Source organism: Diceros bicornis, chromosome 2 (genome assembly GCF_020826845.1).
Source record: "Diceros bicornis minor isolate mBicDic1 chromosome 2, mDicBic1.mat.cur, whole genome shotgun sequence".
Lineage (NCBI taxonomy): Eukaryota > Metazoa > Chordata > Mammalia > Perissodactyla > Rhinocerotidae > Diceros > Diceros bicornis.
In genome coordinates this window covers 91424992-92001707 of record NC_080741.1, presented here as the reverse complement: position 1 = coordinate 92001707, position 576716 = coordinate 91424992, and the positions used below count along the sequence as shown (strand labels likewise).

The window sequence follows — 576716 nt, the reverse complement described above, 5'->3', positions numbered from 1 at the left end:
ACATATATATAAATAAAATAACATACATATTTAGTTATATGTAGACGTAATGACAGTTTTATCTCTTCTCTTTACACTTCTTACCCCTCTTATGTCTGCTTCTTTCCTCACAGTGTTGGCCCAGCCCTCGAGTTCCAAGTTAAAACTAGTGATGACTGGGGCATCCCTGCCTTGTTCCCAGTCTTGAAGAGAACGCACCTCAAGTTTCTGCAAAGTAGTGTTTTGGTGTATAGCCTTTACCAAGGTAAGGAAGTTCCCTTCTATTCCTAGCTTGTCAGGAAGTCTTATTATTATTTTTGTTGTGGTAATTATTATCATTATAAAAAGGTGATGAATTTTATCAATGATTTCTCTATATCTATTGAGATAATAATATGATTTTTCTCCTTTAATAAATCATAAATAACATTAATATATTTTCTAATGTTGAGCCCTCCTTGAATTCCTGAGATAAACCCTACCTGGATATAACGTATATTTTTAAATATATTTACATTATATTAACTAACATTCTTGTGATATTGTGATTTATAATAAATATATATTTGGTCTTCATCCTTTACTGGTACACAGCTCCTCAAACCCTTGGAATTTCCTAAGTGATGAGGGCCTTCAAGGTAACTTTTGTTATGTTAATGAAGTGACTTTTGGAAAGTCCCTAGGTCACCTAAGGATGGGGGCTGGTTGCCAGGAGAACTAGCCATGTGATAGAGCTGCCAAGAGATTTTCACATACTGAGGTATATGGGGTAACTATTCAGGTTCAAAACTGATTCAGCTTGAACTAAAAAGTGTGACTTATGGCCTATCAAACATACATTGTACATCTGCTTAACTATTACAGTAAAGAATGCACGAAGATAAGAATGCATACTTCTCCTACGCCCAACCCTATTGGTGACGCCCATATTAGTCCCTTTCTCAATATCAGGGTCAAGTCGACCTGCTAATTTGTAACCGAATACCTCTTTGAAACTTTGATGAATATATACCCTGGGCATGTTTAATGTATGATTCTTTGTTCTAAAAAGGTATAATACTGTACTGAAAACCATGCTTCTCTGGAACTCTTTCTTCCTTTCTAGAAAAGGCCTTCCCGAGTTATAATCCTCAGTTTGGCTCAAGTAAAACTCACCTCATCTCTCTTATCTATAGAACGGTTATTGGTTATTTTGTCTCTACAGAGGGTTGGAACTTTCAGTCTCACCCCCCACCTCCCAGGAAGGGAGAGGGGCTAAATATTGAGCTCAATCACCAATGGCCAATGGTTTAATCAATCATGCCTATGTAATGAAGTCTCCATACAGACTCAAAATGACGAGGTTCAAAGAGCTTCCGGGTTGATGAACACGTGCAAATGTGGGGAGAGTGGCTGCTCTTAGAGAGCACGGAAGTTCAGCGCTCCTTCCAACATACCTTGTCCCGTGCATCTCTTCCATTTGGCTGTTCCTGAGTTGTATTCTTTATAATAAACCGGTAATAGTGCATAAAGCACTTTCCTGAGTTCTGTGAGTCATTCCAGGGAATTATCAAACCTGAGGGGGTAAGGCTGTGGGAACCCCCAAATTCAGCTAGTCAGAAGTGTGGGTGGCCTGGGCACCCCATTTCTGGCTGGTGTCTGAAGTGGGGCAGTCTCGTGGGGCTGACCTTTAAACCTGTGGAGTCTGACACATTCTCGGGTAGTTAGTGTCAGAATTGAGTTGTTGGACACCCAGCTGGTGCCAGAGAATCAGAGAGTTGGTGTTGGAAAAAAACCCTTCAAGGATGTATAAGGGCTTCTATTTTCTCTGCAACATATGAGACAAAGTGATTTACTGAGAGAAAATGTGGTTCAATAATCCAAGCAAAAAAGATATAAATATTAAAAGTAAGAAGCAAAGCGCTAATTTTGGAGAGACAGTGGTGTGGTGGCTGACTAGTAAGTTGGAGGCTGACTGCCATCATCACCATTTACTAAGTGGTGACCTTGGAAAGTGACTCGCCTGCACTCTTCCTCCATTTCTCCTCTGTAAAATGGGAGAGAGCAGTAGGACTAGCCTTGGAGCTCTTGTGAGGACTAGATCAAAGATTCCCGGCATGTCCCCAGTTCTCATTAATTATTAGCTGCTATTAGAATTATTTGCAGTGATATTGTTTTCTATCTAAAAACCCAAGAGAATAGATTGAAAGCTTTAAAAATATTTTAATAAGATGACCAGTTACAAAGTCAATAAGGCAGAAATCCAAAGCTTTTCTAAATGCCCGCAGTAATCAAAAAGGAAATACAACAGATAAGCCTCCAGCCACAAAAACAAAAGTGCTGGACAGACTATAACAAAGCAAACCTTAAGGTTCATATGGAAGCATAAAGGTCCATGAGAGGGAATAAGGTAGGAGAAAACCAAACCTTTACTCTACCAAACATATAGACTTATTAGGAAACTAGAGTAATTAAAGACAGTTTGGTATCAGAGTAGGAGTTTTAAAACGATCAGTGAAACAGAATAGACAGCACAAAAATGGCCCTCAACCCATATGGGAAAACTGGTATACCACAGAGATGCCATAATAAACTGCTGGTGAAACAATAGACTATTACACAAATGGTGCTGAGAAATTGGTTAGTTACATGGAAATTTTAAAATGAATTCCCTATGTCATAGCATGTGCAAGAATAAATTCCACATGGATTAAGTGCCTAAATTTGAAAAGTAGCATGATTAACATTAGGGGAAAATAGTGAGAAAATATCTTTAATGATGTTGGGTAGGGAAGGACTTCTTGAACAGGCATAAAGGATAAGATTAATTAATTTAACTGCATTAAAATTAAAGCTTTTAGATGATAAAAGAAACCATCAACAAAGCAAACAGACAGAAGGGAGAACATACGTGCGATATGCATAACTAATAGAGAATTCATATCTAGCTTATAAAAAGAACTCCTACAAATCAGTAATAAAAAGACAAAAATCTGAATAGAAACATGAGCAAAGGATATGAACAGGAAATACAGAGGAGAATAAATCTGAGAAATAAACATGAAAACGTAATAAAGCACATTAAAAATCAGGGAATGCATACTAAAACAATAATAAGATGCTATTCCATACCCATGGAATATACTTTTTTGCTTTAGCAAAAAGTATAAAGTATGACAATAAACAGATGTTGGTGGGAATGTGGAATAACGAGAACTCTTGTGTGTTGTTGGAGGGAGTAGAAGCTGGTACAGCCACTTTGGAGGACAATTTGGCATTTAGTGCAGTCGAAGATGCACCCACACCGTGACCTAGAAATTCCACTACTAGGTATCCAGCCTAGAGAACCTCTCACATATGTGTAGAAGGAGAAATATACAAAGATGTTCACTATTTGTAATGGTAAAGGATAATAGCAATAAGATGGAAACCACCTATATGTCCATCAACAGAACTGGATACATGAATCACACATTGTGGCATTTTCATAGAACAGGGAAAAAGAATGAAGTATGTCAACATCCATGTGTCTCAAAAACTTAACGCTGGTAGAAACGAGCAAGTTATAAAACAAGATTTACAGTATGATAATATGAAGTTGTAATGCATGCAAGACAATTCTACATGTTGTTTACAGAACATACATATTTAGTAAAAGTATAAAACTGAATGGCCCACAGAATGGGAGAAAATATTTGCGAATCACACAACGATTAATACCAAGAATATTTAGAGAACTCCTGAAACCGAACAACAAAAAAATAAACAACCCAATTCAAAAGTGGGCAAGAACTTAAACAGACAGTTCTCCAAAGAAGATATACAACTGGCCAATGAGCACATGAAAAGACGCTCAACATCACTAATCATCAGAGAAATGCAAATCGAAACCACAGAGAGATACCACTCCATACCCCTTAGGATGACTACTATCAAAAAAACCAGAAAACAAGTGTTGGCAAGGATATGGAGAAATTGGAAACCTTGGGTACTGATGATGGGAATGTAAAATGGAACAGCCACTGTAGAAAACAGTATGGAAGCTCCTCAAAAGATTAAAAATAGAATTATCATATGACCCAGCAATTCCACCCAAAAGAATTAAAAGCAGGGTCTTAAAGAGATATTTGTCCACTCATGTTCATAGCAGCATTATTCACAATAGTTTAAATGTGGAAGCAACCCAAGGGTCCGAGGATGGATGAATGGATAAAGAAAATGTGGTCTACACATACAATGAAATACGATTCAGCCTTAAAAAGGAAGGAAATTCTGACACATGCTACAACATGGATGAACCTTGAGGACATTATGCCAAGTGAAACAAGCCAGTCACAAAAAGACAAATATTCTATGATTCCACTGATATGAGGTCCCTAGAGTAGTCAAATTCTTAGAGACAGAAAGTAGAATGGTGGTTGCCAGGGGCTGGGGGAGGGGAGAATGAGGAATTATTGTTTAATGGGTATAGAGTTCCAGTTTGGGAAGATGAAAAAGTCCTGGAAACAGATGGTGCTGATGGTTGCACGACAATGTGAATGTACTTAATGCCACTGAACGGGACACTTAAAACTGGTTAAAATGGAGACAGTCCAAGATGGCAACATAGGAAAACCGTCAACTCATGGAACAATTTCCACATGGAACAATTTCCTCTGAAAAACACCTGAAAAGCAGCTGACCAGCTCCTTCACACTGGCAAATGGGAAAAGGGCCACATCGAGGCAGGTAGGAGAGGCTGAGAGACAGCTCGCCATAAACTGCACCCCCGGGAGGGCGACCCACAGTCAAGAGGGACCTCACAAACCTGGAGCTTCTCCCTGAGGAGCAAAGAGTTGGTACCCCACATCAAGCACTCCAACTTTTCAGACCTGAGCCTGAAAGACGAGCCCCTAAAACATCTGGCTTGGAAAACCAGCGGGGCTGGCACCCACAAAACCCAAAGGGCTGTGGCGAACTGAAAAACCGCTGTCAGCGGGCTTGCACATGGCTGCACCCACCCCAGGGCCCGGTGCAGAATGAGCTGTTTGAAAAGTACCCAGACTTTACACGAAAGTGATTTGTTTGCTAGTCTGAAAGCCTAGGCTGGAGGGGCAGGGGCCTGTGGGGAGAATCTCCAGTGACAGAAGTGCTCGTGGGAGCCATCTTCATGCCCTCCCTCTGCCTTGCTAAAGCTCACAGATGCCACCTTTTTTTCTTTCTCTCGTTGGGTGCCATCTTTACCCGCCAACTGGTGGGTGCCGTCTTCATGCTCTCCCTCTGCCATGCCACACAACACCAGTATCTCCCGGAGGGGAGCTTTCACACATCTGGTGCCCCAGTTTTTGCAGCTGCCACCCAGGGGACACCCCTTGATGGCCTGGCTCTGGAGGCCAGGGGGCTTGCATTCCTGGGTTCCACAGGAGTATTGGCGGAGAGACAGTTCTTGGCAGACCAGCACCCCCAGGCACTGAGCAGACAGCAGACTGAGGCGCATGCCCAGTCTTTCTGAGAAACAGGCCATCTGCTTGCCCAGGAGCTTTGGCCTGAGGGGCAGGCTTCTGGTGTGGCTCACTTATAGGGGCTTACGGAGGGGCCCTCAGGGTACCAAGTTTGGTGGGTGCCATCTTTGCGCTCTCCCTCTGCCTTGCTCCAGCTCACCAGTATCTCCCAGAAAGGAGCTTATACCCTTGGCTGGTGCCCTGGTGTTTGCAGCAGCTGCCACCCAGGGGACACCTCTTGATTGCCTGGCTCTGGAGGCTGGGGGCTTGCATTCCTGGGTCTCATGGGACTGCAGCAATCAGAGAGACAGTTCTTGGCAGGCTACCACCCCCAGGGCACTGCACAGAGAGCAGACTGCAGCACACCCCAGCCGTTCTGTGCAAGAGCCCATTTGCTTGTCCTGGACCTTCAGCTTTAGGGACAGGCTTCAGGTCTGGCAGACTTATAGGGGCCTATGGAGGGGGTCTCAGGGGATGGAGGCCAAGGGATGCCATCTTTGCGCTCTCCCTCTGCCTCACTGTAGCTCGTGGTATTTCCCAGAAAGGAGCTTATACACTCATCTGGAGCCCCCAGTTTTGTGACTGTTGCCCAAGGGACACCTCCAGATTGCCTGGTCTGGTGGCCAGTAGGGCTTACACTTGCAGTCTTGCAGCTGTATGTATGTGCATACTTTAAGAGCTACGGCCTGAGGGTCTGGCTTCCAATCAGCTGGAATCTAGGTGCTGACTGAGATCCCCCGCTTTGGGACATTAACTGGTCTTGGCACACCCTCAAATACTGGGAGCTATTAAAAATAAAACAGGCTTCTTGGACAATCACAAAGGTTTAAGAGAAAACTAAGAGCTAGGGCAGGGCTGAACAATAAGGTTTATCTCCTACATGAAGCCAACCCTTCAAGACTGGGAGGTGGCTGTTGCATCTAATGCACAGAAACCAACACAGAGAGTCAAGTAAAAATGAGTAATCAGAGGAATGCATTCCAAACAAAAGAACAAAATAAAACTTCAGGAAAAAACATCAATGAAATGGAGTTAAAGAATCTACCTGATAAAGAGTTCAAAGTAAAATTCATAAATATGCTCACTGAACTTGGGAGAAGAATGGATGAACACAGTGAGAACTTCAACAAAGAGACAGAAAATATAAAAAAGTACCAAACAGAAGTCATAGAGCTGAAGAATATAATAACTGAACTGAAAAATACACTAGAGGAATTCAACAGCAGACTAGATGAAGCAGAAGAAAGGATCAGTGAACTCAGAGACAAGGCAGTGGAACTCACCCAATCAGAGCAGCAAAAAGAAAAAAGAATGAGAAAAAGTGAAGATAGCTTAAGGGACTTACGGGACATCAAGCAGATAATGAGGAGAAAAGAGAGAGAAAGGAGCAGACTTCTTACTTGAAGAAATAATGGCTGAAAACTCCCCTAACCTGGGAAGACATCCAGATCCAGGAAGCCCAGATAGTTGAAAATAAGATTAACCCAAAGAAATCCACACCAAGACTCATTAAAACTAAATGTTAAAAGTTAAAAACAAAGAGAGAATCTTAAAAGCAGCAGAAGAAAAACAACTGTTATGTACAAGGGAACTCCTTGAAGTTCAGCAGATTTTTCAGCAGAAACTTTTTCAGGCCAGAAGGGACTGGCATGATACATTCAAAGTGCTGAAAGAAAAAAACTCCCAACCAAAAATGCTTTACCCAGCAAAGTTATCCTTCAGAATTGAAAGACAGATAAAGAGCTTTCCAGACAAGCAAAAGCTAAAGGAGTTCAGCACCACTAAACCAGCCTTACAAGAAATATTAAAGGGACTTCTTTAAGCTGAAAAGAAAGGGTGTTAAACAGAAACAAGAAAACATATGAAAGTATAAATCTCACTGGTAAAGGTAAATATATAGTAAAGATAGTGGATTAGTCACTTATAAAGCTAGTATAAAAATTAAAAGACAGAAGTAGCAAAAATAACTATGACTACAATAATTAGTTAAGGGATACACAAGATAAAAAATGTAAAATGTGACATCAAAAACATAAAACATGGGGGAGGGGGATTAAAAATGTAGAGCTTTAGGATGTGTTCAAACTTAAGTTGTTATCAACTTTAAATAGACTGTTATAAATATAGGTTGTTACATACGAGCCTCATGGTAACTACAAAGCAAAAACCTATAGTAGATACACAAAAGATAATCAGAAAGGAATCTAAGCATAACACTATAGAAAGTCATACAAACCACAAAGAAAGAGAGCAAGAGAAGAAAGGAACAAAGAGGAACTACAAAACAGCCAGAAAACAATGAACAAAATGGCAATAAGTACATACCTATCAATAATGACTTTCAACGTAAATGAACTAATCCCTCTAATCAAACGACATAGAGTGGCTGAATGGATTAAAAAACAAGACCCATCCATATGCTGCCTACAAGAGACTCACTTCAGATATAAGGACACACACAGACTGAAAGTGAAGGGATGGAAAATGATGTTCCATGCAAATGAAAACCAAAAGAAAGCTTCAGTAGCTACTTATATCAGACAAAATGGACTTTAAAACAAAGACTGCAATAAGAGACAAAGAAGGGCACTACATGATAAAGGGGTCTATCCAACAAGAGGATGTAACAATTGTAAATATTTATGCACTCAATATACGAGCACCTAAATACATAACGCAAATATTAGCAGACTGAAAGGGAGAAACAGACAGCAATACAATAATGGTAGGGGACTTTAATACCCCACTGACATCAATGGATAGATCATTCAGACAGAAAATCAATAAGGAAACATTGACCTTAAATGTAAGAGCAGATGGGCTTAACAGATATATACAGAACATTCCATCTAAAAGAAGCACCATACACATTCTTCTGAAGTGCACATGGAACATTCTCCAGGATAGATCATATGTTAGGTCACAAAACAAGTCTTAATAAATTGAAGAAGATTGAAATCATATCAATTATCTTTTCTGACCACAATGGTATGAAACTAGATATCAATTACAAGAAAAAAATTGGAAAATTCACAAATATGTGAAGGGTAAACAACAGGCTACTGAACAACCAATGAGTCAAAGAAGAAATCAAAAGAGAAATAAAAAGATACCTTGAGACAAATGAAAATGGAAATACAATATACTTATGGGATGCAGCAGAAGCAGCTCTAACAGGGAAGTTTATAGGGATAAACTCCTACCTCAAGAAACAAGAAAAATCTCAAACAAAGAACCTAACTTTACACCTAAAGAAACTAGGAAAAGAAAAACAAATGAAGCCCAAAGTTAGTAAAAGGAAGGAAATAAAGATCAGAGTGGAAATAAATGAAATAGAGACTAAAAAGACAATAGAAAAGATCAATGAAACCAAAAGCTGGTTCTTTGAAAAGACAAACAAAATCGATAAACCTTTAGCTAGACTTACCAAGAAAAAAAGAGAGAGGGCCAAATAAACAAAATCAGAAATGAAAGAGGAGACGTTACAATTGACACCACAGAAATACAAAGGATCATAAGAGACTAGTACGAACAATTATACGCCAACAAATTGGAAAACCTAGAAGAAATGAATAAATTCCTAGAAACATACAAAAGAGAGATTACGTGTAATATCTTTTAAAAATCTCAAATAAACTGTGGCATAATATTAAATTTGTTAAATTTGTCAAATTATAGTGGTAAGTACATGGGTATTCGTTATCTTGCTCTCATCACTTGTCAGTGTTTTAAGATATTTCATAAAATAAAAAAGAAAATAGATTAAGTCATGAACCTCAAATTCTAGAAAAGGAACAACAACAAACAGCAAAAAAAGGAAGGAAAAAATTTAATAAACTTAAAAGCAGAAATTATTTTTGTATTTTTTTATTTCATTAGTGTTTATCAATAAAACCCAAAGCTTATTCTTTCAGAAGACTCACAAAATTGGCCATTGGCCAATCTTTGTAAGAGACAGAGAATGTGGAGGGGGACACAAATTCATATCAGGAAAAAATGGAGCTTAACTTCTGGTAAAGAGGAGATTTTTAAAAATTGCAAGAACACACCATTCACAACTACTGTCATTACATTTTAAATGCCTAATGGAATAGACAACTTTCTAGGAAAATATACAGAATCAAAATCAGCCCAAGAATAAGTAGACAATTAAAAGAGCTCAATAAGCTTAAAATAAACCAAAAGTGTAACCAAAGATCTATGTTAAAATATTACCAGGAGGAGATGGTTTTGTGGGTGAAGTCTACCAAAACATCTCATGCAACTTGTTTTGGAACACGGAAACATGGGGCACCACCCCAGGCTGGCTAGAACCAGTTCTGCTGGCTGACTAACCGGATCCTTGTCCCCAGCCCCCTCCACTCTCGTCTAACTCTACCAAGAGGGCCTGGAGAAATGAAATCCTCACTTTCCCAGTCTTCCTTGCAGTTAGAGGTTCCCATAGGACAGTTTTGGCCAATGAAACACAGACAGAAATTTCTGGGAGCCTCAGGGAAAGTTTTCATTCTCTTGGCCAAAGGGAGAGGGCCGCCTGGTGCCTCCTCCCCCTGCTCCTTGCCATGGACGTGATGCCTGGAGCTGAGACAGCCGTCTCGAGACCGCAGACGAAAGGCCAAGAGAGCTGCAGAGATGAAGGCCCGGGTCTGAGTGAATAACTGGAGGAACGTCAGCTGCCACCTACCTCCACGCTTCTCGTCACGGACGCTGTTGAAAGGTTTGATGTTTGTTCATTTGTTACTTACAGCTGAGTCATTTCTAAAATAAGCACAAATCTGATCTAAAGCCCAGTCAAGGACACCATAAGAAAGTTAAGTTACAGCCAATCTCATATACAAACAGATGGAAAAATCCCAAATAACATATTAGCAAGTCAAAGCCAGCAGTGCATTAGTAGAAAACGCCAAGTAAGGCTTAGTCCAGGAATTTTAGCCCAGGAATTTAAGGGTAATTTAACTTAGGAAAGTCATCCATGTTATTCACTTCATTAGCAGACTAAAGGAGAAAAACCATCTGTTCATCTCAATAGATGCTAAAAAAGCATTTGATGAAATTCAAAACTAATTCATAGTAAACATTCTTGTGAACCAGGTGTAGATGTCATCTTTAATTGAATAGAACTTTTATCAGAAATCTGCAGCAAACATCCTACTAGGAGAAACAGGTGAAGAATTCCCCTTTAAGTGAGAAAGCAGACAAGGAGTGCGGTGTTGCTGGGACCGCTCAACGTCCGCGTCAGCCAGACAGCTAACCAGGAAAGAAGGAGCAGCGTATGTTTTGGGAAGAGAGAGAAATAGTGGTCGTTATTTATAGGCAACAAAGTCAATCATCTGGAAAATTTAAGAAATTCTACAAAGAAACAACCTTTCTGTGACCTCCTTTTCACAGCTATAAATTAGAGATACTATTAGTATGTACCTCATAGGGCTGTTAAGACTATTAAGTTCATGCATGTAGAGAAGTCAGAATGGTGTCTGCAAACAGACCAGTAATAAGCAATTAGAAATTGAAAAGAAAAATTTCTTCAATCTCATTCACAATGGCAACCAAACCTTTGAAATACCTAGAAATAAACCTAACCAAAGACACGATTTATGCAGCAGATGACAAAATTCCATGAAGGGACAATACAGAAGACGTGAACAAATGGAGAAAGGAAGCCTCCCTGAGGGATGCCAGGAAATACGCCACCGCCCTCCAGAGGAAGGCAGGAGTTCAGTGCAATTCAATCCACATCGCATAGGGAGTTTTCCTAGAACTCAGCCAGCTGGTTCTCAGATGTACACGGGAAGAGTGAAAATCCATGGATACCCTAAAACAGGCTGCAAGCACAGAACGGGGATCCTCAGAATCACCTGCATAATTAATATGCTTTTCCGCCTCTGGGTGTGTCTTGGTCTTAGATCCCATGCCAGTCTCTGCTCCCCAGTGTCCAACGTCCTCCAGGAAGGATGTACCAATTCATGACGACTCTAACAGAGGATGACCGCTCCTGCCCTAACACAGTGGATTATCCAGAGTTGAGTATTTGACAATCTGATCATTGAAAATATTTGACTCTTTTTAAAATTACTAGTGCAACTGCCTGCTCCCTCAGGGCAACTAACAGGATTAGATCATCTGCTTTCCTACTGACCACAGTCCCCACTGGGCCCGGTGGCTGTAAGGCACAAAAGTAGAAGGTACATAACTAGGAGTGGAATTGCTGGATCATTGGGTCTCATAGCTTCTACTTTACTACTAATACCAAACAGTCTTCCAAAATGATTGTCCCTAGCTGCACTCCTATCCACGGACGAGCCTTCCACATGCTCTGCATCCTCGTCAACTCATGGCATTGTCAAACTCTTTAATTTTAGTCATGCTAGTGGGTGTGTAGTGGCTTTTCGTTGTCTTTTTGTGTGTGTGAGGAAGATGAGCCTGGAGCTAACACTTGTTGCCAGTCCTCCTCTTTTTGCTGAGGAAGACTGACCCTGGGCTAACACCCATGTCCATCTTCCTCCACTTTATATGGGACGCCTGCCCCAGTGTGGCTTGATGAGCGGTGCGTAGGTCCACGCCTGGGATCCAAACCTGCGAACCTGGGGCCACCAAAAGTGGAGTGCGAGAACTTAACCACTATGCCACTGGGCCAGCCCATTTTCATCGTGATTTTAATCTACATTTCCACAGTTACTAAGTTATTGCCATTTGGATATCCTCTTTTGTGAAGTGTCTGTTCAAACCTCTTACCCACTATTCTTTGGGTTATTTGTGTGTTTTATTTGATGTGTAGGGTTCTCACTCTATCCTAGACTGCACATATCTCCTCAAGTCTGCGGCTGCTTGTCATCCTCTCCCCGTCGCTTTACACCTGCCCTTTGTGGGTAGGTGTAGGTGTAGGAACTCGCTTTTGTGACGTGTGCATTACACCCGCTCCCATGAGCATGCAAACACCTGTGATACCTTCCTCTAACTCAGCCTGAATCTCTCTGCTGGGCTCCAGACCCCGTGCCTGAGGGCCTTCTACAGTCTTGCTGTTCAAACTGAGCCCACAGAAGAGCAGCGCCAGCATTCCCTGAGGGCTGGTTGGAAACACAGTCTCTTGGCACCACCAGACCTCCTGAGTCAGAATCTGCATTTTCAACAAGATCCTCAGGAGTTCAGGTGTGCATTCAGGCTTGAGGAAAACTGCCCGGGCCTCCTCTGCAAGGCTCCTCAGGAGCACCAGCACTCGGCACGTCCCTCACAGCACGCGGGTGGGAGGCTCTCCCTCTGCGTCTCCTCCCGCAGCCCTGCTCCTGTGAAGTCTCCACTCTCCACCCGGAGCTCAGGGGAACCAGGGCCGTCCACAGGTGGGGAGATCCCAGCCACTTCCATTTGGATGTTTCACGTGTGCCCACAAAATGAACACACGCCAAAACAGGGAAACCCAAATCGGATGCATTTACATAGTCAAACCTAGCAAATTAACACTTGATTCACACATTCCACGTGTAACGGCAGTACTTGAAACTCCACTGGAGATAACCAAAGTCTAGATTTGAGGCACTCTGAAAATGAAAACCCCAGGCCAAATGGCGTCGTTGGCCCTTTTGTGACAATCCTTGCAGAAACCTAGGCACCCCCAATGCTCCGTCAGTCAGTCATCTCCTCTCCACCTCCTAAAGAGCTGTGAAATCCACCTGCTTCTCTCCATCCCCGCTATTCACATCAGCTCTCTACTAGACTCCCGCCTCCTCTCCCAATGGGCTGCCGGGTCCACTCTTGACCTCCTAAAACCTATTATCCGCCCTTCGGCCAGAGCGCTCTTTCTAGAATACAAATCTGATTGTGCGACTCCTGGCTTAAACCAACTCAATCGCTCCCTGTTGCTGTCAGGATACAGAGAAGCTCCTGACGTAGCTGAGGAGCGCTCAACTAACTCCAACCCGGCCCGTCATCCCTCCCACCATCCCACCAGCCACAGTGAGCTTCTCTCAGGTCCCCCGAACACTCGCTCTCACGAAGGGCTGGCACTAAGGGCTCTACCTGCCTCCATCTCTGCCCAGAGCTCTCCTTCCCAACCACCTTCTCTAATGTCCGGGCCTGGATCAGGGGCCTCAGGGCCTCTGCTTCCCCGTCAGAGCACAGGCCATGCTCTCCTGCCACGGCCCGCTCAGCGGTCTCTCTCCTGCATGGAACACTGAGACCACAGACTCCAGGGCCCACACCAGGCCTGCTCACCGTGAGCCCAGCGCCCCGCATGGCGGCTGACTCCGAGTCGGCCCTCACCAGGTCATGGTGCTCGGGTTTTCTCCTTTTGGGATCATTACGACTAAAGAAAGCTGCAGTGAACGTGGCACACAGGGCTCTGTGTGGGCAGACACGGTTATTTCTCTTGGGTAAAGACCCCGGAGAGGAGTGGCTGGCTCACCTTCCCATTCGATTACGAACGAGAGTGGGGTCCTTTGGTTATCAACGCCTGGCTCCCCCCACCAGGGGTCTAGTGTCTGTCCTCAGCAACACGAGCAGGAGGCTCTGAGGGACGAGGAAGGAAGAGCGTGTGGCTCCAGCTCCTGCTGCAGTAACCCTTCAGGTCTTCCCCCTGGCCACGGTGAGCTCCCAGTTGCTGGCTTCCCCCGATCCTCTCTCTGCTCTACTGGGCTTTCCGCTCCTTCACCTCCCACTCCCCTTCCCCACACTCCCCGCACTGCTCTCCCCTCTTAGGTTCTGAGGGGCTCTGTTTTGGAGCCATTGGATGCAACTGGGTCCTCATACAGACTCTGGCCACCATTAGGACCAGGCCGCACATGGGGCCATGCTCTGCTGTGATGGAGGCAGTCCCCGTCCAGAGGGACGGAGTCGCCTGTCACCCCAGGCCCGGAGGACTCTCCATGTGCCTCCAACTGGCTAAGCGAATATCTTAGTGGGCTGCCCTCTCTGCATCTCTCTCTCTCTCTCTCTCACACTCTCTCTTACATACCCCCTCTCTCCCCCTCCCTCTCCCTTACTGCCCCTTCCTCTCTCTCCTCCTAAGAGGTGTGAATCCTGCTGGAGCTTTAAAAAAAGATGGGCTGGGGAGGATGAACATCACGGTTTACCCGGGGCCAAGAAGCTCTGTGAGTGCCCCTGAGCGGAAGGTGAAGTCACTAGAACGTACACAGGCGGCTTCTCTGCACTCCTGGCTGGGGACATGCCTCGCCCTGAGTTGCTGAGCTGTTCCTTTTTCTTCTCCTCTTGGCCACTCCTTGGGCCGCCCTCTCTCATTCATTCCACACTGGCTTTACAAAAATAATCAGTTTTGAGATGTAATTTACATACAATAAAACTCATCTATGTCAAGTGTAAAGTGCAGTTTTGGCACATACACACAGTCACGTAACCACACCAGAACTGAAGTGTACAGTATTCCCAGCGCATCAGAAAGTCTCCTTGTGCCCTTGTGGCAGATCCCCTCCCCACCCCAGCCCAGGCAACCACGGACCTGCTTTCTGTCACTAGAGCCCAACTGGCTTTGATACCTTCTCTGTGTTTTCCACGGTCCTAAACTACAGAATGGGCTAACGGTGTTTACTTCCTGGGGTAGCAGGAAACTTCGAGTGAGATTTATAGAAACAAATGAAGTTTTATCTGTCTGTTATTGCATCATGTGAAAGGAGGTACAGGATTTTCCTTCAAATTCTAAATATTTGAAATATTTATCATGCTTTGCCTTAAAACAGGGTCCACTTTGCAGAGCCTGAGGGGCACCTGGTTAAGAGAGACAGCCTTCCTTCCAGCGGCTCCAACCGCAGCCCAACCAGGCCTGCAAGGAGTCGCAGAGGGAGAGAAGCACATGCACTTCATCAGCAGCAAAGAAAGCGTGGTTTTAGTCAGGAGCCATACCCCACAAGGGTGGTGCTGGGGCCGCAGGGCCAGGGAGGGTGCTCGGAAATACAGCACAAAGGATTTTCATTGCTGGGGGTCTGGAGTCTGGCAGCCCTCCATCTATTGATGCTCAGGCCTTCTCGGCCCCAGGTGGGGAGGACAGAACCCAGCAGAAAATAAAGACGTTGTCTGGGTTCATAAAGGATGAGCACAGACACAGTCCTGAGAACCCAAGAAAGATCTAGGCACTAAAGAGACAGAATGGCTTTCTTAGAACTTCCAAAGCCGAGTTTAATAAGTAGGGAGATGAAAAATTTTAGAGAGGGAGAACAAATTAGTGGTTTCCCAGGGGGAAGGGATGGTAGGGGGAGGGTGTGTAGGGGTAGCACAAGGTGGGGACAGGGAGGAGACAGTTCTATATCTTGATCACAGCGACGGTTACATGAATCTAAACATGTGATAAAGGACACAGAACTAGATATGCTATCACATCGTGTCAGTGTCCTGGTTTCGATATTGTACTATTGTTCCATAAGAGGTAAGCATTGGGGGAAGCTGGGAGAAGGGTACGTGCGGACTCTCTGCACCATCTTTGCAACTTCCTGTGAATCTATAATCATTTCAAATTAAAAAGTTAAAAAACAGTAGTAGGTTAGGTTTGGAGTGCTGAACAGAGATCTCTTTATAAGAAACGACAGCATGGGGAGAAAGTAGGACGAGATTGACGAGTGAGTTTCTGCTACACAGGACAGCAATAAGGACCTTCCCCCACTGGGAAAAGGAGCTGGAGAAGGTGGCAAGAGGGAGGAAGGCTGAGACTGCCTGGGTCCCAGAAAGCGGACTGGCCTCCCACCTCCTTCCAGTTTCCCCAAGGCAGGGAGCAGACAAGCTGGCGGAAACCCCAGGTAGGGGGAGAAGATTGCATACCTCTCTGAGAGACCCTGTGTTCCGCCAGGTACCAGAACCCTGTGTCTCTAGACTAGGGCGGTGTCGGAGCAATGGGCGTGAGGGCGGCTCACAGAGCCCCACACACCTTTGGGGGTAACAGCCAAGGCCATCTGAGCTCCAGCAGGAGTATGTGGAAGGGTCGGGTGGCCCAGTGGACGAGGAGTGGCTGGAATCAGGCTGAGAAGCCCTCTCGACCATGAACCACAGCAGTGACAAGGACATGAGCAGTGGAGATCAGCTCCCCAGTGCCAGACAGACCAGAGGCCCAGTACTCAACAGCAGGTCAGCCTGTAGTGCCCAGTGCCAGGCAATGAAGCCCCCACCAGAAGAGGATGCAGGCAGCCCAGGGCAACCCACACCTCTCCTAACGCAGGAGGACAAGGAGAAAGGGAGGAGGATTTGACAGAACATTCACCCAAAGGAGATGAAGTTTAAAAAGTAACTGTCATATTAAAAGTGTGGAGATTAAATGCTTTCTGCTGAAAACTGCGTCGTCCTAGGGTACGGGAGGAGAATGGGACAGGTGGGGGCTACAGCTGGGGTATCAGTCACAGCAAGAGCCTCCACAACGGGCCTTCCTGTGATGTTGGGGTGCAGCCGGCTGGCCAGCCCTCCCCTCAGAGCTTTTGACTCCACATGCAACAGACCACTCAATGGCTCTCAGGATTTCAAGGGCACTTCAGACACGTCCAAAGCCAACGTTGAGGTGGTTCCCTCACACCTGGTTCTACTCCAGTGTTCCTGACATCAGAGAAGGGCCCCAGCATCCCCGATCTGTGCTAGCCAGAAATCAGGGACCACCCTTGATATCTCCACTGCTCACCCTTTACCCCCAATCCATCAGATCTCAGACACACTCCTGAGAGCCACTTCTCTCTGCATGCACTGCCCCCCGTCCCTGTCCATCTCCTGCCTGGATCAAGAGCCCCCTAATTTGCATCCGCATAACACAATGCTGTTATCCCACTTGACACAAGTTACAATCTTTCCTTGGTAAAGTCTAACAATCCATAATGAAATCTCCCCTATTATCTCAAAACTGTCTTATTAATAATTAGGTGTTTGAATCTGGATCTCAACAAGGGCCATACATTACATGTGGTTGTTATGTCTCTTGTCTGGGAAAGTCCTTACTCACTTTTTCTTTTATGCCAATGAAACGTTACAGAAACCAACTCAGTTGTTCTGTAGACTGTCTCACATTCTGGATTTGTCTGTTTGCTTCTTTATGGTGTCTTTTCACAAACGGTGCTGGGAAAACTGATATCTACATGCAAAAGAATGAAGTTGGACCCTTATCTCACACCATATATAAAAATTAACTCTAAATGGATCAAAGACCTAAACATAAGACCTAAAATTATAAGATTCTTAGAAGAAAACTTCATAACATTAGATCTGGCGATGATTTCTTGGAATGACACCAAAAGCATAGGCAACAAAAGTAAAAACAGATAAAGTGAACTACATCAAAATTGAAACTTCTTTGCATCAAAGGACACAATCAAAAGAGTGAAAAGGCAACCTACAAAATGGGAGAAAATATTTTCAAATGATATACCTGATAAGAGTCCAGTACCCAGAATATATAGAGAATTCCATAACTCAACAACAAAAGAGATTTAAAAAATGGGCAAAGGACTTGAAAAGACATTTCTCAAAAGAAGATATACAAATGGCCAACAAGCACATGAAAAGATGCTCAACATCACTAACCAGTAGGGAAATGCAAATCAAAACCACAGTGAAATACTGCTTCACACCCATTAGGATGGCTACTATAAAATAAAACAACAACAAAAAATAAAATAACAAGTGTTGATGATGATGTAGAGAAACTGGAACCTTGTGCACTGTTGGTGGGAATGTAAAATGGTGCAGTCACTGTGGAAAATAGTATGGAGATCCCTCAAAAAACTAAACGTAGATTACCATATGATCCAGCAATTCTGGATATACACCCAAAAGAACTGAAAGCAGGGTCTCGAAGAGATATTTGTACACCGTGTTCGTAGCAGCATTATTCACAACAGCTAAAATGTGGAAGCAACTCAAGTGCCCATCAATGGATGAACTGATAAACAAAATGTGGTCTATCCATACAAGGGAACATTATTCAGCCTTAAAAAGGAAGAAAATTCTGACATGCTACAACATGGATGAACCTTGAGGACATTATGCTAAGTGAAATAAGCCAGTCACGAAAGACAAATACTGTATGATTCCACTTACACGAGGTACCTAGAATAATTAAATTCATAGAGCCAGAAAGTAGAATGGGGCTTGCCCAGGGCTGAGGGGAGGGGATGGGGAGTTAGTATTTCATGGGGACAGAGTTTCAGTTTGGGAGGGGGGAAAAGTTCTGGAGATGGATGGTGGTGATGGCTGCACATTATGAATGTACTTAATGCCACTGAACTAACTGTACACTTAAAATGATTAAGATGATAAACTTTACGTTATGTGTATTTTACCACAATAAAAAAATTTTGGAAAAAATAAAGAACAATCTACTGGATTTTTCCAAAAAGATTCTGTGGTTCTTTGCTCGTAACTCACTAGGTTCATGTTGAGGGCCTTGTAGCACACGTGTAGACCTAAAAACATGCAGAAGTGTTCAATTCTAGGAAATAAATCTTTCAACTAAAGAAGTAGCCAGGGCAGAATCCTACATCCTGAGTCTTCCAGACAGGGATTTCCCAGGATAAATGTCCAGACTGGTCAGAGGCTGAACGTGCCTCTGCTTTGGGTCACAGGACACGCAAGCAAGTCCCCCCATATAGTAGACTGAGAGTCACCTCTGGGCATGGTCATTGTCCTCCAAGAAGGTGCCCTGCCCTAGAAGGGCTGTTGGTCACAGATGTCCTGGGATGGAACAGGCAGCTAGTACTGAGGAATGGGACAGCTAGGAACCCAGACTCACGGGGCAGTAGGAAATGTAAATATATCTATGAATGCACTTTGTGCAATTCAAGGCTAACAGATTTCCAAATCTCCGAGAAACAGAAGATTGTAAAGGAAAATGTAATTAATCAAAATTGACTCAAGAAGCAAAAGCCTTCAAGTAGACCATAACATGAGAAAACCGAAATCAAGTCTAAATAACGTTCCTCAAAAAACTCTGGGTGAATCATTATGTTGTACAACCTGAAACTAATATACTGTTATATTTCAATTATATCTTTAAAAAGTAAATCAATAAATTAGAAGCTCTGGGCCTAAATGGTTTTCTGAGCCAAGCTCTTTGTAACTTTTTTTTTTTTTTTTTTTTTTTTTTTGTGAGGAGATCAGCCCTGAGCTAACATCCGCCAATCCTCCTCCTTTTTTGCTGAGGAAGACGGCCCTGGGCTAACATCGGTGCCTATCTTCCTCCACTTTATATGGGACGCCGCCACAGCATGGCTTACCAAGCAGTGCGTCGGTGCGCGCCCGGGATCCGAACCAGCGAACCCCGGGCCGCCGCAGCGGAGCGCGCGCACTTAACCGCTTGCGCCACCAGGCCGGCCCCATCTTTGTAACTTTTGAATAATAGGTTGTAGTAGCCACACCATGTGGACAGACACATTAACTTCCAGGTGTGGCTGGTTCTCAAATGCCAGGGTGGCATTACCAGGGCACTTGTTAGAAAGACAGACTCTCCACCCCAGTCCAGACCAACAGAACCAGAAAACCGGCCGTCAGTGCTGTAACTGAACTCCTGGGGCTCAGGGAACATCTCTTCTCCAGTGGCTGGATTTCTCATCTCTCCTTTCCCAGGAATCACTGATTCTAAGTCTGCCTCATACAGCTGTACATCCTTTGTATCTTTAGATTGGGTACCTTATTCTTAAAGAGAATTTTCAGTTCATTTATCTGCAATTCCTCAAGTTCATATTTTGAATAACAGGACTCTTATCAAATGATTTATTTTTTAATTACCAAACTAATAGATCCTCATTACCAAAAACAGAAAATGCATGTAACCAGAAACCAGAAAATTAGGATTATACATAATTCCATCTCCCAGAGATAATCTACATCATCATTCTGGTATGCACATTTCCAGACCTTTTTCTTACGCATAGACACATTTTTTTCACTCACCCAAAAAGGGATCAAGTTATATAAACCGCGTTGTGACTTGCCTTTTTCATTTCATAATAGATTATGAACAATTTTCCTTGTTAATCAATAAACTTTTATTGTGGTTTTCTCAAAGCCCTTACTGTATAATTTTCTGAACTAATCTATTGTTGGGATTGATGAAATGAGTTCATATTCGGAAAGTATTTAGGACAGTGCCTGGCACCTGGTAAGCGCTATATAAATAACTGGCCTCAAAACGTGTTAATCAAAAAGCAACCAAAGTACAGAAGAAACTGGCAGATCCGCCATCATAAAGGAAGATTTTTGACACACACTTCTTGGAAAACAAGTACACACATAATGGGGACAGCGACGAGGATGGAATACCCTCCGTGGATGCCTCAACAGCCCCTGCGAAGCTTAGTGCTCACGCAGGCCGCCTCCCCTGACCACCGTGCATTTCTCCCCGCCCCTGTTCCCGCCTTAATCCAAGGGACCCTGCACACCCCCTCGCTGCTCTGCCGACACCCGCCGGACGTCCGCCTGGCCCTCCAGGCTGCGTCAAGGCGCAGCTGCTCTGAACTCAAAACTCCTGCTTCCAACCCGACCCCGCCATGGCGCCGTTATTCCGGCCCACAGGTGCCTGGAAGGTGGGCCCACCCCGACTGGCCGCCTCCTCCCAGCTCCCCGGCTTCCAGCTCCAGCCACGCCGGCCTGTGGGCTCCTGGAAGGGTCTGCGCCGCCCCCGGGGCATTGGTAGCTGGGCTTCCCTGTCCCGCAAGGCCCCACTCCCCGACCCCTTCTCCCAGCCGGCTGACCCTCACTGCACCGTCAGACCCAGCTCCGAGCCCCCTCCTCCACCATCTTCCCCTGACCTCTCATAACCAGGTCAGTGACACACCCTGGCCCCCCTCCTTGCCAGCTCTCTACACGATTCTGTCTGTACCTTTGTTTCAGGCATAAACAGATAACTAGGTCAATCCACCGGCTTCTCGCCTACGGTTGAGTCGCGGGGAGGTGCACCGCTCGACGGTGAAGGCTGGTCCTACACTCCCCTACAGGGTCAGACCCGGAGGCCTGGCCCCGCCCCTCACGTGACAGGCCTTGGCCCCACGCCCTCGTAGGAGAGGGCAGGCCTGGGGCCCCCGCACAGGCGCCTGGGACACTAGGCGCCGCAGGCAGGTGTGGCCGCTTGCTGCCTCCAGGAAGCTGCCAGGAGGTTGCTGCATCCGGGCCAGAAAGCAGCGCCTCTGGGGACACCCAAGACCGCGGGCCCCCCCTCGGAGAGCATTTCCGCACTGAAGAGGAAAGTTCTAGGAGGGTCAGGTGTGTGTGGGTTCCCGGGCCTTTGCAGGACAGAGAGCAGCTTTTGTCTGGCGGAGGTGGGTCTATGTCTTGTCTCCTGGCCAAAGCTAGTCTTGTTCATCCTGCCTCCTTCCTCAGCGTCTGGGGTGCTCTCATCAGTCCCACCGGTTCCAACACCCTCTTGCTCTCTCCCCTCCTACTGGCTCTTTATCATTTAAACAACCCTCCCTCTTCATTCCTTAAAAAACAAACTCTTCCCACCCCACCAGGTCTCCTGGCCGAAAGCCTACCTACCCCCTGCTCCATGTGCCGAATCACTCCCCGACAGTGAGAATCCGCGGCTCCTCCCCCGCAGCGGTTTCCCCATCAGGGAGGAGACTGGAAGCCCGTGGGTGCCTGGTTTGGAGCTTGGACTCTTCTATCCTAAAAGGCTACTGCCTTTCGGTCAGTCTGCCTGCAGACCCCAGCCCCCAAATCTTTGTCCCACCCGCACCCCAGAAGTGCCTTTAAGGGGTCCCCTTCCACCCGCAGCTTCCTCTTTCCAGTTCATGATGCACAGTTAGGGGAGAGACCAACTTGCAGGGGGCGATGGGGGCTTGTCACACGTTAAGTTTTGATCACTCACTGCTACATTGTCCTCTAGAGAGGTTATGTCCATTTTGCTCCCACCAGGAAAGAATTCGACCAGTCTTCCAGCCTCCTCCCCAACACTCCGTACTCTTTTAAAGATAGTGCTTTTAAATCAGTCTTTTAAATCTTGGCCAATCTGACGATGAAAAATGAGAGCCGCCTCTTTGGTTTGGCTCTTACTGATATCGATTTCATACATTTAACTCAGAATCAAATAGCATTACAGAGTCCGTGTGAAAAGGAGCCCTCGCCATCACTCCCTCTCTCCCAGGGACAATTCCTTGCAACTCTTTTAGCTAATTATTTTGGCATTTACTTCCATATCTCCACATAATATGCCAGTAGATGGTTTTTCAAGTACTTTTCAAAACTATGGTTTTTCACACCATATGCTAGTGCCTGGGCACCAGGCATTATAGAATTTAGCTCTTTCACACGCTGCCCTCCTCCCACATCTCCTCAATATGTTCAGACGCATCGGAGATTCTCTCAATTATGTCCTCCTAATGCATTCTCTCCAGGAATCTTCTAGACCAGCCTGGCTCACAGCTGTCATCCAGGGACCTCCCTGACCTCTCCTGTACTGCATTCCTTGTCTTCCTCTTTTTTGGCTTACTCCCTCACTTTGTTGTAGCATATCCTCTAGTGGTTTTCTGAGAAAGGATACGTAGGAGGTAAGCTTTGACATCTTGCATGTCTTAAAGTATATTTATTCCATTCTCACAATTTATATTTTGCCTAGGCTTAAAATTCTAAGTTGGAAAATCCCTTTCCTTTAGAATTTTGAAGGCATTGCCCCATTCTTCCAGCTTTCAGGACAGGTATTGAAGTCTGCAGCCAGTCCAACTCTGAACGCTTGTGTTTGTTTTATCTGGGGAGTGTAGAATTTTCTTTGTCCCTAGTGTCCTGGAGTTTCAGAGTAATCTACTTTGTGCAGGTCTGTTTTCATTTACCTGCAGGACCCTTGGGGCTCCACTCACTCCAGAAACACATCTTTCAGGTTCTGGGAAATTTTCTTGAATCATGTCTTTAACTAACTCTCCTCCATTTTCTATTCTATTTCTAGAATTCCTATTATTCAGATGTTAGACATCTAGTGATCTTTTAATTTTTTATTTCCTCTCCCATTTTTCACCTTTATAATTTTGTTCTGTTTCTGGGGGGACTTCTTCAACTTTATCTGCCAACCTCTGTGTTTCTCATTTTAGCCATTCTATTTAATTTGCAAGCTCTTTGCTCTGAGTGCTCTTTTTTTAAAAAAAAAAACAAAAAAACAGTATCCTGTTTATATTTCAAGGATGCAATCTTAGGTCTTTGAGGATGCTAATTAGTTTTCTGAAGTTTTCTCTTTATATTGTCTTTGTCCTCCAAGTTTCATTTTTTCAGCTTTATTTTGTTCTTTATCTTTAAGTTGTGTGACATAATAATATCTCTACATTTGGTTTTGTTTTGGCCTCCATCTTGGATGCTACAGGCTTTCCTCAGAAGCCTCGTGAAGCTTGGCTGTGGGCTCATAGTTAAGAGTGGGCACTAAGGAGCTCTTGGAAGTCCTGAGCCTGCCACTCTGGCTTCGAGATATGGCAGGGCCTTGTCTTTGAGGAGCCACCAAAGTTACTGCCTTTTGGTCTTTCCTTTCAGCTGGTCCTGGTTTCCAGAGGATGCTCTTCTGTTTTCCCACCTGAAGGGAGTAGGGCTGGCGTGCTGGGAGCTGAGAGGAGGGAGAGCTGAGGTCTCAGCAGAATGTAAACATCTGTTCACTCCCTGACTCCTGCCTCCATTTTCAGTGCAGAGAAGAAAAGTCGAGTCTCCTTTGCCAGGGGGAGAGAAGAAGAGGAAGTCACTAGATTGTTTGGGGGAGGCATCTCTGTTCTTGTCAGAGAGTCCTTGAAAGTTTAACCAGCATTCTGCTTTTAGCCTCGTCTTTATCCCACTTCCATGTCACCTCCAAACCCACTACCTGATGCCAGAAATTTGAGAAGTTCTTGAGGTTCTGCCATGTGGATTAAGGGGCTTGTCAGCTTTCCTGCTGCTGGTTAGGGTTCAGTTCCTGGGCTTCCTTTCTCTGCTAGGTCAGTTGCTATGTGGCCACCTGCTTTCTTGTTTCCCAGATTTTGTTCTGTTTCCTCTCACATAATAGTTGTTCTTGTAGGCTGATGCCTTTTAAAAAATCCCTTTAGTGTTACCTTAGTGAGGTGTGGGGAGAGGGCACTGGTGGATCCATGCGTTCAACCTGCCATCCAGCCATTCCTTTCATGTGAATTTATTTATTTATAAGTTTAAACATCTTTTCAGGCACTTATTGGTCTCTTATCTGCCCCCCCCCCACTTCTGTGGCTTTTTAAAAAGTCCTTCCCCCATTTCTCAGTGGAGTTGTTCATTGTCTTGTTATTCAGTATTAAGAACTTTTGTTTTTACCCCCGTCACTGAACATCATTTCTATCTGTGCCCAGTTTGCTTGTTGGGGAAAATTTTTCTTAGTTGACCTGAGCATATTCAAAGGTCCGCCATCCTGCATGCAGTGAAGGTTCCCCCTCAGCCTGGGCACAGAAGGCTGCATCCAGGTCAAGGTGGGTGGTGAGGCTTACACGTGCAAAGCATTACGTGGGTCCCTCTGGTCCCTCAGCTGCTGGGACCCACTTCCTCTGGTCTCCGTCACCAGCCTCTGTTGCCTCTGGCATCCATGGAAGCATCTCTTTTAACATCTACATTCCCACCTGGATCCTGTTCACAATCTAAACTCCCCTCTGCGTCCCGACCTCTCATCTTCATGTGTGTGTGCCCAGTCACAGCACATCTGGGCCACAGCTGAGTGCTCCCTCCACTGGGCCCCTCTGCCTGCTCCTCTCCCAGGGCTGTCTTCCTGCAGTGACTGCTTTACCCAGCCAGGGGGGCAGGGCCGAGCACAGCTCCCTCTTCCCTCAAGTCTGTCCTTTGCCCTGTCCCTCAGAATGTATGCAGGATGGAGCACCCAGTTTCTTTATTTGCTCTGCCTTTTTCTTGCTTTAGCCCTTGGAATCTGTCTACTCTTAGGAAGGGGGGAGTGTAGGAAAGTGTATCCATCATCTATTGCAAAATAATGCTGTGTAACAAAACAACAAATCCTCAGTAGCATGCAGCAGATGTCTCTTAGCTCACAAACCTGCAGGGTGCTGCTGATCTGGACCAGGCTCAGCTCTCACTTCTTCTATCCCGGCTGGGGTCCAGCAGGCAGCAGCTGCAGCTGCAGGTCATCCAGGCTGGTGCTCCTCTGTGGTTAGTGTGCGTTAGAATCACCCAGTGAGGGTGCTTAGCCCCAGACCCTGGGCCTCACCTCCCGAGCGTCAGGGGAACTGAATCCACCTCTCCTGGGCTCATTTGCTTCTGCAGGTCAGCTGGCTCTGGGCTGACCCACAAATAGCGGGGTGCCTCAGCTCTGTGCTTATTTTTCTCACACTCCAGCGGGCTGGCTTGGGCGTGTTCTCATGGCAGTTGCAGAGGCACTGGTCACACTGGAAGAGCCCCTCTGAGACCTCTGTTCTACTGCGCTTGCCCACAGCCTCTGAGCCCAGAGCCTGAGTGGTCAGATGACCCGGGGCGTGGCTATGGGAGAGGGAGGATGCAGTCAGCCTGCCCTGGGAGGTGTCGAAGAACACTGGCTCACACGCGGCTGCCCTCACACGGAACTTCCCGTCCTCGTGTCTTCATGCGTCTGTGTGTCTGTCCCTACCCAGCCTGCCTTCTGGACTGCTTCTTCGACGCCTGCTCCCCGCTACGCTGTTGCTACAGACCCTGACTTTTCTTCCTTCCTCTGAGGCGAAGCTCTTCCAGTCTGACCTCCACCCGTCAGCCGACGTGCATTTCTGAAACACGGCCCTGAACGTGGCGCGCTTCTGCTCGCCACTCGCCGACCTCCTGAGGAGGGGCCTGGTGGGGCCACCTGCCTGGGCAGGCACGTTGAGAAGTGGAGGGGTTCCTTCTCACCTCCAAGGAGAGCCCCTCTTTCTGCCCATTTCCACTGTTTCTGACTCTGGCAAGGGGGATCAATTCTTTTTGGAATTTGCTTCATCTTTTTCTTCCTGATGCCGCCCCAGGTCTCTGTGGAGCCCAGCCGTTAATCCTCTCAGGTTCTTGTTTTCCACGTTGGGGTGGGGGCTGGGGGTTCATAAGGATGGGAAAGAACAACTTGGTGAGATGTTGCCTCAGAGAAAGACTACATACCCCCCAGCCCCTCCACCACCGAGAGCTACCGCTTGTGCTGTCGGCCCTCTCCTGATGCTCCGGGCCCTCCCTTCCCGGGCCTCTTCCTTCTCCTCCGGCCTCTGTCCACTCCACAGGGGGAGCCGGGACGGCAAGCTGACCATGGGTAAGCAGGCTCGGGGAAGAGCAGAGCTGGTCCACATCCACATCCACTATGGGGATCCAGGAACAGGCTGTGCAGAAACACGTGCGCCCTGCCTCCCAGCCCTCGGGGGAAATCCAAGTACGTGCAGCTGCCTCCGGGGCGGGCCTGAGGTCTGCCTGAGCCTTCTGTGCCTGTGTGGGAAACGGACCTCTAACTGACCTCACCTGTCATGAGGACCCCCTGTGTTGTCCACTCCTGGACGGGGTGCCCAGTCCCTTGGACTCACACTTGGGCCGCCCTTTGGTGGTCATCTCTGGATGGGGCATCCCCCTCCAGCTGCCTCAGCACCTTCAGTCTGGCCTTCGGGTGTCTCCAGCTTTGATCCCCACGTGGGAAGCGAGCACGTGGCCACCTTGGCCTCCAGTGTATTTCCTTACTCCATGGGACCCCAGCCCCGTACTCCTCAGGCCCTCCAGCTCTGAGCAGGGACACCCCCGGCCACTGTATCCAGGTGGGATGGCGGACTCCAGCCAGCTCAGCCCTCCCGGCTGCAGTGGGGTGCCGTCCAGAGGAGCTTCTCACTTGAAGAGGCCTCAGGCCCCTCCATCAGAGTGGGCTCCCTGGTTCAGCATTTGGGCACCTGCGCCGTCCTCCAGCCCAGAGCTCCGCCCTCTGCCCCCTCCCCCCAGTGTGGACCCCCAGCCTAGTCCCCGATGCCCCCGCTACCCCCGGCCACCCTGCAGGGCCTGCCGCCGCCTCTTCGAGTGATAATTGATCCCCGGTCATCCCCCCCACACCCGTGGGAGACATATCACATGGTGCCTGGTGAGCTGGGGGCCTGCCCCGACTCTCAGGTTTGACCTTTAATTTTTAAAGGATCTCAGATGTGAGTTGTTCACTGTTCTTCAGTGCATAGCACACTCTCGTGGGCCCATGCAAAGCTCTCTGTTGGTTATTTCTTTTCACTTTCATTTTTCCCCCTTTGCCCTTCAACCCTCTGCCTGCACCCTTTCCCCTCTCCAGCCCTTGTCAGGGGCCAGCACTTGAGTATGTTTGGTATAGGTCCTCAAATACGCATGCATGCAACCTTGTGAAATCAGTTTTGTATGCTTGTGTTTTTAAATTACATAAATGGCATGCTGTGATAACTCTGCCTCTTTGCTCTTTATCTTGACACAATGTTTAAGATCCACCCACTGTGCTGTTTGTGTATTTAGTTTGTGGCTCAAAACTGCTCTGCAGAAGGTCCTAGTACAGCCCACCGCCCCTGGCTGCACAGTGAGCTGGGAAGATAGGAGTTACGGGTTGGAAAAGGAAGTGCTCTGCATTTATTTAGGAACGGGAATAGTTATGGCAGTGATCAGATTTGGGTTTGGCCCCGGGGGTGGGTGGTTGGGGTAAGAGAACAAGATGATTGGCAGTGAGAGGTAAAGGAACAGATGCAGCCTGCTGGGAGAGGCATCCATGTGGCTGTGGAAATTCCAGAGAGTAGGGCAGGAGAAGGCGTGAAGAGGCTGCGAGGCCGGCTGCAGAATTGTGAGAAATGAGAGAGAGGCCTGTGGCCAGGGGAGTAGCAACAGCATAGTCTGATGTGACCTTCGAAGGACAGTGGCCTGGAAGTGGCAATGGGGAGCAGGAAGGACCAGTGCCCATGGGAGAGAACAGCCCTTGCTGGAGAGGATTGCAGGGAGCGGTGTCCCCAGGGGAGCCAGGTGTCCTTTTTGGTGGGGATGCCCCATGGAGCTGACACTCCTCCCTGGGGACATCTCAGAAACATTCCGGGGCTTGTCTGAGTGACATGACGTTTGAAATGTCGCTGCCTTCTGATGGGCAGGGCCTGCAGAAGTGGAAGGACTTGCAGTGTGCTGGGGTCCCTCCCGTGGAGAACTGCCTTTGATTCACCGTCCTTCCTGCGTCCCGGTGGGGCTGGCAGAGGTGGAAATCGGTTGACAGCTGTTGAAGCCTAGAAGCTAACGCATTTGACATAGAAACACCAAGTATGTGCGCAGTTTTAATGTACACTGAATGCTAGTGAGTGTGACCTCTAGTCTTTCGTTTTCCTGTATTTTTTAAATGGAAATGGCTCTGATCTTATTTCTCAGACCCAAACTTATTCATAATAGTGCGACATTTGATGACATCATGTCTTCTAGGAAGTCATAACCAAGTGTCCACATGAGTGAAATACACGTTATTTCTCCTTGATATACAAGCGTGTTGACCTTTTATTTTTTTTATTTATTTATTTTTCTGTGAGGAAGATCAGCCCTGAGCTAACATCTGCCAATCCTCCCCTTTTTTTTGCTGAGGAAGACTGGCCCTGGGCTAACATCCGTGCCCATCCTCCTCCACTTTATATGGGATGCCACAGCATGGCTTGCCAAGTGGTGCGTCGGTGCGCCTGGGATTCGAACCGGCAAACCCCGGGCCGCCGCAGCGGAGCGCGCGCACTTAAGCGCTTGCACCACCGGGCTGGTCCCCATATCGACCTTTTAAAAAATGTGTTTGTAAGTTATAATCTGTGATTTTTGAAAAAGTTTTTAAATTATACCCACTCAGTCTTTTCCTGTATCCCCAGAGGGTGCCTTCTTACTGCTAGGCCAGGGCGGAGGTCCGGGTTCCCCCGTTGGCCTTTGCTAATGGGGTGGGGCTGTGGTTTTTTCCCATGATGTTTGGCTAGGACAGGGCAATTCTTGCCTTTTAACTTTTCTGTCTGCCTAGGCTGCCCCTTTCCTGGTCCTTTGGCTAGAGACAAGAGGCTCTTCTTGTTTGTTTTTTTGTTTGTTTTGTCCACTCCCATTGGCAGTTCTGGGTGGTTGGCTTCTCTAGCACCCAGTCTGGGATATACGAGGCAAAAAGGAAACCTAAGGAAGCTCACTGCTGTGTGGCTCCTCCAGCCCCAAGGTCCCTGGCTGATCTGCCTTCTTCTCTCCACCTTTCAGAATCTTCGCATGTTTGTTTCATATAGGATGTCCAGAGCTTTGAGCGTGCTTAGTGGGATGTATAGGAAGAAGTGCGTCCATTCCATCTTCGTTTGGACCTGGAGGTCTCACAATCTATAAATTTTATTTCAGAATAATAAAGACAGTGCTATTGAATATTTGGTACAAAAACAGTAGTGTCAGACCGGATAATGTTTGGACCAATCATTTTAAAGCGAGAAAGTGAATGCAGCATTGAAAGAAGAGATTGAGGATGTAGGGACTTGATGAGGTCACACTGTGCCATCCACACACCAGAGGAAGCTGAGAAGGCTGTGCGAGGTCAGAGCAGATTAAGGATGCACAGGCCTGGACTGGCGGAGAGCGTCCGGCCTCTGGTCATGCTAGACAGGGAAGTTGGGATCAGTTGAGGATCTTTCAGGCAGGTTGTGGTGTTAGGCTGTGAGTTGGTATGGGAGGGAAAGAGAGAGTGGGTCCTTCTCAGTTACCGGCATCGGGGTGTAGAGGCTGGCTGGGGCACTGACGCAGGAGCACTCAGGCCCCATAGGGGCCCCTCCTGTGGATCTCTTATCCTTAGCTTACGACATTGGTCAGGGCTCCAGCACTGTGTGAACTAATGGTGGTGACAGCAGCCTGCCTGCTCTTGTTCACAGTGAATAGGAATATGTCTTCCCTCTGCTTTTTCCATCATCTTTCTTATCAGAAGTTTTCTAAACTATCTTCCCAATGAACCAGCTTTTAATTTTGTTAAGGTGAAGAAGAAAACAAATGTTTATCATATCGATTTCTGTTTTTATCTTTATTTATCCTTGCTTCTTTCGGTTTATATTCTATTTCCCTAATTTCTTGAGTTGAACACTTAGCTCTCTTTCCTCCCACTACTTCTTGTTTCTGATAAATGTGTCACCTTCTGGGTACACTTTTGCTGTATCCTATAAACTTAGGCCTGTGGAGTGTTATTTCATTCTAAGTATTTCATGATTTGCCTCATATCAAAGGATTATTTAGAAGTATGTCATTTCATTTCCAGGAGTTTTAAAGTAACCTTTTATTTTGGAGGTGAAATTTTAATGAAAGATGGTCAGGACAGAGTTTGTATGATGTTTCTTTGGCATTTGTTGAGGCTTCCTTTGTGACTCAGGACACGACCAGTCACAGCGAAAGCTCTTGAATGCTCCAAAAGAATACGTATGCCTTTCTTGTTGGATGTAAGACTTTTGAAAACTACTCCTCTATTAGTTTGAACTTATTAGTGGAGTCGTAATACTATGATCTTGCTTATTTTTGTGTGCTTGATCTGTCAGTAGCAGAGAGGTGTATGGCTGTGTTCATACTTGTCGCAGGTCTGATGTTACATGTTTTTGAGGCACTGTTTGTAGGCACATCTATGTTCATTGTCTTTGTCTATTCTTGCTCTACTGTTCCTTTTACCTGAATATAATCCCGTCTCTTTTTCCCCTTTGATGATTCTCCTTGAGTAAATTCTATTTTTTTAGGTGTTGTCACCTCAGCTTTTGTTCATTTCATATTTGCCTAGTACACATTTTTGCCCTTGTACTCTCTTCCTTCCTGAGTCCTTGTGTTTTAGGTATTCCTCCTTTAGGCAGCATTGCTGAGTCAGGTTTTTTAACAACCTGGAGTCAGTTTACATTCATTATAATTACTGTTAGGACTCGATTGCGTCTTTGCTCTTCGTGGTCTCTATTTAGCGTATCTTGCTTCTGCCTTGTTCTCCTGTCCACTTTCCCCTGGGTAGATCTAGTTTTCTTCTGCTAGTTTCTATACTATTTTCAACGGATAACCAGTAACTTTCAAGACCTATACCCTGCCAATTTCTTAAGCTTCTCAGTAGCTACATCCCCTGCCAACAAGACAGTTGCTTGGGCATGCCTTCACCTCCGCTGGTTTCACAGCCAGCCCAGCCCAGCCCACAGTTGTCCAGACTTCCACTTCTGGTCTTTGCTGTCTCACACTCTTGCTCACTCCCCTCCCTCTCCTTTTACTCTTTTAGATAAAATAAGTTTTGCTGAGTTATTTACTCACCCACACTCCCCATCTTAGCACCCTCCCGCTTTATTTTTTATCTCGCTGTATCTCCCCCAGGTGTTTTCCAGGTGGTCCTCGTGGGACCGGCCTTCTGCCGCCTTGGATGGCCCTCACGTAAACGACCACTGAGCTGAGAATTTGGGTTTGAATTCGTCTTCTTTCAGCACTTTGGAAATATCTTCGTTTTGTCTTCTTGCCCACTGTGACTGTGCTCATGTCCCTGAAACGCTCCCTGGTGGGCGCTGGAGTGCTCCTCCTGGTGTCTGTCGAGGTTTCTTCCCATCTGAGGATGTTAAGTCTCATGATGTGTCAGAGGGCAGTGTGTTCCTTTTCTATTCTTTCTGCTATTTTTCAGTCTTGAGGGTTTAATTCTGGAAAATTTTGGTCGTTGTTTCTTCAAATGTTTCTCCCCGTCCATTCGTTTTGCGTCTTCTCCTGAGATTCTGACGTGCAGCTGATGAAGCTTTTCCCCTCCGTGCCGCTTGACTTTTCTTCTGCGTTTGCCATCACTGCATGTTTTCTCCATGCCTTCTGAGCGCGTTCCTCAGCCTCGTCTTCCGGCTCCCCGGGTCTGCTTTGCTGGCCTGTTGAGGTCGTCCTTGTTTCCGCTCACTGCGTCTCTGTCCCCAGCATGCTCCTTTGACCGCTCGTTCCTGTTTCGTGACCTCAGCGCCTTTCTGGCCCCTGAGCATGTTTGTCACGGTGCCTTCACATCCTGACACGACTGCTGCCCGGATCCTGCTCCGTCTACCTTGGGTTTTCTGCGTTGCGTTTCTTTCATGGGCTGCACCTGGGATGTTGGCTCTTTTCCTTTTGAGCTCTTTACTCCTGGGGACAGCAGCCACCTTCGTGGTGGCCCAGGGACTAGCTTGTGCCATTTCTGTGTCACCTTCTCCAATTCAGTGCTCGGGGTTCACCACACCCTGCCCCTTAGAACACCCCTCTGTGTGTGATCCCCAGTCTCGGGGGGTGGGCAGGTCTGGAAGGAAGTCACTCTGCACCTGGAGTCACTTATGTCCCACCCCAGTGGCTCTGGCCTTGGGAGGGGACCAGCTCTGCTGTTTTACTGTTGATCACAGCAGGGGCCCCTCCTGGAGTTTCGAGGGCACTGATCGGTGGCCACGGCTCTGCCTGGAGCTGAGAAGCGCGCTGTGCGGCATCCTCAGCAGGAGGTGAGATCATCAAGAGGAGCCGGCGAGAGGAGACGTCAGCCCCATACAGCGCTGTCGTCTGCCTTGTGTCGTGGGAGGGTGGTGGGGTTGACTGCGCGCGTGAGGAGACGTCAGCCCCATACAGCGCTGTCGTCTGCCTTGTGTCGTGGGAGGGTGGTGGGGTTGACTGCGCGCGTGAGGAGACGTCAGCCCCATACAGCGCTGTTGTCTGCCTTGTGTCGTGGGAGGGTGGTGGGGTTGACTGCGCGCGTGAGGAGCCGTCAGCCCCATACAGCGCTGTCGTCTGCCTTGTGTCGTGGGAGGGTGGTGGGGTTGACTGCGCGCGTGAGGAGACGTCAGCCCCATACAGCGCTGTCGTCTGCCTTGTGTCGTGGGAGGGTGGTGGGGTTGACTGCGCGCGTGAGGAGACGTCAGCCCCATACAGCGCTGTCGTCTGCCTTGTGTCGTGGGAGGGTGGTGGGGTTGACTGCGCGCGTGAGGAGACGTCAGCCCCATACAGCGCTGTCGTCTGCCTTGTGTCGTGGGAGGGTGGTGGGGTTGACTGCGCGCGTGAGGAGCCGTCAGCCCCATACAGCGCTGTCGTCTGCCTTGTGTCGTGGGAGGGTGGTGGGGTTGACTGCGCGCGTGAGGAGCCGTCAGCCCCATACAGCGCTGTCGTCTGCCTTGTGTCGTGGGAGGGTGGTGGGGTTGACTGCGCGCGTGAGGAGCCGTCAGCCCCATACAGCGCTGTCGTCTGCCTTGTGTCGTGGGAGGGTGGTGGGGTTGACTGCGCGCGTGAGGAGCCGTCAGCCCCATACAGCGCTGTCGTCTGCCTTGTGTCGTGGGAGGGTGGTGGGGTTGACTGCGCGCGTGAGGAGCCGTCAGCCCCATACAGCGCTGTCGTCTGCCTTGTGTCGTGGGAGGGTGGTGGGGTTGACTGCGCGCGTGAGGAGACGTCAGCCCCATACAGCGCTGTCGTCTGCCTTGTGTCGTGGGAGGGTGGTGGGGTTGACTGCGCGCGTGAGGAGCCGTCAGCCCCATACAGCGCTGTCGTCTGCCTTGTGTCGTGGGAGGGTGGTGGGGTTGACTGCGCGCGTGAGGAGCCGTCAGCCCCATACAGCGCTGTCGTCTGCCTTGTGTCGTGGGAGGGTGGTGGGGTTGACTGCGCGCGTGAGGAGCCGTCAGCCCCATACAGCGCTGTCGTCTGCCTTGTGTCGTGGGAGGGTGGTGGGGTTGACTGCGCGCGTGAGGAGCCGTCAGCCCCATACAGCGCTGTCGTCTGCCTTGTGTCGTGGGAGGGTGGTGGGGTTGACTGCGCGCGTGAGGAGACGTCAGCCCCATACAGCGCTGTCGTCTGCCTTGTGTCGTGGGAGGGTGGTGGGGTTGACTGCGCGCGTGAGGAGCCGTCAGCCCCATACAGCGCTGTCGTCTGCCTTGTGTCGTGGGAGGGTGGTGGGGTTGACTGCGCGCGTGAGGAGACGTCAGCCCCATACAGCGCTGTCGTCTGCCTTGTGTCGTGGGAGGGTGGTGGGGTTGACTGCGCGCGTGAGGAGACGTCAGCCCCATACAGCGCTGTCGTCTGCCTTGTGTCGTGGGAGGGTGGTGGGGTTGACTGCGCGCGTGAGGAGACGTCAGCCCCATACAGCGCTGTCGTCTGCCTTGTGTCGTGGGAGGGTGGTGGGGTTGACTGCGCGCGTGAGGAGACGTCAGCCCCATACAGCGCTGTCGTCTGCCTTGTGTCGTGGGAGGGTGGTGGGGTTGACTGCGCGCGTGAGGAGCCGTCAGCCCCATACAGCGCTGTCGTCTGCCTTGTGTCGTGGGAGGGTGGTGGGGTTGACTGCGCGCGTGAGGAGCCGTCAGCCCCATACAGCGCTGTCGTCTGCCTTGTGTCGTGGGAGGGTGGTGGGGTTGACTGCGCGCGTGAGGAGCCGTCAGCCCCATACAGCGCTGTCGTCTGCCTTGTGTCGTGGGAGGGTGGTGGGGTTGACTGCGCGCGTGAGGAGCCGTCAGCCCCATACAGCGCTGTCGTCTGCCTTGTGTCGTGGGAGGGTGGTGGGGTTGACTGCGCGCGTGAGGAGACGTCAGCCCCATACAGCGCTGTCGTCTGCCTTGTGTCGTGGGAGGGTGGTGGGGTTGACTGCGCGCGTGAGGAGCCGTCAGCCCCATACAGCGCTGTCGTCTGCCTTGTGTCGTGGGAGGGTGGTGGGGTTGACTGCGCGCGTGAGGAGCCGTCAGCCCCATACAGCGCTGTCGTCTGCCTTGTGTCGTGGGAGGGTGGTGGGGTTGACTGCGCGCGTGAGGAGCCGTCAGCCCCATACAGCGCTGTCGTCTGCCTTGTGTCGTGGGAGGGTGGTGGGGTTGACTGCGCGCGTGAGGAGCCGTCAGCCCCATACAGCGCTGTCGTCTGCCTTGTGTCGTGGGAGGGTGGTGGGGTTGACTGCGCGCGTGAGGAGCCGTCAGCCCCATACAGCGCTGTCGTCTGCCTTGTGTCGTGGGAGGGTGGTGGGGTTGACTGCGCGCGTGAGGAGCCGTCAGCCCCATACAGCGCTGTCGTCTGCCTTGTGTCGTGGGAGGGTGGTGGGGTTGACTGCGCGCGTGAGGAGCCGTCAGCCCCATACAGCGCTGTCGTCTGCCTTGTGTCGTGGGAGGGTGGTGGGGTTGACTGCGCGCGTGAGGAGCCGTCAGCCCCATACAGCGCTGTCGTCTGCCTTGTGTCGTGGGAGGGTGGTGGGGTTGACTGCGCGCGTGAGGAGCCGTCAGCCCCATACAGCGCTGTCGTCTGCCTTGTGTCGTGGGAGGGTGGTGGGGTTGACTGCGCGCGTGAGGAGCCGTCAGCCCCATACAGCGCTGTCGTCTGCCTTGTGTCGTGGGAGGGTGGTGGGGTTGACTGCGCGCGTGAGGAGACGTCAGCCCCATACAGCGCTGTCGTCTGCCTTGTGTCGTGGGAGGGTGGTGGGGTTGACTGCGCGCGTGAGGAGCCGTCAGCCCCATACAGCGCTGTCGTCTGCCTTGTGTCGTGGGAGGGTGGTGGGGTTGACTGCGCGCGTGAGGAGCCGTCAGCCCCATACAGCGCTGTCGTCTGCCTTGTGTCGTGGGAGGGTGGTGGGGTTGACTGCGCGCGTGAGGAGCCGTCAGCCCCATACAGCGCTGTCGTCTGCCTTGTGTCGTGGGAGGGTGGTGGGGTTGACTGCGCGCGTGAGGAGACGTCAGCCCCATACAGCGCTGTCGTCTGCCTTGTGTCGTGGGAGGGTGGTGGGGTTGACTGCGCGCGTGAGGAGCCGTCAGCCCCATACAGCGCTGTCGTCTGCCTTGTGTCGTGGGAGGGTGGTGGGGTTGACTGCGCGCGTGAGGAGCCGTCAGCCCCATACAGCGCTGTCGTCTGCCTTGTGTCGTGGGAGGGTGGTGGGGTTGACTGCGCGCGTGAGGAGCCGTCAGCCCCATACAGCGCTGTCGTCTGCCTTGTGTCGTGGGAGGGTGGTGGGGTTGACTGCGCGCGTGAGGAGCCGTCAGCCCCATACAGCGCTGTCGTCTGCCTTGTGTCGTGGGAGGGTGGTGGGGTTGACTGCGCGCGTGAGGAGCCGTCAGCCCCATACAGCGCTGTCGTCTGCCTTGTGTCGTGGGAGGGTGGTGGGGTTGACTGCGCGCGTGAGGAGCCGTCAGCCCCATACAGCGCTGTCGTCTGCCTTGTGTCGTGGGAGGGTGGTGGGGTTGACTGCGCGCGTGAGGAGACGTCAGCCCCATACAGCGCTGTCGTCTGCCTTGTGTCGTGGGAGGGTGGTGGGGTTGACTGCGCGCGTGAGGAGACGTCAGCCCCATACAGCGCTGTCGTCTGCCTTGTGTCGTGGGAGGGTGGTGGGGTTGACTGCGCGCGTGAGGAGCCGTCAGCCCCATACAGCGCTGTCGTCTGCCTTGTGTCGTGGGAGGGTGGTGGGGTTGACTGCGCGCGTGAGGAGCCGTCAGCCCCATACAGCGCTGTCGTCTGCCTTGTGTCGTGGGAGGGTGGTGGGGTTGACTGCGCGCGTGAGGAGCCGTCAGCCCCATACAGCGCTGTCGTCTGCCTTGTGTCGTGGGAGGGTGGTGGGGTTGACTGCGCGCGTGAGGAGCCGTCAGCCCCATACAGCGCTGTCGTCTGCCTTGTGTCGTGGGAGGGTGGTGGGGTTGACTGCGCGCGTGAGGAGCCGTCAGCCCCATACAGCGCTGTCGTCTGCCTTGTGTCGTGGGAGGGTGGTGGGGTTGACTGCGCGCGTGAGGAGCCGTCAGCCCCATACAGCGCTGTCGTCTGCCTTGTGTCGTGGGAGGGTGGTGGGGTTGACTGCGCGCGTGAGGAGACGTCAGCCCCATACAGCGCTGTCGTCTGCCTTGTGTCGTGGGAGGGTGGTGGGGTTGACTGCGCGCGTGAGGAGCCGTCAGCCCCATACAGCGCTGTCGTCTGCCTTGTGTCGTGGGAGGGTGGTGGGGTTGACTGCGCGCGTGAGGAGACGTCAGCCCCATACAGCGCTGTCGTCTGCCTTGTGTCGTGGGAGGGTGGTGGGGTTGACTGCGCGCGTGAGGAGACGTCAGCCCCATACAGCGCTGTCGTCTGCCTTGTGTCGTGGGAGGGTGGTGGGGTTGACTGCGCGCGTGAGGAGACGTCAGCCCCATACAGCGCTGTCGTCTGCCTTGTGTCGTGGGAGGGTGGTGGGGTTGACTGCGCGCGTGAGGGCATGTTCACAACTGTCTGTCTGGGATGTTGGCTTGGGGCGTACACACAATTCACACCCTGCCTTGTGGGGCGCCTTGGAGAAGGCAGTGTTCTCCAGACCAGCCCCACCACTGGCACAACAGTCATTGCAAACCCTGTACTGAAAGTCAGGAGACGCACCTGGGCGTCGAGGAGGCAGGCCCCGAGCCCGGGCATCCTCCCTGCCTCCTCTCCCCGCCGCCTCTCCCTGCCTCATCCTGATTCTCCAAGGGTCACAGACATCTCGTGACTAGGTGAGCTCGGTGTATCTTGTATATCCGTGTGTCACCTCTGTTCTACTTTACTCCACTTCCTTGTATTCACATTTTTTTACTTAATGTGTTTTTTAAAGAGAGAGCTTATGTCCTTTGGAGAAACGGAGACCCCGCATGGCTCCTCCTCAGTAGGAGGCGGCTGTAAAAGAGAATGTAGCGGGAACGCTGCTGCTGAGTCCAGATAAAGGCTCCCCGGGAGCCCAGCGCAGGCTGGAGAGGCGGAAGAGCCACCCTGTCCCTCGCGGAGCTTGCTGCTCGAGCAGGATGAGAGGAAGGAAATGAGGAGGGACTGCGTCTCACCGTGTGAGCCAGTGATTGTGAGTGCACGTCTGTGTGCCAGGAGCCTCGCGCCCTGACCTCCCTCCCCACACCCCACCCCGGCAAAGACTCAGTCCTGCCCTCCACCGTGAAAATGTCCCGTTTTAGGCTAACCAGAGCCTGGGCTGGGATGATGGCAAGTGGGGTTGAAGCGCAGTCCTGGCACTTGCTGGCTACGAGACTTCAGCAGCTGACATACCCTTTCTTGGCCTCAGTTTCCTCCTCTGTAGAATGGCAGGGCTGGTGCCGCTCTTATGAGGACCTACTTACAGGGTTGGAATGACCGTGCAACACTTACATCACGAGTGCCTGGTCAGAGTTAGTGTGATCTTCATTTTCCCAGCCCCTGCCTGCTGGCCCCGGCCGGCACCAGTAACCTCGGCAAAGTCACACTCCCCACCCTTATGAAAGCGTCAGCCCCCTTAGCCGTAGTCCTTGAGCCGTCTGACTCCTTGTGGTGTCCTCTGTTGCCTGAGTTAGCCAAGGCCACAGCGACCACCACACGAAGAGCTCACAGCACTCAGCGTCACTGTGTGCCCCGCTCTGAGCTGCATCAACCCGTTTAATCCCCCTGAGAGGCCTGTCACGTGCATACTGGAGTGACCCCACTCACAGAGGAGGACACAGCACCGAGGCGGTAGGTGACTTGCCCAGAGTCACGCAGCAGTGCAGAACCTGGAGTCAGGTCCCCATCTTTCCCACCAACTTCCCCTGCGAGAGCAGCCACCTGGATTCCCTAGAGCAGGTGAGAAAAGAAAAGCACAAGTGGAAACTGGACTGCGCGAGCCATTGGGTGCACTGCCGGGTCCTGGCAGATTCTGGTCCAAGGTCATGTCTGCTTGTAAGTGGAGGGCTCTGCCAGGAGGCCTGCGGGGGCCTTAGCATTCTGTGGAGGCGGTGGGCCAGGGGCTGGTGTGCAGCCCACCTGGGAGGCACATCCAGATTGGCTGCTCAGGGGATGGTCGTGGGGAGCCCGAGGCTGTGGCTAAGGTGGTGCTGGCAGGACGATGTGGGCCCAGGCTCTCGGCTCTCAGCTCTGGCCTGCCTTGCACCAGGTCAGAGCAGGCTTTTGACAATTCCCATCCACAGGGGCTGAGACCTGCGAAGTTTGTGTCTGACATCGGAGCTCTCAGAATCCCCACCCACTGGCCCCCCGGCCCTGAAGCGTTTGAGTAATAAGAATCTTCTTTGGGACTGGGAGTCAAGCCCCGTGGGCAGTGCAGCCTTCTGTCTGCCTGGCCCCTCACGCAGGCACCGGGTCCCCCGCCGCCCGAGCATTGCTGCCCGCGGGAGGGGCAGGCACAGGCTGTTCTCAGCTCCTGGTAGGGCTCCGCTCAGCGCCTCTGGGGCCCAGAGGTCTGGACATGCTCCGCCGTTAGCTGCCTCATGCCCGTCCAGGCCAGTGGGCTCCAGGAGGACCTCCCTGGCTGGTTAGTGGCAGGCGGACCTTGCGACGTCAGGCCGGTGTTCCAGCCGTGTGGGTGATGGACAGGCTGAGCTCCGGCTGACTGCTTCCCAGCAGGGGCCCCCAGCTTATCAACTCTCTGATAGACTCCTGCTCTTGATAAGCCCCAGGTGTCCTCGTGCTGGCCGGAGTGAGGGACTCCGTGGCGGTGTGCGCCTGTCTGCCGCCCCACGTCCCCCTCAGCCCAGTGCGCCCTTCCTGCACAGCCAGTGCAGCCCTGCCAGCCATCGGGTTCTTGCTGGAGAATGAGGTCAGCTGTCAGAGGTTTGCATCAGGGCCGGCCGACGCAGACTCCTAGCCTCATCACCTGGGTATCCTGAGAGCAAGGAGTCTGGTCTGTACCAGACTCCTCCTGGCTACCCAAAGCTTAGCACGCAGATATCCTCAGGCAAGACAGTCACACGCTGTCTGTGAGCTCAAGCCCCTGGGGCTCTGGCCTCCCCCTTGCAGGAAGGTTGCCTCGGGCAGACGGTGATGCGCCAGCACGGTCGTGGCCAGCATCCTCCCAGCCAAGGGCCAGACAGAGGGTGGCTCAGGGGTCAAAGGAGAGAATGTCTCCACAGTGTTCTGGCCAGTCCGTGGATCTTGACCTCCGATGATTTCTCCATCTGTGTGCACATTAACAAGCCACCTGTTCCAGCAACAAAAACGCACCTCTAACCCTCGCGAGGCCAATCAGCCAGGCCTCTGGTGTTGATGGGGATGTGAATGCATGAGGTGTGAGTGGCAGCCGCTTTGCAGTGCGGCTTTTCTTAAAAACGATGGCTGTAGGCCAGACTGTGAATTCTTAAATCAGCCAACAAGTGCCCCAGAGGTCACATAAGGCAACCCACAGGTGCGCAGTGTCAGACCGCGCGTTGCAGCCATCCCTGACCTGGCTCTCACGGGGGGCGGTGGGGTTGGGGTCACTCTGCCTGCTGCTCCTGACCCTCGGGCCCAAGCTGGTGCCTGTGAGTGAGACCCGGATTCTCCTTCTGGCTGTCCCGCTAAGACTGGCCACCAGAGTCAGAGAGGTTGCCATCCTCGAGCCCCCACGCCTGCTCACAGCCTCCCACCTCTCACCCCTGTCTGAGTCTGTGGCCTCCATGAGACGGGCTCATGGGACAGGTGGGCCCTTTCCCTACTTGCATGGGCCCCACTCGTCACCTCCTGTCATCTGCACTCTGCTCACACGTGCCTGGGGCACCAGGTCAGTCGGGCACTGCCTACCCCCAAAACTCCCGGAGCAGTGAGGAAGATGGGCCAGAAACAGACAGCAGCAGGATATACAGCAAACAGGGCGGGGGGCTGTGCTGGAGCGAGTGGGTGGGAGTGAGGGCTTGCCAGGGCAACAGTGAGGCCTATCCTGCAGGGTGAGTGGACTTCAGGCTGCTCGGCTGAGGGGTCCTAAAGCATCTCACCACCCTGTGATTCGGTGTCCCCATCTGTAAAGTGACGATGTGGCAGCCACCGCATAAAGCTGTGGTGCAGGCTGCAGGGCTGATGCACGCCGAGTCCTAGCCCTCGGCACACGGCACGCGCTCAGTTAATGGCAGCAGCTGTGTCGATTAGCAGCGTCAGTATTACCACTGTAAAGCTGAGGTGGGGAAAGGCATACTGGGCAGTGGACACTGTGTGCAGAAGCACAGAGCCAGGGAAGACTGGGGGTCTTACAGGGAAAGGAGAGCCTGGGCACTGGGGGAGGGGGTTGCAGAGCCGAGATCGAGGGGTGGGAATCTGGAGCCAGATGGCCTGTCAGAGGCCCAGCTCTGCCCCTTTCTAGAGGATGGCCTTAGCTAAGGTGTTCACCTCTCTGTGCCTCGGTTTCTGCATCTGGAAAATGGGGGTAATGATACCATCCCCCCTACAGGGCTGCAGTGAGGATTGAATTAGCTGATACAGGTCCACACCTGCTCCTGCAGGGTGCCAGCGCAGCACTGTCACCGTGAGTTTCACTGTGAGCCTGGTGAGGGGCGCTTAATCTAGGCTGGCCATGCAGGCCTGACTGGGGCTCGAGCAGAGGGAGCCGTCATCTGCACTGTCTTATACAGCGCCTCTTGAGAGAGAGGAAAGAGCAGCCTGCCATCCGGAAGCAGGTCTGGTGCTCCCAGCTGGGCGGTGCTGTTCTCCGTGGGCCATAGAGCATCTCACAGAGCACCAGCCTCAGACCAGATCTCTCCGCCGCCACGACGAGTGAGAGGACAAGGCCACTTCACAGTTGTATCTCAGCACAGACAAGACAAGATACCAGCACCCTGTCTCTTGCCACTGATTCTCTGCCGCTTATTTACCCATTACAGCTCGTCTTCATGCTAGTTTCCCCTCCCTAAAAATAAGATTTATCCAGAAACTCAGTCATGGAATTGTCTCTGCTTTCTGGAAATAACCACCCAGAGCAAACCCCCGCTTCCGTAGATGTTCCCTCAAACCACCCAACCAAAGCCCAAATCCAGTAACAGGCTCTTTCTGACACCCTCCCCTGAGATGCCCCACCTTCTCTGTCGCTGGAGATGAGCAATAAGCCCAACCTGTCAGCGGCAGGTGTGCCCCTGGTGGCCTCTGGCTGGAGGTGGCCACACTCTCCAGAGACTGGTTGTGCAGCTGAACCCAGTCGCCCTGACTTCCCTCTTGCAGAACCTTTTTCCACCCGACAGCCCACATCACAATAAGGGGTGACTAGCCAAGTAGCAAAGGGGAGAGCAGGAAGATTCTGGAATTCTCCCAACTTGGAGCCCTGTGTTGCAGTGGGCCTGCTCCATCCCTCCTAAGTCAGCATCGTCTGGGGGTGCAGGTCCTCAGGGACCCCCTCCTGCTTCCCTCCATTGCATTTGCATGTGGCATGGCCGGTCCTTCAGGAGACAAGCCCCTGGAGGTCTTATAAACCAAGGAGTTTATTTCAGAGAATTGGTTATTCAGGTGATGGGAGAGCTGAGAAGCCTGGGGACAGTGAGGCAACAGCAGGAAAGCACCACCACCCTCAGGGCTGAATGACAATGGGAGGATAGGATGCTACCAGAACTGGGATTCAGGGCATCCAGAGGGACCTCAGCTGGGCAGCCCAGGGGAGCTAGAGCCCAGGAGACACACAGAGTGGGAACCATCCTGGCTTCTCCCCTTCCTCCCACCCTCTGATCTCTCCCCAGTGCCTCCCATCAGCTGCCTGCCAGGGAGCCAGGGGAGGAGAGCCGGGAGATGTGGTCTTTGGTGCAGAGCAGAGCAGGAGAAGGACCGGCACACAGGCCCAGGGTGAGGTTCCACCCTACCCCCTGCCTCTGTGCACGTCACCTCTGGGCCCCTGGGAGGTGTGAGCCTCTCCTGGTGGAGGCAGGGTCAGCCCAGGTCAGCTGTGGGAGCGAGAAGGCAGCTTCCCCAGGGCCAGGCAGCCGACGAGTCCGAGACAGGGAGGGCATCTTGTTGGCAGGACAGTGGTGGAGGCAAGCTGGCTTCAAGGCTGGCAGGAGATGGCACGGGAGTGGGGAAACTGAGTCAGAGGCCTCCGAGGGAGGGAGACGGGGCAGGGTGCCCGTGGCTCTTTTGCAGGGCTGCGTCGCTCCCACTGGGGATGCAGCAGACTTCATTCCCAGTCTGCTCTGTGCGCCTGTGGACCTGAAGCTGCAGGTGGGGAGCGCAGGACCAGAGGCGGAGGCTGCTGAGTCCAGACGCCCGAAGTCCGGCCTCCAGCTCGGGCTCGGCCACAGTCGGGGGTCAGGGACTCATGTGTGTCCTCCTGACATGGAAGAGAGCCAGGGTTGTTGGCCCGAACTCCTACACCTGCCAGTCTCTCTCATTAACAGAGCAAGGCCAGGCTGGAGACTGAGCCTTTCAGCAGACAATGACATCCAGCAGACAATGACATCATCGCATTGTTCTGTTTTCATTACATCTGGTTTTATATTCTATGTATGGCAAGTGGCGCTGAATTCCCATTTACTCTAATGGTTATATTTAATATGTAATGCATCCTTTGAAAATATAGTGATTGAAGTAACAAAAGCTAATTTAAAATAAAATGCGAAGCACAGGAAGGTGGGAAACTGTAAGGTTGGCACAGGAACGACCCGAGTTGAGAAGTGAGTTAAGTATCTAAATGTCTGGATGTGGCCCCACAGGAGGGTGAGTCCCGTGGCCTCGCAGAGCGCGAGGAGCAGGGGGAGGTGGAGGGAAGCGCCCACTGGAGAGGGGGACAGACCCGGGTGCTCGCCCGGCCCGCCACGTCCGCTTTTCCTTGTTGGGCTCAGGTGTGCAGGCTGCCTGCTTTCCTCCCCTCCCCGCCCCACCCCTCCCCTCCCCTGCCCTGCTTCTGACCCACAGAACCGGGCCTCTGGTGTTTCTTAGGGCAGGGGCTCTGGACAGTGGCTGCCGACCTCCGAACACCCGACTGGGCTCCGACGTGAGCTTTGAGTTTCAAAGTCCGAGCCCTACGGGCAGTCTCCGGATGTGGTGGCCGGACGTTTGCAGTATCGCCGCTGCAACAAAACGGTTAGGCAGAATCGCATTTTGTCTACAAGGATAGCTCATTGTAATCCGGAGTGTCCTGACTTCCTGCTGAGAGTGGTGCCCACAGGTATTTTGGACTCTCTCAGGACGTGGCTGGAGCCCCAGTTCAGCAAGGAGTGCACTCAGGACCCCAGGCAGGGTCCACGGGGGGGCCACATGTGCAGTAGATTCCTGTCTGTCCACAGGGTGACCCCATAGTGTGGCCAGAGCACTGTGGGGGGCTTTGCATCTGGGAGGGGCGGTGGCGATGGGGCTAAGGATTTGAGCAACGATGAAGAAGAGGAAGAGGGGGCCAGATATGAGGCTTGGCTAAGTGCGCTGGACCCTGGACCCTGACCCTCATCCAGGCAGGGCTGACGCTGCAGGACTCGCAGGCTGGTGCCCTAAGGCTGAGCTGGGGAACCTGACCCCCTGGCCAGGCACTGGGCGCTAGGAGATCCTCAGCCCTGCAGAATAGGAAGTAACGAATAGACCACCTGCCAATACTTGCACTTCGCAGATATTGTGTTTTTTACAAGACCCGCCAACAAAAAGATCATGACTCGCAGAAGGCTCAAGTGATGGTCAACATTTTTTAGCAATGAAGTATTTTTTAATTAAGGTATGTACATTGTTTTTTAGACATAATGCTATTGCACACTTAATAGACCACAGTATAGTGTAAACAAAATTTTTATGTGCCCTGGGAAATGAAAAAGTTCATATGACTTGCTTTATTGTGATATTCACTTTATTTCAGTGGTGTGGAACAGACTATGTCTCCGAGGTATGCCTGTGTGGGATATTATGTCCAACAACTGAAGAATATTTCTTAAAAGTACACAAAAATATTTACTAAAATACACTATATCCAGTGCCAAAAGCCAACAGTCAACACATTTCAAAAATTATTTTGAGATGGATCATAGACCTAAACATGAAAGATAACACAATAAACCTCCAAGACAAAAGCATATGAGAATATGCTTATGACCTTGGAGTAGACAAAGAATTATTAAACAGGTTTCCAAAGCAGTAATCAAAAGAGAAAATACTGATAAATTGGACTTCCATAAAATTAAGAACGTCTGTTAAACAACAGATACCTTTTAAAAACTAAAAAAGAAAGCCACAAAGAAGATATAAGCAATTCTTGTATCTGACAAAAGACTTACCTATAGAATACATAAAGAACTTTTTTAAAACACACACACATACACACAACACAGCCCTAACCAAAGGGAAAAAGTGGGGAAGTCTGGAATAGTCACTTCACAAAATAGGATATGCAAAAGACCATATGATCTATCCTAGAACCCCCTAAAAAAACAGCTATAAAATATATTGTTAGGGCAACTGGGAATATTTAAATATGTTCTGAATATTGGACATTAGGAGATTGTTCATTTGTGAGGTATGATAATGATAAATGGTAATGTAGGAGAATGCCTTTATTTTTTAGAGATGCACAAGGAAATGTCAGACATCTGTAATTTACTTTGAAATGGTTTAACAGGTTGATAGGGAGATGATACACAGACAGATGAATAGATTAGAGATACAGGTTATACCATTTGTAAGTATATTTCTGTGTTTGAATAGAAACAGAAATGAAACAAATGTTGCAAAATAGTAGCAATTGTATCCAGATCGAGGGTATATGGGGATCCATTCTTCCTGTTACTCCTTACCATTGAAAATTCTTCAAACACAAATGTGAAAACAGAGAGAGAAGGAGCCAGAGCACTGCACAGCAGTGGGAGGATCAAGTGCTGTGCCATCCCCATCCTCCCTGCCAAGCGGCTCTGCTGCAGGTCCCGTCCCAGCTGACAGGTGACGTTTGTGGTTCTCTGTGCTTTGTTGTGCCTGGTGGAGCCAGGCCTATGGTGGACTTTAGCAACACAGAGGGGCTCCCCAACTTGGTCCGGGCTAGTCCTTGGGACCCTGTGGGAGGCGATGGACAAGGAGCCCAGCCACCTGAGGCCACCCCCACCCTCTACGACCTCCTGGGGGCCAGGCACCTGTGCACTTGTCATCCGCAGTCTCTCAGATTTGTCCAGACCTTTGCAATCAGTGTCAAAAGACAAAGGCACCTTCACAGTCCAGGAGAGGCCTTGGTCTGAGTGAAAGGCACACACATGCCCTGCTGAGAGAAAGCGCCATCCGGAACACAGCGCCTAGAGGGAAGCTATGAAGAGCAGGAGGGGATGATTTCCATTCTTGAGGAAGAAACTGCTTCCCAGGCCGAGGACCGAACAGAGTGCACAAAGGCCCAGTGCACGTGGCTCCCCATCTGAAGGGCTCACCTCCCTCTCAGGCCACGCTCACCGGCCCCTCCAGCTGAGGATCGCCTCACTGGGGGTCCTCCCCTCCACACACCCCCAGAAGCCTGCACTGACACCCCACCATAGGCTGGATTTTCCAGACACCCTCAGATCCCGGGAACTGAGGTGGGTTCTTCAAGGTTACTTCAACCTTCTACCAGATCAATTATTTCAAATTCCAAAACTATACCAAGAAACTTGCGAATTTTTTCTTTTTACTCCTTTTTTTATTTTTATTTTTTTTGTGAGGAAGGTCAGCCCTGAGCTAACATCCATGCTAATGCTCGTCTTTTTGCTGAGGAAGACTGGCTCTGAGCTAACATCTATTGCCAAACCTCCTCCTGTTTTTCTCCCCAAAGCCCCAGTAGATAGTTGTATGTCATAGCTGCACATCCTTCTAGTTGCTGTATGTGGGACGCGCGTGGCCTCAGCATGGCCGGAGAAGCGGTGCGTCGGTGCGCACCCGGGGTCCGAACCCCGGGCCGCCAGTAGCGGAGCGCGCGCACTTAACCACTAAGCCACGGGGCCGGCCCTTTTTTACTCCTTTTAAAATGTGCTTTTAATGATTTCTCTTTCAGGATCAGTATAAGAAATGCTGCTACTTAAGAGATTCAAGTTTTGTTCAAAGTGCTGCTTGAGGAAACTAGTTTTCAGGGTAGTGCACATACTATTAACATATGGATATTATTACTGAATAACTTGCATGTTAATGTTCTAGCTGTATTATAGAAGCAGTGTTCTCACTTTAATTAGTAGTCTATTACAACAGCAATAGTGAATGGAACAGTAATTGCAATACTATAAGGAGATGCACATGAGACATTTAAAACCACAAAGATGATTCTGGTTTGTCTGCAGCAATAAGAAGACAAACAGAAAATGTACTTAATTTCTCTCTTAATGGCGATGGTTTAAAAAGATACAAAAATAGGGCCCGGCCCAGTGGTGCAAGCAGTTAAGTGTGTGCGCTCCGCTGCGGCAGCCCGGGGTTCGCCGGTTCGGATCTCAGGCGCGCACCGACTCACTGCTTGTCAAGCCATGCTGTGGTGGCGTCCCATATAAAGTAGAGGAAGATGGGCACGGATGTTCGCCCAGGGCCAGTCTTCCTCAGCAAAAAAAAAAAAAAAAAAAGAGGAGGATTGGAGATGTTAGCACAGGGCTGATCTTCCTCACACACAAAAAAAGATACAAAAATAAAAATTCACCTGTAGGATGCATTTAAAGTGTTATATTTAGAGGGAAATTTATAGTATTAAAAATTTATATTAGAAAAGAATAAAGGCTGGGGCCAGCCCGGTGGCATAGTGGTTAAGTTTGTTTGATCCACTTCCACAGCCCAAGGTTCACCAGTTTGGATCCTGGGCGCAGACTTACGCACCGCTCCTCAAGCCATGCTGGAGTGGCATCCCACATAGAGCAACTAGAAGGATGTGCAACTATGACATACAACTATCTACTGGGGCTTTGGGGAGAGAAAAGGAAAAAAGGAGGAAGATTGACAACAGATGTTAGCTCAGAGCCAATGTTCCTCAAAAAAAAAAAATCCTTTAAAAAAAAGAATAAAGGCTAAAAATGAATTGACTAAGTGTCATCTTTAAGAAATTACAAAACGAACAACAAGCTCACAATAAATAAAGACATGAGGAGACACTTGAGAAGATGCAAGAGAGAATCAGTGAGTCGACAGTAGGTTCTGATAAAACAGACAAATCTGTGGTAAGATTTCCTTTTCTTCCTTTCTTCCATTAATACATACAATATTAGGAAAGAAAAGTGGGATACAGCAGATAATAAAAATGGTAGGAAATAGTATGAAAAACTTTATGCTGATAAATTTGAAGACAAATGAACTGTACTGTATGCATATACAGGTAAGGCAAGGTCTTGAAATATACTAATGAACAAAAAATAAGAAAAAATACAATTGATAGCACAATATCATTTATTTACATTTAAAAACACACAATGCATGCATTACCTCTATGCGTTAAAGGAGGGCCGGTGACTAGGGTGAAGAGCGGAAAGAGCACACGTGCGAGGACCCAGGGTGCGTGTGCTGTGAACCGAGGAGGTAGCATCACGTAACTCAGCACACGTTAAAATCATGATGTAACCTCTGGGCAGAGGGCACAGTAGCGCCCACTGGATCCCACAGGTCCCTAAGTGCTAGAGTGGATGGCGCCCAAGGACACATCAGAGCTCTAAGAGGCAGTGGCAGGCCCTGCAGGGTGGCTGGGGTTAGCGGGAGCATCGGGGACCAGGCTGGGGGTCCACATTGGGGGGAGGGGGCAGAGGGCGGAGCTCTGGGCTGGAGGATGGCGCAGGTGCCCAAATGCTGAACCAGGGAGCCCACTCTGATGGAGGGGCCTGGCGCCTCTTCAAGTGAGAAGCTCCTCTGGACGGCACCCCCACTGCAGCCGGGAGGGCTGAGCTGGCTGGAGTCCGCCATCCCACCTGGGTACAGTGGCCAGGGGCGTCCCTGCTCGGAGCTGGAGGGCCTGAGGAGTACGGGGCTGGGGTCCCATGGAGTAAGGAAATACACTGGAGGCCAAGGTGGCCAGGTGCTCGCTTCCCACGTGGGGATCAAAGCTGGAGACACCCGAAGGCCAGACTGAAGGTGCTGAGGCAGCTGGAGGGGGATGCCCCATCCAGAGATGACCACCAAAGGGTGGCCCAAGTGTGAGTCCAAGGGACCGGGCACCCCGTCCAGGAGTGGACGAAACAGGGGGTCCTCATGCCAGGCCGGCAGGCAGGGTCGGTTACAGGCTGGGCTCCCACACAGGCACAGGAGCCACAGGCAGAGCCCGCAGGTGCCCAGGGCTGTGGGGCAGCTGGAGTCACAGTGGGCTTCCTCTGAGATCTGGGATGCGCGGAGGGTGTTCTGCGCTGCTTGTTCCTTAGATGCAGTTGCATCTTAGAAGCATCTTAGATGAGGACTGCTCCCCAAAGCCGAGACACCTCCTGCAAGCGCAGTCCCCTCTGGGCTGATTCCACACGGCGCCCACAGGTGGCTCTTTGGTATCCGTGGAGTGAGCAGACAGAGGGTTAGAGATGGGGCCGGGAGAAGGGGTTTGGAGGGGACTGGAGGAGAGGAAAAGTTAGGGATGAGGAGATAGAAGAGCCAAGTTCAAAGCACCTTGGGGAGGATGAGGAGAGAGGGAGTGTCATCACAGGAACAGGAAGTGACTCTGTGCAGGAGGAGGGGTGTGTGGCATCCAGAGGAGGCCTTATCTTGGACATCAGACCGGAAGTTCCAAATTCTGTCTCATGACCCCACTCTATGCAGGTCACAGAGAACAAAGACGGGAGAATACCAGTGGCCAAGCACATTGGATACCTGGCGTGGAGTAAGAATTAAAAGATTAAGCAAAGTCCCCAAATTGATTGGTAAAGAGAATAGCAACGTCAGAAATACACAGAAAACCACCAGGAAGTGGGGTCTGCTGAGAGAGTTCCGGAAGAATTCCATCCTTGTCCCCCATCCCTCCATCACCACCTCCCCACAAGGCAGGATCTTCCCCGAACAACTTCCTCTGCAGTGTTCGGTGTCTGTGAACATGAGGCCTGATTCCTGGTTTTCTACAGGAATGTTCTGAATAGCATAATCAGCAGCAGCCACATCCAGCACTGCGAGGAAGTGGTGTAAAAGAAATAAAGAGATGGTTGAGGGGCCCAGCGGCCAGGAGGACACACCAGCAGTACCAGGTATTTCTTCACAAAAGGGTCCCTCAGAGGAACTTCCCTGCAACTTGGAGATGTTTCTGAAATCAGAATCGGTGCCCAGTAGTGGCTTTGGCTGTCTGGAGCGGCATAACCTACTTGACGAGGATTTGGCATAAAGTAGAGAGATGTTCAAGGGACCGTGGTAGGAGGAGACACACCCGGCCCCCAGCATCTCAAGGAACAGAGGCTGGTGTGCTCGGGCTCCTGGAGTTCTGAGGGGCCCGAGCAGCAGCAAAAGGAAGGTTGAAGCACAGCTGACTGGCAACGCCCCGCAAGCACCAGCCAGCTGAACAAGAGGATCTTGTAGGAGAAAGAAACCTGTCAGGCCTCCTGGCGTCCTGTCAGCAGAGCCCTGGGAGCAAGCAGCTGAGCAGTGCCCAGAGCAGATGAGGACTCTGGAAAAGAGGATCGTCGCAGTGCGAGGCTGGGGCAGGGAGGGGTTCATGGGGGGTCGGGGGCAGAGACAGATCACAAAGGTCCCTGTAAATGCCTGCCAGGACATCATGTACTGAGGACAGTGGGAAACGTTTGAGACTTTGAAACAGAAAAGTGGTACGACCAGCTTCATACTCCAGAAGCGTCTCTAAATCAGCGAGAGGACCACAGATGGGAGCGGCAGGCCCAGAGAAGGCAGATAAGCTGGAAGATGTGACAGCAATTGAGGGGCGGCGGTGCTGGAGCGAGCCAGACGAGAGAAGTGGGCCCTGCCAAGGCCCATTCGTCCAAGACCCTCTCGGGAGGCGGGGTGACAGAGCTGGCGGCTGGATGGATGCTAGGGGGAGGGGAGGAGGGGTCCAGGCTGATGCTGCAGTTCCAGCTCCAGCAACCCGGTGGCCCCAGGAGCCCTTCGCAGGGACAGGACACTGGAGAGGGTCGGGAGGGAGGCCGAGTTGGTCTGGGTGGTACTGTGTGATCCAGTTTATCCCTTCTGTCCTCCACCCAGGCAGGAGGAAGAGTCACTGAGGAGACCTGAGGTCAGAGAGCTGCCTTCCTCCTCCCCGGCGCCTAGGCTGCAGGACAGATTCGAGAGGGGAAGACCAGTGCTCTCTCCTGGTGGGGCCCTGATGTTGAGGGCTGGGAGAGCTGGGAGGGGCTCGGGGCAGAGCCTGCTGGCTTTACCCTGTCCCCAGAACATGTGCCTGAGGAAGCAACTCTCTCCTCCTGACCAAGAATGGAGTGGGGGGCCCGGCGTGGGGGAGAGGGCAGCAGCCCCAGAGAGGATCTTCTTTAGGGACATAAAGGATGCAGAGTGACAGTCAGAGACAAGAGGAGAGGTTGGAGTGTCATCCATGCAAGCTGGAATCAGTAGGAGGAGGGCCCAGCTAAAATGCCAGATGGGGACCAGCCCACCCACCCTCCTAGGGCCTTGGTGCAAAGTCAACTCCACTCCCTGCCCCACTGCAGGAGTGACTTCTGGAAAGGGGGCCTGAGGAGGCTGGGGACGTGCTGTGAAGGGCAAAGTGACTGTGGCTCCCCGGCACGGAGGAGGAAACGCTTTTTCACAACAGCCCAAGTGGCTCTAGATGGAAAATAAGTTCAGCTCCAGGTAAGTATACATTTCTATACATGGACTGGGGGGTTGTGACACGTGTGCCCCTCTCAGGGTCACCGCATCTTCTATAGAAATTAACGTTCAAAAGTTCCTACAGGTTTCTCAGAAACTTATATGATGGAGGAGGTCATTTGTGCGTGACACCAGGGCCAGAAAATAAAGAGATAAAGTTGGCTTTTTAAAAACTACACATCTGGTTAAAAACTAAAAATACAAAAATAACATGTTCAAAATCAAAAGACAAACCACAAGATGGGGAAGATGTTTCCAACATATGGCAGAAAGAGCTAATAATATGTCTAATATGGAAAGTGGCTACCAGTCCACAGCAGGAAAATGAGGAACTCATCAGTAAAATGGGAGAGGGCCGCCGCCAGTCCGTCACGGAGTCAGTCCATGCGGGTCATTTATCTCGTGAACAAGTCCCGCCTCACTCATACCTTTAAAAGGTCAAATTTCGAAAGGAATAGAACTTTGATTTTTACCACTAATTTGATCAAGAATAAAGCCCGACACTAGTACTTCAAAGGCTATGGAGAAAAAGCACGGGCGGGGTCCGGGTTGGAGGAGCCAGCATTGTGTCCTGTGTGGGAGTTCCACTGGCCGTAACTAACGAAACGGAAAATCCGATCCCCCACCCACGAATTCCCCTTCTAGGACCCAGACACCTTGGCTGTGTCTCGGGGGGCACTTCAGATTGACTTGATCCAGAACCCCTGGGGTAGGCGTGGGGGCTCCGGGGCAGACCTGCCGGACACGCCTTGGTCTTGGCCTCTACGAGCCCCCGAGGCCCAGCCCCCAGCTCCGGCGAGGCTGCCGCGAGGCTGCGTGGTGGAGGCGCAGGGCCGCGGGCGGGCGGGCGGGCTCTGCTCCAGCGAGGGGGGCAGGTGGAGGGAGCTGCCTCGTAAGGGTGCGGGTGTGGGGAGGACGCTTCTAGTCCTGCTTAGCTGCTGGGTAAGAGGGGAAGGGGTGGGGATGGAGGAGAGGGAGATGACCGGGGTGGCGGTGGCGTGAGGCCTGCGGACTCTTCACCAGCGAAGACGACCGTCCCGCACCCCACGCCGCTCGGCTCAATTTGTTCTTTATCCAACATACTCACTTGGTTTTCCTACAACGTCTCCTTCCAGCGAAGTCCCTGGAACGCTTGAGGCTTTGGCGGTGGCCGCTGAAATGGTCTGTGAAGAGGTCTCGGGCCCCCGAGGGGAGGCTGCAGCCACACGTCAGGCCCCCTGCGCCCGACGATGCGCGAACGTCCTGGACGAGGACCAGGGGGGCGGCCCCTCCCGGGGCTGCGGCTCCCACAGGCCCTTTCATAGAATATACAGTTTCGGGGTGGGCCTGGGCTCCGAGGAGATCCTGTCAGGTGGGCAGCGTCCCTATGATGCAATCATAGAAGAGTAAGCTCAATCAAGCGTGGCTTGATTGGGTTGTCTGCTTACCCGAGAAATGAAGGCATAACTAAATTGAACTAAAGGCCAGCCCGAGAGGGGGCGGGGGTGTCACCAGGGTGTGAAAATGACCTCCTCATAGGGTGGAGGGATCAGGGAGAATCCCAGGCGGAGGTGGCTTTTAGCGGAGTCCCATGGGCCTCAGCTGCGTTGGGGGAGGGGGAGGTGCAGGGAGAGGGAACAGAAGATGCAAAGGCACAGAGTCCCCCAGAGAGGTCTGAGCACGGCCACGTTTGGAGGAAGATGGAGCCACATGGTTGGTGGCTGCCCCTCCCAGGGCCTTGTGCATGGGGCTCGAGGTATGTGTCCCCATCCAGGAGCAGTGGGACCCTTGCAGACCTCTTTTAAAAAATTATTTTGTCGAAATCACATTGGTTTATAACATTGTGTAAATTTCAGGTGTACGTTATTATATTTCAGCTTCTGTAGAGACTGCATCATGTTCACCACCAAAAGTCTAGTTTCCGTCCCTCACGACACATAGGTGCTTCTTCTCCCCTTTCACACTCCCCCAGCCCCCTTCCCCTCTGATAACCACCAATCTGTTCTCCTTATCTCTGTGTTTATCTTCCACATATGAGTGAAATCATACGGTATGTGTCTTTCTCTGTCTGACTTATTTTACTTAGCATAATCCCCTAATTCAAAAGGATATAAAAGATATAAACACTCCTATATTCATCGCAGCATTTTACACAATAGCCAAGACTTGGAAGCAACCCTAGTGCCTATCAGTGGATGAATGGTTGAAGAAGATGTGGTATATACATACAATGGGATACTACTCAGCTATAAAAAGGACAAAATTGTGCCATTTGCAACAACAAGGACGGACCTTGGGGGTATTATGCAGACTTTTAATCAGAAGCAGTGATGTGCTTAGCAGGGACTGATCCAGATTTTGACCTGAAGCTGGATCAGGGCCGTCCCTTAACAAGAATTCAAACATTCTGAATGTGCATCCTCTGTTGGGTATGATCATTTAGGCATATGCATAATAATCCCCATTATTTCTGGTGTTTAATGAGAGCTTACTGTGTGCCAGGCTCTGTTCTGAACACTTCACCTGTACTGACTGTTTTAATCCTCATGTCACCCTGTGAGACCCGCCATAGTACAACCAGCAGGATCCAGAAAATCCAATTGCTTGAAATGTGGGGCTGCATTTTTTTTTTATGAGGTTAATATGAATTCTGTAAGGTCATGAGAAGTGCTACAGTAAACATAGCGAAATGTAGACAGGTCAACACTGATCCTCCCAAAGGGTCGGGAGCAGCCACTCTTAGGACTCTATTAGGATTGGTGCCGACATGGGCTCTGGCTCTGTTACTTCCCCCATTTTACAGATGAGGCTATGTCACAGTAAGGAGTGTAGAATTTGCACCAAGGCTAGTTGCTCCAATTTCCATACTTCTAGTCACAACACCATACGGCTTGTGTACATACAAAAACTTGTACAAAGGCAAGATTTTACATGCCTTATTCAAATCCTTTGTATCCCATACAAAATGCCACCGCTCTTGTGAGCCAGCCCTCTCCCAGAGCCTGGGCTCCCTGCGGGTACTGATGTCACTGTACCGTCCCTGCCCTTTCAGGCCAGAAATGGCGAGGACTCCCATGGTCCATAGTCCTGGGTGCTTTACCACTCCTTGGTTTCCTTACCTCCTCCCAGGCCTCTGAAAAGAGTTCATTCATTAAACAGTAAACATTCTTCAATGAACCACTTGAATGTTTCACACATGAGCCTTGACTGATACGCTTTCGTTATATTCTTCAGAATACAATTCTGAGCTGTGAGTTATATCTTGTCTGATACCACCATTACCATACCTGCTTTTGTTGAGTCATCAGTGTTACCGGTCAGTATTTATCTCTTGATAAATATAAATAGTTTTATCCATTCATGTTTAATTACCTTAAATTAGTAAATCAATAGCTATATTGTCTCTCCAAGGAAACAAGATTCCTAGCACCAATTTTGTACTACCCTCTCATATATCCCTAACATCCTATATTGATGTTTGGAATCTTAGCTTGATCTTGATGACTGTTCACTGCTGCTTTATGACTCAGAAATTTCTTTCTGGATTCACTTCCTTTAACATTTTTATTCTATAATTTCTGTAATATAACATATAATTCACATAATTCTATAATTTCTATTCTGTAATTTGTTATATAAGGACCTGTACATGGTAAAATTTGGAGAGTTTTTATATATGAAAGCTGGTCTCATTCTCAGTTTTGGTGGAGAGTTTGGTTGGGTATGGAATTCTAGGTACAGAGTTACTTGGTCTTAGCAAGTAACTCTTTGAAATATTGTTTAATTAACCTCTTGCGTCCACTTTTGCTGCTGAGAACTGTGATTTTTATCAGAATCTCTTTCCTTATGAATAGTGCTTTTCCTCCTGGTAACTAATACTAGAGTCTCTTCATCCCTTCATATTTTGACATGTCATTGGAATGTAATTATGATTCATTTTTGTTCCAGGGTGGTTTGCTCTGCTACACACTTGGTGTGATCTATCTATTTGAAGATTAATTTCTTTTTTCAGTTTTAAACATCATTAACATTCATTCTGTTGATTAGTAAACCACCAGTATCACCAAAGAAAATCAATTTCTGATGCTTTCTGTGGAATTAAGTCAGAAATAGCCAAGACAACCTTAGAGAAGAATAAAGGTGGAGAACTTACACTATCGGATTTTAAGACCTTCTATGAAGCTATAGCAAATAAGTCAGCGTGATATATATATAGGAATAGACAAATAGGTTAATAAAACAAAATATTGAATCCATAAACAGAGCCATTCATGATTTTCAACAAAGGTGCTAATGGTTCGATGTATAAATGAAATACTTTTCAATAAATGGTGCTGGAACACATGGATATCCATATTAAAAATAAATAGATAAGCCATGCATCACACTATACACAAAATTAATTTGAAATGGTTCATAGACTTAATTTCAAAGATAAAATAATAAAACTTCTACAAGAAAAAATAAGAATGTTTATTTCTTAGTTTTGAGAAAGGGACTTTGGCTATATAAGATATTTAAAATTAGAGGAAGCTAGATAAAGAGTTCATGTGAATTCTGTACTATTTTTTGCAACTTTTCTGTAAAACTATAATTATTTTAAAATAAAACGTTAAAAAATCAGGCATAACTTTACAACTTTGGGATAGGCAAAGATTACCTAAATAATAAACAAAAATTACTATCCAAAAAAGAAAATATTGATATATTTGACTCCATTAAAATAAAGAACTGTTCATCAGAAGACACCATAAAGAACTAGCTACAGACTGGAGGAAGATGTTTGTAATACATGTATCCAACCAAAAATATACAGTAAGAATTCATAAAGAACTCTTACAAATCAATAAGAGAAATATAGCCTCATTTAGAAATGAGTTTGACTTGACAAAGAGAATATCCAACCAGCCACTAGGCATATGAAAATGTGCTCAACATCATTAGTCATAAGGGAAATGCAATTTAAACCAAAATAAGATATCGCTACACATCCAGTGGAATGGCTAACATCAAAAAGACTGACATTATTCAGTGCTGATAATCATGTGGAGGAACTGGAACCCTCAAAGTTTGATGGTGGGACTTTAAATTGGAATAATGCTTTGGAAAACTGTTTTCCAGTACCTTATAATGCATAAACTACACTCTTAGGTATATATCAGAAAAAAAAAAAATGCGTGAGTCCACAAAAGATATGTACAGGAATGTTTATAGCAACTTTATTCACAAAAGATAAAATTGGAAACAACTCAAATATCCATCAACAGTAAAATGTTATAAATAGTGACACGTTAATACAACAGAATGATATACAGCAATAAAAACAAATGTACTGTAACAAGAGGGATGAATCTCATAGACACTGTGTTGAGCTAAAGAAGCCAGACATAAAGGAGTTCCTCCTGTATGATTTCAGTTATAGAAAATTCAAGAACAGACAAAAAATAATTCATAGTGATAGAAGTTACCCTCAGAATGGGGATGGGGTGAATTGAAAGGAAGGGACACATGGGAACCTTCTGGGGACTGGGGATAATTTATATCTTGATCTGAGCTATGGTTACATGTGTGTCTACATATATAAAAATTCCTTGACATAATGAGAGTTCCAGAGGGAGAGGTGAGCAAAAATGGAGAGCAGAAAGAATATCTGAATAAATAATGGCTGAAAACTTATCAAATTTTATGAAAAACAAACTTCACATCCAAGAAGCTCAGTGAAGTCCAAGTAGAATAAACTCAGAGATCCACACATAGACAGATTATGATCAAACCACTGAAAGCCAAAACCAAAGAGACAATCTTGAAAGTAGCAAAAAAGAAGCAACTTATCATGTACAAGAGATCCTCAGTCAGAGCAACAGAAATCATGGAGACAATGGGATGACGGATGAGATCATCAAAGCTCTGAAGAAAAAGAGCTATCAATCAAGAATTCTATATCCAACAAAAATATGTTCAAAAATGAAGACTGGGGCTGGCCCAGTGGCGTAGTGATTAAGTTTGCGTGCTCTGCTTCAGCAGCCTGGGGTTCACAGGTTTGAATCCTGGGTGTGGACCTATGCACCACTAATTAAGCCATGCTGTGGTAGGCATCCCACATATAGAGCAGAGGAAGATGGGCACGGATGTTAACCCAGGGCCAATCTTCCCCAGTGGAAAGAGAAGGAATGGCAACAGCTGTCAGTTCAGGGCTAATCTTCCTCACACACACAAAAAAATGAAGACTAAATTAACACATACTCAGATAGACAAAGACAAAGAATTCATTGCTAGAAGACCTGCCTTACAAGAAATACTAAGAGGAGTCCTTCAGCTGAATGAAAGGACACTAGACAGTAACTCAAATACACATCAAGAAATAAAGCACACCAGGAAATGTAACTACATAGGTAAATATGAAAGACGGTATAAATATACCTTTTTGTTTATAGCTCTATTTTTCTCTATCCAATTTAAAAGACAACTACAAAAATCTCTGTTGTTGGGCACACAGGGTATGGATATATAATTTGTAGGACAATAAGCACAAATGTGGGAGGGGACAGAGCTTTATAGAAGCAAAGTTTTGTACATTATTTAAATCAAGTTTGCATTGATCCAAACTAGATTATTATAATTAAAAGTGTTAATTGTAATCCCCAGGGCAACCACTAAGAAAATAACTCCAAAAAATACAGTAAAAGAAATGACAAGGAAATTAAAATTATACATTGGAAAATATATATTTAATACAAAAGAAAGCAGTAATGGAGGAATAGAGGAACAAAAAAAAAAAACCCATAAGACATACAAAAAACAAATAGCAAAATAGCAGGCATAAATCCTACCTTAACACTTTTAATTTAATTACATTTTATTACATTAAATGTAAATAGATTAATCATTCCAACTAAAAGGAAAAGGATTTGAAAAAAACATGATCCAACTATACTCTGTGTACAAAAGATACACTTTAGATTCAAAGATACAAATAGCTTGAAACTAAAAGAGTGCAAAAATATATACCATACAAACAGTAACCAAAAGAGAGCTGGAATGGCTATACCAACATCAGACAAAAGAGATTGTAAGACAAAAGTTGTGACCAGAGACAAAGAATGAACATTTTATAATGATAAAAGAGTCAATCCATCAAGAAGATATAACAATTATAAACATATATGGACCTAACAACAGAGCCCAAAAATATATGAAACAAAAACTGACAGAACTGAAGGGAGAAATAAAGAATTCAACAATAACAGCAGGCTTCAATGCCCCACTTTTAATAATGGCTAGAAGAACTAGACAGAAGATCAATAAGAAAACAGAAGACGTGAACAAAACTATAAATCAACTAGACCTAACAGAAATCTGTAGAACACTCCACACAACAATAGCAGAATACACGTTATTCTCAAGTGCACGTGGAACATTCTCCAGGATAGACCAGTTGCTACACCATAAAACAAATCTCAATAAATTTAAAAGGATTGAAGTCATACAAAGCATGTTTTCCAACCACATTGGACAAAATTGGAAATAAATAACATAAGAAAATTTGGAAAATTCACAAATATGTGGAAATTAAACAACACACTCTTCAATAACCAATGGATCAAAGAAGAAATCGCAAGGGAAATTAGAAAACACTTTGAGATGAATGAAAAAACAAAAACATGACATACAAAACTTACAGGTTGCAGTAAAAGCAGTGCTCAGAGGAAAATTTATACCTATATGTAAGAGCTAAAACTATTATTTTATTTATTTACTTTTTTTTTGTGAGGAAGATCAGCCCTGAGCTAACATCCATGCTAATCCTCCTCTTTTTGCTGAGGAAGACCAGCTCTGAGCTAACATCTATTGCCAATCCTCCTACTTTTTTTTTCCCCAAAGCCCCAGTGGATAGTTGTATGTCATAGTTGCACATCCTTCTAGTTGCTGTATGCGGGACACGGCCTCAGCATGGCCGGAGAAGCGGCGTGTTGGTGCACACCCGGATCCAAACCCAGGCCACCAGCAGCAGAGCGCACGCACTTAACCGCTAAGCCACGAGTCCGGCCCGAGCTAAAACTATTAGAAGAAAATGTAGGTGTAAATCTTTATGACTTTGGAATTAGAGAATGATTTCTTAGATATGACACCTAATACACAAGCAACTAATGAAAAATAGATAAATTGGACTTCATCAAAATTTTAAAATTTTGTGCTTTAAAGAACACTATTAAGAAAATGGAAAGATTCACAGAACAGGAGAACATATTTACATTTGGTAAGGGACATGTATCTGAAATAGATTTAAAAAACTGATACAACTCAACAAAAAAAGGCAAATAATTTAATAATGGGCCAAAGATTTGAATAGGCATTTCTCCAAAGAAGATATAAAAATGGCCAATAAGCTTATGAAAAGATGCTCAACTTCATTAGTCTTTAGGGAAATGCAAATCAACCACCATGAGATACCACTTCATACCCGCTTTCAATGGCTATAATAAAAAAGACAATAACTAGTGCTGCTAAGGATGTGGAGAAAGTGGGACCCTCATACATTGCTGGTGGGAATGTAAAATGGTGCAGATGCTGTGGATCTGCTGTGGTGCAGATGCAGTTTGGCATTTCCTCAAAGAATTAATTACAGAGTTATCATATGACCCAGCATTTCCATTCCTAGGTTTGTACCCAAGAGAAATGAAAACATATGTCCACACAAAAACTTGTATATGAATGTTCATAGAAGCATTATTCATAGTAGCCAAAAAAGTGAAAACAACCCACGTCTGTCAACTCATGACTGGAGAAACAAAATATGGCATATCCATACAATAGAATATTGTGCTACCATTAAAAGAAATGAAACCTAATACATGCTACAACATGGACAAACCTTGAAAATATTATGCTAATTAAATGAAGGAAGCCGTGAATTTACATGAAATGTCCAGAATAGGTAAATCCATAGAGACAGAAATTAGATTAGCAGTTGCCAGAGGCTGGAGGGAGGTGGGAATAGAGAGTGACTGCTCATGGGTATGGGGTTTCTTTTTGGGATGATGAAAATGTTCTGGAATTAGATAGTGGTGATTCACAAGCACAAGCTTCTAAGTATACTAAAAACCACTAAATTGTATAAGAGGATGAATTGTATGGTATATGAATTACATCTCAATAAATAATTCGCTAAGCTGTACACTTAAGGTTAATGCACTTTGCTGTATATATGCCATTCTGCAGTAGACAGTAAAAAGGGAGATACATTTAGATTAATCTAAATAAAAAGAGAATCAGAATTGTACATCTTAGTCAATAGATATAACAATCAGCTGTAATGAATCATTATTTATTGATCCTAGTTTTTTTTAAAAAAGCTATAAAGTATATTCTGAGGACATTTATGCAGACTTGAATATGGAGTCAAGTACGTGTTGGATGACATCATGGAACTGATCACTTTTGCAAGTAAGATAATAGTATATGTGGATATGAAAGAATATCCTAATTTTTTGGAGCTGCCTCCTGGAGTATCACAATATTTCTAATTTATTTTCCAGTGGTTTAGCAGCGTGTATGTGGAGAGAGGGAGCAAGAGAAAGGGAGAGAGAGGGAGGGCAAATATGGCAAAACGCCAGTACTTGTTGGATTCAGACAATGATGGCATGGGTATTCTGTCTACTTTTTCTCAGGTTTAAAGTTTTTTCATAGTAACAATGTTAAAAGGGGAGAGAATAGAAAGCATGGCTATGAATGTTTAATTGAATTCTCCTCCTCCATGACCAGCCCCACTGAAGGTCCCACCCCAGGTGCCAAGTGTGGGTTGGGTTCCAGGCAGAGCGCTGGGGCTTCTCTGTTTTGGTTGTGGTGGGGCATGGCTACCAGAGGAGCCTGTGGAGGACCTCACAGCTGCGGGCCCCGTGGAGCTCAGCTCCAGGCTTCTCCCTGGGCAGCAGCGGAAAGCAGAGGTCAAGCCGCTCCCAACCTGCGGCCCTGGGCCAGTGGCATGTGCCCCTGTCGACAGCTCTTGAGTGGGTCTTTGCTTTCACTTGGATGAGGGTGGTTGGAAGGTGACTCTATGAAAGGACATGCAGTTTTCCTAAAATCTTGTGACTCTTCTTCAAAAGTGAAAAATCCTTAACAAGCTTGGGCTCTGTTCAAAAATAATATGCCAAACTGGAGTCATCTTTAGCGCACACCACCCTGGGGAAAGAATCACCGGGAGAATGAAGCTGGGAGTAAAATCATGAGGAGCTGAAGAGGACACACTTGACCCGATGCAGGAATTACCTCCCCAAGAATGAGAAGTGAGTAAAGAGACCCAAAAACTCAGCACACAGGGGGAGAATGGGCGAAACCTCGAGGATGATCCAGCCGCCAAAGGCGACTCAGGGTCCATACATCACAAGCATCTTCTCCCGGGGAGCATCAGGCCCAGGGCCATCTCCAGCACGAGCCCTGACCAACTGCTCCGTTTCCATCTGAAGCAAGAGCCATCCTCTCCCTTCCATCCCCTCTTCCTGTGGATTTGAGGGGACAGTTCATAAGAAGACCTCCCACCCTCTGAATCCTCCTTAAGAAGGGCCAAAGGACCCTGCCTTGCCACCTCTTTTTGGGCTAATTGTCCATCCTCCTTTACACCCTGGAAATGGAGGTGAGTTCCTTCAACTTAATTCAGAGTTCAGAACCCAGAAGCACACTCAGAAACTTTGGGTTCTATCTTTGTTTTATGCTTTCTTTAGAAGCAATCTTGAGCTGTCTGTCTCTCATTATTAGTTTAAGAAGCAGCCTGGGTGTAGTGGCTCAGAGCTGGGGAGACTGAGGAGCACAGGGGTGGGGGTTCCCTGGCGATAGGAAATACACTGGAGGCCAAGGTGGCCAAGTGCTGGCTTCCCTCACGGGGATCCAAGCTGGTGACACCCCAAGGCCAGACTGAAGACACTGAGGCAGCTGGATGAGGCAGGGGGAGGCCTGCCTCACATGTGAGTCCAAGGGGCTGGGCAGGTGTGCACGGGCACCCCATCTGGGGTCAGTGACATGGGAAGAACCCTCATGATGAGGCCAGTTACATGGTGATGAGGTTGGATTCCCAAGCAGACCCTCAGGTCCACCATGGCACTGGGCTACTGCATGCCTGTGGGGTTTCTTTGAGGGTTGAGAGGCCAGCTAACGTGTGAAAAGATGTTCAGTTCACTAACAAAGAAAACAAAAGTTTAAGAAGGAATGAAAGATTGGCTTTAATCAATTAATTTGGTAAAGCATAAAAAGTTTGGTCCCAGTAAACCTTTTACAAGCAATGGAGATAAACACATTCTGATGCATTTTGGGGGCACAAAGGTACTTAGAGATCAACTTGCTAAAACACTCTGACCCCGAGATTCATAGACCAAGATGGGAAGTCAGAGGCAAGCAGACAGGATCCTGGACACACCCACACAAGGGCCTCTGGGGCACCATTTGTAGAATGGGGTCTCCAGGGAGGAGTCTTGGTGGTCCTGCTGAGAGCCTGGAGGGCAAGTGCGGGGGGACTGGCTGGGCAGGTGGGCAGCCAAAAGGGCAAGGGAGAAGGCGGCAGTCTTGTAAGGCGTATATGGGGAGGGAACAGCTAGGGCGGCTTAACTGCTGAGCCAAAGGGGAGATGGCAGGGAATCAGGGCCATGGGAGGGAAGGGCCCCCCTCCCCAACCAAACAGGATCTCCCACCTGACACCATCAGGCAAAATCTGCTCTTAATCATCAAACACCTAATGTCCTGGGATGTCCCTCTTTGGCTCTGTGCCTGGAAGGATTGGCCTCCGATGTTCCAGGACAGCGAGGCAGCCACCGCTCTGGTGCTGTGGCCTCCAAGCAGTGATGGCCTCCACCCCACACTGTTGCTTTCACCTAGGGATGGAGAGGCCCCAATAAACCAGGTCCAGGCAGGTGGGGGAGTGGGAGGGAGGGGCTTTGACCAGATGTGGCTCGGAAGGAGAGTATAGGGTCAAAATTCACCGACAAGTGGTGCACCTCCCCATGACTCAACCGTAGGCAAGAAGCCAGTGGATTGGCCTAGTTATCTGTTTATGCCTGAAACAAAGGTACAGACAGAATCGTGTAGAGAGCTGGCAAGGAGGGGGGCCAGGGTGTGTCACTGACCTGGTTATGAGAGGTCAGGGGAAGATAGTGGAGGAGGGGGCTCGGAGCTGAGTCTGACGGTGCAGTGAGGGTCAGCCGGCTGGGAGAAGGGGTCGGGGAGTGGGGCCTTGCGGGAGAGGGAAGCCCAGCTACCAATGCCCCGAGGGCGGCGCAGACCCTTCCAGGAGCCCACAGGCCAGCGTGGCTGGATCTGGAAGCCAGGAGGTTTGGGGGAGATGGAGCTGGACCAGCGGGCCAGGCCCTCTGGCTGGTTTCTGCCCCCCACCTCCACCCCCAGCAAGGAGCAGCCTCTACAGAGTTTTAAGAAGGACATGATGTGCTCAGCAGAAATCTGTCGGGCCTGAAGTCTATACAATTTGGGGGCAACTCCTTTAAAAACCATTCAAATTTAGGAATGTCAAATTGCAAGAGTCCCGCCACCTGGGCTGGGGAAGGGGCTCTGTGCTGACCTATGATCCCATCTCGTGCCCACTCCCCCTGGGAGGCAGGTGCTGCTGTGAGACTCCCACCCATCCCCCACCCCCTGCCCCCACAGTGGGATCCAGGAAATAACATCGTGGAACACGTGGGCTGTCACTATTGTGAGGCTAATTCTTAAAATATGTATTTTCAGAGCTCTCTCATGTCCCAAAACCCCCCAAATAAAGCTGATTGCTCTGTGAGCTGAGAAAGGCACAACCCGCATACGCAGCCACCCCCCCACCCCCGGATATTGGGGAGCCAGTCTCACCAGCCCTGCTGGTGCTGGGGTTCTCTCGCATGGGGTTACTGTCCCCATTCAGAGAGGGGCTTACAGCCTCTGGCTCTGAGGTCCCTGATTGGCACCTCTAGTCCACGGGGCGCGTGCGCGTGCTAAGACCCGGTAATGTCCAGACTCACTGTCACGTACATGAACCTTCATCTCTTCTCTCCTGTTTCTCTACTCCATCTGTCCCTTTCTGAGAAGGGCGTGTTGTTAAATCCCCCATATTTATGGCAGGCTTTTATTTACATATTTTGAAGCTGCTTTTTAGGCCAATAGAGATGATTTATTCTTGGTAGGATGTGTCTTTTATCAAAATTCAGTATGTTTCTTTGTCCTTTTTAACACTTTTGCCCTCAATTATATTTTCGCATGTAATTTTGATACACCTCTCCTTTTGTCATTGTCTTCTGTGTCTTTCATGTTATTGTCTTTTTCCCATTTCTCTTTTATTGCATTTTAGGTGCATCTCTTGTGAATAAAGTATAGCTGGATTTTGTGTTTTAACCCAATTTGAGAGTCTCTGACTTTTTAATATATGAATATAATCCATTCACATTTATTCTTTCCAGTTAATTTTGGTTTTCTATTTTCTACGCTTTTTACTATTTTTCCCATCCTGACGTTCATTGGGTCATTTAATTCCTTGTGTTCCATTTTTCCTCTCCACTTCTTTGGAAGTTATACCTTTTGTTTCTGTTCTTCTGGTCATTATATTAAATTGTTAACACATATTATTTAAATTCTAGTGTTAACTAACATCTGTATTCTTTCTCCCAAAATATACAAATTTCTCAGAATCCTTTCATTTGCTGAGTGACTCCAGTCCTGCCACCTCCCCCCACTCCTACTGACCAGCTCCAATATTATCATTGGAAACTTCCATCTAATTAATGATATCTTGCTTTATTGTTTTAATTGATACTATTTGATCATATCATGAAGATTTCCGATCTTCTCACCATTTCAATGTGATCTGTTTGTGAAAGAGCTATGTAGATTGTCCCATTTCTCCTTATAGTTCTATCATTCTTTTGCTTTATATATTTTCAAGTTTGTTATTGCATATACTGAGGGCTATGCTCATTATATTCTCTTGGTGGTTGTTCCTGTTATCAGTATGAAATACACATCTCAGCAGTGGTTTTCTACTTGCATGCTTCTGCTCCCCCTGCTCTGACCTTGGTGCCCCAGAGGCTGGCCTCAATGGACTGCATCCCCCGGACCCCTGCCCTCTCAGGCTTCCAGGAGACCAGAGAGTGGGGGTTGGGGGAGCTCAGGTTCTGTGTCCCCCCACCCTCCTCCTCCCTATGCGGCTATGGGATGGCCACAGCTGCATTCCTTATTGAAGACGGCACAACTGCCCCTCTCCTGCAGCCACAGCTGCCCCTGGGTCCTGGGACATCACCCTCTCCCCCTCCTCCACAGACCTGGGCTAGTCCCTGGGTGCCTCATCATCTCTTATTGGTTCCTTCAACCCCACCAGTACCTCTGTAATTAAACTTTTATTTCATTAGTCACTCTTCTGTTAACCCTTCAAGTCTTTCCTTCCAGAACATGACTGACCCATTATCTTTGACTCTTTCAAATGGTTTTGCCCTGTATTCTATTTTGTCCTACACTACCACTACTACACCCTCTTTCTTGTGTTAATATTCATCTGTCAGTCTTTGTCTTTTAATAGACATGTTTGATCCATTCACATTTGCTGCCCTTAATTCAGTGAATCAATACCATTACTCTTCCTCAACAGAGACCATTCTCTTGGCATCATTTTCCCACTCTCTGCTCTTCTCAAATATCCCAAGTCTATTTTCAATCAGTACTTCTGTAAACTGAATACCCTTACGTATGTCTCCACTCACCATTGCTTCTTGTCTTCCACAACTTCCTTCTGGATTTGTTATCATTGCTAAAGTACCTTCTGTATGAATTTTTTCAGTGAGGACTGTGAGGGGGGTAAACATTTTCGAATACTTTTATACCCAAAAACATCTTAATCTCATTGTCAGTCTTTGTAGACAGTGTGGCTCGGTATAGAAGGCTAGGTGCGACATTCCTGTGTCTCAGCGCAGGACATTGTTTCTTTTGTCTTGCCTTCACTTTTGCTGATTTCATCTGAATCTCATTCTTTGGAGATAGTCCATGTATTTTGCTGGTCACTATTAGGGTTGAGTCTTTATCCTTGGTGTCAGGAAAGTTTTTCACAATGTGTCTAGTTCTTTCTTTTATGGTGGTTTGCTCTTCTCTACACTCTGTGTGTTCTAACAATTTCAAGCTTAATTTATCTCTTCAGTTCAACAGATTCTTAGTTTTATTTTTTGAAAATATTTCTTCTTCCTATCCAGTCTTTTTTTTCTTCCATTCTGGAACCCCACTAGATAGATATCGAAACTCCCAGATTCAGTGTCCCCTGTTTTTCATACTTTCCATCTATTTAATCCTTTGTGCTGCATTGTTCTGCAACGTGCCTCATCTATTAGTCTTTTACATGAAATATTATATATTTCATTTCCACAATCTCTATTTGGTTCTTTTTCTTAATCCTCTGTCTTTGTTTCATAGGTGAAGTTGTAGTCCTTATCTCTCTGATGGTGTCAGTGATAGTGTTTGGTTGTCTTTTTTTTTTTTAAAACAATAGCTTTTGGAAGTTCCTGAAGATTAGTCTGTTAACTCCTCCTTGGGTGTGGGTTCTTCCCTCTGTTGAGGATGGCATTGGCATCCCTCGAACATCTGCTGACCCCTGCTTGCACTCCTCTGCTTCGCAAAAACCCCTCACCCCGTCGGAGCAGCAGTTTTCTCTTCCATACAATGCCACTACTCTGTGCATTTGAGAGATTCCTCACAGTTTTGGGTCCACCACAAAGTCCCCACCTTGTTTGCAAGGGGGATGATGCTTTTTCTTTCAAATTGTTGAAGATTGTCGTTGTTGGCATGGATTCAGCACGGGAAGGCATGACTTCAGCCTTTGGTAGTCCACTGTCCTGAACCAGGACTCTCTCTCCTGCTTTTAGTTTTCTTTATGAAAGTCGTTTAAGGTTTTATTCTTCGCTGTTTTATGTTTTCTGTTGCTATTGTGGATAGGACATTTTTCCATAGCATCACTGCTACGTGTTGGGCCCTCCAGGAAGCCAACTCGTGCGACCAACGGCGTGGAAGAGACTAGGCAGAGAGAGGGCAAGCTGTGATACTGGCCCCATGGGGAGCCCGTCAGAGCCAGCCCAGTGGCTTTGACCCTGCCCCCCTTGGTCATTGGATGTGTGTAGCCTTGAGAAAGGTAAGTCCTTGGGCAGGGTGGCTCTATGCCTCTGAGGCCATTCCTGAGGGGCCGTCATCTGAAGACTACCTGCTGACATCCCTCCCAGCAGAGGGGGCAATTGTCTTTCTGTAAAGGGGCTCTGGGTGGCACATCTCTGTGTCAATCACAGTTTTTTAACTTAATATTTATATTTATAGGGAAGCTATTTACTTGTGTATATTTATCTTTCGTTCAGCTACCTTACAGAAGCCACTCAAACTTAATGAATTTTCCATTTATTCGGGGAGATATAATTGTACACACATTAATTAATAATTTTGTCTGCTTGTTTACAACAGTTATATCTTCAATTTCAGTTTCTTGTGTTATTGCATTAGCCAGAATTTACCCCAAAATAAACGTTTATAAAAATGGTCATACAGAGGCAGGAGTGTGGGGTGAGAGAAATGAGTGAAGGGGGGTCAAAGGTAGAAAATTCCGGTTATAAAATAAATAAGTCCTAAGGAAGTAATGTACAGCATGGTGACCATAGTTAGTAATACTGTATTGTATATTTGAAAGTTGCTAAGAGAGTAGATCTTAAAAGTTCTCATCACAAGAAAAAAAATTTTTTTATAACTATCTATAGTGATGGATATTAACCAGACTTATTGTGGTTATCATTTCACAATGTATACAAATATCAAATTGTTATGTTGCACACCTGAAACTAATATAATGTTGTATGTCAATTATATCTCAATTGAAAAATAAGCAGTTGTAAATGAGAGCCTATTTACTCCTGATTGCCTATGAGAATCTTGAGTAATATTAGCTGTTGCCTTGAAATGTCTCTTCTCTCCATATTAGAGAAAACTCCTTTGAAACCATCTAAGAGTGCGGTACTGGAGATACCAGATAGCAACCAGAGATGCAGAGAGCAACTAGAGCTGATATCTAGGGAGGGCCATTGTTCTCGTCTCCTTGCATTTATTGGATGCATACACTCCGCTTGTGGCAAATGATACTGGTTTGCCATTGAAATGTTCTTAGGGAACCCCATGAACTCCTGGTGATTGGCGCTTTGGCTTCTAAATGTTCTCAAACTGTACATGTAATGGTCCATTCTAGAATTTTTCCCGGGGCTGATAGCCTCCAGCCCTTCCAATCTACCCTTTGAAAGATGAAAGCATGTTTTGTCCATCTCCATCCTGGTAGCCCCCCTTTGTCCTTGCTATTGGGAAGGTTGGAAGAATTTTGGTTCAGGGAGAGGTCATTCCTGAGGACACGATCTGGGATCGGAAGTTCTGAGATCAGTCCGGTGCCCTCTCCGCATCTCAGTCTCCATTTCCATGACCTTTGTGTGGGCCCCTCCTTCCCATCTGAGGATAATTCTCGCCCAGGGAGAAGGAGAATCAAAGCAGGAACAGACCCTCGCACCCAGCGAGGCCGACCCTCAGAAGGCAGAAGGAGACAGAGACACTGCTTGGGAAATCCCCCCTCGGCCCATCTCCTGCTCTCCCGCAGGAGCCTCTCCCCTTTCAGGAGGATCTGGTATCTCCATTTGCCCTCCGTGAGTCCAATCATGTCTCCCCCAGCAAGGCACTCACTGATCGTATTTCCTTCTTGCTCAGAGCCCTACAGTGGCCTCACAGTCTTCAGAGGCCCTGTCGTTGGTCGTGCATCCATCCAGCCGGCATTAAGCAGGCACCATGTCAAGGGGATGCCAGGGCTCGTTTAATTCTCTCCAGTCCTACCTGTGGCATCCCTCGGAAAGTCTCAGTTTGCTTCCAGACAGTCTTTAACGTCTCTCTAACATGCATTAATCTCCTTTCGACAGAGAGAGAGCACAGGCCTCAGGTCCAGGGCGTCGGCAGGCTGGAAGAGCTGGCTAGAGCTGACTGTTGTAGGCGCTCATGGTGTTCACACTTACCTCCCAGCGACAGCAGGTGGTACCGGCTCTCTGGTTTCTTGTGGTGATCCACAGACACATATGTTTAGATTTTTTAAAGTGAACAGAATTGAAGAGAACGAATAGTAAATAAAGGATAAGTGGTCTGACGCCATGACCAAATTCACCATGACGGAGGTTTGGGGGACAGCGGTTTACGGAATGAAGCCTGCATCAAGGTTGCTCCCACTCCAGCCTGATTCTCCCATGTGACCTGCCACATGCCTTCCACACCCCCGCACACCAGGTCAGAGGAGTCTCTACCTAGGGCTTCTAAACCTGTGCCCCCCCCAGCTGACTGCCCGTCCCTCTCCCTTCCTCCTGGCAAAGCCACGCCATCTGCCTGGGCAGCTCGAAGGCCAAGGCTTCTACAAAACTTCCCCAAGCTGAGCTGCAAGGGACTCCTGCTGGGCCCACAGCCCGCTTGGCTCTCCTCTCCCAGGGCATTTCCCATGCCACCTCGCACTGACGGGTTCTGGACTGGTCCTGGAGGTTGGGCTGTGGCTGGGGCACATTGTGTGGCCAGTTCTGAAAGAGGGGAGCCTCACCACGCAGACCATCAGGATGGCAAGTCCGGCTGGATGTGAGCGACGCGGGTGTGTACTGAGCACTTGCTCTGCGCAGGGCATGGCCGTGGGTGCTGTGTGCCCCTGGTGTGGTGACCTCACCGCATCCGTTAGGAATGCACTCGGCTCTAAGAAGCAGAAGACACCGATTCCCAGAGGCTTAAGCCAGCAGGGTTTTGTGTCGTGCAGCGAGGAGTGCAGAGCAGCAGGCGCCAGCTCGGGTTCACTGCTCAGCAGCACAGTCGGGGGCCCCACTCTTCCCGTCTCTCTGCCCTGCTGTCCTTAGCAGCCTGGCTTTGGTCCCCACGCCTTGCAGCCTCAGACACCACATTCCAGTTCAAGGCAGGAAGTGGGGCAAGAGGGTCCAGTGCCAGGCTTGACCTCCCAGAGCCACCAGAGGACCCTGCGGACGTTTCATTGGTGGGTTGGGATCCCGTGGCCGCCCCCAGCTGCAAAGGAGCCTGGAAGAGGGATGCTTTTTCACCAACATGGAGACAGTATCTACTCCTCCCCCAAAATGAGGGAGAAGAAGGAGAGAGGAACAGAGACCGACAGGTGACTGAGGGTGCCTGTGTGGCTCCCAGTTTGCAGACGAGAACGTTGAGGCTCAGGGATGGAAAGGACCTCACGAGAGAACTGGAATCCTACCTGGATCTGCCTAATGCCAGGGCTGGAAATTTTCTAGCACATCATCCTCCTTTATTTTACTCTCCAGGACTCAGAAAAGTCCAAGAAGGAAGGACTCATATCATTCATTCATTGGTTCGTCCATCCATCCAGAAGCCTGCTGTCCCTGCACCTATGTGAGGGCTTGTGCTGGTGCTGGAGACACGGGGGTGAGTCGGGCCAGGCTCTGTCCTCAGACCTCCAGTCCAGAGGGTAAGCCGGGCCAGCCTCTTTCGTGTGGCCGGGAGGTCACTGAGACCCAGTCATGGGACCCACAGGCTGCGGGCCAGCTGGAGCAGGCTGTCAAAGGAGGGGCAGCAGACACAGGGCGGGGAGGCAGGAGAGCATTCCAGCTACGAGGACAGAGGGGGGTCTATGTTCTGGGCTTTGGCCCCAGCGTCTCCTGAGCATGAACTCACTTAATCCTCAAAATAACCCTACACCACAGATACTATTCCTATCTTTCCACCTACAGATGGAGAAACTGAGGCACAGGCAGGCTAGGAATTGGCCAAGGTTATACAGCCAAGTAGTCTGACCCCAGACAACCAGCCCCAGAGGCCACGCCCTGACCATTGTGCCACCCTGCCTGGTCTCCCTAGGTTGGCAGAGGGACAAAGGTAGTGAGCTGCATGTAGCTGGCCGCATGCAGGCAGGTGGCTTCCAGCAGGGATGCTGTGTCCTGGACGAGAAAACGACAGTGTCCCAGTTACCTTGTGGCCTGGCGGATGCTTGACAAGGGGTGGCGGGGGGCAGCTGCAGCGGCTGCCACATCCCTGGTTGTCCGGCCCCCTCACAGACACGCAGGGTGATGTTTTATGTCTTAATTAAACGGAGAGGAGTTTAATTGATGAGCAGCCGGCTGGCTGCGCCAGCTTCCTGGCTCCCTACCCCAGTGACTCATGCACGAGGCGGCCCCAGATGCCGAGAGCAGCTAATAGATTTGCAACGCTGATCACTACTCCAGACCCACTTAGCGAGGCTCCAGGAAGCCTCTTGCCACCCGGGGATTGGATTGAATTGCTTTTCATTTCCAACGTCGTCCCATAAATCCCTCACACATCAGCCCACCCTGCCAAGCCAGGGGCACGTGCTCTGGCCTCCTCCCCCGCCAGCCCAGAGACCTGGGTTCCCCGTCACAGGGTGCTCTTGAATGGGGGATGGGGACAACTGTGGCCTGGACACGGCATCAGGAAGGGACAGAAGGAGCTCCCGGGGGCCTGGCCCTCAGCAGGGCGTTTTTGCGGGGGTTATCTCCCACGGGAGGTGGGATTCTTTCCTCTGTCTCATCAATGAGCAAGTTGGGGCCCCGGGGGGGCAGCTGACCTGGGCAAGGCTGCTCTGCTAGGAAGTGTCTACGAGGGGGCTTCCACCACACTGTCCTGTTGACATGCAAGCCCTTCCCCACCTTGTCATGGGGTGGTGACTCTGCTTCCTCACGGAGATGAAGTGGGGCAGTCCCCCACCTCCTCAGCGTGGGGCTGTCAAGAGGGTGAGTTCTCTCCCTCCACAAATGTCCATGGAGCACCTGCTATGCGCCAGGCCTGGCTGAGGAGTGGGGCCTGCAGTCGGGAACCAGACAGACAAAGTCCCTACCCTCTGGGCCCTGACAAACCTGTGTGGAGAGGCAGAGGAGAAACAAGCACACCGAAGAAACGATCAGGGTCGTGAGAGGTTGTGGTGAGCAGGTGACGCACTAGTGCAGAGTGACTCTTGGGTGGGGTTCCTTAGAAGGCGTGATCAGAGGGGAGGGGACTTTTGGGCTAAAACCTGAAGGATGAGCAGGGGCTCAAATGGGAAAAGTGTTCTGGGCAGAGGGAACAGCAAGTGCAAAGGCTCTGAGCACTCCAGAAGAGACAGGCCCGTGTGGCTGGAGCAAAGTGGAGCAGGGCCAGTCCAAGATGAGTCAGAGCCAGCGAAGGCAGGTCACACTGGTGAGGAATCTTGTTTTCATTCCACGTGCCAGGCCACAGTAGGCTGACTGTAAATGCTCATTCACGCTCACCCAAATTCCTCTGGAACAATTCTCCTGAGCACCTTCTCACCTCATTCTCTGGCTCTGCCCTTCCTTCTCAGCCCCTCCTACCACACACCATGCACAGACACTTCCTTTCTCCAGTGTCCTGCTTCCTGTCTCTCTGCTTCCCCTTCACCAAACTCTCCCCACCACCCACAGCCCAGCTCTCAGCCAGGGCTCCGGGAAACCTCCCTCCACTCCCACCTCCCACAAAACCCCTCCAAGTGGGTACACAGCACGTTTTCTGCCCAAGTGCTCATGCCTCCTTTCTCCCCGCTGGCAGACACGGGGAGGGCAGAGCCTCTCCTCCCAGGGTCTTGTGCTCCAACCTCCTAGCACAGCCCCAGGGCCCTCTGTCACGCCAGTGTCCTGGGAGCCATCAATGTGGCCACTGGTGTCTCCCTGAATAGGACTGGGGCCTGGGGCGTGGCACTGGGAGGTGGCGGCATCAGGAGGGGTGACAGCCCTCCCTGGGCTTCACATGATGCTACTTCTCTGCCTGGAGGGGATGACACTCTGATGCCACCCCCCACATCAGCACCCGAGGGGAGGGGCAGGGACTTTCGAAGGCCACGTCGTGAGTGAGGCGAGGGGCAGCTTGTGCTCCCCCCGGAGAGAGCCTGCTGGGAGGAACATCACTGGCCAACAGCCTGCAGCTCTTGTGCCTTCAGGATCCAGCGCCGCTGCACGGGGAGGTCCAGAATGCAGCGCGGCGGGGGGCTCCCCACGGGCGGTCTGGGCTCAGGGGCTCTCCACCAAGCACCGTGGCCAAGTCGTCCCTGAGCTGCACTGCAGACTGAGGCTCTTCCCACCCAGTCCTCCCTCCGTCCCCCCTCCTTTCCCAGGTGTCAGCCCTGCCCCCCTGTAAGGCTCCTCCCTCCTGCTCCTGCTTCCTTCCCCTCTCCTCCGCGGGCGTTTCCCCATCTCATTCCATCTTGGTGTCTGCTTCTTGGAGACCAGAACTGACACACTCCATGATGCTGGCTAATAAAGATGGTCCTTTGGCTCAGCTCAGTGACACCCCTCAACAATGCCCTGTGGCCCTCCCCTGCTGTCCAGGAGGGACCTACAGCCCAGTGGGCCCCGCCCGTGGCTGGTCGCCCTGATGGTTGTGTAGTGGGAGGACCTCCTCAGCACGGTGCACGGGTGCTCCCAAGCCTGGAAGCCAGAAGGTGACCGCACCCTGAGGCAGGGCGACCATGGAAACAGAGCAGTGAGCAGTTATGGCTCACTTGGCTATGAGGTGCCTCGGTGCCCCGCACCTGAGCCACTACCAGCCCCTGGCTCTGCAGGCTGGCAGGAACCCCCTTATTGGGGAGTTTCCAGCATTGCCAAGGGGGAGAGAGGAGATGCCCTCGAGTCCCCCCAAGCTCACCCAAGTTGTGGGCTCAGTTACCCCCAGGATCAGTTTTAAAACCCCAAAGTGCAGGCCTGTGCCAAGCACCTTTAAGTGCAGGCATTTCACATGGTGACAAGTCACACGTCGCCACTTCTTACAGGTGGGGCTCAGAGAGGCTACACGACTGGTTCAAACGCTGCAGCTGGGGGCACAACTGGGATTCAGCCCGTCTCCTAATTACAGTGCAGGGCATTGGGGACCATGGGGAGACAAAAGAGCAACACTGCAGTTTGATGGGTCTGTGTACAAAACCAGGCTTGCCAGAGATCAGAACGCTCTGATGTCACAGTGACTGAAACAGAGGGCAGTGCCCCCAAACTGAGATGAGGCTGGAGAACAGAATTCAGAGCCTTGAAATAGACCCCCATCAGATACAGGAGGAGTTCATCATTCACAAGATAATCAAGACTAAATAACAGTGACGGAAAATAGTTTACAAAATGATGCTGAGATATCTGGAGAGCACACTTAGGGAAAAAAAAGGAATCTATACACCACAGACGCAATTAAACGAGATAAATGAAAGATCTGCCTATAGGCAATCCAATCATAGAAAACCTGGTGGAAACATCACTGAAGCTTTGGGAGATATTTGGAAGTATTAACTCGTCTTAGAATCAAAGAAATTGAAGAAGGAAATAAGAGAATTAATAAGGTGAACATTAAAACTTTTGGCTCATCAGAAACTAAAAAAATTAGGAGACATTTGTGTCAGAAGAGTAGAGGGTCAATATCATCTGTAGGTCACAAGTATTTGTCCAAACAAAAGATCCTCTAGGTAAACATGCATAGGGGTGGGGGGCCAGGAGAAAATGCTAACCAGGAGCAAAGGTTTCCCTTCCCTCGTAATCAAAGAGCTGGAAGTGAAACAATGAAAATAATCATAATTTTACACCTACTGTATTAGTGAAAGTTGGAAATTGAAATAAGCGCCCGCAAGGCTGCCCAGCAAGGGTGCACACCCGCCCCGTGCTCACCGCCGCGAAACCGCAGCACGCTGCTGAAGAGGGACTTGACAGCGCATGTCCAGAGCCGGACAACGTGTCAAGCCCTGGATCCGGTAATCCCCCCCGGGGACTCACCCTCAGGAAACAAGGCAAAAGGAGTGAGGAAGGCCAGGAACAAGAATATATGGGTTGAAGCACTTTTTAGCATTTTATTATGGAAAATGTCAAACCTACACAAAAGTGGAGAGAATAGGATAATGAGCCCATGTGTCATCCCAGCTTCCACAGTTATCAGCTCACAGCCACTGTTGTATCATCTCCCCCAAAACACAGACGTGCACACACGCACCCACAGGCACACTTTTTTTTAGTGTTGTAAAGCAAATCCCAGACATCATTTCATTTTGTCCATAACTTTGTGTCTCTAGCAGACAAGAACTTCTAAAAAGTCTAATCACGATATCATCAGACTCAATAAAATTAATAATTCCTCACTATGTCTTAATTTGCAGCCCACAGTCAAATTGTCCCAGATGTCTTCAGATAGCCTTGTAGAGTTGGTGTGTTGGAGTTAGGCTGCAAACGAGTGCAGTGCATTGACTTTTGTCACTGCGCTTCCTTCAAGAGTCTTTTATTCTATAACAGCTCCCCCATCCCCCTTTTTTCTTCTTTGAGGCATTTGTAAATAACGCTCCCAAATGGGAGACCACTGACATGCCCCACGCCAGGATGACTCAGGCAGCATACGGTGCATCTGCCCAGGACGCCCCAGTGCCCCCGCTGCCCCAGGCAGCAGCAGCTAAATATAACCAGGAGCAGCTGGCCATCGGCTCCTGCCCAGCCCCACCATCGCACACCCGGCTCTGCCACCTGCAGTGACTTGGCTCCTGGACTTGGCTGTGCCCTCAGCCGCCCTCCCTCGGATCTGGCAGCCCAGCCCCGGCATGTTCACTCATGGCATGCTTGGACCTGGCCCTGTTTCTGGCCGTCCCTCTTTGGCTGCGGCTGCCCCACTGTACTCAACAGCTGTAGGTAAGAGACACCCACCCTGCTCCCCTCCATGACAGCACTCAGCCATCAAAAACTCCCAGCCGGGAGATCACGGAGCACCACAGGAAAGGTCTCAATGGGGTGCTAAGTGAAAGGCCACCACCCCCCCCACCCTGCCCCCAGCCAGCACTCACAACCGTGTACATTGCAGGTATAGCGGACAAAATGGAAATAAATATCCATTGAACAAATAAATAAAAGCACTGGTTCTGCAGAAAAGAAATAGTCATTGTGTTAGACACAAGAGAGTGAGGGGAGCTACAATTTCTCCTGGAATGTTTTTTAATGTAGATGGAGCTATAGCTATATATTTTCTTTTTAATTAAGAGAAACAACCCATTCAACTCTTCTCCATCCTTCGATTCCCAGTCAAGTCTACCTGTTGGAGAAGGGGATTGGCCATTGTCGCTTGGTTGCCATGGGAACAGTTTCCCACCAGAGAAATGGATGGGTGCGGGTGGGAGGCGATGGGCGGGCTCCAGCCCACCAGCATGGGCTTTCTCTGCCCTTTCTCTCTCAAGCCGGAAAGCCACGGCAGGCAGCCGGTGGGTGAAGAGAGAAGGCCACCCTTCCTCAGCGCACACACTCAGGGTGTCTTCGTCTCAGTGGTTGTTGTAAAATGTAGGTTTTATTATTATTCAGGTATGGTGAGGCCAACAGATCAGAAGACAACCCCACTGAAAAGACAGCTTGTTATATTCACAGTTCCCAAGGGAAGGGGGCAGGCCACACCACGTGGGGCCACACAGGGAAGCCCCAGGGTGGTCGGGAGGCTGGGACGCAGGGGAGCGTGGGCAGGAGCCTTTACTGTGGGTTCCTCAAGAGGAAATGGGCAAGTTAGGGTAAGCAGGCTCAGGACTGGCTGGTTTGAATAATTTCGGGGCTCTGGAGCACAGAGCTGTCCCGAATTGTTCGGCACCTGGCCTGAGTGGTTAGGGGAGGGGCTGGCGGCCCCGAGTGACAGACCTTGATAGAGGATGCGGAGGTATGTGGGCTCTGGATTGGTTGTGCTGTATTGGAAGAAGCTTGTTCAAAGATGAGTTCTTTACTGTCTCTAGGAATTGGCTAGCCCTGGGAGGGGCAGTCCGCCTATGGTCAGCATAGCCCAAGATGTCCACGTATCAGAAAGTGAAAGGCAAAGTTAATACAGTGACTTGGGCCGAAACCTTGGGAGTCTTTCTTAACCCCTTTCTCTCCCTCACCCCATCTACTCAACCACCAAATTCTGTGGATGCTGCCTCCCACATCTCTCTAATTCATCCACTTCTCCTCTTCCTGGCCACCAGCCTGCGCCCAGCATCTTCAGCTCTCCCCCGACTAACAGCCGCCGGGGTCCCTCATTCTCACCTACCGCCCGTTCACTGCCGGGGGCTGCCGCAGTGTGGCCTGTCTCAGTGTTCCTCACAGTGTGGTTTGCCACTCTGCCCCCACGAAGAGCGCACTCTGTTTCTCTACCCCCTCGATTCCAGGTGGGCCCTGTGACTGCTCTGGCTGATAGAATATGACAGAAGCGATGCTGTGCCCATTCTGGACAGGGCTCTGACTTGGCCTAACCGCTTCCACTTCTGTCCCGCAGGAAGTGCGACCGCCCAGAGCCCACCACATGCTAAAAGCTCCAGCCACGTGGGGAAGGCCTGCAGGATGAGACGCCACCTGGAGGAAAGAGAGAAGCCAAGGAGCACCGAGGCGCAGAGGCAGGGGAGGAAGCCGGCTCCCGCCAGGACCACATGGAGCCGAGATGAACCCTACAGCTGAGCCCTCCTGGGTTCCTGACCCACAGAGCTGTCAGCAAGAGAAAGTGGCAGTCTTAAAGCCCTCAGTGTTGGGGCACTTTGTTGTACAAAACTAGATAACTGGAACGTGACCTGACAGCCAGCAAGTTGTTTTAAAAATGGATACCAGGGGCCGGCCTGGTGGCGCAAGCAGTTAAGTGTGTGTGCTCCGCTGCAGTGGCTCGGGGTTCACTGGTTTGGATCCCGGGCGCACACCAATGCACTGCTTGGCAAGCCATGCTGTGGCAGCGTCCCATATAAAATGGAGGAAGATGGGCACGGATGTTAGCCCAGGGCCAGTCTTCCTCAAGAAAAAAGGGGAACATTGGCATCGGATGTTAGCTCAAGGCTCTGAAGAGCCAGGCCCCTGTCCATATCTCCAGCCACAACTCCCACTACTCTCTCCCTCTCTCTGGGCTCTGGCCACACGGGCCCCCTTCAGTGCCAGGTCACAGCACACTCTTGCTCACCCCCTGCCCATGACACTATGCCCCTCCCCCAACTGCGCAGATGTCACTTCCTCCACCTCACACCCACTAGGATGGCTGCTGTCAGAAAAACAGAAAACAACAAGTGCTGGTGAAGATGTAGAGACATTAGAAGCCTTGTGCACGGCTGGTGGGAATGTAAAATGGTGCAGCCACTACAGAAAACAGTATAGAGCTTCCTCAAATTGAAGCATAGAATTACCATATGATCCAGCGACTCCACTTCTGGGTACATACCTAAAAGAATTGAAAGCAGGAACTCAAAGAGATATTTGTACACCCATGCTCATAGCAGCATTATTCACATTAGCTAAGAGGTGGAAACAACCCAAGTGTCCATCAACCAATGAGTGGATAAGCAGAAGGTGGTCTATCTATGCAATGGAATATTATTCAGCCTTAAAAAGGAAGGAAATTCTCGTTAGCCCAGGGCCCATCTTCCTCAGCAAAAAAAGAGGAGGATTGGCAGCAGAGGTTAGCTCAAGGCTAATCTTCCTCACCGAAAAAAAAAAAAAGGAAGGAAATTCTGACACATGCTACAACATGGATGAACCTTGAGGACATTATGCCAAGTGAAATAAGCCAGCCACAAAAGGACAAATGCTGTGTGATTCCACTTATATGAAATATCTAGAGTAGTCAAAATCACAAGACAGAAAGTAGAATGGGGATTACCAGGGACTGGGGGGAGGAGAATGGGGAGTTAGTGTTTAATGGGACAGAGTTTCAGTTTGGGGAGACGAGAAAGTTCTGGAGATGAATGGTGGTGACGGTTGCACAGCAATGTAAATGTACATAATTCCACTGAAATGGACACTTAAAAATGGCTAAAATGGTAAACTTTATGTTATGTACATTTTATCACAATAAAAAATGCAAAAACAATAATGTCATTTTCTCAGAGAGGCCTTCCGTGGCCACCCTGTCTAGATTCTGCCCTTCTCTCCAGACCTTCATAACTGTTCATCGAGCACATTCTGTGCGAGGCCCCATGCCGAGTGAGGGAGAGAAAATGCACAATGACCTGCTCTCGGTGCTGACATTCTCCTGGAGGAAGACAGGTGTTAGGCGAGTAACTGAAATCAGTATTGGCTCTGACAGGTGCTGTCAGTAAAAAGAGGGATGTGCTGGTGAATTCCATGCCCAGGGGTGCCCCTTGCTCTACCTTTCACAGCCTGTGTGCCTGCGGGCAAGTTGCTGAATCTCCCTGTTCCTCAGTCTCCCCACCTGTACGATGAGATCTGGCATTGAAGGGAGCGTTGAATGAGACAGTACCTATTCCCGCCTTCTTGGCTGAATGAATAATTCTGACAAATATGCTGCATTTAACTTGCTGGCTAGATGCGCAGTGAATTGGCCTCCTCATCTCTCTCCCACAGGGTCAAGCCCACCGTCTCTCCAGCCTTGTTGCCCAAACTACAGGGAGAGGGGGCCCACTGGAAGGTCGCAGGATGGCTGAGGCCACCACACTGGGTGGGTGGGTGGGGCAGGGGGCAGCAGGGAACCCGGCACCGGTGACTGCTGGCGTGGGGTCTCTGGGCGGGCAGGAAGGAACCAGGCAGGGCCCTGTCCCAGCACTTGGGGCTTTGGGGGCAGAACTGAGCCCCAGGGGAACAGGCAGTTCATGCTTCTGCAGCTGAGAAACAAAGCAGAAGCTACACAGATTTGTATCCATTGGTGCTATTTGTAGTTGATGAAACGAAAAACAAAAGCATGAAGGTACTCCTCAGGATTAGAAAGAAAAGCAAGAGAGGAGCCCACAAAAGCAGCCCCCTCAGGTGGGTGAGGGGGTTGGTGCAGGGCAGAGAGCAGAATCCTCCTCCTTGGGGCACGGGACCCAGCCAGGGATACAGTGGAGTGAGCCCGCCTACGACGTTTCCGCAGCACCAAGAGTCAAGAGGATCCCTTCGTGAGGGGAGGAAGGTGGGCCAGAGTGAGGCCAATTGTTATAAGTCCTGCAACAATTTGCGTTTCTAATTGTTTTACTTTGATAAAAATATCGGAGGCTATTTTAAAATATTTTTGCAAATCATGACAAACAAAGGTTAGAAGGATTTCGTTTGGAGTTCTATGTCTGTGGAGGCCTGCCCTGCACCTGGCGCGTCACCTTCTTTCTTGGTTGATGCTCAGAAGCCCCAGGGTTTGGAGGAGACCTCGTCACAGGTGAGGGAACAGGCACGGAGTGCTGAGATGACTCGCTGGGCTGGGAAGGAACAGAGCTGGGATTAGACTCAGGCAAGAGGGGAGGTGGTTCTTACCCTGAAACGGGACCAGGGGTTTCCCACGATGTCTGCCCCAAGGGGCCAGGCCTCATGTGTCTTGTCCCCATGGTCCCCCAGCACGGGGAGAGGTGCGTGGGTGTGGAACAAAACAAGCTGAGTGCAGAGGGTCACCCATCTGAATGCTGCTGTGTGTGAGGCCTGTCCAGTCCCCCAGAGAGACAAGCGCACAGACCCTGCCAGCCTGCCAGGAGTTCCCTGCTCACCGCCTCTCCCAGGCCTGCCATCAGGGCCGCATGATTTACTGCTCTGAGTACAGGCTGTCTTCCCAATGTTTCCTTCGGGACAGCCTCGCCTCCCCCAGGGTGAGGAGCCTGTCTTCAGGAGACGATGCCTCCTCTTTCCTGCTCACGTGCCTGGCACAAAGCACAAGGCTAGGACTTGGAGTGGACTTGTTGACAAAAGAAGGGCATCCTCAAGGGCCCCGGGGCCACTCAACAAGTCGGCGTGGCTGCAGAGTCGGCACACGGCCCACAGGGTGGCTGCCTGACTGCAGGATTGGGCCCTTTCAGCACCGTGGAGTGGACAGATCCAGCCCCCCCCCCCCCCCAGGTCCAGGGCAGGGGTCAGATCCTCAGAGAGAGGGAGCAGGCCCCCAGCAAAGGAAACATAGACAAATAAATCCAAGCTGTGTTACATTCCACTCGGAAACACTTGTGACCAATGTAAATATAATTTTCTAGCAGCCACATTAAAAAAAAGGAACATGGAACAAGTGAGATTGATTTTGTTATTTATTTATTTATTTAATTTACTTTTTTTGCTGAGGAAGATTTGCCCTGAGCTAACATCCACTGCCAGTCTTCCTCTTTTTATTTTTCTTGTATGTGGGTCGCCACCACAGTGTGGCCACTGACAGATGAGTGATGTGGGTCCGCGCCTGGGAACTGAACCTGGGCCACCAAAGTGGAGTGCACTGAATTTAACCACTAGGCCACTGGGGCTGGCCCATGAGATTAATTTTAATTATATACATACATCCAAAATATTATCATCTTAACAGAGAGTTAGTACAAAAATTACTAATCAGCTATTCTACTTTTATTTTTTTTTTTTACTAAGTCTTCAAAATCTGGTGTATTTTTATACTGACAGCACACCTCAATTCAGATGAGCCACATATCAAGTGTACTTGATGATAAATCAGAAAACAAACTAGATAATGTCTCATGGAGTGTATATTCTAGTGGGAGAAAGACTCTCTGTATGAACATAGATGTGGATATGGATATGGATATGGATATAGATATGGATATAAATGTAAATATAGGTGTGGATCAGCTGATGATTCCTGCCATGAAGGAAAATTGACTAGAGTACCTAAATAGTGAGTGAGGGGATGTGAGAGGTAGCATTTGAGCAGAATCTGAGGGGAACAAATGTGTGAGGCCATCTGGAGAGGGCATTCCAGGCAGAGGGAAGAGCATGTGCAAAGGCCCGGAGACAGAAAAGTGCATGATGTGTTGGCCAGTGTGGTGGGAGCAGGGCAGGCAGTGGCGCAGGTAGGAGATGAAGTTGTGGAGGTTGGCAGGGCCAGGTCACCTAGGGTCTTGTAGGCCAGGGGAGGACTGTTGGCTCCATTTTGAATGAGATTGGAAAGCACTGGAGGGTTTTGAGCAGAGGTATGACGTGATCTGGCTTAAGTTTTGCAGCAGGCACTACGGCTGCTGAGTAGACAGTAGACTGAAGGGGACAAGGATGAAGCAGACGAGCAAAGAGGAAGTGACTGCAACAGTTAGGCAGGAGACTCGGACAGGATGATGAGGGGCTGAGAAGTGGCCGGTGCTTTGAAGATGGGGCCACAGAATCTTCTGATGGACTGGACGCAGCATGTGTGAGAAAGAGCAAAGCAAAGGACGACTCCAAGGTTCACTTCGCCGCGGCGGGAAGAGTGCGAGGGAGCAGGTTTGGAGGAGGGAGAACGTGCAGCACCAGGAGCTTAGCTGGGGCCATGTTGAGTCTGCAGTGCCCGCTGGGCTCCCAGGTGGAGGCGTCAGGGAGCTGACGTAACTCTGGAGGTCCGGGAGCACCTAGAGCTGGACAAACACACCTGTGAGACCCAGGAGGGAGGCAGCACCGAGACCTGAGGTTTTCTCTGGGTAGGTTCTACACGATTGTTGTAGGAACTCTCAATGGAATAGAAGTTCCACGAGAGCGCAAAGGCCCAGCAAACCTCAGCTTACCTGCCAGGAGCTCTGGAGCGAGGGTGGCTGGCCAGATAGTTCCTCGTTGGGCTGAAATGGCTCAGCCTCTGCCCCTCCTCACTCAGCCACCGGATGCGGGCTGCTCTGGGAAGGGCAAGGCTTTGGGCTAGGTGGCTCTCTGCAACTGAGGCCAACCTTAAAGGAGGTGACAGCCAAACGTCGTGTGCTGACCACACTCCCTGCAGCTGAACAGAAAGGCCCTTGTCCTTGGGCAGAGCAGTGCCCTAGATACGACAAGTCCATTCTGCAGGTAGGGACACAGACACAGAGAGGCCAAGGGACGTGTGCAAAGTCACCCAGGGGAGTGCCCTTCTCTGCTCCAGTGCCGGGCGCCGTGGGCTGGGAAGTCCACTGGCATCCACGCCAGGAAGCGCTCAGCCCTGGACTTGGCACTGGACACTCATGGCCCCCACGGGAAGGGGATTTTGTCTGTGTTTTTTGGATAAATGGATGCCTTTTCATAGCTAATATGCACACTGGGTAAGAATTCAAATCACAATAATAGCAATTATGATTACAGCGAGTATTTGAGGAAGCAGCTAAGGGCTTCACCAACATCATTTCAGGCAATGCTCACAACAGCCCTAGGAGCAGGGCACTGCTCATCTCCATTGTCAGACGAGGACAGTGAGGTGAGGGTGGGGAAGACCCTTGCCCAGGCTCCTTGGCTAAGAAGTGCTGAGCCCTGGTCCACTCCCAGGCAGCCTAGCACAGGTCCGCTCGCTACAGAGGGTGCAGCATGCACAGCAGGTCTTCCCCGCGAGTCTCTCCCACAGAGACCCCGGGGCTGCCCGCCTCCCGACCTCTATGCACATTGCAGCCCCCCTGCATGCCTTTGTCCTTGGGGTTCGTCCAGCACAAAGAGAGCCCTGAGTTCACACCAGCCTGCCCCTTGTTTCTCTTACCAGAACGCACCCCACTTTGTGAGACAACCGAGGTTCAGACAGCAAAGCTACCACTCAGGTCACAGAGCAGGGTCTGGGGCTGGGCTCCTGGAGGAGGCTCTCTGCCTCCCCCGCCTCCGGAGGCAGTGTCCAGAGCGACCAGCCCCCTCACCCTTCCCCCATCAGCCAGCTGCAGCCTCCCCGTCCCCTCCCCTCCCCCGTCCCCAGTTCATTTTTCCCTTTTAGGGCATTAAGCACAGAAGTATTAAAAGGGATTGTTCAGGCCGGTTAATTAGCTCGGAAGAGGCCTCCACGGCAGCCCAGGTCACGGCCGTCCACCTCTCTTTATTAGCCGAATTGATGGAGACAGCAGGGCCCAGATGGGAATAAATTGAATCCGACGGCAAAGAGGCTCTTGTGCGAGCTATTAACAGGAGAGAGCACGCCTCACACTTTACTCGCCGGCTGTTTTATAAAGACTTTCTCCTGCTAATGCCAGACGCTCCCAGACGCACCCTCAGTGAGGCCCCCATGAGGGGAGCAGCCGGTCCCAGCAGAGCTCCACCTGCACCCTCAAGTCCAGCCCTGAGTTCCAGGGCCCCAGTGAGTGAGGGGCAGGCTAACCACAAGAGGAAGGAGGCCCCGCCACAAAGCAGGGTTCCTGGCCCCCACCCCGACTGAGGCTTCAAAGGCCCTGGAGCCCAGGGAGCCAGCACTCCTGCCCTTGGGGGAGGGGGCACCCACACCCTCACCTGTCCTCCCAGCACCACGCCCAGGAGGCATTGCTGTCCCCACCTCTGTGAAGGGTAACTGAGCTGGGGCTCAGAGAGGGCAAGAGACTCGTCCAGGTGGCACAGCCGGGAAGGGCAGAGCAGGGCACTAAACATAGCTGCTGACGTGTGATGTGGGCCTGCTGTGGGCCAGGGCTGCTTCTTCCCTAACGGACCTGGGAGGTGTGTGCTATCACCCCCGTGCTGCGAGGGGAGAGCTGCTCACAGAGGAGCTTGGGGACCTGCCCGACGTTGCTCAGCAGTAGGAAGTGGAGCCATCCAGCGGCCGTGCTCTGGGCCACAGCCCTGCACTGGCCTTTCAGGACCCTGGACAGGGCTTGGCTCTGCCTCATGGCTGAGACCCTACCAAGCCCAGGTGGAACTGGCATTTCAGGATGACAGACACACACACACACACACACACACACACACACGCTCTGCTCCTCGCTTTCCTGAAACGTGCCAGCATGTTCCTGCCTCAGGGCCTTCATTCTGCGGGTCCCTCTTCCCAAGTGTTTTGCCCCACATCTTTGCCCTGCTGGCTCCTCCTTGTCACTCAGGTCCCAGCCCTTTGTCACCTCCTCAGAGAAGCCCTCCGTGACTGCCGGACAGAAGATGCACAGACACACTGTCCTGCTGACTTTCTCCGCACGCTCTCTGGAACGGTGTCACTCGAGTGTGGCAGCCCCAGGAGGGGGCCTCACTGGCCCTGATCTTGGCTCTGTGCCTCAGGCCCAACGCACAGTAGGGGTTTAGCAACCGTAGCTGGAATGTCGAGCGTATGAATCTGAGCACCTTCCACATGCCAAACCCTGCAGGGATTTACCCTGCTGAATCCACACACAGCCTTAGGAGAGAGGTTCTGTCATCCACTCTATAGACTGGGGAACGAGGGCTCAGCAAGCGCCATGGTGTCCCCAAGGTCACACAGCCAGTTAGACCCCACCTGTCACCTCCCAGAATCTGCACCTCAGCCCCTCCACTCTACTCCCCTATCTCAGACCTTCACGGGCCTGGGGGATGGCTGGAGGCTATTGGATGGGAGTGATGGTCCCTCAGCCTGTGCCGTCCTCCCCTTTTGTGTACTGGTGAGCTCCTACTCAATCTTCAAGCCCCAACTCTGCCTACCCACAGCCATTCCCTTCTGCCCTGAAGGCAAAGTCTGCTTTCCACTGTAGAGGATGGAAAATGCTGGATATTTATGTTCCCAGCCTCCTTGACAACTGATAGGGACACAGGCCAATCCTGGAGGGTGGAAGGGTATCTGGCAAGGGTTTTCCTCCCTTATAAAAAATATCCTCATGAGAGGAGTGCCCCCGTGATTCTTTGTGGGGCACAGACGTGTCTGACTGCTATGCTGAAGATGGCGGTGATTGTCATCCTTGGAACCCACAGACATCAGTGTGAGTTGCCTGTCACCGCCCCATTCATCCCCACAGAGGCCTACGTCAGTGGGGGCTGCCCCGTGATGGGGACCTCAGAGGATGCCCACGACCTCAAATACCACCAGGAATCCACAGCCATGAGAGGCTGGATGTGCCATCAGCAGCAGGGAGAAGGGCTTTCCCCCTGCAGCCTCAGCTGCCTGTACCCCCCAGTCCCCAGCCACCCCCGCCTGACACCCCCCAGGAGAGAGAGAGCAGAGGAGGGGGCCACATCCAGGGATCCTGGACTTTCTCCCAGGGAAGCAGCTGGGGGCGCTCTCTCGGGCATCGGGCCAGTGGGGTTAATTACTCATACAATTTCAGCTTGCACAGGGACCTCGTTCATTACTGAGAAGCACTTCTTTGGGAGCGTTTACAAACCACCTGGAAAACCAGCGACAAAGGGCCAACTCCCCACATTGTCCAACCAGCTTCCCCCAGAAGTCAGAACCAAGGATTGAAGGCAGGGGGAGCCCAGAGCTAATGCAGGGCTGGGGGAAGCTTTCTGCTCCGAAGAGCCCTGATGCCCCAGAGGGATGGGGGGCTGCCCTGAGCACAAGAGCATCTTGATTTCCTCAAGCAGGGGCTGCATTTTGGACAACGGTTTGGTTGAGACAGAAAAATGGAGCTCGCCCAGTTCAGCTGTGATGGGGGATGGGCAGAGCCATAGCGAGGGGCAGAGGTGGGCCCCAGAGAGCGACCTGTCTAGACAGCAGGGGCCATTGAGGTGGGCGCGGGACACTGCCTTCCCACCAGACCTCGTCATGGCCACTTTCTACAGGACATCACCCGTCCTCAGCGCTAGACTGCTCTGACCAAGCTCAGCGATACGTCAGCACATGCCTGAATTCCACCTTCTCAGTGGAGAGGAAAGGGGGTAGGAGAGGGGAGGAGGGGGGCGTATGGGAAAGAGTGGGGGAGGGTCTCAGTCCCAGCTGGTGGAGGGAGCCCTGGGGACCCACTCTGAACCATGGACCTTGCTCGTCCCTGTGGCCCTGAAACTCACTCTCACAGCCCAGAAAATGATGTGCCCCAGGAAATGTGTCTAAGAATGCTCACAGCAGCATTGTTCTTAAACAGGAAAAAAATCCTGGAAGCATATGTCCACCCACAATAGAATGCACAAGGAAGTAGTGGTATATTCAGACAATGGAATTTCATACAACACTGAAAATGATTGATCTGTAGGACTCACATCAACACAAAGGTATCTCAGAAATAATGTCACCAGAGAGAATCGAGTCACAGAAGAATACACAACTCTGATTCCATTTATATAATGTTAAAAAAAAAACCCAGAAAGCCAAAACTATAGATTGTTGAGGGTGTACTCATAGGTGGTGAGGTATATAATGCGCAGGGCTGATTAACACAAACTTGACAACAGTCGTTTCCGGTTGGGGACCGAAGGCATGATCGGGGAGGGCATACAGAGGCTGCTAAAATCTGGGAATGTTCTATTCATTATACACTCATTTTATTATTTTTCAAACCACACATATACATCTTACACACTTTTGAATGTGTGACATATTCCACGATAAAATTTTTTTTAATTTTTAATGAAAAAACTGTAAAACCTGGGGGCGGTTTGAAGAAGAGAGTCAATAGCAGAAGGGAGAGGAGCAGAGGAGAGGGAAGGAGAGAGAGAGAGCCCACAAGCCATAAGGCAGATACACACACACAGACCACACACAGACACAGGCAGCCAGAGTGCCGAGCCACAGCCCGGCCACCCGCCCGGGATCCGTGTCTCAAGAACCACCACCTCTGCCCACCATCTCCCAAGCCAGTCCCCAGTGTGCAGTGGCCAGGCATTCCCACCTTCCTCCCACCCCAGCCCCACAATAACCATCCCCCTCCCCCACTTGCTTCCCCAGCCCACCTCCCCATAGGGGCCCTGTCTGAGGACTCCTGAGCCTGGGCCGGCATAGTCTGGATCACAGCCACGTGGTGACGTGTGACACCACGGCCCTGCCCAGCCAGCCCAGGCCTGCCTCTGCCCTGCGCCAGCGTGTGGCCCACACCAGGATCCCAGGGCACAAGCCAGAAGAGCACAATGGCTGGTGCACATCCTCAGGGAGCAGGAGCAGCCCTCAGCCTGTGGCATCCCCACTCCACTCAGCTGCGAGCTGCTCCCCACGTGGCCTGTGGCCCAAAGCTCCTGCCGAGGGGCCCATGCAGGCAGTTCAGCCACCAATCTCAGGGTGCTGGCACCGTCCAGCCTCTGGGCCCTGGCCAGGCACCACTGTCGATTGGCCCAGGACAACCTTCACCTGGTGTTCAGGTCACGAGCTTGTCAGGCTGGACTTGCCTGTGTGTGACAGAGCCCCTCACTTCTCAGGGGCAGCCAGCGGCTCTCCTGGCTGGGTGCACCCCCACCCTGCACCTCACCACACCGCATACCACCCTCCCCCACTGCCTGAGGCAGATAGCTGCGGCTGCAGAGGGAAGTCTAGGGCCTTTTCCCCACTGGCATGCTTCTGCAAGGAACTGCCCAGCACGCCAGTGACCCTGACACTTGAAAAATTGTTGATGTCCAACATCCATAAGTCCAGAGATCGTAAGGCTTTGCTGAAATTGAAACTTACACCCAGGTACACTTGCATAACTGCCACCCAGATAAATATTTAGAACGCTTCTGTGCCCTAGAGTGCGGCCAGGCATCCCTCCCCGTCACGACCTTACCTGTCCCTGAACATGACGTGAGCGGACTTGCGCGCGTGCTCTTGTTCTTGGGGTATAGCTGCCCGGCGTCGTGTCTGAGATTCCTCCGTGCCGCATGCAGCAGCAGTTCGTTCTTTGTCATTGCCGTGTGGCATACCACCGCGTCATTCAGTGACAACCGATTTCCCCTTTTGCTGTTGATGAGCATTTGGGCTGCTTCCCTCTGGGGGCTCTTATGAATAACGCTGCTAAGAATATTTTTGTACATGTTATTTTGGTGAAAAAAATGCGCTCATGCCTTTGGGCATATTTCTCTGGGTAGGATCAGTAGGTCATATGATAACCACATATTTAATTTTAGAAAGAACTGCCAAATAGCTTTCCAAAGTGGCTGTGCCAGTTTACACTTTCACTAACAATGAAAGAGTTCCAGTTGCCTCACATTCCTGTCAACATTTGGTATTTTCATTCCTTTTTTTAAAAACTGAGATATAACTCACATACCACACAATTCACCCTTTTGAAGTATACAATTCAGTGTTTTTTAGAATATCCACAAAGTTGTGAAATCATCACCACCATCTAATTGGAGAACATTTCCATCATCCCAAAAAGAAACTCTGTCCCCATGAGCAGTCACACCCCATTGCCCCCTTCCCTAGCCCTTACTAACCACTAACTTCCTTTATCTCTCAAATCTGATATTTTCTATAAATGGAATAACATAATATGTGGTCTTTTTTGATTGACTTCTTTCACTTAATGTTTTTGAGGTTCATCCATGTTGTAGCATGTTTCAGTACTTCATTCCTTTTTTATGGCTACATAATATTCCACTGTATAGATGTACCACATTTTGTTTATCCATTCATAAGGTGATTGACATTTGAGTTGTTTCCACTTTTTGTCTATAGTGAATAAAGCTGCTGTGAACATTCATGTACAAGTCTTTGTATGGACATATGTTTTCAGTTCTCTCAAGTATATACCTAGGAATGGAAATGCTGGGTTGCAAAGTAACTCTATGTTTACTTTTTTGAAGAACTGCCAAACTGTTTTGCATAGCAGCTACACTATTTTATTCCCACCAGCACTGTAAGAGGGTTCCAATTTCTCCACATCTTCACCAACACTTGTCTGTCTTTTGAACTATAGTCATCATAGTGGGTATGAAGAGGTATTTCATTGTGGTTTTGATTTGCATTTCCCTGATGGCTAACGATGTTGAGCATCTTTTCATATGCTTATTGGCCATTTGTACATTGTATATGGAGAAATATCTATTCAAGTCCTTTGCCCATTTTTAAATTGAGTTATTTGACTTTTTTCTTGTTGAGTTATAAGTTGTTTTTTTTTTTGCTGAGGAAGATTCACCGTGAGCTGACATCTGTTGCCAATCTTCCTCTTTTTTTATGTGAGCCACTGCCACAACATGGCCACTGACAGACAAGTGGTGTAGGTCCATGCCCGGAAACTGAACCTGGGCTGCTAAAGCAGTGAGAGCACCAAACTTTAACCACTAGACCATCAGGGCTGGCCCGAGTTATAAGTTTTTAAAAATATGTTCTAGATACATTGCCCTTATTAAAATTATGATTTGCAAATATTTTTCCCATTATGTGGGTTGTATTTCCACTGTCTCCATAATGTCCTTTAAATTTTGATGAAGTCCATGTTATCCCTTTTTTCATTGGTTGCTTTGCTTTAGGTGTCATATGTAAGAAAACACTGTCAAATCTAATCTTTGCAAATCACAAAGATTTACATTTATGTTTTCTTCTACTAGTTTTCTAGTTTTGGTTCTTACATTTAGATCTTTGATCCACTTTGAGATAATTTTTATATATGCTGTGAGGTAGGGGTCCAACTTCATTGTTTTGCATGTGGATATCCAGTTGTCACAGGATGGTTTGTTGAAAAGATGGACTTGGAACCTTTGTTGAACATTAGTTGGTCATAGATGTAAGGATTCATTTCTGGACTCTAGATTCTATGCCATTGGTCTGTATGTCTGTTCTTGCTCCAGAACCACACTGTTTTGATTACTGAAGCTTTGTAGCGAGTCTTGAAATTAGAAAGTGTGGGCCTTCCAACTTTGTACTTCTTTCCCAAGATTGTTTTGGCTATTATAGGTTCCTTGCATTTCCATATGAATTTGTGGTGATTAATTTTATGTGTCAACTTGACTAGGCTATGATACCCATGGTATCTAGTTTTTGTCAAACACCAAACTAGATGTTGCTGTGGAGGTATTTTTTAGGTGTGATCGACATTCAGATCAACAGACTTTGAGTAAAGCAGGTTATCCTCCATAATGTGGGTGGGTCTCGTCCAATAAATTGAAGGCCTTAAGAAAAGGAGACTGAGGTCCCCCAAGGAAGAAGGAATTCTGCTTCCAGACTGCCTTCAGACTCCAGGTACAACATCAACTCTTCCCTGGGTCTCCAGCCTGAGGGCCTGCCCTGAAGAATTCAGACTTGCCAGCCCCCACAATTGCATGAGCCAATTCCTTAAAATAAGTCTCTATCTCTTGATAGATAGATAGATAGATAGATAGATAGATAGATAGATAGATAGATAGATAGATAAATGTGCATCCTGCTCTGGAGAACCCTGATTGACAAGACTTTTAGGATCTTTGTTAACTTCTTCAAAAAAGGCAGCTAGGATTTTCATAGGGATTGTGTTAAATCTATAGAACAATTTGGGGAGTATTGCTATCCTAACAATATTAAGTCTTCTAATCCATGAACATGGGATATCTTTGGATTTATTTTGGTCTTCTTTAATTTCTTTCAATGATGTCTTGTAGTTTTCAGTTTTGTTAAATTTATTTCTTTTGTTAAATTTATTTCTAAGTATTTTATTCTTTTTGACACTATTGTAAACAGAATTGTTTTCCTGATTTCATTTTGGATTGTTCACTGATAGTGTATAAATATACACTTGAGCTTTGCATGTTGATCTTATGTCCTGTCACCTTCCTGAACTTGTTTATTAGCTCTCATAGTCATCTTGTGGATCCCTTAGGGTCTTCTATGTGCAAGATCATGTTGTCTATGAGTGAGAGTAGTTTTACTTCTTCCTTTACAAACTAGACGCCTTTTACTTCTTTTTCTTGCCTAGTCTCCCTGACGGTAACCTCCAACACCATGCTGAATGGAAGTGGTGAGTGCGGATACATCCTTTAGTTCCAGCCGCTCTTCTGGGCTGTGGCAGTATCTCATTCTAGTTTTAATTTGCAGTTCCATGATGTTTATTGCATTTTGTCTCACGTCCCCTCAGATAAAAAATTTGAGCGTCTCATCAATATATGTGCACCAATGTATGCACACCAACGTATGTTCTAATGTTTATATAAAATTTTATTGATGTCATTGCTATGAGAAAATTCTAATATCATCTTTCTGCACCCTCGTGGATTGTCAGGGCACTTCCAGGGTAGGCACACTCCTCTTTGGGGCCTCTGGGTGATACGGAGCCAAAGGCATGATCCACTGGGGCTATCCCGAGGGAAGCTGAGTGAAGAGGGACTGAGGAGCCATCCCAACTCTCTCACCTGAGCTTCCCCTGGTGAGGTGGGTGGCTGTATGGACTTGAGTTGCTCAGACCGGGGTCCAGCCCCAGCCACTCACCAGGCGTGCCCCTCATCAAACCTCAACCTCCTTATCTGGATGAAAGGACTGAGAAAGCTGCTGGCCTCCAGGGGTAGCAGTGAGGATTGGAAGTTTGGGTTGGAGGTTTTGCAGCTCAGCTCCCTAGCAAACTGGCACTTAGCTGTTAGCTGTCTGTCACCAGACAGACGACAGTTGTCATCTGTCATCTGTTAGCTGATGGTATCCGATAGGACAGCCACAACAGGGTCTCTGATCCCACGTTCTCTCGCATGGGATATTGACACTCCTCCCTTGGGGGGTGGGGCCTATCTCCCCTCACCTTGATCCGGGAGGACTGTGACTACAGCAGAGGCGGCACTGTGTGGTGTCTCAGACGACTTCACAAGAGGCAGTCCAGCGCCCACCTGGTCCTCTTGAGATGTTTGCTCTGGAAACCCAGCCACCTCCCAGGAGGAGGCAGGAGCCACATGGAGCCTCACCAAGGTCCCAGCTGACAGCCAGTGTCAGCCACCAGACCTGGGAGGGGCAAGCATCAAGGTGACTCCGGCCCCAGCCCCCATCTGACCACAACCTCCTGAGAGCCTCTGAGCGGGAAGCACCCAGCTCAGGCCGTCCGCTCACGCTGGGAACCAGGAGAGATAAGGATAAAATGACTTTGTTGTTTTAAACTGTCAGGGACTGAATGTTCATGCCCACCCAAAATTTACATGTTGAAGCCCTAACCCCTAATATGGGGTATTTGGAGGTGGGGCCTTTGGGAGGTGGTTAGGTTTAGATGAGGTTACGAGGCTGGGGCCTCATGCTGGGATAAGTGTCCTTATAAGAGGAGGAAGAGACCAGAGCTCTACTCCACCCTCACCACGTGAAGACACAGTGAGAAGGTGGTTGCCTACAAGCCAGAAAGAGAGCCCTCACCAGGAACCGAATCTGCCTGCACTCAATCTTGGGTCTTAGATCTCTAAAGCTGGGAGAAGTGAACTTCCATTGTTTATGCCATCTAGTCCATGGCATGTATCATAACAGCCTGAGCTGACTAAGACACAAGCCATTAAATACTGGGGTGGTTCACAGATAACCAGAACACCGTGGTCTAGATATTGGAGTATTGGAGTGCGGTGAATGGCCTGGGTTTATAATCCCAGCTGTGGGCCGGCCCTGTGGCTTAGCAGTTAAGTGCGCGTGCTCCGCTGCTGGCAGCCCGGGTTTGGATCCCGGGTGCGCACCGACGCACCGCTTCTCCGGCCATGCTGAGGCCGCGTCCCACATACAGCAACTAGAAGGATGTGCAGCTATGACGTACAACTATCTACTGGGGCTTTGGGGGAAAAATAAATAAATAAATAAAATTATAATCCCAGCTGTACCACTTACAAACACCAATTGGGCAAGAGACTGAGCCTCAGTTTTCTCATCTGTAAAAGGGGATAACAATAGTTCCTACCACATAGCTTGGTGGGGAGCATAAAATGAGCGAATATGGTCAAGAGATCAGAACAGCCCCAGGCACATGGTAACTGCTCAATAAACGTTAGATAGTGACAGCAGGTGACAGAGGGGGTGGTAGGAGCAGCAGCTACTTCACAGGGATTGAAAGATACGTGAGAGCTCTTTGAGAGGTGAGTGTGCCATGCTGTGGGCACTGAGCATGAATAAAGGGGCGAGTGTGCTGGGTGGACAGCTCACCACAGAGAAGGGAAGGGGAAGGGGACAGGCTGTATGGCAGGAGCCTCAGCTCAGGGAGGAGGCTGGATGGCCTAGCCTGGCCTGGGGAGTGGGGGAGGCCTGTCGGGACAGCCTGCACCCCGGAGGGTCAGCCCCATCGTCCTGGCTGCCTCCTAGCCTTCCTACTGGCACTGGGAAGGGGGCACGCCTACCCCAAACTGAGGCATTGAAACAGGGCCAGGGCCCACAGCTGGCCCCACCCTCAGCCCGCGTCCTCCGGACTGGAGGCCTGGGCTGCTCTCAGGATCACTGCAAGCAGGCGCTTGGGCAGAACACCCTATCTGGGACTTCCTGTCAAAACTTCGGGGACAGGTGGTCGCGGGAGGGGCAGGGAGGAGCAGAGAATATTTCTAAACCTACAAGTAATTTACTATGTTTATTAAGTGGTTATTGTAGGTTAAGTAACCAACACCGCCTTATTAAAAATACTGGAAGATGATAATCACCCACGTCTTTCGTTGGCTCCCGGCTGCAAGAAGCGAGCCATGCCGCTGAGAGCGTCTATAACCGTGACCCGGTGCAAGCACATCCAGGAAGCGGGCTCAGGAGTCCGTCTCCGCTCTCCCTGACAGCTTTATGCTCCATAAATACCCAGAGATTATTAAAAACATATTTATTTAAGATGAACAGCTCTCCTGCAGATACAAATCTAAGCCAATAGGGCTCATAAGCCCACTTACGATAATCAATGATGGTATTTAAACACCCAAACAGCTTTGCTTAAACTCAAGGCCCCGGGATCCCAAGAGAGGAAGTGGGCTGGAGTCCCACCTGCAGGGTGCTGTGGGGCTAGGGGAAGACAGGCCAAGAGGCCAGAAGACCTGGGGAGCCCATGCACAACTCCATAAGACCCTCTTCCCTGCCCCCTCCACAACCATCTCATCTCTCTGGGCCTCGGTTTCCTCATCTGGAACACGGGCCCTTCAGCTCTAAAACTCTGAGTTTATTATGGTTCTGAGAGGCAGCTGTGGGAAATAAAGGCTACCCCGCAGAATAGTGATAGCAGTTAAATGAGGACACAGAAGCTTAAGGCCTTCAAGGGCTCTCCAGACTCCTCTCCAAGGTAGGGTCTCACCCCAACTCCCCAAATTCATCCCTCCCTCCTGCCTCCAGGCAAGACCCTGGACACACTTCTCCTCCCTAGAAGAACTCCCACCCCACTACCACACGTTTCCCCTAATATACACAGACTCATCTCTCAGATCACAAGCAAATGCCACTCTTCCGGGAAGCCTTCCTGGACCGCCTCACCCCACCACCCCTTGCTGTACTCCCAGCCCCTCTACTTTCTCATCACGGCTCATTACCATGGTTCGAAAGTGACTGCAAGACTATTTCTGGCCCTCTCTCCTGCACTGGGAGCTCCATGGGCACAGATCGGGTCTGTGTGCTCACCACTGCACACCAGCACCAGGCCCGGGGTTGTGCAGAGCCCGAGCTCGGTCCCTGCGCACCACACCAGGCTCTGAGCACGAGGAAGAGCTGCCTCCTTTGGCAGACACATCCCGGCGCTGTCAGGTGCGGCCGGGAGCATCTCTAGAGCCACATCTGTTCCTGTGCCGGCCTCTCTCATGAGGCTCATAGGGCCCGTGGCTTTGCAGCGTGTTGGGATCTGTTAGGGCAAGCTAGGCCTCTTTGCCGGCTTTTTCAAAACAGCCTTCACTATTTAAACAATTTCATTCTTACATATAAATTTTAGAATAAGTTTATTATGTTCATTTGAAAAATCCTGCTGCAATTTTGATTGTGTTTTTTTGGGAGTTGGACCTCAGGTGTGAGGGCTGCATTAACCACACTCCTCAATGTATATCTGGTTAGCACCATTGGGCCCTAAAAGATGCCTCTCTGTTTGGTTATTCCTCATTATTCTCTTTGCCCCTTCCCCGCTCCACTCCCCCAGGTGAGCAGCGTGCGTTCAGGGGCGTGTTTGGACAGGGGCTTTTAAATGACCATTGCTCTTTCCTGTGTATTGTGTTTAAACCTCATGCTGTCTTTTTGCCCACCCAGCACTATTTTTAAGATTGTTCCATGTTGTCAGGGGGCTTGTCTCGTGACTTTACCCAACACCCCCACCCACTGCCTCCAACTCCCCGCCCCACGAGGACCCCGCAGCCCCTGGCAGCACGGGCCCCTGTGCATGGTGAGTAGGCTCTCCGCGACGCTCACCAGCACGGCTTGCCGGCTCAAGTCGTGTGCACGTGTGCAGCTCACTAGGCACCAAGGTCTCCCTCCCACGGGGCTGTGCCGCTTGCCTTCCCGCCTGAGGTCCCTGTGGCCCCGCAGCCCCACCACGCTCGGCCTCACCTCGTGTCCCCGTTTTTGCCAGGTTAGCAGAAAAAGTGACCTTGTGTTAATCTGTGTTTCTCTGAGAGGTGGTGAGCTGGAGCCTGTTCGCGTCCCGGTTTCCTGTGTTCCCTCCCGCGGCCTGGCCTGTGTTCCTCTGTGGCTCGTGATTTGAGGCGTTCTGCTGTAAACACTGTACGGTCCATATACGTGCAGACCAGCACAGAGTCTCGTCTCTCGTCGGTTTTGGACCCTACAAACCTCTTCTCCCAGTCAGCCGCCTGTCTACAGACTTCCTTCCGTGAACAATGCCTTAACGCTGATATCAGCAGAGGTACCCGTTTTCTTTTTATCTTACAGTCTGTGCGTTTGGAATCGTGTTTAAGAAGACCTCTCCCCGCCCTCAGCCACAAAGATGTGCGCCTAGAAGGGTTTGAATTTACAGATTTGCAGAAAACTGACATTTTTTGTTTGTTTGTTTTGGATAATTGACATTTTTTCAATGTTAAGTGATCCCATCCATGTTTATCCATTTCCAGACAAAGGAAAACAATGTTTTTGGTTGAAGTTATTGAAGGAATAGATGATCCTGCAGCTGCCTCATCTGAGACCACAGACTCTGTCCACCCCCTGCCGTGGACAGCCCAGCTGAGGCCAGGAGACTGTGGCCCTGTCCCCAAGGCAGCTCTTCACACCTTCACTCAAAGAGGACTGACTAAGTGCCCATCTTGGAGGCAGCCAGGCACCTCCAAGGAGATGAGGACATCGTGGGGACAGAGAGCTAGCTTGGCCATTAACGAGGAGACAATGTTTAAAAATAAGAAACACAAAAAGTCTAATTGCAAGTTGTTCTCCACCTTGACCTAGGCATATACAGGCGTCTACATGTGGAAACATTCTCTGAGCTGTCCACTAAAATGTGTACTTGACTACGTCCATAAGACCTCAATAAAAAAGTTTAAGATAAAAAGTGAAGCAAGCTCTCTCTCTGCCCCCAACCTCCCAAAGGGGTCAGCAACAGGGAAGACAAGTCAACAGAGGCTTCCAGGAGAAGATAGAACAAGAGTCTCGGAAACCAGAGTCAGAGACGGTCTGGGGTTACAGAAGGTCTAAGGCACCTGGTATGGATGGGGAAGGTGGGCTGGGTGGTCAGTCCGACCTGGAGCCCAGTCCCAGCTCTGCCACTGACAGAAAGAAGCCGTGTAACCTCTGGATCCTCAACATTCCCATTCATGAAGCAGGCTGGTGCCCTCTCCATCCCGGGTGACGGGGCTGAGACTCTTCTGAGGGAGCAGGATGTGCTCGGGATTCCTTCTTAAACGGCAACAAGTCTGCCACAGTGGTAACACCACCTCGTTGTTCCTTTGACCTCCTGTGTTACCAGCATTCCTGCCTGACCACAGAGAACTAGCTCATGGAGAGGCAAAAGGCATTCTTTATGTGCTTTAATGAACATAAAACATCGGCTTCATCTACAGAGGAAGTGCTCAATGAGTGTCTGAACTTTCCCTTTCCAAAAATGGCCTCCTCACATGCACAGACTCTGGAGCAGGGTCTTGCTCGCCTACTCAGGCCAGGCATGACCAAGGAGAGCTGGCAGGGGCTGTGGGGAGCTGGGGTGCAAGCCCCACTGGCAGAGGCAGCCCCCTCGTTCTAGCCAGGTATTGCCATCAGTGGCAGAAAGCAGCAAGAGAACGATCTTCTTTCATAAGTAGCCGGAATCTGGATCTTTATGTGAAATCTCCCTATTTTTAATTTTTGGCAAGTCATTTAAATCGTTTAAAACACTGTGTGGGCCAAATAAAACTTGCGTCTCGGCTGCCACGTTGCCATGTTAAAGCATGTCTCCACCGCCCCCATATTACAAGGGATACACAGAGAGGTTGGCCAACTGGGCTGGAGATACACAGTAAGCAAATTAGGCAGTGAACAATTGGGACCTGGAAGCCATCCATCATCCATCATCCATCATCCACCCATCCATCATCCATCACGCAACCGTCCATCCATTTATTCACCATCTATTATCCATCCTCTATTCATCTATCCCTCATTCATCTATACATCTTTCATCATCCATCCATCCATCCATTGATCCATTATCTATCCATCCATCCATCCGTCATCCCTCCATCCATCCTTCATGTATTCATCCATCATCCATCCATCCATCCATAAGCCATCATTCATCCACCTATTGATCATCCATCATCCATCCATCCATCCATCCATCCACTTATCATCCATCCATCATCTATTCATCTATCTATCCATCATCTATCCATTCATCATCCATCCATCCATCATCCATCTATCCATCCATCATCCATCCACTCATTCATTCATTCATTCATTCAGTAGATATTTGTTGAGTACCTACTGCATGGCAGTCCCCCTGTGATAGGGGCAGAGGACACAAGAATGAGCAATCAGACATAAGTCCTTCTACCTATTGATATCATATTCTGTGGGAAGCTGACAAACAAAACATTAAGTTATAGAGAACATCAGGAGATGATTGTATTGTGGAGAAAAATAAAGCAAGAAAGGTGGGGAGTGATGGGGTGGGGTTGCAATTGTAAATAGGGTGGCCAAGGAAGGCCTTGTTGAGAAGGTGGCATTGGAGGAAATGAAAGAGAGGGCAGTGCAGACGCCTGGCAGAGGAAGCAGCAGGTGTGAGTCCTGAGGCTGCACTGTGGGAGGAATGGATCACCGCAGGTGTTATGAAGCCATGGCTTTCAGTAGAGGCGGGACCTGCTCTGACTTAGCTGTGACCAGGACTTCTCTGCATGGAGAGCCCAGATGGAAGGAGCAGAGGGGAGGAGCCCAGGGAGGAAGGAGGCTGTTGCAAGACAGCCAGGGAGAGAGAGCGGTGGCTGGGGAGATGGCAGAACAGCGGAGGTGGGGGAGTGGTCAGAGTCTAGGTACACCTGGAAGGTGAGGCTGGCCAGGTGTGGGGCCAAGGGGGGGAGGGAGGGGTTAGGATTGCCCCGAGCCTCCCGGCCTGAGTGCCTGAAAGAAAAGAGGAGGAGAAGAGGAGACACCAGGGTTCAGCCTCACCTTCACATAAAGGTGGAGACGCCAACCTGGTGTCCCAGACGGGGCTGTGCAGGCAGCAGGTGGCACTAAGGGAGGAGCCGCCTCAGGGCCCCCAGGCCTCCCCCGGGCCAGCAACGCAGAAGTGCTGAGTTGGCTGTCTCCCCTGCAGGCCAAAGCCCGTACTCAGCTCACCCTTCTCCCCTGCCAGCCAGCAGCAACTCTCTCCTCCCCCGGGCCCAGGTCAGCCTCCCTCAGCCCCGCTCCCTCAGCCCAGTGAGCTTCTTGCTGGAGGCCACGCAGCAAAGCAGCTGTCACGAGGCAGAGGTTGCCAAGCAGCTCTTGGGAACCCAGGACAGGGGGGAGCTCTCACCCCCGGCCCCAGGGCGGCCAGATTCAGCAAATAAAAACACAAGACCCCCAGTTACCTTCGAATTTCACATAAACAATGAATAATTGGATGGGACATATTTTTCCTAAAAAAAGTTACTCATTGTTGATCCGAAATTCAAATTTAGCTCAGAGTCCTTTATCTGGTGACACTACCCACAACCCCCAAGGCAGGGAAGAGGGAAGGTTCCATGGACCCAGGGGACCGAGGGACCCCAGTGAGATGGGCGGAGGGGCTGCTGGACGCGCACCAGCAAAGGGAGAGCAGGGGAAGAACTGAGGCAGGGTTTACCGTCAGCCGGCTGGCTGTGCTCGCACAAACGACGGAGGGTGCAGGCTCCAAGGCCCAGTCTCTCCCTGGGAGCCACGTGTGCACCATCCGGTCTTCACAAGGACCCGGTGGGGCAGCATCATCTTCTCCTTTGAAGATAATGGACTCGAGCCTCTGAGGGGGGAGGAATTTGTGAGGGGTCCACAGCGAGTGAGGGGCAGGACAGGGATCTGCATGCAGGGCACCCGGCTCCAAAGCCCGCGTCTTTACAGCTCGTCCAGGGCTCAGGGGACCCGCTCTCCACACAGGCCTCTCACCCTGGTATCAGAGATGAATGGACATCCGATCCAGCAGGCAGAGCACAGGCTCAGAGGTCATGGCAAGTGGGAAGGGGCTGCCCAGGGGTCAGCCAGCACCAGGAAGGGTCAGACGGTGAGCAGGCATTTGGGGACTGTGCGTGCCACCTCTGGACAAGTGACACTGAGAGCACCAATCTGGATCCCAGATCTCCAGAGCTGCGTTTGTTACTTCCTCTCGTAGGTCCCATCAACACGTCCAGTGAGTTTACGTCCTAAACTGAGCTTAGCAATGACCCTCTTCCCTTCCCCCTGGACTTTCATAACTGTCGTGATCTACACGGTCCCCAATCTTCACCTTCTCTTTCTATCCCTGCCCTTCGCAATATGATTTTGCAACTCCTCTCATCAAAAAGTGGGGTGTATTTCCCCACCCCTTTAGCCAATAGAATATACTAGAAACAACATTGTGCTAGTTCCAAGCCAAGGCCTCAAGAAGCTTTGCATGTTTCCAACCTCGCTCTTGGAACCCTGAGACCAGTGTGACGGGGCCCAGGACCACCTGCTGGAAGGTGAGCACCCCCACGAGAAAGGCCCACCGCCCCCGCTGAGGCCCCACACGTGAGTGAGTCCAGCAAGAACCCATGGAGTCATGAGCTAATAAACGGTGAGTGTTTTAAGCCACAAGGTTTTGGGTTGGCTTGTTATGTGGTAAGAGCTGGCTGATATAGCCTCCACCCTCCCTCCATTTCTCTGGTTCAAAACCTCAGACGCCTCTTTGATGCCACGTCCCCCTCTCCATCTCTCTGCTCCCAGGCCTCTCCTCTCCACTGCAGACTGAGGGCACCGTCCCCGGGGCCCGCCGGGGTCGGCCCGCTGGCCCTGAGCTGACTGGGGCTCAGTACCCCGCTGTCTTTAGAGCCACCCTCCCGACTGTCCTCTCAACAGCCACCACACAGCACGCTCTCAGGTTGACTTGCCCTTGGTTGCCACACCAGACCTTGAGTCCTCCAGGCTGAAGGCTTGGTCTCGGTCATCTCTGCTGCCCCAGGAGTGGGGTCAGGACCGGCTGGGTGTGGAGAGGGTCAAAGAAGCAAATGCACTCAGACAGAGCCGTGGTTAAGGGCAGTGGCTCTGCAACCAGCTGCTGACATTCAGATCCCAGCTCGGGGCTTCAAAATCATGTGGCATGGGCAGGGAACTAAACCCAGAGCTTTGCTTTCCTTGTCTATAAAATGGGGAGACTAGTCCCTTCGTCATAGAGTTGTTTGTAAGGATTAAATAAGTAAACACCCAAAACAGTGCTTGGCGTACAGTAAGTCAGCGCTAACTGTTGGTGTTTAATAAATAACCCTGTGGCGGGTAGGCCTGGCCACTCTGCAGTGGCAGGAGGCACACGGCTTTCACAGTCCTGCCTCATCTTCGCCTGACATTCGGGTCCCACTTTCCCATCCAAGCAGGTGGATCCTGGGTCAGGTCTCCAAGGCAGGTCCCTCCCCCCTCCCCGGGGAGCCCTGGCCCAGCTCCATCCTCGCCCACCGCCGGATCTGGGGCCTCCGCCCCTGCTCACTCAGCCCATCAGCTCCCCTCTGGCACCCTTCCCTCCCCTCCCTTCTCCCCTCCTCCCAGGAAATGCCACTGCAACAACATCGATAAATATTTATAAAGGCAGCCGAGGAGATAGGGCACAAACAAGCCAAATAAATAAGCACATTTTAAAACACTGTGCTTGACAGTTGACTTGCCCCGATTGAGGCTGTGTGTGTCTGTGTTTGTGTGTGTGTGTGTGTGTGTGTGTGTGTGCTCGCATTCACACACACGCTACACGTCCTCACACATCAACTCACAGAATGCCAGCCCCTTCTATGTCATCCAATGGGGACTGCTCCCTTTACAGATGGGAAAACTGAGGCCCAGAGAGAGAGGGATTCACCCAGAACGGCTCAGCTGGACGGTGACTTCATGAACGCTGAAGTCCCTGCTTGGCCTGGTGTCTGCAAGCAGAGAGCAGCTGTCAGCAAATGCACTGAAGAATGTCGTGTTTACTCTGCTCTTACCTGTGGTAGAACTGTGCGTTTAGGGGAGGTGGCCGAGGTCTATTCCGGGCCAGCCCGTCAGCGGGGAGTCGGCCCCGGCGCCGTGCATGGCTGTGTCGCCAGCAGCAGGGCTTTCTCAAGGAAGGGCAGCTCCCAGCGTGGCTCAAGGCCGGATTATCCTTCTCACGGGAACTGCAAACAGGTTGCCCTGTGTTTGGGGAGGAGGCCTGGGGCCTTGGAGAAGTCCTTCCACCTGGGCCTCAGTTTCTCCATTAGTCCAATGAGGTTCCTAAGGGCCCCCAAAGCTAACACCCCCTGTGTCTATTCCCTAATTATGCTCTACCCCACAGGAAGAGGAAGGCCACACCCAATCTACAGTTAATTCGCAGAAGATACTGTTCTGTAGAATCCCCCCGGCCGTGGCTGCCCTGACCACCCCTAGAGGCACACAGAGAGGCTGGGCAGGGAAAGCGAGGTCACCTATGGTGATTCGATGGGTACTGCATGCCAAGCTCTTCACAGGAAACTCATTTACCCAAAAGCCCTACGACCTGGGCCCTGTTATCACCACCACCCCAATTTAAAGGGAGAAACCAGGGTCTCAGAGAGGTACCCCAGAAACCCAAAGCCCTGCCGGCAGCGCCAGGGAGTCCCACAGGGATGGCAGGTGCCACCGCCTGGCATGCAGGGGTGCCTCTGAGCACCAGGCTCATGCCACTTGCCGGCTTTCGGCCCTGACCCGACAAGGCAGAGCAGCACTGTTGTCATAAGTCACATTTTGCAGAAGAGAGACTGAGCCTCAAGGAGTCTGGGTCCCTGGCCCAGGGTCACATGGAGAGCCAGATGGGGTGGGTGGGACCCCAGAGCTCAGGGTTACTGGGCAGGAGCGGCCTCCCTCGGCCCTCGGGTAGGGCCGGGAAGAGCCTGAGAATGGGGCTGTGTGGGTCTCTGCAATGCCCTGAGGGTCCTGAGGCACCAGCACAGGAGGGCGGTGGGAGGCAGGACCACAGTCCAGCACTCCCAGGCCTCCTCCAACCTCTGCCCGGACACCCTGGCTCCTTCTCGCTGGATCTCCCCTAGGCGGACTCTCTCCCATCACCTCTCCCCAAACTCAGCTTCTGTGGCACCTCACTGCCCACCCAGGTCAGTCCCACCTCCAGGGCTCCCACTCCCACTGCCACCACCCACACAGGCTCTGGCATGATGAGAGGGGGGCCATTTGCCACTCCAGAGTCTCCTTGGCACCCACAGTGCCCACCTGCTTGCTCACCCTCATGCCTGCTCCCACCCACCCCTGCTGCTAGAAGCTGCCATCCTCTGCCCACCCCCATCCCTCCACCTCCACGGGACCCAGACCTGATGTTATCTTTAATCTTCGCAGCCACCCTTCTACCTGGACATTATTATTCCCATTGTACAGATGTAGAAACCAAGTCTCCGGGAAGTTAAGTGACGTGTTCTCAGCCCGTGGCCTGAGTCAGGGCTTGCCTGGAGCCCAGAGCGCCTGCTGATCCTGTGGGTGGAGAACAGGGCTGGCCAGGCACGGACCAGGTGCTGCGGATCCCTCCAAGCAAGGACACTTCTGAGGTGGGTGGGCCTGCAGGGGCACCTAGCTAGCAGTGGGCACAGCATTGCATCTCATTTCGATCGTTTCATTAGGATGTCCCCAAATAGCTGCCCTCGCAGAGGCAGCCAAACCTGGGTGTGGAGGAGAAAGAGAAGAGGACAGGGAAGGTGAGAGAGAGGGCCAGATGGGAGCGGGACAAGGAGGAGGAGAGGGAGAGAGGGGTGTATTCCTTAGGCTGTGCTCACAGGGGCCATATTTCAGCCCTGACTTTGCTGGCCCGTGCCATCTTGCATGCCCCCTCTTGCCTCTCTCTCCCCCAGGCCCCCTCTTCTCAGACCCCCTGCTGAGCCCTGAAGTCTCTCCCCCGGGGGTGGCCCCTCCCTGTGCCAGGATGGGCTCCAAACAAGCCACCTTCTCTCACAAGGACCCACCTCCTCCAGGCCCCTGGGTCTGGCTGGCTGCGGAGGAAAGCAAGACAGCTCCCTCATGGCCCCGCCCTCCCACCCGTCCATTGACAGCTCCGTCCTCCCATCCGTCCATTGACTGCGCTGAGGCCTACCCTGGGCAGAGCCTGAAGGACACAGACGCAGAGGAGACAGGTGGCACCAGAGTTCTGCTCCCCCTCTCAGGACTGGGAGGGTGGATCCTGGATGCAGAACCACCACCGGGAGTTTCTCCCAATCCCCCATATCCTGCCCCCTTGGGGGGCATCTCTGCCTCTGAGGACTCTAGTCCCTGGAGGTCCTGCCCTGCAGCTCTGAGGGGACCCGAGAGCCCACAGCAGTGTCCCCAAGCCCAGGGTTCTCAGTGCCACAGCCTCTCAGCTCTGGAGCACCGGCGAACTCGTCATTCACTGGGGGCACCTTGTCCTGGGTGGGGATAGGATTTTCCTTTTCTTCTTCTGTTTTAATCCCTGATCTGGGAAATGATGGTTTATTTTTTAATAAGGAGGTCATTTTAAGAGGACAAACAGCAGTGCTAAGACAGGCTCTCACCTCGCTGAGACCCCTGGGCGCCCCCCCTTCCTTCTGTGAAGAGGGGCACTGCCACCAACGGCCCCTCCAGCTCTGCTTCCGGAGCCTGTGTGGCCTCAGGCAGGCCTGTTCCTCCATGTGCATTCTCTATTTCATCTGTGCAACGAGAAGTGCTGGGCCCGGCTGGGCAGCCTTCCTAGGAGCGATCCCAAGGAGGTCTTGTGTTTGTGCCTTGCTGGGGGAGGCTTTCTGGAAGAGGGGTGAGGGAAGGGAGAGGGCAGGGAAAGAAGCTGGGAGAGATGGGGCTTCAGCTATATCTGCCTCTGCCGGACCCCGTGGGAGCGGCGGAGCCTGAGCAGTACCTGAGCAGTCCCACCCCGAGGCAAGGAGACTGGAGGGTGACCCTGAATCCCACGTCAGTCCATCATTGGCTGCAGGCCACCCACCCCCAGAGAGGAGGGGACGCACAACCCCCAGAGGCTTCTTAGCAAGGGGGACCCATCAGCCCAGGGCAGAGGGAGAAGGGGCAGCTAGGAGCTCCTGGCAGCCACGGTTCACAGCACCACTGGCGTCGGCTGCAGAGCCCTCCCTGTGCCTGGTGGTGTCCGACCCCAGGCCCAAGTTTCCTACCTAACAAATGAGGGGTCAGGTCCAAACAGCTGGGAGGCCCTCAGCCCCAATGGACCAATTGTCCCAAGGACTCAGGCTGCAATGGGCCATGAGGAGGACCCCAGCTGTGACATTTAGCACTCAGTCTGGCCAGCTCTGTGGAGAAGGCCTGGCCTGGTCCGGTGGGTTCCTCCTGGCATGGTCCTAACCGACCCCCAGCCTCCTCCCTTCTGTGGAGCTGAGAGCCCAGCACAGAGTGCGGGACGGAATGCCCATCTCGCCGCCCCCAGGGCCTGCGCCTGGGCTCTCCCTGAGGGAGCAAGAACTCCCTCTCCCTCACCCATGATGCCTTTGGCAAGAGGGAGACACAAAAGACGCCTGGAGGGGACCCTATATAGCTTGACTCTCACTGACAGTGTGGCCAGGACTCGTGGGCCCAGCTCAGCCCAACCTCACTCGCAGCCCAGGGCCCGGCCCCGGCAGCTGGTGGCCAGGCAAGTCTGACCCCTCGGGGCTCCTCTCTGACCCTCTGGACAAGAGCCATCTCCTATCCATCCCCAAACCCAGGCCCAGGGATGCTCCAAACAGCCAATGTGTGGCTGGGTCCAGCGCTCTCCCCTGGCCCTGCTGGCCATCCCGCCCCGACCCAACCCACCCTCGCCTCCCTCCAGCCCAGTACCGGTCCTGCCGCGTCTCCTCGCCTCGGCCTCTGCTCTTGCCCTTCTTGGCCTCCCCACCTCCCAACACAGCTGGAGGAGAAGAGGACCCAGCGAAGCACCGCTCAGCCCTTCAGATCCCCATCCCCTCCCCACTCCCAAAGCCCGCCCTCCTGCCCAGCCTCGCTGGCCCTCGCCGGGCACAGGGCCTGTGCATGTAGGTGTCCAGGACCCAGCACATGCTGCCCGCCCTCCTCTCGGCTTCAGTGCCCTTCTGGAAGCCTTCTTGGCACCTGTGGCACTGTATTCCCTTGATGGTACTCCCCACAGCTGGGACTTGGCGTTGGTCTGCGTTGCTATTCGTTTTGTGTCTGCCTCCTGCTCCTCCACCTCCTAGAACCTGAGCTCTGGGAGGACGGGGCCTGGGGTGAGTGTGTCCCGCGGCTGCCCCGGGCCCAGCAGTGCCCCTGGTGCAGAGCAGCTGCTCCAACAGCGAGTGTGCTGGGAAGGAGTGGATGCGCCCTCCCTGGGCAGGCTCCCCTCCCCCATGCCCCTCTGGCCCGGGAGGGCAGAGCCCCACGCAGATGAGGAAACGGGCTCCAAGACAGGCAGGGCTTGGACAGAGCCGCATAGCTGCCTCAGTGCAGCCCGAGGTGGCGCCTGCGGGGCGGGACAGAGGCCTGCGTGGCACAGCGGAGCAGGCAGCCCTCGCCCCATTGGCCTGGGACAGTCCCGATTGGTGTCTGTTGCTCCACATGACCATCAACCCCCTTTCATTCACAGAAGTGGCCATGTCATATGACGTGATCACCCTAGCGAAGCCAGGGTCCTCTTGGCCCCTTGAGGGGCATGAGGACTAAAGTGAGGGGCTGCCCAGACGGTCTCGAGAGGAAGTCTGGTGTGTCACCAGGGTCCCAGTAGGGACCCTCACCATCCAGTCTGATGGTATCTGAGAAGCTTCGAGTGTGCCCAGAATGTGCTAGGGGGCCGGTCTAGGTGGGCCAGGATGAAGCAGGAAGTCCAGAGGAGGGGCTGGACGATACGGAGGCCATGACCTTTGTGGGGCTGTCCTTCCTCAGAGGAGCCACGGTGGAGGTGAGCTGATGGAGTTGGAGAGGTGCCGGCTGTCGCTGGACCCCCAGCTGACAAGGACAGCTCTCCATCCCCACGTGGAAATGAGGAGCTCTGCCCCGGGGCAAAGCCACAGTGCTACACGCACACGCGCGCACAAACACCAATTCAATCACTGCTCACTAAGTGCCCTCCTCTCTCTCACACATACACACACACACACACACACACTGGTTCACCACTGGTACGAGTGAGCCTCCTGTGCCTTTGGTCTGAGCCCGGAGTAGAGCAGCCCCCAGCTCCAGCTTCCCCTCCCCTTCCTCAATTACCCAGGAATCAGGGGCTGCTGGACCAGCCAATTCAGCCGGGGCCCAGGGCGCGCCTGCAGCTAAGAAGCACCTGTCACTTTGAGGATCCCTCTCAGCTGGCTGACACCTCCCGCCCCTGGCGCAGCCCAGCGATGATGATTGGGGCCAGAGCAGCCTCGGAAAGAGAGGCGCTGGGGATTGCTCACGGCGGGAGTCCTTCCCAGCTCTCCCCCAGCTCAGAAGCCCTCCGTGCAACTGTCCATCCATCTAGAACATATTTACTGGGCTCCTACTGTGTGACGGGCGCTCACCAGGCTCTGGGGACGTGATGGTGAGCCAAGGCGGACAGTCCAGCCCTCACGGAGCTGATGCTCTGGTGTAAGACAAACACACTCATCACACCATCATGAAAGTAACCGTCAGGTGGCCACCCTGCCAAGCGCAACCCTGGCGCGGGACAGTCCTCTGAGAGCTCAGGAGGGGCGTCTGACCTCTGGGAGGCCAGGGGAGCTCTCCCGGCTCGGAGGCATCTTGATCTGAGGCACCGTCTGAGTGAGGCGGGGTGAAGAGGGTTCCAGACAGGGGTTGGGGGTGTGCAAAGGCCTCGGCCTGGTCTGGAATGAGCGGGGCCGCCTCTCTCTCTCCTTGGCCCCTCTCAGAGCGTCAGGCAGGGCAAGCACTGTCCATTATTGCACCCGCTCTTGCAGACCCTCGCCTCTCAGGCACGCAGCTCTGGGCCTTTGCAGTCCAGGATGCTCCACACCAGCTCCATGGACTGAGACGGAGACTGTGAGCTGGGAGACCCATGGCAGAGACGCGGAAACCGAGGCCCAGAAACCAGCAGCACCACAGCCCTCGGTCTCGGCAAGGGAAGGAAGTGCCAGAGACAACGCAGCTGGTCAGCCAGACTCCGTATAGAGCAGCTGGTCCAATCTCCTCACTGTCCGGGTGGGGAGACAAAAGCCAGTCCACTCTCTCCACCTGGAGGACAGGTGGGCAGCAGGGGTGGGAGTGAGACTGGCTGGTCTGTGCCCCCTGGAACTGAAGGGGTCCCCGCGGGGCATGTGCGTGGCTGCACGTGTGCGTCTATGTGCACATGTGTGCGTGTGTGCTGGGAGGTGGCGCAGAGGAGCACAGGACACGAGCAGGCTGGAAGTGGGCACGCTCTGGGCAGACCAGTCAGAACAGACACTGTGCTCATACCACACACGTGCTCAATATTTAGCAAAGTGCCTCTGGTCCGGAGTCAGACAGCGGGCCCAGATGAGGGTCTGGGAGGCCACCCCCCAGGGCATCTGGCAGCAGGGCCAGCTGGGACAGGGAGCGGTGGGCCCGCAGCAGGCCGAGTGGCACGGGGCATGGGTGGGCTGCCATGTTTAAGGAGTAGACAAGTCCAAGAGGACTCACGTGTGGGAAGAGTGGGTGGGCTTCCTTGGAAGAGCCCTTGGTGGGCTTCTGAGCACCAAGAGGGCTTATGAGAGGAGTGGCAGAGAGATCCCAATGATGCGTTTCCCAGGTAACCCCTGAGTGTCCAGTGCTGGTCAGCAAGGCCCACCCTGCAGAACCAGAGGGCCCAGGTCTCCTGCAACAGGCTGGACTTCAGCCAGGCATGTGGGCAGGGCTGCTGGACAGTCCCATAGGGGCAGTGCTGTGAAGGGGGGACCACGCAGCTTGTCAGGAGGAGCAGAGACTTCTCCAGGGCCCTCTAGAGGCACTGCCTGCTCCCTGGGCACAAATACAATGTATCAGCTAGTTTTACTGCATAACAAACCATCCAAAACTCAATGGCTTAAAACAATAGCCATTTCTCATTGAGCATCCCATTCTGTGGGTCAGCTGAGTGCTGGTCTGACCCAAATCTGCCAGGCTCTCCCAAGCAACTGTGGTTAGCATAAAGTTCTAAAGCGGCCCACTGCCATGTCTGGAGGTTGGCCATGGCACGTCGGCTCTCCACTTGGCTTCTTGCCCTCCAGCTGCAGGTTAGCCCAGGCTCGTCCCCACGACAGTCTCAGGTTCAAGTGTCTCGAGAGAGAGCAAGCCCAGCACACAGGTGATTTCCCAGCTCTGCCAGCATCACGTTTGCTAACGTCCCACTGGCCAAACAAGTCACATGACCGAGCCTCCATTCCAGAGGTGGAGAAGTAGACCCCGGCTGGGTGGGAAGAACCGCAGAGTCCTATTGCGAAGGGGTATGTGTACAGGGAAGGGAAGGATTTCTGGCCATTTTTGCAATCAATAAATCAACCAATGGACCCCACCGGAGGAGACGGATGTGGAGATGAGATGGCCCCTTCCATACCTCCCAGAGGTCACAGCCCAGAGGCCCAGAAGGGCCAGGCTGGCGATACACTTGGGGAAGACATCCCAGGTGTGGCCCGCAGTAGGGAGTGGGGGGGACTGTGGCTCAGTTGGGTGGCAGCCCTACTAAGCGCCACCATGCGCCATCACTCAGGGAACACGGGCTCGGTGCTGCCTGAGCTCCCAGTGTTTCAAGAGAAGTCAGATATCTGTATTTTTATGTGAAATCTGCTGAATTGTTGTCAACTAATTAAAAATTTTCAAAACACCACAGAGCGTATTCATACATTGAAATATTGTATAAACCATATAACAACCACACAGAGCAGAGGGTTGCTCCACCAGCCCTGTAAGGAGGGCTCTCAAACATGGCGTCCAGTGGAAGCAGCCAGAACCCAACCCCAGAGCCCTCTGGTCAGGGAGGTCAGGGAGGGGCTGGCTCCAGGGGGCAGGCCTTTCCCTGGGACCCTTCCAGGGTGCAGGCCATGTCCCCTCTCATGACCTGGGTGGGCTTCCCCAAGTGGAGCTGTATGTGGAGGGTCAGTGCACTTCCCACATGGAACCTGAATAAAAGGGAAACCAACACCCACTGCACCCAGGAGGCCAAGTGGATCCGCAGACCAGTCGGGACCCGGGAGCAGCTCGCCCTTCTGCTCTAAGCTTAGGGCAGGAACGAGGGGCCGCTGGAGGCCACGGAGGTGAGTTGCACGTGGTGGTCCCTGGTGAGGACCAGGCGCGGGATGGGGGCTATGATGGAAGGTTCCCCGTGCACCCGCACGCTTCCCACAAGCGGCTTATGTTTATTAACTCATTTACTCTGGATTCACAACAACCTGGTGTGGTAGAAACTAGTATTATTACCATCCCATTTTACAGATGAGGAAACTGAGGAGCAGGGAAGTGAAGGTAGTGCCAAGGTGAGCCAGCTGGTAATTTGACCCAGGCTGTCATGCAGAAGCATGATGACCCTCGGCCTCTCTAATTCGGGCCTGACATATGCCATCTTAGTAGGCTGATGTGGCCCAAAGGGGGCTGCTCCCAAATGAAGCCCACTGTGGGGGTGCAGGGCGTGTGAAGGCACAGATGTTCTGGGTGTGGGGCAGGGGGGTGCTGTGGGGCTAGCAGAGTCACAGGACGCCCTGCAGGCTGGCTCAGGAATTTGGGGGGCTGCAGTGGCGTCAGAGTGGCCTGGCGGTGGGGACAGAGGGTGAGAAGTACTCTGCCCACTCCAGCTGGTCTCCTCTGGGGCCTCAGGGACTGCTCTACACCAGCGCCGTGCTGATGCCAGGGGCAGGCTGCAGGCCTGGGAAGGGGTCCTCGCACGCCTGGCTGCTGGTTACCTGGCGGGCGTCTGGGCTGGAGAGACCTGTGGGATGCAGACATCCCTGCTCTGAGAAAGTTGGACCTGGCTGGGCGCAGGCTGGCCCCCACACCAGCCCAGGCTGCCCTGGGTCCTGGAGCACAGGAAGGCGCTCTCGGGCCTGGCAGGAGCAGAAGGCCCAGACTCTACCCCCGCCCAGAATGACCAAGTGGAGGGGCACCAGATGAACATGGGTGGTAGTGGACATGGCCAGATCTGGCCCCCTGGCAGTCGCTGCCCCCCCGGGGGGTTGGGAGCATTGTTCTGACAGTGTAGGGGGCACAGGGATGGGAAGAGGCAGGGGGCGGAGGTCTGCAGGGCAGGCGGAGGGTCAGGGACCAGGGGGACAGGTAGAAGCTGAGTTAAATACCAGGAAAGCCACGAGGTGCTGGCAACTTGCACCCTGAGGTCTCGCCCACCAGGGCCTACTGGGGGGCCGGCAGCAGGGTGTGGCCTGAGCTCTGTCCAGCTCTTCCCAGCAAGGCAGCTTGCACCAGGAAGCGGGGCACCTGAGGGCGTCCCTGTGGCTCTCCAGTGACGGGGTCGTGCACACTGGGGCTCCATCTGTTTTCCGAGTCCACAGCACTGAGCGGGTGCCGCCCCTCTCATGGCCCCCGCTGGTCCTCCAGTCCTCCCCAGAACCCAGCCCCGTCCAGGACAAGGCCTGGCTCACGCTTCTCACAAGGAGGCGAGCGGAGGCTGGCTGGGGCGTTGCCCACGCTGCAGGGCATGGTGGGTCCTAGGGGGAGAGAGTCCCTCACGGGAAGCAAGAGGCTCAGGGGCTGATGTAGGGGTGCAGCAGGGTGCTGGGGAGACCAACGTGCCACCTTCAGGCCCCTGGCAGGAAGAGAAAGCCTCTGGCCAGGCTATCCTCCAAGGGCCGATGAATGCTCATCCTCCGGCAGGGGCCGGCAGTGGGGAGAAAGGCAAAGTGCTTGTGTTTGCGATCATGCTCATTGGAGCCGGTCAGCCCTGGGTTCACCTGGACAAAGCAGAGAGGAGGGCCAGGAGCCCCACGGGGGCCACCTCGGACGGCACTGTGCCGGGAGCTCTCTGTGTGTCACCTGGTACGAACCTCACGACTGCCTGTCGAGCCCAGGCAGGGACACAGGGGCTCGAAGCTGCACGGCCCCCAGGTAGGCGGCCAAGAAGGGCCCTGTGGGTCCCCGGTCCTCCCCGGAGACAGCTGGTTGCAGGCCTCGACCCCACTCCAGAAGGGGGAGCAGCCCTTCCTGCGGCCACCTCTCCAAATGGTTTGGTGGGAGCCCAGGCTCAGAACAAGCCGGCTCCGAGTTTGGGAGAAAATGATGAAGAGTGGAAATTAGGTCAGCTTCTTAAGGAGGAGGAAAAGAAACCAGCGGCCGCGCGACGGCAAAGGGGCGAGAGGCGGGGGCGTGCGGGGCCAGCGCCATCGCAGAGACAGCAGGTAATGGGAAAACTTTCTTCAATTATGTGAAGAAGAGCGAGTGCGCGTCGGCCGGCGACAGACGGGCAGGTCGGAACCGATAACAGATGACTGGGAGAGTCAGGCGCTTAATGGGTTTTCACTGCAATCAGTTAACGCGGTGAGCGGCCCTGGTGACAGCGAGGGGCCAGGCACTGGGGGAGGCGGGCAGGGCGGGAGAGGGCGCTGGCTCAAGGGCCCCTCTGTGCTCGCTGCTCTCCAGTCCTGCGCCTGGTGACAAGATTTCGGTGACAGCGACAGGGCGCAGGGCTCTCAGCAGACCCGCCCGGGGAGGGGGACACAGGGCTTGGCAGGACAGGGCTGCTGGGGCACACGGACCCCCTACCTGAGGGCACACCTGGACGGGGCCACACACAGACGTGACCACTCCATACTAGTCACACGTGCACCAACTCACACACACAGACACCTAGACCCAGAGACACACACGGACACACATGACACGCAGACCTGCATTCACTCACACACTGTCTCGTGGACACACACACTTACTCCCAGATGCTCACTCAACACACCCAGACACCAAGCACACACGTACTCACAAAACCCTCCTAGACACACTCACATAGAGATACACATATGTCCATGGAGACACACTCATGCACATGAACACACACTGACACACAGGTGGACACTTGGACCTGCATTTGCTCACACACTCTCTCATGGACACACACACCTATACATGTGTGTACCGGTTCACAGACAACCACGGACACCCAGACCCAAACATACACGGTTACACGCTCACTCCCAGATACTCACTCCACATACCCAGACACAAAAACACTCACATTGTTCACAAAACACATCCTGACAGCACACCTAGACGAACACTCAAATGCAGGAACCCACAAAGACACAAATCACACACACGCACACAGACATACTCTCAAACACAGGTATAAACACACTTACGCACTCACCTATGCTCACACAGACACACACTCAACACTCGTAAATACACACACAAATCACACCCCAGACACACACTCCCAAAAGTTCCCACACACGTGGACGCAGTGACCAGACCCTCCTACTCGCAGGCAGGTCCACGCAGCCACACGCGGCGCACCCCCTGCTCACACGCCCTGTTGGCAAGCACGGCCCCCCGCACAGAACCCCACACTGGAGCTGCCAGGGAAGCCCCTGCCCCGCACCCCCCAGTATCGTAGCCCTGTAACATGCTTCTCCCTCCTCTCGCTGTGCAGCCCTCTTGTCTGGGGTAGCCTCCCTCCCCCACCTCATCTCACCCCCCTAGACCAGACCCCAGCGGCTAAAGCAGAGAACTTCCCCAGCACAGCTCTGACCCCACTCACTAAAGGCCCAGGCAGCCTTCAGCTCAGGGTGTCCCATGGGCCCCGAGCCACCCTGACTTCCTTTCCTCATTCACTAGCACAACAAATGTGTCCTGAGTCCCTGTCATGTCCCAGGACTGTCCTGCACTCAGGACCCACCATTAACAATGCGGACCGAGGACCCCCTCGTGAGGCTTGCATTCTAACGGGGAAGGCACGCGGCCCAAGGTAGGTGAGCAGAGCACACAGTGTGTGGTGTGGGAGAGGAGCTGCAGGAGATGGAAAAGCAAAACAGAGCAGGGTGGGGGCCACCAGCAGGCAGGGGAGGGCTAATGGGTGGTCAAGAAAGGCCCCCTGAGAAGGAGGCAGGGGCTCCAGGCAGGGGTACGCCTGTACAAAGACAGCGTGGGGGCCAGTGTGCCTGGGTGCAGGGGTAGGGCCAGAAACAAGGCCAGAGAGGAGCAGACAGCACACTCTGCGAGGCTGGCCAGGCCACTCTGAGGGTCTGACAGCAGGGGACCAGCCGGAGGCTGCTGCATTAACCCCGGGGAAGCTTCCCATGGCTCCAACCAGTGCGAGTGAGAGAAGTGGCCGGGTTCTGGGTATATTTTGGAGGGAGAGCCAAGAAATTCTGCTGAGGGATTGGCGTGGGAGCATGAGGAAGGAGAGGAGGCAGGGTTGACTGCACCATGGTCTGAGATGAGGAAGACTGCACCAGAGCCAGCTGGGACAAAGGTCAGTGGACACTGACACTTTGGACACTGTGGTGGGTGGGATAACGCCCGCCTCAAAGCTATCCATGTCCTAATCCCCAGAATATATCACCTCACATGGCAAAAGGGACTTTGCGGGTGTGATCAAGCTAAGGAACTTGAGATGGGAAGATTATTCTGGATGATCTGGGTGGGCCCAAACTAATCACACAGGTCTTTATAAGGATGCAAGAGGGTCAGAGTCAGAGAAGGAAGCAGAGAGAGAGAGATTGGAAGATGCTACGCCCCTAGCTTTGAAGAAGAAGAGGAGGGCACGAGCAAGGAAGGCAGGCAGCCTCTAGAAGATGGAAAAGGCAAGGAAACAGATTCTCTCCAGAAGGAATGTGGCCCCGCTGACACCTCGATTCTAGGACTCCGACCTCCCGAACTGTAAGAGAATGAATTTATGCTGCTTAAGCCACTGAGTTTGTGGTTGTGACAGCAGCAAGAGGAAACCAACACAGACCTGCTCAGCGGGAGAGGCAGGGAGGCAGCTCTATGCACAAGGATGGGGCTCCGAGGAGGCCGGTGGAAGAAGTGGACCTGGGAGCTGCTGGGCTCTAGGAGGTGCTGGAAGCCCTGACACTGGTGGAGGCCACTGTGGGAATCTGTGAAGTGATACAAGAAGAGGACCGAGCCTGAGCCTGGGGCCCCAAGGCTGAGAGGTCAGAGAGACAAAAGAAACCAGACAAGGAGGCTGAGAAGGAGGGTTTCTCCTGTAAGCCAAGTGAAGCAAATGCTTCAAAAAGGACAGAGTGGGTCAACGGAGCCTGATGTGTCCATACAGTGAAAACCACTCAGCAATAAAAAGGAACTAGCTACTGATACAAGCCACAACATGGGTGACTCTCCAGACCTCAGGCTGAGCAGAAGAAGCCTTACGCAAAAGCACGCATACCAGGGCCGGCTGGTGGCATAGCGGTTCAGATCCCGGGCATGGACCTACACACTGCTCATCAAGCCATGCTGCGGCAGCGTCTCACATACAAAATAGAGGAAGATGGGCATAGACATTAGCTCAGGGACAATCTTCCTCAGCAAATAAAATAAAATAGAATAAAAACGTGCATACTTAGGATTCCACTTACATACAATTCTAGGAGACCCAAAATGTCCTGTAGTGACAGACAGCAGACCGGCAGTTGCCTGGGGCTGTGGTGGGGAGGAGAGGGTGGGGGTAAGAGGACTTTGGGGGCTGATGCAAGTGTTCTGTAGCTTGACTGTGGTGATGGTCACGTGAGTGAAGACCTGTGTAAAAACTCACTGAATTGCACACTTCAGTGGGTATAATTTATTATATGTAAATCACACCTCAGTAAAGTTGATTTTAAAAAATCAGCAGAGGCTGAGACCGTCTTCAATTTCTGCTGGGTGATGGAGTAGGATGAGGCCTGGGAACCACTGACTCTGTGATGCCCTTGGTGGATCCCAGTCAGCGGAGGATGGACTGTGATTGTCCAAGGCCATCAGGGCAATCTGTCGCTTGGACCTGCAGTGGGCCGAGGGACAGGCATGCAACCCACCGATGGCCAATGCTGTGTGCAAAGTCGGCTGGGAGTTTCAGGGGGAGTGTGTTCCCCGGTAGAAGACACGGTGACACAGGAAGGTCTTCTGCCCCCACCGTCTCCCGCCCCGGTGGGGATGCTGTCATGTGAGTGTGGGTGCTTGTGGCTCAGCAGGCATCCTCCAACCTCGATGAGAAGGCAAGAGGATTTCAGAGACTCTGACATGCACCCTGGTTTTGTACGGTGTCTGAAACAATGCCGGACTGGTAACCACTCTCCATCCCCTACCCCATCCCACCCACTCTGCCCGGGAGGCGGACCCCACACACCCCAGTCAGTTCAGCTTCCTCCTAGTGACATGGCCAGTGGGAGGGGTAGAAAGAGATCAGAGAGAGGTCAAGAGGTTGGGATGCTTCTTTCCCTCCCTCCCTTCTCTGCGCTCCCTTATCTGGAGTGGCTGCAGCCCTTCCTCCCAGACCACATCTCCTGTTGTGGACCTCCACCCCCAGCTCCTCCCCCTCGGCAACACCATTTCCTCGCCTCACCCTCCAGGTCTGAAGGCGGCAACAGCTCCCAGCCATCACTAATTTCTCAAGGACCCTGTGAGTTCCTTTGACCCTGTCCACGCCTGTGTAAACAGTCCCTGCGTTCAAGTCCACACACCGGCTATCTCCCAACTTACTGTTATATAAAGTCATCAAATCTACATATGCCTCAAAGCCCTGCGAGCCAGCCAGAAGCACTCCTGGCAGCCTCACCCAGTTAGCTCACCAGCCGGTGAGGAGACAGACCTTCAAGCAGGCAATTACAAAATACCATCTGCACAGGGCCAAGGTGTCCATCCAAGAGCCCCACACCTGGCCTCATTAGAAGCTGCTATACCCCTGCACTGGCCATTAAAGGATCCACCGCTCTCCACTTAGAATTAAGGCAGTTTGCGGGCCGGCCCAGTGGCGTAGCGGTTTAGTTCGCACGCTCCGCTTTGGCGGCCTGGGGTTTGCAGGTTCGGATCTCAGGTGTGGACTTACACACTGCTTATCAAGCCATGTTGTGACAGGCGTCCCACATATAAAGTAGAGGAAGATGGGCATGGATGTTAGCCCAGGGCCAGTCTTCCTCAGCAAAAAGAGGATTGGCAATGGATGTTAGCTCAGGGCTAATCTTCCTCACCAAAAAAAAAAAAAAAAAAAGAATTAAGGCAGTTTGATTTGGATTTCTGTCTCTTGCAACCAAAAAAATCCTAATAATTGTTTTAAATAGGGGGACCCAAAATATGCTGTGTTTGACTCTCACACTGAGAAACAGAAAGATAAAGGCTAAAGAATGTGTCTGAAGAGCTGAAATTAGTTAAGCTAAAAACAGAATACGTGAACTTCCAAAAACCTCGAAATATATAAAAAGCAAATAAAATGGCAATAGAATCTTAAGGGGAAAAAAAGCAGAAACCAGAAAAGAAGGTGACAGAAGTAAGCCTGAAATTATTAATTACAACAATACATGTTTAACTCACTGTTTTACAATACATACAAAGCAAACCCGATTAAAGAGTTCACCTTTTCATACTGAGAAAACAAAATCAAACTAAATGCTGCTCGTGAGAGACATGTCCAAAGCAAGAAGATGAAGCTATACGAAGACATAAGATCAGGAGGGAAGCAGGGGTCAGACAGGGATCCCCAATGCGGGAGCAGACCAGCCGAAGGAGTGACGACCATCAGGACAACTGATGCACCAAATTACACTGCATTTCAGTATAGAAGGTAAAAACTCTCAGAAATATGAGGGAGTTTGGTGGAAATATTCTGCTAACTGAGGACTATAATTCATTTCTCACAATCTTGATAGACCAAGCAGGCAAAAGAAAAGGAGGCAAAAAAGATTCCGAATAATGTTATTAGTAATGTGTGTGTGCGTGTGTGTGTGTGTGTGGTGTGTGTGTTTGCAACACCCCTGGAATAAACTGGTCAGATATTCGACCATCAAAATACCTAAAAAAATTCTGCCAACAAAAAATCAAAAACAGAGAAAGGAACTGTACAGACCACATTCTCTGACCTCAATGCAATACAACTAAAAATTTCATTTTTAACTACAAAAGTTTCCAGAAAGATCTTTTAGTAAAGTATAAGGAAGACTTGAGTAAATAGAGACATATGCCCTATCCTTAGCAAGACTTGTTCTTAATGTGGCATTTCTATAAATTCAACCCAAACTGACCTCTTAATATAATACAATTCGAAATCCAAATGAGAATTTCATCTTCTCAACTTTGAAAAAATCATTACAAAATGGACCAGGAAGATCTAGTTCGTGAATGGACAGGGAAATGAGGAGATGCTTGCTCTCCCAGATGTTAAAACTCGTTATAAAGCCAAAATATACAAAAGCACGCCGCTGATGCTGAGCTGGAGGACCTGGTGAGCAGAATAGAACTGGGGCCTCACGCGGTACTCCTGGGTGACAAAAAGTGGTTCTGTTCAATAACGTCATCTAATCAAAATAAATTCCAGGAATAAAAATAAAAATTGATTTAAAAATAAATCATAGAGCCAGCCTCACCCAGCTGCAATCCTGAGAGAGCTGACAAGAGCCTTGTAGGTCAGAGGTCTACAGCAATTGTAAGCCCCTGAGCCCAACAACCAGCCACACTGGAGGCCTACTCACTTAACAGAAAAACTGCAACAGGGATGTGCTATTAGACCTTGCAGCCAACTGTGCTGGGGCCCCCCATGCCCAATAGAGGGACTGAAGGGTCCAAGCAGCCAAACACAGCTGAGCATTACAACCAGCCGGGCAGAGAGACAGCCCAGCCTCCCTGGGCACCTGCAGCAAGAGCAACCCTGCACCACAGAAGGACACACGTAGCCCACAGGGGTCACTCCTGGAACATCTGGAACTGGTGATGAGAGGGAGGCACACTGCTGGGCCTCATAAGGCATCTCTTACATAAGGCCACCTCTCCAAGGTCAGGAGACAGAGCTGACCTACCTAATACATAGACACAAGCACAGAGAAAGAGGCAAATGAGGAGACAAAGGAATGTATTCCAAGTAAGGGAACAGGACAAAACTCCAGAAAAGAAGTAAATGAAACAGAAATGAGCAATCTACTTGAAAAAGAGTTCAAACAAAGAGTGTTAAGGATGCTCACTGATCTTGGGAGAAGAATGGATGAACTCAGTGAGAACGTCAACAAAAAATTGGAAAATATGAAAAAGAACCAATCAGAAATGAAGAATATAATATGGGAAATGAAAAATTCACTAGAGGGACTCAAAACCAGAGTAGATGACAGAGAAGAACGGATCAGCAAGCTGGATGAAAGACTAGAGGAAATCACCCAAGCTGAACAGGTAAAAGAGAAAAGAATTAAAAAGAACGAGGACAGGCTAAGGGACCTCTGGGACAGCATCAAGCGCACTAACATCCGTGTCATAGGTGTCCCAGAAGTCGAAGAGAAAGACAAAGGGGCAGAGAATATATTTGAAAAAATAATAGCTGAAAACTTTCCTAACTTAAGAAAGGAAACAGACATCCAGGTACAGGAAGCACAGAGAGCACAAAAAAGATAAACCCAAAGAGGCCCACATCAAGACACACCATAATTAAAATGGCCAGAATTAAAGATAAAGAGAGAATCCTAAAAGCTTCAAGAGAAAGGCAACAAGTTACATACAAAGGAAACCCCATAAGGCTATCAGCTGACTTCTCGGCAGAAACCCCAAAGACTAGAAGAGAGTGGCATGATATATTTAAAGTGCTAAAAGGAAAAAACCTATAGCCAAGAATACTCTACCCGGCAAGGTTATCATTCAGAGGGGAAGGAGAGATAAAAAGTTTCCCAGACAAGCAAAAATTAAAGGAGTTTATCACCAAGAAACCAATCCTACAAGAAATGCTAAAGGGACTTATTTAAGGGGGAAAAAGACAATCACAAATAGGAAAAAATTATGTTTCCATGATAAGAGGGTAACAGATACAAACACACAAACAAGAGGTTAGATATGATATCAAAAACATAAAATGTGGGAGGAGGGGAATAAAAGAGTAGAGCTTTTAGAAAGAGGTCAAACTAAAGAGACCAGCAACTTAATATAGATTGCTATATACGTGGGTTATTATATATGAACCTCATAGTAATCACAAGCCAGAAACCTATAATAAATACACAAAAAACTAAGAGAAAGGAACCCAAACACAATACTAAAGAAAGCCATCAAACCACAAGGGAAGAGAGGAAGAAAAGAACAGAGAAGAACAACTAAAACATCAGAAAGAAGGTAACAAAATGGCAATAAGTACATTCTTATCAATAGCTACTTTAAATGTCAATGGACTAAATGTTCCAATCAAAAGACATAGGGTGGCCAATTGGATAAGAAAACACGACCCATATATATGCTGCATACAAGAGACACACTTCAGACTTAAAAAGACTCACAAACTGAAAGTGAAGGGATGGAAAAAGATACTCCACACAAATGGCAATGAAAAGAAAGTTGGGGTAGCAATAATTATATCAGACAAAATACACTTTAAAATAAAAACTGTAACAAGAGACAAAGAAGGGCACTACATAATGATCAAGGGAACAATCCAACAAGAGGATATACACTTGTAAATATCTCTGCACCCAACATAGGAGCACCTAAGTATATAAAGCAATTATTAACAGACATAAAAGAAGAAATAGACAGTAATATAATAATAGTAGGGGACTTTAGCACTCCACTTACACCAATGGATAGATCATCCAAACAGAAGATCAATAAGGAAACATTGGCCTTAAACGACATATTAGACCAGATAGACTTAGTTGATATATACAGAACATTCCATCCAAAAACCAAATAATACACATTCTTTTCAAATTCACATGGAACATTCTCCAGGATAGATCACGTATTCAGCCACAAAATAAGTCACAACAAATTTAAGAAGATTGAAATAATACCAAGCATCTTTTCTGACCACAATGGTATTAAACTAGAAATTAACTACAGGAAGAAAATCAGAAAAGCCACAAATATGTGGAGAGTAAACAAAATGCTACTGAATAATGATTGGGTCAATGAAGAAATCAAAGGGGAAATCAAAAAATACCTGGAAAAAAATGAAAATGAAAATATGACATGCCAGAATTTACAGGATACAGCAAAAGCAGTTCTAAGAGGGAAGTTTATAGCAATACAGGCCTACCCCAACAAATGAGAAAAATCTCAAATAAACAATCTAACAGTGCACCTAAAGTAACTGGAAAAAGAAGAACAAATAAAAGCCAAAATCAGTAGAAGGAAGGAAATAATAAAAATCAGAGTAGAAATAAATAGAGACTAAAAGAACAATAGAAAAAAATCAATGAAACCAAGAGCTGGTTCTTTGAAAAGATAAACAAAATTGACAAACCTTTAGCTAGACTCAGCAAGAAAAAAAGAGAGAAGACTCGAATAAATAAAATCAGAAATGAAAGAGAAGAAATTACAATGGACACCCCAGAAAAGATTATAAGAGAATACTATGAAAAGCTATACACTAACAAATTGGATAATCTAGAAGAAATGGATAAATTCTTAGAATCATACAACCTTCCAAAACTGGATCAAGAAGAAATAGAGAACTTGAATAGACCAATCACCAGTAAGGAGATCGAAACAGTAATCAAAAATCTCCCAAAACAAAAGTCCAGGACCAGACAAGCCCTGGAGAATTCTACCAAACATTCAAAAAAAACTTCATACCTATCCTTCTTAAACTCCTACAAAAAATTGAAGAGGAGGGGAAGCTTCCTAACTCATTCTACAAAGCCAACATTACCCTGATACCAAAACCAGACAAGGACAACGTAAAGAGAGAAAATTACAGGCCAATATTGCTGATGAACATCAATGCAAAAATCCTCAACAAAACACTAGCAAACCGAATACAACAATGCATTAAAAAGATCGTACACCATGATCAAGTGGGATTTATTCCAGGTATGCAGGGATGGTTCAACCCCTCCAAATCAATCAACATGACACACCACATTAACAAAATGAAGAATAAAAATAACATGATCATCTCAATAGATGCAGAGAAAGCATTTGACAAGATACAGCATCCATTTATGATAAAATCCTTGAATAAAATGGGTATAGAAGGAAAGTACCTCAACATAATAAAGGCCATATATGACAAACCCACAGCTAATATCATCCTCAATGGTGAAAAACTGAAAGCTATCCCTCTAAGAACAGGAACCAGACAAGGATGCCCACTGTCACCACTCCTATTTAGCATAGTATTGGAAGTGCTAGCCAGAGCAATCAGGCAAGAAAAAGAAATAAAAGGGATCCAAATTGGAAAGGAAGAAGTGAAACTGTCACTATTTGCAGAGGACATGATTTTATATATAGAAAACCCTAAAGAATCCATCAAAAAACTTTTAGAAATAATAAATGAATATGGTAAGTTGCAGGATACAAAATCAACATACAAAAATCAGTTGCATTTCTATACACTAACAATGAAGTAGCAGAAAGAGAAATTAAGAATACAATCCCATTTACAATTGCAACAAAAAGAACAAAATACCTAGGAATAAACTTAACCAAAGAGGTGAAAGATTTGTACACTGAAAACTAAAAAACATTGTTGAAAGAAATTGAACAAGACACAAAGAAATGGAAAGATATTCTGTGCTCTTGGATTGGAAGAATTAACATAGTTAAAATGTCCATACTTCCTAAAGCAATCTATAGATTCCGTGCAATCCCTATCAAAGTTTCAACAACATTTTTCACAGAAATAGAAGAAATAACCCTAAAATTTATATGGAACAAAAAAGACCCTGAATAGGCAAAGGAATCCTGAGAAAAAAGAACAAAGCTGGAGGTATCACAGTCCTTGATTTCAAAATATACTACAAAGCTATAGTAACCAAAACAGAATGGTACTGGCACAAAAACAGACACACAGATCAATGGAATGGAATTGAGAGCCCAGAAATAAACCCACACATCTATGGACAGCTAATTTTCAACAAAGGAGCCAAGAACATACAATGGAGAAAGGAAAGTCTCTTCAACAAATGGTGCTGGGAAAACTGGACAGCCACATGCAAAAGAATGAAAGGAGACCATTATATTACACCATACACAAAAATTAACTCAAAATGGATTAAAGACTTGAATGCAAGACCTGAAACCATGAAATTTCTAGAAGAAAACATAGGCAATACGCTCTTCAACATCAGTGTTAGAAACATATTTTCGTAATTCTTTTTTTTTGTGAGGAAGATCAGCCCTGAGCTAACATCCATTGCCAATCCTCCTCCTTTTTCTCCCCAAAGCCCCAGTAGATAGTTGTACATCATAGTTGCATATCCTTCTAGTTGCTGCACATGGGACGCCGCCTCTGCACGGCCAGACAAGCAGTGTGTCGGTGCGCGCCTGGGATCCAAACTTGGGCCACCAGTAGCAGAGTGTGCACACTCAACCGCTAAGCCACGGGGCCAGCACCAGCACCATATTTTCAAGTACCATGTCTGACCTGGCAAGGGAAACAATCGAAAAAATAAACAAATGGGACTACAGGAAACTAAAAAGCTTCTGCACAGCAAAGGAAACCATCAAGAAAATGAAAAGACACCCTAACAATTGGGAGAAGATATTTGCAAACCATACATCTGATAAGGGCTTAATCTCCAAAATAGATAAGGAACTCATACATCTGAACAACAAAAAAACTAACAACCCAATTAAAAAATGGGCAAAAGACCTGAACAGACATTTCTTCAAAGAAGATATAGAGATGGCCAACACACACATGAAAAGATGTTCAACATTATTAACTATCAGGGAAATGCAAATCAAAACTACAATGAGATATCACCTCACGCCCATCAGAATGGCTGTAATTAACAAGACAGGAAACAACATGTGTTGGAGAGGATGTGGCGAGAAGGGAACTCTCATACACTGCTGGTGGGGGTGCAGACTGGTGCAGCCACTATGGAAAACAGTAAGGAGGTTCCTCAAAAAATCAAGGATAGAACTACCATATGATCCAGCTATTCCACTGCTGGGTATTTATCCAAAGAACTTGAAAACACCAATGCGTAAAGATACGCGCACCCCTGTGTTCACTGCAGCATTATTCACAATAGCCAAGACTTGGAAGCAACCTAAGTGCCCACCAAGGGACAAATGGATAAGGAAGATGTGGTATTTATACACAATGGAATACTACTCAGCCATAAGAAACGATGAAATCCAGCCATTTGTGACAACATGGATGGACCTTGAGGGTATTATGCTAATCGAAATTAGTCAGAGGGAGAAGATCAAATACCGTATGATCTCACCCATAAATAGAAGATAAAAACAACAACAAACAAACACATAGAGACAGAGATTGGATTGGTGGTTACCAGAGGGGAAGGGGGAAGGGAGGGGGCGAAAGGGGTGACTAGGCACATGTGTGTGGTGATGGATTGTAATTAGTCTTTGGGTGGTGAACATGATGTAATCTATCGAAATTGAAATATAATGATGTACACCTGAAATTTATATAATGGCATAAAGCAATCTTACCGCAATTAAAAAATAGTAAATAAATAAATAAATGGTTATGATATTAAAAATAAATAAATAAACCATAAAATATAGATGAGTGTATATAAATCTTGAGGTGGAGAATGCTTCCTAAGTATGACACCAAAAGAAAAAGTCACAAAAGAAAAGAGTAAGAGGTTCGACAACATAAACATGTGAAACTTCTGGATGTTTTAAACAGATGAAATAAACAAAATGAAAAATAAAACAAAATGAAAGGAGATGATGAATTTGGGAAAATAATGGCAATATGTATCCAGGTAAAGGGTTAATATCCTTAACATATAAATAAGCAAGGAAATATTAACATACAAATAGAAAAATGAGCAAAGAATATTAACGATTTTCAATAGAAGAAATACAAATACCAAAAGGTGTTTGAAAAAATGTTAGCCTCATTAGTATTCAAGTACATGCAAATTAAAACAACAAGCTATCATTTTTCACCTATCAAATTGGCACTCTATGATCACTATTATTATGTTCAGTGTTAGCAGAAGGACAGGAATGTGGGCATTTACGCTTTCTTGGTGAAAACATCAAGAGCGACCATTTTGAGAGGGCGACTGCATTTTCCATATCCATATCCATTTTACGTACCTTTGATCCACTTCTTCTTCTTGTAGAAAATCGTCCTAAAAAAAAAAATAAGCTACAAGGCTGTTGATTGCAGCAGCATTTTTTGAATGACAAAATAAGGAGCCTAATGTCAGCTAACAGGCAGTCACTGGCTACATAAAATCACGCATTTCCATACAATGGAATTCTATGCAGCCATCAATAATGGTGTTTTACAAGTCTATACATTAGCCTTGTATTGTTAAGTGAAAAGAGCGAGTGATAGAACATACCAAAGAAATCCATTTTGGGAAGAAAAGTAAGAAAGGCTGTCCACTAAAATCTGAACACTGATTATCTGTGGTGGGTGAGGTTGGGGCTGATATGTACTTCCTCTTTGTAGTTATTTTAATTTTAAAGTTTTCCTACAATAAACATACATTAATTGTGTAATAAAAATAAATGTTTTAAGGAGTGATAGGAGATTGAGTAAATTATAATACAATCATACCATCACAATCAACAGCCAGTAATATTTGTGTTGTAGAATTATACTCAATGATATGAAAAGATGGTCACCGTACATCACTCAATGAAAATAGTACATTACAAAACAGTGTGTGCACTATAATCTCTTTTTGTTTAAAAATAGAAAATATGTCTATTTATATGCATAGAAGAATGACAGATTATAAAATGAAATATTAGGAATGGTTGTCTCTGGAGGGTGCAATAGAGTGAACCTTGTTTTTTCTTTGCACTTCTGCATTTTCCAAGTTTTCTGCAGCTATAATATATTAATTTTATAATTAGAAATTACATTTATTTCTAAGAAAATGTTTATACCCTTGCATCCCATAATTTTACTTCTAAAATATTGGTCCTGAGGAAATGACCCACACTGATGCTTGTTTCTCAAATCAGCAGTTCTCACTCAGGCCAGGGGTGTGCCCGGGGAGTCGGCAATGTCTGGGGCACTCTGGTTGTCACCGTGGGGGATGGGAGTGCTACCGGCATTTAGTGGATAAAGTCCAGGGATGCTGCTGCCCATCCTACAGTGCACAGCACGGTCCCCATAGCAGAATGATCTGGCCCCAAATGTCAATAGTGCTAAGGCGGGGAGACCTGCCTTAAACCATCATTTCTTCTTTTACTACTTAAAGGACAAAACATTCCCCCCACGCTGCCCTGCGTCTTTGCAGAAGGACACATTCAGAAAAGCCCAGAAGCTGAAGGCACCTAAAAAGGACATCCAAACCTGACCTCCATCCACCAAGAAGCTTCGAGGGGCTCTGGTTCATAACCCAGGACACTTCTCAGAACCACCATCGCCCCAGCCTGCACAGCCAGCTCCCCCACACCCCCAGGGGTTCTCCAGGTCTCTTTCCTCCTCTCCCCAGCTCTCCGCCTGAGTGCCCCCCTTTCTCCAGCATCTCTGACTCTACCCAGCTCTGTTCATGCTCTGGATTCTGCACCACACAGACATGGAACGGGGAACAAAAGACAATACTTCTTTTACCTTAGAACAGGAGGTACCAACTGTATATGCCAAACAAAATATCTGGAGTTGTATAATCTAATGAATATGAAAGAAACTAAGCTTAGCTAATATTTACTATACGAATTGACTTTAGTATACGCATATAATATGTACATAAATGTACATGTGTTGAGGGCACTGTGCTCAACAATAGCTCCTGGTGAGTTGTACATCACAAGTTGTTTGAAGGCGACTGGCATGGAGGAGAAGAGGAAGGAGAGTCTCTGCTCTTTGCGGGTAGACTGGGAGAGGAGGCCAGAATACAGAACAATGATAACTCTTGTCCCCATCACAACCTGATCCTGAGAGCAATGCTGAAACCTCCACCCACCTGGCCACAGCTGGGTGCACAAACTCTCACTCCATTTGTCATTCAGAAATTCCTTCCTCTTACCCCAAAGCCATTCTGGAATGGAGACCATGGCATTGGGATTTTCACCTTTGACTTCTCCCTGCCCTAGGCTGTGTGTGATGGGGAAAGTGCCTTCTGAATGTAGGGATGGCCAAATCTAGTTTTTGCTCATCATTTTATCCCTAGTGCCTAAAACTGCACCTGGCACTTAGCATTCAATATACGCTTGTTGACTGGATGGATGGACAGATGGACATACAGATGGATGAGTGAGTGGATAGGTGGATGGGTAGATGGAAGAACGGAGGGATGAACGAAGGGACAAATAGATGGATGGGTGGAGGGATGGAGGAATGAATGAATAGATGGACAGATGGATGGATGGATGGACAGATGGGCAAACAGACAGATGGACAGATGGATGGGTGGGTGATTGAGTAGATGGACAAAAGGATGGATAGAAGCCAGTTACTATCCTGAGCTCTGATTCAAATTGCAGTTCGATCAGCCTCTCTGGAATCGTCTACTACTGAGTGTACCACTGGACTGGAGAAAGAGTCAGTGGTTCCTGTCAGAAGCAGGCCCAGCCCTAGTCTCTAGTAGCTAGTGTAGCCAACAACAGCTGCTACAAAGAACCACAGTATGAGGTTGAAGAGATTAGCAATTAAATCATCTGACTTTGAGCCTCAGTTTCCTTGCCTATAAAATGGGAATAATACCACTAGTTCTAAGATTTCATGAGCATTCAGTGATATAAATACAGCCCCTAACACAGTACTTGACACATAGTAGGTCCACAATAAATGGTACCTATAAGGACAATGGGCTGTGAGAATATAGAGGAGGCCTCTAACTCAGCTATAAGGGTGGGTAAAGCAAACCTAGAGGAAGTGATGCCTGAAGGATGAGTATGGTTTTCCAGGAGCCTGGGGGATGTGGGGGAGGCTGCCCAGGCAGGGGGAGAGCCTGAGTGAGAGAGAGAGGGGGCACAGTAGGGGATGTAGTCAGAGAGATCTGTGGGGGTCCTTGAATGCCAGGTGTCGAGGTTAGGTGGTTAACGCTACATCTGTTCCACCCCCACCCAATTAATCTAATCCAATCGTGATGTCCCCTTCCCTTGCCAGTGACTGGGTTAGGGTGGGACATGTGACCCAAATCTGACCAACGAGACTTGGAAAATCCGTGGGAGGATGGAGGTATTGCTGGAAAAGGTTTCCCCTCTCCTAAGGGGCACATACATAAGAAATGATATCTCCTTCCTTGGGTCACTTTTGGGTCTGGACATGACCCTGGAACAGAGTAGCCAACTTGGGACCATAGAGGATCCACCCAAAGGGAAGGCAGATCAGAGACAGGGAAAGGACTCTGGTCTTTTCCAGAGTTCTGGTCTGGCCGGAGTCCTCAATATCTTCACTGGGCTTCTGAATTAACCAACCCAACACCAGCTCAACCCCTAGATTTCTTTTTACCTAAGACAATAAATTCCCATGTTGTTTAAGCCACAGGGAGCTGGATGTCCTGTTACTTGCAGCCCAAGACATACCATTTGACATGCCAGCCTCAGGAGTTAGGACTTGAGCCTGAAGGTGGTGGGAAACCCCAGGAAGTTTTGCGGTACAAATGAAACAGCAACTGCGAAGGCGGTCTAGCACCCCATAGCAAGCCCAGGAGCAGGGCAAGGGCTGTCGCTCTGGCCGTGACGGATTGCCCGACATTCCTCAGATGTCTCTGCCTTTGCCTGGGACTGGTGGTTTTCAAACCAGGCTCTGCATCAGGGCCCCCTTCCCTCTGTTTCAAACATTCTTCCCTCTCTGCCTATTGGAGTCCTAGTCATCCTTTAAGACCCAACTCAGACGCCCCTTCATCCGGGAAGCCTGCCTGATTCTTTGCTCTGGGCTATCTCCCTTTATGTGGGAGAGGAGGAGAGTGCCTTCATCTGTGTAGGGAGAGTTGCAGCAGATGAGGTTGGAAACACGGCACTGTTTTTACCTGGGAGTGTCAATTTGGGCCACAGGGTGAGAAGGTGAGAGTGAACACTGAGGAGTCAGAGGTGGACGGGGCTGGTAAAGCCTGCGCTCTGAGCCCCACACCGGCCCTCCGTGCTGTCCTCTGTGTTGCAGGGGAGCTGGAAGCTACAAACTGAGTTTCCAGGGGCCTCTGGCCAGCTGGCTCCTTGTGAGGAATGAGAAAGGAGAAAGCGGCAGCAGCAGCAGGGGCCGTCCTAGGCCTCTCTCACCCAAAGATAAGCAGGGAGCTCCCGGGAGATGAGGCATATCTCTTTCATGTCTCTGTGCTCTCCTCCTCATCTCCTCCCTGGTTACCCACCCACCCACCCCTGCACACACACACACGCTCACACACACACCATGGTCCAAGCACAGCTTTTGGCATGTACAAGACTTCCTGAAATAGATACGTAAGTGATTGATTTGGAAGAGTGCATGCTTTGTTTACGGGACTGAAAATTGACATGCCACTCTAAAGAGCGTTTTGACAGCATCCACTAACACGTGAAGCGCACATTCCTTTTGACCCAGCAGTTCCACTTCTAGGACTCTTTCCGACAGACCCACTTGCACATGCACACGGGATCTACAGGAAGGGCTCTCCCGGAGGCCAGACCTGAGCATGGTTGCCTCCTTCTTGTCAGTCCTACGTCACCTCTTCAGGGGCCCTGACCACTCTGCTAAAGGACCCCACACCCTGTTGCACTGTAGCAGCCTGTGCCCAGTGAGAACATTTGAAATACCCTAGGAATGACAAACCAGGAACAGGGGGACTTACAGAGCAAATCGGTTATGAGAGTGTCAGAAGAGTTGGGTTACAAGAACAGGAAAGTTAGTTTACCCAAAGATTGGTAACTGAGGAAGCTTTTCCACTCTAGGGCTGGAGGGAAAGGGCAAAACGGGCTGAGCCAGGGCCCATGGTGGTGGGCCTCTGAGGCCGCTGTAGGACGGCCGTTGCGACTGCGGTAATCGCCGGCCACAGCTGCTTGGGAAGCAGGAGCCGCACGGCCACGACGCCGAGGAGCTAGGAGCTGCTGCCGTGTCAGCACTGAGGGCTTAGCTGGAGGCCACCATCCCACCTCCATGCCACCAGTGCTGCTGCCACCACTTCCTTCATCCTTCTAACAAGCAGCCAGCTCGCAAGAGGCCCGGGAGACGTAGTCTGCAGGCTTCCAGGCCCCTGCAACATGGAGGAGGGCCAGAGGGGCTAACTGCCTACAGTTAAGGAACCAGCCCCGTGCACACATCGGCACCCACTCCCACCTTTTACCCTTATTCCCACTCCCATGCAAGCACAGCAAAAACAACAGCATGTTTATGACTACCCCTTGCACAAACGAAGACATTCTCACTCTCTCTCCAAAATAGGGTCATACGCATCTTTAGGCAGCATGGATGCCCCTTCTAGCTCAGTCACGACCCAACGTGGATATTCTCTGATGTGAGGCTAGATTTTACAGTTAAACACCATGAAAGAGCAAGGGACAAAGAAGTAACTCACAAATAGATGCGAATAAATGCGTAACAAGCAAAGGGAAATAGCATGACTATCCTTGATTGTGTAACTGATCACAAAGCCTGAGTTCTTATCACTTTCTTCTTCAATAGCCACTTCAAGTTCCCTTTTCTTTCTTACTGATAGGGCAACCCAACCTTCCTACTTGAAGGGTCTGAGTTCCTAGTGGCCCTGACTTGATTGGGTTTTGCAGTCTTTCATTAACTGTTATTACAAGACATAGAAATACTAAGTCCCCCAGGGAATCTCCTGGATTCCAAACATAATCTTCCCTCTCCTTACTATGTAGAAGCAAACCTATTTCCCCTCGAAAAACAAGATCTATCACCTCAGCCTACAGAAATCCCTTCTTTGCCTGTGGACTCAGAGGCATGAAGAGCCCCTAATGGCCAGGTGGCAGTCTCAACTTCCCATCCAATGGAACCATCATCGCGGCCCCTGTTGGAAGCACTTCCCCCTCAGGGAATATGGCGTCTGAACTGGCAGTGCCTGACGCTGTAGGGATGGGAAGTGAAAATTTTACAGACGTGTTCACAGGCCTCAAGGAGCCACTCCCACTTCCTCCTTGATTCCTGGACCCGTGATTCTGCCTATGGAAAAAGCAGGACCATTTATTTGTCACTGGTTCAAAGCATATACCAGAACCTGTAGGACAACAGGTCTCCCAGCTGGCTCCATAACTGAGTCCTCAATAGGCAATTCCAGTAGTCTATATTAGGGGTTGACAAACCATGGCCCATGGGCCAAATATGGCCTGTTGCCTGCTTTTGTAAATAAAGTTTTATTGACACACAGCCAGGCCCATTCATTTCCATGTTGTCACTGGCTGCTTTCATGCTACACAAGCAGAGTTGTGTAGTTGTGACAGAGACTGTGCGGTCCATAAAGCCTAAAACATTTACCATCTGGCCCTTTACGGAAGAGGTTTGCTGACCCTTAGTCTACAATAGCGGCTGATTCTGGGTGATAATGTAGGTGGTAAACCAGGAAAAACCCATGGGTGTGAGCCCACTGCTGCACGCATCTTGCATAAAAATAAGTCCCTTGGCCAGAAGAAATGTGGTCTAGGACACCACAATGATGAATAAAGCATTTTTTCATAAGTCCACAGAGAGTATTGTTGGCAGAAGCCTTGCAGACAGGGAAGGCAAATCCGTATCCAGAAGAAGCATCTATTTCACATGGGATGGTGATGGAGAGGATCCAATATAATCAATCTGCAGAGAAGGGTGCCACATCTGGGTCTCAGTGTTGGTCTTTGTTGTTGACAAGCTGAGCATTTAGTAGTGGCAGTAGCCACACTGGCCTCAGTGAGGGACAGTGCATGCCGTTGGGCCCATGTATAGCTTCCTTGTATATGATCTCAATGACAAAAAAACTGGAGTCTGCAGAAAGAGGTTGGCTGACATTCCCAGAACATGTCATGGTGACCACCTGATGCTCAGGGACCCCTTCTGTGAGCAGTCACATGGGACATAAACCTTCCCACACACTCTGCCCACATACCTCTTCCTCCAACCTCTTTGTCACCAGTCCTACGATCATATTCTTCCCAAGCCCCAAAGCACTAGCCACTGCCCATGAGTAAGTATAGATTCACACCTCTGGCCACCTCTCTATCGACTCAGAAGGGACGCACAGGTTCTGTGTAGTGCTGCAGCCTCCCAGCTCTGGGAGTGCCACCAGACCATGCAGACGTATCTGTAAATCGTGGCCAAGTTTTCTCTTCCTCTATCAACTGGTCACAGGAGAATCCCTGTGAAGCCACAAATTATCTTCTCCTGAGTCCAATTTCAACCTCGTTTCCTGGAGCATACTGGGATCTGAAAGCAACCAGAGGCATAGGGGTAATTCTGAGAAGAATTGTCACTTTCTTGCAAGGAAACTGGCTCATGTGAGGTCATTACAGAGTTTTCAAGAAAGGAAAGATTTGTCTCTTCAGACAGAGAAAAGAAGCTGTTTTCAGACTCATCCAAGTTCAATAAGATGCCCCCATTCCAATTCTCAATGTTCCTCCTCTTTTCAATCAGTGCCCCCTGGCATTTATACAACAAATCTGTCATGGCTGTTAATTCAATTTATGTTGAAATTCTGCAACCCCATGATCAAATTTGGAGTCTTATTTTCAGCTGTATCAGCCCTGTAGCTGCAAAGGAAAAGAAATTGTTTTAGGGAAGTCATAGAAGCTGTCTAACTCTTTGACTGTGTCTTAAGTTGTAAGCTTGTCGCTTTTTTTTTTTTTTTTTTTGTGCGGAAGATCAGCCCTGAGCTAACATCCATGCTAATCCTCCTCTTTTTGCTGAGGAAGACTGGCTCTGAGCTAACATCTATTGCCAATCCTCCTCCTTTTTTTTTCCCCAAAGCCCCAGTAGATAGATGTGTGTCATAGTTGCACATCCTTCTAGTTGCTGTATGTGGGACGTGGCCTCAGCATGGCCGGAGAAGCGGTGCGTTGGTGCGCGCCCAGGATCTGAACCCTGGGCTGCCAGTAGCGGAGCGCACATCCTTAACCGCTAAGCCATGGGGCCGGCCCTGTCGCTTTTTTTCTATAAACGTCACTGAGCAGTCAGAAGCAGCCAGTCAATTGCAGAATTCTTGTAGCCTTCACTCCCCGTAAGGCCAGTCACAACAGCTATTTAGTCTCCTAAACATCACCTTCAGTCGGGACCTTATCCCAGGAAACCACATCCATTATCTGAAGGTGACTCAGTGACCCATTTGTTGACTATGGATTGCTTTTTCCACCTCCGACAGAATGTAAGTGCCAAGAGAACAGAGACTCTGCCTTCCCTTTCTACTCTAAAATAGCACCAGGCACGTAGCAGGCACTAAATAAGTGCAGAAACCACTCCCCCAAGATGACCTATGGGGGAAAGGGAATGTGTGGGCTCACATAACCGGGAGGGCATCAAGGAGCTGGTCTCGAGCACAACCAGATCCAGAGACCGAGAAGCACAGGGTGCTCTCTGGCTACCCTCGCTGGTCCCTGCTGCTGACACTGGGAGGCAGGCTTGCTGGAGCTCCGGGGTCCTCCTCACAGACACTGAACTCGATTCTGCACGTAAAGTTTCAGAGGGACCCTGATTGGCCCAGCTGAGCCCAAGACCCTCCCAGAGTCCACACTGAAGTGGCACATGGTGTCATGTCCAAGTCACAGCCCACTACCTCGGAGGCCAGAGTCAGGCAGCTCCCAGGGAAGGCCTGCTGTTTTATTACAAGAAGTGAAAAGGAGGTAGCGAGCACGCACGTGCACGCACACACACTAACATGCATGTACTCACATGCATGCATACGCACATGCACTCACACATGCACGCATGCGCACACATGCACATGTGCACACTCACACAAAGAAACACATATTTTTTACTCAAAAGAAACAATTGGAAATAATTTAACTATTCATCGATTAGGGAATTGTCAGAAAATTACAGCATATTCTTAAAAAGAATGTGATAAAGATACATTGAGATTTAGAAAGATCTCAGAAGCATATTGTCAATTGAGAAAAAAACAAATTATAGGATAATAATATAATGTTATCCCATTTATTTTTTAAACTACATTATATATGTATATGTATGTGCATTTAAAAAAAGGTCAGGACAGAAACAGATCTTTAAAAATAACGATTAACTCAGGGAGAGGAGTACAAAATGGCAGAGAGTGCGTTCAGAGGACTTTTTAATTTTTTATTGTAAACCTTCTCCACTGCTTGATTTGGCACAATGAGCAGTACTCAGGTGTTGTTTTTAAACATAACATGGTTTTTGAGGCACGCAGGGGGTATCTGAGCATCTCCTCTGTGAGCGGGGCCTCCCAGCCTCTCTCTGCCTTCACGCCATCTCTCCTCCCTCCTGCCTCTCTCTGCCTCCCCTCTCCTCGCCCCGTCTCCTCCCATAACCCACATCTTTCAGCCAACATTGGCCGTAACAAGGGAACAGAGTATATTTCTTCTGTCACTATGCTGACTGCAGAGAGGTCTGGGTTTGCTATTCTTCCTACTGAAAACAGACAGTTGGGCCTCTTCCTAGCTCTTAGAATCAATAAGAAGACAGGATTGCAGCTTTTGCTTGGTGTGGCCCCGGAGGTATATGCCTGGCACCTAGGATGCTCCACTGTTATGACTCGGTCTGTGAGGGCTCAGCCAGGTAAGTGATGGGAGCTGGCTGAGTTTGACTGCAAGGTCCTTGCTCTTCTCCAGGTGGGGAGACAGCAAGGACCCGGCATGGGGATGTGCAGGGCTGGGGGAAACCTCTCAGGGAGGGAGTTAATAAGCAAGGACGCCCAAGGCGGGATCCAGACCAGGTCACCCACTGGGGGCTTGACTTTTACCCTGGAGGCAGGTGGTGATGGGTGGCCACCAGTGGGGTTTAAGCAGGAGGTCCAGTGCGTGTTTTCCAGAGACTCCCCAAGGGGGCGAATTTGAGGGGACATACTGGAGGCATGGGGTGTAGTCAATACAGTCTGGTTCCCCAGCTCCTGTGGAGCCCTCTCTCCCACCCAGGAAGCCCTCTCCCACATCCCAGAGTGGAGCTCCTCTTGACTTGTCTACATATCTACACACGGTGCCCTATCCTTCCTCCTTTCCCATCTGAGCCAGGATGGACCAAAGCACAAAGACTTCGAGGCATCTAAAGGCCCCAGGAGAGGACATCTGTCATTGCCACCTGCCCAGTATCCCTCCTCCTTCATCAGCACCAGTGCCCATTTCCCTTGGAGAACCCCCTTCCCCACCCACAGCCAGTGATTCAGGTGCAGCTGATCCTCAGCTCCTTCCGTCCTCTTGGTCAGTGACTGGTCCGAGGATGGGTAAGAGGCCCAAACTCAGCCCCAAGAATGCCCCTCAGTCAGTTGTGTAGGAGAGCTCTCCTCCTGCTCTGTTGTGAGCCTAGAGTGGCTGATAGCCAACTCGGCCGTGACCTGGGAGAGGAGGAGCAGAGCCGAGCTGGGGTAGGAGACAAATGACCAACATCTTTTGAGCACCAGAGCATCTTTGCAGCCTGAAGCCTGACAAGATCTACCCGTGGAATTTAAGTAACTCAGACCAATATAAAATAACCCTCTTTCTTCTTAAGTAGTTTTGAGTTGAGTTTCTGTTGATGGCCACCAAATGTGTCTGACTGATAACATTCCAAAGTAGTTGCCCTGGACCAACCTCCTGAAACTTGACATTTCAGAATGTCCAAATCAGTCTATGTGGTCCTGATGATGCTCCAGTCTTCCCAGATCACTTATAAAAGGAGGAGAGATGCCTGGGCCCCCAACAGCTGAAGGTTTGGGTGGGGATATCTAGGCATCCCAGGGACTCCAGGCAGGAATTGGCTGTCAGCCACCTGGGAGCAAGTTTCCAGGGACCAGGTCACAGTGGACAAGGAAGGAGGACAGCAGAGAGGAAGGAAAGGAGGAAGAGCACGCCTGGGTTCTTGACCCAACAGAAGACTGCACAGCCCTGAGCTGGGCAGAACCTTAGCACGGGGGACACCCAGCTCAGCAGACGCTCCTCTCACCACTGTGCTTTCTGGGCCTCCTCGGGGCCTAGAGACCAGCATTTCATCCCAACCCCCTTCCTTGTGAGATGAGAAAAGTTGGGCTTAAAGAAGAGATAGGACTTCCCGAGTCACACAGCAAGTTAGCATCAGAGCTGGTGCTAGAATCTGGGTCCCAACCTAACGCCTTTCCCTGACCCCACACTCTCAGCCAGTCCTCCACCCACTGCCCCTCCCAGGTGAGCTGAGGCTCTTCCTTCCTTTCTCTGCAAACACTCGCACTCCCATTCCCTGATCCCTGGAGTTGAAGGACTCACTTTTCCCATCGTGACGTTGCAGACCCAAGTGCCCACAGCAATGCCTCCATGCCGCTCAGGACCAACCTGGGGTTCAGGTGGCCAGTGTCATGCTTGACGTGGGTGCTTCCTCTCACTCACCCCAGGCTGGGCACTCAGGACCCAGCACAAGGTCTGGGGTACAAGAGGCTACAGATTGCAAATTCAGACAGAGCAGGCAGGCAAGGACCCTGTGTCAGCTAGCTTTTGCTGCACAATAAGCCACCCCAAACTGAGTGGCTTAAAACAATAACCATTTATTCAGCGTGTGATTTTGTAGGTCAGCAGTCTGGGCTGGCCTGAGCCGAGTGGCCCTTTGGTCTGGGCCGGGCTCGGCTGGCCCTTGCTGGGCTCGCTCGTTCATCTGCAGCAGCAGCACATTGACCGAGAGCCATCCGACCGAGAAGACGTCCCCAGCACAGTGTTTCTCTGCTCCGCATGCCTCTCCGCCTCCAGCAGGCTAGCCCAGGCCTGCTCACACAGCAGCGGGGCAGCCCCAGGAGCCACAGCGGAAACGTGCAAGCGTCTCGAGACCCAGGCTGGGAAGCAGAACACTGTCACTGCCGCCACCTTCTACTGACCAAAGCAGGTCCCAGGCCAGCCCAGAGTCAGGGAGATGGCCTCCACCCTGGTTGGGGGGCAGCTGTATCCCATGGCAAAGGTGCAAGGGTATGGGGATGGGAATAACTGTGGATATTTTTGCAAGTAATATACCACAAATTCTAAATATTTGGTGAACGTTAAAGACATGCTCTCCACAAAGCATTTACATCAGGACTTTAACAAACTGTTTTTGGTTTCATTTTGAACAGAAACATGACTGAGGGCCAGATTCTGCTCAGGGCTGCCAACTTGAGCCCTCTGCAAGACCCAGTTAATGAATGTTTTTGAGCGAAAATGAATGAAAATGCTTCCCAGTTCACAAGATGCTTGGAGACTTCTGGTACCAGCAACTTGGCAGACTGTAAACCTGAAAACCTCCCTGCTGCAAACACACAGCAATAGTAGATAAAATATAACAAATACTCCTTTAAAGACAAGGGGAACTGGTAGAAAATGGGGGCTGGGGAGAGTGCCAAGATCTAGAAACCAAAAGAATACTGAAGTGCAGCACAGCAGACAAGGGAGGAGAGGAGCAGACCCAGAAACTGTGTTGGTGGGGAGGCAGGGGTGTGAGGGGCCATTTGGTCTTGGAGCAGCAGGGGCTCGGATTCTGATGGTCTGGCAGAGGCAGGAGTAACAGCCTTGGCCTTGGGTAGATATGGGGTTGAAGCTGAGACCCCCTCAGAGGGAAGAGACTGAATACACAAACAGATGGTGGTCAGACTATATGTAAAGATAGAACTCAGAACCACAGTCTGCACCAACAGCCCAGGAAACCAGCCTGCTACCTACAAGTCAGACTTGTGGGAAGTCAGACCACTGTCTCTAGCAACCAGTCCAGGAAGCCAAGCATTAACCCTTTTATAATAACCAGCCCCAGATAGCCTGGACTTGACTAATCACTGACAGAGTCCCTAATTTTGTCCCCACTTCCAACTGTGGACCATCCAGAGAAAGCTAATGTGCACCCCCAGCCAATCACGAGGCTCCCCCATCCAGTTAGCTGCCTCCAGTTCCCCAGGCCAGCAGCCTCCATCGGGGCACATCTGAGCCTTCCATTTGTTCCAGAGGAAGCTTTCCTGCTCCTCTCCCTGCCTTGGAGTCTCTGCCCAAACATGAGTGACGGCAGCTGACTGCCCTGCTATCCAGAGCTCTGAATAAATAGCCTTTGCTTCTTCTCATTCAGTTGGTCTTCATTTATTTCCACAGAGGAAAAAATCTCCATAAAGGCTGGACCACTTCTAGATATTTATCTCCAAATATGTGACCAAAATAACTCTATTCCAGCAATGTAAGGGTTTAGAAATAACTATTAACATATTTATTCTGAATAGGCTAAAGGAAAAACCACAGGATCACCTGAATACGTGTAGAATAAGCACTTTCACATGACTGTGTACCCAATCACAACGACTCTTAACAAAATAGAAATAAAATGGAACCCCTTAGTGTGATACAAAGTACATGTGGAAAACCCACTACAAAGTCACAATTAATAATGAAATGATGAAACTAGAAGCTCCGTAGGAGTCAGGGACATGACAAGGACATCCACTGTCACCACGTCTATCCAACGTTGTGCTAAAGTCTTAGCTTGTGCAGTAAGATAAGAAAAAGAAATTAAGTGAATAAGGATTGGAAAAGAAGGAACAAAAGTTTTCATTACTCACAAATTATAAGATCATCTACACTGAAAGTCCTAGAGGACCTGCGAACAACCTAAGGCAACAAAAAAGGAGTTGAGCGAAGTGGCTGGATACTAGGTCAAATACAAAGACTAACTGTGCCTCTAGACTACGGCAACCAACAATCAGAAATTTCAATTTTAAAAAGACACCAACAACAATAACAATACATTTATAGGATTTGGAAGAAATCTAACAAAAGACGTGCATAATCTTTGTGGAGAAAATTACACGACTTTATCAAAAAACATAAAAGAAGACCAAAGTAAATTAGACAGATATGCGACGCACTTGGATGAGAAGACTCAATGTCATAAAAATGACAACTCTCCCAAATTGATCTATAAATTTAACTTAATCCCAATTAAATCCCAACAGGGAATTTTATAGGACCTGACAAACTAATCCTAAAATTTATGTGGATGAACAAAAGACTAAGAATAGCTATGACACTTCTGAACAGGAAGGTGGGGGGGACCCACCAAGATGGTTATTAAGATCACCCACAAAGCTCTAGTGACTACAACAGTGAGATGTTGGCACAGTAAAAAAAAACACCTAGAGGGACAGACTACAGAGCGCAGACACAGAAGGAAAGAGCTAGCTCTGCCAATCAGCAGGGAGAGGTGACAGAAAACAAAAATGGTTATCCCTGCAGAAAAAATAAAATAAAATCCTTAATTCAAATTATACAATATACAAAAAAAAAGATACATTACAGAGTTAAATGGTGAAGAAAAACTAAAGGCTTATAGGAAAAAATAGGAAAATATCTTTATGACTTCTGGTGGGGAAAGATTTATTGAATAAGAAACAAAATCACAGACTACAAAGGAAAAGATTGAGAACTCCGTGTACATTAAAATTTAAAGCTTCTGTAAGACAAAAGACACAATAAACGAAATCAAAAAACCAAGCTACAAACTGGGAAAGATATTTGTTATGCATGTAACTGACAAGAGATTATTATTCAGAATATGTAAAGAACTGCTACAAATCAGAAAGAAAATGCCACACAACCCAACAAAGGAATGGGCAAAAGATATAAACAAGTAATTCACAGAAGAGGGAAGTGGGGTGGCTGATTAACACAGGGAAAGAGGCTCAATGTCGGCAGTAACCAAGGAGATGGATGCTAAACATCATTTCCTTTCATTCAGTACATACTTATTGAGCACCTACTGTGGACCAGGCATTTTGCTGCCATTTAAAAGTCTGCAAACATCAAGTGTTGGTGGTAACATAAGGAAATTGGAACTCTCTTACACTGCAAATAAGAGTATAAATGTTTGCCGCCCTTTTGGCAATATCTAAGCAAAGTTCCTGATACTCCTACCCTGTGACCCAGCAATTCCACCCCTAAATCTCACACATGTAACAAGAAGACATGCACGAACATTGTCATTGCGGTTGTGCTTATTGGAGACAAAATCAGGAGCAACCGAAACATCCACCATGTGAATAATGGGGCATGAATTGTGGTCTATTCATTCAACGGAATACTATACAGCACTTAAAGTTAAGGAGCCATAGTTAAATCTAAAACACATGTTTAGCAAAAGAAAGCAAGCTGTGGAATTTTATGTATAGTATATTAGCATTTACGAAATTTTAAAGCATGCATAACAGTACTACATATTATTTAGAGATGCAAGAACATATGCAGCAAAAGAATAAAGACATGCATGATGGTGAAAAGCACCCAATGAAGGAGAGTGGTTTCTGCTAAGAAGGAGGGAGAGAGAGCAGGGTAGGGGAGAGACACTCAGGGCTCTTTAACTATATTGACGAAGTTTTACTTCTTTAAATCACACACACACACACACACACACACAACTCTGAAACACACGGAGAGGCAGGATGATGACAAACTGTGTTGTTTAATGAGTGTTTCCTATTTTATTCTCGACATTCTTCTGTGTGCTTGCAATATTTATAGTTCAAGACATTCTAAGTCACTTGTGAATGTATATGAGACCCAGTGGATGCAGTGCCAGGATGCTGGGGTGACATATCTGAGAGTGGATGCCCATCCCTCATGTGCTGGTGACACTGTAGTCCAGGGCTGTGCTCATCAAACCGCCTCCGTGAGAGATCTACAGTCACTGCTAGGACAGACGGGGGTGGAGGCTGTATGGCCAAAGTTCATCAGACGCTGGATTTTCCTTACTGTGGGACTTCTCAGGGCCTTTAACAAGCTAATATAGATTGTGATTCTCCAAGAAGGGGGAGCATTTTCCAAACCTTTTGACACCAGATGCATTTCTTCCAGAACCCAGTGTGGAAAACGCCAGTCCAAGGACAAGCACATTCTCACATTTTCCAAACACCCAGCCCTTAGGCCTCCTTTGTGCTAGGATCCAGAACACTGCAATTCATAAAGCTGTCGGGTTTCCATCCTGTCCCTTCACAGTCCTGTATATTTGTATATTCCCAGCAAATCCAAAATCCATCAACAGGTAAATGACGAACCAAACTGTGGTCCATTCAGACAATGGAATACCGCTCAGCAACCAAAAGGCATGAACTGCCGATACAAACAACACACAGATGAATCTCAAAATAATGATGCCAAGTGAAATAACCAGACAAAAGGGAGTATATTGCCTTCTTCCATTTAGATGAAACTTTAGAAAATTCAAGCTAATCTATAGTAGCCAAAAACAGATCAATGGTTGCCTGTGGATGGGGGAAAGAGCAGGAGGGAAAGATGACAAAATGACAGAGGGGCTTAGGGAAACTTCACAAGTGATGGACATGCTTATTATCTTGATGGGAGTAATAGCTCACAGGTATATATTATGTCAAAACTTATCAAATTGTACACTTTAATTATGCACAGTTCATTGTATGGCAATTATACTTCCATAAAACTATGTTTAAATAGATTACTTAATTTTGGGCCTGGCCAGGGGAAGGGAGTCCCCGTGATTTGGGGCCATGGGAGACCAATTTATCTAAACTTCTCCATTCCCTAGGATGGTGCCTTACTCATCTTAGTTACTCGGTGAAGAGTTGTTGAATGAACGAATGGGTAGACAAAGGAATACAGAAATGAATAGATTAATGGATCAGCCAAGACCTGAACAGGAAACAGCAGATGGAATCCCAGCTGAGGACCTGCTTTGGGCCCAGACGGGACAAGGTTGAGGGTGGGCTGCAGGCATTCTGGGGCTGAGAGCTGCCCAGGGTGGAGTGAGGTCTGGCTGGGAGAAAGTGATCAGGAGGAGGAAAAGCACAGACCTCCTCCCCGCCCCAGCAAAGCCAAGCACCAGGCCTAGAGATAAGAAGGCTGCAAAGCTGAGACTGGACATAGCCTGGGTGGGGGGGCCTGGTTATGGCCACCGAGTGGGCACCTGTTATGGACTAAATGTTTGTGTCCCCCCAAAATTCATATGTTGAAGCCCTAACCACCAATATGATGGTATCAGGAGATGGTGCCTTTGAGAGGTGATTATGGTTAAATGAGGCATGAGGGTGGGGCCCCCATGATGGAATTAGTGTCCTTATAAAAGAAGACACCAGAGAGCTTACTCACTCTTTCTCCCTGTGAGGACACAGCAAGAAGGTGGCTTCCTGCAAGCCAGGAAGAGAATTCTCATCAGAAACTGAATTTTCCAGCACCTTGATCTTGGACTTCCAGCCTTCAGAACTGTGAGGAATAAATGTCTGTCATTTGAGCCACACAGTCTAGCGCATTTTGTTATGGCAGCCAAGTAGGCTAATACAGCACCTGATGGTTTTGCCTGCCCAGCATCCTTCTGGTAACAGCTCCCTGACCTCTTGGGGGGAAAACATCCCCCCACTTTCATTTCACGTAGTATAAAAGAAGCTGAGATCCTTCACCAGCCCTGTCCCCACTCCCTCTCCAAGGAGAGGCACATAGTCTAGGCCTGAACTTTCAGAGTCAGACAACTGGTTCAATGATAGACACAGGACCCTGTGTCAACCAGTGAGAGTCAGGCTGGGACTTGGGGGGCCCACTTCCCTCCGGGTCTGGTGAGCTGGTAGAATGGAGGCTGTAGCCATTGGGACCCAAAGTGAGGTGAGCCTGCCTGAGGGCAAAGCCACTGCAGAGGGAAGGAGAAAGGAGGAGATTGGAGGGACTCATTTCTGATGGCACTACGCACCAGCTGGACCAAACATGCCCCATCAGAACTCTCAAGACTTTTCAGCTACATGCGCCGATCAAGTCTGCTCTTTGCTTAAGTTAAGTCCGATTTCTTTCCCTTATAGCCAGAGGAGTCCTAGCTGACACAGGAGCCTTGAGCCAGAACAAGACAATAAGGTATCATCCAGTGGCCATGGAGCAGCAAGGCTGCCCCCTATACAGCTTCTCACTGCATTTGCTCCCTGTGTGGAAAGTCCAATCCCAATTCTTAATAAGGGCCAGGTTCTCTCTGACCTTGGACTTCATAAAGGTGAAGAATCACTATCTCCATTTCAGAGATGAGAAGGTTAAGGCCTAGAGAAACAACATATCTTCAGGTTTAGAGATGTAAACAGCCTTACTTCCATCCAAGGTGGCAGGTGCCCTCTAGGAAGCTTCTTCCATGACCTTCTCTGCTGAGATGTTTCCTGCAGGCTATGCCTCCTGCACCCCTTTCAGAACCTCCTCCCTCCTTGACTCTGTGAACTCGCCCTCTGCCCTTCCTGACAGCACTCAGGAGTGTGCTCAGACCCCCACAGCTCCTATATGGAAGCCTTGGAGGGACATGAGCCTTTACCCTACACCCTTCCCAGGCATCTGGATGCTGACTGATGCCAAGATCCCAGACCCCACCTGTCTCAGAAGTGGGTCTCAGCCCACACAGGTAGGAAGAATCCACATGGCTCATTCACTGTATGTGTTGGATGGTGGCCTCCCTCCAGGGTCAGCCCCAAGACCCACAGAATCGGTTAGGCCAGTGTGTATCTTTCCTGGACCCTCATCCAGGTCTGTGCAGATGAGACTAAACCAGCTGTGAGGCAGCTGGTGGCAGATTTAGTCTTTCCAAATGGACTGACATCCTTGGGGAATTAAGCGCAGGATGCGATTAATAAAGGCATTATTCTGCCACCCAGCTGTGTAGGATGGAAGATGACAGGGAGAAGCGGGGGGCTTATGCTGGGAGGTCTCCAGACCAGGGACAGAAAACTGAGCCAGCTAATTGCCAGAGCCACAAACTCTTCCAATGTCCAATTGGAACAAGGCCCAGGCCTGTGGAAGGGGATTTCAGAGCACAGGACTCATTAAATGGAGCAGGTACAGAAAATGAGGAGCTGGGAAGCAGGTCTTTCCTGACTTTCACTGCTCAACACAGCTAGATTCCTATTCTGATACCCAAAACGGTTTCTCTAGCTTGAAAAGAAATGGGGAGATGGAACAGTCACTGTGATAAAGAATGCATACTTACAGTACTCCCTTTCCTCCCAAGCTGCTGCCCTTAGCCACTGTGGTTGGGGAACCAAACTGATTACACAATTGTATGTAAAGTAAGAGTCAGAACTCACTCAGACAGGTGGCAGCAGGGAAATGGCTTAGTAAGGACCTCCAACATTTCTGTCTTTCAAAAAAATAATGAGAACCCTGGAAAAAATGGTCAGAATCAACATTTCAGAATTCAAAATTGACCAAAGGCATGAAGCAATCTGAAGAGAGTTTAATCAGGAAAAGAGGCTGACTCTCAGTAACAACAATGAGCTTTCTGGCATTTTGACTCATCCTCATCCATCCCTTCCTCCCCAGAGCCCCAGGATACCTTGAAAGCCAACAACCCACAATCATGGTGAAAACCAGCAGCCTAGCAGCCATGGAGGGGGCAGAATGGGGTGGGTGCTCCTCTAAAGACCCATTCCCAGAGAATCGTCATTATTTGCCCTATCTGATGGTTCTCTGGAAGACCCCACTTGCAAACTGTCTCTATTTGAACTGACTTGGAGCTCACCCAGTACAAACAACCTGTCTCCTAGAGTTACTTGTCAAAAACTGCCAAAGGCAATTGTTGAACATTGTGGATGCCTGAGCAGTGATTAACAGTTGGGGCAAACAATAGGTTGACTAAAAAAGCTTAAAAGGGAAACCTGGGGAATGAGATGTCCATAGAGACACTGAACCAATAGAGTACTGGGAATCTAGAAGGCTCTGCAGGTGTGTAAGATAGTGTGCATGTTCAGGGCTGTGCACTTGCTCAGAAAAGACCTGAGGAGGCCCTAAGGTCTCACCTTTGGCTAACTTAGAGGATCTTCACAAGCAGGAAGTGAAGGCTAAGATGGAGTTGTAAACTGCCCAGTCGAGTGTTGAAGGCAATCCACAACACACACATAAAGCCCCTCAGCAGAGAGTGAGAGACATATTGGTTCCAGGAATTTAGGAAATCTCTGGCCAAACATTAGTTGACCATTAAGCTAACAAAACAGAGAATTCAGTGACCACACATGACAAAGAATACAAACATTATAGAATTCATTCAGAAAAGTCACAAACAAATGAACAACAATAATTTTTTAAAAGCCACGAAAACAAACTGTGGTGGGAGGAAAATATAATTTCCAGAGATACCATATTAGATTATTTTAAATGTCTAGTTTTCAACAAAAAAAATGGTGATACATGCAAAGAAAGAAAACAAAAGAAAAAAGTAGTCAATAGAAATATCTCTGAGGAAGCCCAACATTGGGCTTATTTGACAAAGACTTTAAATAAGCTATTTTAAATGTGTTCAAAGAAATAAAGGAAACTATATCTAAAGAACTAAATGAGAGTATGAGGATAAAGTCCCACTAAATAGAGAATATCAATAAAAAGACAGAAAAAAAGAATCAAATGGAAATTCAAATGACAATAACAGAAATGAAAAATTCACTAAAGGAGCTCAAGAGCAGATTGAACAGTCAGAATAAAGAATCTGCAAAACTGAAGATAGGTCAGTTGAGATTAGTCTGAGGAACAGAAGGAAAAAAGAATGAAGGAAAAGCCTCAGAGACCTTTGGGACATTATCAAGCATGTCAGCATACACATAATGGAAAAAGCAGAAGGAGGAGAGAGAGAAAAAAGCAGAAAGAATATTTGAAGAAAAAATGACTGAACCTTTCCCAAATCTGATTTAGAAACATTAACCTACATATCCAAGAAGCTCAAGAAACTCTAAGTAGGATAAACTCAAAAAGATCTACACCTAGATACATCATAACCAAACTGTGAAAAGTCAAAGACAGGGACAATCTTTAGAGCAACAAGAAAGAAACAACTCACCATGTACGAAGGATCCTTAATAATATTAACAGCTCATTAAAAACCACGGAGACAAGAAGGCAGTGGGATGACATATTCAAAGTGTGAAAAGAAAAAGACTTCAACCAAGAATTCTATATCCAACACAATTGTCCTTCAAAAATGAAGGAGACATTAAGATATTCCCAGTTAAACAGAAACAGAGAATTCATTGCCTTACAAGAATATTAAAGGAACTCTTTCAGATTGAAATGAAAGGACAGTAACTTGAATCTACATGAAGAAATAAAGAGTGCCAATAAAGGTAACTGCATAGTTAAATATACATGACAGTCAGATGCATTTTTCTTGTTTGTAATTCTTTTTTCTCTTACCCAATTTAAAAGACAACTGCATAAAGCAGTAATTATAAAAATATGTGTTGATGGGGAAAAAGTGTATATAGATATCATTTGTAGAGCAGAAACAGCACAAAGGAGGGAGAGGGAATGGAGCTATATTGAAGCAAAGTTTTTGTATACTATTGAAATGAAGTTGGTATTAATCCAAACCAGATTGTTGTAAATTAATATATTGTGTTCTCTAAACCAATCACTAAGAAAATAATTCAAAAAATATATAGTAAAAGAAACAGCAAAGGAATTAAAATGACATACTAAAAAATATCTACTTAACACAAATGAAGGCATTAATGGAGGAATAGAGGAATTTTTTTTATTGACTCTTTGACAAAGAGTCAAATGGCAGAAATAAATCCTACCTTATCAGTAATTACATTAAATGTAAATGGATTAAACACTCCAATTAAGAGATTGGCAGAATTGATTCTTTAAAAAACATGCTTCAACTATATTATAAGAGACACACTTTAGATTCAAAGACAAAAATAGGTTGAAAGTAAAACAATCAAGACCCCTACCTCACATCATATACAAAAATTAATTCAAAATGGATAAGACCTAAATGTAAGAGCTAAAACTATAAAACCATTCAAAGAAAACAGGGATAAATCTTTGTGACCTTGGATTAGGCAACGGTTTCTTAGATATGACACCTAAGGCACAAGCAACCAAAGAAAAATAGATGAACTGGACTTCATCAAAATTAAGAAGTTTTTGTTTTGAAAGAAGAAAGTGAAAAGACAACCCACAAAACTGGAAAAAATATTTGCAAATCATATATCTGATAACAGTTTAGTATACAGAATATATAAAGAACTATTATAATTCAACGATAAAAAGCAAATAGCCCAATTAAAAATGGGCAAAGTATTTGAATAGACATTTCCTCGAAAAAGATATACACCCAGCAGGTTTCTCCTCGGGTCTCATGGCACTCAGGTGTGTGGGCCATAGGCTGCCCAGGTGCAAAAGAGGCTGGGAAATAAATGCTCCTCTTCTTAGCTCCTACTGTAGACGACTAAGAAGGTAACGGAGAATGGGTGTTGAGTGGGCCAATTTACAAGGAAAAACCTACCCAGTTTTCCACCTGTATGTCTCTTTTACTACTCACAGAGAACACTTCACTTCTGGTGACCAAATGTGTGAGGTTTTTTCCCCACACCAAGCAATTCTCTACAACACTAGCTGGGTGTCCTACAATTTAACTCAATTCTGACACTGTCTACCTGGAGATAGCATCAGACCCCACAGGTTAAGGGCTCAGTCCCACAAGATTGTCCTGGCTCCTTCAATGCCAGTCGCAAGTCCAGGTTGTCATCTGTGCTTCTGCCACCTGGCTTGTCTTTGTACCAACCAGCTACAGATGGGCGGTTCCAACAACCCCCTCCTTGGGTTCAATTAACGTGCTAGGGCGGCTCACAGAACTCAGAGAAACACTTACTTACATTTATCAGTGTAATAAAGGATATGATAAAAGATACAGATAAACAGCCAGATGAAGAGATATATAGGGTGAGGTCTAGGAGGGTCCTGAGCATAGGAGCTTGTCCCTGCGGAGATGGGGTGTGCCACCCTCCAAGTGTGGATGCATCCACCCACCTGGAAGCTCCCAAAATTCCACACTATTGGGGTTTTATGGAGGCTTCCTCACATAGGCATGATCAATTATTAACTCCATTTCCAGCGCCCCTCCCCTCTCTGGGGGATGGGAGGTGGGGCTGAAAATCCCAAGCTTCTAACCATGGCTTGGTCTTTCTGGTGACCAGCCCCCATCCAGGAGCCCATCCAGAGTCCCCTCAATAGAACAAAATATGCTGTTAGTGCTCTTATCACCTAGGAATTTACAAGGGATTTAGGAGTCCTGTGTCAGGAACCGGGGGCAGACACCAATATATATATTTTCTATTATCTCATAGCCAGCGTAGAGTGTCTATCTGCAAACATAACTAAAAGCCTAAAAGAATAGCCAACAAAACGTCCACAGGGCTTATTTCTAACCATTGAATTTTACCTTTTTGTGCTCTCTGTCTTTTCTAAAAGTAACCTGGATGCCATATGGTATCTGCTGGCTTCTTATATATAGACAAGTGACTTGAACACTTATTCTATGTTCTATGGAAATCCACAGAACATGGAAATCTACTACCAAGATGTTTGTAATTACTGAGGGGCTACGTTCCTGTGATCACCTCTGGACCCAACTTACTGTTTGAATTAGTTCCATTTTTTAATTGCCTCTCTATCCATGCATATTGTCCCTATTCTGTGCTTCATGGAGCAGGGGAGGGCCCTAGCGGTATACACAAACATACAAATACACATACTGCACACTAAGGCATGTTTGTATTGTGCATTTTATTGAATTCTAGGGAGATAGAGGGTGATCATCTCTATCACAGCAACACAATCAACATCAATAAATATTGACATCCCTCTTCTGAAACAGAGACATGAAGGCTGGACAACGCTCACTGTCTCCATCTTGGTCAACTCTGACCACATACATCCTGGTATCTGTCACAGGCTTTGACCACCTACATGTGAGAGACCCTTTGGGTGGTGAAACCAATGTCCCCAACCCCACTGTCAACAAGTTTTGGAAACAGTCATTGATGCCATTTGCCCAAAGGCTAAAGCCACCAAAAAGTCAACCACAGAAGGCAACCGCAAAATGCCCACGTGCAGTGCAATGCTTGCCTTCTGCCCGGATTTCTTCATCCTTCTCAGGACACCGATGCTCACAAGTTCTGTCCTGATAGCCAGAGATGCCCGAGACCCTCACTTTCGGAAATGTGGACCCTGATTTTGTTCTTCCAGTGATGGCAAATCTAGTAGAATTTTGGTCAAAATCCAAGTTTGACCCAAGAATTCAGGGATAGTTCAATATTAATAGCATCACATCAATAGTTCAAAGAATATAAAATCCATGTAATCATTTAGACCAGGGGCTGGCAAACTTGTTCTGTAAAGGCCCAGGTAATAAATACTTTAGGCTTTAAAAGCCACATAAAACCTTTACTGAATGTCATGTTTTTATTTTGCTCTGTCTTGTTTTTTCAACTACTCTTTCAAAGTGTAAGGATCATTTTTAGCTCACAAGTGGCCACATAAAAACCGGCCACCCAGATTTGGCCCTTGGGCCACAGTTTGCCGACCTCTGATCTAGACAGATGTTCGAAAGGCATTTATAAAATCCAACATCCATTCCTAATAAAACTGTTGACAAACTAGAGACAAACAAAAATCCTCTGTAACATGAGAAAACGTATCTATCTTAAAGTAAAAGCAAAAGTCATTTTTAATGTTGAAACACTGTTAGAGGCACTTCTACTGTATTCAGAAATAAGACAAGGATGTCTGTTATTAATAATATTATTTTAAATTACTCTGGAAGTTCTAGTCAGTGCAATAAGACAAAAAGAATAAATTCTAACAATTAGAAAAGAAGTGACTAAATTATTTTTTGATAGAATCACTGAATAAGTACTAGAAGTATGATATTTCAATAAGATAGTCATACAAAATAAACATAATAAAGTTATAAAATATAACAGAAAAAATTCCCAAAACAATAAAATATCTAGGAATAATCTTTTCATAAAATGTACATGAGCTATATGAATAAAATTACAAACTATAATGGGCATACAAAAGAAGTCATACAATATTCCAACATGAGAGGGATAAATATTCGACAGTTGTCAGTTCTCCCACAAATTAATTTCTAGATTAAATTCCATTTCTAGCAAAATCAGTTTTTTTTAAACAAAATGATCCTCAAGTTTATTTGTCAGAATAAGTAAATTAGAATAGCCAAAATATTTGGAGTCAAAAACTGTAATGAGGGGATACTTGTTATAAAATGACAACAGTTGAGAGCATGACACGTAGAAAGAATATGAGGAAGAAAAAAGAACACAGAGGAACAAAATAGTCCAAAAAATGACCTTGTTAAATATAAGAATTTACTATACGCTAAAGGTGACACTTGAACTCAGCAGGGAAAGAACAAGTTATTGATAAATGGCACTGGAACAATTGGTTAACAATTTGAAGAAAACATAAATTACCTGTTTACCTCCTATTATGCACTAACGTAAATTCTGGACAGATAAAAGAGATCATCGTATTCCACACGGTGGACTGATGCAACTCACCCTCCCTCTCCCCTCACCGATTTCCACAGATACGATCAGAGGAATACGATCAGGGAAGTCAGCGTGAGCCCTGGAATCTACCCAGGCGCCAGGAACAGCCGCTGCTTACAATCGCACCTTGCTAGCCCCTCCGCCCCTTCTTAAGACGGCCTGTGGCTTTCCTCAGAGAAGCACAGCTCCAGCCAGCCTTGCAGACGGCCGCGCCACCTCCCTCGCTAGAGACCACCTCCCAACACGTCGCGTACACCCCACCCCACCCCGCGCTCTGTTCCACCAATCTCGCGCACTTCACTGACCGCCGCTCTCTCACGCGGACCCGGCAAGTGCTCTACGCTGATCCGAAACAGCCTTCCCTGTTACCAAACGTGCCCCGTTTCTCCTGCCTCCAAGCCTCGGCTCGTGCTCTCTTCCACTTGGAACACCCTCCTCCCTTCCACCAGCTACCAAAACGTTACCTGTCTGCCTGCTCCAGCACCACCTTTCCGTGTGATCCTTTCTGATCCTCACACCTGAGGAAACTACTCCCAACTTCAGCCCCATGGTGTTTGTTTTGGACAAGAGTCTCTAGCGTGTTAAGTGACAGAATCTCAGCTCAAACAGGCTTCCACAAAACAAGGAATTTATTGGATCAAGAAACTGAGAACTTCAGGCACAGCTTGATCTAGGTGTTTGAACAACATCATAGGAATATCACAATCTCTTTTCTGAGTTGGCTGCATTCTCAGGCAAGCCCTATACCAAGAGGTGGCAAATGTGGCTCGCCCTAACCCTACATTCCTACCAATGAAAAGAGAGCTTCTCTTTCCTGACATTTCGAGCAAATGTCCCAGAATTTCATCTCATCAGCCTAGCTGAAGTCATGTCTCCATCCTCGAACCCATTACCATGGGAATGGAATGGAACGAAATGTTCTTGTCGGCTGAGCCCGTGTGATGTGCTTCCCTCTGAATTTGGAGGGTGGAGACAACTCACCTGTACCAAACACTGAGAGGTGGGAGCCAGTGATTTTCTACAGGAAAATGACCGAGAATAAAGGAGACTCAATCCCAGACAGGAAAACACAAGAGAACACAACCCCACATCCAGGCCGTTCCTCTCTGATGACGTGGTGTATGTGGTTTAACCCCCTAGATCTTAACTGCATCCCTCCCACTGCCTGCCAGACTGGAGACTCATTTGGGGAGAGAATGCCTGACTCTTCTGTGTTACCCTTTGCCCAACACAGTTTCTTCTCAGAGGAAATAATCAGTGGCTGATGCTTAGACTAGACCAGTCCAGATCAGACCAGACCAGACCAGACCACCCTAGACCAGACCAGATCAGACCAGACCGGACTACATTAGACCAGACCAGGCCAGACCAGACCACCCTAGACCAGACTGGATCAGACCACACCACACCAGAGTAGACCAGATAGATCAGACAAGATAAGACCACACTAACCTAGACTAGGTTTGACCAGACCAGAACAGACCAGACCAGACCAGTACAGATCACATAAGACCAGACTGGAGCTCTATCCACTCAGCCCTTAGGGCCTGTGCTGGGGTGCAAGGGCCCAGGGGCCAGCTCAGACCCTGAAAACCGCTTACTCAAGAGGTCAGCACCTGTAGTCCAAAGGTCACCGAGGAATTCAACCCCCAGTTTTGTTTCATGCGGCCACATAACACTGTCATCATCAGCATCAGCATCAACATTATTGAACTATTGCTAATATCCAGAAAAATGAGATTTTACCCCAAAATCTAGACTTCCAGCTTCTCAATCAACAGGAAGCCCTGGTAAAAGTGAGCGCCCGTCTCCCCATGACAAGCATCGGCCTCAGCTGGGTGGCAGCTGCCCCGGGATGGGCCACGCTCTCCATCTCAGCACAGTCCCGCTGCTCCCGGCTGTCGTGGCCGGGACCTCCGACTTCACATTACTCCAGACCCCTGGGAGATGGTGCTTCCTGCTGAAGTCAAAAGATGGATGAGGCTCCTGGTCACCCAGCTTTTGTCTGCTTGTCAAGCCTCTCTGGGAGACACTGCTTTTCTCACTTCGATGTGTAGAAAGTACAGGTGGAACGTATGGAGACAAGTGCGGAAGCACACGTCCTCTGGGGGCAGTGTGAGCAGAATCCAGGACCAAAGGCACCCAGGAAAGGCACAGGGGACAGGGCAGGCCCAGGGCCCTACATTCCACGTGCCGCTGCCGGCTGGGCCTTGGGAGTGCCTTCACCCACGTCAAAGACAAGAGACCACGGTCACCCGCACCGCAGGGCTGCGCCCCATGTCCAGTCCCTTCACTGCTCAGCACTGCTGATTCTCTGCGTCTCACAGGGCAAGGCCAGGAGCTGGAGAGTGGGTCGGATGCAATGGGACTTTCACCGGCCAGCGCGCTTCTCGCAGAAAGACCGTGTCCGGCCAGCTGTCCCTTCATCGAATGCCTCTTGCCAATCCTCCCACAGAGCCAGGCCTGTTTCCTCCAGCAACGGCCCTGCCTGCTCACCCAAGACCGGGAGCCGGTGGGGACGGAGGACCCCTCCCTCCCTGGCCGTGGACTGTTGGGTTGCTATGTGTGCATCAGGGGCTTTTCTGCCGGAACAGGTACCAGGCCCAGCCTGGCTCCAGCCCAAGCCTCCGACCCCCTGCACCCCTCTCAACCAAAGCCCCCCACTGGACCGCCCTGGTTCCCTACGTCTGCGGATTGACACCTCACCCCACCACCGTCAGTGTCACAGTCACCAGTTATGCAGCCACACGGACAGCCTCCCTGCTGTCTGTCTCATTACCTCTCAACCTCACTGATGACAGAATCTCATTTAATCCTCATGACGACCTTCAAGGACAGGTGCTACCCTTATCCCGTTAGCGGAAGTGAAAACAGCCTGAGAGAGAAGGTCTGAGAGAGGAGGTGAGTCTCCAGGGCACTCAGCCAAGGGCACAGCTGGGGACGTTTTCTTGACTCTAGGCAACGTCGCCCACAGGGCCCCGAGACAGCACGCAGGTCCTGGGGCCCTGCCTTGTTCTCAAGATTGATCCATGCCCTCCTCCCAGGGTTCACGCCCTCAAGCAGTCACCCACACCGGCCCCGACCAGCGGAGGTAGGAGGGCCACGGGCATGACAAATTTTCTGGTGGTCACATGGTTAAAAAGTAAAAAGACACAAGTGAAATTACTTTTCACAATATATTTGATTTTACTGAATATATTTAAAATATGATGGCTTCAACGTGTAATTCATACAAGAATCATTACTGAGATACTTGACATTTCTTGCGGCCCCAGGTCTCTGAATCCCGGCGTGGACTGGACACTCACAGCTCATCTCAGTGCCCGCTGGCTGCATCCAGGTGTATATCTCCGTGCCACACGGCCGGCGGCCCACCCGGAGCCCACGTGTGAGGCAGCGCTGGAGGGCCGGCGGGGCGCTGCGGAGGGGCCTGGTCCCCTCTGGACACAGCGGGCGCTCGGTGGCTGTGGTTTCTCGCTCTTTCCCTCTCTGCTGCTTCTCCAAGGCTTCCTGACTATAAGAACCAATTATTCTCAGGCTGTAGGACTCCCGGTTCCGAGAGGCTGGACCAAGCGCAACTTCAATCTGCTGCTCTCAGCTGGGTCTGCCCCTCCCCACAGGTACAGACATCTGCATACAACTCAGCTGCAGAGCTACCTGGGTTTAAGCTTCTACCACCTGCTTTCGGCTGACAGGAGCCATTCCTTTTTCTTAAAGGAGCAGTACAGATTTCTTCCTTCTGAACGCTTGAAACGATGTGGGCGCTGTTCAGTTTTTTGTTTTCGTTTTGTTTTTGTTTTTGATTTTGTCTTTTACCTTGTTTATTTGATGACTTCCAAGAATCCAAAGTTAAAATAACTTTGAACAAAGTCTAAGTCATCGTTTTCTTTTTTTTTTTGATTTTTTTTTTTGTTTATTGCAGTAACATTGGTTTATAACATTGTATTAATTTCAGGTGTACATCACTATACCTCTATTTCTGCATAGATTACATCATGTTCACCACCCAAATACTAACTACAACCCATCACCACACACATGTGCCCAATTATCCCTTTCGACCTCCTCCCTCCCCACTTCCCCTCTGGTAACCATCAATCCAATCTCTGTCTCTGTTTGTTTATTGTTGTTATTATCTACTACTTAATGAAGGAAATCATACAGTATTTGACCTTCTCCCTCTGACTTATTTCACTTTGCATAATACCCTCAATGTCCATCCATGTTGTCACAAATGGCTGGATTTCATCGTTTCTTATGGCTGAGTAGTATTCCATTGTGTATATATACCACATCTTCTTTATCCATTCGTCCCTTGATGGGCACTTAGGTTGCTTCCAAGTCTTGGCTATTGTGAATAACGCTGCAGTGAACACAGGGGTGCATGTATCTTTATGCATTGGTGTTTTCAAGTTCTTTGGATAAATACCCAACAGTGGAATAGCTGGATCATATGGTAGTTCTATCCTTGATTTTTTGAGGAATCTCCATACTGTCCTCCATAGTGGCTGCACCAGTTTGCACTCCCACCAGCAGTGTATGTGAGTTCCCTTCTCTCCACGTCCTCTCCAACACATGTTGTTTCCTGTCTTGTTAATTATAGCCATTCTGACGGGCGTGAGGTGATATCTCATTGTAGTTTTGATTTGCATTTCACTGATAGTTAATGATTTTGAACATCTTTTCATGTGTCTGTTGGCCATCTGTATATCTTCTTTGGAGAAATGTCTATTCAGGTCTTTTGCCCATTTTTTAATTGGTTTGTTAGTTTTTTTGTTGTTGAGATGCATGAGTTCTTTATATATTTTGGAGATTAAGCCCTTATCAGATGTATGGTTTGCAAATATCTTCTCCCAATTGTTAGGTTGTCTTTTTCTCTTGTTGATGGTTTCCTTTGCTGTACAGAAGCTTTTTAGTTTGATGTAGTCCCATTTGTTTATTTTTTTCTATTGTTTCTCTTGCCTGGTCAGACATGGTGCTTGAAAATATGTTGCTAAGACCCATGTCGAAGAGTGTATTGCCTATGTTTTCTTCTAGAAGTTTCATAGTTTCAGGTCTTACATTCAAGTCTTTAACCCATTTTGAGTTAATTTTTGTGTATGGTGTAAGGTAAGGGTCTACTTTCATTTTTTTGCATGTGGCTTTCCAGTTTTCCCAACACCATTTGTTGAAGAGACTTTCTTTTCTCCATTGTATGTTCTTGGCTCCTTTGTCAAAGATTAGCTGTCCATAGATGTGTGGGTTTATTTCTGGGCTTTCTATTCTATTCCATTGATCTGTGTGTCTGTTTTTGTGCCAGTACCATGCTGTTTTGGTTACTATAGCTTTGTAGTATATTTTGAAATGAGAAAGTGTGATACCTCCAGCTTTGTTCTTTTTTCTCAGGATTCCTTTAGCTATTCGGGGTATTTTGTTGTTCCATATAAATTTTAGGATTCTTTGTTCTATTTCTGTGAAAAATGTTGTTGGAACTTTGATAGGGATTGCATTGAATCTATGGATTGCTTTAGGAAGTATGGACATCTTAACTCTGTTAATTCTTCCAATCCAAGAGCACGGAATATCTTTCCATTTCTTTGTGTCTTCTTCAATTTCTTTCAGCAATGTTTTATAGTTTTCGGTGTACAGATCTTTCACCTCTTTGGTTAAGTTTATTCCTAGGTATTTTATTCTTTTTGTTGCAATTGTAAATGGGATTGTATTCTTAATTTCTTTTCTGCTACTTCGTTGTTAGTGTATAGAAATGCAACTGATTTTTGTATGTTGATTTTGTATCCTGCAACTTTACCGTATTCGTTTATTACTTCTAAAAGTTTTCTGGTGGATTCTTTAGGGTTTTCTATATATAAAATCATGTCATCTGCAAATAGTGACAGTTTCACTTCTTCCTTTCCAATTTGGATCCCTTTTATTTCTTTTTCTTGCCTGATTGCTCTGGCTAGGACTTCCAGTACTATGTTAAATAGGAGTGGTGACAGTGGGCATCCTTGTCTGGTTCCTGTTCTTAGAGGGATAGCTTTCAGTTTTTCACCATTGAGGATGATATTAGCTGTGGGTTTGTCACATATGGTCTTTATTATGTTGAAGTACTTTCCTTCTATACCCATTTTATTCAGAGTTTTTATCATAAATGGATGCTGTATCTTGTCAAATGCTTTCTCTGCATCTATTGAGATGATCATGTGATTTTTATTCTTCATTTTATTAATGTGGTGTATCACGTTGATTGATTTGCTAATGTTGAACCATCCCTGCATACCTGGAATAAATCCCACTTGATCATGGTGTATAATCTTTTTAATGTATTGTTGTATGCAATTTGCTCGTATTTTGTTGAGGATTTTTGCATCGATGTTCATCAGTGATATTGGCCTGTAATTTTCTTTTTTTGTGTCGTCCTTGTCTGGTTTTGGTATCAGGGTAATGTCGGCTTCGTAGAATGAGTTAGGGAGCTTCCCCCCTCCTCAATTTTTTGGAAGAGTTTGAGAAGGACAGGTATTAAGTCTTCTCTGAATGTTTGGTAGAATTCACCAGGGAAGCCATCGGGTCCTGGACTTTTATTTTTGGGGAGGTTTTTGATTACTGTTTCGATCTCCTTACTGGTGATTGGTCTATTCAAATTCTCTACTTCTTCTTGATCCAGTTTTGGAAGGTTGTATGATTCTAAGAATTTATCCATTTCTTCCAGATTGTCAAACTGGTTGGCATATAGCCTTTCATAGTATTCTCTTATAATCTTTTGTATTTCTGAGGTGTCTGTTGTAATTTCTCCTCTTTCATTTCTGGTTTTACTTATTTGTGCCTTGTCTGTTTTTTTCTTGGTGAGTCTAGCTAAAGGTTTGTAAATTTTGTTTATCTTTTCAAAGAACCACCTCTTGGTTTTATTAATTTTTTCTATTTTTTTTTTAGTCTCTACTTCATTTATTTCTGCTCTGATTTTTATTATTTCCCTTCTTCTACTGATTTTGGGCTTTGTTTGTTCTTCTTTTTACAGTTCCTTTAGGTGCATTCTTAGATTGTTTATTTGAGATTTTTCTTGTTTGTTGAGATAGGCCTGTATTGCTATAAACTTCCCTCTTAGAACCGCTTTTGCTGTATCCCACAAATTCTGGCATGTCGTATTTTCATTTTCATTTGTCTCCAGGTATTTTTTGGTTTCTTCTTTGATTTCTTCGTTGACCCAATTGTTGTGCAGTAACATTTTGTTTACTCTACAGGTATTTGTGGCTTTTCTGATTTTCTTCCTATAGTTGATTTCTAGTTTCATACCGTTGTGGTCAGAAAAGATGCTTGGTATTACTTCAATCTTCTTAAATTTAAGGAGACTTGTTTTGTGGCCTAATATGTGATCAATCCTGGAGAATGTTCCATGTGCATTTGAAAAGAATGTGTATTCTTCAGTTTTTGGATGGAATGCTCTGTATATATCTACTAGGTCCATCTGTTCTAGTGTGTCATTTAAGGCCAATGTTTCCTTATTGATCTTCTGTTTGGATGATCTATCCGTTGGTGTAAGTGGAGTGTTAAAGTCTCCTACTATTATTGTGTTACTGTCTATTTCTCTTTTTATGTCTGTTAATAATTGCTTTATGTATTTAGGTGCTCCTACATGGGGTGCACAGATATTTACAAGTGTTATATCCTCTTGTTGGATTGTTCCCTTGATCATTATGTAATGCCCTTCTTTGTCTCTTTTTCCAGTTTTTGTTTTAAAGTCTATGTTGTCTGATCTGAGTACTGCTACCCCAGCTTACTTTTCTTTGCAATTTGCATGGAGTATCTTTTTCTACCCCTTCACTTTCAGTTTGTGAGTGTCTTTAGGTCTGAAATGTGTCCCTTGTATGCAGCATATATATGGGTCTTGTTGTTTTATCCAATCAGCCACCCTATGCCTTTTAATTGAAGCATTTAGTCCATTGATGTTTAAAGTAGCTATTGATAAGTATGTACTTACTGCCATTTTATAACTTTTTTTTTCTCAGTATTTTAGTAGTCCTTCTTGGTTCCTTTCTCCTTCTATATAGAATTGATGGTCTCTTTAGTTTGACCTCTGTCTGAAAGCTCTACTCTTTAACTCCCCTCCTCCCTCATTTTATGTTTTTGATATCATATCTAACCTCTTTTTTGTGCATTTGTATCCATTACCTCTTATCATGGAAATAGATAATTTCTCCTATTTGCAGTCTTCTTTTTTCCCCTTAAATCAGTCTCTTTAACATTTCTTGTAGCACTGGTTTCTTGTTGACTAACTCCTTTAATTTTTGCTTGTCTGGTAAATTTTTCATCTCTCCTTCCATTTTGAATGATAACCTTGCTGGGTAGAGTATTCTTGGCTGTAAGTTTTTTCCTTTTAGCACTTTAAATATATCGTGCCACTCTCTTCTAGCCTGTAAGGTTTCCACTGAGAAGTCAGCTGATAGCCTTATGGGTTTCCTTTGTATGTAACTTGTCTTTCTCTGGCAGCTTTTAGGATTCTCTATCTTTGATTCTGGACATTTTGATTATGATGTGTCCTGGTGTGGGCCTCTTTGGGTTTATCTTGTTTGGGGCTCTCTGTGCTTCCTGTACCTGGATGTCTGTTTCTTTCCTTAGGTTAGGGAAGTTTTCATCTATTATTTCTTGAAATAGATTCTCTGCCCCTTTGTCTCGCTCTTCTCCTCCTGGGACACCTATAACACGGATGTTTGTGTGCTTGATGCTGTCCCAGAGGTCCCTTAGACTGTCCTCACTCTTTTTAATTCTTTTCTCCTTTACCTGTTCAGGTTGGGTAATTTCTTCTAGTCTTTCGTCCATATCACAGATCCGTTCTTCTGTATCCTCTACTCTGCTTTTGAGTCCCTCTAGTGAATTTTTCATTTCCAGTATTGTATTCTTCATTTCTGATGGGTTCTTTTTTATATCTTCCATTTCTTTGTTGACATTCTCACTGAGTTCATCTATTCTTCTCCCCAGATCAGTGAGCATCCTTAACACTCTTTGTTTGAACTCTCTGTTGGGTAGGTTGCTCATTTCTGCTTCACTTAGTTCCTTTTCTGGGGTTTTATCCTGTTCCCTTATTTGGAATGTATTCCTTTGCCTCCTCATTTTGCCTCTTTCCCTGTGCTTGTGTCTACATATTAAGTAGGTCAGTTATGTCTCTTGCTCTTGGATAGGTGACCTTATATAAGTGATGCCTTAGGAGGCCTGCAGTGTGCTTCCCTCAGTTCTCAATGTTCCAGGGGTGACCCCAATGTGGGCTACATGTGCCCTTCTGCTGTGGCCTGTTTGCTCTCTCTGTAGGCACTCAGGTAGGCCAAGTTATGCTCCTGGCCAGTTGTTGTAATGCTCAGCTGCTTGTATTTGTTGTGGGCCCTTCAGTCTCTTTATCAGGTGTGGGGAGCCCCAGCACAGTTGGCTGCGAGTTCTAATACCACATTTGTGTTTCAGTATTTCTTTTAAGTGAGTAGGCCCCCAGTGTGGCAGGTTGTTAGGCTCAGGGGCTTACAATTGCTATAAGCCTCCAGCCTTTAGGTCTCTTGTCAGCTCTCTGAGGATTGCAGCTGGGTGGGGCTGGCCTCAGGCACGGGAGCACCCAATTGTTTCAGGCTTTGGAAGGTGGGGCAAGCCCCCTATGTGAGTCTTTGAGAAGCACAAGTCTTCTGCAGCTGACAAGCCCTGCCACCCACAGGTCCACACACACAGTCAACACAGTCCTGCCCCGTGTGTGCGCCCCGACCTCCTGACGTGGACCCACTCTCTCCACGGCGGGAACCCCACACACTCCACCACCGCCCCACACTCTCCACCCACTCCTTGTGCACGCCCTGCCCCACTGAAGTGGGCTCAGTTGCCAGGCTGCAGAGAATCCAGTCACCAATCTATGCAGGCCCACAAGTTGCCTGAGGGTTTGTTGTTGGGTGGGGCCAGTCTCTAGGGTGGGCTGCCTGCCCTGGCTGAGCTGGATTAAATCAGTGCTCTAGTGGGTGGGGCAGCCCTGGGCTAGCAGGCCCCAGGGAGAACTCCAATGGCCTCTGTGTCAGCATGCCCACACCAGGCCACAACAATGGCCGCCGCCATTGTCCCAGTCCCTGGAGAGGTCTCACCTCTCACTGCAATGCACTCAGAGCCTATCAGGTCAGTCTCTTTTCACCCAAGCACTGTGCACCTTTCTTTCTGGTGATTTTAGGTTGCTTTCTGAAACGGGTGAGTTTGCGCATGGGCTCTTTAAGAGCCGGTTTTAATTTATTTGTGAACCAGCTTTTCTGGGGGTGCTCCCCAATGTTTTAGTAGCAGGCAAGTCAGATATTATGCCACTCCTCTCAATTGTGCTGGGTCCACAAAATGCCCACAGTGGGGACGCTCCCTGGCTCGGGGCCCCGCTCCTCCAGGGAGGGCCGTGTACCTGTGGGCTGTTCCCGGGCGGCCGTGAGGCGCTGCGGCTTGTGAAGCCGGCGTTTTTTTCTCTCCAGAAGGGAGTTTCTGCCTCTTCCACCTCAATTAGGATTGTCCTTTGTTGCAGGAGTTCCTCTTATCCAGCTTTCAGTTCTGTCTCCGGGGTAATTTTTCCATGAGTAGTTGTGAATTGGCTGTGTCCGCGGGAGGAGGTGAGTTCAGAGTCTGCTTACGCCGCCATCTTGACTTCTCCTCTCGGATTTTTGGTTTTTGGTTTTTGGTTTTGCAAAAGGATAGGGGTGATTTCCTCTGGTGGGAGGAGGCATGGAGCGACTGTGGAAGTACCAAGAAGCCAGGCCTCTGCTGGTCTTTGGTTTCCACACTGCCCTACGAGAAAATGAGGTAGCCAGGGCAGACCCTGGGGGCTGGGCCTGGGATGGGAGCCATAGCTGGGCAGGCAGGGGCTGGGGCTGGCTTTGAGGCAGAGGGAACTCCCCCCAACAATACCCACCCCAGTGTGGCTGCCTTGAGCCCAGGACGAGGAATTCAGTATTAGGGACCAAAGCCTGGGAGCAGCAAGGCCTGGGACTTGGGCTCAGGCAGCCCTTTCTCCACCGGGCAGAGAGGAGGCAAGCTCACCTACTCCACACAGGGATGCCACTGACCGCTCCAACAGGGTGCATGCCGTGGCCGCAGGCCACCATCAGAGTTGTTCATCCTTATTATGTTCACTGACAAGACTCTGCTTGACCAAACTGAATCAGGCTCCTGAAACCTTCTCCTAGGCCCCTCCGTGCCTTTCCTTGGAAACTCCAGTTTTAGCAAGAACCCTCCTGAGTCGGTTTCACCAGCACCCCCACCCTCTGTCTGCTCACCTGGACATCTGAGTGGGCTCCTGTCCCCAACCCCCAGGTGGTCTCTGATCACCTGGCCTGCCTTCAGCAAGAGTCCTGTGAGGTCAGTGTAGCCAGGACCTCCCTGACCCTGATGTGTGGTCCCCACTCCCATCACAAGGGACTGGCTGCAGTCTGCCTGACCATCTTTAACAAGTGTCATTGAATACTTCTGTAAAGCTCCCTCAGTACTGCCTCAGTAACAAGGGCCCTGAGATCCTAGCTCGGCACGGTGGTCATCATGCGCTGACCTCTGTGAATGTGAAGGCATCACTACTGAGGTAGAAGATGTTCATCCACATCCACCTAAACCATCCTGGGTACCCGAGAAGTACACACGGCCAGGATGCTCCAAACCACCACACGTGTCAAGAGCAGGAGCCCAGGAGCCAAGAGGAGGGGCTCGGGGGCTGTCGGGCATGGAGCCCCGGCCCCCTCCTCTCTGAGGACAAGGCCTCACCAGCCCTCCCTCCCCAGCTCCAGCCTTGCCCCCACCCCAACTCCTTCCTAGACTTAGCCCCTCACAGATTCGGAACTCCTAACGCGGCTTCTTGTTTGCTGTCTTCTCCCTCCCCAGCCCAACCCCATTCCAGGGTTTCCTAGAAGCAGAGGCTGAGGAGGGATTCAGGTGAACATAACTCTCGAGGGAGGGCCAGTAGAAGAAAGTGGTACCGAACCTCTTAATCTCAAATTCGTGTGCCTGATGCACAGTAAACCAATCACTGAGCCATTGGTACTTGGAGATGGAGAAAGGTTTATTCGAATTGGCCAAAACGAGAAGGTGGGAGGGTGGGATCTCTCATATCCTCCTTAACAAGAAGAGAAAGCAGGGGGGTTTAGAGAGCTAAGGGGCTCAGCAGGAGGAGTTCTGGAGAAACAAAGGGGTAATCCTGTTTCTCTCACTCCTGATAAACCCCTGGGCAATCTGACTCCTGGGCGTCAATAGCAGCTGGGGGCTGGTGGTCTGGTGATCACAACCTCCCGGAAGGCGTTCTCTTTCTTCTGCAAAACAAGCTCACAAATCCTCTCTACCCCTGAGTCATCCCTCAGGTTAAACAGGAAAACTTAGTGACTATCTACAGTGACCCTCAGGTACCCAGCTCAAAAGGAAGTGAGGGGTGCAGGACAGGGCAGGGAAAAAGTGAGAGGGGATGCACCCCAGTGGAGCTCCGGAGCGGAACACAGCTCAGAGCTGTTCCTGCCCTGAGGGCCGGCCTTCTGCACCCCCACAATCGGTCTTGGCTGTGGGACTGTGCAGGGGCAGGGAAAGTGACATAACCCGCTGGCAAGCAGCTGCCATTAGGCTGAGGGCCATTCTCCCAAAAGGGGGACTGCTCTGATTTATCAGCCACCTCACAGCAGCTGTCCCCCAGACTGCCTCGTCACCCACCCCTACTGATCCCCTGCACCAGCTGACCCCACCGAGCTCCTGCTTTGATTCCCCCCACCCTCACAGAATCCAAACATGACCTGGGCCCTGGGAGTCCTCTGAGCACCTGCTGAACTCCAGGCCTGATGTCCCATCCACTGAACACTAGCTTCTATTTCCTCCTGAGGAAGGGCAGGCCAGAGACAAGGCCCAGACAGACAGGAGGACAGGAGGACTCAGGACAAGCAAATGCAGGGCGCAGCCTCCAGCCAGGCCCAGACAGCCCAGCCTGCCCCAGCCTGGGCGGCAGCTGCCATGATCACTGACCGGCTAAGCGGTTAAGTATTTGACCCACTGGCACTGGAAACCATCAAGTCAGCAGACAGCCAGGTGGTGAAAACCACGAAGGTGACAGATCTAGCAGAGTTCTTTGGCACTGAGGATTGCCAAGGGCAGAGAGGAAAAGCTGAAACCCACCTGAGAATGGTCCCAGCATTGTCTGACCTGCACCTGGACGAACAAGCTACAACCCCCTGTTGAGCTCGAGGCCGCATGGTGGACGTGCACCCGGGGGAGAGCCCTCAACACATCTGGCCACGTCTGTGGCCAGAAAACGCAGTGCACGGTCCTGCGGGCTGTGAGACCAGGTACAAGATGCCTCTGACACCTAAGAAAGAAAGAAATGAAAGAGAAGTCCACCCTCCAACAGGCAGTGACTGAACCAGTTGAGTTTCATGAAAAAAAGGTACCTTATGCATAGGTGTTTGTATTTCTTTCCGCGTTCTCCTATATTACAGTTTAAATTAAGTTGCTAAAAAAAGTCATATGACTAAATTAGTGTCATTTTGGTTGCAAGTGACAAAACCCCCACTTGAATTTGCTCAGGCAAAAGGAAAGTTATTAGATTGAGGACATTGTACTCAGTGAAATGAGCCAGATACAAAGGACAAATCTGAATGATTCCAGATATATGAGGTTCCTAGAGTCATCCAACCCACAGAGACAGATAGGAGAGTGGGGGCTGCCAGGGGCTGGGGAGGGGCTTGAGGAGCTGGTGTTTCATGGGGACGGAGTTTCAGTTTAGGAAGACGGACAAGTCCTGGAGATGGATGGTGGTGAGTGTTGCACACAATGTAAATGTACTTAATGCCACTGAACTGAACACTTAAAAATGGTTAAGATGGTCAATTTTATGTCATGTGTGTTTTCCCACAATTTTTAAAAATTAAAAAATAAATTTTTTAAAAAATAAACAAAAAAGGATAATTATTAGAAAGATTCAGGTGTCTCATAAAAAGAGGGGCGGGAAACATCAGGAACCAGGGGCACCTGTTCCATCCGTGCTCCTCTCTGAGGGGTGGTCCCCTTCTCTCTCGCTGCAGGCCAGCTTCTTCCACACTCGGAGAGGCACAGCTGCTGACAGCTCTGCCATTCCTGCTGCGTTGCGGCTCAGAAACTTTCCAGGAAGCTCTCTGAGGGGCTGGGCTCAGGCCAACAAGCCCTCACTGCACCATGGCCAGCTGGTGGGGTCAGATAATAACATGGCTGCCCCCTTCATAGCCACAGAGCAAGGGAAGTGATGGGCAGACAGTGCTAAAGGTGACAGTGACAAAATCACGTTGCATGGAAACAGGCAAACGACTAGGACACAGGTTTGCATTTCTTTCAGTCTTGCTCCACAGTGTAAGTCGACTTGCGTGTGCAGAGTGAAGGACGTAGGAGTGCCTGTCCCAGGAAGCTACTGCTGCAGGGCCTGCTGATCCTCACCCAGCGCCGAGCTCTGTGGAAATCAGAAGTCCACCGAGGTCTGCGCGTGGAGTGCTGGTGCCACAGGGGGGATGGGTGACATGGGAGCATCCACACTCTCCCATCCAGTTCTCTCATCTCCAGAGTCACCAAGAAAGTCTATCAGCAGGTGTGTGTCGCCTCACCTTCCCCAATGGGGACAGCAGGGCCACGGCAAGCGTTCAGGAAACTGGGGCATGATGTCACCCAGCACTGTGCCTGGCTCCGTGAAAGGTTGCACCTGCACCATTGTTAAATAATGATCGGCATGCCTATTTGTGCCATGGCAATCTCCCTACCAGAATATAAGCCCTGGATTTGTCTAGTTTGTATCCCGGTGCCTCTATGAGCTTAACAGATAACTGACAGGTGCTAAGATGTTTATTCCCTCCATCCTCCTCCACTCAGGAGAAGTGGACTATGACAGATCCCTTTCTCAGATGAAGGGAGCCCACAGGACAAATCCAGCCTACAGACTTATTTTTGCATGACCCACTTAGTGTTTTATAAAAATCTGAATAAGTTGCCAACATTTAAGTCTTTGTTTAAAAATCAAAATTACCAATTTCTTTTGAAAAAGCTAAAGATTTATCCTCCCTGGAATAGCATTCCTGCTTGGCAACAGTTGCCTGGAAATGAGCACGGGGTCCCTCATTTAGTCGGGCGGTGATCTCCAGTTTGCCACAGTCTCCACCATTCCCTATAATATCACCCCCTGCCGACTTCCCTCATCAGTGTTACCAACAGGTCTCTGTAGGCATTTGAGTTTGTAAGTCTTGAATTAAACACTGTGTGTGTGTGGGTGTGTGTCGGTGGGTGGGTGAAGCCCTCACACATCAAGCTGTTATCCCTACTGAGCCCCAGTGTAACTGAATTTATGATTTCATTTTGCAACTTAGCACTCACCGGAGAGCGGAGATCTGAGGAGGCAGGGTGTGTCCTGAGTGAGAAGAGGACAAGCCTGGGGGCAGGAGGGGCTGGCAGGGGTCAGGGCCTTGCTTTGGTGACCTTGAAGGAGGGCATGGCATCCTCACCCTTGCTGCTCCCCAAGCCTCCACCTCCAGGAGGGCCTCGCGCTCTCCTCGGCAAAGGCCCCCAATTTCATGTCCTGCGGGGCCAGCCTTTGTTCTGCAGCTACCATATTCGTTTCTTCCGTTCTGCCGTCCAGCTCTGAGCACGCCCTCCCCCTCTCTGCCCTCAGTTTCCCCACCTGTAGAGCAATGGGGGTAGCCTGGCTGGTTCCTGGGGTGAGCCATCCATCTCAAAAACACCCTAGGAATGAGCTGGCTTTGGGCAGAAACAATGAAACAAGCGCATTTAGAATCTGCTGTGTGGAGGCCCTGAGCAGACGCAGACGGCTTCCTCTCGGCAGCTCTCTGCCCCGCCCCCAGATCCCAGCCCCGGTCTGACACACCAGGGCCTCCAATTACCTCGAGAGAGCTGGTGAAATGGGAAGAGGGGAATTCCTGACGCAACGTTATTTCCAATTTGCTCTGGGTATCAAAAAAACTTCTGCCCTTCCTCAGCGCTTGTGACCCAGGTGGAGCTGACCCAGCCCCAGTCCCTGACCCACGCCTGCTCTGTCAGACTGCTCCACACCCCTGACCACAGTGACCAGGTTAGCACGTAGCCCACTGGGGAGCCTCTTTAGGACCCTCACAGGAGCTACTGGGAATGAAACACATTCTTTCCAGTGGAAGGCTATCGGCCTGAAGTTATCAGTGGCCCTCTTGGCTACCACATGGGGAAAGCCTGCCTGAGAATAAATTCAACACAGAGGAAACCAAGCCAAGAGGTGGAGAGACATCATTTGAGCACCTGGATCCAGCCATGCCTGAAGCCAAAATCATCCTGAACTTATATGAGCCAATAAGTTTCCATTTTTATTAGGACTATTTTGAGAGTTCTGTCACTAACAGTCCAAACAGTGCTGAGAAAATACAGGTTCTATTCCAGAAAATGATCCTGACCCCCCCACAGCCAGCTGTGCCCTGCCCTCAATGACCCAATGGGACCATCGAGCCACAGCGAGAAAACACTGGAAAAGGGGAATGAGGACACAGAGAGGGGAGGATCCTGACAGCTGCTCTCCCTCCTGGGTGATTTGCATGGTCCTAAAGGACTCTGGGGGATGAAATACTTTCAGGATCTGAAGGAATGTAGTTTTAATGGTGGTGTTCTAGGCATAGGGACAGCTGGTCGTTGGTATAGACCAGGGGTTGGCAAACTTTTTCTGCAAAGGACCAAACAGTAAATATTTTTGGCTTTGCAGGGAGGTCACACGGCCTCTGTCACAACCACTCAGCAATGCTGTTGTCACATGAAAGTAGCCATAAAACCACCCGAGTGAGGGGTGTGGCTATGTGCCAGCAAAACTTTGTTGACCAAAAGAGGCAGCAGGTCAGATCTGGCTGGTGCTCCGAGGTCCTCTGGCGCTGTACAGGAGGCCTGGGCCTCCTGCTGGCTGAAGCCAGGAGGTCAGTGAGTGGACACCCCTCCTTCCTCACAGCCCCAGGCCGAGTGCAGGGTCGAGGGGCTGAGGGCACGACATGCTTGCAGCTCCTCCCCGCGTTCCCCCTGTCCTTTGGTGCTCAGACTATATCCCTGGGCTTCTGCCTCCATCATATTCCCAAGCTCCCACCAGGGCACAGAGTGTGTGGGTGGACAGACCTGACTTTGAACCTCCAGTCCTCCTCTCAGTAGCTGTGTGACCATGGGCGAGTGACTGCCCGTCTCTGTGCTCACTAGTCAGACAGGAGTCAGAACCTCTTCCTTGCTGACTTCTACACATCACTGGCAATGAATAATGGCATTGCCGTAGGTGGTGGACACTTGTCACTCGTGGCGGCCCCAAACCTTCTGAACACTCTGTCCACATTCCCGGTCACTATTCATTCACTATCATTCATTCATTCATCCACCCACCATCAGCTTCCCGGAGTATGAATCCAGCTTCCCAAACGAGAATTCCAAACTTTCCAGCCCCCTGGCCGCGATGGTACCGCCTGGGGTGAGGCTGTCCCACTGGCCCCACAGGATGCTTCAGGCCGCAGGCATGGCCTGGTTCCAACACCAAGAAGGGAGGGCGTTATGAAAAGCACCGAGGAAGGAAGGTCCCAACACGAAGAAGGGAGGGCGTTATGAAAAGCACCGAGGAAGGAAGGTCCCAACACGAAGAAGGGAGGGCGTTATGAAAAGCACCGAGGAAGGAAGGTCCCAACACGGGGAACCAGCGGATGTACGTGCACAGGGAACAGCCCAGGGAGACAGAGACCACGGGCGGGGGCGGCATGCCTAAACCCAGCCGGGTAGGGCAAGACCAGAGGAGAACAAAGCGTGTCCAGGTCAGACACGAGGAGGAGGGTGTGATGGAAGAAGCAAGTCAGACTGATGCCAAGGCTCGTCTAGGAATGTCTACCACGGAGAGAAAAGGGGAGCAGAGACTCACGTATAAAGATGTTCACCGCAGCATTAGCTACATTACCAAAAAAGAGAAAACCCCAGACGTCTAGCTAGTGGGGGATGGTTACATATAGTACCAAACAAAAATCAAAAATAGTATGTACGAAGTTTTCATGACCTAGAAAAATGCTCTAAATAGAAGGGTAAGTTAAAAAAGCAGAATATGTAATCACAATATGGTTTTTAAAAAAACCCTTGAAGAAAATACGCTGAAATCTTAAATACGGAAGGTCTAATGACCTGTGGGGGATTCTGTTGTGGGAGGTTTCAAATGGCCACGGTCTTTGTCCTCCGGTGTTGGATGTGGAGAGTGATGTCCGGCCCTGGCTCCCGGGCTGGCTCTGGGACAGGCTGGCCAGCAGAGGCAGGCAGCTCGGAGTCCAGCCTCGGCCAGCACTAGGGCCCTGCCTCGCCCTCCAGGGGCCCTGAGCACCATGGAAGGAGTCGGCCACCCTGAGGCGGCCGTGCTGCCAGGATCCCACGGCACAAGTGACACGGGCAGGCCCCACGCGACTCCGCCGTCTGCAGGTGCAGGCAGGCCAGCTTTCCAGCCAATCCTGCCAGGGCACCGCCAACAAGGAAATCCTCTCTGACCATCCAGACCAGCCCCTCATCAACTCCCACCAGAGAGCGCCCTCTGTCCCCGCCACGAGGAACAGTGGCGCCGCCCTGCCCCACCTCCCGACCCGCGAACGCCTGAGACGCAGTAAACCACTCCTTGCGTAAGACACTAGGCGTGGAGGTGGTGTGTTACATAGTTCTAGACAGCCGGGTCCCTTCTCTCCCTCCTTTATACGCATGTGACAAGCAAAACGCAGAGAAAGGAGTGAATCCGGGAGTGGCCCTGAGTCGGGGGAGAGTACTGGGTGAAGGTATAGTGGCTTCAAGGGACAGTCCAGATAGGCGTCCCATGTCCCCTAAGGTGAGTGTTCCCTGGCTAATCACCACCCGTGGTGTTAAGGTACAGCCCTCCTCACTAAGACACGGTCCTCTGAGCAGCCAGGACATCTAACACGGCCTTCACCTGGGCAGGCTGCCCTGGGTGCGGGGGCACTAGAGCCACAGAGAGGCCGAGCCGACCTGTCCCGCACCTCGTGCCCCACTGTGAGGGGACGGCTCTGCCCCGGCACCGGATTACCTTGCCTGTCTCCACACAAGCCCCTCCACCTGACCCTAGTCTGGGCAGAACTCCCTGCCGTCCCAGGACGTGGGAAGGCAGGCGGCACTGTGAGGAGCTGTCACAAGCCATTTCTCACAGCCTCCCCAGCTCTGCAGAGGCACAGGATGCCCCCCTCGGCCCCTCCCCCAGGTGCAGGGGTGGACGATAAGACCACTTGGCTGTGGTGTAGAGTCGGCTCCTCCATGACAGACACCCATCTCTGTGGCGTCTGTCATCTGGCCGGTCAGCCCAGTGGCATGCTGGAGAACAGGGAACTCAGGGGGCCGACAGCAGGCTGGCCTCACCTTTGCAGCTGGGGTGAGTGACAAACCCCATCCACCTGGGCTCGCTGCATCCTTGCGGGCCAAACCCATGGCAGGAGCCCGGGCCAGGGAGGCAGGGCCCACAGAGGTGTGTGCTACATCCCTACAGGGCCCTCGGGGTCCAAACCCCCACATTCCAGGCCATTAGAACCCTGAGCCCGGGCTGGAGGCGAGCAAAGGAGGGGTGGGAACAGGGGGAGACAGAGAGGCAGGAATGGCAGTGTGTCAGGGCAGGTTACCGCTTCCGCAGCTGCTGGTCCCAGCAGGGAGCGCGCATGCCCAGACCCGCTCACCTGCGGAGTGGGCTCCTGGAGTCCTGGACCCGGCTGGCCCTGCAGCGTCCCCAGCTCAGAAAGACAGGAACCCTCGGGCAGATGCAGAAGAGCCCTGAGGGCAGGGACACTGGCCCCTTCATGATGTGCCCAAAGCCCAGCACAGGGCCTGGCTCTGAGCAGCCCCCGTGAGGGCCTCCTGGTCACGGGACAAGGTAGGGACAAGGCCCAGAGTTGGCCTTAGGCCGTCCAGGGCTCAGTCCCAGTTCAGCCTCGTACAGCGGTAACCATCTGTGACCCCCGTCTCCTTTTTCATCAGGCAAGGTTTATAACACAGCCCCTTCAGGTTGCTGTGGTGACTAAAGGATGTGACGTGTACAGCGGCTCATTTCAGGCTTTAGAGATTCCAGCTCTCAAAGAACAGCAGTGCTGCACTGCTACAGAGAGAGTGATGGTCCAGCAAACTTCTCCTGAGCACTTCCACATGCCAGGTGTCTGAGGTGGGTCCCCCAAAAGCAGACCTAGGACTTAGGACTTAGGAGCAGGCAGTTTTTTGGGAAATGACCCAGAAAACACAGTGGGGGAGAGGAGATGAGACCAGGAAGGGGGAACAAGCCATATAGGGTGTGACAATGGGCAGGCTACACTGTGGGCAGCCAGGGACCCGCCGAAAGCCTGTGGAGAACATGCCACAGAATCGCCCTCCATGGGGATGACCCCTCGAGTACACGGTCAAATGGTCTTTGACAAAGGTACTAAGGCCATTTTGTGGGGAAGGACAGTCTTTTCAACAAATGGAACTGGGAGAACCGGATATCCACACACAAAAGAATGAAGTTGGATCCTTACCTCACACCATATACACCAAATAACTCAGAATGCATCAAAGACCTAAACATAAGAGCTAAAACTATAAAACTCTTAGAGGAAAACATAGGAGGAAAGCTTCATGACATTGGATTTGGCAATGATTTCTTAGAGATGATACCAAAAGCACAGGCAACAAAAGTAAAAATAGATAAATTGTACTAGATCAGAATTAGAAACTTCTGTGCATCAAAGGACACAACTGAGTGAAAGGGCAACATGTAGAATGGGAGAAAATATTTGCAAGTCATATATCTGATAATATCCAGAATATATAAACAACTTCTATGTCTCAACAACAACAAAAAACAACCTGATTAAAAAACTGGCAAAGGACTTGAATAGGCGTTTCTCCAAAGAAGATATACAAATTGCCAACAAGCAAATGAAAAGATGCTCAACATCTCTAATCATTAGGGAAATGCAAATCAAAACCATAATAAGATATGTCTTCACACCCATTAGGATGGCCACTGTCATCCCTCCATAGGGAGGGAGGGAGGGAGGAAGGAAGGAAGGAAGGAGGAGAGGGATAGAGAGAAAGAGAAAGAAAGAGAGAGAGAGAAAGAAAAGGAGAAAGAAAGAAAGAGAAACAGAGAGAAAGAAAACAAGTGTTGGTGAGAAACTAGAACCCTTGTGCACTGTTCATGGGAATATAAAATGGTGCAGCTGCTGTGGAAAAACAGTACAGAGGCTCCTCAAAACACTGACCATAGAATTCCCATATGATCCAGCAATTCTACTCCTGACTATATACCCAAAAGAATTGAAAGCTGGGACTCAGACAGTTATACACCCATGATCGTAGCAACCTTATTCACTATAACCAAAAGCAGCATCATTCACAAAAGCCAAGTGTCCATGGAGGGATGAATGGACAAACAATGTGATCTAGCCATACAATAAAACATTATTCAGCCTTAAAAAGGAAGGAAATTCTGACACATGCTACAACATGGATGAACCTTGAGGACATTATGCCAAGTGAAATAAGCCAGTCACAAAAGGACAAATACTGTGATTCCACTTATATGAGGTCCCTAGAGGAGTCAAATCTCTAGAGACAGAAAGTAGAATGGGGATGGCCAGGGGCTGGGGGAGGGGAATGAGAAGTTAGTGTTTAATGAGGACAGAGTTTCAGTTTGGGAAGATGAAAACATTCTGCAGATGGATGGTGGTGAGGGTTGCACAACAATTCAAATGTACTTAACTCTATTGAACTGTACACTTAAAAATGGTTAAGATGGGGAGCCGGCCCGGTGGCATAGTGGTCAAGTTTGGCTCACTCTGCTTTGGTGGCCCAGGTTTGAGGGTTCAGATCCTGGGCGTGGATGGACCTGCACCACTCATCAAGCCACGCTGTGGCAGCAACCCACGTACAAAGTAGAGGAAGGTAGGCATAGATGTCAGCTCAGAGCCAATCTTCCTCAAGCAACAAGTGTTAGCACAAGGCCAATCTTCCTTACCAAAAAAAAAAAGAAAGAAAAGGTTAAGATGGTAAATTTTATGTTATGTATATTTTACCAAAATTAAAAATTTGGGGAAAAAGCAGCAATTAGAAAATATACCCTTAATGAGATAAAACCTAAGGACAAAAAAAAAACTATACAAAATAAAATAGTATAAACAAATTTACAAAAAAGAGTTACCCACCATGGGGCCACAGGCCCCGGCAGCTGGAATATTCCTCTGTCAGCTCCTGTCCTACGTTGATTGAGGGCTGTTCCTGGGGACGCTGAATGGATGAACGTCCAGGCTGCCCTGTCCCCAGGCTGCCACAGCCCTCTGGCACAGGCGAGGGAGCCGAGGCAGAGCAGCAGAGGGCTGCAGGCGCCTGAAGGGTGGGCTGTCCGGAGCTCGCGTGCACGCGTGCGGGCCTGGGCCCCAGCCGGGTCCACGCAGGCGGGGTGAGGCGTGGCCAGCGCTTACGGCCGGGCACTGCGCTCTCGCAGCCAGTCCTCCAAGGGCGCGACGGTGGTACGCGGGTGCCCGCTCTGCTCGGGTGAGAAGCCCGGCCCAGCGAGGCGGGGCCCGCCCAGCCCGCACGGTCGGAAGCCGCAGGCCGCGGCCGGATGGCGGGCTCACGCCGGGCTGCGCGGCGGACCGAGAGCAGGCGGCCCGCCAGCGGGGCTTCCGCCATCGTTTCGCCACAGCCTCGCGGCAGGGCGCAGGGCTGCCCCAGCGCCGACCGGCGAGGCGCACGGCGGGCCAGGACGGAAAGGGGGTGCGCTGTCCACAAGGAGGGGCGCTTCCAAGAGGGGCGGCTGCCGGCTCACATTCTGCCGTCTGTGCCGTCGACGGGTCCGGGAGCAACAGCCGGCAGCCGTGGCCCAAACCAGCCCCGCGAGCTGCCCACCGCCCTGTGCCCACGCGCGGAGGCGCAGACCCCGCGCCCGCCCCCCGCCCAGGGTCCGCGGACCGCCCCCCGGCAGCGTGCCCGCCAGCCTGCTCGCCAGCGGGGCCGCCAGGCCGAGCGGGGCTCCTCCGCCAGCCCTTTGTTCTCCGTTAAAGCGTGCCAAGCCTGGGGTGTGCCCGGGAGGGGGGCACCGTCGCGGAGGCTCCCGCCGGGTGGGCTGCGATTACGTCTCTCTGCTGGCTCTCCAGGCTCTTCGCACAAGGACGGTCACGCGGCCGCGCTAGGAGGCAGCCTTCCCTTGCCCTGAAGGCCACCACCCTCATGGGGCCGTGGCACGAGGGACGGGGCCCGGTAGCTCAGCGTCACCCACGCCCACCCTTGGCGGGGCTGACCGGTTGGTTGTGCCCCAAATTCCAGGGGAGCGGAAGGGCCATCCTGGGCCAGAGAACTCGGCTGACCATTTCTAGGGCGGGGGGTGGGGATGCAAAGCCCCGGGGTCTGGCAGGAGGACAGGGCTCAGCCATTGGAAATGGGGGTCTTCCCACTCACTGGCTTAACCCAGAGCTGGGGCTAAGAGCTCACCCTCGGATTTGGGGTGGGAGTGGCTGTCCCAGAGGGAGGGCTCTGGCCTGCTAGGTTGTGAGGGAGGGAACCCACACTCAGCCTTGGCCTTGGGTGTTGCCGCGGTGGTCACTGAAGTGCTGGGCAGGCACCTTGGGTCAGAGGCTGTGCTTGGCAAGCCTGGTCCTCCACCCATCGTCTCCTTAGCCCAGCAGGAATGGGTCCACTGTGATTTCCCTCACTGCTCCCCACACCGGGCAGCCTGGCCTGCTTCAGGCCCCACCTTCAAATGAAACAAGACTTTGTTTCTTCGTTTACTCCTGAGAAAACCAGCCCTTGAGCAGAGATTTCTTTTCAGTTCATCCTACACACGTACACTCTCACACTCACAAACACACACCAGCCTCAGGGCCTTTGCACATGCCATTGCCTCTGCCTGGAACTCTTTCCCCTGACATTTTGCCTCAAATCTCTACTGAAATATCCCTTCCTTAAGAAAGTCTTCCTTGACCATCCCTCCCCAAGACAAGGTAAGGTTGCCCTTAATCAGCTCTAACAGTACCAGGTATCAATTCCTCCAGCATTCTCTAATAATAATAATAATAATACAACGAACACTTGTTAGGCACTTAGTGTGTATCAGGCACTGGTTTGAATTCTTTACAAGGATCATATAATTAATTAACCCCTCACAATGACCCTATGAGGAAGGGAACATTATTGTAGCAGATTGTGTCTTCTAAAGATGGCCACAGCAATAGAGCCCATCTGACAATATGACCTTGACGTGCAACGGCCCCGGCAGTGGGACAAGGGGATGCAACAGGAGTGACTCTGTGTCTTCCAAAGCTAGGTCCTAAAAGGCAGCACAGCTTATACGGCTTCCACCTGGTGCTTTCACTCTCTCTCTCTCCCTGTCTCCTGGACACTCACCCTTGGATCCCAGCCACCCTGCCCCAAGGAGGCCCAGGCCACATGGAGAAGCGGCATGTAGACATTCCAGCCGAGAGCCCAGCCAGGCCAGCACCAATCCCCGGACTCCCGAGTGAACGAGACTACAGATGGCTTCAGCCCCCCCACCCCGCAGGCCTCAAGTCTCTGCAGAGGCCCCAGAGGTCAGGAGCAGAGACAAGCCATCCTCTCTTTGGCCCGCCTGAATTCCCAGCACCGGAGACCGTGAGAGACAAGAGAGCTGTGGTTGTAAGCACTAAGCTCAGGGTAAACGCAGCGGCAGGTAACTGCCAGTTCACCCCCATCTTCTGCAGAAGAAAACTGAGACACAGCCACGTTCCCACGGCTCCCCACCTCCATGAGCGGAGGATGCACCCACCCCAGTGAGGTCGCGCTTGCCTGCGTGACCTGCATCAGCCAGTGGAACGTGGACAGAGGGGACAGTGCGCAAGGTCCACGCCTCGGCCTTGAGAGACACAGGAGGCTCCTGCTTGCCCCTCGGGGAACGTCCAGAGTCAGCCATGAGGAGGGCCCAGGGGCTGCTGGTCTAAGGAGAAGGAGAGCTTGGCAGAGCCGCTCTGAGCTCAGCGCAGAGAGCCTCCCGCCAGCGCCCGGCTGAGAGTGAGCGCTCGACGTGGGTGCTGAGTTCGGGCGCCTCGTCACGTAGCGCTGCGGCGGCCATCGCTGACGGCTGCACTGCTAGTGGGGCGGCTGGACTGTGAACCAGGGGCGACTGGCCTCAGCCCACCTCTGAACCACAAAACCACGCTCGAGGGTTTGCTGATTTCCACGCTGTCCCTCAGACGTGAACATGAGCCCCCGAGGGCAGGGCCTTGTTGGCCGTGTCACTGTGCAGCTCTGTGCCTGGCACGGCACCGAGCCCTAGCAGGTGCTTACAAAGTGTTCTGTCTCAGATGCCAGCACTGCCCCCCAGCGCACCCTCTTTGGGGCCAGTGGTTGACAAGGACCAAGACAGAGGAATGAGCAAAAGGCAGAGGGGTGCCTGGAGGGGGAGCGGCTGGGTCTGCTGTGGGGCACTGGGTCTCAGGAGAGGTTTCCCAGGCAGAGAAAGGGACAGGGTCATCAGAAGGAGGACCAGTGAGGGCACCGGCCTGGGCAGTGGAGAGGGCACAGTGCGAGGAGGGACGAGGACCAGGAAGGTGCAGGAGAGGCGAACGGGTGTGAATCCCAGGCTGAGAGCTGGTTTCTGTCCTGAGGATGGTGGGCGCTGCCAGGGATCTATGTGAGAGCCATCACAGGGAGGGTCTGAGGCCGTCGTGACGAAGAAGGCTGAAAATGAGACTTTTATTAGGATAATACTTTTTTCACAGGGATCAAACTCTGAAGCAAAAGAAATGAAGCACTAATGGTGGAATGTCAGACATCCAGTGGAGGAGCGGCTGGGCAGGGAGTTCTGCCAAGAATCCTAGAAAGCACAGAGAGTCTGGTTTACACAAAGTGCCACGCAAAGACGTCTGCAGTTCCTTAGCACTGTTCGCAACAAGAGGAGGGCGCTCGGCCCCTGCTCCGGGCGGGCTTGAGACTGACCCAATCAACAAGAGTGCCGGGAGGGCGGTGCACGCCTTCTGTGTCCAGGTCGGGAAAGGCGTGGAGCACTTGCTTTCGGAGCCTCGGGGCGCCGCATCAGAATCCGGCCATCGTGCTGTGAGGGACTCCAGGCCCCACGCAGCAGCCGGGCGGGCAGCCTGGACTTCAAGTTCCCCCGCCTGACGGGCTAATGAGTTAGCCTCTAGATGAGTCACCTCGGGTCCAGACTCTCCGGCTGAGGTCAGACTTCACGGAGCCCGGATGAGCCGTCCTCAGGCGCCCTTCCTGAGCTCCAAGTCACAGACTGGGGATCTAGATCCTGTACGCCACAAGGTTTGAGGGTTGTGATGCGGTAATAGGAACCCATACGGGGACGGTACTGTCCTCAATCGGACACTGAAGCTGCGGGGAGGAGAGGGCCCGAGCCCCAGGCCCGCCGCCCCTGTGACGGTGTTCCCGCAGTGGTGACCCTCCCCGGGAGGGGGCAGAGGAGAGGGAAGCTATCTGCGTCTCCCTTCTTGCTCCGGGGGGACCATGGTGGACAGACCTGCCGGGGATCTCTGGGGGAAGTCGCTCCCCAAGAGGACACTGGGCCACCCGCCCCCCGGGTTGGGGCCAAACTCAGCCTGCTCAGCCCTTAACAAGTCTCTGGGAGCTCCTGTGGCCGGCCTTGCAGGGACGGTCCCCACCCCACGCTCTCTCCCGCCCCATTTCACAGACGAGCAAGGTGAGGCTCAGAGAGGGATGTGACACATCCAAGGTCACTTGGCTGGACTTGGTGGGGCTGAGATGGTAGCCCTGGTCCCCTCCCACTGGCCTCAGCCTCTGGTGACACCTTCAGTGCACTTGAAAGAGGAGCTGCCTCTGCTCCTCATTCCCTCCAGCCTTCCTCCTGCCCCTGCTCCCCCACCGGCTGGAGCTCCCCCTACACAGCCTGGGTGTCTCCTCCTCCAGGTAGACTTTTTGGCCTGCAGGCTGGGTCGGGTCATGGCGGGGGCCTCCTCCCACTCCAGTTCTAGTGGTTGGTGCACGCTTGTGTCTCCTCACCCCACCAGCCCTAGGGCAAGAATGGAACCTTGTGTCACTTGTGTGTCCCTAGCCCAGCCTGGAGCTTGGCACAGAGCAGGCAACAGGGAGAATGAGTCACAGGCCCCACTGGACCACCGGCCAGTCACTGGGGCCAGACACCGCCTGCAGGCCTTGGCAGAAGCTGGGCCCCATCACAGACGTAGACTGCAGGACCTCCAGAGGCCTAACGAAGATTTCAGAGTAAGACAGAAACTCAGGGGCTTCTCGGGTGTCATTAGTCAACGTAAATGATGCCACTAACATGCAAAGGGTGGTGACAATATGTGGACGTGTGGAGGGACTGTGTAGAAACAACAAGGCAGGATGTCGGCTGCAAGAGGCCAGGGGAGCTGTGCACAGAGGGTGCTGGCAGGCAGAGGGCAGGGGACAGGGTCTCGGGGGGTGGAGGGCTTTGCTGGTCACCTCTGGGCCAGGTGTAGGGCCGGCAGGAAGGGGCAGCGGCTGCGGGCCTCAGTAGGACACATGGAGGTCCAGCTTCTAGCCAGCTGCCCACCAGCCTGACGGGTCCCAAGTGAGGGTCATGTCCCCCGGGCCTCCATGACCTGCACTTTCACCTGGAGGTCAGTGGCGCTGAGCGGCACGGGGGCTCACAGCAGCTCCTGCTCGGCACGCCGGTCCACACCCGGGGCCCAGGGAGTAGGCAACAGGGAGGGAGTTTAGAGGCCGCCCCTTCCCCAGCACCTTGCTGCCCTCAGGGAGGGCGGGAGGAAAGGATCCCTCCGTTTCCTGAGCCCACCTGGCTGGGCACTGGGTGTAGGGCAGGACGGCGTCCCCAAGGCCTGGGAGTCAGGGACAGTGGGAACCGTGTGAGGTGTGTGGGCCCCTCCTCGGTGCTGGGCTCCGCAGCTCACAGAGGCCTCCGGAGGCCCCATTCTCGGATGTCCAGGCAGAGTGAAGGACAGCAGGTCCCACGCCACAGGGCCAGCTGGCCTCAACCCCAGCCAGCATCCCAAGGGCCAAGCCCGGCCCGGGGGGCTCCCGTGGTTCAAGGGAAGCCAGAAATCAGGATTTTTATGTGAAATACACAGATGTCGAAATGTTAGCCCCAAATTAGAGGCAAACAAAAAGTCATCATTGAGGAGGAGGACAACAGTGTCCAGTCACCAGTTCACAGCTCTGGGCTCAGGAAGGATGGCTGTCCAGGGGAGGGAGGGCTCAGACAGTGAAGCGAGGACAGTGTTCAATGCAGGGAGGGCCCCGGGCTGTGCGGATGGCTCTGCTGCAGTGGGGCCGGCCCGGCTCTGAGCTCAGTGCCTGGATTGCCTTACCTAATGCGGTAAGTGCTGTCAATAGCCCATTCCGCAGATGAGGAGACTGAGGCACCGGGAGTTAAGTCATTCACTCAGAGGCTCGCAGTGACTGATGGAGCCAGGTTTGAGCTCCAGCTCCCGGGACTTGGTGCCTGGAACTTTTCCTGAATATCGAACAGGCAGCTCTCAGGGGCCATAATGAGTGGCTCGGGCACAGCGGGAAGACAGCCCTGTGTGTGTCGTGCAAACGTGCACTCGCAAGGGAATTACTGCCTTCTGAGTCCCCGTCAGAGAGGCCCCTCTGAAGGAGTCCACAGCCTGGGCTCGGAGAAGCAGCAGAGAGCCCCCTGTAGACGTTGGGCTACTGGAAAGCCCCTCCCGGCTTCTCTCAGGTCCCCCACGCAGGGAGGGAGCCCCCAGAATGACTAAAATAGGATTTCCCTTCCACCCAAGACAGATTCGATTTGACTTTTTACAACGTAACATTTGTCTCCCGAGTCTCATGGCCGGGCACACACATCTCTGTGTTTATGGTCACAGCAACCTCACGAGGGGAGGCAGGTCTGCCATCACCCTCACTCCGAGCTCCAGGCCCCGTGGCGCAGCAGTGGGCTGAGGGGCTGGAGAAGCAGCCCGCGCCTCAGATGCAAGCTGGGAGGGCCAGCGAGGGGCATAGCGGTCGGAAGGATGCAGAAACCACAGACCTGACGCCAGCAGGGCTGGGGAAGGCCCCAGCCCAGCGCCGAGGGGTATGTGACTGACCCAGATTCTGGGGCATCGAATTGGCCTGGCTTGAGCTCCTCTAATAAAATAAAAACTTGGGGTGGGGGGATTACAAAAGGAATTTATAATCAACACAGCAAATTTGAAAAGCATAGGAAAAAAATAAAGAAGAAAATTTCAATTGCCCAAGCAGAAACGCACTGTCCACGGCTTGGCGTATTTCCCACCTGCTTTCTTCTGCGTGTATTGTGCAGGCACGGTAACCTGGGTAGGTAATTGTGTCATCTGCTTTCTTTCTCAGGTGACTCTCAGCAGCAGCCTCCCCGTCACAGTCAGTAGCGTGCACGCCTCCATTTGGAAGGACCCAGCACCGGTCTCTGTGCTCCACCTCGACAGTCCCCTTCAACTGAACAGGTCTGTTGTTTCTTATTTTCACACTTATGAGCAGCGCTGAGAGGAACATAATTTTTAAAAGATTTTACTTTTCTTATTGTCTTTTAAATTAAAAAAAAAGACTAGAGCAGAGTATACAGAAGACAGTAAGTATCTCTCCCGTCTTGATCCCCACTTCCTCAGCGTCCACGACAGCCCCTGGATCCTGGAGTCTGTGTCCCTGCCAATACCCTGCTCACAAGAAAAACACGTCACACGCTCCCGCCGCTGTCCCCACACACACGCGGTCGGCTTTGTTCACTTCTCTCCGTGCCCTGGAGATGGTTTCCTCCTGGCACTCAAGACGAGCCCCGGCCGTCCATCGCAGGGCTGCGGAACCCTGCCTCCAACCAGCCGGCAGCGGCGGCCCAGCGGCTCTCCAGAGAAGGCGAGAGGCTCGGACGCACAGCATCTGCCAGTTTCTCTGCTGTAAATTCTCCACCACGTCCATGTCAAGCTGCCAACAATCTCGCGGCTGGCTGGCAAATTTTCCTGAACATCTAACAATCATCTCTCTAGAGCCAGAATGAGCCAGCTCTGACACAGTGGACAGACCGTCTGTTTTTGGTATCGGGAAATTATTGCCTTCTGATTGACCCCAGATGCGGAATTTCTGGGTCCAAAGATACAAACATCTTTAAGGTGTTGATCCATTGACCCAGAAAGGCCAGCCAGTTTGCGTGCCTACCAGCCACGGCTGCCTGTGTCCATTTGTGCCTCCTCGCACTCAGGTAGTTTCCGGGTTTTAATCTTTGCTAATTAGATGTGAAGTATCAGTGTCTTCTTATGGCTTTAATTTGCCAGTGGTGGCCAAGAAGACCTGGCTGCAGGGGTGGATGACACCCTCAGCCCTGCACCTCCCTGCTGGACAGGGCAGTAGGGCGGTCTGTGCAGAGGCTGGGGGCGAGGGTCAAAATGACTTTGACAGTCAGCCCTGCCCGCGAACCGCAAACAGGGAAGTCAGGGCCCTCACAGGTCTCTGATGACCATTCCCAATGCCTGGCCTGCTGGCCCTGGACGCTGCAAGCTTGTGTCCCTGCCCACACTCGGAAGGAAGCCCATGTGCGTATGTATATGTGTGTACACGTGTGTGGTGTGTGTGCATGTGCGTGTGTTTGGAGTGGGGACGGGGAGGCATTTTCAAATGCTCCTGGTTTATAAGCTTCCGTCCCCTGCACAGTATCTAAGCACTTGTGAGCTCCAAGGGGAGGCCATTCTGGCAACAGCTGTGCTAGAGGAGACCAGCTCTGACGCCGGACACAGACCTGCCAGAGCCCGCTCTGTGCCGAGCACTGTTCAGAGCCCAGTGAGGTGCTGTTTTCATCCATGTTACAGAGGAGGAAACTGAGGGTCAGAGAGGCTAAATAACTGCCTGAGGTCACATAGCAGGGCAGGACAGAGCCAGGATTCAAAGTCCAGACCAACTCCAGGACCTGTGCCCCTAAACGCCATGCCTCATGAGTCTGATGCCCCAGGCTCTGGATCGGACATAGTGGGATTCCAGCCCCAGCTGCCTCATCTTCTTGTGATGCGGCTTCATGCACATGCAGTGGAAGGGCATCGGGAGGGGGGCACGCAGATGGAGCTGCCTCACCAGGGGGGACCAGCGGAGGCCAAGAGGGGCCCAGTAGCATGAGTAGTTCCTGCACTGCCCTTAGAACAAGTAGAGATGGGGAGGCAGCGGGGCCTTGGGAATGTCTCTTCATCTGTGCCTCAGTTGGACTTCTTGTTTGCAAGAGACAATCCCAGCTCAAGACTGCTTAGGCCACCCAGAGAACAGGTCAGCTCATACGACCCCGAGTTGAGGCACGGCTGAACCAGGAGTGCCTCACCGGGCACTCACCTGGGAAGGGACCAGGGCCCCCTGAGCCCCGGGCACTCGCGTGGGAAGGGACGGGGGCCCCACCTGAGCCCCCTGCACTCGCCTGGGAAGAGACGGGGGACCCCCTGAGCCCCCAGCACTGGCCTGGGAAGGGACGGGGGACCCCTGAGCCCCGGGCACTGGCCTGGGAAGGGACGGGGCCCCCCTGAGTCCCGGGCACTCACCTGGGAAAGGACAGGGGCCCCCCGAGCCCCAGGCACTCGCCTGGGAAGGGACAGGGGCCCCCCGAGCCCCAGGCACTCGCCTGGGAAGGGACGGGGCCCCCCTGAGCCCCGGGCACTGGTGTGGGATGTTGGCTTTTCAAAGCAACGTCAGCGGCTGTTCCAGAAAAGGGAGTGGAAGCTGAGAAGGCCAGGTCACCAGGTGCCCCCTCCAGCCAGACGGTGCGAGCCAGTGTGTGGAAGACTGCAGGGCTTGGCATAGTGCCCACTGGGACCCCCACGCCAGCCTCTTGCATGCTCCTGGGGGAGCAACACCACCAGCAGATGCCAGGATAGCGCAGGCCTGAGGCCAAAACCAAGCTGCTACCCTGAGGCGCAGGACCCTGAGGAGGCCAGCTTCTAGCCGCTGGCCGCAGCCTCCAGCCAGCCACGATGCCAGCCTGGGACTCAGTCAATATGAATAGAGGAGGGTTGGGTGGAGCCACCTCCCAAGCTCCGCTCGCAGAGCTGCTGCAGTGGTCCTCGGCGCTGGGGCTTGGGTGTGGAGCAGGACCTGCAGGCCCGCACCGGCTGGGTTCCCACGGCTCTGCACACAGTGGCCGGATGACCGTGGGTGCGTACCATACCACCCCCTCCCAGCTTCCCGATTGTTGTGCAAGAAGGAAAACACTGAACGTTTACAAAGGAAAAAAGAGGCTGTAGCAACTTCTGCCTTCCAGGGGTGGGAGGAGAGGGGTGAGGGGGGATCGTTCCCGCCAGCCCAGCTGGGGTCTGCGTGCATCAGGTGGCACTGAGCAGCTGGCGGCTGAGGCCTATGAGGACGGCTCTCTGTCTAGACCAGCAGGTCAGGGGGTCTGGGCCCCCAAATGCTGGGTCCAGCCAGGGCTGAGCCGCTGGGGTCTCCATTCAGTACTTCTGGCTGCAGGCACTGACACCTGCCTCAGACAGGTTTGAGCATTTCCCCAACTGCAAGGCGTCCAAGGGAAGGCTAGGCCCCAACGGGGGCCTCAGGGACTGTCCCCTTTTGCGTTCTGGGGGCCTGCCCACCCCACTTGGGCTAGGGTCAGTTGAGGGCTGCAGGCTCCCCACCAGGCAGGGAGAGGAGCTGCATCAGTGGGGGCTCTGTCTTCCCAGAGACCTTTCCCAAAGCCCCCAGCAAACTCCCCTCAGCCTCAGAACTGGGCCCACGCCTGTCCCGGCCACTCACCAGCGAGGAGATGGAAACCAGAGCAACCAGCCAGGAGGGAATTCTCTGCCACTGAAGCAGAGCCAGAGGGGCCCCAAGAGATCGGGGAGGCCCACGGAGGGCCCGCCTGGGCTCTGGGGGAGCAGGCGAGTGCATCTGGGGTTCCAGGGTGTCCCCTGCCCACCCGCGTGTTCCCCAGGTCCCAGGGCTGGCGTGAGAGGAGTGATCCAGTGCAGAAGAGAGTTGGCAGCGGCGGGAACATGCAGATTGAGAATTCAGGAACCGCAAGGGGTAAGGAGAGCACGCTGGAGGGTCCTCAGGAGGGCCCCGGCCCAGGCCTGTGCCTGGAGGGGAGGAAGCAAGAGCAGGCAGAGGGGGCCGCTGACTGGCTTGGGGCCTGCAACAGGACTGCCCCCAGAGCTGTCCTGAGTCAGGGTGGTGGCCGGGCCTTGGCATGCCTGCGTGGGTCAGTGACAGGACTCAGGGAGGGCTGGCGGGGGGCGGCATCTGCAGCCGAGGCTGACGGTTCAGGGTCCCTGCTGGCAGCCTCCAGCAGCTGGGGCAGCACGTCCCTCAAAGGGGTTCTGGGGGCACATTCCTGCAGCTACCTGGGGCTGCCAACCTGCAGCCTCCCCACCCCACGAGGGTCAGGGTGCCTGGGTGGCCTCCGAGACATAGAAGTGCTGCTCCGGGGCTCCTAGCAGTTTTTCAGCTCCCCGGGTCACCGGTGGTCACATATTGAGGCCATCCCCCTGCCCTGGCCCACAACAGATGGTCAACTCAGGTCAGCATCCAACCGAACCCCAGCCTTTGGGCCCAGACTCCCTCCACAGGTCCACCCACCATCCTGGGCTCCACGGGAGGCCGAGTCAGCATTGCCCACCTGAACGGAGGCTGGTGACAGAGCCCACAGCCCTCAGCCCCACATAGGAGGTGCGGGCAGGGCCTTCGAGGAGCTGGGTTTCTGATCAGGCTGACCGAGGGCTGCTGCCTGTGGGCCGGTTGCTAAGGAGACCATGGAAGGAGAATTTCCAGCCACTTGATCAGCTGAGAGGGAAGGACCCAAGAGAGAGCTTCCCCGAAGTGAACAGTGTGGGGAGGGCCACAAGGAGGGCTGCTCCACAGGTAGTGGTGGTCCCCTCGCCCAGCGTCAGGGCAGAGCAGTTCAGGGGTGCCTCCTCGCCCGGCCTCTTCCCGGGTGAAGCTGGGCGAGTGGCTGCACCACTGTGAGCCCGGTGTCCTCCCCGGGAACATTCACCGCACCGGCCCCCGGGGCTGCGGTGAGGACAACGTGAGCCAGTGGAGGGAGCGTGCTTGGAGGGTGGCCGTACAGGGGCACTGGTCAAGGTCGTCGCTAAGCCAGGCTCGGCGCTGAGCGTGCTCTAAGACTGTGCCGTCAACTTCCCATGTGAGGGAGGCGTCGAATCAAAATGAACAGCGCAATGCACACACAGCACAGCCCTGAGCACGGGGACTTCTTCCCTGCTCTACAGGAGGGAGCTAGTGGGATATGGGGCTGAGGAAAGGGGGACAGGCCCTGTTCGAAGCTGCCTGCCGAAGGAGGGGGTAGGGAATTCACACTGTGGCCCAAGATGCCGAGGCACTGGTCCAGGCTTTCCCCAGTTAGCCACCCAGGAGCCAGATGGCACCCAGGCCCCTCTGCTGCTGGGAGCTCCGGGGGCAGAACTTCGGCGCAGTGTCCTCAGCACAACCTCTGCCCATCTCGACCTCCCTCCTCGGGGGCCAGCTTCTCCTCATGGCCAACGAGATGGCCACTGACAGCCCCCAGGCCCAGGGTCTCCAAAATCGTGCATGGAAAGAGGGAGTCTTTCCCATCTGACTGCCCACCTCAGAGCCAATCACTGTAGCGGGAGGACCACGTGTTCTGACTGACCCAAATCTGGAGCAGGCAGGGCGGGCGCCTGGCAGACAAGGAGGGCCCCAGGGCGCCCGCCACCTTCCCCCTGGGGGCGCCCTGACTGCAGGTTGCAGGAGGACTCAGCTTGCGGAGTGCTTTCCTACCGTGGCCCACAGGGCCTCACCGCGCCTGCACCTGCCGCCTGCCCCAGGGCACCCGCCTTTGCCCCCTCTGCTCCCTCTGCCTGAAAAGTCCCCGCCCCCTCCTCCTCCTCCTGGGCATCTCTGCTCCTTGCCCATGGCTCTGGCCAGCTCCCAGGGTCTTTGCCTGCCTGGCACGTACAGTAACTGCCCCCATTGTTCGTGGGGACCCCAGCTATCAGACAACGCCATTGTCTCGGAGCCGCCTTCATTCCCAGCTCCAAGGGGTGATGGCCTGGCCGGTTGGGGCACTGCATCTCCTTGACTTGAGTCACTCAGTGGTGGCATGCGACCCCGTCAGAGGCAAATGAGGCACGGCCCTGGGACTTCTGTGGCAGCCTTTGGAAGGAGAAAATTTCTCTCTCTCTCTTTTCACCAGAGTGACTGGAGAGAGGCCACAGCCTGGCATCGTCGTGGTGTCAGGGAGCTGCCCGCCAGTAGAGCTAGCCTGGAGGAAAGCAGCGCCGAGGCATGAGAGCGGCCCGGAGACCCCCTGAAGCTCTCAGCCCCAGCCACACCCCTCTCCTGCCACGGGGGCCCACACATCTTTTTCTTGGGCCGATTTGAGTTCGTTTACTGTCCCTACTGTGGCTGGAACCAAAAGAGTTTCTGCCCAGTGCGGCAGGTCAGGACGGCTGTCACGTCTGACAACACGTCTTCCACGAAGCCTCCCCTGATACTCAGATGGAGTTCATCTCTCAGTGCTCTCCTCACACCCGCCACAGCCTGCTCCCCCGCCTGCTCACCTCTGACCCTGATAGGTCATAAGCTCCCAGGCAGGGCCATGCTTCTTCATCTGTGAAGCCACACGAGCTGGGTTCTGTGTCAGACACACCCCACGCAGCTCCACCCCGGCACCTTCCAGCTGTGTGACCTTGGGGAAGTGGCTCTGCCTCTCTGAGCTTCCTCCTCTGTCAGAGTCATAGAGCTGTGCTGAGGGTTAATTGAGAACACGTAGCCTGGGGCCTGGATTTAGTTTTCACTCATTCATTGGACAAGTTGTTCGTTTTATGTTGTGTGCGCCAGGTTCTCTGGGCAGGAACAAGACCTCGTAGGTCCTGTCCTGAAGGAGCTTACAGTTCAGAGGGAGGGAGAGAAGATGAGCAAGTGCACAAGCAAAGGAAGGTCAGTGCAGACAGTGGGACTGCCACGTGGACAAGAGCACAGGGAATGTTCTAGAACAGCACAGTCCAGCAGAACCTTCTGCAATGTTAGAAGTGTTCTATATCTGCTAAATGTGACTACTGAGCTCGTGTGATGTGGACAGAGACAGGACCCGGGCTTTTCATTTTTTCGGATTTTAAGTAATTTAAATTTAAAAAGTGATGCTCAAATCAGTTAGAATATTTTTGAACAACTTGAGTATGTAAATCTACTCTTTCAACAGTACATTTTATCAAATCTAAATGCAGATCAAGTATTTCCAACGAAAATTAGGCTTCTGAATTGACATATACAATAAGCATAAAATATACACCAGATTTCTAAGACTTGGTACAATAAAAAGAACGTAAGAATATCTCATTAACATTTCTATATTGAATCATAATATTGTGGACATATTGGGTTAAATAAAATATATTCAAGGTAAATATAAATAAATAATGCATATGTAAATATATAAATAAATTTAATTTATTTTTAAATGTGGCTACTGTAAAATGTTAAATTACATATGTGGCTTGCATGGTCTTTCTATTGGATGGTGCTTTTCTACAGCATTCTTGGAGAGGGGTAGTGATTAGACTGATGGTCATAGAGAACCTATCTAAGGAGGTAACATTTGAGCTGAGAACTACAGGAGAGGAAGGAGCCAGCCATGTGGAGACAGCAAAACAGCAAGTGCAAAGGCCCTGAGGCAGAGTGCATTCAGCATGTTTGAAGAATAGAAAGAAAGTAGTTGCCTGGAAACGAGTGCAGGAGAGAGACAGTGAGTGCAGGCTCCCTCCCTCAGACATATGGATCAGGGCCAGACTGTGAGGACCAGACAGCCTCATACTTTCCAAAGATGGCCACACCAATATCTCCCTTCTCCTATGCTCTTCTGCAGCGTGACTCTGCAGCTCCTCCATCTATGTCTCCTCCCCTCGGCGCTGGGTGCACCTGTGCCTTCTTCAACCCATAGACTACAGCGAAAGTGCTCCACGACTTCCCAGACCAGGTCCCAAACGGCCTTGGAGCTTCCACCTAGTCCCGCGTCTCACTCTCCAGAAACTCCCTCTTGGCACCCGCCGCCACGCTGTGAGGAAGCCTGAGCTCATGGAGAAGCCACACTCAGGTCCGCCGTTGTCAGTCCCAGCTGAGCCCAGGCCTGGCGGAGCAGAAGCGAGCCAGCGCTGTCCTGCCCAGAATCCTGACTCGCAGAGCCTGCGGTGGCAACAGACCGCTGTCGCACCCTCACGAAGCTGGGCGCTTTGCTGCCCATCCATATTGGCCAGAACACAGGACACGGCCAGGCGTTTGAGCTGCGTTCTAAGCTTCTTCAGAAGCTCTTACGTGTGAAGGTGGCATGATTTGACTAACGATGTGTAAAGTACTACTGTGGCTGCTGCGCTGAGAACTCACTGTGGGGGCAAGAGCAGAAGCAGAGAGGCCAGTCAGGAGGTGGACAGGGAGGGGCGCAGCCAGGAGGACGGCCACCCCCTGCAGCTCTGTGCTTCACCTGCACGACCTTGTTTAACCCTCCCCAACCCGCCAGGCAGCTGAAGGACGTGTGGCACAGGGAGTTAAATGCCTAGTCAAGGTCACGTGCTCGGAGACGCCAGCCACCGTGCTGTGCCGGGCGAGTGCTACCAGGAACCAGGGGGCCTGGCGAGTGGCATCGTGGGGCGTGCTGCCTCCCTGCTCTCCCCCACGGGGTCTTATCTCGTCCTCCCTCCAGCCACTCTCCGCTGCTGGTGACGATCCCAGCTAAGTTCCACCCCCATGCTGGCCTGGCCAGACCCCACAGGAAGGTGGGGAGGGCTTTCTCCCAGGAAGGCAGCCATTAGGTGACCAGAGAACGCCATTGACATTCTCACCAACCTTAGGCCAGTCACCTTTTGTAGTTTCCCCGTGTATAAAATGGGAAGGAATAGAAGAAAAGACCCTCTAAATTCCTGCCCCGATCCAACGATCTGGAAGGCAGGAGACCTGAGATCTGGGCTGATTCATCAGGACCCTTTTGGTTGCAAGTGGCAGAGACCTAGTTCTAACTGGCTTAAGCAGAAAAGGAGGACTGGCGCATGTAACTGAAAAGTCCAAGGAGAAGCTTCAGGTAGGGCTAGATCGAGATGTGCACCTGTTGACACTAGAAGCCCACCTTTCTCTCTGTCTCCATCCTCCTCAGCATTGGCTTGCCGTCCAGGCTTGTCGTTTTCACCCTGGGCTGTATCAGACCCTCCACATGGCTTTAACTGGCTCTTCATGGCTCGCGTGTCCACTCAGAGACCAATTAAAGCCCCCAGAGGGATTAGACTGCTCTTGTTGCCAGCTTGGTCACATGGCCTAGTTGACAAGGAGATGGAGCCTTGTGACCCCACCAGTTAGGGTAGAGGGGCATTTTTGAAAGGCAAAGGAGCCAACAGATGTCCTCTATACAGGCCCCTCCACCTAGGCTATCGTGAGACTGGAGGAAGAGGTCAGGGGTGGAGTGCTGGGCCATGTGATCCAAAGTGCTCTCCTGGCCAGCCAGCCCAGGCCACCCCTTGAGTCTGGGCTGGCCTGCACCCCAGAGCCTTCCCACTCTCCACCCACGGGCTCCCAGGTCTGCGCAGCACAGGATCAAAGACACCCAGCATGGTGCTTCCTGCTCCGCAGAAGCCCCCAGATCTCTGTCTCCTGGGCCCCCTCTAAAGAGATTACGGGCCCGACTTTTCGCAGAAACCCCGCGCCTCTGGGCTGGCTCCGCTAATCCCGGCAAAGGATAACAGGCCGCTAATTAATTCTCCGAATCTGATGGCAGCACGAACGCCAGCCAGTCCACCCGCCTTAATGAGTTTAATCGACTGGACTTGATGATTTTATTCGAAACCTAGGGCTGCAAATTAAGCTCTTAAAAATGCACTTGAACTTGATTGGCAGTGGTAATCCCAACAAAGTCTGTTTAATCCTTGAGCTGTCTGGGCAGGGGCAGCCCCTGCAGGACCCTGGGCTCCAGAGAGCCCGCAGCATGAGCACCAGCTCCCCTCCTGCCTTAGCTCTGGGCTGCGTTTCCTCCGCTTCTGCCTCCAGGCCCGGGAGGGGGTGCCGGGAGTCAGGAGGCCTCTGCCCCACCCCTACCGCCCGCAAGTAAACTCCTGCACACCTCAAACCCCAGCCTGACCCTCTCCCCAGGAATCCTTCTCTCACATTTTCCATCAGAGCCCACTGCACTCTCTCCGCGTGGTCTGCATCAGTGTCCCCCCCACGCCCAGACCATACGCTCCGGGGGCAGCGGCCATGTCGTGCTCATCACCGTGGCCAGCCCCCAGCTGTGTGCCGTGTGCAGAGTGTTGGTGGTCAGCTTTGCACAGATGGCCATGCAGCTCTGTCCCTGTGGAGATGCACTGCAAAGCTGGCCACAAGGGCTCTTTGTGTCCACACCCTGGGCGATGAGATCGGGCAGCACCTCTGCCAAGGGGTGGAATCCACCACCCCCTACTCCCCATGAATCTGGCCTGAACTGTGACCTGCTTTGGTCAGTAGGATGCAGTGGGTGTGACATGGTGCCAGTGCTACCCCTCACGTCTCTCTCAGAGCCTGCCTCTGCCTGAGAACAAACCCCAGCCAGCCCGCTGGAGGAGGGGAGGCCCTGTGGAGCAGAGCCCAGTTGCCCAGCAGAAGCCATCCTCCATGAGCCAGCACCAGCTGACCCAAAACTGACCACTGGTGCTTGAGCAAGCCCAGCCCAGCTCAGCCCAGCACAGCCCAGCTCAGCCCAGACCAGACCAGAGCAGCTCAGCCCAGCCCAGACCAGCCCAGCCCAGAGCAGAGCAGCTCAGACCAGTCCAGCTCAGCCCAGACCATACCAGCCCAGCTCAGCCCAGCTCAGCCCAGCTCAGCCCAGACCAGACCAGAGCAGCTCAGCTCAGTCCAGCTCAGCCCAGCTCAGCTCAGCCCAGACCAGACCAGACCAGACCAGCTCAGCCCAGCCCAGCTCAGCTCAGCCCAGCTCAGCCCAGACCAGAGCAGCTCGGACCAGACCAGTCCAGCTTAGCCCAGACCAGTCCAGCCCAGCTCAGCTCAGCCCAGCCCAGCTCAGCCCAGACCAGTCCAGCCCAGCTCAGCCCAGCTCAGCCAGCTCAGCTCAGCCCAGACCAGAGCAGCTCAGCCCAGCTCAGCCAGCTCAGCTCAGCCAGCTCAGCTCAGCCCAGCTGACTCAGCTTGCTGATCTTCACTCTGTAGAAATTATAAATGCTGTTGTTGAAACCACTATGTGTAGAGGTGGTTTACACACAGCAACAGTGCACTGGCACACTGCCCAGGCTCTCTGCCCAGCTGCAGTGGGCTGCCTTTGGCCTCCAAGACCACAGGGCATGTTAGCACCCTGCCTCAGCATGCTCTCTGCCAGAGCCGAGCCAGCCCCACGCGGTCCCAGCCTTAGCTGTGCCCATCTCCTCGTCTAGCTCTCAACTTGCGGTCAGTCATCGTTTTCCTCCCTGTCTGCCCTGGAGCTGGCCCCTGGTCATGCAGACCCTCCAGCCAGGTCTCCTGAACTTAGATGCCTGCTTGTACAGGGGCTACTCTGCACAGGTGGGAGCGGAAGGCCTCAGCCTCGCCGGCTGAGCAGGAGCAGGGCTGAGGGCATTCGTTCCCTCCCCCAGAAGGCACTGGGTCCACCTTCAGATTAAGCCGTCTTCTCCCAGTAACCAGCCCTGTAGATCCAGAGGTGGGGACGCTTCGAGTAAGACACACATGCACGTGCACACACATACACCAACACGCACACACTCACGTGCACACACCCCCCCCAACGTGTATGCACACACACAGTTCAAATAAGCTTGCTATACTCTGGTCACAGGACAGCTCATCCTGCCACTGTTTTCTAAGAGAGCCACTCAGGAGGACAAGGAAAACCAGCTTCTTTGTGTTTTTCCAAATGTGTTTTCCCCATCAGATTGGCAAAATTCCAAGTGTTTGCAACGCGCTCTGTTGGCAAGAACAGAGGGACAACTTCCAGTCCTGCTGGGAGGGCCTCACGGAGCCACCTCTGTGGGGAGTGTGGCAGTCCTGTCAAAATTATCCATGCTTCCGCCCTTTGATTTGCCAGAAAACCCACTTCCAGAATTTTACCTGCCGATGTACCTACCCACGTGCAGATGATGCCTGCGCAAGGTTATCCACGCGGTCTCGCTTGTGACAGCAAAGGAACAGGCACAGCCCCACGTGTCCACCCTTATTTTTAAACCATATAAATGTATTATCTGTTGTTTTTTAATCACACAATAATAAAAGCAGCAGAGAATGAGTGAGTGAACGTCTGCTGGTCAAATGACAAGAGAGTGGCAGTCACTGGGACGTGAGGAACAGCCCCTGCTCGCCACACCCCTGTTCCTGCCTGGCCCCACACTGCCCCTCCTATGGGTGTCAGCGCCTCCCCCGCCCCCCCATGCATGCACACCAGGGGCACCCCTAGGCCCGCCCCCGCCCTGGCAGCTCCTCGCCCTGAGTCCTGTGAACCCAGAGCAGCATCCAGTGCTGAGCAAGCAGCACAACGGCCTGAGGCCCCCGGGGCTCCCGGTGCTGCCCTTCTGCCTGTGAGCCCGGGAAGCAAGCAGCTTTGATGAAATTTTCAAACTCCATGCATCTTTCAGGAGGAGGCCGGGAAGGAAGAGGAGTCGGGTGGGGAGAGGGGAGCTCCCTGGATGCTTCCTTGCAAGGTCTGGGCCTGGCGCGGGGAGTGGCGGTGGGAGCCACATCAGCCAAGGCAGACCAGCAAGCCCCAGACCCCCACGCCCTCAGTGCGCCACCTCCACCCCGCAGTGGTCACGGGCAAGTCCTCTCTCCACTGCCCTGCAGGGGCTACAACGTGGACAGCAGGCAGGCAGAGGGCCAAGCCTGGTTACCTGTGTCCTGAGAGGCCGACAGTCAGGTCTGACCCTTCCCGACAGTGCGGGCCTGGCTGAGCCCCCATCTCTCCTGTGGGAGGGAGCGATACACCCGCTCCTGAGGCTGGCCACGGGGGCGAAGCTCAGGGAGTGTCAGCAGCTGAGTGGCCACCCTCTGTCCATCTGTCTCTCTTTTCGCTCCAGCCCCTCCTCGCCCTCCCTCTTTGCTTGGAGAAAGGCCCTGTGCTGGACGCTCCAGGGCCCCTCTGCCCCGGAACCCCCAGGGCCCCAGGCGCAGGTATGTGCTCCGACAGACGACGCTTCCCCCGCTGCGTGTGGGCTGCTCTGCACAGGTGCTCTAGCCAGCCGCACGGGCAGAGTGGGTTCAGAGCCAGCCACCTCCTCACGCTTGCCCAGACCTGCTGTCTCAGGGTGGGCTCCCTCAGTTAGACAAGGATTCAGTGTGAGTTGTTTGCATGGGGGCCAAGCCAGGAGGCCTTGGAAGGGAATGGAGAAATGAGACGGGGGAGTGAGGCTGTAAGGGTGCATTACCAAGGAGTGAGTGCTGCGGGCAGCGGGGCTCCATCCTGCTGGGCCCCTGGGGTGCACAGGTATGACAGGCTCCGGCACCCTCACAAAGCAGGGGCCGAGGCGGCGGGCCGGGCACCGGCCGGGCACCGTCTGTGGCACCCTCTTCCTAAAGCGTTAAGTCAAGACGCCCTTGTGGACCGAGGGACCCCAGGCAGGTCCTGCTCTTCCAGGGGAAGGTGCCATTCAGCAGACGGAGGGCATGTCCTCCCCTGCCCCGCAAGCTGAGAGCACTCCCCGTTCGCCAACTGCCCCTGGCTGGGCCTCCTCCTCCACCCTCCTGCTGGGGGCCTGCTGAGCCCAAGCTGGCCAGCGAGACCATCCAGCCCCGCTGAGAAAGAGCTCATCACCCACCCAGCGAGGCTTTCTGAGCACCGGCATGGAGGGTGAGGATCTAATCGTCAACACCTGCAAGTTCACACCCTACCGCCTGCTACAGGTGAGAAAACCGCGGCCGAGAACCGAGTGACCCGCCAAGATCTCTCAGCTTGTGAAAAACGGAGCCGGGGTTGACAGCCGGCCCGTCTATACCAGACACCTGGATTGAAGACCACTCAGAGGACAGGCGTGGACTGGGCTCCGTGGGGCTGCTCAGGGACCCGGGGAGTCTGGCTGTCTGGAGAACAGACCCCCCTCTGGCCCAGACCCACATTAGCTGGTCCAAGGCACCACCCCCACCCCAGTGCTCTGCCCACAGTGGCACCAAGGCCTCAGCTCTCACTGGCACTCCAGCCACCCAGTCACCCCCGGGCGTCGCTGTGGCCACGCCCCGCCTGCACCGCAGGCCCACTGCAGCCTGAGTCCTGTTGGTTGGGCTCCTCTCTCTTGAATCTGCACACTCCTCTCCCTCCACTCAGCCACCACCCTCCGGTCCCTGCCACTATCTTCTCTGCTCTGGTCAACCACAAGGGCCTCAAAACGGGTCTCCTTGCAGCCAGTGTTTTAAAAAAATGTTTTTTGGTTTAGATCATGTCACTTCTATGCTTGGAGCCTCTGAGGCTGCCCCTTGCCCTCCACAGAGTGGCCTGGCCCCTGCTGACCCTGCCACCACACTCACCCCTCAGCTTGCTACATCTCCTCCTAAAGCCCTGGCCCCCAGTCCCAGCCCAGATAACCCCTTCGTGTCCCCCAAGTCCTGATTCAAATGCCCTTTCCGAGGGAGGAAGCCTGTTGCTCCCGCAATGGTTCAGACGCCCCTGAGATGCTCCTCTGGGAACCGCGCGGATTGAATTTTCCGGAGGTCATAGCAACAATACTGTCCACCAAACGCTCTCCCGCACACGGTGACCTCCTGGTCCTCCCATTCTGCCCCTTGGATTCTAGTGGGATGGTGCCTCGCTAGCACCCTACAGAATGTGCCAGAAGGGGTGCTGTGTGGCTGCTGCGATGAGATCCGATGGCCATGCAGCCCTCACCTCGTGCTCTGGAGCATTGGCACTGAGGGTCACGGAGGGCCACTGGCCCGATCCGCCGTGCTGGAGGAAGCCCAAGTTGCAGGGAGGCCACACTGCAGTTGGCAGTCCTGGCCTTCAGTCCTCCCAGCCCCGCACCAGACATGCAAGTGAATGACCTCCCCCCCTCTGCCCCCCAGCCTCCCATCTCCCCAGCTGGGGCCTGAAGCACAATCAAGCCATTCCTGCCGGGCCCTCTCCAAACGCTAACCCGCAGAATCTGTGAGAGTAATACAGTGGTGAAGGTGTGCAGCCACGACCAGGCCTGGCCGCTCGTCCCCGCCAACAGAGGCCTGCCCAGCTCTGCCCCGGGACCGGAGCCTCTGCAGGGCAGGCCCTTCCTCTACAGGAGCAGAAGGGGACAGTTCTTTGGGAAAGGGCGCTCTTGTGTTTGAGGAAACAGTTTGTTGGGTCTTTTGAGTCAGCAAATGTCAATCCAGGGCCCCGACTGGAGGGCAGGAGCCGAGCTACATGCCAGGGTGGGCGCCTGGTTTCAATGTGGGGCAGTTACCGTCCACCGTGACCAGCCCCCTCGGGATGCTGGGGAGGGGAGAGCTAGAGGCAGTCCTGGGCTGGGCTGAGGGGACTCTGCGGTGCGGATGCGGGGCCCACAGCGTGGTATGGTCAGGGAGAGAGTTGGGGGCAGACTCAGCTGGAAGCCAGCTTTAAGGTTTCCTTTCTTGAGAAGGAATCTCCTAATAGAGTCATGTCCCTTAACGATGGGGACAGGTTCTGAGAAATGCATCATTAGGTAATTTCGTCATTGTGCGAACATCATGGCATGTACTTACACAAACCTAAATGGTACAGCCTACTACACACTTAGGCTACGTGGTACTAATGCTATAGGACCACTGTGGTATATGCGGTCCGTCATTGACCAAAACGTCGTGAGGTGGTCCCAGCCAGCAGTGTCCGTGTCGCCTGAGGACTTATTAGAGCTGTGTCCTCCAGCCTACCCAGGACCTGCAGGTGATTCTGCTGCAGGCTCGCATCTGAGAGCCTCTGCCTCCTGCACCATCTTCCCATCCGTTTGTCTGTCCATCTATCCATCCAGTAAGCGGGAGAGCTGGGCGGCTGCGGTTCACGGAGGTCCACAGGGTCCACACTTGAAGGGAGGCCGACTCGGGGCTGCAGGGATGACGAGGTGGCCGGAGTGGCCTGCAGGGCAGGAGAGCAGAGCCGGGCCCGGGGCCCGTCTGGGAGCCGGGGCGCAGGTTGCACTCACCCGGCTCCAGTGGACAGAAGGGACACCTGTCAGAGGGTCCACTCCACAGACGAGTAAGGAGAGGAGGGCTTTGATTGTTTCTGGAAATTTCCCCCTTTTGGGGGCGTGGGCTTTTGAAGGAAGAAATTGGGGTTTTACTCCCGTCTGTTGAGCTCGTCCGCATCACGTCCCCTTATTACGCATGCTGCTGGAATGGCCCTTTCCTGCGTTCTGACCCTGGTTTACCGTCTTCCGTCTTCCCTGCCTGGTGTTACTTACTTTGAAGATGGTTGGGTTGTTTTGTGCTATTTGGAGGGGAGGGAAGAATTTAAAGCACTGTTCTTTCGTGATATTTTCCCTTCAGTTTTTATATTCGTTTTCACTTGTAACTTCTTAGCCCTTAATTCTCATTTTCAATCCATATTTTCACCTACTTAAAAAATTATTTCATGGATATTAACTTCACCCTTGTCCTCAGTCTCTGCTCCTTTGTATTCCAGCCTTTCGCTCAGCATCTCATTGATTTCCTGCCTCTCACCTCTTTATCCTAAATCTCATTTTCATGCCTTTTATTTGATTATTTTTTACTTTCTAAGTTCTCACCTTTGTTAGGTTACTTTAAATCTCTTGTTTCAAAAGTCTTATGTCATACTTTATAACAATATTCATTTTGTACTGTTTTGCTTAATTCTTTATTTTAATCTCCTCTAGCCTCCCTGTCTGATTTTTACATAATTTTTGCATAATCCACCCTAAATTGCATCTCCCTTTTTCTTACACGCTATTACCTCACGCTGCCTTTTCACAAGGGCACAGGAAGTGCTGGCAGCCAGGTTGGTGGCTGTGGGCAGAGCCAACACAGGTGCGGGAGGGGCCTCTTTCCCTCCACTTGCTTCACCTGCAGGATCCTCTCTGAGAGCACAGGACCCTCAAGCCCTCTCTCTAGGAAGGGGTCCCCACGGTTTTCTAGGACTGAGAGGCCTCCTCAATCACACCCAGAGTGCACACGGGAGCAGCTGTCCTCAACCCCACGCTCCTCAGCCCGTCGTTCAGACATGGCTGTAGGGCCTGGAGGCAGGGGAACTGTGCAAAGGGTCCTGAGCCCCCGGGGGACCCTGGCCCAGCCTCTGCCCATGCCCTGAGCTCCAGGTGCATCTTCCTTCAAAGGGTCAGGGCAACATTTTTCTCAAAAGGAAACATCCCAAGCTTCATTTTCGAACTATTTGGGACGATAAAATAGAAAAATGAGAACCTAAATTCCATCACTAGGAATATGCTTCCAGAGGGGGACACCGCAGCCATTAAGAGAATGAGTTCAGCCCATCTGCTCCAATGCGGGGAAATGTTCAAGACATATTGTTACAGAAAGTTGCACAATGGTATTTGCATGGTATGACCCATCACATAAAAAAAAAAAATGTGTGTATGTGTCTGTGTGTGTGTAAAAAAAGACAGGAGAGAGTCACAGCAAACTGTGAACACTGGTTATTTGTAGCAAGGCTGAGAGAGGTGTATTTCCACGTTTGATTCTGTGTATTTCTTTATTGTTTGCATATTCTAAGAACATGTATATATTTATTATTTTCTAATTAAAATTTTGTTTTTTAGTAGTGTCGGGGGAAGAGGGAGAATCCCCCTCTGTCCTTTTCCTTAAGGTTCTTATGGCTGGCCAAATAATTAACAAGACAGGTTAGCAGGAGAAAATAATACCAAGTTTAATAACATGTATACATGGGAGAAAGCAGGGACACTGCGTTTCTCAACACAATAGCAGAAATTCTCGTCTTAAATACCATGTTCAGCCAATGACAAAGGAGGATTTTGGGGGTGGGGGGAGTCAGTTACAGGAGATTACCACTAAAGCACAGTAAACAAGAGTAAGGTTTATTATGCAGTTTTAAGGACTCACCTTCCACATTGATAAGTTTCTAGAAATGAGGCCATCCTCCCTCTTCCCAAAAGAGAGAGGGAGATTCCTTTACAAATGGAGATTTCCCTTATAAATGTAAATGTTTGTCTGGCAACTCCTTGCAGGGCCGCCTAGAGAATGTGGCCAGAGAGACAGAACTTCTGATAAGATGGGCTTGTTGGTGCCTTTCCTATTGTAACATTTATCCTACATTATCTTTACAGCCATCATGATAGATCTGTTCCAGGAAGGAGCCACCACGTCAAATTCTTTAGGCAGTTAGTGGGGGAGGTCAAATGTCCCTAGAGAAAACAACCAAGGTAAAGAGATAGATTTCAGGGTGGCCAAATCTTGATCTCCCACAGTAGCATATCAAAGAAAATGGCTAGAATCAAGGCCAGCCAAAACAGTTTTCAAGGAGACCCTGTTGGAAAGCTCAGAATTATCAAGGCCCTTCCTGGGCAGCCCCAGCCCCCTTGAAGCGTGAGGCCAAAGAGGAAGCCCCACCCCCCCCCATTTCCCCCACCCCAGCCTTTGAATTGATGGGAATTTTTTTTTTTTTTTTTTTTTTTTTTTTTTTTTTTTTTTTTTTTTTTTTGTGAGGAGATCAGCCCTGAGCTAACATCCGCCAATCCTCCTCTTTTTTTGCTGAGGAAGACGGCCCTGGGCTAACATCTGTGCCTATCTTCCTCCACTTTATATGGGACGCCGCCACAGCATGGCTTACCAAGCAGTGCGTCGGTGCGCGCCCGGGATCCGAACCAGCGAACCCCGGGCCGCCGCAGCGGAGCGCGCGCACTTAACCGCTTGCGCCACCGGGCCGGCCCCGAATTGATGGGAATTTTTAAGCAGAGATGACTGAAACTCAACCCCCGTCTTGATTAGACCGCAACAACATCAAAGGGCCTGACAGACAGATGAGAGTAAAACCACTCAGAAAGGCAAGGAGAAAACGTGGTCACTGTGGCCCCCACCCCTCCCTGGGGGCTCAGGACCCCCAGGCTTCAGCCAGGAACCCCCCAGCCCAGCCCCAGAAATGGTGCCTATACCCACTCAAGCCAGCCACCCCTGAAGGGGCGCAGACAGCCAGGACTGGCTTCCGCCACCTGCCACTCTGCCCTCAAACTAGGCACACGTCCACCCAAACGACACTGAGGTTCTTCCTTTGGCAAGAGAAGAAGGGGACAGCTGGTGGGGGGACAGTCACCAGTGGCTGCATTAACTCAATACAACTATTTACATTTTATAAGACACTTCACAGTTTACAAAGCACTCTGTGGTTTGGGAATAAAAACACTTTGCCCCCTAGGAAGCATTGGGAAGTTCAAAAAGCAAGCTCATTTTCTCAATCGATTCTCATTATCATGCCCAAGGAGGGCATAGGGAGGTGTCCTGGAGGCTGGAGAGTCTACGACACCTACAGCTCTTTTCTGAGCAGAACAGCCACGTTCCTTCCTAATCCCTAATGTTGGGGCCTTGTCCCTGGTGGTTGCCTTCCCTGGTCACTCACCTGCTGCCTGGGCCACAGTGTTTGGGCCAAAGACAGGCACCTAGGCAGCCTCTGAGGGGAGCTCCACATTGGACGCGCCTGCACAAATCAGAGCCCGTCTCTTGCAGAGCCTGAGCATGAAATGCACGCCCAAGAGGGCTACAGGGCAAGGCCCTGGGTGGAGAGGCAGGGGACAGTACGTGGGGCCACAAGTGGGGGCAGGGGCCTGGTGTGGTGCACAGGGCCAAGTCTAGGCAGCCAGGCCGCTGGTCTGGATCCTGGTTGCACCCTTCCCTGTGCATCCTTAACTCCTCTGCACCTCAGCTTCTTCTCTGTCAACAGGCGGGTGACAGACCTAACTCAGAGCAGGGCACACAGTAAGTGCCATTCAAGTGTTTGTCATCAGACTTGTGATTTCTCTAAGGGACCAATGAGTAGGCAGGGACCCAGAGCTGGCACAGGGGTCCAGAGGACCTGTGAGACACTCTTGCAACCAGACATCCTCACAGCAGCTGCAGTCTGGTCACTGCAGAAACCGAGGACGATCCTCTGATGTGGCACGTCATCTATCCCCGAGGACGGGACGCATCCAAGGTCACATTCGAGGCAGCAGTAGAGCAGGAGGGAACTCGAGGGTCCTGGATCCCAATCCTCCTCCATCAGCAGAGTCCCGAGGGGGAGGACAGCCATCTTCCTCAACACTGTGCTGCAGCAGTGAAGACACGGCCTGGACTGGCCGGGTTCTCTGGCTGCAAATTCAGAGGAAATGACAATTTATGGGAGGATTCATGCGCTGTTCACAGAATCAAAGAAAAACAGAAAGTGCAGCTCTTAGACCAGACCCAGGTCAGCTCTGGGGGTCTGCTAGCTGGACAGTTAAGGGCGTGGCTGTCAGGAGGAATCAGCTTCAAACTCCTCTGGGCCATCCTGGGCCTGAGGGTGACATTCCTCCCCACCTGAGGGGAGGGCTGTGGGATGGAGCCCAGAATGGCAGCTTGAGATAGATGAACACGGTGGAGAACACGGTTTTTTAACATTCTTTGTCTCAAATCCTCCGTCCCAGTCCAGACCTTGCGGAGGCCACCTGGGGAATAACGGGGTCTGCAAAGCAGACCTATCCACTCAGAAAGGACACCTCTCCCCACTCTGGGTCAACGGGGGAAAGAAAAGGTAGGTGCCCACCAGGGCAGCCTGGAGCAAGTTAGCACCACCCTTCCAAGAACCACCAACCATTGGCTGACACCCACCAATCAGAGGCCTCTGCCTCCTGCAGGGAGTGGGAGAGGAACAGGTGGGGCAGGAAGTCCCCAGTGAGAAGGGCTTCCCTGTGGAAACCACAAGAGTGGAGCTTATATGTTCCCAGCTAATACTCATGACCTTTTCAGCAAAAGTCCTATTTCAGAGAATCTGATTAGCCTAGCTTGGTCACAAATTTGCCCTGGCGGGATATTGACTGAGGGCCCTACTCAGCTGTATGCAAATGAGGAAGATAAGTCCTGAAATGAAAATCTTCCGAGGAAGGAATGGATGTGGGGTAAACACATCAGATGGCCCCCACACTGCCCAGCCCAGGGCTTACCCAGCCCAGGAAGTTTATGCCTAAGAACCCTAGGGCCCAGTTGGATGCCCTAAATGCCAGAGAGACTAACAGAAGAGCCGGAAATCCTTTTCCCTAATGAGGAGTACACCTGACATGGGAATCGGGAAGATGCAACACCCACTTCAGGAAGGCCCACTGAGGAAGACTGGGCAGGAACGGGCTGGAGGCGTCATTTCTGCCAGCCTGCCACCCAGTAGGCCCCTATGTGCCTGTTCCATCATCTTGCCCACACACCGTGAACACTTCATCTGCAGACGCACCCCTAAATAGGCAGTTGGCAGTTGGGATCCCTCTGGTTCAGATCCCAGCCTCACTCTTTCTGGCTGTGTGACCTTGGGCAAGTCACAAATGAGGCCTCTCTGAGCCTCATTTCCCTACCTGTGAGTGCAGATCAGAATCACTACCTGGCAGGGACTTTCTGAAAGCTTGTTTTTAACACACTGAGCACAGGACCATTGCACAGCCCTTTTGGTTTCCTCCCTTCTTCTTCTTCTTGGTCCTAGCAGCCAATTTCAGAGCCAAGGCTGTTGCTAAAAGCTGATCCCCAGCCCCTCGCCCCAAGGCCTGTATATTCATTTTCTATGCAGCATGACGAAATGTCACAAATTTAGTGACTTAAAGCCAACCCATTTACTGTCTTACAGTGCCTGTGGGTCAGGTGTCTGGGCACAGGTCAGCTGGTCCTCTGCTCGGGGTCCCCACAGGCTGAAATCAAGGTGTCTGCCGGGGCTGCTGTCTCATCTGAGGTCGGGTCCTCCTCTGAGTTCACAGGTTGTTGGCAGGATTCTGTTCCCTGCAGTTGTAGGATTGAGGTCCCCGTTTTCCTGCTGGCTGTCAGTGTGCACCCTCTCAGATTCTAGAAGTCGCCCTCAGGTCCTAACCATGTGGCCCTCTAGCAGCACGGCAGCTCACTTCTGCACAGGGGTGGGCGGAATCTAATAGAACACACTGTGATCACAGGAGTGACTGTGCCATATGTCCCCTTGCCATGTAACCTAACCTAATCAAGGGAGTGGCTATCCCATCATATTCCCAGGCCCTGCCCATTCTCAAGGAAGGAGATTATCCAGGGTGTGTGTCCCTGGGGACAGGAATCTTGGGGCCATCTCAGAATTCTGCCCACCACAGCCTGCAGATGCTTCAGCATTCCTGAGGGCTTCTAATCCAGAGCCCTGAACTCATCATTAATTATGAATTTTGCCTAGCAACCATTGCCAAGAAACAACTCTTCAGAAAGAGGTGTTCAAAGAATTTGGTGGTTGCTTCAGCGGGAGGGATGAGGGAACGTGGGTCAGTGGGTGCTGGGCCCAGTGGCGCATGGGCATCCTCTGGCCAGGCCAGGTAGGGTGTCAAGGAGTCGAGCTGATCCACTGACCAGCTTGAGAAAGTCACACTACTCCTCCGGATGTCAGGTTCTTGTGTGTCAAACTGCGGTTACATCTGAGCTGTCTTCCTTGAAAGGATGCAGGGAAGCCAGATTGGGTTCAAGGGCATGTGATGCTTTTGGAACCCTAAAAGGCTATGGCTGCACGCGGGAGGGGCTCTGAGGGGGTTTCCCCAACTGTGTCAAGGGAGCATGTTGGTCCTGGCATGAATGTTCTTGCGTTTCACAATTGCTCATCACCTGCTTGGTGCCTGTCCCTCTGCTGGGCCCTGCGGCCCCAGTGATCCTTCACTCTCTGTCACTTATTTATTCACTCATTCTGTGAAATGCTATGGAGCACATACTGTGTGCCAGGCACTGGGGCACAGTCACATTCAGGGGAGGAGGGAACAATGAACAGAATAAATGACTAATTTTGTAGTATGTCAGATGGTGAAAGTCCAGTGAAAATAATTAAAGCTGGAAACGGGGAGAGGGAGTTATCAGGAGGACTAGGGACTGCAATTTTAAATAGAGTAGTCAGGGAAGGTCTCACTGAAAAGAGAGAGCTTTGAGTAAAGACCACAAGGAGGTGAGGGAGCAAAACCTGCAGGCATCTGGGGAAATCGTGATGCAAGCAGAGGGAACAAGTGCAAAGGCCCTGAGGCACAACGTGTGCTGGAACTGAAGGAGCCAGAGGCAAGCTAGGGAGGCAGACACGCCCATAAGATGACGTGATAAGGGCATCTGTAGAAGGAGCTACAGGAAAGCCCGCAGGGAGAGAGAAGACCACGTGGGGAGGAGTTGGCACAGTGGCCCAGGCCACATCTCTGCTTGTGAGGCTGATCCTCTCTGGTCCACTCTGACTTGTCCCTGCTGCCACTCCAGCCCTCTCCAAACTAGATACCACAAAACAGCTGGAGTGGCCTCTGTAAGGTGCATACTATATCCACCCTGCTACATACCCCAACTAAAACGCATCTATCCTTTCGCATACCCCCCAGTTAAAGTCTGGGACCCTCACCATGGCCTTCAAGTCCTACTCCACAGCGCTGGCTGCACTGGGGCCAGAGAAGCCTGGACAGTCCTATTTGCCTTCGGCAGCAAGAGAGGAGGCACCCCGCCCACCAAGACTACCCCATGGAGGATCTGCCAAACAGACACCGGCGGGTGGAAGGACAGTTGTTCACTGAGAAGAGAAGGAGCCCAGAAACAGATCCACACGTCTGTCGAAACTTGACTTATGATCCAGGTGACATGGTGGGTCTGCCAGAAAGGGAGGACTAGTCAAAAACAGTCTGTGGTCGTTGGCAATCCATATGACAGTCACGAATAGAGCTAGATCCCTGCCTCACACCCACACAAAACCAGCTCCAGGTGAATCAAAGGCTGAAGTGGGAATCTTCCAGGAGACCACTTGGCAGAATATCTTCATGGCTTTGGGGTTAAGAGCAATCCCTTCCACGAACAGAAAAAAAGGAAATGACAAAGTCAATTACACCAAAATGAAGAATTTCTGTTCACCAAAACCCCATAAAAAAGTGAAATCACCAGGCACAAACTATGAGAAGATCTTTGTAACATAGTTGCAAATGATGAATAGCCAACATATATAAAGGACTCCAGCAGTCAATAAAGAATCAGGTGGTAGAAAACCAGGCGGAACACAGGAACATGCATCTCACACAAAGGAAATCCAACTGGCTAATAAACCTCATTGGTAACCTTGGAAATTCAAATGGAGACTACAGGATCCATTTCAGACCCACCAAATGAGTCAAAAATAGAAACTGGACAAAGCCAAGTGCTGGTAGGGATGTGGAGGAATGGGGGTGCTCTCGCGCTGCTGGTGGGAGAGTAAACCGCCTCTGTCCCTTGGGAAGACAGTCTGCTGTTATCTGGAAACATCAAACAGCGACACTGACCACAAGCGATTGCTCTACTGAAAATAACCACACCAGCACCCGGGCTGTTCAGGAGCTCCCAGAAGCCCTTTGAACAGCCCCCAAGAGGAAACAGCCCCCAGGTCCGTGGCTCTGCAGGTCCGTGGCTCAGCGGGTCCATGGCTCTGCTGGTCATGGCTGCATTCATACAGGGGAGCACTCTGCAGCCGTGAACACAAGTGAGGCCTCTCAGGATGGGCTCCTGGTGAACAGTCGATCACCCTAAAGGAGCTCCAACTACACACCAACACCAATTAACCCCAAAATGCAGCATTGAGCAAGAGGGGCAAATCACAGAAAATGCACAAAGTATGATTCCATTTGTATCAATTCAAAAATGGACCAACTAAACAATAGATTGTTCATGGTTGAAACTGTCAATAAACGCCAATAAACATCGAGCACAAATGACAGAACAGGGAGTTATTTTGGGGGAGTTGGGCTCACAGGGGCATCTTAGGGACTATCCATGTCCCGTTTGTTACTCTGAGAGCCGGTACACAAGTATTTGTTTTGTTATAAACGTGTATGTACACACATTTTATACACACTCTGGTGTGTGTGATACATTACATAATTTTATAAAACAATTCAGAAGAAAGAAGGTCACTGCACTGTGCATTTGCTATACTGTTTGAGAACGTTCCCCTCCACTAAAGAAAGAGAGGAAACAATGGGGTGGGAAAATTCAAGAGTGAAGCATTGATAAGTGAGTTAGCAACCCACGAGACACGTCAGAGCATGTAGGAGGGCACATGTGTGCTGGACACAGATACAAGGGACAGGAGGACCAGGTAGGCACAAAGTATTCGTGACACACTAAATACGCAACACTGAGTATTCATGGTGCATTAGATGCACGAGTCACTTCATTTTCATAGGGTTTAAATTGGCCGATCACTGGCGACACCCATTTGGGACCCTCTAGCACTCTGCCAGATGAGATCCACAGCTGTCTGCTGGCGAGCTGCTAATTGGCTAGTTGGTGTGCGACAGCTCTTGGCCAGGAAGTGCTCTCGTGCAGCCAGCAGAGCAAGTGTGTGCCCTCGGCCCAGGCACCTTCTCTCTGTCGAACCCCTGACTCATCCTCAGCTCTGGTCCTTGTAATGCACAGTCAGCTGAAAGGGAGCCTGGACCCAGGGACACCGCTCACCAAGATGCAGGGAGCGCAGGCCTCCACCCCTTCACTGCCCTGAGTGTGTCACCTGCCCATCTCTAGCCCCTTGCTTCTTGCTGTGTGATTTTAATCTCTTTAACAAGCTGTGTGCTTTGAGCGTCTGACGTGGTCCGCAAGCCTCTGGTGGTAACTCTGGGGATGCATGCCCATCCTGTGGACACGGTGGGCACCACTGCATCAAGGTGACTTTCCACATGACACCCACTAAACTGAAAGTGGGGAGGGGGTGGGCAAGGTGCCAGATTGCTTAAAAAAGTGTCCAGTGTCCCCTCATGAGCATGCTGGGGAGGAAGGAGGGAGTCCGTGAAAGTGTCCCAGGGGACAAACCCCAGCTGGAAGGGGTGGATGGAAAAAGAGGGGCCCCCACAGGACGTTGAGAAGAGTCAGAGCCGTGGAGGGGAGGTCAGAGTGCGGGGTCATGGGAGGCAAGGAAGGAGAGGCCAGTGACCAATTTGACTGTGGCGCGACAAGCAGGGGAAAGGGAAAATATTTTTAAGAATCAAAATGTGAGAAAGACTCGTCAACATCCTACGGCAATATTTGAGGAGAATAAAACTCATATTGTTTTAATTCTCTGGTTCATGTAGAAATTCAAACAGAGCTAAAAGAGCCGTGTCAGCAGAGGCTTCCCTGGGGGCCGGCCGTAATGAATGGGCAGGAGCAGCGTGTCATTATCTTGCCGTTGGCTTGTGTGTAAACAGCCTTCCAGAGTGAGGTGGGCGCTCGAGTACCTTCAACACTTCACCACCATCCCCACTCCTTCCCTCCTCTCTGAGGAAAAGGGCTGCTCTGTTGAAGAAATGTTTTGGGATCTACTGTGCACACGGTCCTCAGTGAGAGGCGGTGAGAGAAAATCAACAAGTGCATACATTGCTTTGGAACTAATCTGTTGTGTTGAAATATGCATATTTAAAATACCACAAGATTTTTCCTAAAAATTAGAGAACTTTAAAGGTCCATCCATAAGAGAATGGTTAAATAATTATGCTACATCCTTGCTATAAAATACTATGCAACTATTAAAAAGGGTGGGCAGATCTCTGAGCACCGAGACATAGAAAGGTGACATAGAAAGGTGACAAATGCCAGCCGAACAACGGGTTCAGAATGAGACTGTGTCGGTTGGATCCTGCAGGTAGCAGGTGCCGCGACAGTCCAGACGGTGTGGAAGGTCTCTTGGGAGGACCACCTGGGAAAGGAAGAGGGAAGCAGGACCGGGGGGGGGACCCTCAGTCTCCATGCAGACCCGACAGTCTTACGGCCCAACGGGAGCTCCAGAGCCCAGATGGCCGTTGGAGGAACTGGCATCAGGTGAGGTGGGCAGGTCCCATGCCGCTATCTTGCTGGCTGCTGGCTACTGCCTGGGGCCATCCCAAGAAGGCCATGATCTTCCTTAGATCCTGAGGCAAACCCCTAACAGAACTCAGAGCCCACGCTGTCAGCCACCCACACTCCCCGCAGTGTGGCAGTGAGCCCTTTCTAGAAGGCAAGCTGAGTGGCACTTCTCCATGTCTGCCCAGGCAGTGCGATCCCATTTCACGTGGGGGAATGTGTTCACACAGGCACGTGTTCTCAGGTTGTAATTACCCAAGTGTGTAGATCAGTATCTGAAAAGTTACATTCCCAACAGTTAATAGTGATGACATCTGGCAAATGGAAAAGTGGCAGAAGATGGTGGGAAAACATCACACTTTTTTTCTTTCACTTTACATGCTTCTGTAATGTTTAAATATTTCTCTATTTACTCATCTTATATCTATAAAATAATTGAGGGATTTTGGTTAAAGGTGATGGATTGACCATATATGGGTTTCTTCCTGCTTTCACTCAAGATCGTATGTTTTGAAAACTTAGACCCACAAAGGCATAGGAAACATAAGAGGGAACGTCAGTGGATAGAGATTTCCTCATTTTTTGGAAGATGAGAAAGGACACCCAACTTAACAGGTCAGAGAAGTCTCAACCTCAGGGGCAAGCCAAGATAGACACTGATGAGACGTGAGCCCATTTTCTCTGCAGAAAGCTTGAGAGGCTGGAGACAGGGTAGCACCAACAAGGAAAGGGATGAAGAGCCAAGAAGAAAACAGAGGAATGGGTTGAAAGTCTTCATGCCTGACAGCCGCTCCCTTACCCTGCCCACACCCCGACACTTGGGCAGATGCCACCCCCAAGTGCAAGGTCGCAGACTTCTTCAGTGGATGTACTGAATGGGAGAGATGGGAGAGACGTGAGGACACAAGACGAGCCCCAGGCCGGAATACAAAGGGAATACTTGAAAGTCTGGATACTCGATGGTTAACACTCCCCCCAGCCCTCCTCCTCTACCCTGCACATGACACCAGCAGGAAGAAGGCACTCGCCCTCCTCCACCAGTGGAAGATCAGAGAGACTGCCCTAGACTTCTGGCAGGCCTCCAGTAACGCAGCTGCTCTCTCTTGCAATTAACCAAATAAGCCCACCAATCAAAAAGCCCAGCCTGTGAGCACAGAGCACCAGTTAGCTCTTGATTATGAGTGGACACCAAGGATAGCCAGACGTGCGCAGAAAGCCCCGACATGAGAGACAGAGGACAAAGGCCACGTAGAAAAGGGATTGAGGAAACCAAACATAAGGAAGGAAATAGAAGGAAACTTCCCCCTACATTCTTATAGAGACAAGAGAGCCAGCCCTGGTGGTCTAGTGGTTGAGACTTGATGCTCTCACCACCACAGCCTGGTTCATTTCCTGGTCAGGGAACCCCACCACCCATCTGCCGGTTATACTGTGGCAGCTGCGTGTTGCTGTGATGCTGAAAGCTGTGCCACCGGGATTTCAAATACCAGCAGGGTGACCCATGGTGGACAGGTTTCAGTGGAGCTTCCAGACTAGACAGTCCAGGAAGAAGGACCTGGCCCCCCACTTCCGAAGAAATGGGCCACGAAAACCCTATGAACAGCAGTGGAGCGTTGTCTAATACAGCACTGGGAGGTGAGAGGAGGGCGCAGAGAGACCTGGCAGGTTCCGCTCTGCTGTACACGGGGTCACTAGGAGTCAGAATTGACGGGATGACACTAACAACAAAAGAGACAAGAGAAGTACTACATCCATAAAACAAGAACAGGATGCTCACTTTTGAAACAATACCAGAAGCTGGTGAGGATATGGAGCAACAGGAATTCTCATTGATTGCTGGTGGGAATGTAAAATTGTAGAGCTTTATGGAAGATGGGCAGTTTCTTACAAAGCTATACACAGTCTTACCATATGTTCCAGCAATCGTGCTCCTGGATATTCACCCAACTGAGCTGAAAATGCATGTCCACACAAAAACTACTGCTGGGTTTATAGCAGCTTTATTCATAATTGCCAAAAACTGGAAGCATCCATGATGTCTGTCAATAGGTGTGTGAATAAACTGACGTGGGGCACCCACACAACAGGGTGTCACTCCGTGATACAAAAGGAATGAGCTGTCTAGTCACAAAAGCAAATGGAGGAAACTTAAATGCATATTGCTAAGTGAAAGATGCCAGTATGAAAAGGCTGCATACCGTATGATCCCAACACTATGACATTCTGGAAAAGACAAAACTATAGAGACAGTAAAAGGATCCATGTTTGCTAAAGCACAGGGCATCCGTAGGGCAGTGAATCCATTCTGTACGCCACTGTAACGGGGGATACAGGACATTACGCATTTTCAAAACTCAAAGAACTATACACTAAGTGTGAACTATGAACTTTAATTAATAATAATGTGTTAATATTGATTCATTCACTGTAACCACACTAATGCAAAAGGTTTAGAATAGGAGAAAGTATGTGCGAGAGAGGAGGATTATATGGGAACTCTCTATACAAGCTACTCAGTTTTTCTGTAAATCTAAAAGTGTTCTAAAAAATAAAATCTAAAAATTATTTTTTAATGATAGCTGTGAAAAAATGAATCTCAACTTCACATGTTTTATAAAAATTAACTCAAAACAGATCAAAGATTTAAATGTAAAACTCTAAGAGTTTTAGGAGAAAATCTTCTGGATCTAGGACTATGCAAAGAGTTATTAGACTTATTGGTGTTATTATATGACACCAAAAGCATGATTCATAAAAGGAAAAATTGATAAATTGGAATTCATCCAAATTAAAAGCTTTTGCTTGCAAAAGACCATATTAACAGGATGAACAGACAAGATACAGTCTGGGAGAAGCGTTTGTAGACCACATACCCGATAAGTGATTAGTGTCTAGAATATATGAAGAATTCTCAAAACTTAGCAGTATAAAAACAATCCAGTTAGAAAATGGGCAAAATACATGAACAGATATTTCACCAAGGAAGATATACAGATGGCAAATGAGAACATAAAAAGCTGTTTGACATCATTAGCCATTAGGGAAATGCAAGTTAAAACCACAACGAGATATACTACACACCTATCAGAATGGGCTAAAATTTAAAATGATGATAACACCAAATTCTGGTGAGGATGCAGAGAAATTGTATTGCTCATACATTGCTGGTTGGAATGTAAAATGGTATAGCTGCTCTGGAAAACAGCTTGTCAGGTCCTTATAAAAGTAAACATGCAACAACCATACAACCCAACAATTGCACTCGTGTGTGTTTATCACAGAGTGAAAACTGATGTTCCTGCCACAATCTGTACATGAACAATCATAGCAGCTTTACTCGTAATAGCCAAAAACTGAGACAACCCAGATGTCCTTCAACGGGTGATGGTTAAACAAACGTGGTCCATCCGTACCGTGGATCCTACTCAGCAATAAAGATACAAACTGTTGACACACGCAGTTGTGTGCGTGTACAAACTGTTGACTCGGATGACTCTCCAGGGAATGATGCTGAGTGAAAGAACCAATCCCAAAAGGTCATATACTGTATGACCACTCACATCCATTCTTGAAGTGACAAAATTGCAGACCCGGAGGACAGAGTAGTGACGGCCAGGGATCGGGGCTGGGCGTGCGGGGGTGGGGGTGGGGGCGTCGGGGGGTACTGCAGAAGTGGGGTTCAAGGATCCTCGTGGTGACAGCACATTCTGCGTCTTGACTGTATTAGTGTCAGGATCCTGGTTATTTCCCAATCAGGATGTAGTTTTGCAAGATGTCACCATTGGGGGAAATTGGGTAAATTGTACACAGGATCTCTCTATATTACTTATAACTGTATGTGAATATAATTATCTCAAAATTAAAAGTTTAATTAAAAATATAAAAATATGATAGCTGGGGTTTTTTTTAATCTACATAAGGATTGGAACATAAAGTTGAGGACATCTACTAGAAAGTAGAACAAAAGGAAAGGAAGATGGAAAATATGAGGGAAAAAGAAGTCTTAGATTATTAGTCCAGATGGCCCCTCATGTACTAATAGGAGGCCCAGAAAAACAAAACAGAGAATGCAGGGAAATAAAACTTGTTCGGATGCCAGGACTAGGGAAGCCAGGCAGAGTCACACCAACTCCTGCGCAGACCCCAGGAAGGCTGCAGAACTGGGGATGCCCCACCTTGGAGCGGGGGTCTGGCCCCTGGATCCGCTCGCTCCCCGCCCCACCTGTGCGTCTAGGGGAACCTCTCTCCCCCAGCCGAAAGAAGAAGAGATTTACTTTCTGCGGAAGGTGAGTCAGAGGCTCTCTGGGGTGGGGGAGATCAGCCCCCTGGGGCAGAAGTGAGGCTCCTTACGGAAAGAGTGGGAACACGAGGAAGTCTGTGCACATGGTCACGAGATCCCTTTCCCCCACACACTCACAGAACGGCTCTCCAGGAGGTGAGTGGAAGCTTCCTCTCCAGAGGAAGAGCTTGTCCCCCTGGGGTCACTCCTGGGAGGACCACCCATGCACAAGCCCCGCCTCTGACACACACAGTTTCATGTTTGTGTTTTTAACTGTATTAAAGTATAATCGACGCACAGTGACATGCATTCATCATAAGCGTCAAGCTGGATACATTTTCACCAACTGAACACATCTGTGTCACCAGGTTCCTGAAGAAATAGAACACATCAGCATCCCAGAAGCCCCTTCATCCCCTCCCAGCCCCAACTCCTTTTCAAAGATAACGGCTGTCCCGACTTCTGGCGGCACATTCGTTTTGCCCGTGTCTATGCTTTATGCAAATGGGTCATGCTTGTGCGCTGCTTCCCGTCGGACTGCCTTTTCGTGCTTCTGTTTGTGAGGGTTGCCTGCACAAATGTGTGTGTGGATCGCTCACTCTCACTGCTGCCCAGGATCCCGTTGTGGGAATACACTGTTTTATCCATTCTACCATTGATGGGCATTTGAGTAGCTTCCCATTCTGATTCTTACAAATACTCATTACGTGTTTAATCAACTTTTAACGTCTCCCTTTTAAATATGAATAGACAGGCAAGGATGACCTGGAGAAAGCCTCTAACACGGAAAATGGAGAGTAAAACAGAGGGTCTCAGAGGGCCTCTGATGCAAGCAGCAGAGCAAAACTTCAGAGAAAAACTAAAATGAGTATCTTCTGAGAGATAAGGGAAGATCCATAAAGGAATCATGAGACACTCTAACAAAGGAAATTCAGAGAGCAATTTCGTTTTTTTTTTTTTTTTTTTTGTGAGGGAGATCAGCCCTGAGCTAACATCCATGCCAATTCTCCTCTTTTTTTGCTGAGGAAGACTGGCCCTGGGCTAACATCTGTGCCATCTTCCTCCAGTTTTTTATATGGGATGCCGCCACAGCATGGCCGTACAAGCAGTGCGTCGGTGCGGAGCTTGAGTGCTTAACCACTACGCCACAGGGCCGGCCCCCAGAGAGCAATTTCTAAGGAGCTCTTAGAAATTAAATATGTGGGAGCACAAATTTAAAAATTCAACAGGAGGATTGGAAAACAAAGTTGAGGAAATCTTCCAGAGAGTAAGATAAAATGACAAAAGGGAAGAAAATGTAGGAAAATCAGAGAGTCAATCCAGGACGTCCAATGTCCGAATAATGGGAATTTGGGGAGAACAGAGAAAACTAAGGGGAGAAAATTATCCAAAAATAATCAAACAGCACATGACAGAACTGAACAACGTTAGTTTCCACACTGAGAAGCCTCACTCACTAGGGCCCAATGAATGGAGTAGAGGCACCTTGAGGCTGCCCAGCGTCAGAATGCGGAGGGCAGAGACGCCACAGATGCCTCCCAAGTCGAACAGGCCACAGACAAAGCTGCAGGAGTCCAGGGGCGTCGCCTTGTCCGCAGCGACTCTGGAAGCCGGAAGACAATGATGCGATGGCTCTGAATGCTGAAGAAAAACGTGCTACCCAGCCACGTTATTACCACGTATAAGTGTAAAATAAATATGTTAAAGTGTAAATGTAAAACACAATATTTTTGGACACACAGGGTCTCAAAAATTTTGCCTCCCCCCTCCACACTTACAAAAGTACCTACCAGGGAATGCGCTCAGTCCACATGCCGGCATAAACCAGGGAAGAAGGCGGCATCACGACCCCCACCCTGAGGACGGAACCCAGGACTGAGGCGAAGGGATTTCCCAGTGATGAGGACCAGGGGGACCCGAGAGCACAGCTACAGCCAGTTTAAACACCCAGGGGTCCAGCGGGGGTGTCATCAAGAAAAAATTTAATTAGTGGATTACCTAATGTGTTTGAAGAATAATAACAACTAAGCAAAAAAAAAAGTAAGGGGAATTCCAGGGGGAAAATTGCATAAGAAAAAAATGTGATCATGGTATCCTGCGTGACTCAGCTATGAACAACATTCACAGCAGAGCAATACAGACGCTGGACAGCGATGTAACTGAAAATCGTGATAGGACCACGAGGTAGGACGTGGAGAGAGGAAGTGTGTGTGAAGGAGCGGGATATAAAAAACTACATCCTGATCCTACAGAGATGAAACTCAGCAGATAATGCCTAACATTTAAATGCCCAGAATTAGTAGTCCAGCTCTGTTACTGAGACAGATGATGATACATAACAAAAAAGGCATCTAAAAGGGCTGGAGATAGTGGCCCCAGGGGAGTGGACTTGGTAGGACCAGGGGCAAGATTTCCGTTTTAAATGTGATGATGCGACTGTCTGAATTTTAAAGGTATACACGTTTTATTGTGTTAAAATAAGACAGAAAAATTCTCTATTCACAATTCACTAAGAACTAGATATATCCAATATGAAGGCCCTTTGCCTGGAAATTTTAAAGCTCTCTCTTAAGCTACATTTGGATCAAAGAAGAAATCAAAACCCAAATTTGGAATATCCAGAAAAAATAAAAACACTACATTGGAGCTAATGTTCCTCAGAGGAAAATGCATAGCCTTTAAATATTTATATTAATAAACAAGAAGCAATGAAAATAAGTGAATTAAATATCCCTCCAATTCTGATACCAATTTCAATACGTGTGTTTTTTTTTAATACACCACCAAGAAATTCTGCAACACCAGCTGGGGGTCCTACAATTCAGCTCAATTCTGACACTGTCTACTGGAGATGGCCTCAGATCCCACAGGCTAAGGCCTGGGTCCTAAGAGACTGGACCCCCACTTTCAATTCCAAGTCCAGGCTGTCATCTGTACTTCTGACTGACTAGCTAGAGACTGGAGGTTCCCACAGCCCCTCTTTGGATTCAATTAGTTTGCTAGAGTGGCTCACAGAACTCAGAGAAGCGTTTTACTCCCTAGATTGTACGTTTATTACAGAAGGACATAACTCAGGAGCAGCCAGACGGAAGAGATGCACAGGGCACGGTGTGGGGTGTTAAAAACAAGGCAAGAGGCCCAAAATGGAGTTGCTTGTGCTAAGCCATGTCACCAAACCAAAACTTAACTTAATTACAGTTTTGGTCTTTTCCAGAAATGGAGTCTTAAAGCAGTCAATCAGAAATCGCTGGATCAGCACTAGTTGCACAGTCTGCCTGATAGACCCCTGCCATCCCGACTGGAAAGCGACCTTGCCATAATCAACCTGCTTTTTGTCTAGTACAGTAGTCCCCCCTTATCCTCGAGGGATACGTTCCAAGACCCTGAAACCACGGATAGTACCAAACCCTATATACACGATGTTTTTTCCAATACATACATACCTATGATAAAGTTTAATTTATAAATTAGTCACAGTATAAAATAGAACAATTATAATAATATATTGTAATAAAAGTTACTGTGGATTTTGTCAACCTCAGCATTAATTTGTTTTCTTTCCTCATGGAGTCAAGAACTTTCACCTTCTCACCTAGAGGAAGAACTTGACAGCTTCTCTCTGGCATATCCGAATGGCCAGCATCAATGCTCTTGCCCTGTGGGCCATTCTTAAATAAAATAAGGATTACTTGAACACTAGCACTGTGATACCATTACAGTCGATCTGAAAATCCAGAGGGCTGACTAGTGACTAATGGCCAGGTGGTGTATAGAGTGTGGATCTGCTGGACAGAGGGACGATTCACATCCTGGGCAGGACAGAGCAGGATGGCTCGAGATTTCGTCATGCTACTCAGAATGGTGCGCAATTTAAAACTTATCAATTGTTTATTTCAGGAATTTTCCATTGAATATTTTTGGACCGTGATTGACTGCAGGTAACTGAAATCACAGAAGGTGAAACCACAGATAAGGGGGACTACCGTGTAGCTTCCCTGTTGCTGTTCCCTTCTGCCTGTAAAAGTCTTTCATTTTGTACAGCTCCGAGGAGTTCCCTTCTGTCTGCTAGGTGGGATGCTGCCCGATTCATGAACCATTGAATAAAGCCAATGAGATGTTTTAAATTTACTCAGTTGAATTTTGTTGTTTAACAGGGAAAAGAGCACAGGGATTCCACGCTCTCCCAGCGCACCCCTCTCCCTGAATCTCCACGTGTTCACCTACCCAGAAGCTCTCCGAACTCCTCTTCTTTGGGGTTTTTATGGAGGCTTCATTACCTAGGCATGACAGATTAATCATTGGCCACTGGTAATTGAACTCGATCTCCAGCCCTCCCCACTCCTGTCCCTGGAGGTGGGGGGTGCATGGGGGCCTGACACTTCCAATCCTCTAATCACCTCTGATCAGCCCCCAACCTTAGGTGACCAAGGCGCTTTCCAAAAGTCATCTCACTAACATAACAAATACCTCCTTATCATTCTCGTCACGTAGGAGATTCCAAAGGTTTTAGGACCTCTGTGCCAGGCATGGGGATGAAAACCAGATATATATTTATTATTATGAACCACAATATCACAATCCCATTCAAGAAGTTAGAAAAAGAACAAAATAATCCTGACTGTTCTTTTTGGCCGTCCTGCATGTGAGTGCTCTTTCTGTGGGCAGAGCCCCAAAGGCCAGTGCTCACCTTCCCAGGCCCGCGTGCATCAGGGCTGTGGCTCACGGAGAAGCCGTGCTTCTCCAGCCGTAATGGGTGTGGTCAGCGGCCTCCAAGTTGGCCCAGTGATCCCTGCCCCTTGGCAGTCCCCGTGTAGTCCCTCCTAGTCTGAGTGGGGTCAACCTGTGTAATGACACTCGTGGCTTTGACGACTGGGGCTTCCTCCTGGCTTTCTCTTGGCCCACTTGCTCTAGAGCAGTCAGCCGCCTGTTTTAAGGACACTCAAGCATCATGGAATGGAGAAGCCTCCTGATGAGGAACTGCCACCTCCTGCCACACCGGCATTAACTTGCCAGGTAGTGAGCTGCCGCCTTGAAAGTGGATCCTCCAGCCCCAGTCAAGCCTTCAGATGACTGCAGCCTTGGCCAACATCTTGACTGCAGGCTTATGAAGGACTGAGCCAGAACCATCCAGCTAAGCAGCTCCCTGACCCTCAGAAACAGTGTGAGATCATAAATGGTTATAGTTTTAAGCCACTAAATGTTGGAGCAATTTGTTACGTAGCAATAGATCACTAATACAATGGGCATACAAGCCATCTGAAAATGTTGTCAAATGCAGATTCTCTCCCAATCCTCTGTCTAAGGCCTAAGATTTGGCCCTTTCACAAGATTCCAGTGACACTGACGGGCTGGCACACAGACCGCACTTGAAGAGTGAGGATTTGGCTCCACCCCCAAGTTGAATGGGAAGCTGTGACACGATAAGCAGAGACCATGGCGAGGGCAGCAGCGGCCTCAGTGGCCACAGGAGGGTCCAGAGTGCCGTGACAGTGGTGAGGACGGTGTGAGTCACAGTCCAGTGTAGCAGCAGTGACCACAGCGACATGTTCTGCAGCCCAGCCTCGAGGAACAACTTGGCTGTGCAGTCCTGTGGGGTCCCCCACAGCCTTTCAGTGAGCTCTGGTTCTGTTTAAATCAGAGTTTGTTTCTGTTTGCCTGCAACTGGGAACTCTGGCTGGTGCAGCTGGGCAGTGCTGGGGAACAGCTCTGGCCAGAGGTGCGATGTGATGTCACCACACAGGCGAGGAGAAGGCCTCCGACAGCCTCACAGGGCACACCTGCCACCGACAGCGCCAGGACCAGGCGTGGACGACTTCGGCCCCTGTGAAGCCCAGCACCTCAGGAGCAGAAGAGGAAGTTACAGGCCAAGCCTCCTGGGATATGGGCCCCGTGACAGGGGAGCGGGCCGGGGGAGCTATGGGGCCTTAGGCCTCTTAGAGGGGTGCTTAGGAGGACCGACCCACCATCAGTCTGTCACTGAATGCACCCAAGTCAGAAATACTTCTGGAACGACGTCACGTCCAGCCCCCGTCGGCGTGTGCAGCCCCGGCTCTGAGGGAGCACGAGGGGTGGACTCCCGGCCATGGGAGATGAGGCCTCTCAGGGCCGCGGGGGAGGAAGGGGAGGGACCGGCCTCTTGCCCAGTAGGCCATGTTTTGTTGCTGGAATGGTTCAGGACGTCTCTGGAGTCCCGGGCAGGTGTGGAGAGAGTGGGTGGGAGGGGAAGGGAACGGCAAGGGCAGCGTGTGGATGATGTGCTCGTCGTCGTCGTCGGGGGCCTTGGGAGGGCGGGAAAAGCCCGTCCCAGGTGCCGTCACCTCGAGTGGAAAGCAGGGTAAGTCAGCACACAGGGCCAGGTATGCTGCCCGTGGCGCAGTATGCGGGGGCATCATTTTTCCATCTGGGTGTGTGTAAAGATCCTCCCCCACTCCCTGACCCTGTCTCCTCCAACCTCAGGGAACGGATGTCCTGAGTGACCTAGGGGGACGTCCTGACAGCTGGCCGAGCAGCTCGTTCGTTTGACTCCAGGGCTCCCACAGATACAAGGACCTTGAAACCATCTGGGGTCTTAATTGCAAGCAACAGAAACTCCATGTATAGAGGGTCAGGGCTGGCTGGCCGGCTCTCCAGGAAGCCTGGAGAAAAAGAGAAAACGGGAACCAGGCAGGAAAGCCACATCAGGACCACAGCCAAAATCAAAGCCAAAGCCGGGGTGGCGAGGGGTCCACAAGCCAGGCACACAGCGGCAAGCATCAATCTTGCGCAGCCCCCGGCCCCGGCGGGAGAGGGGGTAGGGAGTGGGACCCCGGGCTTTCAGCTCTGAAATGGAAGACCCGCGAGCCTCAGGAGGCGAGCCGCCCAACAGTGGCCGGGAGGCCACACCCAGGGGGCCCAGAAAGGAGAGTGACGTGCACCGCAGGCCTGCCGCCAGCCACAGTGCAGGCCCGGGAGGAGCGCCAGGCCTGCAGCCCTTGGACGTCCTCTGGGGCAGGCAGGGCATTCGAAACACAAGGACGCTTCCAGACTCCAGCCGTCTCCCACAGCACAGTGACCCAGCTCGGAATGTCAGGGCCATGCCGTCCCTGCAGAGTCCTGGGGAGTCACTCATCTGCTCCCCCTGACGAAGGCCCCATGCTCTCCTTGAAAAGCAAGCTTTTAACACAAAGATAGATTCATTTTAGGGTCATGTTCCAAACCTGAGCAGAAAACGGCCTCCTCATTTTACCAGCACGGACTTGGCGATTAGCTCTGTTTGCTAGTAAAGATTGAGAATTGACACTGCCAACGCCTCGGCTCTGCAGGCCCCAGCCCAGCTCATACTCCTCGCCGGTAGAACAGGGGCTGCTAGCTCCCAATGGGGAGGCGTGGCTGAGCATCCCCTGCCCCCAGAGACAGCAGCCCACCGCAGCTGGGTCAGTTACTGTTTATGAGCCTGCTCGGGCTGCTGGAACAAGTACCACACGCTGGGCGGCTTAAACAACAGACACTTATTATCTCCCACTTCCAGAGGCTGGAAGTCTGAGATGAAGGTGTCATCAGGGCTGGATCCTTCTGAGGCCTCTCTCCTTGTCTTGCAGATGACCCTCTTCTCACTGTGTCCTCACATGGTCTTCCCTCTGCGTGTGTCCATCTAATCTCCTCTTCTTAGAAGGACAGCAGTCATATTGGATTAGGGCCCACCCTAATGACCTCATTTTAACTTAGTCACCTCTTTAAAGGCCTTATCTCCAAATACAGTCACATCTGAGGTACTAGGGGTTACGCTTGAACATATGAATTTGAGGGGACACAATTCAGCTCATAACACTGCTGCTTAACTAGGGTTGCCAGATTTAGCAAATAAAAACATAGGACACCCAGTTCCATTTGAATTTCAGAGAAGCAACAAATAACTTTCCGTGGTTTATCTGAAATTCAAATTGAACTAGGTGTCCTGTGTTTTATCTGACAAACCTATGCTCAACAAACTACTCTAAGACTCTGTGGCTTGAAATCACAAGCATTAATTCTTGTTCGCAGGCCTACAGGTCAACCATTTGGGGTTGGCTGGCTATACGCTGGTCTCGGATGGCCCTGGCCGGACAGCTGGCCTCTCCTCCACATGGTCTCTCATCCTCCAGCAGGTGGGCTCAGGTTGGTTCCTGTGATCCAAGAGAAAGTGAGCCCCACAAGGCCTCTTGTGGCACACCAAAACTTCAGCCACATTTTCTGTGTCAAATCAAGTCAAGGGCCAGCCCAGACTCCAGGTTGGGGAAGTGCAGCCTGCATCTTCATGACAGGGGCAGCACGGGGCGGGGCGTAACAGGCAGAAGTAAGGAACAGGACACTTATACAATCAATCTACCCCAGCAGCCCTGGAACCACCCAGCCTGAGCCCACGGTGACTTCTCCATGGGGTTGATGGGGTTTGGACCCAGAGCTCTGTGGTCATGTCAGAGCTGGGAGCTGGAGTCCTGGGGGAGAAATGGCCCTCGGGGTAGGAAGGCACATGATTTCTCTGGGATGGGAGAAGTCATTGATCACAGCTAATTACAGGGTCCTGCAGAGCCCTAGGAACAGGCTGTGGCAACAGATACTCCAGCCTTGGAACAGCGACAGCTCTGCACACTTGCAGGAGAAACGGATGCCAAAGCACCTGGCTGAAGAGCGGTGAGGATGTCCCCATGGAAGTGTGGGCCCTGCGCGTGCAAAGCCCAAGCCTCATCTCCACTCGCTTACCCATCAACAGAAGTGTATTGAGGGCCTCCTGTGTGCCAGGCCCTGTTTTAGGGGCAAAAAATAGAGCAGGGACCACGACAGACAAAACCGCTGCCCTGAGGGCAGTAAACAAGATGAATAAAGGGCTAGTGGTCCGTGCTTGGGAGAAAGATAAAGTAGAACGGAGGGACAGAGCAGCTCTGGGGAAAGAGCCGTTGTGAGCAGAGCGGTCAGAAGTCTCACCGAGAGGTGCCACCTGAGGAAACGGATGGAGAGTTCAGACGAAGAAACCTTAGAATTACTCCACGTTGATGTTTGTTTAGTTTCTAGATCCAGTGGTCATAACCCGGGGACCCCATGCCCGGGCAACAGACCTCCGCTCCTCGCGCCAGGCCGTCCCAATGGACCCGCGAGCCCCACCTGCACAGAGCTGTGGGAAAATTTCCTCTCCTGTCTCCAATCCAGCCTCACGGTGGGAGGCGTGGTGAGAGTCAGTTGCTGTGGGAAGTATTTCAACTGGCAGGAATCCAAAGTCAGGAGCGACTGCCTGTCGGCCTTCAAGGGCCCCCACCCGAGAGATTTAATGGGGCTTTCTCAGGCCTGCAGGGAACTCGGCCCTGGAGTGGAGTGGCTCTGCAGCTGCGCCGCTGTGTCCGCATCCAAGGTTACCCGCCACGACAGATGGGCCAGGGCTTCGTGCCCTCTTCATCGATGTTCGAGCAGGTCCCCAGCTGTCCATCGCCCCCGGTGGGTGGAGGCAGAGGGGACAGAGTCAACTAGCGGGTAGCTAGGCTGAGGAACACCCCAACTTCTCACCTGCTGGTGGCCACAGCAGCTCTGGGCAGATGCCTCTGATCTCAGCTATGAGGTCTGGGGCTGCAGAAAGAGATGGCGACCTCTACGGGTTAACAGGAGCCAGGGGACTGCTGGAAAAGACCCCAGATTTTAAGAAAGGCCAGCAAGGAGCCCTGATGGTTTGTAAGGAACTCTGAGAGGCTGGGGCTGGGGCTGCGACAGGAATACTTCTCGACAACATTCTACACCCTGGTTCAGCTCACCCACAGAAATAACCATGATCCTGGGGATGGCCAGGCCCCATGGGGGAACAACAGGGAGCCTCACAATGCTCCATGAGTGGGTGGGAGGTTAGGAGGCGGAGAGACCTAGAAACACCTGGGTGGGATGCAGGCCCCCCCCATGGAAAGCATGAGCCCCACCCCCAAGACCTTCATCAGAGGCTTTGGGGTGAGAGCTTGTGGGACCCAGACAAGCGGCGAAAATGCAGCTGACAACAGCGTGCTCAGAGGTGAGGACTTGCTGCACAAAATGGAAACCACTCCAGCGATGTCAGGAGAAAGGTGTTGACAGTGGGAAGGAAGTCTGTGCACCATCACTGGAAAGGCCTCTGGGTGGCCCCCACGGGAAGTGTCGTATCCAGAACATTCTGCTGCAGCTGCGATGCAAGGATCAGGAAGACATTGGATGGAAACTGCATAACACCAAAGATGAAAAGCAGATCCTAAAACTAGCCAGTAAAAAAGAAAACCACCTTCAAGGAAAGGCAATTAGACTGATGGCCGACTTGCTAAGAGTGACAACAGAGGCCATAAAGCACTGTGGTAATATCTTCCCAGTGCTGAGAAAAAACAACAGAATCGTGTACCTGATAAAACTGTCTTTCAAGAAAGAGGGTGAAATGAAATAAAGATAATTTTGGAAGAAAAAAACAGACTTTGTTGCACAGGCTACAAAAGAAAAAATAGACATTGGGCCTCATGAAAATTAAAAACTTTTGTACATCAAAAGACCCTATCAACAGAGGAAATAGGCAACTCACAAATGGGAGAAAATATTTGCAAATCACATATCTAATAAGGGATTAATATCCAGAATATATAGAGAACTCCTAAAACTCAACAGCAAAAAACAAACAACCGAATTTAAAAATGGACAAAGGACTTGAATAGACATTTCTCCAAAGAAGATATACAAACGGCCAATAAGCAAGTGAAAAGATGCTCAACATCACTAATCATTAGGGAAATGCAAATCAAAACCACAGTGAGATACCGCCTCATTAGGATGGCTACTATCAGAAGAAAAAAAAATAGCAAGTGTTGGCAAGGATGTGGAGAAAGTGTGCACTGCTGGTGGGAATACAAAATGGTGCAGCCACTGGAGAAAATAGTATGGCAGTTCCTCAAAAAATTGAAAATAGAAATACTGTATGATTCAGGAATTCCACTTCTGGAGTTGAAAACAGAGTCGAAGGGATATTTGCACACTTATGTTCACAGCAGCATTATTCACAATCAAGAGGAGGAAGCAACCCAGTGTCCATGGAGGGATGAATGGATAAGCAAAATACGGTCTATACACACAATAGAATACTATTCAGCCTTAAAAAGGAAGGGAATTCTGGCACCCGCTACAACATAGACGAAGCTTGAGGACCTATGCTAAGTGAAATAAGCCAGTCACTAACGGACAAATACTGTATGCTTCCACTTACTTGAGATACTTACAGTAGTCAGAAGCGTAGAGACAGATGATAGAAGAGGGGTCACAGAGGCTGGGGGAGGGGAACGGGGAGCTGGTGTCTAATGGGGACCGAGTTCCAGTTTGGGAAGATGAAAAAGTTCTGGAGACGGATGGTGGTGATGGTTGCACAACAATGTGAATGCACTTAATGCACAGAACTAGACACTGAAAAATGGTTAAAATGGTAAATTTTATGTGTATTTTACCACAATTTAAAAAGTTAAAAAAGAAACATGGCGAGTTTATCACCAAGTGACAGGCTTCAAAGGAGCTTGTACTCCAAGCTTCTGCTGTTTCAGGGTTCATTCTCCTCTGCTTTCCCAGGCACCGCGCTGCCTGCCAGCCCCAGTCTCTGTTTCCTGGACCCCCAACCCCTGAACCTAGTGTCAGATCTTGAAACGACAACATCAAGGAAGGGAAAAGACAACCCACAGGGTGAGAGGAAAGTTTTGGCAAATCATGTATCTGATAATGGACTTGTACCTAGAATACATAGAGAACTCTTAGAATGTAATAAGAAAAAGACAAATAACCCAATTTAAAAATGGGCAAGGATCTGAATAGATGTTTCTCCAAAGAAGATATATAGCCAACGAGCACATGAAAAGATGTTCAACACTGCTAGCCATCAGGGAAACGCAAATCAAAACTGCAATGAGATACTGCTTCACACCTACTAGGATGACTATAATCAAAAAGAAGACAACAACAAGTGCTGGGGAGGATGTGGAGAACATGGAACCCTCCTACACATCTGGTGGGAATGTGAGGTGATGCAGCTGCTATGGACAAGCGTCTGGCTGTTCCTCCAACTGTCAAACATAGAGGGACCACGTGACCCAGCAATTCCACTCCTAGGTGTCTAGGTATCTACTCAAGAAATGGCAACATACATCCACCCAGAAGCTTGTACCCAAATATTCACGGCAACATTCTTCATAACAGCCAGAGAATGGAAACAACTCAAACGTCCTGCAACTGATGAACAGATAAATAGTATGTGGTCCACCCATACGATGGAATATTATTCAGCCATGAAAAGGCGTGACGTACTGATGCATGCTACAATGTGGGTGAACCTTGAGAACATTATGCTAAGGGAAAGTAGCCAGGCACAAAAGGCCACAGACTGTGTGATTCCATTTATATGAAATGTCCAGAATAGGCAAATCTATGGAGTCAGAGAGTAGTAGATTAGTGGTGCCACGGCAGCGGGGAGTGGAGGAACGGGGAGGTAGAAGCTAAGGGGTATGGGGTTTCTTTTGGGGTGATGAAAATACTCAAAAATTGATGGCAGTGATGATTGTAAACTGTGCGAATATACGATAAAGCACAGAATTGTACACTCTAAATGGGCAAATTGTCTGGTATGCAAATTACAGTTCAATAAAGCTGTTTAAAAAACAAAAGGCAGAGTATTTCCTCTCTTCCCCAGTTCTCTCCCCAAACTTGCACGCTGAGATCCATCACACACTCGGAAAACCCAGAACACCTCTGGTTCGCAGAAATCATTCTCCTTAGAGGCTGGTGGTGTTAAGGCAGACACCTACACACACGCACGCAGACACGCTGAAAAAGCGTATTTGTTTATCCCCAGAAAATTGGTCCAGTCCCACTCTGTCAAACTAAAATATAACATGAGCCAGAAATGTAATTTTAAATTTTCTAGTGGCTGTATTTTAAAAAGTTAAAAGGAACAAATTAAATTTAATAACATATTTTATTTAACCCTGTCTATCCAATATATTATCATTTCAACATATAATCAGTAGAAACCATTTTAATAAGCTATTTTACATCAAGTGTATGTTTTACACTCATGGCACGGCTCAATTCAGACCAGCCACCTTTACGGTTCTCAGTAGCCACGTGTGACTGGCAGCCACCACACTCAACAGTGCAGGTCTGCACTCTGTGAGTTGCACGTGACAGACTGATTCGAGCAAAGCCAGAAGAACAAAGGACTTGTTGGCTAATGTAACCGATGTCCAGAGCAGAGCCTGTCTCTAGGCACAGCTGGATCCAGGAGGTTAACCTCTCTCCCCCTCTCCCCTTTGCCCTCTCCCCGCCTCCCCCTCTGCTCTCCGCCTCTCCCTCTGTCTGTCCCTCCCTCTGTCTCTCCTCTCCCATCTCTCCCTCCTTCTCTTGGCTCTACGTCCCTTCGAGCTGGCTCCACTCTTGGTCAGGCTCATGAAGTGGCCCCAGTTGCTGTTGGGTTACAAATTCACCCCACACAAAGGAGCATTCTCTCTTTTCAACAGTTTCGGGAGAAAAAAATGTCCCTGATTGGATGACATGCTAAACCTGACAGGAAGAAGGAAGGCTCTGACTGGCCAATCGGGGGTCATGTGTCAATCAGGGGGTGTGGCCAGCCCCACCAGAAGCATCTGCACTAAGGGGTGGGGGGCAGTTGCCCTCCCACCCCCACCGAGGATGGAGGTGGCAAAGCCTACACATCCCCTCTGCCTCGGAGCTGGGAGTGGTCTCTAGGGTTGAAAACACATGCGGCTCTGCTCTGGTATCTTTGTGAATGTAGCTTCTTCATTGTCTGTGGTTTATCTAATCTTGCTCCCAAGCTTGTCCTACTGGGAAGTATGAATAAAACCTTAAACTGTAAAAATATCTCAATCTAGTGCTGTTTAAACAATCACTTTTGTTTTAATACAGTCTCTTTTAGAAAAGCATTAAGTCTAGGTCACGACTTTCTAACAGGGCTCCTCCTCCCTTTTCTTTCTTCTTCCCAAGATGGCACTGGGGTCTAAAGCAAAGCTTATGGGCCTTCCTGACACTGGGGAAGGGTAGCTCTGTTCCTCTGTTGGTCTCCAGTAGAAGTGCCTCACCACTCAGGACCACCTTGTACAGCTGTGCAGGTTGTGCACTGCACAACTCCATGGGGGTGCCATTCGCATAGCTTCAGTGTACATGGTTCTCCCTGGAGTCGTGTGAGCAGCGCCCTGATCCCACCCACCTCTGCTCCTCAGCCTCAGTCCTCACTGAGGCCCCAGCTTTTGGACATGCACTGCTCCTCTGTTGCCACTCTGGATGCTGCTCTCCTCCGCCTCCCCAGCAGCCTCCTCTCCCTGACCCCTGACGTCCCAGTCCCCAGCCCTGCCCATTGTGACAGGGGGCACTGAGTCCTTGCTGCGTCAGAACTTTGCTTGTGGCACATGAGTCAGCTTAAGGGCTGTAGAAGTCCCCCTCTCCTCCTGCCCACTGCCTGCCAGTGGCCTCACGCGGAGGGTGGGCGGATGTCGCAACTGAGGGACTGACGGAGAATTCCTTTGTTCCGGGTGGCTCCTCCCTCCAGGACACAGAGCACAGGGTGTGAGAACGCGCCTGCCTAGCTCAACCACAGACCCCGGGACACTTTTACATAAACGTTGCCATAAAATTGGAGCATCTCACCCAGCAGAGGCCTGCTGGGCTGTCCTCTTTCACAGATGAGGAAACCAAGGCTGAGAAAGAGACAGACCCTCACCCTGCATCACATGACACAAAGAACGAGACCCAGGACTCCAAGCCAGGAATGCCGTCCCCTCTTGCCGACTGCTCACTTAAGGAGGAATTTGTGTCTTGAAAACTATTTTTAAGTAGTTCATTCCAGCAAGAGAAAAGAGGCCTTTCTGGCTTTCTCTCTTGGACTAAAAACTGTTTCTGTTCCCTCCCCTCTGTCCTTTCAGGCCCCACAGATAGGCAGAGAATGACAGGAATGTCACACACCTGCACGTGTGATGTCGCCAGAGAGAGCAGGCCCACAGGGTGACGCCGCCCAGCCAGACACGGAAGCCACGCCGCGGGCCTAGCTAGTGTCCCGGGAAGAGCCCTGGCGGGGCTTCCCCAGCGAGGTGGCCTGGAAGCCAGCGGATGAGGGAGGAAAGCACTCGGGGCCCCTGAGCAGGGCTGAGGCCGGAGCAGGGACACACACGGGGCAGGGCTGGGCCTGCAGGGCCACTAATGCCAGGCACTGGAAATACGTGGGCAGACCCCCTGGGTGGCACAGGAGAGACTCATGCAGGACAGACCTGACACTAGATGAGGCTAGGCCTCCTCTGGGCAGTGTCCAGTCGGGACAATGAGCAGTGCCACAGAGGGAACTTCAGACAAGGGGGGAGCAGAGGGGCAGGGAGCCTGCTCACCTGGCTGGAGGGCAGCAGGCGGAGGCAGCCACGGGCTCAGGGCTGGGCTGCCAGGTGGTGTCAGGACCAGGGGACCCCTGCCCTGGGGAGAGCAGGGCCTTTGCCTCCTCCCACACCAGCCTCCTGCCAGGGCAGCCTGCGAGGGACTGGGAAGCATCCTTGCAGCTCAGCTGGGAGCAGCGCGAGCAGGGCAGGTGGAAGAGGGCCCGGGAGCCGTATCCATGCCCCTCTGCCCGCGCCAGCACTCGGTGACCGTGTCAGACAGGAGGCTTCGGGCGCACAGCCACTTGTTGCCGGAATTGAGTGTTATTTTTACTTTCAGTGTATTATGTTTATAGTCCCTTTCTATTTATGGCAAGCCACACAGGTCATCCACTTAGGATCGCATCATAAAGTTTCGCTTTTAAATAATTTCTTCAAGTTACAAAGGGAAGGGTGTACTTAGAGAGAACTTCGAGGTAGATGGAAGGACCCAGGCACACAGCGCGAGAGCGGGGAGCCCCCTGGGGCCATGACAAGGGACAGGCGGGCTCTGATCGACCGCAGACGCCCACCGTGCGCTCCGGCAGGTGCTTGGGGGAGCACAGGGCCCTGTGCACTGGAAAACTGACCCGGAGTCCGGGCAGGTTCTACACCAAGTCCAGGGGCATGGCCGCATGGGGCAAAGGAGCGGGTCACACGGCGCCCACATCACACCACCTCCAAGTCTGCCCACAGAGGACCTGCTTCCCCCACAGGGAACGCCATGACACACACGTCTCGTGGAGCGGGACGTGGGAGACGCCGTAAGCGTGGCGGCGGCTGCTCGGGCCCCACACAGGCCAGCCGCTGGGAAAGGCAGGTCTGAGACAATTGAGGAAGGTGAATGTGCAAATATTAATTTTGTTAGCGTGATCATGACACGGTGGTTATACAATGAAAAAATGTCTTTAGCCATTAAAAAAAATAGAAACAGTCTCACACAAAGAAGAGAGGGGTTTTTGGAAAGCTGGGCTTGAGGAAGCTCTCCGGGAGTGGGGAGGCGCAGCGCCCGCCGGGCAGGGCTGGGGGACAGGGCGCCCGAGGGTGGGTCCACCCCGGGGGGGGCGGGGGCGGCGCACAGCCCACAGGACGCAGTCTGGGCTCTTCGAGGAGAGCCTCCTGAGTCCCACCTTGTGTCCGGGCCTGGCCCGGCTGGAGGCCTCGGAGCTGGAGCCCCAGCTTGGGGGACAGAGTCGCCCGGACAGCGGTGCCCCAAATAACGGAAGGCGGACAGCCCGCACAGCAGGAGCTCAAGGGGAGCCCAGCCTCCCGCGGGAGCTGTGGGGTTCAGTCTGTGGGAAGTGGGACCGGCGACGGGGCCTCAGCGAGGCGGGAGGTTCCGCCTCGGGCGCCGTGGGCAGCCCTGGAGGGCGGCGTCCAGAGCCCAGTCAGACAAGCACGGAGGCCAGGGCCGCGGCCAGAAGAGCGGGACCACCATCGTCGCAGTCAGGGTGTGGATGAGACCAGCGGGCCCAAAGAAAAGGATGAAGCTCCCCTGCCCCAGAACGTTCCGTGGTCCTCCCATCCACACAGTAAATAAAGCTGAGACTCATTAAAAAAGTTTTTTTTAATTTTTACATGTAATAACATACACACAACATAAAATTGACCATCTTAACCAGTTTTAAGTGTCCAGTTCGGTGGCATTGAGTACATTCACATTGTGTGCAACCCACACCACCCTCCGTCTCCAGGACTTCCCCATCTTCCCAAACTGAAACTCTGTCCCCACGAAACACTGACTCCCCAGCCCCCTCCCCCAACCCCTCGCAACCCCTCCTTCTACTTGCTGTCTTTTTGAATCTGACTACTGTGGGGATCTGGCATAAGTGGAACCATACAGTACTTGTCCTTTTGTGTCTGCCTCATTTCACTGAGCATGATGTCCTCAGGGTTCACCCACGTTGCAGCGTGTGTCAGGACTTCCTTCTTTTTAAGGCTGAATAACACTTCCTTGTGCGTATAGACCACACTTTGTTGATTGGCTCACCCACTGATGGACTCAGGTTCTTCCGCCTGCCGCCTATTGTGAACAGCGCTGCCGTGAACGTGATGTGCAAATCTCTCTTCGAGACTCTGCTTTCCATTCTTTTGGATTTATACCCAGAAGTGGAATGCTGGGTCACGTGGTAATTCTATGCTTAACTTTTTAAGGAACCTCCTTACTGTTTTCCACAGCAGCTGCACCATTTCACTTGCCAACCAACAGTGGACAAGGGTTCAATGTCTTCACATCCTTGCGGCACTTGTATGCTCAAACTCTTTATGACCCTGCCTCCACCTAACCTGGACGGATCTGGAGTGGATGATTGGGAGGCTGGAGGGAAATGAGGAGGAGTGAAGTGCTGGTGGAAGTGGGTGGATGGTGATGGGTGGTGTCCACGGGGTGAGTTGGCGGGCGGGGAGGATGGGGGGACAGCAGTTGGGTGGGTGGGCGAGCTGATGGAGGGTTAGTGGGTGGAGTTGAGGAGGTGGAGGCGGAGAGGCAATATCACTTAGGCGGGAGTAGCCCAGGAAGCCAGGTGACCCCATACGCAGCCCCAGCCCCGGAGGGCCCCACTCCAGTCCTCTTACGAAAAATGCTTCCAGGTTGGGGATCAGAATGCACCATCATCCGATCTGTGCTCAGTGTCAATCACCCCTCACAGCCAGAGAAGCGGAACTGCCTCCTGTCACTCCCGGCCTGACCCCACTCGTCACCTGGCGGGGCTCCCTGGTACCATGATCGGCCTTGGGCCGATCTCCCGCTCAGCCCAGGTCACACAGGCAGAGAAAGCTGGGTGGTAGACTGGACTCAGGCATCGTCAGTACGTTTAAAGTGGGCAGTCAGCAATTAATTATGGGCTCCCAGGAAGAGATGGGTAATCACAGAGACACCGCAGGCACCTCTGACAATCCCTCCATCCCCTCGGGATCCTGCGCACAGACACAGGCAGAGCTTACAAACTGCGTGGACTCCCTCAGCCACGCATGCACACTTCTGCACAATCTGCAAAACCCTGAGGTGCAAACGGACTGACTCTGCCTCTCACTGGGCATGTGACCCAGTCCAGCCAATCAGAGCACCTCATCCTTTGGGCCAGGATGATTGGTTCAAATAGAGACATGTGCCCCAAAGTTGGTCAATGAAATCCCTACCTGGACATGTGCTGACCAAAGGCACTCTCTTTCGCTGGTTGTTGACAAGCTGGTAAGCCTAGAGCTGCTGGCAGCCATCGGTGCCCCTGACTTGGGAAGAGCCCACCTCAGAATGAAGCTCACATGAATGAAGGAGAAAGACAGATTCCTCATGACCTCATGGAGCCCCTGGATCCAGCCACGCCTGAAGCCAGCCACACTCTTGGGCTTTTCTATTCCATGAGCCAACCAGTTCTCTTTTCATTGCTCAAGCCAGTTTAGGTTACGTTTCTGTCATTTATAGTGGAGGGGCACCCAGCAAGGAACATATGCTCAGGTATCACTCAGGTGCTCTTCAGCTGGACATAGCAATGATGGCTGGAAAGTCAATTTCTCAAACAGACCCCAAGTGAGTTGGTAGACAGTCTGCGTTTGAATCCCAGCTCCACCACTGACAGCTCTGTGTCCGTAGGCGAGTGACCGACCTCACCTCTCTTTGTGCCAGGTCCGTCTCCGTGCGCAGGGGCTGACCGTGCTCCTAGCTGCCGTCAGTCAGTGTAGTCTGGTTGTGACGCAGAAACCACACTTCCTCAGACGTCCGTGTCCTGCACAACCAGGCTGTGTTCTGCGCTCATCCCTGGGCCCGGGCAGGCTGGCGGGGGCCCTGCATCCCAGAGTCCTCCCTGCAGGAGCACTTGATGCCGAGCCCTGTTGTGACCCGGCCACTCCCACCCGGGGATGGGAAGGAGTCCTGGGGCTCCACCAGGCCAGTGCTCAGAAAGGCCACCTGTCCCACCCAGCAATGCCGTCTGATGGGGGCTGGGTCTCCAGGAAGGCCCCCGAGGGCAAGGCCTTTCAGGGATGGCTGCAGGAGCCTCCCTAGTGGTCTCTGGCCTCCTCTGGCCTCTGGTCCTCTAATCCCACGGCCCCCAAATGCAAATCGGAGTCCACCCTCTTGCTTCCCAAGCTCCGAACAACGCCCAGCTCCTCTCCAGGCCTGAGGCCCTCATGCCACAAATGGTCCTTGGCCTCGGCCCCTGCTGCTCTCCTCCCCTGCCATCCACCCCGCCGCCTTGCCCCGTGCCTCGAACTCACCCCGTCATTCTGCCTCAGGCAACACCTCCCCCGACACTCCACGGCGGCAAACCCCTGCCCCTCAGGTCTCCACTCCACTGCCCCTCCCCGGACGACGGCCCTGGCCCCGTCTGCCGTCACGTGCCGCCGTGCTTTCCTCACAGCACCTGCCCCACCTGCAGTTACCTGGGTGTTTGTGTGGCCCGGCCAGCTCCTTTCTCCCTGCTCAGGGAGGCCGCTCCGTCCGCTGCCCCGGCATCAGGGCTCCACACAGCGCTCGGCACACGTCCGGGCTGTCGCACGCTGGAACACCGGCCGGCCTCACCCCTGCCACCCACAGACACCCATCCCCATGCCCTGCTTGGAGCCTCCGGCAAGCCCTGGTGTGAACAGCCGATGGATTTAATACCCTCGACAAGCCCCTGTACACGGCAATCAGCAGGCGCCTGCTTGCTCGCGGTATAATTACCCTTGATCGCCGCAGCGAGGCTGATTGCAGCTCAGACATTGCTCGCTTTCAGGCTGGTGGGGCTGGAGCCCTCGGCGGCCTAACGAGGGTAACTGAGGCAGGGCTGACTGTGCCAGAAAGCTGGAGGGGACTGAGCCATGGAACAGGCCACGTCACACTCCAAACAGGACCACATTTGCTAAATTTGTTTCCGATGCACTTTCACGGTGATCACACTGATTTCTTTTTAGTCACTGAGCCTGGTGCTGAGCTGGGCGCCTGCAGCCCAGGCTGTCAGGACATGCCGTGTTGGAGCAGGTGGTGTTGACTACGACCCATGGACACTGTCAGAGCCCTCGGGACGGAGCGAGTGTGGGAAGGCAGGCGAGCACTACGCAGTCCTCTGGGAATCTTCCTCCTGATACGCTGGGGCTTCAGTCCAGCTCTGCCACCTACCCCTGCGCAGCCTCAGGCAACACCTGTGCGCCTCTCAGCTCCTGTTTGTAGGTTGAGGATAACAACTTGACCTCATAGAGGCCCAGGCCCGTCCATTCACCAGTCAGGGTTGGACAGTGGCTGAACCACGAGTGGTCAACCAGCCTGTCAGTCACTGCCTGGGGTCGGCCTGGGGGTCAGCTACCGAGCAGGCGCAACCTTTGGGGATGCGTGACACCTGTCTCATCCAGACACAGGCCTGCCTCATCCAAAATTATCACATCTGATCCCCACGCCCCACCCACCGGGGCAGGAATGGCCACCCCTGGTGGGCCAGGGAGGAAACGGGCCCAGAGACTGGGTTTTCCCAGAGCCACACGCTGGCGGGGGGCTACACCAACACCTTTTCCATCAGAAAAATTGTTGTCAAAATTTTCATGAGATGGAACAGTGTCTGTGCTGGAAAGGTCAACATTTCCCAGACTGGGTTCCTCAGCTGCAAGGCTCCCAATCAAGAGAGAGGTCCTGGCTGAGAAAGTCTGGGAAACACAGCTCCAGCTCCTTGCTGTTCAAAGTGAGGTCCCAGGACTACTGCCTTGGGTCACCAGAGCACCCAGACCACCCCAGGCCCTCTGGATCAGAATCTGTATTTTCACAATGCCCCCAGAGAACCACTCCTCTGAGCCAGAGGGTCACAACCCTGCTGTGCATGAGAACCACCTGGGGAACCCCTAAAAAGTACAGTTCGTGGGCTCAGGCCCTGGTGTTTTTCGGCCTCAGGCGATGGTCTCCGAGGCCAAGAGCACAGGTAAGTTCCCAGCACACGTCAGGACGGCGATCCCGACCCCAGGGCATCCAATGGCCAGGGCCTGCTGAAACCCAAATGGCTGAGAATGTGCACGGCGGGCGGCTCTGGGTGCCGCTGTGGCTGTACTGTGGGGACCACGCTGACAGGCAGCAGCACCCAAGCCAGCAGGCAGCTCTGAGCACGGGCTATGCCTGCAGTTCTACGGACCACCCCCTCCCGGCCACTTGGCCCCCAGCCCAGACCCCTCCCAGCAAGGAAAACGCAGAGCCGAGCGCTTTAGCAAAAATGTTTAATCTCTCCTTAATGTGTGTGTATTTACAAGTACTAAATCTGAAGAACAGTAAAATAGGAGATAGCCGTCTATTTACAGAAACTGTGGGCGAGCGCCCAGCCAGCCACGCTGCTCCTGCGAGGGGCGACGGCCCAGGGGGCGCTCAGGCCGGCCGAGCGATCACTCTTCTTTTGGGGAGGGGGGCTCTGCGGCGTTCAAGGACAGCTAATTGTGGGCTTCATCGTAAAAATAGCTCTCTCTCTCTAAATATATCTATTCTAGCTTGTGTAGCACCAACGATGTGAGCCGTCAGATCCAGGACAGGGAGAAGAACCAGGGGGATGCTCTCGGCGAGGTGAAACCGGGGAGGGCGGGGAAGACGTTCAGGGTGCTCCGGCTCGGGCACCCGGGCCAGGGAGGGGCAGGTGGGGGCCGCTGGCCCCGGGCAGGGAGGGCAGGGCAAGCTCGAGGTATATGGGGAGACCAGGCTCCGAGACGGAGGCGTGAGCTGTGCCTGGCGCTCCTGAGACGTGTGCGGGGAAGGGAAGGTGGCCTGCGCAGGGCAGGCGATAGCAGCAGGCCTGGGCTGGGCAGTGGCCGACTCCCCGAGCCCTGGGACTGCTGGGGGGCCTTCAGGACAATCGCACCCACCCTTGTTGTGCAGAGTGGGGCTCCAGTCCCAGGCTCCCGCCGGGCCCCCACACCCCCCGGGCCAGTGCCAGAGCTTGGGGTCAGAGACCCTGGAAGGAGGACGCCCAGAGGTGCCGGGGTGCCTGGGCCAGCACCTAGAGTGCTACAGGGCTGGGAGGAGCTCGGGAACAGCGAGAGGACTCGGAGCCTCTGTCCCCGACCTGGCAGGGAAGAAGGTGCGGGACCTGCTGCGGGGTAGGGCAGGCTTGGGATCAGCTCCATCAGCTCGTGTGTAAACAGTACTGCTAAAGTGCTTGCGCCTGGCACGCGTGCGCTCTGCGGTGGGCCACACGCCCTGCAGGGCCGGGTGGGCTTCCCTTCTCTGTCACCACCTCCCGGCCTGCCAACTGCCCACGTGACAAGGGCGTGGGGAAGGTCCCTGCCCGGAATGTGCAGCCTCGAGGGGCAAGCACAGGGGGCCCAGGGAGGCCTAAGGAAGTGGGGTTGGAACTGGATCCTGAAAAGGGTGGCCGAGGGGCTGAGGAGCCCAACCTGACCGGCGTGGGACAGGAAGAACAGGGGCTTCAATGAGAAGCCAGCATCCAGGGAAGGCTTCAGGGCAAACCGACACTCCCACCCCGGCAGGGCCAGGTGGCATCAGAGGGAAGGCAGGGGTACACTGAGGATGGAATCCAGGTCAAAGCAAGCGGCCACCCAAGACTGCCCAACCTCTAGATGGACTGGCCTGACCTGTGGCCACCCAGGGACAAGCCGTGAGGGCCACACTGGGGGCGGGGCCGGTCTGAGCTCCAGCTGGGCACCCACGGCAGCCGCAGGCCGAGCCATGCTCAGTGCCCAGGGGGCCAGGGGGGCCCCCCCCGCTTCCCCGGGTTCAGGAGCTTCCCAAGTCAGGAGCTCTGACTTCACACTGCCTCCCTGGAGGGAGCAGCCATAACCTGACCTCCCGGGTGCAGCCCAGCACATGCTCAGGAGGGGCCTGGGGTGGGCAGCCCGTGGGCGTGGGGCCGGCCACAGTTAGCTGTCCCTTAAAGGCCGTGGGAATCTTTAGTACCATCAAAAACGTGAACTTGAAGAGGGAACGGGCCACTTATTTGCTTTCACAAGTGACTGATTAATTAAAAAACATAAAAAAGGGTCTAACAGCCTCTAGTATTCAACACTTGCAGCTTTAAAAGGATCAAGTCAGACTAAACGCTAGCACAGTCATGCAGGAACCCAGGCCCGCGCCCGGAAGCTCTTGGGCCGCGAGACGTTCTCTCCTTTTCACATCAAAACGAAGAAAACAGGATGATGACCCGAAGGTCAAAGGTCGGGGGCAGAGGCCTCGGGTGTGCTCCACGTGGGAACTGCGGCCGCTTTTTCCACCACTGCTTGGAGTTGCTTTCCCACCGCCTTAATATTCTTATTCTAAACCATTTGTGAAATCTCTCCTCCTCTGGGTAACTATACAGGACCCCACTGGGGCTGGAGACTGAGGCTAGAGCCACATATATATATATGTACAGGTTTTTTTAATTAAAAATTTGTTCTCTCTTGATCACTGAGGGCAGGGTGGACGGAGGCCGCCTCCAGGCCCTCTGGTCACTGCGTCCTGCTCCCAGCCAGGCCGGCAGGTGTGGCCCAGCACAGTGCAGCATGATTTCTTTATTTACTCTAAAAACTCAGTCCCCAGCTGTCCCACCGCTCCTGCGGGGCCAGCACGCTGCTGAGATGCCAGACTGGGAGCCTGGAAGGTGGACGTGGAGAGCAGGGGAGATGGGAGGGAGGGAGGAGGGTGACGGGGCCACTCCCAAGACCTCCACGCTGGCAAGCCCAGCCCAGGAGCAGGAGCGGTGGGGGAATAAATAAGGGGAACGTGCGCTTACGACCTGGAGCCCCAGGCCCCAGTGGCCCCAGAGGCACAGCCCTGAGGACAGAAACGGAGTCGTCGAGTCCTTCTGGAAGTCACCTGGGAGCTTGGAGCAGAGCCTCCTGCAGCCCCTCCACAGGAGGGAGCCGGGGCCTCTCTCTGGGCGAGGTCGACATGGCGCTCCGGCCTCCGCGGAGAGCACGCGGTGAATCGGAGGACGGTGGCGGTGGTGCAGCAGCAAGCGCAGGGGTGCCGGACGTGGCGGGTGGGCAGCAATGGCCCAGGCCGACTTCAGCTCACCTTGGCCAGGCCCTGGGCATTCAGTCTCCCAGGGCTGCTAGCCAGACCCCGGCCCTCAGACTCTGCCTGGGACACTGGAAACAGACCCCCAGCCTGTCACCCTGGCCCTTCTGGCCTCTGCAGCCTGGCCTCAAGGAGGCGGACCAGACTGGCTTCCCCCTTCCCGAAGGACTCCAGTCACCCCCCAAATCCTTAGCGCTCATCCTATTCTCCCGAGAAGGCCCCGGCCACGCCGGGGCCCCTACAGCCCTGTGGCAAGCAGCTCTGGGCACAGAGGGTGCTGCAGACACTGCCGTACCCACACAATGAGAACCGGGACCCCGCCAGGCAGGACGGGGGAGGGAGGACGCTGGACTGCACAACTGGGGCGAGGCTGCCCCCACGGATCTCCCAGCTCCGGCTGCTGGACGGAGGCCGCCCCTGCGGGCCCTGCCACTCAACTCCCGCTGGGCAGTGGCGGCCAGGTGGCTCAGCTGCTCAGGGCCATTGTGTCCACCACCTGCTCCAACTTGCTCCGCAGCCGCTGCCGCCGTGCCTGCTCGTCCTTCTCCAGGGCCGTCAGGATCTGTGGAGGCGGGCGGGGGCGTGAGCAGGCCTGGCCAGGTCTGCCAGCTCGCGTGGGACGGGGACATGGAAACTTGGAGGGTCGCACACAGAGGGCGTATATGTGGTAGGGGCGCCAGAGCAGATACCAGGTTCCATCCCGTCTGTTCTCAGCTGAGGAACCTGGGTTTTGAGACCGGACCCCCAGGTCACCATTCCTACCCTCATCCCCCAAAACGCCCCAAACGGGATTCTGGTCACAGCCAGGCCTCACGTCCCCTTGGTGCAGTGTTCTAGTCCGTCAATTAGAGCAGGGCCTGCTTACCGGGGGCGCGGACACGCCGTCACCCTCACGGCCCCCTCCGCACCCCTCAGCCTGCTGCTTCCAGCCCCCAGGAAGCAGGAGCACCCCCGCCCCTGCCCCAGCTCCGCGGTCTTGCTGTGCCCTCCACTCGCCCACATGCCCGTTTCCTGCCAGCGCATCAGCTCGCAGCTCGCAGCTCACAGGCACGCGGCCTCACTGCCCTCGCCCTTGGCCCCACCCCCCTCCAACAGCCCGTTTCCCGGGCCCTCACGGCAGAGCTCCTCAGGGGGACCCCGGAGCCCGAGGGCGCAGGCTCTAGGCCCCACCCCCGTCACTCATAACCTGCTGCTGCTGTCGGCGCCGGCACCCTGCCCCTGCCGCCTCCTGCCGCCTCTGCGCTGTGCTTGGTCCCAGGGCTCACCCGTCCCCTCCTCTCCCCTGCTCTGGACTTGCCTCGGGCCGCCTCCCCAGGCTCAGTGGAGGTCCTCCTGCCGGCTGCTACCCCACGCTCTGGCCCGGAGCCCAAGTCTCTCTGAGCTCACAGCTCCACTCCCCTCACACGTCAACAAAAGCCCAGGCCGGACTCCCAACGCCTGCCCACCTCGCCATCACTCAGCCACAAGTCTGGAGTCGGACCCTTCAGCCAATCAGATGGGCAAGTCCTGCCCCTCCCCCTCCCCTGGCACGGGCAGGCAGACCACCTCTGGTCTCTAAACCCCGTTGGCCGTCTCACCCAGGGAGAAGCCCAAGTCCCCAAGGCCTGCACACCCAGCGATGAGCCCCTCCCCATCCTCGCCTCCCCTCCTCCGGGACGGCTTTGGTTCAGCCTCACGGCCCCCAGGGCCTACAGCCGGGCCTACTGCAGCCTCGGGGCACTGGAACTGGCCAAGCCCGTCCTGACTCTCGCGCCCTGTCCGCCATCCAGTTCAGCCTGAGTCAGGCCTGCTTCCCCAGACGTCTCAGGGAACCGCAGCTCTGTGCGCTGCAGGCGGACGCCAGAGACCGTGGAACAGCATGGGGCCCTGCCCTGGAGGATGCTGCCCAGGCCACTAGACCCCTAACAGGCCCTCGGGACCACTCGCTCACCAACCCACCTCCACCTGGAGAGGACAATGCCGGCCGCTCCCCACGGCCCTGGCCCGGGGAGGGGCTGGCGGGGTGGTGTGGAGCGGGTTGCTTTGGGCGAGGGCCGGCACGCATGCTCACCTCGTCCTTGTACTTGGTGATGTAGGAGTAGATCTCGTGCAAGGCGCTCATGCTGTTGAACTGGCTCAGGTGCAGCCGCGACTGCTCGGCCAGGTACGCGCTCATGTCCTGGTCGCTGATGGCAGGCATCCTGGCGATGTCGGCATAGTACCTGCAGACGGGCGGTGGGGCGGCGCGTGAGCCGGGCCCGGCGCCTCTGCTTGCCTGCCCGCCCCTCACGCCTGCCTCACCTCTCCACCCAGCTCTTGTAGTTGGGGATGTCCTTGGCGTAGAGCAGCTTGTTGGAGGGCGAGTCCTTGCCCAGCTTGTGCTCGGACGTGGAGCAGGAGTCCATGAATGTCTGGGCCACCACCGACAGGCAGGCGTCTGTGATGCTGCTCTTGTGGATGTCGAACACGAACTGCGGGTTCTTGATCACGTTCACCCAGAAGCGCAGGGGCAGGCTGCGGGCGGGCGGGCCCAGGCACACGGTCAGAGTCAGACAGGGCCTCAGTGCCCCTTCCAGGTGGCACGGGGAGGGGCCGGCCAGCGGCCCTGCAGCTCTCCCGACTCTGACCTTCATAGTGGCCAGGGATTCCCAGGCAGATGGGGAAACTGAGGCCCAGAGGAGTGAGGACTCTCAGAAAGTGAAGGCTATCTCCTGATGCCCAGCCAGGGCTCTGCTGGCCCCAGCACCCAGCCCCTCCGGGGAGAAGACCCTCCAATGGTCACACGCTCAGGTGCACACACGACTATGACCACACACAGGCAAGACGTACAGACCAGGGGCGTTCCTTCCCTCTCAGGCACCCACCGCACACGGCCCCAGTCCTCCTGGGCCTGCGTGCTTGCTCACACCCAGGCTGGCTCACCCCTGCTCCAGCCCAGATGGGCCTCAGCAGCAAGCCCAGGAAGGGCTCCGGGGACACAGCCCCACCCCCAGCTGACCTCTGTGCCCTCTCGTAAGACAACCATCAGCTGGGCTATCCAGTAGTCACTAGCCACATGTGGCTGTTTAAATTTAAATTAAGTAAAATTAAATGAAATTAAAACTCAGATTCTCAGGTGCACTAGTCACATGGCAAATGCTCAGTACCCACACGTAGCTGCCAGCCACCTCTCTGGACAACACAGATCTAGAACATTCTGTCATTGCACAGAGTTCTCCTGCATAGTGGTGACCTAGATGATACTGCCTCCCACGGGGCCCCACGGAACACCCCCGGCATAACCCAGGAGAGGCCTCTTAGGCACTTATTCCCACCAAGGTCTGGGGGCAGCACAAACAGAGCTGGATGTCCAGGGTGGCCCCAGTGATGGCCAGGGCTGCATCCCAGGGGTGGTAACGGGCAACGTGTGGAAGCCAACCAGAATGCGGGGGTCTGGGACTACAAGGGGACAGGGAGGAAGGAGCCAGAGGCGCAGAAGGGTGGGGCGAATGCGGCTGAGGGCACGCCGTTGGGCTTGTGTTGGCAGAGGGAGAGCAGGTGCAGGCTGCTGGGGGAGGGGAGGAGCTGACCTCCTGGGGAAGCCACTAGCATGAGCGCCTCGGGAGTGTGTGCCTCACTGTCACCCTCACCACTGCACCAGCCTGGCCCACCAAGCCTGTTTGTCACACGAAGTCTGTACTCACACACCTGTGCATAGCCATGTGCACCTACAGACATACGCGCACACCCCGCTCCCACACCACAGGCAGGTCCTGCAAGCTGGGGCAGGGGCTGTGCCCAGGCCCTGGGCAGGGGAGGCAGCAGCTGCCCCTGAGACGGGCAATTTGGGACGGCCTACGTGAAGAAGACTGGCCACAGCACAGAGAGAGCGAGCCCGGGGCGAGCCTCTCTTCTTACCCGCTGGAACAGGGCCGGGTCCACCAGGGCCCCTGGAGGCCCGGCCTCCCGCAACACAGCAGCCTCAGGCCTCGCCGCGCTGTGCCCCAGTGCCCATGCTCCCTGCTCAGTGCAGGGCCCGTGCCCGCCTCAGGGGCGGCCTCTGCCCCCGTGGCCCACCCTGCAGGTACCAGTTGCTTTTCCAGGTGTGGCGCACGTCCGAGTCGTGGATCTGGTGCTGGTCGGCCTGCTCGTCCAGGAAGTCGAACATGTACTTGATGGCCAGCGGCAGGGCCGAGCCCCGGTGCGCCGTGCTGAAGATGGTCTCGAACAGGTCGTCCACAAACTTCTGCAGCGTGCCCTGTGGGTGGGCAAGAAGACCGAGGTCCAGGGGGGCCACCGGGCCACCCCTTGCCTCCTGGGTGACCTGAGCAGCCGGCTGCACCCCCTAGGCCCACATAACCTCAAGGACGAGGGTGAGGACGAGAGGCTTTTCCCGAGCTTAGCTTTCTAAGGCCTGGGTCTGGCTGTCCCCATGTCCCTGCCACCGGCCTGCCCGGGCCTACCTTGGTAGCCAGCAGCCGTGTCAGGTAGATCTCCGAGACCATCTTGCTGCCACGGTCACCCTCCCGCTGGTCCAGATGGTCGTGGTTCTTCACCAGGTGCCACAGCTTGGTGCCGCTCTCCAGGTCGGGTGTGATCATGGGCGTGCGTGAGCGCAGGCTGTCAGGGCTGCTGGCCGTGCGCAGCATGCTCTCTGTGGGCACCACGCCTGTCAGCAGGCACACCCTCTGCGGCCAGCACCCACACCCGCCCTGGCCCTGCCTTAGTGGCCTCAGGCCACGCAGCCCCCTGTATGAGCCTCAGTTGTCTCATCTGAGCACTGGGGTCATCAGCCCCACCTCCTCAGTGGTTGGGGACAGAGAGTGGCAGCAGGGAGATGGCATAAAGGACAGCTGTGTGCGGCTATGTGCTGTGGGGACAGGTGCAGCCTCCAGATTTGAGGGAAAGGCCAGGTGTCCCAGTGACGGGCTGTGTACAAAATCCTTCCTGGCCTGCTGCAGCGGAGCCCTGGGGGGCGTCCTGTCCAGGCCAGTGGGCCCTCCAACTGACCCCACCCGTCCTGCCCAGCCCCTCACCGTATCTGCTGAGGGACTTGGTGAAGGTGGACGAGTTGGAGATGTTGTAGGCAGATGTCTGCTTGGGCACCAGGGCCACCGAGGACCCATCTGTCACCTGCAGACAGAGGACCAGGTGACACAGGACCCACCATCAGGGACCCAGGTGACACCTTGCCCTTCCCGGTTCTGTGCCTAGAGGCAGGTCAACTCGTCACTCTAAGCGTCAGTTTCCCCACCAGTGACCTCCCAGGCCGTGGGGAGGACCCGATGTGCCAGGATGAGGCCTGGACAGTCACACATGTGACCCCTGTCCCCTTTTCTCCCTGACATTTGCTGACCACCCTGAGCTGGGGGCTGGACGCTGGCTCCCGCACTGCCCCGGAGCCCTGAGGGAAGAGAGGCCCCGAGCTGGGGTCACCTGGTAGTGAGCCAGTGTGTTCAGCCTCTTCCAGTCGTTGTCGATCTTGGTAGTGACGTCCTCGTCCTGCAGGATGATGCGTGCCATGCGGCCCTGGCGCCACTCTGCAGGGGAGGGGAGCGCTGGAGGGGTAGGGCCATACTGCGGCTCCCTCCTTCCTCTACCTGCGCCTCTAGCAGTAGGAGGGGAAGGACAGGCCCTGAGGGGCCCGGGCGTCCCGGGGGCATGGGGACATTCAGCTAAGGGCCTTGCACACCAGAATAACAAAGGGACAAGGCTCTTCCCGCTGGCCCCCCCCCCCGCCCACTCCTGCCGCCCGGGCAGCTCCCGTCGTCCTGGCTCAGCACAGGAAGCTCGTGGCCTTGCAGTTAAGCCCTGCGCCCCTGCTGCTGCCCATCTCCCCTGGCAGCCCTCCACCTGCTGCAGTTCCCCCCGTCCCGGGCAGCATGGCCCCACATGGTTGGCTCTGCCTTCCAGAGCTCCAGGCCCAACTCCTCTTAGCCTGACATTCAAGGCCTCCACAGTGGCCCCGCTCAGCCACTCCAGCCACATCTACCATCGGACTCCTTGGCCCCTGATCTGCCCCTCCTCCTCGGGCCCTCCCGAGCCCGGCGGGGTAGCCCCAGCTGTCCAGCTCATGGGCCAGAGCCCCGCCACCAGCTCCGGCAGCCCACTCTCCTCTAGGTACACGGAACCTACCACCTGCCTCCCCCCCGAAGGATAGGGCAGCGTCCTCTGGGCACACTCCCCACTTCCACCCTCCACCCCACCTGCCTCCACCCCAGCAGAGCCTTGCCCGGATCACACCCCTTCCCTCAAAAGCCCCTGTGTCCTCCAGCACCCTCCAGACCCGTGCCCAGTGCCTGGCCTGGAGTGGGAGGCCCTGCCGGGACATCCCCAGCCAAGCCTGTCGCCTGTGGCCCCCAGACACGCCCCCTGGCACTGCCCGTCTGCCTCAGGCCTTGGCACACACAGACCCGACGCCCAGAACCACGTACGGCCACAATGCCGACAGCATGAGCCTCCCCCTAAGGCTCACCCAGGTCCATGTCCCCAGCCTTGGGCCGCTGGGAGTAGGGCACCCCCTTGTACACGGCGTCCAGCAGCTTCTCCTTGACCTGCGTCACTGTGTCACAGTTGAGCCCCTTCACTGGCACCTCGGGGGCATTCTCATTCTCAGGGTTCACACAGTTCAGGGTCTGCGGGCAGGGAAGGCACAGCGTTGGCCCACTTCTTCTGGGGCAGGCGCACCGAGGAGCGTGGAGGGGCCGGGGCAGGGAAGGATGCTGGGCCCGTTGGCACCCACCAGCGTCTTGTAGTCAATCTGCTGCCGGATGAGCTTGTCCTCGCTCAGGGAGTAGCGCGCCTCGCCCGTGATAGCGTCGATGGGGCCCTTCTCCATCTGCTGCTTGATGGCGCAGTAGAGCATGAAGAGTGGCTCCCCCGCGCACTCCTGCAGCAGGCAGGGGCATCAGGCTGCAGCCAGGACACCAGGGGCTTCTGCCCCCGCCCACCCACCCCTACCCTTCCGTGGCATCTGCACCCTTCCCATAAAGAGAAATGAGCGACATTTCCAAATTCTTTTTAGGAGGCAAGCAGAACCTTGCCTTCAGAGCCCAAGAAAGACTGTGCAAGACAATAAATAAGTTAAAGAACAGACCAGCTGCCCTTACGAATATCGATTTGAAAATCCGAATGCAACCTTAGCAAGGAGGGCTGGTAGTATATCAGAGAACGCGACGTAGCCAAGGGGGTTTACGCCAAAGAACAAGGCCAGTCGACTCTGGCCTGAAGTCTCCCTGAGTTCAGGCCCCAGCAGGAAAACTGCCCCAGCCCCCAGACCCCTGCCCAGGCCCCAGGAGCCCACTCAGCAGGGCCTGATGGACACAGCCAACACCATGCTGGGGATGAAGCCTAGGATCCCGGTCCCACCCCCACGGCCCACAGCATGGGTGGACCCTACACTACACAGCACTAGGTGTGACAGTCACCTGTTGGAGGTCGGGAGGCCCATCCACTGGGACGCCCCTTGCAGGCAGAGGGCCGCCTCTCCCTCCATTACTCAAGAGCACACACTGGATGCAATCATGGGTGCAGAAGCACCAACCCAGTGCAGCTCACCAGCACCAAGGGGCACAGAAGTCCACAGTCAAGGGCCAGTGGGGCGGCCACTGGGCACTCAGTGAGGGTCTGCTCTACTCCTGTCTCCCACCACACGCCCTCCAATTCCCCATACTACAGCCGTGAAGGCCGCCTCCTACTCCTCCAACTACCCGCGTGTCCCCACCTCAGGGCCTTTGCACCTGCTGTCCCTACAACCAGAAAACTCTCCCTCAGGTCTTAACTGGCTCTTCTAGACTCCACCCAACGTCCCCTTCTTAGAAAGGCTCTCCCGGACCCCTGGCCCAAAGCTGCTGGCCTCCACTGCTGGCACAGCACCCTGCTGCGTTTCCAGATCTTGTTGCTCCCTTAAACTATCTTGTTCACTGTGCTGCTGTCTTCCATCTGGAGTGGAAGGCCATGTCTGGCTTGCTCACATTATATCCCCAGTGCCCAGCACGGGGCCTGTGCATGTGAGGGATCCACAGACTCTGCTAGACAACAAATGCCATGGATGAGAAAAGCTGTGGAAGGAAAAGGCTCACGTGGTTATGCCAAATGAAGAGAGCTGACATCAGAGTGCGCCCGGTCCTGTCTGCCCCAGGGCTGCCCCACTGCAGGTGCTGCGCCTCGAGAGGGCTGGCCTTGCTGCACCCCCTGCACAGGTGAGTCCCCCCCTGAGCCTGGGCACAGGCTCCTCTGTGGTCTCGGCCACTGATGGAGTTTAGGAGTGAGTGTGCCCTAAACAGGAGGCATGCTGGCCGCCCTGCCTCCTCCCGGGCCCCTGGCTACAACAGGAGCTCTGCCGCGGAACCAGGTGCTCCAGGCACCTCATTAGCATCTGCAGTAACTAAAGAGACAGCTGCTAAGGAACAGCCACCAGCATAGATCATCCCGAGACCCTCCAACAACATGCCTGTCTTTGAAATTATGTTTCATTTGCAAACTTGGCTTCATTAAGTCAGCCGGGATGGAGGCGAGAAGCGAGTGTGGATCAGGATGCAGAGCCATTAATGGCTGTCTCTCTTCCCGCAAATGCCATCTGAAGAGAGCACCGGGGACAAGACCAGACACCTGCCTGAGGGTTCCTGGGCTTGCACCTTGCAGAGGAGAAAGGAGCATCTTTGAAGGTCAGAGGGGTGAGGTTATTGGCCCAAGGTTGCCCAGCAAATACCGAGAAGCCAGGATTCAAACCCAGAGATACCTCCCTCTAGAGCACCCGGCCTTTAAAAGCCAACAGTCCTCACAGAAGGCACAGGAGGAGCGGGCCGTCCACTCCCGGCCCCCGGCAAGCTCCCGAGTGCCGTCTCCGAGCACTCTGGTAAGGCTGCCCAGATGGCGTGAAGCGGGAAAGCCCAGAACCCGGGGCCCTCAGCTCACCTTTCCTTCCTGCACCGTGAGGGGAAAAGGGTCACCTCCGACGCCCCCAGCCCCAGCTGTGATCGTGCAGAAACTGCCCAATGAAAAAGTCTGTCTTTCCGGTACAGAGAGAACACGAGAGTGGTTCGATAGCGTTTGACAACGACGTGAGGAAAAATGCTCCTCCATTTCGGGAAAAAAATCCACACACCCCACACAAAAACCATTTCTTAGCCTAACACAGGAGCGATGAACAATGGAAAGCTTGTATTTTTAAAAAATTCTATAATCTATTAAAAGAACCCTAAAAAAAGGGCAAAGGATAAAAATAGACAAAAAAGTGCCCGACCAAACAAATGCAAAGAGGCCCATTTGTTAAAGAAACAGCAGCTAAAGCAACAGGTACCAGTGAGCATTCACCAAGCAAGGATGAGGAGGAGGGACAAGCCCGGGCACTGGGGCCCGCAGAGGCGGGGATCCTCAACACCAAATCGGGGCAACCTGTTGCACAGGACAACCTGGCAGCACACACTCCAATGAAAAGGGAGCGGGCCTGACCACCTGCAGTCCCTTTTCTGGAAATCCACTCAACCACGAGCACGGCCCCAGACCCCGGATCACAGTGCCGGCTGCAGGCCTGGTCAGGGAGGGGAAGAAGTCGAGCTCTCCAGGCCCTGTCGCAGCGCAGCAGTCAATCTAACGCGCGGCACCAGACAGGTGACTTCTTGCGGCTGCTAGAGAGATGACGAACGCCTGCATCCTGAGCCACAGAGACGGCCACGACGCTGCTGACGCGGGGGACGCACGGCGCAGGGTGAAATGTATGGGGCCAAAAAGGGAAAAAACCCTACAATGAAGAAAAGGTACAATACTAGGATTTCTTAATCTCAAAAGCATATTCTCTGTACAGGTATTTGCTTCAGTTCAGACACCAGCTCAGACGACACACACCAATATCCTGATGGTCGTTATGTCCAGCGCTGGGGTGGGGGCTCACCCCTTACACCCACGTCTGTGTTGTTCAGGTGCGCTAAAATGAGCACAGATTACTTCTCTAGTTAAATCTTTTGTTTCTAAAAACAGCAAAGAATGAAAAGGACCTGTGTTGTTTAAAAACAGTTTGTGGCATGCTAAAGAGAAATGAGCCACCAAGTCACGAAAAGCCCTGGGGGAACCTGAGATGCATGTCACCAGGTGAGAGGAGCCAATCTGAAAGGCTACAGACTGGACGGCTCCAGCCACAGGACATTCAGGAAAAGGCCAAACCACGGAGACTGCACGAACTTCAGTGTTGCCAGGGGTAGGGATTGGGGAAAGGAGGGATGAATAGGGGAGCACGGCGGATTTTTAGGGCAGTGAAGATGCTCTGCATGACTTTACAATGGATCCCTGTCATTACGCATTCGCCCAAACCCAGAGAACTTACAATGCCAGTATGAACCGGAACGTAAACCCTGGACTCCGGGTGATCCTGACGTGCCAGTGCAGCTTCATCGACTGTAACAAGGCACCACTCTGGTGCGGGATGTTGATAATGGGACAGGCTGTGCACGTGTGGGGCAGAGGCACAAGAGAAATCTCTGTACGTTCTGCTCGACTTCGCTGTGAACCTAAAACTGCTCTACAAAAGCAAGTCTATCTTAAATAGTTTGTGGCACAAAGCAGCCAGTGGCGAATTATGTGGACGGGAGCAGGCGGGGCCAGTCTCAGGTCCCTCCTGCAGTGGGTGTGGGCAGACAGTCCCGGCGCGGCCGCCTCCGCCGCATGGCTCTGGGCCGTCCTGTCCTGCCCAGCAGGTGCCCTCACCCGTGCAGTGAGGGGCAACAAGAACAGGGAGCAGGGAGCGTTCAGAGTAGACCTAAGTGCACCTTGGCCCCACTCAGCCTCTCTGATGAAACCTCACTGGGGACACGATGACAGTGGGCCAGGGGTCAGCTTGGCTCTGGGGCTCTCAACACTCTGTCTTCCCCGTCCCCACTTCCCTCCTTCCTGCTCCCTTGGCCGAGCCTGGCCTCCCTCTCCCTCTGTCCACTACCCCACCGTACCCGACCATCCCATCGGAAACGCTGCCACCCCTTCACAAAGCGGCCCCGCCCACAAGCCCAAAGCATGTCTCCCCAACGGCACCACACCCCCTCAGCCTCCCTGTCCCCGACGTCCTGCCTCCCCTCGTGTCCTGCGGCCTGACCCACTGCCCAGCGTTACACAGAACACACTGCCCAGCGTTACACAGAACACATGGCCTCAGACTGGCTGTGTTGAACTGAGTCCCCTTTCTCTGGGGGTGGGGATCGGGAGCAGGCAGCTAAGACAGAGCTGGAACCCAGCTGTCTGTGCACTCGCAACCTTGCTTCTCACCGTTTATGGAGCACACTTTACTCAGCACGTAAATACGATACAGTCTTCACAGAATTGCATTTTTACAGGAAATGCACAACTTTGGGCTACTTGTTACCACTCCTGCATAACAATAATGTTATCGTTACAGGGCACTCACCACATTTTGGATTCCGGGACTGCCTTCTCCACATGACACGTCACCTCCACAGTACACCCCACTGGACGAGCCCTGCCCCCAGCCCATCTCCCCTGCCATCTCCTCCCTGGCACTCAGGCCACCTCAGGGCCTCTGCTCCCTCTGCCGGGCTAACTTCTTCCCTCCCTCACGCCTCTGCTTTCCTCTCCCCCACCCCCTCGACCCCTGCCCCTCTGTCTCCTGCCCCGTTTCCCATCTTTGCGTCTCCCCCAGCCAGGGCAGGACTCTGCTCTCGGCACCTCTGGCCTGCAGCAGCCTGGGCTCAGCAGCGGCCTGCAGATGGAGAACTGAAAGCCTGCTGCTGCCCCGATTCACACCGGAAGCTGAGGGTCCACGGCAAAGAAGCAACCAGGGTGAAAATCAGACCTAGGCCGCCTGCGCCAGTCCCCACCCTCGGCCACTAGGCTCTACTGCCCATCACCCCGTCCGTCCACAGAGCGTCAACTGGGGGCCACGAAGACCAGGCGGGAGCACGCATGAACCACACACACAGGGCTCAGACACACGGCCCTGCCACCCCCAACCTCACAAGACTGCGCCCACCTGCCAAGCCTTCAGGTTTTTCAAGGGAAGCGAAACATCCGGGCCTGAATGATCTCCTAGTTTCTAAAGCACAGGTGACCAATCCAATTACTTACACCCCAAACAAACTCTCCCTGGACCCACCTCCTGGGGCTCAGGGCTCTCCCCAGCCTGAGCAGGGGCTTCTCTGAGCAACCACAGACGAAGCCCAGGTGGTCACCCCCTCTCCACAAGGGGGGCCAACAGGAGCCCCTGACACCTCCCAGGCTGGCCCAGCACTGGGTGCTGGACAAGACATATGGAGGCCCCTGCCCAGACACCCCCCTCCATCCTTAGCTCCCAGCCATTAGCACAGTGCAGAGACCCGGGCCTGTACCCAAATTCCAGCTCGGCCGCACGCGGCTGCGGGGCCCGAGACGGTGTGCTGCAGAGCTGGAGCATCCACTCCCGTCTCAGCAGCTGGGAGGTCTGGATAGCCCCAAGGAGGGAGGAGGAAAGGGGCCAAGGTGCATGGGTCCTGGGGGAGCTCATGCTGAGACCCGGCCCCAGGGGAGCCACTGTGGGCTGAGGCCCCACCTGCCCGGCCCGCTCTGGTCTCCCGTTTCCCTTGAACCCACTCACCTGCCTCCGACAACCCCCCTCAGACATTCTCTCCTCCTGGGCGCCCGCCTACCTTGAGGAATTTGTACAAAAGGAAGGTGAACCAGTTGGTCAGCATCTTCTCTGCCACCGACTCAGTCCTGGGGACAGAACACAAGCAAGGGTGGCATAAGTCTCGCCACCAGGCCCGTCCACCCTGCTCTCCTGCACTGCTAAAGGTCAGGCCTCGAAAGGCACCCACGGGTGTCAGGCAGCTGCCGTGAAGACCCCAGCTCTCCGCCCCAGAGCCAGCCTCTGAGCGTGACGACTCAGACCTGGCACTGACAGACCCGAGGAGGTGTCCCTAGAGTGGGGCCCCTGTGCCCAACACGTCTGGGTCCCTGCTCCTAATACTGGGTCAGAGGAAGCTAAGCCTCCCCACAGAACCACAACAGCAGCGCCTCAGGGCCGGGCACCCAGTAGGGCTCCAGCGCCCGCAGGCCGGAGGCACAGACCCGCTGGCCCGCCCAGCCGCCCGCAGGCTCACCGCCGCAGCAACAGCTTCGGGTGGTTCTTGCTCTCCAAGTTCTTCTCGATGAGGTCCGACAGCAGCTGCTTGAGCACGCCCGTGGCGTACTCCATCTCGCCCTGCAGGGCCGTCATGATGAGCGAGGCCACGTTGCCACGGTCACGCATGGAGAAGCTGCGCTGGGCCTCTAGCGTGCGGATGAAGGTCAGCAGGAAGTGCTTCTTGGTCAGCAGCTGCCCGAACAGCGTCAGCGACTTCTCCACGTTGGCCTGCACCTGGGGGGCACAGGCCTGCTCAGACACACATGGGGGAACCCAGCCCTGACATGAGAGGCAGGAGAGGAAGGCCTCTGGTCCAGGGGCTGTCCAGGCCTGAGCAGGCCAGACAGCAGGCCTTGGAGGTGGGTCACACATCGCCCTGACGGGTCCCTGGGCCTCAACTGTCCTCTGCAGAATGGACGTGGCCTGGCAGCTGCCTGTGAGGCCCATCGCAGGCAGAGAACGGGGGAATACCAGTGTTGGTGGGGGTTGCAGAACAAGGACCTGCTCCTACCACTCTCTCTGTGGCCAAATCCTGGGACCGGCAACTCCTGCAGCCCGACTCTAGCAGCTCAGAGGAAGGCTGACTCAATGCCCCATCTGCTGGGCACCCCAAGTGCACGTCCTTTGTCTAGCTCCACCGTCACAACAACCATTCACACAGAAACCACCCTCCCCACTTCACAGACAAGGACACCGAAGTCCAGAGAAAGGAAGAGGCTTGTCCAGGGCCACACAGCATGGAGGTGGGAAAAGGGGGTGGAATGCAGGCGTGGCTGGCTCTAGGGTGCCTGCTCCCTCCTTTATCTGCACCAAGGCTTGTCAGGGTAGGAGGTTCCTGACCAGGTTGTGCCACAGGCTGCCAGTGACACCTGGCAAATGCCCCATGCAGACAGGTGACAGGTCCCAGATGGAACACACAGTCACAGCTAAGAGAGCAGTCAGATCAACACGGCAGATGGCAACATCAGGAGACAGACCAGACAGAAGGAGGATGCGGAACCCCTGACATGGCAGCAATGCCAGGGAATGCACTGGGTCTAAGCCAGAGTGACAAGAAGACCCGTTCAGGTTCAGCTCAAGAAGGAACGTCCCATCAATGGAGCCACGTGGGAGAGAGGCCCCCAACACCCGAAGTGTGCAGAGATAGGATGCCCTCGGCCAGAGAGCATGACAGAGCCAATCTGCCGAGCCCCTGCCTGTCCGTAGCAGTGGACTGGGCTCCTGGCCTGCCACTGGAAGGTCCCCAGAGGACTTGGGGGCCAGCCCTCTCCCCCTCGGCAGGCTCATGCCAACAGACTGAGTGCTGCCAACATCTACAAAGCAAAGCCCAGCTCTCTGGAAGCCTCTGTGCTGCGTCAGCCACCTGCTCTCCCCCAGAAAGCCACACAAACTCCAGCCAGGTGCCCACACCTCCCAGCACACAGGGCAGCTGCCCCTGCCCAGTGAAGGTCAGCATCCAGAACCACCCAGCAGACAGCCCGAGTGAGCTGCAGGTGGTACGTGATGGACTAGAGGGCCCAACACGACAGAGGTGGGCCCCAAGGAGCCCACCTAAAGGTGTTTCACTGGGATGATGCCCGGTGCCCGCCCCAGGCCCCCACTAGGTCCTCCTCCCTCTGCCCCTGTGGCACTGTAGGGAGTTGAGGGCCCTGCCTGCCAGTGCCCCTTCCAGCAAGCTCGGGCCATCCCCCAAGACCCTCCGGCTGCCCATCAGCACCAAAGGAGCCCCCGCAAGCCAGCAGCCCACCTCCATCTCCTTGAGCACCGGGTGGTCCTCGATCCCAGGGAAGAGCACCCGCATAGCGTACGTCCGATAGTCGAGGAACGGGATGCCGGCACCATCCAGGTCATTGGTCAGCTCGTGGATATCTGTCTGCAGCTCTGCAAAGGCTGCAGCCAGACGACGTGTCAAGGCAGGTGCCCTTTGGCCCCCGGCCGCCGCTCCCGATGCCCCAGCCCTTGCACACTCGGGGCTAGACTCAAACTCTGGCTCGGCCACTTGCTGGTCAGGTGACCTTCAGGAAAGTACTGTGCCCATCTGCGCCTCAGCTTCCCCAGCCCTCACATAGGGAGGAAAACCCTGAGTCGTCACAGGACTGACTAAGACAAGAGCAGAAGACGCGCTGGGGCCAGGAGGCTAAGAAGGGCCTCCTGTACTTCACACTGGCACATGGGGGCAGAGTAACGATGGGTGCTGGCTCCTTCTGCCACTCTGGGCACAGGCCACCTGCCCTGGTTCCCCTGGCCTCTGCTGCTTGGGAAAACAAAGGACGTGGCCAGGTGTGGAAGGCAGCAGGCAGCAGAGCCCAGGGCCAGGGGGCTGCAGGCTCTCCCCAAGCCCCCGAGCCCTCCATGCTGACAACCACCACACACACAGCTCAGGCCAGCAGGCCCTACGCCACGGGCCCCTCTCCAGGCGGCCCTGTTTCTTTCAGAAAAAAAGGCAGGCAGGGCAGGGGCAGGCCCCGTCGGAACATTCCAGAGCTGTGAAGTGTCAGCCCTGCAGTAGCCCGAGGGATGCACTATCTGATCAGGAGCCAGAGGAGTGCTGGGCGGGCTGTGGGGGACGGCTGGCAGGTTAAATGAAGAGCTGGGGCCTTCATCTCCTGGGCACGACTGCCAGCCATCTGGTTATCTCCGCCTGGCCGGCCCTGGAGCACCCTGGCAGACAAAAGCTTCACGCACATCAGCCTTAGCGGACAGTCATCCTTGCCCCAAGGGAGGCCCCCACCTGCTCCCACCCAGCCCCCACACACCTGCCTCCGTCCCACCAGGACGGCCCACCAAGCGGGGGGGTTTGTCCAGGACCAAGAGAGCTCGAGACTTTGAGCTTTAAAACAGGCAGGGTCCTGGGCACGCAGACACTCTAGTCCTAGGGCCGTTAATAACAACCCAATGCTGTGCCTGTTACGGACACGAGGCTGTCACACAGCGTTCAAACCCTTCCCCCACTTAGCTCCCTTTCCTCATCTGAAAACGGAAATACTCCAGTGTCAGCCTCCCAGAGCTGCAAGCGTTCGTTACTTCACAGCTGTAGAACGCTCAAGGTCACGCCCAGCACTTAACGAACGTTCCACAGCCTTCGGTCATCCCCAGTGCTGCTCCGCTCACCCTGTAACAGCCCCAGACTTCTCAGGTGGGGCTCCGAGAGGCACACGGTGAGCCAAGGGCCACGAGCAGGTGGGGGTCACCCCAGGCTGGTCCAGCCCCTGGAGGACACCCAGACATGATACGCCATCTCACACCCAGCCAGCGAAGCTGGCAGGCTTGATGTCAGCCATCACAGGCCAAGGCTGCTGTCTGCCAACCCTCAAGTGGCCACTGTGCAGCCCAAGATCTCTGTCCTAGGGAGCAGGGGCCCCCACAGTCCCTGGCCTCAGCGCCCACCTCTGCTGCCAGCACTCAATCCCCACCCACCCAGTCAGCAGCAGCGCCCTTAGCACACCAGCAGGTCCGGGAGCATCTGCTCTGCCAGGGACAAGCTGGGGCCTCAGGCACACTGGCCTCCCTGTGACACGTGGGACAGAGACAGGCAGCCCCTGGGGACACCCTCTGCTCCACCTTGGAGCCTACTACCCTCACTCTTTCCACTGATTCCCAGCCCACCGATGGCCGATTTCCCACGTCTGCGGCCCCTGCCTTCCACATCATCCCACTCTCCCGGAACCGACCCCAGCCCACTCTCAGTCAGGGGCTTCAGGGGTGCAGACTGGGGGCACCAGGGATTGGCCAGAGCTGGGCCCAGTGGGGAAGTAGAGCTCACCCACCGTGGCCATCTTGTCAGCAGACATAAAAAGGAGTCACAGACAAAAGGATTCCTGAAGACAGAGCTCATGGAGCTTCCATCCCAGAAGCCAGCCGCGCCCTGCGCCTTCCCCACACACAACCCTGCAGGACGTGCCCCGCTAAGACTGGCCTGAGCTGATTTCTGCCACTTACACTCCAGGGTCCTGACAGACACAGGCCCCAGCTTGGGAGGACGGGCTGCAGCCTGACTCCCTGAGACAAGAGCTCCTCAAGGAAAAGACCAGCCTATGCCGAGGCGTGCGTGCTGAGGGTCTGAAGCAAGGGCCCTGCTCCTCGGCACCCGCCCGGCGGCACATCAGCACAGGCGGCACTCGCCACGTCCCGCGGGCTCTGCACAGCCCACCTGGGTCAGCACTCACGACACCCAGTGAAGTGGGCAACCCAGTGCCCACTTGACACATGAGGACACTGAAGAGGCGACATGCCTGTCCAAGGTCCCCAAGCTGGGACACAAATGCAGGCTCCCTGGGTCCAGAGTCTGTGTCGTAAGCAGCACCCCACAGAAGCTGGACCCACCCCAGGGCTCCAGGGCTGCAGGTGCCAGTCAGGCGCCTGCCCGCCTCCCTGAGACTGAGCCCAGCCAAGTGAGGCCATCGAGTACACCGTAGACCAAGCAAAGTCAGCAGACGCGACAGGGCCAGGCTCAGAGGTGGCAGCAGCCTCAGCAAACCCTGCACCCCTGCGCCCCACGCCCGCAGCCCCAACAGACCTTCCTTGCACTCCAGGGCCACACGGGACTCCAGGTTGTCCATCTGGAGCTGCAGCCGCTTGAGGGTGCGGTCGGCATCTCGCGACTTGCGTTTGTAGGCGATGAGCACGGCCACGATGACCAGCAGCAGCAGGCCCCCGCCCCCGCCGATGCCCACGATGGCGGGCAGGGTCAGCAGGCTGTCCGAGTACACCTGCAGCGTGCCCGGCGAGAACTCGAAGCCCCCGGCCCGCACCTGGGGGTGGGGGTGCAGGCCACTCAGGAGGCGCCGCGCCCACTCGGAGCTCCGAGCCCCTGACCCATGGCTCTCAAGACCCCCACAGCACTGCCCCTGGCCTGGAGTGGTCAGTCAGCAGGGGTGGGGACGCTGGGACCCAGGGCAAGCACCAGGCCTGCCAGGGGACAACAGGGCTGGGCGAGGGCCTAGTTGCAGGTCCTTCTCAGCCGGAGGCAAATCTGGGGCTTGGTCACAGAGTTAAGGTTGCCCTGGGTGGGGAAGGGTCAGCAGGTCAAAGGTGGGAGGGGTGTAGGAGATCAGAGCCAGGGCATAGACCACCGGGCCGCGGACGCACCGTGACCTTGTGCTGCCCTGTGAGGTTGGGCGACTCGCAGAGCAGCTGCGTCTCCGACACAGTGAGGGCGCAGGGCGTGGAGCCGATGAGCACCGTGTAGTTGAGCCTTGAGTTGCCCGGTGCGGGTGGCAGGAGGTTCCGGCCCTGTGTGGGACGGGGGTGAGCCAGAGAGGCCCCCACAAGGGAGCCGGCCCCCACGAGGGCCCTGCCCTGCTGACTAGGCCCACCTTGAGGATGAGAGGGGAGCTCGGCTTCAGCTCCAGAAGGCCCGTGGGGCTGAGCGGCTCCAGCACGGGGTCAGGGTAGTAGACGAAGGAGGAGGCATTGAGCACAAGTAAGGAGCGCACGTCGTCCATGACGAAGCCTAGCTCGTCAGGCCGCTCCCCTAGCTCAGGCGGGCTGCGGGCAGGGTTATCCACCGACGGGGCCCGACACACCATGATGGTGTCGTTGTACACCAGGCAGCTCTGAGGACACAGACGCCAGGACACTGGGCCGGCTGCTCACCACATGAAGCCTGGCACCGAGGCGCAGGAACCAGCAGGGCAGGGCTGCTGCCGTGCCTGCACACAGAGGCCCCCACCCAGCCCAGCAGAGCCAGCTTCCTTCACTGGGGCTCCAAGCTCGGCCACGGAGGCACCAGCTGCCCAGGCGGGCCAGACTCAGGCAAGGACTCACGTTCTCTCTCTCGACGCCTCCGTACTTGGCCCGGATGCGGGGTTCTCGGACAGTGGCCAGGTTGGTGCCTGTGACCGTTAGGAGGGTCCCTCCGCTATAAGATAAGGGGGTGGGGGTCATGGGAGATGCTCTAAGCCCTTCTGCCCAGGCCCAGCATATACTGGGCAGCAGCTCAGCCACACCACCCGGCCCCCAGGAAAGATGACAAACAGCACAAGGTCTCTCGGCACTGGAGGCCTGGGGGTAGGACCACACAAACGAAGCAGAAAGAGGAGGGCCTGGCGCAGGAGCCTGGTGCGTAGCACTGGTCCTCAGCGGCATGGCATGGGACAGGGCGTCACTGGGGCTCAGGGCAGGCTGGGGGAAGCCCCCACCTGTTGATGCTCCACTCGGGGTCAATCTTCAGGATGGTGGGGTCTTCAGTATAATTGTACTTCACCTCGGGGTTAGTGAGCTGAGCACGGTTGATGTTGATGACGATGGGGGCACTGCCAGGGCTCTGCCCTGGGGGCGTCAGGCACCGGATTTCCCGGGAATTCCTCCTGGAGGGGCCGGTGGGACAGTGAGGACACGGGTGCTGGACTCACCTTTGAGGATCCATCACAAACAGGCGTGTGGGCAAGTCACTGGACCTCCCTGGACTCACCTGCCTACCCACAAAATGGGGGACCTTCCTCCAGGTGGCTGATGGTCGTTATGGCCGCCTTACCTATCAGCCCCTCCGATGGGCCAGGCATGTCTATGCCCACCCTCGGCCCCAGCCTGGCTCCCTCTACCTCCACACGGCCCTGCTTGGCATTCAAGGCTCTGCCTGACCGACCTGCCCAGGCCACCTCCCTGGCTGAGGGGCAGGTCTTGCCTCCTGAACTCACTCCCCAGGTGACCCGCCAGCCTCTGCCTCCTCCGCAGCATCAGCCGCCAAGACTGCCCGTGCCCAGACTTGTGTGGTGGGCCCAGCCCAGGCAGGCACCGAGAGCAGGCCTACTTGGCAGGAAAGGGGCCTACAGGGGTCTCAACACAAGCCCCGCAGCAGCCCATCAGTGGCCAAGGGTGGCCAGTGGGACAGAGCTCGTGGGCCTGACCTTCCCACCTGTTGCAGTGCTGCTTCCACTAAGCCTGTGGCTTCAGCGTCCTGGGAGAGCCGGAGCGCCAGGCTCGCACCAACTCTGGCTCCACGGAGTGCTGCACTCACTTCCCTCCCTGCACTGACCCCTGATCTGAATGGGCTAAGACAGGGCCTGGGCTGTGAACATGCAAAATGAGGTGGCCAGCGGGGCAGGGGCACCAGGTCTCCCCCACCGAGTGGCTAGCCAGCCACTGCCTGCACCTGGGTCCCTGTCCCCTCAGCTCCTTTACCACAGCCAGAGCCGCCAGGCGCGCTCAAGCGGCAAGGCTGCAAACACCAATAATTAGCCTGATAACGGGTAATTACTGCAGGAAAATATTTAAAGGGCTGCTCCGTTATCATCCCTAATCTAAAATTATCCACTTGGAGCCTCAGGGATTTTGTTAAGATTCCTTTTTCTCTCTTAAAAAATTTTTAAAAATACTTCTATGTGGGCAAGAGATCCCTACCCCAGGATAGGCAGTTGTGCCTGCCCCTCAGCTGAGCCCACCCACTGGCCCCGCCCCCTGCCCTGCCCACTCTGGAGGTAGCCTGTCTCCATGGCAACCATCTCTGCCCTGGGGGTTTCCACAGTGATCACCCCAGCCGGGCTCTCCACATCCTCCCTGTTTCCCAGGCAACGGAGGGGGCACGCAGCCATCTGAACCAACCACCACAAGGGGAAGGCAGCTGTGCCTCAGGCCCCCACTCCCTGTCCACGCCCCGTACCAGGAGAAGGAGCAGGGCCGGCCGCCGACAGACACAGCCACATCACTGCCTGCGTTCAGGTGGCTGCCCTCGATGCCAATCCAGGTGCCACCCGAGAGAGGCCCTCGGGCAGGGCTCACACGGTAGAAGGTTGGAGTCTACGGGAAGAAGGAACCTGCTGGAGCTCCAGGGAAGGCCTGCCCCTCGGGCCAGAGGCCTGCTTGCATCTCCATCCGCACCCCAGGCCCTGCGCTCACGGTCTCTCAGACAGCCCACAGGCAGGGGCCGAGGCGCGCAGAGGACCTGGAGTTGGGCCCTGGAGATGAAGAGGGGAGGGCGAGACCGGAAACAGGTGATGCTGGGTGAGGGGCCCACAGGACAACGACGAGCCCATCACTTGAGGTAGCCTTTCGGCTGAGCCAGCCCCTGCATAGACCAGATCTCACAGCCCCCCGGCCCCCCGGGGAAGAGAGGGCGCCGGGCCAGATGGGGCTTACCACAAAGGTGAAGCGTTTGGGCGACAGGGCCCGGTAGGGGGGGGAGCAGTTCTGCACGCACACCTCCACCAGGGCGTCGTGGGCCCGCACCATGCTGGCATCCCCGATCTCGCAGACGATCCTGTGGGGCACCAGGCGGGCTTCAGTGGGCTGTGGGGTCCAGCGGCGTCGGGGCCTCCCCGCCGGCCCGCCTGCCCCGGGGCAGCACTCACTGCTCTGCGCTGATGTACTCGCTCTCCACGGGGCTGCACAGCACCTTGCCCACACGCACACCCAGCCGCACATCCTCGAAGCGCAGGCCCAGGTTCTCGCCCGTGATGGTGAGCCGTGTGCCGCCCTGCCGAGGGCCCGTCTCGGGGGACAGCTGTGGGAAGCAGAGGCTGGGATGCAGGCGAGGGCCCTCTCATGCCGCGAGGGCCATGCAGAGCAGGCAGCCGGCTGGGTCGGAGCCCCCACCTGGTGGCCCAGGAGGCCTGCCTACCTTGAGGATCTTGGGGTCGGTACAGCGGCTGCTGCCGTGGCGGGCGTGCATCCAGGCGGTGGGTGAGTCGGCGGGGCAGTGGGGGCGCAGGGAGCAGCGGCGCTCAGCCACGCACCAGCCACACTCGAAGCGCGGATCGGCCTTCAGGCAGAGGCCACAGCTCTCCCGCAGGGCCGGGCACTTGTAGAGGTGGGCTGCAGGGGCAGCACGGTCAGCTCAGCTCGCCCACAGCCCCTCCCCCCAGGGCCGCCCCAGCCGGCTCACCCTGGATGTTCTGAGGGTTGTCTATGACGAAGTTGCCATTCCACACCACTGACAGGTTCACTGGCAAGTCGCTGATGTCATTGCCCTCGTAGAAGTACTGCGGGCAGCAGGCGGGGCAGTCAGGCCATGCGGCACAACCCAGGCTCCAGGGTCGCAGGCCACTCTCCCAGGCAGCAGGTCAGAGCCTGCAGGGCCCTCCTGGCCACCTCCGGGACAGGGCCCTGGGATTAGGCTTGGCAGGGTGGGGTCTCAGGACTCTGCCTGTCCAGACCGGCATTTCCAACGTGGAGCCGGACACCCCACAGAGCCGTCTGCCCACCAGAACTAAGCCTCTGCTACACACCCAGCTCTCCCTCAACCCTCCTCACCCCACACAGACACGGCTTCCTTCCCGGTGACCACGGCCCCCACTCTCCAGCCAAGCCTCTATCCCTAGCAGCCACATGAGGCACATAGTCCAGGGTGACCTTCCCACTTCCCCCTGCAGTCATCTCCACCAGGAAACCAGGACTTCCCAGCTGCACCCCTTGGACGTGCACCAGGGATGCTCTGTGAACCTCGGTTTCTTTGCCTGCTGAACAGACAGCAGTCGTTACACTGGGACTGCCCTGAGGTCCGAGACGTGCGTCCCCCGTGCCTTGGGCACAGGCGGCAGGAAGCACCGTCAGGTGAGGCTCTGCCTGCTCCGCCAAGGCTGCGCTCAGGGACACAGCCTCTCCCCCGGGGAGCCCAGGCCCAGCATTCCCAGCTGCATCCCACTTTCTGTAGTTCAGGACCTCCACACCATCCCAGAGCAATTCATTGTTATTTTATCTGCAGGAATTCAATGGGATCCTATCAAATTCCCTGATACTCTCTTTTCCCTTTAAACACGGCTGCAAGAAAGATAAATGTGGGTCTGGTGAGAGGGGAGAGTAGGAGTAGGCGAGGAGTGCAAGGACAGAGGCAACAGAGGCTCAGGGACAGGGATGGGGGGATGGCGATGTAGGGAGACAGACAGATGGCCTTGGAGAGCAGAGAGAGCAAGGAGAGGGTGGAAGCAGCCAGGCCAGAAGAGCCAAAGAGATGCAGGTGGAAAGTGGGGCCAATAGCCATCAGTGACACAGCAAGGAGAAAAAGGACAGGACAGACAGGAAGGCGCAGAGAACAAGGGCCCAGCTGAGGGGGCAGCCTGCCCGGGGAGCCTGCTGTGACCCCCAGACCTCCACCCACCCTACTATGACACACAGGGGCCACCACCACCAGCAGGGGGCAGACCTCTGACCTCAAGGATTCTAGGGGATGGGGATTCTAGGGGGTGGGGGCCACAGCCAGGCCTTGCACACAGCCCAGAGGCACTCACCCGCCCATCAGGGCCTTGACCTGGCCCAGGGAATCCACTGCTCTCCCAAAGACGACAACACTGTTTCTGAACCGATGGGGAAACCAAGGCCTGCCAGCAATCCCAGAGCAAGCCAGGGGAGGAAGCAGGACCTGAGTCTGGCCTCAGGACTGCCAACTCGGCACCACTTTCCTGCCGCACAGGGAAGGCTGTGGCTCTGCAGTGATCACCATCACTAAACTCACTGGACTTGATAAAAGGCTTTTAAAACTGTCCTATGAGATTCCAGGCTTCAGACGTGGCCGCTTCTTGGCACGTAGGCCACACCCACCTGCTGGTGTGCAAATGCACCAGCCGTGTGAGCAGTGTCTACGTCTGCCCACAGGACTTCACGTAAAAGCAGCTGAGTGCCCGGCGCTCGCCTGACCTTGGCCTCCTGGATGCACAAAGTGATGACGACACGGGTGCTTCCACACACCCTCAACCCGGCCTCCTCGCCCGTGTCCTAAAGACCCTACACAAAGGCACATCTGCCTATCCCGCCACTTCTGTGCATGGTGCCCACTCCCACTGTCACATCCGAGACGTGCTCCCTCCAAACGTCTGGGTGGTTCTCGGCGTGGCAGCACCTGTGGCCTGCTCACCTGCACACCCAGGCACACCTGAGGGGCAAGGCACTGGCCTGGAGAGCCCCAAGTGCCTTCTGAACTATCCAGGGCAGACCTGCCTATGCCCTATCTTTTTGCTAAGAACAGAAACCAGATCCTAAGGCTGATAGGGTAACTGGCTCAGTCTGGCACACGGGGTCCTGAGCAGCCCCCCAAGCTCCACCCCGCCTCACCGAGGAGTTCTGGCACTGCAGGCTGGAGCTGTTGAAGCGCAGGGCGGTGATGCGGGCCGGGCTCCCCGGGATGTGGAAGAGGCACTCATACCCTCGCTGGCCCGACTGCGGCTGCGGCAAGTTCCGGGCAGCCAGGCTGATGGGCTTCACCACGCCCACTGGCACGTAGATCTGCGTGGAGGGCAGGATCTGCGGGCAGTCCTGGAGTGGCAAGACTTTGGCTGAGCCCGGGAGTGGTGCTACGAGTGGGATGCACCCCACTGCAACCCAGACCACTGTCTGCCTGGAGCCTGCACCTCCCTGGGCAAGCACCACTGTGCCCATTGTACACACTGGCAGACTGAGGACCTCAGAACAGAGGCCTGGGTTCTGCGCTCCGCCAGGCTGTGGCCGCACACTGTGACCCGGGCAGGGCCTCGCCCTGTCTAGCATTCTGGGACCCATCGGGCCCGCAGGTGAAAAGGCCCTAGAGGCAGAGGCCGCCAAGAGCAGGCACTAGGGCCGCAAGCTCTCAGCTGCAGCCCGGGGAGCATAAAAATAGCTAGAGCTGGGCAGAAAAACAGCCTGGCCCCTGGGGCCAGGGCTTCGGCAACAATACCTGATGCAATGGGCTGGCTTCCTTGCGGCACGCACACGGGTGGCAGCCTCTGCAGGGAGACAGCCTCCCGGGGTGCCGCTGAGGTGGCTTTAAATAGAGATGCTGAAAACAGGCCGTAATCCCCAAGCCCCGGTACAGCCCCCAAGGCGGCCTGGCCCCGGCCCTGCAGAGGTTTTCAGGATCTGAGGAAGGGGTCTGAACTCCGGGCTGCCTCTCGGGCGTACTGGGGGAGCAGAGCAGGCAGGGCCCGGCAAGAAAGTCTGACCACTCACCACGAGTTGGCAGAAATGCCCTGTGTCCACCAGAGCAAGGCAGGGGATGGAGACGCGTATGGAGGACCACTGGCCATGCACTCAGGGGCCCACAGCAACGCCAGGACTCCCCTGGCCATTTGAAGGAGTGCGCAGACTAGCCCCCAAGCGAGGGACCCTCCTGCTGCCTCCCAGCACAGCTCCCCTCCTGGGCCCTCAGCAGCTGGGCTCCTTCTGGCCATCAGGGCGTTGCTCTCACCACCCCCTGACCTCATACCTCCCCTCTGCAAAGACACTCTCCCCTCTGCCCAGGAGGGCAGCGTGCTGTCTCAGGGAGGAGGCTCTGTGTCCCCATCAGGCTAGAGTCTCGCTGTGGCTGGGCCTTGGCACCTGGGGACCCCAGCCGTGAAGAGGGGTCAGCTCGAGGCTCTGATGTTCCTTCCAGGCCCTAGTGGCCTGGGAGCAGGCTGAGCTGGGAGAAAGACGAGCGGTACGGGTGTTCAGCAGCACACCAGGGCTCTTCCTGAGGGGACCAGCCTCCCTCGTTGAAGGGACTCTGGGTCTGTCAACTGGCGCAAGTCTGTAAGGCACTGAGGGGCCACAACTCTGTTTTTATGATTCAATTAGATTCCCATTCGCTTGACCTAGAACTCCTCAGCTTATCCAGATCAAGTCAGAATTGAGAAGACTGCCCTCTGTTCTACCTCCAGGGACCCAGTGACCACTAGCCCAGGGCCAGGCCCTGCTGGTGATGAGTCTGCCAACACAACCCTTGTGTGGAAATGCTGGCCAGTTCCCCACTCCTGAAGAGGCAGACCAGGCACTGCCAGCAGAAAATCCCGGCTTCAGGGGGCGCCCACCTCAGAGAGAGTGCGGGCTCTGCTTCTGGGGGCGCCCACCTCACAGAGAGTGCGGGCTCTGCTTCTGGGGGCGCCCACCTCACAGAGAGTGCGGGCTCTGCTTCTGGGGGCGCCCACCTCACAGAGAGTGCGGGCTCTGCTTCTGGGGGCGCCCACCTCACAGAGAGTGCGGGCTCTGCTTCTGGGGGCGCCCACCTCAGAGAGAGTGCGGGCTCTGCTTCTGCGGGTGCCCACCTCAGAGAGAGTGCGGGCTCTGCTTCTGGGGGTGTCCACGTGGGATCTTTGCTAGGCCGTCCAGTCGGCACCTGCCGCCTCCTCAACACCCTAACACACTCTGGTGGCTCCTGCCTTGAACCAAATCGAGCAAATGTGAGAGCACAGGGACAGAGCGAAGAGTGGCGTTCTCGGGGACCCCTCCGCATCACAGGGCAGGAAGCTGGAGAAAACAGCTGGGACTGGAAACCCAGACGCCGTCGTGTCAGCGTGCTCCTGAGCAAGGGGCACCCTGTGGAGCCAAACCAGACCACCGGAGAGGGGCGAGGGCCTGAGGGCGAGGCCAGGTCCTTCCAAACAACAGAGCTAGCTAACTCTGTGGATGTGTTCCAGTCCTTAGAACTGTCCCCATAAGGCCTAGGACTACAGCCAAAGAGGGAGCACCTGTGGAATCACTTCATCCCCAAACGACCCTCCCTCGACCCCATAATCATGCCCAGCCAGCCCTGCAGGGGCAAACCCCTCAGGAGGGGCCTACACTCGCTGCTCCACTTCCACAGGCTGACAAGGCCCACGGAAGCCCTGCCTGAGGCCCTGCACCCCGGGGTCACTAACCCCACAGGGATCAGTCCCACCACCTTCCTGCTGCCCACGGCCCCCGCCCGCCCTAGGATACGTCATGCAGGCTGCCCTCCCAGGGAAGCCCACTGCCCGCCCCCACATCTGGCCCTCACACTGCCGGCATCACAGGTGCTATCGCCCCCAAATGCCCATGGTCCCACCGGCTCTCAGCCCACCCCCCACTGCTGCCTCTTCCCACCATGTGCCACATCATGCCAGGGACTGGAGAAAAGGTCCATGGGGCAACAGTGGGGGGTGGCCAGTGAAGGCTCTGTGAGGAGGGGCCCACAGCACGGTGGTGGCCCCACGCATGCTGGGTCTCCTCTGCCCCAGGCCTGTCCAGGGAAGCCCAGCCCAGCTGCAGCCCCCAGCTCCCCACGGCCGGTGAGACCCATACCCTCCCACCTTGTCCAGCCCACGGGCATGGGCTGGCATGGTGTCCACCGCCAAGGCAAGGGCCCTGGCTGCAGGTCCTGGCTCTGCACCCGCAGGCTGGACACAGAGAGCCCTGGTCGGCCCATCCTGGTTCTGAAAGCCTCGGTTCTAAGAGCCCGCTTGGTTGACTCCCTCCTGGCAGGTCCCGGGTCGGCCCACCCTGGTTCTGAGAGCCTCGGGCTCCAGGAGGAAAGCACTTGCTGCTCATAAATAAAGTCAGTGCCTTGCCCAAGCTCCAAAATGATTACTACCTAACCCCATCAATCACCACACAGCACCTCAAATCACTGCAGAAACCGACAGCAGCCCACAAGGCAGCCTGACGAGCCCCCTCGTCCACATGGACTCAGGGTGCTGGGTCCACACGCTCGCCCTGCCTGACACCTCATGCTCCAGGCTCCCACCGCAACGGGTGGACAGTCCCCTCCCCACACCATCCCCTTTGTCCCTCTGGTCTGCCGCCCCCAAGAAGAGTCCCAGGGGCAGGGGCTGGGTCTGAGGCCTCCCCTGAGGGTCACAAAGGAGATCCGGTGACTACCAACAAACGCAACTGGCTGACCGCAGGCAAAGACAGCCCTGGAGGATGTTCTCAACCCCACAAACCTTCTGGCTAGCATCTCAGCCACTCATGGGAGCTCTCTCAGACCCACTTGCGGGTGACAACCGGTTCTGTCACACCTCCGAAACCCTGAGCCCCGAGGAAGGCCTTACCTCGGACACGTTGACTCGGCCTTCCAGGAAGGCGCAGTCAGCGGCATTGTGCGTGCACACATGGCGGTATTTGCACCAGTGGCAGGGGAAGGAGCCGTTGACACAGGACAGGCAGCTGCAAAGAGAGGGCAGGGCAGTGAGGCTGGGCAGCCTGGGCCCCAACCCGGGGGCCGCACTGCCTCCCTGCTGGTCCTCCAGCTATTGTTCACAGTACCACCTCACGGCCTTTGCGCAGGCTGCTGCTCACCTAGTCAGAGAGGCCTTCCCTGTTGGCTGGTCTCACCCCCTGACCCGCCCAGCATGCCCCTCCCTCTCCACTACTTTTCCTCCAGACACTCGATCACAAGACAGTCCGCCCCAGCGCAGGCCGACAGAACCTTCCCGATGATGGACACGCCCAAATCCTGCACCGTCCACTGTTGGTGACCACTGGCCCACCAGGCCACACATTGACAGCACTGGAAACGTGTTAGTGCCACTAAGGAACCACACTTTCAATTTCAGAGCCGTGGCAGACATGGCCTCCCTGACAGAGAGCAGGCTCTGCCTGGCAGGAGCTCGTCCATTCGTTCCAGCACGTGCCCAGGGCCTGGACAGGGCCTTGCAGTGCCCCGGCCCACACAGCCTCACATACGCTCGCACCTCGTCATCCCTATGGCCTCCGTGGCATCCACAGCCCCAAGAGGATGCCGCCTCTGGCTTCTCTCCAGGGCCTCCCAGCCCACTGGCCACACTGCTTCTCCAGAGGCTCCTGACCCCCTCCAGCTCTGGAGTGCAGCCCTGCCCCCAAGATCCCACCTGCCCAGGATGGAGAGGTCGTACCTGGTAATAACACCCAGGCCCACAGTGGGTGCCCCAGGAAGAGCTGGGAGGGAGTCAGCCTGTGAGTCAGCCAACAAATGAAGGCATAACTGAAAAACCAGGCGCCTCTGGCTCTGAGGCTGAATCCCACTGCCCCCAGGCCTCACGCTGGCCCTCCCAGCTGGGCACCCTTCAGGTCAGGGATGAGGCTGAGGGCGCCCCTCTAGCACAGTAGGTCCTCACCCTCCCCCATTCTTCCTCTGAGACTGGTGTGTTCCCAGCTCAGACAAGCGCAGAGCAGCACACCCAGGGCCAGCAGCAGGGAGAGCCCCCACCCCTGGCTCCGCACGCCCCAGCTTCCCCCAGCCCAGGGCTGACGTGAACCAAAGAGGACCTCGACGCCTCTCGTGCCAGAGTGGCAGGCACGCAGTGGACCGTCGCATGGCACAGCCATTTCCCGCCTGGACGAGGCAGCAGCCTCCCTGGGAGCTCCTGACCTCACTCTGACGCCCATAGGCCGTTGCCCACACCATGGCAGCCGGTGAGACTGACCACATGTGAGCCAGTGCACGTCACTCCCGCACCAGGCCGGCTCGGACGGCTGCCCCGGCCTCAGGCCCATCGGCTGCCTTACAGCCCTGCCCTTGCTGGCCCCTTGCCAAGCGGGCGGCTCTCACGGTGGGCCTCTCCTCCCGCACTGACCACCAGGCCACACTGTGCCATGCCCCACCCCGCTGGATGTTGGTGCAGGAGGGCCAGGGACACTCACGACTGGTGGACGCTGCAGTTGTAGAAGACAAAGTCCACAGATGCGAACTTCTTGCCCGTCTCCTTGGATTTCAGGTAGAGCTTCACCACCCGCTGGTCTCCTGCAGCAGCAGTGCAGGCCCGAGTCACCAGGGCCACCTGGGGCCTCCAAACCCAGGACCCCTGCACAGGGCACGCCGTGAACAGGAAAGACCTCCCAACCACCAAGTGCATGGCCCCTTGCCGCACTGCAGCCCCTCCGGCCCTGCGGACGGACCCTGAGCACAGCAGGCGGGCCCCCTGCGTCTCTGCACCTGCAGTCCCTTCCTCCATCTACACGACCCCCAGGAGGCAGCTGCTCCGTCCCCTGCCATCCTCCTCGGCGACCACGTGACACCCGCTCACTGGCCCCAGTGACTGTCCGCCTCCCCACAGGAGGGCTCCTCCAGGTGTCGCCAGACCTAGCCCGCGGCGGCACTCACCCTGGCCCCGCGTGATGGGCGCCACCTCTCGAGCGGAGGGCGAGCGGCAGTGGATCCGGCCGTCCTCCAGGATGCTCTCAGACTCAGTGAAGTCCTCGAAGGAGCAGTTGACTCCGGCAGAGAGGTCGGGCACGTTCCAGGCCTGCAGCACGAGCTGGGGGCCCCAAGGTAGAATGTGTAGGAAGTGAGCAGGGTCCCATCACCCGCTCTCGGCCCCCCACCCCTTGCCTGGACAGCCGCGCTTACCGGGACCTGGGACATAGTGACGGAGACATTGCGAGGCTGCACGGTCAGCTGCACGCACTGCAGCAGGTCTGAGGCGAAGCGCTGGGGCTCGTCCGCCCGCTCGCAGGCGTCCTGACGCGAGCAGCTGCAGGCAGAGGGCACCGAGGTTGGGCGCGGCACGGAGGCCAGAGGAGCGCCCACAGCCCACGGCCCGCTCAGCAGGGCCATCGCCTGTACTTAGGGTAGCCCGCCAGCGACACCTCATACCCCATCCTCACTGGGGTGCAGCTGGGCTCACCATCTCAGGCACAGGAAACCACCAAACCCGAGCATCCTGCACACATGAGAGCCAGAGGAGCTCGGAGGGGAGCCATGCCCGCCCAGGCACAGGGAGGCCACCTGGGCCCTCTCGGTCAGAGACCACCTGGCTGGGGCGTCACGGCCCTCCTGCCCGTCCCAGCACCCCATTCAGACTCACATGCTGTGCAGAACACACCAGCCACAGTGGGGGTCCCGTGACCCCAGGCACAGCTCACACGACGTGTACTGCACACAACTCTCCACGGGCACTCGTGTCACCTGGTGGGAGGAGGGGACTTCAGCATCAGGCCTCCACCAGGCCCTTCCCAGGGACCCCGCCAGCCTCACCTCCTTGCCACCACGGTGTGCCCCCTGACCCAACCCTGTTCTCCCCACACACCAGGGAGCTTGCCTCCTGGCTGGTCTATTCAAAGGGCAGTCCTGGGTGACCTCGACTCTGCCGAGTCAGGCCAAGCAGGCCAGGCCTCTCTCCTGGGAGCCTAGGGTGGCAGCAGCCAGCGAGCAAGCCAGTCAGCACAGGTAAGCCGCTCAGGGAAGAACCGACAGCCCCCACCACTTCCTCTCTCACCTGTCTGGACTCTGAGCTTCCTGAGGGAGCCATGGGCTCGCTGGCCCCAATCCTAAGCATGAAGGGAGACTGGGCCCTGCATACCCCGACCTTGCCTGCTCGGCCCTGAGGTCCCCAGAGAGACAGAACCACCCAACAGCTGGGAGAGAGGCAGAGGAGAAAAGCAGCCAAGAAAGAAGGGAGGCCTGGCCTCACCAGATGTGTGCCCCGGCCTGCCCCACAACGTGCCCACCCTCCCAACTGCCATGGGGTCACCAGGTTGAGCAGAAGGGCAAAAGCTGGCTCTAAGCAGGCCAGGCCAAGAACACAAGTGCATGGCCTTGACGAGCTGGGCCAGGCCAGCCACAGGCCCCACAGAGGCCACTGCCCAAAGCCCCCACCAGGCAGACGAGGCCAGTGCTGGGCCAGGCCACAGCCTGAGAACTTGGGGACCCAGAGGCACACCCCAAATCCTGCAATGACACTGATACCCAGATAACGCTCTCATTCAAATATTTGTTCCTGTAGACACAAAGGCATTCAGGAAGGAGTGGGAATTCCAAACCTGGCCCAGGAGAACCTAGAAGCAGTGTGGACACTGTGGGCCCACGGCAGCCACCCCAGCTCCCCGGGGCAGGCCCACCCCACAAGTGTCTGGCAGCACAGCACCTACCTGCTTTTCCGTCATGGCGTAGAGGTACTGGCGGTCAGGGCTGAGGACCAGGTCACGTAGGATGGGGCTGCCCTCTTGGGCCACCACACTCTCATAGGCCAGGGCTGGCCGGCCACCAGGGTTCGCCAGGTCCACCAGGATCTGTGGCAGCGAGGGCCTGAGTACGGCTGTGCCCATGCCCTCCTGCCCCAGCCCTACACCCTCTTAAGGCTGGCGGTCCAGAGCCCCTCCCCAGCTGCTCCCCCAAACCCTGCAAGAACAAGGCACAGGCCCCCCATCTTCAGCAGCCCAGGCAGGACAGACTGCAGCCCAGGCCCAGTCTGTGTGGGCCCTGGCCTAGTCCCTTCATCAGTCAACAGAGGCCACGGTCCAGGGTGGGGGTCTCTGGGGGCTGAAGACAACCACAGTGGGCCCCCCCCCTCCCGCCCGGAGCTGCACAGCGACACCAGGGCAAAGGCGGTAGGCGCCCCCCTCCCCGGGGCCCAGCTGGGCGTCCCAGGGGAGGGAACATTCGTGCAGGGTCGTAGGGGAGAGGCCCTAGGGCCTGTGGGCAGCATGGGATGGCCAGTGCAGCCAACCAGTGAGACCAAGAGCCTCCAGGTAGGGGAGGCGGCGTGAGACGCCAGCGAGTCCCAGGGCAGCCAGGAGTTGGGGTACCTCACCCCCCGCAAGAAGGCAGCAGAGAAGGTAGGGCGTCATCAGCATGGAAATATATTCCAGATCCCAAACAAACCGGGCGTTAATTAGCCAGCTCTTCTCCTCCGCAGCTTGCGAGGCTGCAAGTATTTTTAGTTGCTTTTACCAAACAAATGTATTTAATTAACAGAGAGACCCAGGGGGCTTTCCAGAGATGGGACTCCTGGGGCGTCCGCCCAGCTCAGCCGGTCCGGGCAGGCTCCCAGGGCAGGGGTGGCCGGCCCTGCTCAGGCCCTCCCCTCTCTGGTAGAACCACGCGGCCAGCCCACCCTCCACCTCCACCTCGGGGGCCGGGGCCGGGGCTCAGCTCCTACCCCTCCTTTGCACCCCACCCTGACGGGCCGGGGCAGGTCTGACTGGCTGGGGTGGGTTGCAGGCCGCTCCAACAGGGGCTGGGCGAGGGCGGCCAGCCAGGGTGGGGCGCTGTGTCTCTGGGCCAGAGGCTGCCGGCTGCAGGAGAGGGGGAGGGCCGCATTCCTGAGAGCCCGCGGCACCCCCCACATCCGCTCAGCTGCCTCCCCGCCAGGCAGGCAGGCTTAAGTCAAACCAGACCCGGAAGAGCTGAGCCGAACCCAGCGCTGGGCAGGGGGAGGCGGCCCTGGGCTGGGCCCGTAGCTGCCCAAACAGCTCCAGCCCCCGGCTCTGGGAGGAGTGGTGCCAGGCAAGGGGCCACGGCAGCCCCACCTCAGCGCCCCCGCGGGTGGAGCCTGGACAGGACCCCAACCTGCGCCTAGTCAACTCCACACACCTCCTGCCCTGCTTGGGGGCAGCCTGTGGGCAGTGCTGCTCACAGGGAGCCCAGGGTCACCTCCTCGAGGCGGCAGGCCCAGGCAGGACATCAGCCACGGCAGAGGGCTAGCGCGGCCAGGACCCACGTGGCCGGCGCCCAAGCCCTGGCTCAGACACCCCCCACCTGCACAACCCTAGTGGGGTGCTGGACCTCTCTTTGCCTCGGTCTCCCTACTTGTCAAATGCGGATGACAGACAGCACTCCCCACACCAGAGCTGTTCTGAGGATTAAATAAGGACCAAGACAGTGTGCCAAGCAGGAGCCACGAGGTAGCCAGGCCCCACAGCCATCACCAAACCCCAGCAGCCAGTCACACAGACCCAGCAAGGCCAGCCTGGACAGCAACCAGGAAGCTGGGGACAGGGGGACAGGGCCCGGGTGGCAGGCTAGGACACAAAGCTCCAGACCCAATCTGAACCCAAATAACCCAAATCAGGACTCAGGATTTCTCCCCAAACCCTGGCCCTCACTGCCCCCGTCCCTGCAGACGCCCCCTGCAGCGCCCAGAAGCCCAGGCCAGACCCCATCCCGCCCCGCACCAGGTCTACAGCCCCTCCTCCCCTGCCCCCAGCCTGGTCGCTCTTACCAGGGATGCCTGCCCCCAGGGCTTCGACAGGGGGCATTTGTCTGCTGAACAGGGACACACGAGGAGCCACAGCCTCTCCCACCCTGACCACCAGGGGCTATGCAGTGCCGGTCCTGACTCCCTGGCCAGGCCTACCATGCACCTCCCCACTCAGAGATGAAGGTATGGGCTGAGATGTGGATGTCACATCAAGAAACTCCCCCACCCAAACAGGGGACGAAGGAACTGTTATAGGGAAGGTCCATCCAGGAGGTACAGCAGCTCTGAGGCATGGCAGGGGGTGGGCCGAAAGCAAGCCTCCCGGGGTCCTGGGGAAGGCGAGATGGGGAGGCAGGCCACCCCAGGCTCTGGAACGCCCCTGCCCTGGGGCTGCCAGCATGCCGACTCCAACAGGTGGCACCCAACAGCTGCGGCAGGGAGCATGCACGTCCAGCTGTCCATCCTCCACGCACCCATCTGTCCACCCACCTGCCCAACACTGGGCAGCCCACAGCTCTTAAACGCACACAGGCAGACCCCAGGGAGACGGGGCATTCCTGGAGGGCACAGAGTGAGCAGGGGCTTTGGGGAGGCACAGCCCGCAGGCCAAGGTGGACGCGACATGAGTGAGAGGCTCATGACATGTGCTGAGTAGCCATGGTCCAGGCTCAGCAGGGCTTCTGCACGCACACACGTAACAGTCAGGGAGCAACCAGCCGGGAATGACCAGTTCTGGGGACATGCCTGCTGCATCCTGGCCAGTTTCAGGCTGCAGAGCCCATGCAGCACAGACAGGTAAACTGAGGCTCACAAGGGCCTGCCAGAGGAACCCAGGGCCCTGGACTGCCAGCTGCACCTGGGGACACAGCCTGCCCCAAAAGTGGGGGAGGGACACAGCACGCTGCCAGGAGAGCATTCCAAGGAGAAGGGGTGGACAGGGCGGGCGCAGGGCTAGGCGGCTGGCAGGACAGAGAGACACGCTGTGGCATTGTGCATGCTGACGCCACACGCCCGCCACAGTTGTCCATTCAAGGGCCACCCACCCGGGAGCAGCCCACCCTGGGGCAGCCGCACGTGCAGAGCACACAGGAGATTCTGATGGCTCCGTACGTTCCCACCTCCAGCATCACCTCTGCGCTCCGCAAACCTCTCCCCAAAGACCACCATGACCCTCCACAACCGCCCTCCCTCCCACCCCCACCTCAGAAAACTTCAAGGCCCAAATCCAGCCCTGACCACAGAGGTCCCTCTGCTATGGTGCCCTTCCCCACACTGGCTGAGAAAGGGCCCCCTCCACCCAGATGGCTTGAATGGAGCCGTCCAGCCTCCCCGGGCACGCCTCCCAGGCTGCGCCAGGCCTGGGCACCCAACTACCCGTGGCTCTGGCCCAGAGGGACACAGCCATCCCCACCCAGCCTCTGCCCAGGCCCTCCAGCTCTGCCCACTTCTCCGCCCCAGGGTCTTCCCTGTTACTCTGTACACTGGGCAGTCCCCAGGATTCTGAGCTGAGGCACAAGGGCTGTTAGCACCCCCAGGGAAGGGCTGGGCCCCAACGGCCTGTCAGTGCCAGGGCCAGGCAAAGTGCTGACCATGGGCTAGGCACCTACCACCACCATGGGGCACCACCTGCCCCTCCCCACAGACAGGCCAGGGAGCAGGTTTACACCTTCACCTCCAGGCTAGCAGGCCCCAGGGCCCAGGACACACCAGGTGGGGTCCCCCACAGAGGGAGCCCTGCCTGGAGCCAAGGGGAGGTGGCAAACAGCGGGTGGGCAGCCCCTGGCCCTGGAGGCCCGAGTCCCAGGCTAGCCCAGCTGGCTGCCCCTGCACCCATCACCGCGCGGCCCTGGCCAACTGCTGCGGGCAGGCAGCTGACGGCCCAGCCAGGTCAGCTGTCCGTCCAGAGGCAACAAAGGGACCATTCTCCGGGCAGAGGGCGGGTAGGGTTGCTGGGGAGGATGTCTGGGCCATCCAGGCTGCTTGCCAAGGCCGGCACGCGCCCTAGCCACCCGGAGGCAGGGAGCTGCCCAGCTTGGCCCTGACTGGTAAGAGGACAGAGTTCCCTGCTCTGCCCACCCCAAGACAGCAGCCCTCGTGTGCCTATCTGTAAAGTAAGGATGCACTGTCTGAGCTGATTCTTGGTCTCGAGCTGGGGGTGGGCGTGGGGAGTAGGAGGACAGGACCGAGGGTGTGGGATAGGCGGAGGACAGGGGGTAACAGCCAGCAAGCTGGCCATGGTGCTGGCGCCTCACGGCCTCCCTTCCTTCAACAGATGCAGCTGCCAAGCCTGGTCCCAGTGCCCCAGGAGGCAGGGTGGTCCTGGAAGAGGCTGCGTGAGGGGCAGGAGGCTCTGCCACCCTCTCCCTGCAGGACCCTCAAGGGGCACGGAGCCCGCCCTCCCCTCTCCTTCCTGGTCAAGGCTCCAAGGCTGAGGCCCTGATGGACCCAGCTCCCAGACCCCTCCTCACCCCACCACGAGCCACCACAGGATTTGCCCCTTCTCTGGCTGGGGGCAGGTTCCAGGCCCCTTCCCCGGTCTGTTCTCAGAAAGGCCAAGGGGAAGTTGATACTGGAAAAGTAATTAGCAACTTCCTCTTGCCAGTAATTGGATAATTAAAACATGATTTGCAGGAGGCCCAATGGCTGTAATTGGGCCAGACACACCTGATGAGGTAGAAAGGAGGGTCCCAGAAATCTCATTTTTCCCACCCCCAACCCTCAACACACAGACAATGGAAAGCAGAGACCAACCAATGCAAGCAGTGGTCCCCTCTGACCCTTGGTCTCCTCATCCGCCAACGGACAGCCACCTCACAGAGCTCCACGAGAATTCAGAAGCTCACTGTTCCAAAAGTGAGCAGCCTGCTTGGAAGGTGTCTGGAGTCTGGGGCCCCAAGGCCAGAGCCTACCATGGGACAGAGGTGCCCAGCTGCCCCAGGGAATCTGCCCTACTGCTGTGGAGGCTGCACAACGCTGGGCCATGAGGAGGCATCGGTCACATGGCCTTCTATCACATGTCACTGACTGGGACTGTCCTCAGCAGGAACTGGCCAGGGTGCCCACTGCAGCCTGAGATTTCACCAGCACCAGATCCAGCCGAGGATGCTGTGGCAGGCAGCAGCCACCACCCGGCTGGACGTCCTTGTCTCAAACCCAAGAGGCGTCTGCTGCCCGCCCTCCCGTCCATGACTGCAGCACCCCCGCACTCACTTCACAGACCCACGCCACCCACGCTACCCCCACCTGCTGGGTGTCCAAGCACCAGCGGGCAGATGCCGGCTCCTTCCACTTTCTCAACCCACCCTGGTCCTCTAGCTGCCCAGGCCAGACCTCCAAAACCTCTCCCAGAATCCTGCGGGACAGCTCCCTCCCCCCAACACTGACCACTGCAGGGTCGCCAGAGAGTTGTTTGCCACATGCAGAATAAGGGGTGCCTGAGGCAGCATGTGGGGCCTCCCCCACCGTGCGCCCCCACCCCCCAGCACTGCTCAGTTCCCAGCATGCACTAGGGCACCTCTGTGCTTTGGCCCTGCTGTTCCCTCTCTCCAAAACACCCTTATCAGTGGGTCCCCAGCCCCCTGGGCTGTTTGGGCCTCTGTACCCACCTCACTGTGCTGCCAGGGGCTCCTACACCCTGACCCCTGAGAGGATGGGACCTGCAGGGCAGGGCCCTGTCTGCCGTGGAGGAGGGGCACTGTGCACGGTGGGTGGCAACATTAGGCACTCATGAGGCCAGCCCTGACTGGGCAGAGGGGGCCACCACTGGCCTGCACCTGACAGCATCCTTCTTATCAAAGGTGCTCAGGTGCCCATAGGGAGCTAAGGCCTGATCAGCCAGACCCCACAGGGAGATGGGCCTGGAGTGCAGAGCTGGGGCAGGACACTCCGTGCACCCCACGGGTGAATCCGTGGGCCATCGTCTACTGGGAAGCAGAAGCAGCGCTCACGCACCCTCATGCAGCCCTGGCTCCGGCATGAGGGGCCGGATGGCACTAGAGAGACCCACAGAGAAGAAGTCCCTGTGCCCTTCTGGCTCAGCCCACTGTGGCCAGCTGTGCCCAAAAGAACCAGAAAGAGTGCACACACCCTCCCCAGGACACAGACCTCCACAGGGCACCATGCAATGCCACCCAAAGGCTTCGGGGAACATTGCCATTGGCAGAAAGGGGCAGCGCACCCACGGGGCCCCACAGGCATAGTAGCTAAGACACACGGGAAGCAGAGAGCTGGAACCTCTCCACTCCCCACCAACAACCCCAGGGAGATGGAGCGTGGCCGGGACCCAGCAAACCGCCATGAGCACCCGGCTGCGAACCGACCAGTGACCAACCACCCTGCCAGGCACTGCCACACGTCCACCACCTGGTCCCGGAAAGAGCAACACAGACAGTCCTCGAGATTCAGGACAAAAAAATAACGGAGAGCTGGCAGCCTTACCCCCAGATAGAAACCCAACAGGAACGCGGCCCTGCGTTCACGGAACTCGTGCACAAAACTGCACACAGCAGCAATGCCCACCACAGACCCGCACGGAACAACGCATCCACCAAGAGAGGAAGTACACCCGCATGTGTATTGGGAACACACAACACCGTCTCGGCAGACCAGCCCTGCTGCTCACGACAGCAGAGGTGAGGCTCGCAAACGGCACTAAGAAAAGGAAGATGAGAGCAGGCATGTTGTATGACTCCACCCATGAAATGTCCAAACACCAGCAAAGCCACCCTGGGGACAAAGGTCAGCCAGTAAGGTGACCCTTGGGGAGGGGAGTGACTGAGGGGGTGGCTTCAGGAGGACGGGGTGCCCAGTGTGCTCCTGTGTGACACGTCCCAGGCTGCACACCCAGGGCTGCGCGTGTTCCTACAGGGACGTCACACTTCAGAGCGGACGTCGGTCAAAGAGCAGCCACACGCAGGACGCCAGGGACCTCCCTGCCCCCACCTCTGCCATGCTGCAGGCAGCCGCATGCATGTGCTCAGGGCCCACATGTCAGCACGACAGGATCACCTCCAGGCATGTAGACGCCAGTGGTGCAGGCTGCCCCTCGGCACACCTAAAGGCCTCTGGAAGGCAAGTTGCCGGAAATCAACGCCATCACGACACGAGACGCGACTCCACAGGGCCACAGGCAGCGGGCTGGGGGAGGGTGGTGCTCCCCCGCAGCTGAGGGGCGGGACCCAGGGCCCAGTCTTGCCCAGCATCTCTCGAGGTGCCACCATGCCTGTCCATGCCCCCAGCCCCGCAGGGGCTCCCCCACAGGACAGTCCCCCACCCACCTCCCGCACAGACCTGGGCTTTGGGGAGCAGGGGCCCCTGCTGGAAACAACAAGCAGGCTTTCAGCCGGGGGCAGGGAGGCCCTGGCGTGGGGACCCTGAGAAGAAGCCTGTGCTGGCGGCCCCAGCTGTGAGGACTTGCTGACAACTGCTCTACAGAGGTCCCAGAAGCACCACTCGACTTGCAGGATCTTTGAATTTCAGAAACCCATCTTGCGGGGAGGTAATGCCAGGGGAGTGGGAAGATGCATCCAAAGGGAAGCTTCTGGACATGTGAGGGGCCCTGCAGGGTAAGAGTGTCCCTGTCCCCAGCAGCCCAGGCCCAGAGCAGCACATGGCAGGCCCTCAGCAACCAAGGGCGAAGCACTGGTGCCCAAGGGCGAAGCAACAGCAGGCATGCCGGGAAGGTCTGCATGCACAGGATGGAGGCCCGCCAGACCCAGCGCCAGGGGTCTGTGGTCGCAGCCCTCGGTCTCTCCTCTGCATGAATATCAAAGGAAGGAACGCCAACCCACCTGTGGGCCTCCCAGGAGCCCCCAGGTGACACGGCCCATCCAGCGTTGAGGGAAGAAAACCAAGGCCCAGGGAGGAGGGGCTTTGCCAGGGCAGGCCTCCCTGTCAGCCGGGCTCTGGACAGGCCCAGCCAGCCCAAGCCCGGCCTGAGGCCTGGCACCCCGGTGCATCTGCCCAGATCCCCAGCCACAACCTGGTGGCTCACCGCACCTTAGGTTGGCCCATAACACTTTCTAAACACGTGGATTATCTGCCAACGTTTAACAATCAAGAGATCTCACACAAAATACGGATTTCTGGGTTCTCTTGAAAAACTGGAAGCTTGGGCCAACGGGCCCACGTTCCCAACCTGGCATGGCCACCAGAGCAGGCAGCGCCCCGTACCCAGCCCGGCCCCGGGGCCCTGCAGCAGGGATGGAACCAGCACAGGGCTGGCTTGGGGGCACACCTCATGAGCACCAAGGGGTGGGGCCTGCCCCCTCTTGGCTTTGAGAAAGGGGGGGTCAGGGAAGGCCACAGGGCTGGGGAGGGCAAGGCAGGCCCCGCCGGCAGCAGTCCAGGGCCTGTTCTCTCCCTGCCCACCACAGGCACCAGGGCTGAGTCGAGAGGTCTCAAACCAGGAGCCGCCCTTGAGAACTCCTGCCAGGGCCCAGAGGTCCCCAGAGGCCATGAGGGTGTGCATGTGGGGCTTGGGCCCTGAGGGGCAAGGGCCTAGGAGGACAGGCTGCCTCTGTGTGAGGGGGTGCAGGTGGTGGGCAGGGCCTCTAGGGAAGGGCCGGGGAGTCAGGAGGCACCCCCAGCCAGCCCTGAGCAGCTGAAGTTGGCAGGTCTTAAATTAATTGGCTACAATCTTACACAACAACGTTTGGCGGGGCTTGGCCTGGGGCCAGGCATGTCCCTGGATCTCCCCAGTCGCTTTTTAAATCCCAGGAAGGGCCAGGCCTGGGGAAGACCAGGAGTGTCGGCACAGCAGGCCTGCCCCTGAGTAAGGCGGTGGGTGGGGGTCCCCTGGGGCCCAGGCTCCTGCATGCGGTGAGGACAGAGGGCAGGAGACGGCACTCAGTTTGCCCGAATGGCGGGACCTGGCCTGGGCCAGCCTCAAGGGCAGGAAGCACCTAGATTTAAACCTGAGAAGGGAGCCTGAGGGTCCAGCCCTCCCTAAGGCTCGAGGAAAGGTAGGTGGGCAGGCCTGCAGGGAGCGGCACAGCGCTGGGCTGGGCCGACCAGAGGGCACCCCGTGGCCCTCGCTGCCCTGGATCCAGCCCCTGGACCACAACCACCCCCCTCCTAGGCTGGGTCAGGACCACACGGTGGAGGCGGTGGAACCAGGTGGGAGAGGGAACTCTGCTGCCGCAGGCCGGGCCCAGCCAAGGAGAGGCAGGCATCCTTCACAGCGGGTCAAGGCTGGAGGCCTAGCGTGGGGATCTGCAGGAGGTTACGGGCTGGGGCGGGCCGCGCCGTCCCCCAGCCCTGGTGCAGACATGCCTTGTGGTGGGACTAGGGGCTAAAAGGCACCACAGGTCCTAGGAAACGGGGAGCAGCGAGGGCAGGAGGAGCGGGCACTGATGGAGCTGGAGCCTGGTCTGCTGCTGGGCAGCCGCTGGCTGATGCCCTGGGCTGTGGACAAAAGACTCCTGCAGGCTGGCAGCTCAGGGCAGAAGCAGGGGCCTCCCTGGACCCCGGGCTTCCTCAGAGAGGCAGGTGGTCACTGAAGTAGGGCCCCGCACGTCCTTTTCTCCAGGGACCCACAGAAAAGCGAGGGAGGCTGCAGTTGTGAGCGAAGACCCTGCAGCCAGTAACCCCGGGCACATGCCACTGCCGCTGTGTGCCTCAGTTTCCCCATCTGTCAAATGAACGACAGGGTTGTTGTGAGGACTTGTGAGACAGACGCCACCACACGTGAGCGCTCACTGCCTGTCCTGATGGAAGGTGCACCAGGCCCTGGGGCATCCTCTCGTCCTTCCCCACACTGGGCTCAGGGAAACCGGGCCTCGGAGAGGGTGGACAGCCGGCTACAGATCACATAGCTGGCAAGGCAGAGCGCTGAGATTCTGCCGAGGCTCGGCCATTTGTAGAAGACTGGGGCAGGAAAAATCAGCCACGGGATGTGAACAACCACCCAGCACCTTCCCGAGATCCCCTAGTCAGCAAGCAGATGCAGGGGAAGGGGTGCAGGTGGCAGGTCTAGGGGCACGGTGGGGGCACACCTCCACGGAAGAGCCTCAAAACAAATGTGGATCTAATTCCCCAACTCTCGGGCTCTGCCGCCACCAGGCCAGCAGCCCCGGGACACTGCTGAGTCCACACAGCCCACACAGGGCGCTGTCCACTCATGCACAGTGGACAGCACCCAGCCCAGCTGTATCCAGGAGTGGAAGGAGCCAGTGCCCAGGACAGGCTCTGGGAGGCGGGTGTTGGGGCAAAAGGGGAGGGAGAGGAGGAGGGAGACAAGGTGGACCTCCCACTCCAGCTTCCCCAGGCCAAGGCCAAGGCCGCTTCCTGTCATGGATGGGCCCAAGCCCAATTCCACATCTGCACTGGGCCTCAGTTTCCCTCTGTGGGACTGGGGCAGGGAGGCAGCAGAGCAGGACCCACTAGACTCACAAAGCCCCACCCAGACAGTGGCCCTGGGGCAGGGTCGGGGCGGGGAGTGAGGCTGGGAAGCAGCGAGGCAGCAGGGGAGACAGAGCTGGGCTACCCCATTCTCCCAGCTTCACAGGGTGGCCTGTGGGCACAGACGGCACCTTGGCAAGCTGCCTGCCAGCCCCCCAACCATCAAGAGGGCCACTCCCAGCTCTAGGAGCCCAGCCTCCTGCCGAGTGACAGGCTCTGAGGCCCTCCCATGGCCTCTGAACAGGGGGGAGGTTCTTGCTGCAGCAAAGCAGGCCCCACAGACATGGGTGAGCTCCAAGGGCCCCTACCCCTGCTCCCCAGCCACATGAGCCTTCCCTGAAAGGAAGGAAAAGGAAGTGCATGCTGGGTGGGGGTCCGATACCAGGGCCACAGGCCATAACCCCAATACCAGGGCCACAGAGGGTGGGTCACTCCAGGGACTGGGGCTCTGAGGGCACAGGGGCTTGTCCGTAGAGTGTGGTGAGGGTCTGAGCTCGCCTGCCACCTGCCCCCACTGGCCAGGGGGACATCTGAGCTTGGCAGGCACTCAGCCTCACAGCCGCTGAGAGCAGAACCCCACAGCATCTCAGGGCACCCCACCCCAGGGTGACCTTCAGTCAGCAGCTGGGCCCCCACTGCCGCACAGCCACCCCAGCTGAGCCCACAAGCCCAAGCTCATTTCACAGACAGGAAAGCTGAGGCTCGGGGGGTCACCACCCCCCAGAGGTCACAGAGCCAGCGAGCAGTGGGACACTATTCCCAGGACACCCACCATGGCAGAGACGGGGAGACTGCCTCCCGCACACCCCGGCCTGGGGGCTGAGAGCAAGCAAGGCCCTGACTGGCCCCAGGCTCAGCCCCAGCCCCAGCCTCAGCCCCAGCCCCAGCCTCCACCCTCGGGCGCACGCCGGCAGGGAGCTGTGTCAGCACCCGGCCTCGGGACAGCTGTTATTTCATCCACCAGACCCCGCCCCTGCACTGACCCTCTGGGGCTCCCAGGCACCCCCACCCTACAGTCACCCCGGGAACCTTCTCCACAGCAGCCAGCCCTCTCCTGGTTGGGTCCCCACCCACAAGTCAGGCCTGACCCAGGAGGCAGCTGCCCTCCACCCACCCCTCTAGGAAGCTCTCCCACGTCCAGTTCCACACCAGCTCCACTCAGCCCAACACTTGCTGGCAAGAGACGGGCCGTGCCCCACAGCACCCCCACTCCTAACCTTGAGGAGCCCACAGAAGGGCCCAGAAACTGGTCTCTCATCACTCTGCAGTCACCACACTCCTCTCACACCAGCCAGTAGCAAGTGGGGATGGGGGGCACTACCCTTGGCCCGCCCTTGGCCTTGCTGTCTCCATGCAGGGCGGGGGCCTCCTGCCACAGCAAAGCGCTGCCTCAGCAGACACTGGACCCCAGGAGGGAGGGGCCACATGGGCGTGCCCTGCCCCCAACACCCACACACAGCCTTCCCTGGAGGTCACTGCGCCCTCGGAGAGTGGGGCCAGTATCTCTAAACCCCGGGCGGATGGCAGGGTAGCGAGGCCCCTCGCAAGCCCTGACTTGCCCTCAGACCCCCGGACACCCAGCCGAGGCCTTTACACGTCAGATGCGGAAGCGGCCTTACGGGAGGGGCACGCAAAGGGAGGCAGTGGGGAGCTGGGGCGCACGAGGCACCGCGGACGGCTCGAGCCCCTTGTGGTCACTGGGCCTGGCACTGGGGCAGCCCCACCTCCTTATACACCAGATCTGGGCCCCCCAGTCACAGAGCAACACCGACTCATGCCCCCCGAGCTCCAACCCCCATCACCCCCCAGGGCGCCTGACCTTGCGGACGCGGCCACTGCGCGTGCCGGCAAACACCACGGTGCGGCCCCGGTAGTCATAGGCGGCCACAGCAGTCAGGCCGTCATCCTTGTCCACGAACAGAGGTCTGCCCTCGATGGTGACCGTGCCCCCTAGAGGCTGGTTAAAGTCCTGCCCGCAGAAGTCGTCATCAATCTGCAAGGGCTGTGGGAAGAGAAAAGGTGAGACCCTGGGCCCGCCCAGCCTGCCCGCAGCACCTTCCCCTGAGGGCAAGGGGCCCGCAGCCAGGACTGGCTGGCCCCACTAATTGGGCAATTGGGCGGTGGGGCTGAAGGTGGCAGCAGCCCACGGAGGGGCCTCGGAGGCAAGCACACAGCCACAGAGGAGCCAGCCATGGCCCAGGCTGCAGCCCATACAGATCTGGGGGATCAGGGCCTCCCAGACCCATCTGACAAACCAACAAACCAAGGCTCCTCAAGGGAGCCGAGGCCCAGGCAGGCCTGAGGCAGGACCCATTTCTCATCCACGCACTGTACCCAACCCCAGCGGGGGCGAGGCGGGGGTCAGAAAGGAGGCCGCCTGGGGGAAGAGAAGCAGAGCCACCAACTCGGGGGGCAGGGGGAGTACAGCCCACTGCACCAGTAATGGCCACACTGAGAAGGAGGAACAGCCTGGAAGAGGGGTACAGCTGCTAGAGGGGCTAAGGGGCACAGGGAGGGTTTACTCAGGAGACAGGGGTCACACCTAAAAGGCACAGGGAGGGGCCTGGCTGCGAGAAGGTGACTGATCAATAGTGTGAGGTTCCAGAGAAGCTGGGGGCGGGTGGGCTGGGGGGAGCTGCTCCACTGCAAGGGCTGAGGGAGAGCAGAGGTGGACGAAAGGGGACACCCTGCAGCAGGCTGGGGGTCTGAGGTTTGCAGGGGGAAAGACTGCTGATGTGGAAGGAACAGGGAAGGGAGGGCCACCAGGGCTGGGAGCCAGGATGGGGCAGACCGGTGAGGGAAGCCCGGTCAGAGCTAGGCCAGAGTGTCGTGGCGGGGCCCCAGGGATGGGGACCTGACCCCGGGGACTGTGAGGAGGAGGGAGCAGGGGATGAGAGGAAGCAGTGGGAACAACGCCCTGGAGGGACGGACCCAGCCACGGCACAGCGCAGGTGCTGCCCCAGGCCTCAGTTTCTCCCTCACACAACGGAGATAAAACGCCTTCCTTGAAATGCCAAGCGGAGGATGGACAATGCGTCGGCCTAGCGCACCCGGGGCCTCAATGTGGAGGATGGCCCTGTCACGATGGGCCCCAGCCACACAAAAGCGGCAGACATGACAGAGGGCCAAAAGGATCCCTGCTGTCCCACTCTGCCCTGAAGATAAACCAGTGTCCCTCCCAGTACAGAGGTGGGGAAAATTGAGGCCGGAGAGGGGATGGGCTTTCCCTGGTCACCCAGCGAGTCCCAGCAGCAGGAGCACAGCAGCTGAGGCCTGGCTCTGGAGGTCCCCGACCTGGGTGACACTGTTGTCCCTTACCCCTCTGAGCCTTGCGTCTTCCTCGAAAAAACAAGGGCTCCTACCACATGGGGAGCATGAGATGCTCCCCGACAAGAAGCTGGGCCCAGGCTGGCCCCATCAGGGCCTAGAGATGATGCTGCAGCTGCCGGCTACTGAGCACACAGCACCCGTGCACTCAGGCCACTCCAATGTCAGGGCTGGTGTCATCAGCTCCCACTGCCGGGCAAGGGCAGAGAGGTCCAGAGGACAGGCACACAGCCAGATGCCCAGGGGAAGGGTGAGCAGAGCCTCTCGCCAGGGGTATGTTGGGGGACAGTGTCTAGGGCCCACCTGACCCCCGTCGGGCCCCAGCTCTGCCTCTTACTGGCTGTGTGACCCTGGGCAAGTCATCTTGCCTCTCTGGGCCTTGTCTGTCAAATGAGGACAAGGCGGGGGCAGCAAGCATCCAGAACAGTGCCAGGCTTGTGGTCAGTGCTCCAATGTCCACAGGGCCTTGTGGACTAGTGGACATGGTCCTGTCACCCCATCTTCTAAAGAAGCAGGACAGCCCAGGCCTGGGAGCAGGCTCAATGGCTGACGCCCCGGTGCAGCTCTGACTCTCTGGGACACGGGGCCAATGGCGGCACCTGACACAGGGCAAGCGCTACAGGGGCACGCGCTTGACACTGTTGTTACTATTTCAGATACGAACAGGGATGCGCGGGACAGGGACGCCCCCAGGGTGCACCTGCTCACCGAGTTGATGCAGCCCAGCTCCTTGTTGAGCAGCCAGGGCAGCGAGAGCTTGCCCTCGCCGCGGTAGCAGGACTGGATACGCTCCTTGATCTTCTCCTTGATGGCCCTGAGCGTGAAGAGGCACAGCACAGACTCCTTGGGGGGCTTCACACGGTTCTTCTGGCCCTGTGCAAACACGGTGAACAGCACATCCTCGTCCTCCGCCAGGCCCAGCTGGCGGGCCAGGGCGCGGCCGGGCCGGCTCAGGTAGGCGTCCTGCACCAGGCGGTACTCCACCCCTGCCTGCTCGCAGCCGATGGGGAACTCCACGTAGGAGTAAAACTTGGGGTCATCCACGCACAGCCGCACGATCTTGGAGGTGAAGAAATGCTCGCCGGCGGCATCTGGCGAGGTCAGCTGCGTGTCCAGCTGCAGCGTGAGGTAGTAGACAAACTGCTCGCTGCGGAAGCTGTAAACATAGTAGATGTCGAAGGCTGGGAACTTGGACAGCGTGTCCGAGGGGATCTTGAGCTGCGATGACACGAACTCGTCCTGGTACACGAAGCCAAACATGTCAGCGTCCTCCTCGTTGGCCATGAGCCGGCGGCTGGACAGCGTGGGGAAGTACTCCGACTTGCCGTCGATGGGCGTGCCCACGAAGAGCTTGGCCTGGCCCTGGCCCGGCGGCCCGGCGATCAGCACGCCCGCCATGCTGCCCGCCTCGCGCACACTCGACAGGTAGTGCTCCTTGCGGTGGTGCGGCTCGCCCAGCTTGAAGAGGTCGTCGAGCCGCAGGAACTGGCAGATGCCCTGGGAGGCGCTGCCGCAGGCCAGCAGGCGGTTGGCAGCGTAGTCCAGAAGCAGCAGCTTGTTGACGTTGTCGGTGCTGCCCAGGCCGTGCGGGCACGACTGCACGCTGGGGGGCGGGTAGCACTTCTCATTGTCCTCCACGGGGCCCGTCACGTGGGCCCGCAGCAGCGTCAGGTTCCCCGACAGCTTGTAGATGCGGTTCACCGCACCCACGTACACCTCGCCCGTCTGCTCATGGACCACCAGGTGCGTGAGGCCCCAATCACTGGCAGCAAAGGTGCTGAAGGTGGGCTGCAGACCCCCGCCCGCCCTGGGCACACCTGCCGCCGCCTGCGCACCCCCAAGCAGCAGCAGCAACAGCAGTGGCAACACCCGTGGGCTCAGACGTGGCAGCGGCATGGCGGGCCGGGGCCTCGGGCCAAGGCGCTCAGGTCCTGCAGGGACGTGCATCACGGGGCTGGGAGCCTCAGCCCTGAGAGGAGAAGGGAACGGAGAGAGCACGTAAGTGCGGGCAGGGCCCTGACCCACAGGAGGGCACAGATGCACTGCACACAGACGGGCCATCCTAAGAGCTCTCTGTGTGCCTAACCTGTGCTGGACGTCCCACTTCCAGGGCTGTGACCTAACCCTCGAGGAGAAGCCAGAGGTTCAGAGAGGGTACCTCTCGGCCTGGAAGCCTAAAGGCAGCAAGGGGTACACCAGGGGTCACAAGACAAGCCCATAACCACAAGTAGCACAGGACACCTGCCTGGCCACCAGATGCGCTCCATCAGTAAGTGGGCCTGCCACCACTGGGTAGAAGAGAGAAACGGACCCAGGACCAAGGAGGAAGGTGACAAGGGTTCGGGGTCTAGACTTGGAGTTCAGCTGACACCCCAACCTGGAGGCCATCACTTCCTGACCCAGAGCCTCCCTATGCCCTAGGGAGCAAGATCCCACAACTCCGAGCCCCCAGGGTGGGTGACCACCTCTCTGCCTGAGCCTCTGTGGACACATGCTCCCTCACAGGGCTGGACAGGCCTACTCACAGGAACCGCCCCCACCCCCAACGGCAGCAAGGACACTCAGGCCCACAGCCACACAAGCACCAATTCTCAGCGCGGGCAGAAGGCAGCCTGGGTCACCTTGGCCCTGGGACCACTCGCTGGCTGACCCTGGCCCAGCCCCTTGCTGGACCTCAAGCTCTGCAAGCTGTGTGCACCTCCCACCCACCATCCCTCCCAGCCAACACATGCCCCACCCCCACTCCGACCACAGCGCTGCCCCCTCCCAGGCTCCCTGGTCAACTGCCTCTCAGCTCAACTCCAAGGAAAGAGGAATTCCTCCAAAGGGGAGGGAGGCCGGGGGCTCCCTGAGCCCCTCCCCTCAGCAACGCAGCAATGGCCTCTCTCCCCAGCCTCTGGCACCTCCATCCCCACCCAGACCCCAGTGTGACTGGCCCAGAGGCTCACCTCCACCTGCAGGCCGGCTCCTGCCCCAGTGAGCTCCCAGCACCATCCACCCTCATACCAGGCCCCAGGCATCTCCCACCGGTCACACTCACTGCCAAGGCCCATCGGTCTTACCCCTAAGTCTCCCCTAAACTGCCCGCCCCTTCCACCAAGACCACTGCAGCACTCGGCCCCCTCCACTCAAGTCCCCCTACAGCCCAGTCTCCACGCAGTAGCCTGGGTCACTTTCCTGACCTGCACATGAGGTCATCGGCCCCCAAACCCGGCCGTGGCACCCTTCCTCTGGAGAAGTCTCATCTCCCCAGCCCAGAAGCTGGCAGTCAGGCATTGGGTTAAATCTGTCGGGCTCTAGCCCTGCAGCCTGACCCACACCTCTTTCCCAGCCTCAGCTTCTCCATCTATAAACAGGGATGACAACAGCTCCTCTCACAGATGGAAGGGGGAAGGTGCCGTCAGCAGTAGGACCCTCTCAGGGCAGCAGGGCCCTGCCCTGGCTCTGCCAGATGTGCTGGGGCCTCTCACCCCACTCCTGGCTAGACTGACCACAGAAACGCTGAGCCCCGACTGCAGGCAGGGGCTGCACCCACCTTTCCTGGGCTATACAACGCCCCACGTGTAGCCCAGCAGCCCCATTTCACATGTGGGGAAGCTGACGCCCAAAGAACAGGTGCCTTCTGCCAAGCCCAGGCTGGGAGCTGGCCACAAGGCAGCCGGCTGCCAGACAAGGCCAGCCAGCCCCTGGACCTCCCCGTCTGCCCCTACGGCACCATGGATCTGCTGTCCCCTCTACTGGGATGCTCTCCCCTCCCCGCCCCACACCCCTGCCCCGGTCTCAGCTGTATCCCCCACCCCACTGGCTGAAGGCAGCAGCCACCCCTCTCAATCAGTCACCCCGTTTTAATCTGCAGCGCAGGACTTGCTAATGGTTTTGCTACTTACTGCTCCCAGGCACTCTTCCATGAGAGTAGGGCCTGGCTCAGTGGTGTGTCGCTGTATCCCCAAGGCCGATCCCAGGACCTAACACTTGTGAATGAACGACTGGGTCCTAAGCAGAGCAAGGCCTGCTCCCTCACCTTGTCCTCACTCCCTACACTTTCTGCCCAGTGAATGCCTATACCCACTGCTCAGGTGGGGAAACTGAGGCTGGGGAAGTGAGGGGCTTTAGCCAGAATATACAGCAAGAGAACCAGGTCGTGGTGCCTTGAAGGACCCTCCCCACAGACTATCAGCTGCCTTTCCTTGAGAAGCTCCACCCAGATATGGCCCCAGGCACTGCAGCTGACAAGGACCTCTGCTGTCCCCAGCCCACCAGCCCCGCCTCCTGCCTCCAGCTCAGGAGCCCCAGGCAGACCAGGAGCTGGAGAGCAGGGTCCTCACAGCGGCAGCAGGGCCTGGGCTGCAAGCTGAGTGCGTGTGAACTCCAAAGAAAGCATGAATCACTCACGGGTTATCAGTTCAAAGCAGGCCCACAATTACCAGGGGCTGGGCTCTCCCTCCTCCGGGATAATTATACACGTCTTAATGCAATTACGGGTCCCACTTTTTACATTAGACAGGAGGGACCCAGCTGAAGGAGCCACCATCCAAACCCCAGCCTGGCCCTGGGCCCACTCCTCCTCCCCCAACAGAGGTTGCCGGGAAAGGACTGGCCGGGGGGCACGGGGCTGCCAGCCAGGAAAGGGGGATCCCAAGCCCAGGCTGGGTCCCTTGTGCCCACCATGTCACAAGAGTTGGCGAAGATGTCTTGGTCACTTCCCTTATCTTGGAGATATGGGGCCCAGGGCTCAGACAGACCCAAGGTCACCCAGCTAGTCCCAGCAGGGACGGAATCCCACGCTCCTACACAGACCTGGACGGCCAGCCGACCTGCTGGGCTGGACTCCCACAGGCCTCTGGTGTGCCTAGGAAGAATGCATTTACTCCAGAATCAGGCCTGGGGGCCGGGGGGACCATGCTGGGCTGGGGAGGGGCACCAACAGATGCTGTGCTCTGCGGCTGGCAGGGGAGCAGAATGGGTCACTGTGGTCTGCGGAGGCTCCCCCAGGGGGCCTTTCCACCTGTTCTAGAAGGGCCAGGCACAGTGGGAGCTGGTGGGGGAGGGCGCATCCTGGGTGGCAGAGCAGCAAGACCAAAGGCTTGGGGGTGGAACCCACTGGACCATGTAGACGGGGCTCTGAGAGTGACTGCAGGTTCCCGGCACGGGCAGTGGGCTGTGCCGGGGGACTGTCACAGCCAGACTGGGGAGAGAGAAGCTGAACTGGCATCAGGTGTGCCAACTGGGGTTAGCCAAGGAGACAGAGGTCAGGACAGAGGCAGACGGGGCCACTCGGCACAGCGGTCTCCACTCTTGGACAGGATGGGCTCAGCTGTCCAGCAGTGTGTGGAGACAGCAACGTCCCCTTCCCTCTCCAGGGCCCCAGCCACCAGCACCACTCCTCCTCAGCCAGAGAAACAAAGGCCCTCAGAGCCCTCTTCACAGAAGGAGAGCCCAGTCACCATGCCCTCCCGCCCTGGATCCTTCTGAGACTCAGACAGGTTGGGGCAGGGGAGATACAGAGGACACTGCCATCCTGCTCAGCGGTACCTCATTAGCAACCAGGGCAGAGAGCTGCCCTTGTCACCCCTCTTCCCCCCAACAGAGGCCGCTGGAGGTGGTCCTGAGCAAGCTGGCCTGCTCTCCCACCAAACGAGTCCTGTGGGACCAGGATCTGGGGGCATTGGAGTCCTGCTTCTCAAAACAAGTGCCACTACTTGGGCCTTCCCTCAAGGTGCCCTCTCCTCCCAGCCAGCTGTTCTAGACACGGCTACCTTTCTGGGACGATCAAAACACGCAGGCAACGACTCGGGGCCGCAGCAGCCCAGCCAAGGGCTGCTGCTTTGTCCACCTGCATGCCTCATTTGTCCCCCCACCAAGCACACACCTCAGCCACACAGGGGCTTGCGAGACCTCCGCCTGTGCTGTCCCCTCTGCCTGAACCACCCTTCCTGGGCCTCTCCAGGCCACTGTCCCTAGCTGGCTGGCAGCCTGGCCCTGAAGCAGAATCACTGGTTTTCACCTCTGCCTCTACCTCGGGCACAGGACTGGGTACTCCTCAAGGGCTGGGCAGTCTTGGCTGCCTGGCGCAGCACCTGGTCTCTCCTGCACACCCCAAAGCAGCAGGGAGCCGCGGGGACGTGGGGCTTGCTCCCCGAGGGCCAGAACAGCACAGGCTGAGCCCCACCCCCGCACAGACCCAGAAAACCGGCCTCAGCATGGAAGGAGGTGGAGCAGCCATAAGCCGCGGGAGCCCGTGCGCAGAAGGCAGAGGCGCGGTCCACAGAACCCCCAACACACACACCCCTTTCTTTCAAGGGGCGTGGCCCCGGCACCCCACAGATGAGCCAGGGGCAGCTCCAGGCTCTCGGCAGCCACTGGAGCCCCTCTCTCCCCCGTTTCCCGGCTGCATCTGGGATTTCGCAGCGAGCAGGGCCTCCCTGGAGCCCCGCTCCCCCTTCCCTGAGGCAGCCCCGAGTCAGCCCCGCCGCCTCCAGCTATGCCACACATCAGGCCCGGGACTGTCCAGGAAGCAATCGGAAGCCTCCAAGGGAAGCGGGCTGACCCTGGAGAGGCCCCACGAGAGGGAGGCCGAGGAGGCCCAGGCGAGCGGGGCGGCCTCCCGGCGGCACCCGCACCGCCCCCTCCCAGCCTGGGAGCGCGGCCCTGCGGGCCTGGGGCAGACACGGCGCCCATCTCCCCGCGCCGCGGGCCAGAGGGGCGGGGGCGGGCGCGGGTCCCGAGGAAGCGGCTCCAACTTCCAGCCGGCGCCCTGAGGGCCGGCGAGGGCACAGCCCCGCACGACCTGCTCCGGCCCCAGCGGCCCTGCCCAGGCCGCCGTGCAGCCGGCCCCGGCCTGCCCGGCCCGGCCCTGCCGGAGGTCTGCGCTCCAGCCCCGGGCTCGGCCTGGGAACCCGCAGGGCCCTCCCGGCCGGGCCGCCGCAAACTTTCTCTCCCGCCTCGGAGGAGGGGGCAGCGCCGGCCCCCGTCCCCCGCGCCGCCTGGAGCGCTGCCCCGGAGTTGGCGGGCGGGCCGGCTGCGCGGGGCCTGGGCCGGTCCGACCCGGCCGGGCGTGGACACGGCGAGCTCGGCGCCGGCGCCGCGGCCGCGCCCGGACACACGCGGGCGCCGGGCCGGAACCGCAGGGACACGCGGACCCGCGGACACGCGCGCCGCAGTCCCCGCGCACACCCCTGCCCGCACGCCCGCCGCACGCCCCGCGCCCCGCCGAGGCCGCCCGCGCCGCCCAGGGCGCCTCCGCCGGCGCGCCCCCCGCCCGCCCGGCCCCGACCCCCGCCCGGCCCGCCGCGGGGAAAGTTGCGCCCCTACTCACGGGCTGCCCCGGGGCGCGCGCCGCCACCGGCCATCGCCGCGCCCCGCCGCCCGCGCCGCCGCCGCCCGCCCCGCCGCGGGGCCGCCGAAGCCGCGCAAGCCGCCCAGGCCGAGGCCGCCGCGCCCCGGCTCCGCTTCGTGGCCGCGCCGCCGCTGCCCAGCATGAATGGGGCGCCGAGCGTCGCGCGGATGCGGACCAGCCTCGCTCTCGCCGCCCGGGGAGCGCCGCGCCGCGCGCATGCGCCGCCCGGGGCCGGGGGCGGGGCCGGGGGCAGGGCCGGACGGGACGGGGCCGCCGGCGGCCTCCAGAGGGCGCTCTGCCCCGCGCCGCGCGCCTCCCGGGTCCACCGCCCGCCTTCAAAGGGCGACGCAGCGCCCGCCTTACTGGGTGGTGCGGGGGCCGGGCGGGGCGTCCCCGGAGTCCCCACCCTGGGTCGTCTTGTGCCGGCGTCCCAGAGGCAGGGCCCGGCCTCTGTGTGCCCGGGCTAGGAGCGCCAACTCCATTCAGGCAGGGTAAACTGAGGCCCGAGGAGGGAGAGCGCTATGCCCGGGGTCATGCAGGGCCGTGGGTCCCTGGCCCGTGGCCTCGGACCGCATCTATTGGTGGGTGGCCCCCCTCGCGGTGAGCCCCATGGCGCCCCCTGTCAGCTGGCCCGCACGACACCCCTGCGGCGCGTTAAATGATGGGGACGCTGCCTAAGGGGGAAGGTTCCCCCCAGAGTCCCCAGGTGGGGGAGTGGCGGGACGCGGACCCGGGGTCCCCCGAGCGAGGCCGGGTGGGCAGAGGAGTGCAGGGACGGGGACGGGGGGCCCCGGGGGCGGGGGACGCCCCACCGAGCGCGCCTGGCCCCACGGCCCAGCGGAGGGCGAGGGCAGTCCCCCTGTGACTGTGCCCATACAGCGGGCCTGCGCGTTGAGAGCCACCCCGAAGGTGGGGCATGGGAAGGGCTCCCCGCGCACGGCACAAGGCCACGGTGAGGCGAGGCGGCAGGAGCGCACAGTAACGGACTCCAAAGGACCAGAAAACCTCGTGGTGGGAGGGTGAGGGGTGGGGGAGAGCAGCAAGAGCCACGGGAGGGGGTTTTGCTGTGAGAACGTGGCTGTCATCCCTACGGAAGAGGAAACCCCCACAGTCCAGGATAAGGGACTTAGACCCAGCCAAGGAGTCCCTCCCATCTTGTCCCCCTCCCTCTCCTCACGCAGCCCCCATCCCAGTTTCTGAGGTAATCTTGGCCGCTTTTCTTTTGGGTTCTCCTGGCTTTTCTTTTGGGTTCGCCTGTGTGTATGTGTATCCGGGAGTGGCTCGCGCTCTGTTGTGCTTGTCTCGGGACATTGTGGCCATGCAATCTTCCCGCCCCGGCAGCCTGGCCGGTGCCCATAGGCAGTTTGTTCGCTCTGCTTTGTAGAGACCCCACATGTGGTGCCGATCGTCCCTTCCGCTGCTGCCGGGCGCCGTGTCCCCGTCCGGGCCACTGTGCCTCGAGCTGTGATGGACACCTCGTGCTGGCTCTCGGCTGCCTTAGACCCGTAGTGGATTGCAGGATCACTGGGCAGGTGCACGCTGAGCTTTGGTGGACACTGAAAAATAGTTTTCTCAAGAAACGGCCCCAGTTTGCACTCCCAGCAGCCCCTCCCTCATCAACACGTGGCACTGTCACTCATGAGTTCCTGACAACCTGGTGGTACACACTGGCTTTTCATTGTGGCTTTAATTTGCATGTCCCTGAATGAGAGTGAGCATCTTTTTCAAAAGTCCTATTTACTATTTTATTGAATAAGCGCTAATCTGGTGCTGACTCTACACAGGGCTCTGCTACATTTTACAGTTGGGTAAACTGAGGTGGGAGAGGGGAAGTGACTTCCCCAGCTGGTAGGTGGCAGAGCTGGGAGGCTAACCCTGGCAGTGTGTAGTCTGTGGTTCCAACTCAGCCACTCTGCTACAGTGCACACACACACCAGGCCAACAAGACCCGAGGTCCGTCCTACCTTCCTCGTGGACTTCTGAGCCACACACATCTGGGTGTGGAGCCTGGCTGGTTAAAGTACAGCGAGCCCCGTCTGCTCTCTCAGAGCCTCACTTTCCTCATCCGTGCGATGGACCTTGTGGCCCCCGGCAGAGCTCTGGTGAGGAGGCGTGAGGGGGAACGCCACCACGGGGCTGAGAAGATGCCCTCCCTGCCCACTCTGTGTGGGCTCCAGGGCTGTCCCCACCTCTGCCTGCTCCTCTGCCCACCTGTCCTCCCTGGGGCCACTGAGGGAGGCACCGCTCAAGGCCCTTCTCATTCTGTGCTCCACAGTCCCCAAGAGATGGGGCTTCTCCTTTGGGGTCCAGCCCCCTATCTCCAGCTGTCTCTGGGGCAAGCTCAGGAGGGCCGCTGGGATCTGGGTGGTGGCCAAGGTCGCAGTTAACCTGGCACCCTTACGTCCCACAGCTGCCCAACCAGGCACCCCACTGTCCTCCTGGACACCCTTCCCTCCCCCAGAGCTCGTACATGCCCCCGTTGACACCGCTTCCCTCCATCCCCGCTGCGCCCCCTCCTCCTGCTCACGTCACCTTTCTGGCGGCAGCAAGGTCTTTGTCTTTTCCAGATGGAAGTCTGATAACGTAACGCTCGCATCCTGCACGACCATCAGCTCCAGGAGGGCCTAGACCTGAGCGTGATGAAGAAAACGGCAAGATTTTCAGAAGACAATAAAGCAGATTATCTTTATGAGTGTGGGCTAGGAAAGGATTTGTTCAAAAAGATGTCAAAATAAATACATAAAGGAAAATATGGATGGCTTTGACTACCTTAAAATTGGTTATTTTTGTTCATTAAAAGTATGGAAGAGGGAATAGCAAGACAAGCCAGGATTTAGGGAAATATATTAGCAACACATATGTATACTTGAGGAAAGATGCATAGCCAGGACACAGAAGGAACTTCCCAGAATCAATAAGGAAAAGGCAACAATCCGTAGGAACATGGGGAGCAGCCCCCGACCGGCAGTTTGCTGGAGAGAAAATGGCAAATGACTATTGCTACGCCGAGCCCAGTGCTCTGGAGTTCCTTGGGTTCCAGGCTCTGGAGCTCTGTCCGTCCAGAGGCAGCCTCCTAAGTTTAGCTCGGAGCTGGTGTGTGTGTGTGCGCGCGCGCGCATGTGTCCTCACTGACTCTGTCCCACATCACAGGGGGGAAGTGAGTCAGCGGGCTGCTTGGGCTCTTCCCCTCTGGGTCTCCTCTGCGGTTTTTGCTTCTCTTCGCAGATGCAGTTCCAGAGGGCGTGGGGGATGTCGGCAGGTGTGGAGCCATTCCTAGGAACAGGCTCCAGTTGGGGGCGTTTGGGAGGAGGGTCTTCCAGTACCTGCCAACATTTCCACCACTAGCAGCTCCAGGGGCCGCGTCTGCATTTTGGTGACTCAGAGCTTTGTGTAAAAGTAAACTCAAGGGTGCATTCTTCCCTCCCCAAGGCCAGCCCCCACTGTTGCAGGGAGAGAGAGGCTTGGGGGAAGCACAGAGGGTCCCAGGCACCCCAGCTTCCTGGGGGCTGGCTGCTGAGCTCAAAGCCAGGGTCGCCCTGACTCCTATCTGTCCCTCACCCGCACGTCAGAACCAAATATTTCCAACTCCTTTTCTCACCTCCCCACTCCTGTCACCTCCTTCCCTGAGGATGTGGGGACCCTCCCTGGTCACCAGCTCCCACCCTGACCCTCACCACTCAGCTCTCCACCCTGTGGCCCAGAGGGATCTGAGAGAGGAAGGACCGTCCCCTGCTCAAACCCTCCAGGGGCTTCCTTCAACACATGGAACACCTCCACCCCACGGTCTGTGCACGCATGCACACACACATGCACACACACGTGAACACACGTGCGTATGGACACATGCATACACGATGGGATCAGGCACAGAGCAGGTGCTCCCTGGGGCTTCCTTGACCATAGGTGGGCACTTGCCCTGGGCTGGCCCTGAGCATGCAGTACCGTGGGGCGTCTTGGCTCATCCTCACCCTCCCCGTGGAAGCAGTGTGTCAGCTCAGCCCACTGGCAGCCACTGTGGATGTGGGAGTGAGCCACAGTCTCTGTTGCATTCTAGGAAGCCCACTCTGGCCACTGTGTGGAGAGGGGGTTGGGGGGCCAGCATGGATGTGGGGAGGCCTGTCCAGGGGCCAGAGACAAGGTGAGGCCAATGGAGGGGTGCGCACAGAGCCATCCCCACACCCCATGGCTTTGACCTGGTCCTCCCAAGCAGGAGGAGGGGGGCTCAGCCCATGCACAGACATTCTGAGGAGAAGACTGCTGGGACCCATCCTCGGCCTCCTCCCACCCCGTGTCCACTCTCCTCTCTCCCCCTGCCCCTACCAGTCAGGTGCTGTTGGTTGCAGGCGAGAGAAATCAACTGGGCTTAAGCTCCAAGGGGCATGTATTGGCTCACGTGAGCAGCAGGTGAGCATGTCTGGGTCTTGGGCAGAACGTGGCCATCCAGCCCTGGCACTCTCTTCCCATCTGTGGGCTCTGCTGGTCACTGGCTTCGTTCACACCCACTTGGGCCTCCTGTGCTTGGCGGCCTCAGCAGCTCCAGGCACTTCTTTCCCCTTAGCATTTCCCCTGGGAGAATTCCCAGAATGGAGCCTCAGTGAAGCAGGCTGGACGGTGTACCTCCCTTGAACCGGCCACCGTGGCCAGGGGGTAGAACGTGACTCCAGAGCCGGGGGTGGCATTGGGGAGTGGTTCCCCCAAAGGAAATCCAGGTGCTGTTATCAAAACAAGCAGGTCTGGATGCAGGACAGGCAAAGCATTCAGGGCCCGGGTGTCAGCAGGCCATCACCTGCCTGGTTGCTTCTCTCCCAGTGTGCCCAGCGTCCTTGCCGTGCTGAGAGTTTTTTGCTCCAAAGACACCTTCAAGCCTCAGTTCATTCCCCAGGCTGTGCCCTTGACCAGGAGTGCCCCACCTCCACCTTTCACCCTTCAAGGCCCAAGCTCCCACCCCCCCCACCCCCTCCAGGAAGGCCCCTCTCCACCTGTGAGCCCTCCTCAGGCTTCTCATCATTCTCTGTGCCAGGTGTGACCAGTTTGGGCTCAAGTCCATCGCCAGCCCTCCCCTGGCCTTGGGATGCAACCAGGTCACTGCTAATACTGCATTGCACAGACAGCACAGTAGCAGAGCACCGCCACCCTCCCACCACCACCACCACCACTCCACAGATACTCTCCAAGAGCACTGGAGGGGCTCAGCATCACCTCGTCCTGGGGCTGCAAACTCAGATGACTTCAGGGGCCAAGTAGGTGGATGTAAATAGTGACACAGGCTGAATCTAGGAGCTGGTGAGGGCTGGAGCCAGCCATGACCTGGAGGGCACCTGTTGTGTGTGGAAAGCATGGACAGACTCTCAGGCCAATGTTGAGTGGACAAGACCCAACAGTGAGAAGAGCCCAGCCAGCAGGCCTCCCGTTTGCAATCTATCTCTGGCTCAGTCTAGCTCTCACAGCACAGACCACACCCAAGAGGCACAGAGTGGGTGCTTGTCACCTTGGGGCTCACAGCCAGGTCGCAGATGATATCCCAAGGATGAGAGTCCTCTTCAGGGCGGTGGCCTCTGGAAAATCCATCCCTGCTACACTCTCTGTAGGGCCTAGTAGCCCTTGCACCCTACAGCCCCAAGAATCAGACCCCCAGGGATCAGGGAAGTAGCCTAGGTTTTCTTGTTTTGTTAAAAACCCCTGGGCTGAAGCGGGGAAGTGAGACCTGCCTCCCACCCAATGGTAATGGGACAGCGCCCTCTTTGCCCACCTGTGCAGGGTCAAAGGAGGCCAGCTATGAAACTGAAGGTTGCGATGCAACCCAGGGTGTCAGCACACAGTATCCCAAATGTGCAGGACCCAATCAAAAGTCACTCGTCATAGCAAGCACCAGGGGACTCTCAGCTTGCTTGAGAATCCACAGTCAACAGATGCCAACACTGAGGTGACGGGGGTGTTGGAATTATCTGACAAAGATTTTAAAGCAGCAATCATAAAAGGTGCTTCAGTGAGCAAGTATGAACATGCTTGAAGCACATGAAAATATACAAAGTATCAGCAAGGAAATCAAAGTTACAGAGAAGAACCAAATGGATATCTTAGATTTTATAAATACAATAATCAGAACAAAAAGCACAATGGATGGCTCCACAACAGAATAGAGGAGAAAGAGGAAAGAATCTGTGAACTTGAAGATAGAACAATAGAAATTACCCAGTCCAAAAAGTAGAGAGAGAATACACTGGAAGAAAAGAGTAAAGCCTCAGGAAGCTGTGTGGTATAAAAGATCTAATATTGTGTCATCCAAGTCGCAGCAGGAGAGGAGCAAAGCGGTTGAGACTGAAAGGTTGTCAAAGAAATAATGGTTGAAAAGTTCCCAAATTTGGCAAAAGACGTAAACCTACAGATTCAAGGAGCTGAATGAACCCGAAATGGTATAAACCCAAAGAAATCTGTGCCAAGACATATCATCATCAAACTTCAAAAACTGAAGACAAAAATCCTTGAAAGCAGTGACAGATAAACACACCTTCCCTATGAGGGAAAACAGTTTGAATATCAGAGATTTCTCATCAGACACCATGGACGCCGAGAGGAAGTGGAACGACATTTTAAGTGCTGCAAAGAAAAGAACTGTCAGCCATGAATTCTGTAACTCGTGCAAATGCCTTTTAGGAAGCAAGGGAAGACAAGACATCCTCACATAAGGAGAAAACAAGAGAATTTGTCACCAGCAGACCTACCCTGAAGAATGGCTAAAGGCAGTTCTCTAAACAGAAAGAAAATGATCAAAGAAGGGATCTTGGGACATCAGGGAGGGATAAAGAACCACGGGCCGAGTGTCCTCGAAAGCTTTCTCAACTACATGGGATGGTTGAAGCAAAAATTGTACCACTGTCTGATGTCTCGGAGCAGTGAGAGGGGACAGCTTAGATAGTTACATTATAAATGGGGAAGGGTAAAGGGATGTAAACAGAGCATGGATTTCCACATGTCATCCAAACTGGGAAAAGCCAGTAGACTGAGGCAAGCACATATGTAGAATGTAATCCTTAGAGCAACCATTGCGAATCTGTGCAAACAGATGTGCTCAAAAACACTACAGATAAACCAAAATGGAATTCTAAAATGTGTTCAAGCAACCCGCAGGAAGGCAGGAAAATGAAAACAGAAAGAAAAAACAAAATAAAACCAAAAGTCAAATGGCAGACTTAGGCTCTAACATAGCAATAATTACAGAAAATGCAAATCGTATGATTCCATTTATATAACATCTTCGAAATGACAAAATTATAGCAATGGAGAACAGATTTGTGGTTGCCAGAGGTGAGGGTTGGTGGGTGGAGGGGAATGTGGCTGTAATGGGCAGCACAAGGGAGGGACGGTCCTGTATCTTGATCACAGGGAAGGCTACATGAATCTACACGTGTGATAAAGGACACAGAACTGGACACACACATTGCATCCATGTCAGTGTCCTGGTTTTGAAAGACAGATATTGTTCTATAGTTACGTAAGATGTGCCCACTGGGGAGGCTAGGAGAAGGTGTGGGGAACCTCTCTGTACTGTCTTTCCAACTTCCTGTGAAGCTATCATTACTACAGATTATAATTATTTCAAAATAAGAACTTAAAAAAATACCTCGGCTGTTGCTTTTACCCCAGGCCCAGCTCTGCTGCCAGCACTGCCCCTCCAAGCCAAGCCTGTCCCGTGGCCCCTGTGGCTGGGGCAGGTTGGACAGCAGATGGTTCTGCCTGGGCCCCCCAGAGAGCTCACAGGCCAGCAGGGCATCCCATGCAGCAGAGGTTACCCGGGAGTCCTGGGGATGCCCCGTCCGCGGTCTCCCGACCTCGTCTGCTTGTTCTCCAGGCCTCACAGCTCATGTCTCTCTTCAGAGAAACTTCCGATTCCCTGACATAAGATGCACCGCAGGCACATTCCCCCCTTCGGTTCATTATAGCACTAATTCCCGCGATATTCTCTAAGTCATTTATTACCGGGGCCCCTGGAATGGAAGTCACCAAGGCCAGGGACCTCATCCTTCTTGTAACAAGTGCAGGTGGACAGGCTGTAAGGGTTTGGGGGATGTATTCACTATCTGTTGCTTCATAACAAGTCACCCTAAAATTGAATGGCTTAAAACAGCAACCATTTATTATCTCTCATGGTTCTGTGGGGAGTTCGGAGGGCACAGCTGGGGATGCTGGTCTCTGCCCCACCGTGTCTGAGGCCCCAGCTGGGAGATGCCCTCTCCCGGCCGTGCCCTCCCAGACCCGTCTCCAGAGAGCTCTCTCCAAAGGTCCTCTCGGTGGCTGTGCACCCCTTCCCTGCGGATGTGGTTGGGTTCAAGGGTAGGCGTGGAGATGAAAAGGGAAGTTGGAATTTCTGGGGAGTCTTTTTGAACTACCAATGTCCCCGTCTGTGTCAGCCCTCCTGGGAAAACCCTGCTGTGGGCGGATGGCCCCATCACAGCTGGGGGTCCGCTCAAAAGAGCACAGGCTTTGAAGGCAGAGACACGGGGCCCAGCCCTTCCTGGGCTCTGCTCCAGCTACGTCCCCGCCCCTCAGTGTCTTTTCTGGATCATGGGGCAAGTGGTGCCGCCTCCCCAGGGCGCTGTGAGGACCAGAGAAAACTTGTGGACGCCGCCCGGGCAGAGAGCTCTCCCCCAGGCTCCTCATTCAACCTCAACACCACCGGGCAGGGAGGGGCTGCAACTATCCCCTTTCCACAGACGAGGAAACTGAGGCACGGAGAAGTACAGTAACGTACCCCAGCCCCTGTGTTGACTGCCCCAGGCCAGCCCTCTGCAGCAGCCTAGGCCATGCCCGTTGCCCCTCCACCCCCTCTCCCTGCCTCCCGCACGCTTCGTCATAGGGAATCTGTGATTTCCCTAATTTACCAGGAACTTTGCACAGGAGGCTTGTTCCCTCTGTCCCCATGAGATCACCTTGCTGACCTTACCCAGTCAGCCCCAGGACAGGCTCCTCCTCTTCTGGGAAGGCCATGCTGAAGCACCCGCCCACCTGCCTGGTCAGAGCAGCCCTGCGCTCATGGGTCCTGGACCTCAGCATCCATGTCACCACGTTCTGGGCCTGTGTCTCTACCAGGTCAGAAGCAGAGGTGTCACAGGGTGCCTGGCAGGGAACGTGTGAAAAGTGGATGAGACCAGCCCACCTCCCCTGTGTCCTCAGTGAGTAAGGCCGTGGCCAGGACAGCAATGCAGTCCACCATCCTGGGTACCAGCAAAGCGGGGTGAGTGAGGGGCTGGGACCTGAACACACCACCTGACTCAAGCTCTACTCACGGTAAACCCCCTCCAGGGCAGGCAAGGCTTTTGTGGTGCAAGGGACAAACACCAGGGGTGACATTCAAAATATTTAACAGCCAATCAGAGTGGACACCAGACATAAACAATGGATAGGACCAGCCTTGACAAAAACCTAGCTTGCTTCATCCAAAGGGACATTCACTGACTTGCTTCTCTGAAAGGTCCAAGGATGTCTGACTTCAGGCATGGCTGAATCCAGGGGCTCAATAATGTCATCAGGTATCTATTTCTTGGCTCTGCCTTCCTCTGTGTGCGTTCTCAGGTGTGCTCTTCCTACCTGTTGGCCAAAACTGCCCCAGCAGCTCACTGGACCTACTGGAGTCATGGGATTGACCTCTCACCTCTCGACTGCACACTGTAAGCTGCTGCCACCTCCAGAACCCTTTACCTCCAAGAGGTCTGGCCTTGTTTTTTCCACAATTAAAACAGGCCTTTTAATTATTAAAATATGATCATGGTGAAAAAAACCCGAAGCAGTGCACAAAAGGATACACAATGGACCGTTGTCTTTCTCCGGCTGGGCCCCAGCTCACCACCTGGGAGCAAACTTGTCACCAGTTTCCCTGTGTCCTGGCAGAGCCATCGGGCACTGTCACAGGCAAATGCAGACACCCATGGATTTTCTCGCCTCTCTGTTTTCTCAAAAGATACAAACTGTACACCCTGCTCTGAGCCTCCGTTGCTTTTTTCTCTTCTCTTACCAACAGATTTTTGGAGATCATTCCACAAGAGCTACCTCAAGATACCTCCCTCTCCCTCTTGAACATCACGTAAACGGAATCATCCAGCACTGTGGCAGACACACCCGGGGTGCCCCCAGTGAGTCACACTTTTGTACAAGCCCTCCCCTTAAGTGTGTGACTTGCTTCTACCCCATAGGATGGGGTGAAGGTGAAGGGCCATCTCTCTGGGGTTTCCATGAGTCATATAAGAGATTCCCTTACTGGCTTTGAGGAAGTGAGCACCTGGTTGAAGGAGGGCCTGTGAGAGTCACGTGGCAGGGGGTGGCCGGTGGCCTCCCTCCCACAGCCACAAGGGAAGGAATGTAGCCAACAGGCAGCCGGGTGAGCTTGGGAGAGGAGCCCAGCCCCGCCACACCTTGGCTGCAGCCTTGAGACCCTGAGTGGGGGCCCAGCTTGGCTGTGCCGGGGCTCCAGACCCGGGCACATGTGGGAGATGGTGTGTGGTCGCAGGCTGCGAGGCTTGTGGTAAGCTGTTAGAAAGCTAATACAAGCGTGGACTCCTCCCCACCTGGCTTCTCTCACTCCTCGAGACGTGAGATTCATCCATGTCATGTGGCGAGTTCTAGTTTGTTCTTTTCCATTGCTGGCTGGTATTTTATTGCATGAATAAACTACAATTTACCGGTTCCGGTGTCCACGGACGTTTGGGTTGTTTCAACTCCTTGGCTGTTATGAATAAAGCCGTATGAACATTCCTCTACATACCATTTAGGCAACATACGTTTTCATTCTCTTGGGTATCCACCCAGGAGTAAACTTGCTGTGTCAGAGTGGCTGTTGAACTCTACAAGAAACGGCCCAACCATTTTCCAAAGTGGTCTAATCACGCTGTACTCCCCGCAGCGGTGGAGGAGGGTCCCTGTGGACGCTCATGCTCACCAGCACCTGGTGTTGTCTGTCTTGTAATGTTGCCATGGGATGGTGTGCAGAGGTATTTCTCTGTGGTTTGCTTTGCCTTTCCCTGATGAGTCATAAGGATGTGCAGCATTTTTTTCATGTTTGTTGGCCTCCCCTGAGAGGTTCCTGATATTACTTTGTCGGCTCTAGAGCAATGTCTTATCTGCCCGTAAACCCCAAGCTGGAGCTGGAGATGGAGCTGGAGCTGGAGGGAAAGAGAAACTGTTGATAAGGGGAGAATTGCCGGGGCACTTCCCAGAGCCCAAGAAGGAAGGCAACAGAGAACAGAGCCAAGAGACAGAAGGATGGAGGCCAGGTCCCAACCACTGTGTTTAAGCTCTCAGACGCAGCTATGCCTGAAGCTTCCTCTGGACTTTTCAGTCGCGTGAGCCAACACACTCTTTTTGCTCACGTCGGTTTGAGCTAGGGTTCTATCACCGGTGCTCACGGGGCCTGTCTGACTACCGTCTGCCCAGACTCCAGCTCTCCAGGACACTGACATTCATGAGACCCACTGAGCTTTGGAAGGGAAGGGGGGGCTCTCTGAATTCCAGGTGCTCTCCAGCCCTCCCTGCTGTGGTCTGTACCCCACTTCATTACTGCATGTGTTTTGAGGCTGAATAACCATGTAATTGGTTTATCTGTTCCATAGTCAAACTTCGGGAAATAAGTTCTTCATAATTAGTTGATGTTTAGTTAACGAGAATAACCAGCCCATTAAATTTAATGAGGCAGGTTATCAGGTATGAAGTGGAAGTGTTTTTCCTTAAGAGCAATCTGGATTTGGCCGTGCTGGTACCAGGCCAGGGAGATGCTGGCAGCTGCCTTGTCGGGGTGTGGGAACCCCCAGCGAGTGGGGGCACAGGTGCGTCCTGTCCTCACAGGAAGCAGTAACCCCCACTCCTGGAGCTCCCGGCCCCTCTCCTGTTTCTCCATTTCACAACACCTGAGATCACTGGTTTTATCTTCTCGGTCTCCCTCACGGGTCTCCAAGCTCCTAGGGGGCAGGCTTTCCCTCTGTTCTGCTCAATGCTGTATCTCCAGCACCTAGAACGACAGTTGCACGTAGCACACATTTGGTGCCAATGTCTGTTGTGTGGAAGATGAATAGCTGGGACGCCTCCTGCCACTGTGCTCCCCCAGACTCTGGGGTCTCCATGCTGCACGCTTTGGCCCTGTCTTGTCCCTCTCCCAACGCCACCTTTTCAGGAGGCTTCATCTCCCTCACCGCCCCAGTGGAGCAGGCGGGAAAGGCCCTCTATTCAAGGAGATCCAGACTCTGCCAAGGGCTCAACCACGGGGCCGGACAGCCCCCGGGAAGGGAGGGCCCAGGCTGTGGAGGGCTGCACCCGCCACGTGTATTCAGGAGGAATCAAGCTTGGGGGCTACTGAAAAATGTTCAGGTCAGTTTAGAACAACAGAAAATAGAGTTAATTATAAAAAAAGAAAAGAAAACACACCCATAATCCTATCCCCTGGAGAAAAGCACTGTAACATTTTGGCATATAACCCTTCTGGTCTTTTTCTTTGTGTGTGTGTGTATTTTTCTTGCGTGTAGGTGGTATTTTTTCATCCAGAGAATGGGTTCACATGGTATATACTCCTTTCTTTCTTAGAGTGCTGGAGCTCCATGTTGTAGACATGCCCGGTGTCACCGTCGTTAGTGGCTGTGGCGCTATCTCAGGGGCGTATCTCGTTTTGTTGGCTGTCTCTCCTCATGGTGGATGTGGAGCTTGGCCCCAGTGTGCTGCCATTGTTATAAACACGATGACAGACGAGCAGCCGCTTCCCCTGGCCCACTCTGGCTCAGCCTTGACTCCTCAGAGAAGCCCTCCCTGACCCCAGGCCTGGCACCCTGGGCCCCGAGCTCCCAGGGCCTCTCCCTGGGGGCCTCGTCCCAACTGCCCTCCACTATCAGCTTTCCTGTGGACGAGGAGCCCAGGGGCACGGACCAGTGGCTGCGATTGTTTCCCAGTACCTATGATCTGAGAACAAAGCAATGTCAGCTCATTGGGCTCCCGAGAAGCCAGCTCTGAGGCCGAGATGAGGCTGCAGGACGTACAGTAGGGAGTGCCCTGGGCGTCAACACTTACTGGTTAGGGGAGGGAGCAGAGGGCAGAGCAAGCTGGGCTGCCAAGCAGTTTCATGAGGCCATGCCCAGCTCTCCGGTCGGGACTCTTCCAGGTCGCTCCAGGTTGGGGTGCAGGAGCCTGGTCTTTATACCCCATCCCATCAAGCAGTAATTGGATGCACGCCCTGGTCCGCCAGGGCGCGACTTTGCTGAGGTGGCTCCTCGGCCAAGGCACTTCACAGAGAGGACTCATAGAGGGCTGTCTGCCAGCAGCTGGCCCTGCAGGGGATCGGGTGGCAGGTCCCCTGCACTCACGCTTACTAAGCACTAACTGTGGGGACACCTGTCTTCACAACCCCCTCAGAGATGGCCTATGACTGTCTCCCTTTCACAGATGAGGAGACAGAGACTCAGAGGCTCAGGAACTGCTGCCGGGGGGCTCAGAGTCGGTGCTGAGTCTGTCTGGCTGCGAGGCTGCACTCTGAATCTCTGCATCCTGCTGCCGAACAGGCACGCCAGAGACTGAGCGAGGGCCAGGACCCACACCCCAGGACACGGCACCTTCACACACTCTGAGTTCCTTAGGACAGATCCTTAGAGCCACTGAGCTGCCGTCACCGGGCAGAGGGTGCACACGTCCCCAATCGCTGACGACGGCTGTGGATCTGGCCATCTCAGCTCACGCATTTTGCTGTGTCAGGCGCACACGTACTGAGGATTTCTAGGTCTTCCTGCAAGTCGCCCTGCTATTATCTGAAATGTCCCCTTTGCTGCCCACAGCACTCCTTGTCTTGAGGTCCACCTTGTCTGATACTAACACAACTAGCAGCTCTCTCAGTGTTCTTTAGTTGTCAACCAACCTATGCCCTCATAATTAAAGTGACGTCTCCTGTAAACAACACATGGATGGAGTATGTGTGTGTGTGGTTGTTTGCTTGTTTTTTTTTTCATTTTTTTGTGAGTTTGCATACTTTAAAAGGCTTTTTTTTTTTGGTGAGGAAGATCAGCCCTCAGCCAACATCTGTTGCCAATCCTCCTCTTTTTCCTGAAGAAGATCGGCCCTGAGCTAACAGCTGTGCCCATCTCCCTCTATTTTTTTATATGTGGGATGCTGCCACAGCAGGACTTGATGAGCGGTGAGTAGGTCTGTGCCCAGGATCCAAACCCGCGAACCCTGGGGCCGCCGAAGTGGAGCGCGTGAACTTACCCACTATGCCACCAGGCCGGCCCCTAAAAGGCTTTTGATGCATTTCACCAAACGTGTGCTCCTGAGTGGCTTGGTGAGTCACCTTCTCCAGCAGTGGCCGCAGCGCAGGGCCCTCCCCACATCTGCAGTGACATCCTGCCCCCTCCTGTGTCCACTGCCTCCAAGCCCTGCTCTCGCCCCCACCCCAGCCACCGGCGATGACTTGGATGTCAGCACCGTATTCACACCGGCAGGGGTGGCAGGGTCGTGGGGGCATGAGGTGGTGGTGTGTGGCTGAGACAGGGCCGGCCTCTCCCAGTGTGAGGAATCAGCACCTCACAGGAGGTCCTGCCCCAGGGCTCATGGCCACGTTGGTGTTGATGGCCGGTTCAGACCCTGCCTTGGCATCACTGGGGCCTCTCCAGGTCGGTAATGATGATGGGAGGAATGAACTCTAGCCATTTCTTCTGCTAAGGGCCACACTCCCCATCCAGGAAGCCAGACGAGGGGAAACGGTGCAGGACTGGCCCTCTCAGCTGGGCCCCTAGAGCAGGGCGCAGTCAAGCCCTTGGCCATCCCTGGGCCTGGCCCAGCACACAGCCAGGACCTGGCCTCCAACAGGAGGTGCAGTGTCAGCACTGAGCGCTGTGTGATCTTGAGCAGGTTACTCACATTCTCTGTACCACGGTCTCCTCATGTGTAAAGGGGGGCAATAATGGCAGTAACTACCCTAGAGGGTGGTGGGACTTGACACAAGTCAGTGTTTATAAAGGGTGTGGGAGAGTACCTGGCACACGGTAACTGCCGGCTAGGGTTGAGGATTGGTTCCATTCTCTGCAAGCTGTTCATCACGTGCCAATACAAGCTGTGAATGCACACAGGTACGTGTGCACACCCGCCATCTGCGCCCACTACTCACACCCACCCACGCACAGCACACGTGTGCACACACCCACTCAGCACACCTTAGAGGGTCCGCGTAAGTGCTTCCTGGGACCTGGTTGTGGTTCTGGGTCTCAGATCCACTCCTCCACAGCAGGCGGCAGCTCCAGGCTGCCCGGCCCTCCGACTCCCACTGGGTTCAGCTGTGGAAGCAGGAATGGAGGTGGGAGAGTGGGAGGAGGGGAGAGGCCAGAGTACGTCTGCCTTCTCAGCCACAAGCAGCCACCTTTTGCAGCAGCTGTGTCCTCTCAGTGGCTCCAGCTCCCTGAGCAGGGCCCCTGTGGTGCCAAATTCCAATGGGTGACCCCACCTCTTCCCTTTGTCCCTCCAGCTCTGGGGGGATGGGAGCGTCCTACTCTGAGGAAACTGCTAATTCCTGGGTTATTACACCATCCCATTTAGGTTTTCAGCTCCTCCACCTCCTTTGTGATAAACTCCCTGCATTCAATTCCCTCTGTTCAAATAATCACAGTGCTTTCTGGTTTCCTGGTTGGAATGGATGTCACAGCCAACATCATCATATTTAATCCCCCAGCGAGTGGGTGGGATGGGTATTAACACTCCCTTTCAACAGTCATGCAGTGGGAGCTGAGCCCAGGAACGTCTGCTTCCAGGTCCACACCCCACTGGATACCCCCTCACCCATGTGATGCTCTCTCAGGCCTGCTCTCATTCCTACCATGTATGGCCACGTGGAGGGACTGGAGACACAGGTCCACACTTAAGCATGCCATGCACAAATGCACACACATATGCGCATGCACGGCCCCCCTACACTCACACTCCAATACAATGACACGGATGGCTCTGGACACACACCTCCTAAGTTCCCAGTAGGGGAGGGATGGAGATCAGGCAAGGGAAGCTTGGTTCTGACACCAGGGGATTCAGGGAAATGGGCTGAGATCCAGCTGGAGAGAGCCTGGGAGCATTAGCAGGTGGTGAGCATGGCTGGCTGCCTGCGCACAAACACAAGTACAAATGCACATCTGTGCACACACACAGATGGACAAGTCACAGAGACCTGTGCACATACAGATGGACAAGTACATACAGACCTGTGCACACACACACAGCTGCCCCCAACTGACTCCTGGGTAGGAGGATAGAGTCTGAGAGTTATTCCTGTGAGATCTGGAAGTTGGACAAAGCCCTGGCCACAGGCTTCTGAGGGAGTCTCAGAAGGGTCTCAGCAGTTTCCAGCTCTGATGTCACCTAAGGTCAGTCAGCCAGGTGAACTGCCATCCCACTGGGCTGACCCCACAGGGGGCCAGCCCCTCCCTGGGCTGCCAGGCGAGGTGAGGGGAGGCTCAGGCCAGGGCGCCCTGACCCCTACCCTGGCCACTCACCTCCGCATGTTGGCTGACCGTCTCCTTGCGGGTTTGGTAAACTGACCCACACCTTCTAGAGAGGGCATCTCTCAAAGCTCTTTTCCTCGCAGCCAGCATGCAGTGTGGCTGAATAAAACTGCCTTGTGCTACCTGCCCAGACAACTGGACACTGCTAAGCCTCAACTCCCACTTGAGCTTTGCATGTGACAATCTGGGATGTGCAGAGATGTTTGGGCTGCAAAGCCTGAGTCCAGATCGCAGGCTCTTAGCTCCAGATGGCTTGGGACTCTCCAAAGGAACCCTAGCAGGACATCCAAGGTCACCAGCGGAGCAGTCAGTGGATCAGAAGCTCCACCCCAAACTCCTCCTGCTGCCTCACACAGTACCAGGCCAGGCCGGAGTGCAGCCTGGGTGTGGTCAAGGCACCCTAGCTGGGGATCCTGCCAAGGTCACGGACTGGCGGGCCAGTGTTTGGACACCAAGTGAGCAGCAGACCACATCCCAACCCAGGTGTCATCTGCCTTTCTCAACTCCCGGTCTCCTTTGTTGAAGTCCGTAGAATCACCAGCACTCAATGCAGAAATTTGGAAATCATCCTTGATCTACCACACACCCACTCAAATCCAGAGTCCTGCCAGTTTCAGCTCCTAAGCCTTGCCCTGGTCTGTCCCCTGACCCGTCCACCGTCCTCCCATGGTTACCCTGCCCTCAGGTGTCCTGTGCCCCTCAAACCCTCCCTCCCCCAAGAGCCAGGGAGGTGTCATTCAGAGGCACTGGACAGTGCTGCTCCCTGCTGGAGAGCCCCTGCCCTGCCCAGCCCCCATTTTGCTCTCTGCAAATGCCCACCTGGGCGTGGCCTGTTCTCCCCCAGCCTGCGTTGGGGATCCCAGTCATCCATGCAGATTTCACGCTGGAGCTCAGAGAGCCTCTGTCAGGAAGCTGGCCTGTTCTCCCTGCTCCCTCCCTGGAAAGAATTGCTTTTCCCTCATTTCATCTCACACCCGCTTCTGGGTGGCCTTTTGCTGCTGCAGCATAATTATGGATTTCCATGCCTGTCTTCCCTGCTGGGCCCAGTCCTCCCCGAGGGGAGCAGCCTATCTCACTCTGCCTGCATTTCCAGGGTCTGGCACAGGGCTGGACACAGAGGCGGCAGTGGTGACTGTCTGCTGCAGAGAGAATGACTGAGGACCAAGACACGAGCTTTATTTGTTTTCGGACAGTTGCACATACTCTATTTCTTAAGCACATGGCACAGAGGCATCCTCAGGCGCCAAACGGGGGATGGCCGGGCATGATGGCTGTGGCCCAGGGGTCTGTGGACTGTGGTTCCATCACCAGACCCTTCTTCAGGGCTCCAAGTCACTGCCAGGGCCAGGAGTGATGGCTGCTCCTCAACCCTACAAAGGAGAACAAGTCAGAGTTCAGTCACAGCCCACTTCTGCCAGGACCTGCACATCCCCCCGGCCTCGGCTCCAAGAGGGCCCCAAGTTCTCGAGTGCCCCATGAGTGCAACCCTTTAGTGGAAGCTGTCCTCCCCAGCTGGTCCCCGAGACCTCGGACTGGGCCTCTTCACCTCTACGCCCAGTGCCCACTCAGCACATGCCCACAGCGACCAGCTAACATGGGCCCTCTGCTCGTCTGACCTCCCCACCCCACCCCATGTAGAGACAGCTCTCAGCCCAATTCTCCTTTGCCCCACTGAGGTCTCCCCTCTGTTCTCTTACTTAACCACTCAGAATATCCTAAGTGAAACCACTTGGAGAGTGTGCTCTGGAATGTACGAGTCCTCCCGATCAGGCTGTTGCTTGCTGGAACCTGCTTCGAGGCACTATCCACATCCACACACATGCACACATCCCTGGGCTTGGAAGGCACCCCACAGGTGCTGGGGCTTGTCCCAGGAGCTCTGGGGAGGTGCCCCCTGCCCCAGCTCCTGACCAGGTGGGCCTCTGTCCTATACCCACTCCCTCGCTGCCAGACACAAGGGTTCCTGCCCCCCGGCCACTTCCAGAAGCAAATCACTATTAGGGATCCTTTAACTCGCCATCTCTGGCGGAGTCTGGCTGAGGGCAGCGGGAGTTTCTCAGGCACTTGCTGCACTGCACGCACAAGGTGCAACCTGAGTGTCTGCGCACCGAGGCCCTGCGGGAGGCGGGCCGAACACGCTTTCCCCGAAGGAAGGCTGCAGACGCAGCACGGTGGGAGCAGGCCGGCCTCTGCGGCTGCCAGTTGCTCAGTCTCCAATTTAGGCTTTAATAATGCCAGGGGGTGGGGGCCAGGAAGGAGGGAGCCAGGCCTGGCAGTGCCCCAGAGCCTCTCTCAAGCGTGCTGGAGCTACAGAGAACACACTGGAGTTAAATGCAATCTGTCTTCCTTTGTAATCACATTTTTGCCTCGGTGCAATGAAGATATATTGGTGAGATGTGTTTGTTAAAGATATACCCTGCTGTGGGGAGGGGGCTGAAAACTGCCATGGCCCTGGGGCCCGGATGGAGCGAGGGAGGACAGAGTTGGGGCTGGGCTGGACAAGGGCTCCGCCAGGGAGCCAAGGGGGCCACAGCACAACCCCAAGTCTTTCCCTTGGGAAAAGTTAGGTGCATGGTGAGCAGGGGCTTGGAACGGCCCTTTGATCCCGGAAGGAGAAAGGATTGGTGTACTGGCCTCCACAAAGACCTTGGTAGATGTGGAGGGGCACGAGGAGAGCCACCCGTTCCCATAGCCCACACGGCGTGGTCCAGCGCAGCTGGCCCAGCTCCCGGCTCCTTCTGTCGACAATACCACAGGGACGGATGGCAGTGTCTTTCCTGCTCAATCTGAAATCGAGCAAACGGCTTTCCATGCTCCACAACGGGGCTACTGGGCTCTGTTCTGTTCTCCTCGCTGTGTCCCTGAGCCCAGAGCCGATGCAGGGCAGCAGGTACTGGTCTGGGTTGTACCCAGCCCGGGGCGAGTGTGAGCAGGGCAGAGCTGCGGCCCGAGCTGGCAGAAAAGTGAGGAGGGCTCTGGAGAGGCTGGGCTATTGAGCAGAAGATTCCACCAGACCAGGCCCGATGGCCACTTGACCTCAGACTTCAGCCTTTCCACCACCAAAACCTACAGCAGCTTGTCTCCTACTCACGCAAAAGAGGCTTTTCCAGGGGAAGAATGTCCCGTCCTACCGTCCCACCGTCCTACTGTTCTTTCAACAAACACACCAGCCCTCTGGCGAGCTCCAAGCCAAGTGCTCCAGGAGTGAAGGCCATGCCCCTAGGTGGGGGTTGCTGTGTCAGGGTGGGGAGGAACCAGGCCCAGCCTGGAGCAGTTAAGGGAGGGACTGAGAAGGGAGACAGAATTGTCAAGAAGAGGAACAGGAACTAGGGGAGGTAGGAGGAGGGCAATGGGAGCTGGCTGGGAGGGTTAGGGAAGGAGGGCAAGGCCTTGGGACCATGTCTCAGGGGAGGGCCGCTGCCAGCCTCAGCCCTCTAAGACAGGCCGCAGTCCCCCTGAAGCAGGACTGGGGAGTGCAGGAGACCTGGGCCCACCGTGCCTCCTCCACTCACTAGAGGCTGGGCCCTGGCATGCCACTTTGGACAGCACAGGACTGTGGGGACAGAGAAGGACCCTCAGCCTCTCACCCTCTCAGGCTGGCAGCACCGCTCCCCCACTTCCCCAAACCCGACGGCTCTTCCCCCTTCCACAGGGCTGTCCTTGCCCTTCCACGACCCCTACCCTGCACCGAGGCCCTCTTCCGTGCTCCCACCCCCAAGTGCCCAAAGGTAAGAAGTGGGTGGCCCATGCATGCCCTTAACTAGGTGGCCGGCCCCTTGAAAGTGGCACCTGACTTTACCCAGTGCTGCTCCCATGCTCAGCCTAGTGGGGCCCAACAACCACATGGCCCCCTTTTCGTAGTCGAGATGGCCAAGAGCCCTCGTGGGAATGGCCGGGCAGAACACCCGAACCAGGAGGTGACTGAGGACGTCTAAGGCCTAAGAGTCCCTCCCTGTGCAAAGGCAGAGACCTGGAGGTTAGCAAGTCTGACTTGGCAGACAGACGCAGACAGAGGCCAGCACTCGGGGTGCCCGTCCCACGCCCCCACAGCGGGCCAGGAGGGCACGGCCCGGCCTTACCTTGTGGGCGGCGCTCACGCAGTGCTGGTAGGCCTTGACCAGCTCGGAGCACAGCAGCACCTCCTGCAGGTGGTCGTGGTAGCAGCGGAGGATCTGGGCCTGCAGCCCTGAGCACACGGGCTCCAGCCTGCGGGGCCTGCGGGGACAGAGAGCAGGGGCCTGGGGCTCGGTCCCAGTGGACAGGGGAGGGAATCGGCTTACTCACTCAACACCACACGTCAGACCTCAGGCTAGGCACCTGCTGGCCATCAGCGTCCAGTTACCCCTCAGAGAGAAGCAGGGGGAGGCAGGGAGTCAAGCACCGCGGGGGCTGGGGCTCATGCAGCAGCAGACGCTGAGAGGATGGGGCCGGGGGTGGGGGCTCTACCCGGCTCTTGCCCTAACGGGAGAGGGGCCAAGGAGGCCAGCCAGAGGACCCCGAAGCTGTGCTCGCCGCCTTCCAGGGCCCCTCCCACCTGAGGTGTCCACCGACTGCGACCCAGCGATTATACACACTGCAGCCATTTTCTCATACCAAGTCGTTTTTCTGATTTCAAAGCTAATACATGCACAATGAGGAAAACTACAGAAATATCTAAAAAAGAAATAAAAATTTTCAAAATCTCACTCTTAGAGATAACCACTGCAGTATTTTGGGGGTACTTTACTATTTTTTCTTTCTTCGTTTATCAAAGTAGGTTTAGAACCTACAAAAATGAATATGTCCTCTTTTTAAAAATACGAAACAGAAACAAAAAAAGTGAAATAAAGATTATGCTGAAGTTGGTCGGCAGCGTCCTTGGTTTACTCTCTGACCGTTTGTCTCCTCCCTGACTTCTGTCCTGCTGCCCTTCCTCTCCCCTCCTCTCCCTTCTTCTTTCTGCCTCTCTCACACGTGTGCACGCACACACTCTCTCACATGCTCTCACACACACTCTCTCTCTCTCACACACACACCCCCACCCCCACAACGCTCACTTTGCGCCAGGCACCACCTTACTCATTGACTCCTCCTAACAGCTCTATGCAGTACATGCTAGTGCTATGTTTATCATCCCCTTTTAAAAATCAGGAAATTGAGGTACAGAGAAGTTAAGTCACTTGCCCAAGGTCACACAGCTAGAAGTGAGGGAGCCAGGATATATTTATTTACATGGTTTTGATCACACTGTGTCCTCAGATTGGTTTTCCGACTTGGTTTTCAGGCCAGGTCCACACAGGAACCTTTGCAGCTGTAGACGTAATCACAGCACCTGATGTGGCCTTTCAGATTAAACACCACCATGGTCCAGGGCATTCAAAGGGAGTCGTAAAAATGCAGAAAACCACCCCTCACGGTTCTTAGCAATGAAAGGATCACTACTCTGCTTTATGCAGCTCTGCTCCTGCCACATGGGGGGAGACTTGTAGGTTAATAATTCTTCTGGCCCACTATCTCCATATTTTAAAAATCTAGCCATGTAGTAGGTGCTGGAACGGAGCCGCACCATTACTACTTTAAGATACTCAAACAAACTGAGTTCATCAGTCAAGAACAGCAAGCAGCGCAATCCCGGGTGACTTAGGAGGTGAGACACCCAGTACTTGACTGGCCCACTTCACAGGTCTACAAGCGGCACTTCTGGTGTCAAGGAGGCCATGCTGGGCCCGGGGCCCCCTTCTTCCCCTGCACCATCCCCTGTACTGGCTGTCATCCTCAGGCCTGCTCTCTCACACACACCAGCTCTCTCCTTTCCCCACTGGCCGGAACTGGGTCATGCGCCCACTCAGAAAACAGTCATTAACGAGGGAAGTGAAAAGACCGTGTTTAGCTAAGACCAATAAGACTCACGCCCAGGGCTGGAACAAAATGGAGGTTTATAAACTGAAGAAGCAGGAGGATGAGTGGGGGAAGCAGCTGCCAACGGCTCCCGTGCTAGGCCAACACTGAGGTTTGAGACTCGTAAGGCAAAGGGTGTGCTGGGAGAAGCCGCAGTCCCCCTTCTGGGAGGGAAGGGAGCAGCAGGGACGGGGCCCCGCTCTGACGACGTGCGGCTCCATTAGGTTCTGAGGATGCAACCCCAGAGAGCAGGCCAGCCCTTGACCTCCACGCCACTCCAGTCCTTGAGTCCACAGTTCCAGTTCACGTCCACGGCATGGACAGAGTCTTAGAGATTTCTTACTTAAGAAATGAGGTGTCTCTTCTCAGCACTAACCTCTCTTCTTCACACACATGAAAGACAAGTGGGCTCCCAGGATTCAGCCCTGTCCTCTCAGACCCTGGGATCCCCTTCGCTGGGTTCTGTCTGCCACAGCAGAGTCATCTGGGGCAGGCTATAACTGGGGCCATCCCCTGATGCCCCCCAATGCCTGTAGAATGCTTCTCCATTCTTGTATTTAAAACTTTTTGACATGGATGCATCTAACTATGGGCCTTTTCAAATGGACTTCTTCTCGGAGGACACCAGCCTTTTGATGGGCATTTCATCTCAGGTAAGTTCTCTCTGTGACTATGCTTATTGCCTTGGTTCCAACGGCTCTGATGTTCTTCCGTAGGAACATTGTGAACTTGTAGCTCTTTGCTTTTCGCCCTCCAACCCAACTATCCTCCTCTCCTTGTTGTAATCTCTGGTCTCCGTTCTGGGGAGGCACACACGTTCCTTTCCTGTTTCAGAACTGCCCTTGGCAGGGAGACGCCTGTGAGGCCTTATCTGCTTGTGGGCTCTCTCCCAGCCCCTCAGCTGTCCTTTCTCACCAGCCCTGTTCTGCTCTGGCTTACCCACTGTCCCCTATACCAGCAGCTTTCCGAGGGCACAGGTTTGATTGCACTGTCTTTCGGACTCCCTTGAAGTTGCACCCTTGCCATCAAGTGACCCCTATGAGCGCCTGCTCCTGACTGCAGCTCAGGGGCTGGCAGGTACACAGCAGGCTTCTATAGTTGGGGGAAGCACCAAGCCAAGCAGAGGCAGAGCTGTTCTGAGCTGCAAGTCTGTGCAAGGCTTACAGGTCTGTGTGGAAAGAGGTGTCCTGGAGAGGACAGGTAGGTCAGAGTGGCCTGGGCTGAGTGGTGTGGCCTGCAGAGCCTCCCCTCCCAGACCTACAACAGAGACCCTCATTCTCACTTTGCAGCTTGTAAATGGGCAGAGCAGTCGCTTCATAATTTGTCCCTCTCCCTCTGTCCCCTCCTCCTGTGGCTTCAGGTCCCTGGACAACGGCCCCTGTGTGTTATGAGGGCAAACCTCACAGAACACCCAGTGGGCTCCCAGTTCAGGAAAAAGTGGGCCGTGGTGAAACCCATCCCTTCAACACCAGGATCACCTCTGGGATTGCAGAGGCCTCTCTCCTCTGGGACAGGAACAATATGAGGAGACAGAATGTCAGGCAAATGTCAACTGGAAGAAATTTCACCCATTTGCCTGCAAAACGGCTCTGAATGGCACAGGACAGGGAGAGCACAGCTCTCCAAATGAAAGGCTTTCTCTGAAGCAAGGCAGGGCTAGGCCTGGGTCAGACCAGCCAATAAAGCAGATACATTCCATCCAAGCACAGGCCCACTGGCCCTGGTCCATGGCAACCCGTTTACACTACATACTGTGGGAGATCAAAATTGGCCCCCCTGAAATACATCTCTTTACCTTGATTATTTTCTCCGATGGACATTTGACCTCCCCCAAACTGCATAAAGAATTTAACACAGAAGACCTGTTCCAGGAAGGAGCCACTACCATATGATGGCTGTAATATAATGTAAAATAAGATGCTGCAATAGGAAAGGCACCAAGAAGCTCATTTTATGAAAAATTCTGTCTTTCCTCGGCCACATTCTCTAGGTGGCCCTGTAAAGGGTTGTCAGACAAACATTTACATTTGTAAGAGAAATCTCCATTTGTAAAGGTATCTCCCTCTCTGTACAGGGAAGAGGGGGGACGATCTTATCTCTGGAAACTCTTTTCAGTATGGAAGGAGAGGACTTAAATTTACATACTCTTGATTACTGTGATTTCTTTCTCCCTCCTGTCTTCCTCCCCACCCCAAACGTCCTCCTTTGCCTTTATCTAAATCTATTTAAAGTGAAAATCACTGCCATGTGTTGAGAAACTCAGTTTCCCTGATTTCTCCCAATGTATACATATTATTAAACCTGGTATTATTTTCTCCTGCTAACCTGTCTTTTATTTGGCCAGCCATAGAACCTTAAGGGAAAGGGCAGAAGGAGGATTCTCCCTCTTCCCCAACAATACAAAACAGCTCCGAGTTTTAGAAACATTCAGTCTTGTGAACAGCTGCTCTTCAAATACACAAAAAATGTATCCAAAGCGTGCTGTGAACTTTCTAGGCATTGGGTAAGTCCCAGTCCCCTATCTGAGGGTCGTTCACTGCCATGAGCATGCCCTTTGTGTGTTGAGATCTAATGGTCTGTGCGGCTTTGAGGGGGTTCATGCCACCCAAGTCAGAAAGGCTCATGGCCAATGCTAAGGAAGTCAGCTCCTCTCACCAGCCCTTACTTTCCTCATCTGCACCATGGGAACACCGCCTGCCCTGGCGATGAGGAAGACCAGACAGGAGCATGTAGGACAGTCTCTGTTGTGAAGTGCTGCTCTCATTAGCAACCTGGTTGTCAGTGTGGGAAACCCTGGTGGGGCAGGGGTCGGGGTAGGGTGGGAAGAAGAGCTGAGGAAGGGAGGCCGGTGTTACTGGTGGCATTTGGTGGAGAAGAGCTAAGACAAGGAGGCCTTGGGGGTTAGGACTCCAGATGTAGACTTGACAGTGGGACATGTCTGGGCATGTCCCTTTCCCTCTAACCTCAGCTTTGATATCATTCCAGACACAGTTCAGATCTCACCCAAGCCTCATTGGTGCCTCTTGCCCCAGGAATCTTAAGACACCAATCATGGCATCCTTTCTTCAAGGAGCCAGCAGACCCCTGAGCCTGGAGCCCTGTGGGCCAGCAGGCAGAACACAGGTTTTGAGGTGAGACAAAACTGAGGCAAGGCTCTGGCTTTGCCACTTTCCACTGTGTGGTCAGGAGTCAGATGGGGAGGGCCCCACCATGCAGAGCTGTCTGGGCCTCGGCACATGGGGGCTGGTCCTCTACACCAGCACAGCCCCAGTCCTACGGTGTCAGGGGCACTCTGAAAACAGGCTGAAGGCTGCTCTACCTGCACAAAGACTTCCACATCTCGCCTCCCCGACAGCCCCGAGGGCAGGCGTGATGGCCACAGGCGGGGCACACGGTGAGCAGGTGGCAGAAACCACTGGACTCTAAGTGCTGCACTGTCTACTCAGACAACAGGCCCCATGGCTGACCAGTCACCAGGGGCACAACACAGACGCTGGGGAGTGAGGGCCTCAGAAAGGCTAACAGGCTGTGCCGACACCATGATGCCTCTGGGCATTCAGCATCATGCACTCACCCCCCAGTGCTGCCCATGAACCAGAGTTCTACCTCTTTGGTGGTAATAACATGCTTCCATGATAAGAGTAGTGATAAAGAACATTAGACAAAGGCAAAGCATTAGCCAAGAATAAAAACACACTCCTCCCTCCCCATCCCACTGTACCACACACTGTCAGGCCCACGAGGAGAGTGGTGAAGAGTTGCCCTTGAACACTCCGGACTACTGCCCCGCTCCCTGTCTGAGAAGTGGGCACTACTCTCACCACAGGCACCGCACACCGGGATCCCTTCCTCCTTCAGGCCACCCGCACCCCTCCCCACCCACTCTGGTCACAAAGGGCCCTCACTCCTTTTCCTTTGCTGTGCAGACCCCTGGGCTCTCTCATCAATCACTCCTGCCAGCCCTGACTTCTCTTTACCCAACTGGTAAGCCCCAGGTCCATTCCAGCAATTTCCCCTCCAGAGCTCAAGACCCCTGTATAGCGAAGGCCCCTGGAGCCTTCCCTCTTAGCATCCCTTGCTAGCCCTGATTTGCCATTTCCTCAACAGAATTCGCCATTTAGCACCAAGAAACCTGTGTCCCTTCTCTAGTTTCCTGTCTTGGTGAGTGGTATTGCTATCCCTCCCGTTGCCCACCCCAGTTGGACCTGGAGTCATTCCAGATGTCTCCCTCTGCCTTTGTTCTAGATGTCTCCCCCCACCTTCATTCTAAATGTCTTCTCCTGCCTTCATTCTAGACGTCTCCCCCTGCCTTCATTCTAGACGTCTCCCTCTGCCTTCATTCTGGATGTCTCCCTCTTGTTTTCACTCTAGATGTCTCCCTCTGCCTTCATTCTAGATGTCTCCTTCTGTCTTCATCGTAGACGTCTCCCCCAGTCTTCATTCTAGACATCTCCTCCTGCCTTCTTTCTAGATGTCTCCCCCTGCCTTAATTCTACATGTACCCGTCTTCATTCTAGATGTCCCCCTCTGCCTTCACTCTAGATGTCCCCCTTTGCCTTCATTCTAGATGTCTCCCCCTGCCTTCATTCTAGATGTCCCTCCCAGCCTTCATTCTAGTTGTCTCCCCCGGCCTTCATTCCAGATGTACCCCCGCGTCCATTCTAGATGTGTCCCTCTGTCTTCATTCTAGACACCTCTCTCTCTTCATTCTAGATGTGTCCCTCTGCCTTCATTCTAGACACCTCTCTCTCTTCATTCTAGATGTTTCCCTCTGCCTTCATTCTAGACGTCTCCTTCTGTCTTCATTCTAGACGTCTCCCCATGCCTTCATTCTAGACGTCTCCCTCTGCCTTCATTCTAGATGTCTCCCTCTGTCTTTATTCTAGATGTCTCCCCCGTCTTCATTCTAGATTTCTCCCTCTGCCTTCACTCTAGGTGTCTCCCCCGCCTTCATTCTAGATGTCTCCCTCTTGTTTTCATTCTAGATGTCTCCCTCTGCCTTCATTCTAGATGTTTCCCTCTGCCTTCATTCTAGGTGTCTCCCTCTTGTCTTCATTCTAGATGTCTCCCCCTCTTTCATTCTAGACGTCTCCCCTGCCTTCACTCTAGATGCCTCCCTCTCATCCTTGTTCTACATGTCTCCCTCTTGTCTTCATTCTAGATGTGTCCCTCTTGTCTGCATTCTAGATTTCTCTCCCCATCTTCATTCTAGATATCTTTCTCGTATCTTCTAACCATACTAGCCCTACCTCTCCAATCAAACTGAAAACTGAAGATGCATCCATTCCCCCTCCCAAACTCATTCTCTCCATCCCTGGTGACCTAAATCACCCTTATCTGGGTGGCTCTAGATGCTACTCACTGCTCTCCCTGCCTCCAACTATCCTCCATCCTCCATCCCCAGAGGCCTCTATCCCCATCAGATGCTCCACCGGGCCTCTGGCTCAGGTTTGTAGAGGCCAAACCTGCCTGTGTCTTGCCTCCTCTGCCCCTCCTCCCTCCAATTCTACGAGCTTCCCAGAGCAGACTCCCCCAGGCCTTCTCATTGGCCATAAGAATCCTCGTGGAAGGTCCTCCTCTCCCGTCTACTGCCTAGGCCTTTGGAGGCCCAGATCCCCCTGAGCTCTCCCTTGCCCTACCAGCTTCCCTCCCCCATGCCACTCTCTACAGTCTCGAGGTCTGCTTCCTTGTGCCCCCACCGTGGCCCGTCAGTGCCCAAAGGGCACAGAGCACATCTTCACCTTGGCATCCCCAGCTATACCTTTCCTTAGCTTATCTTCAATGAAGAAACAGTGCTCAGAGAGACCCAGCAGCTTGCCTCACGCTCACAATCTGACAAGCAGGGCCAGCTGTCAGGTCTGAGCCTTACTGCAGACCTACTGCCCCCCTGCATTCCCATGGCCCTGGAGCGGCCCACACACACCCTGGTACTGCCATCTGTCACCTGTGTTTAGCTGTGTGATTGACATCACTGTGCCACTAGCCTGAGTGCCCTAAGAGGGCAGGCTGTGTCCCCAGCACCTCACGAGCTGGGTGAGAACATCGGTCTCAGGCCATTGGTAGCCCGCCCGCCTCTTGGCCTCACCCTCACTTTTCCCCAGGCACAGCCGCCGCACGGGGAAGCACCCAGAACATGGCCTGGGGACCTAGGGGCTCCTCCTGTTCGCATCTGTTCCTTCTCTCATGGATAGAGTCTCACTCCCACCATCCATGGGACAAAGCTTTGAGCAGCCTTCCCTGCCTGCAGGAACCTCTTCGGTATGCCCTCATTGGCACGCACATCACTGGATTCTGACATGTCCACCTGTCTGTCTCCACACAAGGTTTGGAGAGCCCAGGGCAGGCTCGGAGCTGCATGGTGAAAGCATGTGACTGGGTGTGCCCTGAAGGGAGTGCCCAGGTGACAGTTCCCCAGACTCCGCCATGCAGGGACATTAGGAAGGAAGGGAACTGAGCTTTATGAAGCAGCAACTGTGCCACACACTCATCATTGCTGCACCTGACTCACACAGCACGACCACCACACGAAGTGGATGTACCCTTTCCAGCTTCCAGCATCTCCCCTCCACCCCACGTAGCTCTACCCTCGCTGGCCAGGGGACAGGGTTTTGGTCTACACGATCGAGCCTGGGCTAGTACGGTCTCACAGCCTCATTGGCCCAATGAAAGGTACAGGGCTGAAACCACACACCCGAAGGGAAGATATAAAACTGGGCCTCCAACAGCCATGGCCACAACCCAGTAGGAAACAGACCCTCACACCATTTGGGCTTCTCGATTCACAGTTAGGAACTGTTTTTAGCTTTCCTGTAGCGCAGGATAATACACTCAGTCTTTGGCTTATGTTAGCTTGGGTTGGGTGTCTGTCATTTGTAACCAAAAATGTTGTCTAGAGAAGACAACTTAATATGGTTGTGAGGTCAGGGCTCCTGAGAACTATCCGCACACATGTGAAGGTCATTGGCTTGGACAGTCTCCCCCCAAAATTCAGGTCCTTCTCAAACCCTCAGAATGTGACCTTAACTGGAAACAGGGTCACTGCAGATACAGTTAGGTAGGATGAGGTCATTCTAGGATAGAGAGGGCCCTAATCCAATATGACTGGTATTCTTATAAGAAGAGGAGAGACACAGAGACACAGGGAGAAGGTCATGAGACTAGAGTGATACGCCTACAAGCCAAGGAATGCCAAGGCCTGCTGGCAACACCAGAAGCCTGGAGAAGGGCACGGGACAGGATCCTCTCCAGCCTTCAGAGAGAGCCAGGCCTGTCGCTTAAAGGTGCCTATTGTTGGCTCCTTCTCACAGCAGTCCTAGGAAATGTAGTCAGCTATGAGGGAAGAGGTCTGACCTGGTCTCTGGAGGCAGAGCTGGGAGTGCCCAATGGATGGACGTTAGTGGGAGGCAGACGAATCACTCGTCACCTTCTAACAGAGTAACACGTACTCTTCTGTGACAGAGGACTCCTGGGCCACAGCAGCTACCTTCAATGAGCATCCACGAAGGGCCAGGCTCATGGTCTGCACAGGGTCTGGTCTCTGCCACCCGGTGAGGTATCATCTCCACTTAGAGAAGAACGGGGTTCCTCTGACTCACCGTACTTCACCTAATCGACAAGTGAAGGAGCTGTAGTTCACGACCAGGTCTGTAGAGCTCTTCCCCGTGCTCCCAGGAAGCCTTCCCTGGAGGGAGAGATCTAAGCTGAGGATCAGGCTATGACAGGGGAGATGATGAGGGGTATGCTTCTATCTCGGTAAACAGCATAGGCGGAAAATCTGGCCTCATCTGAGATTATATCTGGGCAGGCCTGTGGTCCTGGTCATCCTGAGAACCAATATCTACCAGGGCCTACTGCATGCTAGGTCCTAAGCACGTCCACAACATTCCTGTGAGCTGGGCATTACTGCCCCATTCTGTAGATGGGGACACTAGTCTCAGAGAGGTTAAGTGACTTGCCCAAGGTCACACAGCAGTGAGATGGAGCCAGGATAAGAGCCTGGTGTGTTAGGCTCCACAGCCCTTGCTCTCCACACTGTGTCCATCTTAGCTCTACTCTTGCTTTCGGAAAATTCCAAAAAATTTCCAAAGAAGAAACAGCCAAGGGTACAAAAAAGAAACAAAAGACGCTTTCCCCAAAGCACATGGCACACAGGGCTCCTGAATGGAGCCAGAAGTCTGCCGACTCAGAGTGGGGAGTGTGCAGGGCTGGCGAGGTGGAGGGCTGGCAAGCATGATCCACAGGAAGAGAGCGAGGATGATGATGGATGTGCAGCTATACAAAGCTGATGACAAAGAGCAGAGTCAACTGGAGAGGTGGAAGGAAAAGGGAATGGAAAGGACATCCCACCAGCGAGGCCGGCCTGGGGAGAGCAGGGACAGCATCTCCCGTCATGGCGCTGGTGCCGGCAGGTGGGCCACGAGTGAGCGGCTGTCCCTCCCGCCTCTGTGCTGGCAGGGAGAAGGTCTCATGAACAAACCCAGTCGGCTCTTATGCCCGAGCACACGCGGTGTCCTCACATGCGCAGTCCCAAACCCTCTGTGTGCTCTCTTATTTAATAAATGAAATCTCATCAACTTATCCTGCTTCTATTATCACTGCTGACATCAATCTGATAATATTGGTCTGGTGTGGAATTGGGCTATTATATGTCCTCTTGATATTTAATTCCAGAGAAACATCAGCAGGGGGTGAATATATGGAGCAGGCTTTTTATTACAGGCAGCAGTAAGGAGATGCCAAGTGAATTAGACATTCATCTTCGTCACGTCCAATCTAGTTGTTCAGGAGAGGTTTCTGCTTTAACCTGTGGCTGAGGGTTGAGGTGCTGATGAGACCAGCTGGTTAAGGACTTGGTTAACTGGCTGCTATTGATGATGTGCCAGTCAGCCTGGTAAGTGGAGCCCAAAGACCCTGCCATCGATCAACATGCCACATGGGATCACCATCAGCTGCTCAACGCCGGCCTCCAGCTGCCCCATCCCTCAGGCGGAGGCAGCGATTCTGAGAGCCAAGGCCTGGCGAGACGGCCCTGCCCCTGAGAGCTGCGGGAGAGCTCTGCTCCCAAGGGGAAACAAAACACCAATTGGCCCCCGGCTGCTGCTGACTCTGTGAAGAAGAGGCTGCTTGTGACAGGATTCTTCCCTGGGACTGTCACTTCACACACACACGCACACACACCCACATGGAATGGGGCAGGGCCATTCCTGGCACTGTTCCTTTGTTGAAAAAACAACAGAGGATGCACTTTCCCCTAAGGACCCCTCCCAGTCCACTGGGCGTGTGGGATGGACACAGGCCAGCGCCTTCTGGGCACCCGAGATGAGGAGGGAGGCAGCAGGGTCACAGTGGTCTTTGGTGTCCGAGGAGGGCCACACGAGACCGCCTGGGGGGGAAGAGCTTTCTGGCACTGTTTCTGCCAAGAGGCCCACATCCAGGTCCCTCAGTGGTGTAGTGCAGGTGTGGGGGGTGCGAGGGCCCCCGCGTGCTCTGCTTGGGGCAGAAGGCACAGCCGGCCACTCAGGGCTCCTGGGGCTTTCAGGACACAGCCTCCCCAGCACTGCCCCTCACCAGAGGGGACCGGCGTCAGTGCTCGCTGAACTTCCTCCAGGGCCCCTGGCTGCAGGTGGCGGCTCCTTTCCCCACCCCTTCCCCTTCGAGTCCTCACCGCCATCTTCACCTGGACAACTTCTGTCACCTGCTGGCTGGTTTACCTCCCTCCTTCTAGTCTGCCCCCCCACTCACCTCCTTGCCGATACCAGCTGGAGGGAGACCTCTCTAAGCATGACGACACAGGTGCCGGGCCCAGGAACTCCTGCAAAAGGATGGCCAACTCTCTGGGCCTGCCCTTCCAGCTCTGTGCTTCACCCCGGCCAGACTCAAGAGATCGAGGCTCCCAGAACCAGAGGTCTGGCCGGCTCCGCCCAAACTAACTTCATGATAATGCTTCATTGTAAACCAAGATTCTCCTCACACAAACCAGCAGCCTTCACAGCCTCACACAAGCCACAGCCTTCACTGGACACCTGCTCTGTCCTGCTCCCCTCTCCCTGCCCCACCCTGCCCCACCCTGTCCCTCCTCCTCTCACAAGACTTCCCATGGAGAAACACTATTGTGCAGGCCTAGCCACCCCACTGTGCTGCCTCCAGGTACACGAACAGCACTGCCTTCTCGCAAGTAATGACTATTTACTGAGGGCCGACAGTGCGCCAGACCCTCAAAGGATGAAGCCTCGGCCCCGCCCTCAGGGACCCCCCACTTGCCCACATCCAGGAGACCCAGAGACAGGGCCAGCTCCTCACTGTTGCACACAGGCCACCAGGGCCCTTTTAATGCCACTGCCTCGAGAGGAGGTCAGACTCCTCCTGCCTGAAGACCCTGGCGCAGTCACCTTCTGGGAGCGCTGTGTGTGGAGACCCCCCACACTGGTTGCTTCCAGACCCACAAGTGCACTCTCCCCAGGAGATGAGAACACACCTGACACAGGAGGGGACACATGCACACAAAGGAACTTCAGGGGCTGATGTGAGGCGGAGCGAGGAAGGGAGGAATGGGACACTCTGAGCAGCAGTTCCGCCTTCGAGCATTGCCAGGCAGCGGTGGAGGCTGCCACACTGCGTCTGTGCAGGGTGTGCCACAGAAGAAAGGATCCAAGTGCTGGCACTCGTGAGGCGTGGCCTGCTCACCCGTCCCTGGGAGTCTGTCCCCGAGGCACTGAGGGACAAAGTGGGGAAGAGGCACTGGTGCCCTTGGAAAGTCTGTGGTGGCCGTTCTTTGCAGGCCAGGACTGAGGCGGGAGATGCTGCGATGCAGATGGGCTTCCGAGCCCACAGGAGGAGTCCAGGCAGTGCCCTTGACCGCCAGAGGAGTCAGCCACTGAAAGAGGAGGCCGAGAGCTAGCGGTGGCCACCTGGCCCAGGTGTCCCCAGGACTGAGACACTGGGCGGCCTGCTTCAGTCACAGTTGATCTGTATAAGGAAAAAGACCCTCAGTCTAACGAAGGGAGACTCGCCTGGAGTCACTAGCAGACCTCAGGCTGTGGTCACCACCCTGCCCCAATTCCAGCAGAGTTCCAGGTCAGAGCCTGCTGAGAAGAGGAACCACGTGAGGTCTGGAAGAGACGAGAGAGGGAGGCGCCATTTCTCTGAAGTAGAGGGTGCGGCCAGGCAGGAGACCTGCAGCAGCTCTTGAGCTGGCCAGCTCTTGAGAACCACTTGCTTTGCTTGTGGAGGTGGAGACGGCTGGGTGGAGCTTCGCAGAGATTCTGGAGAATCCCAGCAGCTTCCCCATGAGCTCTTGAGAACCACTAGCTTTCGTGCTTGAGGCTGAGATCTTCCAGGCCTGCCCCCTGACCCTCAGAGGCAGCTCTCCGACCTCCTGCGACTCTCAACGGTGGTGTAAGCCCCTGGATCCTCTATTAGACCCTTTATGCCCAGAATGCATGGAGTGCTTCTGTTTCCTGACTCAATCAGAACGGTGCAAACCCCTTCTTCTGTAGGCCTAAGCTGTCGAACACCCTTCTCCACCCGTTCCTATCATCCATCAACATGCTGGCCCCTCTCAGGTGCCCATCTGGCTTCACTCCAGTCCTGACTCTATCTTTGTCACAGTTGTGGCCATCATGAGTTTGCTTGGCCCTCTGCTCACCTGCCCATCCATGCGTGCACCAGCATGTGAATAGTTTCTATGAACCAAACACTGTGAGGGGCAGTGGAGGGCCCACAGGGAACAAAAGCAGCTCCCATCCCCACCCTCATGCAGCCCCTGACGAAGCGGAGCAGAAACACCTGGATCAAGCAACCACACTAATAAATGTGGAGCTCTATGCTGGAGGGCAGGCATGCAGTGCGGACTGGATGTGGCCCAGGGGTCGCCCCAGTCAGGGGGACCGGAGGAGAGGGAGGCTGCCTGGAGGAGGCAAGGATCACACTGTGGTCCACAAAAGTGGAGGGCAGAGTCCTGCTTACTCGGGCTCACAAATCTTTTAGGAACCTATTCTCACTTCCCTGTGTCCTCTGTCCTAATTCAGACTCCCCATCCCTGTCCTGGACTCTACACTGGCTTCCTACCATCGCCTATACCCTCCGAGCACCCTCCACTCTGGCCCCAGCGTGACTAACAAGTAACTGGACTGTGAGCCAGTCGTCCCCTGCTCGGCTCCTACTGCCGCAATCCGGTGCCCTTTCTATGGTGCTCAAAGCCCTTCACCATCTGCCCTACTTCCCTGCTTGGGCTCTTGCTACGCCCCAGCCTCTGTCTCTGCTCTAACACGGGGGACCTGCCGCTGTCTCCCGAACACACTGGTTCTCTCGGGCCTCTGCGTCCAAGCACGTGCAACTCCTCCTGCCTCCATACCCCTGGCTGTCAATGTCAGGCCCTTGGCCACCAGATGGCCTAGCAGATTGACCTGCCTTCACTCTGCTCCATCTCCCTCTGCTGCCAAGTCCCCTGGCCCCTGAGGAGGACCAAAGTGCTTTTGTGCTGGGAATGGTAGTGCTACAGATGCCGGCTGAGAGCCTACTATGTGTCTGTGCTGTGCCTGCTGGAGCCTGCCCACGGGGTCCATAGTATGCAGGGCTGTCACAAGCCACACTTTCACTTCTCTGGCCTGCAAACTCCTCTCGTTGCTCGTTTATTCCCAGCCCTGGCCCGTGCTGCACATAGCAGGTGCTAAATAAATAGGTGGTGAGAGAATACGCTGCGGCCATCCTCTCGACATGCCCAGAGTTTCCCCAGGCTGTACCTGGACTCCACCCTTCCTTCTCTGCAACAACCACCCTCCCCCCCACCCCCCACACTACACAAGCACCTCTTCTGCAGGGATGCTGGCCAAGGCCTCCTCCCCCAGCAGGCCCACCGTGCACTTCCTGCTATCTCATGGGCACCGCTGTGAGCATGCTGCCAGCCTCCTTCCTCTCTTGTCCCCTCTGACTGTAGGAAAGTGTGACTGATCCAGTGTGGTCTCTGCTCCGCAGCCCTGCTTACCCATGAGGGTGCTGGCACTTACCACCACCCATGAGGGCACCAAGCAGCTGCAGCCAAACCTGTGCAGAGCCACCTCCCCGTTGGCCTGGGAGTGCCCGGGGGCAGGAACCACAGTTTATTACCTCTGTTTGCACCGGTCCTCACCTAATACCCAGCGTGAAGCAGACAGTCCCTAAATCAGCTGCGGTAGTCAGGGCATCAGTAGTGAAGAGTCTCTGGGGCTCCATCTTACAGCTTCTCAGGGCAGAGACCACATCCTCCTGACCCACTAGACGTCTACCAGGCCCGGCGTGGTGCCTTCGTAACCTGGCAGGCGTGCCCCGGGCCACCCACCCGAGCCTCTTTAAAAAGGTGCATCTGTCCTGGGCCACACTGAGCCCTGCTTTCCAGCCTTTTCCTCATCTTTCCTGCTCCCAATCACAATGCACTTTCCTGCTGCTAGTCTCCCTCACGTCCAGCCTGGGCCATGGCACCCCACCCAGCTGTCCCCGGAGACTCCTGCGTACCAGCCTTCCCCAGCAGCCTTGGGGAAAGTCTCTTGGAAAAAGCTCCAGTCTCTTGGAAAAAGGTCATCAAGGCAGAAGAACTTGCTCTGCTAGATATTTAATATTTTAAATAACTGTAGCTGCATAATATGTTTTAAACATACTTACAACGTGCAGGATTGGCTCTGGAAAAGAGTCTAGAAATAGACTCGAGGAATTTAGCATATGATTGGGTGGAATTTACAAAGGACTCCTCATTTGGGAAAAAAACAAATGTTTTTTGTACTTCACATCCTACACCTAAATCAATCACAGCAGGATGACCTGGAACAATGATTTAATGACAGAGAATAAAATCATAGAGGTACAAGTCCTAAAATTGTGGATACTAGGAGAGGGAAGGCCCTTGAATATAACATAAGTCACAAACAGAAAGATGAACAACAACAAAAATACTTTTGATCCCTATTCCCAAATCAACTTCCAAAGGGCAAAAGTTAAACAAAAGATTAACTAGAAAAACAGTCACAACAAAAATGATATAATACTAATAACACCATTATACAAAGACCTTTTAAAAAGGAATAATAAGGAAAAATGGGCAAAGGCCATAAGTACGCAATTCACAAAAGAAGAAATACACACGGCCACCAACACAGGAGATGGTTTAACCTCACTAACGCCTAAGGAGACGAGGAGTTTTAAAAGGGAGAAGTTTTGTTTGTTGTTGTTTTTGAGATTGGCAAAGAGGTTTTTTAGAAATATTATTACAATCTTGTGTTGGGAAGTCCTGGGAAAATGGACACCCTCTAGCATCCTTGTTCGGAGTGAAAATTGGTACAGAACCTCTACTGTTCTGGAGGGCCAGTTGGTAAAATGTCAATATATAAATATATATGTATAAATATATAGTTTTTGTGCATATGTATCCTTTGACCCAGTAATTCCCTCTAGAAGGATTTAAACAAATAAATGCACAGAGACAGGTAAGGCTGTTTGTCACAGTGTTCACTACATTGGCAAAAAAATTGGAAAACACCCAAGAATCCAACGATAGGGGATTGGTTACATAAATTCTGGTATGATCATAGAGAAGAATAACATGGTGATTAAAAATGAATAGATAAATCTACATTTACTGATACAGAAATAGGTTCCCGGCATATGGATGAGAGGAAAGAAGAGATGGAACCGTGTGTTTCTCACGAGCTCATGATCCCACTTATGTGCAATTGTATATCTGTGCCCTTGTGAGCAGTGATGTCATCAAAACCTAAGCATGGAGAGATTTTGAATTTTTTTTAACTTTCTCTATATTTTTCTGCATTTTTTCATTTTTTACAATATTCATGTATCATTTTTCTAATCAGAAGACAGAACTATTTTTCATTTTGAAAAACTGTAAAGATATATACTCATTTGAATATTTTTTATCACTGATCATTTTAAGATGCTACAGTAAACAGCAAATCAAACAATGTATAGACACTAAATCTACCACTGTAGATCTAAAGGACTAAGCACACAACCTGGATGGATTTGAAAAGTTCCTTTCTTACAGTGTTATTACATATGCATACAAACACATAGATAACAATTATACAGGATGAAGGCAGAGGGCATGAAACACAGAGTAAAGGAGCACTAAATAACAGGCACTAAATATTTGTTGAATTGGAGGAGCAAATAAAGGATGTTCTTATCTTTGAAATTCTGAAATAGAAGTTCCAAATCAATTTGCTCACAGACAGAGTCAACGGAATAAGTGTATATTCTGCATGTTTGTTAAAAGATCAGTCATGTTATTTTGGCATCCCAACTTGTTCCATCACTGCCCAGGTATGTGAGAGAGAAAGTTCCTGCATTTGACACTCTCACAAGTCACAGCTGTCACAAGCTCACGGCTGCACGGCAGGAAGCCATCTCAAGGCATTCTCCTTCCTTTCTCCTGGGGTATGCACTGCTCCCCGCCCCCCACGCCCCATGCACACGTGCACGCGCGCACACACACACACGCACACAGACTGACAGACAGGCTGGAACAATAGGCTGAAATGAGCACGAAATCAGGTAGAGACAAAAGTAATTTCCTACACTCCAGTTTAACAATAATCAACTGCACAAGGATAGGATGAAGAGTTGTGGCTTAACAGGCTTAATACACTACTTCTAGAGTTATCTTCCCAAAACACACATCCGATCATGACATTTCAAAGCTCAGACACTTCTGACGGCTTCCCAAGGCATCAAAATGAAGCCCAAAGCCCTGGCACTCAAGATTCCACTGTTTGGTCCCAGCACTGTTCCCTAGCCACAGCTCCCTCTGAGTGGTAGATCTGGAGGCAGCTGGTGTGGGCTGCACTCTGACTCTGCTGCTCATTACTCTATCACCTTGGGCAAGCCCACCGACTTTGAAGACTCTCAACCTTATTGTTTATGGAATAGGGATAATAAACGAGATCATATATTCAAAGTGCCTCACAGTCTGCCCAGACCACAGGAAGAGTCTGACAAATACAAGTGCCCTCCCACCTGTCTTCCTCTTCTGTCCAGAGGCGTTTACAGGAGGACCAAAGAGCAGAAGGAGCAAACAGAAGAACAAGCCGACAACAGGCAGCGCACGCAGGGGGACGAGGACGTGGCAACCAGAACAGCTTCTCCACAGCTCGAGGGAGGGGCAGCAAGGGCCTTGTCCCTGGTGGCGTGCAGGCAGAGCTTTCGGAGAGGCCCCCTGCATGGGGACCAGCGAGGGCTGATGTGCAGGCCATTCAGAGGGAAGGGGGCCCAAGGAACCTGTGGACAGGCCAGCAGACTGACCTTCCCTCTGTGCCCGGCCGTGGTTACCGACTGGCATGGGCTCAGGGGGGAGAGGAGCACCCCTGACCAAGCACCCAGCGTCTCAGGGACTGGGATTTTACCTCTTACTATTACAGGCATTTCATTTTAAAACCTTATTGGAATGGTCTTTTAATGTGGCTGATGGCATAAAAAATGGAAACTTGGAATTCTAAACGGGATATTGGATTCTAACAGAGTCGACAGCAGTGATAAATAAGATGAACTACCATTGATCGACTCCTCAGTACATGCCAGGCCCTCTGCCTACTACTTTATATATATGCTCTCATGTGATCTAAATGCCAGCTCACTGGGTGGTTCTCTTACCCCCATTTTGCGGCTAAGGAAACAGACTCAGGGAGAAGGTCTAACTTGCCCGGTGTCATAGTGCTGGCACGCAGTGGGTCCAGTATTGGAACTCGGGTGGCTTTGCTCTCAAGCTGGTGCCTGCATTCTCCTCCCTACAGTGCTGGCTGAGAAGAGAGTCATTTTGCTCATCATCTTCCTCGCCCCTAGGCAAAGAGTCACAAGCTAATGGCCCCTTGCCAGTCTCCCCTGATGGAAATGAATTCTGTTGCAGGCTGCATTTTTACACATCAGGAGAGGGAGGATACAGGGACCCGGATAAGAAGAGTTGTTCCCCCAGGTTCTTGGGGTCATGACTTGCTGCTGGCCATCCATACAGCAAGATGATCTGCAGCCTGCCCTCTATGTACAGCCTGGGAATCTATCATTTCCTCAGTCACGTGGCTCAGAGAAGACACCTTAGGACTCTAGACTTTGGATCCTCACCTGAGCCTGTGCACCAGAGGTTACTGCAATTCAAGCCACCCCAGCAAGAGAATGAAAGAGCCCTGCAGTACTGTCTCCCTACACACGCCCTCTAACCCCTTTCAAGCTTATATGCCTCATATTCTGCCCAAATTCTTACCAACATAAGCCCACTGTTGTCACCTGAAGATGCACAGCATACAGAGCCAGCCCATGTACTCTGTGACAGAACTGTGATGAGAGACCACCGACTCATAAAACAACCCTTCTGATCTTGTGGAGAGGGGTGCAGGGTAGAACCCACCACCATGCACGATACACCTACAGAGTGTAATTCAATCTTCACACAAATGAAGACCCTGAGCTAAAGCACAAAGAGTGGTTGCTCGAGGTCACCCAGATCAGACTCCAAAGCCCGTGCCATTCCCAGGACTAGAACTGTAAGGCACCACCCCCTACTTCCTCCTAGACCAGCACGGACGTGCACTGGTCCTGAGGGTCGCACCGTGTGGAACTCCATCTCTTGTCCAAACCTGTTGCCACATTGCACCGCCCGGGCTGCTCCTCTGTGGTGCTCAGAAGCTCAGTCTCTCAAATTCCGCATGGAAGTCGAGCTCAGTGCCAGCTTAAACCCTGTTGTAGTTCAGCAAGAAAACGGAGGGCCATATGGTGTGGTGGAAATCCCAGGGGACTGGAGCCAGAAGACTTAAGTTGGTCCCTACTCATCTACTAACTGGCTTCTGACCTTGGCAATGGCACTTCATTTCAATTATGGCTTCCCCATGTTTGAAACAGGGGGAGAAAAGGGTGTTCTGCAAAAAACATTGGTTCCACAGTCCTCTACCTGCATGGCCCGGAGCAAATTCCTCAGTTTATGTAACTGCCCAATGGGGATAAAATGCGTCCATGCAAGTCTGCCTTACCGATGAAGAGGAGAGCTGCATGGGAGGCACGGGGCACAGGGCCAGCGTGTAGGGAGCTGGGCACCTGCCAGGTAGTGGGGACACTAAGGGAGAGAAGTAGGCAAGGGGGAGGGAAGACAAGGGAAAACAGTGACGTCGGATAGAAACAGAATGTGGGCCATATACGGAATTCAAAATTTTCTAGTAGTCACATTAAAAAAGTAAAAAGAAACAGGTGAAATTGAACTTAGTAATATATTTTATTTAATCAAATATTATCATTTCAACATGTAAGCAACACGTTGAGATATTTCACATTCTTCTTTTTTTGACTAGGTCTGTGAAATCCAATGTAATAGCCATATGTGGCCAGTGGTGACAATAGCTGGACAGTCCAGGACTAACAATTTTGGGGTCTTATTTTGTGCCAAGCTCTGTCCTAGGTGCTCTATAGACATTATCTCATATTATCCTCCCCCTCCAGCCTCTACTCGGATGAGGAAACTGAGGTTCAGAGCAGGTGAACCACATGTCCCAGGACCTAGAGCTAGAGACTCACAGGGGTAGGATCTGAACCCACGTTTCCCTGGCTGTGGGCCACCCAGGGACAGCCTAGGGGCTCTACAACCAGACGAGACAGGAGAGGCTACACCAGGGTTGTGGGAGCCGCATGGCATGAACTGAGGTCTCAGATGCAGGCAACCGTTCAGTGTGAGAGTGTCCAGTATAATCCACTCTGCGTAGGTCAAGTCTAAGTACACTGCACAGGAGTGGCCAAGGCCTTCCATCCATGTGGATTCCTCGGCCATGATGCAGCAACTTCCTGCCACATCAGCCCCAAGCCAAAGCAGGAGCCCAGCTCTCCTCACCCGACCAGCATTGTTCTTCCCGCTTTCGAAATGCTTGTTGATGCTGGCATTTTACCTCCTAAACAATTCAGTTTAATCCACGTTAGAGATTTGCCATGCTGTATAATCACCTTCTCATAATTTTTCTTAATTCCTCAAGATGTATTTCTGCTACTTTTGAACAAATACATGCAGCTTCACTATTCATTTTTACTGTATGGAAAGTGTCATAAATTTTACATCCACGACTAGTTGCAAACTTTGTATTACAAATAGCCTATTTTTCCTTTTATATCTTCAAACAGACTTTTGGTCTTTGCTTAAATAGGCATTTAGACTAAGCTGCACATGGTTTTGAGCTGATGCAGCAAGAATCTGTACAGTAACAAAACCTGGATGCAAGGCGCCTTTTGTCACAATTGTTACTGCCCTGCACTTTCCCACCATGGCACCAGACTAGGTGCCCTCTTCTGTGCTTCACCAGGCAATGTTGTCCTCGTCTCAGGAACTTCAGCCTGGGACTTACAGACTAGTCATCGAGTGAGCCTGGACTCGAGGGCCAGTTATCACGAGGCTGGGTTAGGTCAGGTGGGGCTGCCTGCCCCAGGAGTGTTCCCAGTTCAAGATCCCCTTAGCGGTCAGGATGGACACAGACTGTGCGGGCCTTAATGTCCACTCTCTGGAGGGAGGGAGGGAGGCTCTCAAAAGCAGGGAGAGGCACAGAGGAAGGGATGCCACACCTGAGACACACTGCTTCATGCCCACACTGCCATTCTACTCACCGGAAACCAAGACCCAGAGTGACAACACTGCCCTGGCACTGGCTGAGTGTGCCACACAGCCCGAGACAGGGCAGGTGACTTGCAGTCATACGTGAACCCCAGAGCTACATGGTAAGACACATGCCCTTTCCAAAATGACTCCAAAATCTGACTAGACGTGTCTTTAAAACACGGAAATGTGTGTCATATAAACTGTTTCCCCCTCCAGGATCGATGTGACCACTTCTTCAGTTCCTTTTTATCTAAAAAATCCATATTTCTAACTCATATTTAGAAATTCATACCTATGAATTTGGTTTGATGTAGGAATTAGCTTACTTGACCCAAGGAGATAATGCAAAAGATAAAAAAGTGGGGAGCAATATCACAACGGCTCCCAGCTCTGGCTCTGACAGCACGCTTATGACAGTGACACCGTGTGTGGAGCAGTGCCAGCACTGTCAGGGCTAACAACCCCAGAGGCGACTGCTATTAGCCCATTCACTAATTAGGGGCCTGTTTGTAGAGCTAATGGGAAAAGCAATCATTTGTTAGCTTAAGTAAAACTCCCGGGCATTCCTGACAACTGTCATCATGGAAAAGTCTGGAAGGCAATTCATCTCTCCCTGTGAAATTCAAAGAAGGGACCTAGAAAGCCAGAGTCATCTCTGACAGCACAAAAATGAACATAACCTCCTTAAGGAATTTGCTGGTAGGAACTTCCTGTCTTTGGCTCCTAATAGATCGCCTTTAGCAGCAAATAAATATGTGTATGTACCGACGCGGGCCCATTTCCACGTTTGCATTCCAGGAGTCTGATTTCTGTGGTTCAATCCAGTTTCTCTCGGCCTTTGAGCTGAGGGAAACAGTCACAGCTAACGCCACTGACAGGAGAATAGCTCCAGGATCCCAACTCGGAATGTAGCATCTGATTAGGGGCACGTGGGTGCATGTGAGCGCCTGAGTGAGAGTGTGTGAGTGTGTGTGAGCGTGTATGTGAGAGTGTGTGTGTGTAGGAAGAGGGGGTATTTTGATGCTGCAATTGATTTTACTTGGCTTATGTGTTAAAGATCAATAAAAACAGCAAAGTTTTCTAAAGATGATTTTATTCACTCCTTATATAAGTTTTAAAAAGCTTGATTGTGAATAAAGAATATTATTGTTATTGTTGGGGAGTATTTTAGGGACGGGCTAAACCAGTGTTTAGGATTTAGGGAATTTTTTAAACTCATGAATGTGGGACCTGGAAGAATGAACTCTTCTTAACTGTTATCACTAGCAGGATAAAATTTAATTTGCCACCCAAAGCTTCCTAAGCCCTTTTGCCTTGGTCCTGCTGGGCACAGGGCACATCCCCCACAAAAGCCACTGGAAAGGCCCAAGGGAACTAACGGCCCCTATGGCAGGAGTACAGGAGGAGGTTGCACCTTGCTTGGGGGGCAGGGCTTAAATTCTGGAGGAGGCCTTAGAGATGGGGTGGTCAAACTACGTCTTGGTATAGACGAGGAACCAAGGCCCAGGGGGAGGTGACTTCTCAGAGTTCTGGGTGCATTCAGTAGACAGTGCAGGCATGACCCCACTCTCCTGACACTGTCCTGGCCTGAGACACTGGTCCCTCGGCAGTCATCCAGATGCTGACCCCATCCCACCAGGATAGCACTCCTTTCTGAGGCGGACCTTCAAACAGGGGCAACCTAGTCCCCAAAAAGGCAGGAGGCCCAGTGACCATGGCTGTCACAAGGTGGTTGTTGAATCAATGCCCAGATGGGCAGCGCATCAGAGCCAAAGTGGTTCTGTGTACCTTCCTGCACCAGGTTTGTGCATGCCCACTCATGGCAGCCTAGTGTCGCCTGGCCATGGGGCACACGGGCCGCCCTGCAGAGCCAGCAAGGCAGTAGGAAGGTCTGCGCCCACCCAAGGAGCCCATGCCAGGCCCATAGGCCTCGGGGTGTACGGGGACAGGTTCCCTCCCACAAGGCTGCTGGTCGCTGCAGGCTCTTCTGACTCAAGGCGGAGGAAAACCTTCTCTTGGGCCTGACCCTGGGAAGGCAGCAGACCCCTCTGACCTCTAGAGCCGTTGGATCAATTCAGAAGCTGGGCTCGATTTACTGGCCTTCCCTGGGGGCTCTTCTAGAGAAGAGATTAATTTGTTGGCTGTAACACATGCACTTTGGCAGCTGATCTAAACTGCAGAGCTCATAACAATCACTTGGGAGTTTGTTTAAAATGCAGATTCCATAGCCCCCAGCTTGGGGCGTGGCCCTGGACTCTGCATTCCATGGGATTCTGAGGCAAGCAGTCCATGGACCGCCACAACCCTGGATTACGGCACATCGGCACCGCAGATCTGCAAAGCATCATGTCATCAAGACTACGGAGGGGCCTGTGGACAGCAGGGCGCAGTGAAGGCCCTGAAGCAGCTCTCTCCGAATAACAGCACAGAACATCTCACCAGAGCCTCTGTCGTCCTATAAACATGTACCTTAGTGAGCCTGAGCTCTGGGGTGGCTGCAAGATGACACCAATGCACCCAGGCTGTGGACAAGGAAGGCCAAGCCCTGAATCCTGGCCCCGCCATTTTCTGGCCCAACAACCGTGGGCAGGTTAGCCAGACTGGGCCTCAGTTTCTTTTCTTTTTTTTTTTTTTTATTGAGCCATCATTTTTTATTGATATTTTAATGGTTTCTAACATTGTGAAATTTTGGGTTGTACATTTTTGTTTGTCCATCACCCCATATATGACTCCCTTCACCCCTTGTGCCCACCCCCCACCCCCACTTCCCGGGTAACCACAGTCCAGTTTTCTCTGTCCATGTGTTGGTTTATATTCCACATATGAGTGAGATCATACAGTGTTTGTCTTTCTCTTTCTGGCTTATTTCACTTAACATAATACGCTCCAGGCCCATCCATGTTGTTGCAAATGGGACGATTTTGTCTTTTTTTATGGCTGAGTAGTATTCCATTGTATATATATACCACATTTTCTTAATCCAATCGTCAGTCGAGGGACACTTAGGTTGCTTCCACTTCTTGGCTATGGTGAATAATGCTGCAATGAACATAGGGGTGCATAAGCCTCTTTGGATTGTTGATATCAGGTGCGTTGGATAGATTCCCAGTAGTGGGATGGCTGGATCATAGGGCATCTCTATTTTTAATTCTTTGAGGAATCTCCATACCGTTTTCCATAGAGGCTGTACCAATTTGCATTCCCACCAGCTGTGTATGAGGGTTCCTGTTTCTCCACATCCTCTCCAACATTTGTTGTTTTTTGTCTTGGTGATTATAGCCATTCTAACGGGTGGGTGTGAGGTGGTATCTTAGTGTTGTTTTGATTTGCATTTCCCTGATGATTAGTGATGTTGAGCATCTTTTCATGTGCCTATTGGCCATCTGTATATCTTCCTTGGAGAAGTGTCTGTTCATTTCCTCTGCCCATTTTTTGATCGGGTTGTTTGTTTTTTTGTTGTTCAATTGTGTGAGTTCTTTATATATTATGGAGATCAACCCCTTGTCAGATGTATGTTTTGCAAATATTCTCTCCCAGCTGGTTGGTTGTTTGTTCATCTTGATTCTGGTTTCATTTGTCTTATAAAAGCTCTTTAGTCTGATAAAGTCCCACTTGTTTATTTTTTCTTTAGTTTCCCTAGTCTGGGTAGGCATGTCATCCGAAAAGATTCCTTTAAACCCAATGTCAAATAGTGTGTTGCCTATATTTTCTTCTATGAGTTTTATAGTTTCAGGTCTCACCTTCAGGTCTTTGATCCATTTTGAGTTAATTTTTGTGAATGGCGATAGCACATGGTCCACTTTCATTCTTTTGCATGTGGCTGTCCAGTTTTCCCAACACCATTTATTGAAGAGACTTTCCTTTCTCCATTGCATGTCCTTAGCACCTTTGTCGAAAATTAGCTGTCCGTATATGTGTGGTTTTATTTCTGGGCTTTCAATTGTGTTCCATTGATCTGTGTGTCTGTTTTTGTACCAGTACCATGCTGTTTTGATTACTATTGCTTTGTAGTATGTTTTGAAGTCAGGAATTGTGATGCCTCCTGCTTTGTTCTTTTTCTTTAGGATTTCTTTAGCTATTCGGGGTCTTTTGTTGCCCCATATAAATTTTAGTATTCTTTTTTCTATTTCTGTGAAGAATGTCATTGGGATTCTGATTGGGATTGCATTGAATCTGTAGATTGCTTTAGGTAATATAGACATTTTAACTATGTTTATTCTTCCAATCCACGTGCATGGGATATCTTTCCATTTCTTTATGTCATCGTAGATTTCCCTCAATAATGTCTTGTAGTTCTCATTGTATAGGTCCTTCACCTCCTTGGTAAGATTTATTCCTAGGTATTTTATTCTTTTTGATGCAATTGTAAATGGTATTATCTTTTTGAGCTCTCTTTCTGTTAGTTCATTATTAGCATATAGAAATGCAACTGATTTTTGTAGATTGATTTTGTACCCTGCAACTTTGCTGTAGTTGTTGATTGTTTCTAACAGTTTTCCAACAGATTCTTTAGGGTTTTCTATATATACAATCATGTCATCTGCAAATAGTGAGAGTTTCACTTCTTCGTTACCTATTTGGATTCCTTTTATTCCTTTTTCTTGCCTAATTGCTCTGGCCAAAACCTCCAGTACTATGTTGAACAGGAGTGGTGAGAGTGGGCAGCCCTGCCTCGTTCCTGTTCTCAGAGGAATAGCTTTCAGTCTTTCCCCGTTGAGTATGATGTTAGCTGTGGGTTTGTCATATATGGCCTTTATTATGTTGAGGTACTTTCCTTCTATTCCCATTTTATTGAGAGTTTTTATCATAAATGGATGTTGTATCTTGTCAAATGCCTTCTCTGCGTCTATTGAGACGATCATGTGGTTTTTATTCTTTGTTTTGTTGATGTGATGTATCACGTTGATTGATTTGCGGATGTTGAACCATCCCTGCGTCTCTGGTATAAATCCCACTTGATCATGGTGTATGATCTTTTTAATATATTGTTGTATTCGGTTTGCCAATATTTTGTTGAGGATTTTTGCATCAATGTTCATCAGCGATATTGGCCTGTAATTTTCTTTCTTTGTATTGTCTTTGTCTGGTTTTGGTATCAGGGTGATGTTGGCCTCATAGAATGATTCAGGAAGTGTTCCATCTTCCTCTATTTTTTGGAATAGTTTGAGGAGGATGGGTATTAAATCTTCTTTGAATGTTTGGTAAAATTCACTGGAGAAGCCATCTGGTCCTGGACTTTTATTTTTTGGGAGGTTTTTGATTACTATTTCAATCTCTTTACTTGTTATTGGTCTATTCAGATTCTCCATTTCTTCTTGGTTCAATTTTGGGAGGTTGTATAAGTCTAAGAATTTATCCATTTCTTCTAGATTGTCCAATTTGTTGGCATATAATTTCTCATAGTATTCTCTTATAATCCTCTGTATTTCCATGGTATCCGTTGTAATTTCTCCTCTTTCATTTCTAATTTTATTTACTTGAGCCTTTTCTCTTTTTTTCTTAGTTAGCCTGGCTAAGGGTTTGTCTATTTTGTTTATCTTCTCGAAGAACCAACTCTTTGTTTCATTAATCCTTTCTACTGTTTTTTTGGTCTCAATATCATTTATTTCTGCTCTGATTTTTATTATTTCTCTCCTTCTGCTGGCTTTGGGCTTTGTTTGTTCTTCTTTTTCTAGTTCTGTTAGGTGTAATTTAAGGTTGCCTATTAGGGCTTTTTCTTGTTTGTTAAGGTGGGCTTGTATCGCTATGAGTTTCCCTCTCAGGACCGCTTTTGCTGCGTCCCATATGGTTTGATATGGCATGTTATCATTTTCGTTTGTTTCCAGATAGTTTTTGATTTCTCCTTTAATTTCATCAATGATCCATTGGTTGTTCAGTAGCATGTTGTTTAATCTCCACATTTTTGTCACTTTCCCAGTTTTTTTTTCCTGGTTCATTTCCAGTTTCATAGCCTTATGGTCTGAAAAGATGCTTGTTATGATTTCAATCTTCTTAAATTTATTGGGCCTAAGTTTCTTCATCATAAAAATGGGGTCAGAGTGTCTTCCTGTCCCAGGCAGGTGTCAGTGCTCCATAAGAGGGGGAGGGTCCCATCCTTCCCGTTGTGGAGTCTGTCCTGGCCGCTTATTTCAAGTGCAGATAACACCAGGGGCCTGTAAGCTGGCATTTGACTTAAACCCCTTTTCCTCTGGTAATCAGTTTGGAGCAGACTATAGAAAATGAGAGCTTTGAGAACTGTGAAAGTGGGTATTCACAGGTGGAGGTGGGGGGTTAAGGCCATTAAGAAGAGAAGAGAGTACTAGGCATGCCCACCTCAAATGCTCTGAGGGGCAGACTGAGAGGGAATTTTGGCCAGAGGAAAGGCTGTGTGGGCAGAAAGAGCCTGAGGTCAAAGTTCACCTGGTCCTCAATCTGCCTTGAGCCTTGAGTCGGCCATAAGGGCCACACAGTGAGACACACGGGTTCCTGTAACCAGTCCTTCTAACAGGGTCCAAACAATGAGCAGGCCTCCACGCACCAGCCTAACTAACCAAGATCAGAGAAAGGCTGATGACGAGGCTGGGGGTCAGCTCTGAAAAACAAGGTCAACTCAATAAGCGGGTCCTGAGGGTCCCATGAGCTGGGCCCACAATGGAAATGAAAGGCACATGTAGAATTTTCACTTCCATATGCAGAACCCCAAATAAACTAGTTTAAGCAAGAAGGGCGTTTACTGCCCCTAGTAACTGGGAAATCCCAGGATGACTTCGCAAGGGATCCAGGGCCTTGACTCTCATTCCATGGGAAGGGCAGACAGAGGGGTACCGGTCCTGCAGGGGCGAGGCCAAGCAGGGCCTTGGGTGCTGGGCACAGGCAGTGAGAAGCAAATCTTCACATTTCCCCTGTGTTCTGCTACATGAAGACCTGCCCCGTGCAGCAAGAATGGAGCCTGCTCCCCAGAGCTTCCTGAGGACAAGGCAGCCCAGTCTGAGAAGTTGAGACTGACCAGGCAGCAGGAGCGGGTGCAGTGGGACACGAGGTCCTCGTTCTAGATACCCCAAGCTGTGGGGCGTTAGGGGGCAGGAACAGGTGGGAGGAGGTGCTATATGCTGGCTTGTTTTGCTTCCAAAGGAGATGGAGCTGTGGACTGCAGAGAAAAAAAGGGAAGCGGCAGGGATGGACAGAGATTTGCTTCCTCAGCCCTCACAACAACCCTGTGAGCTCTGGATGGTCACCCCTTTTACAGAGCTGAGGACTGCAGCTTAGAGAGGGGACTTACTGGCCAAGCTTCACACAACAAGCGAGAGGCATGACCAGGATTTAACTCAGGTTTCTCTGCTTCAAAGCCCATGTATTTTTATTGTACTCAATCACCTCCTAGAAGGCAGAACAGATGCTAGCCAGAAAGCATGGAAGGTGTTCATAGGCAGGAAGGTAACCAGAGAAGACCAAGCTCCTCTCAATGCCTGTACCCGAGAAAAGTAAGAGAACTTGAGGTTTGGACCGCCAAGCTACTATTGGTGATCTTTACAGAATCCTTGTGGATGAAGAACACTGGAATACTAGAAAGAAACGGTCTTCCACTTCATGGTTTTCAAAATGGTGCATTCAATAACACGTACACAGAGCCCAGACAAGATTCTAGAATGGTGTAGTCAAGAGGCTGGTTTCAGAGAACTTAGAAAAGGGAGACGTGATCAGCAGGAACAGACGAGCTCATTGCCAACACGTCATCGCACACTCCCTCCTCTTCCCTTTAACAGGGCTCCTGCTAGGACGCCAGCTTCATGCAATGTTCTGCTGGCAGCAGTCTCCACCTCATGGTCCAACCTGGTGTGCAAGAAAGAATAACATGGGCTGGATGTCCAAGGAAATATGTCAGGAAGTATCTCCAATGGTTGCATCACTGGACCCACATGGATGAGGGCAGCTCTGAAGAAGGTTTCTACTGGTGTTCTGTCTTCAGCTCTGTGCAACTTAACGTTTTCATCAATGACTTAGCTGAAGAGGAGAAGGCATACCTAGCAAGTTTATGAAGGACGGAGCTGGGAGGGATGGCGATTATGTTGGATGACAGAATCCACATATCCAAATAATCAGCCTGTGGGCTGAACTTAATCTACCCCAAATGAAGTTTATTGGGGATAAATATAAGGTCCTAAACCCAAGTCCAAACAGATCATTTAGTAGCCATGCATGGAGATGAGTTTGCCAGAAGCTTTATACAAATGGTCAGTGGGGTCCAGATAACAAGACAGTGAACAATCAAGCTATTTGGTGCTGCGGCCCGGTGAGCGTGCTGTTGACAGAGCCCGGTCTCCAGACAAGGGAGGTGATGGCTGCACTGCATTCTGGCTGACCAGCCTGTCCTGGCTCTCAGAGCCTATTGCTAACAGGGAGCACAGGAGGAGGAGACAGAGACTGGAAGCCAGGCATGTGCCTCATTGGGTGCTTTCAGGAATTGGGTATTAGTGCAAAAAGGATAAAGCTGAAGGAGAAGGAAACATAGAGGGCATAAAAGTTCCCTTCAAATATCTCTAGGGCTCTCATGCAGAGGCATCTTCACCGTGCTCTAGAAAGTCCTGGCGGCAGAGCTAAGGAGCTGCCGAGAGACAGTCCTGAGCTCCATCAGAGAGCACTTCTCTAACAGGTAGGGCCGTGCGGAGATGGTGTCGTGCGGGCGCTGACAACAGAGCTCACTCTAGCAGAGGGGAGAGAACTCGCCGAGTGCACTCCGAGCATGCCAGGAAGGACCCTGCTGGCATCTGGGATTGGATTAGATGACCTAAGGGCCCTGTCCAGCCATAGGGGCCTGTGGTTTCAGGGATGTCACTAGGCAGAGTGACTCAGAACCTCATCTCATTTGTGCATGTGTCAGCGGACGATGACAGTGGGAATGATGGTTTTAAAACACTTCAGAGAGTTACTAGAAATCATGGCCTAGCGTAGACACCCTCAACTTCCCAGAGAGACTGGACTTTATGGAGAAGTCTTAGAATCGTGGATCTTAACTCTCTTGGATCTGACTATCCAGAAACAAAAGCCCTTTCTTACACAATAAAACCAGCAACCACAGGTAGCTACAGGTCAAGATGGGTCTCTCAGGGTCCACTCTAGCCTGGATTTACAGCCTTGGGGTGGTCATCAGTAAAGTGCCAAGGGTCACATGTGGTCAGCCTGTACTATGCACATCATTTCTCTGAAGATGAGCCCTTCAGGGCAGGCCTTGCTGCTGGTACGTATAGAGACAGAGAGCTCTTGGATGGCGATGGGTGGAGATCCCAATACTCAGACCCTTATCATCCACGCCATGGACTTTCTTCCCATGGTCTGGAGACTGCCAGGATCTTGAAACATAACCACCTGAGATACCTGCCTCCACTAAACTTTAAGGTCTGTTAAAATAAATATGCTTTTATAGAGTGCTGCCAAGGAAATAGATCTTTTTGGAATATCCACCATGGTCCTGGAAGAACTGGATACTGGGAGACAGGTCTCGCCAGCCTCCACCAGGTTGGGTCCTGTTGGCAGCCTCTCAGAAGTCAGCAGAGCCCAGAGCCCACGTCACTTGCAGAGGGACGAGTAGTGCAGTCCACCGTGATCAGATCTGAGGGGAATTCTTTAGCTCTGCCACCACTTTACCATTTGACAATTTCCCGACGCCCTCACCAGACTACCTTCTCGGGAGAACGAAGTGTGCACACCCACATGCCGCACGCACAGGGTGGGCCCACAGCCAGGCGGTGCTGATGTGCCAAGGCCCATCCTCAAGTTAGATAGAGAGGCCCTCTTCCGACGAGCCTCCTCCTTCCCAAGGCAGAAGTGACCACGAAGAAACCTAAGCGAAGCTTTCTCTTAGGAAGCGGAACAGGGGAGGCAACAGTACTTGGAAAGATAAATCTAATGACGATGAGGCTAAGCAGTAACCTCTTTACTGATTTAAAAAAAAGGTTCCTGTACGGTAATAATATTTAATCCCCAGAAGCTAATCTAAATGTAACACTCAAAACAAAACAGAAGCGGCACAAAGGAAAAGAGCCCCAGCCGGGCCTTTGGAGACGCTGGCTTTATGCCCGAAGTGAGTGCCTTAATAGAACTGGGAATGAAACGCCATTTCTGTCTTTGTCAAGGGGAGAGGATTAACAAATTGTCCTCTCTAAGCCCAGCTTCCTGAGTTACAGATCTCTGAGCAGTAAGAAAGCACAGGGCGGCTCTCTGAGCAGTAAGAAAGCACAGGGCGGAGGCCAGCCGCCCTGCGAGGTTGCCTTGCCGGTGAAGCCTGAAGCCACTGTCACCAGAAGCCGTCTGAGTGGGGTCAGCTGGGAACACTGGCTCCAGGCACTTCAAACCCAAGAGGACCTTCACTGAGCCCACCGCTCCCATGGTCCTTAGACAGGCTCCCCTGCCCCTCCTCGTGCAGGTGCTGGCGCTGCTGGGAGCCCCCATCTGCCTGCTGCCCTGGGGTGCAGTGAACAAACCCTCTGGCGCTCAGGAGCCTCCCTGCTTCCCTGCTTGCTCCTCACCTGGCTCCTCCCGCCCTGGCCCTCCTCACTCCCCTGTGCTCAGAGACTCCCAGGAAGCCATCCTGTCCACGCCTGGGTATCTGCTCCAGCGGCAGAGACAGTCCGTGACCCTCCATCTGGAAGTCCCAGTCACCCTCTGTCACGTTACCCTCTTTCACCTTCCTCACAGCACTTTGCACAATCATCTTATTCTGCTGCTGACCATTTGTCCATCTCACTGCCCTGAGCGCAGGAACCCTCTCTGCCCGCTCACGGCTGTACCCCAGAACGTGCCCACACACAGGCCCCCGTGTGCGCCTGCTGAAGGGGCGAGCCCCGGCTCGCGGTGCCGCGGCAAGCTCCCGAGCAGGCTGCCCGCCTCCCACCCCAACAGCACCGCGCCTCCTCTCCCAGGCACTGCCCGCTATCTTTCTAAAACACCCCTCTGATCACATCAATTCCCCACTTAAAAGCTTTTTTATGGCTTGCCACTGCCGGTAGGATGAATTCCAAATGCTTTTGTATGCACGGCAGGCCCTTCACATCAGGGACCAGGCTGCCCTTCCAGCCACAACTGAGGCTCATCCCCACCCCCTCAGATAACTACTCCTCCAATGCAGATGCCCGGCCTTCCTCTAATACCTCTCAAGGAGAGGCCCGACCCCGATTCTCTGCTCACATTGACCCCTGATGCAGAGCCCACCTTGACCCAGTGCAAAGGTGAACTCATCCCTGAAGCCCCGGGCGTTCCAGCAGAATTAACTGCTCCACTGCCTCTGCTCTGGGAACGCTTTATTCGTACACTGCCGTAGCAATTATCATATACTACAGTGGGTTTCCGTTCATTAAATACACATTGAGTGCCTCAGTACTAGACTCTGGGCATACACAGATGAATAAAACAAGGCTCTTGCCCTCAAAATGTTTGTAGTCCTAGTAGAATTCGATGCTTGAACACAGAAGGGCAAAATGGGGCTACAAGTGGCACGGCAGGAGGTGTCCCAGGGCCCCCCAGGTTTTATGGGGCACAAAGGAGGCACGGCTAAATCCATGTTGCAGTGGGGGCGGGGAGACAGCTCGAGGGGAGTGCAGAGGGAGAGGGTGCTGTCTGTGAGCAGGGCAGCTGGGGTGTGTCTGTGCTCTCCAATGGAGGCTAAGACCACGCCTGTCCCTCATGCACACATTGTCTGGTGCCAGCCTCAGGAGAGATTCCAGATCAACACCATCTAATGTTCTCTTTAGAGAAGTGATTATAAAAACGTTAAGGGGGAAGTAAGGTTATGCAGCAAATACACCCCAGCCCTCCCCGAAGCCCTTCTGTGGATGGTGGCCCCTGGTGCCAGAGCAGGGGCTACGGGATGAGTCACTAGAAGCGGGGAGGGCCTCCCTGCCCTAAGCAGGGTCAAGAGGAAACCACCAGGATAACTCTTCCTGGGAGAGACCTGGCATCCGGCTGCCAGGGCAGCTGAGACAGAGGGCTGACGCTGACGCACAGGAAGCAGCTCTTCTGTTGTTTGTGATCAGATGGGGAAGAGGGTTGACATATACCACATTCCGGTACAGAGCAACACTGCTGCTTTCCCTTAAACATCTCCAGAAGAAGATAAAGGCTGCACATTTTCCTTCCCTCAGTTATAACATTACAATTGCTCACTACAAGTCAGGAAGTCCTTCTCTAGATCTAACTTAAACTGTCAAGCTGCAGTTCCAGGCTCTCGTCCTGCTACGTCAGACAATGTCTTCTTCTCAGAGAAATACAGGTACATCCTCTGGCCTGCCTTCCCCTCCCAAGTAGCAGTTACCTTCTCAACCCTTTAACCATGGGGCCTCTCTCCCCTAGAGTCTGCCCAGTCTCTACAGTGGCCTGCACAGCACAGCAGGAAGCACCAGGTGCCAAGCACTGGATTATTTATGGCGACACAGACAGAACACAGAACAGAAAACCACTGGCTAATTCCTAAGTTTCCTTTGCTCAATAACGTTTTGACTTTGTTCCAGATGGGACCTTTGGATACACCCACCGACAAAAAGCTACACTGCTTGCTTCAAGGTCCATCTCTCACGGACTCCCTGGTAATTCGTGAAACGGCACATCTGCCCAACCCTGGCCAACAGCAGCTGGAGGATCTCGCAGGAGTGGGCTGGGCCCTAATGAGGCAAGGGAGGGGGCCTGGAAGGCAAGGAGCCCACCTCTCCCCAGACTCCGGCCTTCCAGAGCTGGGCCCAAGAACCTTGGAATGTCCATTCTGGCTTCACCCCGAATCACAGCTTATCTGTGCCTCACGTGTTCACACGGCACAGAAGATTTCCTCTGAGCATGAGAGCCACAGCTAAAGGACATTTAAAAACCACAGATCTAATCCCACAGCCTGTCTTTGATGGAGGGGAAGTTGAAGAAAAGGGAACCAGGGCAAGTTGGAGGCCAAGCCTCAGCCAGAAAGCAACATACTCACACACATGTGTACAAACACATACACGTGCACACACACACACGTGCACACGGACACACATGTACAGGCACTCACACATGCTCACATATACATGCCTTCTCACATACACACGTACACGCACACACACATATACACACCCTCCCACACACGTGCACACACCTGTGCACACTCACACACATGTACACACACACACTCATGCAACTAGGAACACAGTTCCAGGGCAAGCTCTTGTGTCTCTGTGTGGTCACTATCAGCTATCAGCTTGGGGATCTGATTCCCAAGTGTACTAGGAAACTACCTCTCCCTTGGCCCAAATCATCATCATTCCTTATCTTGTAAATGTCTTTATATTTTTATTAATTTTTAATTACATAAGCTATAAATAAGTATATATATTTTTACAAAATCAAAAATACATCAGATAAAGCTACAGTCTCCTTTGACCCTTCTGAAATCCTGAACACCCTGGAACTGCCCAGAGGTAACTACTATTTCCCGCCTGGAGTGTATCCTCTCAGACTTTCTTCTCCATATCCACGAGTCACATGTACCTACAGAACAGGGAAAGCGCCAGTGTGTGTGTGCCGAGTGTACATACAGAGAGTAAACCACAACTGATTTTCACCTGACACCGTGTCTCCAGCATCCTCCCAGCCAGCACGCAGAGCCCCAGCTCTTCCTGCTTGACCGCCCTTTGCCAGGCCAGAGTCGGGGATCATGCTTCTCCACTGCCCAGTCACAGGCAGTGAGGCTGCTTGCAGTTTCTCACACGGAAGCAGGGCCGCAACGTCCCCTTGCCCATGGCTGCTTGCGCACACACATGAGGGTGTCTCTAGGGCACATCCCCAAAGGAGAGCTGTGGGGTCCCAGGGTCACCCCTTCCTTCGTGGCTCCAGATTCAGACAGTCGTTCAATCACTTCAGGTGCCTAGGACTGTACCCTCTTTCTCTACTGCATTCCAATCTCTCTCTCACTAAAACGTGAGTTTCTATATAATAATACCTACTATTTACTGACTGCTTACTATGTGCTGAACAAATTACCTCATGATGCCCTCAAAACAATCTTCAGAAGCAAGGGAGCATGTCTCAGAGCAGTTATGTCATCTGACACAGGACACACATCAGGCAGCACCGCTGGGGTCTGCACACTCACCTGTTTGACCTGAAAGCCCCGCCCCACTGGAGGCCCCCCTCCCACATGGGTCCCCCGCCCCATCAGGTCCCTGCTGCATATTGCAGAGGCCTCCACAGAGAAGGTGCTTAAACAGTCAACTCTTTGTTTTGAAACCCCACCCTGAAGTCCACACGATGGGCATCAGCTCATCCGCCTGTCCAGCACACACTTGGTGAGCACCTTTTGGAGCTAAGGCCTGGGCTGGACAGTGGGGATGCAGAGAAAAATAAGACATTGGACTGAGCTCTGGGTAGGACAAACAGTAAACAGAAAAGATGTGTAAGTTGGATTTGGAAAAGTGAGTATAATCTGTGAGGAAAAAAGAGGGAGGGAAATCTAGAGAGAAAACAGGACATGCAAAGACAAACAACTCAGTAGATTCTGGTTCTGAAATCAGGAACCAAGCACAGAGTCTCAGATTTGAAAACTATCTTTAGAACTCATCTGATCCAGCGATCAGTTTCACCTTGAACACTAGCCCCAAAGAGCTGACACTGGCTGCTGGAGGCTGCACCAAGGAGCCTGGAGGCCATGTCCACATAGGGGGTTGCTGGGATCCACTGGCGACAGTCTGCCAGGGCACAGGGCGGGGGCAGCGGCAGGAAGCCCTCCCCCTCCTCTCAGTGACAAGCCTCTCACGAAGCTCTCCACGGGCAGCCAACACCCGCTCACCCTCAGAACCAGCCCAGGGCTTTGGCCGTAGGGAGCGCTGTCACCCCATATGTTCTGTTTGGACTTTTTATTCCCACATGCCACACAAACCCTCTACACCTCTGTTCATCAACTCTCTTTCCACGCATCTTTGCTTCTCTTGCTACCAGCATTGGTGTGCCAGTAAACGCCTGCAAAGGGCCCTGCCATTCAGACACACACACAGAGTAGTGAGCTGCAATGTAGGAGACGGTACAGCACCAGGGAGTCAGTCACACACACACACACACACACACACACACACACACACACACACACAGAGTAGTGAGCTGCAATGCAGGAAGCGGTACAGCACCGGGGAGTCAGTCGGTCAGCTAAGCAGCAAGCAGCTAACTCCCTTGTCCTGTAAATTTCTGAGAGGGTAAGCATCTTGGTATAGGAAAAAAGAGCAAGTTCAGACTCATATGGACCTGGGTTCAAATCCCACTCTGCCACCACCTGGCTGTGTGTCCTTGAGCACTTCTGTAAATTATTGCATTTAGTCTTCATAAGAACCTGATAGAAACAGACACCATCATTGTCCCTTGTCCCCGTTTTATAGATTAGGAAACTGAGTTTGAAAAGTTAAGTGACTTAGTTTCCACATCTGCAAAATGGGTGAGCTTCTTGTGGAAGAGGAGATCTAGGGGACCATGTAAGTGCCAAGCATAACAGCTGCACGTGGTGATGGCCAGCAACTGATTTTTTTAAGAAACATATTAATTGAATTTTGATTTGTTAAACAAATCATTAAATGGATTTTGATGTGTTAACCTCTCAAAGAGCCATGTACAGCAGTTTAAACTATGTATCTTGGCAAATTTCTGAAAAGAAAATGCTCCTTTAAAAAGGTTAGGTAAAATAGGGAAGTGAGAGATAAATTTGAATGTTATCTGGATTAAAGAATGTTTAGAATGTCATCTTATTTGGGGTTCAAATAATGACCCTTGTTTTAATAGGTAATCGATCTGTCATTAACTCACTAGATAGATGCAAATTGGGGAAGCTGAAGTGACTGACAATAATGTATCCTCTCAGGTAGGTCCAAACCCTGCCCCACAGTTTATTGAATAAGCCCTCACTTCCAAGTGAGGGTGAAAGCAAACCACAGCAGCTCAGCTCCAGCAAGTTCCACGCCAGCCACGTCCACATTCATCAGGCCTCTGTGGGTCAAAGTCCTTGGAGCACGATGACTCAGTCTCAGGAAACAGTTAATAACCTTCTTCCTCCAACTCAATTGTTCTAATCTCTTTGAGGGCTGGCTCTTTGTGGGGCCAGGGAGGACTGTACAAGTTTCCTGACAGGGAGAAGCCAAGACAGGCTCTGAATGAATCTCACGGGAAGAGGACTGAAGGTTGTCATAAAAAATAGATGTGACACAATAAATGCAGGATGTTCCCTGGGGTCTCAATCTCTTCCTTCAGAAAATCGGAGCAATTCTGCCTGCTGTGCTGTTGTGAGGTAGGAGGGTGTGTATGTGTATGTGCACGTGTGTGTGAGCGTGCACACGCATGCACATGTGTGTATGCGTGCATACATACTTTGGATATCCATTTCTAGCCCAACTATAGGATTCTTCCAAAACAAGAGTCCCCAGCTGTGAATTCCAGCCTCACCAACAACACTTCTCTTCAGTCAGGAGTTCTCCATTGACCCTCAGGCAGGTGTCTTCTGTGGTCCTGCATTTATGCTGAGCTTGGCAGGCCTCAGAAAAGCTTGGTGGGTGCAAAAAAAGTTAGGAAAGTCACCCATGCCATTGGTGTCTAGTGCTGCTAATGTAACCAGTGTTTAATTGACTCTGCTTTAGTATCTACTGTTTCCTCTACCTGGTATGGCCACTTACTGCTTGGCAAACTCGAATCATTCTTCAAAAGCTAAGGCGGGACTTCTGTTCCCAGCTATAGTGCAGTAACTTGTAGAAGAACTATGCTCTACTCTGAGAAAAAAATTTTAAATGTTTGGAATAAAAAAAATCTGTTTGAAGGCATCTCAGGACCAAGACAAAGTAGGACTTGAGGGCCAAAATTATGAAGAGAAGGGAACTGCAGAGAGGTGAGTGTCTGTTCCCAGAGCCACTTGTTCCCTCAGTTCTCGCCAATTCTCAGTGTAGGAAGAGAGGCTGCAAGTCAGGCAAACAGCTTTAGCTACAAGGCAGAGAAGCCAGCAGGGCTTCTCCCACAGGACTGCAGAGAGACAACGTTCTTTGCAGCATGAGGCTGCCAAGGCAGCTAGGACTTGAGGGATCAGGATCCTGGAGAGAAGGGAACTAAAAGTAGTGAGCCAAAATCAACACTTTTCCTCTTTTTAAGCATTTGTCAGATTCTTAAACTACTCAAGGCAAGTGGCTAAAGAGCTAAGTAAAAAGCCACTGAGGGGCCGGCCCCATGGCTTAGTGGTTCAAGTATGCACACTCCACTACTGGCAGCCCAGGTTCAGATCCTGGGCGCACACCGACGCACCACTTGTCCGGCCATGCTGAGGCAGCGTCCCACATACAGCAACTAGAAGGATGTGCAACTATAACATACAACTATCTACTGGGGCTTTGGGGGAAAAAGGGGAAACCTCAGCAAAAAGAGGATTGGCATGGATGTTAGCTCAGGGCTGATCTTACTCACACACACACACACAAAAAGCCACTGAAAGGCAGAGTGGAATTTTCAGAAGTCTCACAAAGCTGAGGAAGCAAAAATAGGGGTTGAGAGCTCAACCAAGAAAGAGGAGCCCTGGGAGCCCTGCCCCAGAAACAGCGGTGAGTCAGGAGCGGCCCAAGTTCTACCAAAAGGGCAGCAAGCATCCAGTCGGCTCAGTCCATCACGTCTTCAGGTGATCTGCTTCACTCAGGTGGCCATCAAGGAACAGGGCAGAGTACCTCTGAGGGAGATAATATACTCCAGAGCCTCTGTACTTTCTCTGTATAATATCTGCCATTCAATCAAGAATTACCAGGCCCACAAAGACATAGGACCAAGAGAAAAAACAAGGCGATAGAAATAGACCCTCAGATGACTTCAAAATAACTGTAATTAATATGTTCAAGAAAATAGATGGCAAAAACCAGAATCTCACCAGAGACTAGGGGGGAAAAAGAGCAAGTGGAACTTCTAGAATTTAAAAAAATGCAATAATTGAAATTCAGAATTCAATAAATAGGTTTAAGGCAGACTTGACACATTAAAAAGAGCAGCAGTGGGGCCGGCCCTGTGGCGTAGTGGTTAGGTTCGCCCGCTCTGCTTCGGTGGCCCGAGGTTCGCAGGTTCAGATCCCAAGTGCAGACCTACGCACCACTTGTGAAGCCATGCTGTGGTGGCATCCTACATATAAAGTAGAGGAAAATGGGCACAGATGTTAGCCTAGGGCCAGTCTTCCTCAGCAGAAAGAGGAGGATTGGCAACAGATGTTAGCTCAGGGCTAATCTTCCTCACAAAAAAAAAAAAAAGAGAGAGAGGATTAGTGACGTGAAAGGTCAATAAAAAATCTCAGACTACAGCATGAACATGAAAAAAAGTGATGACAACAGAAAAAAGAGGATAGAGGCATGAGAGACACAGTAATACACACAACTGAAATTCCAGAGAAAAGACAAAACAGAGCAGAGTTTTATTTGGAGAAATAATAGCTAAGAAATTTCTAAAACTAACAAAAGGACATCAAACCCCAAGACATAAACCCCAAGCAGGAACAAAGAAAGAAAATTTACACCTAGGCACACCATAGACAATTTGCCAAAAAAAACAAAGACAAAGAGAAAATTTGAAAATCATATAGAGAAAAAAAGAAATTACCACAAAGGAGTAATAATAATACCAACAGCTAACTTCTCCAAGGAAAATAGATACCAAATGAGAATGTAAAGATCCCTGCAAAGAGCTGAAAGAAAGGTTTGCTATATTCTACAAATTTGAAGATGAAATAAAGATATTTCCAGACAATAAAAATAGAGAGAATTTGTAATCGGCAAAGCTACACTAAAAGAAATACTAAAGAAGTTCTTTAGTCAGAAGGAAAGTGATCTCAGAAAGAAACCATAAATCCATAAATCAGTAATGATACAGAAAATTTGAAAATGATTGACCAACTTAAACTTAATTGACAAATACAGAATACACCACAATTGACAGAATACACATTCTTTTCAAGTGCACATGGAAGGTTTACCAAAACAAATCATATACTGGGTCATAAGGCAAGTCTCAAAAAACTTTAGAGGATTTAGAGAATGTTCTCTAATCACAGAATTCAACAAGAAATTAATTATTAAAGAGGTAACTCGAAAATTACCAAGTGTTTGAAAATTAAGCAATACATTTTTGAAATAACCTATGAGTTAAAGAAGAAATCAGAATGAAAATTAGAAAAATTTTGAAATAAATTATAATGAAAATACAACAGATCAAAACTTGTAGGATGTAGCTAAAGCTGTGTTTATAAAGAAATCAATACCTTAAATGCCTATATTAAGAAAGAACACAAGCTGAAATGGTATTTCACTGCTCTTAGGATATAAGCAAAATCTCCAATATAGTTACAAAGTCCTGCACAGTCTGGCTTCTGCTGACTTGGAGCTTCATCCCTGTCTATCTCTTCTCATTCATTCCTTTCCAGCCACACTGGCCTTTCAATTTCTTGAATATGCTAAATCACTTCCTGCCCGGGGCCTTTGCACATGCTGATTCTTCTGTTTGAAATGCTCTTTCTCCTTCCTTCCTCAGGCCAACTTCTCATCCTGCAGGACTCCACTTAAATGTCTTTTTCTTAGAGAAAGAAGCCTTCACCGACATCCAAGTCTGGGTTAGGGTCCTCAGATGTGCTTGTTAATTCAAACTCTTTCTTTCACGGCTCATTACTGTAATCAATCATTGTTTGGGCAATTGCTTTTTGTGCAATTAATTTTAAAATATTGCTTTGTCATCCCCCAACGCTGTAAGCTCCTTGCTGGCAGGAACTGAAGCCGTCTTGTTTATCACTATATCGCCAGTGCCTCCCATGGTGCCTGGCAAACAGCGGGCACTCTATACACAAGTGTTAAATGAGGGAACGGATGCATGGACATCTAGTGAACCATGTAAGTAACCATGCAGTTTACTCAAAGTCGTTAAAAGATGCTTACTGTCTTGGAAGAAAACTCTCCAAAATTACTGCTGTCAGCAGTTGGCATTTACAATGAAATTTACAATCATTTGCTAATCCAAAAATTCTTCCAGTCATGGATTCTGCCCCCCACTCTCAATGTTTTTTTCTTTTTTTTTTAAAGATTTTATTTATTTATTTTTCCCCCCCAAAGCCCCAGTAGATAGTTGTATGTCATAGTTGCACATCCTTCTAGTTGCTGTATGTGGGATGTGGTCTCAGCATGGCCGGAGAAGCGGTGCGTCGGTGCACGCCCGGGATCCGAACCCAGGCCGCCTGCAGCGGAGCGCACGCGCTTCACCGCTAAGCCACGGGGCCGGCCCTCAATGTTTAAGTAAAATAATTTCTAACTCTACACTGCTTCCTGTTTACTCTGTTTAGGAAAAGAAGATTTTTTTTAGTAAACTCTACTTATTTATTAAATCTGTTCCACGCTAAGCCAAGCTAAGTGCTGTAAAAGTGATTCAAATGACTGTCATTATTAACAGTCACACTAATACCAACAACAACTGTTCACATCCCGCGTCTGCTTTCTATGTGGAATCTCACTCAAAGCAGTAAAGGGGGCGTCATCTCTGTTTTGTAGATGAGGAAATCTGAGAGGCGAAGCGGCCTGCCCAAGGACATAGAACCAGGAAGGGGACAGCTGAGGTTGATTCCAGGTCTGCCTGACTTGAAGCCCAGGCAGGCTCTTTGCTCCATCGTGCTGCCCGTCTTATTTTTCAGAGGGGGCCTTCGAGGGACAGCAAGGATGCAAAGACAAACAGTGAAGAACAGTGGCTCCAAAGCAGCGTAACCTAAGCTTGACCCCAGCCCAGCAGGTGACCAGGTGTGACCGTGGACACGGTACCTCTCTAGCCTCTGTTCTCCACCTGTGGAATGGAACCAATGATGGTAAATGAGAGGCTATAGTCGAGGCGCCTTGTGGAGCACCTACCATGTAGTAACATGTGGCAGTAATCATCAAGAGATGTTGCAAACAAACAAAAACCCTTCACTTCACTCAGATTAAAAATATACTCGTATGCCATCTCCCCTTTGCCTTCAGAGGATACAAGGATTAGAATGGATATGACAGGCAAGTCAAATTCACTAAGCCAGGGATCAGGAGGCCAGGGTCCCCACTCTCAGGAGGGTGCGCCACATGGCAGGTGGCAAAACGCCGTGGTCACTGACAGTAAAGCTGTCTGGCTTCTCCCCAGAGCTTCTTTCCCTCGGCAGCTTGTTCCATGATCCAGGTAAAGAGGGAGAGGGGCTGTGGACCCATCATCACTGCTCCACAGACTGCTCCAGAGGGGTGGGCAGGGCGAGGGGCCGCACTGCAGTTTTGCCCATTGCCAGGGATCAAGTTATGGGGTGGCTGTCACTCTGGCCCCTGGGATGTGACTGCTTCCCAGCCTCTCCCTCTCACTGACTGTGCTTCTGAATATATCTCAGCCCTGATGAGCCAGATGGGCCCTCGCCTGTGAGGGCAGGGGTGTCTGCATGTGGGGTGGCACACACACCCTGCAAGGGCAGCTGGAACGTTCCATTTCTGGAGTCCACACAGCCCACAGAGCCCACTCACACCCAGGCCCTGTGGGATCCCAACGGGCACACGCAAAATCTTCCCCTGTCTCCACCAGCATGCTGGACTGTTCTTTCTCCAAGTTTCCTGTTACTGCCTCAGGACTTGGAATCTCAAGATAAGCATCTTCTCTTCCCCAAACCTACTCTTCAGTCAGTCCTCCCACAACCCAGTGGGACCTCCCCGTGTCAGGTGTCCACACCATGCCCTGGGTCTGTACTAACAGCCATCAGCACCATACCCTTCCCGCTCCTCACACGGTTTCCGTCAGCAACTGTGTTTACCAGCAATTTGTTATCTCCTAGTCACCTACACCTCCTCTGACGTTTCCTTCTTGTGGCGCCACATCCAAGCCCTCACCATTCTGCACTGTGACTGGTTTGCCTGGGGATGGGGAGTCACCTTGATTCACCCTTGGGAGGGAGAGACCCTCAAGAGAGAGGAAGGGAGTTGGTCAGAGCCCCCTGACTAATCTGTGAAGGTCTCCTGGTTCCACAGAGACCATCTTCACACAAGGAGCCAGAGCACAAGGCCCGGCCCTCCCTTCCCCAGAGGACCCCCTAAGACCTTCCCGAGACCCGCACCCTGAACTAAGCAGAAATGCTCTGTAATGAACACACTGCATGCACCTCCCGTTGCTTGATGTTCACGCACCTCCTTGTGTCTTGATGTCAGAGGCCTCCCCTGACAGCACAAGAGCACGACAGACAGGGGACAGAATGCTGGCAGTTGCACCGTGCAACCTGAGCAAGCCGTCAGTGTCCCTGAGTCCCAGTCCTTCGGAGAGTAAGACAGGGGCCACCTCGAGTGTCAGCATGCAAGAGGCACGTGGCTCACGGCCGGGCAGATGAAGGTGCCCACAGGGAACGGGCTACTCTAAAAACCACCTCCACAAATGGGGGGCCAGCAACACCTCTTCCTTGACTCCCTCGGGGGCCTAATGACCAGCTCCTGGCCCAGCTCAGGACACTGGGCCTGAAATAACTCTGCCAGTCTGTGCAGCCCCACTCCCACTGCCAGGGAGCCAGCGATGAGCTGAGTGCTCATCTGGCTAATTACAGAGGACCAATGGCTGCCTCAGACCCAGGTAAGAAAACCGAGTAACAGATGGCCGTCTGTGTTGTTAGAGAAATTTGAAATGAGGCAGGTGATGGCAGGTTTCAAGCCACATCGGGAATTTTCACAAATACAGGCTAAGTTTAGGAAGAATAATAAACAAATTCTTACCTTATCATGCCCTCCATTTTTGAAGCTGCCTCATGGAATTGCTGTGAAGACAGTTTATAGATCTCAGAATTCTACAAAGAGAAAAACAGACCTGGTTACCAAAGATTGAAATTTTCCTCTGGCTCCTTCATGGGATGCAATCATGTTAGAAATCGACAGATGCTAATTTCTCGACTAGCATCAAAGCAGACTGATGTTTGATCCACAACTTGGGTCTAGCGCCCATCGTGGACTGAGTCCGAGAGGAACAAAGGCTGGAAAGACACATGGGTCCTGTGGTTCAGGGGTCAGCAACCCACCACCATGAGCAAAACCTGGCCTGCCACCTGATTTTGTAAGCAAAGTTTTACTGGAACACACAGCCACACTCATGATTTATTTACACATTGTCCGTGGCTGCTTTTGTGCTATTACAGCAGAGCTGAGCAGTTTCCAAAGAGACTATATGGCTTGCAGAGCCTTAAATATTTACTACCTTTAAAGAAAAAGTGTGCTGAGCCTTGATTTGGTCCAACCTCTATTTTATAGGTGGACTCTGCTGCCCAGAGAGGTGAAGCAACTTGCCCAAAGTCACACAGCAAGTGGCAGAGCTAGGTCTATAGCCCAGGTGTCTGATTCTGTCAGGTGTGTGCTCCGCTTCCTGCCACGACCACTGGATCCATCAGATGGTGACTGTCTGTCCAGAGCATGGAGGGTGGTTCCAAAAGCATGTACTTCCATCCTTCCTGAGGCTACCTAGTACGTGTGCACATACTGAGCCAGGCTGGTGTAGGGCACAGTCTGGGCTTGCAATAAGACAGAGCTGGGCTGAAGTCCTAGGGCCACTACAGTGTGACTGCGGGCAAGTTACCTCAATTCTTTGAACCTCAGAGGCAAGTCGCACCAGGCCACACAAGCCCAGAACACAGCATCCTCCACCTGTTGCCAGAGGATACCAATACAGACACATCTGTAAATCCACCTGCCACCATGCCCCCGGCAGAGCACCACGAGGCTCACAAGTGGATGGACTGACTTCCTGCAAGAAGTGGTCTCAAAAATGAAAAACCCAGGGGACAGCTGGAGACAGGGCCAGCAGTGAGACCTCCCCAGTGAGGGTGACAAGACAGCCACAGATGTCACATGGAGCCTACCGACCTCATGTAGGCCTAGGCCAAACCCTTCATAGAGCCTGGTGTGTACCCTAGATGGGCAAATGGAAGCTTCCGGCTTCAGGTGCCTTCCACAGGCACGGGTCAGTCAGGCCTTGCAAGAAGCTCCCGAGGCAAGTGAAGGGACCCCAAAGTCACGGAGCCATGCCCCTAGGCACACCCATCGGACTCTGAGCCTGGCTCCTCCCACTCCACCATGCACATAGATAGCCTGACCAAAAGGATCGAACCACTCCTTAGGTTGGAAAAGGTGACAGGTCCCAGATCAGAGCCATGCAGGGAAAGCGCCTTACCCTCATGGCTCCCCGTCATCCATCTGCAGGGATGGCAACCAGGGAGGGGCGGGGGGCACCTCCCCTGAGGACCCGCAGGGCACTGAAGGCAGAGTCCGCGCGGGGACCAGGCCTTCACCCCTACCCTGGTACCACGGCCTCCTGGAAAAGCCAACGGGGAGGGACGGTGGACGGGTGTGCCCGAGGGGGTGGAGCAGGCACCGCAGGTGCAGGAATTCTGCTCTGGGCCCTGCCGGGGGCAGGGCGGGCAATGCAGGGCCTTGCACCCCTCAGCTGCGGAGTGCGCCCGGCCAGGTCACCCTGCCTCTCCCCAGCTCTGTTCCTCACCTCTGAACCGGGAGGTGGCCGATGCCTCCCTCCGATGGCCATCAGGCACAGCAGCTGGGAAATGCGAACACTCCCAGCATACAGCAGGCACGAAATAAATGGAGGTCTCCCCTCACAGCCAGGGCTGCCCTGATTCCCCAGTATGTGCTGACTCCTAGCTGCCCGGCACGTCTCCTCTCTGGAGCTCTGACGTTCCAGCCAAGAGATAGGATTTTGCCTCAACCAGTCTGACATTCAACCAACACTGACTGTCCTAGGCAAGGGAATAAGGACAGAGATAAGTCAAATGGGGGCCTCCCTCCCTCTCCCTGCATCCTTCATGGGGGTCCTTTGGACTCAGTCTGAACCTTCCACTCATGGGCCCTCACAGAAGACGGCAGGGGCCAGAGACCCACGTTTCAATCTTTGCTTTGGCACACGCTGTCTGTGTTCCCTGGGTAAGTCACTTACTTCCTTGAGCCTTGTTTCCTGGCTGTGAGACAGTGCACCTGCTCCCTCACAGGGTGGCTGAGAGACCGTGCCGGGCTCACAGTATCTACCCTGTTGGCCGACCATAGCCAGTCATTGCACCACTGAACTTTCTGAAGCTAACATGTGCCTCACCTAAGCTCTCCCACCCATCCTGGTCTGTTTTCTTTCCCACAAGATAGCCTCATGCCTCAGGCCTTCTCCTCTTTGAAGAAGTGTCAGGTCACAGTCTTCCAGGCCCCATCACCCGTCAATGTCCCTTTCCAAGGGAGTATCCATGGCCCAGATGGGGCCCAGCATGCTGTGGGCTGACAGGACGCTTGGCACTCTTGCTCTGACCCTGCATCTCCATGCACACAGCCCGGCCAGAGTGAACTGGGTGAGCGGCTGAGTAGACTACAAGCTTAGACTGAACGTGTGGTCAGCAAGATTTGTCACAGAAAGTGCCCACAGGCCAAGAAGTGGTTGTGATTACCCCACTGCAGCTTCCTCTATTGTCTCTCAGAATGACTTAGAGGAATTTCCATTCCTGCCGCAACCTGCCCATCCCACCACCTAATCTGCCTGAGCAGACCCTGGGCCGGGAGCTGCAGAGCGCCCCCACGCCCCCACTACTGCTCCCTGGCACATGAAGGTCTTTGTCCGCGCCTTGGGAGTGCTGAGCCAGCTCCCTGTGTCACCACCCTCGTGTCCACCAGGCCTTCCTGAAGCTCCTGGACTGCACCAGACCCCTCTGCCAGGCAGAGCACAGCCCTCCGTAGACTCCTGGACCACACTGTCACTGAGGGATTTCTGACGGACTGGAAGCCACCAGCGGTCATGCCGAGAACTTGCTGAGTGCCAGCAGGTTTCCAGACAAGTGTGCCTGCTCCTTGGCCTCACGGGGCTCCCAGACAACACGTCACAATTACAGTGGGGGCACCAGACAGGAGAGCCTGGCAGAGACTGTCAGACTGGCTTCTTGGGAGCTGGCACCTGAACTGAGGCCTAAATTTTTTCTTTTACATTAAACAATGTTTTTGAAAAAATAATACATACATGTGGTTTAAAAAGGCAAAAGCACGAAGGACATAGGGTAGCAATACGGTGACCACCCAGCCTCTTTGCCAGCCTGGCCCCCAGAGTTCTCCCCTCCTCCACTGCACGTGTATGAGCAAGCTCACACACGCATGCCCACTTGTTGACATGCTGCACCATGCCAGACACGACGAGCCGCTCTTTATTTTTTCACTTACTTCTCAGAGGCCTCATACATTTTACCTACTGAATAGTGTTCCATTGCAGGGATGGCTGTCCCACAGCTCACAAGAGCAGTTCTCCACCTGTGGACAGTTTGCTGTCTTCTCTATTACAAGCAATGCTGAAAGGCACATTATGGCATCTATACCTTTCTGCACAAGTGAGTATATCTGAAGGGTACGTTCTAGAAGGCAAATTCTTGGGTCAAAGGGTACATCCACTTTTTTTTGTGTGTGAGGAAGATTAGCCCTCAGGGCTAACATCTCTTGCCAATCCTCCTCTTTTTGCTGAGGAAGATTGACCCTGGGCTAACATCCATGCCCATCTTCCTCTACTTTATATGTGGGATACCTGCCACAGCATGGCTTGATAAGTGGTGCATAGGTCTGTGCCTGGGATCTGAACCTGCGAACCCTGGGCCGCCGAAGCGGAGCGCACGAACCCAACCACTATGCCACCGGGCCAGCCCCAGGGTACATCCACTGTTAAAGAACTGAGTCTTACAGGATGAGCAGAAATGAGCCAATAATGAGAGGGGTCTTGTAAAGGGATGCCGTGGCACGAGGGAGAGTGAGGGGCACCACATGATAAACGCTGCAGTCGCACCAGAAGCAAGGGTGAGGGAAGGGGCTGGAGAGAAAGGCACCCTGGGAGCCGGCACAGGCGGTCTCAACTGCAGGCTGAAAGCCTGGACCTCAGCCCACAGGCAATGAGGGGTGAACCAAGGTGTTCTTTTCTAAGCAAGGGAGTGGCAGGGTAGATTTGTACTTCAGAAAGCACATGTGGCAGCTGTGTGGATGATGGAGGCAGTACCAGGAGAGCCCTGGGACCCCACAGCACAAGCCCACAGCGCCACGAGGGCAAGGCACGCATCTGGGAGGGAGTCCCGCTGCCCACTTATAAGTCGCTGGGAAACCGCCCTGAAATGCACTGTACTGAATCCCTACATGTTAACTAGCACCCAGTGATGGTAAACTAGGATTTCTGGGTGCTTTTTCTTTTCCATTAGACTCTTCAGAGTCCCGATTTTGGAGTCTTTTCCTCCGCCCTATAAATGCCCATCCCCACCTCCCCCCACCCCACCAACGAACTGCTCCATATGCACATCTGAAACCAGAAGACCTGAGCCCCATTAATTAAATCTGCCATTAAAAATTAAATAACGTGAGTAAGAAGGTGTGAGTGTTATCTCTATGGGTTTCAAAAGTCACAGTGTTTCTTCAATTACTTCCCAAGCAGTTTTCATATTTTATACTGTCTGATTTCTCCAAGGGCCTGGATTTGCGAGATCAAAAGAAAGTGAGAGATGAGGGGAAGGAGGATGAGAAGGCGGAAGGGGAGGACAAGAAAAGGTGGTGCAGGCCAGGAAATAGTCCTGCTGCCCCCATTTCGGGGCCACAATTAGGGGAGTAAATCTGGGACAGGACGCAGGAAAGGAGGCAGACCTGTGTCTAGCCCACTAACGCCATAAGTAGTGTGGGTGTGGGCGATCACGGCTGAGAAGACAACAGTGCTCATTCTAACAGCCTGCAGGGGAGCCGCTTTTGGGCTCGAAGCCCTGAAAGACACACACCCGAGTAACGAGCATTTGTTATTTGCCACCAAGTGAGTCGGGCGTCACAGGAGACAGAGGCTATGAGGCATTTACGTCTGGCAGGAAAGACAGGATTCAGGTCTAAGGAGCATTCCAGGAACCAGTGAGAGGCAGCCCAGCACAGCGAGGTAGGTATGCGCTGACCCTGAGTCAGGACCCTCCTCCCACAGAGCACAAACCAGGGGCCAGCGTCTGGACCTCTATGTCTGCTTCCTCGGCTTCTCATCTGCACAACGAGAACAATAATAGAGCCTCCTTCATACCATTTTGTGGGACTTAGAAAGATGCAAATGAGATCATGCGTATGAAATGCTTAGAACAGTGCCTGGCACAGAATAAACACTTGGTAAATGTTTTAAGAACCTAACACCCAAATGCATATCAACCAAAGAATATATTTGGAAGAGAGATCTTGGCATACTGAAAGAGTGAGGGCGTTTCCTTGGGGATGTCAACTCCACAGAGGGAGTGACTGTCACCTGTTCTGCTCACTGATCTATCCCCGGAGCCTCTAACAGTGCCTGGTACATAGTAGGCCCTCAAGTAAATGGAAGTAGGGGTCAGACTGGCTAGAAAAGATCTGAGAAAACAACCGGGACACAGACATTTGTTTCGTCAATCGAGAAGGTTTGCTGAGTGGCTGCTCTGTGCCAGGCCCTTGGTGGGCACCGCCGAGGACAGAGCGGGTGAGGTGCGGACGCAGCCCCGCGCCGGGGGAGCTCAGGGGTGGGGTAGAGCCCAGGTGGGGGAATGCAGGGTATAACCAGGGCTCAGAGGAGGCTGAAGGGGCCACCGGGGTTAAGTGGGAATCAGGAACTTGGACCGTTTCCCTGAAAGTGACAGCATTTTACCAAATGCTTTGGGAGAATGCAAGAGCGAAAGTACTGGTTTCGCTCCATAGCCACGAGCACTGAACAGTCAAATGGGGACATACCACTCACAAGGTTCAACAGCCCGAGTCAGGCAGGCACTCTGGCAGGGACTTCCAAACAGGCTGCCCTCTTCACTCCCAGAGCAATGCTTCAAGGTAAGAATGTGTACCCCTCTGCCAGATGAAGGAAGACACAAGGCTCCGTGAGACAAAGGATCCCGCCTGGGGGCCAAAACCTCAAGGGAAAGAGCAGGACTCGAGAACAGGTCCATCAGACTCCTACACGGGGCCTCGGCCTTCCCTCTGTGCCCAGCTGTCCCCCAGCAAGAAAAGTAACAAACCAAAGGCCATGCAGACAGGACATAGAGCTGAATGCCATTCTGGCAGAAAAATGTGAAGCCTGGGATCCTGGCTGCCTGGGGCAGGGGAGTATTCCCAGCAACATTAGTGCCAGCTGTGGAAGGGCCCAGGGGTGGGGGCTCAAGGAAGTCCCAGAAATTGGAGAGCAACGGAGTGAGGAGAGGAGAAGCCCAGGCCAAGGCGCCATCAATATAGCCCAGGGCCGGTCATCTGGGGAGACGTGGACGCACCAACCCAACTACCAAAAGCTTCCCAAAGCTCACAGGTATGTTAAAATTTTGTGTTTTTAAGAAGAGAGAGGTGGCTTCTTTTTTTTTTTTTTGAGGAAGATTGGCCCTGTGCTAACATCTGTTGCCAATCTTCCTCTTTTTCTTTTTTCTCCCCAAAGCCCCAGCACCTAGTTGTGTATCCTAGCTGTAGAGTTGTAGCTCTTCTATATGGGACACCGCCTCAGCGTGGCTTGATGAGCGGTGAGCAGGTCTGTGCAAACTTAACCGCTACACCATCGGGTCAGCCCTGGGTATGCTACATTCTAAGGTGAGCAAAAAAAATTAATGTATTCAGGATTTGGAGAATTTCTGACCTGAAAATAATACAAAACACAATGGAGAAATGAAGGTAAGTCTTTTGTAAAAAGTCCAAATAATCAATATAAAAGTTTTAAAATCTCAGGATATGTGGTCAGCTACACAGTCAGTGAAAGAACGGAAATCCAGTTTTGTTGAGTGGCTCACCAGCCGGTTCTCGGCTGCTTGTAAAGCTGGTCAATGACAGCGTTGTCCCCCTTCCCTCCTCCTGGGTACCGGCCCCTTTCCCAAACACTCAGCTGACACCCAACCTAAGGGCCAAACTACTCCTTTCTCCCTCTCTGCTCCCTTCCCCTTCCCCTTGGCACTCTTCTTTCCGCAGCTGCTATTGCTAAAAACGACCTAAAACTGAAGTTAGTCAGTTATGCTCTACTCTGCTGTCTCTGCAAAGGAGGATCTCTCTTTCCAGACTTGCTCTGGCACTTACCCAGGATGGGGGTGCACAGATCACAGTCTTCCCCTTCATCCCAAGACCTGCCCTCAGCAACACATCTGAGATCCTTTCATCCTAGGGCTCCCGCCTCCAAAATTTCCTCACCCCCAGGGACCACCATCCAAACTCATCTACAACCATCTCTGCTCAGGGCCACAACAGCACCTCCCACAGGCCCAGGATGGCCCCACCTGGGATCCTCCCTCCACTCCCCAGGACAGCCCTACCCGGGATCCTCCCTGCATCCCCAGGACGGCCCTACCCAGATCCTCCATCCATCCTCCAGGACGGCCCTACCTGGGATCCTCCCTGCATCCGCAGCACGGCCCTACCTGGGATCCTCCCTGCATCCCCAGGACGGCCCTACCCGGATCCTCCATCCATCCTCCAGGATGGCCCTACCCGGGATCCTCCCTGCATCCCCCAGGACGGCCCTACCTGGGATCCTCCCTGCCACCCCAGGATGGCCCTACCTGGGATCCTCCCTCCATCCCGCAGGACAGCCCTACCTAGGATCCTCCCTCCACCCTCAGAACGGCCCTACCTAGGATCCTCCCTCCATTCCCCTGGACGGCCCTACCTAGGATCCTCCCTCCATTCCCCTGGATGGCCCTACCTAGGATCCTCCCTCCACCCTCAGAAGGGCCCTACCTAGGATCCTCCCTCCACCCCCAGGATGGCCCTACCTAGGATCCTCCCTCCACCCCCAAGACAGCCCTACCTAGGATCCTCCCTCCATTCCCTGGGATGGCCCTACCTGGGATCCTCCCTGCATCCCCAGGACGGCCCTACCTGGGACTGTTGCCCCTCCAATTCTCACTGACCACGTCTCTTATCGCTTTACACTTTCCCCATATTCTTGTTTCTTGCCTTCTGTTCCCTGATACCCCTGAGCCTCCAGGTTGTAGCCCCTTCCTCGTCCTATTTCAGCCCTTTAACTCTGCTTCCTTTCTATTCAGTGTGGGCCCCACTTCCAGTCCCTCCCATTACCCTCTTAAGACCCTGAAGCTCCCCAACCCCAAGGGCACTGACTGCACTGCCAGTCAAGCTCCAGAAGTTGGACTATGCAAGCAACCAACTGTTTCTAACCCAGGGGCCAGGAGACCTGGAGAGCTTCAGAGATCTGCCATGACTGCTGGCCACAAACTCAGAGCTCTAATGTCAAGGGAACCTTCCACACAAGCTGTAATTTTGAAATTCTGGGACGACTTCTCTGCACACTAAGCACGACAGCTGTCTGCCCTTACCTGTTACTCAGCCGTGAATTCCTCCTGTAGGGAGACGACGGTGTCTCAACTTCAGAGAATACAGAGGCTGCGGCTAGGCATGAACATGCACAACATTTCCTCCAGTACTGAACATGCCTCTGCCTACACCCGTGACCCTGCACCCTCAGAGGAGAGCCACCATCCATCTAGGTCCATGCGCCCATGGAGACAGGGGAAGATGACTGTCTCTCCTTGAGCCTGTTTCACCACTGGTCACGTGGAGAAAGTGCCTGCCTGTCTTCAATGGTGCTGAGGATGCAGTGAATAATGGGTCCGAGCATGGTGAGCAGCATGTCAGAGTTCACTGGTTTCTTCCACTCATCCAACAAATATTTACTGAGTGCCTACTGTTTACCAAGCCTGCTCTACAATCAGGGGACACAGCAGTAAACAAGAGAGATGAAGTCTTTGCCTTCATAGAGCTAACAGTCTGGATATGGAAAAACAAGAAAATAGCGCTACTCAGTAACGAGTGCCACAGAAGACACAGTGGGTGAGGGGATGAGGAGCGACAGGATAGGGCAGGGCTGTTTAAACAGGTTCATCCAGGAAGCCTCTGTGCTGGGATGACTTGGGGTAGAGATCTCATGGACGTGGAGAGGGACGTAAGATTCAGCGGGAGGTCCTGAAGTGACGCCACACTTGACGTGTTCTTGGACAAGCAACAGCAGATGCAGAGAGAGGACAGGAGGCCCCAACCACACTCAAGCAGAGCCTGTTACAGGGCTGGCAGGAAGCCACTGGAGGGTTGCATCAGGAGTGATACGATCTGATTTCTAGTCTGGAAGGATCACTGCTGGCTGCGCAGCGAAGAGGCTCCTGGGAAGAGACAGTGGAAGCAGCCAGGCTACTGCAGTGGCCCAGGTGAGAGACGGCAGGTCACATACTGAGGGTGTGGTGAACACGCTCTGCATGTCAGCAGTGGACAACTAGACCCCTACCTCAGTCTTGGCCCTGCTGAGTTGGAAGTGTTCCGGAGACAACTGGTGGAGGCGTCAAGAAGGCTGTGGGGATATAAGCAAGAGGCTCAGGGCAATGGCTGGAGTCTGAGCTATGAAGTCCATAGCTTTGTCCGCAGTATCAGTAAGTCTTGGCTAAACAGTGCAATCCCCTTTGGCCCTCATCAGACCATGCTCCATCAACGATTTGATCCCATTCACATTTCCTCCCCCGTTTTGTCAGACACTCTGCCTCCAGAACTCTTTTCCTCTTACCAACCTTCATCTTCGGTTCTCTCATTCCATGTCTGCTCCCTGCATTTCCTGCCCTGGTGAACATCACCACTACCCATCCAACTCCTGCATGGCGACCCGTCAGTGATCACTGCTTCTTCCTCTTGGCGCCCCGTATCAAGTTGACAACCAAATGCAGGTAACTCTGCCTCCTGCTTGTCTCTTAAGTCTTTTCCTCCGTCCCCACTGTCACTGCTTTCATTCAATCTTTATTATCTTAGGAGTGGACCGTTATCAGCACGCACCTTATTCGTACACTACACGGGTCACCTGCTGCTACTTTCTCCCTTTCTGACTTATCGTGGGAGCAATCCTAAAATACAACTCTCAGCTTAAAACTTCCCATGTCCCCCACCATCTGCAGAGGGGCATCACAGACTCTGCCTTTGAGATTGCCCTCTCTGACGAATGACCTTGGCACTGCCCCTGGGAGGCTTCTGCACTTCACCTGCAACGACTCACCCTTTTCCAAGCCTCCGTCATGTTCTCTGCATTGTTTCCTCTGCCAGTTATTCCCCATCCACCTGAGAAACTCTGGTTCATGCTTTCAGACCCAACAACAATATCCCTTCTGCTGGGCGATGTCACTCCTCTCCCAACTCTCAGGCAAAACGAATGATGGCCTTCTTGGTGCTCCGTCCCACACTTCCTGGCAGGTGCAATCATCTCTAATGTGCCTGTCTCCCTAATTCGGACTGGGAACTGGGTGAGCTCACGGTCAGCTTTTTACCTTTATTGCTACCCACCCATACCTGAAGAATGAATAAAGTCACTGTTACTTGCCTCACTCACGATCCTACATGTCTCTGGACTCTGTCTCCGCCCCATTCTCACGAGTATTGCCTCAGCTCTGCCCTCATCACCTCTGGCCTAAAGTGGCCAACAACTCCCGACCTGGTGGGCTCCCAGTCCCTGGCTTAGCCTCCTGGAACCTGCCCTCCTCACAGCCACAGGCACAGTCCTCTAAAGCACACGGCCTATCATGTCACACCCCAGCTGTGCCCTCCCCTCTTCCTGCCCGGCACCCCATCTTGCCCTTCCAGGCATCCCTCATTCCCTGGACATCTACTCCGTGTCCTAGTCCTTAACACACCTGGCTGGCTGCCATGTGAACCTTGCTAGAGGATGAACTGCTAATCAGAGTGCTGTGACAGTGGCTTTAGGTGAGACTCTCCTAGTATTTGCATTTGTGAAAAGTCAGAGAAAAAACACGGCTCTATGTCACGTGCTCTCTGTTGTGCCATGATGATGCATCTAAGGCTCAGCATTGGGCTTTCTGGACCATGTCTCTTCTGTGAGTTTGGCCTAGTCTCCTAGCATTTGAGTCACTTCTGGTGTGTGTGCTGCTGTGTGTGTGGATGAAGGGGGATTTACTACTCTCTCTTTATAAGCGAGTGAAAAAGTAGAGTCTTGGGCATATACATATATACATATGTATACATACACATGCATATATACACTCTTTGCACACTGTAAAGCACTAGATAAATGTAAAGCTGTGTTAATTAGTAATAACTGCACAGGTTTTTAACAATTTTGATTTACAGTGAATACTAAACACCAGCCACCACTCTAGGTGAGTGCTGATATTCACCCAAAAGCTATTTTTCATTGTGTGGAGTCGAGACGTCTCTGGGTGAGAAGACTCACCCCTTTGGAGTCTTTGGTAATTTACTGGGTGCCCCAGTCTGGAAAAGACTGAAGAAGCATGCCTCAAAGGATAGACACACACAGGATTTTGTCAGACTGCAGAGGGCTGACCGAATCGTACAGTTCCTTACAAACCAGCTGAGCAACCTGCAACAGAACAGGTTGGTCAAAGGTGCAGAGTCAGCTCCTGTTTGAGTCTGAAGGGAAGACTCCGTGTTAGAGTGTATAGGAAGGCACTAGAGAAAATGAATTCAGAGGAGAGGGATTATTCAAGAAAAACTTCACGGAAGAAGTATGATAAACTCTTAAGGGCAAAAAGATTAAAGTGATGTGTGAAAAAAATTTCCTTTAAATATCTATGGTATGTGGAAGGTAAATCACACCCTATGCAGACCCAGGGCCTGTGGACCAGGATGAGACACCCTGGAACCAAACTGAGGCCAGGGAGTGGGCATAAAAGTAGATAGGAAGGCAAAGAGCTTTACACGGATGCTAAGTACAGAACAGCACCTGACCGAGATGGACAGAAGCCGTGTGGCGGTGGACAGGGAGGGAATGCAACGGTGTGCCTGCAGTAAACAGGACTGACAAGGTAACCCCCCTCCCTCATCAGTGCACTGGCAGGGTGTGGAGGGAGGCAGGGCCGGCCAGCCAGCCAGCACAACTGCGCTAACACAAAAGCTGGGCAGCCAGCCATGCCTTGGTGCTGCTGGTTAGTGGTTTTCACATTTACAGAAACATATTTGGCTAAATAGTTTGAAAACAAAATGCAGAGCACAATAGAAGTAAAAAGGAATAAAATAAATATCAAGAGACATGAATTTTAATTCCACTTCTGCGACTCACTGGTGATCTGACCCTGAGTAAAATTATACAGAGTCTTGATTCTGTGAATTGATAATTCTCTGCAACATGGAGTAACAGAGTAAAAATCTCAAGGACAACCCCAAAGCAGTGAAACCTCTGAGGCTGGGAATTCTGTGGTTAAGGGAGTAGGGAGACGGTGTGACGTGGGGAGTGGTGGGGCCTTCTCAGGGCCTAGCTGCACCAGACCTCAGGTGCTGTGCTTTTAGGCCACAGAGGCAGTAACCAGATGTGCCCGCTCTTTGTGCTGATCCGTGAAGTTCTGCATCCAGATGAACTGCAGAGGCAGGGGTCCCCGTGAGGCACTGCACTCAGCAGTTCTCAGCATTAGGAGATGCGGCCCTCTGTGACGGAGGCCAGCCGCACACTCCTGAGAGCAGCCTTACCCTCTCTGAAGACTTCCACAAGAAGGAAGCTCCCAGGCAGGCAGCTACAAGTCTGGACACCCTGCTTCTCAGAACCATGTCCTCCCACAGAGCTGAGAGCCGCCTCTGGCTTTAACCTCCACCGGGTCAGTCTGCGGCAGGATATGGCCTGGCTCATCAAAGGCAGGTTCATGAGCCAGCAGCTCCAGCATCACCTGGGAACTTATTAGAAACACGGAATACCTCAGGCCCAGCCCTAGACCCGCTCTGTAGCAAGTTCCTGGGTGACCCGTGTACAGGTGAAGTTTGAGGAGCACAGGTGTGCAAAAAGGTAGGCCTTTCAATAGCATTATATTAATGTTTTAAAATTTTGAATGCCCTTGATTGGGTCCGGCCCTCCTTCATTCACCACAATCCTTACATGTCCCTGTGGTTTTATACCTGCAACTCCCTATACCCGAAATTCCCACTGGGCTTCTGAAGGCAGCTGCACAGTGGCCCTGGGCTTGGTGTTTAACACTCAGGCCAGCAGTCCTCATTGTGGCAGCACATTAGAATCACCAGAAATTATGCCTGAGCCCACCCCCCAGAGAGTCAGATGATTGGTCTGGGGTGGCACCCAGGCATTGGTATTTTAAAGAAGTTCCCCCAGGGGATTCTCGTGTGCAGCTAAGGTTGAAAGTCACTGTCCTAAGTCAGGGAAACCTGGTGGGAGACCTGAGATTAAACCCTGGCTTTGCCACTTACTAGCTGTATCCCTTTAGGCAAGTTACTTAACCTCTCTGTGCCTTGTTTTCCTGATCTATCAAATGAGGATAGTAAGAGCAACTACTAGTAGGTCTGGCGCCTCCCGGAGAAGGGAGATTATGCACGAAGAGAACTTGGAACAATGCCTGGCAATGCAATAAGAACTCAGTAAATGACAGTGGTTGCTGGTACCATTTCAGTCAGTCGTCTTAGAGACGAACCCTCTAGTTACCATGATGCCACTGAGTCTTCTCTTACCAGCATCCAACTTTTCCTCACCTGGCGTGGTTTCAAATGTTCCCCAAATCCTGCTGGCAGTCTTTGGAAAGAGCCTCAGTGGATCTATGTTCCACAATGGAACATAAGTCCAAGACGCAGTCTGACTAGGGTGACGATTACCTTCTCTCTCATACAGACTACACCTGCAGGAACATAGTCTTAGATTGCATTAGCTTTCAGAATGATTCCATTTGAGTCAATTCCTGTTGGTGGCCTCTGTAGCATTCATTCCTCTTCTCCCTCCCTGACAGTTCCCAATTTCCCTAGGAATCCATGTGGTTCTAGAGAAGCAGACCACAACTCAGATCTGGGGGTGGGAGTGCGTGACCAAGGTCAGGCCAATGAGTGCATTCCAATGCCCTCACCACAGGACTGGAGAGGGACCTAAGCTGGTCCAGTCAGGATGAGTGAAACTTAGGAGGATGCTGGGAATTCTGAGACTCAGCTGGCATCTCTTGCTCTGGATGATGAGAGGAGGGCAAATCCAAGAGAGTCAGAGAGAAATAGAGTTTGTGGATGGAGCCCACCATGGAGGCTGCAACACTCTGGGTCTCCTGTTAAACATTTTCTTACGGGTTAAGCTAGCTAAGCATTTGGCTTTTTGTTCCTTGAAGCTGAAAGTATGCATACATCATGACCACTCCATCACTGCTAAGCTATATCAGCACCCACTCTGAGCCAAGTTCTGTGCTGGGTAACTTACAAACAATATCTCGTTTGCCAAGGTCACCAGGGTGGTAAGTTAAAAGGCTGGGAATTAAGATCAGGTCTTTCTAACTGCATATCACACCGAGCTTAATGTCAACGAAAACTCCCAGGTCTTTTTCATTCATGTCACTACAAAGTATTTGTGCTAAGTTTTCTGGAACCAAGTAAAAAAAAGCCCAACATTTATTTTCGCCAAATTTCAATGTGACAATTCAACAAACATTCAATTTAAAGAGTATGATCTGGTGAGATCTTTGGAGACTGACACATCACTGTGACAGTGAGGACATTGTTTCTTGCAAGTAGGAAAAAATTAGACTCCAAGTGGTCTGAACAACTAAAGGGAATTACTGGCTCATGTAACTGCAAAGTCCAGTTGCACTTTAGGCAAGAATTAAGGTCACCAAAAACTTGGTTATTTTCACCTCCCCATTCTGCCTTCTTTAGGTCAGCTTCATCCTGAGCCTGGTTCTCCTCATGGCTGCAAGCAGCTTCTGGGGGCCCCATGCTTCCTTGTTGATGTACGGCAGGAAAATGGAGCGTCCCTTCCAATACATGATAGAAGGGCACTCTCACCAACACAACAGGTGAAGGGATGAAGCAAGAGAAGACCCTGTGTTCTCTGAAGCCCAAGGCATCGTCTTTGTCCAAAGTCCCCAAACTTCTCTTCTGCCCTTCGGGCCTACACTGGGTCACGTGATCTCAATCACCACCAAGGCCAGGAGGGTGGAATGTGAAGATCAATTTCAGCCAATCAGGGAACACGTTAGAATTGGCACTGTGGTCACTTCACTCAGAAACACATGGGCTATGTGGACAGGAAAGGAAGGTATCCAAACGAAAACCCAGACACTGACACCAAAAGGAAGGAGAAGTGGATTCCGGGCAGGCCCAAACAGCAAATGTCTTCGACAGTCATTCAACACATTCACTATCCATCCAAGCTTTGGGTAATTTGCAAATTTGATGAGTGGACTCTCTATATCTTTAAATCACTAATAAAAATGTTGAATGAGATGGGAATGAGGAGAACTCTCTGTGGTGATGTTGATCTGTTTCTTAGCATCTTTCTAATATGGTAATTAAACTTATCACAAAGCAACCTGACTATCTTAACACTTAGCCACCTGACCCAAAATGATGTCATCAGCCCCCACTAAACGTTGCACAGAGTGCAGTTATGGTAAATCTGAGCCACTTTCATAATCCAGCATTTTAGATATCCCTAAAGGGAACAGAGTCAGCTGAGGCCCCTAGGGTACAACCTGAGCACCGCGCTGCCCAGAGCCCCACCTGCATCTCTAGCTGCCCTCTGGACCCAAATGCCCCACAGGGCCTCAACATGGGCACATCCAGTGCGCTATCTCCTCCTCCTATGTTTCCTATTTTCTGCTGTTTTTAAATTGTTTATTGAGGTAAAATTCACATAACATAAAATTAACCATTTTCAAGAGAGCATTTCAGTGGCATTTAGTACAATCACAGTATTGCACAACCACCACCTCTGTGAACACGCATGTACATGTATTCTTTTGAGTCCCTGCTTTCAGTTCATTTGGGTATGTACCTAGAAGAACGGCTGGATCATATGATAATTCTGTGTTTGACTTTTTGAGGAACTGCCAAACTGTTTTCTACACTGGTGAACTGTTTTGTATTCCCACCAACAATGCACAAGGGTTCCAACTTCTCCACATCATTGCCAACACTGATTTTCCTTTTCTTTTTTTAAATTATAGCCATCCTAGTGGGTGTGAGGTGGTACCTCATTGTTGTTTTGATTTGCATTTCCCTAATGATTAATAACATTAAATCTCTTTTCATGTGCCTGTTGGCCATCTGTATATCTTCTTTGGAGAAATATCTATTCAAGTCCTTTGCCTGCTTTTTAATTGGGTTGTTTGTCTTTCTGTTGTTGAGTTGTAAGAGTTTCTTCTATTTCCTTTTAACTCAGTTATTCTAGCCAGAACTTTCCAAATATCCCCTCTTCACTCCCTCGTTACCCTGAGGGTCACCAATTTCTGTTGTTCTACTTCAGAAATTCGGCACATCCCTTCCTTCCTCTCCATCCTCCCTCTCAAATGCCCTATTTCAGGTTCTCATTGTCCTGATTGTCTTATCAAGACAATCATAATAGCCTTGTATGTTTTCTCCCCAACTCCAAACTTATTCCACATACCTGCTAAATTGTATAGCACAAACTTAATCTTGTTACTCCTCTTCTAACAACACTCCCCCAGCTCTCGGCATCTTCTAGGACAAAGCCTGAGCATCCTAGCGTGGTGGCAAAGCCCTCCTCAGCCTTCTTTCCAGTCTCTTGAGTCCATCTGCAGCAACTCTGCTCCACAGAACATGTGTGAAGCTGAGTGCCGTTTCTACACCTGCTTGCTCAGTTGTGCCCTGGCCAGTGTTGGTCCCCGCCTGGAGAACAGTCCCCCTTTCTCTCTGGAGGTTCCTCTAACTCACCCTATCAGATCTGATTCCAATTTCATTTCCTTGGAGACGATGTCTAGACTCCTCCAGTCCAAGTGACTGATCCTTTGTTGGTGGTCCCATAGTGTTATTTTTAGCAAGTGTTGCACATGTCACTTAAGGGGCCCGGCACACCCAGGCTGCCCTTCCTGGAGATAGTACCCATTTAAAGGCTATCTCAGGATGGCTGCTAATTGGACCAAGGGTGGACCTGACTGCGAGTGGGAATACGCCCTGGAGAACACAGGGAAGGCAGCCTAGTTGAGTGCACAAGGAGAATGAACAGAATAGAGCAGGAAAGAACAGGAAAACACCATTAAAAAGGGAACAAATGGGTCACAAGGCAAAACAAGAAGTAGGAGATTCCCGGGGAGGCCTCAGTTCCCAACAGCTTCTCACGTCCAGGCTGTGGGGAGCCTTGGGGTTGCCTGAGTATAGCCCTTGGTCTCATGACCACAGTGTCTGACACACAGACACTCGGCACTGTGAGCTAAATTGTGCCCCCAAATCCATATGTTGCAGTCCTAATTCCAAGTACCCCAGAATGTGAGCTCACCTGGGAAGAGGATGGTTGCAGATGTGATTGGTTCGGATGAGGTCACCCTGGAGCAACAAACAGAACAGGCACAGTCCCACTCTTGAGGAACTTATGGGCCAGTGTGGAAACAGACGAGAAAACCCTGAGGTCACTGTTGTCAAGCAGGGCGGTGTGACGGTGAGCGAAGGGGAACATGCCACTGCCCCTCAGAGGGGCAAGGAGAATCATCTCGGAGGAGTTAAACTGTAGTTGAAACTTAAATGGGGAAAAAACCCAAAAAATGTAAGTAAGAAAGAAAAGGAAAAAATAAAAAGAACAAAGGAAAAGAGAAAGAAAGAAGGTACGAGAAGGCCAGTATTACAGGCTGAGGAAAGAGTGAGTACCAAGGCCTGGGCGAGGGCGTCTGGGGGACAGCAGCCGGAGAGGCAGGACAGATGGACCAGGAGGGACCTGCCGAGCAGAGCACACACAGCTGGGCTGCACTTTGCTCCTGTGATGGGATGACCCCATGTGGATGATAAAGCTGCTGGGGGGCAAGGGGCATGCAGAAGAGAGGCAGGAAGACCAGCTAGGAGGCAACCATATAAGTCAGGGAGAGATGATGGGGACTCGTCTTAGGGGTACCCGCAGTTTTTCTCTTCCTCCTAAACTAGGATTTCCAGAGAACAATGACTGTGCGCAGAACATGTAGCGAAGAAGTATTTGCTGAATTAAAGGCATAACTCTTTAAAAGGAGGTGGTCATAGGAGCCCACACAGGTGTTAGCACAGCATTCCCAATCCATAACTATGTCAAGCTAGCGAGAAGTTCACCAGGGACGCCAGCAAGCTTCTGGGGTACACTTCAGAAAATCTCCTCTTCCCTTGAAGAATCAGGGTTCAGTCTGCAGACAGCTCTGCACCCCCTCTCTCGACTCCTCTGGAAGCCTGAGGTATTGTCCCTTGGACTCTGCCTCCCCTCCAAATAGTGTGGGCACCACTTCACAAGCTTCCAGGTTCCCTCTGCTTCTCTAATCCTTTTTGGCTCAGAACAATTTCTCTCATTTCTTCCTCAAACTTCTGAGAGATAAAACTGTCAGCAAGTCGAGTCGGGAGCTCTGCTTTTAGCTGGCAGATGCGGCCCCATCACGGTTAGACTCTGCCTGTCTGCATCTCTGTGATCTGTGATGGCATCAGGGGAAGAGTCTCATCTTAAGCAAAGTAATTGCACCCACCAGGAACAAGTAGTTTTAGAATCCACTAGGAGAGGAAATACCTTGGCCTTGTTTCTGAACACTGGATAGGATCACAATACGACTGGTTGTGATCATGGGTGGTAATCACAACACAAATAAGTTAACACCCTGGTGGACACAGAAAGCCCTCAATCCAGTGGTCAGCTGGCGTAGCAGACAGCTGCTGCTTTTGCCACCCAGCATCTCCTCACTGTCTCTCCTCCAAGTCAGCATGGCCTCCTCCACTCAGCCCGGGTACTTCAGGTGACCCTGCTGGTGACGGAGACTAAGCCAGAAAGTCTGTCTGTCTCCTTGGCCATAGGGGCGGGCGTAGGAAGGCCATGTGCTCTCAGTCCAGGCCATCAGGGTCAAGCAGCAACATCAGGGCACTTCTGTTTCCACTCCTGAGAAAATGGACTCACTCTTGTGGGTGCTGTGATCATCTGAGCCTGGAGCTGCCAAGGGCCACTTTGTGGAACCTGAGAATGGAGTCCACCCGAGAAAGTGGAGCTGCATGGGGTTCTCTGACAAGTGCGTGGAAGACCAGAGTCAAGAAGTGACTGATCTGCTCTGGAGTTTTTGATTCTGTGAGTCAATGTCTCCCTCCCCCTCCCACTTCTCTCTTTTTTAAATTAAGCATTTGGATTGTGTTTTTTTGTCACTTGCAATGGAGAGTCCGCCTTGATGTGGTCCTTACAAAAGGGACTACGTGAGAAAATAACCATGCCACGAGAGTCAGCAACTGGGGGAGCCTAGGGAGAAGCTGTAAAGCAGCGGCTCCTGTGCCAGGGATGACGGCGGGTGGGCCCCCCCGTGCAGCGTGCCTCACTGGGTTAGGGCAAGGGGCTGGACCTGCCAGCGCAGCGTCCTTCCACAGCCTCAGAGACTGCCCACTGGACATTCACTTCAGGGAGCAATCACAAACTCCATCAGCCCGAGCCGACGTGCCGAGGGGCACCACGGTATCAAATAGTCAAAGAGAAGCCAGCCCAAGAGCTGAGAACGATGTAATTTCCATACACTCAAAGTTGTGTTCTGGAATGGTGGCAACATTACCAGGAGCAATGCTCTGAGGGGTCAAAACACTGTCCAAACTTCGGCAGGGACGAGGGGATGAGAGGCTACTCCAAATTCTATGAAACAGTCATTCTCACTGTGGAACTAGCTTCCTGTCTCTAAACAGGCTGCTTCTGGGGGACCTCTCCGGAGTAGCTGGGCCAGTCCCAAGGATACAAAAGAGTGCCACTGAGGAAAGGGGTCTCCTCTCTGTGGGTGGGGGCCCCAGAGCTCTGTTCTCAATGCAGCGCACATGTGGCTCTGGGGAGTCTGCTGAGCTCCTGCACCTCTGCCATGGTCTCCCTAGGTCTCAAGACAGTCCTTTCCGCACTTAACTTTGAAGAGGAACATGAATGTGCACATGGGCTAAAGCTGATAGGGACCCTTTCTGTGCTCATAATTACACAAATATATCAACTGAGAATTTAAAAACACATGTGCTTAGACCTTATTCCTATCCTCAAGTACCTGATACTCCAGCAGGGGAGACACGCCGTAGAGGTGAACACCCTGGTTACCAAAGGACGGGAAGTTCCAGAAGTATTAGACAGGCATTTACAAACAGGGCCAGTGTGAAGGATGGCACCACAGGGTGGGGAGGTGCTGAGAAGGTGGAGGAGGCAGCACTTTAGTGGGCCCTCAGACAAGCAAACCGTGCTCCCTCAGGGTGGAAACCACTGGCTTTGGAGTGGGAGGGACCCAGATCAGCATCCTCGTTTCATCACTTGCTGCCCCGTGACCATGTGCACATAAGCGACCTCTGTGAGCTGAACTGGCCTTCCCTGAGAGTGGAGGTAATGACATTGCCTACCTCACAGGGAGGGCGGTGTGATAGATTGGGAACACATGCCCAGCACAGGGCCTGGCACATTTCAAGGGCTCATAAATAAGTAACCACACGTGTTAACGGTGGCTTTCCAGGTGAGGAGAAAAGGGAATCCCAGAAGGGATAGGCAAGCAGCAAAACAAAACAAGCTTTAATACTGTTCACAATCTCACTTTTTCTGAGGAAGAACAGGAAGGTCCCCATTCCCTTCCTTCTGAAGGACCGTCGAGGGGAATGTGAGCTGGGCTGGCGGCTGGGAGCAGTGGGGGTGATCCTGTGCCGGGCCCACAGCCTGAGGCTTCTTGCTCACAGCTGACAGAGCCTGTGGGAACACTAGGAAAGGCGGTCACTGCAAAACCAACAAAGCAGAATACTGGAGAGAAAGGCTTTTGTAGGGTGCTCCCATACGTCATATGCAATCCTTACCGGAACCCTAGGAGATAGTTTCTGTGTCTCTATCCTACAGACAAAGAGACTGAGGGTCATGGCGGTCAAAAGACTCATCCAAGACCACAATCCTAGTCCGTTGAAACACCAGGACTGTCCATTCAGGGAGGATGCTGGAGTGTCTAAGCTGAGCCTAAGACACCAGTTAGCTGGGGAAAGGAAAGGGAGGAACAATTCAGGTGGAGCAATGGCACGTCAAAGACCTAGGGAGGCAGAGTGAAAGGAAGTCGGAATGGCCAGAGGTTCTCAATACAAATGCAGACAATCTCATCCAATCCTATCAGCCAGAGATGCCTGGGAACTTCGTCTCCTTGTTATAGATGAGAAAACAGACTCAAAGATGAAGACTACCCACAGTCACAGAGCCAGGGAGTAGTAGAGGCAAGATTTAAACCCAGGTATGTCTGACTCCCCACACTTTCTCCATCACACAACAGATAGTGAAGCGTCCTGCAGTAAAAAGCCAGTGAAGAGGGGCCGGCCCAGTGGCACAAGTGATTAAGTGCGCGTGCTCCGCTGCGGCAGCCTGGCGTTCGCCGGTTCGGATCCCTGGTGCGCACCAACGCACCGCTTGTCAGCCGTGCTGTGGCGGTGTCCCATATAAAGTGGAGGAAGATGGGCATGGATGTTAGCCCAGAACCAGTCTTCCTCAGCAAAAAGAGGAGGATTGGCAGATGTTAGCTCAGGGCCAATCTTCCTCACACACACACAAAAAAAGCCAGTGAAGAATACGAACAGGAGCAAATCAGATGAAAAGGCAGGTCTGGGGCCGGCCCGGTGGCGCAAGCAGTTGGGTGCGCGCGCTCCGCTGCGGCGGCCCGGGGTTCGCTGGTTGGGATCCCGGGCGCGCACCGATGCACTGCTTTGGCAGGCCACGCTGTGGCAGCGTCCCATATAAAGTGGAGGAGGATGGGCACGGATGTTGGCCCAGGGCCGTCTTCCTCGGCAAAAAAAGAGGAGGATTGGCGGATGTTAGCACAGGGCTGATCCCCTCACAAAAAAAAAAAAAAAAAAAAGGCAGGTCTGCTCTGTCAATGGTGATGCCCTAGTTGAAGAGGAGTGCCCTACCTCCAGCACATGACCTCACAGCACCACCAATGTATTAATCCAAGAGGAGAAAAATAGTCCAGAGTTGCTGTCTGCTGATACAATGACATTCCTGTGAACGGAGCTTGCCCCGCTCATAGCGCTTAGAGATACATGGGATTAATGGCTCCCGAAGCCCTGCCTGCTGGTCTCTCCTCGCTGAATAGATGGCAGCTGCCGGGACAGTGCGAGGTGGGATGGTGGTGAGTGTGAGCACAGCTCTCCCTCCCTCTTGGTGCTCTGCTCCCCTTGCCCCCCTGCAGCTCCTGTCCCATTCTCCATGACATGTTCACGCAGGGGTCTGGGCTGACCAACCTTCCGGTGAGATGACCATCTTAAATGGTAGCCCAGGCCATGGCAGCAGGAAGGTGTTTGTTCAGACCATGGCTTGGCTGATAGGGAAAACTGATTCGCCTGGAAGGATATCAGGAAAGCAAGACAGCCCCAGAGCTTCTCACTAGGAAAGAGGTTTCATGTGGTGGAGAGCACCCCTAGGAGGGGAGATGCCCACCACACACACAAACTGTCTCTTTTTCTGGGGTCTCCCATTCTCCTCTGACCACAAGCTGCCTGCATTAGAACCATCACATACTAACCAGTCCACACTCCCTTCCAGGCTCAACTGGCCCATCTGCCCCTCCAAAAGCAGTGGCCTAAGGGAACAGGTTTGGTACCAACGGTTCTGAACTTCTCCTCACTCTAGCTGATATGACCAAATGGCAGCCAATCCTCAGCCTGGCTGGTGTGAGAAGACGAGCTGGGCCAATCAGGTTTCTTTTGGGGAATAAGCAGAGAACCAAGTGGCCAGTTGGCAATGGAGGTAACACAACAGGAAGTCATTAGGGTGGGTCAGGGCCAAGGGGAACCAAAGCCATGGGAGAGAAACTCTGAGAGACCAGAGAAAACACAGAGCAGGGCTTGTGGGAGCGAACGCAGCCCAGCACAGAGGGAAGCCGAGAGCCTGCTGGAGCAGCCCAGGGCCCTGCCAACTTCCTGGTTCTAGCTTAAGATAAACTGCCATTTGCTTGAGAAAATCTACCCAATCCATCTAAAACACTTTTCAACAAAGTCCCAAACAGCAGAATAGAGAGAACACATGCCCTCCAGGGTCTAGGGAGTAGAGACTGAAGTTGCCTGAGGCAAGGAAGGATAAAATTGCTTTGAAATTGCCTGTTTTATCTTAAGAAGTAACTTGAATTTTCCATGCTATTCCATAATATCAATGTTTGCTTTAATATAAAAATCGCATTTCTCCCCCCGAAGCTTTATGTAAAATTGATGTTCCAGGAAGATGTGCCCTTTTGTCTGTAGTCTCATATCCTACACCCTGGCAAGTGAGGGGGCAACCCTGGGGGCCACATATCCCCCAGGATGGGAAAAGCCGGCCTGGCAGATCTCTAACGGCCCTCCTAGCTCTCACCTGCACACTGCAAACCAGAAAGCTTGTTAGCGTGCCAGTGCTAGATCTCAGGCACCTCAGAGGCAACAGGTCCCACCTTCTGACCCAGCTCAGGTGTGGGCAGTCACGCGGCCACACACATGCAGCTGTTAGTTCCCTCAGAAGGCTTTCATTCGTTCCTTGCCCAAGTGATAAGGTAGGATGCCAGAGGCTGCAGGCTGGGGCAGGGGGTGGTCGGCAAATACAGCAAAGGAACAAGTTTGAGGTCAACAAGAGTCACAGCCTCCTGCCACCAAGCTCCACTTCAATGCCTAACAAGACCTACAAAAGAACACACAGAAGATCTAGCGCTTCTAGGGAAATGCTCTCCAAACAATGGTGGTTTGTTCCGTCGATCAGGACAGGCTTCTCACTGGAACTTGAACACACGTTTCCACTGGCCCAAAGGACATTTTCACTCGAATGTCTTGTGTGCTGAACTCTAGTGTGCAGATGGGATAGCATTTCGTCTCTCAGCCAAAAGGGTCTGTCCTCCTTTCTCCCCTGCTGCCCACAGCCCAGAATGATGGATGTGGACAATGAAGTCAATGAAACACAGCCGGCCAGTAGTGGCCATTCCTATCTGTCATCCTGGTCCTCAGCCCCTCAGGAAGCTCTTCCTTCCAAATAGCTCTCAGAGGAGTCCTTCCCTCTCACTAATGCACCGTGCCCTCCGGCAAGTCACCTCACCTCTCCAGGTGCTAGCAAAATGAGGCAATTAGATCGCATTGATTTGAAGGATCTTTCCAGCTTGAGGAATCTGTGATTTCAGCTATGCAATCATTAACAAGAATGAGAAAGGTTTATACACGCTGACAGAGAAAGAACTCCAAGACATATTATTAAAGTGAAAAAAGCAAGCTGCAGAACAATCTCGTACAATTCCATTTGGGTAAAATATAGGCTTGAATATTCATTAAAACTTTAGAAAGGATACCCAAGAAAGTGTTAACAGTGGCCACTCTCTGGCAAGTAGGATAGAGGTTGGCAGAAAAGAGGTGCTCAGTTTTACACCGTCTTACATGTTTCAGCACATAAGGTGCACACGTGACTTTTTAAATTAAATAAACAAATAAGCGGAAAGCACCTCTTGTTCCATGCATCTCAGCAGTGCCTCCAGGTCTCAGCTCACACTGGAATGACAGTTCCCGTGGCTCCTTGCCTGGCTGTGCAGCACTGCCACATGCATCTCACAGAACAACAAGCAAAAACGCTTACCTGGTCACTAGTCTATCAAGACCCTTCCAGGCTTAGCCTCTCAAACACCTATTGGCTCCTTCTGGGTAGGACCCCGGGGGTGCGTGCACCACTCCCTCAGCGGTGGCGGCGGTGAGCCCAGGGCAGGGCCATCGGCGGGCCAGCTGAGCAGGGCTGCACAGGATGCCCAGGACAGTCACCGCATCTTCTCTTTGCTGAAAGGGAGTCTAGTGGGCCCCCAGAACCTCCCAAATCCATGCTTTAAACCACCTCCTCTCAGGGGAGTGCAGAGTCTGTCCCCAGACAGATCGCACCTGCTAGCTCCGGAGGGTCATTCCCTGGGCAGAGCTCCCTATAGGCTCGAGCCTTCCCAGTCTGGAGCCCTGCTATCACTGCACTGGCATCATTTTATTTTTTGTAACAGAAACAAAGAACCTGGGCTCATTGGATCAATGGCTGTTATAGTAACTCCTGAGCAAGAAATAAGAACAATTAGCATGCTCAGTGTCTGCCTTGCCCTCATCCAAGGTAGGCCAAAGCAGTGGAAGCAGCATCGCCAGTTCCCACAAGGTTAGACAAAGCGGAGAATACGAATGAACTACTCAGGGCGACGAGATACCTCAATGACGGAAAGTGAGGGAAAAATCTCCTATACCCAGGAGTCTAAATGATTATCTACGCTCTATTCAAAGCTTTGAGATCACTCAATTAAAAACAAATCAGAGACTGTTTTCAGAAAGTCTGAAGAGACTTTCAGGCAATAAGAGCTATTTGAGAAAAGGAAAATCTGTCCCAATCAGCAGTACTTTCACCCGAGACCGACAAAACAGAAGATAGCAGTGTCAGGGACGAGGAATGGACACTTTGCATTACATTGGAGGAATGGGTTCACTTTCAGGCCTCGAATCTAAGAGGAACAAACTACGATGGCTCCTGAGGAGGGTGGTGACCAGCATCATGAGGTTTCTAGAACTTGTATCTCATGAAAATGAGAATAAGGGTTTGGAGTCTGGAGAAAGGTGGTTATGCAGAGAAGGCAAGGGGCCGTGAATGTGACAGTCAGTATTGTAAAGGCTGGATGTGGACAGGGATAGACCTGTGTGCCTCCAGAGGGCAGAACCAGAACTGTTTAGTAGAATTTCCAAGGATGCCCAACATAGAAAAAGTTCTAACTATCAGAGCTCAAGAGCAAAGAAACAAACTACATTCTGAAGTTGTGAGTACCCTACAGTGGGAAAGATCACGGCCAGGGGCCATTTGCTGGGGATGCTGTGGAAGAATGTTCTGGACAGTCAGAGGCTAGGCTGCATGATTTCTACGGATCAGATTCCCAGCTTGGTAATGAAGTTTTCATGGCTTTTGTACCAGGTTTCGCAGTCTTTGGGGACACTGCACCTCAAGTGAAGAATGGCCAGTTCACCATGACAGAGACTTCCAGGTTTGTGCAAAAACAGGGCCCACTGGGTTGGCCCCGTGGTGTAGTGGTTAACTTCAGCGAGCTCCACTTCAGCAGCCCAGGTTTGCGGGTTCAGATCCCAGGCACGGACCTATGCCACTCATTGGCCATGTTGTGGCGGTGACCCACATACAAAACAGAGAAAGACTGGCACAGATGTTAGCTCAGGGCGAATCTCCCTTGGCAAAAAAAGAGGAAGACTGGCACAGATGTTAGCTCAAGGCGAATCTCCCTCGGCAAAAAACAAACAACAACAGGGCCCACTGCTGGAGCTGAGCTTGCAGTGAGAAGGGTGTGATGGCAGTCCTCCAGAGAAGGGATGAGCTGTGACAGGGGCAGAGCGTGCCCCGCATGTCTGGCCCAGAGCAGAGGTGTGGCAATGAGGAAAGCAGACAACCACGCAGGCTGCAAGACGCAGCAGCTGACACCAGCCTGGACCTAGGCCCCTGCAGGGTCTAAGCCACTGGTGTTTCTCAGTGCGCTCCAGCACAGCTACAAGCACGGGTGCTTCCCAAATGCCCGGTAGCTTAGATTCCTCTGCCCCAGGACACGTGGCAGGGGCTCCGAGTGGTTGGGGGCTAACGCTTTCATGGATGCTCTGGAACAGGGCTAGCTCTAACTTCCATACCCCACAGCCCCAAGCCTTCCCTTTTCCCCAGACACACACTAGGTCAGGACAAGAGGCTAAAGCCATCCTTGACCCCGCTCTTCTCTCCAATTTAACCCCTCAAACCCATCACTAAACCTAGTTGCTCTAACGTCAAACACATTTCAAGTCCAACCACCTCTCACCACCCCATGCCCTCAACCCTGGTCCCAGCTGTCATCATGTACCTGGATGACTAAGCCAAGAACCTCCAAACTGGTCTTCCTGCTCCCAGACTGGCCCTACCAGTTGATCCTCCTCGCAGCCATAGCCATCTTCCCAGAGTGCAGTCACATCTGCTTACAGCATCCTAGTCACTTCCCACCCCTTCAGGATGACATCAGACTGCTTCCCCATCACCTACTGAGGCCTACCTAGCTGGCTCCTCCTCCTAGCTGGCCTCACCCCCCGACTCTCCTCTCCCACTGGGCTCTGGCCACACTGGCCTCTCTCTCTCCTGTGGACATGCAAGTTCATTTCTACCTCAGGACTTTTCAATTAGCTCTTCCTTCTGCTAAAAGACCTTCTCATAGCTCTGACCCAGATTTGCTCCCCAGACCTTCCTAGAGCTCTGATCCAGATCTGTTCCCCCAAACCTTTCCAGAACTCTCATCTAGATCTAGAACTCTCATCTAGAGCAGAACTCTGATCTAGATATGCTCCCCCAGACCTTTCCAGAGCTCTGATCTAGATCTACTTCCCCAGACCTTTCCAGAACTCTGATCTAAACCTGCTCCCCCAGATCTTTCCATGACTGCCACCTTCTCCTCATTCAGTTATCAATTCAAATGTCATTTTCTTAAGGAAGTCCCCACAGACCAAGTTAACTCAACACCCTCAGGCCCTTCCTAACACTGCACTCCTTATTGTCCTTAGAACACTCAGCAGCACCTGAAGTTCTGTTTCCTGGACAATGAAACACTGTCTTGTTTATTGCTAACGCCCCAACACCCAGAACGCTGCCTCGCCTACAGTAGCTGCCAAGTAAATTAACCTCCTCCCATCTCTTCCCCTGGCCAAATCACAGTTCCGCGGACACTTCCTGAAAAGCCCTCACCTCTTCCTTTCAAGAAGTTCGCAGCCTCCAGCCAGAGCTTCTGCTGTCTCCCATCTCCCTCATCCCTCCCAGCTCCCTTATGAGACATGTGGGTAAGGTTATAGCCCTGGGGTGGGGTAGGGATAGAGAAAAAGGCTAGCTGAGAGCCACTGCTCAGAAATACATCTGGAAAAATCAAGGCACCAAAAGAGAGGTCACTTACTAAGTTCTACAAGTCATCACAAAATCTTACAGTCTTGATTTAAGAGTTCGTACAGAAGGTGTAGCCCAGTGCTTTCAAACTCGGCCTAAAGAGCTGTTGTTCAAATGACTCTCTTCCTCAGAAGCCTGACACGGTACAGCAATGCAGGGGCGCTGCTCTGTGTGAGGTGGGGTGAAGGACTCTGCTGCCTGGGAGCCTCGAGAGCTAGTGCGCAGTGTGCAGGTGGGGAGTTACCACCTCCTCGCAGCCCTGTGGGACCACAGCAATCAACAGAGAGCCAGAGCTGACTCTGAGCCCTGCTGCCTGTGTGGGGCGGGTGCCAGCCTGGGACACTGTCGTGCCTCAAGCCCTTGCTCAGCTCTTTATTATTTCTCCAAACTGCTGACAACTCTCGGGTTCCCTGTTGGTAGCAGGGCTTCTCTCAGCCACACAGAAAATCCACCCATTTTCCAAGCAGCTGGCACATGATCCAGGGAAGCCCCAGCAATGAGCTGAGCGCCTCTGGGGTCACCGCAAAGTCCCTTTGACTGTCCCTGGCCACACGGGCTGGGCAGGCAGCAGGAGAAACAGCAGCCGCGAGGAGCCTGTTGCCTTGACAGAGCACCTGCCCACGCTGCCAGCGTGCCTGGTGAACTGTTAACCCAGGGCCAGCCGATCCAGCCCCTTTGCTAGTCCCTCCACCTGCACTACCAGCAAACCCACAAACATGAGCTGGGTCCCTCCAGCCACTCCCCCTACAGTGCTTTCTATGGACCTAGCTGGACACCGGCTGTTCACTGGGGTCGCTGTGGCAACAGGCTCCTTCCTATAATGATGTTCCTGCCACTCATGGAGTCCATCAGCACTAGAGAATCTGTGAGAAGGAGGTATGGAAAGGCAGAGGAAAAGAATGAGGCAGTGGTGGAATATTCTGCTCCAAGGCTCCCAGCCAGGAACAGACAGGAACGTGGGGTCCTGAGGTGGCTCATGGAGAGGCAGGTGTGACTAGCATGGTCTGCTCAGGCTGGCACCTGGGCCGGGGCTGCACGACTCTGGTGGAGCCGTGGTCATGGCCAGTGAGCACTGATGAGCATGGGTACAAAGGGGCAGCGGGTTCTGGAACCACCAAGGCCCAAGGCAGGTCACCCCTTTAAAGCTGGATACAGCCGTGGCGGCAACCGGTGTTGGGCCCTGCCACACCTCATCCTCTGAAGGGGATGGTGGCAGGGCATGATGGCCTGCCACTTCCAGCCTGGCCCCTTCTCACTGACACCCCAACAGCTGGCACAGTGACCTTTCAGACACCAAGGCCCTGACCCACAATGACCTCCAGAATGAAGCCCATGCCCCTCAGTGCCCTTGCAGCCTTGCTCTGGGCCCTCTCTCCCATTCCACCCACCGGAGGGGGTTCACACCACTGCGCCTTGACAGGGCTAATTCCTAGACCTTCTTTATAGCCGACCTCTGACATCACCTCCTTCAGGAAGCCTCCACTGGCCTGGCAGAACCAGTCAGTCACTCTGGGCTTTTGTTTCCTCCACCGTGGAGTGCACCCGTTCGTGCTAGAACATGCTGGTCACCTGTACTTCCACTGGGCTGCCAGCCCCCTGCAAGCTGTGGAGCCTGTCTCCCCTGTCTCCACATCCTGGTGCAGAGCAGACCGGGAGGCCTGCCGTAACCGAGCTTATGCGCCTCCCCATAGGCGCTGCACTTTCATCTCACTGTGGCCAGGCGCTGCACAGTGACACGGGGCCGACGAAGTCCCAGCTGATCCACGTGGTCACTGCCACACACACAGGGCCTACTCAGACCCTGTGCTGAGGCATCTCCACAGGGGAAGCACACAGCCCGGCCCTGTGGCAGGTGAAGGAAGCACAACTCCTGGGATGCACATAGGAAGCAAGTCTATTTTTGTCTCCATCATCCCTCTAGGTTTACTCAGGAGAGGAGGGCTGTCTCCTGTGCCTGTGTGAACACTTGGGCAGCCCACAGGACTTTCCTGCTAACTTTTAGCACATCGTCTCTCTTGGGTACCTGAAATGTCCAGCCCCACATAATCTTTCCCAGAGTATCTCCCAACCCCGCCTAGCGGTCCTGACCCTCTAAAATGGGAGTGCATGGAGGCAGCAGAGGCCACACACTGAGCACTGGGCTTCTGAGCTCATCCCCCATCCACACACCTCCCCCAGGCCTCACTCCTCCACCTCTGGCCCCTGCCCAGCCCTCCCAGCACTGCCTACATGGCAGAGCTGCATCTCCAACTCAGCCCCTAGGAACCCAGGGGCACCCTGCCTCTCTGTTGGGCTCTGTGGCCTCCAGGAAGCCCTGTCACACAGGGGAGGCACAGCCCCTCAGAACCCAGCATGCAGTGGGGTGTGGAAATGTCTCTGATTAATTTCAGCAATATTAATTGGAATGCAGCCATTGGCACAGTACCTGGTAGAGAAGAGCAACTCAATATCTGCTGAATGAGGAATAGTTAAATGGACAAATACAATTAGGTGCAACAGAAAGGGAATTTTCAATTGTGCTTTAGCTCCGAGGTTAGATAACAGAATATGTTTCAAGGGGCTCTTTATCAGTTAGGATTAGATTCGGCTACAGATAACAGAAAGCCTACAGTCACAGTGGCTCAAATCACATGGAAGTCCTTTCCCCTCTCATAAAAGAAGCCAGATGCAGGCAGTCCCGGTGGCTCAGGCTCCCTCCACCTTCTGCTCTAGCATCCTGAGTGGCCTCTGATGCTACAGTCGCCTTTCCTTGAGGAAAGGGTGCTGGAGCTCTACCATGTGGGTAGGAGACATGTGGATTAGTGAGTGGAAAGAGTAATGTTCCCAGATTTCAATTGGAGTCTCCCCCTCAGCCCTGCCTCCTGCTAGCTGGTGGGGGTGTGTGTGTGTATATATGGGGGTTAGGGAGGACATTTGACCCGAGCCCTAAGTTCATGCATGAAGATGCCTGCCACACAGAGCTGTTGTCAGGATGTGATCAGAACATGATGCAAAAGTGCTCTGTCAAGAGCAAAGTGCCGTGGAGATTCTGGCTGCGGAGCTAACAGATAGTCTTGGCCCTCCAGCAGGGACGGCCCTCTGATGTAAACCCTGACTCTGCCTCAACTCTTTAATTCATTGTTTCAGGTACTTACAAATTAATTTCTTTAACCAATCAACTGTTGGTAATAATAATTAGAATGACAGCTGCAATTCATTTAACACCTGCTATTGGCAGGCCCTAGAGTGGACACACATCAGAAACTGTCTTCTTTTCTCCTCACAATAATTGGTAAGGAAGTGATGTTACCTCCACGTTATACAAGAGCAGCTTGAACCTTCCTAAGGCAACATCACATGCCCAGGGTTTCTGGAACAGCCAGGACCAGATCTAATCATACTGGCCACTGTATCCTAGGAGGTGTCCCCACTCCTTGTACAGACAGCTCCCTGACCCCCAAAGGCTGCCGCAGTATGCTGCATCGGTATATGTTGCTCGTGGGGACAGATGGTCTTTTGAAATTTTCTAAATTTATTAGTTATTTATTTAACTTATTTTTGATCTCCTAAGTCACCCTTAGAACCTTTCAGACCACGTGCTAGCCATGGCATTGCCCCCTATCCTCATGCTCTCCGCTCCTTTCTTCTTTGATTGAGTTTCTGAACGTCACCCATCCCAGCACGACTGGGGGCCGTGGTTTTCTAATCCCAAGCCTGTTTTATTTATGAGATATTGCTTATTAGCTATCTCTACATATGCTGGCCTGTATTTGTGGATATTAAAACAGAACCTTTTAAAAAACACCTTTTGAAGCCCCCAGACATCAGGCTTATGTTAAATCTATGTAGATTTCCTCAGTACCTGCGACATTTCCTGCTTGCATTTGCACAGCCTGGAGAGCAAATATACACTGATGGTTACAGATTTACCTTCTCTTCTGCTCTCATTTATGGAGTTCATGTCTGAACTCATCTAGGTATTCGCTTTTTAGAAGAAGCAAAGTACTTATTTCAATCTGTTACTTTTCTTTGTGTCAAGTTTACAAAATAATTCTTTGGTGGAGAAGAGCTCAAGTGAGAGGCGCTGTAGTTGAGTCCTAGCTCACTCCCTTCCCAGCTCCGAGCCTCAGGCGCCCTGTCTGGGGAATGGCATGGACTATACAGAGGCACCTTGGGGCTGCCACAGAGTACGTGCTCAGAACAGGTGAACTCCCTTTCCTGTAGCCTGGGCAGCATCCTGCAAAAAGGAAATCTTTTCCAAAAAAGTCTTTTACAGCCTTTAGTAAACAGCAAGAATCTTGTATGTACTTAATATTTAATTGAGTTAATTAGTAATTTTTACAATAAAGGAGAGAATTGTTTTTAACTTAGGTAATAATTTATACAACATGTACACTGAGATATGTTATCCCCACAAAGCCAGCTACCCACTAACATTTTGAATCTGTTCTAAAATTAGAAACAGGAATCCACAGGAGCTGACAAACACAGGTAAAGAAAATTTACCTGTGTGAAGGAAAGGAGAAACAAAAGTAGGTTTGAAGTTTTCACCGAGAATTGACAATAGGAACTGAACTTGTTTCAAATTATTTTGGGTAACAGAGAGGGTCCCTGAGAGAGGTGGGTGCAGAAAGCGGTGATGGAAAGTGTGCCCAGCAGTTTCTCTTCTCCTTTTTTTTAACCCTTTCTTCCTTCAATTTTCTTAAAAATCAAAGTCTCAAACCACAAAATATCACACAGCTAGGAAACTTAATACAAAGGACCAAGTTTTAGTGTCCTGCTACAGTTCTAAATTTTGAAATGGAAAAGTCCAATTTTTCAGAAGTCAGTCATCTTTGGGGAGCCTGAACGTGGCGCCCGGTGCTCAGGGGTGTGTTCAGTGCTGGGTGTGCTATGGCCAGTGTTTCCTGACTTCCTCTCCTTCCACTTCGAGGGCTAGAGGAGGTGCTTGGTGAGCCCGTGCTGACTGTGAGGCCAGTTACTCAACGTGCCTGGCGTCTCGGGGCAAGCACACAGAACACCAAAGTGAAACACATCCCCAGGCCCAGCTCCACGCCCCTACGTGGAAAGAAAGGCCTTGAGGTTAGACAACTGGAGTCTGCACAGCCAGCTGGTCCTTCTAATAGGTTCCCTGTGCAGTCTTGAGTTTTGAACACTCTGTTTCAAGGCGTGGAGCCTCCACCAGGAACTTTGAGAAACTGTTCTTTGGTCAGAGTTGTGACCTTCAGGTACTGGGAACACTGAAATTTCCTTCTCCTTCCTTTGAATCCTGTCCTAGCCCCACTCTCTTGTTCTTCCAGCTTCCTCCACTTCTTGGCAGAGAGAACTGATAGCCCTGTTTTGCTAAGATCCCTAGTATCTACACATTGGCCTGGATTCCTCTGAAGAATCCAGCACCTCAGTGGAAACTAATTTTAAAACACATATTAAAAATCAGTTGAATCACAGTTTGAAAAATATTTTGCATAAAATTTCTTGTTCAAAATGTAATTGTTTGCAGTAAAAGATATGAACTATTTCGGAGAGTAATGTAAGCTAATTTGTGAAATCTCAGGAAGGTGGCATATATCTAAAGAACAAATACTGTATTTAAACCCCAGTAGCACCTCATCTGTTGTCAGCAGCCTCTGGAGAGAAAGAGACTTTCTTTCCTTTGGGTGGAAGGGGAAGTTACTGCCCCATGACTCACATATAAAAACCAATGGGAATTTGCGTGTCCTCTGTTGCCTTGCCACTGTCATTCTCTTTGGCTACCCCTAAATGAGGAGAAGGGGTGTTGGAAGGAGTCAGAACCCCTAGGAGGGCTGGTGTCTGCAGGAGACGTGGAGAGAATTGCAAGAACGAGAAGTAGAAGGGCCTGTGCTGCCAGGATGTGAAGTCCTGGGACCAAAAACCCAGGAGGAATCAAATTCTGAGCTAAAAATGAGGGTGAGTGGGGAGAAATACTGTCAGTAATGCTAGAAATAAGGTGAGGTCTCAGATACGAGTGATAAAAGTTAAGGGTGGGAGAGGTTGCCCAATTGTATTGGTTTCTTTAAAAGCTTGCTTGATGAATACTGTTTAAACGTATTTATTAAAACACCTGAATTTAAACACCATTGTACTGCAAGGCCGATTCTGTTTTGAAAACAGAAGCTCTAAGCTAACGAACTTTCATAGAAATAAACAAAGCTATACGCCTAAGTAGAAACATGTCAACCCTGCCTCTGTTACAAAAGATCGCTCCCAGTGCCACGCTGGACTTCCAAACAAGTGGACTTATGCGCAGTCTTTTGGAGCAGTCTGTTAGGTTCTGAGCTCATATTCCAAAACAGGGAGAATGCCGGCTCCCCCCTCCCAATCCAGTTGATAGACATATTGTATTCTGTTTTGGGACTGCTAAGGTATTTTGCTCCCTCCAATATCTGTTTCCTAACCTGTCTCAAGTAGTTTTTCCTGGAGGTGAAATGAGCATCCTCAGCTCATCCTTGTGTGGAACATCACTGGTCAGTCTGCAAATGATTACGCACATCAGACCGCCTGTGCTGCACAGACAGATGAGGCTGGTGAGGGAGGGCTGGATGATCCTGGGCTTAGCAACTTGTTCCTGTGTAGCTTGGTCCTTCAGGGGCACAGGAAAGGTGTGTGGTCCTGTTTGCTTCCCCACACCCTCATCCACTTCCAAGTAGGTAGAGTCTCTCACCTGTTAGGAACTGTGTTTGACCTTATACCCACTTGATACAAGGTACAGAAGCTACAGCATCCACACTGCCCAGCTCCTGGCTCAAGGGGACAAGATGACTGCAAATCACCTGCGCTCAGCAGCCTTTGCAGTGCCAGGTGCAAGGCCAGGTGCTGGGGGGAGGGGAGTGGTCAATAAGACCTGAGTCCTGCCCTCCAGTTGACCGCCTATGGGGAGAAGATGAACAGATTCTTGCAATGGCATGTGATGAGGACAGCCACGGTCAGTAGGAGGTAGCCCAGAGGAGGCTGTGCCTGAACCCTTCCTGAAGGAGGCAGCATCTGATCTTGTCTGGAAGATTCAGTGAGTTGAGCACATAGCCATTTAGAAACGAACATTTACTGGACACCTATGGTATACCAAGGGGTACTGAGAAGACTCCAACAGAGCTCCCGCCAGGAGCACGGAGTCTTAACACGAAGTGAGGTGGAGGTGGGGGACAGGATAGGAGCCCAGGAGGGGTACATGGAGGTATGGGGGCTTTTTCCTCCTCAGGGGGTCATGAGAGAAGATGGTGCTTGAGCCCAGTATGGAGGCGTGTATTGGTGCTGGCTAGAAGGTTGGGCTGGGGCAGAGGAGTTGTGTGTCAGGCCCAGGGGGATGCAGGAGCATGGAGAAGTGAGGCGGCATGGCACGCTATACAGTGTGAGATGGTGAGCATGGGGGCAGAGGAGCAAAAGGCCAGCAGAGGATATGAGTGTGGGACAGGCAGGCTAATGTTGGCAAGCAGTTGAGGTGGACTGGCTAACATAAGCAAGAAGGAGTTTCCTGAAAGACCACGTGCACTCCCAGAATGGGCAGGAAGGTGGGGAGTGAGGCTTGGGCATGTTGGGGGACCAGGGCAGCCCCAAAGCGAGAAGCAGCCGTGGGGAGGGAGGCGCCGACAGAGAGGGGGTTGCCACCTGCTCTCCGACTGCGTGCCCCTTGCTCAAAGTTCCAAGTGCAAGGAGGGGACGACAGCGGCCTTGCCTGGGTCATGTAGGCCCCTGATTAAAATCCCTCCAGACCACATCCAATGGGAATAGGCAGTTCTAGTACCGAGTTCAAGGTGGAGTCAAGTCAGGGAAAGGGATGCCGGGCAATCTGAGTCCTAGCCTGTCCCTGGAGTATTAACTAAGAATCCAGGTGAAGGGCCTGCCCCCTACCGTCTTTTATTTTTTCTCTCCTTCCCCTGCTGCCCTGAATGTCTCTCGGGCCCAAGTTTCTTTGTGCACTGGGAATAGAGAACCAGCCCACCTGCCATGGAGGATGGTCCAAGAATACCTAAAGAGAGCAGTTCTCAAACTGTTTGGTTTCGGACTCCTTTACACTCACAGAAATTATTGAGGACCCCAAAGAGCTTTTGTTTATATGGGTGATAACTATCAATATTTACCATACTAAAAATTGAAACCGAACACTTCAAAATAGTTTATTTATGCATTTTAAAATAACAGTAATAAACCTATTGTTAATATACATAACATTTTTAATGAAAAAATAACTATTTTTCAAAAAAAGAGTTCAGTGAGGAGAATGTCATTGTTTCAAAATTTTGCCTATCTCCATGTCTGGTTTAATAGCAAGACAGCTGGATTCTCTGAACTCAGTCTGTTGTCATCTACTGTTTGGTTGAAGCATATGAAGAAAATCTGGCCTCACACAGATACACAGTTGCCAAAGAAGGAGCTTTGGATCTCCCAAAAGGGTCTCAGGCACTCTCCAGGGGTCTCCAGCCCACACTTTGAAATCTCTGCTTGTGGTTAATGGGGGGAAGCCCTTCGAGACAGCAGGGTGCTGTGTGCTGCCAAGATGGGCACAGTGTCCCCCTCCAGTTACTGAGCTTCCTCCTTTCTTGTTCCCCCAGGACCTGGCTGGGAGGGGTCCGAGGTCCACTCTGTTTATCTCCCCTCAGGAGAGCTCAGTGGTGGCACACGAGGGCCCCTTTTACCTGCCCTGTGCCACCCTGGACTTGTTTGCATTCTGACTCCACTTCCCTTGTCTCTTCTGTTCCCGAGCCCCACCGCCTGCCTGCTCCCTGCTTCTCAGCACACCTTTTCCTGGTGACTACATAGAGAGAGTGCACAGCGTTGAGGTGAAGGTCAGGAACCAAGGGAGGAGCCGTTGTACCACATGGGTCCTGCCTCATGCGTCCTTGGGACTCTCCTGAGCCGCCACTGAGAATCTAGGAGCTGGGAGGTACCTCAGGAGCTTCTCACCCTTTCTCGCCAGGAGAGTACCCCTGTCGTGGACTCAGCCTCACTGTGGTGGGCACCGGCCCCTCACGGTTCCCTCCCAGCCCCACCTCAGCCCCTCATCTCATCAACCCTGCAGTCTCCTTTCTACTTCCCTCGGTTGCTCCTTGGCTTAACGAGTTATCAGCTTGAACTGGTCTAGGATTTGTTCCTGTTTCTAATAGCATGAGGAAGATTTATCCTCCCCAAAGTTTGATGAAAATCCTGTCTGGAGTTTCTCAAATTTGGTATCTGCTTTGGGTTTGAGCTTTATACTCATTCCTGGTCTTCATGCTGTGAATCAGCACGGTAAAAGGGAAAACCATCCACTTTAGAATCAGCTAGATGCAGCTATTCTAGATGCTTCAGAATAGCACCCCCACAATGCTGCTTTAGTGACCATGTAACCTCAGGCAAGCCATTTACCCTTCTGAGTATCATTTTTTTCAATCTATAGAGAGGGGCTGTTAATAATTCCTACCTTACAGCACAGTCATAAGGATTAACAGCCCAGCACATAAGTGCCTAATACATGGTAACTTCCACTGCTGTTATCATCATTTTCTCTTTCATTCAGGGATTCCCTGGCTTCTTGAACTGAGCCATCACTTCTATCAGTCACTGTGGATGTTCTGGCGATGTCCCAGTGTCAGAAGATCTAAGCTGGTTCCCACACAAGAGGCTCTAGCTTACTACTGCTATCCTGGTGTGAAGGCCCAAGAAAACGGCTTCCAGAAAAGTCCAGCGAGTTGCCCAGTGTACCAGGAATGCAATGGCTTGAAACCCAGACCTTCTAACTCTGGGCCTCTCATTCCCAGCGATCCTGTGCTCTGGATTGCAAATGACTCCAGACTCTGACCAAAACACTGGTGTCACCCATGTTGCCCTAGGCTGCCTGGGGCCTCCTGCAAACACTGTGCACTGGGCCACTTTGGACCAGTCACAGTCCTAGGGGTAAGGGGTAAGGCAGCCAAGCAGTCCACGGTGTCCACTCAGCCAGGGCAGCCTTGGAGCTGAACGAGCACTGCGAACACAGAACAGCATGAGCCTGGTCAGAAACTGCTGGTTGCCAACTCAATATCCATTCTTACTTTCTTCTCTGCTGTTAGAATGCCAGTTTTATTTGGGGTGGCAAAGCCTCCCGCTAATGTCTACTTCCTAGCCTCTCTGCAGCTGAGGTGGCCTTGTGACCTCATTCTAGCCTGGCACACATCAGTCCCTGGCCTCTTCTCAGAGCACTTTTCAACCTTACTGTGTCACTGAGCGATACAGCCGGCTCCCCACCAGCTCTCCTTGGCCCATCAGAGAAGGCAGGGTCTGAATCTTATTCAACATTGTGTCTGCAGCTTCCAGCACACAGCCTGGCACTTAGTAAGAGAGAGGGTAAATGGGATGGATGAAAGAAAAGAAATTCCTAGTGTGACCAATGCACAGCTTTGCCTTGGGTGAGCCCTGCCCAGGCCATTTAGCACTTTCTCAGGCATGCTGCCACCCTAGACAAGGCACTTTTGTCAGGAGCTGGGGTGCTGCCTCTCTGCCTGGAGGCAGACCTACTTCCTAACCCAGGCCAGAAATAGCCAGGCCTCCCTCACCTCTGTGAGGCCCTAGGGGCCCGTGAGCATGGCCAGTTCAGGCAGTGAGCAGCAGATATTATCTCTGGTGTGCCAGAGACCTAGGGCTTCAGCTAATGTAGCATCACTCTGAGGCCTGCTGCTAGAGTCGGGAGGTAGGAAGTGGCTGGAGCAGAGGGTATCTATCCAAGCACACCTGCCCTTGACCTCACGACATTTCCAATTCCCTGCTCAGGTGCAAAAGGGCCTCTCCCTTTCAGCAGAGTGGCCCTGAGGGGGAATTAAAAGGGAGGACCTCTTAAGGGGTGGGGAGGGTTCAGCACAGTGGGCCCCCACAGGTGGGTGGGATAGGAGGGTGTGGTACTCTCTTGGGAGAGGTCAGCCAAGAGCTGCTGGCTGGGGCTCCTGTGCCTCTCAGCCCTCCCCCCAGGAGCAAAGGGAAAGGCCTCTCTTGCCCCCACTCCTGGATCTGAGGAGGGATGGCAGCGGGGACGGGAACCTATCCTGAGCGTCCTTCCCTTGGCTTCGCTGGCCTGCCTGCTCCTGAGCAGAGAAGAGGCCCAACCACCGTGCCTGCTTCCCTGCACCATCCCTCACCTCTCAGGACTTGCCTGGGTCTTCCTGCCTCCTTCAGCCTGGCTGCCTCAACTCCCATGGACTCCTGTGTCTGTCCTCAAGTCACCCTGTCCCAAGGAGCGAGCCTCCCCTTCCCACTATTTTGACCCAATAAGTGCTTGTTAGGCATGAACTGTGGATCTAGCACTATGCCCAGTACAACGGCAACACTGGCAGCTAGACAGTACCTCTGCTCCCCCAGAAGTTGGCCAACTTGAACCTGCCAGGAGAGCCCACCTGGACTTCAGAGCCACTCCCCTCTATAGCCATGAAGCCCATTTCAAAGGGGGATCCATTTCCTAACCAAGCCTGGTTTGGGCTCACCCACCCCACTTCTCCCAGGCCAAGGCAGCCATGTTGCCCCTTGGCCACCCCTCTATGCAGTGTCCACACTGGGACCACTCATTCTGCTCATGCTAATAGCAGTAAGGCCCGTCACTGGACAGAGCAGTAAGAAACGTTTGCAAAACGCAGTCCCAAAGCCATACTAGTCTACTCTTACTGTTTGGTTTGTTTAGTCCCCCTGCTCAGAGTCCTCTGCCTGTCACTCAGGACTCTCCCAGGCAGGCTCCCACACAGCCCAGCCCCTCTGTCGATGCAGATATCTGTTCCCTGGGCCTGGAGTAAGTCTGTACTTCCAGTTGGGTGGCCTACACGACCCCTCTTCACCCCCACACCTGTGGCAGTGAGGCCGAGGTTTTCTCAGCAATAGCTCAGGGAGGGTCAGATCCATGCCTGCGGGCTTACCAGCCCTTGGCTTCCTTCCTATCCTCACCACACCTCTGTTCCCCTCCTTATAAGCTGTATTAGTTCCCCGCTGCTGCTGTAACAAACTACTACAAACCTGGTGGAGAGATATTTATTATAGGAATTGGCTCATGAAATTATGGAGGCCGAGAAGTCCCATGATCTGCCATCTGCAAGCTGGAGAACCAGGCAAGTCAGTGGTGTAATTCAGTCTAAGCCTGCAGGCCCAAGAACTGAATGCCGATATCCGATGCCCGAGGGCAAGAGAAGATGGATGTCTCAGCTCAAACAAAAAAAGCAAATTCGCCTTTCCTCCACCTCTGCTGTTCTGTTCAGACCCTCAACGGATTGCATGATGCCCATCCACACTGAGGAGGGTGATCTTCTTTACTCAGTCTACTGATTCATTTTTATTTTTCATTTTTTTTTGTGAGGAAGATCAGCCCTGAGCTAACATCCATGCTAATCCTCCTCTTTTTGCTGAGGAAGACTGGCTCTGAGCTAACATCTATTGCCAATCCTCCTTTTTTTTCCCACAAAGCCCCAGTAGATAGTTGTATGTCATAGTTGCACATCCTTCTAGTTGCTGTATGTGGGACGCGGCCTCAGCATGGCCGGAGAAGCAGTGCGTCAGTGCGCGCCCGGGAGCCGAACCGGGCCACCAGTAGTGGAGCACGTGCACTTAATCGCTAAGCCACGGGGCTGGCCCCAGTCTACTGATTCAAATGCTAGTCTCTTCCAGAAACGCCCTCACGGACACACCCAGAAATAATGTTTTACCAGCTATCTGGGCATCCCTCAGCCCAGTTAAGCTGACAGATACAATCAACCATCACACCATGTGAAGACACCATGTGAAGTGAGAAGGCAGCTGTCTACAAGCCATAAAGAGAGCTCTCACCAGGAACCACACTGTTGGAATCTTGGTCTTGGACTTCCAGCCTCCAGAATGGTGAGAAATAAATCTCTACTGTTGAAGCCCCCTGGCTGTGGTATTTTGTTACTGCAGCCCAAGCAAACTAAGATGTGGTTTCTACTCTGTTTCAGGTGGGATCACACTATATTGTGTCGAGTTTTGTGAGTGGTCTGGCACCACTCCAGATCCAAGGTCTGACTGTGGTCCACCTCCTGGGCAAGCGTAGGTCAGGGAGGAGCCTGGCTCCCGCAGGTGGCTGAGGTGGCAGGGCCACCTCTAGGGACTGCCGTCTCCCACGGCCACCAACCCCTCTAGTCTTTGTCTCTTCAAAAGAGGGGAGATTGTGCAACTTGGCTCTTGCCTTTCTAAGAACTTCCTTCCTACAAAGGTGGTCTGTCCAGGGGCCACACTGACTTTCCCTTCTGACTCCATGTGCATCACACCTAGCACACTGTCACAGGTGGGCAGCGTCTCCTCAACCAAAGGGCAGTGCTGAAGGCTGCTCTTTCTCTCTCTTTTCTGTTCTTCTTCCTCTTCTTTATTTTTTTTTTTTTGCAGGTTTTTTTTTTTATTGATGTTTTAATGGTTTCTAACATTGTGAAATTTTGGGTTGTACATTTTTGTTTGTCCATCACCCCATATATGACTCCCTTCACCCCTTGTGCCCACCCCCCACCCCCACTGCCCCTGGTAACCACAGTCCAGTTTTCTCTGTCCATGTGTTGGTTTATATTCCACATATGAGTGAGATCATACAGTGTTTGTCTTTCTCTTTCTGGCTTATTTCACTTAACATAATACGCTCCAGGCCCATCCATGTTGTTGCAAATGGGACGATTTTGTCTTTTTTTATGGCTGAGTAGTATTCCATTGTATATATATACCACATTTTCTTAATCCAATCGTCAGTTGAGGGACACTTAGGTTGCTTCCACTTCTTGGCTATGGTGAATAATGCTGCAATGAACATAGGGGTGCATAAGCCTCTTTGGATTGTTGATTTCAGGTGAGTTGGATAGATTCCCAGTAGTGGGATGGCTGGATCATAGGGCATCTCTATTTTTAATTCTTTGAGGAATCTCCATACCGTTTTCCATAGAGGCTGCACCAATTTGCATTCCCACCAGCTGTGTATGAGGGTTCCTGTTTCTCCACATCCTCTCCAACATTTGTTGTTTTTTGTCTTGGTGATTATAGCCATTCTAACGGGTGGGTGTGAGGTGGTATCTTAGTGTTGTTTTGATTTGCATTTCCCTGATGATTAGTGATGTTGAGCATCTTTTCATGTGCCTATTGGCCATCTGTATATCTTCCTTGGAGAAGTGTCTGTTCATTTCCTCTGCCCATTTTTTGATCGGGTTGTTTGTTTTTTTGTTGTTCAATTGTGTGAGTTCTTTATATATTATGGAGATCAACCCCTTGTCAGATGTATGTTTTGCAAATATTCTCTCCCAGCTGGTTGGTTGTTTGTTCATCTTGATTCTGGTTTCATTTGTCTTATAAAAGCTCTTTAATCTGATAAAGTCCCACTTGTTTATTTTTTCTTTAGTTTCCCTAGTCTGGGTAGGCATGTCATCCGAAAAGATTCCTTTAAAACCAATGTCAAATAGTGTGTTGCCTATATTTTCTTCTATGAGTTTTATAGTTTCAGGTCTCACCTTCAGGTCTTTGATCCATTTTGAGTTAATTTTTGTGAATGGCGATAGCACATGGTCCACTTTCATTCTTTTGCATGTGGCTGTCCAGTTTTCCCAACACCATTTATTGAAGAGACTTTCCTTTCTCCATTGCATGTTCTTAGCACCTTTGTCGAAAATTAGCTGTCCGTATATGTGTGGTTTTATTTCTGGGCTTTCAATTCTGTTCCATTGATCTGTGTGTCTGTTTTTGTACCAGTACCATGCTGTTTTGATTACTATTGCTTTGTAGTATGTTTTGAAGTCAGGAATTGTGATGCCTCCTGCTTTGTTCTTTTTCTTTAGGATTTCTTTAGCTATTCGGGGTCTTTTGTTGCCCCATATAAATTTTAGTATTCTTTTTTCTATTTCTGTGAAGAATGTCATTGGGATTCTGATTGGGATTGCATTGAATCTGTAGATTGCTTTAGGTAATATAGACATTTTAACTATGTTTATTCTTCCAATCCACGTGCATGGGATATCTTTCCATTTCTTTATGTCATCGTGGATTTCCCTCAATAATGTCTTGTAGTTCTCATTGTATAGGTCCTTCACCTCCTTGGTAAGATTTATTCCTAGGTATTTTATTCTTTTTGATGCAATTGTAAATGGTATTATCTTTTTGAGCTCTCTTTCTGTTAGTTCATTAGCATATAGAAATGCAACTGATTTTTGTAGATTGATTTTGTACCCTGCAACTTTGCTGTAGTTGTTGATTGTTTCTAACAGTTTTCCAACAGATTCTTTAGGGTTTTCTATATATACAATCATGTCATCTGCAAATAGTGAGAGTTTCACTTCTTTGTTACCTATTTGGATTCCTTTTATTCCTTTTTCTTGCCTAATTGCTCTGGCCAAAACCTCCAGTACTATGTTGAACAGGAGTGGTGAGAGTGGGCAGCCCTGCCTCGTTCCTGTTCTCAGAGGAATAGCTTTCAGTCTTTCCCCGTTGAGTATGATGTTAGCTGTGGGTTTGTCATATATGGCCTTTATTATGTTGAGGTACTTTCCTTCTATTCCCATTTTATTGAGAGTTTTTATCATAAATGGATGTTGTATCTTGTCAAATGCCTTCTCTGCGTCTATTGAGACGATCATGTGGTTTTTATTCTTTGTTTTGTTGATGTGATGTATCACGTTGATTGATTTGAGGATGTTGAACCATCCCTGCGTCTCTGGTATAAATCCCACTTGATCATGGTGTATGATCTTTTTAATATATTGTTGTATTCGGTTTGCCAATATTTTGTTGAGGATTTTTGCATCAATGTTCATCAGCGATATTGGCCTGTAATTTTCTTTCTTTGTATTGTCTTTGTCTGGTTTTGGTATCAGGGTGATGTTGGCCTCATAGAATGATTCAGGAAGTGTTCCATCTTCCTCTATTTTTTGGAATAGTTTGAGGAGGATGGGTATTAAATCTTCTTTGAATGTTTGGTAAAATTCACTGGAGAAGCCATCTGGTCCTGGACTTTTATTTTTTGGGAGGTTTTTGATTACTATTTCAATCTCTTTACTTGTTATTGGTCTATTCAGATTCTCCATTTCTTCTTGATTCAATTTTGGGAGGTTGTATAAGTCTAAGAATTTATCCATTTCTTCTAGATTGTCCAATTTGTTGGCATATAATTTCTCATAGTATTCTCTTATAATCCTCTGTATTTCCATGGTATCCGTTGTAATTTCTCCTCTTTCATTTCTAATTTTATTTACTTGAGTCTTTTCTCTTTTTTTCTTAGTAAGCCTGGCTAAGGGTTTGTCTATTTTGTTTATCTTCTCGAAGAACCAACTCTTTGTTTCATTAATCCTTTCTACTGTTTTTTTGGTCTCAATATCATTTATTTCTGCTCTGATTTTTATTATTTCTCTCCTTCTGCTGGTTTTGGGCTTTGTTTGTTCTTCTTTTTCTAGTTCTGTTAGGTGTAATTTAAGGTTGCCTATTAGGGCTTTTTCTTGTTTGTTAAGGTGGGCTTGTATCGCTATGAGTTTCCCTCTCAGGACCGCTTTTGCTGCATCCCATATGGTTTGATATGGCATGTTATCATTTTTGTTTGTTTCCAGATAGTTTTTGATTTCTCCTTTAATTTCATCAATGATCCATTGGTTGTTCAGTAGCATGTTGTTTAATCTCCACATTTTTGTCACTTTCCCAGTTTTTTTTTTCCTGGTTCATTTCCAGTTTCATAGCCTTATGGTCTGAAAAGATGCTTGTTATGATTTCGATCTTCTTAAATTTATTGAGGCTTGCTTTGTTTCCCAACATATGGTCTATCCTAGAGAATGTTCCATGCACGCTTGAGAAGAATGTGTAGTCAGCTGTTTTGGGGTGGAGTGCTCTGTATATGTCTACTAGGTCCATCTCGTCCAGTTTTTCATTTAAGTCTAATATTTCTTTATTAACTTTTTGTCTGGATGATCTATCCATTGCTGTAAGTGGGGTGTTAAGATCCCCTACTATTATTGTGTTGTTGTTGATTTCTCCTTTTAGGTTTGTTAATAGTTGTTTTATGTACATTGGTGCTCCTATGTTGGGTGCATATATATTTATAAGTGATATGTCTTCTTGATGGAGTGTCCCTTTTATCATTATATATTTCCCTTCTTTGTCTTTCTTAACCTGTTTTATCTTGAAGTCTACTTTGTCTGATATGAGTATGGCAACACCTGCTTTCTTTTGTTTGCCATTAGCTTGGAGTATTGTCTTCCATCCTTTCACTCTGAGCCTGTGCTTGTCTTTAGTGCTAAGATGTGTTTCCTGAAGGCAGCATATTGTTGGGTCTTGCTTTTTAATCCATCCTGCCACTCTGTATCTTTTGATTGGAGAGTTCAATCCATTTACATTTAGGGTAATTATTGAAATATGAGGGCTGAATGTTGCTGTTTTGTCACTTATTTTCTGGTTCTTTTGCATTTCCTTTGTTTCTTGTCCCATTTGTTTTGGACTGCCAATTCAGTTTGGCTGTTCTGTCTTATGATTCTTCTAGTTTTCTCTTTGTTTATCATATGTGGTTTTAATTTGATTATTTGTTTAGTGGTTACCTTGAGGTTTGGGTGAAAAATCTTCTGTATGAGATAGTCCATTATCTGATAGACTCCTATTTCCTTATACTAAGTCAATTCAGTCACTTTCCTCTTCCCCTTCTAAGTTGCTCTTGTTATACCTTATTCTATCTTGTGTTGTGGCTGTGTGTTTACAGTGATGAGGTTAAATTTATTTTTGGTGAATTTCTTCCTTTGATCTTTGAGTTTAGTATTTAAGTGGTTGCTAACCTATTCCGGTAAAGATCTACTATTTCTCTGATTTTGTCTACCTACTTTTCTCCTTACTCCAAGCTTTGTGTTCCCTTTCTCTTCTTTTTTTCAGGCCTGAGGGCCTTCTTGAGTATTTCTTGTAGTGGGGGTCTCGTGGCCATGAACTCCCTTAGCTTTTGTTTATCTGGGAGAGTTACTATTTCTCCATCATATTTGAAGGATATTTTTGCTGGATAGAGTATTCTTGGCTGAAAGTTTTTGTCTTTTAGTATTTTGAATATATCATTCCAGTCTCTTCTAGCCTGAAAAGTTTCTGTTGAGAAATCCGCTGAGAGCCTGATGGGAGTTCCTTTGTACGTTATTTTTTGTTTTTGTCTAGCTGCCCTTAATATTGTTTCTTTGTCGTTGACCCTGGCTAGCCTTACCACTAGGTGTCGTGGTGAAGGCCTTTGTCTGTTAATATATATAGGCGTCCTGTTGGCTTCGCTTACTGGTATTTCCTGCTCCTTCCCCAGATTTGGAAAATTTTCAGCTATTATTTCCTTGAATAGGCTCTCTGTTCCTCTTTCCCTCTCCTCTCCCTCAGGAATACCTATAATTCTTATGTTACATTTTCTAATAGAGTCCGATATTTCTCGGAGTCTTTCTTCATTTCTTTGTAGTCTTAGTTCTCTCTCTTCTTCCATCTGGAGTATATCTGTATTCCTATCCTCTAAAGTACTAATTCTTTCCTCCATATTGTCAGCTCTGTTCTTTAAAGATTCCAGATTCTCCTTTATCTCCTCCATTGTGTTCTTCATCTCCATCAGCACTGATTGGTTTTTCTTTATGATTTCAATCTCTTTTGTGAAGAAACTCCTAATCTCATTTAATTGTTTGTCTGTGTTGTCTCGTATTTCGTTGAGTGTTTTTATGATACCTATTTTGAAATCTCTGTCATTTAGTTTATGGATTTCTGTGTCTTCGGGGTTGATTTCTGGGTGCTTGTCATTTTGTTTCTGGTCTGGTGATTTCATATATTTTTGCATTGTGGTTCCTGTGTTGGTTTTGATTTTCCTCATCCTGGAAGTCTCTGGTTGCAATTTCCACCTGCCGCCACTGTCTGGTGGTAAAGGGCTGTGTAGTCTAAGTCCCCTGCGCTCTGCCCCAGTTTTTCTGCTGCGATCCGCAGTTTTGTTTTGTTTTGTTTTTTTCCCCACTGCGATCCACGGGTCCAGTCCAGTTTGTTCAGGTCTGCCTCGGATCGCTAGGTCTGGTCGAGCTGCAGACTCCGGGTTGCGGGGAGGGGGGAGCTCTCTCTTTTGCCCTCTGGGTCCCTGACGTGGGAGGCTTCTCGTTTGCCCCTCTTTATCCGCTCTCTGGGTTGCTCAGATGTTGATGGTAGCCCTGTGGCTCCTCTGAGCCCTCTGTGCTGGAGTTTCCCGAAGAGCTACAGTTTCGGGCTCTCTGTGCTGAGAGAGCCCGAAGAGCTACAGTTTCCCGCCGAGGGCCGCCCCTCCCCCCTCTCTGGGAGCCGCGCGGACCGGGATCGCTGATCTGATGGGGAGGGAGCGGAGTTCTCCTTACCTCTCCCCACTTCCTCCGGGGGCCCAGCACGTTCTGCTCTCAGATGTGCGGCAGTGTGGATCCCTCCACTCTAGGTTTTCACTGTCTGGGATTCCGTTGTTGGTCTGTGGCTGTTGCTTTTGTTGTATCTTGTGGGGGAAGAATTCACGGGAAAGCTCACTCCGCCATGATGCTAACGTCACTCTTCCTCTTCTTTTTAACATCCTTTTGTTCCCTTCCATCCTCCTAGAAATCTTATTTCTGCTACTTAGGGAGAGAGTTTGGGTGCAGGCTTACTCCACCCCTATGTTTCTATTCTGAAAAATTTCAAACCTACACAACGTAGAGAACAGTATGATAAATGTCCATGTACACTTCACTTAGATTCCTCATGTGCTAGGGTTCTGCCACATCTCACTCTCACACACACACTCTTTTTGGCTGAAGCTATCTGAGAGTTAGTTGCAGTCGTCATGACACTTCACTCCTAAATACTTGGTGTTGTGAGGTGTTGTGACACTTCACGCAGCTGCGTCTCCTCAGAACAAGGATATTCTGATATTCTCCTATGTAAGCACAAAAAAATTACCATACTTGGGACATCTCACATCAATAGAATACTTTCCTAATATATAAGGTACATTTGTTTTTTTCCAATTGTCCTAAGAATTACCCCTCTCCTACCCCGATCCAGGACTCAGTCAAGGACCCCACAGTGTATTTGGTCAACATGGCTCTTTAGTCTCCTTTAATCTAAACTATTCCCACCCTTTCTTTGCCCTTTCAGGATACTGATATTTTTGAAGAGTCCAGGGAAGTTGCTTTGGAGAATGTCTCTCAATTTGGATTTGAATGATTGTTTCCTCATGATTAGATTTAGGTTAAAATTCTTGGTAGAGAAATGACATGGGTGAGGTAATGCCCTTCTCAGTGTGTCCCTTTACTGGAGATAAGAAATTAAGGTGGTGACCACTAGACTTCTCCATTGTAAAACACGGCAGAAATTTTCTAGAGTTGGCCACAGCAATGTCTCCCATCCCCCTCTATTTATAATGTGATGTGTCACTCCGCCCACACTGTGGTGAGGTTGATATTGCTTCCTCTGAGCCTGGATGGAACTCTGTGACTGCTTCAACCAATGGCTTATGGCAAAAGTGACACTACGTGACTTTGAAGGCTAGATCATAAAATGTCTTGCACTTTTGGGACCCAGCTGCCATGCTGTGAGGAAGCCTAAAATAGCCCACACCAAGAGACTATGTGTAAATTCTCTGGCCAGTAGTCCAGCTGAGGTCCTAACTGACAGCCAGCAGCAACCACCGGATGTATGAGTGAAAGACTGTTCTAGATGATCCAGCAGCCCCCAGCTGGCAAGTCACTCCCAGCCTTCACGTCGTCCCAGATGAGGCTCAAGACATTATGAAGTACAGACAAGCTATTCCTGTGCCCTCTCTGAACTCCTGACTCACAGAATCCATGATCGTAATAAAATGGTTGTTTTAGGCCACTAAGTTTTGAGGTGATTTGTTATGTAGAAATATATAACTGCAACCATATCATTTTCCCTCTTTCATTAATAAGTCATCTGAGGAGTGATGCTGTAAGACCATGTGATTATCCTATTTCCCAACAGTCTTTCATTCAATAGTTTTAGTGATCAATTCATGATTTTTACCTGAATTAATTATTATGATGATAGTGGCAAAACAGTGATTGTTCATCATTCTTTCTATATGTATTAATTGGCATTCTTTTTTTGTGTGTGTGAGGAGATCAGCTCTGTGCTAACATCTGCCAATTCTCCTCTCTTTGCTGAGGAAGACTGGCTGTGGGCTAACATCCATGCCCATCTTCCTCCACTCTATATGGGACACTGCCACAGCATGGCTTGCCAAGCGGTGCGTCGATGCATGCCCGGCACCCGAACCAGTGAACCCCGGGCCGCCGCAGGTGAGCGTGCGCACTTAACTGCTTGCGCCACCGGGCTGGCCCCTGGCATTCTTTTGTAAAGACAGTTTTCCTTTCCTTACCCTCCTTTTGTTTCTATATATTTTTATACCAGTATGGATTTAGATTCTTCTTTTTTTATTTTAATGTGTTATAATCCATTTCTTTCTGTCATTATTCATTTTGTTGCTCAAAGTATTCCAAATTTGGCTAGTGGGACCTCTTTCAGGCTGGTTCCTCTGTCCTATGTAGATTCACATACCCTCATCATTTTTGAACACTTCTTTACTTTTTCACAATATAAGATGTTCCAGGCTCACCTTGTCAATTTCCCACCACATTCTTGGAACCAGCTAAGAACAGTTATTTAGAAACCAAGATCCAGGTAAATGGAGTGCTTACTGTGACTGAGGTGTCTTTATTTTCAGTGAACAGAGCTAGAAAGAATATATTTCTTAAAAACCATGAGTTTGTATTGATTCCACTAATTCCAAACCAACACCACAGGTCTCTGGCCCTTCCTCCTCCATTCTGTATTTGTACCTCCCTTCTCATAGCGAGAACTCCAGTTCCTCACAACACCAATATACATTTGTTCAATCCTATAATATAAATAAAATAGTTTGGAACTGTCACACCAATTCTACTACTGAAAACAAACCCACTAAGTGAAGTTCAAGATTTCTTTTCTTCTTTAGAATACACTCCATTGAGAATGCACAGAGTATTACGTTCAAAAGTTACCTAGATTCATTTGTAATTAAAGCTTTTATTTTGAGATAATTGTAGATTTATAGGCAGTAGTAAGAAAAAATACAGAGGATCTCATCTTCCCTTCACCCAGTTTCCCCCATCGTTAACATCTTGCATCACTATAGGAAAATATCACAACCAGGAATCTGACACTGCTATAACCCACTAGCCTTACTCAGATTTCACCAGTTTTACATACACTCATTTGTGCATATTTAGTTCTATGCAATTTTATCACACGTATAGATTCATGTAATCACCACCATTGTCAAAATACAGAATAGTGCTCACACCAAGGATCACTTGAGCCCCTTTTTATAACCACACTCACCGTCCTCCCCTCTACCCACACCCCTGACTTTCCTGATCCCTGGCAACCACTAACCTGTTCTCTATCTCTACAATTTCCTCATTTCAAGAATGTTATAGAAATGGAATCACACAATATTTAATCAATCAGTTGGAGTGGGCTTCTTTTTACTCAACATAATTCCCTGGAAATTCATCCAAGATTCATCTTTGTATCAATAGTTCATTCCTTTTTATTGCCAAGTAGTTTTCTATGTATGAATACTACTACCTTTGTTTGAATTTGTATGAATGTACTACCTTTGTTTATGACTCACCTGTTGAAGAACATTTGGATTGTTTCCAGTTGTTGGCTATCATGAATAAAACTGCTATGAACGTTTGTTTTGTGTAAATGTTAAGTTTTCACTTCTCTGGGATAAATGTCAGAGAACAGTTGCTGGGTTATGTGGTAACTGCATGCTTAGTTTTATAAGAAACCGCCAAACTATTTCCAGAGTAGCTGTACTACTTTATGTTCCCACCAGCAACGTATGAGTGACCCAGTTTCTCCACATCCTCCCCAACATTTGGTGTTGTCACTATTTGTTATTTTAGCTATCCTGACGGGTATGTAGTGATATCTAATTGTGGGTTTAATTTGCCTATCTCTAATGGCTAATGATGCTGAATGTCTTTTTCTGTGCTTATTTGCCATCTGTATATCCCCTTGGTTAATTTTTCAATTGGATTGTTTTTTATTTATTTATTTATTTACTTACTTACTTACTTACTGGTGAGTTTTGAGAGTTCTTTATGTATTCCCCAGATACTAGTCCTTTGTTTGATACGAGGTTTGCAAATATTTTCTCCCAGTGTGTAGCTTCTCTTTTCATTCTCTTCATAGGGTCTTTCACAAAGCAAAAGTTTTCAGTTTTGATGAGGTCCATTGTATCAATTTTTCCTTTTATGGATCATGCTTTAGGTGGTTTTAATTTCAGTTTCCAGATGTTGTTAGTATAGAGAAATCTGCAATGCAATTGATTTTTGTATGTTGATCTCGTGTCTTGTGACCTTGCTAACCTCATTTATTAGTTCTAGGAAGGTTTTTTTTTTAGGATTCTTTAGGATTTTCCATGTAGATGACTATGGTATATACAAACAGGTATAGTTTTATTTCTTCCTTTCCAATCCACATGGCTTTAAAATTTCTTTTCTTTATCTTACTGCGGTGGCTAGTGTCTTACTAGTGGCTTAACTGAAACACTGGGTTAAGCAGGACTGACAAGAGCAGACATCCTTGCCTTGTTCCTGAGCTTAGGCGGAAAGCATTCAGTATTTCATCATTACATATGATGTTAACTGTAGGTTTTTTGGTACATGCTCTTTAACTAGTTAAAGTAGTTCCCTTCTATTCCTAATTTTCTGACAGTTTTTTTTTTTAATCATGAATGGATGTTGATTTTTGTCAAATGCTTTTCTGTATCAATTAATATGATCAAATGATTTTTTTCCCTTAGCTTGCTGATATGGTGGATTTCATTGATTGATTTTCAAACATTGACCCAGGCTTGCATACCTGAAATAAACCCTACTTTATATACACATGGTGTATATACACATGGCATATAATTCTTTTTATAAATTGCTGGATTTGGTTTGCAAATATTTTGTTGAAGATTTCTGCCTTAAGTTCACGAGAGATATTGGTCTGTAGTTTTCTTCTCTCTTTGTCTGGTTTGCTAATACTGTTTGTCTGTCGAGGTAATACTGGCCTCATAAAATGAGTTCAGAAGTTTTCCTTGATCTTCTATTTTCTGGAAAAAATCGTGTAAAACTGATTTTACTTCTTCCTTAAATGTTCGGTAGAAATCTCCAGAGAAACCATTTGGTCTGGAGATTTCTTTTTCTGGAGCTTTAAAATCATGAAGTCACTTTCTTTAGTGGTTACAGCACTATTCAGGTTATCAATTTTATCTTGGTTGAGTTTTAGTAGTTTGTGATTTTTGAGAAATTGGTTAATTTCTTCTATATTGTTAAATTAATGAGCATAAAGTTGTTCACAGTATTACTTTATTCTCTTCTAATGGCTGTGGAATCTGCAAGGATATAACCTGCTTCATTGCTAATACTGGTGATTTGTGTCTTCTCTCTTTTTATCTTTGTTAGTACTGCCAGAGGCTTATTAATTTTATTAATTTTTCCAAGAACCAGCTTTTTATTTCATTAATTCTCTCTACTGTTTCCCTGTTTCAATTACATTGATTTCTGTTCTTATCTTAATTTCCTTCCTTCTGCTTGTTTTGGGTTTATTTTGCTCTTCTTGTTCTAGTTTGAGGTAGAAACAAATTTAATTTGAAGCTTTTCCTTTTTTCTAATGTAATCCTTTACTACTACAAATTTCCCCTTTGGCCCTGCTTGAGCTGTGTCCTTCATATTTTGATATGTTGATGTCAATTCTTTTAAATTTGTTACGGTTTGTTTTATGGCCCAGGATATAGTCTACCTTAGTTACATGGGTGTTTGAAAAATATATGTATACTGCTATTGTTGGAGTACTCTTTATATGTCAATTAGATCCTGTTGGTTGGTTGTGTCATTCAGATCTTTTAGATCCTTGATGATTTTCTATCCAGTATCTCTAGCAGTTGCTGAGAAGGGGGTGTTGATATCCTCCCAACTATTATTTTAGATATGTGTATTTCTCCTTTCAACCCTACCACAATTTTTGCTTCATGTATTTTGAGATTCTATTCTTTGGTGCACACATATTTAAGGATTGCTATGTCTTCCTGGTGGACTGATCCTTTTATCATCACGTAATGTTCTTCTTTGTGTCTAGTAATTTTCTTTGCTCTGAAGTACTTCATCTGGTAATAATATAGCCACTTTAGTTTTTTTGGAGAAGGCTTACAGATATATCTTTTTTTTCCCCTTTTTACTTTCAATCTACGTCATTGTATTTGAACCGAGTTTCTTACAGACAACAAAGCTGTATGTGTGTGTTTAATCTGCTCTGGCAATCTCTGCCTTTTAATTGGTATATTTAGACCATTTACCTTTAAGGTAATTATTGATATGTTACAGCTTATGTCTACCATTTTATTATATGTTTTCTGTTTTGTTCACTCTGTTTCTCATTCTCCATTTCTCTTTTCTTGCCTTCATCTCATAGGATTCCGTATTGATTTATTAACAGCGTTTTTGAGTGTATTGCTTCATATAATTTTCTTAGTGCTTGCACCGAGTATTACAATATACATACGTAACTCACCACAATCTTACTACAAACTTACCAGTAGATACAATCTACTGGTATCAACGTTTTACCACCTAAAGTTTGGAAATCTTATTTCCATTTAGGTTCCTCTATCCTTTCCACTTTTTAAAACCTTTGCTTTGGGCATTTTTTCTACATACATTTGCCTCACACCAGACGGTATTATATTTTTTGTTTCAACTATCAAATGATTTTAAAAACTCAAGAAAAGAAGGATAATCTATCGTATTTATCCATATTTTTGCTTTTCCCATTGTTCTTTCTTTCTTGTTCATGTTCCAAGATTATTTCTTTTATCATTTTCTTTCTGTTTGAAGAACTTAACTTTAGCCATCCTTTATAGGCAGATTGGATAGCAACAAATTCTCTTAGTTTTCTGTAATCTGAGAATGTCTTTATTTCATCTTCATTCCTAAAGGATAGTTTTGCTGGGTACAGAATTCACGGTTAACAGATTTTTTCTTTTGGCACTTGAAAAATATACCACTTCCTTCTGGCCTCCATGGTTTTAAATGAGATTTCACTGCCATTCAAATTGGTGTTACCTTATAAGTAACATGTTGGTTTTCTCTGATTGCTTTCAAGATTTTTTGTCTTCAGTTTTCAGAAGTTTCATTATTATCAGTCCAGGCGTGAATTTCTTTGGGTTTATCTTCTTTGGAATTTCCTCAGCTTCTTGAATCAGAGCCTTTATTGCACTATTTTGGTCTGCTTGGTTCATCTGAGGCCACTGGGGCCCTTGCTGATCCCTGCTAGGGTTACCTATGGGGACAGAAAATGCTTCCCCAGGCTGTAGGGACAAAGAGTGCTTCCTTGCCAGCCACCTGTTGTGGGAAGATCCCTCCTGCCAGTGTCAGGCCTCCCAGTGTCTCCAGGTAGGAGAAGGGAGCCTCTAATCTACAGGACACAAAGAACAGCACCTCAGCAACTTGTGGCAGGATGTCCCCTAATGGTGCCAGCAGGCTACTGGTGTCCCTAGGTGGGAGAAAGAATTCTCTGGTCCACAGGACAAACAGCACTTCCCAGGACAGTGCTTCCTAGCCACCTGGGGTCTCCAGGTGGGGGAGGGGAGTCTTTGACCAACCAGACAAACAGTGCTCCCAGTCTGGGCCACTTGTTATGGCAGAATCCCCCTGTTGGTGCTGTTGAGCCAGTTTGGGTCTCTGGGTGACAGAAGGCAATCCCTGACCCACAGGGATAAAGAGTGCTTCTTGGGCCCACTTGTCAGTGGGCTCCCACTTGATCCCCCTTGCTGGTGCCACTGGGCCTACCCAGTATGGCTGGGGGACTCGCTCTCAATCTGGTGGAGCAATGGACAATCACTTGCCACTAGGTTAGGGGCTGGAGATACTGGCCCTGGATTGTTTTCTGTCACTGGGTGGGGGGGTCATGAGGCACCCAGGCTGCTGTGTTGTTCTTCTAGTCCCAGGGTCCCTAGCCAGTCTCTCTTTCTCTTCTTACCTTTCAGAATTATGCTATGGTTGCTCTCAGCTCCAGGGTTCAGAATTGTACTTAGTGAGAAGGAGCAGGAAGAGAGGAGTCCAGCCATCTTGCCAGACTAGAAGTCCACCTAAATTAATATTGTTCCTTCTGTGTGGGGTGGTGTCTATCTGATATGTAGCTAGGTTCATTTATTTCTGTTTACATTAATTTTTTAACACCATCTTTGTTGACTGAATTTTTGAATAAGCAAAACAGTAACATGGTTCAAAAGTCAAACTATATATAAAAAGTATATTCAGAGATGTCCCATCCCCTTCCCTGTCTTCCCAGCTCATTTCCACTCACCCCCTGTAGGTAACAATCCCATTAGTTTCTGGTTAATCCTTCCTGAGTTTCTTTTTGAAAATTAAGGAGATTCATATATTTCTTATGAATTTTTTTTTCTTATTTAAACAGAGGCATGATTTTGGCCTTAGAATCTCAGTGAGCAGTTGATTATTTATAGCCCAGCGACTTAAAATCAGATGATTTCTCTTATCAAAACCCCTTCAAATGCCTCTCTGATTCCGTTTAAACCCATTCCCTCCATTCTGCTTACATTCCTCAACCTGTTGAGTCATTTGTCTGCTTTCCCTCTTTAAATTTTATTGATCCAGTTTTTTTTCAGACTTTCTTCATAATTCTTATTCTTCCTTCAATCATTAACATTTTTAAGAGTTATTCTACAAGAAAAAAAGAGTGTTTACCTTAATGAAATAAATGTATTCTGTTAGAGTTTGCTGTAAAATGAATTTCTGTGAAGTGAATCCCATTTTCCAATGAAGTACATTTCAGTACACTGGGGGAAAAGTGGTCATAGGATATAATCAACACCACATTTAAAAGTGCTGTCTATGGTTTTAAGATCGCATGTTAATGAGAAAAGTGAGATATTTTCAATAAAACATTGCTGATAAAACAAAATGTTAACAATTATACTTCACCACACTTTTTTAAATGTCACATAATACAAATACCAAAAATGACAACACAGCACTGTCACAGTTCTGGCAGGCTAATATGTTACTTCATACACAGTTCCCATATGCGGGCAAACATCCCCAGAGTCTTGGCAATTGAGCTCAGTGTCTTCTCACTAGACTCAGAAACCTTCGCACTAACTCTACAACCAAAAACCTGCTGCTGCTGCTGCTGCTGCTGTATCATTTGAATTCACCAGGACCCTTTCCAAGCACCTCCCCAGCACAATGCCAGTGATGTCTGCTTTTGGATACCAGGGCTGGTGAAAACTTGATTAGAAAGCAGGTTTCCCTCAAAGTTGGCTGGGAGCTCTCTTGCATTTGCCCATGAGTCACACAACAAACATTAGTGAGTATCTACAAAGTAGCAGGCTATCTGAGCTAATCCTTACAAGTGCCCACACAGCGACTGGCACAGAGTAAGTGTCCTTTAAGTACATTATTCTAGGTTAGGCAAAGTCACCAGCTAATAACCAACATTCAGGAATGAATTAGCAGATGATATGATTCTCATCAGATGCCACTAGCATATCCAAAATATTTGCCTAGTCTGACCATTTTAACAAGAGACAATGTAACCTATATTCCTCCTGGGATAACACCAGAATGCATGGGATCCTACACCTTTTCATGGTGATAGTCCTTAGAGAGAGTCTGTGACAGTGCATGAATTCCTTATATTCCAAAGCATTTCAAATAAAATATGGAGCACTGTTTTTTAGAAGCCCTTTCACGAGTCATTTAACTTGGCTAAATAACCTAACCTCTCTGTGCTGAGTTTAAAATCTAGAGTTGTAGGATTCTAAGAACACTGAAACACCTCTAAACCTTTTGGTTTATTTAAAACTGCATAAAGTATGATGTCATCAAGAGCTTTAACAGAAGTCCTGGAGGTCTTTAATTTCTAAAATCTGAACCCAGTTCACTCAAAACCCTTTGCCTACGTCATCACCGATGTTCTGAATGTCCAAGGGAAGGCTCTGATTTGGCTTTTACATGCAGCGTGAGCTGTGTGCCTGCAACTCACCCCCTCTACAGTCTGCAGGTGTCTAGTGATGGGCCTGAGTCGCTGCTGATGAGAAGGCAAGGCCTTCCCTCTGAAGGGAGCCTACAGGCACTGCCTCATTGTGGGCTGGGGGGAGGGGGGTTTTGTTCCACAGAGTGCCCATCTCCTCCCCCTTTACTCTGCTCTGGATTCTGGATATCTGGTGCTGTGGTGTGTGAGTAAGACTCACTTCCTGACCTGGAGCTCAAATTAGGGCAAGAGATTGACCAATGTCAGGATGTGGCGGCCAACACAGGCTAGGAAACACAGAGCTCTACCAGGAGGATCCAGAGAATGGCTGAGCTGAGTCTTAAAGGGGATGCAGGAACTGACCAGGTGAAGTACAGGACAGGGTGGGGGAATCACATTTCAGACAAGGCCAGAGAAGAAGCAACGAATGTACCCCAAAGCAGAAGCAGCCAGTTCTGCAGGTGGGAGAGTGTGAGGTGGGGCTGTGGGCACGGTGAGCAGATGGCAGGGGCTGAGTGCCCGGGATGAGACGTTCAGATTGTTAAGGATGGGGACCATCCTTCTGAGCAAGGGACTGGTAGGGTCAGTTTGTGGCAATGAGAAATCTGGTCTACGGGGACTGCCACCAAGGGCAAGGAGACCATTAGAGAAGACTGCTCCCATCTGGGTGACAGATAACAGGGCAGTGGGCAGTGGGGATGGAGAAGAGAAGACAGTTCTCAACTATTTAGGAAGCATGGGAATGGACTGCATGTAGAAGTACAGGAACGAGGAGAGGAAAGAGCCCAGCAGACGTTGACTTCTCCAATGTGGGGGCGAGTGGGGCCTTTCACTGGGGGAGATGGTGGACTGTGTGGAGACGTACACTCTGAGGTGATGGTGGGCCCTCCACGTGGAACTGCTGCCATGTGTGGCCTCGCACAGCTCTTGGCAGCCCCCACCACCAGCCAGGCCCACCTGGCCCATCCTGTGCTCTTGGCACACTGCACAAGCTTCCTTACCCTTGACTTTGTGACTTTTTCCTCCTGAATCACTGACCCACTCTTGTTTCTAAGGCTTCTTCCAGGTTCGACTTTACTATGAACACTTTCATTGATCCTGAGAGCAGGGAACAAAGCCGTAGGTAAACACTACACCTACAGCAACTGGTAATGCAAACCATAGAGCTTAATTCCACAGGCTGCCTGGACAAGGACGGTCCAGAGCATCTACGAGTTCCTTGGACAAGTACTTCATAAGTGCAGGACACGGTACCAGATTGTCTAGAGGGGACACAGTCTGGACAAAGAATAGGCAGGGCAACATGGCTGCTTCTGATGGGCTGTGGTCAATCCGTTTCTGTAGTATCTGCCTGTCCTTTGAGAAGAGAAACAAATCACAGCTTCACCAGTGGAGGCCGGACTAAAGATTCTGCAATCAGCCAGCCCAGATGTAAATCCCACTTCCACCACATCTGAGGCTCAGTGGCCTCGCACGAGCTACTCAGAGTCCCTGAGGTCCCAAGTCCTCAACTGTCCAAAGGGAATGGCTGCACCCCCTCACAAGACCTGTGTGAGTGCAGATAAAGCCTCAGGGGAAGGGCCTGGTTCTCAGGCACTCAACAAACGGCAGCTGCAGACGGTCACCTGAAAGCTGGTGTAAGAGAGCAGCGAGGCCACGGCTCTCTGGGAGAAGCCACCCCACCCGCTTGGCGGTGATGGCTGCCAGGGACTGCAGCAGAGGCCCATGAAGTGGCATGGACAACCAGAAGTTCTTATCGTTGTGCTCCAGCCAGACCCAGCACTGTGGATGAGGTTCCTTTGGCTGACCAACCTGAACCGGCCCTCGGCTGAACTGGCGTCTTGCAGCCCTGAAGCAACTGCACTAGGGGAGGACAGGCGCTAAGGTGCTCGGGGTCTCTCTGACCTCAGACAATGAAGTCTTCCCTCCTCAACTCTCACACCGCCAACAGTGCTGGGGATATCGGTGAGGCAGGCAGTGAATAATGGACTTGAAAGAACGAACAAATGAAGCAAGGCAGGGAGAGGGCTTCAGGAGAGAGAGAGAAAAACGGACAAACCTTGTACTTAATGCACTTGGGCAATCACCAGGTCTCGTTCAGGCAACACAAGAAGAGCTTTGTAGCAGCTCCAGCACGGTTTCTTACTAGAGAAGACGACAGGGCTGTGGAGCCTCCATTCAGCCTCTAAACATCCTAAATGCTCTGCATCCTAAAATGCTTTACAACCCGTGATGTTCAGTATGATGGGAAAAGGCTAGCAGAAATACACAAAAGTGCTCATGTGACCATGGCTATTTACGACCAGCTGTGTCCCAGGAAGCGGCAATAACAGCTGCCCAGGATTATGGACTTCCCCCACAGCCCCAACTAGAAGGTAGAGGGATAGTAGCTCTTGTCAAGAAAATACATGCCTAGTCTGAGAGTACATACAAGCTACCACATCACGGGCCTTCGACTCAAGGAGAGAGGAGCTGAGTGAGGACTGAGTGGGAAATTAGCATCATCCCTCCTCAAGCAGATCACAGCCTGGGAAACAGTCAGGGGTGACAGGGCAGCATCCTCAACTATTACCCACCTGAAGGATGTCTCATTTGGCCTCTAGGTTTTAGAAAGCAGGGATGAAAATCTGGGCTCTCCCAAGAAAGAAGGTGCTGGACCTAAGTCTGGCTCCTGGGAGGAGAAAGCACAATGTGATCTCAGAGTTCCTAACAGCTCAGGAAAGGGAGAGTCTAAACATGACAGTGCCTGGGGCCCTTACACTGGGAAAAGGAGTCCGAGGAATTCCAGGTTCTTACCCAAGATTCTAAAACAGTGTTTCTCAAATGGTTACAATCACCTGTGTGCACTCGTTAAACTGCTGATCCGTGGGCCCCCACCTGGCCTAGGACTCTCAGAGGAGATCTGCAATTGTGAACAGAGACCTCGGGTGATGATGAGGCCTACAAAGTTACTCTACAATGGGGTCTCCCAACCTCAGCACTACTGACATCCGGTGCTGGTAATTCCTTGTTGTGGGGCCATCCCGGGCATGGCAGAATGTACAGCAGCATCCCTGACCTCTACCCACTAGACACCAACAGCACCCTCCCCAGTCATGACAGCCAGTATGCCTCCAGACGTCACTGAACATCCTCTGGAGGGCAAAATTGCCCATCAAAAGCCTCTGCTCTGTGATGAGAGGACAGCTTAAAAGCAATAAGAGTCTTTAAAGACACATTTCTGACAAATACAATAATGAATGATCTTCATAAGGGGAAGGAGGGTGGCGAGTTGTCCTCAGCCCCAGCGCACCTCGCAATCACGGTGTGTCCCGGCCTGCTGCTCCCAGGCTCCCTCGAAAGGCGTGTTGGATCTTCTGCGGGAGGGAGAGCTACGGTTCAAAGAGTGCAGAGGTGACTTCTGCCATGTGCTGCTGGGAGGGACACCCCTGCAAGTCCCTGACCTAGTGGGTCTCAAGGAGCTGTGGAGGGGGCTTTCACGGAAGCACCACATCTAACAGAGGGCAGGAAGGGTGGGGAACCAACTGGAACACTAAGGAGTGGCCCAGGCCTGTAAGAATAGGTCAGGTGAGCTGAGGTCCAGGCAAGCTGAGCTGTTTGGAAAATGCTAAAGACAAAAAAAAAAGGCTTTTAAAGTTGGAGTAGGAGCAATAGGAACAAGAAGGGATAGGCCCATTCTGGGGTGAAAGGTGCTCAGCTAACAGACAACGGAGAGAAAGAACCACTAAACTCCCATTTTCTATCAAGGAGGACAATCTCCAGACCGAAAAGGTTGAATCAAACACTGATATGAGGGAATTGAAATGCAAGTCGGGAGAGATTGTGAGAGAACATCTAGTCACACTAAATGAAGTCACATCTCCTGATCCAGATGAATCACATCGCAGCTCTGAATTATCTTACAGAAGAGATTTGCTCATTGCTGGCAATCTCAAGAATTCAGAGAAAATGGGAAGATGCCCAAGACAAGACAATGTCCAATTTAGCAAAGCGGAGAAAAGGTGGATTTTGCAAACTACACCTTGGCGACCCAGACACAGATCCCTTCAGAATTCTATGGTCTAAGGACTTAGAACCAGAAGTGTGGCCATGAGAAGGCACCCAGGCAGATGGAAACCAAATCAGACCCACTGCCCCGCTTTTGTCATAAAATGATGGGGACACTGCCTGGAGTGATAGGGACACCACCTGAAGGGATGGGACACTGCATAGCAATAGTCTGTCCCACAGCTGTGCTGTTTGGGTGGGCCTGACAATCAGAACGCTGCTGAAGCAGTGCTCTCATTCTGGGGAAGCTCAAGAGGGAGGACTGATGGCTTGACCACAGAGTGTGGCATCTCCCTTCCCGCTCGGCACCATTATGGATGACTGGAGGAGGGAGAGGTATGCAGATCAAATGTGCAAGTGACATGAAGCTCAGAGGGAGAGCAAATATGTAGGATGGATAACAGAATCAGAATCAAAACCTATCTTGAAAAGCTAAACAACAGCCCTGTCCATCCAATGAGATGAAAACGAACAGGGACCTGATTACGGAAGGCCCTGTGCTTGGGTCCAAAAACCCTGGCCATACGCATGCAGAACAGAGGGAATGTGGCTTCCCAGCAGTGTACAGAAAGGCAACCCACAGGAGCTAACCAAAGGCGGCTCCAGCAGCCCTGCCAGGGCAGGAATGTCCCCACAGAAGGACCAGGGAGGGCGATGGCACAGCCCCATCTGCCCCATCCAAATCACTCCCATCTGCTGGCTTCAGATGCAGGTGCCTGTGGGGACAGGGACAAACTAAAATCTACCAAAAGTAAATTGGGAGATTACTTCCTGTGAGGAGTGCCTGAGAGCACTGGAGATAAGAGTTTAACTGGAGAAGGACGGGAGGAAGGGGGTTGGTTAACCTTCACCTCACTGACGCACCACACAGGCTTCTCTTCTGCGGCTCTGGAACAGCTGTTACTCCTCAGGGTGGAAGCAGAACCAGCAGGTCATGGTCACATGCAGGGAGCCTGAGCTGACTTCTACACAAGGAGCAACTGCAGTTGTCCATCAAGGGGAGGGACTACCCAGGAGGAAGGAACATGACCGGACATCTACACACATGGCGATAGGCATGTTCACAGTCCTTGGCAACAATCCAATAAGGTCGCTGTTATTAATCCCTAAAGAAGAAGGCATCTAGGCTCAGAAAAGCTAACTAATTTGCCTAAGGTCACAGTTGGCCAGAGCTGAGGTAAGGAGTCAGACCCAGATATGAACCCAAATCCTGTGCTTTTCCAACCTGCGGGTGTCCAGTCAGTGGCCAAATAATCATCAGCTGGGGAGACAGAAGGAAAACATCCTGCATCATGTAGGAGTCCCTTCAGAGGGGAGATTCTGACAGTAAGCACAGTGGATGAACAGGGTTTCATAAACCAAAATGAACACAATCACTCAATTAGTAATAAAAACGTACAAATTCAAAAGACCATTTTTTTGCCCATCAAATTGACAAACAAAAATAAATGAAAATGGGGGAGGGAGCTTTTAAACTTATAAAACACACAGATCTTAAATACCTAAATGCCAAAAGCTATATCTACAAAGTTAAAACAAATAGACCAGGAAAAGACATTTACAATAAATATAACAATTAGCAGTTAATATCCGTATTATATAAAGAAGTCCTATAAATCAGTAAAAAAAGGACAAACCATCTAATAGGAAAATGGGTAAATGATTGCAAGAGGCAGTTCTCAAAAGAATTACAAGAGGCCAATAAGCTTATGAAAAGATGCTCAGCCTTTTCATATTAACACTTAATATGAAATTAATGAAATTAATGAAGTTAATGAAAAATAATATTAAGTTAATATTAACTTAATATTAACACTTAAGGAAATGCAAAATTTCTTTTCTGGGGGGCGGAGGTGAGGAAGATTGGCCTTCAGCCAAGATCTGTTGCCAATCTTCCCTCTATTTTGTTTTGTGGGATGCCACCATAGGATGGGTTGATGAACAGTGCGTAGGTCCGTGCCCGGGGTCTGAACCCACAAACCCTGGGGCCGCCAAAGCAGAGCATATGAACTTAACCACTACACCACGGGGCTGACCCCAAGAAATGCAAAATTTTAAAGGCTGATAAAAGGTTGTGATGGCACAGGTGTGGGGGTGAATTCGCAAACCCTTTTTGTTGGTATATATTTCTTCAGAGAAACTTGGATGTATTCATTGTAAAATTCAATATAAAAGACTGAAAATAATCCTAAATGTCCATTAACAGGAAAATGGTTAAATAAATAATGGTAATTTCCATCATGCAGTCATGAAAAGGAGCAAGGTAGATCCGATGTGCAAAGAGAACTGATGCACAAAGTTGTCCAAGACGTACTGTTAGGTGCAAGATGCAAGTTAGGAAAGAATAAACTATAACCTCATCTGTAAAAAACAAACCATGGCTGTGTTCCTCACAAATAAGGCCGAGGTTCACAGGGGTTGGCTGGAAGCACACCTACCAGCATTCCTTTTGGAGAGTCGGGGCCACACTTTGTGTGCTTTCATAGTGCTTAACTTCTCGCAAACATGCATTACATTTGTAACTAATTTTAAATATGAAAAAGAAAAGAGCCGATATTGATGAAAGGAAGGGAACCCGGCACTGTCATATACTGCTGGAGGGAAGTGTGAACTGTCACAACCTCTACTGCACAGCAACCTGGCAAGGTGTAACCACAGGCCTGAAGGATGGACACAATCTATGGCCCAGCCATTGTAATTCTAAATACTTTTCCTAAGAAAATAATTGAGTTCAGGTAGCTACAAAGCTGGTCAAAGACCTCCTGCCTTTTTTTCTAATAGGAAAAGCCTAAAGCAACTTAACAGTGCAACGATAAGGAACTGGTACAGTAACTTATGGCACATTCATAAGAAGGAACAGTATACAACTAATAAAGTGTAGAAACAGATTTGATGTGGAAAGAAGGCTCATGTTTTTAAAAAGTTACCAAACGGCATGGATGGTTATGATCCCATTTTTTGCAAATATTATAACATAACCAATATTACCACAACAGAAACAGGTCTGGCCAGTGTTTACCAATATGTTAACAATGTTTACCACTCTAGGTGGGGAGTTGATTTGGCAAATTCAATTTTATTCTTTGGGCTGATCTGCAATTTTTGTTTTTTCTACTGTGAACATGTGTTACTTAAGAAATAAATATAAGCAATTTTTTTAAAAAGGCAATGCTGCCCCATGACTGGATAAGCTCCAAAGAGATGGCTGGATAATTCCCATGATGACCAGCACCAAGACAGAATTTCTAGGGCAGAGAGGTCCTGGCTCCCCTGCTGGCACCAAGCAACATGCACCTCCATCTACTTCCATGCATCTCACCCAGACTCTGCTGCAGGCTGCTCTGTGCTGTCATCTGTCCTGACTGCTGAGGCGCCCTGTCAGGCATCCACTAGGCACCAAACTCACTCTGGGGCAAAACAGTGAGTTAGGTGATGTGGCAGCCCTGCACAGAGGGGGCAGCTGGAAGTGGTCAGAGAAGGCCTCCAGGGTGATCCTAATGTCGAGGGAGAGGCCGTGAGACCGAGAACATGCCAGGTGTGGCTGGAGAAGGGCTGGCCACACAGGCAAGACTCAGATAGATCACCGAGCCCTGCAGGCCAGGCTGAGGAAACCCAGATTTCTCGTGAATGCAGTGGGAAGTCATTAATGGGCTTCAGAAAGAGTCCTCCTGCAACACGTGGACACCAGTGGGGAGGTGACAGCTTCACTTCAAAAGAGAGATGAGCAAGGGGCGGCCATTGTGGAGAGAGGACAAAAGAAGAATAGGAGCTATTAGCTCAATGACCTCGACAAGACTTGGTCACCAGTGCCGTGGGGTGGGAGAGCACCAGAGGAGAGAGGCCAAAGGGTAATCTCGAATTCCCTAATCAGCATCACACCACCACCATGGTCCAGGGATGAAGGAAAGGCCCAAGGGAATTCACCAAGTCCAATCGAGATGACAGAGGCTGGGAAGGGAGGAGCTGAGAAGGCAAGGAAAGGAACAGGCCACAGAGTACCTATTAAAATTATTCGTTTAACTGGGTCTCTTCCAGCAGGGATAGGTAGTAACCTGTATACATGATGGACAGGCACTTCTGGCTCTTCAACCCATAAGTACCTATTTAGAAGGCTTAATGTGCTGGGGAAAACCAACAGACAATAACCCTGGAGCGGGAAACGCTGCATGTTAATGCAGCTGCTGCCAGGAATGGTAGAAACCACTTCAAGAGGAGATACTGATTGAGCCTGTGCTTAAAAGGACCCTACCACAGTAATGGAGGGAATGACACAAATCAGCAGTAGTGAACAGCACCTTAACCACTGAGATTAGCCCTTGGCCTTGCATGATCATGTCACCTCTCCTAACACGGTATATAGTTAGCTTTCCCCGCACCACTTATCTTCACTTCTCTGGACCAGGGTCAATACAATGAAGGAGAAATAAGGCAAAAAGAACCTAAGGAGTTTTTGTAATAAGTCGTCGGCAGACAAAAAAGGAATAGGGTCTGTTCTAGGTGATGAGAGACTTGACAGCCTAAGAACCAACTGCAGCATGGTGATTCTGCTGGATCCTGACTTATACCAGAAACAAGCAAACAAACAAAAACCCTGAAAAATATATTTTGGTGAAATCAATGTTAATTCTCTGAGGCAAGATAACAATATTGTAGTTATAAAAGAAAATGTCCATACTTTTTAGAGATGCATATTGAAGTATGTAGGGGGAAATGTCATGGTTACTGGGTTTTGCTGTAAAGTACTTATGCAAAGAACAAAGGAGAAACAAGGGAGAGATATGAGCGAATGTGGCAAAATTGTTAAGTCTGGGGGATAGAGACAGAGAGGTTCATTGTACTACTGTACTGTTCTACTTAGAGTAAATTCCACTGTAGGTCATTTTAATACAGATTCAAACAATACTCTGAGTAGATGACCAGTGTGGTCAACTGATGAACAACTGATCCCCTGAATTTAGCTGGCCAGGGCCTATGGGCACTAAACTCTGACTGCTCCTTATGATCCCAAATCACTCACGTGACAACTGCCGCCAATTTCAAAGCCCATTTCTTTATCTGTAAAATGGGGATGACGACAGCTCCTCCCTCACAGGACTATTTTGATGATGTAATGAATTAGTACATGAAATGCACTTAGGACACACCTGGCACTTTCACAGCAAGGACTCAAATGAAGTCAGTTGTCATTTTATCACCCAGCTCCCTGGGTCATTGTGAAGGTCAAAGGAGGCAGTCCAGGTAAGGTGCTTGGCCAGTGCTTTGCACATGGGGAGCACTCAGCAAATATCGGCTACTGAGCACCAAGAAAACCAGCTTTGGAGACAGAGAGAGGTTTGTTAGCAATATTGTATCAATTCATTTAATTCTCAAAACTACCCTATGAGATAGGAACTACTGTTACTCCTATTTTACAGACATGGATTCAGAAAGACCTGTCCAAATCTTGGATCTGAGGTTTAATGTCTGTGAAACCACCTTATGCCATTCCTTAACCTCTCTGAGTGTCCTCATGTTCATTTGTGATAAACACTCCTCCCCCCACTCCTGACCCTCACTGCCACAAAACCCAAGTGACATAACTTAGGTACTGTGTCTAGCAAAGAGGAGGTGTACCACCAGTTCAGTGAGGTCCCTGGCTCACACATCTATCCCAGGGATGCCTGGCCACAAGGCCCAGGAAAGCCACAGACTCTCCAAATGTGTAACAGAGGGAGTAGTCTCTGCTCCCTCCTCACCTCGGAGGTTACTGTAAGATAAACAAGAAGATTTCTGCAAAGTATGAGATGAGACTACGAGGTAAAGAAACAGATCTTTAGAAAAAATACCAGAAGCAATGCACAGAATAGATGCGGGGAAGGTGGGATGATGTGGAGGTGGAGGTGGAGGTAGAGGAGGTGGAGGTGAAGGTGAAGGTGGTGGTGGTGGAGGTGGAGGTAGTGGAGGTGATGGTGGTGGTGGAGTTGATGGTGATGGAGGTAAGGGTGGTGGAGGTGGAAGGTGTGGTGGTGATGGCTGTGATGGAGGTAGAGGAGACAGAGGTAGAGGTGATGGTGGAGGTGGTGGTGCAGTTGATGGTGGTGGGAGGTGATGGTGGTGGAGGTGGAAGGTGTGGTAGTGACGGTTGTGATGGAGGTAGAGGAGACAGAGGTAGAAGTGATGGTGGAGGTGGTGGTGGAGTTGATGGTGGTGGAGGTGGAAGGTGTGGTAGTGACGGTTGTGATGGAGGTAGAGGAGACAGAGGTAGAGGTGATGGTGGAGGTGGTGGAGGTGGTGGTGGAGTTGATGGTGGTGGAGGTGGAAGGTGTGGTGGTGATGGTTGTGATGGAGGTAGAGGAGACAGAGGTAGAGGTGATGGTGGAGGTGGTGGAGGTGGTGGTGGAGTTGATGGTGATGGAGGTAAGGGTGGTGGAGGTGGAAGGTGTGGTGGTGATGGCTGTGATGGAGGTAGAGGAGATAAAGGGAGAGGTGATGGTGGAGGTGGTAGAGGTGGTGGTGGAGTTGATGGTGGTGGAGGTGATGGTGGTGGAGGTGGAAGGTGTGGTGGTGATGGCTGTGATGGAGGTAGAGGAGATAAAGGGAGAGGTGATGGTGGAGGTGGTGGAGGTGGTGGTGGAGTTGATGGTGGTGGAGGTGATGGTGGTAGAGGTGGAAGGTGTGGCGGTGATGGTTGTGATGGAGGTAGAGGAGATAGAAGTAGAGGTGATGGTGGAGGTGATGGAGGTAGTGGAGGTGGTGGTGGAGTTGATGGTGATGGAGGTAAGGGTGGTGGAGGTGGAAGGTGTGGTGGTGATGGAGGTAGAGGAGATAGAGGTGGAGGTGATGGTGGAGGTGGTGGTGGAGTTGATGGTGGTGGAGGTGATGGTGGTGGAGGTGGAAGGTGTGGTGGTGATGGTTGTGATGGAGGTAGAGGAGATAGAGGTAGAGGTGGATGTGGAGGTGGAGGTGGAGGTGGTGGAGGTGGTGGTGCAGTTGATGGTGATGGAGGTAAGGGTGGTGGAGGTGGAAGAGGTGGTGGAGGTGGTGGAGGTGGAGGTAGAGGTGGAGGTGGTGGAGGTAATGGTTGTGGAGGTGGTGGTGGTGGTGGTGGTGGTGATGGAAGCCAAGATTTAAAAGCATCTAACTTCAGAGCCTGTGATTAACCACCACTCTCACCCTATAGTGGAAAAACTATAAGACTACTGGACAGAGCTGCAAGGAACTAGGGTTCTGATTATACTATTAACTAGCTGTGTCACCTCTGAGGACAATGAGAAAAACAGCAGTTATATTGTTATATCTGGCTGGTAATAGGAATGGCATCTACCATTTATAGTACAATGTATTACAACAGTCTAGGGTTCTATGTTATGTCCTTTATTATCTTGAAAATTTAATTATTACTGCCCTCCTTGTAAAGATGAAGACTCCCAAGACCCACGGTCTTAAATGACTTGATCAAGCCTATAAAGCCAGTAGGTGGTGAAGTTGTAATTCAAACCCAGGTCCCTCTAGATCTAAAAACCCAGAGCCTACCGCTATATGAAGTGATTCCCAAACCACTTAGACTGCCTTAGGGTCGTGTTCTTATCTGTGAAAAGAACTGGATTGGATCAACGGTTCTCAATTTCTTCGTTTCTTCCCATCTCACTGATCATATTTATCAAAGGCCCAGGGTCCCACCAGCATAAGTATAAAAAGCCCATTCTTGCTAAAAAAGGCCACCCTAAATCTCTAAGCAATATGCTCTTTCACTTATCACTTTCAGTACACTGTTGAGGACGTACAAAACGGTACCATTCCCAAAAAGTGGTACTAGTAGGGTGGCTGGTGTGCAGGCAAGCTTCTTAGCTCACCTGGTGAAGAACTTCTAGACTCAATAATCTTCAGAAGTCTTTTGGGCTCAGACCAGCCAGCTCAGCAGGTAAAGAACTGCTCCCCACAATGACCAGGAGGTGCGCGCCTTTCCCACTCAGGCCAATTTCTTGCTGTACTGTTTTCAGGTCACCGTTATCTTTCTCCTCCTCTGAATTCCCCCTGCTCTGGTGGCTTCTCTCTACAGGTGCGTCACACTGGGAATACTTGCCATGTCTCAGTCTTGCATCCTAAATGGCAAGCCCCTCTCTGACTCTCTGGTACCAACTTTGGGCCTGACACAAAGCAAGCCTCCCCATACACAGAAAAAATGTCTGCTGGCCACTCAGAGCGGTTGGCGGTCAGCAGTTCTTCCAATAAGACACACTACTCACTTACCACGCAGCTGGAAATCACTCCACCTCTCGAGCCAGAGGGCGACTCCTCTGAGAACGCTCCTCCCGGATAAAGGCAGCCCTTCCCACTGCGTGCCCTCTGATCACCTTTGGGACCTGGCTTCCACCAGACCCCTTCTCAGAGACACGTTATGAATTCTCCTCCCATAAATATGCTCAAGTTGCTCCCTCTTAAACTACCAATGTTCCCTCTTTGATGAAATTCTTGAAAGAGTGGTCCGTACGTGTTTCCTCCACTTCCTGCATTCACCAAGGGCCCTAACTCTACATGTAACCCAGCTTCAGTCTCCACTGCAGTCCTGAAAAGGCTCCCTCAACATAACTCACACGCCCACATGTCCTTCAGAAGGCAATGAAGAGGCCTCTTCTCAATTCTAATCCTCTCTGACCTGTAGCATTTGGCACTGTTGACCACATTCTCTTGAAGCTCTTCTTCCTGAGCTGATCTGGGAGGCAGCATGGTGTGGTGGAAAGAGCAGAGACTTTGGAGCTCTGACTTCATCTGTCAGCTGCATGGCTTCTGGCAGCTTGTTTAACTTGATTTCCAGTTTCTTCATTTGTAAAATGTGTAATATAATCCATCTTGCAGGGCTGCTGCAAGGATTAGCAATAACTTCTGTAAAAGAGCCTGGCACATAGCATATGTTCATAAAATTGTAGTGGCTGTCATCTTGTAAGACACAGAATTCTACGTCTGACACTTTTCAATCACCTGTCGGTCATCTCCACTTCATCTGTGCGTGTCTACAATTAAACTGGTGACCTTCTCCAAGGGTAGCGGCTCACTTGAATTTTTCTCTTTCTCTAATGGCACCATTATTCTTCTGAACATTCAAGCTCAAATCTCTTTTCAGCTTCAAGAACTCCCAACATTATCCTAAAGGAAGGCCACTCTTGTCAGCCAGTCATCCAAAGCCCCTCACAGACCCTGACTTTATTTTTACAGCTTTACCATCTACTGCCAAACATTACTTGGAGCACCTCAGCTGAGGTTTCCATCCAGAAGACCCCCTTTCTCTATGCCCTGCCCATGGGCTGACCAGTGTATCCTGCTCATTCTCCAAACACAGATTCCACCACAAAGCCTTCTCCGCAAAAGCTCCTTCCTTCTCCTCCTGGAACCCCCACTGCATCATTGTTTCCTGCTAGCGTATACACACTTACCTTTCTTTATTCTTGCAAACATTTACTGAGCACCTATTCTATGCCAGACCTTGCATCCCCAGCCCTTGACGATGAATCATCCCTGATGAATCAGAGCAGCAAGGACTTGGAACTCCCCAATCTTCACAGTTTGGAAGAGGAGAAAGCCACAGATGCCAGCAGCCACCAGATGGTATACAGTAAGTGCTAGAACACAAGACAGGGACACAGGTCCTAGGGGAGTGGCGGGTGATGCTGCTGATGCCTGAGGGCAGGCCTTGCCTTCCTTAGCTGCATCTGACTTTTTATTAAGTATAACACACACTGACAGAGAAGTGGAAAACCCTCCGAGCACAGTTTGATGAATTCTCACCACTGAACACACCTGTGTAACTAGCAGCCACATCAGGAAAGGGAACCTTACCCCCCACCCCAGGCCCCTGCACACATGTCCGCTTAGTCACTGCTCCCCCAAGGGGAACCATTATCCCACTTTCTAACACTACGGATTAGTTTCACTCTGTTTGAACTTTGTATAAATGGACCCATCCAATGTGCACGTGCCCCTGTATGTCTGGCCCTTTTGCTTAGTGTTCTTTTGGTGAGAGTCACCCACATCATTGCCCGTGGCTGCCGCTTGTTCATTCTCGTTCCTGTATGGGCTTCTGCTGTGACAACTACCATGTTTATCTATTCTACTGTTGACAGTTCGGGGCTATCATGAATGCTGCAGCAATGAAAATCCTATGGCTTTTCTCTTGGTGACCCTAGGGACACATTTCTGTTGGGGATACAACTGCCAGGTCAAAGGGTATACCTCCGTGTAGCTTCAACAGATACTGGATAACAGTTTTCCAAGGTGGCTTTGCCAATTGACACCCCTGCCAGCAGTGTTTGAGACCCTGGGTTAAACCACAGCACTTGTGGTGTCCATCGTTCCCATGTTAGCCATTCTACTGAGTAGGTCCTGGCATTGCCTGTGGCTGTAACTGCATTTTCCCAACGTAGGTGAGGCTGGGCCCTTTTCACATGTTCCTGACCAGTGGGCCACCTTCTCCTGTGAAGTAGAATTTCCCATATTTAACTCCGCTTCCTCTGAACCCTAGAGCAGCTCATGTTTTCCTAAACAGGCTCCAAGTGACACCCCCAGGGACACCAGGCAGGGGGCTGTTTAGTGCTGTCACTGAGAAAGCTGCAGGCTTGGCAGGATCACATGACAGTTGTTCCTCAAGAAAATCTGAGTAGAAGCAAAGAGAAAAACAGGAGAAAGGGCTGACTGCTCACATATCAATGCTGGGATGGTATGTGCACTCAAAAGGAGCAGAAGGGAGATTTACATTCTGGGGTAAATAACCCCAAATCTGAAAAGAACACACATATTTCCAAATTTCTCCCTTTCTCCCTGCCTCAGTCTTTGAAGCTAGACCCGAAAAACGCCCTCCCTACTTTGCAGTTGCTGAGTTTGGAAACAGTGAGACCATTTTTTTTTTTTTTTTTTTGGTGAGGAGATCAGCCCTGTGCTAACATTTGCCAATCCTCCTCTTTTTTTTTTTTTGCTGAGAAAGACTGGCCCTGGGCTAACATCCGTGCCCATCTTCCTGCACTTTATATGGGACGCCGCCACAGCATGGCTTGCCAAGTAGTGCTTCGGTGCGTGCCTGGGGTTCCAAACTGGGGAACCCTGGGCCGCCGAAGTGGAGTACACACACTTAACTGCTTGCGCCACAGGGCCGGCCCCAAAAGTGAGACCATTTTTATAGAGCTGGTAGGTTCTCTGGTCACGGGAAGCCAGCTCTCATGCACACTCCCAACTGGGGTCCTAATCCTCAACATCTCCCTCCCCTCCCAAACTGGATCGTGAGTATTGTGAGGCAGGACCCACTACTGTCTGAACTATCTCTGGGTACTTAACAAAATTAAATGAATGTGGAATTACTGAATGGCTATGCATTTATTAAAGAAGGGGAAAGAGAATGGAATAACATGAAAGAGAATTGAATACTTCCATCTCAGGTACTTTTACGCAAATGACCACTCATCCCCAAAACAATTGGCAGGTTAGTCTTAAAATTCCCATTTCAAAGACAAGAAAACTGAGGCTATGGAATTTAAACAACTTGCTCAGAGTCATAAGGCTGTTAAATTACTGAAGCAGAACTAGGACTGAAGTCTGCTGGACTCCAAAGCTGGCTCATCCTCCCCCACCCTACTTGACCCTACGGCCGAGGGCAGAAGACACACTCTTGGCCAGCCTGAGCGCTCATCTCAACAGCTGTCAGGGTCTAGTTCAGAGCCACTCAGCACCGAGGTTTCTGCTAAAAGACAACAGTGTGCTGGTTCTGAAGGAGCACAAGTCACCCTTAGCACCCTGATAGCTGAATCCAGGTGTGGTGTGGGTGGAGCCCGCTCCTAGTTCTTCTGTTTCCACAGGAAATCACAAAGTGGCAGCTGAGCAAAGGCTCTGGGAGACCAGTTAAGACGGCAAGGGGTTCAGCAGCCGTGACTCTGACAGCCACACATTACAGTAGAGAGCTGCACTGCCCCGGGCCATATGCCCAACAAATGGAAATGGAAAAGGGCCTTGCTCTCTAACACTGTCAGGCATGTGAGAGACACCCACAAGGTCCCCACACTGCTCTACACACTGAAGGACCAATGGGTGCCATGGCAGGCATCCGAAAAAAGCCCAGTGAGGCCTAGGAGAGGAGGCTTCTCTATCCCGGAGAGCAGGCCACCCTTGAAGATAAAACCCATCCCAGCACATACACACGTGTGCGCACGTGCACACACTCAGCCGTTAAATCCAAACCTGAAGTATTATGATTTGAAACAGAATCAGCAGCACCACTGTAGGCTGGAGAGTGGAGCCAGCACTTGCTAGGCACCTAGCATACGACAACACTTCTGCAGACGTTACCCCCTCTACTGCCCCCATCAACTCCCCGCACAAGGCATTAGTATCTCCATTTTATAGATGAAGAAACTGAGACATGAAGAGGCACAGTAGCTGCAGAAAGCGATGATGCAGAGCTGCATGCGGGCCCAGGCCCCTCATTAAGCCATGCTGCCCTGTGCTTCACAACTTGTGTGTGAACACCATGTCTGGGGTTTGCTTGCAGGTGCCAAAGGACCCTCACAAGGCCCCTGCATCCCCAGCAGCTCACTATGGGGATGTTTCTGCGGTGAAACGGAAAAACACCCCTCACTTAGATGTTGAAGTGTAGGCGTGAGGAACAATTACTCAGCACGATTATAAAGCATAGGAGCCCTACAAAATATGATTTCCACACTCAAGAATCATCATCCAGGGAATAAATATTGCAGTACAAAAGAGTCAAGAAGTCTCCTCCCCCTCGAAAGTGAGTCTAAATTCTGTGCAGGCTTTCCCTACCTGCCAATCACAACAGGCTGGCCCAGCACAGCATCCTACAGACAGACAGGCAACAGGGTTCCAGCTGAGAGGCTGGTGGACACACCATGGTGCCTCCATGAGCCCAGGCTTCTGCCTCCTCCATTCTAACCTTCTCTCACCTGTGACCACACACCCAACTATTTCAGGTGGTCGACGACGATTCAGCAGCTGTTCCAAGTTTCCCCTGAGCAGGTTCCCACCATCAATTTCTAAACTCAAAAGGAAATGGAAAAGGAAAAAAGGAAAGGCACTTGATGACTGGAAGGCCTGAAGCTGTGTGTACAGGAGCTGAAAATGTCAAGGTCTGAGAGTTTTCAACAAAGGAAACCAGAATTATATAAAAGCAACAGCTAATAAAAGAGATTGTCAGATGCTGTGTCTTCCATCTTCCCAGCCATTACAGGAATACAATCATCCATGGAGAGGATCGGAAACCTTTTTCAAAACAGATACAAGTAAGCCTTACGACCGAGCCTCTTTGCTCCCCCTTCTCCAGCTCCTTCCATCCCCGTCTCCCTCACCACCTCCAGTTCCTGGGATGTTAGAAGTGCTTTCCTTTTTTGCATTATCACCAGCAAAATGCTAGTGTTTAAGAGTCAAAAAGGAGATCATGTTTTTGCACCTCCTTCTGGAAGCATTCAATAAGTGTTCACGATCATGTAGGAAAACCTCATTAAAAAAAAAAAGCCTATATCTGCATCTGTAAGAAGTCTAGACTTGACTTTATGTTGAGTGGGGAAGAATAGATGAGAAAGAAGGGCTCGTCCAGGAGAATTTCCTTTCCTTCAACAAAGCAGAGAACTGGTTTTAAGGAGAACTAGAGTAGAGATGAGAGAGGACAGTGACAAGGGGAAGACAGATTTTAGGGGAGGAAAAAGGCTGTTAGGCTACTTCCTTTCCACCCCAGACACATGCACACATGCTTCTAGGAGCCAAACCCAGAGAGCGAAGTACAGAGGAGCACAGCAGGAGACTGCAGAATCGCGCACAGAACAAAAAAATCTGTGCCTGTGAACATATGGGCAACTGTGGTAATTAGAGCTATGGCTCGTGGCGTTTTTACCCTTTTCCAGGATCTCATATGACAACCCTTGTCATTACAGCTACACTCAAACCTGGGCGGGAGGCTGTCCAGGAAACATTTGCTTGTTAAGGGCCACCTCTATAAGCGGCTCAGGGTGCAGTGCCGACCCTCAGGGCTACGGGCTGTCACCGGAGCGCTTCACGTCCACATCACAATTCTGGCCGTCCCCTAAACCCTTGCAGGGGTGGACAGGAGAGTGTCCACGGAGCAGGAGGAACCTCCCTCCTGTCCCCACTGCCTGGAAATCCAGAAACGCACGCTGCTGCCAGGCTCCAGTGTGGCGTGCCACAGGAGAAAAGCTCTATGGAAATCAGGCCCCTCTAGCAAACTGTCAATTTCAAAGCTCCAAACCGTGACAAATGTTTCTAGAAGATTTGCCTGCAATAAGCTGATGGCTCAGGTTGCTTGGCATGCTGTCTCAGGCATGAGGGAGAACAATTTTTTCAACCTCCCAACCATTCTCTCCCACATTTTAAGCCATTTCTTTGAAAAATCTGTCATGATCAACAAATTAAGCCCCCCCAAAAAGTAAGCAAGTTATCAAAAGAATTTTCAGGAGTGATTGTAGGCTTAAAAAAAGGAAAGATGGTGTGTCTTTGAATCTCATTCATTTCAAAGGCTTATCCTTAGAAAAGCAGAGAGTGTGTAGCCATGGTGCACTTTGATCTCCCAACTCCCAGGAGAAATTCAGTAATACAACCTTAATATATTTGTATAGCAAGACTTCACGTTGTTATTATTTTTACCCAATGCGGCTTAACTAAAGTGAGAAAGGTAAACTGGGTCCCAGCACCGCCCTGTGGTGGAAGTGAATTTCTTCTAAAATTGAACTATAGCAGAGCCAGCCACATTCAACAAAAAGCGGCCCAATTAAAAACCAATTATCTCTGTGAATGCAACTTGATGAAAGGTTGGGGGTGTGGTGCTCGCTGCAGTGTGCAGGAGGGTGTGTCTGCAGGGAGCTGGCTGCTGGGGTGAATGGGCACTGGAGCCTGCGGGCTCCTTTTCCCATGTGGCGGTGGATTCTGGTCAGGCGCCTTTAGGACCTGGCCCTGAAAAAGGGAGCCAGGCAGGAGACTTACCTTCTTCTCAATGCACCCCAGTTGCTCCTTGTAGAAGGTGTCGCGGCGTCTCAGCTCCGCCTCTCGGCTCTCCAGCTCCCTGGCCTAGTTGGAAGAGAACAAAGCCCATGTTAGCTAGCAGCAGCCTGCTGCGCTGGGGCTGCAGGGAGAAACCAACGGATGACTGCTCATAGCACCATTCTCAATGAGAATGGTAGCCATAGTGAATTGAAGCCTATGCTATATGCCAGACTGCTTACATATCTGGTGTTTAATTTCCACCACATGCCTCCAAGGTAGGAAATTGCTAGAACCATTTCACAGGTGAAAAGCACTAACATTTAGTGAATGCATACGATGTGCCAAGTACTGCTCCAAGTGCTTCCCACAGATTCTTTCACTGGATCCTTACAATTTCTCTAAAAGGTAAGTAGGACTATGATGAGCCCCCATTATAAAGGAAGAAGCAGAAGGGCTAAGTGACTGTCTCAAAGCTCATAGCTACGAGGGAAGAGCTGGGGTTTGAAGCTCAGCAGATGCAGGGCCTGCCAGGGAAGCTGTATTGCCTCGAGCCACACAGTCTGGAAGGGCCAGAGCTGTTCTCTGGCCATAGAGTCCTCACACCTGGCACCACACCATGCCAACAACTAACATTCAAGAGGCAGGAATGCCAAAATGCCCTTCTGGTGAGGTAAACTCCCTCTTTGGGGGTCAGGGATCTGAAAGGTGAGCAGTATCAGAACCCCAGAGCTGGAAGGGACAGCTGCTCACTCACCAGTCTGATGCTCAGAGAATGAACAGAACTGTTGGTGCACACGGCTGAGTACCATGCCCCCCACCAAGGTTACAGTTGGGCTGAGGGGATTGGCTAACCAGGGCAAGTAACCTGGAACCGCCCCACCCTTAACTAGCTGGGTGACCTCAAACAATTTCCTAATTCTACCGAGTTCAGCTTGCTCAGGTATAATATATAAAACTGCAACAGCAGCGCCCATCCCACAGGACTGCACAGAAGGTTAAAGGAAACCCCAACAGAAACAGGCAGGATCACAGCAGGCCCCCACAAAAGGACACATCATGGCAAAGCAGGAACACACGTCCTCCTCACTGGGATACCCATGTCCCTGGAGCCTCTTAAGACCTTTCTGGGACAAGGCCCCAAGGCTGCCTCTCCCCGGGGGCTCTGAGAACTCACGTGAGCTCTGAGAACTCACGTGATGCTCGCATGCAGGAATAACATCAGCTGCTAGCCAGCTGCCCCCAGGCTAGGGCCGGGGCCCTAAGGCACCACTCTAGGCTCCTTGTGCCACCTAATTCTCACAACCAAGAGCACAAAGCTAGTCAGTGACTGAAGGGGACCATGCACCTAAGTCGGCGTAACTCCAAGCCCTGAGCTTCTTCCTTCTAACCACACTATGGTGTCAGCACATGGGTTTGAACTGTTCAAAATTAGCGGTTAGGACAAGAATCGATGTCTCTGAAAGCCCATTTCCTTGGCAATGCTACTCCCCTGGCATAAAACCTTTCTGAAGCCCATCACCGGGGTCAGTAATGAAGAGCTGACCACATGACAGCGCCTGAGGAAAGACTTGGATTCAGAGGACCACACTGCTCCCAGAGAAAGGCCAAGCCAGTGGGGACTGGCAACAGGCTAACCACCTGAGAGCTGAGTTCTAATACCAGCTCAACCACTGAGGGGCCTGCAAGCTTGAGCAAGTTGCCATCCTTTTCTTATTTTCTCCTTACCTATAGAATGCAGAAGAGTAGTATTTTGGCTCCCAAGATGGCTGTAGAATATCTAAAAATGCCAAGAAGGTTTCTGGAATGCCGGTGGAATGCCAACACTTTAGAAAAGCTAAATACAAACAGTGAGACTGAATGCTGGGGATTTCTTGCAGGATTTTTCAAAGCATGATACTGAGGCAATGTCCCAAGAATGCAAGTACAGCTAATCTGTGCTGGGCCCTTAGCAGCCAGCACTTAACCATTAACCATCCCTGGTGCAATCAGAAGAGAAGATGATCTGGAACAATGAAGCAGCCAGTACAGACTATCTCCCAGGGCTCAGGACCTGCCATTGATTGGCCAATAGTCCCAGCCAAGCAAGAAGATGACATTTAAAAGCAAAACTGTGGTGAGCCTCTTCCAGTGCCATTCACTAGGGGCCAGTGGGGCAGCAGAAGAGGAGGCTCCTGCATGTCTACCCACCATCAGGATGCCTCCTCTAGGCACAGGCTCCAGAACGCTCAGCCTGTGATTCCTGGGCCTATGCCAGCATGGATGTCTCCATCAGGAATGGGACACAGAGCTAAGGCTCTTGGAAAGGCTCCCCAACCATGGTGGCTTCCTTAGGCTACAGAGACTGTTCACACCCGAGAAGAAATATTGAGGATATGGAGGCTTCCTTTCATAGTCACATCAATTTGCAATACAACTAAGCTGTTCTCCAGTAAGGAAGTGATTAACTATTTAGAGAGCATGAGTCTGTCTCATCCACTGGAGCAGAAGCTCTGCAAGGAAGGGCCTTGCCCAACTCCGGCATATCCCCAAAGCTTTGGCCTCCACCACAGTGAGGCAGCAAGGTGGGTAGCTCACTGCCTCCACTCCATCCACTAAAAGGCATCACCCACCCGCTCTGTTCATCTCTGAGATTTATTATGAAATCCAATGACTGACACCAGACAGGAGGTAACATACGAAAGAGGGCTGTAGGAAATGAGTGTGATACAAATGCCCGGATGTCAGTGCCTGTTCCCGAGCAGGCACTTGATGATTTGGTGTTGATGAATGAAGGGGGGCACCAGACGACAGTGGCCACTCTGCATAGCTGCTACAGCCCAATACCTGATTCCCAGGCCTTGTGAGAGGCCACGCAGCAGGCCTCTCTCAGCACGACCACGGAACTGATAAATTACTGATTCAGTAATTTATCAGAACATCATTGAGTGTCTGCAGTGTGACAGACAATGTCGTAAAGGAGTTGATAACACAAAAGAAAAATGAGAGAGAAAGTTTCTGTTCTCACGGAGCTTAGATTCCAGTGGGAGAGACAAATAAGTGTGCACAGATAAATAAGATAATTTCAGAGAGGGATATGTGCTGGGGAGACCGCAGACGGAATAACTTGTGGGGTAGTGGGCTGCTATTTTCTCTAAGGAGATTTCCAAGACAGTCTTCTGGGAAAAAAATACTGAATACAGTTATGTTGTCTCCAATACAGAGGTATATCACCACTATGAAGACCCACTCAGTGGATGACAGTCTTTGAATGGAGAATTGAAAGGAATCTTTAGTGATTTAGTCACGAACTTCCTCCAGTCAAGAGAGCGTAGTGGTTTCACACTTTGATGTATCTACTCTGCTGCAAACACATAGCAAGTGCAGATAAAATATAAGAACAAAAGACCAAAAAGACATGGCCAGGTTCAAAAACAAGATTAAAATGTCCAACAGAACAGAAAAGCAAAGCAGTAGGTAAGGCTGAAGCCACAGGCCTGCTGGGATCTGGGTCCCGAGCCAGCAAAAGCAGCCGGAACAAACCCTGCTCCACAGAGGTGGGAACTGGAGCCAGGTTTACCACCCGGAGCCTAGAGCTCCCCCAGAATAAGAAGCTGATGCCAACATTTCCTGAAGACCCCCGTGCAGGGCTATGGCTTTCAGTTTGCTTGACTATGTTCAGCCCAGAGGCCACAGCCTCAGCCCCTCAACTCCCGGGCCACAAATGAACCAAGCACCCCAGGCTCAGGGCCCAACTCCGTGGCACCACCAGGACCACCATGGAGATGGGCCCCAGAAGGCCACAGTCACACCTGGCCCTGCACTTGGGGGCAGGTGTAGGCAGCCATAAAAATGCAAGGCAGGGAGAAAAGGCCATGCAGAAAACAAGAGAGAAAACAAAGCAAAGCAAAACAAGGCAAAAATCAAACTTTCTACTCAAAACAAGCCTGCAAACCAAATCCCAAATATGTGAAGAAATGTGACGCTTAGAAATGTTACCAATAATATCAGCAACTGGAATATAAATTCACTCCAGATAAAATTAATTTTATGGGACATTATGACAGGATTTTTAAAAACTTTTTATTATGCAAAAATTAAAACACAAGACAGAATAATATAATAAAACTCCACATAGTTATCACTAAGCTTCAAAAATTATAAACTAAAGGAAATCTTATTTCACCTATACTCCCTACCTTCTCCCTACCCTCAAACCTCTTGCAAATCATTTCACCTGTATAGACTTCTATATACTTCTCTAAAAGATAAGGACTTTTATTTTCCTAAAGAGAACCATGGTACCATTGCATACCAAAAAAAAAAAAAAGATTAACATTAATTCCTTAATATCATCAAATATTCAGCCAGTGTTCAAATTTCCAATTGATAAAAGATTTTTTTGTGTGTGTGAGGAAGATTAGCCTGAGCTAACATCTGCACCAATCCTCCTCTTTTTGCTGAGGAAGACTGGCCCCTAGCTAACATCCGTGCCCATCTTCCTCCACTTTATATGGGACACCGCCACAGCATGGCTTGACAAGCGGTGTGTCAGCATGCGCCCAGGATCCAAACTTGCGAAACCCGGGCCTCCGAAGTGGAGCACGGGGACTTAACCGCTATGCCACCGGGCCGGCCCCAACGATTTTTAAATTGTATATTTAAGGTGTTCAAAAAGAAGAATGAAGGAATAATTTCTAATTAAAAAAGAAGAAGTTATGACCCTGAAACAGGCAAACCTGAAAACAGGGAAATATTATAAATTTAAATTTCTTCAAAATAGAAAATAAAATGGATAAGACAAACCTTAAGCTAGGGGCAATAAGAAAGAAATTAGCAAACTGGAAATTTGAGCCAGAATGTTGCAATGGAAGAGAATGATAAAAAGACATACTCCACCATGTGTCCAACGGCTATTTCAGAAGAATGGCATGGAAAGGACGGCAGAGGTAGAGGAGGAAGAGAAAGGAGGGAAAAGAGAGGGAGGAGAAGGAGAACAGATATTAAAGCAGAAGGGAAATTAGGAATGGAGGCTAAGGTGAAGATGAGGTGGTGGGAAGGGAGCAAGATGTGGCGAGAAAGGGAAAGAAGGTGGACTGGAGAAAAATGACGGGAGGAGGAGAAGAGGAGGGAAACAAAACACCAAATAAAATTATAGGAACAAGTAAATCAGTTATCACAATAAATATGTGGTAGGCAACTTGTAAGATGGTCCCCAGTGACCCCTACTCTTGTACTCATGCCCTTGTGTGATGCCCTCCCCTCGAGTGTGGGCTGCACCTAATGACAAACTTCTAATGAACAGAATATTGCCAAAGTAATAGGATGTCACTTTCCGACTGCAAAAGATAGTGATTTCTGTCTTGCTCACTCTCTCTCCGTCACTCTTTCTTGCTTGTTCACACAGATGAAGCAAGCTTCCATATTGTGAGCTGCCCTTTGGAGACGCCCACATGGTAAGGAACCAAGCCAGTTAGGAATTGAATCCTGCCAACACTCACATGAGGGAGCTTGGAAGCAGGTCCTTCCTGACCTGAGCCCTCAGATGAGACTTCAGCCCTGGTCAGCACCATGAGTGCAGTACTGTGAGAGACCTTGAGGCAGAGGCACCCAGCCAAGCCATGCCCAGATCCCAGACCCACAGAAACTGTCAGATAATAAATGTTTATTGTTTTAAACAACTAAATTTTATAATTTGTTATTTAGCAATAGGTAACTAACACAAAATGTGAATCAACTAATCTCACCCTTAAAAGAAAAGGATTATCACTTTGGATAAAAGAAAGAAAAAGAAAATCCAACTATATTCCACTTACAAGAGACCCAAGCTCCCATACTAATGGTCTTACACAACAAAAGAAAACACTTCACTGGACATAAATTTGTACTGCAGTGTTTACTGTTTTGTTTTGTTTACACGAAAGGTAGAGCATTCAAACAAAAATTTTAAAAACACACACAAGAAAACAAGAAAGTAATGACTTACCATAAAGAGAAAATAGAACCAGATGTTAGAAAATGGCCCAGATGTTAGAATTGACACAGAGGGACTTTAAAATAACTATGATTAATATGTTAAAGAATCTAGTGGGAAAAGGTAGACACCACATGTGAAGAGATGGAGGATTTCCACAGGGAAATGGACATTATCTGGCCTCCATTATTTATGATGAGAAATCAGCTGCTAATCTTATTGAAGATCCTTTATATGTGATGAGTTGCCTCTCTCTTGCTACTTTCAAGATTCTCTCTTTGACTTTGGCTTTCATAGCTTGATTATGATGTGTCTAGGTATGGATCTCTTTGAGATTTCCTTATGCACAGCCCTACACATACATGTGGCCTTCTAGATTCCCAGGAATATGTCAGAGCTTTTCAAAGCCTCCTATGGACATCTCATTCTCTAGCTTTTCTTTTTAAGCTTTTGAGTTACCCAATTGTTTGTGCAAACCGTTATCCACCTCCTCAGGCAGCCATGATGTTCAACAATTGCCTCTGATTATTTTTGATAAATACCCCCTGGGAAAAGGCTGTTTCTACTGGACAATGTCTGTGTCATGTCAAATAAAGACAGTCTTGCAAATGGGGTCTTCCAGGGAACCACCAGACAGACAAAACAATGACAACTCTCTAGGAATGGAGCTTTGAAGGACTCCAATCCTTTTCTGCTCTGTCCAGTGGTTGCCAGGCTGCCATGATTGTTTTTACCGTGACTGTAGCTGTTGCTTTTCAAGGTTACTGCTTAGTTGGGGAGCAGAGGATGGGAATAAGACAACTTAAAATGCCACAAAGTTCACTGTCCTTACTGAGATTCACCCATTTTTCTTGAACAAATGCTCCTGGATTGCTGCAAGCCTTTGCTTAATTTTTAGAGTTCTGAAAAAAATAGATTCTGACCATTTTCATTGCTTTCATGGAAGAGAGGATTTTCAGAGGTCCTTAACTCCACCATTTTCACTGACACCACCAAAAACTTTAAAATAGAATTAGATGGAAATGCTAGAAATTTATTTGGCATGAAATCATGGGTTTATCATCAGACTGGACAGAGCAGAGGAAAGAATCAATGAACTTGGAAACAAGTGATTAGAAATTATCCAAATTGAAACACAAAGAGACAAAATAAAATGGAACAGGGCACCCAAGATCTATAGGACAATATCAAATGATATAGCATATATTTAATTGAAGTTCTAGTAGGAGAGGAGAAAAGTGGGGCAAAAGAAGGAAGAGAGAAAGGCTAAAGAATTTTCCAAAATTAATTAAAGACAACAAATAATAGATCTGAGAAGCTCAGAAAAACCCCAAGCAGGATGCTTTTGTAAAGTTCTTAAATAATTCCTGAAGTAATGGAATATTTTTTGAACAGAGTATCATAAGTTAAAAAAAAAAAAAAGTAATTTCTAGAGCAACCACTAAAAAACGGCACAAATAAAAAGTCAATAGAGGAGATAAAATGCAATTCTAAAATATATTGATTCATCTCCATCTTTTTTCCCGAAAACACCTACAAGAAATTAGCAACAGAGAAACAAAGAACAGACGGAACAAATAGAAATCAAATATTAAGATGGTAGATTTAAATCCAATCATATAAATAATCACATTAACTGTAAACAGACTTAACCCCCTGTATTAGTTTCCTATTGCCATTCTAAGAAATTACCAAAAACTTAGTGGCTTAAAAAAATACAAATTTATTCTCTTATAGTTCTAGAGGTCAGAAGTCTCAAATGGGTCTTATTTGGCTAAAATCATGGTGTTGGCAGGGTGAATCCTTCTGGATGCTCTCGAGAATCTATTTCTTTACCTTTTCCAGCTTCTAGAGGTGCCCGCCTTTCTTGGCTCATGGCCCCACATCACCCTGACCTCTGCTACCATCATCACATTACATCTCCTTCTCTGTTTTTCCTATCTCCCTCGTTCCGTGATAAGGACACTTGAGATTACATCGGACCTACCTGGATAACACAGGATAATATATCCTCATCATATATCCTTAACTTAGTCACAACTACAAAGTCCCTTTTACCACATAAGAGAACATATTCACAGGTTCTAGGGATTAGGAGGTGGACACCTTTAGGGGGCTATTTTTCTGCCTACTATACTTCCAAAAGAAAAGGCAAAACCCTAACTATATGTTATTAATAAGAAATATATTTTAAATATAAAAACACAAACAGGTTTTAAAAAAAGAACGGAAAAAGATATATTATGCAAATGCTAAGTATAAGAAAGCTAGTGTAGCTGTATTAATATTAGATAAACGAGAATCGAGACAAAAAATATTACCAGATATAAAGAGGCACAGTTCATAATCATAAAAGAGACAATTATTCAAAAAGAAATAATAATTCTGTGTATGCACCTAATAACAAAAATCCCAATGCATAAAGCAAATCTGACAGACTAAAGAAGAATATAAATAAATCCACAATCATAGACTTGAACATGCCTCTCTCAAAATATTGATAGAATAACTAGACAAAAAAAAAAAAATCAACAAGGATAGAGAAGGTATGAACAATATTATCATCCAACATGACCTAACTGACATTTATAGAACACTCCATCTAACAAACGCAGAATACACATTCCTCCCAAGTGAACATAAAACAGTCATGAAAATAGACCATATCCCGGGCTACAAAAAATTTAAACAGATGAAATCATCCAAAGTATCTTCTATGACCACAAAAGTATTAAATTAGAGGGGCCGGCCCGGTGGCGCAAGCGGTTAAGTGCGCGCGCTCTGCTGCGGCAGCCCGGGGTTCGCTGGTTCGGATCCCGGGCGCGCACCGACGCACTGCTTGGTAAGCCATGCTGTGGCGGCGTCCCATATAAAGTGGAGGAAGATAGGCACAGATGTTAGCCCAGGGCCGTCTTCTTCAGCAAAAAAAGAGGAGGATTGGCGGATGTTAGCTCAGGGCTGATCTCCTCACAAAAAAAAAAAAAAAAAAAAAAAAAGTATTAAATTAGAAATTAATAACAGCAAAACACCTAGAAAATCCTCAAATGTTTAGAAATTACACATACTACTAAATAATCCAAGACTCCTAACCAGGAGGAAAATTAGTCCTTAAAAAGAGACTTGGAAATGACCGAGATGGTGGACTTCGCAAATGAGGACTTTAAAACAGCTACTATAAATATGTTCAAGGATAAATGGAAATTACTAAAAAGAACCTAATAGAATTTTGAGAGCTGAAAAGTAAAATATTTGAAATGAAAGGCTGAAAAAATAAATACGATCTCAGTAACCTGTGGAATAATTTCACTATCAATTGGTAACATATACGTAATTGGATTTCTGGGGGAGTGGGGTGGTAGTAGAAAAATACGTGAATGTTTGAAGAACAATGAATGAAAAATTTCTAGATATGCTGAAAAGTATAAACCCATAGATCCAACAAGTCTAACTAACCAAATAACTAATAAACACAATGTGATGAATGCTATAACAGAAATATACAAACTGTATACTTAAGATAAGTTTAAAATACATAATTTTCCTTGATTTACAAAACAAACCAAACAAATAAAAAAAACTTACCCCAAAGAATTTCCCTGCCCAGATGGCTTCACTGATTAATTCTATCAAATATTTAAGGAAGAAATCATATCATTTCTAAGTAAACTCAGCAAACAGAGAAGGAGAGAACACTTTCCAACACATTCTATGAGGCTATTATAATAGCAAACCAGACAAGGGAATTACAAGAAAAGAAATTTACAAACCAGTATCACTCAAGAAAAGAGATGTAAAAATCCTTAATAAAAAAATTAGCAAATCAATTACATGAATATGTATAAAAGATAACACCCCATGATCAAGTGAGGTTTACACTGAGTCCAATATATCTATAAAAATCAATCAACATACTCACCACATTAACAAATAAAAGAACTGAAATCATATTATTGTTTCAAATACAGTCATGCACCATATAACGACATTTCGGTCAACGATGGACCACACATGCAACGGCGATCCCATAAAACTAGTACCATATAGCCTAGGTATGTAGTAGGCTATGCCATCTGGGTTTGTGTAGTACACACTATGATGTTTGCACAACAAAATCACCTAACAACACGTGTCTCAGAACGTATCCCTGTCATAATGTGACAAGTGACTGTAGATGCAGGAAAAGCATTTGACAAAATACAACACCCATTTATGAAAAAAAGCCTTCCAGTAAACCAGTAACAGAAGTAAATTTCCTTAACTTAATGAAGAGCATGTACAGAAAACCTATACATAATATCATACTTATTGGTGAAATATTAAATGCTTTTCCCCTAAGATTGCAGAGAAAAAGTTAAGTAGAATTTAGAAGATTTGAATAATAAAATTAACAAGATTGATCTAATAAACATATTTCTAGAATCTCTACTCCTAAAATTGAATATTTACATTCTTTTAAGAGTTGAGTAGCACATTTGCAAAAATCGATCACTCCTTTAGATCACATCCACAAAAATAAATTAACAAATTTCAATGTATCAATATCACACAGATTTACTTCTCTGGTAACAATATAATTAAATTACAAATCAATAATTGAAAAGAGTTAAAAATGGGTTTGGTGATATGCTTTGCTAAATAACTCACAGGCTAAGAGAAAATAAGTAAAATAAATTTCAAAATTACAAGAATGAAAGTTCTACATTAAAAAAAAGTGTGACATAGCTAATGAAGTATCTGAGAGGTAAGTTAATGGCCTTAAGTGCTTTATTTTTTTAGAAATTGAGACAAACAAAAAAATTCCTCATTTCATGCATGAATAAAACAAGACTCAGATGAAGTGACCTGCTCCAGGTCATGCAGATGTAGGGCTACGAACACAGGTTTCCTGACTCCCAGTTCACCAACCCCACACTTTAGGACCATGTCATTCTATTCTGAACTGTGTGTTTTGATAATGTAAAATCACTGGTTGATCATCAAACCAGATGCCTTTAAGATCACGTACTATAACAGTGCTTCTCAAACATTTAAAGTACCTTTGAATCACCTGGGATTTTGATAAAATACGGATTCTGAATTATAGGTCTGGAGGATGGGCCCAAGATTGCACATTTCCAACAAGCTCCCGGGTAATGTTACTTTGTGTAACCATGCACTAGATCATGCCTATAGAAAAGATAAATGATGGTTATAACGACATCTCAAAGACCCTGCAAGATCCATGATGGGTCTAAATTATGTTCCACACAACCCTTCCTTTAGAAGATGATGCACTCTAATTTTACAAGATGACGTAGAGTCGCAGTTTAAGAAAGCAGGCTTTAGAGGTAGAAAAAACTAGATCTGCATACTAGATGTGCCACTGCCTACCTAGTGATCTCAGTCCAGTCACCACTTCTCTGAGCCTCAGTCTCCTCATCTGTACAACGCGGAGGTTAACACCTCCTCTATGTCACGAGGTTGTAGTGAAGTTAAATGAGATTATGCACATAAAGCATTAAATGCAGTATCTGGTAGCTGTAGTTGTAAAGAAATAAATGGCAGCCAAGAATGATTATCATGATAATAAAAGTGTTATTATTAAACATTCAACCAGAAAAGAAAACATATCTATCCACAACCATAATGGATAACAGAGTTTTAACATAAAAAGGCAAATCTCAAAGACAAATATAACTTTGAGAGGATCTGAGAGAATCTTTGCACTTGAACTGATCCTGAGATGCTCTGGGATGTTCTATGCCAACTTCTCTCTGACGCAGGCCACACATCAGTGTTTATTTTCCCTCATTACACCTGTATGTCTTCCTTCTTAATATGTCTATCTATAATAACTGTCACAGATGTCTTCTTTTTTAAAAATGATTTTGGATTTTTCTATTGATATATAATTCACATGCCATAAAATGCACCCTTTTAAAATCTACAATTCAATAGTTTTTAGCATATTCACTAGGTCGTACAACCATCACTACTGTCTAATTCCAAAACATTTTTATCACCCCAAAAAGAAACTCTGTGCCCGTTAGCAGTCATTTCCCATTTTCCCCTATACCCAGACCCTAAATGTCCATCAAATGATGAATGCATTTTAAAAATGTGGTATATCCACACAACGGAATATTATTCAGGCATAAAAATGGTTGAAGTACTGATACATACAACATGGATGAACCTTAAAAACAGTACGCTAAATGAAAGACGCCAGACACAAAAGGCCACATATTAAATGATTCCATTTACATGAAATATCCAGAACAAGCACATCCATAGAGATAGAAAGCAGATTAGTGGTTTCTAAGGGCTAGGAGAGGGGAGAATGTGGACTGACTAAGGGGTAACATGGTTTCTTTCTGGGTGATAAAAATGTTCTAAGCTTCGATTGTGGTGATGGTTGCACAACTCAGTTCAAAATCATTGAACTGTATACTTTAAACGGGTGATTTTATGGTATATGAATTATATATCAATAAAGATGTTAAAAATACACAGGATTACAAAGGAAACCAATTATACTGAAATAAAGTTATCAAAATATTAAGAAAAAAAAAAGACGCAGTTGGGAGACCAGTTAGAAAGCTGATGAAGTAATCCAGGTGAGATGATGAGGAGGCTGGTGGAGGTGGGAAAGAGGATCTGACAGGAGAAAACAGACTGACTAAATGCAAAGGAGGAGGGAAGGAAACACAATGACTCCCTCAGGTCTCTGGAATGAAAATGGGAAACTATATCTACCCATACTGTGAAAACAGATGAAATGGTACACCTTGTATTTATATGTGTCATCTATACATAGCTAAATTTATTCACACAGCTAATATGGTATTTAGCACAGGGATATGCTTACATAAACTGCCAAGTATTGCCAGATGCCAACTTGTGATGTGTATGTACTTGTGTGTATACAGAGATATGTTCCAAGACGACAAATCGTGTGTTTTCTTGCCTGTTTCCCAGCTTGTACCCTTCTAGACTGTAAGTTCCTGGAGGTTGAGGACTACGTTGTGTTTACTACAAGAAGAAAATGAACAATGCTATTAGGAAGTTGATTTGGGGGTGGGGAGTGATGCTAATCTTTAAGAAGATAGTACACTGTGATGATTAAGAGCCTTGGGTTCAAATTCTGGTTCTAACACTTATTTGCCACGAGACACTGGATGGGGTGCTTGATTTCTCTGAACCCAGGTTTCCTCGTAGGGTTGCTATAAGAGTTTGCTGTGATATTGCCCTGATGTATGGGTCTCAAGAATGCCTGGGTGTGTCTGCTCTGGGTCTGAAGGAGAAATTATCCCCAAAGAATCCAGCTCTCTCTTCCTTCCATAACTCAGCTTAGACAGGTGCACACTGCTCCACGGGGTCAGCACAGTTTAGGAGGCGTGTTGCAGTTTATCATGGGAATGCAGAACTGGAGACATTCCTTCAGTGGCTATCAAATGGATCCTGTCAGGCCAGAGCCCAGGAGAAGAGTGGGGAGGATCAAAGCTGCATAGGCATTGTTGACCCCAGGACCAAGTCCCAGCTCCTTAGAGTCTATGGAGAAATCAGGAGAGACTACTTCTCTAGGATCACCTTCCTCACTTTCCAAAACCACCTATTGCGCCAGGAAAGAGAGGGCAACTCAGCAATGTGCCATGGAGAAGGAGTGCTCAAAACCACATTTTTGTTCCTCATTACTTGACGCACATTTTCTAAGAGTCACTGATGCCTTGCAGAAAACTTTGCAAAAACATTCTATTACAAGACCGTCTGCTGAAATATTGTAGGCTCTCTCCGCAGCCTCCATTTCCTTTTATTACCAGGGAAAGCTGCATGAAAATGGTCTCATTCTGGAGGCTTGTGTCTGCTCACACTGCTTCCTTATCAATCTCCACCCACAGGCTGCAGTTCTGAGACCCCCCATCCGTAGTGTGAACACAGTGCCCACATCCAGAGGATGAGAGAACCAAGGCTTCAGGTGTGAGGGATAACAGACAGATGGCCTCCAAAGCAACTGAAGCCTGCTGTCCCGTGTAGCCCGAGTAAGAAAAGAACAAGACCACAGGAAAGTAGACAATGGAAAATGCTCAATGCCAGTTAACTCTGTTTATGTCTGACCCACTTGATCCAATAAGTACCGTGCTCTCTGCAGACTTACTTCCTCTTAGCAACACCTAGATATTGGGCAAAAAGTATAATCTTGGTTATAACAGAAACACGAATCAGAGAAGTCCCGTGAAATAATCAGGGACAAGTCGATAAAAGCAGCAGTGACCATTTATTAACAGTTACTAAATAATTACTTAAGTGCTCCTTTAATTCACACAACAGCCTGGTGAGGTAGAGAACTACTATTAAATCCACTTAAAAGGCAAGAAAAATGAGGCACAGAGTAATTAAGTCACTCAGAGCTGCACAATCAGTACATGGTAGAGCTAAAATTTTAAAGTAATGGGCCTCATCTCCCAGAGTAATCAAGTCTTACCCGGTATAATTTTCCAAGCAAGACCATCTTAAGAAGCCATGATATCACCTCTGCAGTTTCAAATAGAGCTTTAAGGCACAGGAATGATAAGGGTTGGAAATTAACCACAACCACTATGGTGCACAATTCCCTTTATCAGTGGGGTGGCAGAGAAGGGGTGGGCAGGAGGAACCCCAGATTAGCACAGAGCAACAGTGAACCACATGGGACATCCTGCATGGTGAAAGCCCCAAGAGACTGCCCAACCTCCCCTGGAAAAGTAGGCCGGCAAGGTGCCCTCCTCTGGCACAGTCCTTATCATTCAGCATTGTACTGGACTGCTTACCTGTCCCTCCTATGGAACATGAACCCCCTGAGGACAAGGAACTTTCGTCTCCATATCTGAAGGTTTGAACTCAGGGAGAGTCACTAAGCATTTGCTGAATGGATGAAAGAATGAGTCAGGAAAGAAGAGGAGTCAAGCTAGTGGCCCATGAACTGCATGATGCTATTTTGTCTGGTCTGTTAGGTGGTTTTGGTTTGGTTTGGTTTTTAATTCAATCAGTCACCAGCATTTACAAAACCAGAATTTTTATGTAAAAACACTTGGACTTCCACATGAAAAGCTGGAAAACGGGGCATTAGGTGAGTGTGGATGAAAGCTGCTGCCTGCGGACAGGACCGCTGACTCAGCGGCCACCCTGCCCCAGCCATCCTCAGTGAGCACGGTTCCTGGAGCGCAGCGCCCGGGCACGGCCAACGCCTCCCAGCCCGCAGACGCCCGCCTCCTCCACCTCTGCACGACGCCTGCCGCGGCCTCTCCCTCTCCCCATATAAATGCCCTTGCTGCTGCTTCACTCTTTCTTTGTTCAGCTGGTCACAGAAATGTCCTCGATGCTCACATAGCTGGACTATTCTCGGAGAGAGGTACTGCGATGAAGGAGACACACAGGAGGGAATGGAGAGATGAACACAACTAATGAGGGAAAAAGATGTCGGACGGTGACGAAGGGCTGTGAGAACAGAGTGACAGCCCAGAGCGGTGGGTGAGGACCAGTGACAGTGGGGGCCACTCAAGGGCCCCCAAAAGAGGTGACGTCTGCGCTGAGAGCCCAACGGCAGGAAAGGAGGCCCACAAAGATCCAGGGAAGCTCATTCCCAACAGAGAGGACACAGATGTGAAGGCTCTAATGTGGGTACAAACGCAACACATTCAAGGCACAGGGAGAACAGAAAACCAACAAACAGATGGGTGGAGTGGGAGGGGCAGGGAGAGAGGGCGCGGAGGCCAGGCCAGGCTGCCCGTGCAGGGCCTGGCAAGCCGTGCCAAGGAGCATACACTGTCTTCTACGAGCAGTGGGAAGCCACTAGAGAGTTTTAAGCAGGAGAGAGATATGATCTGATTTATTTATTTTTTAAATCCAGTTCATAAAAGCCCAACTGGAAGGCTGCTGCCCAAGAGGATGGCCTGATTATCGCTCTTCCCACACCGTGCACTTGCAAGCACAGGCACACAAAAAATCAACTGTGGTTATGACAGCTGTATGCTACACAAAGGCAGCAAGGAGAAACCTTTACAGAGGAAATAATACGCAATTTTCTAGCTGAAGACCTTTTAAAAAGTAATGATGGAGAATAAAATGCCTGCCTGTGAGCGAGGCAGGGACGGTCTTTCGGTGCAGGGTAACAACGTGCCACTTGAAATAAGCAAGAGTGGAGCAGAGCGAGCTTACCCATGTATCGAAATCCACAGGCTGAAAAGACAGAGATGGGGGAGGCAGAAAGGGAGCCAGGATTCAACTCAGCTGCCTCCTGCTTCTCACTGCAGCTACAAATATTAAGAGTTCAGAGACGCTGCTCCAATAAGATGTGGGACTGAGCTACAGATCTTCGCAGAGAGCAAGGGCCCATCTACAGCCCCGATTCAGGTGAGAGGGAAATACACAAACAACAGAGCAGGCCAAGTGTGAGTGTGGGCTCTCTCAAGCCCAGAGGCTTCCAGAGCAATCCTTCCCCAACCTGATGGGACCCTCAAACCTGAAGGTCAGGTGTGCTAATGGGTTACAAAGTGTTGTGCAGAGTGAGGTGAAGGAGTCGGAGAAGCAGCCCTAACTAACCAGGAGCAGGTGGCCTGTGGCCCAGGTCATACTCTGAGCCTATAACTGTGTCTGCAGGCAGATCGGCAGTGCTTCACGCCTACCAGAGAGATCATGGGCTCTCTGCAGCACTATCCATTGTCTCTCTCCAGCACTACCACCATTGTCGGCACCTATGACCTGGGCTAAAATGACACCACCAAGAACACAGAACCGCTGCCCGAGAGCCAGCATGGGGCCCACTGGGCTCCAGGTCTGCTCCTGTGACACTGCCCAGAGGCCGAGCTGCAGAAGACGGTGGCGGTCATCCTGATGGCCTGTGAGGCAAGCTACCGTGGCCATTCAGAAGTCTGCTCAAACTCTGGGGGTCCATCTATAATCCCTGCCTGGGCTACCTCTTGGGATAATGGATATGAGAAAGTGAAGTAACACTTTTCTTCAGCCTAGTCTCAACCACCTAGAAAATACTGCCCATTCCACAGTGCAGCTCTCACTCTTCCACAGACATACCAGGGTTTCCACAACATTTGCTTTTGGCTCCTACTGTTCTTTGCCAGCAGTGCTTCTTTTTCTATACCCTACCTGCCAGCCTGGCAGATTCTTCATGAGTCTGCCCACATGCTCTGTTGTTCTTCTACTGTCCAGGCCCCAATCAACCCTTTCTTCAGCACCCTCTAAAATCCTGTCTTGGAATCTTGGGGGGCAGGGGGAGGTGCTGTCCTACTTCTAAGTGGGGGCACATATGTGCACTCTCTCTGCCCTGGACTTGTCAGGGGCGGGCTCCTGGCTTGGGATCCAACAGTCACCCTCCCATGAATCTGAACGCTGAGGAAATGACACAGAATGGAGGGACTGACAGAGACCACAGTGGCAGGAATAGCAGGGCAATGAGGACCTGGCTGGTAGGGCTTCAGAACCTAGGGCCTCCCTTGCTTCCAGGCCGTTCCCTAAGCCTGGCCCTCTAGCCTCACATCCACTGGTGAGCCCCCAGCATCCCTCCCCTGAATTCCCTCTTTGCTTACAACAGCCAGAGCTAGTTTCTATGGCTGCAACCAAGATTCTAACTGACATATTTTCTCTTCTCTCCATCCAAGCAGAACTATTTCTCCCATCTGTACTCCCACTGACCTTAAATATATTTTATAATTATTCTAATTATTGATAAACTAATTGATCTATAGCTGTTGATCCCTCTGAAAATACAGAAGCTTTGTGACAGAGGCCCCGACGTCACTTCTGTTTGTCTGGCACGGTACCTGGTAGGTAGACACTGAATAAATGTACGCTGAACAGAATTTATACTTTCAAGTTAAGAAAATCATAAGTTAGGCCACCTAAAACAATACTGTACTCCTGAAGAATCTTCTTGGGAGGTTATATATTTATTCTCCAACAAATAGCTCATTATTATTATTGCCACTCACTACTGAGTGGATGTGGGATGAGGACCCTGAAGTCAAACTCACATAGCTGTTAGATGTCAGAGCTGGGGTTTGAACTCGGGTTCATACAACTCTGAAGCCCACATTCTTTCCACCTCCCCATACTGCTTCTCAATAGGTCTTTATTAAAGAAATACTACAGGCAAGGCACTGTATAAATTATTCAAACAAAGCTGCTGCTGTTCAAAATATTGTTTAGAAACTGTTTTCAGAATTAACACACTTATACATATCTTTAATAGTGGCAAATCTTCGATCTTTAAGAGAGGTATTGAGTTGCTGAAAAGAGCCAGGAGGTTTCTGTACCTGGGCCAAGAAAGGAGGCAAGGTGTCCTGATGGGGGGCAGACCCAGCAACAGAACGTGAAGCATGGACCCCAGCCCAGGAGGACAGTGACTTCCTCATGTGGCTCCTTAACTAGCAAGTCCTAGGAGTAAGTATAGGGTTTTGACTCTGCTTAGAGCTGAAAGGCACGTGCATGAGTGTGTGTGCACGTGTGAGGATTCCCCCTCACCTTCTAATATGAGGAGACCTTGCTGGGGTGCAGCCTCTCCTCGCACGGTCCCTCTTCCCTCTGAAAGGCGTTGTGGTCGCCCTAACTCAGCTGGCTCTGATCATTTCTGGTCCCATACCAGCGCTCCCTCACTGGGTCAGGCCATGAGGATGTACTATCTGAGTCCTGTTGCCAAGGATGCCACAAAGCAGCAAGAATAAGTAAAGCACACTGAAATAGGAGGATGGCAGCAATTCCAAGAACCAAACACTCTCCAGTCTCTGTGTCCTCCTCTTGGCAAAGGCAAGAAAGAGCACCATTCTTCCTTTGTGAAGCAGGCCCCGAGGACTTCACAGCTTGGAGTCCGAGATGCTTAAGCAGGAAACAAGCAGCATGAATTTTCAAGAAAGATCCTACTGGCTCTCAGTATACTCCACAAATACTCCAAAGCAGCTACTAGGTGACCAGCACTGAGCTCAATGTGGGCATGCTAGAGACGGTGCAAAAGGCCCGCACAGAGGTGCTCTGCAACTGCTGAAACAAGACATGATCCCCGGCATTCAGGTGTGGTCTCTCCCTGTTGGCAGATACGGCTGACAGAACAAGAAAAGGTAGTATGTGTCTGGAGAGGAAGAGACAGGAGGTGTTCACTCAAGTGCCTACAGTGAGCCATTAGACATATCAGATACGTCATTAGATACTCTGAGCCAGAGAGACCTGTTTTGGAATCCCAACTTTGAACTGCACTATGTGTGGGGCCTTGAGAAAGTCACTTCACCTCTCTGTGCCTCAGTTTCTCTATCTGTACTGTGGTGAAGACTAACAAAATCATATGTGAAAAGCTCCTGGCACATCATAAGAGCTCAATAATTATAAGTCCTTTTTTCTCTTCTTTAATCAATACCTGTTGGCCACATGTTTTTATACACCTTTGAAAAGCATTTATCATACTTTTTATCCCCTTCTGCAGGAAGGGCCCAAAACAGTGACAGCTCCAACACCCACAAAGTGAGCCCCTCACAGCCCTCAGCACACGTGTTACACGCTCACCTCTCACCTAAGATAGACAGCATTTGCCATCCAGACATTAAACCGAACACATTCTTTTCCTTTTTGATGACAGGGGTGGTGGGGTAAAGATGGCTTAATTTCTCACTTCCTCAGTAAAAGAGTCTCACCTTTCTCCTGGAGATTTAGAATGAGTCTGAAGTCTACCTCCTGAACATGAACCAGCTTCTCAGCTCGGTGGACACAAGGCACATGTGCGGAGTCCGACAGTAAACGCGCACATCTCCTACGGTACTAGATACCAACCCAGGGCAGGCTGCCTATGGTCCCAGGAGAGTTCTCTGTTGAATGAAATGTGTCCTGCTGGATTCAGCTCTGCAAGAAGTGTTAGGCGCACTGAGCTAAATCAGACAAGTTCGCTGCTCACCATTTAAGTTGGGGAGACAGACACATAACTAAATGCAACACAGCACGTAAAGTATTATCACAGAGGTATGTGAAGAGGAGAGAATACTCGACTCTGCCTTAAAAGGGTCAAGAAGGTTCAGAGAGGAGGCAACACTCGAGCTGAATACTGAGAGTGTCCACAGGGCAGAGAAGCAGGTGAAGCACACACCACACAGCACGTGAGCAGGCCCAGGCTCATGCAAGAACTGTCCTGTGAGCAGCAACAGTGCCACTCAGCTGGAGCCCAGAGTGAGTGAGGAGGAGTGACTGGGGATGGGGCCTAAAGAGGCAGGCAGGGCCAGAGCCCAGAGGACTCTGAATGCTGTGCTCAGGGTCTAGGTAACGGAGAGGCACTGAAGAGTTTTAATGAGGGACATTACTATTCGATATTGCCTTTTCCTAAGGTCAGTCTCGTGGCAGTGTAAGAGCAGACTGCAAACGGGAGGGAGACAAGGGCAAGAAGACCATGTGATCAATAAATGGTTTAGCAAGAGACGATGCGGCAAGAACCAAAGTGTCACAAGGTTTGACAAGGCTTCTTTTGGAAGAGAGATTACAGGATGAGGAAGAATGTTTTCACAGCAAAGCAAAGGAAGAGCAATGGGGTAAGGAAGACGGCAAGTTCCACCGTGAACATGCTGCCTGTACGGCGGTCTCCAGTGAGAGGCATCCAGGAGTCAGCTGGGTCTGTGGGTCAGGCGAGGCCTAAGCCAGAGACAGGGATGTGGGGATCTTCAGCATACAGAGAGCAGCCGAAGCCATGGAATAGAAGCCTGACTAAAAATGCCTGCAACACTTCGCTGGGTGGGACCCTCAGAGGGGACCGGAGGCTAAAGGGTACAACCTCCACAGGCCTCCTTCCAATCCCCACAATCTAGTTAGGGACCAAAGGCATCTACTGACACAAGGCGGTACAAGGCCAACTAGTAGAAACAGGGAGAGATCCACTTCCCCCGTGGCAGAAGCCATATTAGTGCCTATTAGACCAACTGTCCTGCAGAAAACAAATGATAAATTCTGGACAAAACATAAAAAAGAACACTCTGAAGGCCCTGGAGAACAACCAGCAGCAGGCACGAGTTCGAGGACAGTCAATGTGTGGAAGGAGGACACGGTCCTGGGCAAGTCTACCGTTTTTATGGGTTTTACCTAAGAACAGGTCCCATTTGGTGCCACACTGGGAGCCTAGAAATCCCATTGAAAACCAGAAATCTGAGTTCAGGGCTACATCTGGAGAGTAAGGGGGAATTCCCCAGAAAGGAGAGCCGTAAACCCTGCATATAAACGCTGCCCAAATCTCTGGCTGACACCTAAACTACACACATGTAGGGCAAAATCCATGGTACACAGTGGAAACGGCCCTTAGAGGACACCTGACAGTCAAAACGTTGACATGAGAAAAGCAGGTGTGCCAAATCCACCGACAGCTCCACTTTAAGAAGCTGAAAAAACCAACCACAAAAAACTGCTAATTAAACCCACAGTAAGTAGAAGAAAAGAAATAATAAAAATAGGAGCAGAAAGTAATGAAATAGAAAGCAAACAACAGAGAAAACCAACAAAGTCAAAAGCTGGTTTTTTGAAAAAATCAACGAAATTGATAAATCCTTGGCTAGATTGATCAAGAAAAAAGGGAGAACACAACAATCAATATCAGGAAGGAAAGAGGCCTGTCACTTAGAGACACAAAGTGCAGGCTGGTGGGGCTCAGAGGAGGACACAAAGGGTGAAGTTGCCGAGGAAGGCGGGGCCTGGACTGGAGGGGCTGGAACAGACATTTGCACAGTTCTGACCAACACTTGTTCCTCTCCCAAAAAGAACCTTCTCTCTTCTTGGCAAAGATCATATGTGATGCTGGTGAGGACAATCCTGAGCAGAGGCACCAGAGGTTCAAATGGCTGGTGTCCTGTCCCATCCAACAGGACGGACCTGCTACACAGGGGTCCCTGCTCCCAGATTCCAGAGTGGCTTCTATCCAGGACTGATTCTCCAGCTTCCCCCCAGTTCTGTGAGTGACCAGTATCCTTCCAACACGCGTTCTTTTATTTGTTAGCCAGGGGTGGTTTTCATGGTTTCCAACCAAAGAATCCCAATTGATACCAGGGACTCGGGCACCCCGGGTCAGGACAAATGGCAGGTAAATGGAGGACAGCACTGCAGCCAGTGGAAAGGGACAAGCAACCTTTATAGGAGGAAAGACACCAGAATTGGGCACCAAAGTCGGAGATAGTAGGAACCTGTACCCAAACCTCAGACCAGTCTCTTCCCCACAGCCCCTGCAGGGACCCAAGAGCGGAGGCCTACGGAGAGGTGGTCAGGCCCTAAACTCATGGTGCAGCTGAAACATGACAAGGAAAGAGGCAGCAGCAATAAGAATTCTTCTGGGGCAAAGGGTCCCCAGGAGGTTCAGTATGGAGAACCGGCAATGCGAGTGTTCTGCACTCAAGGAGAGTTCAAGACCCAAGACAGGAGGAGAAGAAAGCAGTCTGCCTCCAGGCCCAACACCTTAAGCTTCTCCCTTGTCACGCCTTCACAGTCTGCCTCAGGGATTGGCGAGTCTCCACATGAGCCAGCAGACATTGACTATGTCACACCTCCTGCCCAGCCCAGTTGCTCAGTAGCTACTGCTTGCTACCCATGGGGAGCGGGGCTCTGCACTCAGCCCACTGCTCTAGGCAGGAGGCCCCCAGTTCACACGCTGCTGTGCTGAGCATTCAAAAAGCTTTGCCAACTTATCTAATTAACTTGCCTCCTATCTCTCAGGGGCTGGAGGCAAGAGGTGTTCTCCCTCTTTAACAGACTTGACATCGGAAGAAAGGAGGCAACATACTTAATGAATGACTTCTAAAGGAACAAGAAGCGGGAAGGCAGACTCGATTCCTAGTTCAGCATTCTACTCACCTTTTCCTGCCATTCATCCCACTGCCATTTCTTAAGCATGTACTCTGTGCTAGACCCTAAAGCATAAAACACATTCCCTGCTCTCAAGCTTGCAGTTTAGCTAATGAGAATGGCACATAAATAACTAACTGCTCATTCATTTAGCCTCTCACTCATCAGATTGGCAGAGTGTAACAAGAAGTTCAAATCCAGACTAGGGTACCGGCTGTATGATCTCAGGCAAGTTATATAACCTATCTGAGCCTTGATTTTCCTGGGTGGAACATGGGGGCGCCCAGCTACCTCACGGTGTTACTGGAGAAGTTCAATGAGGTGATGATGATGGTCACCTGGTACATGGCACGCGCTCCATGACTGTCCATTCCCTTTCTCTATTCCCAGATTTTAGAGCAAAGCCTTAAACACTCTTTGCTTCTTTCCTCCATCTTTGAGCCAAGGGATACCAAGTAGAGAGAGGTACACAGTAGGCCTTTAATAAGTGAAGTTGTTATTATTATCATCATTAACAATTACAGAGTGCCCCCTAAGTGTCAGGCACTGGGCTACACACTGGAGCCACGGGATACAGTCATTCAACAAGCATTTATTGGGCCTATTACGTGCCAGTCACTGCTGCTGGGAAGAAAGGGCTTTCAGCAAGAAAACCAATATACAAATGGTCATGCTGTTAACTGAGCCTAGAAGTAAAGAGAGAACAAGCTTTCATGCCAGCAAAGTGGGGGAGGTTGCAGAAAATAAGCCACATTCTGAGTTTTAGGGACCCACAAGCATCCCAGAGGAGACGTCAAATAGACCACTGGCTATGGAGGCTGGAGCTGAGGGGAGTTCTCAGCTGACAGGGGGTAACTGAAACCAAGAGATGAGATGACCTTTCCAGGGAAACCACGGAGACTGAAAAGAGAAGGGGCTGAGGATGTAAGGCTGGGGGCCCCACATTGAACGTGGGAAGGAGAGGAGGACCTGGCATAAGAGACTGAGAAGGATGAAGCCGAGGAGTGGCCGAGAGCCCAGATGACAGCCGCATCTTAGAAGCCAGGAGAGAAGGGGAGCCTTCTGTGTCTGCACTCAAGGAAAAGGTAAAGAGGATGAAGCCACCCCACCAAGCCACTGCTTTAGGTTGTTGTTTTTCAAACCATGTTCCCTGGGAGGCACCCCAGAGGCTGCAGTAACACAGGCCCGAGGGGTAGGTGGGTGGGCCCTCCATTCCTATTTCAACCAGAGCAACTCCATTTTCATTTGCGGTTCTTGGCTTTACCTCCCACTCCCCTTCTAATCACTCACCAAATGCTACTGATTTTTTTCTACTAAACATTTCCTGAGCCAGTCTCTATTTGCTACCCATGGTTCTGGCTCAGGCCACATTAACTGTCTCCTGGATTACTACAGCAGCCGGAAACTGCTCTCCCTTCCTACAGCCTTGCTTCACTCGGAAACATTCCTCATATCGCATCAAGAATCATCTTCCCAAAACACAAATGTGACCACGTTATTTCTCTGCATAAAAGCCTTCAACAGAGTCACAATATCCATAGAATAAAGTTCAAATCTCCTTAAAATGGCTTTCAATGCCTGAATGATATGGTTTCTGCTTACCCCTCAAGTCTCATTAGCCTCTCTCATCCTTTCTCATCTCCTGGCACATTGTCTCCTCTTCCAGGTTTGTTTCTCCTTCCCATTGCCCCTCTTAACATCCTTTACCTGTTAACCCCTACTTATTCTTCCAGTCTCAGGTCTCATTTCCTCTGGGAAGCTTTCCCCGATCCCTCAAGTCTAGGTGTCCTTCCCACAGACCACCACGAGCTCTTGGCTTCCCTTTCCACTGAAGTCACTGGCTGGAGATTGTCCTAGCTTTTCTGCAAAAACTGGCCCCAGGGTGGGAGTGGAAGCTGTGGCCATGCCCTGAAGGGGACTTACTAGTAGACTGCTACTGTCAACAAGGTGGTCACAAACATCTGTTTAGGAATCAGAAGACATGGTTCTCAGTCTCCACTTTTTATTTACTAGATATAAGACCCTCTCTGGGTCTCAGTTTCCCCACCTAAACTCAGGTTATAAGGATGCCTTCTTCATGTTGCCATTATGAGGATGCAATTTATAATACGCATAGAGAGCCTAACATGACAGTATGCATTTGCCAAAACTCACAGAACTGTACACAACAAGGATACATTTTACTTTACGTAAATTATACCTCAATAATCTTGACTTAAAAAAAATCAATTATAATCCACCACATTAATGGAATGAAAGGGAAAAACACATGATCATTAATAGATTCAGAAAACTATTTGATAAAATTCAACACACATTCATGATAAAAGGTGAGCAACTTAGGAAGAGAAATCTGACAAAGAATATCTCTAAAACCTACAGCTAACATCATATTTAATGATGAAATATTGATCATCTTCCCCCTAAGTCCACAATTAAGAGAAGAATGTCCACTATAATTTCTATTCTAAATTGTACTGGAGGTCTAGCCAATCCAACAAGGCAAGAAAATAAGCAAATTTTTTTAAAATTCCAATCTTTGGACAGGAAAGGAAAAAGTAAAATTGTCATGACACTCAGATGACAAGACTGTTTGTGTAGAAAAACCTAAAGAAACTACACAACACTACATAAAGTAATAAATGAATTTATCAAAGTTGGAGGATACAAGGTCAACATATAAAAATTAATCAAATCTCTATATAGTAGCAATAAATAAAAAATACAGGAAATGAAACGAAATGAAAAGCAATACTATTTTCATTAGCATCCAAAAATATAAAACACCTAGGAATAAATCTAACAGAAAAGATCTAACATTACTACACAGCAATCTATCAATTGCTGAGAAGGCCTAAACAAATGGAAATATATACAGAGAGAGAGACTGAGAGAAAGAGAGATTGGGGAGTCAGGGGAGAGACTGGAAGACTCAAGAATGTTAAGATGTTAATTAATCTATAGATATTAATCTGACAAACTGATTCTAAATTTAATATAGAAATTCAAAGGACCTAGAAAAGCCAAGATAATCTTGAAAAAAAACAAAATGTGAGGACTAATACACGAGACAATCAGACCTACTATAAAGCTACAATAATCAGCAAAGAGCATTATTGGCACAGAGAAAGAAACAGAGACCAACTGAACTGAATAGAGTCCAGAAATAGTCCTCACATATGCAGTCAACTGACCATGACGAAGGGCCTCGTGCAACCCAGTGAGGAAAGAATGATCATTTTAATAAATGGATATCCCTACCTGATACCTTACACAAAATTTAATTCACAGCAGATCAGAGACCTAAATGAGAAAGATTTTTTTTTAATTTAAATACAGTATCAGTATCCTATCAAAATCTCAGCTATCTTTTTTTTGTTTTGCAGAAATAGAAAAATACATCCTAAAATTCATATAGAACCTCAAAGGACCCTGAATAGTCAAAATAGTCAGGAAAAAGAACAAAATTGGAGAATTCACATCTCTTGATTTCAAAACTTACTACAAAGCTCAGTAATCAAGACAGTGTAGGGAATAAGTCCTGGGAATGTAATGTACAGCATGGTGACTATAGTTAATAATACCACATTGCATCTTTTTAAGTAGCTAAGACAGTGGATCTTGAAAGTTCCTATCATTAGAAAAAATTTTTTGTAATTATATATAGTGATGGATGTTGACTGGACTTCTGGTGATCACAGTGCAATATATACAAACATTAAATGATTATGTTGTACACCTGAAACTAATATAAGGTTATGTCAATTACACCTCAATTTAAAAAAAAAAAAGTGTGGTACTGCCATCTGGATAGACATACAAATTAATGGAATGGAATTCAGAGTCCTGAAACAAATCCTAATATAATTGATATTGACAAGTCCATCCAATGGAGACAGAATAGTCTTTTCAACAGATGATGCTAGTACAACTGGATGTCCACATGCAAAAGAAAAAGGTGGACTCCCACCTCACACCATATACAAAAAATAACACAAAAATCGGTCAAAGACCTAAATTTAAGAGCTAAAACTATAAAATCTTAGAAGAAAACATAGGGATAAATCCTCATGACTTTGAATTTGGCAATGGATTCTTAGATATGACACCAAAAGTACAAGTAACCAAGAAAAAATAAATAAATTGAACTTCATCAAAATTAAAAACTTTTGTGTTTCAAAGGACACCATCAGTAAAGTGAAAAATACCCAGAGAATGGGTGAAAATATTTGCAAATCATTTATCTCATAAGGGACTTATATCCAGAATACATAAAGAACTCTTACAACTCAAAAATGAAAAAGCAAATAACCTAATTTAAAAAGGGCAAAGGATTCAAACAGACATTTCTTCAAAGAAGATATACAAATGGCCAATAAGCACATAAAAAGATGCTCCATATCACTAATCATTAGAGAAATGCAAATGAAAACCAAAAAAGGTGCCACTTCACACCCACTAGAATAGCTATATCATATAGGACAGATAATAACAAATGTTGACCAGGATGTAGAGAAACTGGAACCCTCATTCACTGCTGATAGAAACGTAAAATGGTGCAGCCACACAGAAAAACAGTCTGGCAGTTCCTCAAAAGGTTAAAGTTAAGAGTTACCATATACATGAATAATTCTACCAAGTAATAACTATACAAGAGAATTGAAAACATATGTCCAACAAGAACTTATTTATGAATGTTTTTATGAGCATTATTCATAATAACCAGACAGTGGAAACAACCCAAATGCCATCAACTGATGAATGGATAAATAAAACGTGGTATTATCCATACAATGGAATATTATTTGGCCATAAAAAAAGGAATGAAGCGAGCCAGCCCTGATAGCCTAGCTGTTCAAGTTCGGCGCTCTCACTGCTTCAGTGGCCCGGGTTTGTTTCCCAGTTGCAGAACCACACCACCCGTCTGTCAGTTGCCATGCTGTGGTGGCAGCTCACATAGACGAACTAGAAGGACTTACAACTAGGATATACAACCATGCACTGGGGCTTTGGGAAGGAAAAAAAAGAGGAAGATTGGCAATACATGTTAGCTCAAGGCAAATCTTTCCCTGCAAAAAAAAAAAAAAAAAAAGGAATGAAGCACTGATACATGCTACAACATAGATGAACCCTGAAAACATTATGCTCAGTGAAAGAAGCTAGACACAAAGGCCATATGTTACATGATTCTATTTGCATGAAATGTCCAGAATAGGCAAATCTACAGATACAGAAAGTAGGTTAATGGTTTCCAGGGGCTGGGGGTTGGGAGGAATAGGGAGTTTCTGGTTACGGTTATAGGATTTTTTTGGTACGGTGTAAAAATGTTCTGGAATTAGATAGTGGTGATTATTGCAAAATTCTATGAATGTACTAAAAACAATGAATTGTGTAACTTAAAAGGGTTAATTTTATGGTATGTGAATTATATCTACATAAAGCTGTTATTTTTTAAGTGCTTCTAGAAGAAAACAAACAGTGTAAAATATCTAAATAGGAAACAAAAAGCATTAACGTAAAAGAAAAGTTTGACAAATGGGACTGAACAAAAGAAATCATGAAGAGAGTGAAGAGGCAGACTCCAGACTGGGAGAAGATATTTGCATTATATATTTTTAACAAAGGACTTGATTCAAAATATATAAAGAACTCCTACAAATTGATAGAAAAAGACAATCCAATTTTTTAAAAACGAGCAAAAGATTTGAACTGACATTTCACAAAAGATGATACCTAACCGTCCAATAAATATTTGAAAAGGCACTCAACCTCAATAATCATCAGGAAATGCAAATTAAAACTACTGCATCTCTATCAAAATAGTTCAAATTAAAACAGCTGACAACAAGAAATGATGGTGAGGATGTGGAGTACTGGAACTCTCATACAGTATTAGAGGGAATGTAAATTGATACAACCACTTGAGAAAAGTGTTTAGCAATTCCACTTCCGGGTAAATACTCAACAAAAACAAATGCTTATATCCACCAAAACACAGCTACAAAAGTATTTATAACGCTATCATATATAGCCCCATTTTATATAGCATTATAGAAACCTCAAACTGGAAACAACGTAAGTGTCCATCATGTAGACTAGATCAATAAATTGTGGTATATTCAGACATTGAAATACTACACAGCAATGGAAAAGGACAAACTATTGCTAAATATAATGACACAGATGAATCTCACAGACATGACATAAAGCCAAAGAAGCTGGAAAGAAAAAAAATCCCATGCTGTACATTTCCACATATACGAAGCACAAGAATAGACAAACCAATCCATGGTGATAGAGGTCAAAATAGTGGTTATCTTCGGGGAGTACTGATTAGGGGAGGGCCCAAGGGAACTGTCCGTGATGCTAGAAATGAACTCTATCTTGATCCAAGTAGAGATTACATCTATATAAAAATGTGTGGATGTGCTGACTTGAGATCTGTGTACGTATTGTTATACCTCAATAAATTATATACTTAAAAAAACACTTGACCAACCACTGTGGCCAGTGAGGCCACAGTAAGAAGCTAGAGTCCTTAGAAATAAGTGCCTCTAGTAGAGGAGAATAGTAGTTCCCTGGAGAAGGGGGTAATGATGTGGGGATAGTAACCCCACTAGTGTGGCTGCTAGGGGCATTGCTGTAAGCTGGACAGTCTCCTCAAGTTGTGCCTACTACATCAAGAACACACAGCTAGCAAGTGGTGGAGCTGGGATTTGAACCCAGCACTGTCTGCAAAGCTGGCTCTTTGCACTAAGCTATACTGTCTCTTGTGATGAAAGAAGGCTGCCCAAACAAAAGGCTCCTTTAGGTGGCTTTTCCTCAATTGTCCTTATTAGCAGAGAATTCTCCTTTAGAGCAAGGTCGTGCAAACTGCCAAGTGGCATAGGCACAATTTCAACCTGGGTATGCTACACTCTGGTGTTCTCTATGCCCAAATGACTCCGGGGCTGGTAGGTCCCATCTCCCCTGGGTGCACACACTCAAAAGCAGACGCTCTCTGACATACATATGGGCATCCATTTAGACACCTGTCTGCCAAAAGAGGCCTCAACCAGGTGTGGCACTCATGATCTCAGTCAACTCACTGACAGGGCTAAGGAGAGCAGACTGGGAAGGCGTGGTCAGCTCCATGCCTCCATGACAGTTGCCGCCTGGCTACAGGCCACGGCCTGATGCTGAGGGATACACTGGGGGATACTACTGCATGTATAGCCTCTTTATGGGAGGGACTCAAGGGGTAGGCATGTCTTTTTCTTTGCTAAGAATCTTCTTTCCCTGACAACTTCCACCTGAGCTGAACCTGCCTTCATGTAACCTCCAAAAACCTGGCTGTGAAGCACTCTTTGCTATTAGATAGCGAGCAAGAGAAGTCAAGCTGCCCAGGAGTAGGCCCTGGCCACACACTGTTCTGAGACTCATGGGCTCAGAGAACATCGCCATGCCCTTCTGGCTGGTTGTCAGAATTCAGGCCTATTGTACCGGTTCAATGTATTCTATTACAAAAAAAAAAAAAAAAAAATTGTTTTCTGGAAAAAAACCTGAAACCAGGAGCTTGCAACTCCACTTTTCCATCATGATGCAGTACGGCAGGGGCTCAGAGGACAGGCTGGTTTCACAGAAACGGAGGCTGGAGTCTGCTACCCACAGACTGCACTGGGTGGGGACAGCCAGTAGAAACAGAGGCAGCTGAGAGATACGACAGAGCTGCCCATATCACACTAGCAGCTTCAAGCTACCTGATAAACTGAACCTTAAAAATCCATCCTCACTCCTCCCCGGCCTCCGCAAGGCCTGGGAGCAGACACGTAACAGGTGTGCAGCCCACAGCCCCCGGCCGATAACCGGGTTGGCAGCTCACCTCAGGCCTTCTTAGACCCATTGGCAATGCCATAAGGCCTGCTGCAGGAGAGACCAGGTTGTCACAGGGAATGGAATCAGACAACAGGGAAACCTGGTGGGCTCAAGGGGCCAGAGCTGATGTCTATTGACCCCCCCACCAAGGAAAGTTTCCTGATAATGAGGTCTGCCGCCTCTTAGAGGAGACCTCTGCATGGAGCACTGGGTAACGGTGGCCAATCCACTTAGCATCTGTGGGCAGGAGAGTTCATCTTCTTAACTGGTGAAATGTGAAGGCCACCATGTTGCCATGGTGATCTGTATTAGAGAACATTGGGGTCCACATGGATAGGCCATCGCTTCATACACCTTCATTTATTTCCTCTTAAAAAATACATTTTAGGGGGCCGGCCCCGTGGTTTAGCAGTTAAGTGCGTGCGCTCAGCTACCGGCAGCCCAGGTTCGGATCCCGGGCGCACACCGACACACCACTTGTCCAGCCATGCTGAGGTGGCGTCCCACGTACAGCAACTAGAAGGATGTGCAACTATGACATACAACTATCTACTGGGGCTTTGGGGAGAAAAAGGAGGAGGACTGGCAATAGATGTTAGCTCAGGGCTGGTCTTCCTCAGCAAAAAGAAGAGGATTGGCACGGATGTTAGCTCAGGGCTGATCTTCCCCCCCCAAAAAAAAAAATACATTTTAATATAAAGTCAAAAGCAGCATAGGTAATAAACATAATGAAAGGTAGTACCGCTGTCTCCGAGGGCACTGGTTACATCTGGGAGACTTAGAACTTCTGAATGGAATGCTCACATACTCAGCGAGCATTTAGGGAGCAAGAAATCCCACTGAGGGGGTGGGCCAGGCTTTGCAGGAGACAAAAGTCATATGCCACCACCAAAGAACCTGTTTATGGAGAAAGAAGAGAAGTTCACCCATAATAATTACAGTAAAGGTGGGAAGTACTAAGTTCTACTGTTAGGACTACCAAATGCATAAGAACTCAGAGGAGGAAAAGATTCCCAACAGTTAGGAAGATCAGGAAAGAAAGGACGAAAACACTCATGAACACCTCCTACTGCCAGGCCTTGCTGTACAGGTCATCTCACTCATCCTAACACGGCACCAGGCTGACCATGCCACCTTCTACTGGGGGAGGGGTTCCGAGGGAGGGGGTGAACTGCCCAAAGACAGAGCTGGGTGGATTTCAGCTCGGGCCTGTCTGACTGCCCTTGGCACAGTCTGTGGCCTCCTGGGGGTGTTTAACCTAGACCCGGAGAGACTGACTGCATTTCAAATAGGAAATGGGGTGTGGGAACTCCAGGCTGACAGCAGACTCCCAGACCCCCAAAGGCGCAGCACAGGGCATAGAGAGAGGAGCGCAGGCTGGCTGAGGCAGAAAGTTCGAGAAGGAGAGAGGAAGGTTCAGAGTGTCACATGTCACCTATGGATTTGGGAACTGCAATGGGTTCAGCAGAGAGAGAATGAAAGCAAGGCCATGAACAATTAAGCTGGACAGCAGCTGACCAGACCCTCACGCCGCATGCCCTGCAAGACAGATCACAAACTGGGGGCTTCACCGAGGCAGGGACTCGCAGGCGCTCAGCCTTCTCTGAATGACGGCACAGATGTGGAAACGCACAGTCAGCTGATGGGGAGAGGAAGCCAAGTCCTTTTCTTGGTAACTATCAATGCCCTAGAAGTGGCCTTCCAACATCTGCCAGGAAAGCTTTTCATTTAATAAAAAAAAAAGGCAAGAGGAAAATCTATCTGGCAAAACCCCAAGGTACTTGATTGTAAAGAGAACACAAGAAAACCGCATTCCTCCTTCCTATGGGCTCTGCTGCCTTCTGGCTCTCAGTCATCGACACAGACAGACAAGAACATTGTGCAGGGGGACTGCGGTCCTGAGCTCAGGTACCCTAATCCACCCAGAGTGGTAGGTGACTGTGTGAGGTACCGAAGCCTCCTCCCTCTTACAAAAGGGCGCACAGCAGGGCTTCTTCACATTGCGAGTTCCCCGGTACATCTGAAGCAAGATTCCATTCACGCTCCCACCACTGCAGGTAAGTGTTCTTAGGACACAGCTCAGAAACAAGCTGGTGGGAGCCTCCTCTGTCCCAATCCCTCAGGCCCACACCCAGCGTCTAAGGGAGTCTCAAGACTGTGGATGCCAGATCTTTCCTGAAGGGGGACAAGCTTCTCTTACCAACGATGGCTGGCTGGCTGGAGAAGTCCGTCACTGAGCACACTGCTGTAAGGGAAATATGAGCTGTGAAAAATGCAGGTGGTCACACCAACACAGAGCTAAGCAATGGCCCCCAGGTCATACAACTACCTGACGTCGGCTGTTTATGCTTAGTCATGGCCAACCCAACAAAGCCTCTGTACATCTGGCTCTGTGCTGGACTCTAGGCACCCCCCAAAAAATCTGCCTCAAGCACAGTCTGCACTGCTGCTGGGGGAGATAATACGCGTCACCACAGCCTCAGACCTCGAGTCCATCCAGGCCCAGAGGCAGATGCAGACCACAGAGCTCCTGCTCCGAGGGAGGAGGGGACAGAGGCAGAGGAAGAAGAGGAGAAGAAAGAGAAGGAGGGGAAGGAATCAGAAAAGCCCACTGAGAGGAGGACACATGAGCTTGATGTCAACAAGACATCTTTTCCCTGGGCTAGGGAAAGCACCTTCGAAGCAGAAGGTACATTCTAAGCAAAGCACATTGGGATGGAATTGCAGAGACTTCTGCAAATGGTAAGGAGCTCTGTGCCTCCAGCAAGGGTGTGGTCTCTTCCTTGGGGAAAAATGGATGAGGCCAGCAGAGGCACAGCTAAGCACCTTGACTGCTAGGCTACAGGGCTGGGACTTGATCACAGAAATGAAGGAAAGCCTTGCATGGTTCAGACCAAAGGCATAGCATCATCAGACAGGTGTTTCTGATGGATAATTCTGGGGGCAGGGTGGAGGTGGATCCCAAGGGAACAAGGACTACCGACAGAGAGATCAGTTAGGGGCCAAGAGCCTGCAGCACAGCATCCAGGGCCAAGACTACAAGAGCGGTCCAGTGGGGAGAGAAGAGGATTGATTTAAGAAGGAAAATTCAAGGTTAAGTGAATAGGACTTGTAACTGGAACTAAGCGAGAGAGGGGGTCGAGTCTGGAATGCTAACCAGGTTTCCAGCTTACTGTTAATCCAGCTGGAGAACACCAAGAGAAGAGGAGACAGGGAGACAAGACAGAGAGTTCTGACCTGGACATGCCGCAGAATTAGGAGTCTCTGCATACAGAGGACAGCTGAAACCATGGGAAGATAGGAAATCACCCAGAGAAATGTCTATGGAATAAACATGGGATATGGACCTGGGGAGCACCAATATTTTAGGATCAGGTAGGAAATAAAACAAGGCTTTGCTGAAAACATAACCCTGCAATAAAAGGGCTTAGGATACTAACTTGTTTCTATGTCTTCTCCAAAGCTCATCATCACCAAATTCAAGGTCTTCCCAGGTTTGGGAGAGATTCATAAATTCCTTCCTGTCTGTACTTCAGTAGAGAGAGACAAATCCCCTTAAGGATGCAGAGAGGTGGTGAGGAAGAGCTGCCTCTAACCCTTTCAAAACAAACCCCTGTCTTTCCCTCTGTTCTCTCAATAGAGAGATCTTTCCTTACCTATATCTCTTTCTTATCACCTATGATTTCAGGCCAATAAGCCACCCTTGAAAAATGTACCTCAATCCAGAAATACAAAATCAAGAAAAGCCATACATCAATATTCTTGGTGCAATGAGCCTAGAAAAGTTAGCTATATCTAATGCTGGATTCAAAACAATCCCTTTGGGGGAGCTCCATCCTATAACCCACAAATGCTGAGTTAGATCTGGGCTCTTCCCCATTTATTCTCCCATCTGGCCGAGAACTTAATAAGATCTAGAACTAACAGCTTCTTGGCAGCTCCTGCAACTAACAGCAGGTGTTCTGCAACTAACTGACGCTTTGAGGTTCACTCTGAGCCTCCTCCTGGCCCCAACTAAACCAGCTCCAGGCCTCTGAGACTGGCTCAAGGGCCTGGAACCATGACCAGTAAGGAAACAAGCAGGTGAGGGTGGGCCCTGGATCCAGCACATCCCAGGCGAAATCAATGGGCATCCAGGCTGCCCTGTGCAGGTCAGGAGAGTGGGCTCCCTCCTGTCTTCATTTGCAAAAATAAAGCTAAGGCCTTTCTCAAAAGGTATTTTTGATGATTCACAAATCATCACAGAGCTAATGTGGGTAAAAGCACTCAGTAGTGGCCAGCACAGCCATGCATCACTTAAAGACAGGGATTCATTCTAAGAAACGTGTTGCTAGGTGATTTCATGGTTGTGCGAACATCAGAGAGTGTACTTACACAAACCTAGATGGGATAGCCTACTACACACCTTCTATATAGTAGTAATCTTATGGGAGCATCATTGTATACTCGGTCCATCGTTGACTAAAATGTCATTATGCGGCACACGACTGTAGTTACATTTCTCGCGGTCCTTTTTCTCACTGGGGATTATAGTGTAGAGGTACCTACGACTTTAGGAAAACTCATTGAAGTAAGGTGACCATTCACATTCCTGATGTTTTCTTCAAACAGCAAATGTCCTAGCATATTTTAAAACAACAGCAGCAATGTAATTCATTGACATTAATTTTCAACTGCCTTACCACGATCTCATTTGATCCTTAATGATAATCTAGTACAGTTAACAGGTAGGAACAGCATACCTACTAACAGAATAAGAAAGCCAAGGCTCAGAGAAGTGGCCTGACTTGCCCAAGGTCACATAGCCAGTAAAAGGCAAAATGCGGATCCAAATTCAAAACTTAATATATTTTCTAAATTTTCAGATTTATTGACCCACTGCTTGGTACAGGTAAGAAATTTCACACAAAATACCTGATCTGATTTCTGATTCTAAATCCTATATCCTTCTATGACACCATGCTGACTCCCTAAAAAAAGATGCATATTTATAAACTTTCATTCTTACAAACTTAATCAGATTTATGGTACATAAAAGCAAGCATTATGCACATATAATCATGGCAGGTTCCAAGATGCCTAGATTCCTAGAGAAAGATAAGCCACAAACACCAATGCCCCCAACGGGAAACCTCCAGGATGAGGAGACAAAATAGATTGGGACATTCAAAGGTACATATAAAAATCCCAAGGTGCCAATGAATAGGCAAAAGAATAAACAGTCTTCCACAAAAAATAGTATCATAAAGTTAAAGCAAGAAATGCAATGTACCATAAAAGGCATAAAATAAGCAGGAAAACATTCTTTAGCTATACTAGAAGCCAGAAAAGATGATCTTTCCAATTTTCAATATGAGATTGATAACTGATCATGTGGAAAATACTTGTAACGTTTTTTTCTTCCAAATTCAAAGTCACATGTGGACTAGAGACTTCGATCAGGCCACACAGAGAAGGGGAGAGAGAGAAACCAGATCTGTGTCCTAAGCGACCCTAAGGAAAGTGACCAAACACATTCCAGGAAAACTGGTTATTTCTAAGACTTTACGGAGGACTGAGAATATGCCTGAACGACCTGGAAAAGAGTCACTATGATGTTTCTATGTACAAAGAACTGCAAGGATACAAGCCTGGGAAACTGCACGTCCATAAACTTCATTAGAGGGTTGGCATTTTTCTCTTCTAATACTGAAAGCTAAGCTGCCACCAACGGGGTGGGACTGGAAATAAAAACATAAAATTCATTTGCAAATACCTGAAAGGAAAACATGCCATGTTCTGGCATAGCTGGATGAAGAACAAGTCCCGCTGGGTTAGATTAATTTCTAGTCTAGAATAACAGGCCCACAGGCCTTAGGGCGACATTGTCTCACTTCAGCAGGAAATTAGACCCTGCCCCTATGACATGGTCATCAATGACAAGGGATAACCATGAGATAAAGTCCCTTTAAGCAAGAAGGTAAGTGTCTGGCAGACTGCATTCAGTTCACATCAGTAAGCCCGTGCTTTCTGGGGCACAGGGATTTAACAAACAGGACTGTGTAGGAATATGTCCTTGGTCCAGATTTGTCAACAGCCTCATGAAACACCTCATTGCCAACTCACTAGAGTACTGCAGATTAAATGCACAGATAAAAGTTTGGGGCAGGGGAAAGAATGGAAAAGTGGCCACATGCACAGGAAAGAATTTGAATCATGGTCACAAACAAGTAGCCTGCAAAGCCACTTTTTGTCACGGGGAAGCCCCGTGGCGCAGCCGTTAGGTGCGCGCACTCTGCTGCAGCGGTCCGAGGGTTCGCAGGTTGGAATCCCAGGCACACACAGAAACACCACTCATCGAGCCATGCTGTGACGGCGTCCCACATAAAGTAGGGGAAGATGGGCACAGATGTTAGCTCAGGGCCAGTCTTCCTCGGCAAAAAGAGAAGGATTGGCATCGGATGTTAGCTGAGGGCTGATCTTCCTCACAAAAAAAAAAAGAAAGAAAGAAAAGAAAAAGCCACTTTTTGTCAACAGATGTTCTATTTGGTTAGCAAAAATTAATTAATTGCTAACACTTAAAAAATGGGAGGTTTCACATAAAACTGTGTATTTCTGACTTAGAGTAATAAGAAAATATATTAACTGTAGACCCACATTCCTATCTGGCAACAATCAGCTGGAGCTGGAGCACCCCCCCCACCCCGGGCAGAACAGGCACACTTTGGTTTGCCATAGTCCACACCATTCCCTATTACTTACATACAAGTTCAATTTTACCTGAATAATTCTGCATGGCTTCCAATGGCTTCCATAGGCTTTGGAGTTTGTTAAGTCTTCATTAGAATTATAATATCATAGAGAAGTTCAACCACCGGTCTCATAAAAGTAAGGGAATCAATACAAAAAACTACAATCAGGAATGAAAATCAAACTGCAAAAATGGCACTTTTTCCCCCAATATTTTTGGTATGCATTAGCGCTCTGTCCTAAGGCCTCGTCCCTTCTCCTCTCACACACATTCCATAAACACATCTCATCTGCTCCTGATTAATTATCCATGGGCTGGCGGTCCACATTCTTGGCCTCGACCCTGGAGGTCCTGCCTACAGGACATCTGATGCGCTGAGCCTGTCCTCCTCCCTGCCCCCCCCGACACACAACCTGCTCCTCTTCTTGTGTCTGCGGCTCAGACATACCCACCATCCACTAGCAGCTTGAGAGCATCAACAGTGAGCCTTCTTCATCTTGCCATTCTTTTTTCAAAAAACATAAAACTTTCTAATTTGGAATAGCTTTAGATTTACAAAAAAGTTGCAAAGATAATACAGAGAGTTCCTGCATTCCCCTTATCCAGTGTCCCCTGATGTTAACATCTTACATTACCTCAGCACCTTTGTCCCAACTAAAAAGCTAACTTTACTATTACAATTAATTAAACTCGAGACTATTCAGATTTACCATTTTCCCACTACTGTCCTTTTCCTGTTCCAGAACCCATCAAATAGTACATAAAGTCTGTCTATAGTTGGCTCACCTCTCCCCATTTCCCGAGAGACAACCTAGATTATTTTAGCTGTTTCTTCAAGTATTTGCCTCCATGTTTTTAATTCTGCCATCTACAGACTGACTAGTATGAAAGAAGAGAATTTACCCCCTTTACACACACCTCCATACATATCTCCCCTTGCCCCATCATCCCAATGAGTTTGATCATAACATTTGTATAGGTCAGTATTTACTGTTTACAGTATGACTATGTAAATATTATTCACAGCTGAGCAGTTATATTTCCTTTCTAGTATAACTTTGTTCTCTCTGGAATTAAATGTCTGTCCTTTTTGGAATTGTAAAGACATTGCTCCACTGTCTTGTAGCTTCCAGTGTTGCTACTGTTCTTAACCCTTTGTATATAAGCTCTTCTCTTTTCCTCTTGAGTTGTGCAGCATTTTAAGAACGGCAATTTCCTCCCCCTTGAATGTGGGCTGGACCTAGCAACTCACTTCTAACAGAGACGGTAAAAGTGATGGGACGTCACTACCAAGATTAGGTTACAAAACTGCGATCTCTACCTTGCTCGTGCTCTCTCTTGCTCACCCTGATGAAGCAAGCTGCCATGCTGTGACCTGCCTTCTGGAGAAACTGAAGTAGTAAGGAGCTGAGGCCCTCGATCCAATGGTCCACAAGGAACTGAACCATGCCAACAGCCACTTGAATGAGTGTGGACGAGGATCCACCCCAGTCAAGCCTGGTTGGATGGTAGCGCTAACTAACAACTCAGTGACAGCCCTGTGACAGACCCAGAGCCAAACGACCCAGCTAAACCTGCAGAAGCCATGAGACATAAATAAGCCAGTGTCAGCAAACTACAGCCCTGAAGTGGCTGTGTGCTTTTGTAAATAAAGTTTTATTGGAACTCAGTCACAATAACCACTCATTTAGGTATAATTGATGGCTGCTTTTGCACTACAAGGGCAGAGTTGAAAGGCTGCAACAGAGACCATATGGCTCATAAGCCTAAAATATTTACTTTAAGAAAAAGCTTGATACTCCCTGTTCTGAGCCACTAAGTTTTGGAGTAATTTATTATGCAGCAATAGAAAATATGTCTTTCTCTCTGGAAACTTTTAGGATCAGTTTTGGTCCTTTATATTCTAAAATTTCATGAAGATGTACCCTGGTACAGATCTATTTTCAAAAGCTAATGGACTGAGAATTAATGGGCCCTCTCAATCTGGAAGCTCTCGTTCCTAAGTTCTGGGAAATTTTCTGAAATCAATTCATTAATAATTTCTTCAGTTTTCTCTTTCTGGTACAGTTGTTATTTGGATGTTTGAACTCCTGAACTAAATCTCTAATTCTCCTAATGTTTCTCTCATATTTTCCATCTCTTTGTCTTTTTGTTCTAATTTCTGGGAGAATGCCTCAACTCTGTTTTCTAGCACTTCCAGTGAATTTTTCATTTCTGGTATCATATTTTTCATTTCTAAGAGCTCTTTTTTTCTGAGTGTTATTTTTTTAACAGATCCTGTTCTTATTTCATGACTATAATATGTCCTCTTATCTGAGGATTTTTTTTAACTGTAAAAAAGTTTTCTTCTGCTCCCCTGCATTGTTTGTTTCCTGTGTTCGTCTTTTCTCTTTGTTTGTTTGTTTTGGACTACAGAACCTGAATGTTTTGGTCTTATATTTATATTGGTCTATATTTTGGTCACATTAGAGGAAGTTATCAAATGTCTGAGGATCTCTTGCTGGGAATCATCCCCTCATATTTAAGAATGAAGCAATAACAAACTTTTGCAAGCTTTGTTTCTAGGGAGCAGTTTGTCAATTGGTAGGGTTTTCTGGTGAGAACATTTCACTGAAGAACTTCCAACTTTCAGTATTTATGGGGCTTTTCAACTTCTCATAATGGAATCTTTTAATTTCCTGTCTGTGAGGCCCTGTTCCTGGAGTCGAGTGGAGAAAGAGCCCACGGGCAGGGATGAAAGGTCTCACCTTGTCTTGAGCGTGACGCCCACCATCCTTACACCCAGAGTCCTTCCATTTTCATCTCACCAGGTGAGAACCTGGAGCACAAACCACTGTGCAGGAGGTGCATTACCACACTACACAGGTGGGCAGGGGATCTGACTGCTTCTTCCACAGACTTTAGACCAATCCTTCCATTCTCTACCCAACTTGCTCCCCACTTCAGAGGTGCCAGGTCCCTCCAATTTTGGAGCTCCCTGGAGCTCCCTGCTGTGGCCCAGCTGCTGCTGTGCTGCACTGCAGGTTTGGGTTCCAGCTGTCTGTCTGCCTAGTCAATTAGCCACCAACCACTACCTCTTTTCCAGCCATCACAATCTTGTTGCCATCACCTTCCTCTCCCAGTGTCTTTACTCTCATTTTAATTGGGTTTGGGGAATGAGCAAAGGTAAATGGTTGTGTTCAATACGCCACTTATAACAGGCAGCCCAGATCCCCTCAATTCTCACAGCCTTATAATTACAGAGTTCTATAATTCTGTTTCCTTGCTCTCTCTCTCTAATCATCTGTGCCTCTGCAAGTCCACTGCCATTTCTCGAGGCCAGGCCCTTATCTCTCGTTGATGTACAGCCACAGTTTCCTCCTTTCCCTGCCCTCTACTTTCTCCTTCTCCCCAAGCCACTCTCCGATGCTGTCGGTTTAAAATGCAAGTCATATTTTGTCACTCCCCAACTGCTATGAACTGAATTGTGTCCCCCTAAAATTCATATGTGGAAGTCCTAATTCCCAGTACCTCAGAATGTCACCTTATTTGCAGACAGGGTCTTTACAGAGGTAATTAAGTTTAAGTGAGGTCATTAGAGTGGACCCCAATCCAATATGACTGGAGTCTTTATAAAAAGGGGAAATTTTGAATATAGAGATAGACACACACACAGGGAGAAGACAGCCATATGTAAGCCAAGGAATGGCTGAGACTACCAGAAGCCAAGAGAGAGGCCTGGACCAATCCTTCCCTAGCACCCTCACCATGCCAACACCATGATTTCAGACTTCCGGCCTCCAGAACCATGAGACAAATTTCTGTTGCTCTAAGCCACCCAATTTGTGGTACTTTGTTATAGCAGCCCTAGGAAAGTAATATGCTGACTTATGATGATTTCCCACGGACCTTTCTGAAAAAAGGTTTTCATTTGGGTTGTAAGGTCCTGATCTTGTCAACCTTCTTTCTTGCACTCCCCTCTTCTGCTCTATGTTCCAGCTATCCTGAGCATCTTTTAATGCTTTGAAGTCATCCATCTCTTTCTCATTTTCAGGTCTTTGTATAGGCTGTTCCCTCCGGCCTGAAATTTGTCTCTCTGCCCCCACTCTTCCTTCCAGGCTAACTCCTTCTCAATCTTAACATCTTTGTTCAGACATCAATGAATTCTAGATCTCTTTCCTGACAATTCCTCCATCTCTCTCCCCAACCCAACCCCCCAAAAAACCATTCCTGGGCTCTGTGTTTCTCCAGCATTACCTCTGAACTTTCCTTACCCATAACGTTCACAACCTATTGCAACTGCCTGATTATTTCTCATATTCTTCCTCAGTATGAAAGCTTTAGGAGGGCAAAACCATGTCTGTCTTGTTGACAGCTTAACCCCAGCACACAGGAGGCACAGGAGGCATTCAGCTGGTGAATGGGTGAACAAATCAGTAAGAGAGAGGTCTGCATGTAACTAGTTCTGTCAAAAAAATATTTAAGGAATCCAATATTGTAAAGATGTCAATCTTCCCAAATTAAACTGTAATTAAACAGGCTTTTTTCAACTTGAAAAACTAATTCTAAAATTTAACAGAGTAAATAAATGTGTAAGAACAGTGAAGGAAATTTAGAAAAGAATGGAGCAGGCTTTGTCTTACCAGACATTAAAACATATTATAAAGCTATGGTAATTAAAACAATTCAGGTCTCCAAGATAATGTTAAATTTAAGAAGAAAGTACACAACAGTATGTACAGTATGCTAACATGAGTAAAATGAGTGAAAATAAAATAAATTTTCATTTTTGCTTGAATGTGCATTAAAAAAATCTCTGGAAGAATATACAAAACTCTAGTACTAGTGGTTACCTATGGAAGAGGGCAGGAGCTGGGTGGGTGGGTAAAAGGTTGAGGGGAGACTTTTCATTGTCCCTCTTTCTATATGTTTTGAATTTTCAACCATGTGACTGTTTTACTTACTTAAAAAATAGATTATATTTTAAAAATTTGAAGCATCTTAGTATGGATACATTAAAGGTACATGATAGATCATGTGGATAAAAGTCAAGAAACAGAATAACCTCAACTAAACATGAGAAATTAGTTTATAAAAAGAAAGTTATTTCAAATCAATGGATCAACTGATTAAGAACGTCTTACAATCAGTAAGTGATATTGACACAACTGCTAATCCATTTGAGAAAAAAAAAGTTGGCCACCTACTTTATGTCATACACTAAAATAAATTTCAAATAAACCAAAGAGATATAGGTTAACAATAAAACCACAAAATTACTAGAAAAATTATATATATAATATATACATACATACAAAGTAAAATATTTTTATAGAGATGTTTCTTAGAGAATAATCTGAAAATATATATCACAATTTTAAATGTGCATATAATTTGAAAAAGCAACGCCACTTTTAGGAATTTAACCTAAAGCAAATAATGGACAAAAGTTACAACGTAGATGTATATTTTGCACAGTGTTGATTGTAATATTGAAAATGGGAAATGAATTAAATGTATTATAATAATAGGAAATTGGTTATGTTAGGCATATCCAATTATGAAACAGTATGCAGCCTTTAAAAAAGATGGTGTAGACCTATATTCGTTACAAGAAAAATATCCACAAGTTTCTCTTAAATGAAAAATACCGTTTACAAAACAGCATATGAAGTACAAACCAGGATGTTACCAGTCTTTCTTCTCTCTAGAAAGTGGAATTTTGAGAGTTGACTTTTCTTTTGCTGTTCTGTTGTCTGCCTTTCTCTCCCCACCCCCGACCCAGGAAAGCAAAAGGTCACAAGGCTTGGGTCGCGCATCCACCAGTGGACTGTGGAGAGGCCCGGGAACGCAGGGTAACGCCAGATGCATGAATCTCGATTCAGGAGTCAGGACAAGCCCTGCTATGGAGACCACTTTGGACAGTCATTTCTTCACACTTTGTTTCAGTTTTCCAAAGTAACATGGATCCACATTTTGTCACAGGAATATTATGAAAATAAGTATGACCAGACTACAAAGAAATGAATAAATTTTAGGACAAAGGTCATGCAGTTTGTCAGGCATCTTCAGACTCGATCCTATCAGTGCAGATCTAGTAACCTTTCTCCCTTGCAAACATATTTACAGCTCACAGTACCCACATGTATCTGCTGAGTGCAGCCACAGAGAAGATTCCTTCAATCATTCAATATGTTTTTTTTTGTTTTTGAGTCCCCACCAAGTTCCTCGCTAAAAGCTAGAGATTCAGAGATGACTCAAACACAGACTCCGCCTTCAAGGAATGTGTGTTCCAGGTAACAGGAGAGAAACAGCAAAGTAAACAAAGTGTGCAGCATGGTGCCTCAGTAACCAGCCCGGGCGGGCCAGGGATGCTTCCTGAAGGAGGGCACATCGAGGTCGGCCCCGAAACTTTCCCTGTTAACCTAGGGAAGGCAGAAAATGGAACATTCCAGGGTATGGCAGCAACCACCCAAGGCATAAAATAACTTGGAATGCTGAGAAACTCCACATCTTTCAGTCTGGATGCATCAGGCACTGAGACCACAAGGAGCACAGCCCAGGTTGAATTCCTGCAAAATTCAACCAACGTCTGCTTGCAGTGATTGGGCAGCTGTTATCTGTGAATGTCAGAGGTTCCCCTTGACCACTGGAGTCCAGGAGACTGTGTGCTGGACACCGGAAGGACAAAAAGGTGACTGAGGCCTAGCCCCTGCCTTCAGGAGCACGCAGGCTGGCACAAGGCGCCAGAGCAGAGTAACAGCTCACCGCTCTTCAGGAAACAAAGAGAGAGAACAGTCACGCCCTTGTGACTGTCAATTGTGCCTGATCCTGAAAGCAGGAGAAGCAAACTGACAACACAGACCTCAGCAGAGCTCCAGCTCTTTGTGGAACCACTTTCTGTTGTTTTAAGAATGGTAAGGTTTTCACAGGCTCATGTCTTTCTCCCTTTTTCTCTAAATAGATGGTCAAAGACGAAAAGCCACTCAAGAACCAACACTCTGAAGCTCCATTTGTCATGGAGTGCTGGAATCTTTAAGGACTTATCTCTGGAGATAAAGCTCAGGCCTCACTACTCAGTGTCCTCTGACACACCTTGGCACAGGAGGCTGGTGAAGCCCCTGCACCTCATCACTCCGCTGAGCTGATCTCCTTACGGAACTTACAGCACGCCATTCGGTTTTCCCTCCCCCCACCCCTCCATTCTAATTCTGTGCCTCAAACTGTGAAGCAAAAATTATAGACTTTTTTTTTAAAAAAGAGAGAAACCTTATTAAATACACATTAGCAGCATACAGCACAAGGCTTGAGAAGGAAAAACAACACAGTTGGGAAAAGATTATTCATCTCTTCCCAACATCCTCCCTAGACAAAGACAACAGAGTTGCCCTGTCATTTTTCTCCCTCTTCCTTCCTAAGGCAGCCACGCCCACCAGAGAACCCTTCCCACAGCCACCACCAAAGGAGGGGGCAGAATGGCCCGGCTGAGCTCAGCCACCCCAGAACAGGTCTAGAGCCTTTGGTGGAGCATATGTGTTAAAAAGAAGTCCAGAATGACTCCCAGTGACGAGCACTTATCCATGGTGATCCTGGGAGTGGTATTGGGGGTGTGGGAGGAACTTTCTGTTTTTATTTTAAACACTTCTGGGGATTTTTAAAAGTTTTTAGTGAACACGTATTACCTTTTTAAACCATGTATCCGTTCTGTATTTAAAAGAATAAATTTACCAAAAAAGGTCCTAACATGGGCAATCAAAAGGTCCCTGAAGTCCCATGGTACACCACATTTTCTAGCCACAAACAAGTGAGAACAATAAAGTAGAAACAGACAAATTTGGGAGATTCTCTACCTCAAACCAGAGACTCAAAGTTTTTTTATTATTTTATAGAAACATCATCTTCCTGGGAAACTCAGTGTCAAATGTGGGAGATCTTCCACAGGTCCATTTATTCCTGTGTCTGTCAACAATCCTTCCCTCTCTTGCCACCACTCCCCAACTCATCATCATCATCATCATCATCATCATCATCACCAATATCATCACCTCTCCTCAGCATTCATGGCAGAAGAAATAAGGACCCAGAGGTTTTCCCCACTAAAACAACACAGAATTCTTCCACGTGCCCAGGTGGATGGCCATCTCTCTGTCCATCTGGCTTGACAGTCCCAGAGGCCTCCTCTCGTCTGCACCCCGCAGGGACTCAGGGGTGCAGGCCAAGATGTTGATGTGGCACTCCTCGCTCTCCCACTGCCCAGTGTCAAGGAACCAGATGCAGTTCATCCATCTGCGCCTCTGAAAAATGCTCAGACTTGAGCGAGGAATAGGAAAAAGACAGGGGCAGAAATGTCACTGGGAGGGCAGGTTTCCTAGAGCTTCCCTGGGGGAGCTGCATCCTAGGACTCCTGCTACTGTGTGCTGCCTCCTCCTGACTGCTCAGGACCACTGGAGGGCTAAGGAGATGAGGAAAAGGCAGCAAGTTCTACTTCAGCCAGACTGAGAGGCTTAGAGTGGTAAATCAAAACCCTCCCAGTACACCTGCAATAGAGTCAACCCCCACACGGAAACCCTCTGTACGGTCCACTGAAAGCAGCGGGATTCGGACATGACCATTATTCAAATAAGACACAGAATCCTAACCCTAGGAGCATGATTCTGACAGAGGCTTTCCCTGGAGTATAGAGAAGCCAGCTACACTATCTTGTAAGTCCATTTTACTACAGATACTCCACAGTGTATTAGAGGATTACGATTCTCATAAGAAGAAAACTTCTCTCTGAAAAATCACGTAAGTTACCAATAAAAGTTCCCCAAGAAGATGACAAAACATTCTGTTAGAAACATGTAAGCAACTGCTCCAAGGAAGTGAGAGGGTAGAGAAGCGGTGGGCAGGCGATCTGTGGGGAACAAAGAGCATTCACATCAGGAGCAAGTGAGAGTGCCACCTGCATACAACAACCAGGTAGGAGATGAAGTAGCGACCCTTCCATCCCCACTCAAACCCACGCCTGCCGCTAAAATCCACATGAAGTATTACCTGGGCTCTCATCTCGTCTTCGCTTCACAGTCTCTCTCCTATCTACACACACACGTTTTCTTATCAAGAAGGCCTTTCTTAACATGAAACAGAAGGGTAATTAAACCATCCTGACTTCCCTAAAGAATGTTCTCTCTGATCAAAGGAGAAAAGGGGCCCGCAGGTCAGGAGAGGAGCAGTGAAGTCTACTGAACACCTGGCCTGGCTGTCGAAAGCTTGAGGGCTCTCATACAGCTTTTGCTACGCACCATGTACGGGGGGCTGAGGCCCATTATTTAACCTCCAAGGGACTCAAGTTACCTCACCAAATGATAAGATGACACTAAACCAAAAACAGAGCCTCTGCTTGAAAAAGAACTTCCCTTTCCAAAAAGCCAAAGCAAAAATAAAATCTTAAAACATTGGACTCCCAGAATTGAGTAAGATCTTCAAGGATTAACCATTATCCTCTGCCTCTGTGTTATATTGCCCCGGAAAGCATCCTGAGGAGATGGGCAAATCTGACATGCACAATTCTTAAATCAGCCAGAAAGGAAAATTCTCCAGCTTCCTAAAATATGAGTTGAAAAGAAAAGGAAAAAGAATGAAGATTCACTGAATGCCAAGTACATGTCAAATGCCTTATATACAATTTGTTATTTAATGCTTTCAATACCAGTGAGACGGGGAGAGAAAACTAAGGTGAAAACAGAATTGATACTCTGTTTTAGGGAATACACCTTATAAACAGCAGAACTGGGATTCACACTGAGGTCCTCCTGTGCTTGAGTAATTCATTTGCATGTCTCTACCAGACTACCAGCTCCTGGTGGGCACACAGAGATTCCCTGTGGTGGCAGCCAGCCCCAGCAACAAGCTCAGCATGCTTGCAGAAGGAAACCACACTCCCTACCTTTACAATGCTGCAGCCCTCAGCTCCTCAGGACGGGCATACTTCTCTGTAGCTAAAAATGACTAGGAGAATATTTTCAATAGAAAAATAATATCAATAATAAGCAAGACCAGAGGACGAAATGTATCAGTTGATGTGCCTCTCCTGATGTATCTGTTTTCTATATTTCAACCCAAGGTAACAAACACTCCTTGATGTCTAATTTACTGAGTATTGTGCTAGGGACCAGATTTACAAAGATTAACAGGACAATGCCCCTGTTTTCCAGACATTATAGTGGAGAAACCAAAGGTGAACACAACTAATCTAATACAAGTAGAAAGGATAAAGAGCTGTAAAATCTCATTGGTAATACCAGAAGACAGTGGAGAAATAGTTTCAAAGTACTAAGTTAAAATTACTTTTTCCTAGAAGCCCTAGAAGTTTTACAAACTAGTGAAAAGTGAAAGATATGAAAGCATAAACTTTAAAATGTCCGAACTCTTTCAGAAAGAATTACTTGAGGAAGCACTCCAGTTAAATAAGTAATGAACCCAATAAAAAAATAAATGGGGGGATAAAAATGGTAGTAATTCTTTAATGGATAATGTAAATTTATATAAATAATTTATATACATATAAATGATAATTTTTAAAATTATGGTTAAAACAAAAAATTGGGGAAAAAACACAAAGAACCACTGAAGTTCCAGAAAGAAAGGAGAAAAAGTGTGATATGGAAAAAATATTTGCAGAAATAATGGTTTAAAACTTCCCAAAGTTGGCAAAAGAAAACCCTACAGATTCAAGAAACTGAGTGAATCCCAAATAAGATAAACCAAAAGAAAACCACTCCCAGACAAATCATAATCAAATTTTTTGAGACTAAAGGCAAAGAAATAAATCTTGAAAGTAGACAGAGAAAAGTGATATATTGCCTACGGGGGAATGATGAAAATAGCAGTGGATTCCTCAGCTGAAGACAATGAAGGCCAGAAGGCAGTGGCACAACGGTTTTCAAGTGCTGAAGGAAAAGAACTGTTAACTCAGAAGTCTGTACCCAGTGAAAATATCTTTCAGGAACGAAGGAGAAAGAAAGACGTAATCAGTGAAGGAAAGTGAAAAGAATCTATCCACAGCAGATCTGCTCTAATTGTGAAAGGAAATTCTTCATACAGAAAGGGAATAATTGTAAAAGAAAGAAAGAGAACGGAAGTGAGAGAGGAAGGGAGGGGAAGGAAGCCGGGAGGAAGGCAGGCAGAGTGATGGAAAGGGTTAAGTATAATACACAATGCTTCCCTCCTTGAGGTTTAAAAATTATGTTTGATATTTGAAAGCAAAAAGCTGTAACATTGGTTGATGTGGTTCCCAATATATACACAGGAAATAATTAAGACAACCATATCATTCAAGGGGAAGGGTAAAGGAACATAAGTGGTGGTAAGGTTTCTATATTCCACCTGAAGTGGAACAATGTTGATTATAGTAGACGTGGTAAGTTAAGTAGGTATATTATAATCCATAGAGTAATTTCTAAAAAAAAAGGAAAGAGATATACTTAAAAGTTCTTCAGATAAATTAAAATGAAATCTACAGAATGTTCAAGTAACCTACAGGAAGGCAGGGAAGGAGAAACACAGGAACAAAACACACTGGAAACAAACAGAAAACAAATAATAAAATGGCAAACTTAAATCCTCACATACAATTAATTACAATGAATATAAATGATCCAAACACACCAATTAAAAGAAGAGACTGCCCGAATGGATAAAAAAATGACCCAGTTATATCCAAGCACAGAAACTTACATAGGTAGATTAAAAGTTAAAGTATGAAAAAGATATACCATGCAAATACTAATCAAAATAAAGCTGGATGGATTATGTTAATATCAGACAAAATAGATTTCAGAGCAAATAACATTACCAGATAAAAAGGGGTACATTAAATAATGATAAAAGTATCAATTCATTAAAAAAGACATAACAATCCTAACTATATACAAACCAAACAACAGAGCTCCAAAATACATGAAGGAGCTACAACAGAACTGAACATAGAAATAAGTAATTCTAGAATTATAGTTGGGAACTTCAACACAACTCTCTCAGAAATTGATACAACCACTAGAGAGAAAATGAGCAAGAATATAGAAGAATCAACAAGATCATAAACCAACAGGATCTATTTAACATTAATAGAACACTTCACCTGACAAAAGAATAAACATTAGTTTCAAGCATACATGGAGCATTCACCAAGATACACCAGTTCTTAGGTCATAAAATAAAATTTAACAAAATCAAATTAATTAAAATCATAGAGAATATGTTCTCTGACATAATGTCTTAAATTAGAAATCAATAATAGAAAGATAACAGGGAAATCTTCAAAAACTTGACAAACACCACATTTCTAAATAAACCATGGGACAAAAAGGAGATCTCAAAGAAAATTTAAAAGATATACTTTTTATACTGAACCAAATGAAAATAAAATAACAACACATAAAAATCTGTGGGCTGCACAGAGATATCAGAACCGTTGTTCATTGCTGGTGGGAATGTAAAATAGTGCGACCACCGTGGAAAACAGTTTGGCAGTTTCTCAAAGGTTAAACCACAAAACTACCACATGATCCAGCAATTCCACTTCTAGGTATATACCCAAAAGAACTGAAAGCAGGGACTCAGATAGTTGCACACTAATATTCATAACAGCATTATTTATAATAGCCAAAAGGCAGAAATAACTCAAATGTCCATCAACAGATGGATAAACAAAACATGGTCTATACATACAGTGGAAAATTATTCAACCTTAAAAAAGAATGAAATTCTGATACACCCTACAACGTGAATTTACTTTGAAAACATTATGCTCAGTGAAGTAAGTCAGATAAAAAAGGACAAATACTGTATGATTCCACTTATATGAGGTACTTAGAATATGCAAATTCATAGAGACAGAAAGTAGAACAGAAGTTACCAGGGGCTGGGGGGAGAGGAGCATGGGGAGTTATTATTTAATAGGGAGAGTTTCTGTTTGGGATGATAACAAAGATCTGGAAATGGATAGTGGTGATGGTTGCACAACATGATGAATATACTTAATGCCACTGAATGTTACTAAAAAATGGTTAAAGTGGTAAATTTATGTTAAGTATATTTTACCATAATTAAAAAAAATCTGTGGGGGGTCGACCCCGTGGCTTGGCGGTTGAGTGCGCGCGCTCCGCTGCTGGCGGCCTGGGTTCAGATCCCGGGCGCGCACCAACACACCGCTTCTCTGGCCATGCTGGGGCCGCGTCCCACATACAGCAACTGGAAGGATGTGCAGCTATGACTTACAACTATCTACTGGGGCTTTGGGGGAAGAAAAATAAATAAAATTAAAAAAAAAAAAATCTGTGGGCTGTAGCTCAAGTAGAGCTCAGAGGGAAAGTTACACCCCTTGTGACAGGCAGCACCCAGTGAGCTCTGTCTTCTGGTATTCATGCCATTGTGCAATGCCCTTCCCCTGCTAGGCTGTGGGCTAGACTGAGTGCTTGCTTCTAACGCAGAGTACATAACAACAGCGATGAAATGCCACCTTTTGATTAGGTTATAAAAGACAGTGACTTACATCTTGCTAATATTCACTCTCTCTGGCTCTTCTCTCTTGCTTGCTCTACTGAAGCAAGCTGCCATGCTGTGAAATGCCCTAATCGAGAGGCCCACATGCCAAGAAACTGAGGGCAGCCTCTGGCTAATAGCCACCAAGGAACTGAATCCTGCATGAATGAGCTTAGAAGTGACTCCTCCTCTAGTCCAGACTTGAGATGCCTATAGCCTTAGCCAACACCTTGAGTGCAGCCTTGTGAGAGATCCAGAGCACAGCACCCAGCTAAGCTGCACCAAGATTCCTGACCCACAGAAACTTGAAATAATAAATGTTGTTTTAATCCAAATGTTGTTTTAAGTTTGGGCATAATTTGTAACTAACACAGCACTAAATGCTTATATTAAAATAGAAGAATGGTCTCAAGTCAATAACGTAGGCTCTCATTTCAAGAAACTAGAAGACGACAAAATAAACTCAAAGTAAGCAGAAGTAGAGAAATAGATAAAAGCAAAAATCAGTGAAACCAAAAACAGAAAAACCATCAAGCCAAAAGCTGGTTGTTTGAAAAGATTGATAAAATTTATAAACCTCTAGTAAAACTGACAAAGGAAAAAAGAGAAAAACAAATTACTGATATCAGGAATGAAAGAGGGGATATCACTACAGACCCCACAAACATCAAGAGGATGAGAGAATACTACAATGGCTCTACATACATAAATTCAACAACTTAGATGAAATGGAAAAATTCTTCAAAAACTAAAAACAACCAAAATTCACCCAAGATAAGATAATCTCAATACTTCAGTAACTATTAGAGAATTGAATTCATAGCTAACCTTTCGAAAAAGAAATCTCCAGGCCTCAATGGTTTCACTAGCAAATTCTTACAAGCATGGAAAAAAAAAATACCAATTCTATATCACCAATTCTATAAATTCTCTTCCAGAAAATAGAAGCCACACTTCCTAACTCATTTTATGAGGTCAGCATTACCGTGATACTAAAACCAGATTTAAAAAAAAAGAAAGACAGAAAAGCTACAGATCAATAATTAATGATTTAATGAAAATAGATGTAAAAATCCTCAACAGGGGCTGGCCCACTGGCATAGTGGTTAAGTTCACGAGCTCCGCTTCAGTGGCCTGGGGTTCGTGGGTTCGGATCCCGGGCGCAGACCCATACAGCGCTCATCAAGCCATGCTGTGGCAGTGATCCACATACAAAATAAAGAAAGACTGGCAAAGATGTTAGCTCAATGACAATCTTCCTCAAACAAAAAGAGGAAGATGGGCAACAGATGTTAGCTCAGGGCCACTCTTCCTCACACATACACAAAAAATCCTCAACAAATTTTACCATATTGAATTCAAGATATATGTGTGTACATATACATATGTGTATATATGTATATGTATGTGTATACACACACACACACACATGCATGTACATACACATACACCATGACCAAATGGGGTTTATTCTAGAAATGCAATTCTAGTTAAAGAGTTACAAAAATCAACGTAAACCACCATATTAAAAGTCTAAAGAAGAAAAACCACATGATCGTATTAACTGACGAAGAAAAAGCATTTGACAAAATTCAACCCCCATTCATCATAAAAACTCTCAGCAAACAAGGAAGAGAAGAAAACTTCCTCAATCTAATAAAGAGCATCTACAAAAATCTTCAGCTAACATCATAATGAATGGTGAAGACTGAATGCTTTCCCCTAAAGATCAAGAGCAAGGCAAAGATGTCCACCACGCTCACCATCCCTATTTGTTATAGTACTGGAAGACTTAACCAATGCAATAAGGCAAGAAAAACAAAAAGCAAATAGACTGGGAAAACAAGAAATAAAAACACTGCCTCTATTTGCAGAAAACATGAGTGTCTAAGCAGAAAACCTAAGAAATCTATAAAACAACTCCTAGGTTAGCAAGGTTACAGGATACAAGGCCACCACATAAAAGTCAATCTTATTTCTATATATTAGCAATGAACAACTCAAGTCCAAAATAATTTTTTTTTAAGGAAGACTGGCCCTGAGCTAACATCTGTTGCCAATCTTCCTCCTTTTTTCCCTTTTTCCCCCCCAAAGCCCCAGTAGATATTTTTATGTTGTAGTTGTACATCCTTCTAGTTGCTTTATGTGGGACACTGCCTCAGCATGGCTTGATGAGCGGTGCATAGGTCCGTGCCCAGGATCCGAACCGGCGAACCCTGGGCTGCCGAAGTGGAGCGCACAAACTTAACCGCTATGCCACCAGGTCGGCCTCAGAGACCAAAATTTTAAACACAATACTATTTACGATAGCCCCTCCCCCAAACACACACACAAATCCCCAAACCTGAAATACTTACACAGAAATCTAACAACCACGTACAGGATGTGTATGGTAAAAACTTCAAAACATTGATAAAATACATCGAAGAAGATTTAAAGATTTAAAGAGACATACCATGCTCATGAGTTGGAAGACCTAACATTGTAATATCTCTAGTCTCCCCAAAATGATCTATAAGCTTAACGCAACTCCTATCAAAATCTTAGTACTTTCTGCAGATACAGACAAACTAATTCTAAAATGTCTATGGAAAGACAAAAGCAATCAAAGAGTTAAAACGATTTAGAAAAAGAAGAATAAAGTTGAGGGAATTACAGTACCCAATCTTAAGACTTATCACATAGCTAAAGTAATCAAGATAGGTAGTATCAGCAGATGAATAAACACACAGATCAACAGAACGGAATGGAGTCAGAAATAGATCCACACAAATATGGTCAACTGATGAAGTTCAAAAGCAATTCAATGGAGAGAGGATAGTCTTTTCAACAATGCTAGAACAAAGAAGTGAAACTCAATCTAACCTCATACCTTATACAAAAATGAACTCAAAATAGATTATAGATCTAAATGTAAAGCACAAAACTAAAAAACTTTTAAAAGAAAACAAAGGAGAAAAATCATCATGACCTAGGGCTAGGTGAAGAGTTCTTAAACATGACATTAAAAGCATAATCCATAAAAGAAAAAAACTGATAAACTAGACATAATCAAAATTAAAAACTTTTGTTCTGCAAAGACACTTGTAAGAGAATGAAAAGACGAGGCACAGACTGCGAGAAAATATTTGCAAATCACATATCTGATAAAGGAGTTGTATTCAGAATATATCAAGGACTCTGTAAACTGAACAGTAAGCAGCACACGTGTGGACACCCAGACATTCCACACGTCAGCACCTGAGTTTTCTCCAGCAGTGCTCCACAGTGTGGGGACAGCGAGCCCAGCAAGGCAGGGGCAGGTCTGTAAGGAGTGCTGGGAAGGAGGGGTGAGTGAAACCTGAAAGGGCTGAGTGGGGTCTGCCCTGGGTAGGAAGACAAATGAACCGGGAAAAGGCTGACGGATTGGGAGAACAGGGAAGTGTTGAGAAGGCAATGAAAGCAGAAAGTGAGTTCAATGACAAGGTGAGCAGGAAGAGGAACACCGACAGTGGATCTGTGGTCAGAGGGACTCTGCTGTCCAAGATCTTGAAGGGAGTAACTCCCGGAAAAGAAGTCCAAGCTGAGCCCAGCTTTCTTACATCAGATGAGGATGCTATCACCGATGAGAAGAAACACATGAGGCCAGGCTGTGTGAAATAGATTCTCACCCATTCTATTTGTGACTAGCACGTCCACTGGTGATCACGGAGCTGCAGGCAGCTTTCAAGACTTCTCTTTGCACAAGGCATGAAGTCTCCCAAAGGAGATCAAGAGGAAAATGAGTCTGTCAGCGGGGCCAGCCTGGTGGTGTAGCAGTTAAGTGCGTGCACTCCACTTTGGTGGCCCGGGGTTCACAGGCCAGGATCCCGGGTGCACACCAATGCACCACTTCTCAAGCCATGCTGTGGCAACGTCCCATATAAAGTAGAGGAACATGGGCATGGATGTTCACTCAAGGCCAATCTTCCTCAGTGAAAAGAGGAATATTGGCATTGGATGTTAGCCCAGGGCCAATCTTCCTCAGCGAAAAGAGGAATATTGGCATTGGATGTTAGCTCAGGGCTAATCTTCCTCACAAAAACAAAAAAAGAAAGAGAGAGTCTACCAGGGATCTGAAGAAAGGTTCAATTGGACTCTCCTGTCTTAGTCACTTGGGCTGCTATAACAAAAATACCATAGACTAGGAAGCTTATAAACAACAAAAATTTCTTTCTGAAATAAATAAATATCAAAACCTCAGATCAAATAAGTTTGAAGGCTTGTAAGTCCAATGTCAAGGTGCCGGCAGATTCGGTGTCTGGTGAGGGCCCACCACTGGTTCACAGACAGTTGTCTTCCTGCTGTGTCCTCTCGTGGCAGAAGGGGCAAGGGAGCTCTCTGGGATCTCTTTTATAAGGCACTCATCCTATTCATGAGGCTCCACCCTCATGACCTCATGACCTCATGACCTAATCAACTTCCAAAGGCCCCACCCCCTAATACCATCACACTGGGGGTTAGGTTTCTTTTCTTTTCTTTTTTTTATTTTTTGTTTATTGCAGTAACATTGGTTTATAACATTGTATAAATTTCAGGTGTACATCATTATACTTCTATTTCTGCACAGATTACATCATGTTCACCACCCAAATTCTAATTACAAACCATCACCACACACCTGTGCTGAATTATCCCTTTCACCCTCCTCCCTCCCCACTTCCCCTCCGGTAACCACCAATCCAATCTCTGTCTCTATGTGTTTGTTTGTTGTTGTTATTATCTACTACTTAAGGAGAGAGATCATACGGTATTTGACCTTCTCCCTCTGACTTATTTCACTTTGCATAATACCCTCAATGTCTACCCATGTTGTCGGAAATGGCTGGATTTCATCGTTTCTTATGGCTGAGTAGTATTCCATTGTGTATATATACCACATCTTCTTTATCCATTCGTTCCTTGATGGGCACTTAGGTTGCTTCCAAGTCTTGGCTATTGTGAATAACGCTGCAGTGAACACAGGGGTGCATGTATCTTTACGCATTGGTGTTTTCAAGTTCTTTGGATAAATACCCAGCAGTCGAATAGCTGGATCATATGGTAGTTCTACCCTTAATTTTTTGAGGAATCTCCATACTGTTTTCCATAGTGGCTGCACCAGTTTGCACTCCAACCAGCAGTGTATGACAGTTCCGTTCTCTCCACATCTTCTCCAACATTTGTTGTTTCCTGTCTTGTTATGATAGCCATTCTGACGGGCGTGAGGTGATATCTCATTGTAGTTTTGATTTGCATTTCCCTGATAGTTAATGATTTTGAACATCTTTTCATGTGTCTGTTGGCCATCTGTACATCTTCTTTGGAGAAATGTCTGTTCAGGTCTTTTGCCCATTTTTTAAGTGGGTTGTTAGTTTTTTTGTTGTTGAGATGCACGAGTTCTTTATATATTTTGCAGATTAACCCCTTATCCGATGTATGGTTTGCAAATATCTTCTCCTAATTATTAGGTTGTCTTTTCGTTTATGATGGTTTCCTTTGCTGTGAAGAAGCTTTCTAGTTTGATGTAGTCCCATTTGTTTATTTTTTCTATTGTTTCTCTTGCCTGGTCAGACATGGTGCTTGAAAATATGTTGCTAAGACCCATGTCGAAGAGCGTACTTCCTATGTTTTCTTCTAGAAGTTTCATAGTTTCACGTCTTACATTCAAATCTTTAAAACATTTTGAGTTAATTTTTGTGTATGGTGTAAGGTAAGGGTCTACTTCCATTTCTTTGCATGTGGCTATCCAGTTTTCCCAACACCATTTGTTGAAGAGACTTTCTTTTTTCCATTGTATGTTCTTGGCTCCTTTGTTGAAGACTAGCTGTCCATAGATGTGTGGGTTTATTTCTGGGATTTCTATTCCATTGATCTGTGTGTCTGTTTTTGTGCCAGTACCATGCTGTTTTGGTTACTATAGCTTTGTAGTATATTTTGAAATCAGGGAGTGTGATACCTCCAGCTTTGTTCTTTTTTCTCAGGATTCCTTTAGCTATTCGGGGTCTTTTGTTGTTGCATATAAATTTTAGGATTCTTTGTTCTATTTCTGTGAAAAGTGTTGTTGGAACTTTGATAGGGATTGCATTGAATCTATAGATAGCTTTAGGAAGTATGGACATCTTAACTATGTTAATTGTTCCAATCCCAGAGCACGAAATATCTTTCCATTTCTTTGTGTCTTCTTCAATTTCTTTCAGCAATGTTTTATAGTTTTCAGGGTACAGATCTTTCACCTCTTTGGTTAAGTTTATTCCTAGGTATTTTATTCTTTTTGTTGCAATTGTAAATGGGATGGTATTCGTAATTTCTCTTTCTGCTACTTCGCTGTTAGTGTATAGAAATGCAACTGATTTTTGTACGTTGATTTTGTATCCTGCAACTTTACCGTATTCGTTTATTACTTCTAAAAGTTTTCTGGTGGATTCTTTAGGGTTTTCTATATATAAAATCATGTCATCTGCAAATAGTGACAGTTTCACTTCTTCCTTTCCAATTTGGATCCCTTTTATTTCTTTTTCTTGCCTGATTGCTCTGGCTAGGACTTCCAGTACTATGTTAAATAGGAGTGGTGACAGTGGGCATCCTTGTCTGGTTCCTGTTCTTAGAGGGATAGCTTTCAGTCTTTCACCATTGAGGATGATATTAGCTGTGGGTTTGTCATATAGGGCCTTTATTATGTTGAGGTATTTTCCTTCTATACCAATTTCATTCAGAGTTTTTACCATAAATGGATGCTGTATCTTGTCAAATGCTTTCTCTGCATCTATTGAGATGATCATGTGATTTTTATTCTTCATTTTATTAATGTGGTGTACCACGTTGATTGATTTGTGAATGTTAAACCATCCTGCATACCTGGAATAAATCCCAATTGATCATGGTGTATAATCTTTTTAACGTATTGTTGTATGTGATTTGCTAGTATTTTGTTGAGGATTTTTGCATCAATGTTCATCAGTGATATTGGCCTGTAGTTTTCTTTTTTTGTGCTGTCCTTGTCTGCTTTTGGTATCAGGGTAATGTCAGCTTCGTAGAATGAGTTAGGGAGCTTCCCCCCCTCCTCAATGTTTTGGAAGAGTTTGAGAAGGATAGGTATTAAGTCTTCTTTGAATGTTTGCTAGAATTCACCAGGGAAGCCGTCTGGTCCTGGACTTTTATTTTTGGGGAGGGTTTTGATTACTGTTTCGATCTCCTTACTGGTGATTGGTCTATTCAAATTCTCTACTTCTTCTTGATCCAGTTTTGGAAGGTTGTATGATTCTAAGAATTTATCCATTTCTTCCAGATTGTCGAATTGGTTGGCATATAGCTTTTCATAGTATTCTCTTAGAATCTTTTGTATTTCTGAAGTGTTGGTTGTAATTTCTCCTCTTTCATTTCTGATTTTACCTATTTGTGCCTTGTCTGTTTTTTTCTTGGTGAGTCTAGGTAAAGGTTTGTCAATTTTGTTTATCTTTTCAAAGAACCAGCTCTTGGTTTTATTAATTTTTTCTATTACTTTTGTGTCTCTATTTCATTTATTTCTGCTCTGATTTTTATTATTTCCCTTCTTCTACTGATTTTGGGCATTGTTTGTTCTTCTTTTTCCAGTTCCTTTAGGTGCATTGTTAGATTGTTTATTTGAGATTTTTCTTGTTTGTTGAGATAGGCCTGTATTGCTATAAACTTCACTCTTAGAACCGCTTTTGCCATATCCCATAAATTCTGGCATGTCGTATTTTCATTTTCATTTGTCTCCAGGTATTTTTTGATTTCTCCTTTGATTTCTTCGTTGATCCAATCGTTGTTCAGTAGCATTTTGTTTAATCTCCAGGTATATGTGGCTTTTCTGATTTCCTTCCTATAGTTGATTTCTAGTTTCATACCGTTGTGGTCAGAAAAGATGCTTGGTATTATTTCAATCTTCTTAAATTTATGGAGACTTGTTTTGTGGCCTAATACGTGATCAATCCTGGCGAATGTTCCATGTGCATTTGAAAAGAACGTGTATTCTTTGGTTTTTGGATGGAATGCTCTGTATATACCTCCTAGGTCCATCTGTTCTACTGTGTCATTTAAGGCCAATGTTTCCTTATTGATCTTCTGTTTGGATGATCTATCCGTTGGTGTAAGTGGAGTGTTAAAGTCCCCTACTATTATTGTGTTACTGTCTATTTCTCTTTTTATGTCTGTTAATAATTGTTTTATATATTTAGGTGCACCTACATTGGGTGCGTAGATATTTACAAGTGTTATATCCTCTTGTTGGATTGTTCCCTTGATCATTATGTAATGCCCTTCTTTGTCTCTTGTTACAGTTTTTGTTTTAAAGTCTATTTTGTCTGATCTGAGTACTGCCACCCCAGCTTTCTTTTCATTGACATTTGCGTGGAGTATCTTTTTCCATCCCTTCACTTTCAGTTTGTGAGTGTCTTTAGGTCTGAAGTGTGTCTCTTGTATGCAGTATATATATGGGTCTTGTTGTTTTATCCAATCAGCCACCCTATGCCTTTTAATTGGAGCATTTAGTCCACTGACATTTAAAGTAGCTATTGATAAGTATGTACTTACTGCCATTTTTTAACTCTTTTTTTTTCCTCAGTGTTTTAGTAGTCCTTCTCTGTTCCTTTCAGTTTCCATCAGTTCTATACAGAACTGATGGTCTCTTTAATTTGACCTCTGCCTGAAAGCTCTTTAACTCCCCTCCTCCCTCATTTTATGTTTTTGATATCATATCTAACCTCTTTTTCGTGCATTTGTATCCATTACCCTCTTATCATAGAAATAGATAATGTTTCCTATTTGCGGTCTTCTTTTTTCCCCTTAAATCTGTCCCTTTAACATTCTTGTAGCACTGGTTTCTTGTTGACAAACTCCTTTAATTTTTGCTTGTCTGGGAAATGTTTGATCTCTCCTTCCATTTTGATTGATAACCTTGCTGGGTAGAGTATTCTTGGCTGTAAGTTTTTTCCTTTTAGCACTTTAAATATATCGTGCCACTCTCTTCTAGCCTGTAAGGTTTCTGCTGAGAAGTCAGCTGATAACCTTATGGGGCTTCCTTTGTATGTAACTTGTCTTTCTCTTGTGGCTTTTAGGATTCTCTCTTTATCTTTAATTCTGGACATTTTGATTATGATGTGTCTTGGTGTGGGCCTCCTTGGGTTTATCTTGTTTGGGGCTCTCTGTGATTCCTCTACCTGGATGTCTGTTTCCTTCCTTAAGTTAGGGAAGTTTTCATCTATTATTTCTTGAAATAGATTCTCTGCCCCTTTGTCTCCCTCTTCTCCTTCCAGGACACCTATAACACGGATGTTAGTGCGCTTGATATTGTCCCAGAGGTCCCTTAGACTGTCCTCAATCTTTTCAATTCTTTTCTCTTTTACCTGTTCAGCTTGGGTAATTTCTTCTAGTCTTCCATCCAACTTGCAGATCCGTTATTCTGTATCCTCTACTCTGCTTTTGAGTCCCTCTAGTGAATTTTTCATTTCCAGTATCATATTCTTCATTTCTGATTGGTTCTTTTTTATATCTTCCATTTCTTTGTTGACATTCTCACTGAGTTCATCTATTCTTCTCCCCACATCAGAGAGCATCCCTAGTACTCTTTTTTGAACTCTCTGTTGGGTAGGTTGCTCATTTCTGTTTCCTTAGTTCCTTTTCTGGGGTTTTGTCCTGTTCCCTTACTTGGAATGTATTCCTTTGCCTCCTCATTTTGCCTCTTTCCCTGTGCTTGTGTCTACATATTAGGTAGGTCTGATACGTCTCCTGCTCTTGGATAGGTGACCCTATGTAAGTGATGCCTTAGGAGGCCTGCAGTGTGCTTCCCTCAGTTCTCAATGTTCCAGGGGTGACCCCGATGTGGGCTACGTGTGTCCTTTTGTTGTGGCCTGTTTGCTCTCCCTGTAGGCGCTCAGGGAGGCCGAGTTATGCTCCTGGCCAGCTGTTGTAACACTCAACTGCTTGTAGTTGTTGTGGGCCCTTTAGTCTCTTTATCAGGTGTGGGGAGCCCCAGCACAGTTGGCTGCAAGTTCTAATACCACCCTTGTGCTGCAGTACTGCTTTTAAGTGAGTAGGCCCCCAGTGTGGCAGGTTCTTAGGCTCAGGGCCTTACAATTGCTATAAGCCTCCAGCCTTTAGGTCTCTTGTCAGCTCTCTGAGGATTGCAGCTGGGTGGGGCTGGCCTCAGGCACGGGAGCACCCAACTGTTTCAGGCTTTGGAAGGTAGGGCAAACCCCCTATGTGGGTCTTTGAGAAGCACAAGTCTTCTGCAGCTGACAAGCCCTGCCACCCACAGGTCCACACACACAGTCAACACAGTCTGCCCCGTGTGCATGCCCCGACCTCCCGAAGTGGACCCAGTCTCTCCACGGCGGGAACCCCACACACTCCACCACTGCCCCACACTCTCCACCCACTCCTTGTGAACACCCTGCCCCACTGAAGTCAGCTCAGTTGCCAGGCTGCAGAGAATCCAGTCACCAATCTATGCAGGCCCACAAGTTTCCTGAGGGCTTGTTGTTTGGCGGGACCAGTCTCTAGGGTGGGCTACCTGCCCTGGCTGAACTGGATTAAATCTGTGCTCTAGTGGGTGGGGCAGACCCTGGGCTAGCAGGCCCCCAGGAGAACTCCAATGGCGTCTGTGTCAGCATGCCCACACCAGGCCACAACAATGGCTGCCACCAATGTCCCAGTCCCTGGAGAGGTCTCACCTCTCACTGAGATGCACTCAGAGCCTATCAGGTGAGTCTCTTTTCACCAAAGCACTGTGCACCTTTCTTTCTGGTGATTTTAGGTTGCTTTCTGAAATGGGTGAGTTTGTGCGTGGGCCCTTTAAGAGCCCGTTTTAATTTATTTGTGAACCAGCTTTTCTGGGGGTACTCCCCAATGTTTTAGTAGCAGGCAAAGTCAGATATTATGCCACTCGTCTCGATTGTACTGGGTCCACAAAGTGCCTACAGTGGGGGCACTTCCCAGCTCAGGGCCCCGCTCCTCCAGGGAGGGCTGAGTACCTGTGGGCTGCTCTTGGGCGGCTGTGAAGCTGGTGGCTTGTGAAGGTGCCGTTTTTCCTCTCCAGAAGGGAGTTTCTGCCTCTTCCACCTCAATTAGGATTGTCCTTTCTTGCAGGAGTTCCTCTTATTCAGCTTTCAGTTCTGTCTCAGGGGTAATTTTTTCATGAGTAGTTGTAAATTGGCTGTGTCCGCGGGAGGAGGTGAGTTCAGAGTCTGCTTACACCGCCATCTTGACTTCTCTCTCGGTTAGGTTTCAACATATGAATTTTGGGCACACACAAATTCAGTCAATAGCACTCACCTACTCATAAGGTGCCCTGTTACCCTCTCTGGAAAGTACTGAATTACTTAAATCTTTCTGATTCAAGTTCCTTAACAGTAAGGCCAAAAATGTGGATTTGATCCCAGTGTGTACCACAGGTCCCCCTATCTAAAATGGCAGCCAGCATGCCTGACCATGGCCCCAGCCTGCACCCCTCACACAGCCCGCTATCTTACAAATGACGGTTGCTGACCGAAAAAGTGTTATGTGGCTCCACACCAAGTATCTTCACTACGGGAAAAACCATACCAAGTAAGGCATGTGATTGTTCAGGGGGCTGAGGGGGGCCAGAAGAACACATCCAGTATAAGAACATCTACAAGGTTTCTTAAAATACAGGGTCTTTCTCACACTCCTTGTCCAAAATGACAGTGATTCTGCTCAGGAGTTCCCAGTGCTATACACAAAATGATGTTAACGGAACATCCAGGAGTAGCCAATCTGAAGAACATGGCTTCCTGTGCCTCAAGGCCAGCAAATAAGAATGCAAATTCAAAAAGGCAAGTGCAGAATGGCGCCCACAAGAAAGGACAGCCAGAGCCTCGCTGGTGCAGACCCGTGGTCCCGGGTGGTTCTGATCTTTCCTCCCTGTGGACTCCCTCCCCATGGTTGGGGACACTCTTCTGGGACGGATGAATATCCAGAGGTTGAGATCAGGGCTTGTGGGGGGCCTCCACTGTAGCTGCCCGCCCAGCATCCACACCTGCTTCTGGTAAGAGCAGGATGGCTGGCTGGGAGCTCCCTCTCCCAATGTGGGCACTCTTGTCAAGAGAGTCAGAGTGTCTCATCCTCCACGGCCAAGGGTGTGACTCGCTCAGGAATTTGAACCAACTGAGTGTGAAATGACGGACTGGAAAGCTGGAGTGGGTTCCCTCCCTAGTGTCCTGCAGGGACTAACTGCCCAGCAGTGCTCCCACCTGGACCCTGGCTCTAGCTCTCTTCTTTCAAGGCCTGCTTCTTCCCTTTTCCCTTTGCCTCTCTGGGCTTCCCCATGTCCTTCCAATAAATTCATGCTCTTTTGCTTGAGCTAGCCAGAGCAGGCTTGTGTTGCTGGAAGAGAACTTAATAAAAAGCAGCATCAGATTGGAATCAGAAATGGCTGGTCTCCCTTTTCTCTAGAGCATGTGACATCAGCCTGGACCTCACCCACTGTCAATGAAAAGTGATGCCAGGCGGCCCGCAGTCAGAAGGCCAGAACAAGCACTAAAATCACCAGGGAAGTGGGCATCATCCAAGGACCAGGACAGACAGAAGGGCCTGGCATTGTAGAAATGCAAGGGCAAGAACAGAGCACAACAAACAGGCAGACCCTTCATTATTCAATTACTCACTCTGTAAATCGAGAATTAATGTTCACGGGTTCTGGTGAGTGACATAATTACAATTTAAAAAGGGCAATTAATCATCTGCTTGTTGTTCACTGCCTTGCTGGGAGCTGCTTGCTTCAGGAACACCAGTAAAGCCACAAAAGGATTAAACACACAAATGAGTATGACCACCAAATTCCAGCCTTCTCTGCCTCCCTCTCCTTGCAACTCCTCTGCCGAGGCTCAGCCACATGAGATCTCTACATCTGCTTCTCATTTCTCCTGTGACATTCCTCCACCCTCTCCAAGTCCCCATCTTCTAAACAGTGCCCCCTCTCCTTCACTGCTGGCTAAAACAACAGGGCTTCCTAACATTATGCGCTGCAAGGAAAGAAAAAGACCTGGGGCCTCTAGCTTTCAGCTCTAAGGGCCTAGAAAAGAGAAAGTGGAGAAAAGGAGTTGAGAGAGAGAAGCGGGGGGAGAGGGAGTGAGAAAGAAAGACGGAAGGATGAAACGGGACGTTAGACTGAAAGAACCTGGAACTCAGCATGGGCACAAGAATGCTGACCTCCAGTTCTGGAAGCAAGGCAAGCCGGCATCTTCTCAGGACCAGCATCTTCTGTCCACTCAGCCACCCCCTCTCTAGTTCTGACTCCTTAGCTGATGCCCAGCTACTCAATCAAACTCCAAGAATTCAGGCATGAGTCAGGAGATGAGCAGAGGCATTTCTGGTTTCTTCTAACAGGAAGATTAGAACAAAGAGTTCTCCCAAAGGATGCACTTCCAAAGGAAGAAGCTTTAAAGGAAACAACCTCAGGGACCTACTTCTACTGCATGAAACTTGGGGCAAGAATGACTATTGTGTCTCGATGCTACCACTGCCTCAGGCCAAATCAGAGCATTACTGCTTCTAGTTCTTGAGCTCAGAAATGGCCATGCTAGCCTGAGACTTCTCAGACCACGGATCTCTGTCTCAGCCTCTTCCATTGGTATCCTTGTAAAAATCCTGTGGCAGACATTGTTCACTGGCCATCTTGCAGCCATTCCCACAAGGCTGCTTCTTTTCCTAGTTTTGGGGGAAGTGAAGGCCTCAGATCTGAGGAAAGGCAGGCCCTTCTGCCAGCCTTGGGGGAAAGTTGTGACTGACCTACACCAACCATGGTAATCTCATTCTCCATTGCCAGTGATTGGTCTGAGATGGTCCTATGTCCCAGTTCCAGCCAAGGAGACATGTGTGTAAGTTGCTGGACGACTGTCCTGACTAAATGAAGAGACAGATATGTGTCCCTGCCCCTTCCTGCTTGAGATGCTGGTGTGAGGACTCGATGCCCCATGACTGTGAAGGGATGCTGGGGTGAGGACTCGATGCTCCATGACCGTGAGAGATGCTGGTGTGAGGACTCGATGCCCCATGACTGTGAAGGGATGCTGGGGTGAGAACTCAATGCCCCGTGACTGTGAGAGATGCTGGTGTGAGGACTCGATGCCCTGTGACTGTGAAGGGATGCTGATGTGATGACTCAATGCCCCATGACTGTGAGAGATGCTGGTGTGAGGACTCAATGCCCCATAACTGTGAAGGGATGCTGGTGTGAGGACTCGATGCCCCATGACTACGAAGGGATGCTGGTGTGAGGACTCGATGCCCCGTGACTGTGAGAGATGCTGGTGTGAGGACTCGATGCCCCGTGACTGTGAGAGATGCTGGTGTGAGGACTCGATGCCCCATGACTGTGAAGGGATGCTGGTGTGAGGACTCAATGCCCCATGACTGTGAGAGATGCTGGTGTGAGGACTCAATGCCCCATGACTGTGAGAGATACTGGTGTGAGGACTCGATGCCCCGTGACTGTGAGAGAAGCTGGTGTGAAGACTCGATGCCCCATGACCAAAAGGGATGCTGGTGTGAGAACATGATGCCTTGTGACTGTAAGGGTAAGGCCAAAGAGCTGTGGAGAAGCCACCCCATCTCAGACACCATTGGGTCAGTCTCCTTGTGGAGGAAGACAATACATGTTTGGCCTGTTAAACCTCTCATAGTTGGGTGTTCTGTCCCTTGCAGCCAAAAGCACACAGCAGCACTGCCTAAAGAACAGCTTCTTCACACGCCTTTCTAATGAATCTGAAAGGCCTGCAACGTGACTACAGAGACAGGGATAGTCAAGGGTCACAGCAAGCAGACCTGCAAGGCCACCGCAAATCTAGACAGGCCAGCCGAGGTCAAGAATGACCCTCTAAGGTAAGACAGAACCAAGTGAAGTGTAAGGAACCATTTGCTTAAAGCAGAAGGGAAAGATTATATAGGAACACTTTTTTGTACGTGCATCAACAACCTCTGGATGGATATCTAAGAAATCAATAAGTCTTACCTCATGGTAGGGAGCCAGGCACCCAGAGGAAGAGGGTGAAGGGGCCTTTTTATCATATGCCTTTTGTACTTTTTGACTTTTGAGTCATGTCAATGTATTAGCTATTCAAAAATAAAAGGAAAAGTAAAAAAAAAAAAAAAAAGAATAGAAAAACTAAAAGAGGGGAACTCTCCCTTAAGTGTCTCCCTAACTTTCATTATTTGAGTGCTCCCTGGTGATGTCTGCAACATCTGTGCATCACTTTAATATTTTTCTTAAAATCTATCTTGACTTTTTTACTTAAATTGGTTTTGAAAACTTTATATAACTTGGGGCCGGCCCGGTGGTGTAATGGTTAAGTTCGCACGCTCCACTTCCGCGGCCCAGGATTCACAGGTTCGAATCCTGGGCACGGACCTACCCACTGCTCATCAAGCCATGTGTGGTGGTGTCCCACATACAAAATAGAGCAAAATGGGCACAGATGTTAGCCCAGGGCTAATCTTCCTCAGCAAAAAGAGGATTGGCAACAGACGTTAGCTCAGAGCCAATCTTGCTCACAAAAAACAAAACTTTATGTAACTAGAAAAAATGGAAAATCATTATCACTTGTCGTTAAAAGAAGCTACATGTAAAAATAGAAACAATGAAAACAAGACATTCTTAAATTCTAGATGGCTAGACCTCCAAGCTTCTGAGCCTGACATGCACATTCCATTCAAAAGGAAAATTTGTGTTACAAACATATAAGCATCATATTGAAACTTTGTGTTTTTTGATAATCAGAGGGTAAAATAAAATTGAAAAGGAAAATCCTAATCCCTGTACGATTCGCTATTACAGTATCAGTGATGTGAGCTCATTGGCAGGACCTGTGACACCTTTGAGAGTGAATCAGGAGGAACATTTTCTCACACTCTCACTGATCAGGCCTCTATTGCTTGCTCTGATTCACTCGCAAGTCCAGTATGCATCAGACACTGAGCTGGATGCTTAAGGAAATTAAAGATAAATAAGACATGACTTTTTCTTGCCCTAAGGAGTTTACAACCTAGTGGAGCAGATAAGATAAATATACAGTATAAGTGCCTCATAGCCACATTTATCTATTATGAATTCAACTATATATGCCCAGCAAAAAACTAAATATTTTTAACAAGATGCCAAGACAATTCAATGGAGAAAGAATAGTCCTTTCAGCAAATGATGCTGGGACAAATGGATATCCAGACTTTTGTTTGGGAAAAATAGAGTTAGACCTGTTCCTTATACCATGCACAAAAATTAATTCCAAGTAGGTCACAGACCTAAATATAAGAGCTAAAACTATAAAACTCTCAGAAGAAATACGGGTGTAAATATTCAAGATCCTGGGTTAGGCAGAACCTTCTTAGATGTGACATCAAAAGCAAAAGCAACAAAGAAAAAATAGATAAACTGGACTTCATAAAAATTTAAAACTTTTGTGCTTCAAAGGACAAGATCAAGTAAGTGAAAAGACACTCATAGAATGGGAGAAAAATTTTGCAAATCATGTGTCTCATAAGGGATTACTATCAGAATATACAAAGAACTCCTACAATTGAACAATAAAAAGACAACTCAGTTAAAAATGGGCAAAGGGGGCCCAGCCTGGTGGCATAGTGGTTAAGTTCCCACACTCTGCTTCGGTGGCCCGGGGTTCGCAGGTTTGGATCCCGGGCACAGACCTACTCACTGCTTATCAAGCCATGCTGTGGCAGGCATCCCATGTATAAAGTAGAGAAAGATGGGCATGAGTGTTAGCCCAGGGCCAATCTTCCACAGCAAAAAGAGGAAGATTAGCAACAGACATTAGCGCAGGGCTAATCTTCCTCACCCCCCCGCCCCCACTGCCCAAAAAGGGCAAAGTATCTGAACAGACATTTCTCCAAAGATATACAAATAGCCAATAAGCACATGAAAAGATACTCAACACCCATCAGCCATTAAGAAAATGCAAATCAAAACCACAATGAGATACCACTTCACACTCACTAGGATGCCTATACTCAAAACGACACAATAACACGTATTGGTGAAGATGTGGAAAAATTGGAATCCTTATACACTGCTGGTAGAATGTAAAATAGTGCAGGCAGCTGCTTTGCACAACAATTTGGCCATTCCTCAAAGGTTAAACACAGAATTACAATATGACCCAGCAATTCTAGTTCTAGGTATATAATGAAGAGAAGTGAAAACATATGTCCACAGAAAAACTTGTACACAGACATTCACAACACCATTACTTATAATAGCTAAAAAGTAGAAACAACCCAAATGTCCATCAAATGATTAATGGATACATAAAATGTGGTATAACCACACAATAGAATATCATTTAACAATAAAAAGGAATGAAATACTGATACATGCCACAGCATAGATGAATCTTGAAACATTATGCTAAATAAGAAACTAGTCACAAGCATCACATGTTATATCCTTCCACTTATATGACACGTCTAGAACAAGCAAGTCCACAGAGACAGAAAGTAGATTAGTGGCTGCCCAGGCCTAGGAGGGTTGTGGAAATGGAAAGTGACTGATAATGGGCAGAGAGTTCTTTTGAGGGTGATGAAAATGTTCAAAAATTGATTGTGGTGATGCTCGTACAACTCTATGAACATAGTAAAAATCACTGAACTGGACACTTTAAAGAGAGAATTGTATGGTATGTGATTCTATCTCAATACAGGTGTTAAAATAAAACAAATTTTTTTTTTTAATTTGAAAATGTTGAAAGATGCCCATTCTTCTCAACGAACAAATGCCTTGGAAAGAAGGTCAATGAACCTGTCACAGGGCTGCCACATCTGGCCACGCAGGCTGAGCTCCGCAATGGAAAGTTGGCTGTGGGGTCGCCCTGTGTAAGCAGAAGACATGCCTCCCCCAGTCCACCTCAGTTCCTGTGTGTCTCTTAGAGTATGACTATCTTGTTACACTCACAAGTGCAAGTCTAGCGCTGAAGATCAGTATTTTTCCCTCAACATGGCCCCAAAACACAAGCCAACTAAAGTCATGCATCACCTAACGATGAAGATATGTTAGAGGATTTTGTCATTGTGCGAACATCATGGAGTTTACTTACACAAACCTAGATGGTACAGCCTACTGCACACCTAGGCTAATCATATATGTGGTCATCGTTGACCAAAATATCGTTACACGGCACATGACTGCATTTCATCTGGTACTGAGCTAAAGAAACAGTAATTCACCTAACATGGTAGAAAAAACTGAGTGCACTGAACCCGAAATCTAACCCAGTCTTCCTTCCTAAAGGACATACATGGGTAAATTTGACTATGTATGATATTTACCTACAAGCAGACTTAGAGTCTGGATACCCTGGGAAATGAAACTCTACTAAATAAAAGACATAGACAGTCATGTGAAAGAAGTGTTATAAGGAAACGCTATGGGTTCAAAGGAGGAAAGAAGAAATGACAGCTGAGCAGAGGAGTCGCAGGGGAAGGAAAGGCTGGCACAGCAGTGGAGTCACAACTAGACTTGGAGGGTGGGCGAGACCAAGGCAGACAGCGCAGAGGCTGTTCTTTGCAGACACTCAGAGAGGAAGGGAGCCAGGGAGGAAGAACAGGACCGGAGACCAGGGGCCAGGCTTCTCAGCCCAGGTCTGCCACTTTCTAGTGGGACAGCCGTGGGCAGGACTCTTAACCTCTTTGTGCCCCAGTTTCCTGGGCTATAAAATGGGAATAATACCAAATTTAATTGACTCTAAAAAACCATCGACTGTAAGATGAACCATTATTTCATTACCACCAAGAAAAAAATAAGTTATGTCACTGATTATAAAATGTACCCCCAATTCAGAGATGTTAAAATGTGAAAAAAAGGTTCACCTCAGAATTGATAAAATATGGTAATGATAACTATTCACCAAGCTGATGTGAGAATTAAATGAGTAACTATATGTAAAAGAAATATTGTTGCTGCTGCTATCAATATTAATTTAACAAAAATTTATTGAGCAAGTGCCCTAGGGCCCTGTGAATAAGACAAATGTGGTCCACTCCTTACAAATTTAAAATCTATCCAAATGGGATGAACAAACGGGGACGGGTGAAGATGAGAGAAGATGTGCCACAGGGAGTCTCTGGTGTGACTGGAATACAAACTGAAGTCTCCTCTTACTGGACTGAGGGATGAAGGGGAGATAGGTTCTAAAGAAAAGGGAGAATCAGATGTAATTAAAATTACCCTTTAAAAACCCTTAAATCCCCTATGAAGTACATCAACATTTACCTCTGAGTCTGTATTCTAGGGGAATGGCAGCCATGCCAGTCACTGATCCTGTATCTCAGCTCCCAGTGCACTCTTCCACAACGATCTCTGTGATGCTGGGCCTGGGACCCTGCAAATCACATTTGGGCTTGGCCAGCTGCCTCCATGAGAGTCTCTTCAATCGGGGGCACTAGAAGGGAAGTGCAAGGATGGAGGAGGAGAAAGACTTGCTCCTTCTTCCTCTGCGCTTCCTCATTCCTTCCTGTTTTGAGGAACATCACTCCAGCAATGCTCCTTCACCAGCAGCTTAGTGACTTCGTGTAGCAACAGCTGATTCCAGTTTGCAGTTTTTCCAAAACCTGCAGAACGACGTCATCACACACTCTACCACTGGAGACAAAAGCCCCAACCCAGCAGTGCCCCTCCTTCGATAACCACAACCTCTCCCTTTGACGCCCCAGCCCTAGAGGTAGGAGCCACTTCCCACGCTTGCTACCTCCGTGTTCCATCTTACTCTTTCAATAACTAGTTAACCTTACACCTAGCTATTGATTCTTGATACTAATTTCTCTCTGTTCAGATAATTGCTGTGGTTTCTGTCTCCTGGCTGACCATAACTAATATAGCAGTAGATTACCCCTCTCTTTCAATTTTCAATTCTCTTTCTCTCTCTCAGAGGAGATGAAGAGGCAAGTCACGAGAAAAGAAATGCTTAGGTCAATAAACATGAAAAATATTCAACCCCGCTTGAAACCAGAGAAACAAAAATTAATACTATGAGACATTTCTGCCTATCAGATCAACAAAGATTAGAAAAGCCAATACTGCCCGTGCTGGCCACAGGCACTCTCATACACTGTTGGCAGGAATGTAAACTGGCATTACCATTTTACGGAGAGAAATCTGACAGTATCTGCCAAAAAGCTTTAAAATTTGAGTCTTAAAAAGAAGACACTGCAGTAGATACACTTCTTCCTATTCCTTCCGGTAATACAGCTAAAAACTCTGGACATTACATATACAAAACAAACATAAGAACATCCTGAAAGGCAGAGAGAAGAAGACGGGGCCTTGGGACCCAAATAACGACATGGCAGTGAGTTTCTTCTTGCCTCATATATCCTGGACTGGGTATTTGAGGGGACGTCAACAGGAGTAGACCAAAAGCCCCCAGAAAAGTCTGCTTTTCCTAGTCAAATGACAAGGAAAGAAGCAGCCAGGCAAGACAGAAACTTTTAGATGATAACACCCTACCCCAGCCTAACACCACAGAAAAAACTGCAGCCCCACCCCCCCGGGGGAGCCTAGATTTCCACACTCGCCCATCTGTAACAGGATGCCCTGCCACGTTCCCTGCAGGGTGTAGCAGAGAAGACCAGGTGGGAAGGCAGATCCTTGATCACCATCCAGCAGCAGTGAGGCCTCCTCCTCCTGCAGTGTCAGTGGAGACCAAGGAGGGAGCAGTAACAAAGCTGCTACCCCCAGCCAGGGTGATATTACCAGAGGCCTAGTGGGGAGCCTGAACTCCTGATTCAGGAATCTAGACATGATAAAATGACACAGAAATATACCTGTACATTGCACCAACGTCAGTTTCCCAGTTTTGATATTGTACTACAGTTATGCAAGATGCACCCTTTGGAAAAAACTCCATCAAGTGTATGTGGGGCCACTTTCTACTATCTTTGCAACTTTCTGTGAATCTATAATTACTTCAAAATAAAAGGTAAAAACAAAAAAGCCATTGCAAAGGAGCATGGGAGAATTTTCTGGGGAGAAGGACATGTTCTCTAACTTGATTGAGGTGATTGTTATACGGCTGTTACATATTGCATTTGCAAAGGTCATCAATCTGAACATGTAACATGTGTGTAGTTTACTGTATACAAATTATACTTCACTGAAGTTATTTAAGATAATAAACTGTTAAATATCTAAATTCATACCAATACTAATTAAATAAGCAAAAAGGAAGAGACAGAAAATAAAGCTCTTTTTTTAATAGAAGAATGCCAACTGATAAATGTAGAAGAAATTACAGAAATACAAAATGACCACTTTGCAACCACCAGCATACAGATTCAGACAAGAACCATCAATGGAGAGGAAAATGGCAGAGTAAGCAGCTCCAAACTCTCATCTTCCCAAAGAAACATTAAAAAACAAGCAGAAACTGTCTGAACCAACTTTGTCAGAACTCTGAAAAACAGCCAAAGGCTTACAGCAACCAAGCAAATGCTGAGTCAAGAAAAAGATAACTTGGGGCCAGGCCAGCGGCACAGCAGTTAAGTTCATGTGCTCCGCTTCAGTGGCCCAGGGTTCGCAGGTTCGGATCCCAGGCACGGACCTACGCACCACTCATCAAGCCACGCTGTGGCGGCATCCCATATAAAGTAGAGGAAGATCGGCAAGATGTTAGCCCAGGGCCAATCTTTCTCAGCAAAAAGAGGAGGATTGGCAACGGATGTTAGCTCAGGGCTGATCTTCCTCACAAAAAAAGAAAAAGACAACTTGAAAACAGTAGGAGAGCTTTGTGGCATTCTTACTAGCCTTTGCCCTACTCCTTCCATGGCTCAGTTTCCAATCTTGGACTCTGGTCCTTGGTTCCAGAAGGAGCAGATTTTATTTGTAAATTATTGGGTATGTTTGTTCTAATCTGTCGAGGGGCTGCCTGAAGGACTGATGCAAGCACATCTCTCTGTTTTACCTGTCTCATAACTCAGGCTGAAAAGGGGGCCGGGGTTGCTGGGGGAAAAGATTACAGTTCAAACAGATAACAGACCACCTGGGAAGAAAAGCTGGGGGAGATTCATTAAAACATTAGGATTAAAAGCATCCACATATACAGAAAATTTTAGAAAGCCACACATAAGCCAAGGGCAAGACACACGCTCCGAAAAGACTTGAGAAGCCCCTAACCTTTCACCCTGGACTTATCTCTAGGCTCAATACAAGTCTATCTAGCCGTCAAAAGAGTTCCCCAGCACAGGGCCAATCTGCAAAGACTGAGACAGTGTTTGGATTTTATTTTGCTTTTCTTTTTTTCCAGTGTTTTTTGTTGCTCTTTTGGATTTTTTTTTTAAGCCCTGGGCATTAAAGGATATTTCTGTCAAAACATTAGCTGAACACAAGCTAAAGAAATAGCAATTTCAGTGACTACACACAATAAGGAATATAGTCTTTGCAAAAATAGTTTTGAAAAGTCACTAAACAAATGGACTACTATGGCCTTAAAAAACTGAAAATACCGCAACATCCTGAGAAAGAGAAAGAATCTGATTTCCAGAGTTATGACATTACTATATTCAAATGTCCAGTGTTCAACAACAAAAAATATCAAAACGTATATAAAAAAACAGGAAAATATAGCCCATTCAAATGAACAAAATTAATGGACAGAAACAACCCCCAAGAAAGCCAGATATCACACTTACTAAACAAAAATCATTAAAATATGTTCAAAGAGACAAAGAAAAATATGGATTATAACAAAGGAAATCAGGAAAATGATATATAAATCAAATGAGACTATCAATAAAGAGATAGAAACTATAAAAAAGAACCAACCAAAAATTCTGTAGCAGAAATGAAAATTCATTAGAGGGGTTCAACAGCAAATGTGAGCATGCAGAAGAAAGAAAATCAGTGAACATGAAGATAGGACAAGTGAATGTATTGCGTCTGAGGAGCAGAAACAAAAAAAAAAAAGGAAGAAAAGTGAACAGAGCCTAAGGAGCCTGTGGGACACTAACATATGCATTATGGGAGTCTCAGTAGGAGAAGAAAGAGAAAGGGGCAGAAAGAATATGTGGAAAAACAATGGCTAAAACTCCCCAAATTTGATGAAATACATGAATTTACAAATCCAAAAAGCTCAACAAACTTAGAGCAGGATGAATTCAAAGATACTCACACTAAGTCCCATTATAATCAAACAAATGAAGCAAACAACTGAAACAAAAAAAAGAGAGAATCTTGAAAGCAGCAAGAGAGAACTGACTTATATTTATATACAAGGCATCCTCAAAAAGATTAACAGTTGATTTCTTAAGAGAAACCATGGAGGCCAGAAGACAATGGGAAGACATATTTAAAGTATTGGGGAAAAAACTTTCAACCAACAATTCTATAACCAGCAAAACTGTCCTTCAAAAATGAAGAAGAAATTAAGACACTCCTAGAAAAACAAAATCTGAGCCAGTTCATCATCACTAGACTTGCCCCACAAGAAATGCCATAGGGAGTCCTTCAAGTTGAAATGAAGGGACACTAGAAGTAACTGGAAGCTGTATGAATAAATAAAGATCTCCAGTAAAGGTAAACACATAGGCAAATATAAAAGCCAGTATTATTGTATTTTTGGTTTGTAGTTCCATTTTTTATTTCCTACATGATTTAAAAGACAAATGCAAAGGGGCCAGCCGGGTGCCACAGTGGTTAAGTGCGTGTGCTTTGCTTTGGCGGCCCAGGGTTTGCAGGTTCGGATCCCGGGCGCACACTGACGCACCGCTTGTCAGGCCACGCTGTGGCACCGTCCCATATAAAGTGGAGGAAGATGGGCACAGATGTTAGCCCAGGGCCAGTCTTCCTCAGCAAAGAAAAAGAGGAGGCTGATCTTCCTCACATACACAAAAAAAAGACAAACGCACAAAAAATAACTATACGTCTGTTGTTGGGCACACAATGTATAAAAATAGAACTTGTGAAAACAATAACATAAAGGGGGGACAGAGCTGTATTGGAGCAGTTTTTTTAAAAAACTTTTTTTATTGTAATAAAATATATATAACATAAAATTTACCATTTTATCAGTTTTAAGTCTACAGTTTTAGTGGCATTAAGTTCATTCAAAATGTTGTACAACCAACATCCAGTCCGTTTCCAGAACCTTTTCATCATCCCAAAGAAAAGCTCTGTACAGATTAAACAATAATTCCTCCTCTTCCTCTCCCCCAGGCCCTGGTAATCTCTATTCTACTTTCCATCTCCATGAATTAGGAATGCTATTGAAGTTAAGTTGGTATCAATTCAATTAGACTGTTATAAATTTAGGATATTAAATGCAATCTCCATGGTAACCACAAAGTAAATATCTAAAAAATATACACAAAAAGAAATGAGAAGGGAATCAAATTGGTTCACTACATAAAAAAACCAACTAAACACAAAAGAAGGCATAGAAGAAATGGTCAAAAACAGCTATAAATCATACAGAAGACAAATAGCAAAATGGCAGAATTAAGTTCTTCCTTCTCAGTAATTACTTTAAATGTAAATGTGCACTCCAATCAAAATGCAAAGACTGGCAGAACAGATGAAAAACATGATCCAACTATACGCTGCCTATAAGAGAATTACTTTAAATCCAAAGACACATAGGTTGAAATTGAAAAAATGAAAAAAAGATTATTACATGCAAAAGTAAGAGCTGATGGCTACAATAATATCAGGAATAAATAGACTTTAAGTCAAAAATAGTCACAAGAAACAAAGAAATATATATTGATAAAAGGGTCAATTCATCAAGAGTATATAGCAATTATAAACATATATGCATCAAACAGAGCCCCAAAGCATATGAAGCAAACATTGACAGAAGAAAAGAAATACACAGCTTTACAATAATAGTTGGAGACTTCAATATCTCATTTTCAATAATGAATAGAACATTTAGACAGCAGATCAATAAGAAAATAGAGGGCTTGAACACCACTATAAACCAATTAGACCTAACAAACATATGTAGAACACTCCACCATAGACCATATGCTGGGCCACAAAACAAGTCTCAACAAATTTAAAAAGACTGAAATCATGGAAAGTATCTCTTCTGACCACAATGGAATGAAGCCAGAAATCAATAAGAAAAGGAAAACTGAAAAATGCACAAATATGTGGAAATTAAACAACACACTCTTAACCAACTGATTAAATAAGAAAATAGAAGGAAAATTAGAAAATACTTTGATATGAATGAAAATGAAAACACAAGACACTAAAACTTAAGGAATGCAGTGAAGGTAGTGCTCAGAAATTTATAGCATAAATGCTTACATCAAAAAAGAAGAAAGATCTCAAATCAATAACCTAAGTTTACCTTGAGTAACTAGACTAGAAGAGCAAACTCAACCCAAAGCTAGCAGAAGGAAGGAAATAGTAAAGATTAGAAGTGTATATATAGAGAATAGAAAAATAACAGATGATCAATTAAACCAAAAGTTGGTTCGTTGAAAAGATGAACAAAATCGACAAACCTTTAGATAGACTGACAAAGAAAAAAAGAAAGTGGATACAAATAACTAAAATTAGAAATGAAAGTGGGGACTGACTCGACAAAAAGGATCATAAGAAAGCATTATAAATAATTGCATGCCAACCAATTCGATAACCTAGAAGAAATGGATCAATTCCTGGAAACATGCAAATTGCTTAAATTCACTCAAGAATAAATAGAAAATCTCAAAAGAACTATCATAAGTAAAGAGATTGAGTGAGTAATCAAAAACCTCCCAACAAAGAAAAGTCCAGGACCAGATGACTTCACTGGTAAATTCTACCAAACATTTAAAGAAAAATTAACACCAATCCTTCTCAAACTCTTCCAAAAAAATTGAAGAGGAGGGAATACTTCCTAATTCATTTTATGAGGCCAGCATAACTCCAATACCAAAGCCAGATAACAACATAACAAGAAAAGAAAATTATAGGTCAATATCCCTTATGAATATACATGCAAAATCCTCAAGAAAATACTAGCAAACCAGGGCTGGCCCCGTGGCCTAGTGGTTCAATTTGGCACACTCTGCTTCCGTGGCCTGGGTTCACAGGTTCAGATCCCAGGTGCGGACCTCCACCACTTGTCAGCCATGCTGTGGCAGCAACCCACATACAAAATAGAGGAAGGCTGGCACAGATGTTAGCTCAGAGCTAATCATCCTCAAGCAAAAAAAAAAAAAAAAAAGAGGAAGATTGGCAACAGATGTTAGCTCAGGGTGACTCTTCTTCAGCAAAAAAATAAAATACTAGCAAACCAAACCCAACATCATAGTATAAGGATTATACACTAGGACCAAACGGATTTATATCAGGAAAGCAAGGCTGGTTCAACATCAGAAAATCAATCAATATAATACATCAGATTAATAGAACAAAGAAACAAAATACATAATCATCTCAATTGATGCAGAAAAGGCATTTGACAAAATCCAACACCTTTTCAGAATAAAAACTCTTAGAAAGCTAGGAATAGAAGGACACTCCCTCACCATGCTAAAGGCCATATGTGAAAAACCCACAGCTAACATCATAGTCAATGGTGAAAGACTGAAAGTTTTCCCTCTAAGATCAGTAACAAAATAAGGGTGCCCACTTTCACCACTGCTATCCAAAATTGAACTGGAAGTTTTGGCTAGATCACGTAGGTAAGAAAAAGAAATAGAGGAATCAAAATTGGAAAGGAAAAAGTAAAACTATCTCTATTTGCAGATGACATGACCTTATATATGGAAAATCCCAAAGAATCCACACGAAAGCTATTAAAACTAATAAATAAATTCAGCAAAGTTGCAGGGTAGAAGATTAACACTCAGATATCAGTTGCATTTTTATACACCAGCAATGAACAGTCCAAAGAGAAAGCAATTTCATCTACAATAGCACCTAAAAGAATAAAATACCTAGGAAAAAATTTAACAATGATATGAAAGACTTGTACACTGAAAACTATAAAACATTGCTGAGAGAAATTTTAAAAACCTCAATACATGGAAAAGCAGATCATGTTCATGGATAGGAAGAATACTCTTAATATGTCAATACTAACAGTACTGAGTTTAATAATGTCCTCCTAAAATTCATGTCCACCAGAACTTCAGAATGTGGCCTTACTTGGAAATAGTCTTTGCAGATGTAATTATTTAAGAAGTCATACTGGACTAGGGTGAGTCCTAATCCACTATGATTGATGTCCTTACAATAAAAGGGAAATATGGACATAGAGACAAAGAGGGAAGAATGCTATATGAAAATGGAGGCAGAGATTGAAGCTATGCAGCTAGAAGGAACACCAAGGATTTCTAGCAAACACCAGAAGGTAAGAGAAAGACATGGAACAGATTCTCCCCTCGATCCTTCAGATAGAGCATGGCCCTGATGACTCCAGGATTTCTGTTTTTTTAAGCCATCCCAGTTTGTGGTACTTTGTTATGGCAGCCTTAGGAAACTTATAAACTATTCAAAGCTGTCTACAGATTCAACACAATCTCTATCAAAATTCCAACGTCTTGATTTCCTGCTAATGGAAAAACCAATCCTCATTCATATGGAATTGCAGAGTGAGCCAAATAGCCAAAACAGTCTTGAAAAAGAACGAAATTGGAAGACTCACACTTTGCAATTTCAAAACTTACTGCAAAGCTACCGTAATCAAAACAGTGTGGTATTGGCACAAGGATAGATATAGACCAATGGAAAAGAATTGAGAGTCCAGAAATAAACCCATACGTGTATGGCCAATTGATTTTGGACAAAGGTGCTAAGACCATTCAATGGGGAAAGAATAACCTCTTCAACAGATGGTGCTGGTATCATCTTTGCATGTAATGTCCACACGCAAAAGGATAAAGTTGGACTCCTGCCTTAGACCATATAGAAAAATTAACTCAAAATGGATCAAAGATCTAAATATAAGAGCTAAATCCACAAAATTCTTAGAAGAAAACATACGGGTAAATCTTCATGACCTTCTAATTGGAAATAGATTCTTACATATGACAGTAAAAGCATAAGCAACATAAGAAAAAATAGATAAGTCAGACTTAATCGAAATTAAAAACTTTCTGCATCAAAGGACATTATCAAGAAAGTGAAAAGACAGAATGGAAGAAAATATTCGCAGATCATATATCTGATAAGGGACTTATATCTAGAATATATAAGGAACTCCTACAACTCAATAATAAAAAGACAAATAACCCAATTAAAAAATGGGCAAAGGGGGCCAGCCTGGTGGCGTAGTGGTTAAGTGTGCACGCTCCGCTTCAGCGGCCCTGGGTTCGCAGGTTCAGATCCTGGGCAGGCACCAATGCACCACTCGTCAAGCCATGCTGTGGCGGCATCCCACATAAAGTAGAGGAAGATGGGCACAGATGTTAGCCCAGGGCCAATCTTCCTCAGCAAAAAGAGGAGGATTGGCATCGGATGTTAGCTCAGGGCTGATCTTCTTCACAAAAAAAAAAAAAAGGGCAAAGAATCTAAATAGACATTTCTCCAAAGAATATATATAAATGCCCAAAAAGTATATGAAAAGATGCTCAACATCATTAGCTAGCTATTAGGGAAATGCAAATCAAAACCACAATGAGATACCACTTCACATTCACATCTACTAGGTTGGCTATTAAAAAAACAAAACAAAACAAAAATGGAAAAAATAAATGTTGGTGAAGAAGTGGAGAAATTGGAACCCTCATACGTTGCTGGTAAGAATGTAAAATGGTGCAGCTGCTATGGAAAACAGTATGGCAGTTTTCCAAAATATTAAAAATAGAATTATCATATGACCCAGCAATTTCACTTCTGGGTATACACCCAAAAGAACTGAAAGCAGAGTCGGAAGAGATATGTGCACACCCATGTTCATCGCAGCACTACTGACAGCAGTCAAAAGGTAGAAGCAACCCAAGCGTCCATCAACAGATGAATGGATAAACAAAATGTAGTCTACACATACAACGTGGTATTATTTACCTTAAAAAGGAAGGTAATTCTGACACATGCTACAACATGGATGAACACTGAAGATATTATGCTAAGTAAAATAACCCAGTCACAAAGGGACAAATACTGTATAAGTCCACTGATATGAGGTCCCTAGAGTAGCCAAAGTCAGAGAAACAGAAAGTAGAATAGTGGTTGCCAGGGGCTAGAGGAAGGAGGCAATGGGGAGTTGTTGTTTAATGGGGACAGAGTTTCTGTTTAGGAACATGAAAAAGTTCTGCAAATGTACAGTGGTGATGGTTTCATAATATTGTGAATAATCTCAATGCCACTGAACTGCACACTTAAAAATGGTTAAAATGGCAAATTTTATGTTATAGATATTTTACCACAATAAAAGAATGATTAAAAAAAGTAAAGAATGTTACGAATAGAATGGATAGAAAATCACTGGATGAAAGACTGTTTGGAAACAGAATATTCCACACAGTCTCAAAGCATTACCCCACAGATTACTTATTAACTTCAAAGGGGAAAGGGTACTTTAAAACAGAGAAATCTGATATACCCCACCTTAACCAAGTAATCAAATTCAACATTACCAATAATGAGACAAGGTGACATCACGTGTCTCCTGATATGATACACTGAGAAGAACACAAGAGCAGTTTTACAATCATCTTTACCAGAACGTTTAACCTGAATCTAATCATGAGGAAATGATCAGATATACAGAAGTTGAGGGGCATTTAACAAAACCACCAGCTTGGACTCTTCAACAATGTCAATGTCATAGAAGATTACACAATGCCTGGACAACTGTTCTACTGGATTAAAGGACACCAGAGGGACACGACAAGTACTTGCAACGCATGATGCTCACTGAATCCTGGATTTTTAAAAGACAGCTATCAAGGACACGATTGAGACATCCAGGAAAACTGAAGATGGCCTATATATTAGATATAGAGTATGATCATTGTATTGCAGTTAGGTAGGAGAATGTTCTTGTTCTTAGGAGATGAGATACGTGCTAAAGTATTTAGAGATGAAAGGACAACAGCTGCAAGTAACTCAAGTGACTCAACAATAATAATACTGGTAAAGTGAGGCCTGGAGAGTGCTCTAGATTTGGCAGGCAGGACGAATCATTTGGCGTTCGAGAGAATCATTATAGAAGAGTAATAAGGTTGACCACCAGACTGCAAAAACTCCACAAATGAGCAGGCAATCAGAGATTCAAGCCATTGGTAGAAGGAGGTGGAGAGAAGAAGGCAAGGATGCTGGAGGGTTCAACCCCAGCAGGGCTGGACTGGAGAGGACAGGAAGATCTAACTATATTGGTGAGCTGAGAGAAAGAAGCTGTGGAGAATGAAAAATTCAACAGAGCATGTCAGAAGACACTGGAGTCAAGAAAACACAAGTAAAGATTTACTCAAGAAGGGTGCTCACCATTTATTCTTTATCAAAGATCAGTCAAAGGGAATGTGCTTCAATTACAACATAAGTGATGCAGGTTAGACAGAAGGAAGGCCTTTCTGGAAGAACGCATTCAGTCCCTGACCTAATGGAGGGGGAGGTTCTGAAGCAGTTTCAAAGCAGTCCTTCCTACAGGAGGTGCCTGCTAGAGGACAGTCCTGCTGGCCCCGTTCATTCTCCTCCTACATTTCAAAGACTGCACATACCTCCTTGCTAAAATACAAACTTGAGTAGTGGCTTGAACTACTCCAGTAGAACTAAAGCCAATTGCTAAAAATGAGTCAGCAGTGAACTGGCTTAATAGAGACATAAAATCCACACCTTGAGCTAAAACAAAAAAGTCAACTGCTTAGAGCAATCCCACATCCATCCCATGAGATCCTTTCTACAGAGACCTCCATTTTCCCAACTCGTTTTTCTCACAAGAAGAAAGCAATCACCCCCCACCGTACCTCCTTTCAGAGTGAATGGATGGTCAACAAGATACAGTGTAACATGCTTTGATTTGCTCTGAGAAATGAGATGTAGTTCAACACCACTGTGATTTGTAATGCCATTTACATAATTAAACATACAGACAAGTGGCACAAGGAGGTGGCTATGGTTAATGGAGTTACAGAAGAGCTAAAAATAGCGGACAGCTACAGGCTGGAGGGGACACTGGGGCAGCACCTGCTGATGGGCACTGATGGCCATGGAAAGATTGTCAATTTGTCAAGGGTGTCTTTTCTATTTTGCTGGGGCCTTTTAACCAAGATTTTAAAGCTCCTCACAGACATGGAGCAGCTGGTGGTGGCCTGTTGTACAGATGACAAACTTAAGGTTATCAACAGGGCTTGTGGAAGAATTCACCCAGTCCTGAATTTCAGCTCAAAAACTTACCAAGAACTTGCATTCCCCCAAGAGACCTGAGGGTAGGTTCATCCAAACCAGAGTTTGGAACCCAGTGGGCCTTTTGACCACATTTAGCTTTTATATTTGTTTTATTTATACCACCAATGGTAAAAAAAAAAATACCATTTTCCTTTCTCCTCCAACTCCTTCCTCTTCTCTTTTTAAGTCTGAATAGGTGCTGATGTCTAAAAATTCGCACAAACCCCTATGTCTCCAGCTCAGCACCCCTGGGCCCATATTCCTGGCCAGCAGCAGGCTGCCCTGAGGAGGTGCTGTGTGAGCCCCACAATGCCCCAGTCCTCACCACTCCCTGTTATGTTCCGTTTCAATCCCTGCTGTGTCTGTGGCCTGCTCGGCCCTGGAAGGCACTTATGTGTGTGACTTTTGAACTAAACCTTTCTTAAAACTGGCTCAGGTTTCCAGCTTGTGCCACCTTGTGGTGTTTACTTCAAGATACCTCTATGCTGTGTAAGAGTAGCATTTCCTATTTGATCTTCAAGAAACATCTCCTGTCTCTGGTCTGAGCTCAGTGAAGGAGTCTGTTCATTCTCTCTACTTTCCCAATGATCTATACGTCATAAACAGTGCAGCCCTGGCCTCACAAGGTGCAGAAGCCTTTTATTTTTTAGATTGTCTTTCCAGAGCAATACATCCTACTTCATTTTTATCTCCGCCCTACTACCACCTCATCTCTGCTTTACTAATTTTAAGTATCTTTCCCTGGGCCTTCTCCAGATAGGTTATATCTTTTTTTCTTGAGGCAATATCCCCAAGTACAACTTGCAATTTTATCAAGGAAAACATAAATATTTGTTTGATTTTTTTAAGAATTTTTTTTCCATGCGGAAACAAACAGAAGGAAGAGGTAGAAATCTCTGATACCACTAGTTAATTTACAGGTGTACATGGATACAAACCAAACACATGTAACACGAGTTCAGTAACAAGGTACACGCAGATAACCAGACTGAGACCAAATCAAGAAGTTATGATTTGTGGAGAACCAGTGAGGCAGACAGGAAGGACGCTGCCCCTCGTGAGTGCCTGCTGCGTGCCCAACATGCCGCTGAGACGCCAATCCCTCCCACGCCCCCCTTGGTCTGCTGGGCCTGCCTGCCTGGCCTCCACAGGCCCCCCACCTGACCTCCCACAGCACTGCCCTCACTGAGCAGCCTTACTGGCCTCCTCATTATTCCTCAAATTTGCCAAAGCAGCTCTTCACCTCAAGGTCTCCCATTGCTGTCCCCTTCACCTGGAAAGTCCCTGCCCTAGATATTCTCATGGGTCACTTCCTCACTTCTTGCACGTCTCTGCTCAGATGTCACCTCTCTATATAAAAGAGCATAACCAATGGGGCCCCTTGGGGGGTGACAAAAATGTTTTGATACTAGGTAGAGGTGATGGTTGCACAAGAATGTGAATATACGAAATGCCACTGAATCAACACTTTAAAATGTTATGTTATGTGAATTTCACCTCCGTGAAAAAGAAAAAAGCACACCTCCCCTTCACTCTCCTTCCCTCTTCACACATACCTTGTTTTTCTTCCTGATACTTGCCATTTCACCCATTATCTGTTACTGTGTGTCTCCCTGTACTTACATTCTACACAACTAAAACATAAGCACGAAGGGTAAGACCCTGTTTCTGCCCACATCATAACCCATACCCCAGTGCTGAGCACAGAGCACAGTGCACAGACAGCACTCAGCACATACTTGTTGAGTGAACAGGCAAACGCATGACTTCCCATTTAGTCCTCACACCCTGTGAGGCTGTTGGGTGTTACACATGAGGAAACAGGCCTTCCAGGCCTTCCAGCCTACGGTGGGGTGTAGCAGGGTAGAGGGAGACCTGGGATTACAAATGGGATGCAATCCTGAAAAAGACTGGTGAGACGCGAGTTCCATTTCCCCACTGACCTCTGGCATACAAGTCAGGCTGGAAAACTCTCCAGGGCCCAGGTGAGGGAGCAGAGGTAAAGCAGGTGTCACCCTGGCTCAGGATGCCAGGTTCCCCAGGAGCCGAGAGAACTGCTCCCCAGCAGTTCTTTGGAGACAAAGAAGCGTTTTAATAATGTTCATCTTTCTCCTTTTACAAAACTATCACTTCTCAATAGTGGGCGTATTTAACAGAATCACCCAAGAGGCTTCTGCAATCTCTATTTCCTCTCTCCACCTCCCTCCGCCCCAGATTCTAACGCACGGCAGGGGTGGAGGTGAGGGAGAGGGTGGCTGAAAATCCTAGCCACAGCGGGAAGCTCTGCCCTACAGTGCAAGCCTGGAGGTCTGCCCTGTGTTGCAGCTGCCATTTTCGTCTGGCTCTCTAGCATCAACACCTAGAGACCAGCTGCTGTGACTTGGGTTCACGTCCCAGCTCTGCTGTGGGGAAGTGACTGAACCTGCTCAAGCCGCAGAGTCATCTGCAAAACAGGGCTGAGACTGTCTCCACCTAGCAGGGGCCTTGTGAGGGTCAACTGAGAAACTGTAGGCAAAGCACCGGCCCAGGACCAGGCCTAGGAGTAGCTGTGTCTACACACACAGACATGGGCGTGCACACACGCACAGACATACCACAGCACCTCAAACACCTGAGCATTTCACAAGAATAAGGTACAAGTAATACTTTGTCCTCATTTCATAAATTTAATGACAACAAATTTTAATACATTGAGTTCACAAATAAAAGAAACGACCAGTATTCTTTTTTTAGATTAATGGAATGTTCCATTTTTTTTTCAAGCCACACAAATTTATCTGCATTTAATGAGACAGTTGTACCTACCTGTCAGGCCTAAATAATCGGGCTGCCAAAAAAAGAGCTCCAGTGACTCAAATACAGATATATTGCAGAATCCCTGGGGAGCTCAGTGAAACTACAAGACTTCAAGGAACGCTGTGAAAGACACTTCTTGATGCCATGCTGTGCAGCAGAGCCTCAAAGATGACCCTCCAGCCAATGCTATCAACCCAGAGCCCAAGACAGTTGCCCAGGGACTTTCAGACGTGGGCATGAGATCAGGTCCTTGGACAGGCCACCTAACCTCATCCGGGCCTCAGTTCCCCTGTACAGTGACAGGGCTGAGAAGGACGGACTCAGAACCTGTTCCCAGCTCTGATGATCTATAATTGTACATCTCCTTCCCTACTGAAGTCAGAGCTGCTGCATGCCAGCTAGGATAGATCCTGTGGAGAGCTATAAGAAGTGCTTTATTCAACTCTAATTTCTTTTTTGTGTGTGTGAGGAAGATCAGCCCTGTGCTAACATCTGCCAATCCTCCTCTTTTTTTGCTGAGGAAGACTGGTCCTGGGCTAACATCCGTGCCCATCTTCCTCCACTTTATATGGGACGCCACCACAGCATGGCTTGCTAAGCAGTGCGTCAGTACGCGCCCGGGCACCGAACCGGCGAAACGCGGGCCACTGCAGCAGAGCGCACGCACTTAACCACTTGCGCCACTGGCTGGCCCCAACTCTAATTTCTTTTAACCTTTTCCCCTCCTCACATTCTCTCCTGGTACCATTTATGCACGAGGCGCCGCCTTCTGCTCTCCCTGGAACCATAACAAGCTGGCTTACTCTTTTCCAGGATATCACTCTTCATATACGTGAGGAGCTCTGATTCTCTCTGCAGTCACCCTTTCCCCAGGATTTTAGAATATGACCACCCATTACCTCCACTGGGAAGATGCCAGACCCAGGAAGACTGATGGCAGCCTCACTTCCTCCCTGTAGCCATCTTCATTGGCTTCTTAACCTGGGGACCCTTCCAAGGGACAGCCTTCAAGGCCAAAAGGCTGATGGTGCCTACCTTCATCTCCAGGACTCCTAAACATGTCCTTCTAGAAAAGGTAGAGGATGGACTCTGTGGTGGCTCAAAATAAAATTCATCTGGAGGTAGGTGATCCCTAAGGAGAGGGACATCAGGGTTCCTAGCAGCAGTTGCACAGGCAAAAATCAATCTCCCCTGAAAACCAATTAGGGTAAGCATGCAGGATTTTCACTTTGGCAGCTGAGCTAATCGAAGCAGCCTGCTTTGGAGAGGCAACGTCAGGAAGAATGTTCCTGGACAGGCTGGCCTCCCTTCCCCAGCTCCCTCTTCTGCCAACAGCCAGCACCTTAGAAAGAGCTCAGCGGGGAGAAGCACCACTGGGTGTCCCGGCACAGATGTGCACAAGGCGATTTGAACACTGCCCATGGGCTGAGTACCTGGCTTACGAGCTGGAGGAAAGGATGTGCTGACCACAAGCCAGCCGCTGGCACCATTTCCTAGAGGGAAGGAATGCTTACTGAGGACCTATGGGTGTGAAGCACTGAGCTAGGCACTTTGCATATGTTTATACTCTATCCTTGCAACAATGCTGTGAAGTAGGTATTACTGTCCCCATTTTACAGATGGAGACATTGATGCCCAGAGACACATAACCAAGGCCACACAACTTGTTTAATTAACACAGACGGGATTTTTTGGATTTTTCTACTACTCACTACTTCCCTCTTAGGGCAGTTCAGATTATGATTCGAAGAACTGGAGCTCCATCTGCTGTGACGATTTTATGGACTAACACAGAATAGGTTACTTTATTTATTTACCTGTAAACCAGAGATTAAAGACCAGGGCCACAGGGATTTCTATGCTGCTGTGAACTCTTTAAAGAAGCACATGGATAATTCTAACAGGACCGCCCTCCCACTCCACTTGGAATGTGTACACCACCATCCAAGCAATATTTTCCAAAAAAAGCTCAAGACGGGCAATCCCTGTCCTCCCCCCACTTCAGGGAAAGCAACTCCTAGTGAGTATCTCTCAGGTGGCACCAATTTCCAGGGGGGCTTGGCATGTGTACGGCAGCACCCAGCATCCAGCGCCACCCAGAGGCTCATGCTGGAATACTGTAGCCCAGAGCAGAAAGAACAAAGCGTGCGGCCCGTCTTCACCCACTGCTACGGAACGGCAGCCCGTGAAGGCTCTGGGCAGTGTGCCTGTATGCCAGAGAGAGAATGGGGAGAGGAGAGATGAATGTGGAAAAGAAAGGCAGGAGCTTGTTGATCTCTACCTGAGAGAAGAATGCCAAGGGCCAGAAAAGGCTGAGAAAACACAGCAGGCTCTCCTAGCAGCTGTTTCCACCGAGGCCTGTCCAGCGTTTACACGGGACTCTACCCCAGGGTCGGGGTGGCCAATGCTGTGAGCGGAGCTATGGCAGGCAGGCAGGCGGGCTTGCAGCATGCTCACTAGACTGTCATCAAAACGATGTGCAGCAGGTCATGAGTCAGGAAGGCAAAAGAACAGCATGGCTCCTGCTGCCCAGACGTTGGCTTCTCAGCAGAAACAAGCAAGAAACTCCATGTTTGGATGCCCACTTGAGGTTCCTTAAACCAAACAGCTATTCGCCATGGAAAGTTCAAGTCACCACTATGTTAGTTGATTTCTCCAAGTCCCTTCTCTGAGCCTTGAAAAATCTCCTTGGCTGCCAAAATCGTGGCAGTCCATCCACCCACAGTCAAGTCAGAATCTGCTTGTTTTGCAAAAGGGAGCCAAGGAAAAGGCACATGAAGGGTGCCACCAGCTCCCACGGGAAGCGCTTGTGCACGGAATCCTATCTTTCCTCCCATCTGCCAGCCAGGGAAGAAGACCACAGACTTGGCTCTTAATTTGGTCTTAACCTTGGTATTTGGCAAGGAAAAGCAATGTGAATTACCAGCTCTGGGAACAAAGTAACCTGTGGTTGAGGAGTTAATGCCCCAGCCCAGCCCAGCCTACCATAAAACCCCAACATTTCTCATTCCTCATCTAATCCCAACTGCTCCTCTTCTACATTTTTCTGGACCCAAGCCAAGCCCTCAGCAACTTTCTGGATGAGGAACAGAATACCGCAGAAGAGGGGAGCCCTCCCCCACGAAGCCTCACTGAAGGGGCTGGAAAGCAAAATGTGTCCTCACTGGGCAACCGCAGTGGTCTGCACCAGCCCCCAGGGCAGCCACAACAAAGGGAGGCCTCAGGGGACAGGCAAAGGCAAAAACCTAGGTCTCTCAACAAAAGGTGAAGCGGGTTGGGGGAGATCAGACCCAGGATAACGGCCTTTTGAACCCTCTCGGCTAGATCCAGTCCCTCAAACAGAGCATGTCAGGAGAAGGGGCCCTCCCTCCTCACCTGCCGGAGGCCTGCTCCCAGGACTAGCGTCCTCTGGGCCAACTAGTGGCCCAGGACTGCCACCTAGAGGGCCCAACATGCAGGACAGGAAGAAGCCCCAGGACTGCGCGGCCTCAGACATCATTCACAAAGCACAGTGGGATTCTGGCTGTGGCCACCATCAAAATCATTACTGTACAGCACCTAGGGACCAGTGACAGGGTAAAAAGTAGGAAGGAGTCAGCTGAGTTCTTCTCAGAGCCTGGCCTTCTTCCCTACCCTTCCTAAACCCAGATTAGCAGAGCCTGTCCCTCTAAGGTGCAGGAAACAAAATGGGCAGGTACACAGCGAGAGGCCGACCCCCTGCCCTGGAATACACAGGCTCTGAGCTCCGACCTTCACCCTCAGACTCTGGTCCAAAACCTGATGTGAACTCCTCAGAATTTGATGCTTTACGTGGCATCAAATGAGTGAGTTTTACTAGGCATTAGGAGGTGTCCCTGAGTTGGGCGGGGTATAGGGCATTGGAGGGGAAGGCCTGGTAAACGGCAGAGGGCTGCGCAGACATTTGGGACTCAGGCAGCCCCTTCGACTGTGAATAATCACGAGGGCAAAAGAGCTGAGCTGACATTTACCGAGTCCTGCTGTGGGCCAAGCACACCTCTAAGCAGTTTACATACGTTATCTCAAGAAGTCCTCACGACAGTCTAGGAACCAAGCACAACCATCATCTCCATTTAACAGAGGGGACAACAGAGAGGTTAGGTGACTTCACCAAGGAGCACAGCTAAGAAGCAGAATTTGATCCCAACAATCTGCCTCCTGAATCCATGCTATACCACTGTCTCCAATTCCAACTGCTGGACGTAACAAAAAAATTAAAAACTCCCCACCCTAAAATCCTAAAAACCCAGGTCTGTTCTGGTTAGAAAGCCCAGCAAAGTAGCAGAATCCTGCTACTCTAGGGGAGCAGAGACAAGAACTACGTTAGCTCAATGCAGGCAAATTCTTCTCAGGGAGAAAAAGCAACTGTGTTCAAAGAAGTGCTATCAGACGCCAGGAGGAAAACACCAGCTCCCCAGAGGCCCTGCAAGGCCAAACAAAAGACAAAACATACATTCCCTTTCTCCAGTCCTGGTGGTGATTCCAGGGAAAACCAGAGGACAAGAAAGATGAGAATGCCTCCACCACAATCTCTGTCTTCCATCCTTCCAGAGCCTCTGGAGGTCACGAGGGTCGTACCGGGGTCAGCACAGAGCACCAACCGCCCTTGGTCAGCTGTGTCTTCCTGCGGAGGAGGGCAAAGGCTGGGCCTATGACAGTGCCTCCGAGTCCCTGGAGGAATTTCATAGATTCCTCATTAGCATGGGAGAACTGCCTGCCCACCTGTTAGAAGAACTTTCTGTTTATGGTGACAGATGGGACAGTGCTAATGGGCTGGCTTTAACTGGGATGCAGGGAAGTTCACGCTCACTGCAAAGGGAATTAGAATTAAAGCCAGGTGGGTCTACTCATTCAGGGGAGGGTTTAGGAGGAAGCTGGAGGAGCTTACCTACAGGCCTCACCTTCCAAAGGCAGCCATGCTCAGCCAGGGCCAGACCCTCCAGTGAGCCTCCGGCACCAGCAGCCAGGCCAGCTTGGACCTGACCTCAGTCCTCCTGCTCATCCTGATCCAGCTTCCAGGAGGGAATCCCCAGCCCTGGAGGACTTCTCCTCTCTGACTCCATCTGATCTGCAGGAAAACACCATCCCTCTGTGAGGTCTAGCCAGTGCCCAACTGTGGACAGATGGCCAGGGAAGAACTGTGTGCCTTGCCACATTCAGCATCTTAACGGATTGTCTTCAAAACAACAGAGACACATGTCTGAGGTCTCAGCAGAAGCCCCTAAGGCCAGCTGCCTGGAAGGCCAGCTGACTACTAGGAAGAAAAAGTCAAAGACAATTCAACTCTGCGGGAACATCCCCCCTTACCCCTCCGAAACACCTCCCATGAATGTCTGGGGGGAGCTGACACCATTGTACCTTCTCTAGGGCACTTTACTGCTAAACATGTAGAACTGAGCAGTTATCACAATAGCAATATATTTTGTAAATGACTGAAGCAGAGGTTTGGGGAGAAGACAGGTTCTACTCTGGAGATTCTCAGTTGGAGGTACCTGAAGGCATCGGGAGGGATACGTCCAACCAGCACCTAGAAACGCAAAGCTCTCAACAGAAATCAGGCCAAAGGCAGATCTGGGGTGAGTCTTTGAGGGGGATGAGGAGGCAAGAGACAACAGTGGCAGATTTCCAATCATCCCCCAACATCCATTCTTCTCTTCCTCCAGTGTAAGAGCATTTGAGCAGGGCACCCAGCTAGACTACATTTCCTAGGCAACCTGTAGCTAGGTGTGGCCATGTGAATAACTCCTGGCAATACGATATGTCCAGAAATGGCATTCCAGTCTTGCCCTTAAATGACTGAATGGGTGTGCACCCACTTGGCCCCTTCCCTTTCCCACAGGCTGGGAACCACAAGAACCGGAGCAACCACCTCGAACCAGTAAGTGCTGAGTCTGGCAGAGCCCCCACCAGCCCTAGACTACGCAGTGACCGCTAGACTGATACATGAAAAAGGAATAAATGTATCTGGAGGCCTCTTTGTTGCAGCAGCTCAGTCTCCGCCCTGATACTAGGGCCATCCGTGGACAGCACATGGATTGGGGAATGCGGAGAGGCAGGGAGGCCAGAGAGGGCTCACTCCCCTAGGCGTCCCCTTGTCAGCAAAAGGCATCCGGCTCAAGCCCGAAGGGCAAGAATTAGGCGGGACACTTCTTTCTTCCTCCCCCCACATACCTGAACCTGCCAGTTCTTTCTCTGTGCAAGTCTTCCCACCCCCTTGGTCACTGGCCTTTGTCTGGGTCACCGTGACCTCTCACCAGGACTCCTGGGTGGCTTCCTGTTGCTCTCCCACCTCTGTTCTTGTCCACTCGGAGCCACCCTGCACAGAACCTCTGTGAAAACCTTTCACAGGCCTCTACTGCACCTGACCCGAGCCTCCCTCCGTGCCCACAAGGCCCTTCACGATCAGCCCTGCCCCGCTCACACACTTGCTCCTGCAGTTCCTCTAGCTCACCGAGCTCCCTCCTACCCCAAGGCCCTGACCATGCTCTTCCTCCTCTTTGTGCAATTCGCACTCTCCCTCTAGGTCTTGGCTCATATGTCTGTTCCTCAGAGAAGCCTTTGCTGACCTCCATCTAAATTAGGTCCCCACTGTTTCTCTCTCTCTAAATACCTTGTTCTTTGACAGCGTTGTACTTATCTCAGTTTGTAAATCAGTGAGTGTTTACTTGATTAATGTCTGTCTCTCCAACCGGAAGTAGGCTCCAGCAGGGCTGGGACCACGTCACTTCTGTGTCCTCAACACAATAGCAGCAGCAGTGTCCCCTGGTAAACATGCGCTGAATGGATGGGTAGAGCATGCAGATGGAGCGCAGAGGTTAACCGAAGTGCGAGTTTAAAGGCAGGGTGGCTCCTTAATGTCAAATACCCCACGGAGGAAACGTGAAGAAGGAAAGTCATCAGATTCGTTGGAAAGAGCATGGTGGTTTCTGAGAACAAAGTATTAATGGAAGTGAAGGCCAAACTGTAATGAGTTTGAGAAGTAAGATGACGATTTTACCTCTATGATTTCAGACACTGTGATGAAGGCAACCGAAGAGCCAGGCCACGCCTAGAGGAGCTGCTGGGAAGCGTGCTGGTTTCAGGCAGGGAGGAGATGCGAATGGGGGGCAAGCAGGAAACAAAGCAAGCTCCAAGGGGACAGGAGGGCTGGATCCAGGCTGCCAGCAGATAAGGCACCTTTTAAGAGGGCAGGGAAGAGAGGGTGGTGAGGCAAGGACGGAGAAAGCTGACGTGCGGCTAACAAGTGAGCGTGGAGAGGGCACAGGCTGGGTGCAGTGAGGAATGCCACGGGAGTCGACTGGAAAGGAGGAATGAGCCAGCAGCAGTGAGTGGGCCAGAACCCATGACCCTTCAGCCCAGTGCATCACTTCCTCTAGTGGCCCTCAGGAGCCCAGGCGCACAGAGCAGATGGTGGGGTTTACCCACGCCTGACTTCTGGCCAAGTGGGCACGGAGGAAGGACATGAGGACGAAAGGAAGGAGGGTGCCGGCTGTAATCAGCTTTCAGTACAGTTCCTCTGGGGCAGGGACATGCCTGGGGCCAGAAGACACGATGAGGGTGAAGAGGAGGATCAGGAGGGAAGCCGAGAATGGGTTCAGGGCGAGTGAGGCAGGAGGATAGTTTCTCATGTAAAACGTGCCAACAGAACAACAGCCGTACTAGAAGGAAAACTGAGAAACATGATCCAGAAACTGACGGCAAGGAATGCTTTTCAGCTTTAGGCATTGCTAACAAAACGTTCAGACATGCTTTTTGTTGAGGACCTACTACAGTGCAGACATTTTCCTCCACACTAAAATATTCTCTCCTTTAAACCCCACCCTGAGCCTATGAGCTGCGTGCACCATTACCTCCACTTTACAGCTGCGGAAGCTGAAGATGTGGGACGATATCTCATGTGGTAAGCAGTAGAGAGAGTGGCAAACTCTTGACAAAGTCTCTTACAATACCTACAGGACCACCCATGATGACACCTTGACCAGATCCAGACCCAGATCTTCTAAGTAAGCCATACTTCTGGGTTTGAGACCCCAGTCAGAAGAACTGAGGCATCGCTAGCAGCTCTTGAGGAGGAATAAGGAGATGAGATGAGAGGGAAAAAAGATAACAGCTCCAGAAGCTTAGAGTGTCTCAGAAGAGAAGCCAGTGGTCCCAGCAGCCCCATGCAGTCATCAAGGGGCTTCCCCTTGGGCTGGGACCAGGGTGAGAAACTCCAGGCTAAACCACCTATACCTCCCCGGCCACCCTACGTGCCCCCAAGGCCACCACATCCTCCGTCAATGCCAGCAGAGCCCTGCTCCAGTGGATTAAACGCGAATCCCGAGGCGGCAAAGCCCAGTCCTCCGGAGTGAAGATTAAGGAAGCAGCACAGAGAACCAAGAAGGGGAAAAGAAAAGAAGGGAGAAAGAAAACCTGCCACACACCCAGCTGCCTCGAGTCGTACTCACTTCTCATCAAAAACCTGTTCAGAAGAGGTTAAGCACATAACGGGCTATCGAGAGCGCCAGCCTGCACAGCTGCTTGCAATTCCACACGTGTGCCGTGGCGATGCAGCTCTATTAATGTCCAGTGTGTGTCAGCGTGAAGATAAGGGGCGACATCGTGTCCGACCAGTCAACTAGAGAATGGGCCCCATGTTCGACATTGTCTGACACCTGGGAGCCCCAAAAACAGAGGCTCCTTAGCCGATCCTGCCCTGCGCGCACTCACACGCCAACTGCAGGTGGAGGTGCAGGGAAAAGGAGGGGCCCTCACAGTGGCAGGGGTGCTGGGGCTGCAGGGAAAACCAGCCGCTACACAGGAAGAGAAAAAAGCCAGGAGGGCTGTGTGTTAGGGAAGGGTGAGAGAGGGCAGAGCCAGCATAAATAACAGGAGAATGGGTGACAGCCGGGCAGGGAGCGCTGCCCTGCAGCTGTGCCAGGCTGATGTGGGGTGGGGGCGTGGTGGGGGTGAGGACAGGGGCGGAGCAAAGATCTCAAGTGGACCCCTGCATGGAGACTCACTCCCACGGCGGCCAGTCCCAGGGGCATCAGAGCTCTGTTGCTTGGCAAGCATCACACAAAGGCCTGGCACACACAGCTACTCTGTGTGGCACTCCCCAGCCAGCCTCCCCGAGCACCCGCGGCCTAGCAAAGAGCAGAGCACCCAAATCCTCCAGACGAGTCCTGCTGGGACTCAGCAAGGAGGAAGGAGATGCTGCCAAGAGTGTGGGGCGCATGTGGGCAGGGAGCCAGCGCCCAGAGTTCCCTCCTCCCCTGAGCTTCACATGGCCCAAGGCTCATGAAAACACTCCAATCTGGGCATCAGGCATCGGTGAGGACACAAACCAGGAGAGCACAGGCACGAGAGCATCAGCACCTCCTCCCAAGCTCAAACTAACCTTGGGAGTCAGGAGAGAGTGCCCAGCAGAATTCAGAAGGGCTGTTTTAGAAGAAAGGAGTACAAGGTAGAGAGGGACGTGCTGCACGTGCTTCTGATCAATGATGGCAGCTCAGGTGAAGGCCAGGACTTCAGCACCCGGTAACAGCCATCATGCCTGCCCTCTGTGTAGTGTCCCTTCTCTGCCATGCTGGAAAATCACTCCCCACTCCTACCTTTAAACTCACATTAGTCACCTGTTGAACTTCTCTTCTCGTACATTTTGGGGAGCTTGGCATAATGCAAAGAAAAGAATGTACTGACTGCCTTCCATCTGCAAGACAGTGGGCTGGATGCTTTGCTTACATCATTTCATTGAAGCATCCTAGCAACCTTAGATATTTGCCATTTAACATGTGAAAACTGAAGCTCCGGGAGGTTAAGTAACATACTCAAGGTCACATAGTACTTGGTGAATCTGAGCCCAGATCTAACAGGTCCCAAAGGAGGGCTCCTTGTAAAGTGCCATGATACAGAAGGTGCTGCTCATCACCTGACCGGTGTCTAGCCCCTTCTTTAATAACCTAACCCTGATTTTTTGGGAGGGCAGTCAAGTGCCTAGCTAAAATTACTTGCTATCCTAGCCCTTCATTCAGCCAGAGGCAGCCCTGTGACACAGTTCTGCTAATGAGAGTCCCTAGGGAGGGTGTCCCTCCCACATAAAACAACAAAATTTCACTAGGAAAAGGCTTTTGGCTCTTCCTTCTTCCCAAGTGGAAAACTGATGTGATGCCTGGAGGCACAGTAGCCATCCTGCAGCCAGGTGGAGATCAGCACTGAGGATGACAGATCAAAAGGAAAGGAGGACAATGGATCCCTCCTGAGGCACCAAGCTACGGTACCCGCCTGGGCTCTCTGCCCCTGGACTTCTTGTTCATGAGATAAACACTTCCCCACTGTTTAAGCTACTGCCACCTGGGCTTCCGTTACAGCCAAAACTGCTCCTGATTGGTCCACATGTTCTATCTGAGAGCAACCCATCTTGGAGCCCAGAAACCAGAGATGGGGGCCTGGCTCAGCCACTGAGCAAACACAGAGGTAAAGGGAAAAAATCTGAGATGTTTTTCCTGACCCACTTATTGGTGTTTGTTAGCCAAATAACCCCTTTTGATTCTTGACCTTGTTAGTAGCCAGCAATGGCATCTACCCAAGAGGGCAAACACAATCTGCTTTATTGACAAATCTAAAACATTTTTTCACAAAAAGGGAAAAGGCAGAATCGTAGCTCTCCAAAGACTATATGAATAAACCACATAAATAGACTTAAAATAAGCCATGACCCTCCCCTCTCCCTAGCCCTGCTGGGATCCCAGAGGCGTGCACAGAAGTGGGCAGGCGCCAGCCCAGCTGCACTCAAGCAGGACAGAAAAGGAAAATATGCTGCTGCCAAGATCAGTTAGTGCTCTAGGACCAGCCCCACTTATCCACAGGCATGGAGAGGGCGACAGGGGTGATGAGCAGTGCCATCCAGAAGAGGAGTGGAACGGTGCAGAGCAGGCACAGAGGGCAGGGCTGCTGATGAGCGGGGCTGCCTCTGACGGCCAACATCCTCTCAGAGGCCAGGACTGCCAGCGCACACCACTCAGCTCCAGCAACGAGGAATGGCCCCAGTTCTGAAGTCAGCTTTCCCTACCATTGTAAGCGTACACACAGCCACACAATACCGGCTCACAACACAAAAGCCCCCAACTCTCAGCCGGGCCCTGGGCTTCTCACAAGGAACAAAGCAGTAGGTCAGTAAGGTGCTACCTGCTGCTTCGATGCCTCTGTCAGATGGCTCAAACCCCCTCTGCTGGTGGGTTTGCAGCTCGGATCCCCTGGGACCCATCAGGTGCGTGGAGGCCAAGGAGCCTGGCTGAGGTCGGCAGCCAAGTCCCTCAAGAGGTTTAAGAGAAAAGCTTCTTCCACAGTTCTCTCTAGATCCCAGCTCCAGCTGTCGGCCTCTTTAGCTCATCCCTGGTGCTAACAGACATTTTCGTAGACATGCAATCTGCTAATTAGAAGCAATGACACCAGGAATGGAACTGCAATCAGCCATTTGCCTAACAAAGTTAGCAGCTAATGAGGATTTCCAGCTTCTGTCAGCACACAGCAGAGGTCACCTGAGGCACGCACCAGAGCCAGGAAGGGAAAACTAGAGGATCTGCAGATCTGCAAGGTGGGGAAGAGGAGGAGGCAGCACAAAATCCTAATCCACTTGGAAGTCCAACTTCTTCAATAAAAGACTACTGAATGCACGTCTTGTGCTGCTCCAAAGTGTTGGGATCTCCCTTCCCACCACAGGGCCATTCTGGAACAGTCAGATTCTGAAATCTCTGAATTTTAATTTGAGAAGTCCACAGAGTAACAGCTTTCTTTAAAGAGAAGGAGTCCACAAGTTTTCCACTTTCTACTAGGATTCAAACAGTAGAGACTGCTATTCACCTTCTTCTTTCTCAACTGGCACCATCCCGGTGTCCCTGTCCAGATAAGCCCCTGGCCCCTTGGGCCACTCTCATCCCCACTCCACCACACATCCCTCACCCTGGTCCTTCTCCTCCTCCTCACTACCAGGGTGACCACACTTTCCTGGTGCTGCATAAAACAGCTGAGGGAGAGGCAGGACTTCACCCCAAGGACACCACCACAGTGCACCTACTGAGGTGGATGGGAAACAAGAACTTAACCGGCTTCTCAGGGGAAGATGCCAGGAACTCAACCCTCAGGTCTGTTGGGCCCACCTGGGGGCATGTCCCAGTGAACAGAGAAGCAACTAGACCCGCAGAGGCCCTCCCATGCTCAGGCCGGCTGGTGAGTCCAACAAACCTTGAGAAAGTTTCTTTCTGTTCCTGCTACTTGCCTCCAATGTTACACAGGCTGCTGCTGCCAGGAACCAAGGGTCTTGGCTCTCACACAGGCCAGGGTATTGCTGGGAGTCCGACAGGTGCCACCTGGCATCCTCCATGTCCCATGGCCATCACTGCCCAGACTCTGGCAGCATTTTATCACCAGTCCCCTAAAAAGCTGAGCCCAGCTTGCCTGGACCCCTCCCAGGGCATGGTACCAGCAGATGGCTGATTCTCTTTCTGAGCTATTATCAGCAAAGAAAAAGTTCCTGCTTTCTTCTGAGGCTGAGAAGTCTGACAAAGGCGTCCATGTGGTCAATGAGCTGTGTCGGAGACAGGAGCCATTAGTCATCTGGTACACGTTTCCAACAGCACAGCCCCTGCCCTTGGGGACCACTGGAGCCACATCACCAGTGGGAACACTCCACCTCCCTCAGTGGCCCAGAGCAAATAGGGCCGTGAGTCCCTCTGGGGTCGCTGGCTCCCAACGTCAGCCCAGGAGTCGGCTCTGGGTCTGCTGCCCCAGCATCACATGGGGGCTGTTAAAAATACAGATTCCAGGGTCATGGCAACAAAGAATCTAATCCAGTTGTTTCTGGCCTAAGATCCAATTATGTGTATTCTCACCAAGATCCCAGGCGATCCTGCTGCACAGCCGTGGAGAGCTGGGCAGACACAGAGCAGAGTGATACAGGTAAGACAGCTGCTGTCAGCGAAGCCTAGTCAGAGGCCCATATTCTACCCCCTTCCACACATCTGCCCATAAACAAGGTGTTTCTTTGAGGCCTCGCCACCTCCACAGTACTCCAGCCTCTCTCCAGAGAACTGGTCAGAAGGCTACATGACCGATTTGTTCTAAGAATCAGTTCACCTGGACTCTCTGTCACAGGTCCGTGGATGGGGGTGAAGAAGAGAAGAATAAATTATAACTTTCCCAACAACATACCACCCAGTCTGCCCCATTCCACAGAGAAGGAAACAGCATGGAAGAGCGAAGGAACCCAGGACAGGCTTGTCTGGCCCCAGGGCCCACACTCGTCCCCCTCGCTCTCCCAGAACAACATGTCCATTCCACCGAGCATCTGTGTGCCAAGCACCTGACATCACCTGCCCCCTTGGGTGATCCTCACAACCACCCACAAGGCAGGCTCATAATCCAGCCGTCATGCACTAAGGGCCATCCCTGGACTTAGGTGGCAGACTCTTAGTCCGGGACTGGACGCCACGTCTGGTTTTTATGCCCTCCCTCCACCCCTAGTTTGTATAAACTATCTGAGAAAACCAAAGTTCTTTTTTTGGTGTGTAATCAGCTAACAATACAGTTGAACCAGTTTTCACACAAGCCTACCTATAGTTTTCTTTTCTCCAAAAATTGTCACATCATATAACCACAAGGCCAGGGTACTTTAACTTTGACCTTAATAAAGAAAGTACTCAGGAGGCCTCACAGTGCCCTTCCAACTAACTATTCCAATTCTCTAAAATAATGAGGAGCCAGCCCTGATGGCCTAGGGGTTAAAGTTCAGCGCACTCCACTTCAGCGGTCCAGGTTCGGTTCCCAGGCACGGAACCACAGCACTTGTCTGTCAGTACCCGTGCTGTGGCAGTGGCTTACGTAGAAGAACTAGAAGGACCTACAACTAGAATATACAACTATGTATTGGGGTTTGAGGAGGAAAAGAAAAAAAGAGAGAGAGGAAGACTGGCAACAGACGTTAGCTCAGGGCGAATCGTTCCCAGCAATAAAAAAAAGAAAAAAAAAGGGAGTGACATCAGCAACATGGCAGAGCGAGCTGTTCTCTTTATCTCTCCCCCTTCAAAATACTACTCAACGGACATGCACTGATCAATGGAGGATACCCACACACCACAACAGGACACCTGAGACACCCACGCAGCTACACACCTGAAGGGGCAGGGACTGCCCCGGGGAGGTGATGGAGACAGGTGAGCACTCTCTGGCCCCCAGCAGCCCTGTGCACGTGTGTAACCACTCTCCCAGCTGGAGCACCCATAGTATTGCTGCGGCCCCAAGAGTGGGAGCACACCTCAGCATGACTGCAGGAACAGGTGATGGCAGCCCCGAGACCTGTGTGATCGCTTCCCGTCTGGTGGGAGAGCCCACAGAGCCACTGCAGTCCCCAGGGAGCAGCCAGGCTTGGACCCTTGGGGGAGGCCCTGCCTACCAAGCACAGTGGCCGGCATGACCAGTGGAAGAGGCAGTGGTGGATCTATGTTCCCAGGCAAAAGATTTCCTGGCTTCCGTAAATGCCCATAGTACCACTGCAGCCTCGAAGGGGAAGTGTTTCGATGCAACTGTGGGAGCAGGCAGTGGCAGCCCTGAGGCCCCGTGTAACTGCTTTCCCATCCAGTAGGAGAGCGCACAGTGCCGCCGCGGTCCCAGGCTTGGACCCCATAGGGAGCCCCCACCCACCAAGCACAGCAGCCAGCATGACCCTCAGAAGAGGTACTAGCAGATCTCCGTGCCCAGGTGAATGCTTCCCTGGCTTGCACAAGCACCCATAATACCCCACAACCCCCAGCAGACAGGGTGGGATCAGAAACACAGCTCCTGCTTGCCCCCAGCAGTGGCAAGTGGAATCTGCAACCGGATACTATCACAAATGCCCCAGCAAAAGAACAGTTCATCAAACACCATGAGAAACCACAGCAACAGTTCAGACCAGAAGGAAAATGACAATTGTCCAGAAACCAACCCTGACGTTACAGAAATTTAAAACTAAATGACAGAGAATTCAAAATCACTGTCATAAAGAAACTCAAGGAGTTAAAAGAAAACTCAGAAAGATAGTTCAATGAACTCAGGAATAAAATTAATGAGAAGAAGGAATACTTCACCAAAGAGATTGAAACTCTAAAAAAAAAAAACCAAGCAGAAATTCTGTACATGAGGAACACAATTAATGAAATAAAAAATAATCTAAATCTTTAAAATATAGAGCTAGGGGCCAGCTCTGTGACGAAGTGGTTAACTTCACATGCTCCACTTCAGCGGCCAGGGTTCATGGGTTCAGATCCTGGGCATGGACACACACACCACTCATCAAGCCATGCTGTGGCAGCGTCCCACATGCAAAGTAGAGGAGGACTGTCATAGATGTTAGCTCAAGGCCAATCTTTCTCGCCAAAAAAAATAGAGCTGATGTAATGGAGGGAAGAATTAGTGATTTAGAGGATAGAAATACAGAATTGCTTCAAGTGGAGGAGGAGAGAGAACTAAGATTTTTAAAAAATGAAGGAATTATCTGAGAAATATCCCACTCAATTAGGAAAAGCAACATATGGATTATAGGTATTCCAGAGGGAGAAGGGAGGAAGAAAGGAACAGAGAGCTTCTTCAAAGAAATGATAGCTGAGAACTTTCCAAACCTGGGGAAGGAACCAGACTTACAAATACATAAAGCCAAGAGAATTCCTAATTACATCAATGCTAAAAGACCGTCTCCAAAGCATATAATAGTAAAACTGGCAAAAGTCAATGACAAAGAAAAAAATATTAAGGGCAGCAAGGCAGAAGAAAATAACCTACAAAGGAAGCCCTATCAGGCTTTCAGCAGATTTCTCAGCAGAAACATTACAGAGAATGGAATGATATATTCAAAATACTGAAAGACAAAAGCTTTCAGCCAAGAATACTCTATTCAGTGAAAGTATCCCTCAGATAGGAAGGAGAAATAAAAGCTTTCTAAGATAAACAAAAGCTGAGGAAGTTCATCACCACTAGACCTCCCCTACAAGAAATGATCAAGGATGCCCGCATGCCAGACACAAAAACGCAAAGGTCAGGCCAGCCCCGTGGCTTAGCGGTTAAGTGCGCGCGCTCCGCTGCTGGCAGCCCGGGTTCGGATCCCGGGCACGCACCGACGCACCACTTCTCCAGCCATGCTGAGGCCGCGTCCCACATACAGCAACTAGAAGGATGCGCAACTATGACATACAACTATCTACTGGGGCTTTGGGGGAAAAAATAAATAAATAAATAAAATTATTAAAAAAAAAACGCAAAGGTCAACAAAGCTTTCGGCAAGGAAATAAATAGACAAAATCAGAAAACTGCAGCTCTCTTTCAGAACACGGAAGCAAATACTTAATCATAAGCTAAAAGATAAAGGGAAGGAAAACATCAAAAGTAACTATAAACACTTCAAGTTAGTTACAGACTTACAACACAAAACAATAACTTGTGACAACAATGACTCAGAAGGGGAAGCAGAAAGGGATGGAACGTGCTTAGGCTACTTGTAAGAGGCTATCAGAAAAGTGACTATCTCATCTACAAGGTCTTTCACACAGATCTCATAGATCTCACGGTAATCACTAAACAAAAAATCAGAGCAGAGCCACAGTTCATAAAAAAAGGGAAAACTGGGGGCCGGCCCGGTGGCATAGTGGTTAAGTTCCCACGCTTTGCTTTGGCAGCTTGGGGTTCACAGGTTCAGACCCCAGGTGCAGACTTACAAACTGCTCATCAAGCCATGCTATAGCAGCATCCCATATACAAAGTAGAGGAAGACTGGCACAGATGTTACCTAAGGGGCTGTCTTCCTCAAGCAAAAAGAGGAAGATTGGCAACAGATATTAGCTCATGGCCAATCTTTCTCACCAAAAAAAAAAACAAAAGTGAGAAAACCTCCATAGAAAACACCCAAAATGAAATGGCAGTCAGAAATACAAAGGAAGAGAAACAACGAAAACATAGAACAACTGGAAAACAACAGATAAAATGGTAGTAGTAAGCCATCATATATCAATAAGCACTCTAAATGTAAATGGATTAAATTCTCCAGTCAAAAGACACAGAGTGCCTGGATGGATTAAAAAACAAGACCCAACATTATGCTGCCTCCAAGAAACACATCTCAGCTCTAAAGACAAACATAGACTTAGAGTGAAGTGATGGAAGGTGATACTCCAAACAAATGGCAAACAAAAGAAAGCAGGTGTTTCTCTACTTGTATGAGACAAAGCAGACTTCAAGATAAAAAAGACAATGAGAGACAAAGAGGGGCAGTATATAATGATAAAAGGGACTTTCCACCAAGGGGACCTAACACTTATGAATATATATGCACCCAACACAGAAGCACCAAAGTATATAAAACAACAGACCTAAAGGGAGAAATTAACAGCAACACAATAATAGGAGGGGACCTCAACACCCCACTTACATCAACGGATAGACCACCCAGACAGAAACTCAACAAGGAAATAGTGGAATTAAATGAAAAACAAGACCAGATGCACTTAACAGATATATAGAAGACACTCCATCCAAAAACAGCAGAATACACAAAATTCTTCTCAAGTGCACATGGAACATTCTCAGAGATAGACCATATGTTAGGAAACAAGACAAGCCTCAATAAATTTAAGATTGCAATCATCTCAAGCATCTTTTCTGACCACAATGCTGTGAAACTAGAAATCAACTACAAGAAAAAAGCTGGGAAAGTCACAAATAAGTGAAGACTAAACAATATGCTACTGAACAACCACTGGATCAACAAAGAAATCAAAGGAGAAATTAAAAAATACCTGGAGACAAATGAAAATGAAAATACAACATACCGACTCTTATGGGATACACCAAAAGAAGTTATAAGAGGGAAGTTCATAGCCATAGAGGCCCACCTCAACAAACAAGAAAAATCTCAAATAAGTAATCTTAAACTACACCTAACAGAGCTAGAAAACGAAGAACATACAAAGCCCAAAGTTAGCAGAAGGAGAGAAATAATAAAAATTAGAGTAGAAATAAATAAAATAGAGACTAAAAAAACAGTAGTAAGGATCAATGAAACTAACAGCTGGTTCTTTGAGAAGATAAACAAAATTGACAAATACTTAGCCAGACTCACCAAGAAAAAAGGAGAAAAGTCTTAAATAAAATTAGAAATGAAAGAGAAGAAATCACAACAGAAATGACAGAAATACAAAGGATTATAAGATAATACTATGAAAAACTATATGCCCATAAAGTGGATAACCTAGAAGAAATAGATAAATTCTTAGACTCATACAACCTCCCAAAACTGAATCAAGAAGAAATAGAGAATCTGAATAGACTAACCACAAGTAAAGAGCTTGAAACAGTAATCAAAAACCTCCCAAAAAACAAAAGTCCAGGACGAAATGGCTTCTCTGGAGAATTCTACCAAAAATTCAAAGATTTAAGACCTCTCCTTCTCAAACCATTCCAAAAAATTGAAGAAGATGGAATGCTTCCTAACTCATTCTGTGAGGCCAACATTACCCTGATACCAATACCAGACAAGGAGAACACAAAGAAGGAAAATGACAGGCCATTATCACTGATGAACATAGATGTAAAAATCCTCAACAAAATACTGGCAAACCGAATACAGCAATATACTAAAGCATCATATACCATGATCAAATGGGATTTATACCAGGGACACAGGGATGGTTCAACATCCGCAAATCAATCAACGTGATATACCACATTAACAGAATGAGGAATAAAAATCACATCATCATCTCAGTAGACGCAGAGAAAGCATTTGACAAGATCCACCATCCATTTATGATAAAAACTCTCAATAAAATGGGTATAGAAGGAAAATACCTCAAGATAATAAAGGCCATATATGACAAACCCACAGCCAACATCATACTCAATGGTGAAAAACTAAAAGCCATCCCTCTGACAACAGGAACAAGACAAGGGTGCCCACTCTTGCGACTTTTATTCAACATAGTACTGGAGGATTTGGCCAGAGCAATCAGGCAAGAAAAAGAAATAAAAGGAATCCAAATTGGAAAGGAAGAAATGAAACTCTCACTGTTTGCAGACAACATGATCCTATATAAAGAAAACCCTAAAGAATCCACCAGAAAACTATTAGAAATAATTGACAACTACAGCAAAGTTGCAGGGTACAAAATCAACTTACAAAAATCAGTTGCATTTCTATACAATAATAACGAACTAGCAGAAAGAGAAATCAAGAATACAATCCCATTTACAATCGCAACAAAAAGAATAAAATATCTAGGAATAAACTTAACCAAAGAGGTGAAAGACCTATACACTGAAAACTATAAGACATTATTGAAAGAAACTGAAGAAGATATAAAGAAATGGAAAGATATTCCATGGTCACAGATTGGAAGAATAAACATAGTTCCAATATTCATATTACCTAAAGCAAACTACAGATTCAATGTAATTCCAATCAGAATGCCAATGACATTCTTCACAGAAATATAACAAAGAATCCTAAAATTTATATGGAACAAGAAAAGACCATGAATAGCCAAAGCAACCCTGAAATAAAGAACAAAGCTGGAGGCATCACAATCACTGACTTCATAATATACTACAAAGCTATAGTAATCAAAACAGCACGGTACTGGCACAAAAATACACATACAGATCAATGGAACAGAATTGAAAGCCCAGAAATAAAACCACACATACCTATGGACAATCTTCGACAAAGGAACCAAGAACATTAAACAGAGAAAAGAGAGTCTCTTCAATAAATGGTGTTGGGAAAACTGGACAGCTATGTGCAAAAGAATGAAAACAGACCATTATCTTTCACCATACACAAAAATTAACTCAAAATGGATTAAAGACTTGAATGTAAGAGGAGAGGAAGTCAAGATGGCGGCGTAGGCAGACTCTGAACTCACCTCCTCCCACTGACACAGCCAATTTACAACTACTCGTGGAAAAATTACCCCTGAGACAGAACTGAAAACTGGATAAGAGGAACTCCTGCAACAACGGACAATCCTAACTGAGGTAGAAGAGGCAGAAACTCCCATCTGGAGAGAAAAACGCTGCCTTCAGAAGCCACAGCGCTTCACGGTCGCCTGGGAGCAGCCCACAGGTACGCAGCCCTCCCTGGAGGAGCGGGGCCCTGAGCCGGGGAGCGCCCCCACTGGGTGCATTTTGTGGACCCAGCACAATTGAGATGAGTGGCAGAATATCTGACTTTGCCTGCTACTAAAACATTGGGGAGTACCCCCAGAAAACCCGGTTCACAAAGAAAATAAAACCGGCTCTTAAAGGGCCCATGTGCAAACTCACCCGTTTCAGAAAGCAACCTAAAATCACCAGAAAGAAAGGTGCACAGTGCTGTGGTGAAAAGAGACTCACCTAATAGGCCCTGAGTGCATCTCGGTGAGGGGTAAGACCTCTCCAGGGACTGGGACATTGGCGGCGGCCATTGTTGTGACCTGGTGTGGGCGTGCTGACACAGACACCATTGGAGTTCTCCCTGAGGCCTGCTAGCCCAGGGTCTGCCCCACCCACTAGAGCACCGATTTAATCCAGCTCAGCCAGGGCAGGCAGCCCACCCTAGAGACTGGCCCCACCCAACAACAAGCCTTTAGGCAACTTGTGGGCCTGCATAGATTGGTAACTGGATTCTCTGCAGCCTGGCAACTGAGCCCACTTCAGTAGGGGCAGGACGTGCACAAGGAGCGGGTGGAGAGCGTGGGGCAGTGGTGGAGTGTGTGGGGCTCCTGTCTTGGAAAGACTGGGTCCACTTCGGGAGGTCTGGGCGCGCACACGGGGCAGGACTGTGTTGACTGTGTGTGTGGACCTGTGGGCGGCAGGGCTTGTCAGCTGCAGAAGACTTGTTCTTCTCAAAGACCCACATAGGGGGTTTGCCCCACCTTCCAAAGCCTGAAACAATTGGGTGCTCTCTTGCCTGAGGCCAGCCCCACCCAGCTGCAATCCTCAGAGAGCTGACAAGAGACCTAATAGGCTAGAGGCTTATAGCAATTGTAAGGCCCTGAGCCTAAGAACCTGCCACACTGGGGGCCTACTCACTTAAAAGCAATACTGCAACACAAATGTGGTATTAGAACTTGCAGCCAACTGTGCTGGGGCTAACCACACCTGATAAAGAGACTGAAGGGCCCACAACAACTACAAGCAGCTGAGCATTACAACAGCTGGCCAGGAGCATAACTCGGCCTCCTTGGGTGCCTACAGGGAGAGCAAACAGGCCACAACAGAAGGACACACGTAGCCCACATCGGGGTCACCCCTGGAATATTGAGAACTGAGGGAAGCACACTGCAGGCCTCCTAAGCCATCACTTACATAAGGTCACCTATCCAAGAGCAGGAGACGTAGCTGACCTACCTAGCACGTAGACACAAGCACAGGGAAAGAGGCAAAATGAGGAGGCAAAGGAATACATTCCAAGTAAGGGAACAGGACAAAACCCCAGAAAAGGAACTAAGGAAACAGAAATGAGCAACCTACCTGACAGACAGTTCAAACAAAGAGTGTTAAGGATGCTCACTGATGTGGGGAGAAGAATAGATGAACTCAGTGAGAATGTCAACAAAGAAATGGAAGATATAAAAAAGAACCAATCAGAAATGAAGAATACAATACTGGAAATGAAAAATTCACTAGAGGGACTCAAAAGCAGAGTAGAGGATACAGAAGAACGGATCTGCGAGCTGGACGAAAGACTACAAGAAATTACCCAAGCTGAACAGGTAAAAGAGAAAAGAATTAAAAAGAGTGAGGACAGTCTAAGGGACCTCTGGGACATCAAGCGCACTAACATCCATGTTATAGGTGTCCCGGAAGGAGAAGAGCAAGACAAAGCGGCAGAGAATCTATTTCAAGAAATAATAGATGAAAACTTCCCTAACTTAAGGAAGGAAACAGACATCCAGATACAGGAAGCACAGAGAGCCCCAAACAAGATAAACCCAAGGAGGCCCACACCAAGACACATCATAATCAAAACGTCCAGAATTAAAGATAAAGAGTGAATCCGAAAAGCCGCAAGAGAAAGTCAAGTTACATACAAAGGAAACCCCATAAGGCTATCAGCTGACTTCTCAGCAGAAACCTTACAGGCTAGAAGACAGTGGCACGATATATTTAAAGTGCTAGAAGGAAAAAACTTACAGCCAAGAATACTCTACCCAGCAAGGTTATCATTCAAAATGGAAGGAGAGATCAAAAATTTCCCAGACAAGCAAAAATTAAAGGAGTTCGTCAACAAGAAACCAGTGCTACAGGAAATGTTAAAGGGACTGATTTAAGGGAAAAAGAGAAGACCACAAACAGGAAAAATTATCTATTTCCGTGATAAGAACGTAATGGATACAAATGCACAAAAAAGAGATTAGATATGATATCAAAAACATAAAAGGAGGGAGGAGGGGAGTTAAAGAGTAGTGCTTTCAGACACAGGTCAAACTAAAGAGACCATCAATTCTGTATAGAAGAATAAAGGAACAGAGAAGGACTACTAAATCACTGAGAAAAAAAAAAGTTTAAAAATGGCAGTAAGTACATACTTATCAATAGCTACTTTAAACGTCGCAATCTATAGATTCAATGCAATCCCTATCAAAGTTCCAACAACATTTTTCACAGAAATAGAACAAAGAATCCTAAAATTTATATGGAACAACAAAAGACCCCGAATAGCTAAAGGAATCTTGAGAAAAAAGAACAAAGCTGGAGGTATCACACTCCCTAATTTCAAAATATACTACAAAGCTATAGTAACCAAAACAGCATGGTACTGGCACAAGAACAGACACACAGATCAATGGAATAGAATCGAAAGCCCAGAAATAAACCCACACATCCATGGACAGCTAATCTTTGACAAAGGAGCCAAGAACATACAATGGAGAAAAGAAAGTCTCTTCAACAAATGGTGTTGGGAAAACTGGATAGCCGCATGCAAAAAAATGAAAGTAGACCCTTACCTTACACCATACACAAAAATTAACTCAAAATGGATTAAAGACTTGAATGTAAGATCTGAAACTATGAAACTTCTAGAAGAAAACATAGGCAGTACGCTCTTTGACACTGGTCTTAGCAACATATTTTCAAGCACCATGTCTGACCAGGCAAGAGAAACAATAGAAAAAATAAACAAATGGGACTACATCAAACTAAAAACCTTCTGTACAGCAAAGGAAACCATCATAAACGAAAAGACAACCTAATAATTGGGAGAAGATATTTGCAAACCATACATCTGATAAGGGCTTAATCTCCAAACTATATAAAGAACTCATGCATCTCAACAACAAAAAAACTAACAACCCAATTAAAAAATGGGCAAAAGACCTGAACAGACATTTCTCCAAAGAAGATATACACATGGCCAACAGACACATGAAAAGATGTTCAAAATCATTAACTATCAGGGAAATGCAAATCAAAACTACAATGAGATATCACCTCACCCCCGTCAGAATGGCTATAATTAACAAGACAGGAAACAACAAGTGTTGGAGAGGATGTGGAGAGAAGGGAACCCTTATACACTGCTGGTGGGAGTGCAAACTGGTGCAGCCACTATGGAAAACAGTATGGAGATTCCTCAAAAAATTAAGGGTAGAACTACCATATGATCCAGCTATTCCACTGCTGGGTATTTATCCAAAGAACTTGAAAACACCAATGCATAAAGATACATGCACCCCTGTGTTCATTGCAGTGTTATTCACAATAGCCAAGACTTGGAAGCAACCTAAGTGCCCATCAAGAGACGAATGGATAAAGAAGATGTGGTATATATACACAATGGAATACTACTCAGCCATAAGAAACGATGAAATCCAGCCATTTGTGACAACATGGATGGACATTGAGGGTATTATGCAAAGCGAAATAAGTCAGAAGGAGAAGGTCAAATACCATATGATTTCCTTCATTAAGTAGTAGATAATAACAACAATAAACAAACACATAGAGACAGAGATTGGATTGGTGGTTACCAGAGGGGAAGGGGGGAGGGGGGAGGGTGAAAGGGATAATTCAGCACATGTGTGTGGTGATCGGTTGTAATTAGTATTTGGGTGGTGAACATGATGTAATCTGTGCAGAAATAGAAGTATAATGATGTACACCTGAAATTTATACAATGTTATAAACCAATGTTACTGCAATAAATAAAAAATTAAAAAAAAAAAAAGACTTGAATGTAAGACCTGAAATCATAAAACTCCTAGAAGAAAATATAGGCAGTACGCTCTATGACATGGGTCATAGCAGCATCTTTTCGAATACCATGTATACTAAGGCAAGGGAAACAAAAGAAAAAATAAACAAATGGGACTACATCAGACTAAAAAGCTTCTGCAAGGCAAAGGAAACCATGAACAAAATGAAAAGACAACCCATCAACTGGGAGAAAATATTTGCAAATCATATATCCAACAAGGGGTTAATCTCCAAAATATATAAAGAACTCATACAAGTCAACAACAAAAAAAACAAACAACCCGATCAAAATATGGGCAAAGGATATAAACAGACATTTTTCCAAAGAAGATATACAGATGGCCAACAAGCACATGAAAAGATGTTCAACATCACTAATTATTAGGGAGATGCAAATCAAAACTACAATGAGATATCACCTTACACAGTCAAAATGGCTATAATTACCAAGACAAAAAATAACAAACGTTAGAGAGGCTGTGGAGAAAAGGGAACCCTCATACACTGCTGGTGGGAATGCAAACTGGCACAGCCACTATGGAAAACATTATGGAGGTTTCTCAAAAAGTTAAAAATAGAAATACCATACGATCCAGCTATCCTACTACTGGTTATTTATCCAAAGAACTTGAAATCAACAATCCAAAGAGATCTACGCACACCTATGTTCACTGCAGCGTTATTCACAATAGCCAAGACATGGAAGCAACCCAAGTGCCCATCAACTGACGAATGGATAAAGAAATGTGGTATATATATATACAATGGAGTACTACTCAGCCATAAAAATAGACAAAATCCTCCCATTTGCAACAACATGGATGGACCTTGAGAGTATTATGTTAAGTGAAATAAGCCAGACAGAGAAAGACAAATACCACACGATTTCACTCATATGTGGAAGATAAACAAACACATGGACAAAGAGAACAGATTAAAGGTCACCAGAGGGGAATTTTGTTGGGGGGTGGGCATAAGGGGTAAAGGGGCACACAATATGGTGATGGATAAAAATTAGACTATTGGTGGTGAGCACGATGCAGTCTATACAGAAACTGATAAATAATAATGTACACCTGAACTTACACAATGTTATAAACCATTATGACCTCAATAAAATAAAAAAAATAATAAAAAAAAGAATTACACAGGAGCAATAACAGTAGAAGCAGCCTTCAACAAAAACAAAAATAGTCTGTTACATACTCATGACTACACAGGATTAAAATAATTCCAAGAGAAGATAATTTAGAAAAATGCATTTAATTATAAAAAAAATTTTAAATAAAAAAGCAATGGCATAAATCAAAAACAAGTCCTCATCACAAGAAAAAAATAAATAAAATAAAATAATGAGATGCACCTACCCTTGTTCTTTGAGCAAATGCAGCTGCACACGGGACACGGCAATGGTCAGCTGCATGGTATGTCCCTTTATACCTGCCTTGTGGAGACCCCACCTACCCCGTGGAAGGACTGGCCCTATACATCAGTAGCCATGTAGGAACTGGCCATTCAGAGAAGGAGTGAGAGCAGTCATATTACTTTGCCCTTTTCATTTTCCTTGGGGTATGAAGAGTGCTTGAAAGTGATGACAATAAAAGGAAAGAGTGAAATTAATTTGGTATTGGTTATGAGAACCTTCTTCCTTAACTATGTTGTTTAAAAGACTTGGCGGTGGAGCAGAACTGAACAAGACACCTTCCATGCATCCCCCGAGGCAGGTGCACAGGGCCTGCTGACACTCGAGAGCCAGGCAGGCGCCGCAGAGAAGCCCCATGGCACTACAGGCCCTATACCCACCACCACGCAGCAGCCGCTTGCAGCTGGGGGAGGTGCAAGGAAGCATGCTGGGACACAGAAAAGCAGGGCCTCCAAAAAGTAGGATGGGAAAGCAGGGGAGCACAGACAAACCCTGCAGTGCCCAGACCCTAAGCCCTACTGAACAGAAGGTCTTGGTCAGAGAGTTTGAAGTCAAAGCAACAACAGAGCCCACACCTTGCTCAACTAGATTTACTCAGCCTACCACAGAAATGGCCTGTCAAAAGAGGGAGAGTGGCAGTGTCTGGGCATAAACACTATTTTCCTCAGTCTCTCCTGTTCTTCTGCACATGATGTCCAGCATCAACCAAAAGTTACAAGCTGGGGCCGGCCCGGTGGTGCAGCGGTTAAGTGCGCACACAGCGCTTCAGCGGCACGGGGTTCGACGGTTCGGATCCCAGGCGTGCACCGATGCACCGCTTGTCAGGCCACGCTGTGGTGGCGTCCCATATAAAGCAGAGGAAGATGGGCACGGATGTTAGCCCAGGGTCAATCTTTCTCAGCAAAAAAGAGCAGGATTGGCAACAGATGTTAGCTCAGGGCTGATCTTCCTCACAAGAAAAAAACAAGTGACAAGCCACATAAAGCTACAGGACAATGGGACCCACTACCAACAGAGGAGGTAGACATGGAACCAAACCTAGAGACGACCTGGATGTTGGGACAATCATATAGAGACTTCAGAATAACTATGCTAAATACGTTTAGAGGATCCACAGGAAAAGGTGGACCACATGTGCAAATGACGGGGAATTTCAGCAGAGAAATGGAAACTATAAAAAGTGCCAAATGTAAAAAGAATCAGGAGTTAAAATGAAAGTTCATGACTCTTTCCAAAGAGCCTACCGGGCTGTCTCCAGAAAAATCCTCATTCTACAGATCAGAAGACTGAGGCCATCAGATACCACCACGCAGTGAAACGTCTCACGGGAATAATAACCACCGAGGCACTGGCACCACCACCAACGTCCGCGCCCCCCAGCTTCTTGAGGCATCTGGCTACTCAGAGAGACTGAAAAAGTTAAAATCTCTGGAGCTGCGCTGGGGATCAGCAAACTACAGCCCACCAGTCAAATTCAACCTACAGCCTTTCTTGGTACAGCCTCTGTGCTAAGAATGGTTTTTATATTTACTAGAGCTGTAGAAACAACAACAAAGAATATGTGACAAAGACCATATGTGGCCTGCCAAGTCTAACTATTTCCTCTCTGGCTCTTTACAGAGAAAGGTTGTCAACCTCTGATATAATCTACGAAAAAAACCAGCAAGACTTAAGGAAGCAAAGAAAGGGGCTCTGGATGGCATGCTCTGATGTTTTTTCCGATTATGCTTGGTACCAGCCATCTAGGTGCCAAGAGGTAGATCTCATAGGAATTCAAGATCTCCGTCTGCAGCTCAAACTGGAGGAGGCATAAGGACAAGGCCACCAGGGTCCCCAAGCCACTCAAGTTCTGAAACAAACAGCCACTCCACATAGCTGCTCCAGATGTCAGGTGTCCTCAGCTGCATGTCAAGTAGAGTACTTCCTGACCCCAGGCCTGAGTCACTAAAGTCCCAGTCTCTGCCTGGTTCCCCACAAGTTAAACCAAAGTCCATAAGTCTCTGACTAGGAGTCATATAAAATTCTTTCTAGTTGACTCCAAGATATCATTATACTAAAAGTTTGTTTTGCTTTGTTTTGTTGTTTGAAAAGGTCAGGCCCTCCATTCTCAAGAAGGCTGATGTGGGTACTTGTTTCTACCTATTTGAATGGGGCACTGCACTGAGGCCTCAAGGAGCTGACCAAGGACCGCTGTACAGAAGTCTCCACAGCAGGAGGTGCGGCCCCACACCCTGTCCACGAGAAACCTGCCATTCCATGCCTGTCCACTGTGTGCTACAGTTTGCTGAGAGCTACAGAGAAAACCAAAATGATCACAGCATGGCTCCTCTCAAGGAGCTTATGATCTGAGGAACAAGACTTACAAAGACGTAGGAAGGGAGGATTAGGAAGACAGGCTACAGCTATAGTAAAACCAAAATAAACCTACCATCTCACTCATGATTCAGAAAACTGTAATTCAAAACTCTTAAATCTGATATTTTCTTAAAACCCTGATTATAGAGTTCATACAGCGAAGGTGGCAGCTTCTTAGAGTGTCTGAACAATGAAAAGAATGCAACAATATAGTCATGGCTTGCTTAATGATGTGGATACGTTCTGAGAAATGCATCATTAGGTAATTTTGTTGCTGTGCGAACATCACAGAGTATACTTAGACAAACCTAGATGGTATAGCCTGCTACACACCTAGGCTATGTGGTACTGATCTTATGAGACCCATCGTGACATATGCGGTGTGTTGTTGACTGAAACGTCGTTATGTGGCACGTGACTGTAGATCAAAACTCCCCTGAAAATTGGAGAGCAGAGCAGGACAGCCACTCTTCCTGTGTGAGGCCTTAGGCTAGACAGGCACATCCAGGTAGAGAAGCACTCACTTACCACCCTCTGTCCAGTGGAAAGATTTGGTCCCAACCTCTTCATCTGCCATTTAGGATTCTTCCCAGCGTTCAATGTTCAGTAGGAGAGGCTATCCCTTCTTGTGTGTCTCTTTTGAGGATTAAGAAAAGAGGGGGCCGGCCCCATGGCTTAGCAGTTAAGTGCGCACGCTCCACTACTGGCAGCCTGGGTTCGGATCCTGGGCACGCACCGACGCACCACTTGTCCAGCCATGCTGAGGCTGTGTCCCACATACAGCAACTAGAAGGATGTGCAACTATGACATACAACTATCTACTGGGGCTTCAGGGAGAAAAAGGGGAAAAAAAAGAGGAGGATTGGCGATAGATGTTAGCTCAGGGCCGGCCTTCCTCAGCAAACAGAGGAGGATTGGCATAGATGTTAGCTCAGGGCTGATCTTCCTCACAAAAAAAAAAGAAAAGAAAACCTTCCTCCAAAGGTCTCCATCAGACTTCCAGAATTTCATTCCAGGCCCACACCTAAACTGACCTCTCCTGCCGGCCACACCTGCCGCTCCCCTAGGTGCCAGCCAAATGGCTTGTGTCCTCCCAGCCTCGGCCTTTGCTCCTGCAGTGTCCTTCATCTGCAACACTCTTTCTCACGCTTCTCCACCTGGCAAAATTCTCTTCAGTCTTCCAGATCCAGCTCACATGTCACCTACTCTTAGAAGACTTTCCCACCCTACCAAGAAGAGGCCATTTTTGCCCCCTCCTTCCTCCTCTAGTACCTTCCTGTCCCTCTGATATGATACTGTAACACTGTATGGTCACTTCTGAGAACATTTAACTCTCCTAATGAACAGATCTTCTCAAGGACAGGCGCTGTATCTTATTTATTTCCATTTATCAAGAAACTAATCCAGTACCTAACACATAACAGGCATACAGAGAATACATATATAAAATAATAAAAGAATTCCTCACCAAAAAAGAAAAGAAATGAAAGTTTTTACTTTCTATCAGGTGTAGTGCAATCTCATATACCTAATAATATGTGTCAGGAATCCAACAGGCAAGGTCTCATTCTCCCCCAAAGTAAAGCTTCTGCCAGGCCTTTATTACTCTACCCACTGGATTTTTAAAGCTCTGCCCATCAGAAGACTAAGCCCTAGAAACCTCTCTGTTCTTTCTTATTTCTCTCTAGAATGTTTGATGTGGACTCCAAACTTCCTCCCCCCATTCAGAGGAAAGCACACCTCACATAGGCTCCATTGACACCCAGGGCCTTCGCCCCAATTATAACTGGGGCTATACCAGTCTGCAAGTGACAGGAAACATGCATAAACATACTCAAAAACAGTTCATCGCTGCTGCACTAGATGGAGAATGGTAACACTTTTGTCATCAGAAGTAGGTTATAAAAATTATTACCTTTCCTTGTCATTAGTTTTATGAACTTTTCCCAATAATGAGCTGAATCATTCCCTCATAAGAGGATTAAAAAATCAATAATGTAAAAGTCAGAAGCAAAGAGACAGGGCAGAAGAGCACATTAAATGTCAAACTGCACTCAGCACACTTGAAAGGAAATCCTCTAGACAAGGCTACAGGCTCAAGGGTGCGGGGCTCGAGGCACTGATCAAAGAAGGCACCAGGGAGAAGTAGGCAGCCAGCTCATTTGGCCAGCGACTGTGCCAGGTCTGCCTCGGGGTCCAGCCTGGCCCCATGCCTAGGAGGATGTGCTGTGATCCAAACACCAGGGCCTTATGTGCTCTATCCAGCAGGCTCCTTCAATCCTTGCATGTGGAACACTCAGTTGAGAAAAGAAAATTCTCTATGCTTCTGCTCAGGTTCTTATTTCCAGCCTTCTCCTCTTATTTAAATCCTCCACAGTACAGTTTAGAAATTAACTTCCCTAAAAGCACCTGCCAATCACACCAACCCAAACGGAAGTAACAGCTATAGCATCACTCAGCACCTGGGTGAGTGCCTCACATGCCTGTTGACTTACAGAACAGGGCCTGGTACGAGCTTCCCTTCTCTTCTTTTCTCATTGAGTACTGAATGTGACTGTAAGCCTTCAAAACCAAGCTTGTACGTCTCTTTGCATGTGCTTAGCACCAAGCAACAGAAACCAACTTCAGCTAACTTAAGCAAAAGAGAGTTGACAGCTGGTTATCAGCAGATGCTCTAATCCTCAAAAGGGCAGGAGGACCAGACAGAAACCAATGGCACCCCAGAGGCGTAGGAGACAGTAAAACAACCTCTCAGGATGACTGTCCTGATCAGCAGGCCTCAGCTGCAATGAATAATCCCACCCTGGCCTCCTCACTGATTCAAAATAGAAAGTCCCCGGAGAGGGGATCTGACCAGCTGTCCTTGGGCCCTGTGCCAGACCCTGCCTGTACCATGGCAGGGGAAGAGAGGGGATGTAGCTTCCATAGAGGAAGTTGGGCACTGGAATTGCAATCCCACCAAGATGACACACAACAGGAAACAGGTAAGTTCCCAAAAGGAAACAGGGGCACCAACTGCCTGGAAAAATGGATGCTGAACAGTCAAACAATGGGAACACCCACAAAAGTAGGTAACAGACACTCTCAAAATGAGAGAAGTTATCTGCTTCACTATTCCATAGGAACACTGGTTGAGAACGGCATTATCCATCCAGGGATTTGGGGGAAAAAATTAAGATGTATCTTCTCTATTCTAAAGTTACCCTTCCTTTAAAAAAAAACCCACACACCTTCACTGAAGGTCATTTAAGTTCCTTCTCACTTGTAAAGGTCCTCCTCCAGGGACAGTCCAGAGGAGGGGCCCAGCCTTCTCCTCTACAGGTAGAAGAAGGGAAGCTGTGACTTCTCTTTCACTGTAATTAACACATTCCAGGTGACAATGAAGATATACCACACCTACAGGCTGCAATTTTCCACGCTCCATGACTGTCCCAGGTGGCCAACTATTTTCCCTCATTCCGTATTGATTAAGCCTTCACCCCTAGGACCAGGGTCCTTTTGACTTGGATGTCAGGCTGCAGAGAAGTGACAACCTGCCCCTCAGAGACTAACTGCAAGAGACTCTAAAACTGTGTGCTCACCTCAGTTTCTCTCTGCATCAACTGATTCTTCACCAGGATGCCACAGGGTTCTAAAAACGCACGTCAGATCACATCATTCCCATCCTCACAAACTTCTGGGAATCCTCCGTGGCTTCAGAGTTGCTGTAGAATGCTTTGTGGGTTAACTCCTCAAGGAGTCCAAGACCTTCTATAATCTGGCTTCACATCTTGCTCACCTCTTCTCTCACTGTGTCCCATCACCTCCTTGATACCTGCCTGGCTCAGCCCAGCTGCTCCCTTGGCCTGGGGGCTCACATTGCTCAAGGCTGAGGTCAAATGCATCTCTGTCACCAGCGGTTGACACCACTGCCTTTGCATTCCCACACATATTATCTTTACCTCCATTTCATACTTACTGTAACCGATTTGGCCTTTACAAAGTTGTTGGTTTAAGTCTGTCTTCTCCACTAAACTGAAAATTTCCCAAGGGCAAGGATCCTACATTGTTCATATTTCCCAGAGGGTCTAGTTCAACCAGCATTTCTGTGCCTATGGCACGCTTTGAACATCTGTGCAGAAGCCTTCCCCTCCTGGGAGGGCACAGTTCCAAGTGGTGATCTCACATCTCTCCAACTTCCTTCCGGGGAGCACAGCGTGCACCAGGCCACCCACCTGAAGCAGGGCAGGGCTGCTCCTGGTCTCCCAGCCCATGGTCTTTGAAGCATATATCAGATGCTGCTACAGCCATCTGTCCCTCCCCCACACCTTCCTTGCCATGATACGGTTTATATTAGGAACTAAATATTTGGTCTTCATCCCTCCCTGTCTGTTTCTGGCAGAGAGCTCCTAAAACCCTTGGAATTTCCTAAGTGATGAGAGAGATAAAGGTGTTTTTTGTTATGCTAATAAGGTGACTTTTGGAAAGCACCTAAGGGTGGGGGCTTGTTGCCAGTGGAGTCAACCATGTGATTAGAGGGTTGGAACTTTCAGTCCCATCCCCCATCTCCGAGGGGAGAGAGGCTGGAAGTTGGATCAATTGCCAATGGCCCATGAGTTAATCAATTATGCCTATGTAATGAAGCCTCCACAAAAACCCAAAAGGATGGGGTTCCAAGAGCTTCCAGGTTGGTGAACACATGGAGGTGCTGGGAGAGTGGCTGCACTTAGAAAGCATGGAAGTTCCACGTCCTTTCCCCATACCTTGCCCATGTATTTCTTCCATCTGGCTGTTCTGAGTTATCTCCTTTTATAATAAACTGGTAATCTAGTGAGTAAAATGTTTCTCTGAGTTTTATGAGCCGCTCTAGCAAATTAATCGAACCCAAGCAGGGGGTCGTGGGAACCTCTGATTTACAGCCAGTTGGTCAGAAGCACTGGACTTCAATTGGTGTCTCAAGTAGGAGGGTGGTGGGGGGTAGAGGGCCGTCTTGTAGGACCAAGCCCTTAACCTGTGGAATCTGAGGCTATCTCTGGGTAGACAGTGTCAGAATTGAGTTGAATTGTAGGACACTCAGCTAGTGTCGGAGAATTCCTTAGATGTGTGGGGTAAAAGCCCCACATACTGGAATTGGGAGAATTATTACTTCCCGTCAGTCCTAATTCTGTCCAGATGCCCACCTCTCCCCCAAGCTGTGACTAGAAAAGAGCCCTAGCTCCAGTCAGCGGAGCCCTCCCTGTTCTCTCTGCCGAGGCCTGGCTTAGCCACGGGCACCTGGTGCGATCCAGGCCAGTGTGATATAAGAAGACTTCGCCAGGGGCTTCCAGGAAAGTTCTCCTTGCCGACAGAGCCAACACAGCCTCTCTTCTTCTGCTGAGTGTTATCCTGTCTGTATGAGTCCTGGGGGGCGGTAGCAGCCATTGTTTAACTGTGGGGACAGATGGCCTGAGGACGCCCAGGCACGCTGAGGATGGCAGAGCGGAAGGAGGAGAAGAACCTGGTCCATGATGACGCCAGTGAGCCAGTGAGCCACTGAATTAGTCAACCCTGGGGCTCTTCTTGATTTCTCTATTGTGAACTAAAGCCTTCACTTACAGCAGAAAGAGTCCCAACAGCCTCCCATCAATTAAATGTACTAATAACAATAACAGCAATAATAGCACACTTGCACAATGCTAGGCACATGCTAAACCCTGGACAGTTATTGTCTCCTCTAATCCCCTGGGCAATCCTATGTGTAACCATCATGATCTTTGACCAAGGCTCACAGGCACGGGAGGATGAGCCCAAGCCAGTAAGTAGGGAGCTAGGATTTGCACCCAGGCTGCCTCACTAAAAATTATGCTCTCTATCTCACTTATTGCATGGCCCCAAGCCCCCAGTCCTATCCCTTCACAGCCTCCTGGCACACATACCACCACAGCACTTACAACTGCGAAGTTTCAGAGTGGGACCAGACCGCTGAATGATCCAACCCTTATCCTATAAACCTGAGGCCCCAGAGACTGAAAACACAGGTCAGAGGCAGCAAAGTAAAGCCGTGACAGAGCCAGGGCTACAAGAACTCAAGGTGCTGGTCGCTAGAAAGACACCCCTTCCACAGAGGTGAGGCGGAGCCCAGGCTTCAGATACATCAGGTGCCAGGGCCAGACCTCTGCTTCCCAGTGCTGCTCAGCACAAAAGGCCAGCTCAGGAAGATCTGCACTCACCAGCTGGGCTGACTTCCACTTCTCCTGGTCAATGCTGCCCTCCCCACCCTGCAGGGACACACGCTGGTGCTGCGTGGCTGCCTCTCTCTCCCTCGTGACCACCTGGAACAGCTCGTCCTGGACTGTGGCCTGCTCCTGTTTATACCTGTGCCAGAAGAGAGATGAGGAGAAGCAGATGCAGACGGCATGACTGGCAGAAGGTAGCCAAGAAAAGGTATGTGCACTCACTTCAGCTGGCCGGGGACTGGGATCTGTGGGCCAGTGGAACTCTGAGGCCAGCCAGAAAGGGTCAGGCATCAGTGACACTCCCCAAGGCAAGAGGATACAGTGACACTTTCTCAGCCAGGACAATACGATTAGGAACAAAAGGAGCCCTGACCACAAGGTGAGGAATCAGACAGCCACACGCCAAATGAGAGATTCTCAGGGCAGGGGTTCAATCCCGTGTTAGCCAGTCCTTCAAAGTGTGTAGGCAGCATGGAGAGCCCCCCTCCCCTACTTCCACATGAGAGCTTGAAGGTTTTAGATAGCAGCAGCCCTTGGTTTTGAACATTTAACTCTTCATCCTGAATGTGTTTCTACCGTTTGACCTATCTCTGGGCATTCTGCCTGGTAAAATAATCCTAAAGAGAGAAAGAAGTTATTAGTACTAAGATGCTCTTAGAAGTATTATTTACTATAGTGTAAAAAATGCAAAAAACTTAAATGTCCAACAACAAGGTCAAGTTAAAGGACATATGATACAATCAAGCGATGGTACATTACATCGTCACTGGACAACAGTCTTACATTTGTTTATAGGTTGAACCTAAAAATTGAGAACCAAAAAACAATACTTTTAGCAATAAAAATGTTTATAAAGCAGGTGTAATAAAATGGAAAATAATTATAAGATAAGTGAAAATAGCAACATATAAAATTATATATGACTTTGAAAAAATAATCCTAAACTAGGGGAAAGAAGACCTTTGAAAGAAATACTCCAAAATATTAACGGATTATCTTGAGATGAGGAATCTATGGGTGATTTTTTTCATTTGATATATTTCCTAAGTCTTTCATTAGCATATATTACTTGAATATTTTTTAAATGTTTAAAAGTACAAAAAAGTTAGCTTAGTTATTTTAGTTAGCTATTTTTGGAGAGGCCTCCTAGGATTAGGGAGGGGCATTTCTTAGAATGTGGGTCTTAATCCATGACAATGGAACAGACCCAGCATGGCTGATCTCCTGAAGGAAGCAATCTAACGGTGCCGGTGCCGACACAGGGCCCCTGAGCTAACTTACCGGGTCCTTTGTTACAGAGGCCAACGTCCTCAAGGGTGTTAAGAAGTTGATCAGTAACAACTACAGGCAGCATTCACCGAGAACTCTGTGTGCCAGGCACGGTGCTTAAGTGCTTTATGTGCATTAACATGTTTAATCACGACAGTTAAGGACAGAGGTACTCCAGATACGCCCTTCTCAGAGGCCTAGAGAGATGCAGTGATTTTCCAGGGTCACGTAACTAGTAAGTCACGGAATCAGGATGCAAACCTGCACTCTGAGGGCCTCTGTGCCTTAGCCACTGTTCCACAGCCTCAGGGGAGGGGAAGCAGGTCCCAGTTCAGAGGTGTGGCCAGCTCTTGGGGGTTGTGACCTGTGCTGATGGGAAGTCACCAACATCCTGGAGCCAGCCCATCTAGGCAACTACAGTCAGAATTGTGAGGGTTCCTTTTTCTTCTTCTGAAAATATGCCTGCGTGCACGCACAGGCACAGAAGGTCCAACCACGCAGCTATTTAGTCCTAGCTTTTCTGTGTGTGTGTGAGGAAGATTAGCCCTGAGCTAACATCTGTTGCCAATCCTCCTCTTTCTGCTGAGGAAGACTGGCCCTGGGCTAACAACCGTGTCCATCTTCCTCTACTTCATATGGGATGCCGCCACAGCACGGCTTGATAAGCCATGCGCATAGGTCCACGCCCAGGATCCTAACTCATGAACCCAGACCGCCGAAGCGGAACACGCAAACTTAACCCCTACGCCTACAGCACCAGCCCTGGTCCTAACTTTTTAAAGTGAACTTTTAAGAACATTAGCAATCAACTCCCCCATGCCCCTTTCGGTGCTTCTTCTTCTTTACACTAGGACCATGGCCACCTATACAATAGGGTTGTACTCCACCACCACACAATACATGAGACAAACCCTCGGGCCTCCGGGCAGGGAGAGGGACACGGTGAGGAAGCACGGAGCCAGAGGTGATGGGGCACTGGGGCTTACCTCTTGAGGAGATCCTCCTCTGCCCCCGAGGGCTGCCGGCCACCACTGTACTCCGACCTGGGCAGTCTGGAGGCTGCAAAGGGACGAGAAGGAAAGGCCTGTCAGCAACACCTCAGGATCAATGAAGTCATGGTGGGCATCCAGGAAGGGGGCTCAGGAGTGCACCCATGGACCGCTGTGCCCCATAGACAGACACAGAACACATCCTGATGCGGCTGCTCCAGAGCACGATTGCCGGAAGGCTGCTCTGCTCTCTCATTCTGCACCAGGGCTGCTGACTGTGCTCGGCTGGCAGCTGGCACAGCCGCTTGAGAGCAATGTGCAAGTCCATCCCTCCTCACTCCACAGTTACTTGGAATCAGGGTCATCTCCTAAACACAGGCCAGGGATGGCTGAGGAAACAACTGCTCTGCTTCATGCTGAAAGGACAGCCTCCAGGGTCTCGGTTTTGGCATGGCAGAGGGGAGGACAGAGTAGGCTCCTTAAACCTTGTTACCCTTAGTATCCCATTCTACAGATTTCTAACCCTGAATGTGGCAAACACGCCATATTAATGATATTTACATATCATTTAACCTGCATCACCTCTAGTATCATTGGGCTCTTTAAGTTGTTACAGTAGGGCTACCTTTTGACTGCCATGAACTTAGGGATCTCTGAGCCAATCCAATTCACTCTACTCTCTCCACCACTTGGTGATACTGAAAGTTTTGTTACTCCATCTCCCCTCAGCCTTCACCCTTCCCCAACCATCTTTCAGACAAGCTCAACTTTTCTGTGGCCTTGGCCAAATGTCCTACACTCTCAACATAGGTTTCTAAAGCAGCAGATTTAGAACTAGGACTGCACAAAATACTACAAAAGAGCCAAGCTTTGTGAAAGAATATGTGAGGATTTGCTATTCTACTCCCAAGACCTTTTAGAGCATGCTGAACTCAGAGACTGGAGCACTCAACCCTCAGGGAGGCACTTCCAAAAGTAATCATCCTATGATTCACACCTTCCAGAGTACCTCTCACAGAAGGATGAGCAGTGGTGCCCAGCCTGTGAGGAGGGCACACCTGCATGCTCCTTAGTAACACACCAGGTTCTCAACTGGGAATGAAAATAGTATACTGTGCCCAGTTCCTATTTTGACATTAATGCTCCCTGTTCTTAGTTCTTGACTTACAACAACTTTATTGAGATATAATTTATCGTATTGATTTTTGCCTTTTACACAATTTTCCTTTCTTATAATTGCAAAGATAATACATCTACTCATTGCAGAGAATTGGGCACGGATCCACACTCCCACCTTCCACGTCTGAGCCATGTCCCTGCCCCCTTGGAAACGCTCAGGATTTAGCACGTGTCTTCATTACTAGTGAAGCGGAGAGTCTCCACCCAGGTTTCTGATGTCCAGACACCTCTCCTGAGTGGTCAGAGAGCCCTAACTCTTTATATGCTAAGACTACTCACACTTTGTCGTCCTATCTCCCTGGTTTATCATTCGTTCTGCGTTTATTTTTTCTAAATTTTCCTCTAATTTCTTATAGTTACATTTCCCACTTTTTTTCTTAACTTAGGGTTTCTTCACTTGATGTACTCCTTAGAAAGTCTACTTATTGTACTTCTATGTTATTGCACCTTTATGTGCTGCTATTGTACTTTTATGACTTCAATTCTTACATTTAAATCTTTTATTTCCTCTGACATTTATTTTGAGGTATGGTGTGACGTAAGGATTTAATTTTATCTACCTTTTCTAATCTTGTTCCATCACTAAAATAAAAGCAAATTCTGATTTTAAAAGTAAAAATATCTTAAAATTAGTCAACTTCAAGATAGTCCACTTATGCTGACTATTCTTCAGCATTTGGAAACTCAAAACTCACACTCATCATTTAAACAGCAAAATATTTTGTTATAACTAAAACCAAATGACAAATGAACCACTGTTCTTGCTTCTTAAACTGCTAAAACTTACCTGAACTGAAACAAATGCTTCTTTTATCTTCCAAAGCTGAAACTGACATGCGCATGATATATTTTGGCAATTTTTGCTTTTTTCATCACCTTCTCCCTCTTACCAGTTAATCCAGTTTATTAAAGTGCACTGGGTTAAATTAGACCCCTTTTCGACCCGTCTCATCAGTGGGCTAGAGATATCATGGGCAGCTAGCCCTTTTGATAAAACATGAGGGCGTCTGATTTGAGTTTCAAGAATCTCACTCAGCCCCTTCACTGCTAGATACTCAAAAAGATCTCAGGGTGGGTCCAGATCCAGGTACTGATGGATCTAACGCTCCGATACTCAGGAAGCCCTGAGGCGGACAATACAGCGGGACAGGCGTTAGAAGGCCTGGCCAGCAACCCTGGCCATGAGGATGAAGCTGGAGCTCTCCAGCCACTGTGTGGAGGCCTTCATGACATGGCCCCTGAGCACCACCCCAACATCTCCCCTTTCCTTGTACTTCGTACTCCAGAGATAGCAAACCACTTCTAGGTCCCCAAACAGGCCAGGTTGTGCCACGCCTCGGGGCCTCTACTCAAGTTGTTCACCATGTCTGAACTGCCCATCTACCACCGCTCTATCTTTCAAAATCCAGTTCAAACATCATCTCCCTTGAAGCCCCTCCCTAATATAATGAGTCACTCTCTCCTCTGTGCTACCCTGGCCCTTGGACATGCTTCTAGTGTTGCATCATCCCACGTCAGATGTAACCTACAGGGTTACACATCTAGCTCCTTGACTAAAGCTGTGCGTGCCATAAGAGAGGTGTCCTTGTCTACCTATCACTGTGTCCCAGCATGAGGCACACATCCTGATCCTTGGTTAACATTCAGTAAGTGCTGAGTAGACAGGATATAGCTCCCGCCTTCTACAATCTTATAACCTAACGGGGAAGATTAATATAAAAGAAAACTCTAATGGGAGGCCCCACACGAGATAAACGATACGGTGAACATTATCTACTGCAAGACAGAGTTTATCCTCCGCAGTGCCATGGCTCCTCCAGTCAATCAATGAAAAAATATATATCAAGTTACAGATGACAGATAAGACCTAGATTCTCATAAACAAGTTATTTACTGAGTAGAACAGCAGTTGCCCCAAGGACTTTTTAGTTTGTAATATCTTAACATTTTTGGACCTTACATCCTCCTTTCTTAAACTTGTTTGTTCCTTTGTGTTTGCCGAAAGTAGTTATTTAGAGAAAAGCACAAATTTCTTCATTTGTGATGGGCACAATAGAGTAGGGAACAAATCAGCTTCGAGCCCAGCTTGGGTGCAGCAAGAGGAACTCCCAGGAGGTGCAGGGTGGCGAGCCATCCCAGAAGCCCAAGGTGAACCGTCCCAGGAGCCACGCCAGGACCACTTGATGTGACAACTAAGTTAGAGCTGCTGAGGTTGACACCAAAGTCATTGATTCAATTCCCACTAATTGGACCCAACTCACCTAAATCCCTATCATTCTTTGGACCATACCAAACAGTAACGGTTACACTTCTCTTGTGGATCCTTAAAAGCAACTTCTTCCCTGAGGTGTCAAACCAAGCCCTTTTGCCTCATTTTTACATATAGAGACACTGAAATAGTGAGGGAAGACAGCCTGGCCCCAGGCACAGCAGCTCCGACTACCGCGCTGCTTTCACTGTACCAGACAGCATCCATCATCAACAGGAAGCCACTCTCCTGGAAAGCACTCATCAGAAAGGAGTTGCTTACATCACCCGGAAACAAACAGCAGCCACATTAGCTGTCAAATATGCTGACAGGAACGTCGTTCGTCATTGCTTTCACTCTGCTCCCACTCTCCACAGAATTGCTGCATCCTGCCATACCTTTCTCCTGGCCTTTAGAGGTGCCAGATGTAGAAGGTGGAGTTGGCTGCCCCACTTTGGAAGGCTGGCTGGAATCCTTCATTCGGTTAACCACATTTTCAGATAGCTAAGAGAAGAATTGAGGGATGGAAAAAGAGGGACAGGAAAAAAGTTATATCACAGAAACCTCTGGAAATGAAGACTCCCCTTTATCCACAACCCAGATCAACTGTACACATCGCTGCCTCAAGACCAGCTCCAATAATATAATTCTACTCAAAAACCTCTCGTGGTTTTCCAGGCCACCACAGCATGTCCCCTGCTGGCTTTCCAGCTTCACCTCCTACTGCCACCTGCATACACCCTGCACACAGTGGAACCTGAGTTCTCACTTTCCTCACCTCCTCTGAATCCATTATGCTGCTCCTCTGCTGAGAACCACAAGCAGCAACCCCAGCCCTGGGACATGTCCACCTGTCCAAATCTTACGCTTCCTTTAAGGGCATCTCAGTGTCCCCTCCCCCAGGGGGATCTTCCCTGATAGCACCCAAGTTAAGTATCATTTCTCCCTTCCTTGACACCCACATTATAACACATGTGTGCCTCTTAGGAAAGTACCACACATCCTACCTGCCTCACCCTAATGGTGTGTGAATACCTTGAGCGCTGGGGCTTCCTCTTATTCACCTTCACATACTCCCCATGCCACACACATAACAATCACCACACTGACCGTCTCTTTTCACCTCAGTTCTCCCTAATGAAGACTGAATAACCAAAACTCCCTTCACTTTAGAGGAAGTGAAATAGGCATGAGGGTGTCATAACACAGTTTACTGAAATGAAATAGCAAGCTAGGGATAAATCCAGGATGAAAACCCTTAAGAGTTCACTTCAGTAAATACTGATTAAGTGCCTCATATGTGCAAGGCACCATAAAGCACAGTTGAGGGGAAAACGTAAAAATGACTTTAAGACAAAACCCAGGATCAGCAACTCCACTTCCAGGTCTCCAGCTGAGAAAGTGCTCCCACATGTACACAGCAGCATTGGAATAGCAAAAAACAAAGGAAACAACATAAATATGCAACAGTAGGGAACTGGTTAAAGAAATGACAGTGCACTCCTTCTATGAAATATTATGGAACCATTAAGCAAGAATGAGGTAAGACACGTAAAACTGTCATGGGAGAATGTATGGGGTATACTACTGATTTTTTAAAGTCATAGAACACTTTGTATATCTCAATTTTGTAAAAAGAGATAAAGAATTATAAAAATGCAGACATACAAATATGTCACTATACACACATGAACATTCACAACGTGCCTTTGAATTTTCACATATATGCATATAAACAAATACACGTATCTGTTCAGAGGTGAAAGTCTACAAGGCTACATAGGAAACATTCACAATGGTTATGTCCTGCAAGTGGGCATGGGGGCAGTGGGGGCAGGACTCTCACTTTTGGCACTTCTGTGTTTTAAATTTTTACCATGAATTTTTTTCAGCAACTAAAGATTGAGTCCCTCTAGTATTTAAGATAGATACAAATCAAATAGCTAATTAATGATATAGGACAAGAGAAGACCAAGCACAGAGAGTAGTACAAAAGAATTGGGACTTCAGAAATAAACCTATATATCTATGGTCAATTGATTGACAAGGGTGCCAAGACAATTTAATGGGGAAAGAATAGTCTCTTCAACAAATGATGCTGGTACTACTGAATTTCCACATGCAAAAGAATGGAGTTTGACCCCTACCTCACACCATACACAAAAACTAACTCATAGTGGGTCAGAGACCTAAATGTAGGAGCAAAAACAATGAAACTCTTAAAAGAAAATATAGGGATAAATCTTTACAACCTTGGGCTTGGCAATGGATTTGTAGATATGACACCAAAAGCAGGAGCAATCAAAGAAAAAATAGATATACTGGACTTCATCAAAATTAAAAAGTTTTGTGTATCAAAGGACATAAGCAAGTGAAAAGACAACCCACAGAATGGGAGAAAATATTTGCAAATCATATATCTGACAAGGGATATGTATCTAGAATATATAAAGAATTTCTACAACTCAATGATACAAAGAAAAGTAACCCAATTAAAAAAATGGGCAAAGCGGCAGCATAGCAGTTAAGTTCATGCACTCCACTTTGGCGGCCCAAGGTTCACAAGTTTGGATCCTGGGCATGGACCTAGGCACCACTCATCAAGCCGTGCTGTGGTGGGATGCCGCCATATACAAAATAGAGAAAGATGGGCACGGATGTTAGCCCAGGGCCAATCTTTCTCAGCAAAAAGAGGAGGATTGGCAATGGATGTTAGCTCACGGCCAACCTCCCTTACAAAAAAAAGAAAAAAAAAAAATGGGCAAAGGATCTGAATACATATTTCTCCAAAGTAGATATACAAATGCCCAATAAGCAAATGAAAAGATGCTCAATATTATCAGTCATTAGAGAACTGCAAATTCAAACCACAAAGAGATAACACTTTACACCCACTAGGATGGCTATAATCAAAAAGTCAGATAATAACAAGTGTTGGAAAGGATGTGGAGAAATCAGAACCCTCACACATTGCTGATGGCAATATAAAATAGAGCAGCCACTGTGGAAAACAGTCTGGAAGTTCCTCAAAATGTTGAACACAGAGTTATCACTTGATCCAGGATATCCACTCTTAGGTATCTACTCAAGAAAAATGAAAATATATGTCCATGCAAAAATCTGTACATGAATGTTCATATCAAAATTATCCACAATAGCCAAAAAGTGGAAACAACCCAAATGTTCATCAACTGATGAATGGATAAGTAAAATGTGGTATATCTATATAATGGAATATTATTTGGCTATAAAAAGGAATGAAATACTGACACATGCTATAAAACGGATGAACCTGAAACCATTATACTAAGTGAATTAAGCCAAACACACACATATTGTATGATTCTACTTATTTGAAATATCTAGACCAGGCCACTCTCTAGAGACAAAAAGTAGATTAGTGGTTCTCCCGGCCTTGGAAGAATAGGAAGACTGTGGACTGGTTTTTGGGGGGTGTGTAATGAATATGTTCTAACAATGATTGTCATGACAGTTGCACAAATTTGTGAATATGCTAAAAACCACTGAATGGTACACTTTAAATGGGTGAATTGTACGGTATGTGAATCATACATCAATAAAGCCGTTAGAAATAAAAAGAGAGAGAGAGAGAGAACCAAAGATAAAAATGAGCAGTCCAGACAGGATGTCACTCAGCAAACGCAAGATATCCCAAGGAAGGTACCCCTGTATGGGTTCCTGAGGGCAGGAGCAGGATTTGGACAGAAGAGAAGCTACGGTGTGTTGGGCCGGGGGCACTGGGGGGAAGCGTATCTTGCACCATGCAGGGCAGGACACAGGGAAAGTGGCACAGATAGTCAGAGACCAGTGTGCCCGCGGCCCTGAGTCCACTGTGGAAGGCGTGGGTTATAAAGGTGGACTTGGATGAAGCTGGTACTGAAAGAAGCTTCGAAATCAGACAGAAGGGCTCAAACAATTGTGGGGCATTGCTGAAAGTTTCTGAGCCAGGAAAGAACATAAGCAATGTCTTTAGAGGATGAATCGGCAGTGTTATAGGGAGCACAGTGGAGTGGGGAGTGTGCCCTTGGTCATGAAGTGACAAGAGTCTGCAGCTGCAGCGGTGATGTGCAATGAAAGGCTCTGTCTGGTGCTGCTTCTGCAGTGAGGAACAAAGGAGAATGCAGCACGAAAGAAGAAAAAGGAGCTTTGATCTCAAGTTAGTGGAAGAAGTTGAGTGAGAATGACAGAAAAAAGGAAATCAAGAAAAGAGAGATTATTTTGAGAGAAGAATAAATTAGCTTTACTGTAGATATAAATCCCAGTTTATAAAAAGGAAAGAGCTGGGACCAGCTTGGTGGCCTAATGGTTAAGTCTTGCATCACTCCACTTCGGCAGCCTGGGTTTGCAGGTTTAGTTCGCCGGGCGCAGACATACACCACTTGTCAGCCATGCTGTGGCAGCAACCCACACACAAAATAGAGGAGGACTGGCACAGATGTTAGCTCAGGGCGAATCTTCCTCAGCAAAAAATAATAATAAAAAAATAAAAATATAAAGGAAAGAGCCCCTCAGAGTTCGCAGGCTCATTCTGGTTTTACAGCTATAGCAACTAAGACTCTAATGAGTCAATGTATTGGAAATGAAGAGTAAGCTTTACAGTGCAGTCAAGTGACCATTTCTTGTTCAAACCAGCCGCACAGAGGGTCAAGATGGGACAACTGGTTGGGTGTGAGGCAACAGCAAGGGCGAGGCAGAATGTTCTCCAGTGGGGTCACAGAGCTGACACTCAAGAGTGCATCTGCACGGAAAGAAGATTTGGGCGTCCCAACGGTGTAGTGGAACCAGCTCAAAGAGCTGATTTTTAAATTTTCAGGAATTTTGCAAGCTGGTTGACTTCATCACAGCAACTTGAAATTGGCCATGGCCATTTTTTTTATTAAGGCCTGATAATTTTTTTAAATTCAAAAACAACTGACTACAATAAGTGTTGTACAGCATGGCATAAATTAAAGATCAAATATATACATTTATCAGAGACCTGGCTTTAAAAACCACAGAAATTGGCAAACACCACAAATCAGGGCCCTCTCTTAGGAGCCAGTTGTTAAACATTCACCAGCACACCATGGGGCATTGCTCCCCTCCACCCCCCATCTCCAAAGGGACTCTAAGAATGCACCAGTCCTCTGAGGGACTAGGGGCACAGGGCATGTGTTCAGAGGAAGGAGAGCACTGAGTGGTCCTAGAACCCACGTGGGTGTCAGTGAGGCACCAATGACATGTGTGATGTGCATGAAAGAGGCAGTCATAGCTGGTAGTGTCCCAACCCACACTGTGGAAAAGGGCCATGTGACCAGGAAGAGCAGGCACTGACATATGTAGAGGGGAGGGCCTAGCAGTGCCGCCACGTGGGGTCCAGCCTGGCCAAGGGCGCCATAATGACAACCCATCTTCCATCATCAAGTATTTGTTTATTAAGCACCCAGTGTGATAGCAATGTTCCAGAAACAGGGGGTGAAAGAAACAGCAATGAAACAGCAGTGAAAGGTCCCTGCTTTCACAAAGCTGACATTCTAATGAGAGCCGAGAGACAATAAACAAGTAAACAATTTCACATATCCTATTTCATCCAATCTAAGGCACCATCAGTTGTAAATCACACCATTGTGTTTCTACAGCCTGAAGAAAGACAAAAAACACTAATGAAATGAACATTTCACCTATTATATGACATCTGTGTTTCAGAGATGTTAAAATGTCTTAAAAATCAGTGAAGTATGTTAGTGATAAGTGTTAGAAAAGAATTAAATACAACATTGCAGAAATGGAAGCACATGGGGGTGGTGCAGGAAGCCACAGGCATTGTGGAAGACCTCCTAGAGGGGAGGACATGATGTTAAGACTCCTGCCCCTGAATGAGGAGGCCCCAACCACATTTATGTCTTGAGATTCAGGAAAAAATGATCTAGTTCCAAGCAGAAGAGAGGATAAGTGTAGAGTTTCAGAGAAGAACTGAGGCTGGCATGTCCGAGGGCCTAACAGAAGACCAGTGTGTGAGGAGGAGGATGGGACCAGATGCTCAGGCCAGAGAGGCAGGCAAAGGCAAGACCACAAGCCCTGGCAGACCAAGGTAAGAAGCCCAAATTTGATCCAAGGGCAAGGGAAGCTACAACAGGGTTCTATACAGCTGTCACAGGCTGATTTCCAGTCCCAGCCCAGGTGGCATCATTTGAACCATATTACTTGGTGAGTGAGGGGTTAAGGAAAACATTGGCAAGCTTCTTGTTGGCAGTAGGAGATTTGTAATATTTTTTAATGTTGCTACAAAATACAGCAAGTAATATTTTTAATCAACAAATATACATATACACGCAGTAGTCATGCGAGAATAAACACCATCTGGGCAGTGCTCCCCGTACCAACAGAACCAGAATGGAGGCCTCCAGAGCCAGACGGGCCTGGGAACTCAGTGCCAGAGGCCCACTGGTCACTGTGCAATCAGAGCTGGCCAGATAGGGTCCTGTGTGGTCAGGGGATGGAGGGCCAAATTCAGAGCAGTGCAGGGAAAGAGGAGTGCTGCCTATGCTCTAGCTGTGTGGCCTTGACCTAGTTCTTGAGCTTCTCTGAGCGTCTTGCCCCTTACCTATGAAATGAGGCTGGACTGTCTGCAATACAGCTCAGGGATTAAGTGCTTTGGGGTTAGACAGGCCTGGGTTTGAATCCCAACTAAGCTGCTTACTAGCACTGTGACCCTGGGCAAGGGACTTCTTATCGCTACATGAGTTTCTTCATCTGTGAGATGGAAATAATTAGCGGTACAGACTGTAGGGCTGTCGTGAGGATTAAATGAAGCATCTACATAAAGCAGCTGACACAAAGTAAAAACAACCAATATTAGCTATTATGTGACACTGCAAAGCACTATGCAAATATTAATTATAATCCATACCAGGCACATACTGGCTACATAAAAATGCATGAACTAATCAATAACAACAGCTAACATTTGCCATGTACCATAAACTGAGCACTTTCTAAGTGTTCTACACGCAGCTTCGTTACCTTGAGTGGGTCTCTTCCCTCCCCTTCCACAATCTGTACAAAATTAAATTGAGCAGATTTTTTTTTTTTTATGTTGGAAAAGTGTTTAATTGCTTCCAAAAACTTTTTTTTTTTTAATTTTTTGTTTATTGCAGTAACATTGGTTTATAACATTGTAAAAATTTCAGGTGTACATCATTGTACTTCTATTTCTGCATAGATTACATCATGTTCACCACCAAAATACTAACTACAACCCATCACCACACACACGTACCGAATTATCCCTTTCACCCTCCTCCCTCCCCCCTTCCCCTCTGGTAACCACCAATCCAATCTCTGTCCCTATGTGTTTGTTTATTGTTGTTATTATCTACTACTTAATGAAGGAAATCATGCGGTATTTGACCTTCTCCCTCTGACTTATTTCACTTCGCATTATACCCTCAATGTCCATCCATGATGTCAAGACTTGGAAGCAACCTAAGTGCCCATCAAGGGACGAATGGATAAAGAAGCTGTGGTATATATACACAATGGAATACTACTCAGCCATGAGCAGATTATTTTTAAAGAGCCCTCCAGCTCTGATGTCCTGTGGCTCAAACCCAGACCTGCCCTCATCCTGAGTAACACAGGGACTCTAAGGAGAGAGGCCTTTCCCTGCCACCACTATGGCACACTCGGCTGGCACCTCCACAAGTCTCCAGTGACAATGTGGAGCCCAAGAAGAGACTCGCTCTCCTCCCCTCTCCAGCCCACAGCCCTTACCCATGAGCACCATGGGCAAGAGTGGGCAGGCCACAGACAGCCAAAGTCAGGCCTCAAGTGAGGTCACACATGCATAGAGAGCTCACCACTTGCACCCTAAAAAATGCATTTAGGAACCCAGATCCCACTCCCTGAGGATCACCATTCCATGACTATAACCATAACACTTCCCTCACGCAAAAGCAGCTATGAATTTAGAGGCAAATTCCCAAAGGGGACTAGAGGTTTCTTTACTAAACCATATAGGTTTCTGAGTAAGTCACGTGGCCACCCCACGACTGAAAGGATGTGGCAAAAGGGTACTGCTTTGAAAAACACAGGTGGGTGTTATCTGAACAAACAGTGATGAGAGGAGTGAGCAGTGTCCCTCTGACTCGATATAAAGGAGAAGACGAGAGTCACGGTAACTACAAGTTGTAATACCCTACTCCCACTACCAGTTAACATGCATTGAGCACTCACTAGGTACAGACCACCTCACCAATCCTCACAATGCAACGCCCACTTTCCAGTTGAGGAAACCACAGCAGAGAGAGGTTAAAGCACTCGCCCCAAGCCATGAAGCTTGTGGGGTGCACGCCTGGCTGCCGAGCAGGCTGCCTGACTCCTCAGCCACCGCGCCAGTCTGCTGCGGGGCAGAAGGATGCTTACCACGAGGACAAGGGCGAGGAGAGACGCACTTACTAAGCAGCGCTCACGGGCAGGAGCACCCCTGGAAGGGAGAATTGACTGCAGGAGCGAAAGTGATGAAAGGCAGAGGAGGCAGGATTGCCGAGAGAAGCCAGGGAACAACGGTCCAGTCACAAGTAGGCTTGGCCACAAAGGGCACTTCCTGCATTTCCCTGACGACCCCGTCTGAAGTCGTGACCCCGCCGTCACTCTTTCTCTCCCTCCCTCTGCTTCATTTTTCTGCACTTTCATCCACCTGACATAACACACATTTGATCACTTGCTGATTGTCACTCCCATCAGAATGTAACCTCCGCGAGAACAAAGATTCTGTTTGCTCTTGCTGTATCCTCAATGCCTAAAAGTGCCCTGCACACTGGAGATGCCCAAATATTTGTTAAATACATGAACTAAACAAATATTTATTAAAGGTCTGGGTCCATAACACGCACTAGTCCAATGGAGCATGTAAAGCTGTAACAGCCAAGAACTTTAAACTCAAAGAGCTTATAGTCAGATGGGGTGGCTACGGCGAACTCGAACAGAGAACACAGCCGCTAAGCTGACGAGAGGAGCTCCTCTAACATGCCCAGGAGTTCCAGTAAAGGAGTCCTGGGTTCTAGCTGGAAGGGAGATGGCCTGAGCCAGGCCTGGAAGGATGACTGCAGAGAAGGGGTGGGAGTCGAGGGGTGTGTTCCAGAGAGAGGAAGGGCACAAGAAAGGCACAGACGGCAGAGCGCTCAGAGAAGCCTGAGTCTCATCCTGACACAGCACAGGTCCGTTAGGAAAATAAGATGTGGAGGGAGGCCTGCAAGGTAAGGAGGTTGCAATTTATTCTGCAGTCAAGGAGCCGCTGATGGTTTCTGAGCAGGAATTCGATCAGGATCTTCTCTTTGCACAGAACAGTCTGGCAAAGCAAAAAGAGGGGCTGAGGTCACAAAGGGCTGGAGGCAGGGTCGCTGCCGAAACCGTGCACATCAGGAGTATGAGGACTGAGATGTAATCGCTGTAAGAGTGAAGGGAGGGAATGGATGCAAAAGACACCATGAAAGTGAAATGAGTGAAGACCTGGCATCCAGCTGGATGCACAGGGCAGGTGAAAGAAGTAATGTACAGAGTGGTACATACACTATGATCTCATTTGTACTAGGAAAGAGATGCTTGTATATGGAGGCTTGGAAAAAGCCTCAAGGATAAGGATTCACAAGCAATTGTCAACAGTTGGCACTTAAAAATTTTTAAGACGCACTTGCAAGAAGAAAAAGTCTTAAATTAATAGATAAGAGAAAGATGACAGCAAGGCCCAAAGCGTGGCTCGCTGGAGAGGGAGGTGTCGTCACTGAGCCGAGAACTGCTCTGTAAGTGTGTGTGCAGCGTCCTCAGTCCACCCAAGCGGCTCTGCTCACAGACAAACAGACTACACAGGATGCCTCAAGAGTCTGCATCTGGAGAAAGAAATTAGGGAATCCCTGGCATCAGAGTGCCAAAGGGTAGACCAGAAAGAGGATACAAGTCGCCACACTGCAGAAGAGGGCAAGAAAGCTCAGGCTGCAACAGAGGAACTCAAACCTAGGCGTGATGATGGGCTCCTAGTTAGAGATAATGATAAAAACCGGCCCTAACGTTCACTGAGCATCCTCCACACGCCAGGCTCCAGGCTAGGTGCATTCCCATTTTATAGATGAAGAAATTAGAGTCAGGGAGGTGAAACAACTCACCCCAGATCACAGGAAGTCTGAAGTGCTGAGGCCAAAACTTGGATTCAAGCCCGGGGCACCTGACAGCAATCCTCGCACAGTGAAGGCAGTAATACAGAGCTGCTCTGAGGTGACCAATAACCATGTCCCTAGAAAAGCCAATTCAAGAAAAATGAAAATATTTGCAAGTCCCATTTCCCCCCATTTATGGTGCTCTATTGAGCCTGAGCCAGCCCTGGTGATCTAGTGCTTAAGATTCGATACTCTCAGTGTACAACCCAGGTTCACTTCCCAGTCAGAGAACCCCACCACCCACCTGTCGGTTATACTGTGGTGGTTGCATGTTGCTGTGATACTGAAAGCTGTGCCACCGGGATTTCAAACACCAGCAGGGTGACCCATGGTGGACAGGTTTCAGTGGAGCTTCCAGACTAAGAAAGACTAAGAACAAGGACCCGGCCCCCCACTTCCAAAAAAATGGGCCATGAAAACCCTGTGAATAGCAGTGGAGCATAGTGTGATACAGCGCCGGAAGGTGAGAGGAGGGCGCAAAAAGACCAGGCAGGGTTCCGCTCTGCTGTACACAGGGTTACTAGGAGTTGGAATCGACTTGATGGCACTAACAACAAAACTGAGCCCTGGAGTAGGAGACGGAGGGAGAATACGTATGCACTCATAAAACAGACAGCCTACTTAAATTGGGAGACTGTCAATATGAAAATTAGCACTTCTTAGTCTTAAAATGTAGACACATTTGAGAAGTAGCAATGTGGAGGCAGCTTCCTAAGTAGTCGTCTTTGCATTTACAAACGCTTTGATGTTCACAATGAGCTCACAGCATCAGCTTGCTTACGGGCAGGAGAGGCTTCCTCCTCCGCATGTAAAGATGGAGAAGGTGCGGTGCAAAGCAGCAGCTCGCCCAAGGTTACATGGTGAGCCAGCAGCGAACAAGGCCTGCACAGCCACTCAGTGCAACACTTTCTGAGGACCCAATGAGTACCAGGAGATAAACTGCAGATCACTGCTCTCTCTCAGCTGGGCCTAGGGCTCCTCCACTCAGGCTGAGCACCCAGGGCAGTTTCCAGAAGAACAAGCTCGCAGGGAATTGGGTATGCCAGCAGCTCCTGGTGCCCGGATACCCCAATCCCCACAGAGGCACTGCCAACACTGTGATTCTAAAGAGATTCCTCTCTGTGCCTCAGGCCGTTGCCTTGGAGATTCTGTTCGCTAGTCCTCAGTTTTCCATGAGCTGAAATTAGATCCACCGGCTGCTCACCACAGACTTAAATCCCAGAATGTCAGAACAAGAGCCCTCAGGGACCTCCTATTCCAAGAGTGGCATGCACAGATGGCCACAGAGGTCAGGCAGATGACAAAAATGAATAAAATGGGCCTGGTAGAGGAAAAAAAACTGTGCAAGGGCAACGTGGTGGGGACAGTGATGACAGCACATGCCCCTCAAAGAGGGCGACTACCTCATAACTCCAGGAAAGTGTCGCCATATGGGTAAGTGGATCAGACTTTCGGGTTTTTTCCCCAAAAAAGCTAAAAACTGATTTTATGTAAAGCCTTCAATTTTTAAGTGTTGGCAATTAATTCAAATCAATTAATACCACAAAGTTTCTGGATTCATAGTTAGGGACAAGAAAAACCGAGCCAGTGGCTTAAAATTCTGTCCAACAAGGATTTTGCTGACTTGTGCCCACCTCTGGGCTAGGTGCTAGGGACAGAGATGAAGAGACGTGGCTCCTGCTCATGGGGCAGTAAGGGAGTAAGCGAAGAAGAGATCATCTCTGCCCAGAGAAGTAAGCACTGGGAGGTGAGCAGAGTCTTCAAGACCTGGGACAGTGACCATAAAGGGGTAGGGGAGCGACATCACAGAAGGCACCCTTCAGAAGGTAACACCTGAACTGGTCCTGAGGATGAAGAGGAATTCAGCCAGTCAGAGTGAGAGAAAGCACTGCAGGCAGAGAAGAACAGATCATAGGCACAGAAACACGAAACAGCTTAGAGTACAGCCAGAGCAAATGTCCTACCTGCCAGGTCACACAGTGACAGGCAGAAAGTGGCAGCAGCACACAGGGCCTCGTGAGCCAGGCTCGGGAATCTGCCTTTAACCTAGAGGCAATGGGAAGCATGTAAGGATGAGAAGTAAGGGAGTGACACACTCAGCTTTAACTCTGAACAACCACTGACGTGACAAGCTAGTAATGGGGGCTGCCTCAGAGCAGGACTGACAAACAACGTGGAAGGGAGATGTACTTTCTCCCTATGCACCTCCTTTTGAACTGTCAGGATTCTATTACCATTTGCCTGAAGCCTGTTCAAACGTAAAATTTACCTTTCAAGAAAATTACCCTGCTAGCACCCGGCAGTATAGATTTGTGCGAGGCAAACCTATTGGGAGAAAGAACCATTTATCAGATGGTCAAGGGGAGGAGAGAATGGGCCTGAACTGAGATAAAGAGTTAGTGAGGATAAAGCAGAGAGGATAAAACAGAGAAATGGCTGGAAGGGAAAAACTCAAGATTTGTCATTAAATGTAGAAAAAAAAGGAAATGTGGGACCCAGCTTTCTGGTTGAGGGACTGGCTGGATGGTGCCATTCACAACATAAGAAACGAGCGTGATTTCTAGGGAGGCAGAGGAGGGGACGCAGGTGAGTTCCACCGGATGTAGTGAATTACATGCACCCATGGGACATGCAGGAGACACGGCCAGTGGCATTCAGGACAGCTCTGGATTGGACATTTAGAATCCAGAAATCAGCTCACTAATGAGGATAAAAGAGAACGGCCAGGGACGGGGTGCAGAAGGGAAGGAAGGGCTGAACCAAGAAACACTCTGAAGCCTCTACAAGCCACAGAGAAACAGCAGAGATGGCAGGTTTGATCCTGGAAACCAGAGCTGCTGAGGAAGATCGTGTAGCAACCTCCCTCTAAGGGGTGGAAAAAGTAGCACTAGAAACCCGAGGGATCAAAGACGCCTTCTAGTGCAGCATCTTTACCTCCCAAATGAGGGACCAACCCCAATGAACTCAGTAGGAGTTATAGCTAAGAACTATCCTTATATTTGTATTACCTGATAGATTTATCCTTCACATAGAAAGATCTTCAACACTACAATGGGACACAGGTAAGGAGTATTACGATGGAATTTCATCTATATGAGGATTATCTTCTAGAGTCAGAAGGTAAGGTGGAAATCACCTTAACTCTTACACCATTTAAATTTTATTACTGGTTACACTGTAGTACTACTAAGAGAAAATTTAAAGGCTGTTCAAAAAAAACCCTTGAAAGTTGCTAAATCTGCCCCTAAAGTACAGCGTGGTTGTGTAGCCAGCCCTCTACTGTCCTTCTTGCACACAGAGTTTGGGAACCCCTGAGCCAGATGAATGGAGGGCACCAAGGGAAACTTTACATGCAGGTGCCTACGTCTTTGTACCATCCCATCTTCAGGATGATTCTCCACTCCTCAGGCTGAGGGGGAGAGGTAGAGAGACCTAAAGTACTCTGCTTCCCTAAAGAATCAGCTCCACTTTGTTTTCTGATACCTCATCATGTGTCAGAAGATGTGAAGTTTGGGGAGCACCAAAGAGAATAACACCTGGGAAAGCACCTAGCCCAGCACTGGCACACAGTGTGTGCCAGCAATGTTTGCTGGACTTGACATCTAGAAGCACAAATACCATTCACTGGAAAGCTGTAGAGAACTTGGCCATCTGTTTCCCGGTAAGTCAGCATTTCCTGTTGTGGCCCCACCAACTGCACTCACACAAATGGTCAGCCGGTTAGAGTGTTAAAGCTGGAGAAGAAGAGAGAGGACTTGTGATCCAACCCCTTCAAGGTGTCTCCACTAAACGGGTGTATATCTCCATCCTGCATATAAGAAGAGAGACTTATCCCTTTGAGCGTCAGGGCTCAAGTCCAGGTCTTCTGAGATCTTTTGTTCACCACACTAGCTCTAAGCAGTCAACTAAGATGAAGGACATAACATAAAACAGTATCATAAGGAACATCGATGTTTCCACTGAGACATTCGAGAAGTATATCACTAGGCAATAGCGAGGTGGAAAAGGAAGTTTTCTGCATACATATGAAACAAGTTTGTATTAAAGCTTTGAAAGAGTAAGAAGCAGAAGAGTAAGATTCTCATGCACAGCTGCCACAGATTGCCAGCTTGGCTAAAAGAAGGACTGGCGATTCATTAATCCAAGTACGCAATCCAACACACACAAACTAAAGAGCCAGACTGTAATAAATAAGAGTCTTTGCACTCCAAGAGCTTACAAAAGAAAAACAGGATATAAGGACAGAGAGGAAGGGGCGACAGAGAATATTAAAAGATAAAGTCATCAATCTGATAAAAGGCAACAATGGAAAAACTACAGCTAACATACCTAATGATGGGAAACTGAACATTTTCTCTCTAAGCTCAGAAGCAAAGCAAGGACATTCACTTTCACCACTTCTATTCAATATTGTACTAGAGATTCTAGCCAATGCAATAAGGCAAGAAAAAAAAAAGAAAGTGCATTCAGATTGGACAGGAAGAAGTAAAACTGTCTTTATTTGCAGACAGCATGATTCTACCTATATAAAATCCAAGAAGTCCGGACAAAAGAAACTACTAGAACTAATAAATGAGTTGAGCAAGGTTGCAGTATACAAAAGCAATATACAAAAATCAAGTGTATTTCTACATACTAGCAATGAGGAATCCAAAAATGAAATTAAGAAAACAATTCCATTCATAATAAAATCAAAAAGAATAAAATACTTGGGAATTAATTTAAGAAAAAAATGCAAGACTTGTATACTGAAAGTATAAAACATTGCAGAGAAAATTTTAAAAAGATCCAAATAAATGAAAAGATTTCATATTCAGAGATTGGAAGACTCTATATTGTTAAATATGGCAATTCTACCCCAAGAAATCTATAGGTTCAGTACAGACCCCATCAAAATCCCAATAGGGGATGTTTTATGGAAGTTGACAAACTGATCCTAAAATGTATACGGAAGTTCAAAGGACCCAGAAAAGCCAAAACATTCTTGGGAAAAAAAAAAAATTGGAGGTCTTATACTTCCCAACTTTGAAACTTACTACAAAGCTGAAATAATCATGACAGTGTTGTACTGGCATAAAGATAGACATACGGCATATAGATCAATGGAACTCTCAAAGAATTCATAATCCAGAAACAAACACTTATGTTTACGGTCAACTAATGTTCACAAAGGGGAAAGGACAGTCTTTTTAACAAATGGATTTGGAAAAATTAGATATTTCATGCAAAAAAGATGGATTTAAATGAGGGTTCAACAAACTCTAGTGCTCAAGCCAAATCCAACCCAGTGCTTAATTTTATAAATAAAGTTTTACTGGAACATAGTCACACCCATTTGTTTACATATTACCTATGGCTGCTTTAACCCTACAAGGGCAAAGTTGACTAGCAGTGATAAAGACTTTCCAGTAAGCAAAGCAGAAAGTATTTACTATCTGCGCATTTACAGAGAAACCTTGCCAATCCCTGATTTAGAGCCTTACCTCACAACACACACAAAAATCAACTCAAAATGGATCATAGACATAAATATAAAAGCCAAAGCTATAAAACTCTTAGAAGAAAACATAGGGGAAAATTTCCATAACATTGGGCTAGGCAAGGATTTCTTGAGATATGACACCAAAAGTATAATCAATAAAAGGAAAAAATTGATAAACTAAACTTCATCAAAATTACAAATGTTTGCACTTCAAAGACAACACTAAGAAAATGAAAAGACAAGTCACATATTGGGAGAAAATATCTGCAAATCGTAATATGATAAAGGGCTTATATCTAGCATAAAGAAATCTTAAAACTCAATAATAAACAACCTTACTAAAAGTGGACAAAAGATTTGAATACACATTTCACCAAAGAAAATACATGGATGGCAAATAAGCACACAAAAAGATGTTCAACATGATTAGTTATTAGGGAAATGCAAATTCAAAGCACAACGAGATACCACTTCAAACCCACTAGAATTGCTATAATCAAAAAGAGAAACAATAACAAGTGTTGGTGATGATAGGGAGAAACTGGACCCCTCATATATTGCTGGTGGGAATGTAAAATGGTACAGCCATTTTAGAAAAGCCTGATAGTTTCTTAAAAAGTTAAACCTAACAGCTCACCAAATTCATAAAAAGAATAACCCAGCAATTCTACTCTTAGGTATCTATCCAACAGAAATGAAAACATATGCCCACAAAACACTGGAATGCAAATGTTCATAGCAGCATTATTCATAATAGTCAAGAACTGGAAACAATTCAGATGTCCATCAACTGGCGAGTGGATAAACAAAATGCAGTATATCCATACAATGAGATACTACCCAGCAATAAAAAGGAACAAACTACTGATACAAGACCAAAAACATTATGCTAAGTGAAAGAAGCTAGACATAAAAGAGGCATGAGTACATTTACATGAAATGTCCAGAAAAGGCAAATGTATAGAGGCAGAAGGATTAGTGGTGACCTGAGGCTGCGAGTGGGAGTCGGGGGTCGCTGCAAATAGGCACAAGGGATCTTTTTAGGTCTTGTAAATGTGCTAAAATCCAAATGTGATGACAGTTGTTCAACTCCATAAATTTGCTAAAAAATCATTGAATTTGGTGAATTTTATATGTAAAGTACAACTCAATAAACAAAAAAAAACAGAAAAATCACCATCATCAGATAAAATCTTTCCAAAGCTCCACTCCTGATTCAAGAACTGCAGTGCTGCCTCCAGGGTAACGAGTAAACAGCCCTGCCTGGCAGTCAGGGCCCACCAGCTCTCCAGCCTCACCACCTGGCCAACTTGCTCTCACAACCCAACCCCTGTGTGGCTGCCAAGCACATGGGCTATGGAGCTGGAACATCTGAGCTTCCAGCTCTACCACTAACTCCCTGTGACCTCACTTTACTTCACCTCCTGGAACCTGTTTTCTCACCTCTGAGACAAGGATAATGATATCTCACAAGGTCAGCACGCAGAATATCTGAGACAGTGCTCTTCAAACACTCAACACAGAGCTAATGTGTGTACTCTTCTCACGGCTGGCTCAGGCACATCTTCAACGTCACCTCCTCCCAGTGGCAGTATCTGACCATCCCACTGCCAGCAAGTAGCCTATTACTCTTTGCACACTTTTTGTTATTTTTCTGCCCCTTTTTATCTTTTGGTCTGTACCCGCAACTGGGCTGAAGTCTCCATGGGGGCAGGGACCTTGTGCTTTGTCCCTTGTCTATGCAAGGCCAAGCTCACTGGCTGGCAAGTAACCCATTCACAGTAAGCACCTGCTGAGGTGGATAAATGGTAGCTATGGGGGCAGCGCTCTGGCATACGGCTTCTCTGGCACTGGCATGTTTGGGGACTGTTACTTGTGTGTTTTACTACATCCTCCTTGGTCCTCCCCTCAGCAGTGGTCCAGACTCGCCTCACAGGAACAATGAATGATGGTAAAGGTGAGCAGTCTTGAGGACGTAATGAGCTTAGGAAACAGCGAAAGCAGCAGGCTTGGGTAGTGACTTGGGAAGAAGAGCAGGGAGCCCGAGCGGTTGGAAGGAGAAAAGGCTGGAGAACTGTGAGGAGTCTGGATGTTGACAAGCAACAACTTTCAGCTGAATTACCAAAGTGGGCTGCTTACGTGGGGTGGAGAAGAGGAAAAGTGGACATACACAGGACGTTATTGCCACGTGTGTACCCTCTCTTATTGAAGGATGAGGTTAAACATACTGGTTGAAATGAAATCTTTATGTATAATTTCACACATGCTTGCTCTGAAAACTGGAGTTTAATATAATTGCAGCATTTTGCATTAATTAAATTTCTTTTACCTTCCATGGAATTAGGGCTTGAACTTGATATGTAAATTTATGCAAATAAGTGTGCAAACTAGCAAGGCCCTGGTATTTAATTTTAAGGGAACTAAAGCACTTTCCAGGACCAGGCCCAGGGGATTAAATACAAGCGGTCTTTAAGAATATTTAACTTTCTCTGAAGGAGCTGGGGCATTTTGTTTAGTTTCTACCTTCTATTAAACTAAGTTCTCACTGGTTCATTCAATGATCTCTTCTACTTATTTTTTCCACTTGTCTGCTTAAAGACATGGTGGACTCCCCAACCCTCAAAATAACTTTGCTAGCAGAAAAAGCCCCTACACCAAAACACTTCATTGCAATCGCCTCCTTTCTCTGATCTCCTTCTCTGAAACCAGGCACACAAGCAGAAGGAAGAAAGGAAGGGGCTCTCAGAGCATGGGGCCGCGCACCCACTGTGTGCCTCTAGACAAGTCATTTATTCTCTTTGATGAGTTTGCCCAGCAGTCAGTCACCAAAACTCCCTCAAGTTTTAACAGTCTGGAAGAACTAAGTGGGCACCAGCACCCTGTCAGGACAGGTAGAGGCTTTGTCACAGAATGTTCACACTGCCTTGCATATCACTAGGAGGAGGGAGCTTAGAGTAGTGAGAAAAGGCTGTTGCTCAAACCCAAATATCTGGATTAAAGTCCCAGAAGTTACTCAGGTAACACTTTGGAAAAATTTCTTAACCTCTGTAAGCCTGATTCTCCATCTTAAAAGAGAATTTATACTTTGCAGAACTGCTAAGAGAACTAGAAATAAAATGTACCTGTCTGATATAGCCAAAAAAGATGTTCATCTGTGAACTTAGAAGTCACCTTCGAAGGGACTCTGACTGACCTATCTTTCCAACATTCCCAAAAGCAGGATACCAAGTGACAAACGTGGGAGAGCACCCAAACAGAGTCAAGGGTATCTTCCTAAATTCCAATTCAGGCTCCTGCCTCTCAATCTTCCAATGCGGTCCATCTCCTCCCTATTTTGTCGTTGCCAAGAGCCAGGTCAAGACTAGATAACACCTAGCAAGCACCAAACGTGCTAAGTACTATGCTAAGAATAGAGGCTCCCACAAAACACTCTACTTTTTCTAAACACCTCCACACGCATCTTCATCTTATCTGAGGCAGCACCTAGGATTATCACACCCTCCTCCCATTTTTTTAAAAAATGTGGTGATTGAGATTCAAAAGATAAGTTGTTCACCTAAGGTCACAAAGCTAATGAGCATCTGCCCAGGAGTTAGACCTCCCGATGTCTTTTTCTCAGCCACCTCCCTAACTAATTCACCAACTCTGTGCATTCCATTTAAACTTGGCCCCTGTTTCACTGGGTTCATCCATTTAATTACTCAACAATTATTTACAAAGCACCCACTATGTCCCAGGCACAGGTGCAGGAGGATAGGAAGCATTCAATGAACAGGCCCTGAAGTTGGCCTACTTCAACCCCAACTAGCCCACTTGTTACCTAGTGACCTTGGATGAGTTACTGCATCTCTTAGTGCCTCAGCTGTCCTTAATCTATTAAACTGGCTAACAGAAATCTACCTCTTGGCTGTTGAAAATGTGAGGATACCTGTAAAGGGTTTAGCACAACGCATGGCTCCCACTAAGCACTCAAATGTGAGCTGCTTTTATTAATTCTTCTAAGTTCTGGGGTTAACACTCAGGAACTGGACAAGAGCCTGAGCCTCAAGGAGCCTACACTGTAGTGGGAAACACAATAAACAAGTTAATTATCAATAGACGTTTCAAATGGCGATGAGTACTATGAAAAAAATAAGTGTGACAGTGCAGGTGGGAAGCTACTTTAGATCGAGTGGTCAGGCAAGGATGTTCATATAATATTTGAACAATAACGATAAGATCTAGATATTAGAAAAGCTGGGGAAGAGAAAACAGCGAATGCCGAGATTGTGTGCTTGGAGCAAGCTGGCACCTTACAGGGACAAGGAAGACCTGAGGCTAGTGAATAGATGGGGGGTGGGAGTGACGGAGCTGGCATGAGATGTGGTCGGAGAGGTCAGCAGCACAGCTTTGTAAAACAAGGTAGGCGGTTCCTCTTCAGTTTAAATGCGCTAGGGATCCAGCGGACGGTTTTAAGCAGGGGGAAGGGTATATGATGATTCACAACTGTTCAAGTGCCCCGTGGCTGCGGTGCTGAGAGGCTGTGGCAGGTGTCCAGGATTGGAAGCATCCTGTATACATAACAAGATGCACGCACCAGGGCGGGGGAAAAATTCAGGTCTGTGACAAGCCACCCGGAGCTGGAACGTGGCCTCCCCACCTGTCCCGTTCTCCACTCCTTCTCCCCGGGGCCAGCCTGACGTCAGGGTGGCGGTGAAACCTTCCAGCGGCCACTCCCCGGGCGGGGACCCCGGGCATCTCCGAGCCTCACGTCCTCTTCTACACGGCGGAGGGACAGCCGCTCGCCACCAGGGAGCCGGCAGGGCTCACGGGCGAGGCCGCTCGCCCTCCGGCCCGCACCTCCCTCACCCGCCCGGCCTCCGCGCCCTCGGCGCCGTCCGCCCGCCCGGCCCAGGTCGCGCTCGCTCGTCGCGCCCGCCGGCGGCCCGCTCACCCGGATGCCCTCCAGCACCCGGACCCGCTCCTCCTCATCCATGCCGAAGGACACCCTGCGGCCCTCGCTGCTCTCGGTGCTGCCCATGGCAGGAGGCGGACAGGCAGCAAAGCAGCCACGCGCCCCAGCTCGGAGCACAAGCAGACGCCGGGCCGCGTTCCCTGCGCGCCCCGCACTTCCCAGGACTCGGGCTGCCGCGGCACAAGCCAACAACACCGCGTCCTATTGGCCGCTGCCGGAAGCTCAGCCAATCATGTGGCGCGGGCCTGCGAGGCATTGTGGGAGCTGTAGTCTCACCGCCCCGGCTGCCCTTCCAGAACCAGCCTTCTCCGGGAGGCGTGGTGGCTGAGCTGCGGGAAGCGTGTTGGAGGGAAGCGGAGAGTGGGTGCGGACGTGGAACCTGGAGTGGCAGGCTAAGGAGCACGACGGAGATGGTTGCTCGCTCTGGAAAGACCACCCTGGAAGCAGAGCCAAGGGTGATGGTGTGAGGCCAGGACACCGCCGAGGAGGCTGAGCCGAGCACGTGGAGGCGCACGTCGGATGGTTCCCTGATTGGTTCACTCAGCAAACTGGTATTGAGCAGCACTCACTAAGCACCGGGCAAGCATTGACCTAGCCGTGGGGAACACAACGACGAACACGACATATCCTGCCTTCCTGAGGTTTAGATATAATGGAGGAAGCAAATGAAAAGACAAACAAGCGCATAAATAAACTTACTAAGTGCCATAAACGGAAAACAAGAGCATCACGAGGCCATGAGAGAAATTAATAGGAGGGGGTATCCTTTAATTTGAGAGGCCAGAGCAACCTCTCTGAGGAAGAAGCATTTGAGTTGAGACCTAAGCACTAGTAGGAGTTAGCCAGGAGAAGCTGGGGAAGAACTTTGCTGGAGACCAACCAGTGCAAAGGCGCTGAGGCAGGAAAGACCTTGCTACGTTCACGGCCCAGCTACGGGACTGGAGAGTGAGAAAGGAGCAGAGGAGAGCCAGAGGCAAAGAGGTCAGAGGAACAGGAAGGACCCAGATCACGTACGGCCTTATAGGCGAGGGTCAGAGTTTTATTTTGCGCCTAGGACAATTCCCCAGCAAAGGGGGCATCTGTGAGCTGTCGACAGCCACACCCACAGTGGCTGGGGATGGCCTCACCAGCTAGTAAAAAAATCTGGGTGAGGCACCTTCAGCACCCACTACACGCTCCAAATAATTTTCAAGGTCTACCAGACACCCAAATGTCATATGTGACCATGTGTGTGGGGAGAGGGTTGTAAAAATTAAGAAAAGGGCTGGATTTCACTTCTGGGTCAAATGACGAAATAATTAACACACTGAACTAACTCAGCAAAACAAGAGTCAGAGCCACAGGTGACCATGAGACTGTGTGTGGTCTCCCCCTGTGTGCAAAATCCTGGGAGAGAATTGAAACCTCCCGACACTTAGAGTGGGCGTTATACTCATGGCAGCATAGCTGAGCCTCCTGACAACCCAGCCAGTTCTGTATCCCCATTTCACAAACAAGAAAACTGAGGCACTAACAGGTGAAGATAATGTGACATTATAAATCCAAAGTAGAATGAGGATTTGAGCAAAGCCAATGGCAGAGGAAAGCAGAGGAGAAGAGGGGAAGGGAAATGCATATATTTTGAGCACTTTCTTTGTGCCAGGCTCTATGACACAGGCACACATGCTTTTCATGCAGTTAATCCATGGCCAATTCATTTAGTTCTGGAAACCATCCTGAGAGAGCTGTCACCCTGTCCTAAGGCCCAGGACACTGAGGCTTGGGGAGGTAAGATGTTGTGACAGGCCCACGAGTTGCTGCCCAGTACCCATCCTCCCTTTCCTTACAACAGAACCCCACTTCCCTTTGGTGCAGCAATGTGCCTGGTTAGAAAAATTTGCCTCCTAGGCTCCCACTGGCCAAACTTGGGACAGTTTAAGCATTATAACAATTTGATAATTTGAGCTTATAACACATTTAGTTTTTTTTCGAAATCCAATTGTCCATGTGTTGAAAGAGAGAGAGGATGGAAAAAAAAGGAAACCTCTTCTTTACAAAAGAATACCAGCAAATAAATGTGAGATTTAAAAATTGCCATTTTGCAACCCTCCATGAATTAACTGAATCAGGTAAAAATCATCAATGGATACTAAAGCTATTGGGTATAGCTTAGTGATCGTGTATAGCTAGCTATACCCAATAGCTAGTGATTATTACATAAGCATTTACCCTTTACTCATCAATTCTGCGTCTAGGAATGTCTTCCCAAAATGCAGTGATAACAACATGAAATAAAGTAGGTACATATAAAGTAATCAGTGCATAATTTGTAACAGCAGAAGATTGGGTATAGCTAGCTATTGGGTATAGCTCACTATAAGTGATTGGGGAACAGGGTGTTCACCCAACCTCCCAGTCTCACCGCAAATGCCTTAATAGCTACCAAGGGAAAACTGTGCTACAATGACAAGACTTGGAAGTCACTGCCTTAGCCAGATGGCCAAATTCAGCATTGTGAAGAGTGGGACAACGTGACGTGATGGCCCTCCAGATGCGATGCAGTAAGGAGCACACAATATCTCCTGTGGAGTATTGTTGTCAAAAATATGTGACCAGAAGCCAATCATGAGGAAACAATAGGCAAATCCAGAATGTGAAACATCCTGCAAAACAATGGTCCTGAACTCTTCCAAAAGGTCAATGTCATGAAAAACATAACAAAACACAAAACAAGGAAGTTTAAAAGAGATGAAAGAAGCATAACAATGGAATGCAACGGTGAATCTTGATTAGATCTGGATTAAA

General features: G+C 49.9%; 3 protein-coding genes and 1 pseudogene across 7 annotated transcripts; 1 reads left to right on the top strand and 3 right to left on the bottom strand.

Annotated features, from left to right (window-relative positions):
* Window positions 1-26601: 26601 nt before the first annotated feature.
* Window positions 26602-27374, top strand: LOC131421479 (proline-rich protein 23E-like; annotated as a pseudogene).
* Window positions 27375-48421: 21047 nt separating this feature from the next.
* Window positions 48422-52596, bottom strand: PRR23E (PRR23 family member E). Its single transcript, XM_058568128.1, is given in 6 exon segments — window positions 48422-48738; window positions 48741-48897; window positions 48899-49069; window positions 49071-49141; window positions 52251-52369; window positions 52499-52596. Coding segments are annotated over 6 exon segments (933 nt in total).
* Window positions 52597-232220: 179624 nt separating this feature from the next.
* PLXNA1 (plexin A1) lies at window positions 232221-287780 on the bottom strand. 3 transcript variants are annotated; one of them, XM_058566809.1, is made up of 32 exons: window positions 287641-287780; window positions 281034-282294; window positions 278818-279000; window positions 266548-266688; window positions 265485-265585; window positions 265028-265151; window positions 264782-264935; window positions 264322-264421; window positions 262752-262866; window positions 259063-259263; window positions 256901-256997; window positions 256637-256830; window positions 256368-256519; window positions 256156-256276; window positions 255680-255816; window positions 254220-254387; window positions 253846-253939; window positions 253395-253634; window positions 253168-253311; window positions 252596-252830; window positions 249827-249969; window positions 248057-248313; window positions 247604-247670; window positions 241720-241866; window positions 241453-241612; window positions 240414-240517; window positions 240014-240110; window positions 239441-239631; window positions 239066-239235; window positions 237300-237512; window positions 237070-237220; window positions 232221-235581 (listed from the first exon to the last, which is right to left on the bottom strand). In XM_058566809.1, exons 2-32 carry the CDS (start codon window positions 282270-282272, stop codon window positions 235486-235488), a joined length of 5736 nt encoding a protein of 1911 aa, XP_058422792.1. In that variant the 5' UTR covers window positions 282273-282294; window positions 287641-287780; the 3' UTR covers window positions 232221-235485. The 3 variants fall into 3 exon arrangements, with proteins under 3 accessions (XP_058422792.1, XP_058422788.1, XP_058422793.1); XM_058566805.1 differs by lacking the exon at window positions 287641-287780 and having other exon boundaries at window positions 281034-282618; XM_058566810.1 differs by lacking the exons at window positions 259063-259263; window positions 287641-287780 and having other exon boundaries at window positions 281034-282618.
* A 17531-nt stretch (window positions 287781-305311) lies between these two features.
* CHCHD6 (coiled-coil-helix-coiled-coil-helix domain containing 6) lies at window positions 305312-574066 on the bottom strand. Of its 3 annotated transcripts, XM_058566791.1 has the most exons (8): window positions 573912-574066; window positions 553684-553789; window positions 549856-549928; window positions 547595-547739; window positions 428422-428505; window positions 352365-352435; window positions 308246-308381; window positions 305312-305536 (listed from the first exon to the last, which is right to left on the bottom strand). In XM_058566791.1, the coding sequence occupies exons 1-8, from the start codon at window positions 573996-573998 to the stop codon at window positions 305531-305533; spliced, it is 708 nt and encodes a 235-aa protein (XP_058422774.1). In that variant the 5' UTR covers window positions 573999-574066; the 3' UTR covers window positions 305312-305530. The 3 variants fall into 3 exon arrangements, with proteins under 3 accessions (XP_058422774.1, XP_058422784.1, XP_058422787.1); XM_058566801.1 differs by lacking the exons at window positions 553684-553789; window positions 573912-574066 and adding an exon at window positions 563446-563854; XM_058566804.1 differs by lacking the exons at window positions 305312-305536; window positions 308246-308381 and adding an exon at window positions 317654-317724.
* Between the last annotated feature and the right edge of the window lie 2650 nt (window positions 574067-576716).

Bases quoted from the DNA above. Each gene is read 5' to 3' on its own strand.
- CHCHD6 (XM_058566791.1), bottom strand. From the start codon at position 573,998: ATGGGCAGCACCGAGAGCAGCGAGGGCCGCAGGGTGTCCTTCGGCATG. The intron at 549,929-553,683 runs GTATGGCAGGAT...GTCCCTTTGCAG, and splicing joins CTCTAAAGGCCAGGAGAAAG to CCTCCAGACTGCCCAGGTCG. The intron at 352,436-428,421 runs GTAAGTCTCCTG...TTCTCTTTGTAG, and splicing joins TGGGGTGCATTGAGAAGAAG to AATTCTGAGATCTATAAACT.
- PLXNA1 (XM_058566805.1), bottom strand. From the start codon at position 282,386: ATGGCCCGTCTGTGTGCAGTGCATCTGTGCCCTCCTGTGGGTCAGGGC. The intron at 253,940-254,219 runs GTGGGGGCTTCC...CTTATCTTATAG, and splicing joins CCCGAGTGGAGCATCAACAG to CGGAGGGACCCTCCTAACGG. The intron at 240,111-240,413 runs GTGACCCCAGCT...CTCTGTCTGCAG, and splicing joins ACACACTGGCTCACTACCAG to GTGACAGATGGGTCCTCGGT.